Source organism: Myotis myotis, unplaced genomic scaffold (genome assembly GCF_014108235.1).
Source record: "Myotis myotis isolate mMyoMyo1 unplaced genomic scaffold, mMyoMyo1.p scaffold_m19_p_19, whole genome shotgun sequence".
Taxonomy (NCBI): Eukaryota; Metazoa; Chordata; class Mammalia; order Chiroptera; family Vespertilionidae; genus Myotis; species Myotis myotis.
This window is the reverse complement of record NW_023416323.1, coordinates 24777178-25353893: the sequence shown is the minus strand read 5'-3', so window position 1 is coordinate 25353893 and position 576716 is coordinate 24777178. Positions and strand designations below refer to the sequence as shown.

The 576716-nt window shown below is 43.1% G+C and overlaps 13 protein-coding genes, 1 long non-coding RNA gene and 1 other non-coding gene across 35 annotated transcripts; 5 read left to right on the top strand and 10 right to left on the bottom strand.

Moving 5' to 3' along the window:
- Positions 1–21945: 21945 nt before the first annotated feature.
- LOC118674129 (chymotrypsinogen B) lies at positions 21946–27976 on the bottom strand. 2 transcript variants are annotated; one of them, XM_036345463.1, is made up of 7 exons: positions 26945–27976; positions 24902–25005; positions 24743–24822; positions 24590–24668; positions 24231–24411; positions 22529–22662; positions 21946–22166 (listed from the first exon to the last, which is right to left on the bottom strand). In XM_036345463.1, exons 1-7 carry the CDS (start codon positions 26994–26996, stop codon positions 22005–22007), a joined length of 792 nt encoding a protein of 263 aa, XP_036201356.1. In that variant the 5' UTR covers positions 26997–27976; the 3' UTR covers positions 21946–22004. The 2 variants fall into 2 exon arrangements, with proteins under 2 accessions (XP_036201356.1, XP_036201355.1); XM_036345462.1 differs by having other exon boundaries at positions 24902–27976.
- Positions 27977–31806: 3830 nt separating this feature from the next.
- Positions 31807–35792, top strand: LOC118674130 (chymotrypsinogen 2). The gene is made up of 7 exons (XM_036345464.1): positions 31807–32975; positions 33651–33754; positions 33834–33913; positions 34213–34291; positions 34596–34776; positions 34858–34991; positions 35576–35792. Exons 1-7 carry the CDS (start codon positions 32924–32926, stop codon positions 35735–35737), a joined length of 792 nt encoding a protein of 263 aa, XP_036201357.1. The 5' UTR covers positions 31807–32923; the 3' UTR covers positions 35738–35792.
- Positions 35793–36750: 958 nt separating this feature from the next.
- On the bottom strand, positions 36751–71360 carry BCAR1 (BCAR1 scaffold protein, Cas family member). 5 transcript variants are annotated; one of them, XM_036345457.1, is made up of 8 exons: positions 71075–71360; positions 70331–70410; positions 47253–47864; positions 42951–43109; positions 42675–42791; positions 39933–41030; positions 38913–39002; positions 36751–37762 (listed from the first exon to the last, which is right to left on the bottom strand). In XM_036345457.1, the coding sequence occupies exons 1-8, from the start codon at positions 71343–71345 to the stop codon at positions 37250–37252; spliced, it is 2940 nt and encodes a 979-aa protein (XP_036201350.1). In that variant the 5' UTR covers positions 71346–71360; the 3' UTR covers positions 36751–37249. The 5 variants fall into 5 exon arrangements, with proteins under 5 accessions (XP_036201350.1, XP_036201351.1, XP_036201352.1 ...); XM_036345458.1 differs by lacking the exon at positions 38913–39002; XM_036345459.1 differs by lacking the exon at positions 70331–70410 and having other exon boundaries at positions 71075–71228.
- An 11229-nt stretch (positions 71361–82589) lies between these two features.
- On the top strand, positions 82590–82717 carry LOC118674932. The gene has a single exon (XR_004973771.1).
- An 8498-nt stretch (positions 82718–91215) lies between these two features.
- Positions 91216–190087, bottom strand: CFDP1 (craniofacial development protein 1). 2 transcript variants are annotated; one of them, XM_036346408.1, is made up of 7 exons: positions 189879–190087; positions 180290–180407; positions 178677–178896; positions 177908–178035; positions 166271–166390; positions 103025–103183; positions 91216–91538 (listed from the first exon to the last, which is right to left on the bottom strand). In XM_036346408.1, exons 1-7 carry the CDS (start codon positions 190072–190074, stop codon positions 91448–91450), a joined length of 1032 nt encoding a protein of 343 aa, XP_036202301.1. In that variant the 5' UTR covers positions 190075–190087; the 3' UTR covers positions 91216–91447. The 2 variants fall into 2 exon arrangements, with proteins under 2 accessions (XP_036202301.1, XP_036202302.1); XM_036346409.1 differs by lacking the exon at positions 166271–166390.
- A 5602-nt stretch (positions 190088–195689) lies between these two features.
- Positions 195690–215701, bottom strand: TMEM170A (transmembrane protein 170A). Of its 8 annotated transcripts, XR_004973656.1 has the most exons (5): positions 215418–215701; positions 214351–214422; positions 201016–201186; positions 199449–199620; positions 198027–198162 (listed from the first exon to the last, which is right to left on the bottom strand). XR_004973656.1 is itself a non-coding variant. In XM_036346389.1 (4 exons), the coding sequence occupies exons 1-4, from the start codon at positions 215548–215550 to the stop codon at positions 198032–198034; spliced, it is 438 nt and encodes a 145-aa protein (XP_036202282.1). In that variant the 5' UTR covers positions 215551–215701; the 3' UTR covers positions 195690–198031. The 8 variants fall into 8 exon arrangements, 7 of the variants coding, with proteins under 7 accessions (XP_036202282.1, XP_036202280.1, XP_036202285.1 ...); XM_036346389.1 differs by lacking the exon at positions 199449–199620 and having other exon boundaries at positions 195690–198162; positions 201085–201186; XM_036346387.1 differs by lacking the exon at positions 199449–199620 and having other exon boundaries at positions 195691–198162.
- Positions 215702–218807: 3106 nt separating this feature from the next.
- On the bottom strand, positions 218808–230025 carry LOC118674868 (carbohydrate sulfotransferase 6). 2 transcript variants are annotated; one of them, XM_036347001.1, is made up of 3 exons: positions 229911–230025; positions 229560–229769; positions 218808–220365 (listed from the first exon to the last, which is right to left on the bottom strand). In XM_036347001.1, exon 3 carries the CDS (start codon positions 220347–220349, stop codon positions 219162–219164), a length of 1188 nt encoding a protein of 395 aa, XP_036202894.1. In that variant the 5' UTR covers positions 220350–220365; positions 229560–229769; positions 229911–230025; the 3' UTR covers positions 218808–219161. The 2 variants fall into 2 exon arrangements, with proteins under 2 accessions (XP_036202894.1, XP_036202895.1); XM_036347002.1 differs by having other exon boundaries at positions 218808–220350.
- A 1667-nt stretch (positions 230026–231692) lies between these two features.
- Positions 231693–253051, bottom strand: TMEM231 (transmembrane protein 231). The gene is made up of 7 exons (XM_036346697.1): positions 252745–253051; positions 252471–252640; positions 245923–246051; positions 245439–245582; positions 235862–235943; positions 233921–234026; positions 231693–233549 (listed from the first exon to the last, which is right to left on the bottom strand). Exons 1-7 carry the CDS (start codon positions 252881–252883, stop codon positions 233369–233371), a joined length of 951 nt encoding a protein of 316 aa, XP_036202590.1. The 5' UTR covers positions 252884–253051; the 3' UTR covers positions 231693–233368.
- A 4919-nt stretch (positions 253052–257970) lies between these two features.
- GABARAPL2 (GABA type A receptor associated protein like 2) lies at positions 257971–270923 on the top strand. Its single transcript, XM_036345806.1, has 4 exons — positions 257971–258131; positions 258449–258504; positions 259673–259845; positions 270312–270923. Exons 1-4 carry the CDS (start codon positions 258098–258100, stop codon positions 270400–270402), a joined length of 354 nt encoding a protein of 117 aa, XP_036201699.1. The 5' UTR covers positions 257971–258097; the 3' UTR covers positions 270403–270923.
- Positions 270924–277704: 6781 nt separating this feature from the next.
- LOC118674041 lies at positions 277705–286328 on the top strand. Its single transcript, XR_004973569.1, has 3 exons — positions 277705–278420; positions 278527–278842; positions 284645–286328. It is a non-coding gene; the product is annotated as an uncharacterized LOC118674041 (long non-coding RNA).
- Positions 281943–304352, bottom strand: ADAT1 (adenosine deaminase tRNA specific 1). 5 transcript variants are annotated; one of them, XM_036345204.1, is made up of 11 exons: positions 304293–304352; positions 303556–303667; positions 300571–300760; positions 300214–300282; positions 299229–299283; positions 298594–298724; positions 291865–292483; positions 290846–290991; positions 289989–290088; positions 286324–286410; positions 281943–283174 (listed from the first exon to the last, which is right to left on the bottom strand). In XM_036345204.1, the coding sequence occupies exons 3-11, from the start codon at positions 300737–300739 to the stop codon at positions 283042–283044; spliced, it is 1509 nt and encodes a 502-aa protein (XP_036201097.1). In that variant the 5' UTR covers positions 300740–300760; positions 303556–303667; positions 304293–304352; the 3' UTR covers positions 281943–283041. The 5 variants fall into 5 exon arrangements, with proteins under 5 accessions (XP_036201097.1, XP_036201096.1, XP_036201098.1 ...); XM_036345203.1 differs by lacking the exon at positions 303556–303667 and having other exon boundaries at positions 304190–304343; XM_036345205.1 differs by lacking the exon at positions 304293–304352 and having other exon boundaries at positions 303556–303811.
- Positions 304353–308191: 3839 nt separating this feature from the next.
- KARS1 (lysyl-tRNA synthetase 1) lies at positions 308192–322737 on the bottom strand. Of its 3 annotated transcripts, XM_036345200.1 has the most exons (15): positions 322605–322727; positions 319415–319594; positions 317255–317414; positions 315901–316066; positions 314400–314493; positions 313580–313766; positions 313372–313497; positions 312629–312748; positions 311415–311577; positions 311139–311312; positions 310906–310991; positions 310561–310646; positions 309864–309990; positions 309032–309175; positions 308192–308468 (listed from the first exon to the last, which is right to left on the bottom strand). In XM_036345200.1, exons 2-15 carry the CDS (start codon positions 319558–319560, stop codon positions 308373–308375), a joined length of 1875 nt encoding a protein of 624 aa, XP_036201093.1. In that variant the 5' UTR covers positions 319561–319594; positions 322605–322727; the 3' UTR covers positions 308192–308372. The 3 variants fall into 3 exon arrangements, 2 of the variants coding, with proteins under 2 accessions (XP_036201093.1, XP_036201094.1); XM_036345201.1 differs by lacking the exon at positions 319415–319594 and having other exon boundaries at positions 322605–322737; XR_004973568.1 differs by lacking the exons at positions 308192–308468; positions 310561–310646 and having other exon boundaries at positions 309038–309175; positions 322605–322729.
- On the top strand, positions 322705–331103 carry LOC118674039 (TERF2 interacting protein). The gene is made up of 3 exons (XM_036345207.1): positions 322705–323553; positions 327590–327744; positions 329877–331103. Exons 1-3 carry the CDS (start codon positions 322884–322886, stop codon positions 330267–330269), a joined length of 1218 nt encoding a protein of 405 aa, XP_036201100.1. The 5' UTR covers positions 322705–322883; the 3' UTR covers positions 330270–331103.
- A 1368-nt stretch (positions 331104–332471) lies between these two features.
- Positions 332472–333209, bottom strand: DUXB (double homeobox B). Its single transcript, XM_036346944.1, has one exon. The coding sequence runs from the start codon at positions 333149–333151 to the stop codon at positions 332540–332542; it is 612 nt and encodes a 203-aa protein (XP_036202837.1). The 5' UTR covers positions 333152–333209; the 3' UTR covers positions 332472–332539.
- Positions 333210–530400: 197191 nt separating this feature from the next.
- LOC118674758 (DPEP2 neighbor protein-like) lies at positions 530401–532026 on the bottom strand. The gene is made up of 2 exons (XM_036346815.1): positions 531960–532026; positions 530401–530864 (listed from the first exon to the last, which is right to left on the bottom strand). The coding sequence occupies exons 1-2, from the start codon at positions 532024–532026 to the stop codon at positions 530401–530403; spliced, it is 531 nt and encodes a 176-aa protein (XP_036202708.1).
- Positions 532027–576716: the final 44690 nt, after the last annotated feature.

The following is a 576716-nucleotide window of genomic DNA, read 5'->3' as shown; positions in this document are numbered from 1 at the left end:
GCAAACAGAAAACAAATAGTAAATGGTAGACCTAAAATTCAACCACATTCATCAAGGCAGAAATTGTCAAATGGTTATTTTTAAAAGGCAAGACCAAACTATATGCTCTGTAAGAATCTTTTTTTTTAATATTTGTTTACTGATTCCAGAGAGGAAAAGAGATGGAGAGAGAGATAGAAACATAAACGATGACAGAGAATTGTAGATCGGCTGCCTCCTGCACATCCACACTGGGGATCGAGCCTGCAACCTGGGCATGTGCCCTGACTAGGAATCAAACCATGACCTCCCGGTTCATAGGTCGACGCTCAACCACTGAGCCACGCCGGCCGGGCTGTAAGAATCTTTTTTAATATAAAGACACAGATGTGTGGAAACGAAAGTGGAAGGGAAAAGGACTACCTGTGACCAGTAAGCCTAAGGGCTTGGAGAGGCACTGTCGATACCAGATAAAGTAGACCTCAGGACAGTACTCCCTGAGAAAAGGGTGGTCGGGCTGATACAGGGGCCAGTGCAGAAAGGCAAACAGGTATGTGCCGAACAACAGTTTCAAAACAGACAAAGCAAAAATGGGCGGATTTAAAGGAGGGAAAGCCCACAAGCACAGCTGGACATCCCAACACCTTCAGCAACGGACAGAACTAGACAGAAATCCAATACAGACAGAACCTGTGAACACACAGCTGCCACCTTCATCCAACTGATGGCACCGGTGGCCACCAGGACGCATTCCTCCCCGGTGTGCACAGCACATTCACGCAGACGGACACGAGGGCCACACGAGCCTTAAAGGGTGTAAAGGTTTGGAATCATACCGCATGTTCTCTGACCACAACAGGTTTCCATTAGAAACCAGTAACAAGATGGCTGTAGTCCAGGCACCTGAGGGTGGGGTTTTTATTGTAATACACGTGACTGACAACATTTTGAGACATCGACCTCCAATGCTATTTGGAATAAACACATTGCCGGCCACACAACTCAGTAAAGAGCCGGCTCCTGTGCTCCCACCCTCCACAACTTCCCTTGGTTTTCGAGATCTCCGGATGACCATGTGACTGCTTATTTTCCCTTAACATGCTATAATTCCTGCTTTAAAAAAAAAAAGTTTTTATTGCTTTTTAGACAGGAAGGGAGAGGGAGAGAGAAACACCCATCGGCTGCCTCCTCCATGCCCCCTACTGGTGACCAAAGCCTGGGTATGCGCCCTGGGCAGGAATTGAACCGGCCACCTCTTGGTGCATGGGACGATGCCAAACCAACTGAGCCACACCGGCCAGGGCTATTCCTGCTCATTTTAAAATTCACCAATAAAGAGTGAGCCCTCAAAACCCTAGGCCTCCACCCTAACAATAACAGAATCCCAGGGCCACAATCTCTCTCCCCCCACAAACTCGCCTGTGGCCGCAGACCTGCAGTGTACCCGCCAGACCCTCTGATTAATAAACCTTGTGTGTGTGTGTTTTTTCCTTCAAAGTTTCCGGATGTTATTGCTGAGGGCATCTTGCAATTATAATACGAACCACAAGGGCCAGTCCAGCCTCAACGTTGGTTCTGAAATATCGGGCCGCAGCGGGAGGGGGTGGGTGCAGCGGGGAGGGAAGGGGGGTGAGTGCCTCCAAGCATTTCTAGCTAATGGCATCACTCTGGATGGCACAACACAATCGGTGCAGCTGCAACGGGCTTCCTGCCTGGCAGCCCTGTGGGAGCCCCGGGGAGGGAGCACTGCGCGGGTCCTGCCCTGCGGTGGCTGTGCTCCCTCACGCGCCGCCTCTGCCCCGTGCTGCCTGGTGTCTGCCCCCAGACGTCACTGCACCAAGAGCAGCGTGATCGAGGCCATATGGTCTCACACGGTATTAGACCACTGATTGGAAAGGCCTTAATGATAGGTACGTGCGGGTCCTCCGTGATCAAGGCCAGGAGGAAAGGTCCCCACCGGTGAGGAGAATCAGACCTCCACCTGCAACCAGTCAAGGGGGGGAGGGGTTCGTGCCTGGACTACATGCTCCAACCCAGGGAAATAGCCTTGGGACAGGAACCAGTGGCACCAGGAAAGGAAGCGCAGCAGAGGCCTGTGGTCTCTGTGTCGCCGCCCCCTTCGCTGCTGTGGCTCTTCCTTCTCTGACTGATAGGATTATCGTGGGCCCAATCCCTGGTGCGATGTTGCTAAAAATTCATGGACACCTCAGCCGGTGTGGCTCGGTGTTTGGGCATTGACTCATGTCCCGGTTTGATTCCTAGTCAGGGCACATGCCTGGGTTGCAAGCTCGATCCCCAGTAGGGGGTGTGCAGGAGGCAGCCAATCAATGATTCTCCTCAATGATGTTTCTATCTCTCTCTTCCTCTCTGAAATCAATACAATATATTTTAAAACAAAACAAAACCCATCACCTCCTTAAAGATACTTCCAGGCTACTGCCTGTTTCCTCTGAGATTCCACAGCTCTGGGCCTCCTCGGCTGTCCTCTGAATGGCCAGAATCAAGAAACATGCTTCGCCCTAACCAGTTTGGCTCAGTGGATAGAGCGTCGGCCTGCGGGCTGAAGGGTCCCAGGTTCGATTCCGGTCAAGGGCATGTACCTGGGTTGCGGGCACATCCCCAGTGAGGAGTGTGCAGGAGGCAGCTGATCGATGTTTCTCTCTCATTGATGTTTCTGGCTCTCTATCCCTCTCCCTTCCTCTCTGTAAAAAATCAATAAAATATATTTAAAAAAGAAACATGCTTCATGAGGTGTCCCTGCCACAGGCGGTCGTTGAGGCCTCTAGTGACCAGGGAGAGGGAGGATAGCGCTCCGCAGTGGCTGGGTGCGTGTCCATCCTTCCCTCACGGTGATCTCAGCCAAGACTCACAGTGAATGGAAAACACCGACAAGGCCCAGCCGCTGTGCACAATCCGCGAGGTCAACAGTGCGTATTCACCCAGTTCCGCCGCGTATGTGGGGTGGGGGTGCGAGTCCCCACACCAGCAGGCAATTCTGGGACACGGGCTGGGTGTCCAAAAACCACCCAATTCTGACCCTATCTACCTGGAGATACAGCAGGTTTCACAGTTCAAGGATCAGTCCTCCAAGGGCCGTTATAGGCCCAGGTTGCTACCTGTGCTTCTGATTGACTGTAAGTCAGAAGTTCTATGTGCCACAGCAGCTCAGACTCAGGAAACCATTTACTGACTAGACTGCCAGTTTATTATAAAGTGATACTGCCCGGGAAGAGCAGGTGGGAGAGATGCGTAGGGCAGGGTACACAGAAGGGCCTGGGACTTCCATGCCCTCCCCAGGGGCACCCCGGCCTCACCTGAGTCTCCCTGTGCTCACCAACCTGGGAGCTCTGAACCCTGTCCTTTCAGATTTTGTGGAGGTTTTGTGACATGAGCACGATTGATTATTAAATCATCAGCCATTGGGCCAGCCCCCACCCCTCCCTGGAGGAGGTGAGCGATTAGGATTGAAAGTCCCAACTCTAAGGGACCCCATGAGTCTCGCAACCAGGGCAGCCATGGGCAGCAGCAGTTCCTCCCTGACTATCCCCAAGGCCCCCGTTTCTCTGACGTCTTAGCCAAGCAGACCAGCCTTGGCTCCTTTCCCCAGCCCTTGTTTCACTGTCCCAGCTTTAATGAACATCCTCTAAAATTCACATGGACTCATATTGTGGCATCTTTTCCTTCACAAAGTAAAGAACCCACACACTGTTGGCTGGCCCCAGGCAGACCCGTTCAGGGCCAGGCCCCCTTTCCGGTAACATTATATACACAATCACACCACGTCGGCCACCTCCCATTGGGGCAAAGCCCACAGTACACTTTCGAAGTTGCCCCACAGGCCATCTAGCAAGCCTTACCTTGATAACCCCTGGCCTCGCATTCCAAGGTGAGTCCTTGGCCACATCTGACTACATTTTCTGGAGTCTCTGGACCAAACTTGAGTCTACCTGGCTTTCCCTGTGGTTTTGGACTAAGCACCTACCCCTTGAGAACCAGCTCTCAGCATTCTATTGGGCTTGCCAATGCCCCCAAATATCCCAAAATGGCATCCTGCTTACTCTGATTTGAAGTTATTTGAGACTTGAAACAATAAATTACCTAGAAGAAAACATGGGTACTAAACTTAGAGACTTTGGTCTTAGAGAGGATTTTATGAATTTGACTTCAATGGCAAGATAATTAAAAGCAAAAATGAATGAACAAGACTACATCAAACTAAAAAGCTTCTGCAAAGCTAAAGAAACCCTCAACAAAACAAAAAGGTAAACCAACCAAATGGGAGAAGATATTTGCCAACAACAGCTTTGACAAGAGGTTAATATCCAATATATATCAAGAACTCTTGCAATGCAACAAAAACAATTAAAAAATGGACTAGCCAGCATGGCTCAATGGTTGAGCAGGAGGTCACTGTTCAATTCCCGGTCAGCACGCATGCCTCGGATGTGGGCTTGATCCCTAGTAAGGGGCATGCAGGAGGCAGCCAATCAATAATTCTCTCTCATCATTGATGTTTCTATCTCTCTCTTCCTCTCTGAAATCAATAAAAATAAAAAAAATAAAAAATTCTCACTCATTTTTTAAAAAAATGAGCAGAGGACCTGAACAGACACTTCTCTCAAAAAGACATACAGCCCTGGCCAGTGTGGCTCAATGGTTGAGCATTGACTCATGAACCAGGAGGTCATGGTTCAATCGCAGTCAGGGCACAGGCCCAGGTTGTGGGCTCAATCCTCAGTGGGGGGTATGAAGGAGGCAGCCAATCAATGATTCGCTCTCATCATTGATGTGATTATCCCTTCTCCCTCTCCCATCCTCTCTGAAATCAGTTTTTTAAAAAAGACAGATAAATAAAAAGATGCTCACCTTCACTAGGTATTAGGGAAATGCAAATCAAAACTATACGCTTGCCCTGGCCAGTGTGGCTTAGTCGTGCACTGCCAGAGGTTATTTCGGTGACTAACAGGCAGCTGGCAGGAGGAGGCAGGCAAAGGCAGATCTTGGGGTGACTTGAGCCTTTTGCTGACCTGTTCTTGGGTTGGGTGCTGGTGGAAGCCAGCCTCGATGTGCAGCTTGGTCCTTCCCATGCACACCCAGGCTCAGCAGAGGCAGCCACAAACTCTGGGTTGCTTTGTAACTCCAAACAGGTTGCCCAGGGCCAGTCACAGGCAGCATTAACATTGACCTGCACTGGAGTCCCTCCCCAAAGGCCCCAATGGTGGGCTTCAGACAACATCAGAGCAGGACCCAGTTAGCTCCGCAAGCAGCATATCCAAAGGTATATCTCTACAGGCGCCAGACCCTGCTGAGGCAAATTCCGCTTCAAGTGATCAGCACCTGCACAGCAGCTTGTGCTCTGAGGTCAGGGTTGATCCTCATAGTCAGCCAGCCTGAGGATTCACTCCATGCACAGATGAGTCAACAGCAACCAAGACTCAACCACAACAGGAGGGCTCACACAACTCACACAAGAGACATTCCTTAAGCACCTAGCTCAGGTGGTCAGGGTCCCTCAGGACACCTGCTACATAAGTCCACCATAGCAGATCTACCTAATATACAGAAACAAACACAGAGAGGCAGCAAAAATGGGGAGACAAAGAAACATGTCCCAAATGAAAGCACAGGGGAAAAACCTCCAGAAAAAGAACTCCAGAAATGAAGGCAAGCAATCGTCCAGATATAGAGTTCAAAACAATGGTTATAAGGATGCTCAAGGAATTTAGTGAAAACTCCAGCAGCATCAAAAAGGACAAACCAGGGGTACGGGCTGGATGGAGGGGGGCAAAAGGGGAGGGAGTGGGGGACATCTGTAGTACTGTCAAGAATTAAAAAATATTTTTTAAAAGGACACAAATCATAAAAAAGAATCAGTCTGAAATGAAGAATGCACTAGAAGGAATCAACAATGGGTTAGATGAAGCAGAAGACTGAATCAGTGATTTGGAAGACAAAGTAGCAAGAAACACCCAATCAGAGCAGCAAAAAACAAAAAGAATTTTTAAAAAATGAGGATAGTTTAAGGAACTCTTGGGACAACATAAAGTGTAACAACATCTGCCCCATAAAGTTGCCAGAAGGAGAAGAGAGAGAGCAAGGAATTGAGAACCTATTTGAAGAAAAAATGGTTAAAAACTTCCCTAACCTGGTGAAGGAAAAACACACACAAGTCTAGGAAGCACAGAGTCCCAAACAAGAAAACCCAAAAAGGCCCACCCCAAGATACATCATAATTAAAATGGTAAAGGTTTCCCCGGCCAGTTTAGCTCACTGGTTAAAGTGTCAGCCCACAGACCAAAGGGTCTTGGGTCTGATTCCTGGCCAAGAGCAAGTACCTCAATTGCAGGTTCGACCTCAGCCCCTGTTGGGGCATGTGCAGGAGGCAACCAATCAATGTGTCTCTCCCACATTAGTCAATTTCAATCTCTCTCTCTCCCCCTCTCTCTCCCTCCAGTCCGCCCTCCCTCCCTTTCTCTCCCTCCCTTCCCCTCAATGAAAAAATATTGTCAGGTGGGGATTTAAAAAAATGGTAAAGATTAAAGACAAAAGAGAGAATCTTTTTTGTTGTTAATCCTCACCTGGGGATTTTTTCCTCATTGATTTTTAGAGAGAGTAGAGGGGTGGGAGGGAGGGAGGGAGGGAGGGAGGGAGGGAGGGAGGGAGAGAGAGAAACAGTGTGAGAGACACACATCTTTTGGTTGCCTCCTGTATGCATTCCAACTGGACCAGGGATGGAACCCACAACCCAGGTATGTGCCCTTGACTAGCAATTGAACCTGCGACCCTTCAGGGTGTGTACTGATGCTCTATCCACTCTCCTAGACAGAGCTAAAGAGAGAATCTTTAAAACAGCAAGAGAAATACAGTTACCAAAAACGGAGCTCCCATATGACTATCAGATGATTTCTCAACAGAAAGAATTGACATGAAATATTCAAAATGATGAAAAGCAATGAAATACAACCAAAACTACTCTATCCAGCAAGGCTATCACTTAAAATTGAAGGAGAAATAAAGATCTTCCCAGACAAAAAAAACCAAAGGAGTTCATTACTACCAAACCAGTATTACAAGTTGTTAAAGTGACTTCTTTAAAAAGGAACATAGTTATAAAGAATAAAATGGTAATAAATATGTACCTATCAATAATTACTTTAAGAATATTTCTTGATTTTTTTTTCTTTTCTTTTTTTTTTTTTTTTAGAGAGAGAGAGGAAGGAAGAGGCAGAGCAAGAGAGCAACACTGATAAGAGAGAGAAACATTGGCTACTGCCTCCTGCATGCCTCTCACTGGAGATCAAGCCCAAAACCTGGGCATGTGACCTTACTGGGAACCAAACCAGCAACCTCTGGGTACATGGGATGACACTCAACCAATGGAGCAACACCATCCAGGGCCAATAATTACTTTAAATGTAAATGGCTTATATGCTCCACTCAAAAGGCATAGGGTAGCCCTGGTTAGATGGCTCAGTTAGTTGGAACATTGTCCCATACACCTAAAGGTTACGGGTGTGATTCCCGGTCAAGGCACATACCTAGGTTGTGGGTTAGATAACCGGTCGGGGTGAGTGCAGTAGGCAACCGATTGATGTTTCTCTATCACATCAATGTCTTTCTGTGTGTGTGTTTCTCTTTCTCTTTCTCAAATAAAAACAAACATGTCATCGGGTGAGGATTAAAAAGACAGACATAGGATAGCTGAATGAATAAGAAAACAAGACTCACATATATGCTGTCTACAAGAGACCCACCTCAGAACAAAAGATACACAGAGACTGAAAGTAAAGTAATAGAAAAAGATGAAAATGAAAATGGAAAAATAAAAGCTGGGGTAGTAATACTTATATCAGACATAATAGACTTTCAAAGGCTATAAAAGAGACAAAGAAGGATACTAAATAATGATAAAGAGAGCAATCCAACAAGATGGTATTACCCCTTATAAACATTTATGCATCTAACATAGGAATATATATATATATATATAGCAAATCTTGATGGACATAAAGGGAGAGAGTGACAGTAATACAGTCATAATAGGGGATTTTAACATCTCATTGACATCAATGAATAGGTCTTCCAGACAGAAAACCAAATAGTCTTAAATGACACACCAGCAAGATAAATTTAATTGATAATTTCAGAGCATTTCATTCCAAAGCAGCAGAATATACACTATTTTCAAGTGCACATGGAACATTTTCTAAGATAGACCACATGTTAGGACACAAAACAAGTCTTAATAAATTTAAGAAGATTGAAATCATATCAAGCATCTTCTCTGACCACCATGGTATGAAACGAGAAGTCAATTACAAGAAAAACCTGAAAATACGCAAACACATGGAGGCTAAATAACATGGTATTAAACAATGAATGGGTTAGCAATGAGATCAAGGAGGAAACTAGAACATACTTTGAGACAAATGAAAGTGGGAACACAGCAACCCAAAATCTATGGGACATAATGAAAGCAGTCCTAGGAGGGAAATTCATAACATTACAGGCCTAACCCAAGAAACAAGAAAAATATCAAATAAACCATTTAACCTTACACCTACAGGAACTAGAAAAATAACAAGCAAAGCCCAAAGTGAGTAGAAGAAAGGAAATAATAAAGATGAGAGCAGGAATAAACAAAATAGAGTCTAAAAAAAAATACAAAGGTGAAAGCAAAAGCTGGTTGTCTGTAAAGATAAGGCCTAGCGCGGTGGCTCAGTGGTTGAGCATCCGCCTATGAACCAGGAGGCCATGGTCAGATTCCTGGCCTGGGGTTGGGGCCCGGGTTGCAGGCTCAATCCCCAGCAGGAAACAATAGGAGGCAGCCCATCAATGATTCTCTCTCTCACTGATGTTTCTCTCTCTTTCTCCCTCTCCCTTTCTCTCTGAAATCAATAAAAATATATTTTTTTAAAGAAAAGATAAACAAGATGGATAAACCTTCACCCAAACTCACCGAGGGAACAAAAAGAGATGACCCAAATAAGTAAAATCAGAAATGAAAGAAAAGTAAAACTGACACCACAGAAATACAAAGAATTAAGAAAATATTACAAACAACTACCAACAAATTGGACAATCTGGAAGAAATTGATACAGTCCTAAAAACATGCAATCTTCCAAAACTGAATCAAGAAGAAACAGAAATATGAAAAGACCTATTACATATAATGAAATCAAAGCAGTAATAAAAATTTTTTCAACTAATAAAAAGTCCTGGACAAGATGGCTCCACAGGTGAATTTTATCAAACATCTAAAGAACTAACACTTCTCCTTCTCAAACTATTCCACAAATTCAAGAGGAGGGAAAACTCCCAAGTTCATTTTATGAGGCCAGTATTATCCTAATTCCAAAACCAGATAAAGACACTACAAAGAAAGAAAATTATAAGCCAATAGCCCTGATGAACTTCAATGCAAAAATCCTTAACAAAATATTGGCAAACCAAATCCAGCAATACAGTAAAATGATCATACACTATCAAGTGGGATTTATTCCTGGAATGCAAGTTTGGTACAAGATCTGCAAATCAATTAATGTGATACACCACAAACAAAAAAGAAGGATAAAAATTATATGGTCATATCAATAGATGCAGAAAAAGATTTGACACTATCCAGCACCCATATATGATAAAGACTCAGCAAAGTGGGAACTGAGGGGACATATCTCAACATAATCAAGGCCATGTATGACAAACCCACTACTAACACCAGACTCAATGGAGGAAAAGAAAACTAAAAGCATTTCCCTTTAAGTCAGGAACAAGACAGGATAGCCACTTCCACCACTCTTATTCAACATAGTGCTGGAACAAAGACAAGAAGAAATAAAAGGCATCCAAATTGGAAAGGAAGAAATAAATTCTCATTAGTTGCAGATGACATGATACTGTATATGGAAAACCCTAAAGATTCCACCAAAAAAATTACTAGAACTAAATAAATTTCATAAATAGCGGGAAACAAAATAGCTATTCAGAAATCAGTTGCATTTTTTTTAATATTTTATTGATTTTTTACAGAGAGGAGGGGAAAGGGATACAGAGTCAGAAACATCGATGAGAGAGAAACATTGATCAGATGCCTCCTGTATGCCCCCTACTGGGGATGTGCCCACAACCAAGGTACATGCCCTTGACCAGAATCGAACCTGCGACCCTTGAGAACGCAGGCCGACGCTCTATCCGCTGAGCCAAACCGGTTAGGGCTCAGTTGCATTTTTATACACCAACAATGAACTATCAGAAATGGAAACTAAGAAAAAAATCCAATTTATAATTGCATAAAAAAATGCCTAGGAATAAATTTAACCAAGGAGGTGAAAGACCTGTACTCATAAAATTGTAAGACACTGAAGAAAGTGAAGCTACAACTAAATGGAAGCACATAACAGACTCATAGATAACAATAATAATAATAATAACATTGTTAAAACGTCCATACTACTCAATGCAATCTACAGATTTAACATATTTCTTATACAAATACAAATGCTATATTTCACAGAACTAGAAGAAATAAAAAAAATCTCTATGGAACCACAAAATACCCTGACAGCAATCTTGAGAAAGGAGAACGAAGTTGAAGGTATCATACTACCTGATAGCAAACTCTATTTCAAGGCTATAGTAATCAAAACATCATGGTACTAGCATAAAAACAGGCATAGAGCAAAGACACAGAATAGAGAGCCCAGAAATAAACCCATGCCTATATGGTCAATTAATATTTGACAAAGGAAGCAAGAAATACAATGAAGTAAAGACAATCTATTCAATAAATGGTGTTGGAAAAATTGGACAGTTACATGCCAAATAAAATCAAACTAGAGCACCTTCTTATACCATATACAAGAATTAACTCTAAATGGATTAAAGACTTAAATGTAACACTTGAAACCATAAAACTCCAAGAAGAAAACATAGGCAGTAAAATCTGTTATTTTTCTTAGCAATATGTTTTCTGACATATTTCCTTGGGCAAGGGGAACAAAAGAAAAAAATCAACAAATGGGACTCCATTGAACTAAAGTTTTTGCACAGCAAAGGAAACCATCAACAAAACAAAAACACAACCTACTGAATGGGTGAAGATATTTGCTAATGACACATCTGGTAAGGAGTTAATATCCAAAATTTACAAAGGAATCGTTCAGCTCAACACCACAAAACCCAAAACAACCCAATTAAAAAATGGGCAAAGGGCCTGAACAAACACTTCTCCAAAGAGGATACACAGATGGCCAATAGACATAGGAAAGGATGCTCACCACGCTTAATCAGAGAAATGCAAATTAAAGCCCAATGAAACCTCACACCTGTCAGATGGCTATCATCAGTAAATCAACAAACAGCAAGTGCTGGGGTGGAGGTGGAGGTGGAGAAAAGGGAACCCTCATGCACTGCTGGTGGGGATGCAGATCGGTGCAGCCACTGTGGAGAACAGTATGGAGTTACCTCAAAAGGTTAAAGATGGAACTGACTTATGACCCAACGATTCTACTTCTGGATATATACACATGAAGAAACCCAAAACACCAATTCAAAAGAATACAATCACCCCTGTGTGCCGGGAGCCGGTCCATGCTTGCTGTTTCAAGGGACCTGGCATATATGGCATACTGTTCTTAATATGTTTGCTCACCTTCTTGGCACTATGTGTTTTAACCAAGGTCTCTGAGAAAGGTTGTTTCCCCAGGTAGGGATTTTCCCCTGAAGTTAGGGAGGGAATAAAACCTCTTAACTAAGTGCCAGTCGGGTAATTAATCACTTTAACTACGAACAATCATGCTTAAGCTACATAATCTTTACTCCCTGGAATGGAGATAAGAAACGCCCTAACCTTTGTAATAGAGATTGATAGGATTGAATCAACTGGTATAAATACAGTTGTAACAAGACAGCAAGGCACAGAACTTAGAACACAGAACTTAGAACACAGAACTTAGATTGAGAGAACATGGCAAAAGATCCTGGACTGAACCTGACTACAGAAATTGGCAAGAGAACCTGACTAGAACCTGGTGACTGAACCTGGCTGGAGAACCTGGACAGAAACTGGCCTCAGAACCTAGAGACAGAACCTAGCGAGGGAACATGGCTACAGAACCTGGCTGGAGAACCTAGCAAGAGAACATGGACACAGAACCTGGCTGGAGATCCTAAGCAGAACCTCTCTGGAGATCCAGACCAGAACTTGGCTAGAGATCCTGGCTGGAGATCCTGGCTAGGCTGCTGATCAACTGAACGCTGTCCCCACGTCATTCCGTCTTTGCCGACTCCGTCCACACCTTTGGGGACCCCTGGACCTGCTGGGGTTGGACCCCGGCACCTGTGTTCATTGCAGCGTTGTTCATAATAGCGAAGATATGGAAGCAACCCAAGTGCCCATCAATAGATGAGTGGATAAAAAAGTGGCGGGACATTTATACAATGGAATATTACTTGTCCATAAAACAGAATGAAATCTTGCCCTTTGCGACAGCATGGATAGACATAGGGGGTATTATGCTAAGTGAAACAAGTCAATCAGAGAACGACAAATACCATATAATTGCATTTTTTTATATGGAATCTAAAGAACAATATAAAGGAACAAACAAAACAGAAACAGACCCAACTACAGAGAACAGACTGATGGGTTGCCAGAGGGGAGGGGGATTGGGGAACCGGGTAAAAAAGGTGAAGGGATTAAGGAGTACAAACTGGTGCTCGCTTCGGCAGCACATATACTAAGAAGTACAAACTGGTAGTTACAAAATAATTACAGGGAAGTAAAGTACTGCATCGCCGTCCCAGCCACCACTCCCCGCCCAGCCCTGCTGGTGGGACTTCAGCTGCTCACCCAGCCCCTAGGGGCCCCTACACAGGGCCTCCCCTTTGCCACAGGTTCCTGGCTGTTCCTAGCAGCCTCGTGGTTTGGTCTGGCCAGTGGCCAAGGGCGAGCTTCCTCACACAAGGCGAGCCCCTCTGGGTTGGAAGGAATTGGAGGCCCCAGTTCCTGTCCCTGTTTCTCGTGGTGCCACACACACCGACGGCTCTGCACCGGAGCCATTTTCAACAACATCGCTGAGCCCAGAGCAGCCCTTCCTGCCAGCTCCTGAAATGGGCCGATGCCACCTCAGGGATCTCACGCCTCAACAACCGGGGTGCAGCCAAGGTCCTGAGAGACAAGTACATTCTCTGCTCCCAAACCAGGCAATGGTGACTGCAGGCAGCCCAGTCCCTGGGGAGACCAGCCGTACTGCCCGAAGCTGACTTCCGTGGCCCGTGGCCCGTGCCCCTTCTGCTGGAGCTTCCAGCTGCACCGGCTCAATCAGACACCTGCCTGGGCGCCTCGGGGTTATTCCCACCCACATCCTCCTCACAGCACAGTGACCTGCATTGCCTTTGGGTACCAGACATTAGGGACTCTGACTGAGGCACCCACTTACCTCTCAGGAGATTCAATTAGCAGCTCTCTGACACAATGTTCTTTGGAACTTCTATCTAGCCCCCACCCCACCCCCACCCCCCACAACCCAGCAGCTGGCCTCACTGAGCCAGAACCACCTTTTTTCTTTTAGAGAGAGGGGAGGGAAGTGGGGAGAGAGAGATCAGTTGCCTTATGTACGTGCCCTGACTGGAATTGAACCTGCCACCTTCTGGTGCATGGGATGATGCTCCAACCTACAACTGGCCAGGGCAGAGAGCCACATATATATACTAGAGGCCTGGTGCATGAAATTCGTGCACTCTGGGGGGGGGGGGCTCCCTCAGCCTGGCCTATGCCCTCTCGCAGTCCGGGACCCCTTGCGGGAGGTCTGCTTGCCAGCTTAGGCCCGACCCCCCCCCCCCCCCCGGGGGAAGTCAGATATCCCTCGTGCAGTCCAGGGCCCCTCACTCCTTACCGCCTGCCTGCAGCAGAGGCAGGAGAGGTTCCTGCCACCACCACTGTGCTCACCAGCATGAGCCTGGCTTCTGGTTAAGCGATGCTCCCCCTGTGGGAGCACACTGACCACCAGGGGGCAGCTCCTGTGTTGAGCGTCTTCTCCCTGGTGGTCAGTGCAGGTCATAGCGACTAGCTGTTCCATTGTTCTGTCTATTTGCATATTAGGGTTTCACTATATAGGACCTGTGGGTCGCGACCCCTTTAGGGGTCGAACAACCCTTTCACAGGGGTCGCCTAAGACCATCGGAAAACACATATATAATTACATATTGTTTTTGTGATTAATCACTATACTTTAATTATGTTCAATTTGTAACAATGAAAATACATCCTGCATATCAGATATTTACATTACGATTCATAACAGTAGCAAAATTACAGTTATGAAGTAGCAACGAAAATAATTTTATGGTTGGGGGTCACCACAACATGAGGACCTATATTAAAGGGTCGCGGCACTAGGAAGGTTGAGAACCACTGATATAGGACATATATATGTATATATATATTTTTTTTTTTTCAGAGAGGAAGGGAGAGGGAGAGAGAGATGGAAACATCAGTGATGAGAGAGACTCATTGATTGGCTGCCTCCTGCACGCCCCACACTGGGGATCGAGCCCACAACCCTGGTATATGCCCAGGCCTGGAATCAAACCATTACCTCCTTCCTGGTTCATAGGTCAACACTCAACCACGCTGCCAGGGCAATATATATATCTAATCTAATGAAAGAGAAACATGGTAATTGGCGTATGACCGCTACCCTTCCCATTGGCTAATCAGGGCGATATGCAAATTAACTGTCAACCAAGATGGCGGCCGGCAGCCAGGCAGCTTGAAACTAACATGAGGCTTGCTTGCTTCAGTGACGGAGGAAACCAACGTTCCCCGCCTGCCTTGCAGGCCTCTGAGCCTGCAGTTTGAAACATTTTAACAAATATAGAAGCTAAAAAAAAACACCCAGAAACCAGCTTTCAGCCAGCTGGGATCTCAGAGCTGGAGTCAGAGCTGGAGTCAGAGCTACATTGTTTCGAACCGAAACAAACCTACTTTCAGCAGCGGAGGCCTAAGAGCTGGAGCCTCAGAGCTAAAGCTGGCCCAGAATTTAAAAAGAAAAAAAGGAGCGGTTGGGAGTTTCCGTCACCCGCCAGCCTGAAAACAGCCCTCAGCCCCTCACCCAGGCTGGCCAGGCACCCCAGTGGGGACCCCCACCCTGAAGGATGTGTGACCAGCTGCAAACAGCCCTCAGCCCCTCACCCAGGCTGGCCAGGCACCCCAGTGGGGACCCCCACCCTGAAGGGTGTGTGACCAGCTGCAAACAGCCATCATCCCCTCACCCAGGCTGGCCAAGCACCCCAGTGGGGACCCCCACCCTGAATGGTGTGTGACCAGCTGCAAACAGCCATCATCCCCTCACCCAGGCTGGCCAGGCACCCCAGTGGGGACCCCCACACTGATCCAGGACACCCTTCAGGGCAAACCAGCCAGCCCCACCCATGCACCAGGCCTCTACCCTATATAGTAAAAGGGTAATATGCCTCCCAGCACTGGGATCAGCGGAGCCGAGAGGCCTCCCGGCACTGGGATCAGTGTGACAGGGGGCAGCGCCCAAACCCCCTGATCGCCCTGCGGCTCTGTGTGTGACAGGGGGTGGGGCCACAACCTCCCTATCGGCCCTGCTCTGTTTGTGACAGGGGAAGGCATCCCAACCTCCTGATCAGCCCTGCTCTGTGCCTGATACGGGGGAGCTCCCCAACCTCTGATCACCCTGCGGCTCTGTGTGTGACAGGGTGCGGCGCCCCCCCCCCCCCCCCCACGGGCCCTGCTCTGTGTGTGACGGGGTAGAGCCATAACCTCCCCATCGGCCCTGCCCTGAGTGTGAGAGTGGCGGTGCCCCAACCCCCTGATCCACCCTGCTCTGTGTGTGACAGGGGGTGGTGCCCCAACTCCCCTATCGGCCCTACTCTCTGAGTGACAGGGGGGAGCTCCTCAACCCCCTGATGGGCCCTGCTCTGTGCGTGACAGGGGGCGGCACCCCAACTCCCCAATCGGCCCTGCTCTGAGCCCGACCAGGGGCTGCACCTAGGGATTAGGCCTGCCCTCTGCCACCCGGGAGCAGGCCTAATCCAGCAGGTCGTTATCTCCCGAGGGGTCCCAGACTGCGAGAGGGCACAGGCCGGGCTGAGGGACCCCCCCTCCCCCCCGAGTGCACAAATTTTTGTGCACTGGGCCTCTAGTGTGTGTGTGTGTGTATATATATATATATATATATATATATATATATATATGCATATTTTTAATTTCAGAGAGGCAGGAGATGGAGAGACAGAGAGAAACATCGATGGACTGCCGCCTTCTGGTGCTCCGGAGGACACTGAGCCGCACCGCTGGGCGAGAACCACCTTTTTAAAGAAACTCTCCTCAGTCACTTTCAGGTAAGTGGTCCCCTGAACGGATCAAACTCCTCCCAGGCCCTCTTGCTTCACCCTGGGCCCGCACATTGCGCTCCAGTGGTTACACTCGCCCGAACCCCACCCTTGGTCCTCCCTGGCACTCCTCCCGTTTCCACCCCAAGACGCGTCTGTTACTCTGTCCTCTGACTCCACTTCCCCCTTGTGCTGGGATTTTCCCGCCATCTCACCATCTGCTCCTCACTGCGCCCTGATCCAGGGCCGAGAGTCCAAGGTGGCCCCCTCATCTCTGAGCGCCCCCTCCCCCAGCCGCAGCCCCCCACACGCGGAGGACGCTCCAACCCCCTGCTGGCCTCGCTGCCGCTTCCTCGCAGGGGGAGGGGGAGAGAGAGAGAGAGAGAGAGGGAGAGAGGGAGAGAGAGAGAGACCCCTGCATGTGCCACACCCGGGCAGGTGCCCCAACTGGGAACCAAACCAAGACCCCCTGGCTTATAGGCTGATGCCCAACCACTGAGCCACACCGGCCGGCGCTGCTACAATTTTACTTAGATGTGTACTTTCTTGGTTACAACGTGCCTCCCCTGACTTCTCACATATCTGCTGCCCAGGCTGTTAAACAGGGTGGGTTGTTTGTTAGCTGCGGCGGCATCCACTTTGCAGCCGGCTGCCTCCAGCAGACACGGTGCCCCATGGAGAGGGAGAGCCAGGCCGCCCCCCCCCCCCACCTCCCCATGAAGTTCCCCTTGTTTTAGAGATCTCAGGTGGCTCAGACACTAACTGGCCGCTGGTTTTTCCTTCCCGCGCTTTAATCCCCACACTGATGTTTTACATTCACCAATAAAGAGTGAACTGGCAAAACCCTGGCCCCAGTAAAAGCAGAACCCCAGGCCGTGCACTGCTCACAAGTTCCCGGTGCTGCTGCTGGGCTGGGCACCCCACTCTGAGAACCCTGCTCAGAGGGCAGCCCTCCTGCGCCCTAAAGCTCGAAGTCTAGTTGATGGTCAAGGACACAGGTGAGTCCGATGGAGCACAATCAGCGTCAACCGGGGAGCAGCTAACCGGTTGAGGCAAGAAAAACCACACAACCCGATGCCCGTCTGAGCTGCCGCCACGCCAGGGTGCTCCCTGAGGCAGCTCAGCCTGCTGCCAGCCACCCTCCACTCTGCCCCAGGGTCCCCGGCACGTTCCCCACCGGCCGGCTCTGCAGGGCGGGACCCCAGCTGCCACTCATGATGGCAACTGCCGCCACCTGGGTCCTGTTAGCTCAGGTGCCCAGCACACTGCACCTCGGCTCTGTGGTGCCTCCCGCTGACTGCCCTGCCCTGGTGTAGAGGGGGCCCCTCAGCTCCTGGCCACGCTGGGCCCCTCACAGCACAGGGCTCCCTGCCTGGGTGACCGGCGCCTCCACCAGGCCGCTGTGAGTCACGCCCTGGGCCATCTGCCTTCCACAGCTCATCCCCGCTCCCACGCCCACTTCTCTGAGCCTGTCACACAGCCATTCTGCATCTCCACTTTGTCTAAAGTGGCCCAGGGCTGCTTGTGTGACCCTGGCAACAGCTATCCCCTCCCCTGCGGGCCTGGCCAGGGTGTTAAGCCACATCCTGGGTGAGTGCAGCCAGATCAAACTCTCCCGTGTCCACATATCCACGTTAGGGTCTGTCTGCCCCTCCCCGGATGGAACAGCCTCAGGGCACAGCCCCCCCCCCCCCCCCGAGCTCTGCCACCCCGGCCACCAGCTGCTGCCTGGCCCGTGGGCAGCTCCCTGGGCAGCGATTCTCTCTCCCTTCCCCTCAGCCCAGGCCCCGCACATGGTTGTGGCCAGAGCAGAGGGGGGCTGATGCCAGGGTGCCCGTGTCCTGCGGGGCTGTAACCTTGACACAGCAGACCTGCCTGGGTAGAGGTTTAACCTGGGGGACTTGGCTGCTCGGTGATTAGACCCTGGGCCCAGGCCCCAGCTTCCTCCTGGCGGCGGGCAGGAGGGAGAGCCCTGCTGTGCGCCCTGGGAGGCTCCTGGTAGCTTGTAACTGCCTATAAATCACCCTCCGCCTTTTCTTTTCCTGAAGGCCCCGTTGTGCTTAGCAACAGACACAGCATTTCACCGACCGTAGAGTTTCCCCTCCATTTTCCTCCAACTCCTGAGCAGAGCGCCACCCAGGTCCTCAGCGGTCGTGGAACAATTTCACTGTTACCTTGTGCCGGCGGCGAAGGGGTCCTGGTGGCCAGCCGGCAGCCGCTGCTCCAACGCCAGAATCCCATCCTAGCACCCGCCTTGCCTTCTGGGACCCACCCGGTCCCAAGGGCCACAGCTCGAGCGCCCCAGGGAGAAGGTTCTGGATGAAGATTCGGATTCAGAAAGTCTGTCGGAGAGCACTCCCGGAATCAACGCCTTGGAAGGGACGGAAGGAGAGACAGTTTGGGGTAAGAGACTGGGCCTTTAAAAGCCCCATGGACCAATCAGGGACGAGGGCTGTCCAGCAAGGAGGCATGACCCTGGTCAAGATGATTCCCTTCAGCTGAGAATATTTACAGAGAACATGGACAGCTGAGGGCCGGGAGTTATTCCTCGGGGCTCATCACAGCTGGTCCGTGGCTGGTCGGTGGCTGGTCGGTGGCTGGTTGGTGGCTGGTAGGTGACGGGTGACATTCTCCGAATGTGGATTGTGGACGTCTTCCTAATCAGTTCAGGTGTTTCAGTTAATTAGGAAGCAAGTTCGTGGGCAGACAGAGAGGTGGGGCAGCCTGGATCGGGCCTGTGAGTGGGCCCCGCCCTGGGGGATGTTTGTAAACTGACACAGACTCTCGGCCAAACGTGGAACTTTTTGCTAAACTGTGCTTTTCAGAATAAATCCGAATTCAAAAAAGTATATTTGGAACAATTCCAGTATGTTAGACTACTTTTTCAACTATAATTTTTATGAATTTTACATGAAGATCAAGTATTCCTGACAAGAATGTAAAGTTTAATTGAGATGTGTTGTAAGTGCAAATTACACACTGAATTTCAAAGACTTAGTATGAGAAGACGAATGTAAAATGTATCATTAATAATTTTAAAATGTTTGATTCCATGTTGAAATGATAATATGTAGATATAGTGAGTTCAATAAAATATATCAATAAAATTAAATCACCTATTTCTTTTGACTTTTTAAGTAAGGCTACCAGATGATTTAAAATAACTTATTTGGGCCCTAGCTGGTTTGGCTCAGTGGATAAAGCCTCGGCCTGAGGACTGAAGGGTCCTGGGTTCGATTCCAGTCAAGGGCACATGCCCAGGTTGTGGGTTTGGTCCCCGGTAGGGGACGTGCAGAAGGCAGCCAATCAATGTTTCTCTCTCATCATTGATGTTTCTATCTCTCTCCCTCTTCCTTCCTCTCTGAAATCAATACAAATATATTTTAAAAAATAAAAATAAATAAAATAAAATAACTTATTTGGGCCAGGCTGGTGTGGCTCAGTGGCTGAGCGTCGGCCTATGAACTAGGAGGTCGCAGTTCGATTCCTGGTCAGGGCACATGCCCGTGTTGCAAACGATCCCGGTGTGGGGCGTGCAAGGGGCAGCCACTCAATGATTCTCTCTCATCATTGAAGTGTCTATCTCTCTCTCCCTCTCCCTTCCTCTATGAAATCAATAAAATATATTTTTAAAAAATAAAATAACTTATTTGACTCACATTATTTCTTTTGTACAACGCTGGGTTAGAAGAAAGTCAGAGGCCAGACCATGCGATTTTCACATTGGCCACCAGGTGGCAGCCTTCTACCAGGACTGCGGTTTTCAGCAACCTGGAGGCCGCCCCTACAAGATCAAAAATTTTTTTTTCCGAGATCAATCTTCAAGGGACTTTAGAGAGAAACATCAAAATGGGGAGACAACTGGGGGAAAGACCTGGGAGACGAGAGAATGATTTGGACCGGGATTGTGTGGTCATGCCTGTGGGCTCAGCTGCGGGAGGATAAAGTAGGAAACGAGCTGTCAGAATTCTGTCTGCTTCTCCAACTCCAGCGCATTGGGGCGGTGGTGCCTGCCCCAGCCCACCTGGGACAGCTAGTGCCGGTGCCCTCCGAATAAGTGGGAGGTGCAGGTGGTCTGTGCAGTGAGGAGCCAGGAGGACAGGGAGGCCACCCCACAGCGGGGCCGCTGAGCGGGGAACGGAGCCCAGCGCAGTTTCTTGGTGGGACCAGCAGTGAGTAGTTGTTGCTTTCTGGCACCTAGAGCTCGTCCACTGTTGAGCGCAAGGGACTGACACCCGCTGGGCACTTCGGCCTCACTCCATGTTGCAGGCCCTAGTCTGTGGAAATGTGCCCTCACAGGCCAAATACAGAGAATTCTGAGGACCTCAGTTAAACTCAAAAACTGAAGCTTCAATAAAAAAAATTACAATAGCTCAAAACCTTCAAATATGTTTAAATCCGTGAGTACATAATTATCCTAAATAACAAAATTAATGGGGTCACTTTTTGGGGATGATAGAGAACAAATTCATTATCTTAAACATCCATAAAGGGAAAAAATGTAAAAAAAAATCTGTAAAGGAAAAAGAAGTGAGCGTAGGCCCTGCATGAACAGTCCAACTGGATAACTGAGTGAAAGGGGGGAGCCAGCTCTCTGGGGGTCTTCCAGACGGTAAAGGAGAAAACGATGTTAGAGTTAAGCCCCACCACTGCTCAAGCCCCAGAGAACTGACAGACTCAGGCACCGACCTCACAAAAAAGAAACAGCCAGTCCTGGCACTCCCCGATGAAGGAAGCCAGGCCCACCTGATCAAGCCTCTAGATGTAACTGCGGAATCTCATCAAGCAGAGGAACAAAGTGGGAGCAATGGTGCCAACCTCTGTCTGGCGTGGGATTGACATCGCCTGAGCTCCAGAGTCTAGTGCAGTGGTTCTCAACCTGTGGGTCGCGACCCCTTTGGGGGTCGAACGACCCTTTCACAGGGGTCGCCTAAGACCATCGGAAAACACATATATAATTACATATTGTTTTTGTGATTAATCACGATGCTTTAATTATGTTCGATTTGTAACAATGGAAATACATCCTGCATATCAGATATTTACATTACGATTCATAACAGTAGCAAAATTACAGTTATGGAGTAGCAATGAAAATAATTTTATGGTTGGGGGTCACCACAACATGAGGAACTGTATTAAAGGGTCGCAGCATTAGGAAGGTTGAGAACCACTGGCTAGTGTGTGTGCCATGTGGGGGCACCTGGGGTCTGAAGCAGGAAGGGTGAGGACCAGATGCTTGTTCCGGGGCACTGGGTGAGGAGGGGGCTAAAGGCAGAGAAGGGAGCCTGGGGCATGTCATGTGGTGGAGGGAGAGGCCTTCCTGGGTGGGGTATCTTGGTCCCAATGCCCACCCCTCAGGGCTATGGACTGCATAGCCTGCCCCGGACTCCTGCCTTCCGGGAAGCTCCATGGACTCCAGCAAGTAGGACCCAAATTCGCCCCCAGGGAGGATGAGATACAAGGACAGCTTCCTGAGAAGCGGGGCTGGGGTGGGTGGAATACCTGCACCCTGGAACGCGAGTGGTGATGCCGCCCCCTGGTGGGTCACAGGGAAACGGCAGCCCCACACCCCTCAGCCACACAGACACGCGGAGTCAGGGTTCCTGTACAGATGCTTTTATTGGGGACACTCAGGGCTGGGAGGGCAGGGGCCGCGGGTTCAGTTGTTGGCCAGGATCTCCTCAACCCAGGGCATGAGCTCCGTGACGCGGGCGTACACGGCAGGCGTGGAGGTGGAGCAGGTGCCGCTGCCCCAGGACACGATGCCCACCAGGGTCCAGGTGCCGTCCTTCTGGCAGACCAGGGGGCCACCAGAGTCGCCCTGCAGGAGGAGGAGAGGGCTTGGGTCCAAGCCTGAGAGGTTGCGGGGCCCTAGTGCGCCCTGACCTGGCTGAGCCCGGGCGGGGGGCTGCAGAGAAAGGACAGTGTGGGCCTGGCCGGCAGGGGATGCTGAGAGCTGGTCAAACCTGCCACCTACTCCCGGAGGCCACCCTCGGTACCACGGCTGAGGACGTCCAGCTCACGGGGTTGGGGGGGTATCAGATGCCCCTGGGAAGCCCAGAGCGAGCCCTCCCGGGGCACCGGTGAGTGCTGGCCTGGCGTTGGTGGTCACAGGGCAAGGAGGGGGGTTAAGCAGACAGATCCCGGCCTGACCAGGGGGGCCCGAGGCCCAGGCAGCCATACCATGCAGGAGGAGACGCCGCTGGCGCCGGCGCAGACCATCACGTCGGTGATCTTGTTGCCCCAGAACTTCTTGCACTCGGCGTTGGACAGGAGGGGCAGGGCCGCCTGCTGCAGCTTCTCAGGGGTCTTGTTGGCTGGAGGGGGAGGGAGGTCAGCGCTTCTCGCCCCGCAGGTCCTCATCCTTAGCAACACGATGGCCGATGGCCGTGGGCACAGAGCTCCCCTCCCTCAGGCCCCACCAGCGTCTGTGGGGCGCGGCTCCTCTGGTTCCACACAAACCCCCCACGGGGTGAGGGGCGGCGGGGCCTGCAGGGACCCCCCTCCACCCCCTTCCTGCTGCCTCTGTCCTGTCCCAGGACCAGCCGGAGCCGTGGCCCGAGGAAGCGGAGGAGGCTGCAGGGGAATCAGGCAGGGCCAGCAGCCGGGGAGGGGGACCAGGCCCCACTCTCAGAACCGGAACCAGACCTGGACCTCACTCCCAGCCCAGATGGCAGCGAGCGGGCCGCTCCCCGCTCCTGGGTCTGGGGAGAAGCTAGGCAGGCCCTGCCTGCTGGTGCCCAGGTGTTTCTCAGCATCTTACGGTTCACGTTCATTTACTAAGCCACGCCTTTACCATGTGTGGCAGGTGGCTAATTAACAGGGTTAAGAAATGGGAGATTTATGACTAATAACTTATGACTAATGGAATTTAGAACAAAAAAAAACCAAGAGCCCTATGGGTCCCGCCTGGAGACCCCCTCGCAGGCAGCCCGACCCCACGGCGCGGGTGGCCCCGCTCTCACCGTTGTACTTGGTCTTGCCCCGCCCCCCCCTCACCGTTGTACTTGGTCTTGCCCCGCCCCCCTCACCGTTGTACTTGGTCTTGCCCCGCCCCCCTCACCGTTGTACTTGGTCTTGCCCCGCCCCCCTCACCGTTGTACTTGGTCTTGCCCCGCCCCCCCTCACCGTTGTACTTGGTCTTGCCCCACCCCCCTCACCGTTGTACTTGGTCTTGCCCCGCCCCCCTCACCGTTGTACTTGGTCTTGCCCCGCCCCCCTCACCGTTGTACTTGGTCTTGCCCACCCCCCTCACCGTTGTACTTGGTCTTGCCCCGCCCCCCCTCACCGTTGTACTTGGTCTTGCCCCGCCCCCCCACCGTTGTACTTGGTCTTGCCCCGCCCCCTCACCGTTGTACTTGGTCTTGCCCCGCCCCCTCACCGTTGTACTTGGTCTTGCCCACCCCCCCCACCGTTGTACTTGGTCTTGCCCACCCCCCTCACCGTTGTACTTGGTCTTGCCCACCCCCCTCACCGTTGTACTTGGTCTTGCCCACCCCCCTCACCGTTGTACTTGGTCTTGCCCCACCCCCCCCACCGTTGTACTTGGTCTTGCCCCGCCCCCCCTCACCGTTGTACTTGGTCTTGCCCACCCCCCCCACCGTTGTACTTGGTCTTGCCCACCCCCCTCACCGTTGTACTTGGTCTTGCCCACCCCCCTCACCGTTGTACTTGGTCTTGCCCCGCCCCCCCACCGTTGTACTTGGTCTTGCCCCGCCCCCCCTCACCGTTGTACTTGGTCTTGCCCCGCCCCCACACCGTTGTACTTGGTCTTGCCCCCCCCCCTCACCGTTGTACTTGGTCTTGCCCCGCCCCCCTCACCGTTGTACTTGGTCTTGCCCCGCCCCCCCTCACCGTTGTACTTGGTCTTGCCCACCCCCCTCACCGTTGTACTTGGTCTTGCCCCAGCCGGTGGTGGCGCACAGGGTGCCGGCGGGGAAGTCATCGTCGGCGCTGGGCAGGCACACGGCGGACACGGTCTGGGAGAAGCGGGCGGGCGTGGCCAGCTTCAGCAGGGTGATGTCGTTGCGGACGGTGAGCATGTTGAACTTGGGGTTCTTGAAAACCTGTGGGCGGGGCAGGCCGCGAAGGCGAGGCCCTGGGGTAACTCCGCCATCTGCCGCTTTCAAGGAGCCACCTCCTCTCTCCCGCTCCCCCCGACCCCCACCCAGAGCCGGGCGGAGCCGGGACCAGAGCTCCGAGACCCCCCCGGCCTCACAGCCCCCGCCCGTCCGCGGCGGCTACCTTTTCGATCTTCAGGACCTGGATGTTCTCCTCATCCGAGCCCTGGTCAAACTCTCCGGCCACGACCACGTGGGAGGTCCTGGCGGGAGATGGGGGTTAGGGACCAGCACACGCCTGCCCCCGCCCGGCCCCCCGGAGCCGCCCGGGCCTCACCTGACCCCGCAGTGGGCGGCAGTCACCACCCAGTCCTCGCTGATGAGGGAGCCGCCGCAGAAGTGGAAGCCGGTTTTGTCCTGGAGGAGGACGGAGGTCAGCGCCGGCCGGACAGCGGCAGCCCCGCGGGCCCCCCACCCCCGCGTGTCCCTCACTCACCTGCAGGGACACCTGCCAGGGCCAGGAGCCGGGGACGGCGTCCTCCCCATTGACGATCCTGGACAGGCCGCTCAGCACGGGGTGGATGGCGGGGACCCCGCAGCCTGGGTGCGGGGACAGGAGGGGAGTGAGGAAGGGCTGGGCCTGGAGCCCGTCTGCAGAAATCTGGTTCCTTCCGCACCCATCCGGCGGCACAGGCCCCACTGCGCTCCCTCCCATCCCGCAACCTCTGGGCTCAGGACCCCTGCAGCCTGGGACCGGGCACCTTGCAGGATGCGGAGCGGGGAGCAGAGCTGGCGCTGAGGGGGCCGCCGGCCTGGCCCGCCCCGCCCCTCCTTGCTGAGACCTCAGCCGTCAAAGCTCACGGTCCTCAGTAAACCGGGGAGCAAAGCACTAACCTCAGGGGCAAAGCTCACCGATGAGGTGTGTGTGTGGGGGGGGGGATTATAACCCAAGTGCAGGGGGCATGGGGAGCGCTGACCCGCCAGGGAGTGTGAAAAGCTCCGTTTGCCACAGCTGGGCCCACACTCCAGTCTCTATTCCAGAGTTTCAGAAACTACTCATTGTACAGGATTTTTGTTTCTTAGTCCTATATAATAAAAGGGTAATATGCAAATCGACCCAACCGCAGAAGGACCGGTCGCTATGACGTGCACTGACCACTGGGGAGCAGACGCTCAAGGCAGGAGCTGCCCCCTGGTGGTCAGTGCACGCTCACAGGGGGAGCGCCCCTCAGCCATAAGCCGGGCTGACCGCTGGCGAGCGCAGCGGCCCGCCTCCAGGGCAGCACCAAGGATGTCGGACTGCGGCTTAGCCTAAGCTGTCAGCGGACATCCCCAAGGGCTCCCGACTGCGACAGGGTGCAGGCCGGGCTGAGGGACCCTCCCCCCTGAGTGCACCGATGTCTGCACGGGGCCTCTAGGTAATAAAACAGAACTTTGAAAGGACTCATTGAGGAAACAGAAACCCAAGGACTTAAGTGGTCGCAGGAGAATGAGAAGAGACAGGTGCTCAATGTGACCATGGCACACCTGGGGCAGGACCCGCACGTTCTCCCCTGGGTGCCGGTGCCGCAGCCTGTGACCCCTACGGCCCAGCAGGCCACCTGCCCCTCCAGCCCGTGGGACAGGGAGGTGGACCAGCCCCTCACTGAGGGTCGTTACCGCCCAAACATCTCGTCATAATCATCTAGTCCTTGTCACAGCAAACAGGATTAGCAGCACCCGGGGATGTACTTACACAGCTGAGCATTTCACGGGTTAGAATGAGTGAGCCCCACTCCATGGGGACAAATGTACAACATTTCGTGGGTGGGAAAAGGCATGTGGTAAAACTAGCGCAGAGGGTCCTGCCGTTTATGTAAGTTTTCACGAAGGTTACACTTCGTGGATTTATAAATACGTAGTAATTTGTAAAAACCCGCACAGAACGGAGACACAGCAAGTTCAGGTGCGGCTTCACCGGCCAAGGGGAGGCGGGAGGAGGCAGAGGGGCCTCTCGCTGAATCTAGTGGGTGTTTTATAAGAAATACCTCAAATCTGCTAATGGGGTAACTTTTGCTAAACCCTGATGGTGCAGGGTTGTCATAGAATTTTCTGGATTTTTAATGATTTCTTCGTTTGTTAAAATAGAAAATAAAACGTTAGCAAGTGCCTGAACATGAATAAAGAACCCGGGCCTCCGCCTTGGGGGGTGTCTGTGACCACACCTTACTCTGCCCACAGCACCAGCCTGGGCCGCTTCTGGGGCCTCAGCCCTCCGTGCAGTCCCGGCTGGACTTTTCCTCCCGCCGGGTGCAGGGCTTGAGGGTGCAGGGCATGAGGCCGTGAGACTCAAAGCCCCAGAAGCCCTCTGCTCCCTACAGCCTCCGCCTGCCTCTCCCTGTCCAGGCCTGCAGGTGCAGGGAAGGGGACTCACAGCTCCCTGTTGGCCAGGCCCCAGGGTTTGCTCCGGACAGAGACCCTCTGTCCCTGGGGTCACTGGGGACTTAGGGACCTCTCCCCCCCTCCTCCCAGGCCTGGCTGCCCCCATACACACACTCACCGAAGGCGGCTTCCACGAGGGCGAAGCAGGAGAGGAACCAGAGGAAGGCCATGTTGCTCCGTGTGGGAATGTGCAGTGCCTGGGCGAGGGCTCCCTTTTATGTCCCCTGGGGCTCCTCACCCCCCTGGCCCTGCCCAGTCAGAGAAGCCGGAGAGCCACCCGCCCTGTTCTCCGGGGACCTTGGCGATAAGTGGGGGCCAAGCCCCTCTGGCAGCCAGGCTGGCTGTCAGCCTGGGACACACCAGCCCCTGGGAAAGGGGCAGCTGCCCTGCCCAACGTCACCCATTAGACTTGGCAACATCAGGCACCCCCACGGCGCTGCGGGCAAGGCCAGCATCCCACCAGGGATCAAAGAATTCACGCAAAGAGGCCCAGCTGGTCGTCGCCGGGAGGCCTCCAATCCCGTAAACGCAGGCTGAGGGTCCTCAGCAGAGTGCTCAGTGCATCCCTCCTCAGAGATCAAGTCTTAGACAGATATTCTGGGTTACCCAGGGCCCCCCTCGAAACCAGCCCAGTCAAGCAGCTTCAGGGCGGGTGTGAGGGTGTGCAGGGCCTAAGGAGTCACCCCACGGTGGCCGCCAGCAGGTCACAGTTGCTGGCCATCCATGTCTACCCTGGGTTCCACGAATTCTCTTCTGTGATAATTCACGATATAAGGAACTATTCCTCACATAAAGCTTTTGTCTCATAAAATGAGGCTTTGATTCCACACCTTTAAAGGATGTGCTGAGGAAACCGAAGATAAGTGATGTAATCGTCACAGAACGAGAGAAGGACAGGCGTGTGTGCGCATCGGCCGTAAGTGGAGGCGGAATGGCTTCTGTAGGCTCCTCCTCTCCCTGGGCCAGAAACCCACAGGAACAGAGCACGCGCCACCCTTGCCCTCGGGGGTCCCAGGCCCCCGGGAGAGACAGGTACTAAAATAAGAATATAATGCTTTTTGTGGCGTTATTTACAATAGCCAAGACATGAAAGCAACCCAAGTGCCTGTCAACAGATGGTGGATAAAAGCTGTGGTACACATATACAATGGAATATTCCTTGGCCATAAAAAAGAATAAAATCTCACCATTTGTGACAGCATGGATGGACCTCGGGGGAATTACGCTAAGTGAAATAAGTCAGAGAAAGACTGAAACCATATGCTCTCATTTACATGTGGAATCTAAAAACAATACAACCAACCAACATAGAAACAGACTCATAGATACAGAGAACAGACTGATGGTGCCAGACAGGAAGGAGGTTAGGGGACTGGGTGAAAGAGGTGAAGGGATGAAGAAGTACAGATTAGGGGGTGGCTGGGGAGGAGGGGACTGGAAGAGATTAACGATATATATGCATAACCCATGGACACAGACATGAGCATAGGGAAGACCTGGGGCTGGGTGGAGGGGGGCAAAAAGGGAGAAAAGGGGAGACATCTGTAACACTGTTGACAATTTAAAAAGTAGAGATTGGTTGTTACAGAATAGCCACGGGGATGTAAAGTACAGCATAGGAAATACAGTCAATAATATTATAACTATGTATGGTGCCAGGTGAGTACTGGAAATATAGTGGGGAACACCATGTAAAGTAGATGACGGTCTAACCACTAAGCTGTATGTATACCTGAAACCATCCCATATAATAAAAGGCTAATGTGCAAATCAACCAAATGGCAGAACGAGTGGTTGCTATGACACTGACTGACCACCAGGGGGCAGATGCTCAATGCAGGAGCTGGCCCCTGGTGGTCAATGTGCTCCCACAGGGGGAGTGCCACTCAGCCAGAAGCTGGACTCACAGCTGGTGAGTGCAGCGGGGGTGGCGGAGCCTCTCCCACCTCTGCAGCAGCGCTAAGGATGTCCTACTGACAGCTTAGGCCCACGGGGAGTGGGCACAGGCCGGGCTGAGGGCCCCCACCCCGAGTGCACGAATTTTGTGCACCAGGCCTCTAGTGCAAAATAAAATTGAAAGGAAAAGAAATAATGTCCTGATGTCCGGTAACTGGGAAGAGGGACGGGACGCTGCTGCTGGTGACAGTCCTGTGTGGGCCTCGCTGATGAGAAGCTTTGAAAAGACAAACTTGGCGGGTGGACTCTCCCAGCACCTCTGGGGCCTGGGGTCATGGTCCCTGGTCTCCGAGGGAGAAGGCCATCAGGGGAGGAGGAAGTGTCACCAGTCCAAATTTGAACTTGAGTGGCTTTGAAGTTTCGACTTTGATTTGTAAATTTGGGTTTTTTCAGGGTTGTGTGCTCACTGCAGGGGGATATTAAAAATGTTTGTTTAACCACCAGTTGAGCAGATCTCTGACCATGAAAACAGTGGCCACAGCTCAGCTCAGATGGGCTCCTGAGGCCTGAGCCCACTCTGTGCTAGGGGCTGACGCGGCCAAACTTTGGGGACATAGGGAGTGGGGCAGCCGCTGTTGCCTAACGGGCTCTGAAGCTCTTTGGTGTTTTCACTGGCTGTGTGTGGCCACCCAGGGGTGTCCTGGCTGAGTGTTGGCCTGGGGTTGAGCATCAGGAATCCATATTTAAATTCCAGGCCAGGGTAATTTATTGAAATAGTAACATTTGCTGGAGCTTTTCCCCCTTCACTCATTCCAAGCAGGTAGCCAAGCCATTTGTATTTTTCTAGACTCAGGGACTTTTCCAGAGCAGAAAGCAGACGCAGCCTGTCACCAGCTCTCAGGTCTGTTGCCCATAAACCCTCAGCGGAGGAGAATGGGAGGATGTGGCCTCAGAAGGCCCCGCCCGCCCCGCAGAGAGAGGTGTGCGTGTCTGGTGATGTGTTTTTCACTTTGAGCAATTCCTTTGGCCCCCAGACCCTGCCCATTCCAACCAAACCGTGAGGTGAGCACAGCCTGGGAGCAGGGCGGTCATTTTGTTAGAGTGACAGCCATTGTCAGTGCTACAGCCATCCCCTCCTTTCTCTCCACACGAGGGTCCCGTGGAGGGTCACCCCTTCCAGCTCTCAGGGGGTAGAACTCTGATTGCTAGAAGCCAGTGGAAACGGGGGTGGGTGGGTGAGGAGAACCCAGCCCCGGCCCACTTTGGCAGTCTGTGGGGGTGTGGGGCTTGGCACTTCGGCCGCCCTCTTGAGACCCGGAGAAGAAAGACAGAGACCTTGGCCCGGAGCGACCCCACCGCCGGGACCCTGGCCCGGAGCGGCCCCACCGCCGGGACCCTGGCCCGGAGCGGCCCCACCGCCGGGACCCTGGCCCGGAGCGGCCCCACCGCCGGGACCCTGGCCCGGAGCGGCCCCACCGCCGGGACCCTGGCCCGGAGCGGCCCCATCGCCGGGACCCTGGCCCGGAGCGGCCCCATCGCCGGGACCCTGGCCCGGAGCGGCCCCACCGCCGGGACCCTGGCCCGGAGTGAATGGGGACCCTGGCCCGGAGCGACCCCACCGCCGGGACCCTGGCCCGGAGCGAATGGGGACCCTGGCCCGGAGCGGCCCCATCGCCGAGCTGCTGAGTGGAGGCTGGAAATTGCGGCCTCCAGATCTCTGCTTGTGTGCACTCATCTGAGAAAAGCAGGTCCCTCTTATTAGCCACTGTCAGCCATGTATTTGATTGCAAAAAGCAAACTTAATGATGCAAAATAATCATAAGAAAGGTGCTGGATGTCTTTCATTTCCCTTTCTGGTCCGCTCTCCCCCTTCACCTTGCTGGCCTCCAGCAGCCTGACCCTCAGGAGGAGACCGCAGCACGGCTCCCGGCTCCCCCGGCTCTCTGCCTTCCTGCTGGGGTCAGTGGGGGTGGGGTGGGGCGGGGGTCGGGGAGGCCCCAGCAGGGGCAGGGCCCGTGAGGGTAGGAGAGAGAAGTCAGGTCTTATTCTCGGTTCCCAGGCGGCTTCCCTCTATGGGGGCGCAGCTCCTTCAGGCGGCCCTGTCTGCACAGCTGCCCTTTCGGGGTTCCATCACCGCTCGCCCCTTGTCCCTTTAGCTCTAGGTGTGTCCCCATTGTGGTTAGAAGCCTGTGCACTTTACTATCCTTTGTCGGTTCCCCTAAATCCTGCCCACATCTTTGTAAACATTCCCTCTATTGAAACTCCTCGAGGAGCCGTGTGACTGCCGACAGGTTTTAGGCAGGACGGTGTCTGCTGCAGCCATTGTGGCCCCATGGGATTCTGGGATTGGGTTGCTCACCCGGGAGGAGTCAGGAAGGCTGAGACCCTGGTCACGGCAGAGTGGCATCACAAGTTCTCAAAATGACACTGGAGGCGGCAGAGGCTAAAGTACAGGTGGGAACAGGTACTGGAGGCAGAGGCTGTGGCACCAAGTTCCTGCAGCATCAGTGGCGACCATAAATATTGGGGAGTCATACAAACGGCCAATGAGCACAAGGAAAGATGATCAAAGCCACCAGTCATTTTGAAATGCACATCGACACCACAGCAAGGTTTCACACCCATTAGGATGGCGAAGGTAAATGAAAACAAAAAAAAAAAAAAAAAAGAAGAAAAAGAATTGGCAAAGGTGTGGAGAAATCTGAATCCTGTGCACTGTTGGCGGGAATGGAAAATGGTGCAGCCACTGTGGAAGCATATGGAGGGCCCTCAAAATATTAAGCAGATCTATCATAGGATTCTGCAATTCCACTTCTGCATGAAAACCCCCACGAATTAAAAGCAGGGTCTCTAAAAGATTGTACACCTATGTTCCTAGCACTGGGAGGGCCGAGGGCCCCGCCCCCCAGCTGAAGAGGGACACCTGCACCTGAGCTGGCTCCCAGGCCTCCGCACGCGTGCACGAGGGTGCAGGGCCCCGGCCAGCTGTCTGCTCCCAAAGCCACTGCCAGGGCCACAGGTTGCCTCAGGCTACCGAGGCCCCTCCCCCATTTGCCCTGCCCTTCCCCCACTCAGACCCCTGCCATAGGAGTGAGAGGGGGGTGGACACACTTGGATGATCTGGGCCCCTGCTCAGCAGTGCCTCCACCGGGGCTCTCCTAGGTGCACTCCTTGGTCAGCCCAGCCCAGCCTCCTGCCCTGGCTCTTGGTGAGCCTAGGAGCGCTCCCCAGGCTTTGCCCTCGCTGTTCCCTCCGCCGGGTCGCTGCCTGGGCACATACTATAAGCACCCCACCTTGCGTGTATGGAAATAGGGTCAGAGAGGGCCTGGTGCCGATACCTGTATGTGAACACCACGCTACGATCATCAATGCGACAGAAAATGGAACCAGCCATGACGTATTGTTTTCCCTGTGCGTTTTGGGGAGCAGCATCACCCTCAATTTCTCCCCAGTTTGCCAATTGCTAGGAAAGGGCCCCACTCCTACCCTGTTGTCCAAGCCAGAACCAGGCCTCCCTGTTCCCATGATCCCGCCTAGTCCAGCCTGCATCAGCTTTCGGGGGGGCGATAGCAGGGGCCCCAAGGTGGTCCCGGACCCAGGTCTGTGTGACCGGCAGGGGGCGGCTTGCCTTTCCAGGCCACACCTCAAGCAGCCTGAGGGGCCACACAGACGTCGAAGCCTCACTGAGCCTTCTTGGACATCCATCCCTGAAACTCGGGGAGCACTCAGCCCCTGGCCACCTGTGCCCTCACCTCCACCTCCCTACTTAACCACACTGCCCAGGGGTTTTTGAAGAACTTACAGACCAACTAAATTACTTGTCTGAGGCCCTCCAGCCCGTGAGAGACTAGGCTGTGGCTTGCCCAGGTCTGGCTGCTGCCACAGGGCCACTCCCAAGGCAGGGCTTGGGGAGGAAGCCGAGTGCAGGGGAACGAAGAACAACCATGACATCTCATTTCCTCTTGGCTGTGAGTCAAGGTCCACCTAAACCAGTGCCCCTTTGCCTTGACCCTGGCCCCACGCACAGCCGTGGCTGCAGCTGCTGCTGTCCCAGGCGGGCCTGCTCGGACACATCCTGCCCACTTGGCACCTGCCCAGGAAAAAGAGGGTCACCTCAAGGTCCCCAGATAACAGCCCGGTCACAGGGATAAAAGGGGGAGCCTCCCAGGCCCGTGCCCTGCACCTCCCTGACAGTGACACCATGGCCTTCCTCTGGCTCCTCTCTTGCTTCGCCCTCCTGGGCACAGCCTTTGGTGAGCGCTGGGGCCGGCAGCGGCCGGGAAGGCTGTCCCCCAACCCTGGGCCCACTCCCAGTTCAATCACGCAAGGTGGTGTGGCCTGAGCGCGTCTCAGCCCGAGCCTCAGCAGCCCCACCTCTAGAACGGAGACGGTGGGAAGACTGGATCAGACCAGCCAGTGTGAGGCCCTGGGGAGGTGGCTGCTCCTAGGGCTGCCCCGAGGCCTCACACCTGTGCAGGGGAACAGGGAGGACAAATCCAGAGGGACGGAAAGCTCTCTGGAGAGTTGGTGATTCCCAAACCGATTCAGAGAGTGAGCAGGAAGACAGCCCCTACCAGCCCTTTCGGGCCCTTTTAAATTCTTGTCTGCGGAGGGCTTACTATGTTCCCAGAACAACTTCGTGCTTTACCTGTTGACTCATCTCATATCCGTAAACCAGCTCTGCGAGGTTAGCAACGATATGGTCCCATTTTGTTGATGGGAACACAGACTCAGCGGCTAAGCAAGGCAATGATGGGGCTGCCCAGGCATTAGCCCTGCACCACCACACACTCAACCTGCCGGGCTTGTCTGGGCTGAAGCACAGGGCACCCTGAGCTCTCCCTGGGAATTCCTGGGGCAGTGGGACCTGGGTGGGGGGCCCAGAGGTGACCTTGGCCTCTGCCCCTCACCTCATACGCCCACCTCAGGCTGTGGGGTCCCCGCCATCCACCCCGTGCTGAGCGGCCTGTCCAGGATTGTCAATGGGGAGGACGCTGTCCCCGGCTCCTGGCCCTGGCAGGTGTCCCTGCAGGTGAGTGAGGAACACGCTGGGGTGGGGGGCCCGCGGGGCTGCCGCTGTCCGGCCGGCGCTGACCTCCGTCCTCCTCCAGGACAAAACCGGCTTCCACTTCTGCGGCGGCTCCCTCATCAGCGAGGACTGGGTGGTGACTGCCGCCCACTGCGGGGTCAGGTGAGGCCCGGGGTCCCCAGGAAACCCATTGGGTGGGAGGAGGGCCTTCTGAGCTTCATTCCTCAGTTTCCTAATTGGAAATGTGTAGAAAACTCAAGTCTTGCTGGCCTCCCAGGGGTCACTGGGAAGGAAACACTCACAGGCTGTAGCACAGCTGTCCCAGGGCAGCTGTTGGCATTCGGAGCTCCTGTCTCTGATCACCACACACACACACACACACACACACACACACACACACGCACACGCACATGCACTCACACTCACCACCTCATAGCAGGAACCCCCTCCTTTCTCTTCAGAACCTCCCACCTGGTTGTGGCCGGGGAGTTTGACCAGGGCTCAGATGCTGAGGACACCCAGGTGCTGAAGATTGCCAAGGTAAGGTGGCCCAGGCAGGGCAGGCTAACGGGGCTGGGCCAACATCCTGAGAAAGCCCTGGGCTGCGGGGAAGCAAAGGAAGCCAAGTTCCTCCCGGTCACCCAATATTCCATCCAGATGGGCAAAAGCAGAAAGCAGGGGGTGAGGTTCCATGCAGGGGGGTCGGCACCTCCGTCCTGGGCCCATGAAAGCAGCTGCCGAGCTGAAGTGGCCCGTGGTCAGAGGGGACGGAGGTGATGAGGGCGACCCAGCCCTGGGTTGGTTTCTGCTCAGACCCCAACTGTGGCTGTCCGCCCCATCTCAGGTGTTCAAGAACCCCAAGTTCAACATGTTCACCGTCAACAACGACATCACCCTGCTGAAGCTGGCCACGCCCGCCCGCTTCTCCCAGACCGTGTCCGCCGTGTGCCTGCCCGATGAGGCCGACGACTTCCCCGCCGGCACCCTGTGTGCCACCACCGGCTGGGGCAAGACCAAGTACAACAGTGAGTGACCCGGTGGGCGGGCGGCAGGTGGAGGCTGCGGGCAGGGGGGCTGCTGGTGCTGACCACCACCGGCCCTTCCAGATGCCAACACCCCCGACAAGCTGCAGCAGGCGGCCCTGCCCCTCCTGTCCAACGCCAGCTGCAAGAAGTTCTGGGGCAACAAGATCACCGACCTCATGGTCTGCGCCGGCGCCAGCGGCGTCTCCTCCTGCATGGTATGGCTGCCTAGGCTCGCTCTGCACCCCTCCCTCCCCGCCTTGTAGCAGGAACCCCCTCTTTTCTCTTCAGAACCTCCCACCTGGTTGTGGCTGGGGTGGGTTCAGGCAAGAGCCCAGGCCAGGGGCGTGGGCAGAGGGAAGTGGGGAGCAGGCAGGCTCCTTCCTGGGTGCTCCTAGCCGAGGCTGGGAAGGACCTTTTGGCAGGCCACCACAGTGCAAGATCCATGGATGTCGAGTTCTGAGCAAACAGCACCTCCTGGAGCTGTGCAGGGCGCCGCCGGGGCAAGGAACGGGTGCCCAGGGCTCCAGAGGCAGCCCTTGCTCCTCACCGTGGCCCCACAGCCCTTGCTTTCCTCCTATCAAACCAGCGTTGTGAGCCTCCATCACAGAACCTCACCCTGGGGTGGCCCCGACTTCCAGGGCATGAGCTAAAAGAGCTGCTCAGGTTCCCATAATCCTTCCAGGAGACGGGTGCTGGGTCTAGGGCTGCCAGGCCCTGGACTGGGCTCTGGGAACCATCCAGGGGCCTCTGGGCCAGGCGACCCGGGCTGCCAGACCCAAGCCCTCTCCTCCTCCTGCAGGGCGACTCTGGTGGCCCCCTGGTCTGCCAGAAGGATGGAGCCTGGACCTTGGTGGGCATCGTGTCCTGGGGCAGCGGCACCTGCTCCACCTCCAGCCCTGGCGTGTACGCCCGGGTTACAGAACTCATGCCCTGGGTGCGGCAGATCCTGGCCGACAACTGAGGCCCTGGCCCTGCCAACCCTGCTCCCACAAAGCTCAATAAACCCGTAAAAACATGTTGATGGCATCCGTCTCTTGTGTCAGGGCCTGTAAGGCCTCACTCTGCTCCTGAACTTGGGCCTTCACTCCACCTAATGCAGGGGGTCCTGGGAGGGTCCCTCCTTCGTCACCTCCCCAGAGTGGCCAGGCAGATGAATGGGACCTTGGCCCCCAGCTCCCACCTGGGCTGCGGGGTGCTCACCATCCGCCCCCTGCTCAGTTCTTGGCTTGGCCTGGTGCCGGGAAGTGGCATTCAGAGGACGGCCTACTGTTGGTCCCACACCTGTGGCTCCAGGAACCCTCCCGGGAGCTGCCCCCTGGCTGCCTCTCCCAGGCCTACTGGAGCCACTGGTGGGGACCCACCACACCCAGTGGTTGATGAGGGAACTATTGCCCTTTCCCGGCAGCTTCTGTCCTATTAAAGAACCAGTCAGTGCCCAGCCGGTGTGCTCAGTGGTTGAACATTGACCTATGAACCAGGTTGCAGACTCTATCCCCAGTAGGGGGTGTGCAGGAGGCAGCCAATCAATGATTCTCTCTCATCATTGATTTTCTATCTCTCCCTCTCCCTTTCTCTCTGAAATTAATAAAAACATAATTAAATAACAAACAAAAAAACCAGCCAGGAGAGCCGTGGCCTAGGCAGAGCAGGCCTGACTCTCAGAACCTCCAAACCAGACCCGGACATCTGCCTCCCAGGCCAGACTTTGTGGCGGGCTGGACGCACCCCCAGCTCCCAAGGCCTGGCCTCCATTAGCAAACCTGGCCCCGCCTTGCAGGGGACACTGGCCCTGTCTCCGTGGCCCAGCCGTTTCCTGTGACCTTGGCTTCTTCTGCTGGGACCCTCCCCCTCCCCAAAGGACGTCCACAGCCTCACCACAGGTCTCCTCAACCCAGTCCTACCCTGGGCATCACCGTGAGCACACCCCACCTTCCCTCTAAGGGTCCTCCTGCCTCTCACACTTCAGGAGGCTGCTTTTCATTTTTAAAATTTTATTTAAATGTAGACTGTTAGTCAAATGATTGGAAAATCAATAATGAAAAATAGTTTTTTAGGGGTTTCTCTTGGTGCTGAGGAGCACATCTCAGTGGCACTGACCCCTGGGGGTACACAGCACCCTCATGGGGCTGAGGTCAGCCCCCAGGGGTCACCAAGGCCGTGTGGGCCAAGGGGCCTGCACGCTTGTGGCCTGGCTGCCGAGCTGGGACCTCCCCAGGCCTGCAGCGCCCTCAGGGAAGACCCCAGCCTGCTCCCTGGCCCGGGCTCTGGGGGCCTAGCTCTGCTTGGGCCCTGAGCCCACACCCTGCCCTGTCATAAATATGTACAAATCCCTGACAGGCTGGGCACCAGGCCTGGGGAAGCTGAGGATGCCTGTCCCCAGGCCTGCAGCACTGAGACTCTCGGGGAAGTGCTCGGGGCAGCTCGGACCATCACTGCCCTCGTCCCCCACCCTTCATCCCTCAGGTCACTGTCTTCAGGCAGCTGCCAGCTGGCCCAGGACCCGGCGGAACTGCTGAGTGCTATGGCCCAGCTCCTTGACCCTGTCCACCATGTCCTGGGCGGCGGTGGGCGATGGGTACTGCAGGGCGGCAGCCTTGGTGGTGGCCACGATGCCACGCAGGAGGTCGCAGAGCAGGTTGCTGTAGTGAGTCACCTGGCTGCGGACGTCAGCTGCCTTGGCCTGCCGCGACAGCGTGTCCCCGATGAACACCAGCTTATGGGCACTGAGGATGACAAACTTGCTGTGTGCCACAAAGATCTTGGGTGGCTGGTTGGTGGCCACGGCGGTGAAGAAGGCGTCCACCGCGTTGGTGAGCGTGGTCAGGTTCGCCTCGCACTGCTCCAGGTAGAAGAGCAGCAGCTGCCGGTCCGAGGGCCCCAGGCTGCCTGTCCGCCCTGGGGCCAGGGACTGGGCCGACGTCCAGTTGGTCAGGTCGTGGTCGATGGGCCGGGACACCTCTTGCTCCAGCCGCTCAAACTGCTTCAGCTGGGGAGAGGGAAGGCAGAGTGAGACCGCAGCCACAGAGCATGAGGGCTCAAAGGGGCGGCACTCGGAGTCCGCAGCAGCGGGGACAGGCTCCTGTCCTATTGGCAGAGCATGTTCTAGAGCAGTGGTTCTCAACCTTGGCTGCACATTGGATCACCTGGGAATCTTTTTAAAATCCTGATTTCTGGGTCTCATCCTCTGGAAGTTGTTTCTTTGTTACTAATGTTGTGGCCTCACCCCATAACAAAGAAACAGAATTTCCGGAGGATGAGGCCCAGAAATCAGGATTTTAAAAAGATTCCCAGGTGATTCCAATGTGCAGCCAAGGTTGAGAACCACTGTTCTAGAGATTCTCCAAATAACTTTTGTCAAAATCTCCTTTATGATTCCATTTCTATCACATTTTAAAAATGGCACGAGAGACATGGAGAACTGAGTGGCTGTGAGGACGAGGGACATCACTCTTGTCTGGGTGCTGCTCTCTAATCAGTCAGAACATAATCGTGGGGAAACTCTTTGCAACTCCCTGTGAATTTATAAATATTTCAAAATGAAAAGTAAAAAAAAAAGAATCATGTTCTTAACATATACAACATAAAAAGACTTAATTAATGCACCAAGCAGAGAACCTTATGGGTGACATTTCTGCGTTTATTTTGTGCTAGTCTATGTCTTAATTTTTATTATCTTCATAATCAGAATAAAACTCCCTTAGTTTTTGTAAACTGTCTTTTTCAAGTGATCCAAAATATGAAGGAGATTCTATATTTGCAGATAAATGATTTATAAAGAAAACTGGGTACAATTTGAATGTTCGACAATAATGCTATATGACCTTATAAAATAATTTATGAGGAATGTGTAATGCCATGGAAAAACGGGTGAGATAAAGGCAGATGTAACCGCTCACAATGTACCATGTTAAACACTCCTCCGGGTAACCGGCTTCTTTTCCTGCTCTCTTATACTTTTCTCTCTGTGTTCACTAAAAACGTCCACCATGCTTACTCTGCTAGTGTCAGCCCAGCGAACGCATGGGGACAGGAAGCAGGGGAGTGGGGCTGGGAGGGGGGGCCCAGGCTCAGCTCCGCAGGCCGGCTCTGACAGACAAGCAGCTTTTGCTGAAGCAGCGGGCGTCCCGCGTCCTCACCTGCTGCAGCTCCAGCTGGCCCTTCCCCTGCCGCATGATGTTGCCCTTTTCCAGCAGCTCCTTCTGAGTCTTCTCAAACTCTTCCTTCCCCTGGAGGGGAGACACAAGGACTGGGCTGAGCCAGGAGCCCCCAGACCAGGAGGGAGCGCGGTGAGAAGAGTGGCCACCAGGTGGCGCTGCACACTGCACCAGGCTCACCCGGAGACCACGGGGCCCAAGGTGGGTCAGCTTCCAGAGGAAGCAGCCCTCCTGGGCCTCCTCCATCTCTGGCCAGCACAGGGAGGGGTGGGCATACTCCATGTGGCCAAGGCCAGCCTCCCTGCTCTCGTTCTGGGGCCAGAAGTCACATTCATGCCCATCCCCTAGGCCAGTGGTCGGCAAACTGCGGCTCGCGAGCCACATGCGGCTCTTTGGCCCCTTGAGTGTGGCCACGAAGTTTCAATCGCACTGTACATGCGTGCCCGCACATGGTATTTTGTGGAAGAGCCACACTCAAGGGGCCAAAGAGCCGCATGTGGCTCGCGAGCCGCAGTTTGCCGACCACTGCTCTAGGCATACAAAGCCTGCGCCCACCTGCCCCTGACCTGTGCTGACCCCGTGCCAGATCTCAGCCTGGAATGCTGAGACCACCTGGCTGGCACCCCGGTCTCTGCTCAGAGGACCACCTTCCCATCACCTTGCTTGTTCCCCCTTGCCTGGAAGTATCTTTGTCTTTGCTTATATTTCAGGACCCACCTCCCCAAACAGAACAGCCACCTCTGCCCTGGTCACCTGCAGGACCCTGATGACAAGGATGCATTGGCCCAAAGGCCTGAGGTGGGGAGAGGAATGGGCTTCTGGGGTGCCCTCTGGCCTAGAAGCTCAAAGTGAGAGGAGGACAAGGGACCCACCGAGGCCCTCATGGGGCCAAATCCTCCTTTGGCCACAAAAGCCCTCAGTGAGGGTGATAAGGGTCCCACGACAGGGGTGGAAAAATCAGAGCTCAAAGAGGACCGGGAACTGGGCAGGGCGGGCACCCACCTGCAGGTGGACATAGTCGTAATCCTCCATCCAGCCCCCCTCACTGTTCTCATACTGCCCATCCGGTGAGTCCTGGGAGGTGAACTTGGGGGGTGAGGGCAGGGGCCGGGACTGGATGCTGCTGGCCTTGTCGGTGGGGATGGGATGCAGGCAGCCACCCCCCTCGGACCCTGAGACAGGGGCCTTGGTCCGTCTGAAGAGCAGTGAGGCATTGCCATGCAAGAAAGAAGCCAGCTGCTTGGCATCCTCGGGCACAGCCCGTGAGCAGGCCACCAGGCGGTCCAGGTCTTCAGAAGTGGCCCCAGGGCCTCCTCGGCTACTGTCAAAGGTCTGGCCATGGGCCACCAATGTCTGGTACACGTCCTCCATCTTCTGCAGTTGCCGGCTAAGCTTGGCATTCAGTGTACGGTCAGAAGTGTGGGCAGAGTTGCCCACGGCGCTGCGGGCAAACTCCAGCAGCTCATGGACGGCCCCCTGGACAGCAGCCACAGCAGCCCGCAGGTCCTGTGCTGGGGGCTCCTGAGGCTCCGTGGTGCTGCGCCAGCCCCCACACCGGCCAGCACTGCTTGCCACGTCCAAGAGGTGGGTGACGGTGGCGCTCACACCCTGCTGTAGCCGGGTCAGGGCCTCCACAGCCACCTCCAGCTCCAGGGGCTCGCGGCCCGGCACCGGCGCCTCCAGGGAGGAGGCCGACTGGCTGCTGCGAGTGCTGCCTGTGCTGGAGGCAGACAGGCGCTTGGCATCAGCTGGGGCCTCTCGCTCAGCGGAGGGGGGCACCACGTACACACCATCGTCGGCCACGCTGCTGTCAGCCACCTCGGGAGGAAGAACCCGCTCACGGGGCACGTCGTAGAGAGTGCTGGGGCCAGGCCGCCGCAAGCCAGGGGGCACGTCATAGATGTCGGGAGCAGGGGGCGGCACGTCGTACACATCCTCAGCGGGTGATGAGTCTGGGGGGGGTGCAGCGAGGACCAACGGGTGGCGGGTTGGGTCAAAAGGCTTGGCCTTGGCGAAGGCAGGGGGCACGTCATAGGTTTCTTCACGCAGTAGTGGGCCATCAGGGACGTCCTTGCTCACGGACGGAGGAACATCATACACCTGAGGGGCCAAAGGGTGGTCAAGGCTGCCTGCCCATCTGCCCACCTGGACCCAGCTCCAGCCTGGTGCACATTCACCACCATTCTAGCCATAGGTATGGTTAAGAGCCCAACTCTGGGGCCAGGCCTGAGCTCAGCATCCTGGCTCCACTGTGTGACCTAAGGCAGATGACTGCTCACCTCTGAGACGGGAGATCTCCCCACAGGCTTGTTGTGAGGATTATATAGGTTAATTCACTGTGTGACTTCAAATACTCAGGGGGCGATCAGATATCACAACCCTACCACCACCACCATCACCATTCACTACCACCACCACCACTGCCATCACCATCACTGCCACCACTACCACCACCACCACCACCACCACCACCACCACCATCACCACCATTCACTACCACCACCACCATCACCACCACCATTCACTACCACCACCACCACCACCATCACCACCACCACCATTCACTACCACCACCACCACTGCCATCACCATCACCGCCACCACTACCACCACCACCACCATTCACTACCACCACCACCACTGCCATCACCACCACTGCCATCACCATCACTGCCACCACTACCACCACCACCACCACCACCACCACCACCATTCACCACCACCATCACCATTCACTACCACCACCACCACCACCACCACCACCATCACCATCACCACCACCATTCACTACCACCACCACTGCCACCACCCCATCACCATTCACTACTACCACCACCACTGCCATCACCATCACCGCCACCACTACCACCACCACCACCATTCACTACCACCACCACCACTGCCATCACCACCACTGCCATCACCATCACTGCCACCACTACCACCACTACCACCACCACCACCACCATTCACCACCACCACCACCACCACCATCACCACCACCATTCACTACCACCACCACTGCCACCACCCCATCACCATTCACTACTACCACCACCACCACTACCACTACCACCACCACCATCACCACCACCATTCACTACCACCACCACCACCGCCACCGCTATCACCATCACCATTCACTACCACCACCACCGCCATCACCACCACCACCATTCACTACCACCACCACCGCCGCCATCACCATCACCACCACCACCACCATTCACTACCACCACCACTGTCATCACCACCACCACCATTTACTACCACCACCACCACCGTCATCACCATTCACTACCATCACCACCGCCATCACTACCACCACCACCACCACCACCACTGCCGCCGCCTGTGTATTCCCTGCCCTGTGGCAGGTACTTGGCTGAGCTATCTGTGTATTACAGTCAGGGTGACAACACCTTGGCTTGTGCCTGATGCCCCCGCATTATTATTGGACCCCCTTTTGCTCTCGGAAGTGTCAGGTTTGGGTGATAGGCTCTGTAGTCACCTTCTGATACCCCATGTGTTCCTCTCACACACCGTGAAGAAGGCCCTTCACATGGCCCTTTTACAGCCAAAGACGCTGAGGCTCAGGAGCACCCATCGGAGAGTGAGTGAGGGCAAAGCTGGGATCCGGAGTCAGGTCTCCTGATGCCCCCACCCAACGCACACTCACAGTCATACCTAGACCCGAGCTCAGTCAGGACCAGCCAGTGAGGCCCCAGCACCCCGACTGCTCACCGCGTGGTGGCTGGATGGCGGCAGGCTCTTCTCCACACTGGGGGGCACGTCGTACACGTCCAGCGATGGGTCCCAGCCATTGGGACCCTTGACAGCCATGGGAGGTGTGTCATATACCTGGGGCAGAAAAGGTGCAGTGATACAGGTGCCAGGGCCCCCTGAGGGGATGGAAAGAGCAGAAACTCCAGAGCCACCCACCCTGGCCCGGGCGGGGAAAGCCACTCCTCCCTCAGCAGGGCCAGCCAGGTCACCCCACCCAGGCAAGCAGGCACCTACCTCCTGGCCGTACTGGCTGGGAAGCCCTCGAACGGGGGGCACGTCGTAGATGTCCTGGGGCCCCGGGCCCAGCAAGTGGCGCGGGATGTCGTACTCGTCCTGCTCTGGCTGGGAGGCCTCGAACACATAGCCCTGCCCCACGCGGGTGGGCACCACCACCTGGGGGGAGATAGCCGACTGTCACCACCAGCCCTGGAAGGCAGCCTCCAGGGTCCACTCTCGGGTCCTCAGGTAGACTCCACTCCCTGTGAGTTGGCTGAGACACACAAAGGTGAGGGGCAGGGGTCCCCCAAGAGTGGGCTCAGAGGCCACTCAGAGGCAAGGGCATTCTCATCCCCTTGCATTCTCTGCCCTTTCTTCAATGACGTGCTATGCCAGGAAACCAGGAAAAGGAAGTGGCCTCTACACCTAGATGACCAGGTTTCAGAAGAGGGGGCCTATGGGCTGGGGGAGGATGGGCCATCCTTGAGTAGGGTGCCTTTGCCTCAGGACACTTCCCAGCTGCACGCTCCTAGGAAAGTCTACCCACGAGGGGCTGTCCTGACTGCGGGATCCAGTACAAATGGAAGTGTGGTGCCAGGCTGGGCCCAGAGAGGTGACCTGCAAGAGATTCCAATAGTCAAAGCCTGGGGCCTCCTAGGAGGTGGTGGCCCGGCAGAGCAGCAAGCAGCCTCCAGCCCTCTACTCCCCCCACAGCACATCTCGGGGAGAGACTCCTGAGGACAGGCCCAGTAGGGACTCCCAGACCTCAGGGCCAGTTCTCAAGCAGATGGAGTGAGAGTAGCCAAGACTCCCACTCTCCACCCACAAGGCCCCGAGACCACCACTCACCCGAACAGGTAACATCGGCCCAGAGAGGAGGCCAGCCCCTTCCCCTCCCCGCTGCCCGACCCTGGGCCCCGGATCCGGAGCCGCAGACTGCCCACAGCCCTTCATGTCAGCACCCGGCCTGGCAGGCAGTGCTGGGCACACAGCCTTCTTCCCAAAGGCACCCTGGGCCTGTGTCAGCTGTGTGGGAGGGTCAGCCTGAGGGACAGGCTGGCAGGTCTCCTAGGCCAGCTCAGGGCACGCCTCCCCAAGGCTGCAAGCCCTGATCTTCTCCTGACAGAAAGGCCTTTTGTTCCCTAATCAAAGGGGATGTCTGGGATGGGGTGACTCGGGCCCTCCCCACACACATCCCTGGGCAGTAGAGCTGAGGCAGGGCCAGCCCTCAGGCTCACGGCCCCCGGAATCCTGTGTCCACGCTGTGCCCAGCCCCCACACATGGGCAGCCGCCAGTAGAACAGTGTCTCCCCCAGAAGTGCAGGCACCAGCACTCTTCTCATCAGCGCAGGGCCTGGCAGAGCCTCCAGCTCACGCATCCCCTGCCTGCCTCCCTCCTGGACAGGCTCCCGTTAGCTGCTGGGGCGTGCCTCCATGGGGTTTCCCCGCCCACTGCCCCCCACCCCGGCGTGTCTGGAAGTGGAGCTGGTGGCCCTCCCCAGACTCATCTCCCTCCTTGAGCCCCAGACTTGAGTCTCCTCCAGTGCTATTTTTAGACACTGGAACCTGCCAACAGCAGGGCAGGCGGGCGGGAGCTGGCGGGACGTGGCAGGTTGGCGGGGCCTGGAGGCGAAGCCTGAGGTGTCTCGAGGCCCTGCTGGCCTCCAAAAGGCAGGTGGGGACTGGGCCTCATGAAGAGGGGTGTGCACCTCCCCCTTTGCACCCCCACCCAGTCTCCACAGATGACACAGGGCAGGCAGCGCAGGCAGAAGGGCTCTGGGGTCCAGGCCCAGGCGCTGGGCAGCTTGCCACGCCTGCAGCTGAGCTGGTGACAGTAAGCAGCCATATTGGCCAGCTTAAGTTTTTCTGGGAGAAAAAAATAGTAAGGCAGCCGCCAGTGGGGAAAAGCTCATTAGGGAAACCAGCTCTCCAGAGAGCTGCTGAGCCACCTAATCACAGGCCGCCCTGCTCTGCACCTGGGCCCCATTAGCAGGACCTGAGGCCCCCAGGGTGGGGTCACAGCCTGAGTCTGGGAGAAAACACAGACCCCAACCCAAGACCATGTGCTCTCACACACATCTCAACAGTGCAAGACAGACACATGCATACCCACTGCCAGATGCACACCGAAAGACAGACAACTGGGCAGGGCATCTGCAGGGCAGGAGTGAGACATGACACTAACCGGTTCAAAGACCCAGTGAGATGGGCTGGGTCACCTGCCCAGGCAGCTTGGCTGCCAGTCTCTCCCATCTGCAAACGGGTCATTGGCTCACGTGACCCAGGCTGACTGGCCCGGCACACCCCCACTCCACCTGCATCTGGAAGCTCGGTTTCCTCCTCTGAGAAATGGAGCAATACTGGAATGCTGTGGGACGGAGTAGATGCCCACCTAACCTCTCATCGAGAGTGAGGGACAAACCTAGCATGGCACCCCCATGGCCTGGCACCAAGAGCCTGGGGGGATGAAGCTCCCATAAGGAACAGAACTGAGCTCAGCTGTGTCTCCCCAGCGCCTGACCCAGAGCCACAGCTGTTCCCTTAGGCACAGCTGCGGCCCCTGACCCAGAGGCAGTCCCCCACAAAAACACCCCTCCCCCTGGGGGCCCTACCTACTTCTGCCCTCAGCCTCCTAAAGCCACGCCCCTGCCCAAATGGTGCTGACACCCTGGTGTGGCCCTGACCTCTCTCAAGCCACTCAGTCCCCAACCAAAGTCAGCAGGGCTCCTCCAAGGCCCAGCCAACCTCTCCCCTGGGCCAGGAGCCTGTTTCCCAGACTTGTGAGGGGGAGGACGAGACTTATGAAAGCACAACCCTGAAATGTGGACACAAATACGCGCGCACCAAGATGTCCACGCCTGGCTGTGTGTCAGGGACACGTGTCATCATTAACTGCTTAGAGCCCTCCCACGGAGGGGCGACAGAGCAAATCCAGGGCAGTAGTCACAATCATGTTTAGGGACTCAACAAAATGCTACGATATCTATCTGATATTGGATTTACTACCTCAAAATCAAAAGTATGTGTACAAATCTGTGAAAGATGCATAGAGTATGCTAGACAAAACATGTCAAAATCTCCCAGTGATTACCTCGACTGGGCATCGCCTGTCTAGACCTTTTCATACATTACGCATTTTTTATGACAAACAAGCTTCACTTTCATGATCATAAAATAAAACCAGATGTAATCCAGGCTGCCCAGGTCAGGAACAATGAGGTTTCTTGAGGGAGGGCCACTGGGCCTCAGCCAGGTGAGCCCAGAGCAGACTGACAGCAAGTCTCACCAATGGGAGGGAAACGGAGGCAATGACCAACACCTGGTCTCACTGCTGCTGCCTGCTCACAGATGCACCAGGGCAGGCCTGCCTGCAAAGAGGAGGGAAGGGGGAAGGTATGCCTCCCTGGGGTGTGTTCAGAGCATGGAGAAGAGAGAGAGAGAGAGAGAGTGTGTGTGTGTGTGTGTGTGTGTAGGGGGAAGAACTAGGGCCTGTCCCAAGGCTCACCAGCTGGGAACTGCTCTCTGCTACTACTTCCTGCTAAAGTTACCTGGGAGCAGCCTAGTCTAGGTCATCCCAGTCCAGCACCGTCCATCTCTGGCCAGAGAGCTGAAGGACCAGGAAGTGGGAGCCGGTGACCCAGGGTTCCCTGGTAGCCAGTGTCCATGGAGCCCCTTGGGCACCTGCCAGCCAATGACCCCAGGAAGGTCTCCTGGCTGCTGAGCTCCATCCCGTGGGCAGGGGCAGGTCTCCCGCCTCACCCTGGGCTGGCTGAGGACAGGGGCTCAGTGCTGTGGAGTGAGCGTCCACTCGGCTGCTACCTCCCCAAACACAGGAGGCCCTGGGCCCAGGGAAGCTGATCCAAGCAGAGCCTGGTTGCTATGCCCACTGCCCATCCTCTCCCCAGGGCCTCCGAGTCACACCCGCTGTGGTCTCCCTCTGAGGAGGGACAAGCTGAGGAGCTGGAGCTGGACAGACTGTAAGAACTTCCCTGCTGGTGAGGGCTCCACACCAGCTTCTCAGGGTCCTCCTGGGTGAGCTGTAAAGGGTGAACAACCATGGAGGAGACAGGAGAGCAGGGTGTGGCCACTTTGTCCCCCAAGTCCATGGGACTTCCATTTCCAGGCCTCAGGAAACTGCACTACCCAATTCTTGAAGGGATGTGTGCATGAGAAGACACAGACCAAAGGTGAGAAAATGTTGCTCCTGCTTCAGCCCAAAGCAGCCAGTGGGGTGTTTATTTGTGCCCTGCTGTGCCCAGAAACCGGGGTCTGGGCGGAACCCACCCGGAGGTCTGCCCAGCCATGCCAGGATGGCCTTACCTTTGGCGGTGGCTTCGTCCCTTCCCAGTTGCGTGCATCCATGGATGGGGGAACCTGGTAGATGTCAAGCCCCATCCCAGCAGAAGGTGGCACCTGGTAAATGTCCTGGGTGGAGTTGCCAGGCCCTGGAGGCACCTGGTAAAGGTCTGGGGCTGGGCTGGGGAAGGGGTGATGGGGCACCTGCTTCGAGAATGTGGCTGTCTGCTTGGCCGGGGGAGACTGGAACTGTGGACTGGGCCCAGGGGCTTGGTAGAGCCCCTGTTGGGTCTTGCTGGGGGTGGGCACCAGGTAGATACTGTCAGACTGTGGTGGGTAAGCGACAGGCAGCATAGGCGTGTACTGGGCAGCTGGGTTGTGGAGGCCAGGCTGGGGCGGGGTCAAGGGGGCAGGTGGGCCGGGGCCGGGCCCTGCAGGCTTCTTGTCGTGCATGCCCACGAGGATCTTGAGGCGGTTCCCGGGCACGATGCCTTGGCGTCCGTGCAGCGAGCAGAGCCACCAACCGTCCAGGCCCTGTGTGTCCCGCTCCAGCACCGTCATGATATCCCCCTTGCGGAAGGAGAGCTCATCTGGGGACTCGGCCACGTTGTCATAGAGGGCTTTGGCCAGCACATTCTGGGGAGAGAGGACACAGGTGGGCATGAGGATGTACATGGAGGGCTCAGTGGCTTGCCCAGCACCCACATATCTCCAGGTCAAGGGAAGCGTCTGGTTTTGGCACTGGGAAAGGAACGAAGTAAAGTTTGGCACAATCCCGGTGCCTCTGACCCCATGAACCCCAGCAGAAAGGCCCAGCTAATCCTGGCATTTTTTTCCAAATGGGCCTGGATAGCACCTCAAAATCCTCTCAACCGCAGCCACCACCTACACGCCAGGGATGGCACTCAAGATACTATTAAAAACCACTCCCAAAGTCATACTGCAACCTGGACAACACTGGGAGAGCAGCGATAATGACAATAATGGCCACCACGTTCTGGTAAGAAAACAGGATGTACACCCTCCCTGCTCCAACTCAATAGTCCTGCTGCCCCACCAGTGCAATCAGCCAAGAGGAAAAAAACAAACACAGTGGAGAGTGGACACAGGGACAAAACTGTCATCATCTATGTAAAAATCCCCACACACTAGAAGACTGTACCTGATGAGAATGAAAAGTCATAGAACAGATTTCACAGGATTAACAACAAAAGCTACAAGTTATCCAGGAATTGATCAAGCAAAGCCTGCAGGAGACCTAAGAGGCAGAAATGTTTACATTCTGTCAAAGGGCTCAAGAACTAACGTAAGGAGAAACATACACCAAGTTCATGAGGGGATGACTAAGCACTATAAAAAAGCCAAACAGTCCAAGCTTACTAATGAATTATGATTACAATCACAGTGCCAGCAGAAACTTAAAAAAATATATATATTTTTATTGATTTCAGAGAGGAAGGGAGAGGGACAGAGAGATAGAAACATCAATGATGAGAGAGAATCATTGATCGGCTGTCCTCCGCACTCCTCCCCCTCCCCCACTGGGGATCCAGCCAGCAACCCCAGCATGTGCCCTTGACCGGAATCGAACCCAGGACCCTTCAGCCCACAGGCTGATGCTGTATCCACTGGGCCAAACCACCGAGGTCAGCAGAAACTTTATTGTTGAGGCATCTAACCAAAGAAAAAGAATTCTTCTAGAATTAAAAGGAGGAAAAGAGGTCTACAAATAGGCAGATTAATTCTGAAAATAAAACACCAAGGGCACTCGCCTTCCCAGCTGTGAGAGTCTGCCACAGCTCCAAACCAGGGAGTGGCCTGGGGGCCAGAGGGCTGGGACAGGACTCAGGAAAGAGAAGGCTGCTCCGTAAATGATATTAGGAGGAAAACTCCATGTGAACACTTGCCTCATGTTATAAATAAAGGGCAAGCAGAGACCTAAACGTGAAATGTGTAACTCTAGAACTAGTAAAAGAAAAAATTGTGGGAGAATATCTTTGTGATCTTGAGATGGCAAAAAAAAATAAAACAAAACCTCAAAAACAAAGACCCCAAAGGCACAAAATGTAAGGTGACAAAAACCAAAACAGACGGGGTGACAGGTCACCAAATGACAAGAGTGATTAACTGGAGGTGCTCCTACAAATCAGTAAGAAAAAAGATAAGAACACTCACAGAAAACCAACAAAATATGAGGAGTGACTTTTCCAAAGGGGAAAACTGAATGGCCAAGACCCCCCAAAGAACCTTCAGGGTTCCAGCCAGCAAATCGGGACGCATCTGCATCTCTGCTGTGTGTCAGCAGGTGCCCAGGCATCTGGTGAGGCCTGTCGGCCACACCCTCCTGAGGTAAGAGTAGAGTCCTTTATTGTAAATGTTATAAACATCTACAAAACAACCCCATGTATTTTTCACAGATTCTTATCCAGGGAGATTCCAGACACATTACGTTAGCATGGGTGCTTCTGGAAGAGGGACAGGAATGAGACAGACATCAGGAATAAATGAGAAAAATAAAGCAAAACAAGGAACGGCAGCACCCTCCAACCATACTCTTTGCTGCTGTAATTCTCCTGTTAATTTGCACAGCCACCAAACACTGCTTCGGGGTTCCGCTAGTCAGCAAACCTTCCCAGAGCAGGAACATGCACTCCAGGGAGGGGCCCTGGGGGAAGGTTGTAGGGTCAGAGGCAGGCAGACCATAGCACTAGTGATACTGAGTGCAGACCCAGAACCTCACTAGAGGCAGAGAATCTGGGGGTCAGGAGGCCCTAAGTTTTTAGCCCTTGGCCCCTGATGCCGCTGCTCCCTTGCACAGGTGCCAGGCTCAGGCTGGGCCCAGAGATATCACAGAAGGTGATACCCCCACTCCCTGCTGGAGGGCCAAGGTCATTTCCAAGGAGCTAAGGAGGTGCCTGGGGGAGAGAAGGCCAGGGTTGCGTTGGCCTTCCAGGGCAGCAGAGAGCTTGACAGGTGCAGCACAGGCCAGGCCTCACACACAGGGGAAGCCAGGTCTGTGGAAAGGCCAGCATCAGGCCAGCTGGGCTCCAGCTCCACCAGTGAGGCCTCAGCTCTGGTTGCCCTACTCTGAGCCTCCTGGGATCTGAGGACACACAGCCTGGTCTAGACCCCTGACTTGGGAATGAAACCTGGGTGTGGCCACCCATTAGCTGTGTGACCTTCCCCACCTGGGCCCAGTCTCCTCCCCAGGACTCCATCTGCAAGGAGTCAAGCAGGAGCAGAAATTCCAGGCAGAAGGAAGAGCCACACCCCCACAGGCAGGAACAGGAAGTGGGAGCCTGGGCCCTGGAGCAGAGGAGAGTGAGGGTGAGGCCTCAGCCAAGTCCAGGGGGAGCCCCTCTCCTCACTCCATACCAGCATCTGGGGTCAGCAAGGGCCCCTCTGAGCTCCATCTCCACTGCTGCCACACAGGATTAGGGAAGAGGCCTGAACATCATCAAGGTGACCACTGGGAAGGCCTGGGCCCCAGGACTGGATGCTCAGACCCCAGGAGCCCACTCCCTCAGAGCAGCTCATAGGTTCCCACCCCAGAAAGGGCCAGCGGCAGGAAAACTGGGAGCCAAGAGTGGCAAGACCCAGGGGAAAAGCCAGCCAAGGCAGGCAGCTCAGAGCTCAGGGAGGGCAGAGCCAGAGGAGTCAGCCAGCACCAAGATGAGCACCAGGGCAGAGGCCCCTGGAACTGCTGACGGCTGCAAGGTCCACACAGAGATTACAAATGCACGGAAGTGTAAATTATGCCTCAATAAACCATCACTCCAACTTAAATAATAGGGAGAGGGAAGAATAACAATGTTAATATCTGAGATGACTGGGAGATGTTTTCTCTTCCTGATTTTCAGAATTTTTCAATTTGTATTTAATGAGTATTTCTTGGCGCTGGGGTTAAAACAACACATATCCTGAAAAAGAAAACAGTGGACTACCTCCTAGGCTCCAAAGCAGGATAGGACAGAGGAGGCTGAAACAGGTCCAGAGGCCAGAGCCCAGGGAGAAGGAGGCAGGGGCGAGGGCTGCCCTGCAGCCCACTGGGGCTCCAAGGCCCCATCCCCAGGCTGCCTTTAAGAAAAGTAAGTTTCCCAAATATGGTCTGCAGCCTGCTTCAGGGAATCACATCCCTTCAAAGGGCGGGACACACAGTCCCCCTCCCCCAGTGACCCCAGAACACAGAGCCACCCCACTGGGTCCCCCCAGCCCCTGCCCTGGTGACCACAGGAAGTGCCAGCAGAGTGAGTCACAGGAAAATTCCCCTCTGGCCCAGTCAGAGGGGGCGGGGTACAGACAGAGGGGACGGCCCCTAAGAGGCCCCTCACCTCTAAGGAGAAGGGCAGCTCAGGGAAGGCTGGCAGATGGGCCTCCGCCAGGTCCCACAGATAGGGCTGGGCACTCAGGGAGGCTGAAGGGCTCTGCTCAGGGCAAGGTCCAGTGGGGGAGGGAGAAGGGAAAGCAGAGAGTCCATCAGGGCCCAAGAAACTACTGGGGACCTCCTGTGCAAGGGTGGCCAGCCCCCACCCCTCAGAGTGAGGTCCCCAACTGCGGCTGTAAGTGTATGTCCTGGGGCGGCTGGACCCAGGCTGGGAAGCACCTCTTGGGCTGGGCACGTGGCACTGGGCGCCTGGCACCAGGAGCTCCTTGCCTACGTCAGCTGGTGCCTCTGCCCAGAGCCCCAGAGGCAGCCTTCTGTAGCCTGGGCACTGCTGGCGCTGGAGCAATCCAGCTGGCCAACAACTCGCCTCTTTGGGTTTCTAAACCTCCCCAGCAGCTCCTGACACAAGCTCCTCCTTCCTTCTCTCTGTCACTCAGACCAGACCTGGGTGACCTCAGGCAAGTCCCGTAGTCTCTCTGAGCACTCAGATCCCTGTTCGGGGTGACACAGGCCTAGTCCTAGCTTGATCAGGTCTTTATCCACATGGGCTTTACATTCCAGTGGGGCAGACAGACACCAAAAAACTTGCTAAGGCAGGGGGCAAGAGTACGGTGGCCAAAATAATGTAGGACAAGGCTACTGCATCTAGGGTAATCAGAGAGGACCTCCCCAAGGAGGTGACACTTCAGATGACTCATGAAGAATGAAAACTAGGCAACCGTGAAACCAGCTGGGGAAGAGCATACAGGCAGTGGAGGGGCATGAGCCAAGGTACTGGAGCTGGGAGAGGCCAGAGGGGAAAGGGTTGTGGCCCTGGAGTGGCAGGCAGGCCAGGGCCAGTCACACTGTAGGATGAGTTGGATGGTGCATGGAGAGCTTAGTAAATGCTATCCAAATGGTGGCATCCCACCCACGGCAGGACAAGCCTCGCCCGAGCTCTGGACATGTTCCCCAGGACCCAGGGTCTTGCCCAGCTTGTTCTTACAAGGAGCCGGCTCCTGCAGAGCCTAGCTTTCCAGCCTCCCCTGCTTCTGGGACAATCAGGTGCTTCACCCCCAAGCTCACAAGAGGGCACAGCTGTGATCTCTTAGAGGGGCACCCCGCCAGAGCACTATCACAGTCCTGGCAGACACTGCTGGCCATCTGTCTGCCCTGCCCTGCGTCTCTGGCCACCTCGCTCCTGCCTCTAGGAAACCTCTCTCCCTGTGTCCTCCTTTTTCAGGACATGACTAGGGTGTAGTCCCTACAGGAAGGGTCCTGTGCCCCTCATTGGGCACCTGCTCACGGTCGCCCCCACCTGGAAGTGCTAATACATCCTGTTATTGCCCACTTCATGCCCCCTAACCTGGACACCCTCAGCATGGACTCCCCTCCCCTGCAAGAGCACCAGGCCGAGGATGGGTGGGCTCCGGCAGAAATCCTCCTGGCATGGAGTGCCTGGCCCTTCCTGGGAGCAGTGTGGCTTCACCTGAGAAAGCCAGGAAAGCCCTCTGGAGCTCGCTTACCCAAGAGGGAGGAAGCAGAGGAGAACCCCAGCCACGCTGGGTTGGTCCTCTGCTGAGCCTTGGATGCTGGTGGTCAGGCGTCTGCGTGAACTGCAGCTATCTGATGGGTATTCATGTCTCCTCCACGGCTCCACCAGCTGCCTCCGGGACCTTAGATGCGCTCTGGGTAACCCCAAGCCCCAAACCCGGTGCTGGGAGTGGTGGAGAGGCACAATTGATGGGTTCCCAGTGACTACAACAATGATGGCCGGTGCTGATTCTGGCAGAGGCAGGGCTCTTTTGTACACTTCAATCGCCTCTTTTAACCCTATGAGACACTATGATTAATTACCCCCGCCTTACAGACAGGGAAACTGAAGCACAGAACAGTTACTCAACTGGCCAGGCTCAGTCAGGGAGCAACAGAAGCGGATCTGGGCTGTGACAATGTGGCGCTGGTGGCTCCTAGGGTAATGCTCAGGTTCATGGGAGCCAGGAGTGGAAATTTCACAGGCCTTTTGCTCCCTCCTGTTCCCCACCTCCAAAACACACAGACACACACTCTCTCCAGCCCCCAGTGCAGAGCCTCGCACACAGCAGTCACTTGGGAAACACTAGTTCCCTTCATACCCAGAACCATCTCAACGTGAGCCAAGTTTATTTCTGGGATATTCTGTTTGCTTGTCTCAAGGAGTCTCAATGGCCAATGGACACAGGCCCAGTGCGTGTACCGACTGCAATCTGCGCCCACTGGTCAGTGCCTGACCATCCCCTTGTCCTGCCCCTGTAACCCCAGGCTGTAACCGAGCTCTGAGAGCAGTGCCTCTTCCCTTCCCAGACATCCCCATGCTCACATCCTTGGTGGAACTCTGGGACCAGCAGCGTTAGCTTCACTCCCCTAATACTCCCAGGGACAACCGAGTGGCCAGAATCTGGGTTCAAGTCCTCAGTGCTCTGCCAGCAGGGAACAAATGTGGGTGCGCCCCCGTTCCAGAGCCATCCCAAGGGGAGCATGGTTCCTGCCCTGCCTACCTCAGGGGCCTGAGGCTCAGCTCTACGCCTAACACTCAGCAGCCAGAGGACAGGTCTGTAGGATGAAGGATAAAAATCCACTGTTAGCAGCTCCCAGTAACAAGCCACGCCTGGCCTCGGCTGCAGTGGCAATAGCAGATGCCTTTGTGTCTAGGGCCAGCTCTGGCCGGAAGCAGGCCCCTCCCCCGACCCTTGCTAGGGTGTCCCAGGCACTATCTCTAGGAGGCTGGGCAGAGGAGAGGTGAAAAGGGGAGGCCCTCCTTGCTGCAGGGCATGGCCTCTGCAGCCCCCAACATACCATGGATGGTGGGAACAGGCAGGACTGAGGCCAAAGCACCAAGAAGCCTGTGGGGCGGTATAAGGGCACAGCCAGCCTACACCCTCAAGCCCATTCCAACTGCTGGCAGCTTGGGAATGGTCCTCAGCCCCCTAAGAATCAGTGGCTCAGTGGTTGTGCGTTGACCTGTGAACCAGGAGGTCATGGTTCCATTCCTGGTCAGGGCATACGCCCGGGTTTTGGACTTGATCCCTAGTGGGGGGCGAACAGGAGGCAGTCGATCAATGATTCTCTCTCATCATTGTTGTTTCTATTTCTCTCTCCCTCTCCCTTCTTCTCTGAAATCAATAGAAACATATTAAAAAAAAAAAAAAAAAAAAGAATCCTCACCACTGCCACCTCTCCCAGAGACTCAACCCAGGCTGGCAGACCCTAGACCAGCCGTGGGCAAACTACTCCGGCCCCTTTGAAATGAATAAAACTACAAAAAAAAAAAGATCGTGCCGAGACCGGTTTGGCTCAGTGGATAGAGCGTCGGCCTGCGGACTGAAGGGTCCCGGGTTCGATTCCGGTCGGGGGCATATACCTGGGTTGTGGGCATATCCCCAGTGGGGGATGTGCAGGGGGCGGCTGGTCGATGTTTCTCTCTCATCGATGTTTCTAACTATCTCTCTCTCCCTTCCTCTCTGTAAAAAATCAATAAAATATATTTAAAAAAAAAAAAAAAAAAAAAAAAGATCGTACCCTTTTATGTAATGATGTTTACTTTGAATTTATATTAGTTCACACAAACACTCCATCCATGCTTTTGTTCCGGCCCTCCGGTCCAGTTTAAGAACCCATTGTGGCCCTCAAGTCAAAAAGTTTGCCCACCCCTGCCCTAGACCTACACACTTGACACCCTGCTGCTCTTTCCCAGTCACTGGGGCCTGATGGGAGGAATCACAGGTCTCTCAGCAGAGGGCTCAGCATGAGGCTGACCTTTACTCCAAGGGCAGCACCAGAGTAGGGGTAACTACTCCCAACCCCAGATTTGTCATCATGGAAGGCAGAGGCAGAAGGGACAGCACGGATTTCACTCCTTACAAGGCCCTGGATTCTCCACCTTGACATTTAAAACCCTGAGGATCCCTAGACAGTTTGACTCAATGGATAGTGTCAGCCTGCAGACTGAATGGTCTGGTGTTTGATTCCAGTCAAGGACACGCCCAGGTTGAGGCTTGATCCCCAGTAGGGGGCGTGCAGGAGACAGCCAATCAATGATTCCGTCATCAATGATGTTTCTATCTCTCTCTCCCTCTCCATTCCTCTCTGAAATCAGTAAAAATATATTTAAAAAAATATTAAAATAAAAAAAATAAAACCTCAGAGCTCTGCCCACTCCAGTCCTGAAAGAGAACTTTCAGAAGCCCTTCAAGCAGCACCTCTGCCTGAGCTGAAATGGAGGGGGACACGATGGCACCAGAAGTGTGGTATTCTAGCTTAAAAACCACCAAACGCCTGATTTCTAGGCTACACAGTGGAGATGGGAGGGGAGGTGAAGCCCTGCCCCTCCATCCTTTGTGCTCCTTTCACTCCAGGTCAGTACTTCACCCTGCTCCTCACCTAGAAAGGGGAGGGAGTTAGGGCCCAGCCCTACCTCCTTGGAGGGAGAGCACCCTGCAGCCCCTTATTGGGGCCTAGATCCCTATCCTCCACCCCACCCTGCAAGTCTCCTGGGTACACACCTGGCTGGTTCTTGCTGTGGGCTCCTAGGGGGCAGGGATGGAAGTTCTCTAGGTCCAGGAGAAAAGGGTTGTGGGACCTCCTAAAAACACTGGGCCTTGGTCCATGTTGCTCAGTGGTTAGAGCGTTAGCCCACATACTGAAGGGTCACAGGTTTAATTCCAGGTCAAGGGTATATACCTGGGTTACAGGTTCAATTCCCACCTGGTCTTTGGAGTGTTGTCATGCTCTGCTGGGGCCGCCAACTTGGTGGGGTTCCCCTGGCCCAGGGCTGTGCCTTTGTGGCCCCTTCCTGGGACCCAATGTTTTCTTTTTGGTTTATCTTTTTTTTTTTTTTTGTAATCCTCACTCAAGGATATTTTTCCATTGATTTTTATTTTATTTAATTTATATATACTTTTTTTTATTGATTTCAGAGAGGAAAGGAGAGGGAAAGATAGAAACATCAATGATGAGAATCATTGGTCAGCTGCCTCCTGTATGCCTTCCAGTAGGGATCAAGCCCACAACCCCGGCATGTGCCCTGACCAGGAATCCAACAGTGACCTCCTGGTGCATAGCCACCATTGATTTTTAAGAAGAGTGGAAGTGAGGGAGAGAGAGAAAATGATACAGGGAGGGAGAGGGAGAGAGAGAGAGACATCCATGTGTCTCTCTCACATCAACTGGTTGCCTCCCACCTGTGCCCAACCCACTCCTGCTCCTGCAGCACCAAGCACACACCTGCTCTTCTAGGTCTGTCAGCCCTGTCTCCCTGACCCCCAACATCAGTTCTCCACCTGGGAAAGGAAATGGGCACTGAGGGCATGCCCCCCAGTCCTGGCAGATGAGGAACATCTCCCTGCCTGGCTGAAGCATGCATGCAGGGAAGCCCGGAGAGTGCCTTCCAGTGAGACCCTTCCGCATGGTAGGGGTGTGGGAAAGGAAACTCCGTGTTCTCAAGACGGATGAAGCCCTAACATCTCCCCTAGCTCTAATCCACCCACTCTCCCCGCCCATCTCCAGCCCTCAGCAAATCTGTTTCTCGGACTCCCTCAAACTGCAAGGACAGGCTGAAAGCCTGGACTATGGACACTCAAAAAGCAGTCCGCCCCTACCCGGCGTGCCCTCGACCACGGAGGCTGGCACCCCCGGGTGGCAGTGCAGCCCACCGCTAGGATCCAGTTTTTGCAATCAGGTAGGTAAAGGTCAGGAAGCGCCTGTCCCCAGTCCCGGAATCCGGCGCGGGCGGGCGGGCCGGGGTGAATCATTAACCGGCCCCAGCCTGGCGCTCCTGGCGGCACCCGACATCTCCGCAGACACCACACATTTGCTAGCCCAAATCTCAATCCCTAACCTGGGGGAGGGACACTCCAAAACACACAGATGGACTGATGGACAGACGGACCCCCACCACCTCCTGGTCAAGTCTCCTGGAAGATCACGGTCTGAGGGACCTCGGCCCCCTCCTCATAGCCGAGGAAACTGAAGCCATGGTTCCAAGGCCCAAGGTCACCCAGAAGGCGGTGGCCGGCGGGGGGGGGGGGGGGGGGGGGGGCGGGGAGCGGGCCTCCCGCCAGCAACTTTCCCGGATCCAGGAACTTTCCTGCCGGCCAGCAGCCCCTGAGTCCAGGGCAGGGCTCCTTCCAACGCCCCCAGAGCGCGCAGGCAATGGGATCCCCATTCATCGTCTCCAGGCGCTCGGGCCAGGGTGTGAGGTGGGTCCAGGACTTCGGACCCCAGCCTGGTTGCGCCCCCGCGGAAGCTCCAGTGGCCGGCAGTTCCCAGGACCCGCAGGTTCGGCAGGAAATGCCGCTCGCTTAACTCTCCCATCTGGGCCTGCCCCAGACAGGGCAGTCTCCTCTAAGGGGGTACGTGGACTCCAGCCGGACAGGGCGTGAGTACCCCACCCCGGCCGCCACACTCACCAGGTAATTCATTGTGTCCAGCCGGCCTGCCTGGGGCCCCCGCTCCCCGCAGGGACGCACACCGAGCTGCCCGCGCCACACGCCCCGCCCTGAACGTGCCACAGGCGCCCAGGTCCAGGTCCGTGCCACAGGCGCCCAGGTCCAGGTCCGGCTGCCGCTGCCACCACGCCTGCTGCCGCTGCCGCCACCCAGAGCGGGGTCCCCTCTCGCTCCGCCCGCTGCGGGCCAGCCTAGCCCGGCTCCCGGCATTCCCAGCCGTGCACGCCCATTGGCCGCTGTGGCTCCCCATGCAAATGAACTGCCTGCCCACAGAGCGCGGGCACGAGCGAGTCCGCGGGGCACGCGCCGCCCAGTGGACCAACCCCCACCCTCTACCAGCGCCACGCTAAGCTCTAAGTGCTGCCGGCCAAATGCCAGGCTTTATGCCTAGTACACCGGTATTTCCTTTTCTCCATCCAAATGCACGTCCCCAACCTATACCTTTGGAGAGAATGCGTCCCTCCTCAAAGGCCTTAACCTCAAAGGCAACGCCTCCTCTTCTGGGCAGACTAGGATTGCCCTTTTTCTCTTCTTGCTCCTCCTACCCCTCCTTCTCCTTGTACTTCTGCAGCTTTTGAGGCTCCAGCCTCAAGTTGACTTATGCCTTCCCCGCCTACCAACCCGGGGGCATCCCACGGTGTCCTTCATGCCCTCATACTCAGAGGTAATCTGAATCTGGAGGTAAAGGGGAGGGGGTGGCCCCAGCTGGCAGAAACTAATAACCACCATGGCAGGGACTCAGGTCATGCCTACCATGTAAGAGCCCAAGGAAATGAAGACTTAAGATAGGGAGGTTGGTAACCGAGAGGGTGTGGAGCCTGAGCTCATCCTGTTCTACCAGGCTGTTCGAGGCTCCAGTCCATTCATGGACAAGGGACCATCTCTCACCTTCTCCACTTAATTGAATCCAGCCTCCCTGAAGCATGCTCCCCCGCCCCCAAGGTCTCAGGCCTGCCCTAGGAGCTCTGACCTCATCCCAACCCCTTTGTCAGCCCTGTCCAGGCCTAACACACTAGCTCCACAGCTCATCTGTTTCAGCAACATGGTAGGGGGCTGCAGGTAATGAGAAGGAAGAGCCACTACCATCACCAGTGGGAAACTGAGTGGAAAGCGTCTTGGTTCTCCTGAGTCCCTCCTCCCTAGGCTGCAGGTCACTGACTGTCACCTCACATAGCAGATCCAGGGTGTGCCCGTCCCTGAGCTTGGTGCAGGCTTGCACAGTGGCCTACAGGGAGATCTAGGATGGACCCTACTCCAGAACCGGTCAGTTTGGTGTCTTATTCCTGGATCCTCAGACAGTCAACATCCTGGGCCACTTACTAAGTATGCAGACACCATCAGGCAGCTCTCAGTGCCAGGGAAACAGTGGGGCAGACTCGGCTTTGCCTTGCAGAGAACCCTGAGGCATGGCCTATAAAATATATATAAAGCCAATATATATCCACAGCTATCCCTCCACCTGACACACACACCTGACACACAGGCCAGGTGTACCACCATGGGCAGGCCCTTTCCTATATGTAAAATGAAGAGGCTGAACCAAGGCAGCCCAAGTCTGGCTGGTCATGGGTCCCCTGCAGAGCTTGTTAAAAAACATATTCCCAGGTCACCCCTCCAGAAAAAACATGTGGGGGAACCTGAGCATCTGTATTTCCTCAAAGCTTCTTGGGGAACCCCCAGACAGAACTCACAGCATAAGGGGTGGGTAAGGAACAGTGGGATTTGGACACAATGGTACCCAGAGTCCTCGAGGAGCAAAACAAATGGGTACCACCCTATGCCCTCCCCAAGACAGGCCCCCTCGTCACCCTCAAAACAGCCCACCTCCCCACAGAAGAAGAGCCAGCTCTCAGAGAAACACTGCCTAGAGCAGTGGTCGCCAACCAGTGGGTCTGTGAGGTCCAAAAGTTTGGCGACAGCTGGCCTAGGGCATCCTCTCCTGCGTATTCCCAATGACTGTGTCCCAAAGTCAGACAAGAAGCTGTGGCCTCCCCTAAGCCCTGACCCCATTCCCAGGTTCCAAGGGAGCAGATCGAAGCCAACTGGGTCATGTATTAACATTTGTCTGGAGGGAGTCCTTAGGTTTATCCCAGGTCACCAACCCTGTGGGGTGAGAGGTGGGGAGCAGGCCTCACAGCCAGGCCTGTCCTGCAGGCAGGAGGTCTCTGCAGGGATAGGCTGGGACACCAAAGTCCTGGCCCGCAGCTCTGTCCTAGATGGCTTAGGGAGAGAGGAGGTGGCTGGCTGGGAACAAGGGAACAGGAAAAAGAGACCCTCTAGTCTCTGGGGCTGGATTAAAGCAGCTCCGGGGGCGGGGTTGCTGGGGGGGGGGGTAGGTGGGGGAAGGGAACCCAGCTCAGGCTCAGGCATTTCAAAAATTTGCTCCTTTTCCACTTAAACTCCCTCCCCCCAGCCTGTGCCTCCCAGAATGGCATTTCCGCTTTGGAATCAAGGCCCTAGGATCCGTGCCTGACTGTACAAGAAGGAGGGGAAGAGGAATGCCCCTTCCCAGGCCTATGTGGGAGGGACATGGAGGACAGGACCCACTGGGCAGGCTATGTTTGGGGTGTATCGTGTATAGGGGAGCAGACCCTCCTGGGCTGACAGCCCCCGGGACAGCCTTCGTGGGGCCCTGAGCCAAGGTTCTATGATCTCACGCTCATTTCATGCCCACAGCAATTCTGCAAAACAGGCTTCACAACTGGCCCCATTTTCCAGATGAAGAGGTTAAGACCCAGTTTTCAGTCCCTTTGCCCCAGACCCTACCTAAGTGGGAAGAAGAACTTGGGACCCAGCTCCCATTCTCTGGGCTTTCCGGGTCTTATTCTGCAGGTCAGACCCACTGCACTATGAACAATTCTTGCTTTAGGCTCAACAATGTCCGTTGCAGCATTTATAACTGTAAACAAAGGGGTGGGGCATCACCTAAATGACCAACTATAGGGGACAGGTGAGGCAACCACAGCCTCTCAATGGAATATTGTGCAGCTATAGGATGGCCTCTTTCAAAGACCCAAAGCAAACAAGACCATGTTTATGACAATGGGAAGTGAAGAGCACGGACTCAAATGGCTTGCACGGTGATGCAGCAGCCCTTCCCCTCCTAAAGCTTTGGTCTTCCCAGCAGCACCGAAGGGAGGCTGGATGGATCAGCGGATGGCTGACTCTCAGAGCAACAGCAGGAAAGGATTTCCTGAGACCGGAGGTGAGTGCTGCCAGCCCCAGGGACAGGAAGAAATGATATATCTGAAGGGCCACGGGGTATCGAATTCAGCCTTCCCTCTGGGCTGGCCACTCACCTTGGCAAGCTCAAAACCAGCCTTCGAGCTGGAGCCAGCTCTGCCTGGGTGGAGTGTCAAGGGACCCCTGTTGGTGGCCTGGAGAAGAGATGAGCCCAGCTGCATCAAGAACTGCCATCTACCACACAGCCCGGACACGGTCCTCACTGCCACACTGAGGGCCAGGACAGAGCTACCACTACGCTACCCAGAGGTTCAGAGAGGGGTAGGGCCTTGCCCAGGTCCTACTGCCAGGAAGCGGCAAAACTACACCCATAACCTAGCTACCCAGGCGTGTCCCCATGGAAAAACACCCAGGTGACCCCAGATAGAGCAGAGTAGGCACTCTTAGGGCGGGTGTTAGAGCTGTCAGTCATAAGAGCTTTCCTATCCTCCGCTGACCTTTGAGGGTGGAGTAACCAACCAGGCAGTTCATTTGTCATTATAGTGGTGATTCTGACTGTGGGGAGGTGGGCGGGCCCCACAGCCTGGAGCCAAATCTCTCCCCAGTTACCTCCACTGGGGCAGGGAGGCTCTGGTCCTCAGCCTGCCATTCCCTTCTGCATCCCCCAGGCCAGTCCCAGAGATGTGGGTGCAGGGGCAGGGCCAGGACAAAAGGTGTGAGGACGGAATGATCAGGTGCAGGGACAAAGTGAGGGATGGGGAGGGGGCCTCGGTTTGGGCAGAAGACAGACTGGCCTCCCAGATCCAAGCCTGGATTCCAGAAAATCCAGTGCCCTCACCTTCCTGCACTTCCTTCCCTCCACACTCTGGCTGTTTCAAGGAACTGGAAGGAGCAGCATTCTCTCCTAATTCTGTTAACTGCTTTTCTAATTTGAAAATTAAAGCTCAGCAGGGGAACCTATAGGGAGGTGCCTGCTTCAGAAAGGGGCCCAGGGTCTCTCTGCCCAACTCAGGGTGCTGACTCTGGTACCCTCAGTGCCCCTTTCGCCTCTGCAGCCCCCTCTTCCACTCTCTAGGTGGGGGACCTTCCTGGGTGCTGTCAGGCAGGTGGGAGCTCTCCTAATGAGAAGGTTGGGGCCTGGGTGCACTTGCCCTTCTCCTTGGCACTGGGACACACGCCTGGCGTCCTCCCCTCAATACTGCCTGGAGGGTGAATCAGGCTGGCAGAAGAAACAGGGGTGGGAAAGACAGAGGCTGGGTTCTGGATGAAGGAAAGGAGGGTGGGAGCAGGTGGGGCACAGAGATAAGCCCGTCCTCAGGGAGAAAGCTTAGCTGCTGGTGGCCGCTGGGCTTGGGGTGACAGCCTGGGCAGGCAGGGACAGGGTGTGGTCAAGAAGCCGGCCCCAGCCCTCCATCTGCTCTTGCTTCTCCCCATAGCAACCAGCCCAGCACATCAGGGCAGTCAGAGGCGGGTGACTTCACATGCCATCTGCTGTCTCCTCACCCCCGAGCCTGCTTGTGTAGGAGCAGAGGTACCCACACCCACAGAGATCCACAGAGATGTGCAGAGGGTGGAACAGTGCTGCCCAGCCACACAGCTGGGATAGGGGGTCAGGGAGCCAGTATTGTCACAGGAGGGGACTCTGAGGACTCGGGAGCACTGGGGTGAGCATACAGGAAGGAGTGGATACAGAGCTAAGGCTGCCACTGGGAAGGCACTGTTTTGTTCTCCCTTCTCAGGCCACACTGTGGAGCATCCCACCTGAGCCTGCTCCATCTACAGAGAAAGGCTCCGTTTGCCCCAGGAGACATTAAAGATCCCAGACCCTCAGCCCATCAAGCAGCTTTCAGAGCCTCGGTTTGTGAGTTTGTTAAGTGTAACCCAGTGGTTCCCAACGTGAGCCACACGCCCCAAGGGGGGGGGGGCAATTTGATTTTTAAGGGGGGCAATTCGAGAATAAATTATTAACAGTGAATTTTTTGCATTTCTTATGGTTCCAGGGACCTCATATACAGTATATAAATATATATTGTGACATATTATGCATTTCAGTTCTCTATTATGTTTTTTGAAACTTTATTTGCTATTTTTTCATCACTTCATATTATTATTTTTTAACAATTTCTTAATGATTTCTTCCTCAGTACTTCAACTGTCCTTTCATTCTTTTATTTTTCTCTTTCATGGATGCCATGTTCTTTGGAAGCTTGTTTAGATCAAGTTAATGGTCTTTTAGGCTTCCTCCACATGAACAGGAGTTCACTTTTTGAATAACAAGAATTAGTATAGTCACAAGGGGGACATCAGGATTTTAGAGATGCTTAGGTGGAGTGTGGCCACAAAAAGATTGGGAACCACTGGTTAACCATCGCCAGCAGCCCTGCCGATCACCAGGCCACCAGACCGAGGCATGGTGCATAGTGCACAGTGGCACCCTGGTGTCAGCAGCACAGCCCTCCCCTGCCCATCACACACCAGACCCATCCTGCCAGGCACCAGGGGGCAGGGGTGTTCTCCACTCAGCCCTTCTCTCCCAGCCCCTGCTCCGGCACCCTGAGCTTCCCCTAATCCAGCGGTTTTCAGCCTGTGGGTCTCGACCCCTTTGGGGGTCGAACAACCCTTTCACAGGGGTTGCCTAAGACCATCGGAAAAACACATATATAATTACATATTGTTTTTGTGATTAATCACTAGGCTTTAATTATGTTCAATTTGTAACAATGAAAATACATCCTGCATATCAGATATTTACATTATAATTCATAACGGTAGCAAAATTACAGTTATGAAGTAGCAACGAAAATAATTTTATGGTTGGGGGTCACCACAACATGAGGAACTATATTAAAGGGTCGCGGCATTAGGAAGGTTGAGAACCACTGCCCTAGTCCCTGAACTATAAGAACAAAACCGCAAGGGAGGCTCTGAGATAGAATCTTTCTGCTGAGCCCTGTTGCCCCAGATCCACAGCCGATGCAGGGGGTGGTGGGCAGGGTCTCCCGCGGGTGTGTGGGGGTGGGGGTGGCTGGGTGCAGGCTCTGTCACATCATTAGTGTGCGGGTCATTCCTCTCACTAGCATATTGCTGCCTGGACACGCATTCAGGTCTCTGGTTTGGGGGGTGTGGGGAGGGGGAAGGCATAAACAAGGGAGCAGGGGTCTGGAGGAGAAGAGCGGAGAGCAGAGGGATGGCAGTGAGGACTACTTATACAAAGTGCCTGGGGCAGCGGGGAGGGCCTCTCTGAGGAGGTGGCATTTGAGTAGATATGTAAATCTTTTGCTAAGGCTTATTATGCAGAAAAAAAGTAACAGTAAAGATTTGTAAAAATAGCACAGGCATGCCAACTCCCTCAGTGTGAAGAGCAGTCTGAAGTGTTAGGGACACAGGGAATGGCTCCCAAGCAATCCTCCCACCCCCACCTGGGCTTCTTGAGTGGTGGGGTCTCTACTGGGCTGGGCCTCCCAGAGTTGAAGCAGAAGCAGCCAGGAGTATCTACCTGTTGGGGTGTCCTGGCAGGCAGCCAGGGATAAAGAGGAGTAGGGACAGGGTGTGGTCAAGAAGCTGGGGGAGGGATTCAGTCAGCTCCAGGAAGGCCTCCATCCTCTCCTACCTCCTGCTCTCCGAGAAGCCTCTTCCCACCAGGGTCTCTGGAGTGGAAAGGGGCCCAGGAGGAACACAGGTAACTCAAAAACCTAAGGTGCTTCGCCCCACAGGCAATCTGGGAAGAGGGTTTCCAAACTCAGACACCTGAGGAGGGCTGTGAACAGAAAGGTGTTCACACCACTTTCTGAACAAGCACAGAGCAGGGGATCCAGGATTTGGTGGCACAAACTCCCTGGCCATGCCTCAAGGCACACATAAGTGGATATCAGGTTTTGTAAAATACTGACAACACTAGTGTTTCAGGACTTAGAAATACACAGCATACAAAAGTTAGAGGCAGATATTGATCAGCAAGAGAATGGACAAATATATAAATTCATATTCATAAATGGAACACAACTGGGATAGGTGCATCAGGGAGCCAGCAACAAAAAGAGAACTTCTACACAACACGTGGATGAGAATCTCAAAACCACTATGCTGAATGAGAGAAGCCAGACCCCAAAGAGTACATACTATATGCTTCCACTTATATAAAGTTCAAGAACAGGTGAATCTAAGCCAGCCGTGGGCAAACTACAGCCCTCGGGATCCGGCCCGTTTGAAATGAATAAAACTAAAAAAAAAAAAGACAGTACCCTTTTATGTAATGATGTTTACTTTGAATTTATATTAGTTCACACAAACACTCCATCCATGCTTTTGTTCCGGCCCTCCGGTCCAGTTTAAGAACCCATTGTGGCCCTCGAGTCAAAAAGTTTGCCCACCCCTGATCTAAGCCATGATGAGAGAAGTCAGAATATTGGCCACCTTACAGGGGACGGGGGACACTTGACTATAAAGTAATACTTACAGCCCTGGCTGGTGTGGCTCAGTTAGTTGGAGCATCGTTGAATACTCCTAAAGGTTGCGGGTTCAATTCCCAGCCAGGGCACATGCCTAAGTTTCGGATCTGATCCGATGGGATGTGTACGATGTTTCTCTCTCTCCCCCTCCTTCTCTCTAAAACCAGTAAGCATATCCTCAGGGGAGAATTTTAAAAAAGGGATACTTGCAAACTTTCTGAGATGATGGAGACATTACCTTGATTTGATTGATTGTTACATGGGTTCTACATTAGTCAAAACTCATCCAACTGTATAGCTAACATCTGTCCATTTCACTACATGGAAAATCTACCTTGGTAGAAGAGTTTCAACTGGTAAAAATAAAACAAAGCACAGAGGAAAAAATACATAGAATTAAGGATACCAAAAATAGGTAATGCAACCCTGAACCCATCCGACTGCCAGGGAGCTTAAAGTTAAATTTGTATGCCTATCTTCCCCATACACTACATAGCTTCTGGATCTTTTGATGACCCCAGACTATTTGTGTCCTTCACTATAATCTGCTTCAAATCCTTCTTGGAACTTGGTGGGGTTTAAATAATATAAAATGACTAAAAAGCCTTCTCAGCCTCTAATCTCCCTTAGAGAAGGGATTAATCTTAGAGCCAAACCTTGTGACCATCTCTCCTGCCAGAGTGGGCATCCACTGCCACCTCTCCTGAGGTCCCCAACATGTCTCCAGCTCTTTTTCCTTTTCTTGAAGAGAGGAGACACTGGCCCAGCACAGTGACTAAGAGTAAGCTGAAGAAACGATGGGTGTGAGGAGGATGCAGGCAAAGCAAGCAGCTGTAAGGAAGCCAGGTCTAGGCTGGGGAGGACAAGGAGCACAGAGAGGAGAGGGAAAGCGACAGGCGCAGGTGCAGGTGCAGCGGATCTTAGGGAGCACAAACTTATGCCCAGGGTGGGAAGTGGGGGTCAGTAGGTGCCACCATCACAGCCTGGCGGCCCACCTGTCTCACTTGCAGGCATGAGCCCCTCCATTAAGGTACAGGAACCCACTTCACCGGTGCTCTCCTTCCCACCAACGGCCCTCTTACTGCAGGTTGCTGCAGACCACATCTGAGGCCAGGCCTGCACTCAGCCTACTCCTGGAGCACTCAGGGCAGGCCATCCACCTGCAGTTCACTCTGTCAGTGGGGTGAGATCAAGCAAGGCCCACCCATGGCTTATCCAAGGCTCAAAAGGAAGGGGTCCTGCAGGTAGGCGGGGGCAGGGGAGAGGCCAGGGTCATCCCACCAATAAGGCCTTGGTGGGAACCACACCGACCATCAGAAAGGGGCACTGGAGGCAGACTGGGGCAGGCCATGGAGAATTGTGCTGGAGTCAGAAGTGGGTCTTGGTCACTGCACCAGCCAGCAGTGGCAGGATAAAGATGATAACCTCAACAATAGTAGCTGCTATGACTGATTAGTCTTTTAGTAAGTGCTTTCTGCAACCCTTGCCAAGTTCTCACAAAACCACAGGAGCTCAGCGCAGTTCACATCTCCATAATACAGAGGAGACAACAGGCTCAGAAACTCACTCGAGGTATAGATGACGCAGCACCATTTGTTCCAGAGCTCTTGCTCTCAAGCCACCGAATATCCTCCCCAACTAGAGCAACCTCTCTGGGAACCCCACTCAGCCTTCCCAACAAGGCTCCGGGACACCAGCTAAATGCCAGCTCTCTGCACAAGGACACAGCCACCTGTCTGTGGGGACTCCTCAGTGCTCCCAGGGCCACATCCTTGGCAGGCAGTCAGGGCAAGCTGGGGCAGAGGCAGAGAGAGAGGAGCCGAGCAGGCCTGGATCCTACACCAAGGAAGCCTGCAGTCTGGTGAGGGAACCCGACAGCAACCAAACAACCCCAACAATAAAGGCATAATCACAGATGGGTATCCCAGAGGGCTTCCCAGGGCAATGCCCTCAGCCTGAGCACTCAAGAGTGAGCAGGGAGACCTGATGAGCAAGGCTGCGCTGGAGATCACTCCCTGCAGAGGGAGGGCCGCGCAGAGCCAAGGCCAAGTAGGGAGAGGGGATGTGGCAGGAAGGGCATGCCTTGTGCTCTGGAGACTGAATGAGGACTTTGGACCGGGACACTGCCTCTTCCCACCGTCCTCTTCTGAGCCATCCTACCAGGCTCCAGTTGTCCACAGCCTGGCTGCCAGGCCGGTGCCTCCTCACTCCTGGCCAGCTCCCCAGTCACAGCACTGGCTGGCACAGAGCCAGGCATGAGGGGCCCCGGGATCACCGGCGGAGGTTCAGCCAGGTGCCACGCCCGGCCCACTGATCTCCATCAACCACTACTGGGGCTGCACAGGGCTAGACCCACCCTGCTGCACAGCCCTGGGCAAGCTGCCTCGTCTCCCAGGGGTGCCGAAGGGGTTACACGAACTCATGCTTGGAAAGCCACAAGCAGAGGGTCGGTCTCTCAGCAGACTTGGCCTCTGTGGACAGCTCAACAAGCCGCAACCCCCACAATTAGAGAGGCCTTGCAGGATGATGCTCACTTTCTAGCGCTGGATCCTGCCAAACTTTGTTCCCACCCTGGCTCTTTCTCTCAGTGGCCATGCGACCTTGGCAAGACACAGGTCCCGCCTGAGCCTGTGAAGCCCTGAGCCCAGCACCTGGCACACAGGTCACTCTCCACATGTCAGCACCTTCACTCCTTGAAAGAATCCATCCCTCAATAAAGGAACAGAGGAGGGGCTGGAATGGCTGAGCCCATTTCACAGGCAAAAAACAAGAGCCAGGAACAGACAGCAGGGAATTTCTCTACAAGCTGGAAGTTGGCCTCTCGCCAGACAGTGCCAGGGGGCAGTCAACACCTTGTCACTCCTAAACCCTGATCATGCCAGTGCCTGCCAGAGGGTCTGAGGTGGGTGGCACAGTCGTTTTCCTTACAAATGCTTCCTGCCTCCCTAGAGGCAAGAGACCAGCCTGGGGCACCCAGTGGCTATGCTAAAGAGGAAGGCAGATGTCACAGCCCAAGCCTGAAGTGTCTCCAGGTGGAACTCAGTGCCCAGGAAGGAGCACTGCACAGGGAGTCAGAAGGACCCTGTGTGCTTCCCCTCTCTGGGATCCAGACCCTGTGCGGGTCAAATGACAGTGAGACCAGCTGACCCCTGGAGGGTCCTCCTGCTCTAACACTCAGTAAGTCACTCCTGGCTCAACCAGCCCATCCCAGCCTCTTCTCTCCCCCTCATCACCTCCCGTTTCATTCTGAAGCATCTTGTAATTTCCGTGGGCCAAAGTGCCTGCGTCAGCCATCCAGGAAAAGACTGCCCAAATGAACGGGTGTACTTAAAACCCAAATGTGTCCATGAGTACCACATGGGAAGTCACCATTCTGGGTTCCAAGAGCAGGGCTTGAGCAAGCTGCTTGCCTGGAAGCCTTCAAGGGGCCTCACCACTTAACCAGCACATGAAAGCAATTTTCCGAACATTTCATGGCTGCTCCGAAAATGAATTCCTCCTCCCAGACCCACCAGCTTACACATTTCCCAAGGTCCCAGCAGAGAGCCAGGGTGATCTGACAGCCCTGCCACACAGGGGATGGAGGGTGAGACCCCCTGCCAACCCCTGCAGAGTCCCTGGGGGCTGTGGCTGCGGACAGGCGGGTGGGAAGTGACTTGGAGCTGGCAACAGTGTGGACAGGCCAAGCAGACCTTGGCTGCAGGTCTTCACAGCAGTGGCCACAGCAGTGCCGGTCTATCCAAGTCATAGCCAGGCCCTGGCCTTGCTGCCATCCCTCTCTTGTTACAGATGCGTCCGCCGAGGTACCCAGCCCAGGAAGGCTGCCCATACTCCTGTGAGGCAGGGGTCTGGGTGCCATCCTCTGCTGTGACTGGACAACTAAACCAAATCAAGGGCAGACCTCCCACATGGAGGCCCATCCAGGTTCTGAGTGACCCGAGTCCCCTTCCCTAAGACCTAGGCCCTCAAACAGGCTCAGGTGGTCTGCCTAGTCCCTCCGGCCAGCGCCCACAGGGTCAGGGCAGGGCTCCAGAAAAGACCCAGAGCCTTGCAGGAAAGCAGAGCAGGAGGGAAGGGCATGGCAGGCATTTTCCGTCTTTCTTTCTTTTGATGAGGCAATTATGCTCTAACCAGAATAAATAGGGGGTGGGGGTGTTCACATCAGCACTGCCTGGAAGCCCTAATTTCTTCATCTGCAACTCTGCATTACCACGTCTGGAGGCGGGCAGGAGTTGGGATCTTTAATTCCATAATAACAATGCTTTGCACTTACACAGCATCTCTCCTCCAGTAATTTCTATGGTGGTTAATTATGAGGCCACTTGCCCCCCCAGGAAGCCCCAACTGTCTGCTCCACCATAAGGATGGGGTCCCCCAGGTGAGGAGCAGTTCCAGAAACAAGGCCAGGTGAACTGGCATTCCGGCCCATTGCCCCAGCTGTCAGAGGGAAAAGCCCTGACTCAGGGAAACAATGGCTGGAGGCCACAGCTTTCCAGCCTGCAGAGAGCACCCCTTCTGTGGAGGACTCTGGGTGTTGGCCCCACCTCAGCCCGTCCATCTGTAAAGCAGGCTGGGGCCTGCACCTGGGCCGGGTGCCTGGGGGTGGCTAGCATCACTTGCCACCTTCAGAAGGGGGGGTCCAGATGCTTCCAGATGCGCTGGCCTGAGTGTGGAGTTTCGGCCTGGAGGCTGCCCAAGCTCGTCTGCTGGGCCAGGAAGAGAGAGTGTCAGGAGAGAAGAGGAGCCCCAAGGTGGGGAGAAAGGAAGGGAACTGGCCCTGTGCCCTTGGGGGTTCAGCGGCAGAGGAGAACTTCCCAGGAAAGTGAGCGCATCAGGCGATGGGGGAGAAGGGGGGGTGGGGGTGGGGGCTGGCACAGAACCCCACCCAGCCAAGCCGTCCTGGGGGACGGTGTCTCGGGAGAGGTCCAGGCCGGCGCCGGGCCTGGCCATCCCGGGAGGTCCCCGGAGCACAGCAGGGCAGCCATCCCTGGGAGAAACCACAGACCCCCCCTCACCGGCCCCACGGTCCTGGCCTCCTGGTGCGAGTCCTGGAGGGCAGCAAGGGCCCCTCCTGACCCGGCTGTCTCAGGGGTCCCCGGGGGCCAACAAAGACCCTGCTAACCCGGCCGCCTGGGGCTCTCTCGAGGGCACTGCACGTACCCACGGGCCGGCTCTCCAGGAGGAGGATGGAAAGAAAGGCAGGGACAGAGAGGCCGGCTTGGGGAGCCGCCCCCAGGTGCCCCCACACCCCGTCCGAAGAAAGCCCGAGTCGGAGCCGCCCCCACCCGGGAGCCGCCGCGCATTAGGCCCGCCGCGGGCGGCGCGAGGTCGCAGGCCGGTCCGGCCGACGCGGGGTCCGGTACTCACCGGCACGGACATCTTGGCCGCCCTCCCGGGCTGGGGGAGACAGCGGGGCCGGGGGCAGCGGCGCCGGCAGGCTGCGGGTCCGGTCCGCCCGCCGCTCACAGAGCCGGCGCGGGGTCCCGCTCTCTGGGCGCCCGTGGGTCCTGCGCGCTCCCGGCGGCCGGACGGTCCGGCGGCTCCAGCCCACGCAGCGCATGCGCCTCGCGTGCCACACCCCTCCTCCCGGCTCCTCCGCCAGGGCCGTGTTAAAGGCAAGGACCACAGACCCAGGCATTTTTTCTGTCGGCCCAACGAGGCTCAGAGACTCGGTCACCACCCTTTACCCACCTTTCAGTTCGCGAGTCATTTCCAATCGCACCATCTCCTGTTTGCCCACCCGGTTCTGGAGATCAGAACCCTCACCCCCCACGTTGCCCAGCCCAGGGTACTGGGCGCCTGCCTGGTGATCTGGCCGGGCTCCCAGACCTTGTGTATGTCAGCAGAGCAGGGCTCCTAGAAACCCTTCTCACCGCCCAGATGAGAGCCCAGAGACCCAGGTAACCCCCATCGGCCGCCCAGGGCTCTTCCGCTCTGCGCTCCCCGCAGTTCCTCGCCCAGGGACTGTGTGGGGAGGATGAGTGAGCACCAAGGCCAAGGTTCCGGTGGCCAGGGCAGTGTCTGGGAGGGTCAGCACGGCAGCCCACCCAGAGGAGAAAAGACAGAGCTGGTTCTATCAGACAGAGAGCTCCGGCTCCCTAGGAAATCTGTAGAGGCAGGTGCCCAGGGGGACAGGCTCTTTTGTCTGCCGGGAGTGCAGGGCCAGGAAGCCCAAGGGGATTGAACAGAGGGAAGAAGCAACGGCAGGTGGGCTTTTTCTGAGACGCAGATCTGCCCCTCAGCTTCCACACGTCAAAATCCGCCAATGAGTAGGTCATCCAGTGGACTTCAGGAAGCTTTCCAGCCTTCTTCCCCAAGAGGTGGGACTGTCTTCATCGTTCTCCCAAGGGTTCCCTAACAGTGGCCACCAGCAACGAGAGGGGTACAAGATGTGCAAGAAAGGGGGAAACTGAGGCCTGCCACAGGGCCCAGAGCCCAATTTGCAGATCTAGAACCAGGGTCCCTTCCTGCTCCAACTGAGCAGGGTTGCCCCCACTTTACCCCTTGAGTGGAGGTTCCCAAATGTGCACCTCAGTTTCCCTAGCCCAGTGCTTGGCAAGGCGTAGTTGGAGGGGGCAGGCAGGGCCACAGGGAGCAGAGAGGGCTCTGGGCTGACAGCTGCCACCTCTTCAAAGGACGCTCTGTGTGTGTCTGGCAGGCAGCCCTGCCCGTGCCCACCCGCCCGTGTCCAGCTGGCATGGGGGCTCCTGAGCTGGGAACAGCAGCTCAGCCTGGTGCCTGGGCTCCCAGCCACATGCACCCACTGTCTCAGGGGCCTCAGAGGCCACCCCTCCCCCTCCCCCTTACTGAGCCTGCCTCACCTCCTTTCTCTCCTACTTTGCTGGATTCTTTTTTTTTTTTTTTTTAATATATTTTATTAATTTCAGAGAGGAAGGGAGAGGGAGAGAGAGATAGAAACATCAATGATGAGACAGAATCAATGATCAGCTGCCTCCTGCACGTCCCCCACACTAAGGATCAAGCTCGCAATCTGGGCATGTGCCTTGACCAGGAATTGAACCGTGACCTCCTGGTCCATAAATCAATGCTCAACCACTAAGCCATGCCAGCTGGGTTTGACTGGATTCTTACCACTCTATTTCCTCTCCCATCAGCCCCATTTCTAGGTGCCCCGGAAAGGGAAAGACCCCTTTCACACCCCTAGCCACAGGGAAATGGAAACCCAGGGGAGGGCTGAAGCTAGGGCCAGGACCTTGAAACCATTTAATCCTTTTCTCCACCTGAGCCGCAATGACTGCTTACAGCTGCTTATTCGGGGAGAGCATCCCCAACTCCTCCCTTAGCTCAGGAAGAGGGATCCCTGGCCAGGGCAAGGGACCCAGGGCGTTGGGTGTGGGGTTGGGGCCAAGCAGAGGAGCCCCACAGGGCACTGAGTGCCCTCCCCTGACATTACCAGGTGTCTGTGAACACAGGGATGCTCCTTTCTCACCACCCCCTCCCACCCCACCCTGTCCTCAGCAGGCAAATGATCCTGGGTGACTCACTCAGTCCTGGAGACAACAGGCTCTGGGGCCTCATGAATAGCAGATCACACCAGAAGCAACAGCTGGGCTGCCTGAGTAGGCGCCAGCACCCTCAGAGGGTCCTTGAGGGCTTACCAGGGGCCCAGGGAGACAGGGGATACTGTTTTTCCTGGCACTGGGAGGAAGGGAATTTGGACACAGCCACTGAGTAAGTCTGGGCAGAGATAAGCTTCATACCAGCTCTCTGGCTGCTGTCCCCTGGGCCTTGCTGTGTCTAGAGGGGGCTCCTTTTCCTCCTCCCCACCCCAGGGTAACCATGCCCCTTTACGGCAGAGAAGCCCCTGGCCTAGGAGAGTGCAGTGATTCTTCAGAGGCTCCTGTGGGCACTGTCATACTCCTACATTAGCCTGGGGCATCTGTCACCATTGATGAGCCAACGTTGATACATCCTTGTTACCTAATGCCAAGCTCTGTGCAGGTTACCGTAGTTGTTCCTTACTGTCCTTTGTCTGTTCCAAGATCCATCCAGGATCCCACATTACATTTACTCACCATGTCTCCTTAGGCTCCTCTGGGCTGTGACCATTTCTCAGAGTTTCCTTATTTTTAATGACTTTGACAGTCAGGGACGTTTAATTTAGACAGTCCCTATGTTGGGATTTGTCTGATGTTTTTCTTATGGTTAGGTGTGACTTTTTGGAAGGAAGAGCCCAGAGGTAAAATGCCATTCTCATCACATGATGTCAAGGGTACATATCAACAAGATTTATTGCTGCTGCTGTTGACCTTGATCACCTGGCTGATACAGTGTTTGTCAGGCAGGTTTCTCCACTATAAAGTGACTTTTTTTCCTCTACTTGTATTCTTTGGAAGGAGGTGTTATGCTCTGCCTTCCTGAGGACACAGTATCTACATAAATTATTTGGATTTACTCTGTACTGGAAATTTGTCTCTTCTTTATTTATTTATCGAATCATTTATATCAGTGTGAACTCATGGATATTTATTTTACACTTTGGATTAGAAACCCATATTGCTTCATTTTCTTGCTCAAATTGTTCCTGTATTGGCTATTGGGAGTTTTTTCCGTTGGTAAATAAGATTTTTCAAGAGAATCTAGAAATCCACATTGTTTTATAAAATCTCTGGATTTTGAAATGTTGACCAAGTGAGCCAAACGAAATTCTTCGGCAGGACAACAGCAGGCAGCTCTGGGTTCAGGAGTTGTTACCTGCTTGGAATCCTGCTCTGCTGCTTGCAGCTGAATGACCTTATGCAGGAGTTAACTTGCCTGGGGCTCAGTTTCCTCCTCTGTGAAATGGGAGGATAAAACTCTTTGGGTGGTTGAGGGGATTCTGTTGAATGACTCAGGTAAAGTTTGGGGCACTGGACCTGACACAGAATCCTGGCTTATTTTTTTTATTATTTTTTTAAAAATATATTTTATTGATTTTTTACAGAGAGGAAGGGAGAGAGATAGAGAGTTAGAAACATCGATGAAAGAGAAACATCGATCAGCTGCCTCCTGCACATCTCCTACTGGGGATATGCCCGCAACCCCGGTACATGCCCTTGACCGGAATCGAACCTGGGACCTTTCAGTCCGCAGGCCGACGCTCTATCCACTGAGCCAAACCGGTTTCGGCAGAATCCTGGCTTATTAAACATTATTGCCACACACATGAGCCAGGTATGATTAAGCAACTCCCTATGGAGGGCAAGAATTGAGTTTGTTTTGGGGAGGCCTGAGAGGGTTGGGAGTGACTGATGGGGCCCTGTGATCTCTGGAGTAAATGAGAATGGGAACTACGTACTCCAACCCCGGGTTTCAACATGAGATTTGAGCGCTACTACTCTGTAGTAGCACCACATTGACAGGTGGGAGAGAGTGCAGAACCAGATGTCCTGTTTCACTCACTTTAAAAGTGTGAATGGCTACCTCTCCCGGAAAAGCAAGTCAGACTAGCACAGAAAGAGAGGCTTAGTGGAGTGGGTGGGGAACCCAGTGGTCTGCCAGGGTAGACCTTGGGGTTTGGTCATAGCACCACCTCACACTGACCCTTATGACCCCTAAGCAAGTCCCAGTTTCCAACCCTTGAGGGTAATTTCAGAGTCTGGTCAAAGGTGGGCCCTGGGGGCTGGGACAGGGTACCTCTTTGTCTGTCCTCTATGCGCAGAACCTTGGGGGCCTCAGGTTAAGGGAGCGGGTGATGTTCAGGTCATCAGGTTGCTGGGTGCAGAGGGAGACCACTGTCCCTCAGACACTGGGGCTTCGGGACCTGATGGCAGAGGGGAGATGTATTAGCTTCTTATTGCTGCTGCAACAAATTACTGTAAACTTAATGGCTTGGAACAATATGAATTTATTATACTACAATTCTGGAGGCCAGAAGTCCAAAAGGGTTGGCAGGGCTGCATTCCTTCTGGAGGCTCTAGGGAAGAATCCCTTTCCTTGCCTTTTTCAGCTTCCAGAGGCCGCCCACATTCCTTGGCTCCTGCCCGGCATCACTCCCACCTCTGCTCCCGTCATCACATCTCCTCTGACTCTGGCCTTTACGACTCCCTTTTTTTATTGTTAATCCTTACCTGAGAATATTTTTTCCATTACTTTTCTGAGAAAGAGTGGAAGGGAGGAAGTGGGTCGGGGGAGGGAGAGAAGAGAGAGAGAGAGAGAGAGAGAAACATCACTGTGAGAGAGACACATCAATTGGTTGCCTCCTGCACACACCCCAACCAGGGCCGGGGATCAAACCCGCAACCCAGGTAGATGCCTTTGGCCAGGGAATCAAACCCGAGACCCCTCCGTGTGTGGCTGATGCTCTACCCACTGAGAAACACTGGCCAGGGCCTGACTCCCTCTTATAAAAACCTTGTGATGACATTGGGCCCACTCAGATAATCTAGAAAAATCTCCCCATCTCAAGATTCTTAATTTACTCATACCTGCAAAGCACTTTTTGCTTTATAAGCTTTGTAAGGTGACTTATTCATATATTCTAGGGATTCAGATATATAGGGGGGGGGCCTTGGCCCTCCAAACTGCTCCCCTACTCGGCGAGATGGCCTGAACTGCCCCATGGCTGAGTTTGGCCAGCGGGGGATCCTCTCACTCAGTTCAAGCAGCATCTCTCAGTTCACGGGAATAGCTATAAACAACGTGTGGCTCTGGCATGCAGTCTGGCAAGACGAGACAAAAACCCCTAATAGGCCTTGACCCTTTGACCCCCAAATTTCAGGAATTTACCCTAAAACACGCACTCACAAGTATCCAAAGACATATGTGCCAGAATAGAACTTGCAGCTTTCCTGCTGATCAGGAAAACATGCAAACAACTTACATGTTCAATAACGGACGCCAGTTAAAGAAATCCCAGAACATCCACAGAATCCAATCCTAGGGGCACCACAAATGACACAGAATGACATGGAAATACGTTTACAATATCCTATTAAGTGGGGGGAAATAGTCTCCCAAATAATAAGTACAGTTGGACCCTATTGTCACAAAAATTCACATATTTAGCCCTAGCCAGTTTGCTCAGGGGATAGAGCGTTGGCCTGAGGACTGAAGGGTACCAGATTCAATTCCAGTCAAGGGCACATGCCTGGGTTGTGGGCTCAATCCCCAGTGTGGGGGGTGCGGGAGGCAGCCAATCAATGGTTCTTTCTTATCATTGATGTTTCTATTTCTCTCCCTCTCCCTTCCTCCCTGAAGTCAATAAAAATATTTTTAAAAAACATTCACATATTTATGTTTATGTCACATTTTTGCATTGGGAAAAGTATGGAAAGATAGATACCAAAAGATCAGCTGTGGTTTTCTTGGGGTGGGGGTAGGTTTTATTTTAACCATTGTGTAATATTTAGGTCAGGCCTATTGGGTGCTTAGTACTTACTGTGGTAGTTAGGAAGTAAGACTTTTTCTCTCTTCATGGATTAGAATCTCACAGAAAACTAGTTTGTTTGGTGGAGAAGGGGAGGAGGTTTCAGTGTAAATAAAATTATTTTCTCATGTTACTTGAATGAACATTCATTGGTTGTGCAATTTTTTTTTTTTACAGTAAACACTTTTTAAAATTGTGGTAAAACTTAACCTGAAATTTACCATTATACATTGTTTTTAAGTGTATAATTCAGTGGCATAAAGCACATTCACCATGTTGTGCAACCATCACCACTATCCATTTCCAGAACTTTCTCATCATTCCAAACAGAAACTCTGCCCCCGTTAAACAGTAACCTCTTTCTCCCTTCCCCCAGCTCCTGGCAACCACCATTCTACTTTCTGTCTCGATGAATTTGCCTATTCTAGGTACCTCACATATAAGTGTAAGTGTGCAATATCTATCCATTTGTGTATGGCTTATTGCACTTTGTAAAATGTTTTCAAAATGTGATTTTTCTTTTCTTAAAAATATATTTTATTGATTTTTTACAGAGAGAAAGGGAGAGGGATAGAGAGTTAGAAACATCGATGAGAGAGAAACATCAATTAGCTGCCTCCTGCACACCCCCCACTGGGGATGTGCCCGCAACCAAGGTACATGCTCTTGACCGGAATTGAACCTGGGACCCTTCAGTCTGCAAGCCGACGCTCCATCCACCGAGCCAAACCTGTCAGGGCTGATTTTTCTTTTCTTTTCTTTTTTTATATTTTATTGATTTTTTACAGAGAGGAAGGGAGAGGGACAGAGGGTTAGAAACATCGATGAGAGAGAAACATCGATCAGCTGCCTTCTGCACACCCCCTACTGGGGATGTGCCCACAACCAAGGTACATGCCCTTGACCGGAATCGAACCTGGGACCCTTCAGTCCGCAGGCCGACGCTCTGTCCACTGAGCCAAACCGGTCAGGGCTGATTTTTCTTTTTTAAAAAACACTTTGACAAGTTCTAGGAAATGCAAGCCAGGCTGGACAGATTTCCACGGACCCCCTGGGGCCTGGTACAAGGGTCTTTCCAAGGGGCTCACCCAAGTGAGGCTGGGGAGGGGGTACAACTGAACATGAGCAGAGAAAGAACCTGGGTCACACACACCAATTGACAGCACTGTCACCCCTGAGCAGTCAGGGGACAGAGAGGAAGGGACTTGACAGGGGCCCCCAGCACCTGACAGCTGAGCCTGCAAAACAGCAGGCTCCCACCTGGGCTCCCAGGACCGGGGATGTTTGTAAACACCCAGAGACCAGAGTCCCTTCCAGGAACAGGCTTGTGAGCCCGGTGACTGTGACAAGTGGAATTTCACTCTTCACTGGAAACACAATCCCCAAGGCATTGGGTTTCTGAATCCAGAGATGAAACCGCCCAGCTGAATAATATACATTCTCTAAATTACTAAAAAGCCCAAAAGAGGGGCTGCCACACCAGGGTCACCACTGCGAGTCCCCAGAGCAGCAGTTGGAGTTCTCAGCGAGGCAGGACCAACAGGCTCCCACCCTCAACCAGCTGCTCTGCTGCCTGGAGGCTAAGGGTCGGCCTGGGGGCGCTGGGAAAGTCTCCCTGCTCCCAGGGTTGAAACTGACCGAGTGAAAACAGGAAAGTACTCCCTGTAGGGAGTGAGGTCTGCACTTGGGCAGGAGCCAGACTCCCTGTCACCTTTGACCTCCAGCAGCAGGGCAGGCTGGGGTTTGGTCATAAGGCAGGCCTGGGTCTGGTTCTGTCATGTGAACTTTGGCTCAGTGTTTATGCTCTAAGCAGGTTTCCCCCATCTGTCAAACCGGGCTTAATAAAGCACCCAAACACCCACAGCCCCAGGGAACCCATCCCTATCTCATTCCAGATGGGAGCCCGAGACTGTGCAGTGAGTGCCCTGGTTCAACATCCTGGGAGGATGGGGGTACAAGGCACGTAAGGGCTGGTATGGCTCCGACATGGGAAGCATCAGTTAAACGCTGCTGCTGTCAGGATCACTGACTCGGTCTCTCCACCCTCCACCCACCAGCCCACTCTTCCTGGTCCCGAGCTTCCTACTTCCTGTGCTCCCCTGAGGCAGGAGACACCAGCTCTCCTGAAGGCCCCCCTGCGCCCTGCACTTACAGTAATAAAGATGCTGGAGGCTGCACTTACAGTAATAAAGATACTTTCAGGCAAAATCTTTACACAAGGCCCTTGGGCTCAATATTTGACAGAAGGAATGGCTGGAAGAAGGTTCTAGAAAGACAAGGCTGCACATTGCCTGTCCAGATGACCGACCCGTCAAACACCAGGATAAGACCCAGAGACATTGCAACAGACCCAGATGGGGAAGCTGGACTTGGGCTCCGCCCTCCTGGCCGGCTTGGGGTGGCAGAGGCTTCCCGAGGCGGCGGTACTGGAACAGGAGCTCAAAGGATGAGTGAGAGTTCAGGGAGCTGTGTGGGCAGCAAAGCCAATGTGGAGGTTGGTCCCCCCCACAACCCGGTCGCGAAGCCTCAGTCCCATGTGCTCCTGGGAGGAAACACACCAAGGTTCCAGAAAGCAGAGCCCGGTGGGAGGCTTGCCTTCAAACCCTGGCTCTGCCATGCTCTGCCCTGAGCCAGTCACCCCTCCCCCGACCTCAGCATCCTCTCTGTGCAATGGGACAGTTGTGCAGGGTGCTAAGAGAGGGTGCGGGAGAGCTGGAGTCAGCCCTCTTGGGATCCACTTGTTTCCTCAGAACAATGTGTGTGTCTTTCCCCTGATAAACAAATCTCTCAGGGTATTTGAAGGCATCAGGACCAGACTCCTGCTGGGCACCCAGACCTGCGAAGTCCCAGGTGAGCAGAAACCTGTACAAGTTATTGTGTACCTAATACTGGAAGTAGAGCCTAAGGTGGGGAATCTTTGAAAGTACCTCTTTGAGAGAAGGGGAGTGAGGGAGCCGGAGGGGGCAGGCGGAGGTCTGAACTGGGAAGTGGTGCCCTGAGCCGTAATCCAGCTCCAGCCGGGAGCTCTGGCATATGGATTGCAACACAGAACTGATCCCACCTTAGGCAGGGGTTGGGCTGTTAGGCTCCTGACCCACTGCCTAGCCTGGGGCGAGGGGTAACCTCTGGCCAGACAGGTCTCTGCTCAGCCAAAGGCAATTTGCCAGAAACAGGGTGGCTGTAGCAGTTAGCAGTCACGTCTCCCAGCAGCTGGGGGCTGGGCGGGCCTGAGAAAAGGGGTCTGGGCAGCTCTGACTGGTTACCTCCAGCACCCTCCCCGGAGGTGGATGAGTCAACCGGTCTGCAGCTCTACAGGTCCTTTTGCCCTTAAGGAGCCAAAAACCATTGGGCATGTCTGGGGAGTTGCTTGTTGCAGTCCGAAAGTCCCTGCATATAGGTGGGGATGGATTTCCAGATAGCCTTTCCGGCCACTGCCCCTCACCCCACCCCTTAGGATCCCTACAGCATCCCAGAGTTCAGAGGGAGAAAGTCTCAGCCCACACCCTTCCCTGCTCAGGGGGAGCCCCAGGTGAGAAACTGGTTCACCAAGGCACTTGAAGCTGCGGCTGTAAGCAGGAGCAGGGTCTCCCTTTTGGGGGTGAGAGTGGGGAAAGCCCCAGAAGCAGGCTCCCTTCTTACTCTCTGAACACCCAGCCACAGTGAGACCAGGGAACAAGGACACAGCAACCCTGGGCCAGCCTGGAGGGAGACTAACCGCCATGACTGGGCTCAGAGACAGGCCGGGCAGCTGGGGGCTCTGAAGGGCGAGGGCTCTGAACATCGAGGGGTGCTGTTCCTGCTGCCAGTGTCTCAGGCGATGTGACTTTTTGGTTTTAAATGGCTCCTCCCAGATGATCCCTTCACCCATCTACAAGGAAGGAATCTTCACCAGTTCTGAGGTCTGTGAGGGCCTAAGCCCCACTCATCCTAGGAGCATAGACCAGTTCTCCAGATGCAAGCACAGGACCGGGCCAGCTGGCGCCCACACTGCTCATCCTCACTGGCTCCCTCCTTTCAAGGATGCACTGAATGGAGCCGTCGCCACAAGTCCAGTCTGCGCTATTTCATAATTGTCCAGAGGCACCCTCATATTACAGAGAGGAAAAGTGCAGCTGCACAAAGCAGCCAAACTTACAAAAGAAACAGTGGAGCCAGATCTGATGCTTGGGGCCCGATGCTCTGGAATCCTGCATGCAGGTCTGACTGTCCCATGTCAGGACCAGATGGTAGACCTGGAGACACACAAGGGGCAACTGAAATGACAAAGGAGTGGGCAAGTCATCAAAGGAAGAGGCGCCTCAGTTTGGGAGGATAAAAGCAGAGAGGGGATAAGGTTGGAGGATACATGGTTGTGAATAATAGCAAAGGCATACGTGGACCTGCTCACCAAACCTCAGAACCATTTGAGAAGCTTGAGGGAAGTGAAGCCCCACCTCTTATCTGAACAAAACTCACTTACCCTGGAAGGTGACAGGATAAATGGATTCAGAAGTTTAGAGCAATTCAGAAATGAATGGGCCTCAAAACTGGATTTGTGATGAGTCAAGTCATTGGGGCATATTTCAGATGCACTCGTCAGGGGCCTCAGAGAAGCAGAGCCAATGGGATGGATACAGGCAGAAACCCCACGATCTGACCTCTGCACGCTGGAGACCCAGGGGAGCTGATGGTCTAAGTTCCAGTCCAAGAACCAGGAGTGCCCATGGACAGGAGGAAATGGACGTCTGAGGTCAAGGGGAGAGCAGGTTTTCCCTCTGTCCCACCTTTTGGCTCTATTCAGGCCCTCAGCAGATTGGATGATGCCCAGCCACACTGGTGTCAATGATCTTCTTTACTCAGTCTACCCATTCAAATGCTAATCTCTTCCAGAAAAACCCTTACAGACATTATTTTGCCAGCTACCTTGGCATCTCTTAACTCCATCAAGTTGACACATAAAATTAACCATCAGATCTACCCTATCCAAATGCCCCTTCCAGAGATAGAGCCCAGGCTGATACCATAGAAAGTTCTGGTACTTAGGGGTGATCTGGTCCACTCTTCTCCAGGGGTGGCCATTTCCCTCTTAGTTCTGGACATGTCTTGCCCAAAGCACTGGGCTCTGTGCTCACAGACAGGCAGGCAGAGCTTCCTCGCTGAATCTTGTCTTCTCTGAGGGTTTTCATGGGGAGAGGGCATAACTGCCCTGCTGGAGAGAGGGAGACCTTTCTAGGAGGTAACTGGGCACTGTATTTCAAGGCCTTGAAAATATGCACTTTCCCTGACACAACTCCTCTTGTAGAAGTACTCTAGAAATAATCAGGGATGCCTGGCCAGCATGGCTCAGTAGTTGAGCCTCGACCTATGAAGCAGGAGGTCAGGGCTCTATTCCCAGTTAGGGCACATGCCTGGGTTGTAGGCTTGATCCCCAGTGTGGGGAGTGCAGGAGGCAGCCAATTGATGATTCTCTCTCATCGATGTTTCTCTCTCTCTCCTTCTTCCTTCCTTCCTGAAATCTTAAAAATATGTTTTTAGTGGACATTTACTTTATTCAGTTTCTTCTTAAGATGAAGAAAACTCTTTGTAAATGTCCTAGAGAAATATAGTAGCTTTCTGTCACACTTTGCAAGTGAAAAGGGTGGATCGTTCCACTACTGACATATACAATATACATATATTGTATATGAGCAATATATATATATTGTGTATATATATATGTATGTATGTATATATATATATATATATATATATATATATATATAGGAATATATAAAAAGGAATATAAAGGAATATATATAAAGGAATAATCAGGGATACAGATCAAGATCTAAGGACAAGGTAGGTCATCACAGCATTATTTATAATAACCAAAAGTGAGTAATCTTAGTGACCAATGGTAAAAAACTAGTAAAATAAATTATGCTACAAACACATAATGGCATATTATACAATCACTAAAAGTCATATTCTCAAGGAATGTTTGAATAAATGAAGAAATGCTCACAGGGTAGACCACAGGTTCAAAAACCTGGATACACCAGCACAGGCCAATAGGGTTTTGTGATGATGAACATGTTCAGTACCTGCTCTGTCCACCATCGTAGCCCTGGGCCACATATGACTTCTGAGCACCTGAAATCTTTGGTGGGTATGATTAAGGAACATCATTTTGAATTCTATGAATTTAAAAATTAAATGTAAAGAGCCACACATGTAAATATAACTAACTTCTATGTTGAGCTGCAGAGGTGCAGTATAAATTGAACTGGGTTAGTAAAGGTGTGCAGAAATAGGACGGAAAGAGTACTCTGAAATGTATATAGCAGTTTTCTCCGTAAGATTATGGGAGATTTAAATTTTAATTTTCTGCTTCCCCATTTCCCAACAATGAACAGTTTTCTTCTAAAATCTGAAAATCAGACATATTGCAATGGGGAGGAGAGAGGAAAAGCCTGGCACAGGTGGAGTTGGCGCTGGCAGCAAGGCCGGGGTGCTGGCCTGGGAACTGGGGCAATCTGCCCTGAGAGGGGCTTGTTTTGACAGGAGTGTTGTGCCTCGGTGGCTTGGGTCATCTCCAAGCTGTAGCTGACACAGTACCACTCGGTTTAGCTGGTGTGAGCATGTGTGTGTGCACGTAGGTCATGCCATCTGTTGCCAAGCTGGCAGTGAAGTGTTGCCTCTTCAGCTGTGTGTTGAGTCTTGGGGGGGATTTTGTTACTTGAATTTCTCTCTTGCTTCCCAGGCCTGACTTCAGCTGCTTCTCCAAGTTACTCATAACTTTAAGGAGCTTCCAGCCAAGCTCTCCACTGGGCCTCCAAAGACTTAAAAGTAGGAGAAAGTTCCTGGAGGTGGGTCTCAGCTGACGGACGAAACCTGGGCTTACTGATGATATAGCTCACTGGTTCGTCAGGAATTTAAGAGGTTGAGTTATTTGAAGTGGAAAGAATAAAGGAAGATGGAATTTCCCTAAATACATAGCTGGAGGCTTTTACATTTTTTATGAATGGGGAGGCCATAAGCAGTGGTTCTCCAACTTCAGAATGCATAAGAGTGTAAGAGTCACCTGGCTGCTTGTTAGGAATGCAGAGTCCTGATAGAAACCCCCGGATTATATCAAACCTTCCTCATTTTACAGATGTAGAAATGGGGACAGGGAAGGCCAAGGGGGCACAAGCTGGTCAACAGAACTGGGATTAGAATCCGGGTGCCCTGACTGTGCTGCGTGCGTGTCTTTCACTATATCACGCTGCCTCTCAGTCGCCTGTGGCACATGTTTGGCATTAAGGGAAGTGTTAGACAACAGTGGGATCCAACCAATTCTCTAATACCAATTGGAGGCCCAATAATTCAATTCATTTCTGTTACTAATTACCAAGTTAGTGCAGACCCCACAGATTAAGGGCTTAGTCGGCCAAGACTGCCCCCCTTCAGACACAACTGCAAATGGGGTGCTCAAGCTACCCACACTTCTGCCCAGCCCACGACCACCCCCACAGGTCTAATATTTGCTAGAACAACTCACAGGCTCAGAAAGAAAGGGGTTTAATCACTAAGGCTACAAATGAACAGCCAGATGGGGATGGCCAGGGGTTCTGTGCACCGGAGCCTCTGGGCCTGTGGAGTTGGGGGCGCGCCACCCTCCCAGCATGTGATATGTTCATCAACTTGGAAGCTCCCCAAATTTTGTTGCTTAGGGGATTTTATGGAGGCTTCATTTCGTAGGCATGATTGATTAAATCATTGGCCTTGGTGATTGAGCTGCATCTCTGGCCTCCCTCTCCCCAGAGGTTGGGGGTGGGGCTGGAAGTTCTAACCTTCTAGTCACATCCTGAAGCTATCTAGGGCTCCCTCAGGAATCATCTCATTAGAGTACAAAGACAGTAAATTCCAAGGGTTTTAGGGGCTCTGTGCCAGGAACTGCACAAAAACCAAATATTTATTTTTTATTATACCACATGGGGTATTTGCAATCATCTGGAAAATACCACTTGCATTGCAAAGACAAAATAGGCTTCTACAATGATGCTTATTCTCATCATTTCTAGCCCCAGTTGTCAACAACAGTCTCACGGGCACACACAGGTTACGCCAGACGCTGTTGGTGCAGGAGGCTTGTGTGTGTGTGAGAGAGAGAGACAGAGAGAGGTTGAGGGATGGGCAGGTTCCTCTCCCTGTTCTCAGGACCCCCAACCTCAAAGGTCCCATAATGGTGTTCAATGGCAGAGCTGTAACAGAACTGCAAGGTCCAGCTAGAGATGACAAAGATGAGGCAATGTGGGGAGGTGTCAGGGACAGAGAGGGTCCACCTGCTATTTTCTGGCACCCAAAGAGCTTCTAGACTTTAAAAATGTCTTCCATTTGTCAGTAAGGGTGCCTCAAACTTGAGTAGGTTATAATGCAAAGGCATTAAGTGGGAGAAGCAAGACATTATTAACAGAGACTAATGGAGCTAGTCAAAGCAGTTAGCATCCTGCCCTCCCTGCAGAGGAAAGCAGAGCAGCTGGGCCCAGCACCATCCTCCACACACAGGAGAGTTTGGCCACAACTCTCAGGGAGAGGACACCCACAGCAGCCTCGTGTCACAGCTCAGAATGCTGGGCAGAGTTTGAAGATGGACAGCTCCATAATTTCCGCTAGAAAAGCCAGACATTAACTGTAATTCAATTCAGTGTCTTCAAATTTCAAGCTTATTTATCCAGATCAGGAACCATTTATTTGCTATCGAACAAGTCAAGACCTGCTGCAATATCTGTCTCCATATGCCTTGTGCGTGTCCTATCTCTGTGCATCTGTCAAGGCTGTGTGGGTGAGAGGAAGGCTAACTCAGCAGGCCTTGCCCATCGGCTAGGCTGGGAGGCAGCAAATGGTCCCAGCCTGCTTTCAGAGAAAGGGGAATTGGGGGGCCCCTGGTAGTTCACCTATGGGAGTCACTCATCTCCTGGGGAATGTTCCAGGAGTTGCTTAGGGGGAAGGGGGGTCATATTGGAATGCCTGCTAGCCCAGACTGGGACGCAGACCAAGCTCCTTGTCAAACCCAGCAAGCTCATCACCATGGTAACCACTCCATCCCCGAAGTGCCCATCCTTTGGACATCTCACTTATAAGGAAATTGAGAGAGGAGATACAAGTTTAAAATTTTTTCAAGGTGAGATTCACAAACATAAAATTAACTGTTTTAAAACATACAATTCAGTAGCATTTAGTGCATTCACAATGTTGGGCAACCATCACCTCCATGTTCGCGTGTTAACTTGTATAACTGGGATTGTATTTTAGGTCTTGTGCAACTGGCTTTGCATTAATGCTGCTCATGAGGTTCAGCTGTAATGATGCATATAACCCTGGTTCATTCTACCTACCTGTGCATCATATTCTACCAGTGACTAGTTCACAATTGACCCTTTCTCCTGATGGGCATTGCGGGGGGGGGGGGGGTTCCAGATTTACCCGATCACCAACAAACCTGCCTCCCTGTGCACTTGCTGGTGCTCTTTTGGTGCAGGAGAGTGTGAGTGTGTGTGTGTGTGTGTGTGTGTGTGTGTGTGTGAGAGAGAGAGAGAGAGAGAGAGAGATTGATTGATTAGGAGATGGATGGGCAGGTTCCCCTCTCTGGTCTCAGGAACCCCAACCTCAAATTCAAAGATCCCACAATGGCTCTCAATGGCAGAGCTGTAACAGAACTGCAAGGTCTAGCTAGAGACAACAAAGAGGAGGCAATCTGAGAAGGTGTCAGGGACAGAGAGGGTCCACCTCAGGCACCCAGCAGAGTTGCTGTGCAGCTTCAGATTTGTTAGACGTGGCCAGTGTTCTTCAAAGTTGTGCTAGTTTATATTCACATAAGCTTGGCTGTCTTAGGAAGCTGGGAGCCAGGTGCACAACTTAATTATAGTAACTTAACACTTGGATAGTGTATTTCATTTCATAAACTGCTGTGAGATAGGCAGGGCAGGATTATTAACCATTCTCAGCAACCTTTTGAAGACAAGAAATCTGAGACTCAGAGGGTCTCATCCTGGATCCTGGCACTGATTTAAGGGTAGAGGCAGGAGACCAACCCCAGTGTCTGACTCTGGGAGTGTTCTCCTCATGCTGTTTTGCCTCCTTCCCCTCCCCAACACCAACACCTGTACCCTACTTGAGTATAGATCAGGCAGTCTACCCACCAGCTTTCTGGGGTCACTGCAATGAAAGCTCACTAGCAGACCCTGGAGAGAAGGCCCTGAAGGAGGGCCTCTGGTTTGGGCCATTCCAGGCTGCGGAGAACTAGGACAGAATCTTCTGGACTCTCACATCCCATTGTTGTCAACTTGCTTGAGCACAAAGATTGCATTTGATAGTATTTTAAATCTAAGTTGCCCTAGAAGGGTACCAAAACAAAAAGCTGCAGAAAAAAAGAAAAGACTGCAGAAAAGTCCCAAGCAGGAACCATGGGCTCACCTGTAAGCCAGGGAAGCAGCCCTGTCCCCTGACCTTCCTGGTCCCTGCCTGGGTGCAGAGGGAGTGGCATTTAAGACACCTTGACATTTAGGGTATGTTGGCAGTCATCCTCCTCCCCTCACTCCCTGACACCAGGCAGCATCCCAAAGAGGAGAGGGCACCGCTCTCTACACTGCTCAGCACAGAAACCTGGCTCTGGAACGGAGCTTATGCAGGTGTGACACCTTACCAGGAGGCCTGCCTGAACAAGGACTGAGGGGTTTGGGTGAGGCCACACTCTCCTCCCCCTGTAGGGAGAGCCCCTGGGCACAGGCGGGATGGGAAGTGAGGCCTTTGGCGACTTTGGACACAAAGTCTGGCAGCGAGTATGCCAGCCACCATGCAACTGCAAGCTCGCCTCATTGTCGCTTCTGCCCCGTAGCACTCAAGTCCTTTCTTCCCAACATGAACCCTGCATCACAGAGATCCAAGGGCGATGAGTGTTTAATCTCGCCTGTTCCCGTTCCAGTCATGAGATATAGGTGTGACCACTGACTGTTTTGCAGTTTGACTTCAGGCAAGTTTCCTCTTCTCAAAAACGAGGAGGATCTGATAACATGTGAGGAAGCACCTGGCACATGGAACCAGGCCACCATTTGCTGATGAAGCTAAGAGCTTCTGATCCTTCCCCAGGAGGCCACCATCTCATACCACTTCCTATTTGTTCACTTGTTTGGGGATAATGAAAAAAGGTCATGAACTCTTACCCAACATGCCTGAGCAATTTCAGTTCTGAAGCCAAATGCCAGTGTACTCTCGTGAGCCTGCTCTAGGTCCTTCCCACCCCACCCCTCCACCCACCCCATGCCTCCCCAACTACACATTACACACCCATACCACCCCTCCTTTGTTCTGCCAGTGCCACGAGGAACATAGCACCCAGAGAGCCCTATTCCTTGGCTTTCGTGGTCCCTGCCTGGGTAACAGAGGCGCCATTACCCCATCCTCTCTGTCCCTCTGTGGGTCAGCCATCAGCTGGCCTCCTCCACCTAGACAGGTCTCATGAACTCGAGCACTGGGCTGTCTGCCAGGGCTCTTAGTAAAGTTCCTCCTCATCAGCTCGCTCAAGATTTCATTCTTAATGTGGTCCCTTCTCCCCTAGAGACCTCATGCAGAGCTCCTAATTAGAGCACCATGTTCCTCAGGAAATAGGTGAGCAGAACACAAAGCAGCTTGTTTTATTCTTTGACCTTATGCTGTTATAGGGCAGTTTTTTTGGTAATGGGAAGGTACCAGAGGCCCTGGAAATCCTGCACACCCATCTGGGACAAGGAGAAGACAAAATGGATGGCCAGAGCATGGCCAGGAAACCCAACTCTCAGGGATTCTCTGGACTCCGCAGACCAGCCAGGAAGTGACCTTGGGCCGTCCTCCTCCGTCACTCGTGCTGCAGCAAGGGAGGCGCATGATGCCCACCAAAGTGGTGCCAAACTGCCTCTTAGCACTGACTCAGTCTTTCCACTTCCCACTTCCTACAAACGTTTTCCTTGGCAATTCCCGACTCTGGGATAAAGGAACAGTATTTTTGTTGAGAGTGAGGCAGATTAGTTTTCACTAAATGTGGATGTGAAGAGCTAGATAAAATATTACACATTTGTTCTTAAAACTGTGGGTTAGAGAGTGTCTGCTGTGGTTCAAACAAGACTGATGAAAAAGGTGATTCCTGATTGAAGACGAACACACCTCAATCAAACTCACCACCCAGCCTGGCCTCAGTGGGCTCACCAAGTAAGGCCAGGCACTCGCTGAGGCAGCTCTGTCCTCTGTATGAGGTAAGGAGAGGTCTGGACAGGTACAATGCTGGCTGAGAAAGTAGGTTCAGATGGGTTTCAGAGAGGAGCACAGATGACCAAGAGGAAGGCCCAAGGCTGGACTATGCCTGCCTCTAGCCCACCTCACCCTCTCCAGAGTTCACCACTTACTGAGTCATGCAGGCCTGCCTCATAGTGGCTGTGCCATTTCCTTCCTATTCTCTTACACCTTAGTCCACTGCTTGGCAGGCGGCAGACACTCTATTCTAGAGCCATGGCGCTCAACCCACTGGGGATGGTCAGGCAGGGTCAAGAAAACGCATATTGAAAAGGAAAATGGAGCGGGGGGGGGGGGGGGGGCGCTTGCAACCTAGATCAGTATCTGGTTAAAACTGTAGTCTTAAATCCCCACTCTGACTGACTTGGGTGGAGCTGCAGAGCCTAACCCCAGGGCCCCGCCACAGTTAACTTGGGCGGAGCTGCAGAGCATGCCTCCAAGGTTCTGCCAAGACTGACTTGGGTGGAGCTGGGGGGACCCTCAGGGGCCCGCCACAGGAGGAGATATATAGGTCAGGGCCTCCCCACGAGTTCAGTTCAGGCTTTGGTTCCAGAATTCCCCTGGACTAGCAGATGTGCGAAATAAAGGTTAAACTTTCCTTCCTCAGAGTGCTGGCTGATCGTTCTCCTGTGCATTCTGCCACAACATCTCCTGGGGCCTGGTTTACACCTACAAGACACAGCCATTCATTTGGAGAGACCAGCTGTCCACGCCCGAGAACCTGTCTTGCTGGCCAGTTCCTGTCCCTTGGAACTGAGCCACACAGTAAGGAGTGAACGTTAGGGTTAGAAAAGGTGCTTCCACATCTGGGAGATTGATCTTAGGTGGTGGGGCACAATTCTTCCTATACCAGGGTCCCCTCCAATTCATTCCTGGCCACTGCCAGACCTGTGGGGGAGGGGTCTCTCTGGGAGGTCACCCATTCTGTCCTGTACTAGGCAGAGCACTTCAACCTTTCCTTATACACAGCTCAACTCTGCCTCAATTTAAAAAAGGATTATGAACATTGTAAGTCTATATAAAATTTAAGTCTGTATAAAGAGCTTGATGTATAGCTTCAGTAGTTACCAACACACATGGCCTATCTTGTTTCATCTCTAACTCCACTCACTCCTCTGGGACAATTTTAAAGACCAAATGGAGAAAAGCCTGTTTGTTTATTACAAAGAACTGAGTGTACGAGGTACCACTGGTTGGCTGACCTATCACCTAGCCCTAATCTTCTCCACTCAGCCTACTTCCTGTCTCCCAGGTCAGAGGCTTTTCCAGCCTCCGCCACAGCCAGGAGTGGTCTAATGACCCAGCTATGGCCAATGACACATAAATGAAAGCCTGCTCTGAGGCTGCTTTTTCTTTATCCTCTCCTAAGGGTATTTTTTCCATTGATTTTTAGAGAGAATGGAAGGGAGAGAGAGAGAGAGAGAGAGAGAGAGAGAGAGAGAGAGAGAGAGAGAGAGAGAGAGAGAGGTGGGGGGAGAGAGATATGAGAGACACACATTAATTGGTTGCCTCCCGCACCCACCCCTACTGGGGCTGGGAGATTGATCCTGCAACCGAGGTAAGTGCCCTTGACCGGGATCAAACCTGGGATCCTGGGATCCTTCAGTTCTCGGGCCAATGCTCTACCACTTAGCCAAACTGGCTAGGGCTCAGTCTTACTTATTACCAGTAATTGGTATTCCATTCAGGAGAGAAGCACAGATAGAAATGAGAACTAAACTGCCTAGAGACCTGGCATTCACCAAGACTATGGAGCCCCCTGCTATCAGTCTTCAGGGCCAGGCTGACTTCAGAAAGAGCCCCATGGCCCCCAAGTTCACATCCTCACCGTGGCCAGCTGGACAGGCCTGGCATGTAATAAAGAGAAGGCGAGTGGTGTCATCAACTTCACCAGCCTCTTATAGGACCAACTTTTATTTAAGAACAAACTTTTAAAAGTAAAAATGAATGAAACCATGTAAGATGAAGATACAAAGATAGAAATTCAATGTAGAAAAAAAGGTCTTGCTGGGAAACAGTCGAGGAGAAACACTAGAGACATTTCACAGGCCCACAAGAAGCTCACATTGTAAACAGGATTAAGCCGCTACTGATGTCCCCCCACACCATCAGGGTTTCATTTTGCTCAGCCTGAGATCTCGCTCAATTTCAAACTGCCTGTGATCCACTCGGTCTAGAAAAGCTTTCCGTTCAATGTACCTAGAAGAAAATGAAAAAGATGTTTGTGAGAATCCTGTAAGAGAAAGTGTCTCCACTGCACTATTCCATCCCCCCAGGTGTGAACAGATCCACTTGGGCAGCAGGATCACCGGTCACAGCAAAAACAAACAGATGACCACAGTTGGTGCCCAGAATGACCACCCACGACTCTCAGTAACACGACCCTCACATTTGGTCTAAACAAGGATGTTTCTGGTTTAGATGTGAATGAAAAAAGAAAGCAATAACTTATCAAAGGGAAAGGACATGAGAGGCTTTGGTGGCAAGAAAATGTAACAAGGCTTTAAAGAGAGAACAGGGGCGGAGCCAAGCACAGGTTCAGAGTCCAGCTCACTTAGTGGTGTGCTGAGTTGGTGGGGAGAGGAGGCCATGCACCCTGCGTATATACATCAAAATGTCACAAAAGGTCATCTGAAAATGGAAGGAGAAGGGTAGCAAAAACCACCTCACAGGGCTGTAGGGAAGGTGAAGTGAAGAGGTACATAGAGCGCTCACGTTAGAAGGTATTTAACTGCCTCCACCCTTTCCTTCCCCTCACCCTCCCTCCTCCATATATCCTCCACCCAGTTGGGACCAGGTTGCTTCCAGGCTGACAGAAGAGACCTTTCCCTAAGTTATTCTAAGGAAATGAAATCAAGTGCCTCTGCTGCCCATAGTCCACATACTGGGGTACCTTAAAAGGTCAGTGATTAGCTCCCTAAGTCTGAGGCCAGGTTCAGTAGACAAGGCTTCCCTGGGTCCTCCCAGGCAGGATGGGAAGGAAGCACAGGGATGAAGCAGGCAGGTGAGACACAGCTGCATTTCAATACTCCTTCTAGCCATAAAGTGTGCCGAGATTTGCCTGAGGGAGGGGGATCTCTGCTGCTAATTAATCTATTTGAGAGAGCAAAATTGCCATTGACAACGGGACACATAATTGAATCTCTGCACTAATTTTTCTTTGTTGCATCTTGGAAAATGTGCATCTGTCATTACAAGGTCATTATGGTGAGAACCTTACCAGCTTTAGGAACTTATGCTCCTTTGCTGAGTCCTGGACCTTGCTTTCCCTCTCACAGCACCCTGTGAAATGCAGGCTTTCCTTTCTGCTTTCCAGCCAAGCTGCCCTATGCCTTACTACAGGGAGGATAGCTCTAACTGTGAATCCTGACTCTGCCTTTGCTGGCTATTTGACTCTGATTAAGCCACATAACCTTGCCAATTTAGCTAGCACAGAGAAGGTGCTCAACAAAATGGCAGTGAATGCTGTCACCATCACTTTGGGAAACTAGCTTCTGTCAGGGTCCTGAGGATAATTGATCCAAGAGGAACAGTCAACTCTCTAGATGCGTGTTATTAGCAACTAGTAGCCAGCTACCACCTGGTCTGGGATCAGGAACTAAGGGGCTGTGGCAAAACTGCCAACTACAGCCTGGCGTGGTTCAGTGGTTGAGGGTCGATCTATGAACCAGGAGGTCAATGGTTTGATTTCTGGTCAGGGCACATGCCCGGATTGCGAGCTCGAACCCCAGTGTGGGTGGTGCAGGAGTCAGCCAATCGATGATTCTCTCTCATCATTGATGTTTCTATCACTCTCTCCCTCTCCCCTCCTTTCTGAAATCAATAAAAATATATTTTAAAAAACAAACAAAAAAACCCTGCCAACTAGAAGCCAGAATGGCTAGAAACACAAGGGCAAGGTCTGCTCCTAGGTTTGACCTAAGCCCTCAGGGTTAGGTTGTCATATTTCGCAAGTGAAATACAGGATGCCCATTAAATTTGAATTTCAGATTCCCTGGTAGACGGAGAAGCCACAGACACGGGACCCCTTTTTGATACACAGAGAAAATAAGGGAGACTCATGGGGAGGAAGACACATAGCAGAACAAATTCCCCTTCCATCTGTCACCAAAGGACCCAGGATTCTCCAATGGGGACTGTTAATCAAAATCAACTGAAGGGCTCTGTCACACTACAACCATCATGTCTCCCCACCCCAGCCCACCAGCCCTGGGTGAAGATCATAGTGGGGATCAGTGTTTTGACAGCAGTGTGCTTTAAATGCCCCTCGAAGTTCCAGCAGAAAAAAGGGGTGAGCTGGAGCTCAAGAGGAATTTAGGGCAGGTTTCAAGAGAGCCACGATCCAGTGCTACCTGTCTGAGAGCAGGTCAGTGGTAAGGAAAAGGAAGTATGGTATGTGGCTTTGAGAATTTGTGGTCTTTCTTCTTGACTTTCTTTTAAAGAAGAGGAAGTGGCCCAGTCGGTGTGGCTCAGTGATTGAGCACTGACCTATGAACCAGGAGATCACAGTTCAATTCCCGGTCAGGGTACATGCCCGGGTTGCGGGCTCAATCCCCAATAGGGGGTGTGCAGGAGGCAGCCGATCAATAATTCTCATCATTGTTTCTATCTCTCTCTCCTCCTCCTTTCCTCTCTGAAATCAATAAAAATATATTTAAAAAATAAAGAAGAGAGCCCTGACCAGTTTGGCTTAGTGGCTAGAGCGTTGGCCTGTGCACTGAAGAGTCCCAGGTTCGATTCCAGTCAAGGGCATGTACCTTGGTTGCGGGCACATCCCCTGTAGGAGGCAGCTGAATGATGTTTCTCTCTCATGGATGTTTCTAATTCTCTATCCCTTTCCCTTCCTCTCTGTAAAAAATCAATAAAGTATATCTTAAAAAATAAAAATAATAAAGAAGAGGAAACGATATTAAATTAGGATGCATGCTGAGCATGAATAATGGCCTTGAAGGTTCCTGATAGTTGTGCTGGTCCAGCTGACCTTGAGACTATCAACAGTGAAGCCAGACTGGGTGCTAAAGAGGCAGATGCAGGCAGAGTTCAGGTTTAGGGGAGGCCTCAGGCAGCAAAGAGGGGCACATGTGCAGAATGCAACTGAATTCTCAAGGGCATTCCAGACAAAGGCCATCAAGACAGGTCTGCTGACTTCATTCCCCCATTCACAGCCATCTGCTGCTGCTAACGGGATCCTTGTGATGGCTTTGGTTTACTGCCAAGAGCTGACCAGGAACAAAATTTCTATGGGACAGGGACACCCCCACCACTGAGAGAGAGAAAAACTTCCAAGGATGAGGATGGCATTTACTATTTGTGTGATTCTGGGCAAGATACTGTGCCTTATTTTTCTTCTCTGTAAAACAGGAATGAAAATTACTGTGCCACTCTAATGATAAAATGAAACCGTGACAACTGCTTTATAAACAATAAAACCCCAAATAGCTATGAGCACTTCAGGATTCTGGCTTCCCTTTTCTGACTTGACTGCTTACTATAAAGCCTCACAATCTGGGGCAGCTGGAACAGGGACCAAGGGACCAAATGCTCCAGAAAGAGGAAGGCTCATGGGGAAAGCCCCTCCTCCAAGGTAAACTGAGCCTCAGGAAGTTTCCAGGCACTTTAAGCAGGTTACAGTCCCAGAAGAGAACTGCCAGCTGACAAGTGCTTTTCTGACCTGAAATGCTGTACCCTCACTCGGGGGACCAAGGCTGATTTGGCCTGGTCCACTGGGAAGCGGGCCGTAGGGGTGTCATCCTTTCCCTCCACTACTGCGTTATGTGGCCCATTTAAGAGACAGCAGTTCTTCACTTTCATTAATAAAATGTGCTAATAGCATCAGAACCTCAGGGATTTTCTAGCCTTTCCTTTCAGAACCAGGTTAGACACAACAGGCTCTGACATCTTTTTGCTCTTTCAACCCAAATTACTTTTCTGCCACCAATTTTCGTGAGATCCAGGCCCATGAGGAGGGAAGGGAAAATGGAAAAGGACAAGAGAAGAATAAAAAATGCTTCCAGGGAGCATGTCAGCACCTACTTCTGGAAGCCCACATCACAAATGAGAGGGTGACCACCCACCCTCCTGAGACATCAGAGGTCTGTGAGGGTGGGAAGACCCTCACCTCCAAATGGGTGTGCTCACTCCCAAAGCCCCGTCCCATGCTGGTCACCCAGCCACCAGAGGCCTCCTGCCCACTGGCCAGCGAAGGAAAAAGCACAGGGAGGTGCAGGGATAACCGAAGCAGGGACAGAACTTCAGGGCTGCGTTATTAGTTGGCTGCAAGCACAGCCAATATGCATTTGGTGCAGCACAAACACAAGAAGGAAAGGGGGAACTTCAACACCCAACACCAAAGCAACAGGCAGTGGAGGCGCTCCGAGGCTAGAATAAAGCTCTGGGGTGGGTGTAATGAGATGGGCACTTTTTGCCCTGAGAAATGCAACTGAAAGAAGCAATCTGTCCAATAGTGCCCAAGCCTGTGTCTCCCCTTCCACAGAAGAGCTGTAACTGGCAAACATCTTGAGGGCCGAAGTGACAGGGTGTGATTTTAACTTTCTTCTCCACTGCTTTCCTCCCATCTCACCTCCACACTGGGCTGGTTCTGAAAGAGTGACTCTTGGGGGTCATGGAAACAGATTCTTTGGAGAAAGAAAATTATTTTCTCTGTTCTCCCCTCCATGCCTCTCCAAATTACAAGCACACCTGGTTTCCAATCTTCAGCCCAAACCAAACCTGCATCTCTCTCATTTTCTATGCACTAATCCCTTCCCCAAAGCCTGCTAGCCTCTGCTGCTGGGGAACCTGTGGGATCACTTACAAGTGAGAAGGAAGCAATGCCAAATGCCTCAAGTGCAGACTGCTAACACATATCCTGAAATGCTGGACCCAGCCCCGGGAATCTGGGCTCAAAGGAAAAGCATCTTTGGTATAACCAACTTTGCTGACCAAAAATGATGCCTGGGTGGAGACATCATTGGGATGTATTCTACCCTTGTTTTCTAGGTGGTGAATTCTAATCCTACTGGGTTCCAAATCAAAGTTATGGCTGTCAGCTAGCCAGAGGGACATTCACTGAGACAGTACAGTGGCTCAGCACCTACTCTGGGCAGATGCACTTAGAGGTGCTGGCGACAAAGTGGTGAACCAGATCCCATCCATCGGAACTTACTATTTAGGAAACCAAACACAATGACATGCACCAGTTGGTAATAAGTGTAATGGAGAAAATCAAACAGGGTGATGTGATTGAGGGTCCCTGGGGTGGGACTGCTCTAGAGAGTGGCATCTGAGGGGAGTCCATTGTGGAGTAGTGTCTGGAGGAGCACTAGAGACTGGACTGCCATGAGCATGGGAGAAGAGGATGAGAGGTGGGCAGGATATGAGTGGAAAGAGAGGAAACCAAGGATGACTCCTAGGTTTTCCTTTTAACAGTTGGGCGGATGGCGATGGTGCCATTTTTTGAGAAGTGTAAGGGAGTCTGTTTATGGAAAAAAAATAGGCATGTAGTTTGGGATGTTAACTTTAATGTATGCCTTGGACATGGAGCTGTCAACTAAAAAGTGATATGGGAGTCTGGAGATCAATGGAATGGTCACTTTTTTGGGAGTCATCAGAAAAACGTACTTAATCTGTGGAACTAGTGAACTTTGTTAGGAGAGAGAATGTGAGGAGCTCAGCCCTGGGACTTCCCAAGTTTAAAAGCTCAGAGAAGGAAGAAAAGTCTGCCAGGGAGAGTAGGAGGAGATGTCCCCAAGCTGTATTTGCACCCACTGTGGAAAGTATTCCTAAAGGGCTGGCAGGAATACACCAGCAAGGGATTTAAAGGAATAAAGCACCTAGCTTTTCTGTAAAGCCCTAGACTTGGGGTGGTCAATAAAGGCAAATGGGAGAAAGGAGTGGAGGTGGGAGTGGGGTGGGGGTGGGGAGGGAGTCCTATTTACAAACATGCCAGGCATTTCCTCTACTTATTTAATTCCCATAATAAACCTGACAGGTATACTTTATAGAAAAAGAACCTGGGACTCGAGCACTTGGCAGGTTGGTAGTAAAGACAGGATTTGTATTCAGTTTCAATTCAGTTTATGGTAAAACATAACACAAATACACAGAGAGAAAAGTATATAAAATGTGCAAGACAAATGAATTGCTATAAAGCAAACAGGCATGCGGCCATCACCAGCTCAAGAAGTAGAATGCTGCCAGCCTCGAGGAGGCCTCTGCAGCTCACCCAGCACCCAGGTTGGCCAGGTGGGAGCTTGCCCGCCTTTCCTTGCTCTCCTTTCAAGTCTCTGTTCCCTCCACGTTACGGGCTAGTTGTGCTGCATTTTGAACTTGACAAAGACTTACACTATGTGTATTCTTTTGTAACTTGCTTTTGTGACCTAACAAACACACTAGTTTTGCCTGTTTTTGACCTTCATAGAAATGGAATCATACTGCATGAACATCTTTGTGTTATGTTATTAAAATTTATTCACGTTCCTTCCCATTGCTGAAGAGCATCCCCGTGTGTGAACATATCACACGTTGCCTGTCACACTATTTATTGATAGACATCTGAGTTGTTTCTAGTTTGGGCATATTATGAAAAGTACCGTTATTTAAATTTTCACATTTGTCTTTTGGGGAATATATAACTGAATTTCTGTTGGGAATACAGCTAGGAGTGAAATTGCTAAGTCACAGGGAATAACTATACTGAGCTTCAGTAGATAATGCAAAATGGTATATTTGAATTTGCATTATTTTATCTACCAGATAAATTGAACATTTTTATCATGATGAGACTGCGTTCTTTATTTCTGGTAATGTATCTGCCTTAAAGTCTATTTTGTCTAATATACATTAAGTTGTAAAGCTATCATTTTATTTTGTGCTTATTATTTGTCCTGCATGTTTGGTTTCTTTAATTCTCTTTTAGTGTCTTCTTTCACAAATCATTTCATTATTCTCCCTCCATTCCTTTGGACTTTATCCAAATATGCACATTTAATCAACTCCTTTACCCTCCTCCTGGATAATACAAGAGCTTTGAAAAACTAAACTCCACTTACCATCTTCCAACTTCTATATATTAGTTGCCAGGTGTTTTAACACTATCTGGCTTTAAGGAAAAAAACCTGCCCTAGCCAGTTTGGCTCAGTGGATAGAGTGTTGGCCTGCAGACCGAAGGATTCTGGGTTGGATTCCAGTTAAGGGCACATACCTCGGTTGCAGGCTCCTCCCCGGCCCGGGCCCTCGTTGGGGTGTGTGCAGGAGGCAACCAATCAATGTATTTCTCTCACATAGATATTTCTGTCTTTCCCTCTCGTTTCCACTCTCTCTAAAAATAAATGGAAAAATATCCTCGGGTGAGGATTAAAAAAAAAGAAAGAAAAAAAAACCTAACACTATACAAGACATTAACATTATTGTTTTATATAATCAGCACTCATTTAAATTCAATATATGTATATGTATATGTATATATATGTATGTATGTATATATATGTATATATATACACACACACACACACACACACACACACACATATACCTCTTTGTCTGCTAGTCTCTCAGTTTTCATTATTATGAAAATGTCCATATTTTTCCTCATTCTTGAAGGAGACAAACAGACGCACACACACGTAAACAGATGAGATATGAATCTCATATCTTTATCTACACACACGTAATACAGAAGTCTAGGTTGGGGGTTGTTTATTTTTGCACTTGGAGCAGATCATTCCAGTGTCTTTGGCTTGTACTGTTGCAGATGAGAAGCCATGTGTCAGTCTAATGCCCCTCCTTTCACAGAAATGTCTTTTTTCTGTGAAATCTGCTCTTAAGATTTTTCTGTTTGTCTTTGGTTTTCTGCAGTTTTGCTCTTTTATGTCTAATTTGAATTTCTATTTTATTTATCTTGGGATTTTTTTGTGTTTTAAAAAGTCTATAAAGAGGTGTCTTTCATCTTTTCCGACTTTGTCCTCCAAAGTGCTTAACTTCCCTTCCATATTTTTTGTCTTTGTGAACTATATTCTGAATTAATTTCTTCTGTTTTCCAGTTCATGGATTCTCTTTTCAGCTGGTTCATCTATTGTTAAATCTAATCATTTAGTTTTTAATTATGGTCATTATATTTTTCTAGAAATTATTTTTGTCTTTTTCAAATCTGTGAGGGTATTTTTTAAAGTTAAAAATCTGTACCTGTTATTTCCATTGCCTAAAAATTCTTTGCAGATCTGATTCTGTGCCTGCTGTTTCTCAAGGCGCCTTGTTCCCTTATGTGAATATTTTAAGATAGCAAAATCATTATTTAAAAAATTGGAAATAATAACAAATCTAGCTTCAAATTCTATCAAATCTTTACAAGGGCAAAAACATGATAGTACTTACTAAACTGGAATTAACATCAAAAGAAAAAAAGCACAACAACCTTTTAACTCCAATCCAATCTTATTTTAACCAGAACTGCATAACGGGAATAATTTTATCATGGGTCATGACCTGAATTCTTATACATAAGATCAACTTAAATATGGTGCTTGTAAAAGGTCACGATCTCATAATAAATATGGCGGAGGCCAATCATCACTCAAAGGTAGCTTTTTGAGACATTATCATGCGTGCCCTTTTCCCCTTCTTTGTTCAGTAAAGATCACTTTGTTCCAGGGGTACACTTCTGGGGATTCTCCACATCTTCATGCAGAGGATCCTCTTCCTAGATGATGCCTTCGGTTTTGTTGGCATCTGTGTAGGAGAATTTGGGGGCCTGACCTGCCTCTGCTCAAAAAGACCTTACAGGTTTGGTTCTTGTGCTTCCCTCCCTTCAACGCTGTGACACTGGGCACACTTCTCAATAGGAATCTTCTTGCCCTTCTTAATATCATGTTTTGAAGTTGGCTCTCTAGTTACCATGTGCTGGAAAGGCTCACCCAGCAGCTGATTGTCTTGCTCTCATCTCTAGAATTTTTTAAATTTTTATTAAATTTATTGGGGTGACATTAGTTAATTCATCTTTAGAATTCTGATGCTGTGGTCTAAGTGATTCTCAACCCTGGCTGTGCATTGGAAGCTCCTAGCAGGGGTGGGGAATGTGCAGCCCGCAGGCCATATAAGTCCCAGGAAACCATTTGGTCTGGCCCTGCCAAGGCATTAGGGGTGAGTTAATTAAATGTTTGAACAAATATAAGAGGCTAATTTTTAAGTTGATAATTTTGAATGGCCAACAAATGATGTTATAAATATTCAAATGGTCCTTGGCAGAAAAAAGGTGCCCCACCCCTGACTTAAGGGGTGAATTTAAAGAGATAGATAAGTATGACTCTGACTTAGCAGCTCTGTACAAGGGTCTGTTCCCTGAACTTTGGACAAACACCCAGAGGATGGGGTTTGGGTCCTTTGATCTGCCTGCAGGAGCTAGAAAAGCAAGTGAAGGAAGGGTAAAAATAGCCAAAGGCAAAGCACAGAAGTTATCAGATCTGCCTTGAAAAAATTGATCAGACCTGCAGAATCACCTGGCCAGGGGAAAAGTCTTAGAGAAGGAGGGAAAAGCAAAGCACTTATCTACACACACGTAATATAGAGACTTCTGTATGACGTGTGTGTAGATAAAAGATATGAGAGGCTCATATCTCATCTGTTTACATGTGTGTGTGCGTCTGTCTCCTTCAAGAATGAGGAAACACATGGACATTTTCCAAATAATGAGAGCTGAGAGAGTTGCCCACAGCAGACAAGAAGTTATATGTGGTGAATTTAAAGGTGCACACAATCAATTGTTCTCTAACCCAGTTCCTCGATTTTCCATTGCCTGAAAAGTCCTCCTCATGGAGATGACTTTTTCAATCTCGTGTTCTCTTCCAGTTTTAATTTTATTAACTGCCCCTTATCTTTAAAGCATCACTCCTTATTTTTATAAGACCTCTATAAGCTCAAGCAGAATGAACATTGTCCAACCCATATCCTATATAATAAAAGACTAATATGAAAATCAACGAACAGCGGAACAACCAGTAGGAGGGGGGCAGGGCCAGCCAGTGGGCAGTGCCAGGCCAGCCAAGGTGGGTGCCAGCAGGCAGAGGGAGGAGACAGTGATTGGGGGGCATCACTATCCTGACAGTTCCTCCAGTTGCCGCAGAGGAAAGCCACCAGCAGCAGTGGCAGCAGTGGGGCGATGGGGGGGCAGGGCTGGCCACTTGTGGCTGGCTGGCGCTGTCTCCCAACTGGCCCGCCAGTCATCTCCTGTCACCTCCTACAGACAGGGAGCGGGCCTAAGCCGTCAGTCGGGCATTCCCCAAGGGCTCCTGGACTGCGAGAGGGCACAAGCCAGGCTGAGGGACACCCCCACAGTGCACCAATTTTCATGCACCGGGCCTCTAGTAATCAATATTGAGAGAAACACACTGGCAGTTCCTTTGCTGCCTTAGATCACCAGGCAGAAGTGAGTGAGTACAGCTGAGCCAAGGAGTGGGGAAGTTTGGGGCAAATGTCAGAAGCCTTCTCTAGATAACATTGACTCCTGTCTGCTCTTTACCTGTGCCTTCCCGGGTGGCTTTGGCACTTCCGCCTCTGTTCTGTGACATTCCATCTTTGACAGACTAACTTAGAAGTCTGGTAGTTAAACAAGCTCATAAAGTCAGTAAAAAAATGTTTTTCTACTGATACTGATCAGCTTCCAAGTTCACTCAATAATCTTAAAGCCTAATTTAAAATACATAACCCTCCAAATAAATCCCTCATCTGTCTTTATTATAGTTTAGCTTGTAAATAATCTAAGTGCCTACCACTTAATGCATGACTTTATGTGACAGGCATTCTGCAAAGGGCTTTATGTATATTACTTGTATGTATTATACATATATTACATGTAGTATTTCATGAGATCCTCAAAACCACTAGGGGTGGTATCATTATTCCAATTTTATTGGGGAAGAAGCTAAGCCTCAGAGACGTCCAGTGTGCCTCAGAGAGAGCCCTTACTGGTGAGGGGAGGGGTGATGAACATACAGGACTGTCTGATGAGCCACACAGCACTTCCTGTCACTATTAGGGGTGGGGAGTGTTGACCTTGAACCATGGACCCACTTCCGTAGTAGCTTTGTTCCTTAGCCTTCTGTGGTTCCTAAGTACTCACTGAACACTTTCTTTCTTGATATTCTTAAATACATAGTTTATGAACATCTCTTTGTATTGCAAAGTGAAAAGGAAGGGGTTGCAAGTGATGGCCAGGGCTGGCATGTCATACAGGCTGAAGCCAAGGGTGAAGCCCCACCTTGGATCATAATGACATGGATAAAAATAAATCCCACGGTAATGAGACATCTAGGCCTTCTGTTGGCTGCTTTTGAAGCACTGAGTTAGTTTGGCTTCTCAGAAGGCCAAATAACTCAGGTCAGGCCAAGACTGATACAGTGAGCCACATCTGACCATGTGAATCAACGAGGTGACTTAGAGTTCACAGGAGCAGTAATTCAGCTAGTTCAGATCAGCAGAGAAGTGCTGTCCCCGAGAGAAGTGCTGCTCACATGGCCCTCCCTTCCTGTCACCCCCAGTGATATTCTCACTGCCAGGACCTTCCCTACTTAGAACAGAGCTTCACTGACAAACCAAAGTACTCACAGTTTTCATTTAAATCGGGTGGCCTGTCTACAACAAACTATTTCAGAGTTCTTAGGGTTTTTCAGAGGAATAGCAGCTATTCTTCTTACCCTTCTTTTCCTCGATTGTGGATGGCTAGTTCTTCACCAATGCCCTCTTCCTCCTTGAAGCTCTCCCAGTCCAATTTGGACTTCTCTAGGGTGCTCATCTTCTGCTTCTTGGCTCCAATTTTCCCCAAAAGGCTGCTCATTCCACTGGATCTTTTTAATCTAGGGAAAGCGAAAACATGAAACATGTAGCATGTGAAAACTATAATTTCTTGATTAATGGTTTTTCTGATTGGCATGGGGCTCCCTGGATTCAAGTATTTATTTTAATGGGACATGTTTGGATCTAGGGTACTTCCTGTCTAGTACGGAGAACACGTCAAATAGAGCAGAAGTCTAATGCACTTTTCCTCTGACCGCTCAAAGACCTGGGGACAGAAAATCCTGAAGACCTCTGTATGCTCTGACAGGTCTCTGCTTGCAAGGATGGAGAAGCAGAGCATGATTCAGACACGGCTTTAGGATCACATGCCTAGGTTCATATTCCAGCTCTAACCGACTTGAGGCTAGTTATTTAACCACATCTGCCTCGATTTCCTAATCTACAAAGTGAATAGTTACTCATATGCTATAGAGTATCTTACTCGTAAAGTGCTTAAAACAGCACCTGGCACAGAATAAAGGTGCAATACATGTTAGCCATACTGAATCATTGTCATCATTTGTGCACTGAAGCCCCAGGGAATTCTTTTAAGAGAAAGAGAACCAGATCCCAACAGTGATGATCAAGAAGTCACATATCTTATAAGGATTCTGAGATCAGTTTCCTTTCAACTCCTGTGAGTCAGGGTCCTGGTTTTCCCCAGGAGGTGGAGAACATTCCTTACCCTGAAAGCAGGGAATGTACAGCCTGTGTTCTATTTGCTGGTGCTGCTATCATGGACTGTGGGAGAAACCCCATATGCCCAAGTTCAAGTCTTGGCAGGTCAAATGTTTCCAGTCAATGTTATGCGATAAAATAAGAGAAACAGAAAGCAGCTAGTCAGCAAGAGGTGGTATTAAGGGAAGGATACGGCTTTTGGCCTCTTCATGAAACTAAGACCAGTTATATACCAGCATGCAGGAAACTGGAAGTTATTTTCTGCTTCCCTGGAATATGCAAGGGAGTTAAAGCATTTAAACGCCTCTATGAGCTAACAACATCATAAGACCTACTGATAACATCAATAACTTTCACTTGCCCAGAATGCTGATTCTCCAAGTGCCTTCATAAACATTTTCTTATCTTATTCCCCCAATGGCCTGTGAAAGAGGAGCACCGTGTCTCAGAGTTGGAGGAGGAGGCTTCGAGATGACCCTGTGTCACACTAACCATTCTGAAACCCCATCTCCCTGCCACACGGAGCTGGTGAAGGATGGGTCCCTGTCTCTGCCCTGGAGTGAGCTGACAGGCCAGTGTCCACACTGCACACAAGATTCTTGGAGCTGAAAAATTCCCCTCCACACTCTCATTGTATTCATGTTGATTGAGAGGATGTTAGCTTCCCTGTTGTGGTCCTATCTCATTACATGCTGTTAGCTTCAGATCAACTCAGAATAGGCTGGGCAGGCATCCTCATCTCAAGGCTTAATAAGAATAGTTTTCTTGAGCTGAACAAATAAAGTTTGAAGAGTTAAATGATACAACAAAGGTCAAACCAATAGAAAATGCAGACCCAGGACGAAGCAGTGCACTGTGCTATTTCGCCTCTAAGGTGAGAATTTACTTGAAATATTTTGACAGCTATTTTACTTCTCAATTTGCATGAGGATTTTCCAAAGGGCTCTTTATGAGCTTTCAATCATGTTTTCTAAAAATTCTTTCCCTACAACAATCTCTCCATCAACACACACACACACACACACACACACACACACACACACACACACACACACTTTTACCAGGAGCAGAGCATGATTAGAAACTAAATATGTTAAGTCTTTTTACTTCTCACCTGCCTCACCGTCACTAACTTGGTTCACATTGTTATAGCCTTTCACCTGGATAATTCAGCAGCCTCTTCACCCATCTCCCCAACTTGCTCTATCCTGGCATCTATTCTACATGCTGTCATTAGAATGAATTTTCGGAAACACAAAGCTTACCATGTCTTTCTGCTTAAATGTCTCTTTCTGGGCCCATATTGCTCTCATAAGTCTAAACTCCTTAACTTACAAGTTCCTCCTGATTTTCTCTTGCCTCCCCTAACCTTGGAACCTATGCTCCAACCTGTGCTGAACCTCTACCTCACCTCTACCTGCCTCCAATTCATCTGGCCCTGTCTCAGCTTAGAAACCACTCCCTCCAGGAAGCCTTCCAAGACCCTTCCCCTCAATCTCTAGATTAGCTATCTCCTGGTGTTGTTTCTATTGCACCCCAGTCCTTTTCCTATTACAGCATGAATCCTTTCCATAGCAGATGCTCGAGGACTCTAATTTTAGCTGTCCCCCACACTGGTCGATTCTGAGTAAGCTCAGAGTCACTGCTGACAACATTGCACCAAAGCACACACCTAGAGGCTTTCCATTTCTGACTGCGGGGCCTCCTTTGACCCTGCCTACGTGTCACAAGCAATGCCTGGACATGTGGTAGAGTTCATGCCATTGACCACCCTCATGGGGACAAGAGCTGGTGGCCAAATGGCCCAGTCTCCTGTCCTCACACAGGCAATTCTGGGAGATACTCTGAATGCTTCTCAGAAGTTCTGGTGGCATTGAGCCCTCGTGGCCTTGGAAATACACAATTGTATCGGCTTTTCCTGATTCCCTATCTCACTGTCCCACCCCCTACCCCGACTCCTGCTTCCTGGGATGACTTCCCAAATAACCTACCTGCACTTAAAGCCTTACCTAAAATTCTGCTTTGAGAGGAATCTAAAAGGTTTAAGAGAAACAGGATGTTCCTTATGTGGATACTTCAAATCTCTCCAGAGAACATGGATATAGTTCTGCAAATAGCAGGCACTTGATAAACCCAATAATGTCACCTAGATCAAAGAACCAATCAGTGGGAGAGAAGCAGCTCTTTGTAGAATAAAAAGTGTTCAAAACACTTTTAAGTCGGGGGATTCTAAGGGGAGTAATTTCCACTTGTATTCACCCATTAGCTCTCAACAACCAGTTCCCCATTGTATCGGGCAGTACCACAGGCTTTGGACACCATCTGTGCCCCTTAGCCCACAGCTCTGATATTCCCAGATTATACCACCTTTCCCACAAATCACTTTGAGAAGTCTATGAGAGAATGATTTTTTGCTGCATAGCAGTGAAGAGACTTCCAGCAAAGCAAAAACCCATAACCAGCCCCCATCCCCCCTTGGCCTTGTTCACCCTGAACATCAGCACAATGTCACCTGTGCTATTATGCTTTAGGGGAAAGCTTCTAGGTCTGACTTCATTGGATCATTAACATGGTTTGTAATTTCCTAATTTGATAGTCTTGAAAGCAAAATTACCTGTCTTTTATTTGAAGCTAAATCAAAGTGAATGACACATTTATAGTAGCAGCCAGGACACACAGAGGCTCATCGTAACATAGAGACCGGCACTTTCTTCCTGGAACCTGGCATGTGGGGTCCCTGCAGGCCTTCCAGCTCCCACTCACTCTCCCACCTTGACAGGGAGCTTTAGTGGCATAACCTGGCAACATTCCATCACAGGTCTCAAAAAGCAGGTTTACCTTGGCCCTATCTCTGTGTTAAGGTTCACCTATCAGACTTTCAGGAAAGCTGAGGCATGCAAGAAGGAATCAGCTCTGGGTAGGGGTTGCTGGCTCTCTGTGCTGTGAAAGGACACTGCAGAGGGCACCGTGGCAGTACATATCCGTCTCTAAGCACTGTGGTGAGTTGAAAGGCAGTAAGTAAATCAGCACTGGTTTCCCATAGGCATTTGCCAGCTGTGTAGACTGCAAAGCTGTGGAGAGGGAGGTCAGAATTCCCTTGGAGACCTATTTGCTGTCAGCATGAACCGATGCAGTTCCAGCACCACTGATTTTTCTCGGTTCTGAAGCCTAAGCCATAAGGGCAAGGTACTACTGAAAGTTGGTTTTCACAGACCACCTCCAGCCCCAGCCACGGATTTCTTGGTTTTGCTTCTAAAGAGTGGTGAGCTGTGTCACAGAAGACCGTAGTACTTCACTCAAGAGAATCCTCACCCACCTGCTGCAAGTCAAAGTCCAAAGAAAGGCACTGTGCACTAGCTCACTCACAGATGACATCCAGAATGTTATACTCAGACATGTCCAGAGTATTGTTGCCAAGATGTTTTCAATGTAACAATGATACTTCAACCACCTCCTCCTGAATGTCACACTACTCCATTGATCTTACTACCATAGTTTGATGTAAACACTAATTCTGTCTGAGGAGCAGGGCTTTCAAGCTAACCAGCCAGCTTCCCACCATAGAGAGAGCATGGCTTAGTGCAGTAGGCATTCTGGTGAAAGACACTTACCAAGCTTTTTCTTCTTGTGTATTCTGTCCAGTTTTCTATCAATCAGCAATTATATCTTCAATTCCCTTTCCACCTCGCCCAATGAGCTCTCCCAACACCAGATACCAGCCAAGACCTCACAGAAAACAATTCAGAAATTCAGAAAAGGAAAAGGGACAAAAAAGATAGTTGTCTTTTTCTTCTCTGAATTCAAAGTTTACGACGATAATTTGCTAGAATTTACTGTTTCTCTTTAGCTCCAGAAATGTAAGCGTGAGAATATTGATTGCAACTAAATGAACTCCATCTGTCATAAAGATATTATAGTAAGTGTTTGCTTGGCTCCAGGCCATGAGCATGGACTCAGGTTCACCCAAACTGTAGCAAAAGCACTCTTCTATATGGCCACCCTCAGTGAGGCTCTGGATCCTGCTGTTATTTATAAGAGGTACTGGAGCCTGGCTAGTGTGTCTCAGTGGTTGAGCTTCGACTTATGATCCAGGAGCTCACAATTCGATTCCTGGTCAGAGCACATACCTGGGTTGTGGGCTCGATCCCCAGTAGGGAGCGTGCAGGAGGCGGCCAATCAATGATTCTCTCTCATCATAGATGTTTCTATCTCTCTCTCCTTCTCCCTTCCTCTCTGAAATATGGAAAAGTAACTTTTTAAGTGGAACTAGAAAAGATGACAGAACACAACTGGTTGTGAAGGCTAAGTGGGAACATCTTTTCCCTTATCTTTAAAATCAGCTTAAGCACCCAGTCATCCCACATAATAGACTTTTAGGTTTGGGGGTACATTTAGAGTCCTTCATCGTTGTATTAATCCAACAGAGATTACTGAGAAATTACTGTATACCAGACATTATACTTGAAACTGTGGACACAATACAAGGCATAATCTTTGGCTTCAAGGAGAAAATCTAACAGATGTAACCATATACTAGGAGGGCACAAAGAGGGAGCAGCTGAGAGGCTGTTTAATCCAACCTCTTTATTTTAGAGAATCCAAGAAGGATTCCAAGAAGATTAAGAAACCTGCCCAGGTTACAGAGGGAGAGCTGGGACTAGTACCCAGTGCTTTTGACATTCAGCCTGTCTTCTCCATCTTGCTGATGCTGGAGATGGGGATTACTTTTGGGGATGCCTTCCACACTCGTGATTTCTATCATTGCTAATTTTGGGGGGATGTATTCTTATTTCCCCTGTTGCCCTGGATCTCAATGTAGGATACAGGTCCATGTCTTACTCATTTTTGATTCGGTCACAGTGTAGCACAAAGCCTTGCCATGGTACATGATTGCTACATGTTTAATGAACTAAATCCCCAAGACTTGACAATAGACTTACCCAATTTTTTCTCATAGCAAAAAGATTCAATATTATACTTTAACTGACAAGCCAGAAAAGATAGCTCCAAAACTGAACCAGCAAGGATGGGGTCAACACGTGTGCTTGGAAGCACTACTGATCTTTATTTAACTTCAAACATACAGAGCCTGGCTCAAGTCTATGCTTTCCATCTCATAACTTGCATAACCATTGAAATGCAAATTATTTGGAACAAAGATTCTTTGGCAGAGATATGCAGTTTTCTTAGTACTTGTCATCTGTTTACAATGCAGGAGTGGACTTTTTTGTAGCTCATACATGGACTATTTTCCAGAACCATACAAGGATCTGGAAATGGCATGGTACTTTCTGAATAATGGGAAGAAAGTTTATGATGACAATTCTTCAGTGAGAACTGTCTGCTTGGAACCAGTGTTCTCTTTCAGATTTTCTTTGGATTTAGCTGAAGTCCATAAGAATGGAAAGTAAAGTCCCAATCCCTGGGCCAATTTCACTCCACATTTGTGTAAATCTCTAAGTAATCTTCCCAAAGGCCAGACCATTCAATGAACAGACTGGATGCCAGCAGTACTCTAGGGAGAGAGTTTAAATCCCATTCGCCACCCAGCCAGTGTGGCTCAGTGGTTGAGTGTCAATCTATGAACCAAGAGGTCACAGTTCGATTACCAGTCAGGGCACATGCCCAGGTTTTGGGCTTAATCCCCAGTAGGGGGCATGCAGGAGGCAGCCAGTCAATGACTCTCTCTTGATGTTTCTCTCTCCCTCTCGCTTCCTCTCTGAAATCAACAAAAATATTTAAAATAAATCCCATTCACCTCCCAACCTTGTACTGACAGTATTCTATGGGACATCGGGTTCAGGAAACTGGAAAACCAGAAGTAACACAAGAAGTTGCACATGATCTTTAACATTCTGTGGCTTGCAAAATTGTCAGTACTCTTAAATCTATTATTGACATTGATAAGGTGCCAGCAACAACAACAACAAAAAGTGGCATCTATCAGCAAAAGGTAAAAATAAAAGCTGGCAAAAAGCAGCAGTTTCACAGTTTTTCTACAAACAGAAATTTTTTTGCTACAAAGTGTTATTGCTCTTATGCCAATCCAAGAATGAATTGCACTTAAGTTTGTCTGATTTGATTTCAGCTGCTCTACATCTTTATAACATAACTCTGAAAAATACCTACTTTAGTCCATGTTTGAAGTTTCATTAGTCTCTTTTCATCTTTTAATCCAGCATGGTCTCCATCTGTAATTAATGTGTAATATGTAGGACCATACTCTCAAGAGTTCTGAATGCTCATTTCTGGTGCCTCACTCTATAATACCCTGACCATGTCTAAGAATCCTATTTGATGGACAAATATTCAGAAAATCACAAAGGGATGGTAACATTTTGGCTATAAGGAAGTCTCTAAACAGTGAAAGAGTGGTAACTAGAAAAAAGGCCAGGGTTTATAGGTCATTAGCAGAGTCCTAGATTGGACAGGCCAATGGTGAGAACAGAGGTCTCCAGCCAACCCAGAAGCATTTACCTAAATGTCTGAAAAAGGAGCTAGGGGACTGTATGTATCAGGGTTAAGTGACACAGAAGTCAGTGGCAAAGAATAACTCTCTGGCGAGTCCACCAGACCTCTAGAAAATGATGCTTTTGAGTTTTCTTTCTCTTTTGTCCCACTCCCATATGGTTTCATCTCGTTCCCTGGGAAAGAGATAATGCCATATCCCTTCCTGTCTCTGCTCCAGTAATTTCCTTCCTGTGCCATTCCCATGGTGGCGGGTCATGGCAAAGCAGAGTTGTTCCAACTCCATTTTATCGCAGTTGGGGAGTGAAGAAGCCTGGGGGCTCTCCAAGGAGGAAATGTGTAGTTTATTGGGAATGAGGATAATGCCTGGGGAGGGAGGATGCTTTCCCTCTAAGGTGCAAACCGTTGTTGCTGTAATTTGTATGATCAGGCACAGCTGGGGAGAATAATTTATTGACCAACACAAATAGGCCATTGATATTTATGAGACAGAATTTTAAAGGAATTACTAAATACAGCTTCTAACAAAGTGCATAATGACATTTTTCTTTATGCAGAACCCTGGGAGCTCAACTGAGGACAGCATAGCTTATTTTCCAGATACTGGTTCCATATGGGCTCTTAAACAATCACAGCCACAGAGGCAAAGAAAAGATGAGGCTGAATCAGGATCTGGTAGCTAACAAGTCAATGGCTTCTCTAAGGTGAGCTCTGTTGGCTTTCTCCTGTGACAGGGCTAAGCCAGGGCGGGTCTGTGGCCAGCCTACCTGCCAGGGCTAAGAACAGGAGCCATACTCACTCTGATCACTCCCATCAGGAAAGTGCAGTTGGGTAAATAGGACATCTTTCAAACTAGCTAACCTGAGAAGCAAAGCTCGGGGCACGTAAGATAAATGCGCCTCAATTATGGGTTGTTTGGCTAATTGCTGATTAGGGAGTTGGCATGCTTTCTCAAACCTCAGCATTCTGCTTTTTCTTTGACGTTCAGCTTTCTTTTTCTTCCAGGCAGATCTCATCTCCTCATGAAAATATCTGAGGATGGCCCTGACTGGTTTGGCTCAGTGGATAGAGCGTTGGCCTGCGGACTGAAGGGTCCCGGGTTTGATTCCGGTCAAGGGCATGTACCTTGGTTGCGGGCACAACCACAGCAGGGAGTGTGCAGGAGGCAGCTGATTGATGTTTCTCTCTCATCGATGTTTCTAATTCTCTATCCCTCTCCCTTCCTCTCTGTAAAAAAATCAATAAAATATATTTAATAAAAAAAAATATCTGAGGATGTCAACATAAAATACATTTTAAATTCCTGGGTACCACCCAGGTTGACATCAAGGTTAAAGTTTCAGGATGTAGGACTGTTTTCAGGTAGACCAGAACTATTCTTTTAGTCTGACATCACAGAGACTTCACTGAGAACAAGTCATGCCCGTACTCCTTTTTAGAAATGGGTAAGCACATTAACCACTTGGCTTTCTATGAAACTCACAAGTTGGCTAGCATACATTTTGCAAAATTACTCCCCCCCCCCCAAAAAAAACCCCACCAAAAAACCAAAACATCTCACAGCTACTAAATAAGCATGCTAAATTCCAAATGAGAAGGGTAAAGACGTTGGACACAGCTGTGATTCCTGACACCTCAAAGTTCTGTCTGGAGAGGAGTGTGTTTTATGGTCCTTTCACTAACGAGGCTAAAGTGGTAACAGAGGTCCTTTGCAGCACTTGGCACTCCTGCTGGGGCCTGACTCCAAATCTCTCTCATGATGGCATCTGTCACGGTGCTTGCTCACTTAGTTGCCAGGGTATCTTCTTCTGCCTCTTAGAAGCCATAATCCTGCTAACTCAGTGGGCAACTCCAGGCTCAGACCTCAACCTGCTCCCCTCCCCAGGGCAGCTCCCCCTGCTCCTCAAAAAGCTAGGGCACACTATGACCAGCATCAGCAGTTTCCCCGTGACACAGTACCCTTACAATCCAGGACTTGAAGAGCAATTATCTGCACAAGAGTGATCAAAAGAAGAGGGCTTTTTCAGCCTGAGCCCACGATGTCACTTTGCTAAGACAATGAAATTTCAACAAAGAGAAATATCTGTTCCCACAGAGTTTGTTAGAGAAAGCAGGACACTTTCTTTTTACTTCACGCAGGAAATGGTTCTCATAGAGGCTAACCACAGCTGGGCAATCTGTATAACCACAAAATAGTTTCTCTTTAATAGATGGAAGATGCTTACTCATTGCATCACTCATTGCATTGACTACCAAAAAAGAATTCCCATCCTCCCTCTCTAAGGCAAGAGGGAACGGTAAGTAGAGTCTCTTTCCTTAATCTGCCAGCTCAGGTTGCTAAAGCAGCTTTTTCACTCAGACATGTAGATTATTCTTCAAGGTTCCTGTCACCCAATCCCACTGCTGAGTGATGGACAAATCTCGAACGAATCTCGTTTCTTTGCACTCTGGGATCCCCTCAGAGCATTTGCTTTTATCACAATGATCTACAATGTGAATGCATGACTGCACCATGGCCAAAATGTTAGAAAAAGGTGCTTTAGCAATCACTGGCTGGAGATAAGTTCTGCTAAAACGAAGCTGGCCAACCCTGCCATATATAGATGATTTGAGGGAATGAAAACAAAACAAAACTAATGTGATCAACTAAAGATGTGAAGCGTGGACTATTGAATTCTTTGATTCATCCTCACATACTATCAACCATTTGCTTTGGGAAATTAGGCATCACTCTCTCCCTGCTGTGAGAGCAAGGCTCCTAGCCCCGAAGCCAGCATAGCAGCCTATGAGAGTCTATGACCCTCTCCTGGGGGGCCGGGGGCTTCATGATGCCCTTCCCTTCACTGTGAGGCTCAGCTGGTAATTAGCAGACTGTGTGAGCGTGTTCATCACGCTCACTGCCCAGATGAAAGGAGGAGGCTAGGAGCGAGGGGGCATTGATAGTCTCATTTGAGTGACACAACTAAAACTAAAAGGGCACACATATAAAAAAAACCCACACACACACACAAACACCCCCAACTACTTAGCTGTACAGAGGAAGAGTTTTCCTCTAAGAGTGAAGATAATAGAGACAATAACCCAACTACATATAAGCTACTGAATTTATTTGTATTCTGAAAGAATGCTGGAAAATCTGATGACCAACCATTTCTTGTTCCCAGCTAATGCCTTTAAAAGGGCTTTACTGAGATATAATTAACATACTGAAGAATCCACCCATTTAAAGTATGCAAGTCAATGGTTTGTAGTACATTCAGTGTGCAGCCATGACCACAATCTAATATTAGAGCATTTTGTCACACCCCTCAAAAAAAACCCTCACACTGGTTAGCAGTCAATCCGTTACCCAACTCTAGGCAACCACTAATCTACTTTCTGTCTCTATAGATTTGCCTATTCTCTCAGCTAATACTTTTAAGTCATTCAGAAGCAACACATCTCTCAGTTGATGCCTATTACAGCTTCCTACAGGAAACACATTTAAACTTTTAATTTGTCCTTTATGCTGTTGGGTATATTTAATTTCATAGGGGCCAGGAAAATTCAAAATCTAGCTTTCAGACAAGAATACTGGAATATCTGAGCACTGACTGGATAGTCCCCATATCACTGATACTATTTTGGAGCTGTGTTTTTTAAGCAGTGGGGTAGAGTGGCTTCACACCCTGTACAGAAACCTGCCCTTGCCAATTAATCTTTTTTTTAAATCCCTGGACAAGTTAATTTCTCTGAGCTTCAAATAACCAATTAGTAAAATGAGGATAATAACTACCTTGAAGAGTGATGATTACATGAGCTATTAGTCAACTCAGTGCTTACTTACTAAGTGCCTTCAGCGTGCCAGACTCCTCACTGGCCATTGGAGTTAGACACACAGATTTCTTATCCTCATTTAATTCATTTGCGCAAGAGAAAGATATGCAAACAAATAATTACATTACGAGAAAACAGCTGCACAGTAAGCAGCAGTAGGAGCATAAGAGTGTGAGTTGGGGAAGTGCAGAGGAGGAGGGGGAGATATCTGCAATGTAAAAGCTGGGATAGAATTTGCCAAGGAGACAAGCTGGAATAGAGAAATCCAGAAACAATGCCTTCAATGTATGTGAAAACACTTAGCACAACGCCTAGCACATAGATAGTCAATACTTCCTGTCATCCCCACTCTTATCCTCTTTGAAAAGATGCTCTCTGGAATCCAGAAAGAAACAAAAATCTTGCTGCTGCTAAAGAAAAATTAACGGATCTGAAACTTAAGTAGGAGTTGCTTGTTTTTTTTTTTTTTTTCCCCTGTGGCTGATTATTCTTTGGCAGCAAAGTACATTTTAAATTTTGACTTCCTTTTCCCTCACACACTTTTCATTTTGAAAAATTTCAAACCAAGAAAATTGGTCTCCTTTAATCTAGAACAGTCCCCCTGCCAGTACAATGACCCACGATTTGGACTCGTCTGACTGTTAATGTCGGCTTCTTTGAAGGCATCTGGGAATCTTCCAGCATGTAATTCTTGGACTGCTTTTCTCCATCCTCACTCACTTCCTGAGTGACTTCATCCAGTCCCAAGGCTTAAATACCAGTTATATGCCTCTAACCCCCAAAAGTCTTATCCTCAGCCCAGACCTCTCTTCCTAACTCCAGCCTTACACACCAAACTGCCCACTGGACATTTCTACTCGGATGCCCAGTGGACTTTCCCTCAGCAGCTTTCCACATCTTAGTAGAGGGTAGCAATACCTGGCCCAGGACTTAGCTCTCAGACTTCCTCTCCTACAACTAACCCCCATTCATTCCATCTCAGATTTTCTTTTCTCCATAATACTTGACATTTTCTAACATACCATATAATTTATGTTTATTATCTACTCCCTGCTGAAATGGAAACTCCACACAGGCTGGAACCCATGTCAGTTTTGTTCACTGATATAACCCAAGCGCCTGGAACAATGACTGACTGGCACATGGTAAGCATTCAAAAAAATTCGTTTTAAAAAAGTATGAGTATTGGGAAAATATATCAACTTCATACATTGTAAACAGATTCCAATAATGATACCTACTAAAGTAACAATTCTCTATGATGGCTAATCTTGTAGCTGCTGTCCATCCTTAGCTAGGTTTTCTCCAGGAGAACTAACTACTTCAGGGCAGGAACAGGAAAGGCATTTGTTCACTGGAACAGATGACAGACCTCCTGGAATGGCTGTCAGTAGCCTGGAATTTGTCCTAGACCGGCCTTCGCACCACCCCATGAGAGCCTGAAGAGTGCTCGACAACCCTGTCATTAACTGTAATCTGAGGGACAGGGGCTAAGATATCTTAATTGAAACAGAAATGAGGGACAGAATTAAGGGCAATGCCAGACCAACCTTTTCTTTTTGGTCCTTTGCAAAAAAAAAAAAAAAAAAAAGTGGCATTTGGATTCATTTTATGTGAAAATCTACTGAGAGATTTAGTTGTATGTGGCAAATGAGTTTTTCCCTTGCTATTGGCTGCCCCACAGCTTTTTTTTTGTTCGTTTGATTGTTTGTTTTGGGGGGTAGTTTAGAGTCACATACACTAATATGTTATGAGCCAGAAGCAATGCCTGCGACCATCCTTGAAGCTAAAACCAACACTATATGGATGTAATTGGAGCAATTAGCTAACTCAATATTCAGCCAACAGAACAACTTCTTGTCAGAATCTGTCAGAAAGAATTATTCAGGTTTGCTACGGGCAGCACACTGAGCTTGGGCAAAGATGACCACTCCCTCCAGCTATCACAACCACCAAGATAAGAGAATTATGCAGACACTAACTTTCTCTCTTGTTTAGTGGGAATCTGAGCTCTGTACACAATAGAAGGGATAAGATGGTGATAAGCAGCTAGAAAAGGATGCAAAAAGGAACTGGTGGTTCTCACTGCTCATGAGAATCCCAGGGGTAAAAGATCCTAAAAACTTCCAAGAGGGGGCACAAATGAGATCATATACAAAGATTCAAGACTTTCAAATGGCTTCAGACTTATAGACACCTGACTGGGGAACAATGTCCTCACAATTCTGAAGGAAAATAATTTTCCTCTAAAATGTTACAACCCACAAAACCACTAAAAATGTCAAGTTAGAACAAACTTATTTTTAGACAGGCCAACTTTCAAAAATTTATCTCCCATAAACTGTTTCCTCAGGATGTTACTGGAGGATGAGCTATATTAAAACGAGGGAATAAACCCACTTCAAGGATGGGCCTCTTCTTCCATCAGGTACTGCCTTCCTCCATCTATTGTGTGGGGGGTGCCAAACACTGATGGCCACACTTCAAACCTGCCCCCTTCCAATGGTGGCCAAATGCAGTCTGTGGTTTGTCTTTTTAATTATTGTCATGATATATATATATATATATCAGGTATATATTTTGCAAATATTTTTTTCTTGCCTAATCACTTAATAATACCTTTTGATCAAAAGAAGGAAGGGTATCTGTATGGCTATTGGCTCAACATAAAAAGGAAAAAAATGGTAATGTTACAGATTTAAAGAAAAATCCATCAGCATTTCTTCTTTAAACTATGTGCTTTTAGAAGCCAACTGTACATCTTAGTGAATGCAGAACCATCATAGTCATTCCATTGTCTAAGAGCAAGCTAAGTTTTGGAAAGGCAAAGTCTTTGATGCTGCCCCTTTAGATATACACTGTGCTGCAGAGTCAAATCACAAAAATGGCTAAGAGACATGACTCTGTCAAATGAGAATTAGAGAGGGAAGTCCTGAAATGCCACCAAGAATGTCGTCAAGTTTTTGTTTTTGTTTCAAATAGGGGAAGGGAAATTTAAAAAAAAGCAATGAAAGGAAGTCGTTAAAGCCTTCCATACCGCATTCTGGTTATTAATAAAGCCCTTTCCTTCTTAAACTGATTAAAAAATAAGGAAGGAAGTTATGGTGGTTACAGCAAGGCGCTCAGATGATACAACTTCTGGGGTGCACTCCTAATTCATCTGCTGTGTGGGCTGCCCCCACCCTGGATAAATCAGTCCTACACATTTTCTACTTTAGTGACTGAGAGACCAACTTAACTGCAAGAGACTGTGAGCATAATTAATCATTAATGCTCTGCAAGAGCCTCTGTGGAAACAGGACTGCAATATTAGCTACTCATGATCATCTAGAAAGGCCAACAATCACTGCCATCCACCCTTCCTCCCCCATCCACAACTTGCCTCCTTGTAGCACCTGAGCCACAGAAACTGTGGAAGTTTGCTTATTTTTTCTCTTGTAATTAATTAATATAAGCAAAACCTTTTAAAACAACAGAAACAGATGAAAAGGAACAGGAAAGCGGGTAATAAAATAAAGATAAACTGTTGCAGCAATCCCACATGTCCAGTCTGAAATGCTCTGAGAACATCTGCACTTCCCTGGTATGCAAGCCCCAGAAAGAGGCTGCCAGCCAGGCCAACTGACCTAGGCTGTGCTGCAAAGCAAAAGCCATCAGCTGAAGGTGATGCAATGGGGGAAGGAGGTCTGCATCAGAATAAAGGAGGGAGGAGGGAGAAAGGTCATGTAAGCTATAAGAAGAAATCTCTTCTACTATTCATGTTAAACTTGGTCAAAACAAGGCTGAAAAAGAAACAAAAGGTGGAACACTCCCAGCACAACCTAAACCCTACCAAACTGAAAAAAGCTGGAGACAAGAAAAAACATCTACTCAGCACGTCATTGATAAGCTAAGGAAATGTCTATGGATGGTGAGAAAGACTCATGCATCCCTAAAATTAATCCCCCTATCAATACCTCTTTTGCCCCCCCCCCCCTTTTGTTTTTCCTGGACAACATACCCCTGGTAGTTCTATAAAATAGTGGCCACAAATGAGAAACTGAGTTCTTTTGTTAAAAAATTTGAGTTTATTGGGGTGATGTTGGCTAATAAAATTATATAGGTTTCAAGTGTCCACCATCCAAAGTAATCTCTTTCCATCACCATTTATCCCCCTTCTACCCTCTTCTACCTCACCTTTTCCTCTTGTAATCACCATACTATCGTCTCTGCCTATGAGGTTTTTCCCCCTTTTTCCTTAATCCCTTCACCTTTTTCACCCAGACCTCCCAACGCCCCCTCTCCCCTCTGAGAGCTGTCAGTCTGTTTTCTGCATCTACTAGTATGAGTCTGTTTCTAAACTCAGTTCTTGTGTACCTGAAAAACGTCTTCATTTGCCCTTGCCATCTGAGGAATAGATTCCCTGGATATGGACTCTTAGGTTCCACGTCAGAACTATAAATATGGTGCTTTATTGTATTCTTGCATTCGCACTGCCACTGATGGCAACCTAACTCTTGCTTCTTTATAGGCTAGAACAGTGATGGCGAACCTTTTGAGCTCGGCGTGTCACCATCTTGAAAAACCCTAACTTAACTCTGGTGCTGTGTCACATACAGAAATTTTTTGATATTTGCAACCATAGTAAAACAAAGACTTATATTTTTGATATTTATTTCATATATATAAATGCCATTTAACAAAAATCAACCAAAAAAATGAGTTCGCGTGTCACCTCTGACACGTGTGTCATAGATTCGCCATCACTGGGCTAGAATGTTCTCTCGCTCTGTTACCTTTTAGAATTTTTCCTTATCCTTAGTGTTCTGAGACTTCCATAATTTGTGTAAAATGTGAGTCTTCTTAAGTTGATAAATTCACGGTGAGCACTCTGTGGTGGGCCCTTTCTTTTTCTTTTTTTAAATTAAATGTTTATTGTTCAGATTATTACAGTTGTTCCTCTCCCCCCCCCCCCCATAGCTCCCCTCCACCCAGTTCCCCCCCCTCTGCCCTTATCCTCCCCCCACTGTCCTCATCCTTAGGTGTACGATTTTTGTCCAGTCTCTTTCTGCACCCCCACACCCTTTTCCCCCCGAGAATTGTCAGTCCACTCCCTTTCTATGCCCGATTCTATTATATTCACCAGTTTACTCTGTTCATCAGATTATTTTTTCACTTGATTTTTAAATTCACTTGTTGATAGATATGTACTTGTTGTTCATAATTTTTTTTTTTAAATATATTTTATTGATTTTTTTACAGAGAGGAAGGGAGAGAGATAGAGAGTTAGAAACATCGATCAGCTGCCTCCTGCACATCTCCCACTGGGGATATGCCCGCAACCCAGGTACATGCCCTTGACCGGAATCGAACCTGGGACCCTCCAGTCCGCAGGCCGACGCTCTATCCACTGAGCCAAACCGGTTTCAGCTTGTTCATAATTTTTATCCTTACCTTTTTCTTCTTCCTCTTCTTAAAGAATACCTTTCATATAATACTGGTTTGGTGGTGATGAACTGCTTTAGCTTTTTCTTATCTGTGAAGCTCTTTATCTGACCTTCAATTCTGAATGATAGCTTTGCTGGGTAGAGTAATCTTGGTTGTAGGTTCTTGAGATTCATCACTTTGAATATTTCTTGCCACTCTCTTCTGGCATGCATAGTTTCTGTTGAGAAATCAGCTGACAATCGTATGGGTACTCCCTTGTAGGTAACTAACCGTTTTTCTCTTGTTGCTTTTAAGATTCTCTCTAGTCTTTTGCTCTTGGAATTTTAATTATGATGTGTCTTGGTGTGGTCCTCTTTGGATTCCTTTTGTTTGGGGTTCTCTGTGCTTCCTGGACTTGTAAGTCTATTTCTTTGACCAGGTAGGGGAAGTTTTCTGTCATTATTTCTTCAAATAGGTTTTCAATATCTTGCTCTCTCTCTTCTTCTGGCACCCCTATAATTCGGATGTTGGTTTGCTTGAAGTTGTCCCAGAGGCTCCTTACACTATCTTCATATTTTTGGATTCTTTTTTCTTTTTGTTTTTCCGGTTGGGTGTTTTTTACTTCTTCGTATTTCAAGTCTTTGACTTGATTCTTGCGATCCTCTAGTCTGCTGTTGGATCTCTGTATAATATTCTTTATTTCAGTCAGTGTATGCTTAATTTCTAGTTGGTACTTTTTCATATCCTTGAGGGTCTCAGTAGATTTCTTGAGGGTCTCACTAAATTTTATTGGTGGTTTCTAGAAAATTCTTGAAAAACCTTATAACCGTGGTTTCGAACTCTATATCCAGTAGTTTGCTTTCCTCCATTTCTGTCATTTGTGACCTGTTTCTTTGTCTCCACATTTTTTATGCTTCCCTGTATTGATAGAGTGGCTTTCTGTGCTAGGTGTCCTATAGGGCCCAGTAGCTCAGCCTCCCCAATTACCTGAGGTGGACACTCTCAGTGCACCGCTTTGTGGACTGTGTGCACAGTGTTGTTGTAGTTAAGCCTTGATTGTAGTTGGTATCACTGGGAAGAATTGACCTCTAGGCCAACTGGCTGTGAGAATCAGCAGTGTCTATGGTGGGAGAACTTCTGTGCTGGAGACACCCTTATGTGGCAAGACTTGCTTCAGTGGGGCTTTGGTGCTCACTGAGTCTGCCCCCTGAGTGTGTCCCTTATGGATCTGAGGAGTTATAATCTGGATGGTCCCACTCTGACCACTGGGTACACTGGCACTTGGATCTCTAAGGAGGTGCTAATTAGGCTCTGCCTGAGGCTAACCAGCAGGAGCTACAGAGAGATCTGCAGATTCCTCTTCTTTGTTTGAGATTTGGAAGTGCCCAGATGAGGCCCAGCTGTGAAGCAATGCAAGCTGCTGTGGGGCCTTGGGCCTTCTTTTGGATGTGCTGGGTCTCTCTGACCCAGCTGCAGTTTGTTAGGTAATTTTAGATCTTAAAGGGCCAGCCCATTCATATGCAAAAGCCTCTATGCACAGCTTGGGTGGGGCAGGGTCTCAGGGAATCAACAGGGCGGAGCAAACAGCTATGGCTGATCCTCAGTCCTGCCCTAGGAGGCCCTGGGTCTCAGTCTCCCGCAGTAATCGCTGCAAGCACCTCTGAGAGAAAACCGCCCCCGCGTTCCACCCACTGCCAGACAGTCCAGTTTCACCCCGTATGAGTCTGGGTCCCCAGAGACTAGCCCGGAACTGGAGTTCAGAGCAGTAGTGTGTGTCTCCCTCCCGATTGAAAAAGACAACCATGTCCTCAGTTGCCAGCCCTTTCTGCGTGCGCCTCCGTACCTCTGCACTTTACTTCCGCACCTCCTCTGAGTCTCAGTGTGCTTTTCTCTTTCCTTCTAGTTGTAGAATTTCCACTCAGCCAGCCTTCCTGTGGTTCTGGATGATGTCCATTTTGTCTTTTAGTTGTATTTTTGAAGTGGTTGTGCGAGGCAGCAATTTCAGGTGTTTACCTATGTCGCCATCTTGATTTCTCTCTCTGTGGTGGGCCCTTTCATTCTAAGGATTCTTGCTTTTCTTCTGTTTGGGAAATTTTCTTCCCTTATTTATTTTTTTATTTTTTATTGATTTTTTACAGAGAGGAAGGGAGAGAGACAGAGAGTTAGAAACATCGATGAGAGAGAAACATCAATCAGCTGCCTCCTGCACATCTCCTACTGGGGATATGCCCGCAACCCAGGTACATGCCCTTGACCGGAATCGAACCTGGGACCCTTCAGTCCGCAGGCCGACGCTCTATCCACTGAGCCAAACCAGTTTCAGCATCTTCCCTTATTTCTTTGGGTATTTGCCCACCCCCAATTTTCTCCCCCCAAAACTCATACTGGATGACCTCAAGAAGTTCTTAAATAACCCCCTCTTTTTATTATTTTATATTCTAGGAAAAATTTTTGGTCCTTCTCACTAATTCCGTTTAGTTGTATCAATTATGCTGTGCAGCCCTTTTAACAAGTTTCCAGTTAAATAATCAGGTTTCAATTTCCAAGATCTAGGAAATAAAACTCATTTTTTTCCGTAATAGTCTGCTTTTGTTTCGTGAATGTAATATTCTCTTTTTATCCCTTTCAGGGTATAAACACACTTCTCTTAAAGTCTCCTTTTTTGTGTTCTATTTATTTAGCATTTCAATTTCTCAAGCATGGCATTTTCTTTATGACATTGGTTTTCCTCTGATATTTGGCAACTCTTAGTTATTTCCAAATGGCATATGGAAAAGGTGCCTTTGAGATGACAGATCAGTTTTCATTTCTTTGCTCACCAAACAAATAAAGCCTCCTATCACTTTTTATGATTTTCCAGGTACTGCTTTTGGGATGCCTCAATAGGACAGACTCTTCTGGTTAATGAAATAGTAATGACAAGTTAACAAACAAGCATTCTAAACCAAATGTAATACCAGCCTTGTGTGTATGGCTGCCATGAATCAGCTCTTTGGAATCACATGAACTGATAAAATCACATTTCTAGAATTCACAGCTGAGAAATAACCCTGTACAACAACAACCACCTTGGGGCCCCTTCAACTCATGGAACACCACCAACAATCAATCACTAAGAGAAAAAACAGTGTAAGAGAAGAAATCATTTCTGGTTTTCAAAGATAACTTAATATAAAGGAGACTTTAGCTAGTAAGCTAAAAAGAGAATCTGTCCTCTTTAATAAATGCTAGGTTAATAACATTTACGTACAGAAGTAAAAAATTTATTTTATTTTCTCTACAGTTAAGTGTTTTCATAGAACACAAGTACTTATGTTGCTCAATTCAAAGTAGTTTCTGATCAGAGTAATGAGTGGGGAAATCCCTCAATACAATGTCATTTGCCTCGGGTAACATAGTAAGTACAAGACCAGTTTTATTCAGGTTCTGCAATAAAAGGAAAATATTTTGGGGGAAATAAAATTTCTGTCTGCAAATGAAGTTAATGATGTTCAATTTTCTTAAAAAAAGAAGCCCCTTAGTAGACTCTCTACTTCTCTGCCTCACAGGTCCTTTTCTCCCCCGTTTCTCATTTGCTAAGTAAGAAAGAGTTAACTCATAAATTAGAGGAATGTTGTTTCAGCTCCACAGAAAGCTTTTAAGGATAGGGTCAATACAAGGACCAGATTCTTCATTAACTCATTAACAAGACAGGTCACTGTGGCCTCAGAGTTCATTTATCAGCAGGAAAACCTCAGCTGGTAATGGCTGGTTGTTTCCTGCACATCTCAAAACCCAGAATGGAGAAGTAGACTCCATTGTGAGTGTTTCCTGACTTGGAAGGAAAAAAAACATTTTCATGATGACTATTCTTTTCTCAGGCGGGTGTTACATTTGGCCCAAAAGCACAATGGGCAAGCAAGAGGCGCCTACTCCCACAGCACTTTCTAATGCTGGTTTGCTCCGTTAATTATGTTCTAATGATTCTACGTGTAACCTCATTGGGTTTTACTGACATGGCACTAGTTTTTAAATAAATTTATTTTAAATCTTTTTATTTTATTTTATTTTTGTTTGTTTTTTTCATTTTTTCTTAAATTAAATATTGTTCAGATTATTACATTTGTTCCTCTTTATTCCCCCCATAACTCCCCTCCTCCAAGTTCCCACCCCACCCTCCTCCCTCACTCCCCACCCACTGTCCTCATCCATAGGTGCACGATTTTTGTCCAGTCTCTTCCCGCATCCCCCACACCCCTTTCCCCCCCAAGAATAGTCAGTCCATTCCCTTTCTATGTCCCTGATTCTATTATAATCACCAGTTCATTCTGTTCATCAGATTATTTATTCACTTGATTCTTAGATTCACTTGTTGATAGATGCATATTTGTTGTTCATAATTTGTATCTTTACCTTTTTCTTCTTCCTTCTCTTCTTAAAGGATACCTTTCAGCATTTCATATAATACTGTTTTGGTGGTGATGAACTGCTTTAGCTTTTCCTTATCTGTGAAGCTCTTTATCTGACCTTCAATTCTGAATGATAGCTTTGCTGGATAAAGCAATCTTGGTTGTAGGTTCTTGGCATTCATCACTTTGAATATTTCTTGCCACTCCCTTCTGGCCTGCAAAGTTTCTGTTGAGAAATCAGCTGACAGTCGTATGGGTATTCCCTTGTAGGTAACTGAGTTTCTTTCTCTTGCTGCTTTTAAGATTCTCTCTTTGTCTTTTGCTCTTGGCATTTTAATTATGATGTGTCTTGGTGTGGTCCTCTTTGGGTTCCTTTTGTTTGGGGTTCTCTGCGCTTCCTGGACTTGTAAGTCTATTTCTTTCACCAGGTAGGAGAAGTTTTCCGTCATTATTTCTTCAAATAGGTTTTCAATATCTTGCTCTCATCTTCTGGCACCCCTATAATTTGGATGTTGGTACGCTTGAAGCTGTCCCAGAGGCTCCTTACACTATTTTCGTATTCTTTTTTCATTTTGCTTTTCCGGTTGGGTGTTTTTTGCTTCTTCGAATTTCAAATCATTAACTTGATTCTTGCATTCCTCTGGTCTGCTGTTGGGAGTCTGTATAATATTCTTCATTTCAGTCAGTGTATGCTTAATTTCTAGTTGGTCCTTTATCACAACATCGAGGGTCTCATTAGATTTCTTGAGGATCTCACTATATTTATCGGCGGTCTCACCAGTCTTTTCGGGGGCCTTACTAAATTTATCGGCGGCTTCTAGACAGTTCTTGAGAGACCTTAAAAGTGTGGTTTTGAGCTCTATATCCAGCATTTTGCCTTCCTCCATTTCTGTCCTGTTTGTCTCCACATTTTATGCTTTCTTGGTGCACCCCCTAGTGGTCTTTGTGTGCCGTCTTGTTGTAGTTAAGCCTTGATTGTTGTAGGTAACATTGGGGGGAAATTTGACCTCCAGGCCAACTGGCTGTGAGAATCAGCTGTGTCTGCAGTGGGAGAACTTCTGTCCTCTAGGGAAGTGCTAATCTAGCCTTTGCCTGAAGCTAACCAGCAAATGCCTCTGTGCAGTGCTTGGGCAGGGCGGGTCCCAGGGGATCAACAGGGCGGGCCAAAGGAGCAGTTATGGCGGCTCTCAGTCCCGTCTCCAGAGGCTCTGCCTCTCAGTGTCCCAGTGACTGCTGCAAGTACCTCGGAAAGAAAGCTGCCCTTGAGTTCCGACCGATGCCAGACAGTCCCGCTTCTCCTGTTTGAGTATGGGTCCCCAGAGACTTGCCTGGAACTGGAGCCCAGAGCCTGAGACTCCCTTCTGACTGAAAACGACAACCGCGCCCTCAGCCGCCAGCCCGCTCCACACGCACCTCCGCACCTTAGTATTTTACTTCCGTACTCTGAGTCTCGGTATGCTTTTCTCTTTCCTTCTAGTTGTAGAATTTCCCCTCAGCCAGCTTTCCTGTGGTTCTGGGTGATGTCCGTTCCGTCTTTTAGTTGTATTTTTGAAGTGGTTGTGCGAGGCAGCATTCTCCAGTGTTTATCTATGCCGCCATCTTGATTTCTCTCTTAAATAAATTTTTATGTAAGTATTAATAGCTGTAAACTAGGCACATTTCAACACTAATTGCCTGCACATCCACCTGGACCACATACCATCAGCTACAATTCTCCTACACGGCTGCTGTTCTCGACTGTGACCTACAGTTCTTAGTCCAAATGCAATTCAAGGCTATTAATAACCCTATGGAAACCCAACTGGTTTTGCTATAATACTCAGAAAGACATTCTTTTGTACTGCTGAACCTGGCATCTACCTTGAAGACAAAAATCATGAAAGACTGAGCAATCATCGCACTGTCAAAAAAAACACAGGTACTTTCTCTCCAAAGTAAGTGATTGGTTGGATTAGCAGAATGCTTAAAGCAAAATTCCAAAGTAAAACCTCTCAGCTGGGGAATTATAAGCAGAACTCCTGTTATTTGGCATTGCTCTGGCAATGATGCCTTGGGAAGGCTTGTTTTGCAACAAATTGGAGAAGGTTTCAGTAGCGTACAGGGAAAAAAGACATGGTTTCCCAGTCTCCCCTCTCAGCCCTGAACCAGCGATGCTGACACACCTTCCATAACTCCACGAGAAGAAAAGGCAGCCGAGGCACTTCATGAAGGAGGCAAAGCTGTTGAGTTCCCTTTCCATTCCTTGCTTTGCATTTGCCACCATTTCTAAGGCTCCCTTTATGTGTTCAGTTGATTGCTCTTCTCAAGCAGCCAGCTCAGGAGGCAACGTGGTACAAAAGACCTGGCTGGAGGAATCAAAAGGCCTCAGTTTTTTAATTCTGCTCTAGTCCTTAGCCTGTCTCGGCTCCTTTCCCATGGTCTCTTTCACGTCTAAATCTCTAGTGGCATTTTCTTTTTAAAAAGTCCTAATACTTGTATGGCACACACATTCCAAGCTAAATACTTCAAATATGCACTTCAGGTACCTGAGTATCTATCACAGGCCACACCAAGGGTGTTAGCCGTTGCCAGCACCATGTCACAAAATCTAATGCCAGGACCAATCTGTGGCATGGTATGCAAAGGGTTTTATAATCCCCAGTTGACACCAGAGTTTACTTTTTACTATAAGATGTAGGAAATAGTGGTACTTCCTAATGGTTACTGTTGTATAAAAATCTCAGACTTATTGTTTTGAAAAACTGCTACTCGCTATTGTCACAAATCCATGATGGCACTTCCACTTTTTACTGGGATCCTTCCCCACTCTCCAGGAAGAAAAAGTCACAACAGGAACTTATGTGTATAAACTCTGCTATGTCCCTATCCCACAACAGCTTTGGCAAAAGAAGAGTGTTTTCTTTACCAGATGACTCATTAACAGAAAGACCATAAAAGTTTGTTTAATTAGAACAAGAAGCCAGGTAGTAAGAAGCTCACTCACTACTGGCTCATCACTTTCCATCCCCCGCGTGGTTGTCAAAGATAAATCCAGTTACAGTTCTGACCAAATCCGGTAGATCAGCACACCCACTCTCTAATCTGCACACAAAAGTAGAAGAGGCATTCTTTCTCTACTCTTGAGAGAAGAAAAAATATTTTGAGGTTAGGTAGCTGGGTGAAGGGTTAGGAACCCTCATCTTTACTTTGGCGGAAAATGTAGGTCTGTGATTCTCAATCTTAGGTGACTTTGGCACCTTACAGAACATCTGGCAATGTTTGAAGACATTTTTGGTTGTCACAACCTGGGGAGGGGAGAAGAGGTATGACTGGCATCTAGAGGGTAGAGGCCGGGGATGTAGCTACACATCCTGTAACTCAGTTCTCCACAACAAAGGACTATCCAGCCCAAATGTCAGGGGTGCAGAAGTTGAGAAGCCCTGCCCAAGGTGAAGTGTTATTCCCTCTGTCCAATGGGAACAACTCTCTAAATCTGCTGCAATGTGGACAGCAGTCTCCCTGATAATGCAGTCTGAGCTCCTTGAAGAAAACTAGATTTAAAGTTGGGTCCATCAGAGAACATACCCTACAAGTCCCAATTTCTGGTTGTTGTTGGGGGAGATGGAACTGGCTTTGTCCTCGGGAAAATAAAAAAAGTCTAAATTTAGACTCTACTGCATAACACTAAGCATTCCTAAATACCATTCAGCGAAAACCCTTTCACATCTTAGCTGGTTGGAGAACAAAATGCTCACGGCACTAGATAGCCAGTTTCCTCTGCATGTTCTTCTCTCTTGTTCAATGGCAGTTCCTTTGTTGAGGATTCCACCTCTGAGCAGTCCTCAAGTGGCCTGGGAACAGCCTGGCTATGATTCCCTCACACTAATGTGTTGAGTCCATTTTTTTCTCCAGCAAAAAGGTGCTGATCCACATCATGTAGATGAGAAACAAATGCTAATGGAACTGTTCCAAGATGGGAAGGAATTTTAGAGAAAATATATGTATATGACAAAATAGGAGCAATTCCCACAATCTTTAGTGGAGCACAAGGCCCCAGAGCACATAAGGGAAGCCTGGGAGGGAGTTCATGATTTCATCACTAGCTCAATTATTTTAAAAGCTTTCAAACAGAAATTGAGCAATAAGCTTTGCAACTGCCTTAGCTAGTAAACTAAGTAGAACTCTCAAAGGTCGCCTGATGAGCTGAAAATGATCAATATCCTAATAGTGACTAACCCTACCTACTCTCTTTCCTGTCATACTACTGTAAATCAGTTAATCAATGAAAGATTATGCAAAGCAGATTTCGTAAGGAGGCAAAGCAAAGAATAATTTGGTGGATAATTTGTTAAGTAGCCTGGGCAACAAATGAATATGCAGCCATTTGTGGAAAAATTTTAAGGCATTTGTTTAATTATGAGGAGATTTTAAGAATCTCTAGTATGAAACAGTTTTCCCCTTATTTCAAAATTAAAGCAGCATGAACAATTTTAGAGCTACTATTTAGTGCAATTATGGTATGAAAATGAGCTATAATAAACCACAGTTACTTAAAACCCAATGGACCAATTGTCCGGCTGTTGGATGAAACTAACTAATCTCTAGAAATAGTGCCCAAATTCTAAAACTAATGAAAACCTTGCCCTGTTGGCATATATAGGCTTTGGGTGCTATGCATGTTTTTCTTCATTGCTATTCACAAATATAAAAAGAAATCAGGATAATGATTGCACAAAAATGTGAATGTACTAAATACCATTGAATTGTACCCTTTAAAATGGTTAATTTTATGTTAATTTCACCTCAAAAAGAAAACAAAGAATCAAGAGTTAAACCCTTTTAATTGCTTTAAAAAGCAAAATCATGGGAAGTATGCTAATTAGAAAGATACCTATAAAATCCTATCTAATAATAGACAAACAGGGTAATTGACTGTACCTTCGCTACGCCTCCCATTGGCTAATAAGCACGATATGCAAATTAACCACCAACAAAGATGGCGGTTACTTTGCATACCTAGGCTCCAAGGGGCAGAGTAAAGACGGAAGATGGAAGGCAGCTCCGGCCGGGGCCGCAAAGACGGAGGACGGAAGGTGGCTCCGACTGGAGTGAAGGCCTGGGTCCTGGGTGCCGGAGGAAAACCAGTGCCGGCAGCCAGAAGGGAAGGCCTATTGCAGGAAACTCTTTGTGCAACAGGCCTCTAGTAATGGTATAATTGATGACCAACCATATTATAGCTCATGTTTAGATGTTTTATTATAGATGTATATTCTCATGAGGAAAGCAAAAAAGAAGGAAAGCTGAATGAAAAACTACTTAAAATAAATTTTTAGGATGAAAATAATGATCCTTAAGAAGAGCCCAGAAGCAATGTTATTTAGAAAGAACATCCCCCAAAGCTGAGAGTTTGGTAATAGGAGATCATGATCATTTGTTCCTATTGTGATTGGTTTGAGGTAGACCAATGTGGAAGCTCAAGTAAGAAATGTAATCAAGTGAACTTTAAGATCTGAGGAAATGTTGATCCCTTTAAGACACATATTATTTAGTCTTAAGTTGGTGTCCAGCTGCCACAAGACCTGGTAAGTAACCAGTGACTGCACTGAGGCTGCACAAGGGAATAATCAAGGTCTTCTTGAGATGAAATCTGGAGGTTTCCAGGTCTCTACCCAAGAACTCGGAACATCCATTAAGAGAGAATAACAGAATTGGATGACAGTGTGAACAATACTGAGTGATAGCTCAAATGTAAATATTCAGTGTTCACAATACATCCCCCACAAGGACTCACCTTTCATAAATTTCACAGTGTTTACTAGTATCTACCTAGTGTTGATAACAGAAAGGTGGTAAAGTCATGTCCTGGATTCTGACATAAAAGTTCCTGGTGAAATGTAAATTAAGTAGCCCAAGGACCAGGAATGTTAACTTGCCAAAGTTATCTGGGAGTAAATGCTCTACCACACATAGTATCAGATGGATAGATAGGATGAAGGAAGCCAAGAATAAACTATTATGTTTCTAGATATTCTACAAAACTTGCCACTTAATAAAAGTCAACACTCCCTGCGAAAGAGATGGGTATACCATCCAGACTCTACTCCATTCCTTTCCTCTAAGGCAGGACTGTGCTGACTAATAAAGACTTGAAAATCCAGTCAGTAGGACTTCCCCACCTCACCCTTGAAAAGTGATTTAGCTATTTTGGGAAAATGCAGATGGTCTCATCTATGCTTCCTATGTAACAGGAAACAGTTGCTGCCACAATATGTTCTGGGAGCTCAAGTTCAGTAATAAGTGTCAACACTCCTTTATTAGTATCAATAGAACACTAATGCAAAGTGACCTGAAAAACTTGAAAAACAAAGCAATAAAAAAAGATCGATTTAAAGGGGAAAAATACTAACTTTACAGTGGAGAAACCTAGCAATCCACTCTGACCAAATGATAAAAGTTAACATCACCAGTAAAATATTACCATGTGTGTTAAGAAGGGCATGCTATCTCTCTGGCAGTCTTTCTTTCTTTTTTTAAAATATATTTTTATTGATTTTTTACAGAGAAGAAGGGAGAGGGATAAAGAGAGAGAGGGATAGAAACATCGATGAGAGACATTGATAAGCTACCTCCTGCACACCCCCACACTGGGGATGTGCCCGCAACCAAGGTACATGCCCTTGACCGGAATTGAACCTGGGACTCTTCAGTCCGCAGGCCGACGTTCTATCCACTGAACCAAACCAATTAGGGCACTGGCAGTCTTTCCAAACAACCACAATCCCAGTCTCATCATGTGAAAACATGAGGCAAACTCAAATGGAGAAACATTTTACAAAATACTGTACCTGACCAGTATTCTTTAAAAATGTCAAGGTCATGAAAAATAAAGACTTAGAAATTGTCACAGATTAGAGGAGACTATGAAGACATGACAACTAACTGCAAAGTGAAATCCTGGTTTGGATCCTAGAACACAAAAAGTGGGAAAACTGGTGAAATCCCAATAAAGTCTGTTGTATAGTTAAAACTGTGGTATACTGCAAGTTGTTTTTCCCTTCGGGTTTACCTTAAATCAAACTCTATTGAGGTAACAATTTATTGCAAGCTCTTTTTTTTTGATTGAGATATAATTTGGTATCATAAATGTACTCTTTTAAAGTGTTCATTTCAGTGGTTACTAGTATAGTCACCAAGTTGTAACTAGCCATCACTACTAATTCTAGATTTCCACTGGCCCTTCCCCTGCCAAAACAAACAACCCCTGTACCTATTAGCAGTCTCTCCCCATTTCTTATCCTCCCTAGCCTCTGACAACCATTATTCTACTTTCTGTCTCTATAGATTTGCCCTGCAATCAGGCAGGCAGGTGAGCAGTTAGGAGCCAGCAGTCCTGAATTGTGACAAGGATGTCCGAGGGGTGCCGGATTGCAAGAGGGTGCGGGCAGGCTGAGGGGCACCCCCGCCCCCATGCACGAATTTCATGCACCAGGCCTCTAGTTACAAATAATGCTGCTATAAGAGTTACCCATTTGTCCCAGTACCATATGTTGAAAGACTATTCCTTCCCCACTTAATTGTCTTGGCTGCCTATTCAAAAATCAACTTACCATACATGTGAAGGTATATTCTGAACTCTCAATTTGGTAATATTGATCTATATGGCTGTCCTCAATTTGATTACTGTACCTTTGTAGTAAGTTTTGAAATTGGAAAATGTAAATCCTCCAACTTTTCAAAACTGTTTTGGCTATTCTGGGTCCCTTGAGTTTCCAAATGATTTTTAGAATCAGTCTATCAATTTCTACAAAGAAGCCAGCTGAAATTCTGAGAAGAACTAAACTGAATTTGTAGATCAATTTTGGGAGTACTGCCAACTTAACAACATTGTTTTCTAATCAATCAACATAGCTGTCTTTCCATTTATTTAGATCTTTTTATTATTTGGACAGAAGTGGCCCAGGACTTGTGCTTGGCTTCTGAAGTGGGGGCAATCTTGTGGGACTGAGTCCTTAAGCTGTGAGATGTACACAAACTCTAAATAGTGTAAGATTTGAAATAAATCGTTGAACACCCAGTTGGTGTCTGGGGAATCAGACAACTGGTTGTTGGTGTTAGAAAACACCTCAGAATGAATGTACAACATTTTGCTTATCCATTCGTCAGTTGATAAACATTGGGTTGTTTCCACTTTTTGGTTACCATGAATAATGCTGTTATGAGCATTTGTATACAAGATTTTGTGTGGACATATGTTTTCAGTTTTCTTGAGTATATACCTAGGAGTGGAACTGTTGGGTCATATCGTAAATCTATATTTAACTTTTTGAGAAACTGCCAAATTCTTTTCCAAAGCTGCTAGATACAATTCTACATCCCACCAGCAACATAAGGGCTTCTTTCAATTTCTCCACACCTTCACCAACACTTGCTATTTCCATCTTTTTTATTAAAGCCACCTGGTAGGTATAAAGTGTATATCATTGTGGATTGATTTCCATTTCCCTTATAAATAATTACATACAAGCTCTTTTTTAAATTGTGTTATTTTAGAATTACTACAGATATTTAATTGGATACAACTTAAGTAAGGATAGCCTTAAATCACAGAAATCCTTACCAGAAACCACAAAAACACACAAGCATAAAACACATTCATTGCGGGATTGTTTATAATAACAAAAAACTAGAAACAACCCAAATATTTATCAAAGAAAACTAAATGAAAAACTCCGGGACACTCAGACAATGAAATGGCTTCCTTCTAAAAGATAAAAAATTAAAAAGAATGAGGATACTCTCTAAAGTACTACTATCTGCATATAAGCATAACCAATGGACATAAGACACTGGGGGGGAGGGGAGGCTAGGGGATTGTCAAGGGCGGGGGAAAGAAGGAGACATATGTAATACCCTTTGTAATACTTTAAGCAAAAAATAAATAAATAAATAAAGTACTACTATCAATTGACCTCCAAAATATATTATGTGAAAAAAGCAAGGCAGAGAAAACTGTATATACTATAGTACTGTTAATTTAAGGGGAGATAAATGTTATCCTTTTTTTTGTTAACAGAAAGAGAAACCATTAAAAAGAAAAACTCCAAGTGACTTCAGAACACAGTCATTTGGCTATACATTTTTAGTGAAATAAAGACCAAAAACCCAACTTAAACTATTTATAATAATCATTCTTGTTGGCAGACATATCAATATAGTCATTCTGAGACTTTTGTGTGTATACTGTAAAAAAAGTGATATTCTATAATTCCTGTTGTTTATTCTCAGTTTATGAAGATAGAAACTCCACATATAAGATAATGTGAGGGTCCTAAAGCAGAAATTTGATTTAAAAGTAGTAAGTAGTGCCCAGCCAGCTTGGTTCAGTGGTTGAGCATTGACCTATGAATCAGGAGGTCATGATTCAATTCCCAGTCAGCACATACCCAGGTTGCAGATTCAATCCCCAGTGTGGGGCGTGCAAGAGGCAGCCGGTCGATGATTCTCTCTCATCATTGATGCTTCTATCTCTCCCTCTCCCTTCCTCTCTGAAATCAATAAAGATATATTTTAAAAAATAGAAGTAGTAAGTAGTATTACTTTTAGAAAAACAAAACAGCCCTGGCCGGTGTGTCTTAGTTGGTTGTCCCATACACCCAAAGTTTTCAGGTTCAACCACCCCTCTCATCAATAAAACAAAAAAACTGAACTCTTTACTCTGCATACTGAAAAGTCCTTGGGACAATGACCAACTCAGTAGCAACTAACACTCCTTATCCCCAGTGTCCTGAAATAATGTTTCCCATTAAAAAGCACTAGGTTAGATAACTGATAGCAGGTCTGGGGGAGGAAATGTAAAAAACAAGCCTGGAAAATTTTGTCATACCAGAACATGGAAGCTATCAAAGACAATTAGGGTCATTGTCAAAAGGGCTTATGAACTTAAAGTACTTACTGACCAGATGAAACAATTTGATGCAATGCATTGAAATAACATCAAATGTTTTTATTCATGAGTTATAATAAAAAATACCAATTTGTTATTACTAGAGGATGTTAGTAAACCAACTCATTTTGAAAATAGGTAAAAAAAATAAAATCAAGCATTTAGCATTTATCCTATCTTTCCTATAGGAAGCGGAATCAAACAGATGAGGAGAGGTTATTATACAAGTATTACAGCTAATAAATGAGGAAGGAATGATGTCACTGCTATAGAATACTTGTGTCCCCCCATCCCCCAAATTCATGTTGAAACATAGTCTCAATGCGATGGTAATTGGAGGTGGGGCTTTGGGGAGATGATTAGGTCATGAGGTGGAGCCCTCATAAAAGTAATTAGTATGATTTTTTTTTAAAGTATGATTTAAAGCCGAAACCGGTTTGGCTCAGTGGATAGAGCGTCGGCCTGCGGACTGAAGGGTCCCAGGATCGATTCCGGTCAGGGGCATGTACCTGGGTTGCGGGCATATCCCCAGCAGGAGATGTGCAGGAGGCAGCTGATCGATGTTTCTCTCTCATCGATGTTTCTAACACTCTATCTCTCTCCCTTCCTCTCTGTAAAAAATCAATAAAAATATATTAAAAAAAAAAAAAAAAAAGTATGATTTAAAAAGAAGCCCTAGAGCGCTGGCCGGTGTGGCTCAATTGGTTGGTGCGTAGTACCATACACCAAAAGGTGGTGGGTTTGATGCCAGGTTTTGGGTTCGATCGCCGGTCGGGCATGTTTGGGAAGCAACTAATCGATGTTTCTCACATTCATGTTTCTCTCTCTCCCCCTTCTTCTCTCTAAAAACCAATCAATAAAAAGAGACCCCAGAGAACTTGTCCCTTCCACCAAATAAGGACAGTGAGAAGAGAGCCATCCATGAGCCAGGAAGCAGATTCTTACCACACACTGAATCTGCCTGCGCTTTCATATTAGGATAATAAAATGTTAACATTAGGGGAAGCTAAAAAGTATATGGGGACTCTGCATAATTTTAGCAAGTCTTCTGAAATAATCTATTCAGAGTATCCAATATAAAATTACTCCAAAATAAGAATTTTATAAAAACAAAGAAGTGCCCTAGCCGGTTTGGCTCAGTGGATAGAGCATTGGCCTGCGGACCAGAGAGTCCCAGGTTCGATTCTGGTCAAGGGCATGTACTGCGGTTGCAGGCTCCTTCCCGACCTGGGCCCTGGTCAGGGCATGTGTAGGAGGCAACCTATCAATGTGTTTCTCTCACATTGATGATTCTCTCTGTCTTTCCCTCTCTCTTCTACTCTCTCACAAAATCAATAGAAAAATATCATTGGGTGAGGATTAAAAAAAAAAAAAAGAACAAAGAAGTAACAAGTAAAATGAATTTCTATATACCATATTTCCTAGTATAATTGTATTTGTAATTAAATAAATACAACTTTATTAAAATGAGGTTAATTTATTAAATCTTAATTCTTAAAATAGTTACATTTTTTATATTCTATTTTACAATTTAGGAAGTGAACATAAAGCACTTCTGCTGAGAGTGGTGATCTCCAGGACAAGCATTTGTGCAACTGAGTTGCAAGCTAAATAATCTGCTTTATCCAGATAAACTGTGGTTATTCATATTGCATACTTGGCAGACATTTTCTCATTTCTGAAAAGTGAACGAAGTCAGTTTGTCACTTCAAGGAGAACGACTGACAGTATCTGCTGCCAATGATTAGTTTTCAGCTTTAGAATTTTGGAAAAATCGTATCTACCACTGTGAGCTGGACAGCTTCCCAATACTTAAAGCCTTTCTGATAAGACTGGCAGTAATATTAATGTATGTTGCTTATTAACGAAATTAGTCAACACTGGATCTGTATAACTCAGTGAAATAGTATTTTCCAAATGACTAATGCATGGTGTTATATATCATGCATATTGATAAAAAAAAATTTCTTTCAAAGTGCAAGTGAGACCAAAGATATTAATGTAATAGTACAAAAAGTTTATTGATATGGTTTTAGATTCCACATTGCAGCTAAACTTTAAGAAACTGCCACTATTCATATTTTAGTATAGTATCATAGGATGATTTCCAAAATTATTTAAAAAGCTATTAAAATACTTTCTTTTCAAAATACATACCTGTGTGAGGCTGGATTTTCTTCATATAATTCAACCAAAATGACATATCAAAACAGACTGAATGGAGAATCAAATCTGAGAATCCAGCTATCTTCTAATAAGCCAGACATTTAAGAAATAAAAGTATGCCCGGCCAATGTGGCTCAGTGGTTGAGCATTGACCTATGAACCAGGAGGTCATAGTTCAATTCCCAGTCGGGGCACATGTCCCAGTTGTGGGGTTGATCCCCAGTGGGGGGGTTGTGCAGGTCGCAGCTGGTCAATGATTCCCTCTCATCATTGATATTTCTGTCTCTCTCTCTCCCCCTTCATCTCTTTGAAATCAGTAGAATCATACTAAAAAAAAGGTAAAATTATAATACTATTCTTCTCATTAATTTTGGGGGAAATAGTTATTTATTTACATTATATTAACATGTATTGAGTTTGTTAATGTTATTAAAAAAAGAATAAATAATTTAAGTGGTTCTGTTTTAATTTTTATAGTATACCATAAATGAATTATAACCTACTCAATAATTCTGAAGAATGCAAAGAAGTCCTGAGAACAAAAAATTTAAGAACTGCCAATATAGGGTAATGTGCACACAGCTCTTTTTTTCCAATAGGAAATAGAAAAAGTAAAATTCTTATTAACAGGGAATAATTCACACCACTGGTTCCAAAATAGCAAAGCTCTGCAGAGGTTGATAAGCTTTAAACTGGATTAAGTGTTGAATTTTTAGTTAGTCTGTGCAAATTCCACCCCCTCCAAAAAAAACCCACAAACACTTAAAGAGCAAAAAATAAGACAAAACAACAATAAAACTACCAATTCCCATGCTTTGTATGTGCCAAACCATTAAGCCAGTCTTTCCTGAGACTTTGTGCTTGAGCAGCCTGTAAGCAGTTTCCCTGATCATCACCACCTCTACCTAGTGTTAAAACACCTCCTATCAGACTCTCCTATCCTTCCTCCCTAAGCAAAACTGGAAACACATTCAGGACCATTAAACATAACTGGTTTTGAATTCAGAACAATAGGATAACAATCTCTGGCTCAAAAGGGATGTGCTTTGCTGTCTACTTGACCAAAGTCTATTTCTGTGAGTGCCAGTGTTTCATAAGTAGCATCTAAAGTTTTCAATGTTTTGTTTATTGTGCTATCAAACCTCACATTTGCATTGCTAATGGCAAGACTAGTTTTCTATTTGGCTGAATACTGTATACTTTCTATCTTTTCAAATGCTGATCTCCCAGCAGAGCTTGGAATACCTGTTTTGTGACTTACCCACACATACCTCTTACCACATCAGATAAAAGATGGATTCTGGAAAGAGGTCATTTCAGAAAGTAAACACAAGGGTCCTTGTACTACAATACAGTTTAATTTCATAGACTTGGCGACTTTAGGGTGGAAGGCAGGAAAGGGCTAGAGCAGCCGTGGGCAAACTACGGCCCGCGGGGCGGATCCGGCCCGTTTGAAATGAATAAAACTAAAAAAAAAAGACGGTACCCTTTTATGTAATGATGTTTACTTTGAATTTATATTAGTTCACACAAACACTCCATCCATGCTTTTGTTCCGGCCCTCCGGTCCAGTTTAAGAACCCATTGTGGCCCTCGAGTCAAAAAGTTTGCCCACCCCTGGGCTAGAGACATCTCTGAAGAGAATAATGCATCTAATTAGTCTCAACCCCTGATTGAGTGGAGTCAGATGATTGGGTAGTGAATAAAGTTCCTTGAAGCCAAAGTAGTGGGATAAATTTTAAATCCACGCATTAGATAAATAAGAGAAATCCTAGGGGGATCCATGTGAGAGACACATTGATTGGATGCCTCCAGCACTCGCCCCAACCGGTGTAGGGGATGGAACCTGAAACCTTGACTGGGAATAGAACCTGTGACTCTTCAGTGTGTGGCTGATGCTCTAACCATGGGTCCACACTGGTCAGGGCTAAACAATCCTATATAATAAAGAGGGAATATGCGAATTGACCATCACTCTGCCACAAAGATGGTGGCATCCACAGCGAAGGCAGGGTTCCCATAACAAGCCTTAACTAGCAATCAGCAGGGACCTGAGGCTGCGCATCCCGCCCCCCACCCCCGTGGGGCTGGACGGGGGACCTCAGGCCGCACCTCCTGCCCCAGCGCCGGGCTGGGGCCCTGAGGCCGCGCCCCTGCCTGGTGGGGCCGGGGGACCTCAGGCTGCATCCCCCACCCAGCGGGGCTTGACGGGGGACCTCAAAGCGCGCCCTCGCCCCAGCCCAGGCTGGGGGACCTCAGGCCATGCCCCCTACCCCAGCGCAGGGCCAGGGGACCTGAGGCTGCACCCCCCCCGCCCAGCAGGGCTTGACAAGGGTGGGACCGGCAGGGTCTGAATCTAGTGGGGGGGTGGCCCAGCCGGGTCTGGGTCTCGCGCAATTCTGAGGCACACGTGGGTGGGCGGGGACTTGACTCTGGGTCCCGTGGTGTGCCCCAGACTCTGACAGGAGGAAGATTTTCATATACATTTTACTAATTTTCTTTCATCTCTGACACTTCTATTATAGAGAAAGGGCAAGTAGCAATATTAAAATATTTCCTCTAATTAATTCCCTTTTAACATGCACGAATTTCGTGCACCGGGCCACTAGTTTTTCTTATAAGATCAATTTACGCATGTAGAATTATACCCACTTATTAACTGTGTCAATTAACATAAACACATTATGTTGTGTATAAGTGGGGTCCATGTAACTTTTATCAATTACTAAGGTGTCACCAAAGCCTCAAAGCTACTGAATTGTCCTGTCTATTAAGATTTAAATAAGCCCTAACCGGTTTGGCTCAGTGGATAGAGTGTTGGCCTGCAGACTCAAGGGTTCCAGGTTCGATTCCAGTCAAGGGCATGTACCTTGGTTGTGGGCACATCTCCAGTAGGGGGTGTGCAGGAGGCAGCTGATCGATGTTTCTCTTTCATCGATGTTTCTAACTCTCTATCCTCCCTTCCTCTCTGTAAAAAATCAATAAAATATATATATTTTAAAAAGATTTAAATAAAATAGGTTCAATCATCTTATATATAGGAAAACATGCATCTGGCCACTTTCTTCTGGATATTCTTAGGATCTTTTATCAGTTGCTTCCTGCTAGCTTCAATTTTTTTGGTTATGTTGAGTTCATAATCTCTGCTCTGTCTTTCATCTTTAGCACACACTGTTTATACACACAATATTCTATATTGTATATTGGGGCCCCATGATAGACACCAACTCAATTCTGCCACCAATGAAAGGCTGTAGGCCATAACAGACTTTTACAGGTTTCAGGATGGAGGGCAAGCAGGGTATTGGCATCAAGGACAGGAGAAATCCCAACCGAGCACTGTAAATGACTTACAGTGGAATAGAAAATTAGCCATTTTTCTTTTGGGGAGTCCCTGGGAACTTCTTCTCAATTACTTCTTCCTCTGAAGGTCAAGTTCAAAAACAAGTGAAAATAAATATTTAGGGGTACTCATATAAATGGTAAAAACAACTGAAGAAAAGTAAGAGAATGATATAAACAAAAATTAAGGTGGTGGTTCCTTATCTCTTTGGAGTTGAAAGGTGATGCAATACAGATGGATACATAGGGAAGTTCTGAAGTTTAGTAATGTTTTCTTTAAGCTGGGCAATGAGATCTGGGTATTTGTTTTGTTTGTATTTCTTATGTACACATCCCATATACTTTTGTATGCAGGAAATACAATGAATAGGAAAAGAAAGCACTGTCACTAAGATTAGTTTACAGTAACAGCAATAGTTTTGATGGTCACCACCACTCACAAGCTCCCTTGAGTCCAGATTTTTATCTCAAATATTACATTTCACTGGATTCCTTAGATAGGAGATTACTCCATGTCTTAGGGCAAGAAAAAGATAAAGAGTGTTCTGGTAGCCCCCTGGTTGGGTCGCTCAGTTGGTTAAAGCATCGTCCCAATACTCCAAGGTTGTAGGTTTGATCCCCAATCAGGGCACATATAAGAATCAACCAATGACTCGCCGAAACCGGTTTGGCTCAGTGGATAGAGCGTCGGCCTGCGGACTGAGGGGTCCCGGGTTCGATTCCGGTCAGGGGCATGTACCTGGGTTGTGGGCACATCCCCAGTAGATGTGCAGGAGGCAGCTGATCGATGTTTCTCTCTCACTGATGTTTCTAACTCTCTATCCCTCTCCCTTCCTCTCTGTAAAAAATCAGTGAAATATATTAAAAAAAAATAAAGAATCAACCAATGACTACATAAATAAACGAAACACATTGAGATTTTTCTCCCCCTCTCTCTCTTTCAAATAATTTTAAAAATATATGTTTGTTTAAAAAACAAATAAAAAACAGTGTTCTGGTACTTTCTTGTACTGTCAGAAAATAAAAATACTTTTAGGTCTGTCAGAATTATGCTGAAAGGACAAAAAGTTGCTTAAAGACAATCCTGTTAGTCACTGGAACAATTTGAGCATCAAAAGAAAATAACTATGGTTAACTGAAACAAATTAATTTTGTAAAGCTAATTTAGCATTACAAATGGATGTTCAGAGGGTCTAAAATGGGTTTTTGTCTAGAAAGGGATAGTATCCTCTTCCTCCATCTCATAACACCCAATGGGGAGAATAGGTAAAGACAAAAACAGTAGATATGACAACAGCCTCTCTGTAGCTGACCTAAATTGCCCTTCTCTTTTTTCTATTAATTGCAAAAAATCAAGATAACTAGAAATTAGCTTCTAGTTTTACCCCCCAAGCCAAACAGTAATAAATTTCATAATAATTATATTTATAATGCATTTTATCTGTTAAGCTATTTAGTGTCTAATAAACCAAATTAAATTTTAATTGTTTCAAACTTAAACATTATTTTTTCAATAAATTAAATAACTGACTATTAAACAACCCCAAAAAGTTAGATAAAATATTAAAAAGTTGTATATAAGACTTCCTTTTTGAAAGCAATAGTAAGAAATAACAGTTGAGAATCCACATGGTTTCTAATTATATCCAACATCTTGAATATTAAGATGCATTTTTGCCTTTCTTTTCAAACACACCACCTATTCCTCAATTTTCTTCCTATAACCATTGATTAATTAATTAATTATTAAAGTATTTACTGAGTGCTTATTTTTAACATAAACTGTTCTAGATGCTGCGGATATAGAGGTAAGTTAAACAAACCAAACTGGGTTCTCCACTGTCCTGTGGCTTATGACTTCAGTATACACTGATAATTCCAAGCAACTACCCGTAACGAGAACTTTCATAGGTGATATTCTGGGTTTAAGCCACAGATTCAGGTCCCCATAAATGCCTCCCAGTGTTACAGAGTTTGCTGCTTTGGGACAAGAAAAGGTACACTGGAATTATAAATCCCATCTCAAAACAGAATGTGAGGTCAGATATACAAAAACTTAGAAAGGGATAATGATTTGAAAAGCTCAGAGAAGGAAAACACTTCTACAATACACAATAGAATTGCTAAGGCACCTGTCCTCTCCATAAATATACTGCAGAAAATAACTGAACACACACACATGTTCTCTACTTGTAAGGTTTCTTTATGAATTTCTCATGTCTGTTTCCTCTTTGGATCCCCTGGTTTCCTTGTATTTGTTTTCAGAACCTTTGTTATTTCTTTGCTCCCTTCCTTCTCCTATTGCACTGTGTGTAGCTATGGAATGGGCTGGAAGTGAGGCCTAAGGAAAGCAAGCAAAAGAGCCTGTCTTGACCAATAATTCCCATACGTACAGGAAGTTATTTGTATAAGATGAAAAAACTCAGAAAAGCCCAAGTCATTCTTTCCCAGAAGAGGTGCTTTTTGCCATCATCAAACACTTGCAAGTTCCTACAGTGTATGATCTACACAAACTAGGTGGCAACAAATGGAACAGTACTAATCGCTGTCTGCTCCTCTTTCCACTTGTCTGCTCTACAGGCTTCAAGGCAAAAATGTCCTTCATACAAGAAAACAAGTCTCCACAGAGACCAATGGTTTTGCCCATAACCTATCGTATAGCATCTTTGGCTACAGAGGCAGGGCTAGGCTGCAGCTCTAGGAGTGTTTGATACCAACACTGTATTGAAAAGACCAATAAAGTGAAAATTAAAATACAGCATAATGCTCTTTCGAAGAACCAACCTCCTGTCTTTCTTCCAGGGAAGATAACCGAGCCTGTTTTGGATTTTCCTAGACAGTCCCAACTTTTTCATTTTACTCCTTAACGTATAAACTACATTTCACTATAGCTGAAAAAAACATGTGGCACAATAATGAAGCCAATTTCAATCTACAGCTGTGAGCTGAGGTACCTTCCAGAAGAGAACTCTCTGCTCTTCATTCCTACACTTAGGAGCAAACTTAAGCTAAAGTTCTGTTTATAAGAGGGAAAATACTTTACTATAAGATGGTAGTTCACTGTGGGCCCTCCTACTAAGGACTATAAACCTTCTGCTCTAAGGGGTTATTTTATATAAAACAGACCTTAATTCTTTTTAAAAACAATGATATTACATAAAACCAGAGGCAAGGGCAGGTGCCCACTAACTAGATCTCAATGGTCGCAGCAAGAATTCCCACTGAGGTTTTGTTACTATGGCAGTGGCAGATCCTGTGGCAATGAAGGGCCTTGTATCAGAAAACTGCTGGCTCTAAAATCAGCCACTTGCCTCTGATGACCCAGTGATGAAAGAGCTGAGAATACTGAACGAACCATCACAAGAAAACAGATGAAACATTTGGCCAACTTCATCTGGGCACAAAGAAGTGTTTGGTGTAATGCTATTTACTCTGGCACTAGTGTCAGGTTTGGTACAAAGCCAAATGAGGTCTTCTTTAAATGTTTATTTTATTTAGAGAAAAACATAACAAATCAAAGAATGAGACAGAGAAGGAAATCTTTATAGCAAACAATAATAACAAAAAGCAAAATGAGCACAAAAGAATCATTCTGTGACCCCCTCATGACACTTGCCTTCTAAATTGCTCATTAATACTTACCGCTCATCTAGTGCACAATCTATGGGGACTGGAACAAATGCAGGAAACTTTACCCAACTATCCAGAGCTGCTTAGTACTGATAAATGGGAAACTGATGTGAGTTCCCCAAAGATCTTTATTCATACATTTAATAAATATTTACTGACAAACTATTATGAACTAAATACTAGATTGAAAATAGTGAACAGACCAGATTCATGTGTTCAGGGGGCTAACAGTCTATTGGGGGAGAAGAGAGGTGAAAAACATAAAACATACATGAAAATCCATGTAATTACAGATTGAGGTAAGAGCTACGAAAGAAAAGAATAAGAGGCTGTGACAGATAATGATGATGGGAACCAAATTTAGATTGAAGAGGTGCCTCCTGAGGCTCTTCTCCCCTCTAACTATAAGCATATAAATCATTTTTTAAAGTCTAAGCACCTTTTTGCCAGAAGGAAGATAAGGGCTTTATTTAATAACTAGTGGCCCGGTGCACAAAATTTGTGTGTGTGTGTGGGGGGGGGGGGTGCGTGTCCCTCAGCCTGGCCTGCACCCAATCTAATCTGGGACCCCTCAGAGGATGTCCAACTTGCAATCCAGGACTGCTGGCTCCTAACCGCTCATCTGCCTGCCTGCCTGATCACCCCTAACCATTCTGCCTGCCAGCCTGATCGCTCCCAACTCTGCCAGCCTGCTGCCCCCCCACCAGCCTGCTCAACCCCAACAGCCCCCCTCACCAACCTGCTCTCCCCCTGCCGGCCTGCTTGCCCCCAACTGCCCGCTCCCTCCCCCCCCCACTGGCCTCATCACCCCCAACTGCCCTCCCCTCCTGGCCTGATCGCCCCTAACCACCTCTGCCTCAGCACCGCCGCCATGGCTTTGTCTGGAAGGACGTCTGGAAGGTCTCCTGGTCTAATTAGCATATTACCCTTTTATTAATATAGATTAGATAAGGACTTTAATAATTTGCCTTTTAAAAATGATAATTAATGTACAAGAACAAAATTTAAAAGGTATTTGAAAATAATACCAAATTCTCCCTCCCCTAAGACAAATATTGTTATTAATTGCTTAAGTATCTCTCCAGAGATATATTAAACCTGCAGTTTTCAAAGTGTGGTCCAGGAATTCCTCAGATCTCTTCAGGCAGTCAAAAGGTTAAAACTATTTTCATGAAAACACTAAGACATTATTTGCCTTTTCTCTTTCATTCTCTCACAGTGTACAGTGGAGTTTTTCAGTAGCTACATGATAGGTGACAATGTCAATACTCTGATGGCTAATGGAAAGTGTAAAGCAAGTATGAGATTTTGGCTATCTTCTATTAAGACAGATATTGAAAAGATTTGTAAAAATTTAAAACAATGCCACTCTTCTCAGTAAATTCTTGTTGTTGTTGTTGTTTGGAAAATATACTTATTTTTCGTAAACATGCTACTTACACTAACATGTAATGAGTTTACTACTATTTGAAAATGTCTTAAATGTCTTAGTTTTAATTTCTAATATAGTAAATATCAATTGATAACAAAAGCTCTTTGGGGTCCTCAACATTTTTGTGAATGTAAAGAAGTCCTAAGAACTGGTCATCAGTTACATCATTTTGGTGGATGTTTTCAAGTAATGGGAAGGAAACCAAGTTACTTATTTGCAGCTACAATGTATTGTGGGTTATCTGGCCATCAACATAACAACACAAATTTCACCATGGTGACTGGTTAGTTGTTTTTCCATATCATCATAAATATTTGATGCATTAACATATGGATTTACTCTAAGCCTATAAAGAGCTTACTACAAATCATAAAATAATTATAACACATGTGTGATATCTGAAATTGAGTAACAAGGTTAAATACATAAAAAGCTATTTTTAAATGGAATAACATAGTAATGTGGAGTAGCTTTTTTGTACTAACCCTTTCACAGTTAGAAAAATTATAAACTCTGGACAAAATATGAAAAACAAATTTTAAAAGCACAAGACAGCAACCAAAACGAAGCAGAAATTGGAGTGAAATCAACACTAAGGAGACAAATGACTCTGAGGCTGAGTTACAGCGCTCTGCCAGTGGGCACTGCCAGTTTCTATTGCATGAGTGGATAGAACTCAAGCAGAAAACTGCATTTTCATGGCTTGAAGAACAGCTGAAAAATGAGGGGGTAAAATCCCACCTCAATAAGAAGATGCACAATTCATAGCCCTGTTCAAAATAGGCAAAACATTTTAAAAAACATTTAATCAAAGAAAAGATGCAAATGGCAAGTAAATGTATGAAAAGATCCTCCACATCATTAGTCATTAGGGAAATGCAAATTAAGTACAATGAGGGCCAATGCTTTAAACCACAGAGCCAAAATGACCAGGGCTCAATTAACTATTCTTAAAAAAAGAGGGAGGGGGGAGGGAACAACGACGAATTTTTATTGAGCCCTTCTTTGCCAGAAACTTTACTACGACACTTCATCTAATTTCATTCTCAAAACAGCTCTATGAGGTAGGAATTACGGTCCCCATATTACAGCTGAAAGACTCATGAAAAATTAGGGTTTGAAGTAGGCAGGACTGGCCAAATCTAAGGCACATATGTACTTGCAAAGAGGAGTAGGCAGTAATATTCATTCTCTTCCCTCTACTTTAAAATACAAGAAGTTCAAAACAATAGCTACAAGAAGGGTCTCAATCTGAAGAGTTTGACATAAAGCTCAGAATCCCCAAATGAAAAGTGAACACAATCTAGTGGTAACAAAATTCAGATGTATACAGTTTTCATTTCTGTTCACGAATAACCCACTACTGGGCAGCAGGAACACACCCACAATTTCAAGACTCCAGCCAAGAGTACGGACTAGCCTCAATAAAAATGTCAACTTATTGCCACAGGATCCAGATCAGTGACCCTCTACCCTGCCTAAATGCACTGTGTAACTGATTATGAACAAAAGACAGGCATAGTTTGAACTCCAGCAGGAGAAATACACTATATTTAAAGGGCCTGCCCCCTCTAAGACTGTTCTGATTATAGTTATGAAGCCATTTTGTCCTCTCCCCAATTCACCCATTCTAGCTGCAATGACCATTTCTATTTAACAAGAAAACTATAATGAGTTTTATTACCCCAAGGAATCCAGTGCCTCTGTTTTAGCTTAAAAGAGTTTTAATGCCCACTGTGTGAAAATATTTTGAACAACTTTCTTCTTCTTTTCCAAGTGTTTCCCTTTTTTGGGGAAGAAATAACCTTCCTAATATTTATAAAACTTAGTATATAGCCAGTCATTTTACACTTACAGTACAACTCAATTTGGATTAGCCATATTTCAATGCTCAATAGTCATATATGGCTACAGGCTACTGAACAGAGGAGGCCTAGAAAGAGATACATTAAACTATTAACTTTCATTTTGTCTTTCATATCTTTGTGCATTGTTTAAATTTTTAAACAACAGCCAGGTGTTAAAAACACACACAAAAAACAACTAAAAACTAAATGTTTATATATAAAAACTAATTCAAAATAGATTTTAAAAAATCCAAACATGTAAGTCAGAACCATAAAGTTTCAAAAAAAGGAGAAATTTTCTCAACCTTAGAATAGACAGAATTCTTAGGATGCAAACAGCAGTAACAATAAAAGGAAAAAAATTAAACCAATTAAATGTCATCAAAACTTAACATTTTTGCTCATCAAAACATACCATAAAAAAAGAATGGGCAAGACACAGACTGGGAAAAATACTCAGTAACATTTACATCTGACAAAGTACCCATATCCAGGATACAGAAAGTACAAATCACTATTCTTGGGGGAGAAAGGGGTGTGGGAGATTCGGGAAGAGACTGGACAAAAATCGTGCACCTATGGATGAGGACAGTGGGTGGGGAGTGAGGGCGGAGGGTGGGGCGGGAACTGGGAGGAGGGGAGTTATGGGGGGAAAAAAGAGGAACAAATGTAATAATCTGAACAATAGAGATTTAATTAAAAAAAAAATCCCTCCTAAAAAAAAAAAAAAAAAAAAGAAAGAAAGTACAAATCAAAAACAGACTGATGAACAACCCAATAAAAAAATGAGGCTGGAAGAGAGAGTTCACAAAAGAAGATATACAAATGGCCAATAAACACATGAAAAGATGTCATCATTCTTAGTCTTCTGAGCAATGCAAATTAAAACCACAGGAGATACCATTTCTCACTCACTGAAGAAAAAGGACTGACAACAAATGTGGGTAGGACATGGACCAAACTGGTGGCAGGAATGTAAAATATTAGAATCTTTTGGAGAACTCTTTGGTAGTTTGTTGTAACATTAAACATACACCTAGCAATCCTATTCCTAGGTATTTATTTAACCAAGAAAAATAAGAACGTATATCTTCAAAAAGATTTGGAAATAACCTAGATGTCCATCAGCAAGATGAATAAGTTGGTAAAATAATCTCATACAAAGAAATAAAAAGGAATGAACTGTTGACAGACACAGCAACACAGATGAGACTAAAAAACATTATGCTGAGTGAAACAAGCCAGGCACAAAAGAATTACACAGGTATGATTTAATTTACATGAAGTTCTGGACTAGGCAACACTAATCTATCATAATAAAAATTAGTGATTACCTGAGCAAAGGGTGCAAGGGGATGGGAAAGAGAACCAACTAGAAAGAGACATGAAGAAACTTTCTAGGATAATGAACTTATACTACACTTATTTTGGATGGTGGCTACATGGATTTATACAACTAACTGTCAAAACTCACTGAACTAAATGCTGTTCAATACATCTTTGGAATAGATGCAGATTGAGAAAATAACGAAGCGTGGAGTAGAGAAAATTGTCACTAAAATTCTCTCCATCATTCTTCTTGATGTACAAAGACAAGAATCTCTTCAATGTACTTTCCCTCTAGTTTTGTTATTTATTTATTTATTTATAATATATTTTTATTGATTTCAGAGAGGAAGGGAGAGAGAGTGATAGAAACATCAATGATGAGAATCAACTATAGGCTGCCACCTGCACGCCCCCTACTGGGCATGTGCCCTGACCAGGAATTGAACCATGACCTTCTGGTTCATAGGTGGGCACTCAACCACTGAGCCACGCCAGCCAGGCTCTAGTTTTGTTATTTATACATGAAATAAAGGAATACTAATCACAACTAAAATAATATCCTGATTTCTCTGAAATCTTGTTTTATTTATATCTCACCCCTTTCTTGAATATTTTCAATGAATGTCCATAAAACAAAAAAGGTGGCAAAGAAGAGAAGAAACTAAGTATGAGAGAAGATAAATAGAAATAAGACTTCAGCCATAGTTGGTTTGGCTCAGTGGATAGAACTGAAGGGTCCCTTCCCTGCCAACTGAAGGGTCCCAGGTTTGATTCCGGTCAAGGGCACATGCCTGGGTTGTGGGTTCAATCCCCAGTAAGGGGGGGGGGGGTGTTTAGGAGGCAGCCAATCAATGATTCTCTCTCATCACTGATGTTTCCATCTCTCTCTCCCTCTCCTTCCTCTCTTAAGTCAATAAAAAATTTTTTTTTTTTTAAAAAAGACTTCACTCACTCATTTGTGGAATATAATCAAACATAAACTAATGAACAAAAATAAATCCAGAGACACAGAAGCATCAAACAGACCCTCAAACCTCAGAGGGAAGATGGGGGAGGATGAGAGGGGGAAGAGATCAACCAAAGGACTTGTATGCATGCATGTAAGCATAACCAATGGACACAGACAATGGGGTGTGGGGGGAGTCTATGATGGGAGGTGGGAACAGGCTGGGAGAGGTCAATGGGGGAAAAAGGAGACATATGTATACTTTCAACACTAAAGAATTTGAAAAAAGACTTCATATGTTCAAGTGCAATTTAGTGAATTTAGTTTCAAAGAAGCAAAAACATGAAGCCATTAAATATGCTCATGATTGAAAGTCCCAGGCAATTCCTCAAAAACTTTTACCCCCACTGCCCTTCTCCACAGAGTCACTTAGTTCTATATTTTTCTCATAATAAAAGCCATGAGAAAATCCTCCAAGCAACCAAGAGGTAGTCAACCTGAACTGGCTTAGCAATACATAGGATATCATGCCAAGTGGCATAATGTTTAGCTCACAACTCTGTTGTATCTCCTACAACTATTCCATCTACTCTATGTGGCAATTTTGCTAGTGGTCACAAGCTACAGCCTGAACAGTTTATAATGATGTACATCATATATCAAAATCCCTTATGTACATTTTAACTGGCACCTATGTTAAATGGGAGGAATCAACTGAAGAGTTATCCATAAGGAAACTCAAAGTTAAGTGCAAGAAAGGCTGAGGGAATACCATGTGTTTCCTGATTGGGGAACAAGGGTTCCAGGCACATATTAGAGCTTTTGCTCATTCTGACAGTAAGTGCACTATGAAATGTACTGCTGTGAAAACAACTCTTCTACAACAAGGAAATAGAATGAGTTATGAAATAAGTTTTGTGGAATGAGTAAGGAACTTCCCTACATGTCTATGCTTGAACTGTGGCATGATTAAGCTGAAATACATTGTCATTCCAATCATATAAAACATTACAGTCTGTTTCCAGGGTCAGTTACTTCCGGAGCACAAGCTATGTAACCAAAAACATTCTGCTTTAAAAAATTAAGAATATATATAACCAAAAGAATAAGAATGAAATCTCCTTAGTCAAAGTTTACCCAAGACTTTTTAAAAATGGTGATCATTATTAATAAAAGCTATTCATTTATTCATTCATTCAACAAATACCTATAAATTATTTACTATGTACCAGACTGGACATACAAAAGAAAGCCACTGTGTGGCTCAGTGGTTGAGAATTGACCTATGAACCAGGAGATGGATGGTTCAATTCCCAGTCAGGGCACATGCCCGGGTTGCAGGCTCGATCCTCCAGAGTGAACATGCAGGAGGCAGCTGATCAATGATATGCTCTCATCATTGATGTTTCTATCTCTTGCTCCCTCTTCTTTCCTCTCTGAAATCAACAAAAGTGTATTTTTAAAAAAGATTTTTTTTTAAAAGAAAGAGCCCTGGCTGGTTTGGCTCAGTGGATAGAGCGTCGACCTGCAGACTGAAAGGTCCCAGGTTCGATTCCAGTCAAGGGCACATGCCCGGGTTGCAGGCTCGATCCCCAGTGGGGGGCGTGCAGGAGGCAGCTGATCCATGATTCTCTCTCATCATTGATGTTTCTCTCTCTCTCCCTGCCCCGACCCACGGGGCATGCAACGTGGGTACCGTGACGATTCCTGTAAGGGAATGAGAGGATAGGAGACGAGAAGAAATGAAGGCAAGACAGGATTCTGATCAAGCCTCAAATTTTATTCTTCCAGCGGCAGAATATATATTGTTTTAGGGATGGGGGGTGGGTGGAGAAGCCTATTAGCTTATCAGCAGGGTTGTAGCAGGCTCCGGTTGTGGCGGTAGTTGCTTCAGGGTATAAGATAATTATCTTTAGCTGCTGACCAAACCTCAGGACATACGTGGTTTCTGGTAACTAGGAGTTACTACCAGAAACTTATTGTTCTTAAGATGGCTTTGTCTAGGCCAATATCTCTAATGGCTCCCAACATCTCCCTTCCTGTCTGAAATCAATAAAAATATATTTAAAAAGAAAGAAAGAGAGAAAGAGAGAAAGAGAGAAAGAGAGAAAGAGAGAGAGAGAGAGAAAGAGAGAAAGAGAGAAAGAGAGAGAGAGAGAGAGAGAGAGAGAAAGAAAGAAAGAAAGAAAGAAAGAAAGAAAGAAAGAAAGAAAGAAAGAAAGAAAGAAAGAATACTGAAAACCACCATAGTAGAATATGAGTTGATACAGAGTCGGGGTGGGGGTGGGGGGGGTTGTCAGTGGGGTAAGGGAAGAAGTTTCAATAACTTTCGACATGGGTTTTATTATCCACATAATAACAGAACTGATCTTAAGCTTATAAGAAAGTGGAAATCTAGAACTAAAACTCTAAATAAAGTGGAAACTATGCATCCTCAGGGAAAGGACATACTAGAAAACATTCACCTAACAGCACAGGAAACAGACAAGAAAGTGTCTCTCGGCTTGGGCTATAGGGAATGGGGGGGGGTGGGGGGGGGGAGTGGCTCCTGACAACTCATAGCCTGGGCCTGCAATCACATGAATTTGTGGCTCATAATTTTTGCAAATATAATACCTGAATATTCCAAGAACTCCAAAGTAAGAAATCAACATAAAAATAATCCCAAGCCAGGACATCTAAAAAGAAAGAAATTTATCTCCACTTTAGAGAAATACAACTTCACCTCAGGGCACCTGAGATCACCCCACAGATAAAACCTTGCTAACGATAAATACAAAAAATACTAAACAGGAAAGGAAATAATCTACTATGACATCCCACAAGTAAAATAAAAACAGCTTTAGAACCCCAAGAACTTCTGATAAAAAGAAACCCATGAGACAGCAACTATAAAGAAAGTATACTTAAAATTATTACACATATAAAAGAAAATCTCAGATCCTATAGAAAAAGAACAGGTAGATTTGAAAACTAACCAAATAGAATTTTTAAAACTAAAATATTTAGTCACTGAAATTAAACTCAATGGACAAGTTGAAATAGGTTAAACACAGCTGAAAAACAAGAACTGGAACATAGGGAATAGCCAGAAGACAACTCAGAGAAATAATGAAGTGGAAAATACCAGAGAAGTACAGTGATAAGGAGAACAACATGAGATCTGACTACATAACTGAAATTCTAGGAGATAAGAGAATGCAAAGGGGGAACATTCAAAGAGATAACACCTGAGAATCTTCAAGAACTTTCAAAAGTCACAAATGCTTGGTTTAAGGAACAAAATCCACATCATGCACATTACTGAAACTACAGAAATCCAAAGTCGAAGAAAAGATCTTAAGAGTCTTTACTCTTGGTAGGGCATGAATAAGAAAGAATAAAATAACTATACTTCATGGTCAAATATTTATTTATTTATTTTTTAAATATATTTTATTGATTTTCTACAGAGAGGAAGGGAGAGAGACAGAGAGTTAGAAACATCGATGAGAGAGAAACATCAATCAGCTGCCTCCTGCACATCTCCTACTGGGGATATGCCCGCAACCCAGGTACATGCCCTTGACCGGAATCGAACCCGGGACCCCTCAGTCCGCAGGCCGACGCTCTATCCACTGAGCCAAACCGGTTTTGGCCATGGTCAAATATTTAAAGAGCCATTAGGGGAACAGGAGTACGAAGAAAGAGGACATGTATTAGGGAAGGGTTTGGGAGGGCAGAGGTGGGGCTTGAAAAATGGGCAGGATGGAGAGAAATGAGGGCAACGGAGGAGGGGGTCGAACAGTTTGAACAAAGCTGAAAAAGAGTAAGGGTCAAAGGGAAGGACTCCTTTCTGGCTGTCAAATAAAGTAACTCAGAAAAAGGTGTGGTTGGCTGGAGCTCAAGTGTGGTGTTCACTAATATCAGGCTAAAGAATTTGAATTTAATATTAGGAAACAAAGATCAAATTTTTGAGCAAGTGGTATGATCTAAATTAAATCTCTACCAAATTATTCTAGCAGTGGCATGTAGAGTGGATATAGAATACTGTAATTTAGGATATAGAATGGATTTAGGATATAGAGTGGATATAGAATATTGTAAGCCTTTCAAAAGAAATTACATGAAGTCAGATACTTCAGAAAATCCAGAAATAAAGGCAATGGGAATTAAGATGAACTATAGAGGAAAGAGGGGAAGGAGGAAAACAGGAAGAATATAAATGAATATTTATAGACATTTTGAAGGTGAAATTAAAAGAAGGTAATGGATTGGGCAGTTGGGTAGTGGGGGAGGCAAGAAAGAAAAGGGAAGAACTGAAGATGGCACTGAAGTTGGGGCCTGAGTGAATGAGAGAATAGTGGTGGTTCACACTTTGGCGCAGCAGATTAGGAAACTGGATTGGAAAGCAGCCTTACGTTCTAGTCTAGGCTCTCTCTCTCTTGCAAGCTATTTAACTTCATAGACTGTATTTCTTCAGCTTTGTAAAATGGGAGGATTTAGAGATAATGAGTTAAACGTTGGACCAATGTGGTGCTAAGGGAATTCAGAATACATTTCCACAAGCAGGAGCTCAGGAAAAAGGCAGTCCTATAGATGGTTAAAGCTGTTGGAGTAGACGAATGCTATTATTAAATGCATAAGGAGAGGAGGCCTGTGAATCTGGGGAAAACTCTAAACAAATATAGAAAGATGACAGTAGAAAGCTCAAAGGTATACCAGTCTTATCAGAAAGAAGTGTCTTTGACCTTGGATTTCTGAGACAGTATATCAAAATTAGATGACACATCATATTAGGAGCAAGGAGTTGTGTTCCATTTTCCATTGCCAACCAATTACCTCAGTGATTGATACAATGTAAGGAAAAATAAAAGCCTTTATCATAGACTTTCCCTTCCATACCTGGGAAATAATGATCCTTTGCTTTCATTATGGTGTTAAACAAAGTCCTAATATCGAAGAAGTTTTTAAAAAATATAACTCCAATTTCATAAAGACAGATACTTCATAATCTAAACCTTCACAGAGCTGAAATTTTGCCTGGCTCATTCTTGTACAATAATGTAAATCGCACAGCAGACCCAAGTTTAGTCCAACAGGAAAATTGGCTTCACCACATCAAGACTGAGAAAATAAGGTTCAGATTGGTCCAACGCAAGTTAAATCAGAATGACTTTCTGAAATGATATAAAAAACTTGAATTTAGTTAACCCACACACAGTACAACACAGAAACATAGCTGAGAAGCAGACACAACATTTGTGGTTACTATTTTAAAGGAAACTTTCCCTCAAATCTTTTCTTTGAAGCTAGCTATACTAGACAAAAGACCAAGATCAAGAGTGTTTGGTACATTGTATTCCTTGGATCATTCTAATTCTCACTTCTGGTCCAAATAAGTCATGTGACATTCCCTCTGACTATAGAGAAAACTCATTTTTGGTTTCTGACTCCTATAGCTCACCATCTCACAGGCAGCTAGGGCTAAGGGATCCCAGTTTCAAGCAGAAGTCAATACAAAGGACGGTTTTTCCCTGCTCATTCTCAAATTAGCAGCCACTGAATTGTAACACATTTCAAAGGAAAGGAAAGGTTAATAATCAAAAGGCTGTGACTTTTTTATGGATCATATGCATCCAGAATTACTAGACCTAAAGATGAAGACTTGTTCAGCTTTCCATTTTCTCAACGATATGGAAATATTAGCCTAGTTTAAAAGTTTTAAATTATTTCAGCTTAAATTTATCATAGGTTCCCTTGGGTAACATAAGGCTTTGGCAAGAATCCAAGGCTAAGTAACTGAATACAGTAAATGCTAAACATCAGATCAGCCGGCTCTTCAATCCCTGACCAAAATAATTAGAACACAGCTGCTCAGCCTCTCCCATAAGAAAAATTCCCCAATCCAAATTAAAATATTTACCCAATATGAATCTTTGTATATAATCATAACCTTCCATGAAATGGCAGCAAAATACCTGTATCAGAACCTTATATGAGAATATAAGAATCATTGATTGTCATGCTTTGAACAAATTGTTCTTCACTAATGTTGAAACATTTGGAAATATGTAACTTCCAACATTAAGGACCTAAGAGAGAAGTAGCACAACGTTTTAAAGGATCTATAATATACAGTCCCTAAATTGGCTCACAATTTCCCCCAGTATTTATAAAACTCATATTTTTACATGAATTCTTAAGTGACTGAGAATTAACTCTGATGATTTGACACAGTATGATACAGATGACACCCCAAATCTTAATTTATTCTTTTTTTTGTAACACTTGACAAAAGCACAAAAATGTAACATTAATTTACTTCTTGAAAAGAAGTATGTTTTTGGTAGAGGTTTTCAAAGGAGGGGAAATTTTAAGCCACAACTCAAACCAGCAGTTTGTGAAGATCTAGTTAACATAATTGTGGAGAAAACCCTGACGACTACTGGTAATGGTGTACAGAAATGGACCCTTGCGTAACAATGGAGAGATTTCAAATTGGTGTTGCCTAATTGGCAACATTTATTAGGATTTACAGTGCACACACATCTGGTGACCCAGCAATCACACTTCTAAGAATCTATCCTCCAGAAGTAACATATACTGTATGTGCAAGGATTATTACAGAATTACTCATAACTGTAAAATTTGCAAAACTAGTATTCATCAATAATGGAATTGTTACTCAAATTATAGATTATTCACAAAAGAAAGTACCATTCAGGCATTTAAAAAAAAAAAATGGAGGTGTTTATACTGGGCCTGGAAAGATGCCCTAGATTGTTAAAAATTCAAATTGCAGACTAAAATAGAGTGAGTCCATTTTTGTTTTAATGTATATATAACTACAATATATTAGCAAAGCATATGGAAGAATAAGCACAAAACTAATAAACAGTTTACAACAATTAGCCTTTTAGACTGGGAATGAAGAAAAGGTAGGTAGAAGAAACTTTCACTGCCTGCTTTCTGAAAAAATTTAAGTGGTGGGACTATGCGTCATTTTTACTTTCTTATTTGTAATAAAAAACAACAATAAAAGCTTTGCATCTCAAGGAAATAAATGAGAAAAGAAAAATCATCTTCACTTTCTAAACACAATGGTAGAATTTGAAACAAATTCTAATAAAAGAAAAATGTAGAAACTATATAGCACATAGAACTCTAATATCAAGAGACTAACCTAATTAGCCAAAGAAAATGTGACACACTCTTATACCAAACCTTGGGAACGCTTCAAGTTCCTGGGATCTTGCCAAAGACAACTAACTGTCTTTCCAGGGGGGATTCTGCCCTCTAGTGTACAAAGAGAAGTTAAAATACATGAAGCCGTTAATAAATTAGTGAAATTAAGTGATTTCATTAGTGAAATGAAGTATTTCCACTTCATTCCTAGAACATCACAATTTTCTCCTTCAATGGAAGCTCCCATATCCTTGTTTCTAAATCAATTTCCTATAAGCAGGCCTAGTAAACTTTGTGACCGTCATAACTTTGGCTACCGATTCTTCCTATTCTTCTTTACATCTCCAAGATCCTCACTTTACTGACTCATAATTCACACCAAGAGAAATTTGGCACAACTAATGATATAGAAATATAGCAAAATAAAGTTTTTAAAGTTTATAACAGATATAGGCACTTGGCTCTTACTAGTAAACTCACATTTCTGAAACTTGGTGGCACTATAGCTCAAGAATAAAGGTAAAGGAAAAAGGCTGCACTATACAATAAAGTCTTTCTCCTCAGAGGATTTTCTAAGAACACCAGAATTAGTTTACCTCTCAGCAACTTTGAAAACCACTAGGGACACTTCCTAGATTCATAGTATTTGATGCAGGTATTTAATCCAAATTGACAGAAATTACCCGAATCTGGTGACCACAAATGAAAAAAAGGTCTTGCTTTGAAAGCTTTTCATTGTTTGGGATCTCACTGAGATGCTCACATTGGCAGGCTCTTCACTGTTTGATCCAAGTGTCAAATACTGCGGGCCCCCCAACAACAAAAAGGATTATCACTAGTCTCTACATAATTATAATTCTTCCAGTTACCCACTTGGCCTGGAACAATCTCTTCAAATCAAGAATGTGAATGAGAATAAGATCACCTTTAATATATTCAAAACATGCCAACTATTCACAGAGAAATCTTTAAAAAAAATTTAACTTTCAAATTCATTTACTCTATACCTGTAATACCTATAGATGTTTATTTAAAAAGCAAGTTAAGAATAAATGAAACAAACAAAGCAGAGTTTAGCATCCATTGAAGAACAAAAAGGTAAAAATCTGATAAAGGGTTTTCTTGCCCTGACATAAAGCACATCATTCTGGAGCTGATAAGCAGTACCACCAGCGGTACCAGAATCAATCATTTCCATTCGCCACACTAGCTCCGAGAAGCATTCTCTTAAAAGCTGTTTCTAGCTAGTGCTATTCTGAACAAATGGCTGCCAGAAGAAATGCACTTAACACAAGCTGGGCAAGGATATCTCCTATCCAACTCCCCTGGCAACACTCTCATATACACTGCTTACCACGTAGGATTCAGACCTCAGTCGGAGCTTATTACCATTCAGAAACAGAAACAGCCATTATTCCCCAGCTGACTGATCACATCTTGTCCACAGCTTGTTGACTATTAAAAGATTATGTTTGTACATTTACAAACATAACTGAAACTCAATTTTTAAATCATGCTAGTCTCTTCAATTTCATCAGATAGGAATGAGACTGAAATAGAGGAAACCTGGACTAACAATGGTTAATGGGGGGAAAGCTTACAAAGGAAAAGGGAGGAAACAGTCATCTCATTTCCTTCAAAACCAGCAAGGTACAAAAGAGCTTTCAAAAAGTCCTTTATCAGCCCTGGACGGTTTGGCTCAGGGGATAGAGCTTCGGCCTGTGGACTGAAGGGTCCCCGGTTCGATCAGGGGCACGTGCCTGGGTTGTGGGCTCAATCCCCAGTGGAGGGCATGCAGGAGGAGCTGATCAGTGATTCTCTCTCATCATTGATGTTTCTATCTCTCTCTCCCTTTCCCTTCTTCTCTGAAATCAATAAAAATATATTTTTAAAAAGTCCTTCATGAATTATAAAGTTGAAAAGAAATGCTTTTAACGTAAAAAGCCAATTAGGAGGATAAGAGAGAGTGCTATAGGACACAGTAGCTGAGAGCACAGGCTTTGGTCTCAAATAGATCTGGACTGTAATTCTGAAATAAAACACATAGCACTGTGCCTTAAATTTGGTAAGTTGTCAACAGAAGCTATTTAGTCTTTTTAAAACAGGTAAAGAAATGTTTAACTTGAAGTCTGAAAAGATATGTCAGATATTTAATCTAAACAACAAACTGGATCCAAAAGGAAACTGATCTGATCATTAAAGGGAAATCTGTCATCCCAGAGTGTGAGAAACCCCTGCCTACAGGAGCCAAGCAGGTACATAAATGAGTGAAGCAGCTGAGGAGGGACCAGCAAAGGGCAAACCCCGCTTACTCTGCTCCAGTTCACTGTTGCTGTAAGGAAAGAGGGAGCAGTGGCACAACTTCTCATTTCTGACGAAAAGCTAGTAACCCAGACTTTTATGTCAACTCTCCTGGTTTTTAAAAATATATATATTTTATTGATTTTTTACAGAGAGGAAGGGAAAGGGATAGAGAGTTAGAAACATCGATGGGAGAGAAACATCGATCAGCTGCCTCCTGCACACCTCTTATTGGGGATGTGCCTGCAACCAAGGTACATGCCCTTGACCGGAATCAAATCTGGGACCTTCCAGTCCTTAGGCCAATGCTCCATCCACTGAGCCAAACCAGTTAGGGCTCTCCTGATTTTTAAATAATGACCAACTAAGGACAGATTGTCTAAGGACTGCCCATTTGTGTCTGTCCTTGAGTGGAGTCTCCAGACACTGAAGGAAGCTCACTGGTTATATAACTGAGGGGTTCCAGCTCCCTAAAACAATGTGTCTCAAAGGGGACACTGCTGGCATATTGGGAAAGAAAATTTTCTGTACAAACTGTCCTAAGCAATGCAGGATATTTAGTACCACTGGACCCTACCAGTGGTCTCCTCAAGTCATATAACAACCAAAATATCTCACCACACATTTCTGAACACCTCCTATTGGCAGTACCACATCTGCTAAGAATAACAAAGTTAATTTCAAAGTTAGTGGGAAGGGCAAGAACATCTATTTACAAACAGTAATAAAATAAGGACAGGGCCAGCCTGGAGTCAACTAAAACTAAAATCCCAAATTATCATCAAACAGGAAATCTCACTGAATACAAAGCTTACAGCTGGTTGTGGGAACAAATCAAGGCTTAATTCCCTTTCCTTACTTCTAAATTAATTACAACAGAGGAAACTGCCTTATCTTTTCTGTAGCCATTGCTTTTATAGTACTACTAGACATTATAACTTTCCATCACTCTCTTTTGTCCTTCAGCAGGAGCTTACTTATGGAACTGCACATGCTTCAAAGAAATCATGGTGCAAGAAATCTAGGCACCCAAGTCACCCACCCCTGGGTAAATAAAACTCCTAGATATTTCTCTTATGGCTCATTCTCCTTTTCAAGACCATATTCAAATTACCATATGACCCAGCAATTCTACACCCAGGTACATACACGAGTGAAATGAAAATTCATGTCTATTCAAAAACTTATACATTAGTGTTCATAGAAGCATTATTCGTAATAGCCAAAAGTAGAAACAACCCTATGCCCATTAATTAATATACTATAAGTATATAGTATATATTTTATAGTATATTAATTGATGGGCATACTTTATAGTATATACTTATAGTATATATTTTATAGTATATATATATCTTTTTGTTGTTGTTGATGTAAATACATTTGCTTTGAATAACTTAGGGGTCTTTTCTTCCTTGTTTGTAAAAACATGTGAAATATATTTGCTTTGAAATGCTCCTCTCAACATGAAAGCAATTCCTTTAAAACTAAAAGAGTCTAAAGACATAAATTAACATAGGTCAGAGGTCTGATTGATCACATAACAAGAGAGTCTGATCAAATATTAGAAACAGCCCGGCTGGTGTGGCCCAGTGGTTGAGCATCGACCCATAAACCAAGAGGTCACTGGTTAGATTCCCGATCAAGGTACATACTTGAAGTTTCAGACTAGATCCCCAGTAGAGGGTGTGCAGGAAGCAGCCAATCGATAATGTTTCTCTCTCATCAATGTTTCTATCTCTATCCCTCTCCCTTCCTCTCCCTCTAAATATCAATAAAAACATCTTTTTTGAAAAAAAGTAAGAAACATTTGCCCTGGCCAGTATGGCTCAGCGATTAGAGCATTGGCCTGCACACTGAAGGGTCTCGGGTTCGATTCCCAGTCAAGGGCACGTACCTGAGTTGCAGGTTCGATCCCTGGTACCGGTCAGGGCTCATGCAGAAGGCAACTAATTGATATGTCTCTTTCACATTCATGTTTCTCTCTCTCTCTTCCCCTTCCTTACACTCTCTAAAAAGCAATGGAAAAAATATCCTGGGGTAAAGATTAAAAAAAAAAGAAGAAACATTTCTACCTAACACAGTGGCAATATCAGACTTTTGTTACTTTAAATGTCCAATACTCTCTATCAAAAGACTATATATACTGAAAATTTTTAAAATGTTAAAAAGCCAACAAAGTTATATTAACTTACGTTCAGGGAGTTTGGGAGAGAGCTAATTAACTGTTCGTACAGAAATACTCTGTTGCACAAATTAAAGATTCCTGGCAACTGGATTGGTCAACAGCCTGAATACTGACCAACCTCAGAAAGTCAGGCATTTTTCCTGTCTTCCCAAGTTCTGGGTCTTCTATCTTTACTATGACTGTAAAGAATCCTCTCTCTCCTATCTTTGGGGCAAATAATGCTAAACTGACACCACCCATAAGATTGTTTAAGACATCAAGAAAGCCTTTTTTTTTTTTTTTTTTAGGTCATTCCCAATCTACGGGAGTGGGCAAAGGTAGGTTTACAGTTGTGAGAATTCAAAAGTTTACTCTTGCATTATTATTTATATATTATTTTATTATTTGTATTATTTGTCATTGCCTTATTATTTCATGTCCTTACTTATGATTGTTTATTGATTTTTAGAAAGAGAGGAAAGGAGGAGAGAGAGAGAGGGAGAGAGAGGGAGAGAGAGAGAGAAACATCAGTGTGAGAGCTAAACATCGATCAGCTGCCTTTTGCATGCCCCTTACCAGGGATGGAGCCTGTGCCCTGACAGGGAATCTAACCAGCAACATTTTGGTGCACAGGAAGACACCCAACCAGGCTTATGATTTATCTTTTAGGTAATGATGACTGGTAACTCAAACTACTTTTGTCTACCCCTGTATAAGGAGGCAACTAAATAATAAGCCCTTAATTAGACAAGTTAATGCCTACTGTCAGAGTACAAACTTTATAATAGCCCAGTGCTAGAATAAGGTTAAGTAATGAATGTGGGGTTGAAGGCTAACCAGCCAGATATGCACAAATGCTGGGAGAAGCTGGATGTAAGTGGCCAACAGTACTGGTAATGATGATGGGGGTGGGGGTGGGATAGAGGGAGGCGTGCTCACGAGCTTAAAGTAACAAAACTACAGGAATTTAGACACTGAGCATTGTGCTCTCTACTACCAAATGTAGAGAGTGCTTTTTTTTTGTCTCTAATTCCTGCCTCTAATTAAAATTGGGTATTTGGTTTACTCCATTCCCAAAGCATAAACTTCGGCTTTTTATAGCCTAAGCAGTGTGCTATTTTAAACATGTGGAGGAAATGCATTTTCAGTTACAAACATTTGCTGCTGTAAATTTGTCCCTATTTGCTAGCAAAGGATGTGGGACAGGATGTTTTACTCTGCTGCTCTGGTTTTCCTGTATTGCTTAAATCTGTTTAGAGAAAAGAAAAATAAATAAATAAAGTGTTTCTGCTGGACAATTTCTATAAACTGAAGCAACTCCAAAAATTAAAATAAAAAGTCTGTGGAAAAAATATTAGAATAATTTTCTTTTAATACATTAGTTAATTCCTATAGATTTTTCTCCCTAAAAAGATTTTCCACAACATGCATGTGCAGCCTGCAGAAGACACTAATGTTGGCACTAATAAAATGTGCCCACTTAGACACCCCAGGCCAGCTGAATTCTTCCTGACCCTGTCTTTTCCCAAGCACAATTACAACTGTAGAAGCTTTTTGAAATGTAAGAAAAACAATCAGGCCAACCTTGAGGGTCATCTTCTAGATTTATTCAGAAATTCAAAGTATACTGCATCATAATTCAATGAGTCCCCATTTTCATATATTACTCTGAGGGCTTTTTTACTCAGGCAGACATATCCTTGTATCTGTTATGTTTCATTATTATTTTAAAAAAACTGATTTTGATCAAATTTCACTTTACCCCTTTATAAGGGAGTCAGTAAGTAGTTCATTAATCTATTGAAAGATATTTTATCAGTTGATTCCCTCTAAACCAGTGGTTCTCAACCTTCCTAATGCCGTGACCCTTTAACACAGTTCCTCATGTTGTGGTAACCCCCAATTTCATTGTTACAAATTGAACATAAAGCATAGTGATTAATCACAAAAAGAATATGTAATTATATATGTGTTTTCCGATGGTCTTAGGCGACCCCTATTAAAGGGTCGGTCTACCCCCAAAGGAGTCACGACCACAAGTTGAGAACCACTGCCTTAAGCCCTCCTCCATGCTGCTCTCTGCCCCAGATGCTGTCCTGGACGGGCAAAAGACTTTCTTCTGGATCAAAGCTTAGTCAAGCTTCTGTGAGCCCTCTTCTCTACTAGGCTTCAATCTTGGGCCCTGTCCTTGCTGGGCTTGCATAGCCCAGTTTTAGCAAAAATCCTGCAAAGTCAATTTGAAGAGAATCCCCCATTCTTAATATCTGATCACTCTCATTATCTGATCGAATTCCTCATTTCCCATCTTTGATATATATTTCCTAGCCTGCCTTCAGCAAGAATCCTGTTAGGCAGGTTCAGCAAGAATCCCCCCACCCCTGATGTCTCCTCTTAGTCATATTCTACCCACTGATCCCGCCCCCTCTCATTCTGCTCCTTGGCTATGAATCCTCAGCTGTCTTTATTGTTTTTCAAAGTTGAGGCTTCTCTCTCTCCCATATTGTGGTAGTCTTAATATCCACTGCAATAATCCTGAGTAAGTCTTCCTTACCATTTAAAAAAGTGTCAGAATAGCCCTGATCGGTTTGGCTCAGTGGATAGAGCATCGGCCTGGGGACTGAATGGTCCCAGGTTCGATTCTGGTCAAGGGCATGTACCTTGGTTGCAGGCACATCCCCAGTAGGGCGTGTGCAGGATGCAGCTAATCGGTGTTTCTCTCTCCTCGATGTTTCTGACTCTCTGTCCCTCACCCTTCCTCTCTGTAAAAAATCAATAAAATATATTTTAAAAATAAAGAAAGAAATAAATAAAAATAAAAAAGTGTCAGAATAACCTTTTCTTTCACAAGACTCAGTGGTCACTGGAGCATCCTGGCAAGAGATGGAAGAAGGGAGATCTGGGTATTTATTCTCCCAGAACCCCCTAAGAGGGCCCATCACTCAAGTGAAGGCCTCACTTCCTGTCAGGAGGCCCTCTCTGTCTGTCATAACCTGCTCCCCCTCCTATCCCTTCAGGTCTAGGGGTGGTAATGGAGCCTCATTATTACCAGCCCTGCGGACACCGCACTATTCCTATCCCTGTGGTTTTTCAGCACTTTGTGAGTTATTAAACTCTCCTCAAAGTATCCTAATATGAGGATACCATCTGTTTCCTGCTGGGTCTCCCTAATACAGATCTCATCTCTGCATATCCCCCCCACCCCCCACCCACCCCCTACCCCCCCTCCCAGCAGATTTCTTATCCTAGAAAGGATATTATCCCCAGAAAGAAAGGCATGGTTACAGGATGCAGTGATCTTTCCATGTGAGTGACTTAGTGACAAATAAGTTGACCTTGTTAAGCTGCCACTTCTCCCTTCTCTAGTTAGCTTCATAATCATAGCAACAGGGTATTTTCTGAAACATACTGATTCTCTAAGTATCAATAAGAATTATATTAAGAAATGCCCTGCCCTAGCCGGCTTGGCTCAGCGGATAGAGCGTCAGCCTATGGACTGAAGGGTCCCAGGTTCGATTCCGGTCAAGGGCACATGCCCAGGTTTGTGGGCTCAATCCCCAGTATAGGGCATGCAGGAGGCAGCTGATCAATGATTCTCTTTCATCATTGGTGTTTCTCTCTCCCTCTCCCTTTCTCTCTGAAATCGATAAAAATATATTTAAAAAAAGAAAGAAAAAAAAAAGAAATGCCCAAGGAGGGCTCCCCTCCTGGGAGCTCGCCTGTGCCTTTCCCTTCCCCCTCCCCCTCTCTCCCCACCCCTACACCCCAGGCACTTTACCATTAGCTTCCCCACTCCCAAGTTCCAAGGGCCCTTCCTTTACCTCTAGAACTTGTTTGCTAAGCCCATTTCTTCTAGGAATTACTTTTTCTACCTCTATAATTTACCAAATAAATGTTCTCTTTTTTTTTCACCCCCCCTCCCCCAAATAAATGTTCTCTTACAAAAAAAAAAAAAAAAAAATACCCAAGGGGGCTAGAAGTGAAAATTGTGCTAGCTGAAACTATGCTAGAAACCTAAGCTAGAAGAACCTTTGCCTTTATATATATTTGGTACTTAATCCAGAGGTAACATTCATAGTAACACTTTTAATAAATGCAAGAGACATTACTTAATAAATATCAGTAACTCAAGTAGAAGCCTGCAGAGGCTAACTCCATATATAGTCTAAAGCAGGATTTTTTTCAAATTCAGGTTGTAGTAGATTGTAAAATCAATTGAGTTATAACATTTTTAAAAATAACACATTCTTGACATAATAACGTAAGGCAGAAAATCAGAGTTCATCATATATAGTAAAGGGAAATACTATTTCACTTTTTTACATACCTATATTTATGGGTGTACTAGGGCATACTGTAAAATGTATTCCTTACTTTGAGTGGCAGTCAATAAAGTCTGAAAGCTACTGGTCTGAAGAGAATTCCTTTCAAACAATATAATGATTATAAGACTAAAAACATGTTGCTTAGCCTACAACCTAACCTTTTGAAAATCTCAACCCTCACTAAAAATAGTTTATTTTGTGACAAACACATCAATAACTGAAATAAAAATGTTATGAAACAATATTTACTCTTAATATGTGATGTCCTCTAATATTTTTTATTCCATTTTATTTCTTTTAAACGATGATTGCAAACCACAGCTTAAAAAGTTCAGGGCCAGGCCTGGAGAACTCTGTTCACATACCATGGTCCTTCCAGAGCTGCCTTGGTCGGTGTTTGTATCACTCCCACTGTGGTAGCAAGCACTCCCTCCTTTTGCTTCCTAGGTTTCTGTGTAACTACTACATGACCTCTGCAACCCAGTCTGTCCAGCGAGCAAACTGTTCACTTGTAGTCAGAAGCAGATACAGAGCATGGTGCAGATGTGGACAGAGCCCCAGCCACACGTCCTCGCACTTACCACCACGGCATACCGTGAGAGCAGCACTTTACTATAGCCCCTGCAGCCCCCAGCCTGAGGACTGATGGGAGTTGGAGGATAAATATCCCAGCCTTTTCGCCCTGGCCATGTTCTTCACAATCTCCCTGAGTTCCTCAGCAGGACTGAATACCAGCCACCACCAGCAGCAACCTGCTGCGTAATGCACCCTGCGCTGGCTTCCTTCCCACCCCTTCTCACCTCCCTACTGGGGCTTCTTGGAATCACCTCTCACACTAAAGGCTTGCACTCAAACTTCTATGTCAGGGTTTGCTTCTGGGTAAATGTAACCCTAGTGAGCACACCCGTCTAACATAGCGTTGTTTGGAGCCAGGGCTGCAGAGATGAGAAAGGCCTGTCCTAGAAAAGCTCAAAATCTGATAGAAAAACCAATTATTTTTTTAATGTAAAAAAACAACAACTTTGCTATTCATAGCAATGACATAAGTATGTCTGGGGAGGGAAGAAGCGGCAAACTCTGACAGAAGGGTCAGAAAAGCCCCTATTGGTGACTTTTCTACCCCAAACATCTCAAGGACACAGAGTTTCCCCCACAGGAGTCAGCAGGTGGTCAGTGCTACCTATACGGGGTGGTCCATGTTCACTTCTCTATAGGCTAGTGCCCTGGTTTCTCATATTACTGTGAGGCTTTACTTCTTACATCTAGGTTAAGAAGAAAGAGGTTTTTATTTTCTCCAAAGAGAAAGGTTTCTATTCTAGTCTTCAGCTAAAAATAACTCAAATAATATAGATTATATGAAGGAAGAAAATCTATTAAGTTCCTGAAAATGTGTTAATAGAATTATCTGTAAACCAGCTTTCATCTTTTTATGTTCCTTTGAGGTCCTTAGAGGATTGGAGTACACGACCCAAATCTTCATTAGATGTTCTGAAGAACTGCTGATATTTTTATTTGTAAGTTATTTTTTTAATGTAAAGTTTACTACATGTTCAGCCCTGTGATCAACACTGTAAACCAGGACTTTTTTCAGACTGGTATCCAAGAGAGACCTTTGGCTAATTTTCCTTTGCATCTTCCATTTAGCAAATATTTCAGCAAAGGCAGAGCAGCAACATAATTCCTTCCCTTTCAGGAAAGGAGTCTTGACAGCGGGTCCTTATACCGAAAACAGCTTCTCCAATGTACCAGGTACACCTGGGCCTGGGACTAGAATACTCACCCTGACCCGGCAGGGAGTGACGCTAGAGTCGAAGGGATATTAGTCTGTGGTTTCTCTTTCTCATTTTGCTTGAGGAAGGATTTAGCCTCTTTAGATGTAGCATCCACCTCCTTAGTCACCCTGTGCCAAGGAAGGAAACATTAAGTTTACAAAAGAATTAAAAAGACAGAAACAAATCTAAATAAAGGGAATAAATGACAAGGAAAAACATCCACTGGGCTTTCAATAAGTTCTGGCTGCTAAGCTTTATGGTTCAAGTTTACTACAACGGATTTAACATTTAACATTCATTTAACATTTTCCCATGCTAAATGAAACAGCAATGCATATAAACTTGAGCTCTCTAAAATCCCCTCCATTACTCTGTCAGCATGAAACACTCCAGTAGTCACTACTGAATCACAGTCCTTGTGGGTTATTGATGTGAAGGCTGAAAAAGGCTCTCCTACTGCACCTCACTTGTAGATTAGGACCCACATTTAAAGGCCTGTAAAGCCCTAGTAGGTTTGGCTCAGTGGATAGAGGGTTGGCTTGCAGACTGAAGGGTCCCGGATTCGATTCCGGTCAAGGGAACATGCCTGGGTTGCGGGCTTGATCCCCAGTAGGGGGTGTGCGGAAGGCAGCTGATCAATGATTCTCTCTTATCATTGATGTTTCTCTCTCTCTCTCCCTTTCCCTTCTTCTCTTGAAATCAATTAAAAAATATGTATTTTTAAAGGCCTAGTAAAAATTAAAATGGGAAATGAAATATTTGGGAGAAAAATACTGGTTTTATTTCAAAGAGAAAAGCAACAGTATAAAATTTGAAAATACTCTGCAGAAGGTCCTATTCTACACCTAGAACCCAGAGATGAAACAAGATCCCTTAAAGCTGGCTAATTTGGCACTAATTTGGGAATGGAAGAAAATTATAGTTCAGAATCCTACCCAATTTCAAATCTGCAAAAATTGCCCTCAATAAAGCTGATGATCAAATAAGGAGCAAAGAAGGATATTCATGGTGCCTGAAATTTCAGATAAAGAGAAATGCCTAATGCTTGCCTAGGCTTGCCAATTCAAAAACATCTGAGGAATTTTGTTTAAATTCCAATCCATCTGTAGGAGGGTGGAAAATTATAGTCATTGTGTTATGGGTGTTCAACCAGGTCATCCAGAATAAGACTGGCCAAGAATAATGACAGGCGAATCCTATAAATTCCATCTTTGCAGGAATGTAAGTCTCTATCTCTTCTCTCCTTCCTTGTAGGCTACTTAGGAGCAGAACCAAATTTTCTTATCAAGAGCCATCTCACTCCTGCACTCAGTGCTGTGTCACCCACAAAAGTGACACAGAATATATAATTTTGAGAGTTTTATATTAAGAATCTTCACTGGGGGGAAAGAAAAAAGAATCTTCACTGGGAAAGATTGAGGAGTTACTCTTGAAGAGTGACTTAAAAAACAAAACAAAAAACTCAATCCCCTACTCAAGTTCTTGTGATGGCTCAGTATTACTCGAGAATCAAACATAAGCTGCTGAACCTTGCCTTCAAAGTCCTCTAAAATCTGGACCTACTTTCTATGAGGTGTCTTCTCAGCTCTCCCAAACGAACCTCTCAGCAGTAAGAATCGAGAGTCAAAACTAAGAGAGAGAATGTATATGATATACATCATTGAGCAAATATTCACTCCTTCACCCTTAACCTACTTCCCCACCCCACTGATGTTAACCTTGGACACATGACTTGTTTCAGTGATCAGTCAGGTGCTAACTGATTTGACAGCAACAGAAGCTTTAAATGTTTCTGTTGTTTCATGTGCCCCTTGACAATCTCTAGCCATAAAAAGAATATGCCTCAAGCAGCTGCTGGTCTAAGGTGGGTGAAAGACACATGCTGCAGATCTGAGCCAATCAGTAGCTTGGAGCCAAGCCTAGATCACCTGAGCCCCAGTCAGCCAGAAACACACTAGCAACAAATAAATGCTTATTGGTGTATATCACTGAGTCTTGGGGTGGCTTGTTATACAGTAGTTCCACAGCAACAGCTAACACATTTACATTTTATGAGTGAGAAAAATTAAATCTTCAGGGATTCAGTTACTTTTTTCAAGACTAGTCAGAGATTAAGTAGCAATGCTAGAGAGAACCCTGTAGATGTGGAACCTATAAAAAAATGACATGGCCTCTGCCCTTAAGGGGCTCACAGTCTATCAGGGCAGCCAACCATGAAAACAAGTATGACAATAAATGATCTAGAGTTAAGTGCCATTAAAGGGAGCATGGAAAAAGTATAACCGTGAGAGTATCTCTGTTAATTTCTAGTGTCAAAGTCCTATTCATATTGACTAGGAAACAGGTTCTATAAACTGGTGTATTTCTTTCAGGGTCTTTGCTAATTGACATAAAGTAGTATTAGCATAGTGATTCTCAACCTTCTGGCCCTTTAAATACAGTTCCTCATGTTGTGACCCAACCATAAAATTATTTTCGTTGCTACTTCATAACTGTAATGTTGCTACTGTTATGAATCGTAATGTAAATATCTGATATGCAGGATGGTCTTAGGCGACCCCTGTGAAAGGGTCGTTCAACCGCCAAAGGGGTCACGACCCACAGGTTGAGAACCGCTGAATTAGCAGATTACTCTTCATTGACAGTACACCTAAAAGAACTCCTTTTAACAAGCAATAAGAAGAGATCCAGCTATCAAATATCTTCAAGTAGGAGTGGTTTAAATTACAGACCACTTCTAATATATAAGAGGGAATCCTGACAGGAAAATGCCCACTATTAGCAGTAGTTAATTCAAGTATTATCAGCAGAAATTACATTTTAAGTTCTTTTCACTTACTCAGAACTTCCTGAAAAGTATTTATTTAGGCACAAACTTTCCATGACTAGCCTTTTCCAAAAGGTGAATCATTTAGGAAAGTCTGAGCTAACTGGCTCAGATGGTATGTGATAGGAAAGGATAAAAAATACTACTTTTCCTCATTCCCCTGGTTAATAAGCTACCCATTTTTCAAGTGTGTGTGTGTGGGGGGGGGGGGAGGGAGACCCAAAATTTAACTATTAAAGTATAATTAGAAAAAACTAAAAGACTAACTTTGTACTAATGCTACCATATGCTTATACTTACAAATTCTTCCCAGTCATCACTAGTTCTTTCTCACATTTCTTAAAGATGTAGTAATGCTCTTAACTTCATACAAAAAGAAAAAGCAGAATGACATGAAAAGAGTAAAGATATGCTTGAATCTAGACACTATATTTGCATCTGGTTGTCAATTACAATTCAGGCCATAGCAGCACAATTTACAATAGCTAAGATTTGGAATCAGCCTAAGTGTCCATCAGTATATGAGTAGATTAAAAAACTTTGGTAAATCTACACAATGGAATACTGTACTGCTGTATAAAGGAAGAAACTCCTACCATTTGCAACAGCATGGATGGAGCTGGAGAGCATTATGCTAAGTGAAATAAGTCAGTCAGAGAAAGATAAATATCACATGATCTCACTCATTTGTGGATTATAATGAACAACATAAACCAATGAACAAAAACAGATCCAGAGACAGAGAAACATTGATCAGATGCTCAAACCTCAGAGGGAAGGTAGGGGAGGGTGGGGGTGAGGGGGAGAGATCAACCAAGAGACTTGTATGCATGTATATAAGCATAACCAATGGACGCAGACAACAGAGGGTGAGGGCAGGATTCGGGGGGTGGGAGGGCAATGGGGGGAAAACCACACATTTGTAATACCTTAATCAATTTAAAAAAATTCAGGCCTTCCAAGTCACTACATGAGAGTTCCTTATGATAAATTTAAATATAATTTAAGTTAAAAAAAAATCCTGCCGAATTGCTATTTAGTTTTCTTTGAAAGAATTAGAGAACTTTGACTTGTCATATTATATAGCTCTATAATGTATGTTTTAAAAGTAATAAGCATAGCCAAACCGGTTTGGCTCAGTGGCTAGAGTGTCGGCCTGTGGACTCAAGGGTCCCAGGTTTGATTCCGGTCAAGGGCATGTACCTTGGTTGCAGGCACATCCCCAGTAGGGAATGTGCAGGAGGCAGCTGATCAATGTTTCTCTCTCATTGATGTTTCTAACTCTCTATCCCTCTCCCTTCCTCTCTGTAAAAAATCAATAAAATATATTTTTAAAAAATAAGCATATATTACTTTTGAATGTTATATTTATGAAAAAGTGCTTCCCTGCTATTTGTTGACAAATATGGTGCTGCCCTCTTCTGACAAATCATAGAAATAGCAGTCTCCCTGAACATCCATCCAGTATTTAAAATCGCCATTCATTTGCTTTAAAAGTGAAATAGGAAATTTGTGTCAAACAACTTTGTTAATAAATAGTAGTAAGTCCATAAAATTTAATTTGATCAGGAAATTTAATGATTTCTCAAAATAACGGTTACCAGCTTTTCTTACTCTCATGTAGAGCCAGTGGTTGTTATAATAAATCTTTCTTAGAGATGTCCTATATGACACATGGAAAATAAAGCAAATCTTATTTCTAAAGGTATATTAAACACTTTCAGTATTATTTTTGTAGGCCTTCCAAACCATTAAAGGTTAACATCAGTGTTCTGCTACCCTCTATTGGACAACTCCATAGTTTCCAGGGTGATCTCTGGTCAAGAATGGATCTGCAAAATGACTATTTAGCAAGGAAAAGGGTGTTTTTACAATGGAGAATTCTGAAAGATATTGCCTTAAGTGGTCTAACTTATCACCCCCAATACTGGGTGCAGCAAGGAGGAAAAAGCATCACCAATGTAGCATTTTTTTTTAATATATATTTTATTGATTTTTTACAGAGAGGAAAGGAGAGAGATAGAGAGTTAGAAACATCGATCAGCTGCCTCCTGCACACCCCCCACTGGGGATGTGCCCGCAACCAGGGTACACGCCCCTGACCAGAATCGAACCCGGGACCTTTCAGTCCGCAGGCCGACGCTCTATCCACTGAGCCAAACCGGTCCCGGTACCAATGTAGCATTTTTATCTAAAGTTATTCATCTGACTCTACGCATGAGGAAACAATTCAACAATCCAAACTAAGGGACATTCTACAATACAGATGAACTCAAAGAATGTATGTCAAGAAATACAAAAAGGCTTTAGAACAGTTCTAATTTCAAGGAGGCTAAAAAGACTAAATGCAGTATATAATCCTGGGTTGTATGTTGGACTGAACAAGAAATAGTTATAAAGAACATTACTGGCCCTAACTGGTTTGACTCAGTGGATAGAGCGTCGGCCTATGGATTGAAGGGTCCCAGATTCGATTCTGGTCAAGGGCATGTACCATGGTTTCAGGCACATCCCCGATAGGGGGTGTGCAGGAGGCAGCTGATCGATGTTTCTCTCTCATCGATGTTTCTAACTCTCTATCCCTCTCCCTTCATCTCTGTAAAAAATCAATAAAATACTTTTTTGAAAAAAGAACATTACTGGAATAACTAGGGGGAAATCTGAATAGAATTATATAAAGAGCTACTTAAAATGTGGGCTGCAAAACTATCTGTTATTGGCCCAAAACAAGGTAGGTACAGAATAGTATTTAGAAACTTGTTTGCAATTTGACAATGTCGTAATATTCAAGATATGATCAGTGCACTCACTGCATTAAACAGAATATAGATCAATTCAGGTACTGTCAAAATTGCAAGGTGGTCACATGTGATAGTGTATTAGTCATGTGCAGAAAGACCACATTAAAATGTGTTTAGGTGATAAAACCCAAAAATGTGATAAAATGAAAGCACTAATTTTTAAAATTATAATTGTCTTATTTTTTTATTACAGTTGACATAGAATATTATATTAGTTTCAGTTGTACAGCATAGTGGTTAGACATTTAACTTACAAAGTGATCCCCTGATAAGTCTTGTATCCATCTGATACCATACATAAGTATTACAATATTACTGACTATATAATATTCCCTAAACTGTACTTTACACCCCAGTGACTATTTTGTAACTGCCAATTTGTACTCAATTCCTTAACTTTTTTCACCCAGCCCCAACCCCTCTCCCATCTGGCAACCATCAATTTGTTCTCTGTATAAGTCTATTTTTGTTTTGTTCATTTATTTTCTTCATTAGATTTCCACATGTAAATAATATGGTATTTGTCTGTCTGTATGACTTATTAATTTAGCATAATACACTAGGCCCATCCATCTTGTCCCAAATGGTAAGGTTTCATTCTTTTTTATGGCCAAGTAATATTCCATTATATATCTGTACCACTTCATCTTTATCCATATATTGATGGAGATGTAGGCTGCTTAAATGCTACTGTAAGTAATGCTTCAGTGAACTTAGGAATGCATATATCTTTTCCAAATTAGTGTTTTGGATTTCTTTGAATACTCCGAAGTGGAATTATAAGCATTTATTTTTATACATTATACATATTTTTAAATATATTTTTATTGATTTCACAGAGGGAGAGATAGAAATGTCAATAATGAGAGAGAATCATTGATTGGCTGCCTCCTGCACTCCCCCTATGGGGGATCCAGACCACAAACCAGGCATGTGCTCTGACCAGGAATAGAACTGTGACCTCCTGGTTCAAAAGACAATGCTCAACTACTGAGCCACACCGGTCAGGCAGCCTCACTGTTTTTGTGAAGAAAACACATCTATTCTTTTTTCTTTTGTAAATTAAATCTTTATTGTTGAAAGTATTACATGTCTCCCTTTTTCCCCCATTAACACCTTCCAGCCTGCCCCCACCCCCAACCCCAGGCCTTCACCACCCTATTGTCTGTGTCCACAGGTTATGCATATATGCATACAAGTTCTTTGGTTGATCTCTTCCCACCCACCCACCTTTCCCCTCCTTCCCTCTGAGATTCTGCAGTCTGTTCTATGCTGCTATGTCTCTGGATCTATTTTATTCATCAGTTTATTTTGTTCATTAGATTTCACATATGAGTGAGATCATGTGATACTTGTATTTCTCTGACTGACTTATTTCGGTTAGCATAATACTCTCCAGGTCCCTCCATGCTATCTCAAAGGGTAAGAGATCTTTTTTTTTTTTTTTTTTTTTTTTTTTACTGCTGCAGAGTATTCCATGGTGTAAATGTACCACTGCTTTTTTATCCACTCATCTGCTGATGGGCAATGGGGCTGTTTCTCGATCTTAGCTGTTGTAAATTGTGCTGCTATAACATAGAGGTGCATACATTCTTTCTGATTGGTATTTTGAATTTCTTAGGTTATATTCCTAGAAGTGGGATCACTGGGTCAAATGGCAGTTCCATATTTAATTTTTTTAGGAAACTCCATACTGTTTTCCGTAATGGCTGCACCAGTCTGCAATCCCACCAGCAGTGTACTAGGGTTCCCTTTTCTCCACATCCCACATCTTTTCTGAATGCAGCAGTAGTAATAAACCATAAGACGATAATGGAAATAATTCCAAAGAAATGAAGGACAACCAAGTTCACACTGATTTTATTCTATGAGTCCTCTTATTTTTTTAATGTACTTTTATTGATTTCAGAGAGTAGAAAGAGGGAGAGAGATATAGAAACATCAATGATGAGAGAGAATCATTGATCGGCTGTCTCCTGCACACCCCCTACTGGGGATCAAGCCTGCAACCCTGGCATGTGCCGTGACCTGGATCATGGGTTGATGCTCAACCACTGAGTCACATTGATCATGCAGTACTAAAACCAAAGTGAGTTCTTTGCAGTGATGTTTTGGCTAATGCAGCATTTACATACAAAACATAAAGAAATAAGTTCAAATCAAAAGAATTTTTCAAAAGAAAGAGCACTAAACTATAAAGCCAATAAAAACAGATGCAAAATTCCATACATTAACATTAGTGAATTGCGGCTTTCTGAGAAAGGAGCACATTTGGTTGCTAACTAAAAAACATTACCAAGACACTAGTAAAAGACTATATCAAAGATGTTTGCTTGGAAATCTGTGACAAATAAAGTAATTCAGGTACAACTTTCCAATGACACCAAAGCTTGAAGTAGTTCGGGCTCTGGCTTATAGTAGTGAAAACTAAAATAAAGTTAGCAAAGTGATTTTTCAATGCAATTTGAAGAATGCCAAATTACTTCAAACATGAAAATTATCATGGTATGTTTGTGATTTAAACATAAGGGTGATATAAAGGATTCTTTTATCAGTTTCTTGCTGACAAACATACCGGACACTAATCTGTACGATAAAACTAGGGTCATATTGTCAACAAATGTGATTTGAAGTATAAAGTGTTTGGAAGAGTATATTCCAAAGACACAGCTGGCAAGATGGAAAAACAATTTAGATTAAGAAGCTTGTGCTAGAATGTACATTAACACACTGCTTCCTTCACGGATAAAAGTCTTGCTACCAAAAAAATCTTGCTACAGTAGTAAAGATGATGAATTATCTAAGGTTAATGCCTTAAAATTTAAAATGACTCTATATGTGATAAACTGAAAGCAGATCATAAATGTGTATATGCTATACTGCATGCTAAAATACAATGGTTATGGAAGAGAAAAATGCTGCTGAGAATGATGAACTAGGAAATAAACAGTTTTTCCAAAAGGAAAAATAATCAGTTGCTTCCCAATTTTAAAGATCTCAACTAGACAGTAAAACTTGCTTATTTCTGTGATATCTTTCGTATGTTTAGTAATCTTAGTACTCCCATGCAAGGACATGTCAACATGTTTTTCAGTAGCAAATAAATTATAAGGGTAAACAATGAAAATTAAGATGCCTGGAAGAACAGAGTTACTATAGATTAACAATTTTATAGAAGGTTTAGAACTGTATTTTCTATCAAAATAATACCCACACACAAGAGTTCATGCATCCAGAAGTATGACTTAAATCCTAGCTAATAAAGAGGGAATATGTTAATTGACTTCTCTGCCCTCAAAGATGGCGGCACCCACAGCCAATAAGGAGGGAATATGCTAATTGACTGTCCCGCATTCAAAGATGGCGGCATCCACAGCCAATAAGGAGGGAATATGCTAATTGACTGTCCCACCCTCAAAGATGGCGGCACCCACAGCCAATAAGGAGGGAATATGCTAATTGACTGTCCCACCCTCAAAAATGGTGGCACCCACAGCCAATAAGGAGGGAATATGCTAATTGACTGCCACACCCTCAAAGATGGTGGCACCCACAGTCACAAGATGGTGGTGCCCAGTCCCCTCTGCCCCACCAGGGCGGCAGGTGCGCCTGCCTCCAGAGTCCCTCAGTCCCCTCAGCCCCCCGGCCACCCAGGGCTGGCCCGAGGCACAGGCAAGCCTCGGATGGCAGCTGCTCAGCCGCCCAGGGCCGGTCAAGGCTTGCGCTGCTGGCAGTAGTAGCAGCCGAGGTGTGATGGGGCGTCACCTTCCCCTGATCGCTGGGTTGACTCCCGCCCCTGAGGGCTCCTGGGCTGTGAGAGGGGGCAGGCCGGGCTGAGGGTCCGTCCCCCCCTTCCCCCCCGCCCCCGTCCAGTGCATGAATTTTCAGGCACCAGGCCTCTAGTCTATAATAAAAGTGTAATATGCTAATTAGACCAGATGGCCAAACAACCTTCCGGACGTCCTGGACAAAGCTGGGGCTGCGAGGGCCGAGGCAAGCTGCCTGGGCTGCGAGGGCCGAGTCCCTTGCAGGAATTTCGTGCATCAGGCTTCTAGTTTAATTATAATTTGACAGAATAAACTATTGATATGGGCAGGATACTGATAAAGTACTAAAGATGAACTTTGAAAATACAGTATCACTGGCTTCATTTCAAACAAAAGTAAAAATGAAAATCTTGAACTTAGTGAAATGGCTTTAAAACCTAAACTTCTATTCTCATGAGAATATCTGAGATTAATTTCTTTTTTTTAAATATATTTTTATTGATTTCAGAGAGAAAGGGAGAGGGATAGAGAGATAGAAACATCAATGATGAGAGAATATATTGATTGGCTGCTTCCTGAACGCCGCTACTGGGGATCAAGCCTGCGACCAGGGCCTGTGCCTTTGACCAAAATTGAACCTGGGACCCTTCAGTCCACATGCCAACACTCTATCCACTGAGCCAAACCAGCTAGGGCTGAGATTAATTTCTTTATGATGAATATTATCTTTTAAAAAAAAGAAAACAACACAGAAATAATTTACATATACATTATCCTCCAGGTGTAGTATTGTCATCAACCCAACTCAGATTAGATACATTAACATGAAAAAAATAAGCTATTTTATTTCATTAAAAACTTTAAGTGAAATTTTTCAGAAGAAAAAGTTGGGGAGAAAATTTTTTTTAAGTATTAAAAAGTTTTGCTTCGCACTATTTATAAAACTAGTATTACCAAATTCTTTTTTCCAAGATGTATTTTCACTGGATGAAATAATTGCTGGAAACTTAGATATTATTTTTAAGAATATCTATTTTAGCCCTGCCCAGGTGGCTCAGTTACTTGGAGTGTCATCCCATACACCAAAAAGCTGCGGGTTTGATTCCCAGTCAGGGCATATGCCTAGGTTGTGGGTTCCATTTTTGGTTGGGCACGTATGGGAGGCAACCAATTAATGTTTTTCTCTCTCACATCGATGATTTTCTCTCTCTCCCTTCATCTCTCTCTAAAAATCAATAAAAACATGTCCTCAGGTGAGGATTTAAAAAAAAAGAATGTCGATTTTAGGGGAAATTATCTTTTCAAAGAGCATACAGGTCTAATTAATTACTGTCAAAAAATAAATAAATGTGATTACCTAAAAATTATTAATTGGCACTTCATGTATTCTCATTTAGCTCTAAATTACAGATCTGCTGTTTTCACATAATAAAGTTTAAGTAAGTAGGAAAGAGGAAATTCTTGGCATGTGGTTATTACCTGGAATGGCCAGGAGGTTATTAAGTCCCTAACTGTTTTTCTAAACCAGTAACAATAACAAACCTCCTGAATCAATTTAAAAAATAATATTAATGCCCTAGCCAGTTTGGCTCAGTGGATAGAGCGTCGGCCTGTGGACTAAAGGGGCCCCGGTTTGATTCCGGTTAAGGGCACATGCCCAGGTTCTGGGCTCGATCCCCAGTAGGGTACATTCAGGAAGCAGCCAATCAATGAATTTCTTTTATCATTGATGTTTCTATCTCTGCCTCTCCCTTCCTCTCTGAAATCAATAAAAAACAATAATAATAGTAATAGTAATAGTAATAGTAATAGTAATAGTAATAGTAATAGTAAGGTAAGGAAATAATATTGGAAGCAAATTTCTCTCCTGGCACTTTTAATTCTTATCTGATTTCAGAGGCTTCACTGGGGCTCATACTTCATAGTCAGGTAAAGTAATAAATGGAGAAATGACAGCCGAAGTCACAAGACATGTCAATGAGTATGTGGAACCATATACTTTACTCATACGTTTTCCTGTTTCTGTTCAGCCAACCACTTCATAATACTCCAAAACTAGATTTTGATACGTGAAAGGCCCTTTCTCACATTCTCTGATAATTCATGGAACCACTGTTTTCTCTGAGATCAAATATAACTCTCCCAAAATATTATGATGGGGTGGAATGAGGACAGATGACTCATAGCACCATTTAGAAAGATGCTCATTTTTAAAAGAACTAGTTTGGAAGTTTGTGAAGGTCATCTTACCTGACTTCTTCACCAGCAAAATCAAACACCTTGGTGATTTTAACTTTTTCTGTTTCTTTAGGTTTCTCTAGCTCTTCTGCTTTGACCAACAGTTTTTTTGAACTAGTCTCTTCAGTCTCTTCTCTTTTCTATGAAAAGAGAAATGTAATCAGTTTCACATAAGAATTAAATATAAACGAATCACTCAAACATGCTGTTTATGGCTATTCATAAATGTTTCATCTCTAAACAGTTAAAAATCTACTGAAAACTTATTTGATTGGAAAAGCTAATTTTTCCTACCAGAGGGAATGCTTTACTTTTCACTTAATAGAGTTACTATCAAAAGGCATCTATGTAGTCTTTCTTTTTTTATTCTTTTAAATCTATTTTTATTTTTGCAACATAATGTTGCAAACTCAAGAAAACTTTTAAATCTGGGACTACTGATTAAGATGCACACTGGGGGATATAGAGAGGAAGGAAGAGAGAAAGAGATACAGAAACATCAACGATGACAATCACTGATTGGCTGCCTCCTACAGGTCCCCCACTGGAGATCGAACCCACAACCTGGGCATGTGCCCTTGACAGGAATCAAACCCAGGACCCTTCAGTCTGCAGGCCGGCACTCTATCCACTGAGCCAAACCAGTTAGGGCTATGTAGTCTGATTTCTGCTAGAAGATTCAAATCTCAATTTGTAAATGTAATAAAATCTATTTGGACAACTTAGGGTATTTCTGGAGAAAATACTTAGGGTATTTCATCTCATTCACCTAACAACTTACTTTAACTTGTGGACTCGAGGGCACTTTTGATTTTGGTCCCACATCATTGAGGAAGCTGGCCCACAGTTCATCCTCCTTCTTTTTCCTTGCATCCTCGGACTTGGTGCCTTCTTCTTGCTCTGCAGCTGTGTCTTCCTCCTCATTGCTGCTTCCTCCAGATTCCCCACTGACATCCTCCTCTTCCTCTTCTTCTAATGAGAGGCCACCTTGTTTTCTCTTCCTAATCACCAAGATTACAAGGAAAAAGAAAGAGAAGTCATGCAAAATGATTTCAGTTATCCTTTCCTCAATTCCAAACATAATGTTGCAAACTCAAGAAAACTTTTAAATGCGGGACTACTAAGATGCACACTGAGGAAGCATAGAAGAGGTACACTGAGATTTTGTGGAAGAAAAAAAGAATTGAGCTCTTAGCTTCCTCTAAAACACTTGGAATCAAAATACAGTGTTCTACTTCTAAGTCAGGACCAGCTATTTTCATCAAGAAACATCCCAAATCACCTCACAGAATCAATCTGTCTAGCAACAGTGTTCCAAGAATATACATAGCAGATTTTTTTGACTTTTTGAAGTCAACACATTTGGAGAATATGCTTTATTGAGGAGAGCCTCAAATTTATTTGCACTGTTTATTCCTACAATTCCCCAGGGACAGGATCCATATTTCTTCCCATTTTCTGATGATATGAAAGCTGGAATACAGAAAATTTCAAAGACAAAGAAATTGGACCCAAAACTTATGCTAGTAAAGTGATTTTAACTTCAAGTGAACTTAATACCTAAAATTCCTTTTTCCCTTTTCATAAATTACAATTTGCTTTTTGCCAGAGAGACAGAAACACCAATCAAAGAGAGTAAAAGACTTCTATGGAAGATTCTCTTATGTGAGTTAAATAACCCAACAGAATTTTCATAATTTTTGGAGGGAGTGTAATTCAGTACCAGATCTATGGAAGGTAATTTGCTAATATCTATAAATAATTTTTTTATTGCATATAACCTTTGATTAAACAATTCTACTTCTACAGACCTGATTTACAGGTATACGTCTACATTTACATGAAGATATATATAAAAAATATTCACTGCAGTCTTGTTTGTTGTAGGAAAGATGAGGTACAAATTAAATATGTCTCAATAAGAGAATCCTTAAATAAAGTAAGGTCTATTCATACAGTGAAATATGCAGCCACTGAAAAGAATAAAATATAGCTAGATATATTTCCATAGTATCATCTTCAAGATGTAAAATAATGAAAATAAGAAACGATATACAGAGTATGACATTTGCTGGTGTTGTTTTTAAAGAGAGTAGGAAATATATACATACACACTTGCATATGCACAGAATATCTCTGGTAGCAAAGTTCTTCTGAGGCACAGCAACAAGGGCTAGAAATGGGGTACACATTTTGGTAGTAACTAAGTTTTTCACTTTAATTGTGTACATATTACCTATCAAATTTTTTAAATTAGTACTCAAAATAATTTTAATCCTGAAATGTCACCAATGTTTCCCTTCAATGGTAAGAAATCCTAGCAGCAACTCCAATCCCAATCAGGATGGTAGTGACACTAGCCCTGACTTCTAAGGGCCCTGAGGGCAGCGTTACCTGGCAGGAATGCTCTGAGCCTTTCTTTTTTTCCCTTTGGTTTTCTGTGTTTGCTCTTCACCATCCACTTCATCTTCCTTCACTAATTCACTTACATCATCTTCACTATACTCTCCACCTGAAATCACATAATAGAGTGGTCAGACAGGAATAAAGGTTTCCACATCAAGTTGAGACATTTGCATTAAGAAAAAAGTATAGTACTTTTCCTCTATTCTTCACCTAACTACAATATTTTCTTCCTTAGAGAAAGCTTCCCTGTCCCTGGAGACAAGGCTAGGTTCCCGGATTCTACGCTTCCACGGCAGTATATATTTTCCTCCATAACTCATTCCACTTAGATTTAATGTTTGCAATTTCTGCTCTACTCTACACACCATGAGGATATGGATCCTGTTTTGTCTTTATAGATTTTTTTCTGAATAAATGAATGAATAGAAATTCCAATTCTACCTACTGTACTTTTCAAAGAAGAACCCGATGTTCCCACTTTATCTTGGATACATTTCAAAAGTGAGCAAGTAATACCTTGTCTTGTCAATAACGAAGGTTTAGAAAGAGGCCTAAAGACTTCCAGTTAGACATAGCAGAAAGAACAAACATATCTATTCCCCATCCTCAGACACTGACATTCAGGCATCCCCAATGAAAGTGTGTTGCTTCGATGCCCAGACTGACCACACTGTGGGCACCAGTCAATAAATCCTGCTCACATAGATATTCAACTAGCTTTTTTTACTTCATAGAAACTTTTTGTTGTTGTTGTTAATCCTCATCAGAGGACGTTTTTCCACTGATCTTTTTAGAGAGTGGAAGAGAGAGAGAAAGACGGAGAGAAACATCGATGTGAGAGAAACACATCGACTGGTTGCTTCATGCATGCACCCGGACCAGGGCCAGAGCTGGGGGAGGAGCCTGCAACCGAGGTATGTGCCCTTGACAGGAATCAAACCTGGGACCCTTAGGTCTGCAGGCCAATGTTCTATCCAGTGAACCAAACCGGCTAGGGCACTTCATATAAACTTTTATTTGAAGCATAACACATGTATGAAAAAACACACAAATCTAATGTATACTTCAATAAAATTATGTGAAGTGAACACACATAGAACCAGGACCCAATTCAAGAAGCTGAACATGACGATCAGAATTCCATAAGGCCCCTTGGGTCCCCTTCCAGTCACCAGTCACTGGGCCCATCCCAACGGCAACCACTATCCTGACTTCCAATACCTCAGAGTAGTTTGGTATGTTTTTGAGCATTAAAGAAACAGAAGCCTACAGTACGTACTCTTTTGTGTCTGGTTGCTTTCACTCAGCATTCTGTTTGTGACAGGCACCCTTATTATTGCATGTAGACATAGTTTATTCATTCTCACTCCAAAATAGTATTTCATTGTATGACTAGACCACAACATATTTATCCATTCTTCTGTTGACAAACATTTAGGTTGTTTCCAGTTTGAAACCCTTAGAAATAGTTTTGAATATTCCTTACATCTAATCAGCTTTTAAATATCTCACTCACAATGAACCAACCTCTTCAGGGAGGTCTCCAATATTGAAAGGCAATACTGAAAACAAGCAGAAAGAAAATCAAAAGAAACAGAAAAGAAAAACACCCAAAAGTTACAACTTTTTTTTAAAAAAAAGCCTTTATAATTAATATCCTCAAAGAGACATCCATGAAATAAAAATGATTTAAAAATATTTTTTTCAAAAAACTAAAACAAAACTCTTGAAAACTACAACTATGATAGCAGAGATTAGAAAAAGAGAAGTAAGATGCTGAGAAGAAGCCAGCCATGTGATAATCTGGAGAACAATTGAGGCTGAGGAAACAGTAAATATAAGGGTTCTAAAATGGAAACAAGTTTGGTATCTTGACACCAAGTGATAGGTAAAAGTGTTTCATGAAGGAGGAACACTTAACCAGGTTAAGATGGCAGTCTGAACGCACAAATGTAATTTTGATTCCTCCTGACACCCAGTAAAATCACTACAGCAAAGGACTTTTAAAAGACATGAACCTACAATGGTGGGTACTTAATTGCATTGTATTTGTTTATATTTGCAAAAGACAACACTAGAAGGATAAACAAAAAAAACGAATGAAAATAGCCATCTATATGGGTTAGGACAGAACAGGGTGGAGTAGGCAGGGGCAGAAGCTAAAGTTCTCCGTGTTTATCTTTCTACAGAATTTTGAACATTCTCTTAAGAACAACTTAAGTAAATAAATATAACTATATGCCCAAACAATAACATAATACACAAAAAAGGGATTCCAAGAAGTTAGAAACATAGTATTTTGATTGTGCATCCTTAGCAAGATGCAGTGTAAAGATGAAGAGTTCTACTCCTTGTAGTTACATCAATGTTGGTATTGTGAAACTATTTCCTTTATATGTTAGGTGAAAGCAAGTAATGAATTATGTTAATCACGTTAGGAATCTAGAAATCTAGATGCTGAGAATAAGAGAAATGACACAATTATAAAATCCAAGAAATTAAGAGAGAAAACACAAATGTTAAAACAGAATTTAAAGTATCAATATGAACTCTCATTTTAAAATAAATATTTTCTAGTTTGTTCACTCAAATGGCACAGAAAAAATATCATACTAGTAGCAATGATAATCTCTTTAAAGTTCAGATCTCATTCTTTGATATGTTTCATCACCAAAAGTGCTCCCTGAAAAAAAACAACAAAAAAAATGAGCTAATTTCAGGTCTAAGAGAAGGAAAGCACAATGTGAAACTGGGTCGTTTTGCTGTGCCAGAAAGCAAGGAATGGGTCACTTTAAAAGGTTTTAAGACCCAGCTTGAAAGAAGTCCTAGTGGCCAAAAGTGGTAACATGAGCATTAAAAGGAATAACTGTTGGTAGATTAAAACACATGTAATGAGCCTTGTCCAGTTTGGCTCAGTAGCTAGAGCGTTGGCCTGTGGACTGAAGAGTCCCAGGTTCGATTCTGGTCAAGGGCATGTACCTTGGTTGCGGGCACATCCCCAGTAGGGTATGTGCAGGAGGCAGCTGATTGATGTTTCTCTCTCATGGATGTTTCTAACTTTCTATCCCTCTCCCTTCCTCTCTGTAAAAAATCAATAAAATATGTATTTTTTTAAAAACACATGTAATGACAAAAATCTGTGAACCTGCCCAGACTTCGTGGTTCAATAGTTGAGCGTTGACCTATGAACCAGGAGGTCAGTTAGATTCCCAGCGGGGCACATGCCCGGGTTGTGGGCTCAATCCCCAGTAGGGGTTGTGCAGCTGATTGATGATTCTCTCTCATCATTGATGTTTCTATCTCTCTTCCTCTCTGTAATCAATAAAAAAATTTTAAAATCTGTGAGCCCTTTATGATATTCAAAAACACTAAAAATAATTTGTACCATTTTAGGGTACTATTAAAATAACTCCCCATTTTGCCCTGGCAGGGTGGCTCAGTTGGTTGGAGCATCATCCTGCATATCAAAAGGTTGCAGGCTCGATCCCCAGTTGGCAAAATTGGACAGTATTTGTCCATTTTGTGCTTTATTATCTACTAGAGGCCCAGTGCACAAAATTCATGCATGGGTAGGGTCCCTAGGCGTGGCCGACGATCAGGGCAGATCTGTGGGGTGACCAGCAGAGCAATCAGGGCGGGGCCCCCACTGGCATCCACTTTGGCCAGCCTGGCGCCACCCACTCCCCAGCCCTGCCCCCAACCCCCAACCCCTGCTGGTCAACTCCCTCTGTGGGGTAACCAGCAGGGCTGATTGAAGGTCCCTACTGGCACCAGCCTTGGCTGGCCTGGTGTCGCCCGCTCGCCGGCCAGCCCTGCCCCCCACCACCGCCAGTCACCTCCCTCTGTGGGGAGACCGTGGGGCAATCGGGGGGGCCCCCACTCGCACCCGCCTTGGCTGGCCTGGGGCCTGCAGGCTGGGGGGGCAGCTCCTGCATTGAGCGTCTGCCCCCTGGGGGTCAGTGCACGTCACAGCGACCGGTCGTTCCACCAGTCATTCTGATGTTCAGTCGACTTGAATATTAGGCTTTTATTATATAGGATAGGGTTGTTATTCTGCTTCTTATTCCCTTCCCACCCCCAACCCCTGCCCCCATAGTAGCTGCATGGAATTTGAGGCAATTAAGAGAGATCTCTCTCTCTCTCCCCCACTTCCCCTCTTTCTAAAATCAATCAATAAAAATAATAAAGTAACTCCCCATGTTGAAAATTGACAATTAAGGAAAATGAATTAAAAATGTATCCTGTCCCAAGTGATGAGGGAAAGCTATATATACTTTACAGAAGAACATCAATTAGTAAATGTAAAAAAAAAAAAAAACCCCATAGAATTAGAAAAACAGCACTTCTCTAATAATAGTAGTAATTTAGGCAAGGATTATCAAGTGATGTTAAAAAAAAAAACACCCACACACAGTTTAAGTTTTAACCATTAGGTAAACTGCCACAGAGAATACTTTCAGTTCCAAGAAGGTTTACATAAAGAGGGATCAGACTCTCATCATCTTGATTCAGTCGTCACAACTATGGGAATCAACCAGGTATAATGTGTCTTCTGATGTTATGCATTGTGTAACACACAAGTCATCTATAATATATTCTAGCCAAAAATATTTTATTTAAACCAACTGAGCATTTAGATCTAACTTCTAATGTATGGTAAATTCAAGGGGCAAAGGAACAACTTAAAACAATACAATGAGGGAGCAATAAATCCTGAAGGTGAGACATTCTGCAGGACACATGGCCTGATCCTCTTAGGCAAATCAATGTCATTAGACAAAAGCTTCTATTAGATTAAACACATTTCAAGGATGGAACAACTACATGATATGTATAGTCCTGAACTGAACTGTGATTTGGACAGACAAGCTATAGCTATTTTGGGGTCAACTGGGAAAATATGAATATGGTCTGTATATTAAATGAGTTGAAAGTTTACAGAAATGGATAGGGAAAGATTCATTCACTGGAAAGAGGAGGTTACAAAGTAACATGAAAAAGTATAATTTCAGGTTGATGAAAATACAAATATCTATTTGTGGGTGTAGAAAAAGATCTGAGTGAATATTTACTAAGGAATTAAAACTGATAATCTCTGGGTGGTGAGAATGTAATGATTCTATTTTTTTAATGTTTAATTGCCTGCATTTTCTAATTTTCTGCAAAGCCAGTGTACTGCTTTCATAATATAAAGTTACTTTACATCATATAAATGGACAAATGTTGCATTGCAGACGGTTCAGGCAAGAAGATGCACATGGCTCTGGATCTCAAACACGTAAAAAGATGCTCAATCTGACTGATAAGAGATAAACACATTTTAAATTAAACAAAACAAGATCAAATTCCATGCAGCTACTATGGGGATAGGGTTGGAGGGCTGGGGAGGGAATAAGAAACAGAATAACCCTATAAACAATAAAGCACAAAATGGACAAATACTGTATTGTCCAAACACTCAGAGATTATATCACCTTTTTATTCCTCCATGCTTAAATGAGCCAAACAACGAAGAATCACAGAAAATCTGAGAAAGCATCTAACACAGTGATGGCGAACCTATGACACGCGTGTCAGAGGTGACACGCAAACTCAGTTTTTTGGTTGATTTTTCTTTGTTAAATGGCATTTAAATATATAAAATAAATATCAAAAATATAAATCTTTGTTTTACTATGGTTGCAAATATCAAAAAATTTCTATATGTGACACGGCACCAGAGTTAAGTCAGGGTTTTTCAAAATGCTGACACGCCGAGTTCAAAAGGTTCGCCATCACTGGTCTAACATAATAAAGCCCAAAACAAACAGCAATGTATGAAAAGAATATATTATGACCACATAAGTTTATCTCAGTATTAAAAGGCTGTTCAAAATTTAAAAATCATTTAACAAGCAAAACGGAGACAGATTCATAGACAGAGAGCAGGCTGACAAATGGGAGCTGGAGGTAAGTGTGAGGGATTGAGCAAAAAAGAAGGAAAAAAAGAGAAAAAACTCATGGGCACAGACAACAGTGTGGTGAGGAGGGATGGGGGGATAAATGGTGATGCACTGAGACTTGACTTGGGGTAGTGAACACACAATACAGATGATGTGTTGTAAAATTGTGCATCTGAAACCTGTATAATTTTATTAACCAGTGTCACCCCAATAAATTCAATAAAAAGGTAAAAAAAAATTTTTAATCAATCACTAATTCACCACATTAACAGACAGCAGAAGAAAAACACATAATCAATACATAGAGAAAAGGCATTTGACAAAGTTCACCTCTCAGCAAATTAGGAATCGAGGAAACTTTAACCTGATAAAGAGCATCTGTGAGAGGCAGTATATGCAGAATGCCAGCGTTCAAATCCCAGCTTAGCTACTATTTAGCTGGGTCACTTTGGGGGCCTCAGTTCCTTTATCTGTAAAGTGGTATTAAGTGATTTAGTTAGTCAATGTAAAATGCTTAAAACAAACACACACACATAAAAGTCAACTGTGAAAAATCTATAGCTAACATTTCACTCTGATTCTTTCAAGGCAAGGATGATCACTATCATCATTATTATTCAACATCATACTGGAAGTCATATCAAGTACAATAAGGCAAGTAAAAGAAATTAAAGATATATCTAGGGAAAGGAAGAAATAAAACTGTTTCTATCACAGACATGATCCATGCGGGGGGAGAATAAGCCTTGGACTTGTTGATTTTCGTGGTAGTTACACAATTCTAAGCATTTATAGAAACTCATAGAGCAGTACACCAAAAAGAGTGAATGTTACTGTATGTAAGTTACAATTTTTTTAAATGAAGTATTATTGCCCTAGGTCAGTGGCCGGCAAACTGCGGCCACATGTGGCTCTTTGGCCCCTTGAGTGTGGCTCTTCCACAAAATACCGACTTCTGCGCATGGCCACGAAGTTTCAATCGCACTGTACGTGCACACCCCGCACATGTCTATCCCTCTCCCTTCCTCTCTGTAAAAAAACAATAAAATATTTTTTTTAAAAAAAATTCAAACAATTCAATACTAAAACCACAAATAATCCAATTTAAAAAATGGGCAGAGGACCTAAATAAACACGTCTCCAAAGAGGACATAAGATGGCCAACAGACATATGAAAAGATGCTCAACATCATTAATCATCAGAGAAATGCAAATTAAAACCACAATGAGTTATCTCCCAGGTGGCTATCATCAATAAATCAACAAACAATAAGTGTTGGTGAGGAGGTGGAGAAAAGGGACCCCTCCTGCCCTGTTGGTGGGAATGCAGATTGGTGCAGCCGCTATGGAAAACAGTATGGAGGGTCCTTAAAAAATTAAAAATGGAACTGCCTTCCCTGGCCGGTTGGCTCAGTTGGTTGGGCGTTGTCCTGTGCACCAAAAGATTGCTGGATTCAAGTCAGGGCTCTCGTTTGGGGCTTGATCCCTGGTAGGGAGCAGGAGGCAGTCCACTGATGTTTTGCTCTCACAATGATGTTTCTCTCTCTCTCTCTTCCTGCTTCTCTCTCTTTAAAAAATCAATAAAAATAATTAATAAATAAATAAATAAATAAATAAATAAATAAATAGGCTTATTTTTGCCTTAAGCAAAATGCCCCCTTGGAAATAACCCCTTTCAGACCACATAACCTCAATTATCCTGTAATCCAATCCCCAATCTCCCCTTGCCTTCCCCCACTTTCAGTAATCTTCCTTAGGATCCCTCCTTAATCTTTTTAAATATATTTTTATTGATTTCAGAGGGGCAAGGGGAGGGAGAGAGAGAAACATCAGTGATGAATCATTGATCAGCTGCCTCCTGCACACCCCACACTGGAAATCGAGCCCGCAACCCAGGCATATGTCCTTGACTGGAATTGAATGAACAGTGACCTCCTGGTTCATAGGTCGAAGCTCAACCACTGAGCCACCCCTGCTGGGCCCTCCTTAATCTTAAATGCATAAAAGAAACTGCAAACTGCTATTCTCTGGAACATATGAGATTTTGCTACCCAACTGACATACATCATCAATTTGGCTCAAATAAAATCTTTTTTTAAAATATATTTTTATTTATTTCAGAGAGGAAGGGAGAGGGAGAGACAGAAACTTCAATGATGAGAGAGAATCACTGATTGGCTGCCTCCTGCACGCCCCCTGCTGGGGATTGAGCCTGCAACCTGGGCATGTGCCCTTGACCGGAATTGAACCCGGGACCCTTCAGTCCACAGGCCCAGGCTATATCCACTGAGCCAAAGCAGCTAGGGCTCAAATAAACTCTTATAAAAAAATTCTCTACAGGTTTGGGTATTTCTTATATCAACAAACTGAATACTGACCTAACCAAAATTGGACATACGAACAATGGCAAACTGGAGAGTTGCTCAGGACCTGCGGTGGAAGGGTGTCTGCGCTGGGAGTGGGAGGAATGAGACTGGGGATGACTGACAGGGATGATGGGAACTGCTTGGGTTCAAAACAAGCCTTTTTGATTAAAATGAAAACTAGTCTTCCAATGATCACTCTGGCCATTCTGTAAGACCAAAGCTGGTGGACAAGACTGGAATCCGGGAAACCAGTGGGGAAGCTATGACGAGCCCTAACGAAGGATCCCCGCAGTTCAGTAGCAGTGAGACTGGCAAGGGCGTGGTCAGAAATGTGTTCTCCACGTAGACACAACAGAACTTACTGACAGGTTGGACCAAAAGTGAGGAATAAGGATGACTCCACTCCTCGGGGGTTTTGTTTGCTTTCTACCAAAGCGATGGTATGGATACTTCTAATGAGATGGGAAAGTCGGGGAAGGCGCAGGATGGCGGTCGAGGCAAGTTTGTTTGCGTGACGATTTATTTTGGCCCCGCTCACTTTGAGGCCCCTACACAAAACAATACACAAAATGAGTTCTGAGGCACTGGCCGGTGTGCACAGTGGTTAGTGTTGGCCGCACACGGACGCTTCGCGGGTTCCATTCCCGGTCAAGGGCAGGATTCGCTCCCCGCCGCCGCCCCGTCGGGGCTTGGGGAGGCAACCAATCGATATGTGTCTCTTGCTCTCTCTCTCTCTCTCTCTCTCTCTCTCTGAAAAACAATGGAAAAAATATTTTCAGGTGAAAATTAACAAAAAATTCTGAGAAGGGAGCAATGGGCATATAAGTTGCAAACAGGCAAAAAGCGTCATCATGTGAACTTTCCACCAACCAGACCCCTTCTGAGGGCAGAAAGCGGACAGATCTATCTTGGACGCGATGCTAGCTGGCCATAACCTCGGGTCGGAATAAAATAACTTCCAAAGCTCAAACGGTCGGACCATTTCAGCACTGGCGTGACTACGGGACGGCGGACCCCGCCAGCGCTCCCTGAGGCAGAGCCGTGTTCGCGCGACGGTTCCCACACTCCCACAGGGGGCTGCGGCCGCAGTCAGGCCGCCAGCAGCGACGGCGCGAGGTGTGCACACGCACACGCCTCGGGCCACAGGGTCGGAGCGGTCAGGGATGCTCGAGACCCGCGCCACGGGCCACCGGGCCCACGAACGCCGAGCCAAGCGCGCCTCACGTGGGTCGCGGGGCGGGGCAAGCCTCTTCAGGAGGAATCGCTTACCCGAAGGCACGTAGTCCTCGTCCTCCTCTGAGGAGGAGAAGTCTTCCGAGTCGAATTCCTCCATATCGCTGCCACGCAGGGCGGGCCAAGCCACAGGACCACAGCGGCTGACCCCAACGCAAAGCTCTGGGGATAGACCAAAAAGTAGAGTCGGGGGCAGCGGCGGTTGGGGCGAGCCCCCGCTGCGTCTGCACATGCGCAGAGAGTGTACGTGATAGTAACGCGACACTTCCGGGCCAATCCCGTGGCAGTTATCCCAGCACGGGCTCCGTGACGAAGCGATGCGTACTGGGACTTGTAGTCTTTGGTGCTACATAGCCTCGTTAATTTAGTAAAAGTGCTTTACACAAAATTACATATCTATGGGAATACAGTTGACCCTCACTATTCACAGGTTGGTATTTTCGTATTCGTTTACTTGCTAAAATCTATTGTAACCCCAAAATCAAAATTAGCGGTGCTTTCTGGGATTATTTGCAGACATGCACAGAGGGTGACAATTATGAGTTGATGCGTTTTACCAGCTAAGAATGAGCAAGGCAGACGATCAGATTTTTGGTTCAGCTCTCATACTGTGTATAAGTGTACTTTTTGCAGTCTATTTAGTGCCACATGGGTTTTGTTTGTTTGTTTTGCTCCAGCCATCCCTGCTGTGCTGGCCGGCTGTGAGCCCCTTGGGCTCCCCCTGTGGGAGCGCACTGACCACCAGGGGGCAGCTCCTGCCTTGAGCATCTGCCCCCTGGTGGTCAATGCGCGTCATAGCCAAGGGTGGTTCTGGTCGTCTGCTGTAATGATCGCTTAGGCTTTTATTTGATAGATAGGAGTGTTAGATAAGCTTTGTTCAGGCATGAGTTGTAGCGCTGTTGGCTGAGAGTTCAATGTTAATGAATCAACAGTAAGATTCTAGTTAATGTTTTTATAAAACTTTAAATACTTAATCTTTACTGTTTTTCAGGATTTTATTTGCATTACTGTACAGTATACAGTATATGTTCAGAGTACTCTATGTTTACAGTATGTGAATTTTGCATTGTATATTATACTGTGTGTATTATATGTGTACTGTATGTGTGTGTGACTGAGGGAGAGTTAAACTGTATTGTAGTGCCTTACACAAAAATTCTGTAATTGGAATAATTGTTTCATTGTGAAGAAATACAGCAAATAGTCTTAGCAGGCATCGGCCTGTGGACTGAAGAGTCCAGGGGTAGATTCCAGTCAAGGTCACATGCCTGGGTTGCAGGCTGGATCCCCACTGGTGGCGTGCAGGGGGCAGCCAATTAATGATTCTCTCTCATCATTGGTGTTTCTCTCTCTCTCCTTCCTCTCTGAAATTAATAAAAAAATATATTAAAACAAACAAAAAACACTCTCTCAAAAAACAAAGAAATACAGCAAATAATTATTTGTAAGAAGAACATATTAAGGTGTCTTTGAATAGAAACACACATAAAACATTGTGTATTGATCAGTTGACAAAAATGTGATCAAAGACTCACAGGAACCCAACTCCACTCCCCCCCCCCCCAACAGTGGTTCAGTATTCACTAATTGAGTGTGTGATGACTTTATAGACATAACTACCAAGAACAACATTCTACAATTCAGACATCATCCACATGAATCCTTCCTTCAAATTAATCCGTATGGAAGTGCAACTATATATAAGTTTAACATTTAATCTGTTTAAAATTTTTTGTCTGATTATAATCCAATATGCAAATGAGACATAGACAACTAATATCCTGTTTGTTCAGGTTTAGGTTTTGGTTTTTGTTTTTCACCTGAAAATTGCTCCTTTTTGATACTCTGGACTGGACTGGATCTGTTATCCAGCCCTAGAGTTACCTAAATCAAGGCATAGATGAAACACGTCTGTGCTTTATGCCAGCAAATTTTTAGAAAGCCTAATTGAAACATAATTCACACACCATAAAATTTACCCATTTAAAGTGCACGATTCATTAGTTTTGGGAGTCACAGGCTTATGCAATCATCACCACAATCAATTCTGGAACATTTGTATCACCCCAAAAAGGAATCTCTTATCCATTAGTCACTCCTCATTTCTCCCCAATCCTCAGTCTCAGGCTAAACCTTTTTTTCTCTATAGATTTGCCTATTCTGGATATAAATGGAGTTATATATGCGGTCTTTTGTGACTATCTTCTTTCACTTAGCACATTTCAAAGTTCACTTGTCTTACATACATATAGAATTGCTTGATCATACAGTACTTGTGATTTACCTTTTGAGGAACTGCCAAACTGTTTCCCAAAGCAGCTGCACCATTTTATATTCTCACCAGCAGTGTATGAAGGTTCCAATTTCTTCACACCCTTGCCAACACTCGTTTTTATTATAACATCCTAGTGGGTGTGAAAGTGGCATTTTCATTGTAATTTTGACTTCTACTTCCCTGATGACTAATGATGTTAAGCATCTTTTCATGTCTTATTGCCCATGCTATGTTCTTTGAAGAAATGTCTATTCAAATCCTTTGCCTATTTTAAAATTGGGCTATTTTATTGTTGAGTTGTAAGGTTTTTTGTTTTGTTTTTAATATATTTCTTTATTGATTTAAGAGAGGAAAGGAGAAGGAGGAAGAGATAGAAACATCAATGATGAGAGAGAATCATTGATTGGCTGCCTTCTGCACAGCCCCTACTGGGGATCAAGCCTGCAATCTGGGCATGTGCCCTTGGCCGGAATCGAACCCAGTACCTTTCAGTCCACAGGCCGACGCTCTATTCACTGAGCCAAACCGGCTAGGGCGAGTTGTAAGTTTTTATATATTCTAAATATCAGTCTCTTATAAAATATAGGACTTGAAAATATTTCCTCCTATTCTGTAGTGTCTTTTTACTTTCTTGATGGCATAGACGTTTTACATTTTGATGAAGTCCAATTTATCTAGTTTTGGCTTTTGTTCCTTGTGCTTTTGGGAGTGTATCTAAAAAGGCTTTGACTAACCCAAGAGCACAAAATTTACTTCTGTTTTTTTCTAAGAGTTTTATAGTTTTAGTTCTTACATTTAGGTCTATGACCCACTTCAGCAGATCTTTCTTATGGGAGAATAATAGAAAAATAGATATGAAATTAGGATCCAGTATTTGGGAGTTTATCATTCTTACCATACTTTTCCTTGAACAGTTGAAGGGACCCTGCAGTGACAAACTGGGATGTAGTTGTTTGCCCCATCACTGGGCTCTGAGTCTGGGGAAAGGATACATTGGACTTCTCCAGCATCATCCCATTTCTCTCAGTCTCCTCTTTAGCTCATTAGTATTCTATACATTAGTTCAAATTCACAACCAAAGTTTCCAACCACATTAAGGGTGACCAGGGGAGGAACTATTTTTTATTATGTCACATAGTTTAGTAAAGAGGTCAAATATTAGTTAGCAGGCCAAATCCAGCTCAAAGACATGTAATATTTGACCTGAAAAGATTTTACATGAATTTAAATTAAGTTGTCAGCACTTACAAATTGAGAGATTTCAAATAATCTAGATTTCCAACTTCCCTTGAAAAACTGGAGAGCGTGTCAACTCTGGGCTCATAGTCTCACAAAGTAGAAATCGCCTGGAACTGAGCAATGGCTTTAGATGGGGCTCTCCAGTGGCCACAATACAAATCCCAACTCCCTACAAGATTCCTGGTTAATTACTACGTTATCTTGGCAATAATTTACAGGGTCCTCTCTGCCAAACTCAGCACCTTTAGCCCTTCACCCGCCATAGTCTCTTTGCACTATCCAATCTTCAGTTATCACCCTTTTGAAAAATTGAAAGTTTTTCCTCTGTTGGGTCCTGGATACATACAATCTCTTTTTGAAATATATTTTTATTTATTTCAGAGAGGAAGGGAGAGGGAAAAATTGAAACATCAATGATGAGAATCATTGATCGGCTACCTCCTGTACTACCCTTACTCGGGTACAAGACTGTAACCCCGGCATGTGCCCTGATCAGTAATTAAATCGTGACCTCTTGATTCATGGGTTGATGCTCAACCATTGAGCCACTCCGGCTGGGCAGATCTTGAGGGCTTTTGGCTGAATTCTGCATGTATCCTTCTGGGATGCTAAAAAACATTCTGTATCGTGATCTAAACCATAGTCACTTAAATGTATAAATATGTAAAAATTCATCAAGCTAAGCCTTTGTGCACTTTACTGTATATTATACCTCAAAAAAAAAAAATGAGAGAATGGATGGGCATTCTCTTGCCAGACATAGTATGTCTGCGTACAATGCCTGGACTGTAGCAGTCATCTCGTGACCATGGGGTAAGATGCCCAAGGGGGACAACCCAATTTGCTAAACGTGGCAGAGCAAAAAAAGATTTATGATGTCACAGAAAGTACTAAACTAACCTGGGACTCTCTCTTCATGTAGACTTACTAGTGAAATAAAAATTTCCCCACTCCCAGCTTTCTGCCATTTCAGTGTATAATCAGACAAAGGCTTGTTGATGGTAATACATAGCCCGTAAAGTGGAGTTAATGACTCAAGTTCACATGTAAGTACAGTTTAATCACATCTTTGAACAAGAGTTTTACCGTATATTAATAAGAAGTTGAACATAAAGGAAATATAGCTAAACATGTTATGTACTGTTATAAAAACAAACAAGAACTGCCCTAGCTGGTTTGGCTCAGTGGATAGTGTGTCAGCCTGTGGACTGAAGGGTCCCAGGTTCGATTCCGGTCAAAGTTGTGTGCTTGATCCCATTGTGAGGCATGCAGGCGGCAGCTGATCAATAATTCTCTCTCATCAATGATGTTTCTATCTCTCCTTTCCTCTCCCTTCCTCTCTGAAATGAGTAAAAATATATTTGGAAAAACAAGAACTTAAATTAGACAACTTTATTACAAAAGATTAAACTCATTGGCAACTGAAAAAGAAATAACAGTTCCAGTTCACAGAGCTGAAAGTAATTCTTTATTGATAAACATTTATACCAGAATTAGAAATGTCAGTAGAAAAATACAATTTAAATAATTTTTCATCGTACAAAGATTTGATCATTTTGACTGTAGCAGTTAGTGAAATAATCTAATACAAAAAGTTACGCTGATTTTAGTCACAACCAGCCCAACAGAGTGCACAACAAGAAATGCAGGCACATAAGATGTTCCGCATATAGACAGCTAATGGCACCAGGGCTTCACATTCCAGGAAATGGTTTCTTAGGGAAGGTTATATGCATTGCAGTTGTAATAAGAACTTAATTCAAACCAGAGCAGTCAGAAAGGGCATTGGAATCAAAAGCCAACATACAATTTAAAAAAACAACATAAGGAAGGGTTTAAAAGTAATTATTTGCGTGAACTTTTTCTCACTAGTTTGGACATTTCCTAGGAAGTAATGTTTTGCTGCCAAAAAAAGTTAATAGCACAGACATGTTTCTCTTGGAATATTCATTACGCATTTAAATGTGGACTTAAGTTTTCATGAAATGCCTTTACCCCAAACACCCATTTTAAAGAATCCAGAAATCAGTTTTTATGATTGGGTGTGGTCTCCCTCCCCCACAAAAAAAAAAAAAAAGGAAAAGTGGATGCACAGCTGGGGGATGGGATGGTTGTATGTGTCGCTTAAGAAAGCCAGTTTGCCAAAACCGGTTCGGCTCAGTGGATAGAGCGTCGGCCTGCGGACTGAAAGGTCCCAGGTTCGATTCCGGTCAAGGGCATGTACCTGGGTTGCGGGCACATCCCCAGTGGGGGATGTGCAGGAGGCGGCTGATTGATGTTTCTCTCTCATCGATGTTTCTGACTCTCTATCTCTCTCCCTTCCTCTCTGTCAAAAATCAATAAAATATATTTAAAAAAAAAAAAAAAAGAAAAGAAAGCCAGTTGGTAAAAATTCTTAAAAATTTATAGATGATAAAGTAAAATGTTCAATACAAATGCCAATATTTTTTCTTCTGAGCAACTACCCCCAAATAATTGTGTATTTGAGGAGAAAAATTAAAAAAAACACACAAAACAGTTTTGTTCCGAAAACATTTCAAGCTACAAAGTTCAATTTACATAAAGTATATATACATATATTCACAGAAGAATGTTCACATACTGGGATGGAAGAAACATTCAATTTGAAGATACATTTTATATTTGAAGTTTTTAAGAAGAGTGGATAATCAAAATATACAAAAACACGAAAGAGATGGAAACAAAAGACATCTTTCAAAATGCATTAATTTTTGTGTCTTGGCTCTAAAAGAAAAATAACCAAACATTTAAATCATAGATCAAGATGGCCCACCTGTTTAATTTGTGAAATTCTACCCAAAAGAATGTTGTGTGAACACCGCACTTTGATAGAGATGATTAAAATAACTTCTTATAATACAGGCTACAAAATCCCAAATTTCTTAGACTGAATGGCTACTTTTCAAAATCACAGCTCCTTCAACTGAAAAATCGTCTTTAACTAAAGACTATTTTAAGTTTTAAAATTTGCTTGAAAGAAGGATTTGAGCATTGGAGAGTAATCTTATTGGGGTATGTCTAAGGACATTTGCCTGCATTCCAACTCTACCTATAATTTCCCACCTAGTCTGAGTATGTCACCATAATTTTGATAAGTAGTCTAATGGCCTATTAGTTAAAAGAAAATGTCCAGTTAATTTCCGTGACCCCTTTGTAATTTTTATCTTTGACTATCCCTAGTAAATTGGTCCTCCCGGCTATTTTTATTCAAAAGCCAGAATGCATATTTCTTCAAGTAGAACAGACATGGTCGTGTGTACATGACCTCATGGGCTGTCAGCCTTACTCTCACAATGAAAACTTTCCTTTAGAAACGTCAGACTTAATTACCAGAAGCTATTTTGAAAACAGATAACAACATTGATTGTATTCCACACAAAACAGTTTCAATGGTCAGGATCAAGTTAGACACTAATTTCTGCAATCCTTTCTGTTTTAAAGGTCACAGTTTTCAGGCCTTTTAATGAAAAGAAAGCTAGGCAGTAGAAGAAATTTTAAATAGCTAAAATTGGGTTTAAAAAAACTCAATATTTCATTCTCTTTAAGGGCATAAATTCTCTAAAAGGAAAATGTAAAGGGCAAAGTTGAAGACATATCTGAAAATTAAACTTTAGGCACTTTCTGGGAGTGACACACAAATCTGTAAAAATGGGCTGAAGACTCACCACTAAGGAATTAAGAAGACTAAGTAGCTATTAAGAGAAATCAATAACCCTAATGCTAGTTTAAGCTGAACTTCTACAATTTTTCAAGAGCCAGTAATAAACCAGTCAATAAAAACTATAACAGAATGTTCAAAGTATCTTTTCTTTATGTGCCTTAATGTCAAGAGTATCCTAACCCATTTGGCTTAGAATTTTCAACTTGAATTATTTAATGGGTATGTTTCCAATTAAACCAAATAAAAGTAATAGAATAAAAGTGATAGGGAAAGGTGGTACTGGAATTCTGAAAAGTCTCAATTAGCTAGCTTATTTTGATAAGATTCACATCTTTTAAAATATATTAAATAATCAGAGGTCAAGATCGTTATCCATAAACTGTCACATCATTCAGTAGTTATCTCCTTTCTTTTAAAAAAGTGGAATCAAAGTCACTGTTTGTATTCTAGATATTTTTTCCCCTGTTTTATTTAACCAACTTTGCTCACAAAGCTATACTCAACCAAAACTATTTGGCACTTACTATCATGAAGATGTAGCAAAAGAAGAGCCTGCAAATATTAATCATGATTAGATCAAATAAGATCTTTAGTACATTATGCTCTGCTCAGAAATAAACCAATGTTTTCCATAGTTTTTCTGAAAAAATGCAACGCTGCATTTTCTCGCAGAATATTGTACATTTCAGTGTGAAGACTGCTAACCCAGAAGCACCGCTGCCTTGGCTTTGGGTAAAGGTGCACCTGTGAAAGTGCTTAAATATCAAAACAAAATAAAACTTGACTTGTTTTGGTTGAGAACGACAGGAGTCCAAAAGAGCTTCAATTCCTTGGAGCTTCAAATTGAAGAAAAGGCTGAGATGCTGTTCTTCACATACTTTTTCATCCAAGTTGCTTCCATTTAAAGAACTAAGAAAACACTACTTTCCTTATTGTATTCTTTCTGCAGATTCTTTAAAACTTAGGTTCGATGTCATAGTATAAGGGTGTATGCTATAGAGTAGCTAAAACCCGTAAAAAGGAGACCACCACGACACAAAACGTCTGTCCAGTGCCCAAGGTGAGGGCTTCGAATGGTATCATATCTTTTCCTGCTGCTCGGTATACTCCAGCAATTGCTGCACCTGTTCAAAAATTCAAGTGTTAAAGAAAAATCAAGATTAATATAATCATGATATTATATTAATAGCACTTAAAATTCAACTATAAGTAAAATGTTCCAGATTTTTACATTAAAATTTAAATATTATAGAAATGTTTTGTTTTCCCTATTCTTTTTGCTGACTAGCCTACGTTTTAAGTATTCCTTATAAGGTTTGCAATTTAGTGACATGTGCTTTTAAGTGTTGAAAAGTGACTCCTGCCGAAACCGGTTTGGCTCAGTGGATAGAGTGTCGGCCTGCGGACTGAAGGGTCCTAGCTTCGATTCTGGTCAAGGGCATGTACCTGGGTTGCAGGCACATCCCCAGTAGGAGATGTGCAGGAGGCGGCTGATTGATGTTTCTCTCTCATCGATGTTTCTAACTCTCTATCTCTCTCCCTTCCTCTCTGTAAAAAATCAATAAAATATATTTTTAAAAAAAGAAAAAAAGAAAAAAAAGAAAAGTGACTCCTTAAAACCAAGAGTCTCCTGTCCTGGACACAGTGAATAAAACCATCTGGAAGTCATAACCCAAATCACAAAGACTGCAATTTACATATGATCTGATTACAAACTCAAAAACATCTCTTTATTTCCCATGCATTTAACAGCTACCTAATAAATTCTTGGCAATAAATGACAAAGAATTTTCTGTGTGAGACTGAGCAAGAAATATTTCAGGAGAAGCCACAGGGAATCCCCACTCCACTTTCTACTATACTCAGAGTTCCCTTCAGGAAATGGATGGAGCAGGGAAGAGAGGGATACAAAAAGGAAGAGAGGACTCTAAGCCTATAAATTTGCTATTAATTCAAAGGGTGTGAAAGGAGGGATACTCAGGGATTCCTTTCTGTTCCCTATGTCATTAATCGTTTTTATTATGTTATTCACTATAACTCCCTAGAAACTGAGTATCTACTCAGGTGCACATCTGAGTTGCTGAAGATACTCAGCATCTACCAAGAAAGTCAAGATTTCATTAATTTAAAAAGAACAGATCCAAAGTTTTCAGATGACTCCCCCAAATGCTCCAAACAAAATTCTCAGTTTGTTCATTCAAATATTTATGTATTTCTATGTTTTGTAAGGTGTGATACCTATTTTCATAGTACATAGGATCTAGTTGGGGGGACAAGACAGAAGCATAAGCATGAAAGAGATTTTTAATGATTCAAAACAAACAGTGTATCAATCACATGTCCACACAGTTTATAAATGTGATTCGAACGTATATTAACATGTTTTAAGAAGAACAATATTAACTAATACCTGTGTTGCTTTTCTGGAACATTTATGATTTGAAATGCCCACCTCCAGTAGCAATGCATACAATACTGTGCTACTAACATCTGAGAGGCACATGTTTCATTGGGCCCCTTTATAATTTAGCTCCAAAAAAGTTGGTTGGATAGAAAGAAGCCAAAGCAACTTGAACTGGGCCCTAAAGTGGGATTTGGATGATGAAGATGGGAAGAAAGGAAAAAGCTTATATAAGGAGCAACATGAGAAGAAAACAGAGACTCTAGGCATAAAATCTTAAAGACAGAAATAAATATGACATTTACTGCATAATTACTATGTGTTAGTATTATGTTAAATATTTTATAGACACATTATTTCATTTAATCAACACACAGCATATGAGGTGGGCAGTGTTTACCCCTATTTTACTGATGAGAAATCTGAAACAGGTCTTCAAAGCCAGTACTCCAGTCAGGAAACTGGAGCAGAGGGTCTCTGAAGACAACTGATATAGTTAAAAATATTGGGTAAGGCCTGTTACGGAAACTCCTTTCTGCAGACAGGAGAAACTGGCCTCCTTCCTGTGTTATCACAAAGGTTTCACCATTTACAGAACACAGAGAAAAGAGGCCACTTTGTCCCCAAAGCCCTCTCCAGTCAAAGAGACATAGGGAGATTTCTGCTTGAAGCCCAAGGTTTAAATTCACAGGGGAAATAAAGTTACAAATTAGTAGGAATATTATGTTTCTATTTTTTAAGAATATACTTATATTTTACATGTATACCCAGAAAAAAGTCTGCAAGTATATACCCAAATGCAAACTGTGATTATCATTTAGGGATGTGGAAATGGAGGATTTTTATCTTTGCTTTCTTATACTTTTTAACTTATATAAAATATACATGCTATTTCTATTTAATTATGAGCTTTAAAAGATTTAAACTTATTCTCATCCCGGTGACATGAGAAAAGCCAAGAAAAAAAAACAGGTAAAAATAATTTATAATATGAATGTTACTCTATTTCCTATTCAGAAAGTCCTGAGAGGAAAAAAATAACCAGGTCCTTTTTAAAACAAGAATTCTTGTCATTGGAATTATTCTTCCATCCTTAAAGTAACCACCTACCAAATGGAAGTGATCAACCATCCTTCCACGCTATCAGTCAAGTGACAGCTAATGAGGAAGGACCAATAGCTTCCAAAAGGCAAATATCTTTCTTTTGCTGGTGACCTATGTCAGATGTACCTCACAAAGCTGAACAACGGCTTCCCTGAAGCCACCAAGAGAAAACCCGACTGAGGAACTCAAAGATATTAACCAAATATGGGGGCCTGAGGGTGAGGAAAAAAACAATATAGCCCTGCCCACGTGGCTCAGTGGTTGTGTGTTGACCTATGAACCTGGAGGTCAGGGTTGGAGTCTATGGTTCAAAATCAATAAAAATATATTTTAAAAAATACTTAAAAAAAAAAGACCGGTGGTTAAAGACCATTCCTTTTCTTCATCCCACTCAAACATGTTTCTAAAATGGATCCTGAAATTGACTAAATCATATGAAATATTTTGACTGATATTTTAATGTCTAACATACTTGTCAAGATTCCAGCAGTAATTGGTCCCACGATGCCCATCAACAGGATGCCTACAGACATGAACCTACCATATTTGTGATGTCTGAGGGTGAAGAGGGCCAGTAATCCAGCGGGGACATGAAAGAAGAGAGAGGACACCAGTGCCCACAGGAACACACCATACCACATCTCTATAAGGGAAAGCAAAGAAAGGTCACAAATCACTGCCTTTCCCAGTGCAGTCATTACAAAGGGGTGGTCATTATACCCAGTCATTCACTCTCAAAGCCAGTCAGTTGCAATGCAGGTTCATCAGTCAAGTATCCAAATATTGATGGTTTTAGAGGGACCAGCAAACTACAGCCACCACCTATTTTAGTACATGAAGTCTTACTGGAACAGAGCCATGCCCATTCATTTAAGTCTTGTCTATGGCTACTTTTTAGCTACAAAAGCAGAGCTGAAACAGTGACAGGGACCACATGGCCTACAAAGTCCAGAATATTAACTAGCTGGCTCTTCACAGAAAAACTTTACCAATCCCTGATAAACTACCCCCACAGATTTGAAAACTGCCCTAAATAATGTCCCTCCCATAAGAAGTTACAAGCGTAAATTCATTGACAGGTCATTGCAATCAATGCCTGTTGATTTTTCTAGCTTTTTTTACCATCCGGTCTCCTAAACTGGAAAGCTATCCTATCTAATAAAAGAGCAATATGCAAATTGACCATCACTCCAACACACACAACAGCCCCAAGAGGGCTGCCCCCATGTGATCAAAGATGACAGCCACAAGATGGTCAGCAGGGGAGGGCAGTTGGGGAAGATCAGGCCTACAGGGGGAGGGCAGCAAGAGAGGCCCAGGCCAGCAGGGGGAGGGCAGTTGGGGGCAACCAGGCCAGCAGGGGGAGGGCAGTTGGGGGGAACCAGGCCAGCAGGGGAGGGCAGTTGTGGGGACCAGGCCAGCAGGGGAGGGCAGTTGGGGGAGACCAGGCCAGCAGGGGAGGGCAGCAAGAGAGGACTAGGCCAGCAGGGGAAGGCAGTTGGGGTGACCAGGCCAGCAGGGGAGGGCAGTTGGGGGGGATCAGGCCAGCAGGGGAGGGCAGCAAGAGAGGACTAGGCCAGCAGGGGAGGGCAGTTGGGGGCAATCGGGCCAGCAAGGGAGCAGTTAGGTATCGATCAGGCTGGCAGGGGAGTGGTTAGGGGCTGATCAGGCCGGCAGGCAGAAGCGGTTAGGGGCAATCAGGCAGGCAGGCAGGCGAGCGGTTGGGAGCCAGCAGTCCTGAATTGTGCGAGGGATGTCCGACTGTCCATTTAGGCCTGATCCCACACTGGGCAGTTGGACATCCCTAAACGGGCAGTCGAACATCCCTTGAGGGGTCCCAGATTGGAGAGGGTGCAGGCTGGGCTGAGGGACATACCCTCCCCATACCCCTGTGCATGAATTTCGTGCACCAGGCCTCTAGTCTATAATAATAAAAGCATAATATGCAAATCAACCAAACAGCCTAACAGCAGAAGACCATCTGGATGAGCTTCCGGATGAAGCCAGGGCTGCAAGGACCAAGGCAGCCACCGTGGCTGCAAGGACTGAGCCCCTTGCACGAATTTTGTGCATCAGGCCTCTAGTACAATTATATTCATTCAACAATCATTTTCAAGACAGTGCAATAAATATCAAGCCACTGCCTCCTTTTAGGATATCAAAGCTCATTGTTTTTTAAAATCTTCACCCGAAGAATGAGGATATTTTTCCACTTTTTTTTTTAGAGATAGTAGAAGGGAGGGGCAAGGAAGTGGGATGGTAGAGGGGGGAGAAAGAGAGAGAGGAGAGAAACATAGTCATGAGATACATCGACTGGTTGCCTCCCACTCGCATCCCGCTCACACCCTGATGGGGATAGGGGGTGGGGGTGGGGGAGAGAATTGAACCTGCAAGGGAGGTACATGCCCTTGACCTGGAATTGAACCCACAACCCTTCCGTGCATGGGCCAGCACTCTAACCACTGAGCAACAACAGCCAGGGCCAGAATCTATATATATAAAAGGCTAGGTGTTCGTCCATCTGACAGGTACCTATGATGGGTGATGACCACCAGGGGACAGGCGCGACACACAGGAGCTGCCATGAGGCACACTGGCCATTTAAAAATAAACGGCACCATGGACCTGGCAACCACAAAGCAACACTCGTCTTCCCCCAAGTGTGACACAGGCCCTGCCACCACCCCACCAAATCGCAGCCAACTCTGCCAAGACCCCATTGTGTAAAATGTGGCCTACAGCCCAGCCCTGCCCAGCCCAGCCCGGAAACGGTTGCTGTGGGTGCCAGGTAATGACATCGCATAGCAATGCCCGGCTTCCTCTCCCTAGTGACTAGCCCAGCCGTGGGCAAACTACAGCCCACGGCCAGATCCGGCCCATTTGAAATGAATAAAACTAAAAAAAAAAAAAGACCGTACCCTTTTATGTAATGATGTTTACTTTGAATTTATATTAGTTCACACAAACACTCCATCCATGCTTTTGTTCCGGCCCTCCGGTCCAGTTTAAGAACCCATTGTGGCCCTCGAGTCAAAAAGTTTGCCCACCCCTGGACTAGCCTCTTTGGAGTTTCTTCAGCCCAGGAACCCAATTTGCTTTACAGCCAGGTGCAAACATTTCATGTACATTTTACTAATTTTCTTTCATCTCTGACACTTCTATTATAGAGAAAGGGCGAATAGCAATATTAAAATATTTCTTCTAATTATTTTCCTCTCAATGTGCATGAATCCGTGCACTGGGTCACTAGTTGTTTTATAAAACTGTTGAAACTGGTTTACTTGTATTTGAATTGATGGTTTTTTGCAAATTCTGTTAAAAGATGTTAAATCATGCAATATGGAATATAAAGTAATTAAATACTTGTGTCCCAACTTTAAAAATTAAATATATAACATAAAAATAATATATATGTAATATATAAAAAATATATTTACTTATTACTGCCCTTCCCCTACAAAGAAAAAAATCTTTCCAGTCAACAGTGTTGATCAGAAATTGCAGGCAGGATTCCGAGTCCTCTTTGAGTTGTGTCCTCTTCGGAAACAAACCTACACTACTATAGCTTTTCCAGCCTTGGGCTGGGAGCTCTTCTTGCTTCCACTGCCCAGGAGACTGGCCCTCTCTTCCTGGCAGCAGCTCCAGATGTTTCAATGTCTGGTGTCCAGATACTGCTCCTCCCCAATAAAAGTGCACCCACTAGAGCTCTGACACCCACAAATCCCTCCTGCCTGGGCAGCTTCTGCTGCACCCTGGCTCAGTGAGAGCAGTCTGGCCCCCAGCCTAAGGCCCCCTTGTACACCACCACACCACTAGCTTATCCCCAAGATACAGTGCAGTACCATGCGATTCCCTTCCAGAGCAGTTAACCCCACCTTAGATCCCACAGTCCTTACCAGACTCTGACCTCCATACCACCACCCAATATGCCAACTAAGTTATGTGAAGGCACGAGGAATACCACTGTCCCGGGGTGGACAAATGGGATTGCAAATCTGCCTCCAAGATGCAGAGCAGTTGCCATGCTGGCTGCTGGCTGCCGCCACTGACCTAACGCTGCTCTGGGACCTGTTGGAGCTCCCCAAGTTTTACAGATAAGCACTGCTTTCTGCCGCAACTCAAGGCTGCTGGCACCTGGCTTCTTACTGGCTGCCACATAGTGGACTTGGAGGTGAAGCCTAGATTTGCCAGAGACACTCTAAGTTAACGTCCATAAAAGTGAGTCTGGACACTTAGGTGTGCTACCCAACTGCTATGGGCTGAATGTGTTCCATCAAAATTCATACACTGAACCTCTAATTCAATTGTACTGTAGCCTCTCCCCACCCCTCTCTCTCCCTGCCGTGTGAGGACACAGCAAGAAGGTGACCCGAAGGCCCCAACCATAACACAATCATGCTGGCACCCTGTTCTCAGACTTCAGCCTCCAGAGCTGTGAGAAAATAAATGTCTGTTATTTAAGCCACTCAGTCTATGGTATTTTGTAACAGCAGCCTGAGCAGACTCACACAGCAACACTCACCTGGTCTCACTCTGGAGCACAAGACTTGCCCAAGGGGACCTGCTAGACTACCAAACCACACCTCAATTTTCCTAAAAGCTGCAAGGCCTTTTGGCAAAACAAGGTCTGGCATAGCAGGTCAGCACCTCCGAGTTTCTGAGGGGGAAGCACTCCCCTGCAACCCTGAGCTACATCCATTAGCTACCTCAGTGCCTGCATGTTTTACATAGAGCCACTTAAATCACTGCATGCAGAAAAAACAGCTTTATTACATTAGATGAGTAGTAGTGTAGAAAACACTTTTCAGATGCATGGATTATAAGACTAATAGCAAAGGCAAACCCCAATCAATGAAATACTTTAAAAAAAAAAAACACTAAGTGATTTCCCTTTAATCTACTGCACATTAATTTGCTCTCTAATAGCTATTTATTGATTATCATACATTACTTTTTATTTCCCTGGCTCAACACACTCAAAAATCTTTGTCTATATATAGCTCAATATTTCCTGTTCACGGTTTAAATCAAGTGCATTATCATCAGCTTTGTTTATTTTGGCAGCTAAAGTCACATCACTTCCTAATGTTGAAGTATAAATCAAATAGTCTGTAATAAAAGATTATAAGGGGAAATCAGATTAAGCACTGGTGACAAATGGGCCCCAAAGATGTCTACATATTTATCCCCAGAGCTTGTGAGTGTGTGGCAAAAGGGGGTTTGCAAGTATGATTAGATTAAGCATCTTGAGAGATTAGCCTGGATTTTCCAAGTGGGCCTAATGTAATCACAAGGGTCCCCATAAGAGGAAAGCAGGAAAGTCAGAGTCAGAGAGATCCAAAGATGCTTCTGGCTTTAAAGATGGAGGAAGAGGACAAGAGCCAAGGAATGCAGGTGACCTCTAGAAGCTGAAAGCAAGGAAACCAATTCTTCCTAGAGCCTTTAAAGGAACACAGAACTGCTGACCTATTTTGGACTTCTGATCTCCAGAACTATAAAATCATAAGTCTGTGTTGTTTTAAGACAATAAATTTGGAATAAGTTGTTACAGTGGCAACAAACTAAGAGTTCATTCATTCAACAGATACTTATTTAGCCCATTCTATATGCCAGGCACTTCAGTGAAAAGAAAAACAACATAAAAAGACAAAGATTTCTACCTACAGGGAACTTATTATCTATTTTTCTTCTTTTTTTAAGATTTTTTTTTAATTAAATCTTTATTGTTCAGATTATTACATTTGTTCCTCTTTTTTCCCCCCATAACTCCCCTCCTCCCAGTTCCCGCCCCACCCTCCGCCCTTACTCCCCACCCACTGTCCTCATCCATAGGTGCATGATTTTTGTCCAGTCTCTTCCCGCATCCCCCACACCCCTTTCCCCCCCAAGAACAGTCAGTCCATTCCCTTTCTATGTCCCTGATTCTATTATGATCACCAGATTATTTATTCACTTGATTCTTAGATTCACTTGTTGATAGATGCATGTTTGTTGTTCATAATCTGTATCTTTACCTTTTTCTTCCTCTTCCTCTTCTTAAAGGATACCTTTCAGCATTTCATATAATACTGTTTTGGTGGTGATGAACTGCTTTAGCTTTTCCTTATCTGTGAAGCTCTTTATCTGACCTTCAGTTCTGAATGATAGCTTTGCTGGATAAAGTAATCTTGGTTGTAGGTTCTTGGTATTCATCACTTTGAATATTTCTTGCCATTCCCTTCTGGCCTGCAAAGTTTCTGTTGAGAAATCAGCTGACAGTCGTATGGGTATTCCCTTGTAGGTAACTGAGTTTCTTTCTCTTGCTGCTTTTAAGATTCTCTCTTTGTCTTTTGCTCTTGGCATTTTAATTATGATGTGTCTTGGTGTGGTCCTCTTTGGGTTCCTTTTGTTTGGGGTTCTCTGCGCTTCCTGGACCTGTAAGTCTATTTCTTTCACCAGGTGGGGGAAGTTTTCTGTCATTATTTCTTCAAATAGGTTTTCAATATCTTGGTCTCTCTCATCTTCTGGCACCCCTATAATTCTGATGTTGGTACGCTTGAAGCTGTCCCAGAGGCTCCTTACACTATCTTCGTATTTTCGGATTCTTTTTTCATTTTGCTTTTCTGGTTGGGTGTTTTTTGCTTCTTCGCATTTCAAATCTTTGCCTTGATTCTGCGCTCCTCTGGTCTGCTGTTGGGAGTCTGTATAGTATTCATTATTTCAGTCCGTGTATGCTTAATTTCTAGTTGGTTCTTTATCACAACATCGAGGGTCTCATTAGATTTCTTGAGGATCTCACTACATTTATCGACGGCTTCTAGACAGTTCTTAAGAGACCTTAAAAGTGTGGTTCTGAACTCAATATCCTCCATTGACAGTTTTGTCCTGTTTCTTTGTCTCCGCATTTTTTATGCTTTCTTGGTGCACCCCCTAGTGGTCTTTGTGCGCAGTCTTGTTGTAGTTAAGCCTTGATTGTTGTCGGCAATACTGGGGGTGATTTGACCTCCAGGCTAACTGGCTATGAGAGTCCGCTGTGTCTGCAGTGGGAGAGCTTCTGTGCTGGATCTCTAGGGCGGTGCTAATCTAGCGTTTGCCTGAGGCTATCCGGCAAATGGCTCTGCACAGGGCTTGGGCGGGGCGGGTCCCCGGGGATCTACAGGGCGGGCCAGAGTGAGCAGTTATGGCTGCTCTCAGTACCGTCCCTAGGGGCTCTGCCTCACGGAGTCCCAGCAACTGCTGCAAACCTCAGAGAGAAAGCTGCCTTCGAGTTCCAACCGAAGCCAGACAGTCCCGCTTGTCCCGTTTGAGTCTGGGTCCCTAGAGACTCACCCGGATCTGGAGCTCAGAGTCGGAAACTCCCTCCCGATTGAAAACAACAACCGCGCCCTCCACCTCCAGCCCGCTCCACGTGCACTCCGCACCTTAGTATTTCACTTCAGCACTGTGCCTCCTCTGAGTCTGGGTATGATATTCTCTTTCCTCCTAGTTGTAGAATTTCCACTCAGCCAGCCTTCCTGTGATTCTGGATGATGTCCGTTCCATCTTTTAGTTGTTTTTTGAAGTGGTTGTTCGAGGCAGCAATCTCTGGCGTTAACCTATGCCGCCATCTTGGTTTCTCCCCTGGTTCTAGCCTCTTGCACTTGTTAAAATCTTTTTAATATTTTTTAAATTGATTTTTAGAGAGGAGAAACATCAATGTTGATCGGATGCCTCCTGTATTCCCCCTACTGGGGATCGACTGAACCTGCAACCAGGCATGTGCACGGGATGACAACCAACCAATGGAGCCACACAGGCCAGGGCAAACAAAATCTATTTTTTAAACAGACATTTCAGTTAAAGAGAAAAGCCACATAGATTGTAGAATCCTTTAGTTGAGTTCTTTATTAACTAAAGGGGTTTGTAATGGCTGGCTCCCTGGCCCTATAACATCTACAACTGAGTCACCTAAATTCCAAGGAAGGTCTCAAGGCCACCTGGACCCGATGAGCAGAAATGAAAGAAGCCTAAGCCAAGTGGGCAGTGAGGCTCAGCAACTTAGCCATCCTTTCAACTGGCCCCACTCTACCTAATGTTCCAGGTCACACTGTCTGGACACAGCCAGGTCCTCTGAAGCTGAGGTTCTAAGTAGACCACATAAGTCTTCCCAGGAACTGTAGTTCTGCCCTGTCCTACAACTCTGATGCTGGACTGCACTGATGCTAATTGCCCAAAAGCCCGCAACTCTCCACATGCTCACTGTGAGACCCCTCTCTTACTGAATCCCACTGACCTGCCAGGGGACCATCTGTTCCCTAGTGAAATAATACATACATACATACATACATATTGATCTTCGCCCCTGGTTCCTGACACAGCTCCTAAATCTCTTGGAATTTCCAGAATCGTCTTTTGTTCTCCTAAGGTGACTCTTGGTGGGCTACTGGATAGGGGCTGGTGAATAGAAAGCCTCGATTATAAGCTTGGAACATGTAGCTCCACCCCACTCCCATTCTTTGGAGAGGGAAGAGGAGCTGGGAGTGGAGTGAGGGGCTGGAAGTGAAGTTAATAATCGATCGTGCCTATGTGATGGAGCCTCCATAAAAAGCCCAAAGTGCAGAGTTCAGAGAACTTCTGGGTTGGAAAAGACATCTCCATGCTGGGTGGATGGCCCACTCCAAATCCACAGGAACAAAAGCTCCTTCCAGACCTCACCCTGTTTATCTCCTTCATCTGGTGTTCATTTGTACCCTTTAATATCCTTTGTAATAAACTAGTCATCTAGCAGTAAACTGTTTTTCTGAGTTCTGTGAGCTGCTCTAGAAAATTAATCAAACCATGGAAGGGGTGTTAGGAACCTCTGTTTTATAGCTAGTCGGTCAGAAGCACACACGATAACCTGGACTTTTGTTTGGGTCTGAAAGTGGGGGGTGGAGGCAGACTTGTGGAACGAGCCCTTAACCTGTGGGATCGGATGCGAACTCCAGGTAGACAGGGTCAGAACTGAATTGAATTGTAGTGGCACCCAACTGATGTCACAGAATTAGCTGATGTGGAAAACCCACACCTCTGGTGTCAGAGTGTTGTATGGTAGTAGTACAAGAGTAAAGGACAACAGTGCTTTTTTCCTAGATACCCCTCCACTCCTCCCTAACAATGATGACTTGCCCACCAGGACTACCAACTGCAGGCTGCCACCCCTCACCTGACACTACTGACAGACTCTCCCCTCACTCCTGAGTCCTGAGTGTATCTCCCTGGCCTGCCTCACCCCAATGGTCTTGGTTCTAGCAAGGCTAGATCTTGTCTGTCCTGATCTGACCTTCATCTATTCTCCACACGACGACAGAAAGTCAGTGGTAATGGGTACGAGGTTTCTCGTTGAGGTGATACAAATATTCTCTAGTTCCTTGTGGTGATGGCTGCAAACTCTGGAAATATACTAAAAATCACTGAATTGTACACTTAAAAACAACAGCAAGTCAGATCCCTCCTCTGCTCAAAGCCCTCCAATATAGTCCCTGGGATGTGACCTCCCTTCCCCTGCTGCTTTACCCACAGTGTTGGGTTGGTCTCCTTTATGTTTCTTTCATATATATGTGTGTGTGTGTGTGTGTGTGTGTGTGTGTGTGTGTATATATATATATAAATATAATTAATTTTTTTACAGAGAGGAAGGGAGAGGGATAGAAAGTTAGAAACATCGATGAGAGAGAAGCATCCATCAGCTGCCTCCTGCACACCCCCCACTGGGGATGTGCCCGCAACCAAGGTACATGCCCTTGGCCGGAATCGAACCCGGGACTCTTCAGTCCCCAGGCCGACACTCCATCCAGTGAGCCAAACTGGCCAGGGCTCCTTTATGTTTCTTAAGTAAGCTCCTACTCCAGGGTCTCTGAACCTGCTGTGCCCTCACCCAAAATACTCTTCTCGAAACAGCCCTGGGGCTCACTCCTCACTTCCTCAGATTTTGGTTCCATGGCATTATCAGAAGGGCTTCCAACCTTATGTAAAATAAGGTTCCACTTGGGCACACAAGACCCGACACTTACTATCCCCCTACCCTGCCTCATACTCACCACCAGCTGCTCCTTTCCACACTTTTACATTTTGTTTATTTCTTTTCTCTCACCCCCTAGAATAAAAGCTCCTTTGTTTTGTTCACTACCACATCTGTACTTGGTGCCTAAAAAACAATAGGCATGCTATAGGCACCGAGTAAATATTTTTTGAATACATGAATAAATAACTGCTCCAAGTGGGGCCCATTTTTGATCCCAGCACTCCAACAACCCAACATTAGTCAATTTTAGTTTAATTATCACAAGATACACTTTGACATTGATTTTAATGAAATTCATGTGTTCAGAAAGCTAATGTCATTCTTGATATAAAGAAATGGTCTGCCTTTCTTGGCATTCAGACTTTTTTTAAATGGCAACAACAAAAGAAATCTGAACAACTCAGGGTAAGGAAGGGTTAGGCAGAAATCTAAATGGTTAAATTGCAAATGCAGGTTTTAAAAAAATAAATTCAAAACTTCCTGATAAAACCACGGAATATTTCAGAGCAATGATTTTGCCATATTGAGTTAGCATTAAATACAAGTAACCTTTTCAGTGAGGCCAAAATAGGAACTATTTCAGATCCAGGTCAATGAATGAAATTCACTGTCAGCAAGCTCAAACTTCATGCACCTATTGTATCCATCATTCCAACTAAAAATGAGACATAGCAGGGAGGTTAAGTAATTGCTTATCACATTCTGATCAACTTGAGGTACATGAATGTGAACACCCCCAGCCCAGAGCCTGCACTTTGCTAAATGTGTACAGGGATCTCCTGCTTTTTAAAAGTTCACTTTCTGCCCTAGCCAGTTTGGCTCAGTGGATAGAACATCAGCCTGTGGACTGAAGGATCCGGGTTCGATTCTGGTCAAGGGTTGCACGCTCAATTCCTGGCCCTGGTGGGGACATGTGCAGGATGTTTCTCCCTCTGTGTATCTCCCCATCCCTTCCACTCTCTCTAAAAATCAGTGGAAAAATATCCCCAGGTGATAAAAATAAAAAATAAATAAATAAAAATTCTGCTAAAAAACATGCACAAAAGTTCACTTTCTGCCACTTTGCTTTGACGAAAGACCAGTTTTCACTAGCCTAAGAAATTCAAAGAGGATTTTCACTTTTACCAAAAAAAAAAGAAAAAAAAAAGACAAAAAGCAAAAACAGTGTTCGGCGTTTGCTTTGCGGTGAGCCATTATTGCAGGTAGCACACACCAGGAGCAGCAAGTGGCAACACCAAGTTCCTTCCCCAGGAACTACACTCGGCATCAAGTCCTCATAGTTTTGAACTGTCTGTGAGCATCTGTGCTTTATCTTGATGTAATTTGTGCATCCATTAGCAAGGCTTGCTCTAAAGTGATTACTTCTCCACTTCATACCATTTCGGCCTAGGCAAGTTTTCAGAACCCTTTTTGTGTGTTGGTTGGTTTGTTTATCTTCACCTAAGGATATTTTCTCCATTGATTTTTAGAGAGTGAAGATTTTTAGAGGGAGAGACACCAATGTGAGAGAGCCATTGACTGGTTGCCTCCTGCATGCCCCCGACCAGGGCCAGGAACCCACAACCAAGGTACATGCCCTTGAGCGGAATCGAACCCAGGACCATTCAGTCCGCAGACCGACGCTCTATCCCAGCAGTTCTCAACCTGTGGGTTGCGACCCCTTTGGGGGTCGAACGATCCTTTCACAGGGGTTGCCTAAGACCATCCTGCATATCAGATATTTACATTACAATTCATAACAGTAGCAAAATTACAGTTATGAAGTAGCAACAAAAATAATTTTATGGTTGGGGTCACAACATGAGGAACTGTATTTAAAGGGCCAGAAGGTTGAGAACCACTGCTCTATCCACTGAGCCAAATTGGCTAGGGCTTCACAGGAACTCTTTCAGATAGTGAGGAAAACCTGTATTGCTGAATGAATGATCCCTGGTGATTAACACCTCCAATTATATCTCCATAGAAGTACCCATAAGCTCAAGTACATATTGCAGTTGAATATCTTCAGAACAATTTCTGAAAGCAAAACAATTCCGATTGCTACAGATTCTCTAATGTGAGGTAATGTTAAAAGTGTTGTCCCAAATCTAGTCATCTCAATATTTTCTCAAAGAAAGAAAAGGCAACTAAAAGCCAGACAGACTGCACAGCAAATCTGCAATTTCAAAGTATCACCTCACATGATGTATTAATTTTAAAATGGCCCGGCCAGCATGGCTCAGTGGTTGAGCATCAACCTAAACCAGGAGGTCACAGTTCTATTTCATGTTAGGGCACATGCCTAGGTTGCACACTTGATCCCTATTGGGGGGCGTGCAAGAGGCAGCTGATCGATGATACTTTCTCATCATTGATGTTTCAATCATCCTCTCCCTCTCCCTTCCTCTCTGAAATCAATAAAAATATATTTAAAAAATAATTAAAGTTCGCCCGGCAGTGTTTCTCAGTGGTTATAGTGTTGCCCCTCACACCGAAGGGTTGCAGGTTCCATCCCAGATGGGTGTGCAGGAGGCAACCAATCAATGTCTACGTCTCTCCCTCTCCCTCTGTCCCTTCCACTCTCTCTAAAAATTAATGGAAAAATATCCTTGGGTAAGAATTAACAACAAAAAAAGGATCAAGGGATTAAGGCACCCTTACAGTGGAGAGATCTGATAAACACTGTTTCACCAGACGTTAAATGTCTCCTGATATGATGCACTGGAAAGTGGATAACATCATCTGTGAGGTAGTAGGCTGACCAAAAATCTGAATGTAACGATGAAGAAACAATTAGATAAATTTAGACTGTGGGAAAAAGTGAGACACAATTAGCCTGGACTCCTCAAAAACATCCATCTCAAGAAACTGAAACAAAGATGAAGGAACTGTTTGTTCTAGATTCAACCAGACTCAAGAGACATGACAACTAAATGCAATGTATGATCCTTGACTAAATCCTAAATTTTTTTTAAAAAAGGAAAAAAACGCCCTAACTGGTTTGGCTCAGTGGATAGAACGTCGCCCTGTGGACTGAAGGGTCCCAGGTTCGATTCCGGTCAAGGGCATGTATGTTGGTTGTGGGTACATCCCCAGTAGGGAGTGTGCAGGAGGCAGCTGATCGATGTTTCTAACTCTCTATCCCTCGCCCTCTCCCTTCCTCTCTGTAAAAAAATCAACAATGTTTTTTTAAAAAGGAAAACAACTACAAACAATATTCTTCAGACAACTGGGGAAATTTAAATAAGGTCCATACATTAGGTAATATTCTATCAATGTTAAATTTCTTGGGTGTGATATATAATTTTTTTTGGCTATGACATAAAATGTCCTTGTTTTAAAGCTCTATAATCTCTCACATCAGTGTTTCTATCTCTCTCTCCCTTCCTCTAAAAGTCAATAAAAACACATTTTAAAAAATAAGAGATCCATGCTACTGTATTAGGCATCAAGTGCCATCATTTCTGTAACTTCCTTTCAAATGACTCTGCACATATATAGAAAGCAAAAGCATCTAAATATGAATAACAAATCTCAGTCAAGGGCATACGGGTATTTATTATACTATTATTTCAATTTTTCAGTAGGTTTGAAAATTCTCAAAATAAAGAGTTGGGAAAATAAAGGGGAGGAAAAAACACCTAATCTGGTCCTGTAGTGCCTGCCTCCAGACTGCATGGGCCTTTCATTTTGGGGGGCATCGTCTCCAGAATGCCATATTATCACTGTCAGTGTGACCTCGGGCCCTTTGGGGCATGATTTCAAGCTAACATCTGCATCTGTCCCATCACCGGCTATTTCACAAACCTGTCCGCGAAGATACTGGACAGGTAATACACGGCAAGTCCCCGGTGTCCACTGAATGGCGCCTAGCAGTCGCTGCCAGTGGATGAAAAAAAAAAAAAAAATCACAGATGCCTTGTTTATAACTACAGTCAGTAACCCAATCCTCCTTCCTCTGCAGGTCTCCGGCCCCGTTCTCGCTCTCTTTACTAAGTCAAGGTATCAGCTTAGCTGGGGAGCCCAACCTCAGCCTTCCATCGCCAGTGTTCTCCTCAGTCTTCTTGCCCTTAAAGCTCCCACACACCCTCACTGCGCTCTCCCCTGGGAGCCTTTCCCCAGTAACTTCTCCTCTCGGCTCTCGGAGCGCGGATAGCTATCTTGTAGGGATTATAAATATGAAAAGCCCTCCCATCGGGAGAAGGTCCGCGGTGGCGGGGAGGGGGGACTGGGTAATTAAAAAGAAGCTGTGCCAACGGTGTCGAGCACGAGAGCCGGAGACTCAGCAACAAGTCTCGGAAAGTGATTCCTAGAAAGAGAAGCTGGAGGAGTGCGGCGGAGGTGCGAGCGATCAGCAGGGAACCTCCTGGCGACGAGGGAAGAGACCGGACTAGAAACAAAGGAAGTGTGAGCTCCGACTGCCCCTCAGTCTGGCCGGGAGGACTGGGCGTCGAGCTGCGAACGCCGAGCAGCCGGCGCGGACGGAAGCGGCCAGGCGCATCCTGCGCCCTAAACAAGGCGGAGATGACCGCCCCCGGGGCTCTGTCGAGTTCAAGTCTGAACTCGGGCGTCTGGAAACTCCAAAAAGCAATACTAGTTCGGGTGCTGGCCCAGCTCCCTCCATGGACGGGTACACCCGCGGCCGCGACCTCCGACCTCGCCCCCAGCGCGGGACTGGGGGGACCAAGCGGTCTAAGGGGCCGGCAGGAGCCCCCAGCTCTCGGCCGAGGGAGCGGGACCCTCCCCTGGGGAAGGAAAACAGCCCCCAGATCTCGGGGCGGCGGGACCCAGTTTGCATTCGGGATGGGGAAAGGCGCCTGCCCACCGTCGGGCGGCCCCGGCGGGGAGCGCAGCACGCGGGCGCCCGCCGGTACCTGGGAAGGTGCAGAGAGAAGTGGCGTTGGGGCACAGGGTCCCGTTGCCCACTCGCGGAACGAGCTTCAGGCTGAGGATCTGCTGCAGGAGCCCGGCCGACCCCTCGCTGCCGCCGCTCCCCTCGTGCTCCATCCCGCCGCCATTCACCGCAGAGGGACGGGGCAGAGCGTCCGCAGTGTCGCTGTGGCTCGCTCCGACGGTCAGCTCTGCTCTCCGTTCATCCGCCGCCTCAGCGTCACCTTCGGCCAGGGCCCTCTTCCTCCTACTCCAACGGCGCTGTCGAGTGATGGTCCCTTCCTCCAATCAGAGCGCGCCGCAGATGGCGGGGGCGGGGCGAGAGTTGTTCCCGCCCCTCACGTTGCGTAAGGCTCACCAAGATACCGCACCTACGCAATACGCCCCCTAGTGGAAAGTCTCTCCTGCTCCAGCCGGGCGCGCTCCGCTTTGCTCTTGTCTGCAGCGCCACCTATAAGGAAGTAGGGGAATTCTATACGTCCCAGCTGACCAAGATGTAGATTTAAAACGGATCTGGCCATGAGGATAAGATGGTTGAGCAACAGCCCTGGCCGGTTTGTCTCAGTGGATAGAGCGTCGGCTTACGGACTGAGGGGTCCCAGGTTCGATTCCGGTCAAGGGCATGTATCTTGGTTGCGGGTACATCCCCAGTAGGAGGTGTGCAGGAGGCAGCTGATCGATGTTTCTCTCTGTCCCTCTCCCTTCCTCTCTGTAAAAAATCAATAAAATATATTTTAAAAACATCAAAAAAAAAGATGGTTCAGCAACAAAGTGAAGGACGCTAGAAGACAATGCAGCAATAACTTCAATATTTTGAGGGGAAATGATTTTTTTTGAAAACTTAATTTACTTTAAATTTAAAAGCATTGTGTAGAAAATACATAGTATTTTCCTTTTAATTCAAGATTATTAGCAAGATTGTTTATTAGAGTTCCCTCTTGAAAGTATTTGTTTTGGAAACTGTTTTAAAACCATTTCTCCAACACTACAACTGGGATTTGGCCTCAAATCAAGAAATGTTTCTAGCCCTAACTGGTTTGGCTCAGTGGATAGAGCATCTGCCTGTGGACTGAAGGATCCCAGGTTGGATTCCAGTCAAGGGCACATGCTCTGGTTGCCGGCTTGACCCCCAGTAGGGGGCATGCAGGAGGCAGCCAAACAATGATTCTCTCTCATTGATGTTTCTCTCTCCCTTCCTATCTGAAATCAATAAAAATGTATTTTTTAAAAACTTTTCTAAAACAAAAATAGTAAGTATAAAAAAGTCATGAAATATTTAAGAATGCTGTCTTTTGGTACATTTCCCAGACTAGCAGAATGCATAAGTGGAAGAAACCAATTACTTGAAGGTAATATAACAATCAATCATGTATGACATTAGAAAACGTTATCTTTTTTTTTTTTTTTAAATATATTTTATTGATTTTTTTACAGAGAGGAAGGGAGAGAGATAGAGAGTTAGAAACATCGATGAGAGAGAAACATCGATCAGCTGCCTCCTGCACATCTCCTGCTGGGGATATGCCCGCAACCCAGGTACATGCCCTTGACCGGAATCGAACCCGGGACCCCTCAGTCCACAGGCCGACGCTCTATCCACTGAGCCAAACCGGTTTCGGCGAGAAAACGTTATCTTTTTTTAAAATAATATTAAATTGATTTTAGAGAGAGAGAAAGGGGGAAGGGGAGTGAGAGCCAGACATGGATCGGCTGCTGCATGTGCCCTGACTGGGAATCCAATCGGCAACCTTTCCATGCACAGGACGATGCCCAACCAACTAAGCCACACTGTTCAGGGCAGAAATGTTATCTTGAACTTAAAGTTCTATCCCCAAAGTGTGGATTGAGAAGTTTAAAAAAAAAAAAAAAAAAAAAGACATTTAGACTTTCAGGACTCAGAAAATGTATGTTTCATGTGCCCTTTCTAAGGGAGCTGAGTATATACTCCAGTGAAGTTAGAGTGATAACCAAGAAAAAGAAATATGTGCAATACAAGAAATGGTAGATTTAACCAGGAGGGTTAAACTGACTCCAGTGCAGTAGTCCTAGCAGCCACCTAACCAGATTGGAACCTTGGAACCGAAAGAAGAGTGTCCTCAGGAAGAATAATGTAACTGATTTCAAGCTATAGACAAACTAGCTAAGAAGCTCAGACTTAAAAAAAAAAAAAAAAGCGCTCAATTTTTGTTGTTAATCTCACCTAAGGATATTTTTTCTACTGATTTTTAGAGAGAGTGGAAGGAGAGAGGGAGAGGGAGGAAGGGAGGGACAGAGAGAGATGGATCAGTTTGCCTCCTCCACATCCCCTACCAGGGATGGGGCCCACAACCTAGGCATGTACCCTGATCTGGAATCGAACCAGCAACCTTTAGGTGCATGGGATGATACCTAACCAACTGAGCCACACCAGCCAGGTTAATAAATCCGGGTTTTTAAATACCTTCTCCATAATATTGTGAGCAGGGGCAAGTCTGGGTTTTATGGAGCCTGAAGCCCTATAGCTTGATGGAATCCTACAATGAGGAGTCCCGAGGCCTCAGTTTCAAGGACAATATACCACTGCTTCCTGCACGGAAAGAAGCAGAAAATGGCACATCCCCCTTGTCTTGCCTACTTGCAGGATAGATGTGGGTCCACAACTGAGGTCTCACCAATCTAAGACCACACCCCAGCTGAGACTCAGAGGCTAGCAACCTCTAGAACCCCTTCTTGTGCCTGACAGCAACAGTGAGGGTTGCTCCCTCATTTCCAGAGGTAATAGGCATCGTAGTTCTGGTGGCAACCTTCAGTTTCCAGACCAACTCTCTGTTCCAGTGTAATTTGCTGTATTCTATTTGAGTTGTCGCAAATCTGCTGCCTTGACCTTCCTAGAGGGTTTGTGAGCTCCCCCTCTCCCCTTTAGTCATTTTCTGAGCTCAGTTCTAAGCCCTCTACACACCCAGCATCCTTTTCACAAGGCTTTGCTCCAGAGCAAGGTGTTGTGGTTTGCAGTTAGGAATCTTACTCTGCTCTCCTGTAGGGCCCAGCCTGAAAGGACCAAGGGAAGACAAAGCCTTCCCTCCCTACCCCCTATCCCAAGCTCATAGCAAGCCTGATCTAGTTACATTCACCGCACTGATTCTGCTGCCAACCTCTTGTTCCACCACACGCTCTACCTGGCTTGCCTCCCAGATCTTCCCAACCTTCTCTCCCAAGGGAGGAGAGAGATAAGGAAAAAGAAAGACCCTCAGCAGGAGCCAAGTTGTCTGAACTATTCCCAGTGCCCAGAGGAAGTAGGGACACAAGCTTTGTTTTCCTTTTAAAAAATATTTTTATTGTTTATTTTAGAGAGAGAAGGGAGAGGGAGAGATAGAAACATCACCAGCTGCCTCCTGCATGCCTCCCACTGGGGATCGAGTGGGCAACCCGGGCATGTGCCCTGACCAGGAATCCAACTGTGACCTCCTGGTGCATGGGACAACACTCAATCCACTGAGCCACACTGGCTGGGCACAAGCTTTGTTTTCTATGAAGAATGTGCCTGATGGAAACCCAGCAGCAAAAAAGGACTCCAAGGAAAGTCAAGAAGTGGCAATAAACAGGGAGACTGGGGACGCAGTCCTTTCCTAATACAAGGGAGGATCCCCAAACTCCCGTCCCCTCCAGTAGCGGCCTGCGCCCTGTGTACCCCAGCCCTCTCCCCACCAGTTTTCTCCTGGCCCTGGCGACCGCCACAACCGGGCCTTCCACTAAGGCCCAGGGTGCGCATTGGTGGACGATGCCCAGCTGAAGCTGCCCGGGCCGCGCGGCAGCACCAGGTCCAGGGCCAGGTCACGCTGCTCTTCCTCGGAAAACACGGGTCGGTATCCCAGCAGCTGCAGCGCGCCAGCACACAGCTCCTGCACCCGGCGGATCTTGGTGAAGGACAGCGCGTGGCGCCAGGCCTGGGAGACGTTGAGTGCGTCCCTGGACGTGGTCTTGAAGGCTTCGCGGCGCGCGCCAGGCCCGGACCCATGCGTGATGTTGTGGACCCAGGCCTCCAGCTGCGGCGTGAGGCTAAGGCCCGCGAAGGCGTACAGTGCTCGGATCTCGGGCAGCGGTGCTCGCGCCAGGTCCTCGAAGCGCACCAGGCGGTAGCGGCCACGCAAGAAGGGCGGTGGCTTGCGGGTGGCGGCCTCAGCGATGCGCACGTGGCTGCGGCACACCTCCCGCACCACGCGCAGGCCTGGGTCGGCCTCCACCCACGTGCCGTTTGTGCCCAGCACGATGCCATTGTCGCGCGCCAGGGCCTTGGCTGTCTGCTCGCGTGAGCGCAGCACCGCCCGTGGGTCACGCACCAGGTGCACGATGTGCAGGTTGAGAGCTGGGTCGGTGAGCAGCGGGTAGAGCACCTGCAGGTTGAAGAAGCGCACCTCCTTGAGCACCACGTGGCTGTAGGAGCGGCAGGCTTCCTGGGCGAGGCCGAAGGGCCTCCGTGCGCACAGCGGCTTGCACACGGCCTCGCTGCTGATGGCTCCGCGCGGAAAGGCGCTGCAGGCCGGCGGCGAGCACAGTGCGCGGCTCACGGCCCACTGGAAGAGGTCTGAGAGGTTGCGACGCCACGGCAGGTAGGCATCGAACACATCCATGTCACACAAGAAGACGGACCGCACCAGGTCACGCACGGCCATGTGCAGCGCCGGCGCGCTGCCCTGCGACAGGGCGGACCACACGTGCCACGCGGGCTCCATCAGGTAGAAGACATCGGGGTGCTGGCTGAAGAGCTGGCCCACGAAAGATGAGCCGGAGCGCCATGAAGACAGCACCAGCACATGCACCCGTTCCTCGCCATCTGCTGGGGATGTCAGCCTGGGCCGGGAGACCAGGAAGAGCAGGAGGCCGGTCTGCGCCAGCAGGAGCGCGGTCACCGTAGTGCTGGAGATGCGTGGCAGCCACATGCTGCGTGCAAGGGGCCTGCGGGAGGGAAGGTTAGCAGTTAGGGACCCACAGCGCCCTTGTCCACAACCCAACTTCTGCTCAGTGATTACAGGGGGGAGCAGCCCGAGGAAGGTGACATTTCTTTTTTTTTTTTTTTTTTTTAAATATATTTTATTGATTTTTTACAGAGAGGAAGGGAGAGAGATAGAGAGCCAGAAACATCGATGAGAGAGAAACATCGATCAGCTGCCTCCTGCACATCCCACACTGGGGATGTGCCCGCAACCCAGGTACATGCCCTTGACCGGAATCGAACCTGGGACCTTTCAGTCCGCAGGCTGACGCTCTATCCACTGAGCCAAACCGGTTTCGGCCGGAAGGTGACATTTCGACCTAAGCCATGATCTAGTCTATGCAGAGCAAAAGGCCAGTGGCAGAATATTATGGGAAATCCTCTTCTCTTCTCTTCACTTTTATTCTCTTCTCTTCCTCCCTCACTCCCTATCTGGTGAAGGAAATATTTTAATGTATATTTTTATTGATTTCAGAGAGGAAGGGAGGAGAGAGAAATAGAAACACCAACGAGAGAATCATTGATTGGCTGCCTCCTGCACGCCCCCTACTGGGGAATGGAGCCCTAACTGGGAATCTAATTCTGACCTCCTGGTTCATAGGTCAAGCAAGGCTCAACCACGAAGCAACACCGGCAGGGTTGAAGGAAATATTTTTAAAAACAAAAACTCCCGCCTTTTGGTTAAGAATTCCTTTTAGGGAGACGCGTTTCGGTTGTTTAGCTGAACAGCTTGATGGGTGATTTGGCTCCCTCAGGTTGAATCCTGGTTCAGCTACTTCCAAGCCTGTGATCTTGGACCAAACACTTAATCTCTCCATGACTCAGTTTACCCATCTGTAAAAAGGGGACAATACTGATCCTGGAGTATTGGTATGAGCATGGGGGCAGGGGGAATGTACTAAAGCTCCATAATGGATAGCTAGTATTTTCTACACATTGAGCTTCTGCATTGTCTGAAAAATTTTTACATGCAGATACAACTTTTGTTATTAAAAGTAAACAAACAAAGACAAAGAACACCAATTGTTGCCATCACCCACGGGGAGTAAAGTGCTGCAGGATGCTTGACTCCAGAGGGAGGGTGTCCTTCTGGAACCTGTGAGTTTGCAGAAGAAGTTCAGGGAGAGATAGGATGGAGCTGGAGAAGCTGGGAGGTGAGAGTGGAGTCAGGCCCCTTGTGGCTGCTTGCCATTTCCCTGCTGAGGTTACCCACCACGGCTCGGGACTGCGGGGTAACTGCCCACCTCTATCATGGGGGATGCCTGGAGGAGCCTCAGGTCCTGAGGAAGCAGCAGCCCCACTGGGGGAGCTAGCCCTGCCCTGGCTGCAGCGGGGCTCAGACCGGGTGCTGGATACATTTTTCCAAATGAGTGAACTGACTGTGTCTCCTGCTAAGTGCAGGAGAGAGGACTGGCTTGGAGTTCCTCCCCTGCCACTTAGGAGCTATGAGACCTGGGACAAATGACTTGAATTCTCCGAAGCTCAATTTCCTCCTTTGTAAATTGGGGATAACATTTAACCTCTTACAGTTGCTGTAAGGAATGCTGGGACAAACCCATAAGAGGAAAGGGCTTGGTGAGGTGGCATATTTATTCCCCAGATTATTCTTGCTGCGTTGAGCTGGGTCTGGAGAGGAAGAACCATGAGAGATCACCCAGATGAGACACCTGAGGTCACCTCTGCTTGGAATCCCAACACTTCCCAGGCCCACCTCTCACCCCAACCACCCTGAACCCTTTGGTGAATCTTTAAATGTCGTGCTTGTGCTGCAGAAAGGAACACTGAGCCTTCCACACCCCAAGGTTCCCAAGTCTTCTCCTCTGCACCTGTTGCTCCTGCAATGATCAAGGATGAGGTGCTTTGGAAGATAGGGGCCTGGAAGTTTCCCCCTTAGTTTCACAGTATTTGCTCCCTAATAACACCCTCCCTGCCCATGTCCCCACTGAGAGAAGCCAGGGTCTAGACCAGCGGTTCTCAACCTGTGGGTCACGACCCCTTTGGCAGTCGAATGACCTTTCACAGGGGTCGCCTAAGGCCATCCTGCATATCAGATATTTACATTATGATTCATAACAGTAGCAACATTACAGTTATGAAGTAGCAATGAAAATAATTTTATGGTTGGGCCACAACATGAGGAACTGTATTTAAAGGGCCGGAAGGTTGAGAACCACTGATCTAGATCATGAGCAGATCCCATCTCTGTGGCTTCCCCTTATTGGTAGGCTGTAGGAGTGGAAGGAGGATGCTCAATAGCTGCCATCTGCTAACTCCAGAACTGCCTCCTGGATCCCATGCCCACTCCTGGAAAACCTAGAAGACATGGAGAGTAACCACCCATCTGCTCTGCACTTGTTGTCTCCTCTCCTTGAGGGTGTGCTCCCCCTGAGAGCAGGGGGCAGGAGAGGAAGGGAACTCACAACTGGTGTGCTGACAGAAGTCACATCAAGTGTGAGATGCTTTATATCCACTCTATTATTTAACTCAGCAGCCCCTGAGGCGGCCATTATGATCTCAGTTTATTAGGTAAAGGACCCCAAGGCTTAAAGAGACAGCAGGAAACTGGGACTCCAACCCTGGACTTCCATTGCTAAGCTCCTGGCACTTTCTTAAAAAAATAAAAAAATTTATATATATATGTATAATTTCAGAGAAGAAGGGAGAGGGAGAGAGAGATAGAAACATCAATGATGAGAGAGAATCCTTGATCAGCTGCCTGGTCGGGAATCAAACTGTGACCTTCTGGTTCATAGGCTGTCGCTCAACCGCTGAGCCATGCTGGCCAGGCGCTCCTCACACTTTCTGATCCCAGTCGGCTGGCCTGTCCAGTCCCTGCGGAGTGCAGGAGTCTGATGCGTTGGCTCAAGCACAGCTGCCTGGACAGCCCAGCCCCCCCCTGCAGAGAAGGATCTTGACCACAGGCCAAGGTGCTTGTTACCTGCACTCCAGGGAAGCCAGAGGTCTTCTTAAGTGACTCACACAATACAGGAACTGCTATCTGATCCTGCTATTGGAACTCAAGAGCTAGGAAGGGGGGTGGAAACATCCTATGCCACGTAGGCTGTCCAGCGAAGTCCAGGTCCCCATAAAGAGCCTTATGTGCAGCACACCTACCAACTGACCCAGGGTTCGAAGTTAGGAAGAACATGTCAGGCAGGCACGGTGACGTGTACTTTTATCTTCATGATTGAATTTTATCCTCCCCGAGCCCCTAGGAGGTAGAAATTATCCCTGTTTGTTTTAATTGAGGCAGTGGGTTCAGACAATGAGTACTCAGCCAGTAAGGACAGAACAGAGGTTTAAATCCAAGTGCCCGACCCCCCGTGGAGGGCCTGGGGTGGGTCGCTTCCTAAGCCTTTGTGTACTAGTTCCCCATCCTGGAAGTCCCCTGCCCTCCCCTATGAATTCTTTCCTGTTTAAAGTCATTTGGGAGGCACATATTTATAATATGTTCAATTTTTGGAAAAGATATCACACAGAAGTGGCACAAAATAATATTCAGATGAGGGCATCGTGGGCTCATGTTTTATTTGTGAAAAACTAGGAAAGGGGTCCCATCCTCTGGCAGACACAGCCCCACACCCAAGCACAAGAGCCACTCAATCAAAAGGAAGAGACATCCTCTGTCCCCTATGGGCCTCCCCTGCCTTTCAGTTCCACCAAGTCTTTGATGATGTTGATAATGATGATGAAAATAATCATGCATTTCAGTCAAGCACAAGAGGCCATAGAAAGAATAGAAAGTTTCCTCTTCTACTCTGACACCCAGAACCACCTTCCACTTTCTCAAGTTACTGAAACTGTTTCATCAGAAAGTCTTTGAAAAATTATTTTTGTCAAAATAATCCACATAGCTTGCCCTGGCTGGGTGGCGCAGCTGGTTGGAGTGTCGTCCTGTGCACCAAAAGGTAGTGGGTTCGATTCCTGATCAGAACACATACTTAGGTTGCAGGTTCAATTACCAGTTAGGGGGCATATAGGAGGGCAACCAATCGATGTTTCTCTTTCACACTGATGTTTCTCTCTCTCTCCCTAAGAAAATCAATGAAAACATATCCTATGGGTGAGGATTTAAAAATAATAACAATCCGCCCTAACCGGTTTGGCTCAGTGGATAGAGCGTCAGCCTGCAGACTGAAAGGTCCCAGGTTCGATTCCAGTCAAGGGCATGTACCTTGGTTGCGGGCACTACCCAAGTAGGAGGTGTGCAGGAGGCAGCTGATCGATGTTTCTCTCTCATCGATGTTTCTAACTCTCTATCCCTCTTCCTTCCTCTCTGTGAAAAATCAATAAAATATATAAAAAAATAAATAAAAATAAATAAAATAAAAAATAATCCATTTAGCTTAAATAAACATAAGGTATCCCTGGAAGTTTATACAAGAGAGCGAGCATATTAGTTCCCCCTGAAAGAGGAAGGAAAGAGCTGGAGCCCAGGAATCTAGCTGTCTAGGCAGCGCTGACTTGCAGCCCAGCTTTGCCTGCCCTTAACTCAGCAGCACCTCCTGTCACCAGCCTTTCCCAGCCCTGGCACAGAATCTAAGGGAGTGAAATGTAATTGTAGGTACAAATCCCTGACTCAGATTTCTCTCAGTTCAGCATCAGCCGGAGGCCATCCCTGTTCAGGAATCCCAAAGGCCAGAGAAAATGGGTTCTGGATGTGGGATCAGTGGACTCTAGGTATCAAGGGCCACCCCACCGGGGGCAAAACAGCTCTAATGGAGCCTGGCCACTCATTAGGGAGAAAGCTAAAAAGGAGGGAAGGAAAGAAGACAAAAGGAGGGAGAGAGAAGAGAGAAAAATCAAGCAGAGAGGGAGGAAGAGAGAGACAGGAGGGGGAAGGTGAGTGCTCATGGCAGAGTGGGTACAGGACCATCAGTAAATACCGTCCACTGAGGGCTTCTTGTATGCCAAGCCTTTTCTACCATCTTCAGGTTTAATCTTCACAACAACCCTATGAAGTAGACCTGATGCTCATCCTATTTTACAAACGGAGAAACTGAGACTTAGAAAGATTAAGGAACTTGCCTAGAGGACCCACACACACATAGCAGCTGAGTCAGAATTTGAACCCTCTAAGGTCAGAGTTTTTAACTATATAGTATCAAGTGGAAAAACACAAGTAACAAAATACACACAGATACACATACCAAGTGTGTTAATTGTGTATGATACCAATTGTGTTTAAAAAAACACACACACACACACACACACACGAATAGCCAAGGGCACCATCAATAAAATAAAAGGACACCCACAGATGGGAGAAAATGTTTGCAAATCATAAACACAACAAAAGACTTATATTCAAAATACAAGTATATAAAATGCTGTTACAACTCCACATAAAAGACAACCTGATATTTAAATGGGCAAAAGATTTAAGTAGAAATTTCTCCAAAGAAGATGTACAGCTAACCTATAAGCACATGAAAAGATGCTTGACATTTTTAGTCACTAGAGAAATGCAAATCAAAACTACAATGAGAGCCTAGCCAGTGCTCAGTGGTTAGATCATCAGCCTGTGGGCTGAAGGGTCTCGGGTTCGATTCTGGTCAAGGGCACATTGGTTGTAGGCTCAATCCCCCGCTCTGTTTGGGGTGCATGCAGGAGGCAACCAATCGTTGTGGTCTCTCTCTCACATCGATGTGTCTTTCTGTCTCTCCCCCTCCCTTGCACTCTCAAAAAATCATTCAATGGGAAATATATATATTCTCGGGTGAGGATTAATGAAAAAAATATGAGAGCCCACTTTCACCCACTAGGATGGCTATAATGAAAAAGGTAGATAATATCAAGTGTTAGTGAGAATGAGGAGAAATTGGAACCCTCCTACACTGCTGACAGGAATGGGAGATGGTGCAGTTGCTGTGGAAAACAGGCAGTTCCTCTAAAGTTTAAACACTCTTTACCATGTAGCAACCCCACTCCAAAATATATACCCAAGAGAACTGAAACCACGTCCACACAAAAACTTGTTCATGAACTGTCATAGTAGCATTATTCCAATGGCCCAGAATGGAAACATTTCAAATAGTCATCAATTGATGAACGGATAAACAAGATGTGATGTATCCATACAACTGAATATTATTTGCAATAAAAAAGGAATGAGAAAAAAAGGAATGAAGTACCGATACATGCCACAACATGGATGAACCTTGAGGTGATTAACGCACAACACTAAATATACCACAAGCCAGTGAATTGTACACTTTAAAAGGATGAAAGTGTAAACTTTAATGTATGTGTATTATATCTCAATAACGCTGTTCTAATAATTACACAAGTATGTGTATTTATAAGAGGAAATCTGGAAGGATGCGTGCGAAATATTAGTGATTATTTTCTATGGCCAGATTATAAGTATTGATTTTTCTTATTAGTGTTTTGCTGCATTTTCCCAGATAGTCTACAATAAACTTTTATTACTTTGGGAATCATAAAATCAGTTCTTTTTAGTTGGTTAAGGAAGCATGGGTACAGTTTGCCTGCTCCAGCCTCCACTGCAGGGAGAGAGATGCCTGCTTATCTACCTCCCAGCTGATGTGGTATCCAGATGACCAGAAGGCTGGGGAGTGGGATGAATTACCTCCTATGCAGTGATAGTGTGGAGGCTCACATGCCCAGTGAGTTGGGCTGGGCTGTAGCACAACAGGTGGCTGACCCCAAGCCCTAGCACATCTGGCATCTCTCTGCCTGCCCTATGAGCAACTGTGTGGCTCTAGGAGGCTGGAGTCACACAACCCAGATGTTGCTGGAGGAGACAGATTTGCCTGCAAGAATCTAGTGGGAAATGAAATCAAATTAGTCTGGGAAAAGAGCCCCAAGTCCCCTAGCTCAGAGTCACCCTGGGGGAACTTTAGAGCAGATAACCCATAAACCCCTTTCCCTAGCTCTGAGCGTTGGGGATCCTCAAAGTACACTTTGCATAGAACCTGGCAGCTGGAGGGCCCTACAGTCTGGGCCTTCCACCTTCTCATTACCACCTCTTCTCATTAATAACACACGCACGTTATGGAGGTAGAGGGTGTACATTTAACACATTCCCCTGTGTTCCCTCAGGTGTTGACTGAGCCCTTCTATTTTTTTATTTTTATTTTTTAAATATATTTTATTGATTTTTTACAGAGAGGAAGGAAGAGGAATAGAGAGTTAGAATCATCGATGGGAGAGAAACACTGATCAGCTGCCTTCTGCACACCCCCTACTGGGGATGTGCCCGCAACCAAGGTACATGCCCTTGACCGGAATCGAACCTGGACCCTTCAGTCCGCAGGCCGACGCTCTATCCACTGAGCCAAACCGGCTAGGGCAGACTGAGCCCTTTTATTACAGAGATCATCTGTAATGTTCTCCGGTTTATTTTTGTAAGCTTTTATTTTAATGGATTGATTTTTAAAAAGTGAATCATTCTTACAAGTCAATGACATAAAAAGAGACTGTTTTAGAAGAAAACAACTCAAAACACATAACAAGTTGTGAACCTTGTTTGAATTCTGATCCAAACCAAGCAACCGCAAGAAGATATCTTTAAAGCAGAGAAATTTGAATATGAACTGAGTACTGTATTAGGTGATATTGAGAAACCATTGTTAATGCTATTATCACTACCCAGAATTCTCTTGTTTATGCATTGCTATCTCCCCTTACGAGAATAGAAGCAGGATGTGGTCTGTCTCATTAGAGGAAGGAGGCAGTAGCACAGTGGTTAATAGTGTGACTCCACTTGATCATCTACTGTGTGATGTTGGGCAAGTTACTTAATCTCTCTGTGCCTTTTCCCCCCTAATCTATAAAACGGGGGAAATAAAACAGGGCTGGCAAAAGTAGGTTTACATAATACAAATAAATAATAAATAAATAATACAAGAATAAACTGTTTCACATACTCCGAACGGTAAACCTACTTTTGCCCATCCCTGTATAACCCAAAGCATGGGCTTAATTTGACAATTAAATGAGTTAATATTTATAAAGCACTTAGGACAATATCTAGTACCAAGTACACTTATAAGTACCTGTTCAGGATTGTCCCAAACCCTGGGTTACAACTATATTCTATATGAATACAAGGGAAACCTTGGATTTGACAAGGAAAACTCAAGGACGATAGCCTAACCAGGTGCAGGTGACTCTGGCAAGCCAGGCAGGGGCAGGACATGGACATAGAAAACAGAGAACAGTGGGGAAAGGCCAGAAGCCTGGCTTCTGAAGCCAGACTGGGTTCAGATCCTGCCTCTACAACCACTGAGGCCTGTGACTGAGCAAGTCACCCCTAAGCTCCCTGGGCTTCAGGTTATCACAGCAGGTACCACAGAGGAGTGAATGGGACACTCTGATCTTAGCATAGTCAGCCCTCACTGAGCAGCACACTATTCTTACTGTTTTCACTATTCTTACTGTTTTGAGAGAGGGAGAGAGAGAGCGAGAGAGAGAAACATGGATCAGTGGCCTCCCGCACGCACCCCGATCGGGATTGAACCTGCAACCTGGGTATGTGCCCTGACTGGGAATCAACCCAACACTTTTTGATGCACTGGACTACGCTCAACCAACCGAGCCACACCGGCCAGGGGGCAGCACACTATTCTAATTAACTCATGGTTTCAGGGCAGCCAAAGCCTTTGTGTTCTGTAGGCCTCAGTTTTCCCATGCCCACGCCTCTGGTACAAGAAGGAAGGAAAAGGAGGGTTGACATTTGCTGGGCACCTATGCGGAGGCCAAGAGAGGTCTCCTTGCTGCCCAAGCAGGGTCTGCCGGACTCAAACCAGCTGGATCTGGTTCCAAATTCACTCTCCAAGCTGCTGCTCCTCAGGCGCTCCCAGGAAAAAGCCCTTGGAGAGCGATCTAGATGAAAGCCACCCTTTGACACTCAAGTTTCAGGAGACGAGGGATCCCCAGCCGTGATCTCGTGATGCCGCCGAGTGAGGCTGGAGCCCCGGAAGACACTTTAAAACCAGTGCCTGGGGCAGCGATGCCCTTTGCGCGTTCAGATAAACCATCCCCTTCAGCCCCGCCCCGCCCCCCAAGTTGCAAGATTAATGCCCCCCGCCAACTGTGCCACTGGCTCAGCCCCAAGCCCGCCTAAGGTGGGGGCAGCCGCGCGGCGAGGGGACGAACCAACATACCCCCAAGCTGGGGGTCCTTGGCTGACCTGGCGAGGCTTCCGAGGCTCCGAAAAGGCTTCTTGTCTCTTCCAAGTTCCACTCCACAGCCTGCTGTCTCTTCCCTGGGAGTCCGCACGGGCTGATTTGTTCCGTTGAGACCCCAAAGTTACTAAGGGGCACCCGGTGATACCAGGGATGGATGGGGCTTTACGGATACCAAGATATTGGCGGCACCTGGGGACCCACGGCGGAGGAACCTGTAAACAGGGCAGGAGTTCCCGTAAAAAAGAGAGGCGTCATAAGATGTTGGGGTGGCGGCGGTCCTGGCGCTACAAGGACCAGATCCGTCCTGACCCGGGGTCCCCCGCCCGCACCAGCCCCGTGGCCCCCGGCGCTACCTGTGCGGCCGCCGGCGGCCTGCGCGCAGTTCGGCGCTGCCCGCTGCGAGCGGAGCGCACACAATGAGGCGCTTTCAGACGTGGCTGCGGTCCCGAGCCGGCCGGCGGGAGCCAGGGTGGGAGGGAAGAAAGAAGCCGGTTGGCCCCCGGCTCCGACTACCAGCCCCACACGGGCCGGGGGCCACGCCTTGGGGGTGGGACAGCTGGCTAGGGGCGGGCGCCGGAGGGCCCCGGATAAGAGGAGGCACAGGTGGGCTCTGGAGTTGCAGGAGGCGCACTGTTTGGGGGAGGGCTCTAGCAGAGTCACCTCTCATCTCACTAATTGACCAAAACAGCCCCAAAAAGGGAGGTTCCCAGGAGCACAAAAGGCCCTTGTGAAGGAAAAAATTAATCTTAATTTTGCCCCTCCTCGCTCTCGGTGGCATTCTCGCAGCGAAGTGACTTGGAATCCAAACCAGCTTCCCAAGGCCCCAGCCTCAGCCCTAAGTCAAGTACGTACAAGGCACCTTGATGCCAGGTGAACCCACGAAGTAGTGGAGCTGTGAGGGGCTGGGACACCAGGTGGCCCGCAGGAACTAGGCCCGAAGCTGGGTGGCTGCCCCTCTCCTCCCCTCCCTGCTCTAGCCAAGAAGGCAGCGAATCCCCGGATAAATACAGGATATGTTTCAGTAAATAAAGCAGATCGCCCCCGCCCCCGCCGCCCCCCCCCCCCCCCCCCCCGATAAAACAGCAGAGTCCAGGCATCTGAAAATAGTAGACAATTCTGACCTCTGGGAATCTGCGGTGGGTTCTAAAAGAAGTCTGCTGCGAAAGTATAGATTAGTGCATTCTTTCCAGGTTGTGGCTTGGCAGGATGAGTTAAAATCCTTAAGAACAGCCATAAGCTTTCTGAATTAATAATTCCTTTCTAGGATCTATCTTAAGGAAATAAACCAGCAACAAGGATTTGTACACAGGGTTCAAAGAAGTGTATGACAGCAAAATATATAACAAAATATGTGTACCAGAATGCCAACAGTGGTAACTTCTGGGTAGCGAAGTTACTACTTTATTTTCTTTAGGTTTAATTACACATTTCCCCCAATAGACATTTAGAACTGCTCTGATCAGAAAGAAACTTCTTTTTAAAAGCATGAACATGAGAGAAAGGGGAAGATATAGAATTGCTTTGTTTACCTTAATGATGGGACCCAAGTGGGGCCTTAAAGGCCTCACCTGATTCAAACAGAAACTGGATAATCATTTCAAAAAATTAGGGATCGCCCCCTCCAAATATTGAGTGAGGCTGTGTAAAGGCTTCTTGTCGTCTCTTCCAAGTTCCACTCCACAGTGGAGCCACTTGGGGAGTAAGTGAGCTGGAGCCCCGGAAGACACTTTAAAACTAGTTACTCCAAATATTGAGTAACCTGACTTAGCTATTGGTACAACTCAGTGGATAAAATCCTGTATATTTCTCACGTTTTCTCTTGCAACTACACTGTGTGATTCAGGTTCAGAAGCTACGAATATCTGATCTGTAAATATGACATTCATCAGACACAGTTGTAATTTTCCAGCCTGTGGTTTCCACATGCAATGTGGATTCCACCAAACACTCACATTTACTTGGGGCTGGACCAGGGGACTTTTGCCAAAGAGCTAACAAAAGCTCCAAGGTCTTTGAGCAGAACCCTGGCAAAGCAAGGCTGCTGGAGAGTAACTTGGAGAAATGTGTGCTACCTCTGCCCTCCCCACTCTTCCCCTTTCCAAACCCGTCCCCTCTAAAAAGCCACATGCAGCCTCCATTTTGAACATTTTAATTAGAAAGTTATGAAACACATGGTTTGTTATACAAATTTTGTCTTACATTAAAACAATTTAATAAAATGCAAAGCAATGTCTATACATCTTTAGCTGTCTTTCCATGTCTCCTTATCTTTTTGTAATTCAGAAAATTCAGCAACCAATTTTCATTGATTGAAATCTCAAAAAATTTTTAGGCATATAAATAAGCAGTCCTAAAGTTTAAAAGAAAAACCAGAGGGGCCACTGTTAGGATTTTGTGTGCTTGAACACTTCAAAATAGCTTTGTTTCCAAAATACTTATTTTAGTCAGTCTGAAAGAAAAGGTGGTTTGGAAATAAAAACTGAATCTCCAAGGTAAACTGAGGCACACACTGAAGTGTGTGTTTATGACTGGGCCTGAAGCACAGGTCATAGTGGGTGTGTCCTTTCAGTACCAATGACATCTTGGGATCATAAAGCAGATCTATCCATCCTCTGACGAACCCCATGTTTTCTTAGGGCGAAAAGAAATCAGTCTCTGTGTGTAACAAAGACCTGTCCCAGCACTCTTCTCCTGCAGACACTCGCTTAGTCATGAGCGTCATCTGACTGGACTGCCCGCCATTCTGGTCTGGGCCAGGCTGGACTGAGCTGCGTAGGCTAGCATCCTCTTCCTCCCCGCACTGCTCCTTGCGTCCCTCCCAAAGCGGCCGGCTCTGATGGGCACCCTGTTCCTTAGTCAAGGGAAATACAAGGAGCTGGGCTTCCCGCTAGCCCTCCAAATAAACTCTGTGGTTGTTGGGCAGGGAGCCAATACCAACAACAGGTCCTCTGTCACCCATGTCCTTTTCAGGAAGGGGGAGAGGCTGTCGAGAAAGAGGAGTGGCAAGTGTCCAGGCTGTTGGGTGAGGACCAGAGAGAAAAAAAAACGGTTACAATCCTTATTCCCCCCACAGTTGCCCAGAGGATTGTGAATGAAACAGCACTTCTGACTTCAGCCTGCTACTCCAGGGGCATAGACAGAGAGCAAAAGGCAGGGCAAAGAGCCAGCCACATAAGGGCAGGATAAAGGGCTTTTCAGCTGAGCTGATGACAGAAGATGTCTGTTAGACTGAGGGCAGGTGGATGGTCCTAGTGTCCTCAAGTTGCCCACCCTCACGTGGGTGCACACACATGTTCTTGAGCACTCCCTCTCTCTCCAGTTCTCCAGTTAAAGGCCTCTCAGTTCTGGAAATCAAAGTTCTGAATGGGGGAAATGCTAATGATTTGCATATCTGTTCTGAGAGCCCTGAAAAGAGTCAAAAGTGCCTTACAATTGGGGGAAGAAATGCATAGCATGTTTCTCGGTTCATGGAAGCAAAGGTCTGCTTGACTAGAGGTGATACTCTTTCCAACATGTCTCAATTGATTATAGTTTTCTCTTGAAATTCAAGTCTAGGGCAAAAAAAGGGGGGCGGGAGAGCAAATTATAGCCTTTTCAGACCTTCCCACAAACTAGTCTCTGATGATTCTGGTAGGCACTTAGAAGATATGGAATTTGTGTAGAGAAAAATTAGAAAGAACTCTTCTTTGTCGCTGGTAGGAAAAACACACATGCTGTCACGTGTCCATGGGCCCTTTTCAGAAGTGTCCTAAGGTGGCGTTCTCAGAAGACAATATGAGGTAGCCAGGTCCTGCTTAGAGTCATGGTCTTCTTACGATAAGTGCTGCTTATAGAGTTCTCCCTGGAGCATTGCTGTTACAGGGATTGTGGTGACCACTTGATTCTGAAACACAAATCTTTTTATTCTTTCAAACACCCAGAGGAAGATAAGTAGGATACTGACATACTGGATCCAGGCAAACTTTATAATTTCCCAGAATCCTGGTAGATAAGTATACACAGTTAAGGAATCTCAGATGACATTTTCTAAGTAAATGTTACCAGTAAACGGGTAAGTTTAGACAGGATATGGCAAAAATGTTTCAAATACCTTTAAGATAAAAGGGATAACAAAAGATTATTAGGACATAAATATGGATGATTCTGGCCTAGAAAAATTGCTCATAAAGAAATAGGAACAGGAAATGAATTTCCCAGCCCCCACCCCCGTATGAATAGCAGACAGAGTGGTTTGTGTGGGGCTGCAATGCTGTAGCAATTTTAACTTAAGGCTTCCCACATCTGTTTCTTCTTGGGACAAGTGAGGAATCCTTTTTCCTTTTTTGAAACTGAGCTACTGTTGGCTTCTTAGCAGAAAGGATATGATATGACTTCCACAGGGTATCGGATGACAGCATTAATCACAAATGGAGCTTCGGCAGCCCTTCCCACCAGCCAGATGGGGTTGGGGACAGTCAGAATGGTGGTTACTGCAATACAATCAGGAATTAATCCACAAATGCTCTCTTTGGCAATAAAATATCGAGAGCTATGCCCAGGTGGTGTGGCTCAGTGGTTGAGCATCAACCCATGAACCAGGAGGTCAGTCAGGGCACATGCCCAGGTTGCCAGCTCGATCCGCACTAGGGTTGTGCAGGAGGCAGCTGATCGATGATTCTCTCTCATCATCTTTCTATCTCTCCTTTTCCCTTCCTCTCTCTGAAATTAGTAATAGCATATATAAAAATATTTTAATTAAAAAAATACATGTAAACTTTAAAAAAAAATTGAGGGCTATGAAAATACTCTTTTGACCTCTCAGGCAAATTCTGTACTTCAAAACTCATATCTAAGAAATGATTTAAAAGGAAAGAAGTGAAATTGAATATGCAAAGTTGCTTACACTTTGTTAAAATACTTGTCAAAACACTTATGTTAAAAAAATGTGGAAACAGCCTACGTGTTCTTCTGTAGTTGTTGAGTGGCTAAGCAAAGGAATACGATGCTACCACTAAAAATAACACCAATTAAAACTTTGTAGCAACATGGGAAAAATATTTATATTACAAAGTAAATAGAAATAAACTGGCCCTGGTCGGTTTTTCTCAGTGGTCAGAGAGTCAACCACAGACCAAAGGGTCGCAGGTTTGATCCCCAGCCCCAGCTGGAGCATGTATGGGAGCAACCAATCAACGTGTCGCTCTCACAAGGATTTTTTTTTCTCCCTCCCTCCCATTTACTCTCTCTAAAAGCCAATGGAAAAAATATCCTCGGGTGAGGATTAACAACAACAACAAAAAGAAATAAACTGGATCTAAAAGTGTCTCTAAATTATGATAGCAGCTATATAAAAAGATTTGCATATAGCCAGGCAACTTTGGCTCGATGGATAGAACATCAACCTGCGGACTGAAGGGTCCGGGTTTGATTCCGGTCAAGGGCACATACTTGGGTTGTGGGCTGGATCCCCAGTGTGGAGTGTGCAGGAGGAAGCCGATCAATGATTCTCTCTCATCATTAATGTTTCTATCTCTCTCCCTCTCCCTTCCTCTCTGAAATCAACTGAAAAAATAAAAGAGATTTGCATATAGAAAAAAATTTTAAAAACTTGATTTGTAGTGTTTTAGTTTAGTTTCAATGTTTTTTTGTTTTAAAATTTATTTTTAAAATAATGCTGTTCATGTATTACATAAAATCAGAAAGAAATACTGGAATTGCAGTCCCGCCACTTGTTAAGTGTCTGTGCTTAGTATCCATGATGTCTGGTTGCCAAGCAATACTTAACATGTCTTTAGGGAAAACCTCAGACCACCAACCAGCCAAGCAGGCCGAGTCAAGTGCACGGGATGGCCTAAGAGCCTCACCTCAGTAAGGGATGGACACACTCTGCCTTATAGCCAGAACCTTGGGTGCATCGCATCTATTCTCCTAATTCAGTTGCTGGTATGGGGTGAGTCACTCACATTCCCTATTTCCATCTGAAAACTAGAAACAGTAATTTGTCTTTGGCTTCTTTTACAAGTAAATGGAACGCCTCAATTAAGCTTATTTTTAAAAAAGGAAATCCATCAAACCAGTGGTGGAATAGAGATGGCAATTAATTGGCACTAACCTGATGGATCATAGAAGTGGCGGTGGCGTAGACTGTGGGTCTTTAGATCAGGAGAAAAAAGGACAAGCCCTGGGTTGCCTGTTTGTCTCACATCACTGAGCATTCATTGGTTTTGACATTTTCATCATGATAAGGATTCCAATTCTGTTTCTCTCCAAAGACCCCCACTAACCTGGAAAGTCTTTGTGAAGCACCTGAATGAAATTTACTCACTGTTCCTTTCTTGATAGGCAGCAACAATATGCGTGAGGTCATAGTCATGGGCAAAAGGACTGGTTCCGTTGATGACAGACACCTGGGATATAGGAGGAGGCCCTGATGTAAGCACCGGAACAGCTTCTTCTCTGGCCTTTCTACCCTCCTGCCCGCCCAGGACCACCTTCTTGTTCTTGGTGACCTATTCCAGTCTTACAATAATTTATTTGCTCTCAATCTTTCCACTTGTGGGATGGAAACAAGGGGTCAATATCTACTTTTCATAGGTTTTTAAGCTATTTATAAAATACCTCTCTCTATTCCAATGTCAGAAATAAATCCTTTAATTTTTAAAAATAGACCATATTTTCACCTTCTTTGTCTTGTCCTTGCTCTTCTCTAGATGATCTTTCAAATGTAGATTTGGAAAAAGGATAAAGTGCAAATAGTAAGCATATAATCCTCTGAAGAAGGAAATGACTTCCTACCCCCTAGTATCATATTCCCATTGATATGGGAATAAAAAGTGCTATGGGTTTCTAGGTGAAGGCAGATTCAAATGCTAAAGACTTAAGGGAGATATTTGCCAAAACCGGTTTGGCTCAGTGGATAGAGCATTGGCCTGCGGACTGAAGGGTCCCGGGTTCGATTCCGGTCAAGGGCATGTACCTTGGTTGCAGGCATATCCCCGGTGGGGGATGTACAGGAGGCAGCTGATCGATGTTTCTCTCTCATCGATGTTTCTAGCTCTCTATCTCTCTCCCTTCCTCTCTGTAAAAAATCAATAAAATAAAAAAAAAAATAAAAAATAAATAAAAAGACTTAAGGGAGATATTTAAAAATGTAAAATAGCCTGGCTGGTTTTGCTCAGTAAAATAGCCTGGCTGGTTGAGCATCAATCCATGAACCTAGAGATCACAGCTTGATTCCTAGTCAGGGTACATGCCCAGATTTTGAACTTGGTCCCCAGCGGGAGCGTGCAGGAGGCAGCCAATCAATGATTCTCTCTCCTCATTGAGGTTTCTATCTCTTTTTCTCTCTCCCTTCCCTTTGCTGCAATCAATTAAAAACAACAACAAAAAAGTGAAATAAAAAAAAGGGTTCCATTCCAAGATAGCAACAAAGGAACTTCCTGAACTGACCTCCTCCCACTGACAAACTAAATCTACAACTATACATGGAGAAAATCCCTCCGAAAGAAATTCAGAAACTTAGTTGAGTGACTCCTACACATTGGGCAAATGAGAAAATATCCACATCACCCACATTGAAATGATCTTAGCAAACCCTCAACTACTAGGAGCCACAAGAACACTGAAGGCAGCTTGGAAAATGACAAAGGCTTGACAGCAACAAAGAACTCTGGCTGAGCTGATTGGTAAGATTAATTTCCTACATGAGTCCACTCTGTCAAGACTGGGAGGGAGGGATGTTTTATCTAATGCACAGAAACCAACAGAGAGTCAAGGAAAATAAAGAAATAGAGGAATATGTTCCACACAAAAGAATAAGGTAAAACTCCAGAGGCAGACCTTAATAAAATGGAGATAAGTGACTTATTTGAAAAAAGAATTTAAAATATCAGTCACAAAGATGCTCACTGATGTCAGGAGAATAATTCATGAGCAAAGTAAAAAAGGCATTATAAGAAAATCACAGCTAAATATACCTGATGAACAGAAATGCAAAATCCTCAACAAAACATTAGCAAACAAAATTCAACAATACATTAAAAGGATCAGATACCATGATCAAGTGGGATTTATTCCAAGGATGCAAGGATGGCTCAACATCCACAAATTAATAGATGTGATACACCACATTAATAAAATGAAGGATAAAAATCTTGCCTGGCTGGTGTGGCTCAGTGCTTGAGTCTCAACCTATGAAACAGGAGTTCACAGTTTGATTCCTGGTAAGGGCACATGCCCGGTTGCAGTGGTGTGTATGTGTGTGTGTAGGATTCTGTTGCATCATTGATGTTTCTGTCTCTCTCTCCCTCTCCCTTCCTCTCTGAAATCAATAAAAGAATATTTTTTAAAAATCATCTTAATAGACGCATAAAAAGCATTTGACAAAATTCAACATGCATTTATTAAAAAAAACACCTCTCAACAAAGTGGGTACAGAGGAACATACCTTAATATAATAAAGGAGATATATGACAAGCCCACTGCTAATATCATGCTCAATGGTGAAAAGCTGAAAATTTTCCCTCCAAGATCAGGAAGAAGACAAGGATGCCCACTCTCACTTTTATTCAACACAGTATATGAAGTCTCAGCCAGAGCAATTAGGCAAGAAAAAGAAAAAAAGTCATCCCAATTGGAAAGGAAGATGTAAAACTGTCACTATTGGCCTATGACACAATATTATATAATAGAACACCCTAAAGACTCTACCAAAGAAACTGTTAGAACTTATAAATGAATTAGTAAAGTTGCAGGATACATAATCGATACACAAAATCACTAACAATGAAGTATTAGAAAGAGAAATTACAAAAAAAAAAACAACCCATTACATTGCATCAAAAGTAATATAAAATACATAGAAGTAAATTTAACTAAGGAGGTGAAATATCTGTACACTGAAAACTATAGGACATTGATAAAAGAAACTGAAGAAGGCACAAATTAATGGAAAGTTACTCTGTGTTCATATGTTAAAAGAATTAACGCTATTAAAATGTCCATACTACCCAAAGCTACCTACAGAATCAGTGGAATCCCTATCGAAATCCCAGCGTTATTTTTCACAGATGTAGAAAAAAACAATCCTAAAGAATGTATAGAATCACAAAAGACCCCAAATAGCCAAAGCAATCTTGAGAAAGAGAAAGCCGAAGGCATCAAACTTCCTGATTTAAACTGTATTACAGGCTGTTGGGCTTCTCCGCCTGCCGCGGATACAGTGCGTTGGCCACGGGCGCACCCAGAGCAGCCAGACGCCGGCGCCAGCGCGGGCTAGCAGGCGCCAACGCGTCGGGGTCGGGGTCCTTGTGTCGTGAAAATGACGCTAGTAGCTGTCACCGTGACAGCAGGTGCAGCGCTTTAGCCCCCGGTGGGCTCGGCGGCTGCCTGGCCAGTCTCCCTTCGCCCCTTCGCCCCTAGCCCTTTCCTTCCTGGACCCAGCGCCAACCAGCGACCCTTAAGCCCACCATCGCAGCGGGCCATGGCAGTCTCGCAGCGGGCCATGGCATCCTCGCAGCAGGCCATGGCAGTCTCGCAGCGGGCCATGGCATCCTCGCAGCAGGCCATGGCAGTCTCGCAGCGGGCCATGGCATCCTCGCAGCAGGCCCTGGCAGCCTCGGCTTCGCAACAGCCCATTAAGGGAATTCTGAAGAACAAGAGTTCTGTGGCTTGCTCTCTGGTGCCCTCCGCAATACAGCAGCGGAACAAGAGTGTCGACGAACTGAGTAAAAAATCCCAGAAGTGGGATGAAATGAACATCGTGGCGACATATTATATAGAAGACGAAGATTTAATTAAAGTACATGAACCAAGCACTCCAGAAAATAGCATGGAAAGTGATGAAGGTGCTCTGTGTGATTCAGAAACCATTGAAGTCCTGAACCCAGAGATATTAGCTAAGAAATTAGCTGCTGCTAAAGGCTCAAAGCCAAAGTATCTGGTTCGTGAACAAGAAAACAGTGAAGATGAAGACAGCGACTTCTCAACTGAAGGTAAAAAGTCTTTATTGACTACCTGCTGTTTATTCTTTTTCAGGTGCTCTGTAGGAAATGAGCAGGGGGGAGAAAAGACCCAGCTTCACAGAATTTCCAAACGAGTTAGTGAAAAACAGCTAGAGTTTGAAATGAAAAGGAAGCTTCATGATAATGAAGGACTTAATCTTAAATTAGCTAGGCAATTAATTTCAAAAGAACTACTTGAGTTGGAGGAAGATGAAGAAATATCAACAACTGCAGCTGGAAAAAATATGAATATGGAAGAATCAAATCAAGGATCTACTACAGGTGACCAACTGCAAAACAAATCACAGAGTTCATAGAAGAGATTTGTTCAACACTGTGACTGCCTGATACAAACCCTATTACTATATCATACTGCTTCCTGTTCGCTACAATTCATGACTTAAGTACCAAAATGCACGCCAGTTATTATATGGAGCCAATAATTAAATAACTTTAGAGACTAAGTAGACTGAAAATGCCTAATTGATACATATTCTTGTGCCTATTACTCACTACAAATACAGCATAATATCAGTCCAAAACTGTACTACTTTTGTAAGAACACTCGTTAATTTGCATAAGATATTATATAGCTTATGATGCTTTAAAGGTTAAACAATATCTTGGGGAGGGCATCTAATTTATTTTCTTCACTTCTAGATGTAATAGCTCTTATAAAATATCAAAATCCTATTGGATTATATAGGCTGATAAATACTCAGTCTGAAAAGTATTTTAACACATGTCTCAACTTGATTTGTTTATTTGAAAAGGATTATGATAGGAGTTACTGTTGCATTTTCTGGCCTACTACCTTTAAAATTCCTTTTGAGTTGCTTTATGTTTAAAAGGAAAGAATTAAACTGTTTCCCACTGCCCTGGACAGTTTGGCTCAATGGATAGAGCATTGGCCTGCAAACCAAAAGGTCCCAGGTTTGATTCCAGTCAAGGGCACATGCCCAGGTTGTGGACTTAATCCCTAGTGGAGAACTTGCAGGAGGCAGCCAATCCATGATTCTCTCTCATCATAGATCTTTCTATCTCCCTCTTCCTTCCTCTCTGAAATCAATAAAAATATAAAAATATTTTTAAAAAATAAACTGTTTCCCACCAAACTAGTTTTATTGCCCTTGCCGTGTAGCTCAGTTGGTTGGATCATTGTCCCATACACCAAAAAGGTTGCAGGTTCGATTCCCGGTCAGGGTACATATGGGAAGCAGCTGATCAATGTTTCTCTCTCTCCTTTCCCCTCTCTCTAAAATCAATAAACACATCCTCAGATGAGGATTAAAAAAAAAACTAGCTTTATTCACAAATAAATTATCAGGTTAAATTTACACTAACATCTGACTTCAGATCAGTTTTTAAAAATAAATATAATAATATAGTCTCAGCATTCCCTTTATATGCCTGTCTTAACCACATGCCTTTGTTTCTTATTTCTTTCCACATATATACACACAATAATCTTTAACCTTTACATTAGTAAAGGTTCATAAAGATTGTCATGACATTAGGAACTCTTCTTTCTCTCATATATTCTATCATGTACTACAACAATGAAAATTTTATTTTGACTATCAATGCTTATTTTTTTTCTTCTAATACATGGAGAAAACAGATTTAATAGCAGCAATACTACAGGAAATACAATTCAACTGCAGAATTTCTACACTGTTCTGATTTTAGCTTGCTAATTAAATTGCTATTACTAGTTTACTATCTGACTTAAACAGACCTTAGGATACAACTGAGATTTTTTTTGTATGATGGGATAATTGTGTGTAGCCAGTAAAATAATGATAGTTCCTGAATGTACAGACAGAAGTAATCCTGAAAGTATTTTAATTTAAAAACTTTAATCCCTGCTTTAAGGGAATATGATAATGTATACTATGACAAATGTACTTTATTCTCCTAACACTGTAAGATTGAGACCCCCCCCACCTCTGGAATGAAGTGCAATTCCTGTGTATCTTGGTTTAGTGATAATTGCACTTTTAGTCAATTATTTGTATCTTAAAATTTTTTTATTATCCAAAGAATCCATTATATGAACAGACTTTAAAAAAAATTAAATATATTTTTATTTATTTCAGAGAGGTTGGGAGAGAAAGATAGAAATATCAATGATGAGAGAGAATCATTGATTGGCTGCTCCTGTATGCCCCCTATTGGGGATCAAACCCACAACCAGGGTATGTGCTCTGACTGGGAATTGAACTGTGACCTCCTGGTTCATAGGTCGAAGCTCAACCACTGAGCCGCACCAGCCCAGGTTGAACAAACTTTTAAAATAATTTCTGTATATTGTATATATAAAATGGCTTTTATTGTACAGATTATCTTCCACTTACAAGTTTATGGAAATATCAAAATATGTCAAAATAAATAAAAAGTAGGAGAAAAAATAAAACTATATTACAAAACTATAGTAATTGAAACAGTATGATATTGGCATAAAAACAGACACATATCAATGGAACAGAATAGAGAATCTAGGAATAAACCCACCAATATATGGTCAGTTAATTTATGACAAAAGAGCCAAGCATTCAATGGGGAAAGTATAGTCTCTTCAATAAATGGTGTTAGGAACACTGGACAGCCACACGCAAAAGAATGAAATTAGACTCCTATCTTACATCATATATACAAATCAATTTAAAATGGATTAAACTTGCCCTAGCCTGTTTGGCTCAGTGGATAGAGCATCGGCCTGTGGACTGAGAGGTCCCGGGTTCGATTCCGGCCAAGGGCATGTACCTTGGTTGCGGGCACATCCCCAGTGGGAGGTGTGCAGGAGGCAGCTGATCGATGTTTCTCTCTCATCGATGTTTCTAACTTTCTATCCCTCTCCTTCCCTCTCTGTGAAAAATCAATAAAATATATTTAAAAATAATAATAAAAAAAATAAAAATGGATTAAACTTAATTTAAAACCTGACATTGTAAAACTAGAAGAAAACCTAGCGGGTATGCTCCTTGACATCAGTCTTGGCAATGATTTTTTGGATTTGACACCAAAGTACAAGCAACAAAAGCAAAACTAATAAGTGAGATTATGTCAAGTTAAAAGCACAGCAAAGCACAACAAAATAAAAAGGCAACTTACAGAATGGGAGAAAATATTAGCAAATAATATATCTGATAAGGGGTTAATATCCAAAATATATAAAGATATAAACTCACACAACACAATAGCAAAACAATCTGATTTTAAAAATGGGCAGAGAGCCCGGCTTGTGTGATTCAGTGGTTGAGCGTCAACCTATGAACCAGGAGGTCATGGTTCGATTCCCAGTCAAGGCACATGCCTGAGTTGCGGGCTCGATCCCCAGTAGGGGGTGTGCAGGAGGCAGCCAATCAATGATTCTCCTCATTGATGTTTCTATCTTTCCCTCCCTCTCCCTTCCTCTCTGAAATCAATAAAAATATGTATTTTTAAAAACAAGCAGAGGAACCAAATAGGCATTTTTCTAAAGTAGACATATAGCCCTGACTGGTTTGGCTCAGTGGATAGAGCATCGGCCTGTGGACTGAAAGGTCCCAGGTTCGATTCCGGTCAAAGGCATGTACCTTGGTTGCGGGCACATCCCCAGGAGGGGGTGTGCAGGAGGCAGCTGATCGATGTTTCATCAGAATGTTTCATCAGATGTTTTCATCAATGTTTCTATCTCTCTCCCTTCCTCTCTGTAAAAAATCAATAAAATATATATATATATATATATATATATATATATATATATATATATATATATATATATATATATATATATAAAAGAAGACATATAGATGGCCAACAGGCACATGAAAAGGTGCTCAACATCACTAATCATCAAGGACATGCAAATCAAAACCACAATGAGGTATTACTTAAAGCCTGTTACCAAAAATACAAGACAAGTGTCGGCAAGGATATGAGGAAAAGGAAACCCTTGTGCACTGTTGGTAGGACTGTAACTTGGTGCAGCCACTATAGAAAACAGTATGGAGGTACCTCAAAAAATTAAAAATATAACTACCATATGATCCTGAAATTCTACTTCTGGGTATATATCCAAAGGAAAAAAACAGGATATTGAAGAGATGTTCACTGCAGCATCATTTACAATGGTCAAGATATGGAAACAACCGAAGTGTCTGTCTGTCAATGGATGAATGAATAAAGAAGATGTGATAAAGAAGATAATTCAAACATGAAAAAAGAAGGAACTCCTGCCATTTGCAACAACATGGATGGACCTTGAAGGCATTATGCTAAATGAAATAAACCAGACAGAGAAAGATAAATACTGCATGGCATTCACTTATATGTGGAATCTAAATAAGAAATCAAACTCATAGAAACAGAGTAGAAAATTGGTTGGCGGGGGCTGGGAGCCGAGGGCAATAGGGAAAGGGTTAAAGTACAAAGTTTCAGCTATAAGATGAATAGTCTGAGGATCTAATGTATAACAAGATGACTACGATTAGTAATACTGCACTATGTAACTGAAATTCGCTAAGAGAGTAGAACTTAAATGTTCTCAGACATATACAAAAAAGATAAATGTGTGGTGATGGATGTGTTAACCAATTGAAAGGAATCCTTTCACAATGTATTCATCTATCAAATCACCATGATGTATACTTTAAATAGTTTACAAGTTTGTCAATTATACCTCAATAAAGCTGGAAAAAAAAACCCCACAAAAAAAGTAAAAATCTTTTTCAAGTTAAAAAAAAAGTGCCATATTAAGTTTATACTGTATAGTCCTACTTTAAAAAACAAATAAAAAACTGACCTTGATTATAGCTAGGGTGACCATATATCCACGTGTGTCTGGAACAGACCTGAAATAACTGATAAAGTTCCTCTTTCCTTTTCAAAAGTAACCAAGCCCAACTTATATGCCCCCCTCCCTGGGATATAATAAAGGTTAGTAGCAATAAGTGTTGAAATGAATGAGTTCTGGTCTTAGACAATTCATGGCTCTGTTCCTTTCATGCTGTGGGACTTTGGAAAAATTAATTAATCCCTGTAAGTCCTAGTTTCCTCAAGTGTAAAATGAGTTCATTCTTTCAACAAGTCTGTCTGAGTACTTATAGTGTGCCAGCACTGTTTTAGGCACTGGGGTGAAAGTATAGATGTCAGCACTTTTACTATTGAGGGAATTAGCAAATAAACGAATAACATATCTTTAATATTTCAGGTGGAAGTAAAACAGTGAACCTAGGTGAGGAATGATGGAGAGAGAGGGGAATGCTATTTTAGAAAGAAGTGTCAGGGAAGGACTGTGTTCAGAGGTATTTAAAAGAAAGTGAATGGAGTGGGAGCATAAGCTATGTGGATACTTGGCAGAGGGAAAGGCCAGTGCAAAAGCCCTGAGGCAGGAGCCACTTTGTGGATTTGAACAACAGCACAAAGGCCAGTATGGCTAGAATGGAGCAAGGGGGGCCATGATAGGACAAGCAGCTGGCGAGTTGGGAAACGGTTGAGTAGTCATCTCCTGAGGTTGCTGTGATGATTAAACAAGATAATATATTTAAACCTCTTAACTCAGGATTATGTGCTCCAATAATCGGTAGTTAGCATTATTTTTGAAATGTTGTACATAACTTAAAAAAGATCACTTAAAATATGGTGTGTGTGTGTGTGTGTGTGTGCGCATCCAAAAGCATTTAACAATTTGGTTCTTAGATTAAAAACAGAGATTTTTTTCCTTTCTTTCTAGATATAAATACAGGCACATCTGTCTCCATTATTTTGAAAGAATTCATGGCAGGAATTCCTCAGAAATCCTCTTCTGTGCCCCTACAGAGAAATGCTATTTCCAACTTCCATTACTCCCTCTACAAAGAACTGGTAAACACTAACATATACAAATAAAAGGAGATGGACAAGGAGAAGCATCCTTACGTTGTATCGCACGTCTAGGCCATCATAGCTTAGGGGCTGCTTTTGCTGCAGCCTCAGGTCTCCGTTCACATATAACTGGGACCCTGGAATAGCGAAGGAGGATTGAAGAAATGCCATGCTCTGCATCACGAAGGTTGACATCCTCTGAAATCATTAGAGGGAGAGACAAGATCAGTTTCAGTCAGATCTTAAGGGCTCTGGGTTCTAAGCGTCACCTGTCTGTGGTGGAAGCCTAACAGTCCCCCACATACCTGGCTTGGCCATGCAGGCAGAACTCTGCCCAGAACCCTCGGAACTCTTCAGAGATTGTATAAATTAATATGGCCCTAATGAAAAACATTTGACCTGCCCAAGTTAAACCCCAACTGTACCTCAGAAAAGAGCCTTTTTCTACAGTGTGGGTTTTCCTAGAAATCAGAAAGAGGGATCTGTTCTATTAAAAGACAAAAGGGAGAGGACAGGCTTCCCTCAGGAATTGACTCACATGCAATTGGTAGGAGAAAGTCAAGATGAGTTGCACACCAAGAACATGCTCCGTGGACTGCAGGGGAAGCTCCAGTTTAAAATGTAGCATGTCCATTTTCCCGTCCTGGTTTCTGTCTTCTTCTCTAGTCTAAGAAACCCAGCGACCCTTATTAAGTCGGGAAGAATCCATATTACTATTGTACATACACAATGAACCACTGTCCTGCGATACACAGGTATTAGCTCCCTCATCAGAAGAAAAATGCATAGGTATAAGGGATCAATATTGGAGAGAGACACAATGTGCATGGCCCCTGAACTTCATACGTGTGCTTCTCAAATATTCAAGGGCCAAAGTGAACAGGAATTTGAATAGGTAACAACAACAACAAACAACTGATGGTATTTTTCTTTTTCGGTCTCATTTGATATTTTTGTTTGTTTGTTTTGTTGCTGGCATCTTTTCATTTTTACAAACAGGCTGGAGCTGGTATGGAAAGTTTAAGTAGCATATCAGAATTATTTTCTACTTGTCTAGAAAAGAAAACTAATACGAATCATTATGCATTCCCCAGATTCAGCAGAAAAACACCAAGCTCTATTTATACATTACATCCTTTAACCACGAGTGTCTTTGCTGCAAATTCTCAGTATTGGACTGCATCTCATCATTGTCAGGACTTTAAAGCCTAGCGTACTTTTAGTGCCAATCAATAAAGCAAAAAAGGAAGCTCGGGAAAATCAGTAAGCCATTAAAACTACAGATACTTCATAAATTATGTACATGAAAGTAGGGAAAACAGATCTTAGGAGGGAAAAAGACAAATTACAGCTCATAAAAAAAACACTGGTACCCAATCTTGTCATCCATAGTCTTGCCTCTTAGTGATCCTACTACGACTAGCAGGAAAGGATGGCTACAGAAATGTGATCGCTGCTGACACCATTCCTTGGCACGCTCTGGATCTTGTTACTACAACTGATCCTTTCCCAGTGTAGGTTCCCAGAAGGATTTTACTATGGTGTATCAACATTCCCATCTGAATTCTCCATCTACTGATTCATTTTTCTTTCCACCAATACCATTATGCAAGGAAGAGATTCTTTGTTCTTTTTTCAGGCTAATAAGGTCGTTTTAAGATGGAGCTATCTCAGTTTTCAGAAACTTTCAATTGCTTCTTTCCTTCTAGACAATAATGTCCTTATCCTCGGCCTTGTTATAGAGAAACTCGCCCTCTGTCTTCTGTTGGATACTATTTTCACTGTCCTATTCCATCAACTTTGCAGGTGCAGCAGAGGGATATCTGTTACTCAGACTGATGATCAAATTACTGAGGCAATTATGTATTAGCAATTATGGTTAGGATAGAAAAGAGTCTGCCTTGTCTTTCTGTGAATCTTTCTTAGTTGGTATCTGGGAAGACTTGGAAGACAAAGTCGGGTTAACTCTCTGGGGTGGATCTATGCCTTCTGGATCCTTAAGTTAAACAGGAAAACAAAGATCAAATGTCTCAACTTGCAAGGGAGGATAGTGGGTAGGAGGGAATTGCCAGAATACAGACCCCAACACAGCGTGGGAGATAAAAGCAATTCATTTGATCTTTAAAATAAGTCTAAGGTAAGCAGAGCAAGTATTATCCCCATTGTACAGATGAGAAAATCAAGGTTCAGGGAGGTGAAGGGATTTATTGGTACAGCTAGTAATGGGGATAAGAGATGATATAAAAGGTGCATCTCCCTCAACCGAAGGACTTGTATGCATGCATATAAGCATAACCAATGGACATAAGACACTGGGGGGTAGGGGAGGCCAGGGGATTGTCAAGGGCGGGGGAAAAAAAAAGGAGACATATGTAATACTCTATGTAATACTGTAAGCAATAAAAAAAAAAAGGTGCATCTCCCACAATGACCTGTCACCAAGTTAGAATCTCATTCCCCTAAGGATGCCAAGGTGGGCTACATTCTATGCTATCACTTGGACCACTAATGAAATCAATTATTTAATTCCATTTATTCCAAATCAATCTTAACACATGTGCAAAAGCTATAAAGGGAGGCATTCAAAGAACTAATACTTCTTTAACACAAGTTCAAGGTTATTATCTAAAATCAAATTGATGTGTCTGGCCATGATAATTCATAAATCACACCATCATCTTATTTCTATAAGGTATATGTGCAATTTGGAACAATGTTAATATCCACTGGTTGTTTCAACTAGTCCCATTGCATATCCCAGGACATATAAGAATATTAATAATAGTAATAATTAGAGAGGTAGGTACTATCGTGTTCTTTTTTTAAAAAAATATATTTATTGATTTTTTACAGAGAGGAAGGGAGAGAGATAGAGAGCTAGAAACATCGATGAGAGAGAAACATCGATCAGCTGCCTCCTGCACATCCCCCACTGGGGATGCGCCCACAACCCAGGTACATGCCCTTGACCGGAATTGAACCTGGGACCCTTGAGTCCGCAGGCTGACGCTCTATCCACTGAGCCAAGCCGGTTTCGGCACTATCGTGTTCTTTATTTAGTTACATTGAGGCCGAGAGAGGTTATGTAATCCAATGACAGAATTGAGGCTAGGACTTAGGAATAGCCCACAAGAACCCCAATTTCAAAGATTTCTGGTAGTTAAAGAAAGGTAATCTTTTCCAGGTATATATGAAATCAATACCAATATACTAGGTCGGATAAATATAGGCATTGTTGCATTTAGTCAGTGCATATCAGTCAGTCTACCTGTACCAATCAGGAAAACAGAAACTAAACAGTTATTTTAACAGAGGGAATTTAGTATAGGGGATAATTGGTAGCATAAGGGGATGAAAAAGGCAAAAAGGGAATGCTGTGATAACACAGAGAGGGTAACTGCAGGAAGCAGCTCCCGTGCCTGGAGCTGGAGCAGGAAGGGAAGAGGCTGGCATTACCACCAGGAGCTGGGACTCAGGCCTCAGGAAGGAAGCGCTTCCCAGCTGACACTGATACCTCTAGAGCTTTGGAGGAGGAAACCATGAGAGGGAATGGATAAGGCTGGAGGAAAGACTCACTCTTTCCTGTTTGTATCACCCTGGCACTGGTTCTTCAACTGGCAGTAGCAACTGGTTGCAGTTTCTAGTTTTTTCCTACTCCTAGAACAAGGCTCGTCATGCCTCCTACTGGCAGAGCCTAACAGGGAGTCAGTGGGCAGAAGAGAATGTGGTTTTCATCATCTCAGTGTGAGCATCACAAAGCAGAGATAGGAGGGCGGCTTTGGAGCTGACACAAGACTAAAAAAATGCACCATCTGACTGTAAGAGTTGCTATAAATTAAGGAGTGAAATTGTTTCCAAATGCCCTGACTTGCAATATTTTCCCCACCAAGTATCTCATTGTTTGTTTTTACACCATTCATTCTGTTGAGTAATATTCTTTCTTTTTTTTAAATATATTTTATTGATTTTTTTACAGAGAGGACAGGAGAGGGATAGAGAGTCAGAAACATCGATGAGAGAGAAACATCGATCAGCTGCCTCCTGCACACTCCCCACTGGGGATGTGCCCGCAGCCAAGGTACATGCCCTTGACCGGAATTGAACCTAGGACCCTTGAGTCTGCAGGCCGACACCCTATCCACTGAGCCAAACCGGTTAGGGCAATATTCTTTTATTATAAAGGTTAATTTCCTAGTTTATACCAGTGTTCATTTTACCATATATTTGTCATTGAATGTTCTGGTTTTTTCTTTTTTTTAAAAAAAAATATATTTTATTGATTTTTTACAGAGAGGAAGGGAGAGAGAGATAGAGAGTTAGAAACATCGACGGGAGAGAAACATCGATCAGCTGCCTCCTGCACATCTCCTACTGGGGATGTGCCCGCAACCCAGGTACATGCCCCTGACCGGAATCGAACCTGGGACCTTTCAGTCCGCAGGCCGACGCTCTATCCACTGAGCCAAACCGGTTTCGGCCTGGTTTTTTCTTTTTGTGCTGAAAATACTCTTTGGCATTACTCTTTGGGTCTCCTAAAAATAGGGACCACTACTTCAGGACTCCTAGACTCATCAAATCCTTACTACCTGTATTTCAATGAGTCTAAGATGTCATCCTATCTAATAACAGACAAACACGGTAATTGACCGTACCTTCGCTACGCCTCCCATGGGCTAATCAGCGCGGTATGCAAATTAACTGCCAACAAAGATGGCAGCTAATTTGCATACTGCAGGCAGGGCGGGACAGCGCGATCCCGCCTGCCCCGCCACCATCCGGGCCTGCTATTTGCCACCAGGGCAGAGGGCAGGACAGCGCCATCCCGCCTGCCCTGCCACCATCCAGGTCTGCTATCTGCGACCTGTAGTGGCGGGGCGTCCCATGTGTGACCTGATCCGGGCAGCCGGGCGGTTCAGCAGCAATCAGCTGGCCCGCCCAGGCGTCCCGTGTGCGACCTGACCCGGGGAGGCACCCCAACCCCCGGATAGGCCCTGCCCTGTGCGCGACCTGGGGTGGCGGGGCAGGCATCGAGGGATCGGGCCTGCTATCTGCCACCCGGGGAGTGGGCCTAAGCCAGCAGGTGGTTATCTCCCAAGGGGTCCCAGACTGTGAGAGGGCACAAGTGGGGCTGAGGGACACCCCCCTACCCCTGCCAGTGCACAAATTTTTGTGCACCGGACCTCAAATCAATTATAAAATGCACCACCCACCAGCCTCCACCACACACATACCCTTCCCATCCCACCAATAGAGTTAAACTCTCATTTCACTGTAAATCCTATTCACAACTTTAATGACCTTTCTCACTTTTCCCTTATTTTTTATTTCTCTAAAGTTAATAAGTATTTTATTTGCTTGCTTAGTTTTCTATTTACTTATACAATTTCAACTATCAGCTTCTATTGAAATTCCTCACAATTTGATGTTTATTCAAAATCTAAAAAACAAAAAACAAAAAACAAAAAAAAAAAAAAAGAAAAAAAAAAAATCTAGTTCATGCCTGGGCCAGTATTGCTCAATGGTTGAGTGTCAACTCATGAACCAAGAGGTCACCATTTTTTGTTTTTAAGATTTACAAAAAATGTATTTTTATTGATTTCAGAGAGGAAGGGAGAAGGAGAGAGAGATAGAAACATCAATAGTGAGAGAGAATAATTGATTGGTTGCCTCCTGCACAGCCCCCACTGAGGATGGAGCCCACAACCCAGGCATGTGCCCTTGACCAGAATTGAACCCAGGACCCTTCAATCCACAGACCAACGCTCCATCCACTGAGCCAAACCGGGTTGGGCAAGAGGTCACCAATTTGATTCCCGGTCAAGGATTATGTCTGGGAAGGGCTCGATCCCCGGTGGGGGGCATGAAGGAGGCAGCCAATCCATGTTCCTATCTATCCCTCTCCCTTCCTCTCACTCTAAAATCAATAAAAACATTTTTTTTAAAAAAAACAACTTGTTCATGGCAACAAGTGAAAAAGTGAAATCAAATCAAATATCCAATAACAGGGAACTGGTCAAATCCATCACAGTTGTTCCATATCATGAAATACCTTGTAGATCTTAAAAAGAATAAGGTTGATTAACAAGTATTGATACATACCCCAAACTGAGCCTTTAATTTTATGTCATTATATATACCAGTAACTTTAACATTTTACAATAAGCATGCAATTTTATAATCAGAAAAATATAAGAAAATGTAATCAGAAAAAAACTTGAATCGTATTTTGTGTGTCGTTATTCATATAACTAATCAGATTTAATTTTTTTTTCATTTTATTTAGTTGCTGGGGGGGGGGGGGGAAGTCTGAGTTATTTTTTTTTTCCAGCTACACAAGTTTGGCTTGCAGGCCAATAATCTCAGAGATGTCTGCTGAGATTAAACTTTGGAAGAAGGAAACCAGAATTTTCATATTTCTAAAGGGAAATGTTTTCAAAACATGAGTGTTTGTAAAGGAAGCACTCACTTACCTGAACCGAATACTAAATTACAGACAGTAAAATGCTTCCTTTTCCTTCTGGACAGCTACAAGATGGAACAGTGGCATCTAATAAGACCAGCCCGGGAGGCGGGAGGGCATTCCCGGAGGTCGTGTAACCAATCAGGGCCGGGGCTTCCCAGGGTCAAGCATAAAAATGCCTGCTCCTTCCGTTCGAGTGTTTGGATGCACAATTGCAGCAGCACTGAGGGTTGCAACAAGAACACTGCTGGTCCTCCATGACCCATAGCGGAGCTTTCGCGACCACCTTTCTATCAGGCAGCCCACGGAAATGACGGGGGCTGCAAACAAGCGGCCGCAGGCTTCTGGACTCGGTGCCAGGTAGCACGCTGACAGCGGCTGCTAACTTTCTTGGGGTTACGGGCAGCTTGGAGAAATCGAATGAAATAAGAGATTTACTCCCCAGGAGGTTAAGCCTATGTTCAAACCACTGAGCCTGTGTACACCACTTACCGTGGGATCGAGGACCCTGAAGACCTAAGCTGGGGCTCCCACGGGGCCGGGCGCTCGCCCTCTCCTACCCCCGCTCCCGCCCCTACCTCCACCCAGTCCGGGTGGGCAGCTGGGCCCCGGCAGGAACCACGCACCGAAACGAGCGGGACGCGCAGATGATCCCCCTGCAGCCGGTTGAAGGCGGGGAACGTGCTCCAGGCGAGGAACCCGCCGCGCTCGGATCCTAGCAGGGCCAGGAGCAGTACCTGGTGCTGGAAGCGCACAGTCGGCTGCTCCTCGTAGCTGCTCCGCTTCAGCCAAAACCCTGAGGTGAAAAGGGCGGGAAGGCGGTGGGGAGGATGTCAGCAAGGCCGGCGCGGCTGCGGCGGGCCGGGCAGCTGTGGCGCGCGCCCACCGGGGGAGGCTCACCGTGGCTGCGGAAGGCCACCAGCAGCGGCGGGATGTACGTGAGCGCGGTGGCCAGCAGCAGGAACAGCGCGGCCTTGGAGCAGAGCCCCGCGCGGTAGCCGCGCTCGACCGGCTGAGAGAAGAGCTCGTAGAGCGCCATGAGCACAGCGCCGAGAGAGTCCGCCCCGCCTAGAGTCTAGAGACCCCTTGGCGGTAGCGAAGGGATGAGCAAGTTTGGCTTCTCCTGGTTGCCATAGCCTTGGTCTCCACGGCAACGGACGGCGCAGGGAAGGGAACCAATAGCAAGGACGCGGGGCCTCGGTGGGCGGGGAGCTGACGAGGGGCGGTGCCCACTGGGACGGTTGGCCTCGCTTTACACATTACGTGCGTTTTCCCGAAGGCGGAGTGGGAATACGTTTCTGTGCACCAAAATCGTAGCTGTCGTGTTAATGTGTGTGAAATAAGATTTTCATAAAAGTTGACCCGAAGTTAAATATTTGTGCGTCTTTCATTAAATATGAATCAATGGTTCATACTTGAGTTCAACCAGGCCCGAAACACCCTGCATTGAAGGAAAGCACAGAACATCATTGTGTCCGTGATCTCGGACCTGGTCCTGGGCTAAGACCAAGATCAGGCCCCTTTGTCTCCAAATTTCCTGTTGCTTTCACTATACGGCAGCATAGGCTCGGAAACAGGACACAAATCTCCCGGTTCTTCGTGGGATAAAGAATAATTACCACATAGCTCTCTCGGTCATACTTTGTTACCCTGATTGGGCACAAGCTTGTCTCTCGGTTTTAGGGGAAGCTGTGATCCTCCCCAAAGATAACACTGGCTTATCACTGAATTGAGTGCCCCAATCCCCGGCTGTAAGCCAGTATTTCAAACATGGCAGAAATTTTCTCTTTTTAAAAACCATGGTTCACATCCAAGTTCATCAAAAGGCCTTGAAGGGTCACATTACAGTGCCAAGAGAGAGTGTGGAGTCCAGTAGTTGAGGCCCTTATTTTGAAGGCAACCTAGAAGTGGCTTTTTGATTAAGAGAACAGCTGAGATCCTAACAGAAAAACAGAGAGAGGTCAAGACCTGCCCTTCTTTAAAAATGATCCAGGTTCCTCACCACAGTCCAAAATGACAATGTCATCAGCCAAAAGATGCTTTTAACCTCTGGTCCAGCACTACTCATTCTTGCTTTAAAGCTTTTCTGGGATGGCCACAAAACTCTTAAAGATAGTAATTGTATTTCTTAAATCTTGTTATGATTCTGAAATTACAGTATATTGTATCTATGCTTTAAGTAGATGTCTTTCATTCAATTAAATACCCATCAAAATAAGATGGTTCTAGAATAGATGGTTCTAGTCCAGTGATGGCGAACCTTTTGAGCTCGGCGTGTCAGCATTTTGAAAAACCCTAACTTAACCCTGGTGCCGTGTCACATATAGAAATTTTTTGATATTTGCAACCATAGTAAAACAAAGATGTATATTTTTGATATTTATTTTATATATTTAAATGCCATTTAACAAAGAAAAATCAACCAAAAAAATGAGTTCGCGCATCACCTCTGACACGCATGTCATAGGTTCGCCATCACTGTTCTAGTGTCATCTTCTGAGGGTGGCTCTGCTCTGAGGAAGGAGATGTTTGCCTTCAAGGCTCCTTCTTTCAGCAGAAGGAAACACACACATTGTAGCTAGTGTTAGCTTAGTCACTGCTGAAACAGGGAGGTGACTGCCAAGAATTTAGGTGTATGAAGTGTTTCAGCCGCCCCTGAGATGCCATGAGTTTCCAAAACTATCTATATAATAAAAGGCTAATATGGAAATTGTCCCGTTTGACCAGGGGGTGGGGCCATCCGGCCAACTGCCTATGGTCCCTCCCCCAGCCCAATCGGCCTGGACTCCACCTGTGCATGAATTTATGCACTGGGCCTCTAGTCTATAATAATAAAAGCGTAATATGCTAATTAGACCAGACATCCTTCCGGATGAAGCCGGGGCTGCGAGGGAAGCCCTGGTCCCGGGTGCCAGGGAGAAGCCGGTGCTGGCAGCCAGGGGAAGGAAGGCCTACTCTTGCACAAATTTCATGCATTGGGCCTCTAGTCTAACAATAATAGATACTGATATTTACTCTTTGATGCCATGACTTGAAGAAGCTAGTCTTTGTGGTTCTATTTCAATTCTTTTAGAACATTCAATTTTTTTTAATGCTAAAGATCTGCGTATATTGTGTCATTTTTATGCATTCATGACTCAGAACTGACTTTTTGGTTTCCAAGGACAAAAAGAGTCATTCTCTGAAAGCTACATATTTTAATTATGTTCTCTTCTTTTCTAGAAGCTCCTATTCAGGGCCTTTGAGTCATGTTAGAACTCCTGAATATTTGCTTCAAGGTTTTCCAACATTTCTTGGCATTTACCTATATCACTGAACTTTTGGCTTTCCAGTTTCTTATAACTACAGCTTTTGTTTATATGTGTTAAGGAAAGATTATCCTTTGAAAAATGTAACCATCCCAAAACATAAGATTCACATTTTCTCTGAAGTCTTTCTTAATAAACCTCTCTTGGCTTTGTGTCAGCCCCATTGCCCTAAGCCATCCCTCAGTATCCCATATTCACACACCTCTCCAACATTTGAAATTTTTTTATAGGTCTGTTAATGTGTAATTGTATATATTCATTATCCTATTTCTCCTCCTAACTTACCTCTTCAACTAACCACCCCCTCAAGGAAGACATCCAGTGTCCTTAGAACATCCAATAAGCCGAATATAACTACCCAATGGGTAAAGAAGGTGATGTATATTATCAAGGCAGATCAGAGAAATTAATTAGAACTGGAAAGAGACATCATGAAAGCATGTAAAGGTAGAAAACAGAAAGACACTGTACATCATTAAGATCCTCAGGTGTCATGCCTATGGATTGGTGGGTGGTGGATTGTTCCCCAGAGAAGTGTACTAAGCTCTTCCATGTGCAAGGAGGTGTACATGCCTTGGAGTAGGACACATGACCAGCTCTGTAAAGGGAAGCAGGTGTTTCAGTCCAATTTCTAACTTCTCCACTGACTCACTATCAGATGGTGAACAACCATCTTCATTCCTCAATGTTTGTTTCTATTTGCAAATATGGCATTTACATTTTCACTCTCTCGCTAATTTAATAGCTTTAAGTACTTCTCTCCTGAATTTGAGACTCATAGAGCCACTCAATGACTCTACATCTTCATTTGCATGTGTTTCTTGGACATCTTATACTTCATATATACAAAACAAAACACTTAATTCTCACCACCCCAAGCTGAATCCACTCTATTTCAGTAAATGGCAATTCTATCCTTCCAAAAAATCTTGACTTTGACTTATCTGTCACACATCATCTCCACTCTATCAGCAAATTTTGTCAGCTCTATTTTCAGAATATATTTAGAGTACAATTGGTCTAAGCCATCATCTTTCACCTGGATTATCACAATAGCCTCTTAACTCTTCCCCTTGCTTCCCTCCTAAACCCCTTATAGTCTACTGTCTACAGGGAAGCTAGCCTGATCACTTAAAAAGGAGAGTTATATCACATCACACCTCCGCTTAACATGAAATTCAAAAGCTCAACACTTTTGGTTTCAATCTCCTTTATCTCACCTCATAACATACTCTGCCTTGTTTTTTCCGCTCCACCCACAACGGTTTCCTTCCTGCTCCTAGATTTGCCAACCACTTTATCTAATTAGCATTCTATCACTCTCTTGTCACCAACGCTGTTTTATTTTTCTAAACAGCACCCATCATTACCTGACATTTATTTTTTATCTCGTTTCACTAGAATACGAACCCCATGAGAGCAGAGGTGTCCGTTCTGTTCACTGGTTTTTCCCAAATCCCAGAACAGTGTTGCTATACACAACAATAATTTTGGGTATGAAATTCATTAAAATGAATTTTTTTCATTTCATTAAAAACAAGCAAATTGCCTTAACTGGTTTGGCTCAGTGGATAGAGCGTCGGCCTGCGGACTGAAGGGTCCCAGGTTCGATTCCGGTCAAGGGCATGTACCTGGGTTGCGGGCACATCCTCAGTGGGGAGTGTGCGGGAGGCAGCTGAATTGATGTTTCTCTCTCATCAATGTTTCTAACTCTCTATCCCTCTCCCTTTCTCTCTGTAAAATATCAATAAAATATATATATTTTTAAAAAGCAAGTAAATTAAAAACTATTTTGGTTGCTCAGACACACAATTTAAAAATAACAAAAATAATTTTAGAATGAAGTTAGATTCCACAGCATCCATCAGGAATTTCAACTATAGGAAATGATACATGACAATGTTCAAATATACAGGCCTTTCAGATGCATCAGAATCACAGGCATGTGGCAAGGATCATGTGCCCAATTAAGCAAATATTCTTGTTACATATTCACCAGCTCATAAACATATGATGATTGAGAGCCCTGATGACATCACTGGAAATCCTGAAGGCTCAGGCAGATGACACACACACACACAGAGTTTATGCTGTGATTGCTGCATCTCACACTGATGACCAAAGAAGCCCATCTCATGATCAGCTATCAGGGGAATTCTCCGAGTCTGATGGTCACCTCTAACTCCTCTGCTTGTTAAAGTTAAAGGGTCTCTCTGTGATCGGTGTAATGTTACAGTCCTCGAATGCACATTTCTGATAACGCTTCTTAAATATTTATTCAAACACGTATTCATGAATAAAGGAAAGAAACTGGATTTGTTTAAATTGAATTTCTAGGTCCAAGCCAACCTGTTATGGCTCCTCTTAATACTGAACTCTATGGAGCCCCCAACCTGTTACTCCACATAGTACTTCCCAAACCGTCAGTGCCCAACAGAACCCCCCTCCCGCCATCACTAACCACCAGAGACTCCTTTTCTGTCATTCATACCCGTCCCCCCCCCCCAAATGCCCCTCTTGTCACTGAGGCCCCAGTCAGACCTCCCTCTGTAAGAGCCCTATCCGACCAGCCAGACCCTCACCCTCTCCCCCTTAGCAACGTCACCGAGACCCGACTCCTATTACCCATTCCCGAATATCCCCTCCCACGTCGCCAGTGTCCCTCACGGACGCCCCTTTCTTTCACGTCATCAACTCCACTCCCGAGCTGACACCCCGCGGCGCCCTCCCCTGCCCCGCCCCTGGCGTGCGGCCCCACCCCTTGGAGCGGCCACCAGACCAACAGCGCCGGAAGCCCCGCCCCCGGCCGGTTGCTAGGCTCCGGCAGCCGGAAGTCCCGCCTGTCGTGTAGTCACCGCCGCCGCCGTCGCTGTCGTTGTTGTTGTGGTTGGTGCTCTGAGCTCCGCGGCTCCGAGAGCCGGCTGCGTCCCTTCCCCGCCGCCGCCATGAAGTGGATGTTTAAGGAGGACCACTCGCTGGGTAAGAATCCGGACACTGGCCGGGCCGTGGGGGCCGGCGCGGCGGGTGGGCCCCCTCCCCCACTCGGGCCGCCCTGGGCTGGGCTGGGCCGGGCAGGGCGGTTGCAGCTCTTTGGGCTGGCGTCTCCGAGGTCCCGGTTCCCCGATCGGCCCACAGACCCCGTGCCGCCTTCGGGAGGACCTCTCGGTATCAGGAGACCGAGGCCTCGGGCACGCCGGAACCAGGGCCCAGGGCGTGCGTAGGTCGCGGGGGAGGAAGGTTGGGGGCCTGGGGACCGGCAGGCAGGCGCGACAGTCATCCTGGTGTTTCTCCCCCAGAACACAGATGCGTGGAATCCGCGAAGATCCGAGCGAAATATCCCGACCGGGTTCCGGTGAGTGGACTCCCCGCCCCTTCACCTCACTGTCACCTCTGTCTTCTAGGACTCGTGATGGGGCCCGAACCATTTAAGAGTTGACAACTTGAGGTTCCAGCCCCGGTTACAGTAGCCGACTGGACAGACGGGGTTGGGGGTCATCCGGGACTTGAACTTGAGGGGCTGGGGCTGGGGCTGGCGCTGTTTAGGGTGCTTCAGTGCTGAATCTCCCGATCTAGGCCAGTGAGCTGCCTGCAGTCTCTGGGCTCCCTGGCCAATTATATAAGGAACGATATTCTAGGACAGGGCAACAGGTCACTGCCACTTTGGGGAACGGTGGTGGAGGGAGCCTGTCACTTTGGTCTTGGAAGTGGTACTTTAGTTTCAGGACGACAGTCTCATCTTTGACTTTGAGCCCTCATGTTTACCTGATAGCTTCCTTTTCTCACCCCCGCCCTGTCATCCTTTCCTGACCAAAAAAACAAAATTCTGAGAAGCCGCTGAAAACCCCTTCTCCCTTGGTTTTCCCTTCATCTATAATAAATATGATGCTATATTTCTTCCATCGTAGGGGAGATGGTTTCTGCAATCCCTATTGATTTTTAAAGGACAGCAGGCCTGTTATTGTAGCTCATTGCTTGTGATCCCTTCCTTAGGAGATGGGGCAGGAGGGACACATTTGAAACCCAGTTCAGAGAAAAGCAACAGGCCGCATGAAGAGCGTGGTTCCTGGCTGGCTGGGATTGCCAGTCGTTCCCATTAGTCCATCCTTTCTCATTTCTTGTGTTCCTGGGATCTTGATTCCCCTGCAGTGAGAAGGCAGATCCATACTGGGGTGCGGGAATAATAGGCTGTAGGTGAAACTCCCACCAGATATTCTTGGGTCTGCCCAGACAAAACGTTGAAAAGCCTTGTATTAAAAGCTGTACTTCTCTTACGCATGCAGAGATCAGAGATGAGAAATGTAATAATCGACCACAGAAGCACTTACTGTTCCCTTCTAACATATTTATATCGGTTTTTAACCTCCACTATGTGTGGTTTATTAAGCCAGGGGCATATTTCTTTATGTGATGCAGTTCCCCACCCACCTCCTCGCCCACACTATTATTCATGAGCTCGCTGACAATGCAAGGCCAGAGCCTCACATGAGAAATCCAGGCCTGACCTCTCTTTGCTTTCCCAGGTGATCGTGGAAAAAGTCTCAGGCTCTCAGATTGTTGACATTGACAAACGGAAGTATCTGGTTCCATCTGACATCACCGTGGCTCAGTTCATGTGGATCATCAGGAAAAGGATCCAGCTTCCTTCTGAAAAGGCAATCTTCCTGTTTGTGGATAAGACAGTCCCACAGTCCAGGTAAGAGATGTTTACTGGTATGGGCCATCTGCTTGGCTGCTTACAGAACTCAAAAATTTTGGAGGTCTGAAAACTCTTAGATGTCCTAACTAGAAATCTGGATTTTTGTACTTCCTGATATCAGTAGCTCAAGGAAAATATGGGCTGCAATACATGAGTGTACTTTGGGTTAAGAAAATAGAACAAGATCTGGACTTTTTAAAAAAATTATTAATATATTTTAATTGATTTTTTACAGAGAGGAAGGGAGAGGGAAAGAGATTTAGAAACATTGATGAGAGAGAAACATCAATCAGCTGCCTCCTGCACACTCCCCACTGGGGATATGCCTGCAACTAAGGTACATGCCCCTGACCGGAATCGAACCCGGAACCCCTCAGTCCGCAGGCCGACGCTCCATCCATTGAGCCAAACCGGCCAGGGCTGGACTTTTTTTTTAATGAAGAAATTTAGTCTCAACCCCCAAGAATCCTCTAAAACAGCTGAGGACTCTTAGGCTTAAGTCACCAGCAGAACTGAAGCCTGAAATAATTTTCTCTAAATGATTCATGAAATAAGTCCTGTCATTCTCCACCAGAAGCTTGGCCTTGCTGAGGCTCAGCTTTAGTTAATCACCCTGTGCTTGCTCTCCAAGTTCAGTCAACTCTGCAACTGTGAGAGTCTCTCGCTGCACCTGATCTTTAATTCGCTAAAATGGCTGCCGTCCAGCAAAGGGCTCTGAGGTCTCTCTACAGATAAGCCTCCCTTAGTGCCACCTGTTCTCACTGTCAGAGTCTGCCTGTGGATAGGGGAAAATGGACTGGCTCAGTCTAAGTCCCTGGTCAGTCCTTTCTTGTTACTGATTGAATACTTCTAGGCCCTGTGCCAGATGCTGGCCCCTGTCTCCTGAGTGTGAGTTCCTGGCTGCATCTCATCTTTGTGACCCAAACTAAGTTTAATTTGTTGCGCTCCCCCTCTCCCCCTTCTAAAGTAGTACTTGTAGAAGCTAAGGCTTTCAGAAGCCCTGGGAGCTAGCCCAGTGTGGCCAAAAAAATATATTCCTTTTGAAAATCCTTGAAAGCTCTAGAAGAGGCCTAGGCCATATTCTAATCCTCTTCCCACAAAAGGTAAAAAGCTCTGTTTTTTTGTCTTAAAAACCAAAAAGCAGAAATGCTATGTTTTGGTCTAATTTGCTCTTTCCTAATCTCCATCACCTCCCCTCTTCCTGGTGTTATGCAGAGAAGCAGGATAGGGAAGAAATGGAAGGTTCTTCCCTAAGGTTTGTTGACATAAGAAATGCCCAAACATGTAGAGAATTTTTGTAAGTTTATTTGAGCCCAAACAGATGACACAGTTGTTGGGAAACAAGATCACAAATCCTTGGGAGAGTGACAGTTTTTCAGTTTCTTTTATGCATTTGAAATTAAGGAAGTAACATAATGAAGATTACATGCAGGTAGGAGAAAGCAAGGTGCGGATTGGATTACAGGATAGTTAAGATTATGTGCTTTCTTGAGAATGGGGTTACACTTATTTCAAAGGTATATTAACCTAGATGCACAAGAACAATGGGACAGGGTTTGCTTAAGGCAAAGATGAATCTTTAACTAAAAAAGTTATATGCTTGGGGTGTGACTAGCCATCATGACCTGCTCGTTAACAATTTGTGATCAGACATGGCCTGTGTGCCTCAGTTGGTTGAGTGTTGTCTCATGCATCTAGAGGTTTCTGGTTCAATTCCTGGTCAGGGCACATCCCTCGGTTGTGGGTTCAATCCCCAGTAGGGGGCGTGCAGAATACAGTCTATGGATGTTTCTCTCTCATTGATGTTTCTCCCTCTCCCTTCCTCTCTCTCTAAAAGAAATAAAACCACATTTAAAAAAAAAAATGTGTGATCAGCCCTGATCGGTTTGGCTCAGTGGATAGAGCCTCGGGCCGTGGACTGAAGGGTCCTGGGGTTCCATTCCTGGTCAGGGTGCATGCCTGAGTTGCGGACTCGAACCCCAGTAGGGGGCGTGCAGGAGGCAGCTGATCGATGTTTCTCATCAATGTTTCTAACTATCCCTCTCCCTCTCTCTAAAAAATCAATTAAAAAATATATATTTAAAAAAATGTGATCAGATCATCCTGTGAGGTTACTTTCCATAGAATCTCTTTTTCATCCACAGGCCTATGTCCTGCCTTCTGGGTGCTGTTGGTCTGCTATAGCTGTTGCTCAGGGAGCTGTGGTTTTGCCAGGGGTGTCAAGCCAGAGTTGGACTCTTCTAGCCTTCCTACTTAGGCCTCTGGGCAATGTGGAGCTGGGCACACTGTTCACCAGGGGAGGGAGCCCCACCCATGTGTGGTCACTCGGCTTCCCTTAAGGTGGTAGGGAAGGTAAATCTTCATTCGTATTACCTGCAACTTCTGCAAGCCTTTGAGACTCTGTTTCTTCCTTCCTGGAGGTGGCTTAGTGGGAGGAAGTAGGTCACTATTACCTATGGCATTGAGTTTATTTCCTTGAATTCTGATCCTCTGATATTTAAAAGGAAATGAAGCAGGCTTCCGAGGCCATTAAGATTACTCCACGTTAATCTCACAATTAAAATGGCTGCAAATTTTTAGCAATTACTCCCCCTCCCCCCATTGTCCCTGAGATATAAATAGAATTAGAAATGAAAAGTGATTCTTAGGCAAGCAGAGGCTGCTTCAGAGCCATTTTCTCTCCAATTCTCATTTGCCTTTCCAACCTGGTAAGACTCTACCCTGAAGCAGATTTACACTAGTGATCCAAGTCAGGATTTGAGTCACTAATGAGGGCCCCTTTGCCCATGCCCCCAGTGCCTTTGCCCCAGTTAATGACTTCTTGCTCCACACTTAAAGCAGCAGGGATTTGTTTGTTTGGGGTGGTGGTGGGGGGGTGGGGGGGGGGGTGGGGGGGGGGTTATTCTTAAAAACACATTTGTTTACAAACAAGTGACATCATGGGGCTTTATGCAAATGCTAATCACCTAATAGCACAAACAAAATTGCCTCAGGGTTGCCTTCCTAAAGCTGGTGTGTGAGTCAACTTCTCTCTCTCCTTACCCAAGGCAGGTTAGCAACCTTTTTCTCAGCTCTTTTCAGACTCCTTAGGGAAGCCCAGAGCCTCTCTTAACCTGTAGCCAGTGTTTGCTGCTTCATAGATGCTGGGGAAATGAGTCAAGAAAGGATGAATCCAACCCTACAGAGGCCTCCCCCATCCAGCAAGGTCTGCACTAGGATCACTTATGCTGAGGCTGAGCGATAGTGACTTCCATTATACCTGCCTTGGAGCAGGACTTTGGCAGTGTTCTGAACACAGGCGATCACCATATAGAATGTTGTGATTATTGTTTACAGTGGTTAGTATTAAACTAGAGGCCCGCACTGATGGGGTCCCTCGGCCTGGCCAGTGATGGGGCCAATGGTGGGGGGAGGGGGGGGCGGCTGGCCTGGGGGAGTGACAGCAGGAAGTTGGCTGTGGGAGCACACTGAACACCAGGGGGCAACTCCTGCATTGAGCATCTGCCTCCTGGTGGTCAGTGTGTGTCATAGCAACCACTTGACTGGTCATTTGGTTGCTTAGGCTTTTATATATATAGATGTTGATTCTGGAAATAGACACAGGCAAGTCCCTAAGAGTTTTACTTCCTAAATCCTTTCTGAGTTCTGTTTTTTAAAAAGGGGAATCACAACTGCCTTTTCACATTTAATATTGGAAAGTTGTTTAATATTGGAAAGTTGTTTTATTACCCCAGGTCATAAAGCCAGGAGACATTCTTACCACCAAGTTTTGCTGCCTCCAAGTGGATACACAGCTAGATCTAATGCCCCAATGTCAGCATCCCTGTACCTTCTACAGAGATCTTCCTTAATACAGTGCTTCTCACACAAACATGCATACAAAATCACCAGGTCAGGGTGAGGCCTTGTGACTCTGTATTTCTAACAAGTTCCCAGGTAAGGCTACTGGGTTGTTCCAGATAGGACCTGAGAAAGCATGTCAGTGTACAGATTCTCAGTTGTGGCATTGGAGGGGAACCCTGACCTGGCAGTGGTGCCTACCTTTTGACCTTTTGTTTAGAACACAGATAAGAATTTTGTTCATCTATGTTTTAAATAGAAACAGGAGTATATTATTAAATAAAATATCTCTAAGATGTGATCATTTGGAAATGTTACATTGGTAATCCTGTACTATTTAAGATTAATCGTGTTGAGTTGGTTCTAGATCTTAAAACAGGTACTAAGGCCTTAGCTGGTTTGGCTCAGTGGATAGAGTGTCAGTCTGCAGACTGAAGGGTCCCGGGTTTAATTCTGGTCAAGGACACATGCCTGGGTTTCGAGCTCAATCCCCAGTGCGGGGCATGCAGGAGGCAGTTGATCAGTGATTCTCTCTCATTACAGATGTTTCTGTCTCGCTTCCTCTCCCTTCATCTCTAAAATCAAAAAAATATTTTTTTAAAAAAGAGGTACTAAGTAAAAGGAAGTTGTGTTGTTGTATAGTCCATTCAAATTTTATTTAGAAATGTGCTTAAATCAAGCATTTTTGATCATTTCTAGGTAAATAACTCTTCAATAATGGGGTTTATTTCAGCCACTGAACAAGGTTTATTTATATGAGAGAAAAATCTGATAAAAGGAATAAACAGAAATTAATTTTTATGTTTCAGAATTTTTATGTGTGGGGAACTCTCAGAGTCATATTAACTTTCACTTTGAGGTCAATGTCTTTCCAGGATCCACAGCAGTAGCCATTGTCCTCCCACCTCACCCCATCTCTCTATACCCCTGCTGGAAAAGAGATAAATCCAGGTCCAATGGAAGCGTGTGTGCTTCAAAGCGGATGGGTGGCCAGGTGTGCCTATCAGTTAGCTAATTCATGAGTCAGGCTAGATCCCACAGTATACATGACCTTGGTTGGGGGACAAGGGGGGTTCTGCAGGGAAAGGGCATCCACACAATTCTAGGTCAACCTCCTGATTTATAAGCTGTTGAATAGTTTAAAGCTAAACTATTTATATAAATAGTTTATTTAAATAGTTTAAAGCAGCATGGCCATTCCTGGATATGGATCCTTCTAAAAGGCTATTGGTTAGTTTGTTTGGATCTGTGACCCTGAATGGAGCAGTGGGAGACAAGGTTTTAGGGGATAATTTAGGTTCATTCCATTCAATACGTCAGGGTCCCACCACACCTTAGATTGGCTCCATGCCTTGGGTCTGCCAGTTGGTTTTTCCAGTCTTTCCGCATCAGACTCTGAGCTTGGAAGGTGGCAGTACCCCTTGTCCTCAGCAGCATCCTTCTCGGAGGAATGCAGGTAATACTTGATAGACTGTAAGCCACCTTTGGGTGTCTTCTGCAACCAGTAGCTTGGGCAGGAAGCCTTGGCTTTGTAGTGCTGTTTGTGAATTGTCAGGCCATCCAGCAAGCCTGTGCAGTTTAGCCAGACACGCACATCAGAGCTGCCTCTGTGCTTCAGGATCCCCAGGCGCTCCAGCAGTGGGCTGCTCAATGCCGTGTCATGGCCTCTGTGAGTTCTTAGAGGGAAGTTCATCTTGGAGGCTCATGGAACTGGTCTTAACTGACACAGCGGCCTTCTGCAATAGGCTGCCTGCTGACTAGGGTCACGTTTTGCATCTTGCACTTCCATTTGACTATTCTTTTAATGGGACATAAAAACATTTTTTAAGAAACTAGATTTGCGGCCCAGTTCTTTTTGGCTCCAGGCCAAGTTACTCTGACTGTGTGTGGCCTGGTACTACACGTCTGTTTACAAATCATACTGTACAGATATGGCAGTCTTCTTTCATGGTACCCAGAGAAGCCTCGAAATAAGGCATTCCGTCACAGGCTGCTGAATGGAGGGTTTACCTCCTAACATTGAGCATTGTCAGTTTTCAAGTTCCTACCCAGTGGGTACCCTGAGTGTAAGGATACAGTGATACATTGCTACTGCCAACTAAATAAAGTTTTCCACACAAGGCTACGTGACAGAATAGGAGAACAGTGAGAGGGCTCTTAAAGACATTATGCATAGCCATCTCCTTGTCAAATTACAGGATCTGCAGGAGAGACCGCTAAGACCTGGCTACTCAGTGTGTGATGCAGAGGCTGGCCGCAGTAGCCTTACCTGGGAACTTGTTAGAAATACAGAGTCACAAGGCCTCACCCTGACCTGGTGATTTTGTATGCATGTTTGTGTGAGAAGCACTGTATTAAGGAAGATCTCTGTAGAAGGTACAGGGATGCTGACATTGGGGCATTAGATCTAGCTGTGTATCCACTTGGAGGCAGCAAAACTTGGTGGTAAGAATGTCTCCTGGCTTTATGACCTGGGGTAAATTATTTAACCTCTCCGCCTCACTTTTATCTATGAACTATGGATTAGGATAGTACCTGCCTCATAAGGTTGTTGTGAGGATAGAGTTAATGCATGTAACATACTTAGAACAGTGCTTGGCACGGGTTTGCTTTTATAGTTAGGATTTTTATGATTAGCCTCTGTAACTGCTAGGGCACTGCTTAAGCAAATTAAAAAAACACATTTCACTTAAAAGACAATGGAATCTAAAGACAGAAAGCCCCATGATTATCCCCATCTCAGAGTCTCAGAGCCTGCCTTAGACAATAGTGGTTCCAGTATGTCAGACAGCACACAGAGAGTAAGAGCAGAACTTAGTCTGTCAGATGGAAGCAAACAACATAGGCACCAAGGGGTGGCTGCCTTTGAATTCCACACAATGTCTGTTACCTCTGTGTCTAAACACTGTGGTAATAGTAGTGGGGAGATGGTAGGGACAGGTCTCATCAAGGTCACCCTGGACACTTGGACCAAATGAGGGCAAAGGGAATTGTGGCAATAGCTGTAGCTGTTTTCCCCTCAGCCTTATTCCGAGAAATCTCAGAGAAATCTCTTTGAGGGCATTCCCAACCACCAGGGTAAAAGTCTTGAGAGACACAGCTACTTGTTCAACACCTTTGCTAGTTGCTGGCTCCTTGCTTTACTTCCTGCCGTGTCACTTTGCTTCCTGATCACATGGCTCTTCAAGATAAGCATCTCAAAAAGAGAAGAAAAAAAGGACAAACAGCTATCTCCCTTTGGCACAGGGACTGGTTCTCAACCTTGGATGCACATGGAATCATCGTTGGCATTTTAAAACATGCTGATGTACCGATGCCTGGGTCCTACACCTCCAGAGGTTCAGATATAATTGACCTGGGGTGGGGCTTATGTGTGGAGATGTTTTTAAAGCTCCCCATTGTTTCTGATGTGCAGCCAAAGTTGAGACCCACCACTCCAAATGTTCTCGTGAGCAGGGGTTCCTCCCTCTACCCACTGTTCCCCAAGTCCTCACATGTTCCAGGGCAGTATTGTCAATAGGAATGGCATGAGAACTACATTTGTAATTTTCAATTTTCTAATAGTCACATTAAGAAGGAAAAAGAAACATGTGCCGAAACCAGTTTGGCTCAGTGGATAGAGCGTCGGCCTGCGGACTGAAAGGTCCCAGGTTCGATTCCGGTCGGGGGCATGTACCTGGGTTGCGGGCACATCCCCAGTGGGAGATGTGCAGGAGGCGGCTGATCGATGTTTCTCTCCCATCAATGTTTCTAACTCTCTATCTCTCTCTCCCTTCCTCTCTGTAAAAAATCAATAAAATATATTAAAAAAAAAAAGAAACGTGACATTAATTTTAATAATATATTTTATTTTTCCAGTATATACATAATATCATCATTTCAACATGTAACCAAAATTGAGATACTTTACATCCTTTTTTTTTCTTCATACTAAGTCTTTGAAAGCTTGTGTATATTTTATACTTACAGCACATCCCAATTCAAAGGGATCTTTGGATTGATTTTAGAGAGAGGGGCAGGGGCGTGGGAAAGAGAAAGAAAGGCATCAATTTGTTGTTCCATTTATTTATGCATTCATTTGTAGATTCTTGTATGTGCCCTGATTGGGAATTGAACCTGCAATCTTGGCATATTGGGATAGCGCTCTAACCAACTGAGCTACCCGGTCAGGGCAGCATATTCCAATTCAGATGAGCCACATTTCAAATGCTAAATGTAGTTAGTGACTACTGTATTGGACAGTAAAAATATATGACATTTCTGTCATAGCAGAAATTTCTAGCAGACCATGCTGTTCCAGGGAATCCTTATTTTACAAATTCCAGGTTAAGAGATCCTCAAAAGGAGCACTGTTTCATTGCACAAGATGCTGATGACAGACCATTTTGTATTCATACTCATCCACCCCCACTTTGTTACTTAATAGTTCTCATCTACCCACACAGCCAAATGGGCTGAGCTTGAAAACAGGTAGGAAGAATAAAAAAGGAAGAAATCTCCCCTTAATAAATGGAGACCATGTCCCTGTTTACATGGAAGTCCCACACAGCCCACCAGGAGCACAGCAGCGGAGTGGGCAGTCATTGCTTCACCAGCTTGAGGCCCTGGACCTCTCATCATCCACCCCAGTGGACCTTGTTTTACTGAATCCTGCATTTAGCATCTATTGTGACCTGTCCAGGCTGGTGACCTCTGATGTCTCCAGCTGGTTCTGGTTGACCTCACCACTCATGGTTGCACTGATGTTTAGCATATTCCTTTGACTCCTGCTCCTAATAGTACAGTCATGTGGCCAGAGCTCATCCAGGGTTCTGGGTGTTACAAGTCTTACTCTGGAGGTGGTAGTGCAGTCCAATTCATGGCTTAGGGAAGGCCAGCTTTCCCACCCACATATTTAGTTTGAGCAGTATCTATTTCTGGAGGGTCCTTAGGAAGGCCAGGCAGGGCTTCTTTGGATTCCAGATACAATCTGAGAGATGTTTGCATTGCATGTGAGGAAAGTAACTTCTCTTTGATGATGCTGACACAAGTCTGTGGAGCACAGGGTTTTTGGTGGAGGAGCTTCCACAAGAATGAACCCACTTGTAATTACAAATTAGAAATCTTCAATAGCGAGCCTGAAGCAGAAGTAAGCTCCATGTACTCTTCCTTTCCTTGGTCCTCCATCCATACAGGGATGGGCTTCATAGGCTCTTAATTTCGCTTCGTTTTTCCCCCTTGCCCTTGGCATTCAGAAAGCATTCTAAATGTATACGTATTAACCAGTACTAACCAGCCAGCCCCACTTAAGGAGCTAGATAGAGCTGGCCTCTGAAGGATTTACTTTGTGTAAAGGTGAGTGCAAATAGCTTTGCCTTGGAGGAGGAGAATGGAGAATTGATTCTAGTCTTGTGATTCCCAAAGGCCTAATTTACCTTAATCTTTTGTGGCTCCATTTACCTTCTTTACAACAGGAATGTAGCATTAATGAGACCTGAATTTCTTTTTAACCATCTACCACCAAAGTTGTGGGAGAGAGTAGCTAGTTTAAGTATTAAGTTCCTTATCCATAAGTAATCTTTCTCTCCCAACACCTAGACTTAGTAATCAAACCCAATTTTGAATGTTGTTTTTCTTTTTAAAAACTTTATTTCAAGATAACTATGTTTACAGAAATACAGTTATATTGGTTAAGAGAATGAAGATTAGCCCTAGCTGGTTTGGTTCAGTGGATAGAGCATCGATCGGCCTGCGGACTGAAGGGTCCTGGGTTCAATTCCGGCCAAGGGTACATGCGTGAGTTAAGGGCTCGATCCCCAGTAGGGGGCATGCAGGAGGCAACTGATCAATGATTCTCTCTCATCATTGATATTTCTATCTCTCTCTTCCTCTCCCTTCCTCTCTGAAATAAATAAAGAAATATATTAAAGCCCTGGCGGGTTTGGCTCAGTGGATAGAGCGTCGGCCTGTGGACTGAAGGGTCCTGGGTTTGATTCCGGTCAAGGGCACAAAAAAAAAAAAAAAAAGGAATATATTTTAAAAGAGAGAGAGAGAGAATGCAGTTTAACTTATTTTACATGATTTGGACCACAAATTTGGTACATGGTTTAAGCATAAAAAAAAAAAAAAAATGGTTTTAGGCCCTCATTGGTTTGGCTCAGTGGATAGAGCGTTGGCCTGTGGACTGAAGGGTCCCATGTTCGATTCCCGTCAAGGGCACATGCCCAGGTTGTGGGCTCGATCCCCAGTAGGAGGGTGCCGATCAATGATTCTCTGTCATCATTGATGTTTCTCTCTCTCTCCTCTCTCTCTCTCTCCCTTTCCTTTCTGAAATCAATAAAAATATATTTTAAAAAAAGGATTTGCAATCTGGTTTATTTTTCTAATATTACAAATGTATATGAAAGATTCTCCATTAAATACTGCTAAAGCAGGCAGCAAGAACCTTGAGAAATTAACCTTTGGTTTGTTTCTAGAAAATAACATGGATTGTACTGTAAAAGTTTATATAAAGTTGGTGCAGCAAAACTGTGTGTAATGTTTTAATGCCCGTTTACAAAGTTCAGTAATTAATGGATGCTGAAAGGGGCGGGGAGAGCCTATGTATACATTTTCAATGTTGTTTTTTGTTTTTCTCTTTCAAGCCTAACTATGGGACAACTTTACGAGAAGGAAAAAGATGAAGATGGATTCTTGTATGTGGCCTACAGTGGAGAGAACACGTTTGGCTTCTGAGGGCCCGTGCTGGGCGAGGTGCACTGTACCTGCTTGTGTATCTTGTAAATAGCCGGCCATTTTCAGTTACTATACCAGAACCTCTTCACATAGAACTATTAGTGCATTTGTAACTGGATTGATTTCTTAATATATTGGAAGGTTTTTGTTTCCTTAGACTAGTAAGTTATCATACAGAGTTTTATTTTGAGTTTTTCTTTTTGTGCACTGTCCTCATGGCTATACTCTCCAGAGAACTTGTTCCTCTAGGAATCATATTTAATGAAGATATTTCCATATTGAAGTGAGGTAGGTGGGGTATTAAAGTGAAAGGGAGGGAGACAATGCATTTTATTCTGGACTATATTTGAAGTGTTAGATAGCTAAGTATTAAAAGCATTCAAATTAAATCCTTAGCAATCAGAACACTGGCTTTACTAGATTTTGCCAACTGCCAATCATGTTGGACTGAGCTAATCTGTTCCTCTTTCTGAAACTATTAAGGTAAATAATTAACAATAAAACTTCCTGTTATAAAGGCATTGCAGTGTGACCATGTACTTTATTCACCATCTTTTACATGAGTCAGACAAGTAGCTCTTATACCTGCCAGGCCAGGAGGAGGGTTTGTGGGGCCATGGCAGCACAGCTTTGAACAAGAAGCAGTGGCCTGTCATAAGAAGGGACTTTAAAAAAAAAAAAAAAAATATATATATATATATATATATATATATATATATATATATATATTGATTTCAGAGAGGAAGGGAAAGGAGAGAGGGACAGAAATATCAATGATGAAAGAGGTATTGTTGATTGGCTGCCCCCTACTGGGGATCAAGCCCACAACCCGAGCATGTGCCCTTGACCAGAACCCAGGACCTTCCAGTCTGCAGTCCAACGCTCTATCCACTGAGCCAAACCAGCTAGGGCGGGACTTTTTTAAGTGGTTAATGTGTTCTGGTGGTTCAGATATCAAGCCTCTATAAAAGGTATACATTGAGAGTTCCCACCACTGTCTGCTGCCTATGGGAAACTACTTTTACTGGCTTCTTGTTTCTTTTTAGTATTTATTTTTGGAAGTACAATTAAATATGACTATATATCCTTATTCTTTTTCTTATAGAAAACACATTATGTACTTATGTATATTGCTTTTTTCATTTAACAATATATCCTGGTGATCTTTCCATATCAGTCCATAGCCTTTCATTCATTTTTACAGCAAATAATATTGCAATGTGTGGGTATATGATTATTACTTAAGTAGTTCCCTATGAATGGTATTTGGGTTGTTTGCAATCTTTTACTGTTACATACAGTGTTGGAATGATAACTATATTCATATAGCCTTTATATGTACCTGCACTTATTAAGGTGCTGCTCCTTAATCCCTTTTTTCAAAAAAATGAAAATTTAGATTTTTCCTGGTCCATGAGTTTCATGATTTATTAATAGGAAATGCTTGCTTACTTCCTAAATCTTCCCAGACAGATTGTGTTGGAGGCTAGAGCTCTACATAGAACATTCAAGAAAACAGGTATCACCCAGTGATCTAAGAACATGTAGTTAAAAATGGCTATCAGATTTCTACCAGGGAAGAAACAAAGATCTTTAGCTGCTTCTTTACCAGATTATATATATAAGCAACCCATCAAAGCTCTCTACTGATGTCAGCTTCCCACTTGGGATCAGAAGAAACATGTTTATTATTTTTTATTTGTTTTATACTTGATGAAGCTTTATTTTGGTTTAGTAGAAACATTCTTGTCATAAGCATCCTGTTGGTCTTTCCCACACCCGATTCAATAAAATATGTGGGCCTCTTTGCTGGTAGTTTCAAATTAGAAACAGAAACTGACCTCTGAGTGAGCCAGGTGAAGGGGAAGGAACCAATTCTGTGACAAGGAATCTTGTTGGCAGTGGCATAATACCCAACAAACTGGCTTAAGCTCTAAAAAGGCAATTTATCATTTCAATTGTCAAGGACGATTCACTGACTTCAGGCATAGCTTGAACCAGAGATCAGATGATGACGTCAAAACTCCATCCCTTGGTTTTATTTTCCTCTACGTTGACTTCATTCCCAGGCAGATTCCTTCCATGTTACGGCAAAGATGGCCCATAGGCTTGGCCACTCCAGTAGGAGGAAGAGCATTTCTTCTGAGAACAATGTCAACAGTCCCTGGGAGGACTCTCTGGACTTGCTTGAATAACTAAACAGCCCCCTGCTCTGGGGGAGGGACTGGTGGGCAGGGAATGGTGCCCTCTTCTTAAACGTGACCAGAACAGGATTAAACAGACATGGGGGAGGGGATAGCTTTCCGAAGGCCTTTTGATCTGTTTCTGTTTCACAACCACAAACCCACAAATTCAACTGAGAAGAAACAGAGGGAAGAAAACCAAAATGCAAATGTTACTGAAGCTAACTTTTTCTTTCAAAAGTGATTTATAGTTAACATTTATTGAGCAATCAACTCTCTCCCTCTTTCTCTCCCTTCCTTTCTCTCCTCCTTTTCTCTCTAAATGAAAAAACGAACAAACCACCCACTGTAAAAAAACCAACATGTCAGAGGTGGCATAACAAATTAGGGGAATGATAAACCAGCCAATGAATACAAATGGTATTGTTACAGTTGGTTACTTATAAAACTTTAGAGGCATTCCCATTAAAAACAGAAACTAAAGTCTGGCCTGTGTGCTCAGTGGTTGAGCATCAACCCAGGAACCAAAAGGTTACTGGTTCGACTCCTGGTTGGAGCACATGCCTGGGTTTTGGGCTCCATCCCCAGTGAGGGGTGTACAGGATACAGCCAATTGATGTTGCTCTTATTGATGTTTCTAGATCTCTCTCTCACTTCCTCTCTCTCTAAAAATTAATAAAAACATTAAAAAAGTAATAAAGATGTTGAAAAGCAAAGCTAACATTTAAAGAAAAGAAACTAAAGTCTGAAGGATGAAGTTTATGGTATGTGAATTATGTCTCATAAACCTGTTAAAAGTTAATCATTGCTTTTACTGAACACAGTTCTAACATAAAACCAATACAATAAAAGAGGAAAAGTAAGAGAGAAGCATAAAAATCAGAAAGGGAGACTAAATGTGCTTATATGCAGACAGTGATAGTCTACATAGAAAAATCCAAAAGATCCGAAACCGGTTTGGCTCAGTGGACAGAGCGTCGGCCTGCGGACTGAAGGGTCCCAGGTTCGATTCCGGTCAAGGGCATGTACCTTGGTTGCGGGCACATCCCCAGTTGGAGATGTGCAGGAGGCAGCTGATCGATGTTTCTCTCTCATCGATGTTTCTAACTATCTCTCTCCCTTCCTCTCTGTAAAAAATCAATAAAATATATTAAAAAAAGAAAAATCCAAAAGAATCTATAAAAATTAGAACAAAATTCAGCATGGTTGCAGGGTACCAGATCAGTTAAACAAACACTGATGATGTTTCTACATACCAGATGTAACCAATTGGGAAAAATAATAAAGATCTCATTTTTTAAAATATATTTTTATTGATTTCAGAGAGGAAGGAAGAGGGGGAGAGAGAGAGAGAGAGAGAGAGAGAGAGAGAGAGAGAGAGAGAGAGAGAGAAACATCAATGATGAAAGAGAATCATCCATCAGCTGCCTCTTGCACACTCCCCATGGGATCGAGCCCACAACCAGGGCATGTGCCCTTGACTGGAATCGAACCCTTCAGTCCGCAGGCCAATGCTCTATCCACTGAGCCAAACCGGCTAGGGCTCATTTTGTTTTTTTAAAATTGATTTTAGAGACAGAGAAACATCAATTTGTTGTTCCACTTATTTACACATTCATTGGTTAATTCTTGAATGTGCCCTGATGGGATTGAACCTGAGACTTTGGCATATCAGGATGATACTCCAACCAACTGAGCTACCAGTCCAGGGCCATAGGTCTCATTCTTAATAGGAGAAAAATCTATAAGCATGTAGGAATATATTTAATATAAGATATGCAAGACCTTCATGGAGAAAATAAGACATTGTTTAAGGACATAAAAGAAGACCTAAATGAAAGGATATACTAATATACTACGTTCAAGGATGAGAACAACCAATATTGTAAAGAGGCATATTGCCCCCAGATTAATCTGAGTTTAATGCAAGAATCTGACAATTGATGCTAAAATCCATCTAGAAGAGCAAATGGCTAAGAATAACCAAAAAATGTTAAGGCTAGCTAGGGAGACATGTATTTGCAGTAATTAAGACTGTGCCATATGGCATAAGAGAGAAATAAACCAGAGAACAAGACAGAAACAGACACATGTTTAAAATATAATAGTGGTGGCATGAAAATCAAAGGGAAATGAACTAGTTAATCCATGATTTGATTCTACAATCAGTTATATATATGAAAAAATATATATGCCTAAAATAAATTCAAGGTGAATTAAAGATGTAAATGAAGAAAAGCAAAACTTAAAAAAAAAAAATCTAGAAAGGCATGCCCTCCTGGGGCAAGCCTACTCAAATCTCCTTTTTTTTTTTTTTTTAATTGTTTTATTGCTTAAAGTATTACAAAGTCAAATCACCTTTTTGAATGACTTTTCTTTCTCCTAAACTCTAAGGTTCTCATGAGACTTGCAACCAGGGAGCAATGGCAGTGGCAGCTGGACTGAGGCTAACCGCCTGAACCTGTCTGCACGGCTCCCTCTACTCTGCCTCTCTAGTGAACTGACAGAGCCCTGTCTTGGCTCATTTCTTTCCCATAATGTTTCTAGAGAGCCCACCTAGGCTCTCTCCTGTTGCTTCTTCTATCCTAAGCTCTTCCTTGTTTCACTGTCCCCAGCTTTAATAAACAAACTCTCAAAATAAAATTTTAAAAAATTAGACTATCTGTGACCTTGGAGTAGGAGAGATTTCTTAGACAAGATACAAAAATATAGAAGATCAAGGAAAAGATTAAGTACATTAAAAATCTTTAACTTTTGAACATAAAAAAGGTACTATAAACAAAATTAATGGAAACCACAGATTGGGTAAAAATGTAACAGATATTAACCAAAAAAGAATTAATATCCAGAATAAATAAAGAACTCTTCCAATTAATAAGACAACCCAAGAGAACAATGGGCAAAAGATAACACAAAAATCTTCACTCAAGGCCACTGTATGTGCTGTACATTGCACCAACTCTACAGTGTGCCTTTCACAAACACTACAACATGAACTGTGCCCCCTAGAGTTGTGCAGTGCACAAACTCTACACTAAAAGATACAACTTACACTATACAGTTGGTGGCCCTGTGTAAATGCAAAGGAAAATAAACTAGGGGATATCATTTCACACTCATCAAATTGGCCAAATTAAAAGTTTCGACATCTAAAATGTCAGGGAGTATGTGAAGCATCTGGAATTCTCAACTGCTGCTGTGAGGGTAAACCAGTACCATCACACTGGAGAGCAGTTTGTCAATATCCAGGGAAGTTGAGATCCAGAAAACCCATGTCCTAATTACATCCCTACCCATGTATAAGAGTGATCACTGCAGCTTTGTTCGAATGAGCAAAAAATTGGAAACCAACTGTCCATTAATAGGAGAATGTCCATTAACAGGAGAATGGAGACTTAGTATGCAGCATAGTCATACAAAGGAATACGATACAGTAGTTAAGATGAATGTCCTTACGCTACATATGTCAACATAAATGAAAAAAGCAAGATGCAGAAATATATTCGGCATTTCATTTCTATAAAGTTTAACGCCATCCAAAACAATTATATGTATTGCTTACAGATGCAAATTTATGTAATAGAACTATAAACCGTGCAATTCAGGATGAAGGTTACCTAATGGAGGGGAGGGAATAGTAGCATGGAGGGGTAAATGTGGGATTTTAAATACAACTACTCATGTTTTACTTCTTTGGAAAGTAAAAACCTGAAGCAAATATAGCAAAATGTTTACTGTTAATTGCGTGGTGGGTGTTAAGTTTTTCTATTGTGTCTGAAATATTTCATAACTTTTTATTTTTAAGTTACACAGTGAGAACAGAGATTGGTCCTTCTCAAAAGAGCACACAGTACCTCCATTTCTCATTTCCCTTCTACTGCTCAGCCAAGGAGGCTAGCTTCCACTTCTCTGACCCTGCATTTGCTGAGGTTACAAAAAATAACCTTGTCTGCCAATAGGGGAGCAGGGGATGATAAGGTTCTTTGTTCTTACCTTCCTTGATTCTCTTTCTTTTAATATATTCTATACTTTACTCCCTCCTTACAGCTCTAAGATAGCTTTCTCCTGGTTTTCCCTGGGCCTCTGGTCACATGCTTTCCTCTGCTTCTCCACCTGCTCCTGAACTCTGTTCCTTAGGGTTCAATCCAGAGTCCCCATTTCATTCTATACACATTCTCTCTAGATGATTTTACTCAAATCCATGTCCCCAAAGACTTCCTATAAATAGAGACTCCAAAATATCTCCAGCCCATCTCTCTCCTGAGCCCCAAACCGAGTCCCTCCAAATGCCCACTCTAGGTCCTTATCCCATGATATCACAGAAATCCTAAACTTGGAAACAGCTTTGTCCCCTGCCTGCATCTCCTGCCCTGCAAGACCATTTCCTCTTCCTCTGCCCCCTTTTTTGATAGATGGCACCACATTCCATCCTGTCACCCATACAGTAACCTGGGAGCCATCCTCTATGTATACTCCCTCATCCCCTACTGCAATCAGTCATCAGCCTCACCAGCCTCTGTGTGTTTCTCAAGTCAGTCCCCTCCCTATGGCTCCTAAAACCATTATTGTCTGGGTGGGCCTCGTCATTTCTAATTACTATGGTAATCCCCCAACTATGGTCTCCCTGCCATCATCCCCACCTCTGCCAATCCATCCTCTTTGCTACAAAAGAGACCAATCTTTTTTTTCTTTTTAAATATATATTTTATTGATTTCTTACAGAGAGGAAGGGAGAGGGATAGTTAGAAACATCGATGACAGAGAAACATCGATCAGCTGCCTCTTGCACACCCTCTACTGGGGATGTGCCTGCAACCAAGGTACATGCCCTTGACTGGAATCGAACCTGGGACCCTTGAGTCCGCAGGCTGATACTCTATCCACTGAGCCAAACGGGTTAGGGCGAGACCAATCTTTTTATTTTTATTATTTATTTTTTTAAAAATATATTTTATTGATTTTTTTACAGGGAGGAAGGGAGAGAGATAGAGAGTTAGAAACATCTATGAGAGAGAAACATCAGCTGCCTCCTGCACATCTCCTACTGGGGATGTGCCCGCAACCCAGGTACATGCCCTTGACTGGAATCGAACCTGGGACCCTTCAGTCTGCAGGCCGACGCTCTATCCACTGAGCCAAACCGGTTTCGGCAAGAGACCAATCTTTTAAAAATGCAAATTCCATCCCAACACCTTTTCTTAAAAAAAAAAATTAAAATAAATAAATAAATAAATAAAAATTCCTGAAATGCTGAGTCAGGACTAGAACATTCCCTTTCACAGGGTATATAAAGTCCTCCCCAACATGCCCCAAGGATCTCTCCAGCCCCTTCCATACTTGCCAGCCCAGCCATGGTGTGCTTTCAACTCTGACCTTTGCATATGGTGATTCTCTACCTCAGATATCCTCAAAACTGTCTCCATATGTACCACCATTTCCCTTCACTTGCCTAATCCTTCCCCTTCACCTCTTTGCTCAAGTATATCTGGGCTGCTTCCTCTCCCAGGTTGGGCATCGACCTCAGATGACATTGTACTGTCCCACTGCAAAGGCTGTGACCTCTTTCCTATTGGTTAATGAACAACAAGAGAACTATCCCCTATCCTTGTACCTCAGGTGCGTAGTGCCTTGCCTGGCATGTTGATGGCGTTCTGATGACATGACTGGTCCACCTGGAGCTGAGAGCTTACTTAACAAGTGCTAGTGCAATCTTAATTCTGCAAACAGTGGCTGAAACACACAGCGCCACCTGGAGGGCATGAGTCAGGTTTGTGCACCAGGGCACCAATCCCAAAGGTGGTCAGAGGATCTCCTTCAAGGAGAATTTGGAAGAAGGTAATATAGCTATGTTCTTATTCTTAAAAGACTCTTTAATTAGACTGAATGGTAGAACGCTTTAAAAAGCACAACTGGTTCCCCTTTTCATCTTTTATTTCCTTAGGGAGAAAAAAAGATCCTGGTGGTTGACATGTGGGAGGCAGAGCCATGAGTTCCACAGGAGGATCTATATATAGCTCTGTGATCAACAGCTTTGCTCCTTGCCTCCTCAGCAGCTGGAGACAGGCTGTTGCTTCCAGATGTGGGATGGAGAAGGTGCATGCAGGCAAACTTACACATGCCTGGTGTGCAGCAAGAGGCTCCACAAACATTTGCCCAAAATGCTTCTCCTGAAGACAATCTCATGTTTATTAGCATAAGCTCTGGAAATTGGGACTAGCAAATTGAAGAGTCACTTATGTGCTGAGTGACAGACCAAGGTTGGTTTTTCCTATGTGCCAGGCACTGTACACATGGTGGGCAGCCCTTGTGCATGATCTCATCTCATCCCCACAGCCCTATTGCCAGGGGGTAGTGCTGCTCTCATTTCAAAGGTGAGCACACTGACACTCTGATAATATAGTTACCTCCTAGGATCACACAACCAATTTACATCCTAGAGTACAATTCAAACTCAGGGCTACAGCCAAAAGCCCCTGAGGCCTTGTTTCTCTGGCTGCCTGCTGGTTTCTCAGCCCAGCGGGTCCTGCTGTGCTAGGATAGAAGTGCATTCACAATGGCACTGGATAAGTGAGGAACAAAAGTGCAACCTAAAAATATCAGCTGAAAAGGAACTCACGGGAGGTCAGGACAGTTCACAAGTGGCAGCAATAAAAAAGGAAGTTGATGAAATCTTGGAGTGGCTGGTAGAATATACATCAAGAAGAGCTCTTCTTTCTCTTAAAAGAATCTAATTCAGCAAAAATGGGCAAACTAGATTATCTGCATTTATTGTTGGGCAAAGCTTGGGTTGCCCGTAGTATAATTCCTCAGAGATTTCCTGAGATTTTGCACATAAAGGTCCTGTTGTTGAACTGAAGAAAGATGCTGGGAATGGGCTGTTGTCAGGTTGGTTTCACCACCAAGGGGCCCACCGTGCCTCTCCCCGGGGAGACGTTGCGGGTTTCAATGCGCTTTTCTTTCTCTTGGCTGCCTGAGCATACAGCCATCACTGTTTCCATTGTGAGCTCTTCTCCTCTGGAGCCAAGCCCAAATTCAGGGAACATGTGCTCAAGACACATTTGGCAGCCTGGCTCCCCACTTGCAGTGACTTTCTGCCTTTGCCTTTTCCCCATCAAGACACTTTCCTGCATTTGGAGGTTGAAAAGCAATGCTGAACACGTTTAGTTCTAAAAGCTGGTTCTGAATCCTGCTGGCTCACTGGGATGAGACACAAAAAGTCCACACCAAATACAGAACCCAGGTTACTGAACTCAGATGAGAATTATTTCCATCCCTTCCTTGTTACAGACATTACTGAGGCCATATGTTTCTCAAAGCATCAATGGGCTGTTTCCTGAAGAAAATTTCTCTTGTATTATTTACCCCATTAAGAATTTTTATGAGAAATTCCACCTTACCGTTGAACAAAACTGAGCATCCTACTAACTGGGACCTTATTTTGTAGAACAGCTCACAGGTTAGAAATCAGAGATTGAACACTTTCCCTACATCTACACAGGCAGTGGCAAGAGTTGGTATGAGAACATAATTACTTGAATATCCAGTCCTATAAGGACTAGTTTATTTTTAAAATTTTTACATTGAAGTCAAATTACATACAATAAGCACAGATCTTGTTAAGTGTAGAGCTAAATAAAGTTTGAAATTTTTTACACTCATATAGTCAGCACTCTAATCAAAACAAAATGTTTCCATCATCCTAGAAAGTTCCCTTGGGTCTTTTCCCACTCAACCCCAATCTCCCATCTTCCCCCAGCAGGCAACAACCGCTATTCTGATTTCTATGATTAGTTTGAGGCCCCACTTTTAAGAAGTGGAAATTGAATGTATGCAACTTTGCCTGCTTCCCTGAAGTGTCTGCAGAATTTTGCTCTCCCCTTTGGACCACAAGTACTACTTAAGCTTTGTTTTAGATCCATCTGAAAAGCCTTTCAGCAAGTCAGTCTTTGTCCCAGTACAGACACATTTAGATTTAAAGGAATTTACATTTATAGGTTATGAAGGTCAATTATGATTCCTCAACATGCGGTATAAAAAGAACTCGTCTTTCTGGAACATACAGTTGCTTTCTCCCAAAACATCTGCCTTCTTGCCTCTTTCTGTATCCAACCACTCCTCAGGATAGCAGCCTTTGTTTCTGTGGAAAGGATTGCTTGAGCCTTTGAAAGTGAGCACATATGCACCCTATCTTTCTACTTGGAGGCCATTTCCTGGTGCCAGTAACCGTCCTGCTGCAGTGGGACTCTGAACAGGTCATCTGACTTCCCCAGACATCATCCCAGAACAGTGGTAGCTGAAAATGTAATAGCCAGCAAGGGAACTTAGAAACTGGAAACTGGGTTTTAGAAACTGGAAAACTTTGAGTAAGTCTTGCTCAGAACATTGTCTTAAAGCCAAAGAATGTTGCCAAGGTCCAGGTGGAGGCAGCTTTCCGCCAGCCACAGACACGATGAAAGCAGACGGTGCCTGCTTCTCTTCCCCCCTGAGCGCTGGCGGCCAGGCTGGGTCATTTTCTCCACAGCGGATTCATCTCCCCAGACAGTGAGCTCATGCTTGGCACTGGCAAACTCCATGAAAAAAAGGCACTTAACCCCGCGGTTTGAGGCAGAAATGACTTCATGGAATATATACCCAAAATTAAATCAAGCTAAGTTTTTTTTTTTTTTTAATATTCTAAAGAAAAAGAAAATGATGCACACACAGTCATAACATTAGAACCCACTTGTGAACATAGAACACCAAAGTGTAAATTCTCCTGAAATAGTCAAATTCCAGAAGTCATTTTGTTAGGAAAGATATAATTCTGTGGAATTATAAACAGAGCTGCCGAAAGCATGTGGTGAGTCCCTCTTTCCTATACAATATCACTGAATATTTTCTGGTGTTCCTACAGTTTAAATAAAGAAACTTTTTTCCATTTTTTTTTAATTTCTAAAAGTGTATTTTTAAAATAGGTACTATATTAATATGGTTCAATTTTTTTTTTTTTAAATAACAAAATATAAAGGGTCTTCAGTGACAAGTGTCCCTCCCACTCTTGGGCCCCAGCCACTCCCTCTCCTTCCCCATAGCCTGTGTTAGTGGTTTCTTGTGTATCTGTCTATTCAGAGATAGTTTAGCATATACAAACAAAACAGATGTATAACTTCCATCGTTCTTTATAAAAAAATATATTTTTATTGATTTCAGAGAGAAAGGGAGAGGGAGAGATAGAAACATTAATGATGAGAGAGAACCATTGATTGGCTGCCTCCTGCACGTTCCCCACTAGGGATGGAGCCTGCAATCTGGGCATGTGCCCTTGACCGGAACCGAACTTGGGACCCTTCAGTCCACAGGCTGACACCCTATCCACTGAGCCAAATCACCTAGGGCTCATCGTGTTTTTATATATATACACACAAATGATGTTATATTGCTGTCTTGCATTTTGCTTTATTTTTTGCACTCATACTTAGAAACAAAATTTTGAAGACATATTTAAGTAAAGCAAAATTATATGTTCATTTACCCTTTGATTCAGCAAATCCCACTTCTAAATTTATTGGTAAGAATACAAAATATTTTATGTAGCTTATTCCAGATGAGTCTTAGTATCTGTAGGGACAGGCTAGCCCTGGGAGGAGCAGTTTCTCTGGGATCAGCTAGGCCTACTCAAAACAATAGGAATTTATCTCACATAATTGAAGTCCACCGTGGGCACTAGCTTCAGGCATCCAAACAAGGTCACCAGAGCTTTGATTTTCTTGGATGTTTCATTCTTTGCTGCCTTAATTCTCAAGCTGGCTGTCTTTGTGTGAAGAGCAAGTTCCAAGATTCTGTGGCCCTTACAGCTCCTGATACAAAAGGAGAGAGAATCTTTCCTGATAGCTCTGGCAATAGTTCCAGGACTGTTCAGGGCTAGCTCACATTCCTGGAGCCAGGAATAAGGTTTGCTTCAACCAAGTCTCATGGTTGCATAGAGTTTCCCACTGAGCAGGAAAGGGTGGCTCTCCGAAGGAAGAAAGGCTGGGTATACGAAATATACGTCCACTATGCGAGGCAAAGTTCTAGAACTTGCAGAGATTAAAACATCATCTCAGCACAATACATTTGCTGAATTAATGTAGGAATACAAAGCGGAGCATCACTTTTAAAGTATCATAGTATTTCAAATTCTTAGTCCATATTTTAGAGAAGCAATAAAAAACAAGTCAGGACAGATAGATACGAAGGTCATTAGCGAGATTCCATTTTAGCAGACAGTTGCTTCAGTCAAGTATAGATTGTTCCATGTTCTGGAGTTCCATCCCTCTTGCACAGAAGAGATATGTGGCTCTGGTAGAAGGCAGACTTTTGTCCTCATTCAGCCTCAAGAAAAGCTAAGGCTTATCCAGCACAAAGGGAAAAATATGGTCTAGCATGAAGGGCTGGAAAATACCTTGCTACCAGTAAGCTCTTTGCAGACTTTCTCTTCTTATTTAAACTGGTGGTAATCCGGGGGGTTTCTGATCCAGGACCCAAATGCCTGCTTCCGGAGTGCGCTCCAGGCTTCCTGGTAAGCAGATGCAGCCTCCTTGTACTCCTGGTATGTTTCTAGCTTCCGCACCCTAATGCACACATAACCACCAAGCACACAGGTTTTCATTGAACAGCTCACCACTATGGCCAACAGGACACCTGAGTAATCAACTGTTCAGATTTACTACAAGAGACTTAGGAACAGGATAATCTTAGTATGCTTTCCTAGAGAGACTCTGGCTCCTTTGTAAGAAACCCACTACAAAGTAACATGGATTAAAACAGGCAAGAATGAGACCTTGTTCATGTGGCTCAGCTGCTTGGAGCATTGTCCCATACACCAAAAGGTGTTGAGGGCACAAACCCAGGTTGCAAATTCAATCCCTGGACCTTGTCGGGGCATATGCAGGAGGCAACTAATCGGTGTTTCTTTCTTTCTCTCTCTCCCCTTCCTCTCTCCAAAATCAATTTTTTAAACCCCCCCCCCCAAAAAAAACCCCACCCAGCCCAGCTAGTGTGGCTCCGTGGTTGACCACTGACCTTTGAACCAGGAGGTCACAGTTCGATCCCTGGTCAGGCATATACCTAGATTGTGGGCTCATCCCTGGTGTGGGGCGTGCAGGAGGCAATCAATGATTCTCTCTCATCATTGATGTTTCTCTCTCTCTCTCCCTCTTCCTCTTTGAAATCAATAAAAAAAAATTAAAAAACAAAACAAAACAGGCAAGACTAAACAGAATGCTAGCTTTGTCTGGTCCTGGTAAAATCAGATAAAAGAAGAATAACTATTATATTTTTGGTTTAAAGTTTCCTAAGTGTCTGTAATTTCCACCAGAGCATACAGCCATTAGAAACCTCTTGGCTATATTTTCCCTAACAAAGCAAAGCACTTTCCATTCTACCCATACTCTCCTATACCAGCCAACAACATCCCTCCCAATCTCTCAGTTATCTCTGCCTGCTAAAAAATGGCCATGCTGAGTAATATTCGTAATACTTATATCCTGTTAAGAGATTTTCTTGTGACAGACTCTTCTCTCCTTTGACCAAATCTGAGTCAGGCTCCTCTGAGCCCTTTTCTCAGCTTGGACCTTGAGCTCTGTCCTTGCATCTTATAGTTGAAGAAACTGATACTCGTGTCTTATTGATCCAATCTGCCCCGCTTCTAAGTTGTATCTTAGCTCACTTCAGCAGGCAAAGTTTCCAACTGCAGCAAAAATTGATTTCAGTTGTTCGATCAATTTCCTACAGCTTTTTGTTGGTTAAAGGGTGGGATCTACACACATGACAGTTAAACTTCACCCAAGCTCCGAGTTTCTAAAACAGCGATGGTTAAGAAATCTCCCTCCATCCTTCCGTGTCCTGGGAAATGGCTGATCGCAAAGAACTGCCTTTTCCCATGACTTAGCTAAGACTCATGGATGCCCCCCTGGGTTACCTATGACACAGACCCATCAAATTCCCACTCTTTGCCTCATAATGATTAGCTGAAACCACTGACCAATCTTGACAAAATACCTGGTAACTTGACCAAATATTACTTACATTTCTCTCCTTAGCCCAGGCCCCAGAACTTTGATCCAACCTCAACCTGAGCCAGCACCAGAATGTATAACCACTCCTTAACAGCCCCTCCTGGGAACTGACTGACAGCAAGAGAAGACATTTCCTGTTCAACTGTCCCATCACACCACCTGCTCATCCCACTCCCCCATTCCAGGTTCTGTTTAGTCTTGCATACCCCTCCATATAAAAGAAACCCTCTTTCCATCTGCCCTTTGAGAGGCTTACAGAGCTTATGACTGGAGTGTTCTTGCCACTGCATTAGACCTCCTACTGTAACAGACCCCTTCTCTTACACAATAATCCTTCTGAGTAAAGTCTCTCCTTACCTAAGTCCAGATTTGTTTTTAACACAAGAATGTATGGAAACACACCCAGTTCCAGCTTGATTCATTTTTCCAGACAAGAAACAAAAAAACCTGACCACCAAAGACTGAAGGGCATCAATACTGACCACAGTATGGATGATGGTGATAATGGTGGCTAGTCTCTTCATATAGAAGTTTCTGGCTACTCTGCTGCTTCCCTACTGTTATATAATAAAGATTTTGGCTGGTCTTTGTTGCCAGTTCCTAAATGGGAACCTCTAAATCCTTAGAATTTCCCCAGTGATAGGGCTGTTTTTGTTATTCATGGTGAACCCTGAGATCACACCTAAGTTTATGTTTAACAAGGTAACTCATGGTGGGCCCTAGAGTTTCAGAATGGGGCTGGCCATACCAGAAAGACCAACCAGGAGATGAGAGAATTGGAGTACTGAGACACCTGATACCACTATAGCCTCCTAGGGTGGGAGGAGACGAAGACTGAGTTCAATCATATCATGTGAACTATGAGTCAATCAACCATTCTTATTAATAAAAACCCAATAACTCTGGACCCTGAAGCGCAGGTCAGCTTCTTGGTTGGTGCTGAAAGGGTGATGCATCCTTGGGACGTGCAAACATCAAGTTTGGGACTCTCCCAGACCTCGCCCTATGTGTCCCTTCTTTTAGCTGGTTTTAACTCATATCTCCTCCCCCCCAGCCCCCGCAATATATTTTTATTGATTTCAGAGAGGAAGGGAGAGGGAGAGAGAGAGAGAAACATCAATGATGTGAGAGAATCACTGATCAGTTGCCTCCCAACCCAGGCATGTGCCCTGACCAGAATGGAATCTGGGACCCTTCAGGCCGCAGGCAATGCTCTATCCACTGAGCCAAACCAGCTAGGGCCTAACTGGTATTTTTTAAAAGGTAAAAGGTAATTGTAACTACGGTGCTTTCCTATCAGTTGTTCTGGTGAATTATTGAACATGAGTGGCAACCCCCCGGGTTTGTAGTCAGTGGGTCAGAAGTATGAGTGCCTTGGGGCCCCTGAGCTTGTGGCTAGCATCTGAGGTGAGGGCACTTTGTGAGGGCAGTGCCCTTATTCTGTGAAGTTTTGCCTAACTCTAGGTAGTCATTGTCTGATAACTGAAAACGTTTGTACCACAAACCACCCATCCTCCATACCTCAGATCATACACGGATCTACAAGCAGGGCCATGGGGACGGGATGGAAGAGCATGTGGTCAGCAATGAGCACCCACTGGCCTATGGAAACACCACTCCTGCTAAAGCTTCCTGCTACGCATGAGCCAGAGCAAAACCAGAAGTCTTCCTAACTATGAAAAAACATGGGTCAATAGTGTTACCTGAGGGAGTCCGGCCACTTGTCCTCTGAAATACTGCTCAGCAGCTCCTGGAATGATCTAAAGAGTTCCACTTTGCTGATTCGAGATCTGTTTGGAAAAAGACAAAAAGGACTCATTAAGTGTTTGCTACGTATCAGATCCCTATCAAAGATGCGAGGCTTCACATGGTATTTAGGTTTGCATGTGCCAGAGCCCCATTTCACCTGTACTGGCAGGAGAAAATCTAGACCTGAGGCTTTGATTAGGTCGAGGCACAAAAATGAATCTCATCTTTAGAAAAGTCACCATCAGTGAAATCATCAAGGGACAGGTTCAAATGGGGTAAAGGCAGAGGTGAAATTACCAAATTCCCCCCAGAACACACTCCAGGACACATTGGCTACCTCCTTTCAAGAAAGCTGGCCCCTTGGGTAACACTGTTTACAAGAAATTAAAAGCTCTGTTTCAGAACCTTGAGTGCTGCTCCTCGTATGGAGTCCACTTGGATGAGCCATCTGAGGCAGAGTCTCCAGACTCTCCCTTTGGGCACACGAGCCATTGCAGGCCAACCCATTGCTTCTAACATCAAGCTTTAGGGAGGTCATTTGAACAGTGAAGGAAGTGAGTGTGGATTCCTTACCAGCTCACCTGGGGCTTCTTGGTTTGGCTCATTCACGTCGGTGTGTACTAGACTGTATGTACCTCCTTCCTTTCCCTCATAAACACAATTCATGAGCTGATTTAGAAGTTGGGAACTGTTGCGTGTGCCCACAATGTGTGTCTCGTGTCTACACACTGTATCCTCCACTGTTTCCACAAATGGCACCATCAGCTTGGACACAGTGGCCATATTGGAACATATGATATAGGGGATTGTACAATCTGTCAAGAGACTCCCTTACCTGGCTGGGACCTGGCCTACTGAAAAGAATCATGGCTTAAAGCAGAACCTTGAGCCCTCACAGGCTGCTTTCCCTGGGCCTTAATTGTGGTAAGTGGCTATTGGCACTCAGGAATATAAAGCTGCTTTAACATTAAAAAAAAAACCTCCAAAGCCAAAAAAATAAAGGAACTCACCTCATTAACAGATTAGAGGAGAAAAGTAATATAACTATGAGGAAAATGTATGCAGAAAAAGCATTTGTTAGAATTCAACATCCATCAAATGATTTAAAACCTTTTACAAATGAGAACTAAGAAAGGTATTGAAATTCATGGTATCTATAAAAACCTACAGCAATTAATGTCCTTAAAATCAGGAATAAGACAAGAGTACTTGTCATCACTGCTTTTATCTAACATTATACAAAGGTTCTGTACAGTAAGCCAAGAAATAAAAGGAATAAGGATTGAAAAGCAAAAACTAGCTCTAGTTGGTTTGGTTCAGTGGCTAGAGCATCGGCCTGCAGACTGAAGGGTCCCATGTTCGATTCTAGTGAAGGGCACATGCCCAGGTTGCGGGCTCGATCCCCAGTAGAGGGTGTGTAGGAGGCAGCCAATCAATGATTCTCTCCCATCATTGATGTTTCTATCTCTCTCTCCCTCTCCCTTCCTCTCTGAAATAAATAATAATATTAAAAAAGAAAAGCAAAAACCAAAGCTTTTATTTGCAGATGAGTGTGATGTTGTCAGTTCTAGCAAGCACAGTAAGTCAAAAAAATGAAAGAAATGGAGGATTAGAGAGGAAATGCTACTTGCAAAAGATTATCTATATTAAAAAATTCTAGGCCTTGGCCAGGTAGCTCAGTTGGTTAGAACATCGTCCTGATACGCCAAGATTTGGGTTTCAATCTCCAGTTAGGGCACATATAAGAAGCAACCCATAAATTCTTCAATAAGTGGAACAACAAATCAATGTTTCTCTCTCTCCCAAATTCAATAAAAATTTTAAAAATTCCAAAGGAATTCCTAAATAAAATAATAGTATAATAAATGTTAGCACAAGTTGCTGGATACAAACACTGATTGCAGCAGAGAGTAACAAATAGATATAAATTTATTTTGTAATCCCTCAGTCTTTTCTTTTATAATCCAATGAGCTACATAATAATTCTTTGGGATGTTTGTTATCTGGACAGGGAGGGGAAGAGAATTTTCCACTTTAGGGCAAAGGAATTTGCCTGTAAGAAGCAGGATAAAATAAAGCTTCTCAAAAATGAGCATCCTGTTATCTCATTGTTGGTAAAAAAACAAATGAAAACACGAAGATTTAAATAAAATAGTTCCTTTAGTGTTGCACTAGTATATTGTCCCAGTCTGAGTTCCTATTCCCTATAGTTCTAAAGAAGGTGGTCCCTGGATGCCAGCACTCAGGAATGAGCAATGAGAAAACCTGCTTTTTCCCCAGCAGCTGCTGGTCTTTAGAATAAAACTGACTCTTTCACAAATAATATGAAGCTTTATTTGACAAATGAACGGGAAATCCATCTTAACAAGATGTCTACTGCAAGCCCTGCACCATGTTAGAGGCATCCTTTCCTTCAATTTTCACAACATGCCTGTGCAATGCATACTCTTAGTTATCCTTGCTTCACTGCTTGGAAAATGGAAGCTCAGAGGCCAGAGTAATCTTTTCAAGTTCACACAACCAGGAAGAAAGGGAGCCAGGAAGTACAAAGCGCCTGCTTTTCTGACCATATACTTCCTCCCTGTGTGGAGTTTGCCTTCTAAGTGCAGAGAGACAATCAGATCATCTACTCCAATGTCCTCGTTTTACAGATATGAACACACTGAGGCCCAGAGGGCAGGGGGGTTTGTTCAAAGTCACCTGCATAACCAGAGACAGAGCAAGGTGGGAACAGGTGACACTCCCAATCACACAGAAATCAATCACATGTTGGGAGAAGCTGGAGAACACTACTATGGGAATTTAGGGAAAAGATGATCATTTTGAGCCAGAAGGCAGTGGTGGTTGAGCTGAACGTTTAAAGTAAAAGAGGGTGTGCATTCACAGTGAAGAAGAGCATTTTAGACTTAAGCAAAGTAGCAAACCTAAACCACAGTCAGGCGGGTGGGGCATTAAAGAGCTGCTGCTAGGCCCTCACCAAGACTCAGCAGGAAACATGTGGTTCCTGTCCCTCATGACCTGCGTTGTGCCCTTGAGAGGCGCTGACAATGGTGGCCTGAAGCCAGGAAGGCTCTTGGGGGAAAACTCCAAAAATCTCTACCCACAACAGTTTTGTAAACATTACTCAATTCAACATCCTAGGCCACCAGGGAGAGGCCAAGTCTGCTGTCTAGGCCATTTAAAAGCTGGTTAATGGCTGTGAAGAATGAACCTTATTTTAAGTCTAATAAGATGTAACTAGTTATTGTTTGTGTTGAATCAGACAAATAAACATGTCCAAAAAAATCCACCTGTGAAATTCAATTGCACAGCTCAACCCAGATTGTGGTGGAGAGGCCACTCCCCCACAATCCCTCCCACCCTCAGGCTAATGCTAAGTGAATTAAGTTAGACATAAAAGGCCACATGATGTATGATACTATTTATGTGACACATCTAGAATAGATAAATCTGTGGAGACAGAATGGAAATTAGGGATTGCCAGAAGTGGGGATAGGGAAGTGTGGGAGTGACCGTTAATGGTTATGGGGTTTTCTTTTTGGGATGATGAAATGTTCTGGAATTAGTGGTGTGGTATAAGTACACAGCCACCATCTCCTTCTGTCCCAATGTGCTGTACCTGGCCTGAAGGCTTCTGATTCCTTTCTTTGTTGTTCCCTGTGGAAAGCCATTGGCAGTGACATCCAATGGCTGCTCAGGAACTGCACTCCAGCTGATGGCTGTGAAAAGATAAGATTCTAGAGTTAAAACTGTTCAGTTTTCTATAAACCCCAGAAGTGTTTTGATAAAAATATTTCCCTGGCCCTAACTGGTTTGGCTCAGTGGATAGAGCGTCGGCCTGCGGACTCAAGGGTTCCAGGTTCGATTCTGGTCAAGGGCATGTACCTTGGTTGCGGGCATATCCCCAGTGGGGAGTGTGCAGGAGGCAGCTGATCGATGTTTCTAACTCTCTATCCCTCTCCCTTCCTCTCTGTAAAAATTCAATAAAAATATATTAAAAAAATATTTCCCTGCCTCTGCAGACCCATTGAGAGTTAGATATAATGGCAGACATAATGACTGTCACTCTGACCCTTGGCTTCCAGAGTACAAGTGGTTCATAATTCCTCCTCCTCCTCCTCCTCTTCCTCCTCCTCCTCCTCCTCATCATCATCATAACAACTATCACTGAGCATTTATTATATGCTAAACACACAGTAAATGAATGAAACAGAATTTCTCATTTAATCCTAACAACCCCGATAAATAAATTATATTCTTATCTAAAGATGAAGAAATTGAGGCTGAAAGAGGATAAGTAGGTTTCCCAGGGTCACATAGAGCAGGAACCTGACAGTGTGGGTGTCTCCAAAGTCCACACGACTGACCATGTGCATGGTAAACAGCCTCCCAGGCCGAGAGGATGCAGCCCACCCCACGCCACTCCATGGACTGGGGACAAGTTACTCCAGGGCAAGTGGAACCTGGATCCCTTACCTGCTCCAGAAGGAACAAGTCGCCCTGGACAGTCAGCCCTTTTTGCCTGCACCGCACAGCGGCTCTGCTCAAACAGTAAGTCCGACTGCTGTATTTTTACTTCTTGGACTCCAAAGCCTTTGGGTAAAGAGGAGACATTCTGACACCTAAACGTGAGGGAAAATGCACTGTTGAGGCATACTCCTTGAGAAAGAGAGTATCTAGGACTGTGGACCACATCACTACCCCTGTGTCTCGATGGCGGGCAAAGGCCATTTGACACAGGCCTTCCCCTGGCCATGGCTTCATCCTGCCCTCAGTTACTACAGCATTCACTGGCTTTAGCTGCCTTCTTTAGGGAGACCACACTGAGTGGTCATCCTTTGTCATTTACCTTTTTAAAAATTAACACTAATGTTTGAAGGTTTTTAAAAAATTTAACAGCAATATACGTACAGTGTAGAAAAATTAGAAAATACAATAATCACAAAGAAAAAACTACCAATAATACCACATCTCAGTGGTAATAAATATTAATACCTTTGTGTACATCTTCCTACAATCTTTTTCTATAGGCATCTATACTTTAAGACCAAAATGAACTTATTTTATCTTCTGAATTGTTCTTTAAACATTATGTGCATCTTACCATATTAAATTTCCTCAACTGAAGTCTTAACAGAAAACACTTGATCTATTGCTGGCCATTTTAGTGATTTCCTTTTCTTTTTAAAAAATGACAACACTTCCCTAACTGGTTTGGCTCAGTGGATAGAGCTACGGCCTGCGGACTCAAGCACCCCAGGTTCAATTCTGGTCAAGGGCATGTACCTTGGTTGCGGGTACATACCCAGTAGGGAGTGTGCCGGAGGCAGCTAATCGATGTTTCTCGCTCATCAATGTTTCTAACTCTCTATCCCTCTCCCTTCCTCTCTGTAAAAAAATCAATAATATATATATATTTTTAAAAAGGATATTAAAAAAAAAAATGACGACACACAAAGCTAAATGTTTGGAGCCCCCCCTCCCTGCCCTCTCACCTCCTAATTAGTGCTCTCTGCATGGCTTCCTGGCTGTATGGGCACTTCCCGATGACCACAGCTGACAGGTAGACAGGCTCTTCTAGGAAGTGCATCAACAGTGACCCCTGGCATCCGAGGACATTCCACCGTGCCAACTTGTCGCTGCAGGACATGGAGCAAGTCCTGTCTCCCCGGCCTGGCTTCACTCGGAGCAGCCCTACCCGGTGATACGCAACACCAGGCTCCCCCGAGTCTCCAACTTCGCCAGGCACACACTTGGCTCCTGTCCTATAAACATCCACCACTTTGGCACCACTGGGGGCCATCCCAGTGACAGTGGCCAGTTCCTCTGAGGTGACATTAGAGCAGCTGACACTTGGGGGGACTGGGCCACTTCCCTGATTGCCAAAACTCTGATGGTGAGCCACACCGTTGGTGACTTTTCTGTCAGGAGTTCCGGGCTCAAGCCTCATTTTTTTGGTCATGGGACTGTCCGGGTCTTCACATTTCCTTTTATCTTCAGTAGCTTCCAGGTTACCACTGGCTTCCATGGATGGGTTATGGGCCCAATCTCTACTGACAGGATAGCAAGGCTGATCTTCAAACTCGAGCATTGGGATGATAGAGGCATCCCCACCTACAGGAGAAGAAACCCCTTAAACCAGTGGTTCTCAGAGTGCCACTAGCCACAGCAGCATATCTTAGCAACTTGTTAGAAATGCAAATTTTTGGGACTCACAGTAGACCTGCTACATCAGAAACTCTGGAGGTGTATCTAGCAGTCTGTACACTAATGAACTCTCCAGATGATTCGGATGCAAACTCAACTTTGAGACCACTACTTTAAACAAAGCTCAATATTATTCTCCCAGCTGACCTGAGATGAATTAGGAACAGTTGCCCAAATTTGCCTAATACGAATCCTCTTGTTGATGACCCTGAACCTCTCCTAGACTCAGTGAGTTATAATCTCTGGAGGGAAGGGGGTCTGGAAAACTGAATATTTTAACAAAGATCTCAGGGAACTCTTATCACAGGAAGTTTTGGAAACACTAGTTTTAATATATTTCAGAGAGAAAGGGAGAGAGAGAGACAGAAACATCAATAATGAGAGAGAATCATTGATTGGCTGCCTCCTGCACGCCCCCTACTGGGGATTGAGCCCGAAACCCAAGCATGTGCCCTTGACCAGAATCGAACCTGGGACCCTTCAGTCTGCAGGCCGACGCTCTATCCACTGAGCCAAACTGGCTAGGGCAACACTAGTTTTAGACCAGGGTTTCTCAACCTCCACATTACTGACATTTGGGTCAGGTAAGTCTATGCTGTGGGGTCTGTCCTGTACATTGTAGGATGTTTACCAACTTCCCTGGTCTCCACTTATTAGAGTTCCCTAGTCTGACTATCAAAAATGTCTCCAGATGTTGTTAAATGTCTCCTGGGGAACATAATAGTCCTAAGCTGAGAACCATTTGTTTAGAATGAGCAGTTTCCCAAGTGCATTTTGTAAAATGTTATCCCACAAGATGTCTTGGAAAAGAAAAGTGGGTGGCTGCTTTCACGGTTAAATAAGTTTGGCAAACAATGCTTACAGCTTTCCCATCTTGGAGATGTATGTGCATATCCTCAGAGTAAAAACTCTGCAGTACATTACACAGCTGGTGTTTCCCTATACTGGTTTAGGGATTTCTGACCTACTCTGTGCTTACAGGGAATAGAAAAGAAACAAAAACAGGTTAGTAAAGAGCACTCCGAGAGATGCAAATCAAAATGACAATGTGGTACCATCTCACACCTGTCAGAATGGCTAACATCAACAAATGACAAGTGCTGGTGAGGATGCGGAGAAAAAGGAACACTCGTGCACTGCTGGTGGGAATGCAGACTGGTGCAGCCACTGTGGAGTTTTTATGGAGTTTCCTCAAAAAACTAAAAATGGAACTCCCATTTGACCCAGTGATCCCACTTCTAGGAATATACCCCAAGAAACTAGAAACACCAATCAGAAAGGATATGTGCACCCCTATGTTCATTGCATCACAATTTACAATAGCTAAGATTTGGAAACAGCCTAGGTGCCCATTAGCGGATGAGTGGATTAAAAAAATGCGGTACAGCGACACAATGGAATACTACGCTTTGGTAAAAAAGAAGGAATTCTTACCATTTGCAACAGCATGGATGGAACTGGAGAGCATTATGCTAAGCGAAATAAGCCAGTCAGAGAAAGATAAATATCACATGATCTCACTCATTTGTGGAATATAATGAACAACATAAACTGATGAACAAAACCAGATCCAGAGACAGAGAAGCATCGATCAGACCGTCAAACCTCAGAGGGAAGGTAGGGGAGGGTGGGGGTAAGGGAGAGAGATCAAGCAAAGGAATTGTATGCATGCATATAAGCCTAACCAATGGACACAGAAACCAGGGGGGTGAGGGCATGAGCGCGGGGGTGGGGGGCAACGGGGGAATAAATACACATATGTATACCTTAATCAATAAAGGAAAAAAGAAAGAGCATAGCTTTTGAGAAGGGAGCTACTACTTCAAACACTAACTTAATGTGGTGCTTTTCTAAAGCGTGTGAGTAATACATCTGTAGCCTTAAAACCCAAGAGTGGGAAAGGCAAGAGATGCATTAGTGGGCGTGTTGCCAGAGAGGCTGGCTGGCAGATTTCCAGAGACCTCATAAGGTGACAGTGACTTTGGAGAATTCATTAGGGCTCACCTCCCACTCTGAGGCTCAGAGATTTGATCTTGACAGATGCCTGAACTCGAGAGGCTGACTCATGCTAATAAAACTCACAAATAAGAGTCTGAAGTAACTAACCCATGCACCAAATTATCAACTAATAATGAGGAATAAATGCCAAGAGAGCCAAATAGCCACATCTCTAGGTAGTGTTCTTTCTTTCTGCAGACAAACCCTGGGTGGACATTACATTTAAAAACTTTTTTTAGAGCCCTACCTCCAGGGAACACGCAGGCAGCTTCCCCTGCCCCCTTATGTACAGCCCATTAACTCCTGAGCCCATTTCTTCTACTGTTCACTTCTACATCTGTGCCTTACTAAATTTTCTCTTACGTTTTTTGTGTAAAAAATATTTCTAAATGAGCCAGGGAGTTAGATTAGTGGCTCTAGATTTTTATTTCACAGACCAGTAAAATTTCCATAAGATTTTAAGATTAACAGAAGGCGATAAACTTTTTATTTCATCAAGTAAGGTCTTTAAGGATCCTAATTACAGTACTGCTATTTTAAAAAGATTAAAATCTTATAACCTTTAAATGGAAAGAAATTAGCTTTTTAAAAAACTCACTACATAGTTCTGATTTTTCTCATAGATCAGTACACTCACAGAGCAGTACCAACCTGCGGACATTGATTTATGTCATTTGATTAGGTGGTTGGACTAGCTTGATCCCCAGATGCATCTGATTCTCTACTAGAATCAGCCAGACCCTGGCTATTCAAAGTGTGATTCATAGACCAACACCACTGGCATCAACCATGAGTTGATTAGAAATGTAGAACCTCAGGCTCCACCCCAGAATGTAAATCTGCATTTTAGCAAGATTCCTGGGTGATTCATATGCATATTACAGTCTGAGAAGCACTGAGTTAGGAAAGGTCCTTTGGTCCTAGGACCAGAGCACCCTCTGTTAAGAACAGCATGGATGAGCCCCATCATTTTTCTGGCCTTTGACTCTTAATCAACTCTTTTTCAATCAACTCATTCTTTTTTTTCAATATATATTTTATTTGATTTTGTACAGAAAGGGAGAGGGATAGAGAGTTAGAAACATTGATGAGAGAGAAACATCGATCAGCTGCCTCCTGCACACTCCCCACTGGGGATGTGCTCGCAACAAAGGTACATGCCCTTGACTGGAATCGAACCTGGGACCCTTCAGTCCGCAGGCCAATGCTCTATCCACTGAGTCAAACCAGTCATGGCAACTCATTCTTTCTTTTTCTTTTCTTTTTCTTTTTTTTTTTTTTTTTGAGGAACTGTATTTATTTTTTTTATTTATTTATTTTTTTGATTCTTTTTTTTTTTAATTAAATCTTTATTGTTCAGATTATTACATTTGTTCCTCTTTTTTTCTCCCCATAACTCCCCTCCTCCCAGTTCCCGCCCCACCCTCCGCCCTCACTCCCCACCCACTGTCCTCATCCATAGGTGCACGATTTTTGTCCAGTCTCTTCCCGCATCTCCCACACCCCTTCCCCCCCCAGGAATAGTCAGTCCATTCCCTTTCTATGTCCCTGATTCTATTATAATCAACAGTTCATTCTGTTCATCAGATTATTTATTCACTTGATTCTTAGATTCACTTGTTGATAGACGCATATTTGTTGTTCATAATTTGTATCTTTACCTTTTTCTTCCTCTTCCTCTTCTTAAAGGATACCTTTCAGCATTTCATATAATCCTGGTTTGGTGGTGATGAACTCCTTTAGCTTTTCCTTATCTGTGAAGCTCTTTATCTGACCTTCAATTCTGAATGATAGCTTTGCTGGATAAAGTAATCTTGGTTGTAGGTTCTTGGTATTCATCACTTTGAATATTTCTTGCCACTCCCTTCTGGCCTGCAAAGTTTCTGTTGAGAAATCAGCTGACAGTCGTATGGGTATTCCCTTGTAGGTAACTGAGTTTCTTTCTCTTGCTGTTTTTAAGATTCTCTCTTTATCTTTTGCTCTTGGCATTTTAATGATGATGTGTCTTGGTGTGGTCCTCTTTGGATTCCTTTTGTTTGGGGTTCTCCGCGCTTCTTGGACCTGTAAGTCCATTTCTTTCACCAGGTGGGGGAAGTTTTCTGTCATTATTTCTTCAAATAGGTTTTCAATATCTTGGTCTCTCTCATCTTCTGGCACCCCTATAATTCTGATGTTGGTACGCTTGAAGCTGTCCCAGAGGCTCCTTACACTATCCTCGCATTTTTGGATTCTTTTTTCATTTTGCTTTTCCGGTTGGGTGTTTTTTGCTTCCTCGCATTTCAAATCATTGACTTGATTCTTGCGCTCCTCTGGTCTGCTGTCGGGAGTCTGTATAATATTCGTTATTTCAGTCCGTGTATGCTTAATTTCTAGTTGGTTCCCCAATATAAGATCGAGGGTCTCATTAGATTTCTTGAGGATCTCACTACATTTATCGGCGGCTTCTAGACAGTTCTTAAGAGACCTTAAAAGTGTGGTTCTGAACTCTATATCTTCCATTGACAATTTTGTCCTGTTTCTTTGTCTCCGCATTTTGTTATGCTTCCTTGGTGCACCTCCTAGTGGTCTTTGTTTGCAGTCTTATAGTTAAATCTTGATTGTTGTAGCTAATTCCAGGGAGGGTTTGACCTCTAGGCCAAGTGGCTATGAGAATCAGCTGTGTCAGTAGTGAGAGAACTTCTGTCCTCTAGGGAGGTGCTAATCTAGCCTTTGCCTGAGGCTATCCGGCAAATGCCTGTGTGCAGGGCTTGGGCGGGGCGGGTAGAACAGGATCAACAGGGTGGGCCGGAGAGAGCAGTTATGGCGGCTCTCAGTCCTGTCCCCAGGGGCTCTGCCTCTCTGAGTCCCAGCACCCGCTGCAAAGCTCAGAGAGAAAGCTGCACTCGCTCTGACCGAAGCCAGACAGTCCCGCTTCTCCCGTTTGAGTCTGGGTCGCTAAAGATTCGCCCGGATCTGGAGCTCAGAGTCTGCGACTCCCTCCCGATTGAAAACGCCAACCGCGCCCTCCGCCGCCAGCCCGCTCCGCGCACTCCGCACCTCAGAATTTGACTTCAGCACTGCGCCTCCTCTGAGTGTCCGTATGCGTTTCTCTTTCCTCCTAGTTGTAGGACTTCCACTCAGCCAGCGTTCCTGTGGTTCTGGGTGATGTCCCTTCCGTTTTTTGGTTTCACTTTTGAAGTAGTTGTTCAAAGCAGCAAACTCCGGCGTTAACCTATGCCGCCATCTTGGTTCTCTCCTCATTCTTTCTTAAACTCTACTTTTTATTTGAATTATGATCAAGTCTTGAGAGCTATTCTGTCTCTTAGAGTGATTACCCATCTTTGCTCTAATTACATGTGTTACTCTTAAAGTAACACAGAGAGAATAATCTTATATCCTTATTTCAAAGTTTTATGGTGAGGACTGCCATCCCCGAGTTGTTGCCTACAAAGGGCAGAAATTATTCTTAATTTTCAAGACAGAAAACAGAATAGAAATGACTCTCTGTAGGCCAGGTTTGGTCTTCCTGCCTAATGCAACCCCAGCACCTGAACATCCTCCAGTAACTCACCAAGATTTACCTTAACTAACCACGACTGTCAACATTCCCTAAAAGACTATGAGAGTAAGTCAGGGGCTAGTCTTATTCACTGCTATGTACCCAGTGTGTCACACTGCCCCTGACAAACAGAAAATATTTGTTTAATGCATGAATGAATGAATGAGTGAGTGAGTGAATGAAATAAGTTTGTACTTCTAAGCCTTATTGTTGGTTTCAGACCTGGTGGGGTTTCAGCTTTAGGTTCCCCAGTCCTGATTAGAAAATGAGAAGTGAGTACCCCTGCCCCAATACCCCGCCCCCTGCCTTTTCTTGGCAGAGAAATGGTTAGGCACACTGGTCTATTCACAAAAAGGCACTGCTGTTGGTTGTAGCTACACTTCAGCTAGAAGTGCTTTTTTTTGAGAAACATATCTACAGATAAGATGAACAGAAGGAAGTAGACAATGCAACATTAATCCAAAGGCTTGAATATACTTACAGGGTGTATGGCTGGAGAAAAATAAAAACGAAAGGTCCGGTCTGAGTTTCCACAGTCCTCTCTGAGTTCCTGGGATAAAGATGCTATCCTCCTTCAAGGTGGCTGCCAAGTGAAGTTGATGGAGAAGGTACCTAATGGGTGCAGGAGGATATCAGAAAGAATACCAATCTCTGTGGTAACGGGGAAGACTAGCTGGGTAATTACTAAGAAAGAAAGACCTACTAATGACCAATGGAACTGACAGTTATGTGGAATTATGAGAAATCTAGACCAGTGATTCTCAAAGTGTGGCCCTTGAACTGGCTGCATAATCATCATCTGGAATTTGTTAGAAATGCAACGTCAGAAAGAAAAGAAAAGGAAAGGAAAGAAAAGAAGTGCAACTTCTCAGACTCCACTTTTGACCTGCTGATTCAAAATCTCTGGGGGTGGGCCCAGCAATTTGGATTTTAACAAACCCTTTAGGTGATTCTGATTTACACTCAAGCATGAGACCCACTGTATAGACCAGTGTTAGTCAAAGTTTAGTTCACAGGCTAAATAACATAATCAGTTTTGCTGGGAGCTTATTAGAAGTGCAAATTCTGGGGCCCCCAACCCAGGCTAAATCAGACTCTCTGGAGACGTGACTTTACCTTTGGAAACTCCTTCTGGCTATGACCTCAGCATGGCTATCATTGAGGATATCTCCTGTGGCAAAGACAGGACACTAGTGAAGACATAGGAACCTGGAGATGCGCCCTGGTTCCTGGCAGCAGAACATAGCAATTTCCCCCAGCACCCAGGATGGCCACATAGCTCATGGAGGGCTCTGCCAGAAAGCATCACAATCATTAATGGCAATGCATTTACTTCAGGCTTCCTCAACTCAGCACTATTGACAGTTTGGACCAGAAAATTCTTTGTTGTGGGGGTCTGTCCTGTGCATTGTAGGATGTTAAGCAGCATTCCTGGCAGGCCAGCAACACACTCCCCTCTCCCAGGTATGACAACCAAAAATGTCTCCAGACATTGCCAACTGTCCCCTGGGGGCAAAACCTCCCCTAGCTGAGAACTACTGATTTATAGGAAATCTTTATCTGAAGGACAGGGATCCAGATCTTTTGTGCTCTGGTATCATACTTGGGCTCATGCTGATACATTTCCATGGAATTCAATCCACAGTGGTCCTTGAACAACTTCCTCATATACAGGAGGCAAAGCTGGGAGAATGGGCGAAGCAAACTCCAGGAGGACTCTCCTAACTGGAAGCAGAAGATGAAGATGCCAGAACTCCAAGGAATTTCCATATTCTTTTTGGTGCCAAGTGCTTTCTGGGTTTTCAGAGATACTGAAAATTAGCTAAGCCCAGGGAACTTCTGGTTTGAGCATGAAAATACTGGCCAACTTTCAATCCACTAAGAAAGCGTGTTCCTGGCAGCCTTTGCTTCCATTGGTTATTCCCATTCTTTAAATGAGTTCTGTCCTTCCAACTGGAGCCAGTGACAGTCAGTGTGAACTGAAATGTCAGCCATCTCAGTAATATGACCGCTTGGCTCTGAAGAGGAGAGGAAAGTGCAACATGGACAGCATTTCCAAAGCTCCCTAGACAGGCAATGTTTAGACCCAATGTGGGCTTACCGCTCTTCCTCATTTTGGACTGGCCTATGCATTTTGTTCCTGTTCCCATTGAGACAACTTCCTTTGTCACTGAGGGAAGAAAAAAACGAGTTATTAATGAGCTTTTAGAATCGGAATAGTCCCCCGTCCTCAGTCTGCACATTCCTCAGCATTCCCATCGGCTGACCCATCTGAGAGGACTGGGGTTCCGGAAGGGCCATTTCCCACCACTTGAAGTGCTGCGCCACCTGGCGGAGAGCAGGGGAACATGCCCAATATCGCAGTTTATACCCGCGGCGACTGTCCCTGAGTAGAGCCATGTATCATTCTACCATCTCTGACAAAAAGAGGGAGAGTTTCAAGGAGAAAAGGTCTCACCTTGCACCTGTTTGTCAGGGCAGTCACAGGCTTGGCCAGTTATGGGCTGTATTTTCACCACGGCTGCTAGTAACGTCCATTCCCGGTTGGGCTCAGGCTTCCCCTGCTTGGGCAGCCTGCTCCCATAGTGCTCGTAACACAGGCGCGCAATCTCATCCGGGGTCCACATGGTTGAGCTGGTGCTGAGATCCTGGTCAAAAATCACAACCATCATAAGTACAGAAAGGAGGACCAATGCACAATGCTACACCCTCGCACCAGCGTATTTCAACAGGCTTTCAGGTGTAGCTCACCTGTGTTCACACTGAGGCTTCTTTATCTGAAACTCTATGGGTCATTTTCTCCTACTTCCCTGCCCATTTTCATCTTTAAGGAAAGATCAAAGAAATCCCAAATCCTATCAACCCCAGAAGACATTTATTTCTTCAAGCTGTTTTTTTAAAATATATATATTTTGCCGAAACCGGTTTGGCTCAGTGGATAGAGCGTCGGCCTGTGGACTGAAAGGTCCCAGGTTCGATTCCGGTCAAGGGCATGTACCTGGGTTGCAGGCACATCCCCAGTGGGAGATGTGCAGGAGGCAGCTGATCGATGTTTCTCTCTCATCGATGTTTCTAACTCTCTATCCCTCTCCCTTCCTCTCTGTGAAAAATCAATAAAATATATAAAAAAAATAAAAAAATATATATTTTTTTATTGACTTCAGAAAGGAAGGGAGAGGGGGAGAGAGACAGAAACATTGATGAGAATCATTGATTGGCTGCCTCCTGCATGCCCCCCACTGGGGATCAAGCCTGCAACCCAGACGTGTGCCCTTGACCAGAATTGAACCGGGGACCCTTTGGTTTCCAGGCCAATGCTCTATCCACTAAGCCAAACCGGCCAGGGCCAAGCTGTTTTTTATCCTCACTTTCAGGCATTTTCTTTTTCTCTCTCCTCTACCCCCTCCACCCTAAATTGGTTCTCTTTTTGAAAAATATATTTTTATTGACTTGAAAGAGAAAGGGAGAGATAGAAACATCAATGATGAGAGAATCATTGATTGACTGCCTCCTGCATGCCCCTCACTGAGGACTGAGCCCCTGACCAGAATTGAACCTGGGACCCTTTAGCCTGCAGGCTGACATTCTATCCACTAAGCCAAACTGGCTAGGGTGCAAATTGGTTCTGTATTTCCCTCCAGTAAATCTCCACTGATGCCCCTCTCAGGAAAGCAAACCTTTAATTTCTCCTATATCGTTTTATGATGCAGAGTGAAGTGACAGAGCCCAGTAGATTCTCACACATCAAATGTTCTCATAGGAATTGGGAAGAATGTGGGTTCTAGTCACCATTTCTGGGTTCTAATTATGGCTTTGCTTATATTAACTGTGTGCAACTGGGTAGATTGCTTAACCTGTGTCTGTTTCTTCATCTATTAAAATAATAATTACAGTCAAATTTAATCCATTGGGTTATTGTGAGGATTAAGTATCTATAAAAAGTAACTGCTATAATATTGAGCACAATTAGTGTCAACTGTGATTAGTAATACTAAAAAGAACCTCTGATTTGGAGGAAAACCAAATTTGGAGGAACCTTTGGATGTGAAGGAAAAAGGGGCCACATCCTAAACCGGACAAGCTCAGGGAAGGCCTATATGGCAAGCCTTACAAACTCAGAGACCAAAAGTAACTACATAGATGACCTGAATATAAAACTTCCTAACTAAAAGCAAGTTATGGTGGGTAGTCGTGTCCTAGGCCTGTAGATTCCCTTGACAAAGGTCAATCTTTACCTTAAGTGAACCTGTCTATTGTCTTTCTGCATCTAAGAAAACATACTTTTGAAATATCAGAGTATTCTCCTTTTCCAGATCCCTCAGGGCACAACTACCACCAGAGCAAGAGACCATAGAAGCCCTCACTGTCATCTTGTTCTATCTATCTATAATAATAAAAGGGTAGTATGCTAATTAGACTGGATGTCTTCCGGACATCATTCCAGACGTCTTTTCTGATGAGGTCAGGGCTGGAGGGAAGCCAGCCCAGGTCCCAGGTGCCTTTGGGCGGCTGTAAGAGGGAAGCAGCCCGGGGCCCAGGTGCTGGAGGGAAGCTGGTGCCGGCAGCCGGGGGGAGGGGGGAAAGGAATGCCTGCTCTTGCAGGAATTTCATGCATCAGGCCTCTAATGTGCTATAAATGTTGATGACTGACTATCCTGTATCTACCAATGTAAAAGATCTATGTGTTTCTCTCTTTTGCCTTTTTATCCAATCCCAGAGATGTCCCTGCTTTGCTGTCTCCAGCCCCCTTAATCTACATGGATTTCATGTAACCCTCCTACCTCTCCTTTTATTCTAATACATAAAATAAGTTGCAAAACTGCTATTCTCTAAAGCATTTTCTCAATCCATCAAGGTCTGCTTCCTGGGAATTGTCAGTTTGGTTCAAATACACTCATAAAATTGTAGATTTGGACCTTTCTTACCTCCACAAAGCTTACATCAAAAACTGAGGACAACCAATCACAGCCAATTAGGCTTTAAGCTACAGCCAATCAAATAACTTCCTTTCTTGCTTATGCACTTTCTCTGTCTTTCCCCTAGCTCCTGCTTGCAGAGTGCCCCAAACCACTTCGGGTTTGGTGCTGGAGGGTTAGTATTGCTTCTTGCTCAAATAAACGTTTAAAATTCTTTCATATGCCTATCTATTTAGCAGTTCAGATGTGCAGGCCTGTCACTGCAATAACTGGTCATGGAAAATCAGACCAGAGTGATTTAAAACAGGAATCTGGCAAAAACTGACATAACTGTGACTTTAAAGTCAGAAATCCAACATAAGTCTTGCATCTATTGGAGCATAAGAAAAGTATAGGAGACTCTGAAATCCTCCATCTGGATTTCCCTCTCATTTCTAGGGGGAAGGGATGCGGCTATCACAGGGCAATATATTTTATGAAGGCAGATACTCAGAGAAACAACCTGTAATTAAACCAGAGATACACACCGCAAGCTACTAAGAGCAAGGAAGACACAACTTGCGGTAGGAAACGTTGACGCCTACGATGAAGCAGCCCAGAACTGTATATCACCTCATTAACATGTGAGTCTGGAGGAGCCTGCACAATAGATGAAGAAATGTTTTTTATATACTAGGTCCACTAAAATTCAAATCCACTCTCTCCTAGATCTTGAACAACTGCTTCCCATGCAACAATAGCTCCGTTAAACAGGCTTTTTTTGTTTTTGTTTTGTCCCGCAGTTGCAAAGAGCTTATGAACCCACCACCTTTTGAAGTAAAAATTAAGGCAGGTCTGCTGCCAGGGGAGTGAAGGGTTTATCGATGTTGGGAGGACGTAAGCCACTCCCCTGAGGCCCCCTCCTCAATGAACGCGGCAGCGGACCCTCTTCTCCAGAGGCCTGGGCTGGGGCCCATTCGTCCAGTTACAACAGACACCCAAGGTTCCAAGGGCGTCTGCAGACCCGTGAAGCAGGGATAAGGTGCGCGCCTACCTCCGCGGGTTATGCGGGCTGCGGAGGGCACACCCCCCGCGCTCGCCCGCAGCTAGAGCTCGCACACGCGGCGGACAAGGAGCAGCACTTTGCCACGTAGCGCGCATCAGGGGTGGGACGGTCCTCACCTCTTCCCACACAATATGGCCTCGGAAAAGTCAGACCGAGGGCACCTCACCGGGAGTCCCAGGGCCCCAGCTCGCTCGCGTGCCCTTGGCCGAGTAAACCCACCGTGTCACCGACGCTCCCCTCCCACCTTCAAGACGCGCGCCCTCGCGGGAACAAGCGGAACCACGCAGCGTAGGGAACGTAACGTCACAAAGAGACTGTTCTTCCAAGCCCCGCCCCCAGAAGCGCGCAGGGAACGCTGGCTCTTGTAGTCCTGCAGGGGGCGTGGTGCTGGTGCTTCCGGTCGGGCGGCTTGTGGAACTCTAAGTAGGTACAGGTGAAATGGGCTGAAGGAAGCTGACTCTGGGGTAAGATATGGTTCAAATAATAGTTGAATGATATCATGTCTTGGAACACGAGCCTCAATTTCTGTCTAAAACAGCAATGTCCAATAGAAATATAATTTGAGCTAGATATGTAATTTAAAAATTTCTAATAGACATATTTTAAAAAGTCAAACTAAATAGGTGAAACTAATTTTAATCACCTATCTTACTTAACCCAGTATATCCAAAATAGTATTTCAAAGGTAATCAATATCTTAAAAAATTGAGATATTTAAAAAATTTTTTACCTCATAGCCACTTGGCCTGGAGGTCAAACCCTCCCTGGTATTAGCTACAACAGTCAAGGTTTAACTATAAGACTGCGCACAAAGACCACTAGGGGGTGCACCAAGGAAGCATAACAAAATGCGGAGACAAAGAAACAGGACAAATTGTCAATGGAAGATATAGAGTTCAGAACCACACTTTTAAGGTCTCTCAAGAACTGTTTAGAAGCTGCCGATAAACTTAATGAGATCTACAAGAAAACTAATGAGACCCTCGATGTTATATTGGGGAACCAACTAGAAATTAAGCATACACTGACTGAAATAACGAATATTATACAGACTCCCGACAGCAGACCAGAGGAGCGCAAGAATCAAGTCAATGATTTGAAATGCGAGGAAGCAAAAAACACCCAACCGGAAAAGCAAAATGAAAAAAATAAAAATGCGAGGATAGTGTAAGGAGCCTCTGGGACAGCTTCAAGCGTACCAACATCAGAATTATAGGGGTGCCAGAAGATGAGAGAGAGCAAGATATTGAAAACCTATTTGAAGAAATAATGACAGAAAACTTCCCCCACCTGGTGAAAGAAATGGACTTACAGGTCCAAGAAGCGCGGAGAACCCCAAACAAAAGGAATCCAAAGAGGACCACACCAAGACACATCATAATTAAAATGCCAAGAGCAAAAGATAAAGAATCTTAAAAACAGCAAGAGAAAGAAACTCAGTTACCTACAAGGGAATACCCATACGACTGTCAGCTGATTTCTCAACAGAAACTTTGCAGGCCAGAAGGGAGTGGCAAGAAATATTCAAAGTGATGAATACCAAGAACCTACAACCAAGATTACTTTATCCAGCAAAGCTATCATTCAGAATTGAAGGTCAGATAAAGAGCTTCACAGATAAGGAAAAGCTAAAGGAGTTCATCACCACCAAACCAGGATTATATGAAATGCTGAAAGGTATCCTTTAAGAAGAGGAAGAAGAAGAAAAAGGTAAAGATACAGATTATGAACAACAAACATGCATCTATCAACAAGTGAATCTAAGAATCAAGTGAATAAATAATCTGATGAACAGAATGAACTGGTGATTATAATAGAATCAGGGACATAGAAAGGGAATGGACTGACTATTCTTGGGGGGGAAAGGGGTGTGGGAGATGCGGGAAGAGACTGGACAAAAATCGTGCACCTATGGATGAGGACAGTGGGTGGGGAGTGAGGGCGGAGGGTGGGGCGGGAACTGGGAGGAGGGGAGTTATGGGGGGGAAAAAAGAGGAACAAATGTAATAATCTGAACAATAAAGATTTAATTAAAAAAAATTTGTTTATACTAAGTTTAAGAAATCCAGGGTGTATTTTACACTTTGAGCATATCTCAATTTGAACCAGCCACATTTCATATACTCAATAGCCACATGTGGCTAATAATGAGGACTTGATAATCCTTCTATCGTCCTATTTGTCATTTTCCTGTTGACCCCATAAACAAGTTGTCTGCTGCTGCTTCTGTTCTATCTCCAGCCTCGTTGAGGTGAGAGCTGGCTTCTCCCCCCAGCTTACTACTAATAAGCTCTTTAATGGTCACTTGTGACCTCATTAATCCTTCTTTCGTCTTCGAAGGTCCACATTGATGGCACAGTGTTCCTAAAGTCCAGGCCCTTCTCTTGGCTCTATACCCTCTGCCTTGGTGAGATGATTGTTTTCACTTTAACACCACTTGCTGAAGGATGTGCCAAGTGCTCCAGGAGCCTATGTTTAACTAACAGTAAGAGGGATAGGTGCTAACCACTCTCAAGTTATTCCTACTTAGGTAACTCAGCATGCTTAGGTCATTTTATCAGTACACTGGCACGTCTCAAATCAGATGCTTGCCGTTTTGCTGAGGTACCGAAGATAAATCCTGACTCATTGGAAAAAAAGTTCCCCCCAGATGCCTCCCTGTGCCAGGGACTCCATTATAACAGCAGTCCCTCAGCCATACCCTTGTCATTCTTGAGTTGAACTGAAAATAAGAAAAATTCAGACTATTCAACATGCTGCTATCCCCATCCATTTTCTAACAGGCATGTCAAACTTAACCAAATACTCACTCTTCCCTTTCAAACCTGCCCTTCCTGTTTCATCCATCTCAGTAAATATAGGGCAACTCTACTTTTCAGTCGTTTAGACCCCAAACCTTGCAATCATCTTAGGCTCTTTCTCACAATCCTCTTTCGATCAGCACATTTTGCTGACCTCAGGAACACAGGCAGAGAGTCCAATGACTTTTATTACCTTAAACCACCTAGGTCTAAGCCATCATCTCTCTACATCCCACTGCAATAGCATTAAGTGGTCTCCCTACTTTGCACTCTTGTCCTCCACATGCAAACTAGATCTTCTAAAAACAACCACCTGCTCTGCCCAGCCAGAGTGACTTAGTGGTTGAGCATCGACCCATGAACCAGGAGGTCACAGGTTAATTCCTGGTCAGGACACATACCCAGGTTGCAGGCTCAATCTCCAGTTGGAGGTGTGCCGGAGGCAGCCAATTGGTGATTCTCTTGTCATTGATGTTTCTCTCTCCCTCCCTCTCTGAAATCAATTAAAAAACACACCACATATTAATAAAAACATTCCTTTGTTCAAAACTCAGTGGCTTTCCATCTCATTTATAAAACACCCCTTTGCATGGCTTACGGGGGTGGGGGTGGGGGTGGGAAGAGGGGCTGTGAGATCTGGCCCTTCACTGACCTTCATTAGTTCTCCAGTCACACCAGAACCTTTGCTCTCCCTAAAAAAATGTGGTCCTCTAGTCTGGATTACTCTTTTCTCTCAGATCTCCATCTCCAGATCTCTACTTAGTTACCTAGATATTCCCTAATCACATATTCCCTAATCACCTATCTCCTTATTCTGCTTTATTTTTCTTCTTAGTATGTACTTCTACCAGAAATAATATATACTTGTCTCTTAATTGTCTGCTCACCCAACCCCCACCCCTAAGTAAAGAATATAAGTTCTATGAAAGCAGGGACTTGGCTTTTGTTCACTGCTGTGTTCCTAATCCCTTAGACCAGTGGTCGGCAAACTGCGGCTCTTGAGCCACATGCGGCTCTTTGGCCCCTTGAGTGTGGCTCTTCCACAAAATACTGACTTTTGCACATGGGCCACAAAGTTTCAATCGCACTGTACGTGTGCGCCCGCACGTGGTATTTTGTGGAAGAGCCACACTCAAGGGGCCAAAGAGTCGCATGTGGATTGTGAGCAGCGGTTTGCCGACCACCGCCTTAGACCAATGCCTGGCAGACATTAATATAAATTTGTTGAATAAAGCAGTATAATTCTAAACCTTCTGTAGGCCAGCAACCTGAGAAAAATGTTGACATTCCAAAGGTAAAAGAGTGATGAGGCAGGAATAGAGACAAATGGTTTATTTGGTAACAAGAAGTAAAAGAGGAATTCTTAATTCCCTTTCTCTCTGTGGTTACTGAACTGCATAGTCAAGTGGATAGCAACATACAAGAATTCCCTTGCAGTCCTTGATCTTCTGCAATAGTGCAAAGATGCCTGAGTTCTGTGACTTGCAATTACTATTTTCTAGACAGAAGTGCCAACTGCTGTGCCTTCCAATGTATCAACAGTTACATTTTCCTTCTTGTCTTCAGGTTTCATGGCAGGAAACAGAAGTACTTCCTACGGGAGATAAAATGCATTTTGAAGCTAAGAAACACGCTTTTTTTTCACAGCTCTCCACCCATTCCTTTTGCCTCTGGTGATTGTTACAACCAAAACCTAGAGATCTCTATATCCCAGCTGAATAGACAGATGTGTTCTTTAATTCAACTCAGTTCCTTTCAATTATAGAGGAAAGAAAAGAATACAAATATGCACAGCACTGCCCAGGGCACAATGTCAAAAGGGTCAATAAACGTGGGAGTTCTCTGAAAATTTGATTTCCTCATCTATAAAAATGGACTAACAATAGTTTCTACACCTCAAAGGGCTGACTTAAGTTAAATGAGATGATTCATAGCATGTTTCTTGGATCCTCAAGAAATGCAAACAATTAGTATTCCTTCTGCCTCAAATCCTGTAAGGTTACATGCTCTGATCTTCTGCCCATGGCGTTGCACAGAACTCCTTTGTCCGCTCCTCCCTCTAGCCTAAAGCACACACTTATTCTCCAGGCCCACCACGCCCCAGGTCTGACCCAGTGGAGCGCTTCAGGGTGGTGTGCGCATGGAGGGCTACTGTACCTTGATGTTATTGGAGTCTGTGAGAAACATGGTGACTCGGTCAATGCCCATGCCCCAGCCAGCTGTGGGGGGCAGCCCGTATTCCAGGGCAGTGCAGAAGTTTTCATCTATGAACATGGCCTCATCATCGCCAGCGGCCTTGGCCTAGAAGAGAAGAGAACCACACAGGGACACTGTCCTGGGCTGCATCATCTCTCAGTGTCTGAGTCAGCATGTTAAGACCCTCAGAGGATGACCATTCCAGGGATGCTCTGGACACCTAGCACTTACTGGGAATGGGGTTTCCTCGTAACTCTAGGATGGAGCCTGGAGGTCAGGAATGATGAAATCTACCTCAGATCACATGCAAATTTCTCTGAAATAAAAACAGCTCCACTGCCTGGGGCTCTGCAAACCCAGTGAGACTGATTTTCAGAGACTCTGATGATTCCCAAGAGCCCTCCCCTCATTTCCTAAAACCACCTGTCAGTGGCAATGTTTGTGCAGGCAGCCTGTGAGGGCTTTGTCTGCATTAATCTTTAACTGCCTCTCACCCCCAGTCACTTCAATAAATGTACCATCTGAGAAAAATTACATTCTTGTTAGGCAAACGTATTTGTAAGACAAGTGTCACACTCCTTACAGAGATAATCTTGCCTAAAGCTCCTCTCACGTAGAAATTCTAGGGCTCAACTAGTCAAGTTCTCAGTCTTGAAATGTGAGTTCCTCTAGTGAAGCCAGTGGCTTTATCCTTCATTTCTGCCGAAGTCACCAAGAGATGCAAACAATGACACAGACCAGGGTCAAGCTGATTTCCTGATGAAATATATGCCCTGTTCCTCTCCTTCTTTACCTTGGCCTGTTCTTCGAAAAGCTGCCGCTGCTTCATGGGGTCATTCAGCTCGGTGTAGGCATTGCATATTTCCTTCTTCATGACAAAAAGCTCAAAGCGCTCAGTCAGACCCTCTTTAGAGCGGTGCCTGGGGACAAGAGACCAAAGGGGAGGTTCACTAATAATCTACCATCTGGTACGAACGTGAGTTCCTGAATTCCAGCTGACTCAAAAGTTACTGAAGCCTGCACACATTCTCAGCACCAAATCATTTGGTACAATAGTGAGGACAGTTACACAGGGAGACAAGGAAGCTCTATCTTCACAACAAACCTGTGTGGTCGACTGCCATACTGAACCACACTTCCTATAGTCCCTGTCGCATGGACTCTGGGCTGCCCATATGACTTGCTTGGTCAATGGGACAACAGCAGAGGCCTGATATGTGTTTGCACACTGGGAGTGCTTCCTCTTAGAACCCACCTGCCAAATAAGAGTCCAGGCTACACTGTCAGAGAGGTACATGTGGAGAAGCAAGGTGCCCTGGCAGAGTTCCCAGTTGAAAAAAGCCACGTGAGTTACCCTATCCAACACTACGTAGAACAGAGAGATTACCCAATGAACTCATGAAATGTTGAGAATTAATAAGCTATTTTATGCTACTAAGTTCTGGGGATGTTATGAAGCAATAGGTAACTGACACAATGCTGTCTCTTACCATTTTGCCAAAGGGCTCATTATCTGAGGGTGGTCACAGATGAATGTAGGATTGATGCATGTCACTTCCAGGAACTCCCCAACAAGCTTAGTGAGAAAGAAAAGCAAGCTTGAGATCCTTTCTGAATGGCATTTTGATTGCCCCAGGCTAGGTGGAAGAGGATCAGTCTCCACCCACACCAATTCTACAAGGGCTAAGGATTAACTGAGATACCAGCCATAACTATTTTGCAGAATTTAATACAGCAAAACTTGTTAATTCTCTTTTGTCTCGTTCACCTTCATAAGGAACGGGGGTCTGGTGACCACCGGATGAGGGGACGTACTAACGTGCATGGCCTTTCACCTTATCTAGGAGCCTGGCTGTAGTCCGAGGTGGAGGGCATTCAACACCTTTTCTCACACAGATATCATCAAGAATTTTGCGAGTTTCTGTAATATAAATGTATGAGTCAGGACAGAAGACATCATACTTCCCCAGGAAGAAGGTGTAGAAAGTGGGAAATGCTAGCCCCAACAGTATCTAATTCAGAACTAAACAGAAAGGAGGGGCATACAGTGGAGGCTGCATCACTTTACCTTCCGTTTCGAAGAGGTTCGTTTCTGGCAGCTTCACGCCCAGGGCCTTCTCAAGCTCTTCCACCATGCTGATTTTCCGAAATGGTGGGGTGAAGTCAATCTCGTAGGCTTGGCCCTCTGGGCCATCTGGATGGTAGGTGACCTTATAACTGCCTGTGATGTGCTTTACCATCCCTGGGAAAGAAATACCATTTAAATACCATGGGAAGTCCTCCTGAAAGCAGCACACCAGCCCCTCAGACTGATGTGAAAGACAAAGCAAGCGGGAGGGGTCACCTGAAATCATCTTCTCTGTGATTTCCATGAGATCTCGATAGTCTGCGTAGGCCATGTAGAACTCACAGGTGGTGAACTCAGGATTGTGAGTCATGTCAATTCCTTCGTTCCGGAACTGGCGGCCAATTTCATAAACCCGGTCAATGCCACCAACCACCAGCATCTAACAATAAAATATATGATGTCATGGTGGCTAATCTTATCTGAATGACTGGGAAGTTTCAGCCTGTAACAGCTGTACCTTGGTTTCTACAGCTCAAGCATGATCTCAGGTCCCTACCAATGCCAAGCACCCTGCTCTCTAGGTCTTTGTAGTGGACAGTCATCACTAATTATTTTGGCTGCCCAGGACCTCGGAATACTGTTCCCTTGTCTGGATGTCCCCCACATCTTATGAGTGTGAGCCTCCCCAAGAAAGAAGCCTCTCTTGGGGTTAGGATGCAGACACATGACCACAGCTCCCCATCAATCAGACATAACTGTGAGGCTTCAACTAGGAAGCTATTGAGAGAAGATGAGGTATTGCACGGCATTCCTTCTGGCCAACGCGCCAAAGAGATCTAGCTTTTAGAAGTAGTAACTGCAGAGGGTCCTAGGGGCAGTGACCTGTGCCTAGTGCCAGGGTTATGAGCCGTGGTAACTGTGCCTAGTAGAAAAGATACTAGGTTTCCCAGGGAATGACTTCACAACGGATTTAGAAACTTCATCATGTGGTTTCCAAACCTGATTTTTTGATCCTCCTGAAACTGTGAGCACCCTCATATATTTTAATACATTTTTCCTTTGCTTAAACTAGTTGTAAGAGATTTTGTTGTCTGCAACTAAGAATCTTGAATGATAGTTTTCAATATTTATTTTGGTGATTTGAAGGTAGTTATTTCAAACTTCTAGAGAGAGATTAAGTTTAAGTTCTCTTTTTTACAAAACACTAAAATCAGATCTAATTCAAGGAGAACTATAAACTATAATGGAAACCAACGCAGGGTAGGAGGACTTGTACACCTAGGAAAGATCCCTTTGCCCTCTAACCTGTAATGCTCTACTGATCTTGTAGAGAAATTCTGTAAGTTTAACCCTCACAAGCCTGACAAATTAGAATATTCTCCTGGCTATTCTACACTCACTATTCCTCTTATTTCTGACTGCATCTGTCCAGTCAATGGCTCTCCAGCATTCTGCTTCTCTAAGGCCACAGGCATCTTCTTCTTGATTACCTTATGGTAGAGTTCTGGAGCGATTCTCATGTATAAATTCATGTCCAGCTCATTGTGGTAGGTGATAAAAGGCTTTGCCACAGCTCCCCCTGGGATGATGTTCATCATGGGAGTTTCAATCTAAAGAACAGGGAGAAACATTTAGTTCTCAGGGGTGTCAAACCAGAGGCGTTGGGGGAAAGTTCATGTTCTATCCCTAAGTAAAAGTTAAGTTCAATAGTAATGTGCAAGTACTTGACAAAAAAGTAGACGTGGCTTAATTTTCCAAATACCAAGCACCATTAACATAGTACGACAGTTCCTTGGATAACATTTCGTTAATGTTAGTTATAACATTTAAATGCCACAGGAACTTAACTCTTAATATCAATCAGCCTTAATATCAATGGTAAAATTGATTTCATTATGTTATTTTGTTTAAGGTTGCAGAATCAATGATGTTAAGAAATTAAAAACAATTTTTTAACGCTACAGAAAAGCAAAAGGAGTTGATAACACACTGAATGTGGTATCATTACTGTTTGGATGGCATCATACTACACTTTGTCCTTTATCTAGGAAACCAAGTCCTTCCTAATCAAGGTACTAAGAAAACAAAGCAGTACAACGATGCTGGCAAGAAAGGGAACTTTTCATTGAGCATGAAGGATACTGACACAAGACATGCCTTGGCAAAGGGAAGAGAAGGAACAGTAAGAGGCAAGCATGGCAAGGCAGCCTATTTGTTAAGAACTCTCCATTACCTCTAGGAATCCCAACTCATCCAAGAAACTTCTTATGTATGTGATGATCTTAGAACGGATGATAAATTTCTGTCTCACAAAGTCATTCAGGATCAAGTCCAGGTATCTTTGACGATATCGTGTTTCCTAAACCAAAACCAACAGAGATCACTAACACGGCTGATTCAATGGTATGGTAGACCACAGTTGGGAAGTCACAAGAGCTTACCTTGTCTTTGAGGCCAAAGTGAAGATGAGGTAACATATGCAAGCAAGGAGACAGCAGTGTGATCTCATAGGGAATAATGCTCAGTTCACCCTTCTTGGTTTTCCCAGGATTACCCTGAACTCCAATTATGTCTCCCCGACGCAGTTTGTTATTGATACGAACAAATTCTTCTTCTGATTTATAATTCCTGAGTAAAAGGAAAATGTGATTCAGTATACAATATTCCAAAGTAAAACTGACAACAAACAAACAAACAAAAATCCTGACCACTGGCTTACTCTGGAAACCTCACTAAACTGTTAATGCCTAGTTAACAGTTTCCTCTCTAATTTCCTCTCTGAAATCTATAAAAATATGTACTTTAAAGAAAGTATTATCTTTTAACTGCTACACAACCCAAGAGCATTCATTACTCTCCAGGTGACCACATGGCCTTTTTATTCTCTTTTCAGGTTTTTAAAAAATATATATATATTTTATTGATTTTTTTACAGAGAGGAAGGGAGAAGCAAAGGGATAGAGAGTTAGAAACATCGATGAGAGAGAAACATTGATTCAGCTGCTTCCTGCACACTCCCTACTGGGGATGTGCCCGCAACCAAGGTACATGCCCTTGACCGGAATCGAACCTGGGACCCTTCAGTCCGCAGGCCGATGCTCTGTCCACTGAGCCAAACCGGTCAGGGCTTTTCAGCTTTTTTTACCCAACCATATCCTACTTCTTCTAACCAAGGGGAAAAGAAGACCACAAGGGACTTTGTCCCCAACTATGTTGTTCTTGTCCATCCTAGAAATCATGTAATAGGATATTTCTATATACTTAGAATTGGCCATGACTTGCAACTTGACACCCTCTCCTCGAAGGTCATAGAAGATGAGCTTTCCTCCAGACGCTCTTTTGGCATGGATCCTTCCTAGAAAAAGAATAGCAAGAATATTGACTGACAGAACCAGAAGCCATTTCATGATATCAATGCCAAAAAAGCTCCCTCTGCATTTTTGTGTATCTGGGCACAACACAATTCAGAACAATTTGAATTTAGCCATAGGCCTAAACCCTGCCTTTGTCTTCAGGACAATGTTGGATGCCCATTCCAACCAGTTAAAGATGTGCAGGAAGATCTGACTTTAAAGATGTTCACTGAATTCACGAAAGATGGCAATGTTGGTGGCAGCATAGACTTTTTTGGATCATCCTGAATTCTCACAAACAATAAGGCAAATCACCAAGAGTCCCAATGCCTCTACATGGGGAGCAATGGGGTGTCCAATGGGTCTGAAAACTGACAATCTCCCAAATAGTCATAGGTATTCACTGGAAAATGTGGCAGGCTAAATGGAAGATAGCAGCTGAAACTGGAAGGGGGTCTGCCCACTGTGAGTGAGTACAATGGGATGCAATGAAGTCTAGGGCAGTGGTTCCCAACCTTTTGTTGGCCATGCCCCACCTAAGCATCTCTAAAATCCTGATGTCCCCCCGTGACATATAAATTCTCATTATTCAAAAAGTGAATTCCTATTCATGTGGAGGAAGCCTAAAAGGCCATTAACTTGGTGTAAACAAGTTTCCAAAGAACATGGCATCCATGAAAGAAAAAAATAAAAGAATGAAAGGTCAGTTGAAGTACTGAGGAAGAAATCACTAAGAAATTGTTAAAAAAATAATATGAAGTGGTATGAAAAAATAGCAAATAAAGTTTCAAAACATATAATAGAGAACTGAAATGCATATATATGTCACAATATATATTTATACTAGAGGCCTGGTGCACGAAATTCATGGACGTGTAGGGTCCCTAGGCCTAGCCAGTGAGCAGGGCTGATTGGGGCCTTCCTTTGTTTCGCACCACCCCCTGGTGGTTAGCGCACGTCATAGAGAGCGATTCGTCTCCTGGTCGAACGCCCATGGGGACAATTTGCATATTAGGCTTTTATATATGTAGATACTGTATATGAGGCGGCTAGAACCATAAGAAATGTAAAATATATATTGTTAATAACTCACTCTCGAATTGCTCCCTTTAAAAATCAAACTGCCCCCCTGTGGAGCGTGTGCCCCACGTTGGGAAACACTGGTCTAGAAGATGAAGCCCTCTAGTGTAGGCCCCAGGAACTGTCTAAATTTAACAGCCAGAGATCTCTTCTAGGACAAGTCCTTGCAAAATTGAATAAGACCAGGGAAACAGACAAAGGAAAGAGAAGTTACAGCAAAAACGAAGGGGAAAGAGAGCCTGGAAATCTCAGAAAGCAAGCTACTATATTTCTGAACACTTGACTAAAATAACAAAAGAGGGAGCTCAGTGAGGTTGGAGTCTTCTTACCTGCCACCTTTAAGGTAATGTCACTCAGGTGGTCCCCAGGCTGCAGGTGACTGTATTCTTGGATGAAGTGAGTGAGCGAGATGTCTACATGGAACTTGTGTGGGTATGGGTTTTCTCCACTGACCTTTAGTTGGTGGACTGCTTGGCTTCGGATCTTGTAGTATTGCTATTTAAATACAAAAACAAAAATGAAAGTGAAAATTCAAGTGAGAAGTTGAACCTGGTCAGATCAGTGGCCCATCTGACAGAGTACTGTATTCTGCCTTGGAGTGGCCCTAATACACTGAGGTTTCTATAACTGCCTCCAATACACCCCAATACCCTTGAAATCACAGGAGTGGATATAGAGTGAGATTTGCACTTAAAAGCAAGATTCGACAAATAAAAAAATTTGAGTTCTGCCTAAAATAAAAAGCATAATTGGTACAGGTGGCTTTGGTTACTACATTTGTGGACACATAAGCATTAACTTCATTCCCATTTACTCACATTAGACTTTACCCTAAGGCAGGCCCCTGGGGCCAGGAGGATGTTAAAAAAGGAATATTCTAGCCCTAGCCAGTTTGGCTCAGTGGATAGAGTGTCAGCCTGCAAACTGAAAGGTTCCGGGTTTGATTCCGGTCAAGGGCACATGCCCGGGTTGTAGGCTCAATCCCCAATAGGGGGAGTGCAGGAGGCAGCCGATCAATGATTCTCATCATTGATGTTTCTATCTCTCTCTCCCTCTCCCTTCCACTCTATAATAAATTTAATGTATATGTATATGTATATGTATATGTATATGTATATGTATATGTATATGTATATGTATATATATGAATATTCTACAGCAGGGGTTAGTAAACATTTTCTGAAACAACTACTCAACCCTACTGTTGTAGTCTGAAAGCAACCTCAGACATTTGAAAAAAAAAAAGTCATGGCTGTGTTCTAATTTTACTTACAATACCAGGGAGGAGGGAGGAGATGGGGATAAGGGGGAATGGATCTGGCCTGCAGACCACTGTTTACCATCTCTTGTTTAAAGTATACACTTTCCATGGACCTTAGACTGGAGACACTTTCTCTAGAGCTGCATTACTGCCCAGCTAGTTCCGAGGAAGATTAATCAGTCACTTTGAAGTACTAGATGCTCCTAAATGCCTGTTGACAGCTGCTTAGAAAAATGCTCAGGGCCTGTGCTTTTGACCAGATGGAGTGGTAGGCTCTCTCTCATCCTTCTGCCGTGACTTAGGGCCCAGTGGCTGTTCCAGTTCCTATTTTATCTTCTTAGTCATCAGTTCCCAGGGATTTGCCAGAAGCCCCATCAAAAGCTTCCCCATGCCCAGCCAGGGTGGTGGCCCAGAGGACTCACGTTTGGGTCCAGGCTCTCCTCCTCGGGACCCACATCATTGTCAGTGGTGTGGTTGGTGGCAGCAGCATTGGCCTGGCTTAGTTGTTTCTCACTGAGCTCCTTCTGCTTGGCTTCCTTCTCCGCTACTTTCTTCTCAGCTTTCAGGCGTCTCTTTAGTTCACTGTTGGGAAGATGAAAATGTTCAATATGATAGTTGTCTGAAGAGTCCTCTACTATGTTCTGCCCCATAGCCACTTGTCAAAAACATGAACAGCATGGCAGAAATGTCCTTGCTTAGTTCTCCACCCCCAGTTCTAGTCTCTTGGTCACTAAACTCTGTACATAGAGAGACAAAGGGAAAAGTAAATTTAGAATAAAGCTGGGAAAGTTCTTTCTCAGTATATGCTTTCCAGTCTAAGGTCCATGGGAAAGAAAAATCCTATATATTAGTTTATGTTTAAAACAGGAAAAAAGGTTTTCCAGAAAAATCAGCAATATAGTCTTTTCTCAAGCTAATTAGGTCAGGGAGCCTTCTGAAGCCAGGGACTGAATCTTAGTTGTCTGGTATCTATCCTTTGTAGAGTATGAAGTTCCTTGAGTACCAGACGTGATATGAGAAAGCAATATCTCTAGCTCTGCCTGCCACCCTTCCCTACCCCTCCAAGGAGTGGGTTAGTCTGGGGCAGGGAAGGGTGGCTCTCCAGAGTTCAAGGAGACATTCCACAGATAATCACTCCCTTTGCATTAATTAACGCAATGACAAGGGCCTTCAGCATTAGTCTCACTCTGCTCACTGGAGCCTGGCTCAGACAACAAACTGGATAGAACAGTATACAAAGCGGCATAGCATAGGGGGTAACTTATCATCTTTGGAGCCAGACTCCCCGGGACTAAATTCTGACACATCTACCTATCAATTATGTGACCTTGGACAAGTGACTTTACTTCTCTCCATCTTGTGAAATGGATAATAGATACCCTCCTCCCCAAATGTTATTGTGAGGATTGAGATAATGTATGCAACGAGATGACCCTGTCCCTAAAGCATATGGTAAGCATGCAAATGTGAGCTATTACAGGTATCTCTCACTATCTTAACCCTTTATTCACTGCACCCAGGACAGAAACCTTACATGAACCTTTGGTCAACTCCCTTACTTCTCACTCTTGGTACTTGTCATATGAGACTCAAAAAGTAAAGCAATTCACATAACTTGGTATCCCTTATGATCTGAAAACTTGCTATGTGAACCCAGAAACCAAATAGATTTGGATAGAAAGGGATACCCACATTATTTAAATAGAATTGATCATTCTTGCCCTGGCCAGTGTAGCTCAGTTGGTTAGGCGTCATCCTGTGCACCAGGAGATCTCTAGTTTGATTCCTGGTCAGAGCACATGCCCGATTTGGGGGCTGGATCCCCAGTGGGGGTATGCAGGAGGCAGCTGATTGATGCTCTGCTCTCATCTCTCAGCTCTCTCTCTCCCTCTACTGTGCTGTAATTCAGCCAGGGGGAATCTCATCCTATCTAGTTCTTCCTAGCATTAACATAATAAACCCATTCAACAGGGTGTTGCTCTCTCCTTCTTTTGTAAAATATACTTTTATTGATTTCAGATAAGGGAGAGATAGAAAAACATCAATGATGAGAAAAAATCAGTGATCTGCTGCCTCCTGTATGCCCCATACTGGGAATCAAGCCTGCAACCCCAGCATATGCCCTTGATCAGAAAGGAACCCGGGACCCTTCAGTCCGCAGTCTGACACTCTATTCACTGAGCCAAATAGTTAGGGCTAGGTGTTGCTCTTTAAACCAAATCAATCCTAAGGATAATCCAAAAAGGTCATGTGGCTAGAAATTAGACTGGAAACCAAATTAATCTCAAGAGCAAACAAACTCTAGACAGACAGGAAAGGGAAAACAACCTGAACTAGAAATTTTTTATTCATACAAGGTTTCTTTTCAGCAGTTCTAGAATAAAATCCGCAAGTTTTTTCCAGAATTTTAAGGACAGAGCATATGAATTTATTAAAGAGAACATGAGAAAAGTTTTGGTAGCAAGGCTTTTTGTTTCCTTAGCAACAATTCCAAAGACTTAGCCAGAGGCTTAACAGAAAAGGACCCAAGTAAGGGGAGGACTTTTGCTCCCAGAACAATAAAGAAGGTAATGAGCACCAACCTTCTTTTATTAGAAAGTGGCTGGTCCTTGTGAAGCGCTGTGAAAGGAGCAAGTGGACCCAGTCGCGGCTGCCTCTGCCCCCACTGTGCCCAGGAGGTTTGGCGCAGGGACCCCCTAACAAGCCTTATAGCAGCTTGCGTCAACATGGCAGAACACCCTGGAACTAATGATTACCACCACCTAACAGGAAACACAGAGATGTGGTGTCAGATGGGACAGACAGTATACATAAACCCAACCAGCACTCCTACTCTATGGGGTGGGGGAGGATGCAAAACCTTTCAGTGTCCCATTTTACTTAAAACCCTCTTAAGTAAAGCAGCCCCTAACACTCACTCTTCTGCAACTGGAAATGACAATGTTCTCAGTCCAGGCTATGGTAAAACGATGCACATCTGGGGTCAAAAGTCAACAGCAATAACTTACAGGTAGAAATGATGACAATATTCTAGAAAATCAGAGACAGGACCTAAAGCAGTGCTTCTGAAGCTCCTATTTCTTGGCACAGAAAAGCTTAAAAAATGTCACTGTCAACTACAACTCTAGATGAAGGTAAAAGCAAGCCACACAAAAGCACCTGAGTCAAAGATAAGACTTGTTTGGAGCTCGAGGAATAAGGGAGAAAGGAGAATTTCAGGAAGGGTCTTAAAACTATATTAGGTTTATACATCAACCCTGGAAGGCAACAGAAATACAGGGATCATGTTCTTTATTGCATTCAAATAAATTTGGCCTTTCATCTGGAAATAAGTCACCTGGCCAGGCAGGCCATGTGTTTTTTGGGGTTTTTTTGGTGTGGGTTTTTTGTGTTTGTTTTTTTTGCGGGCATCTTGCTTTTATTTCTGAACAATCTCAATGCTTCTCATTACATCTCATAATGTTCGTGGGAAGGGAGAGAACATGGACATCCTGTCTCCCACTGCAGAGCTGATTAGTGGTGAGGATATCCACTGCGAAGGACATGAAGCAGCAAGGCAAGGAGATCCCTTATGCCTGGGATGGGCATGGGCAACAGCCCTCTGGCCTGTGCCTCTCCTCATGGGGAGGTCTCCATGGAATGCCCATGACTCCGGACACAGGCCATCTGTTTTTAAACTTGGAGAAAATAACTGGCATCAAATGGTGCTCACTACCGATTCAGACCAAGGAAATTCCAAGAACAATAGTAGAAAATATTAATAATATTATTTTAGCTCATGGTCACTAGAGGTATGCCATCAACGACAGATTCTTTTAGACAACATGAGGTATGGTGCAGTCACTAAAGAGAGTTTGATTTTAGATGTGTGCTCCAGAGCTTTGGATCAGTGGTAGACCATACTTTAGTTATGCACACTTCAGCAATGTATGTAATCACCCAGAGTCTCAGTCCATTAAAATGAAAAGTGGACACTTGCAAGGTTATTATTGAGATCACATAAAAAGTTTGTACATTCCCAGCACAGTGCCTGACACAGAAAAGCTGCTTTAAAAAGTGGTAGCTATGCTTAATTTAAGAAAATTCAATAGGAAGTGGCCAGTTTCCTATATTTATCTTAAAATTGTACTTTCAACTGGAGACCTTGCTTATCAGTCATCTGTGATTTACACCCTAATATTCAATACTAATGTAACAGATCAAAGTCCAGTCAATCTTCCCAAAGGCGGAAGTCCAAGACCAGGTTCCGAACGTAGAGATCCATCAGACACTCAGAACAAAATATTAGGGTCTATCAAACCATGACTTTCGGTATTTTAATTTTTCAATAATACTTAGAGAATAAACCCAGAGACACAAAGGAAACATTTTTACTAATTGAGAGCAATTCCAGAAGGGCTCAGCAAGAGAATTGAGCCCTAATGTACTAAAAACAGCCATCCTATATAATAAAACCCTAATATGCAAATTAACCGAACGGCAGAACGACCGGTCGCGACACTCGCACTGACCACCAGGGGGGCAGATGCTCAATGCAGGAGCTGCCCCCCTAATGGTCAGTGGGCTCCCATAGGGGGAGCGCCGCTCAGCCAGAAGCCGGGCTCACGGCTGGTGAGTGCAGCAGTGGTGGCGGGAGCCTCTCCTGCCTCCGCTGCAGGTGGGTGGTAAGGAGCAAAGGGTCCTCCTGGACTGTGTGAGTCCCGGCCTGGACTGGGAGAGGGATGTCTGCCTACCGGCTTAGACCCGATCCCTGGTATAGCTCAGTGGTTGTGTTGACCCAGGAACCAAGAGGTTACCAGATAGATTCCTGGTCAGCATTTGATCCCCAGTAGGGGGTGTGCAGGAAGCAGCAGATCGATGATTCTCTCTCATGGGTATTTCTATCCCTCTCTCTTCCTCTCTCAAATCAATAAAAACACTTTTTTAAAAGGCGGGGGGAGGATAGTCTTTACTTATTTATATTTACCTTCACACTTCAAGGAGTGCAATGAACAAAATTATATCCAGCAATGCTAAATGCAGCTTAGTATTCCTGGCTGGCTAAGACAGTTCCTACTACTAGACGTTGGTCATTCCCAGTACTCACAGATTCTTTGAATAATCCATATGGACAGGTGCATGACACATTTTATAACTGGTAACTTTATTTTTTGAAATTTTTATTTATTGATTTGAGAGAGAGGAAGGGGGAGAGGGAGATTTTGTTGTTCCACCCATCCATGTATTCATTCATTGGTTGATTCTTGTATGTGCCCTGACCTGGGATGGAATCAGAAACCCTGGCACAAAGGGAGACACTCTCCCCAACTGAGTACCCTGCCAGGGCCAGAACTGATCGCTTTAATACACAAGGTTCAGAATGGCCTTAGAGAGGCCAAGGAAAATTAAGGTCTTTCTGAACAGCCAGGGTATGTAACATTTCTCCAACCTCCTTATTAGGGCGTGGGTTCAGTATTAAAACAACACATTTCCTCGGGGGGAGGAAATGGGAGGAGTAAGTTTCGCTTGTCAAGTTTCGCTTTTCAATCACCTCCCAGTTCTTGGAATTCTCTTTATTCCAGGATCCGACAGGTGGGGAACCCACCAGGCCTAGACCCCGGGACACCCTGGGCAATGTAGTTTCTGGGCGTAGCGACTCTGTCCCCACGCGTCCTCACCCATGAGAACCAGCAGGAAGGCCCCAGGTTTGGCCCCCTCTGCCGGAGCCTAGAGGAATTTCCTAGCCCGGACTCTCTGGATGCAAAGGCCTTAGTGACCCGCAAAACTACTTACTTCTTGCTCAGTTTTGACTCGCCGCCGTCCACATTCACCCCAGACTCCTGCACCGCAGCCATCTCTCCCGAGGCCCGAAGTGAAAGTAACGAGGCTGTACAGTGAAGTCCCAATCGAGGTCGGAAGCCCCGCCTCTTCCGGAGAGAAGGGGCGGGCACTCCTTGCGCGCTGCCGCCGCGCAGGCGCAGTGAGGGGTTTCGCAGCCGCGGCGTCCGGAGCGGTACCTCAGGTCCGTCCGTGGTGCTCAGTGCCTAGTTCTTCTCGTCCTCTGCGTCAGCTATGGCGGAGGCGATGGATGTGGGCAAAGACAACGGGCCCACTCATTCCTCGACTCTGTTCGTGAGGGAAGATGGCAGCTCCATATCCTTCTACGTGCGTCCCAGCCCGGCGAAACGCCGGCTCTCGACGCTCATCCTGCACGGCGGCGGCACCCTGTGCCGGGTGCAGGAGCCGGGGGCCGTGCTGCTGGCCCAGCCCGGGGAGGCGGCGGCCGAGGCCTCGGGCGACTTCATCTCCACGCAGTACATTCTAGACTGCGTGGAGCGCAACGAGAGGCTCGATTTGGAGGCCTATCGGCTGGGCCTGGCCCCGGCGGCCGACCCGGCAGCGGAGACGAAGAGCGGGGCTCCGGCCGAGCGCGCCGCCGTGGAGCCCGAGGGGCCGCCGCTCACGGGGCGGGTCGCCTTCACCGACGCGGACGACGTGGCCATCCTCACCTACGTGAAGGAACATGCCCGCTCGACCAGCTCCGTCACGGGCAACGCCTTGTGGAAAGCGATGGAGAAAAGCGCGCTCACTCCGCACTCGTGGCAGTCCCTGAAGGACCGTTACTTAAAGCACCTGCGGGGCCAGGAGCACAAGTACCTTTTGGGGGACGCCCCCGTGAGCCCGTCCTCCCAGAAACTCAAGCGGAAAGCGGAGGAAGACCCGGAGGCTGCCGACAGCGGGGGTGAGGCCTGGTGCGGCCGTGCGGGTCCCTCCGCCTGTCCTGGTGCTGGTGGGGGCGGGCCCTCCATCCCCGTCCCGTCTGGCGTCCTTTTTGGCGGCTTTGGTGTCATCGTCCGGCCCCTCCCCCCTTTGACATCCGGGTAAAATTACACCATTTTCTAATCTCTTCGATTTCCTTTTTTCAATAATTAGGATATTGCCACGGTTTAATATTCAAAGGGTGTAAAAAAAACCTATATCTAGAAAATGTTCTCTACTCACCAGTTAAGCTATCCAGTTTTCTTCCCCAGAGTATAAACTTTATCAGAGAGAGTTCAGAGAGTCGTCCTATTTTATTTTAATCATTTAGTTATTGCATTATAGGTGACATACAGTATTATGTTAGCTTCAGGTGTACAGCATGGTGATTAGGTATTTGTGTGCATCATGAAATGATCACCATGAATGTAGTTACCATACAAGGTTGCCGACTCTATTCTCTATGCCAGCGGTCTTCAACTGTGTGCTGCAGGAATTTTCACCAACGTGCAGTACCTGACTAGACAGAGGCACTGACCTCGTTTCCCTTAGATTGTCAAGTAATAAAATGACAGCAGCCAACACAACAGTAGCCCTCCAGTGTGAATGAATCAAAATTGTATCATTCTTTGGTAAGATGGGCAAAAACATATATATTTTGGTGTGCCGCCGAATTTTAGTAATCAGCTTATAGGTGCCATGAGATGGAAAAAGTTGAAAATCCCTGCCCTGTACTGTACATTACATCCTGGGACTTATAACTGGAAATGTGTACCTCTTAGTCCCCCTTACCTACTGTGCCTGCCCCCCACTCCCACCCCATTCCCCTGCCTTCTGGCAACCACCAGTTTGAGGACATATTTCTCCTGTGTTCAGGTAGATTCAGTATAAACCATTTTAAAGGCAAGCCAGATCAGTTTATTTTTCTGTTTTGGCTTAATTGAATGTGTATCCACATAAGAAGGTTCTTGGCTATTGGAAGTCGCTTCCTGGTCTCATGGGTGAAGTGAATTTTTTTAAAAAATATATTTTTATTGATTTCAGAGAGGAAGGAAGAGGAAAAGATAGAAACATCAATGATGCGAGGGACTCACTGATTGGCTGCCTCCTGCATGCTCCCCATTGGGGTCGAGCCCGCAACCCGGCATGTGCCGATGACTGGAATCAAACCTGGGACTCTTTAGTCTGCAGGTCCACGCTCTATCCATTAAGCCAAGAAGTGAGTTTTTAAGGCAGGTGAATTGAATGTTGAGACGCAGTAACCAAAAAAGAAAAACTAGTAGAAAAATGAGCAAAGGAAATGGAACAAAAAGTTTCCAGAAAAGGAAATAAATGCCCATAAACAATGGAGAAATATTGTTATTAAATAAAAATAAACTAGACCCTGAACAGAGGACCAAATAAGCCATGCCTGAACTTTCTGACCCATGGAAACTATGAAATAATAAGTGTGTGTATGTGTGTTTAAAGTAAACTAGAGCAAGGAAATGTCATACTTTATCAAACTGGCAAAATTAACAAAATGAGTAATATCCAAAGTTAGGGAGGTATATGCAAACAAATACACTCCTACACTGTTAATAGAAGAAAATTGATACAATTTCTTTGAAGGGCATTGTGTAAATTGCTTGTTCCCTTAACCTAGGCAATATTGCTTCTAGGAATTTATCCTACAGATATACAGAACACAAAAGGGTCAAATAGTGAAAAGTAAGTCTCCTTGCTATATACCCCTTCCCCTGTTCCTCTCCCAGAGGCAACCATTACTATTGTCCTTGTTATGTGTACTTTTTGCTAATGATAATACTAGTATATCCTAGAAACCAGTTCTGCCGTGTGTGTGTTTTTTTAACTTAATAATGATAGACCTTGAAGTCTTTGTGTCTGTGTTGCTTCAACTCATTATTTGCTTATTGATTACATTGTATTCCATTTTGGGAATGAACTATAATTTGTTCATTTTATTATAGAAAATTTCAAACGTTTATAAAAGTAGAATAGTATAATGGACTATACTGCATGTACCCATTGCCCAACTTCACGTGATTATAGTTCATGGTCAATTTTTTTACATTTATTTCTTTAAATCCAGACTTTTGAGATTATTTATTTATTTATTTATTTATTTATTTATTATGTCCTCACCTGAGGACATGCTTAGAGGAAGGGAGAAAGAGAGAAACATTAACCAGTTGCTGATTGCCTTCTGTACACTCTCTGACTAGGGATCAAACCAGCAACCCAGGTGTGTGCCCTGACTGGGAATAGAACTGGCAACCCTTCAGTGCATGGGACGATGCTCAACCAACTGAGCCACTCCAGCCAGGCAGACTTTTGGTATTATTTTGAAGTAAATGCCAAGCATCATGCATTTTATTTATTTCAGCATTATCTCCAAAAGATAAGGCTTTTTAAAAATTACTATTTAAAAATTTATATAAAAGAAAATTGACTTATTTTTGTATACAGTTTATGCATTTTTTTCAGTTTATGCATTTTTAAAATATATATTTTTTATTAATTTCAGAGAGGAGGGGACAGGAAGAGAGAGATAGAAACATCAATGGTGAGAGAGAACCATTGATTGGCTGCCTCCTGCACGTTCCACACTGGGGATCGAGCCCGCAACCTCGGCATGTGCCCTGACTGGGAATCAAACCATGGCCTCCTGGTTCATGGATTGACACTCAACCACTGAGCCACCCTGTCTGGGCAGTTTATGCATTTTCAAAATATATTTTTTATTGTGGTAAAATGCACATCACATAAAACTTACCATTTAGCTGGTTTTAATTGTTCAGTGGCATTAAGTACATTCATATCAGAACTTTTTGATATTCCAAAACTGAAACTCTGTATCCATTAAATACTCCCTGTTTCTCACTCCCCCAGCCCTGACAAGCACTGTTTTACTTTTTGTCTCTGAATTTAGTCTCTCTAGGTACTTTATATAAGTGGAGTCATACAATATTTGTCCTGGTTATTTCACTTAGAATAATGTATTGTGTCAGAATTTCATTTATTTTTAAGGCTAAATAATATTCCACTGTATATCTACACCACTTTTTGTTTATCCATCAATGGACATTTGGGTTTTTTCTGTCTCTTGGCTATTGTGAATAATGCTGCTATGGATATGGGTATAGTAAAATCTGTTTGAGACCCTGCTTTCATTTTTGGGGAGCAAAAACCCAGAAGTGGAATTGCTCATGCATTTGATAATTTTATGTGTAATAGTTTGAGGAACTGTTGGACCATTTCCCAGTTATGTGTTTTAACATGTATAGATTTGTGTAACCACCACCAAAAATCAGGATATAGAATAGTTCCATCACAAAAATAGTTCCATCTATCCTTTGTGTAGATAGTATGTGGTAGATTGTGGTATAGCCCCCAGATCTGCCTTCAGCAGCTGGGAGAGCTGCCTTGTCTAAAGTCCTATCATCTTAGAGCGGCTGGTATCCAGTGACTGATCTATATACAGTTTTAAAGTCTTGGCTCCCTTGCCCCAACTGGGTCAACTCTGAAGGACCTTCTAGCTTCAAATGAGGCCTTGTTGGCACTCTTTCACAACTCAATTTTTCTCTGTCTGTCCTGCTTTCTCCACTTCAATGGGTGTTTTCCCAGGCATGCTCTCTGATAAACACCTTATATAGTAACCTCCACCTCAGGATATGCTTCCCAGAGAACCCAGTTTATTTCAGTTTTGTTAATTTGAAAAATCCATTAATACAAGACAAAAAAATGCATTAAGCTTGAAGAGTATTTTTATTTTACATATAAGGACCTAGGAAAATTACCACCGTTTGGATAGTACAATTTTTCAGAAGCAAGAGCAGAAATTATTGAATATGCATGTCTTACGTTTTTCTTCTCCTTCTGATAAAAAAACAGATGTCTTCTAATGGAAAAAAAAGTACAGGCTCGCTTTTGGTCCAGAGCTCACAGAGCATGCACTATATTTTTGTTTTCTGTAAAAGAGGCTCATTCTAATCTAGTGCTGTTCTTCTCTGTAATAGAACCACAGAATAAGAGAACTCCCGACTTGCCTGAAGAAGAGGAGGAAGAGGAGGAAGAAGAGGAAGAAGAATTTGTAAAGGAAGAGATCAAGGAGAATGAAGAAGCAGTCAAAAAGATGCTTATAGAAGCCACCCGGGGGTTTGAGGAGGTTGTGGTATGTTAACTAGATTTAACTCATTTTTTTCTGTATCTGCATTCTTCTCCTTTGAAATTGGTCCTCCCATCTACCCTTTTTATATACCCAGTGCCCAGAAAGGTAAAAGAGAAGTTCAAGGTGGAAGAGGGAAATGGAAAGTGCGACTGTTCTAGGTTCTAGGCATGTAGTTTTTGCTTTTTGACAGGAAAGCATAAGGGGGATAAGTAGAAAAGTTGGGGCAAATTCCTTTTAAACAGTATAAAACATCCCATTTTTAGTACTTTGATCTCAGTATAAGTTTTTCAAAGTTAGCATTTTATAAAAAATTTTTTATGCTTCTCAGGAACATAAATATAATTTTAAAAAGAGTTTAATTTCTTAACCAAGCAAGTTGTTTTTTGTGTATTAAGAGCTTTTTAGGAAAATTTTAGTTCTTCCATATTCAGTCTCACTTCTAATACTCTGTTGAAATCCCATATTTAATCATCATTATAGAGTAAGGCAGGAGCCATAAAATAATGAGCAGAAATTGAAAAAACTCCAAATTATATGTGCATATCTTCTCTAAGAAAAAGGATATTTTATTTATTTTTAATACATGTTTTTATTGATTTCAGAAAGGAATGGAGAGGAAGAGAGAGATAGAGACATCACTGATGAGAGAGAGTCACTAATTGGCTGCCTCCACGCCCCACACTGGGGATTGAGCCTGCAATTTGGGCAATGTGCCATGATTGGGAATTGAACCATGACCTGGTTCATAGGTCGAAGCTCAACCATTTAGCCACACCGGCTGGGGGAAAAAGGGTCTTTTAAATGAACTTTTCTTATTAACACACAAAAAAGTGGTTAGGCCTCAGTCTAAATCAGGAAAATAATTTAAAGTTTCTCTAACTGGTGAGTGAAGGAATGCACAAGAATTGGCAGAATTCAGGGATTGTTTGCCTTGTGTAATCTGAGTTTTGTTTTATTATTTGATATTACATAGGCTAATTTTCCATAAACTTCCAAATGCTCTCAACAGCTCCCAAACATGGCCTACATAGGTCTCTTCTCACATGACATATTTTATAATGTGGCTAAATGTAGTATAGTTTAGAGGCCCTAATACAGCAATGTTTTGTGTGTGTGTGTGTGTGTGTGTGTTTTGTTTTTATATTGATTTCAGAGAAGAAGGGAGGGGGAGAGACAGCTAGAAACACGAATGATGAGAGAGAATCAGTTGGCTGCCTCCTGCACCATCCCCACTGGGGGGTTGAGCCCACAACCTGGGTATGTGTCCTTGACCAGAATTGAACCTAGGACCCTTTAGTCTGCAGGCTGACGCTCTATCCACCGAGCCAAACCAGCTGGACCTACAGCAATGTTTTTTTACTACTTATGTGCAGCCATTGATATGTAGTGGGGATGGATTAATGATAAGCAATACAGATACAATTTTTCTCCTTATAGAGCTTATAATTTGGGAATGAAGTCACTTTTAACAAATAATGTAATACTGCCCTATCTGGTTTGGCTCAATGGATAGAACATCGGCCTGCAGACTGAAGGGTCCCAGGTTTGATTCCGGTGAAGGGCACATGCCTGTTTGCGGGCTGGATCCCCAGTGGGGGTGTACAGAAAACAGCTGATCAATGATTCTCTCTCATCATTGATGTTTTTCTCTCTCCCTTCCTCTCTGAAATCAATAAAAAATATATAAAACAAACAAAAAGAACAGTATTCTTAAAAACAAAACAAAAAATACCTCAAGTAATCTACTGCAAAAATATACACATTTGTATGCATATACGTATATTTTTTTCATGTTCAGTGTAGCTTCTAATGTTCTTTTGGGATACCATAGATAATTATACATATACATACATACAGATGCACGTTTGTACACACACACACCCCACCTGCACACACATTTTTCTGAGCCTGCTATCACATATGTACATACATACATACATACATATATATACATACACAGGCACACATTCAAGACAAATAAATGTAAGAAGGAACATGGCATATTAAAGAAACTGGAGGAAGTCCAGTGTGATTAGAGTGAAAAGTGCAAGGAGAAGGTAATTGGGAGAGACCAGATATTGCAAGACTAAGTGTAACTGGGTAATTAGACTCGTTTTATTTATCACTTTCTGTAGGTGGAGGAAAGCCCTGATTTTGAAATACACATAACAATGTGTGATGATGATCCACCCACACCTGAAGAAGACTCAGAAACACAGCCTGATGAGGAAGAAGAAGGAAAAGTTTCTCCACCAGAAGTGGGAGCTGCAATTAAGATCATCCGGCAGTTAATGGAAAAGTTTAACTTGGATCTGTCAACAGTTACACAGGCCTTCCTAAAAAATAGTGGTGAGGTGGAGGCTACCACCTCCTTTTTAGAGTCTGGTCAGAGGGCTGATGGGTATCCCATTTGGTCCCGACAGGATGACTTAGATTTGCAAAAGGGTGATGAGGATGCCCGAGATACATTGGTTAAAAAATTTGGTGCTCAGAATGTAGCTCGGAGAATTGAATTCCGAAAGAAATAATTGACAGGATAACAAGAAAAGAAAAGAGGTGTGGCAGATGAGGTGGTATTTTGTGACCATTGAACTTCAGAGATTTTTATGTTGGAACTGACACATCTTCTGACCAAATGCTGTCATTGCTCTGTGAGTCCAAGATTTTATAGCCACGCAGAGTTGTGTAGGACAAAAATAAAAGATATTGGATATATTTAGAGCTGTCCCTGGCAGTATCAGTGTTTCTTGAAGGAAAATATAAACCAGAGAGAGGTTGGTCTACATAGTAATCTTTTTTTTGGAATGGAACCTGTATCTTATTGTACAGGAGTTAATAACCCAGTCAAAGGAAGAAAATTGGAAGACAGGTCTTTTCAGGCAGTGTGAATAAAGAGCCTCCTGTCCTTTGGCAGAAGCGCCTCTAGATTGTGATAGATTCTAAGTCAAGAATTTAGAAATATGGAAAGATTTCATTACAAGGCCTTGAACATGGATTACCCCAAACCTTTGCATCCCTCAGTGAGCTCTGATTTCTAAGATCATCCGACAGTTAATGGAAAATTTAACTTGGATCTGTCAACTACTTTGAAAACCCCATGTTTCCTTTGCTAACTTAATATTTGGGGACCCTGCTCCTTGGCTGTTCTTTGAGTTCTTGTCAGTCAAGCATCTAACATTCTTTACCTATCACCCAGTTTTGTTTAGAGAGTCTCAAGAATAGTCTTACTTGGTTACTAGTAATAATGTGTTTCTATTTGTTGAGGATAATTTTGTGATAAGCTTGTGTTAGAGTTAAAAATTAGTGAATTAATTCCTCTTCGTTGTGTTGCTTTTGTTATTGAAAATAAATGGAACTTTGTATTTGAGTGTCCAATAGTGTTTGATTGTATTCACAAAAATTTTTAGGTATAAAAACCATAAAGGAACTGACCTTTTTGCTTATTATTTAGATAATAAAGTACTTCCATTTTAGAACTATTAGGTCATGAGCAAAATGGATGGAGCAAAGAGATCTGTGCTAAGACTGTGAAAGATGGCAAAATAGTGTGAACTGCTGAGAGCCAAAGGGGAGAGAAGCCAATCTGAAACAATCAGGAACTATCAGGTGTGTAGCAGGAGGTATGAGTATCTTACCCATATCCCCATGCCCACAACACAGAGTAGAACTTTTATTTGGGTTTCCAGGTGATTTCTCCTGCCCATTCATTAGTCTGGCCCTGAACAGGATGAGTTCATAGTTTATCATCCTTTATTTATTTTATTATTTTAAAAAATATATTTTTATTGATTTCAGAGGAAGGGAGAGGGAGAGAGAGAAATACCATTGATGAGAGAGAATCATTGATTGGCTGCCTCCTGCACGCCCCCTACTAGGGATTGAGCCTACAACCCTGGGCATGTGCCCTTGGCCGGAATCGAGCCCAGGACCCTTTGGTCTGCAGGCTGATGCTCTATCTACTGAGCCAAACCAGCTAGGGCTTGTTTATCGTCCTTTAAATTGCACTGATCCTGCCTCCAAAGAAAGGAGGCCTGGACCAGTTTCCATGAGAATGATGTTGTCTTCCTCCTCCTGAAAGTGAGCTTTACATTACGTGGAAAAGAGCCTGAAATTGTTCACTGAGGCGCAACTGGAATCCTTGAGTGTCCTTTTCATGTGGAAACAGTACTCAGAAAAGTTTGTACCTTTTCCTGAAAATTTGGGGATTGCAGGAGTTGACCTAAACTAGTGATAGCTAACCTTTTGAGCTCCGCGTATCAGCATTTTGAAAAACCCTAACTTAACTCTGGTGCTGTGTCACATATAGAAATTTTTTTATCTTTGCAACCATAGTAAAACAAAGACTTACATTTTTGATATTTATTTTATATATTTACATGCCATTTAACAAAGAAAAATCAACCAAAAAAATGAGTTCGCGTGTCATAGGTTCGCCATCATTGACCTAAAGACTTGAGGTTTTACCCTAGCTTGTTTGACTCAGTAGATAAAATGTCTGCCCTTGGAGTGAAGGGTCCCAGGTTTAATACCGGTCAAGGGCTGGTACTTCATATCTTGGTTGCAGGCTCAATCCCCAGCCCTGGTTGGGGTGTGTATGGGAGGCAACCAATCGATGTGTCTTTCTCTCTCTGTCTCTTCCTCTCCCTTCCACTGTCTCTAAAAATCAATGGAAAAATATCCTTGGGTGAGGAATAACAAAAAAGTAAAGTTAAAAAAAGGCTTGAGGTTTCTAAATATTGTTGGTGCAATTAGCCGAGGGAATAAGATGGGTCTCCAGCTGAGCTATGTGTTGTGTGGCTCAGTGTGTCCCTTCCCGAGGGTCCCATTCTGCAATCAAAGCCTGGCACCACTCATCCCACCATTTCCCAATGTAAGATATGTCCATCTGATCCAGATCCTGTAATTGGTGTTTTTTGTGGTCAGGATGAGGCTGAGAATAGTCCTTCAACTGTAGTGTTCCTGTGGTAGTCTGTTCTTCATGATTCTGGCAATTTTCTTGGTTTTGGAGCCAGAAAGGATTGTGAGCATTGGAGAGGCCCCCTCCTGGAGTCAGCAGTATTGGCAGGTAGTTTATAAGTGTCCACGTAGAGGGAGAGTTCTCTCCTCCCTGCCCAGCCTGCATGGGCTGCACCATCATGACAATTGGTCCTTGGGTCACAGAAGGGACAGAGGACACATGGGATGGGAGTAGAGCAGGTAGAGATGTTTGGTTATTGCTGAAAACATTGGAGGAAGGAAAATGAGACCCGCATGAGAGCATGGGCAGGTTGATTTGGTGCTGCTGAAGTATCAGATCTCGTGTCCCATTTGGGCCCTCTACCAAGGAATTCACAGGCTTACTTCTGCTCTGCCCTGGGTGAGGAGATCTTTGGTTCTGAAACCGCATGTATGGAAGGAGAAGGGGAGACATGGACAAAAGTTAAGCAATTCTGGCATCACTTCTCAAACTGTGTAAAGCAAAGGCAATATTAACATAGGCCCTAATATCAGGATGAATATATATATATACTAGAGGCCCGGTGCACAAAAATTTGCACTTGGGGGTAGGGGGTCCCTCAGCCAGGCCTGTACCCTTTCGCAGTCTGGGACCCCTCGGGGGTGACCACTTGCTGGCTTAGGCCTGCTCCCCAGGGGATTGGGCCTAAGATGGCAATCAGACATCCCTCTGCCAGCCCGGCAGCCCTCGGGGGATGTCCACTTGCCAGTGGGGAGCAGACCTAAGCTGCAGTCAGACATCCTTAGCGCTGCTGAGGAGGCAGGAGAGGCTCCTACCACCACTGCTGTACTGGCAGCCGTCAGCCTGGCTTGTGGCTGAGCAGAGCTCCCCCCTGTGAGAGTGCACTGACCACCAGAGGGCAGCTCCTACATTGAGCATCTGCCCCCTGGTGGTGTGTGTGTGTCATAGTGAACAGACATTCCCAGTCTTTCTGCTGTTAGGGTCAGTTTGCATATTACCCTTTTACTATATAGGATTGAGGACTGGTGCATGGGAGGGGGCCGGCTGGTTTGCCCTGAAGGGTGTCCAGGATCAGGGTGGGGGTCCCACTTGGGTGCCTGGCCAGCCTGGATGACGGGCTGATGGCTGTTTGCAGCTGTTCACACCCCCTTCAGGGTGCGGGTCCCCACTGGGGTGCCTGGCCAGTCTGGGTGAGGGGCTGAGGGCCGTTTTCAGGCTGGCGGGTGACTGAATCCCCTAGCCTCTTTTTTTATTTCTCCTGGGATTTATTTACTTTCTATAGCTGTCACTGGAGCTGAGAGCCGGCTCCAGCTCTGAGGCTGTTGCCGGCTGAAAGCAGGTATCTGGGTTTGTTTAGATTCTATAATTGAAACTCTGTTGCCATCACTGGCGCTCTAAACTCTGAGCCCGCTGCCCACTGAAAGCAGGTATCTGGAGCTTGTTTAGCTTCTACAATTGCAACATTGTTGCATCCGGAGCTCAGAGCTGGGCCGCGCATGTGGGGAACCTTGGCTTCCTCCACCACTGGAGCAAGCAAGCCTCATGTTCACTTCAGCTGCCTGGCTGCTGGCCGCCATCTTGGCTGACAGTTAATTTGCATATCTTGCTGATTAGCCAATGGGAAGGGTAGCGAGTTACGATTAATTACCATGTTTCTCTATTATTAGATAGGATATATCTAATTTCCTATTCACACACACACACACACATACGTGAAATGTGTTCAGTATGTGTGTGTGTATGCATATGCATGTGTATATACACAAACACACATAAATTAAGGTCATAGCATACTCAGCAACAGATGAATTGAAACTGGCTGAAAAGGCATATGCTCTAGAATCTTCCCTTTAATTACAACATTTTCCCACATTTTTGTTGATCTTATTTTTAAAAATTATTTGAAACATATTTTTATTGGTTTCAGACAGGAAGGAAGAGGGAGAGAAACACTAATGATAAGAGAGAATCATTGATCAGCTGCCTCTTGCACTCCCCACACTGGAGATTGAGCCTGCATCCCGGGCATGTGCCCTGACTGGGAATTGAACTGTGACCTTCTGGTTTTTGGTTGATGCTCAACCACTGAGCCACGTCAGCCAGATTGCCGGTGATTTTAAATGGACACACCACCGACAATATGCTGCAAAAATGCTTCCTTTTGTAGGAATCTGACTTACAATGCCAGGTCTTTACCATCCATTATCTTTGTCCCTTGATGACTGATAACTCAAGATAGGGCAACCCTTTTCCAGCAGTCTTTGAGGGGCAATATCATAGGAGGTATTTAGTGCCACAGACATAGAACTTACTTGAATTCTTGATTCCTGAATGCCTGTTTGTTCAGCCAACATTTTCCCGGTTGCAGTATTAGGTAATTGGTTTCTGTCAAAGCCTTGAACTAGGATGTTTGATTGAGAACTTGTGATGGATGTCTGACCTTTTCTGGCAGCTTCTAGGACAGTTTTCACATTTGATCTGGAAACTCAAGTTTGAGAAGACCATGTTGACTATACTTACTCTCTCTGAATTCCCCTGAGGTGACACCAGGCTTAGAGGAGCAGGGCCAAAAGGCCCATAGATTTGCTTGCTGAGAACTTGCCTGTCCCAGCCAACTGCCGGACCATGCTTATATTTCTGACTCTAGGGTTCCTAGAACAAGCTGTAACTAGGTCCTAAGATAAGGACATTTTGTGGAGAATTTGAACACAACATGCGGAATTGTTTTTGCTCTCAATGGGACCCACTGAAGAAATTCCTTTGGATCTCTGGATTCTTACCTTGAGTCCAAGGCTGATGCTGGTGTTGCTCCTGAGTGTGGTCTTTTCCTGAGGACGGTTCAATTCCCAATGTTCTCAGTTTTGCTCTGTGGTTTTTAAACCAAGTCTAAGTAGGAAAAGACATGAAATTCATGTAACCCAATCCATGTCACTGCAAATATCAATGCAGTTAAAATGATTTGATCAACTGCCATTGGGATAATAATCATAAGAAGAAGGTGATGTATTATCCTAGGAATGATGTAACTATTAGCATACAATTCAGGCAGCACACAATCTCAACTCAAATTAACATTTCCTTTATGGTCATCCTCATAGTATCCAAAGTAGATCTCCCTGATTTAAAAGACACTGTTAGTTCTCTCAAAGGAGATCAGTATTTCTCTCCCCCGATCTCTTGCTCTTACAGCAGGTCTTCAATGTTTAAATGTCTTCTTGGCCCCCATCATCTCTTCATAAGAAATACTCAATACATATGGATGTGATCTTAGAAAATAATTTAACTGGGGAATAGAATTAGCTATAGTTAAGAGCTGGACTAACACATGTCCACATTTCCTCTTACTTATTTTATCCCATACTCAGCAATAGGTAAGGAGACTCCTAGAGACTCTGTTCACCTCACTGTGAAACTACTGTCACTAACATAAAAAGTGACCTCTTGCCCAGCTGGTATGGCTCCATGGTTGAGCATCAACCCATGAACCAAGAAGTCGCTCATCAGGCCACATGCCCAGGTTGCAGGCTCAATCCCCAATAGGGGAAGTGCAGGGGACAGATAATGGATCATGTCTCTATCAACCCTTCCCCCTTTTTCTCTTTCTAAAATCAATAAAAACATTCTTTTAAAAAGGTGAACTCTTTGCTCAGTTCTTTTTTTAAAAATAAATCTTTATTGTTCAGATTATTACAATTGTTCCTCTTTTCCCCCCCATAGCTCCCCTCCACCCAGTTCTCACCCCACCCTCTGCCCTTACCCCCCCACTGTCCTCATCCATAGGTGTACGATTTTTGCCCAGTCTCTTCCCACATCCCCCACACGCCTTTCCTGCCGAGAATTGTCAGTCCACTCCCTTTCTATGCACCTGATTCTATTATATTCACCAGTTTACTCTGTTCATCAGATTTTTTATTCACTTGATTTTTAGATTCACTTGTTGATAAATATGTATTTGCTGTTCATAATTTTTATCTTTACCTTTTTCTTCCTCTTCTTAAAGAATATCTTCCAGCATTTCATATAATACTGGTTTGGTGGTGATGAACTCCTTTAGCTTTTTCTTATCAGTGAAGCTCTTTATCTGACCTTCAATTCTGAATGATAGCTTTGCTGGATAAAGCAATCTTGGTTGTAGGTTCCTGCTATTCATCACTTTGAATATTTCTTGCCACTCCTTTCTGGCCTGCATAGTTTCTGTTGAGAAATCAGCTGACAATTGTATGGGAACTCCCTTGTAGGTAACTGACTTTTTTTCTCTTGCTTTTAAGATTTTCTCTTTGTCTTTTGCTCTTGGCATTTTTATTATGATGTGTCTTGGTGTGGTCCTCTTTGGATTCCTTTTGTTTGGGGTTCTCTGCGCTTCCTGGACTTATAAGTCTATTTCTTTCACCAGGTAGGGGAAGTTTTCTGTCTTTATTTCTTTAAATAGGTTTTCAATATCTTGCTCTCTGTCTTTTTCTGGCACCCCTGTAATTCAATATTGGGACACTTGAAGTTGTCCCAGAGGCTCCTTACACTATCTTCATATTTTTGGATTCTTTTTTCTTTTTGCTTTTCCAGTTGGGTGTTTTTTACTTCTTCATATTTCAAATCTTTGACTTGATTCTTGGGATCCTCTTGTCTGCTGTTGAATCTCTGTATATTATTCTTTATTTCAGTCAGTGTATGCTTAATTTCTAGTTGGTCCTTTTTCATATACTTGAGGGTCACACTAAATTTATCGGTGGTTTCTAGAAAATTCTTGAAAAACCTTATAACCGTGGTTATATCCAGTCGTTTGCTTTCCTCCATTTCTGTCATTTGTGATCCGTTTCTTTGTCTCCGCATTTTTTATGCTTCCCTGTGTTGATAGAGTGGCTTTCTGTGCTAGGTGTCCTATAGGGCCCAGTGGCTCAGCCTCCCCAATTACCTGAGGTGGACACTCTTAGTGCACCCCTTTGTGGGCTGTGTGCACAGTCTTGTTGTAGTTAAGCCTTGATTGTTGTAGGTATCACTCACTGGGAGGAATTGACCTCCAGGCCAATTGGCTGTGAGAATCAGCTGTGTCTATAGTGGGAGAACTTCTGTGCTGGAGACACCCTTCTGGGGCAAGACTTGCTTCAGTGGGGCTTTGGTGCTCACTGAGTCTACCCCCTGAGTGTGTCCCTTATGGACCTAGGAGTTGTAATCTGGATGGTCCCAATCTGACCACTGGGTACTCATGCTCTTGGATCTCTAAGGAGGTGCTAATTTAGCCTCTGCCTGAGGCTACCCAGTAGGAGCTACAGAGAGATCTGCAGGTTCCTCTTCCTTGTTTGGGTTTTGGAGGTGCCCAGATGAGGCCCAGCTGTGAAGCAATGCAAGCTGCTGTGGGGCCTTGGGCCTTCTTTTGGATGTTCTGAGTCTTTCTGACCCAGCTGCAGTTTGTTAGGTAATTTTAGATCTCAAAGAGCCAGCCCATTCATATGCAAACGCCTCTGCGCACAGCTTGGGTGGGGCGGGGTCTCAGGGAATCAACAGGGCGGAGCAAACAGCTATGGCTGATCCTCAGTCCTGCCCTAAGAGGTCCCTCATCTCAGTGTCCTGGTAATTGCTGCAAGCATCTCTGAGAGAAAGCCGCCCTCAAGTTCCACCCGCTGCCAGACAGTCTAGTTTCTCCCCATATGAGTCTGGGTCCCCAGAGACTCGCCTGGAACAGTAGTCAGGGCTGTTGGGAGCTTGTGCCTCCCTCCCGATTGCAAAAGACACCGGCGTCCTCCGTTGCCAGCCCCTTTCCACACGTGCTCAAGCCTCCATACATCTGCACTTTACTTCAGCACCTCCTCTGAGCCTCAATGTGCTTTTCTCTTTCCTTCTAGTTGTAGAATTTCCACTCAGCCAGCCTTCCTGTGGTTCTGGATGATGTCAGTTTTGTCTTTTAGTTGTATTTTTGAAGTGGTTGTGCAAGGCAGCAATTTCAGGTGTTTACCTATGCCGCCATCTTGGTTTTCTCCCCTTTACTCATTTCTTCATTACTGGAGTCAGAGTGCTGAATGTTTTACTTTTATAATTAGACTAGAGGCCTGGTGCATGGATTTGTGCACCAGGTTTGGGGGGGGGGGGCGTCCCTCAACCTGGCCTGTGGGAATCAGGCTGAAACTGACATCCTCTAAGAGGTCCTGGATTGCGAGAGGGTGCAGACCAGGCCTAGGGACCCCAGTGGTGCACGATCGATCGGGGCCGGGGAGGGACTGTGCGAGGGCTCAGGGTATGTCTGGCTCATCTCACCCAGTCCCGATTGGCCGCACCCCAGCAGCAAGCTAATCTACCAGTCAGAGGGTCTGCCCCCTGGTGATCAGTGCACATCATAATGACTGGTCGAACAGTTGAATGGTTGGACACTTAGTATATTAGACTTTTATATATATAAATAATTTGTGATAAAAGTTAGACTATTAATGACAACCAATAGCCAAGGAACCACTCTTAAACCCAGGCGTTATGCTAAAAGGTTATATCTGTTCTCTAAATTAATTACTAAAAACATTTTTAAATACGTTTTAAGCACAGGTGGCACCTGGAAACTAATGAATAAATCAGTGAACACTATGGCAGAGCCAACCTCATCCTACCTTGTTTTCTGGACTTGCCATCTTCCACATCAGCTCAAATAGGCCCAATATCTGTCATTCAGCTATGATCACCAGATATTGCCATAGGATGAGATTTGAGTAAACTGTCCCATACCCAGAACAAGTGCATGAAGAGTAAAATTTCTTTTTCCCAGCATCTCATCAGACTGAGAACCTTATAACTAAATCTGAACTCATTATTTTCCTTAGAGGTTGTCAATCTGTAGGTTGTGACCCCTTTGGTGGTCAAATGACCCTTTCACAGGGGTCGCCTAAGACCATCCTGCATATCAGATATTTACATTACGATTCATAACAGTAGCAACATTACAGTTATGAAGTAGCAACGAAAATAATTTTATGGTTGGGTCACAATATGAGGAACTGTATTTAAAGGGCCAGAAGGTTGAGAACCACTGCTCCAAAAGCGTATTTCAATCGTCTTCATTGTTTTAAATACTGTTTCATCTGGCATAATTGTATTATTTATAGCTATCTTCTTGCTGACTGAAGAAATCCAACTTATTTTCAGTTTTACATCAGTAGTTCCATTCAAAATAACACAATATGGGATTTTACTTCATATACTCCTGTTTATGAATCACATTTAAGATACTAATTTAGCCCTAACTGGTTTGGCTCAGTGGATAGAGCGTCAGCCTGCATACTAAAGGGTCCTGGGTTCAATTCCAGTCAAGGGCACATGCCCGGATTGTGGGCTCCACCCCCAATGGGGGGAATGCAGGAGGCAGCCAATCAATGATTCTCATCATTGATGTTTCTCTCTCTCTCCCTCTCACTTCCTCTCTGAAATCAATAACAATATAATTTTAAAAACATAAAAAAATATATTAATTTAAAAAAAGAAAAACCTGGTTTGAAAATTGGGAGTTAAATAAGTTCTTGCCCCAGTTTCCTAATTATGTAATAACTAGTAGCCCAGTGCACAAAATTCATGCACATTAAAAGGGAATTAATTGCCCTAACCGGTTTTGCTCAGTGGATAGAGCATCAGCCTGTGAACTCAAGGGTCCCGGGTTCGATTCTGGTCAAAGGCATGTACCTTGGTTGTGGGCACATCCCCAGTGGGGAGTGTGCAAGAGGCAGCTGATCGATGTTTCCCTCTTATTGATGTTTCTAACTCCATCTCTCTCCCTTCCTCTCTGTAAAAACTCAAATATATTTTTTTAAAAAAGGAAATTAATTAGCAGAGATATTTTAACATTGCTATTTGCCCTTTCTCTATAATAGAAATGTGAGAGATGAAAGGAAATTAGTAAAATGTATTGAAAATAATATATAAATTTATTAATAAGTAAACAGTAACAAAAGGATATAACAACAGAGGCAAAAACATGATATAAAAACAACAGTGATGCAAACAATGACTGATAAAATGATTAAACTTATTCTAATGTCTCCCTGTATACCACATTAAGAGTGAAAACACTGGTTCCTGCCTCAAACTCCACCCTTACAGGAAACAGCTTGGGGGGTGGGTTCAGCTGTTGCCAAGACAACCCCTGTAGGACTGATTTCCTTCCGCTTGGTTGCTGTTCATCTGTATGTGAGGAACACCACCAATGGTTTTTATATAAGTAGATAATAATTATTCTGCAGTATATATTCTAATATTTAATATCATATCGCTATCATAGTGATCTAATTTATTATATTTGCTAAAATTGATTTTAAGCCTCTCCTATGAGAACCTACATTAATATATTCTTCCGTCAATGAATTGTTTCCCCCATTGGTAAAAGATATAAACAGAGTTCTTGTGCCTTTTATTTTGTTTTAAAAGTTATGTAACAGGAAAAACCTTCTGGGAAGCATACCAGACATAAGAGATTTGCCTGACAGTGCTGAGCCCACCTTTTTTCTTCACCTTGACTCTGATAGATAATGAATTAGGAAGCTAGTGCTTACCAGAATCTTTTTTTCCGGAACGCCAATCTCCTTGGCCAACTGTTCCTTAGTAGCTCTATTAAGGTAGGGGTTTTGTTTAAACTGTTTCAGAAGGATATCCTTTTGACTCTGGTTGAAAATAGCATTGCCTTGCCAGGTTCTTTTCTGTAGTTTGCCTGATGAAGAGAAAATGGGGAGAGAAATATGAAGGATGTGCTTATGTATTAAAAACTGTGTGAGCATATGTCTTATGTTTATTTCAGGTTGAAAGCTTGTAGGTCCAATGATTACAGTGGAACCCCTGTTCTGGAACTTACTTCTTTCTGGAAGGCTATTTGAGAAGCAATTTGTTCGAAAACCAAATCATTCTTTCTCATTAGAAATCATGTAAGTTGAATTAATCCATTTTAGATCCCTAAATGATTCCCTATTTAACCTTTCTTATATAAAGTATGTCTAATATCCTGTTTAACCTATAAATCAGGGGTCCTCAAACTACGGCCCACGGGCCACATGCAAATACAAATATTGTATTTGTTCCCATTTTGTTTTTTTACTTCAAAATAAGATATGTGCAGTGTGCACAGGAATTTGTTCATAGTTTTTTTTTTAAACTATAGTCCGGCCCTCCAACGGTCTGAGGGACAGTGAACTGGCCCCCCGTTTAAAAAGTTTGAGGACCCTGCTATAAACAAATACTTCTTTTCTTAAATTTATTAAACCAGCCCTACTAGTCTTAAATCACTTTCAGCACTCGTTCCAGGGGTGCAGCATCTTCCCTTTTTCACATATCATTGCCTCAGAAATGCTGTCAACTGCTTTTTGTTTATCCAAAACAACAGTTTTTCTACTTCCTCAATTGTCTGTCATCTTTGTTTTGTGAGCACTTTCACAACCTTAGTAGCATCAATGGCACTTGATGGCCTCTTCATGTTTTAAAATTGTGCTAAGGATCCATTTCACTAGCAACAATAGCAAAACAAAACAAAAAAACACCCAGGAAGATATACAGCACAATTTCCTGAGATTTAAACAACTGGAGTGTTAGGGGTAAACAGACCTGCATTCTCTCCTTTGTTTGGACCTAGGAGATGCTTTTTGTAATGCTGATATGTCAACAGGAAAGGGTTGTCAGATTCAGAATTGAAGTTTTGTTAGAAAGTGGAGACATTTTTTCGTGAACAACTTCGTAGAGAACTGAATTTTCAATAACTGAATTGTTCGAGATGGGAGACTACTTTCAAGAGCTAAGGTTTGACAGTATTCTCTATTTTTTCTTTAGGAATAGAGTTATAGTCATGCTAAATTGAAGACATATAGTTTGGCTATATATATGTATATATATACAGTAGTAAAAAAAAAAAAGACAGCCTATGGTCTGAGTTACCAAAGGAAGAAGTTACTGAAAATCCACACAATTACATGCAAAGAGAATAGCAAGCAATAGGAGCCAGGAAAACTAATGGAAATAAATAACACAAGTAACACATGAAAAAACTTAATAGAATTAATAAAATACACAAAAACTGTTACTTTGTGATAAAAATAAATTTTAGGGAAATTACATATAAAATATTTAGGGATTCCATATATATTTTTCTTCATTTAAAGTGCCAACTTTACCCTAGCTGTTTGGCTCAGTGGATAGAATGTCGGCCTGTGGCCTGAACGATTCTGGTCAAGGGCCCATGCCTGGGTTGCAGGCTCAATCCCCAGTAGAGGGTGTGCAGGAGGTGCCGATCAATGATTCTTTCTCATTGATGTTTCTATCTCTCCCTCTTCCGTCCTCTCTGAAATCAATAGAAATATATTTAAAATACAAAAATACATAAAGTGCCAACTTTGCCCTTGGCCAGTGTTGCTAACTGGTTAGAGCGTTGGTCCACACACTGAAGGGTCTCAGGCTCAATTCCCGGTCAAGAGTACATATCTGGAGAAACTAAGATGGCGGCATAGATAAACACCGGGAAATTTCTGCTTCCCACAACAATCGATAAATGCATCAGAAACACAAGGTGGACATCATCCAGAGCTACAGGAGGGCTGGCTGAGTGTAAATTCTACAACTAGAAGGAGAGAAAAGCACACTGCGAGCGGGAGGAGCTGCGGAGGTGGCGTGCAGAGGTACGGGGGCTCGCGCGCGCGCGGAAAGGGTCTGGCACCTGAGGACACGGCTGTCTTTTTGAATCCGGAGGGAGACACAAGCTCCCGACGGCTCTGAACTCCGGTTCCGGGAAGTCTCTGGGGACCCAGGGCTCATACGGGGAAATACTGGACTGTCTGGCAGCGGGCGAGCTTGAGAGCGGCTTTCCCTCAGAGGTGCTTGCAGCCGTTGCAGGGACACTGGGACTCGCGACTCCTTAGGGCAGGGCTGAGGCTCCGCCATAGCTGCTTTCTCAGCCCTTTGATTCCTTGAGACCCCGCCCCACCCAGGCTGTGGCAGAGGCTTTTGCATATGAATGCCCCGGCCATTTGCAACCTGTAATTACCTAACAGCAGCCGGGCCAGATAGACTCAGAGCTTCCAAGAGAAGGCCCAGGCCCCACAGCGGCTTGCATTGCTACACAGCTGAGCATCATCAGGGCAGCTGATTCTCGCTGCCAATTGCCCTGGAGGTCAATTCCTCCCAGTGATCCTACAACAACCAAGGCATAGCTACAACAAGACTGTGCACAAAGCCCACGAGGGGGTGCACCAAGAGTGTCCACCTCAGGTAACTGGGGAGGCTGAGCTACTGGGCCATACAGGACACCTAGCACACAAAGCCACTCTATCAACACAGGGAAGCAACCAAAATGCGGAGACAAAGAAACAGGTCACAAATGGCAGAAATGGAGGAAAGCAAACGATTGGATATAGAGTTTAAGGCCACGGTTATAAGGTTTTTCAAGAATTTTATGGAAACCGCCGATAAATTTAATGAATCCCTCAATAAGTATAGGGAGACCATGGAGGACATGAAAAAGGACCAACTAGAAATTAAGCATACACTGACTGAAATAAAGAATAATTTACAGAGATCCAGCAGCAGAAAAGAGGATCCCAAGAATCAAGTCAAAGATTTGAAATACAAAGAAACAAAAAATACCCAACCGAAAAAGAAAAAAGAAAAGAGATTCCAAAAATATGAAGATAGTGTAAGGAACCTCTGGGACAACTTCAAGCGTACCAACATCAGAATTATAGGGGTACCAGAAGGAGAGAGAGGGCAAGATATTGAAAACCTTTTTGAAGAAATAATGACAGAAAACTTCCCCTACCTGGTGAAAGAAATGGACTTACAAGTCCAGGAAGCGCAGAGAACCCCAAACAAAAGGAATCCAAGGAGGACCACACCAAGACACATCATAATTAAAATGCCAAGAGCAAAAGATAAAGAGAGAATCTTAAAAGCAGCAAGAGAAAGACAGTCAGTTACCTACAAGGGAGTACCCATACGACTGTCAGCTGATTTCTCAACAGAAACCATGCAGGCCAGAAGAGAGTGGCAAGAAATATTCAAAGTGATGAATAGCAAGAACCTGCAACCAAGATTACTTTATCCAGCAAAGCTATCATTCAGAATAGAAGGTCAGATAAAGAGCTTCACGGATAAGAAAAAGCTAAAGGAGTTCATCACCACCAAACCAGCATTATATGAAATGCTGAAAGGTATTCTTTAAGAAGAGGAAGAAGAAAAAGGAACTCTTACCATTTGCCACAGCATGGATGGAACTTGAGAGCGGATAAATACCACAGGATCTCACTCATTTGTGGAATATAATGAACAACATAAGCTGATGAACAAGGACTGATCCAGAGACAGAGAGGCATTGATTGGACTGTCGGGACTTGGAGGGAAGGTAGGGGAGGGTGGGGGTAAGGGGGAAAGATCAACCAAAGGACTTATATGCAAGCATATAGGCCTAATCAATGGACATGGACAACGGAGGGGTAAGGGCATGAGCGGGGGTGGGGGGGTGGGGGGTAGAGGGTAACGTGGGGACAAGGACACATATGTAATATCTTAATCAATAAAAATATATTAAAAAAAAAAAAAAAAAAAAAAAAGAGTACATATCTGGGCTGCAGGTTTGATCCCCAGCCTCCATGGGGGCATGTTCGGGAGGCAATCAGTCGATGTGTCTCTCTCACATTGATGTCTCTTTCCCTCCCTCCCTCTCTCCCATACTCTCTGAAGAGCAATGGAAAAAATATCCTCTGGTGAGGATTAACAAAAAATAAAGTGCCAACTTTAAAACTTTTGACAATCCACAGATGGGACTCATGGCTGTCTCTTGCTATGTATGTTGCCCAGAAGGTTTTTCCTGTTGTATAACATCTTAAAGGGACAACAAATGGGCCCAGGTTGCCTGTCACTACTTGAGCCAATTAAGCAGAGACAGGATTGAATCACATATGAGTGCTTATTCCAATAATGCCAGCAGTATGGGAGAGTAGCAGGTCGTTCATGAAAATCTGCTTTACCCGCCTCCCCCCATAAGCTAGCTGCTTATATTGGGTAAAAAGACAAAGATTACATAGGAAAGTAGGCAAAGGGAATAAGAATGGGATGCAAAAGGAATAAAAATGGGTATTCGGGCATGGGGAAGTAGGCAAAAGGAATAAGAATGGGTAAAATGATACAGATTAGAGGCAATTCGGGCGGGGGTGGGGTGTATTGTTTTGGCAACAAGGTTGTTAATCTTTCCATGATGATAGGCATTTCTTGAAAAAGGAGAATGGACAGCATTCCCAGGTCAACTCCCATGTCCCAGGGAGTACAACTCTCAGCCAGGTTAGAATGTGATTTCTCATCCAGCCAGGTCAGAGGTTGAGCATTGACTTATAAACCAGGAGATCATGGTTCGATTCCCTGTCAGGGCACAAGCCTGTGTTTCGGCTCGATCCCCAGCAGAGGCCATGCAAGAAGCAGCCCATCAATGATTCTTTCTCATCATTGAAGTTTCTAGCTCTCTCCCTCTCCGTTCCTTCCTGAAATCTACAAAAAGATGTTAAAAGAAAAATGTGCTTTCTCTAACCAGAACAGAACAATCATGGTTAACAGAGCATGATTCATATTTCTGCCCCTAACATAATGTATCACCATAAAACACCCCAGACTCCAACAATCTATTTCTCTAATTGTGACTGAGTTTAACCTTAATAATCTCTGGGAAGAACACAAAGCATGTGGCATTATCAAAGAAGAGAGCAAAAAGCTGATGGCAACTTACCACTTGCAGTGCTGGTCAAACCCATCTTGGGAAGAAGTACCTGGATTCCACAGAGAGGAGAGGGGAACTGAGCAGCTCTCCAAGATCCAGGGTTTATAAATACCCAGCGTGACCCTCCCTTTTCTTAAATGCCCTCCTACTTAATCCCTTAATTAACTATGTAACACATTTAGAAAGAAATTTGAAGCAATCAGATTAAGAGGCAGTACAGATTCTACCAGGCAATTTTATATCTATCATATTTTCCCAAGATATGATTTAGAATTTTCATGACTTAGGATCTATGCTCTCTAGTTATACATGTATACATATATAAACATTTTTTCTCTATAATGTTTTAGAACTCTTGCTTCTTAATTACCTTTTGCTTGACAATATTATTTATAGTATATAGATATCCTGACTTCTCTTTGTATTTTTTCTGTTTTCTCAGCTCTTACTGACACATTTCTTTCCATCGTTGAGGGTATGGCTTACATGTCTTCTTGGCTCGTCTATACTGCACAGTTATTAAGAAAACTCACTAATCTAGGTGCTGCTGCAAAGGTATTTTGTGGGTTGATTGGATTATAGAAACAGTTGGATTTGATTCTCAATAATCTGGGCGATGCAATCATTGAAAGTCTTAGGAGCAAAGCTTCTTCGTTCCCCAGGGAAAAGAAATCACACCCTTTACAGCAGATTTCTTTCCTGCCAGAGTGTCAGCCTGCCCTTCCACTGGCCCGCCCGAGAAATCTCATTCTCCCCTATCCAGGCCCCACAAGTGTATAAGCCAATTCCTTAAATAAACTAGAAGCATATCATTAGCATATTAAGCTTTGATAGGTTGAACAGCTGACAGGACAACTGGACACTTAGCAGATTAGGCTTTTATTATATAGGATGTCTTGATGTGTGTGTGTGTGCACATATATATGTGTATGTGTGTGTGCATGCATATGTGTGTGTGTATCTATGTGCCCACACACATGTATAATTTCACTATGCAACTTGCATTCAGAACAGTCCTGATTCTGTTTCTGATTGAACATTAAATGATATAGATATTGGTATTGGAGGTAGTTCTATAAGAAGAGAGGGAGCCCTAGCTGGTTTGGCTTGGTGGATAGAGTGTCAGCCTGTGGACTGAAGGGTCCCAATTTCTATTCTGGTCAAGGGCACTTGCCCGGGTTGCAGGCTCGATCCCCAGTGGGGAGCATGCAGGAGGCAGCCAATCAATGATTCTCTCTCATCATTGATGTTTCTATCTCTCTCTCCCTCTTCCTCCTTCTCTGAAATCAATAAAAATATATTTAACATTTCTTTTTTTTAAAATATATTTTATTGATTTTTTTACAGAGAGGAAGGGAGAGAGATAGAGAGTTAGAAACATCGATGAGAGAGAAACATCGATCAGCTGCCTCCTGCACATCTCCCACTGGGGATGTGCCCACAACCCAGGTACATGCCCTTAACCGGAATCGAACCTGGGACCTTTCAGTCCGCAAGCCAACGCTCTATCCACTGAGCCAAACCGGTTTCAGCAAAAATATATTTAAAAAAAAAAAGAAGAGAGAGAATTAAACCTGTGACCTCTTGGTGCATGGTTCGACACCCAACCACTGAACCACACTACTGGGCGCTGCTTCACTTTTGATTCTTAGACTTGATAAAGATCAAGATATCGCTGAATCTTGATATTCTAAAATCTCAGGCCTCTCTCTGTCTGGATGCTTCAGGAAGATATGTAAGTAGATTTTCCAATGAATCATATTTTATTTCTAATATTCAAATTAAGAAGTTCAAAATAAAATGTGAAAGTCTCAAGAATATAAACTTTATGAAATACAATGGAAATGGGTACATATGAAATATAGCTCTTCTCATTTGGTCCTGGGATCCTTTTCAGAACTCTTTCATATGCATATGACCATGACACACCAGCAGCAATTCCCCAGGAATAAGCTGGTTAAGCTACCATGGCTGGACTGCTAAGGATCTGGGAGACAATGGGAGATCCTGGGATAAATGTTACTGAGGCTAAAACCTAGAAGCTTGACATAAGTAGCCAGAACCTTCATAATGTTATTTGGATTTTAAGATATCCTTGACTACCAACTATTTTTTTTTTTTTAAATATATTTTATTGATTTTTTACAGAGAGGAAGAGAGAGAGATAGAGAGTCAGAAACATCGATGAGAGAGAAACATCGACCAGCCGCCTCCTGCACACCCCCCACTGGGGAAGTGCCCACAACCCAGGTACATGCCCTTGACCGGAATCGAACCCGGGACCTTTCAGTCCGCAGGCCGACGCTCTATCCACCAAGCCAAACCGGTTTCGGCGACTACCAACTATTATGTTATATCACATATTCTTACCTCTAACCTTGCATCCAGCATAGCACACACTTCATTGTCCATTGCTGAGAAATAATCTAATGTAGCACATTTTTCATATTCCTTTGACTATAACACACTATACAATGTGTATGAATAAATATATATGCATTTATATTTATTTCTAGAATACTTTGTTAATGTATGAAACATTCAAACCTGTAAAGAATTTTTGTGAGTTTATTTGAGCCAAACTGTCAACAATTGCTGGGAAGCAGAATCTCAAGGTATTGAGGCAGTGCTCCGGAGAATGGCGGTTTTTCACCTTGTTTTATACATTATAATCAAAAGAGGTGACGTAAGTGGGTTACATGAACTCCATTGATTAAGGAGGCAGGAGAAAGCAAAGTGAGGAAACATCTGGGATTGGATTAAAAATAAAATGATAGCTCTAGCTGGTTTGGCTCAGTGGATAGAGTATTGGCTTGTGGATTGAGGGGTCCCAGGTTTGATTCCGGTCAAGGGCACATGCCCAGATTGTGGGCTTAATCCCCAGTAGGGGGCATGCAGGAGGCAGTTGATCAATGATTCTCTTGCATCGTTGATGTTTCTATCTCTCTCTCCTCCCTTCCTCTCTAAAATCAATAAAAATATATATTTTTTAAAAAGTAAAATGATAGACACATGCTTCTTGTACAAAAGTGGGTATAGGAGAGTTAATAGTCAATAATTAATAAGATAACAATAATAGTGAGGGAATTTTTGGTCCCTGCCCTGGCACAGTGGTTGTGCCCTGAGGGGTCTGGAAAAAGGGAAGTTACAAGTTACCCTGACATTCCAAAGATATGTTATCTTAGATGCAAAAAGACAATAGTCTCAGTAAAGATTGGGCCTAAACTGGCAGTCGGACATGCCTCTCAAAATCCGGGACTGCTGGCTCCTAACTGCTTGCCTGCCTGCCTGCCTGATTGCCCCTAACTCCTCTACCTGTCTGCCTGATTACGCCTAACCACCTCTGCCTGCCTGATCACCCCTAACCCCTCTCGCTGCCTGCCTGTTGCCTGCCTGATCGCCCTTAACTGCTCCCCTGCTGGCCTGATCGTCCCTAATTGCCTCTGCCCCGGCTCTCCACCCGGGACTCAGGATTCCCTCCTCTGGCCAGCCGCAGGCACTCTGGACCTGGGCTGGCTTTGCCCAGGCCGGCCACAGCCTCAGGGGACCGTGGGCGGGTGGCTTCGCCTGGGCCACAGCCACAGGTGCCGGGGACCACGGGGAGGGCGGCTTCTCCCAAGCCTGGCTTTGTCAGGAAGGATGTCCGGATGGTCATCCGGAAGACATCCAGTCTAATTAGCGTATTACCCTTTTATTAGTATAGATAACCTGATAATGTTCTTATGTTATTTTGCCTAAGAAAAATTCTATTTGCCTTTCTGAAACCTGAAGTGTCCTAAATATTCTATCAGTTGGAAGGAATATAAAATAAATAATCTATTCAAATTATCAGGCCTCAATTCTAAAAACTCTCCTTTTTTCTAATTTTTTCTTAATTGTTCATGCATCTCCCAGTTCATGAAGGAGATACAAAAGTATTATTAAGGAGACTGTTCCTATCTATTGAATCTCAGATTCCAAATTTTTTTTGAGGTTCAATGCAATTATTTAATTAATAGAAAAAAAGACTTTGTTTCTTAGAACCATGAAATCATGCTGAATAGCTTTCAATTTACTATGGAACTATATATTCATTTGCTACATGCCTTTCCTCCCAAATCCAATTCTAAGACATTTCTAAGTTTGGACTCAACATCATTTTAAAATTCATAAACTCTGAGAATAAAAACTGAAGTTACAAAGAATGACATAATTACAAATAATATAAAAAGAAAGATGGGTGGACACAGTTCCCAGATTATTTGCTGGTAAGTAATTTGCCTGGACCCATATTGGGCTTGTCCTGGATATCAGGTTACTCAGGCACATGTGATATCAAGGGATATGTCGAGTAAATCAATACTCCATGATAGGTCCACGGGTCAGGTCTTATTTTGGGTCCTGTCCTGGGTTCAGAGGGTCCGGTCCAGCTTAGGTGGGCACTCTGTTTAGGAAGCCTCTGGGCAGAGGCAGTTCTAGAGCACTACCTCGGATGAAAACACATCAACTAGCCCTGACTGGTTTGGCTCAGTGGATAGAGCGTCGGCCTGCGGACTGAAGGGTCCCAGGTTCGATTCAGTCAAGGGCACATACCTGTGTTATGGTCTTGATCATCCCCAGTACGAGGTGTGCAGGAGGCAGCCAATCAATAATTCTCTCTCATCATTGATGTTTCTCCCTCTCCCTCTCCCTCTCTGAAATCAATACAAATATATATATTTAAAAAAAAGAGAAAATACATCAACTAATGGAGACCGCTATACTTGGGCTAACTGAGGACATATCTGCCAATCTCCAAAGTGTTTATAAATCAATACGATCAAAGAAAAATTATATTAATATGAGCAGGCAAAGTGTCACAATACAACTAAAACCTTACACTGTTTCTTTGGCTGTGGGAGGAGAGCACTTTCCCTGGCCTACTATTTTCCCCTCAAATAACTGTGTAATTTGTCTTCAGAAACAAATAAACTGGGAAAGGGACACATTGGATTTTGCATGTAGAATCGATAGGTAGTCTCATTCACTCATGGCCAAGGTTAGAGACTTGCTCTACTGCATGCTTTATGCCCATCCCCACAAGACTGGGAGATAGTCTGTATTTCATTAACTTGAGTCAACAGAATACATTTACTCCCAGACTTCACCTCATTCGGATCAGCCGTTCTCAAGGACCTCAGGGTCATTGGAAAGGTGGCCTGCTGTGGCCCAAATGCTGTATGGAACAACATTCCAACCAACTGAGCCACCTGGCCCGGGCATGGCCTGTGATCCTTTTAATGTATTGCTGAATTTGGTTTGCTAATATTTTCTTGAGGATTTTTTCATCTATGTTCATCGGGGATATTGGCCTATAATATTCTTTCTTTGTAATATCTGTATCTGGATTTGGAATTGGGATAGTGCTGGCCTCGTAAAATGAACTTGGGAGTTTTCCCTCCTTTTTGATTTTTTGGAATAGTTTGAGGAAATGTGTTAGTTCTTATTCGAATGTTTGGTAAAATTCACTTCTGAAGCCATCGGTTGAGGACTTTTGTTTAATGGGAGTTTTTTGATTACTGCGTTGATTTCATTAGTTGTAATCAGTCTGTTCAGATTTTCTGTTTCTTCTTGATTCAGTTTTGGAAGATTGTATGTTTCTAGGAATTTTGTCTGGGACAGAACTTGGGTTAAGAAGTGGCTGTGACTGCCCTAGCTGGTTTGGTTCAGTGGATAGAGTGTCGGCTGCGAACTGAAGGATCCCTAGTTCGATTCCAGTCAAGGGCACGTGCCTGAGTTGTGGGCTCAGTCCCCAGTGGGGGTGTGTGCAGGAGGCAGCCGATCAATGATTCTCTCTCATCGTTGATGTTTTTCTTCCTCTCCCTTTCCCTTCCTCTCTGAAATCAATAAATATATATTAAAAAAAAAGAAGTGGCTGTTACCAATTGAGGTTACTGGTTGGGACCTCAGTTCTCGTTGATGCAGAAAAGATTTCAAGGTCAATGAAAATGAAAGTAAAGCAAAGTGGGATTTATTGAAGATACACTCCAAGTGAGGAACGGGACAGTTGAGAGAGACAATGGGTCTGGAACTTTGGGGTTATGTAGTTTAAATGAGGGATTTTCTGGGTTAAGACTTTCATTTGCATTCAGGGATAATTGACAGAAAAGGGTTACATAACTATGTTTCTTCTGGGCATGCTCTTACCCATAATTCATACAGAAAAACCCATGGGTGTGTGTGTGAAAACCGAAATGTAAATTTTATTATAATTGAGGTCATGTCCTTTTCCTCTAAGCTTGCGCCAAGAACCTGAACCTGCTTGCTGGTGGGTTTGCTGGGTGCTGGACCACACCCATAGGAGGCGGTCTAAAGGTAGTGTTGGTCCCGCCCTTGTTCAGGCCCCCAGGGCAGACCCTACCCTCCAGCCACTCACCTCTAACTTCCTACCTAACAGCTGGGTTTGAGCTGTGAATCCTGTTAGTTCCCCAACCCCCACCTGGAACACCTTTCAGAGTCAATGTGTAGGTTGCCTCCCAATCAACTCCTCAAGGAGTTCAGGAGGGTGGGCAGCTGTGGCTTCAGGGTTAAATCTGATTCACATTCAAGGCAGGGACAAAATAATCCACAATTCTAAACATTGTAATCCACTGGCCTCCTTCTGAGATGTTGTGTAATTACTTTATATAATGTCAATAAAATCAATAGAAAAAAATCAAAATTATTTTAAAGGAAAGTCAAAATAAAATATTTGCTGGTTTCCTAGGTTTATTAGAAGACTTGTTAAATGTCCAGTGTGTCTCAGTGGTTAGAGTGTCGGCCTTTGCACTGAGGGGTCTCCAGTTTGATTCCTGGTCAAGGGCGCATACTGGGTTAAGGGTTTGCTTCGGGAGGCAACCAGTCAGTGGTTGCCTCTCACTTGGATGTTTCTCTCTCTCTCTCTCTCTCTCTCTCTCTTCTACTCTCTCTGAAAAGCAATGGGAAAAATATCCTCAGGTGAAGATTAACAACAACAAAAATAACAACAAAACAAAACAAATAAATGAAAACCTGTAATTATGCTGCTTGCAAATAGAATAAAATAGAAGCAATTAATTTGGTGCCACATGGAAATAAACTAGAGGTTTATTATAATTCCTATTTTTGTAGGAAGTATAATCCTATGTGTTTTTCACTTTGAACATTACATAACCACTTACTAGCAATGAAAATAAAATAGAAAAATTATTTGGGTAGAGAGAAGAAGAGTGTCTTGCTGTGTTTCTGACTATAGTTGTAAGACTTACTGGAGTCAATTTAGAGATGACTCACTTCTGTTTTTAGGCTGTGTGGACAACCTTTTTATTTTAGGGGAAAGAGAGGGGAGGGGAGAAAGGTGGAAGAAAGAGGGAGGGAGGAGGGATAAAAGGAGGAAGAGAGGGAGAGGGAGGGAGAAGGTGGAAGGGAGAGAGACAAGAGGAGAAGGAGGGAAAGAGGGAGGGAGCGAGAGAGAAAGAGCTGGACAACCTTTCTTGTAAAGATACTGCTTGTAGTTGATGAAAGATGGGGAGGAAGTTCGGAGCCATGTAAGGCCCACCATGGAGAAAGTTCTGTGGACCAAAAAGGGGTTCTACAGAAAGTAACCTTACGGGGTGATCTGATCATAAATTTCTAACTGGGCAGGTTGTGGTGGGTAGTCATGCCCCAGGCATATAATTTCTTCAGTAAAAGGCTTATCTTTGCCTTAAGCAAGCCCTATCTATTGTTCTTGTGCATCTAGGTTAACACACCTTTCAAATGCCCCCTTTCAGGTCCATCCTTCTAATATCTGACCACACTTTCAGACCCATACTACAGTGTGACTACCCTTAAGAGAGCACATAATCGTGTTAACTATCCCATAAGCCAATCCCCGTCTTGCTTTCTCCCACCTCGTGTGCTCTTCCTTAAATTCTCTCCTTAATTTTAAATGCAGAAAAGAAATTGCAAAACTGTCACTGTCTGGAGCATTTGAGATCTTGCTTCCCAGCAATTGTCATCAGTTTGGCTCAAACAAACTCTTATAAAATTCTCTACAGGTGTTGGATGTTTCTATAGGTGTTGGATGAACATTCTTAGCTAATTTCTTGCTGAATTTCTAGAATGGGGGATGAGATGAGAGTCTTCTCTGGATCTGCCCCTTAAGCCTCTAAAACATCTGACGTTTGATAAGGCAAGCTGGAGGACCAGAGTATGGGTCAGTGGAATTCCGATGCCCTGGTGGTCCTCTCTGGACACTGCCAGAAGTTCTTTTGGCAACACCAGGGACATACAGATATTTTTCAAAACCTTACATTCTTTCTCTTTGGGGTCTCAGGCATGGATTTTCTTTTCTCCTCCACTACCACCTCCTCCTCCTCGTCTTCCCCCTCCTCCTCTTCCTCCTCCTCCTTCTTTTTGTTAATCCTCACTTGAGGATATTTTCCCATTGATTTTTAGGGAGAGTGGAAGAGAGAGGGAAAGACAGAGAGAAACATTGATGTGAGAGAAACGCGTTGATTGGTTGCTTCCTGCATGAGCTCTGACTAGGGCCTGGGCTGGGGAGGAGCCTGCAACCAAGATACGTGCCCTTGACCAGAATCAAACCCCGGACCCATTGGTCCACAGGCCGACGCTGCATCGACTGAGGTAAACCAGCTAGCACTGGATTTTATTTTCTTAAGCTGTGGAGATTTTAAAGAGAGAAGAAGGGAAGCTCTTTCAGCCTAGAGTCTCAGCTCATTACCATGAGCTTTGCTCTAAATATGCTTTGAGACTAGGCTTTCAAATTTTCTGGAAAGAATTTCAGTTTGTATTTTGTAGGTGTCCAACTTTTCATGTTACTGGCTGGTCTTGAAGAATTTCCCCGTGTTTTTCTTTGCAGGGTATATTCTCTCTAAATCAGGTATCTGGTGAAAATTATATTTTTCCTGATACAGTTCAGGGAGGACTTGAAGCTTCCACTGAAGCTGTGTCACCTCCCTTTCTAACTGTGCCCTTATCTGACTGCAGTGAAACTTTCCCAGTTTGGAGATGCTTCATATGGTCTTTATGGGCATCAATTATTTCATGGTCTTCCTTCCAATTAGTATACAATTGTTTATTTATTTATAAGAATTAAGATGTGTCTGGGCATGGGCCTCCTTGAGTTCTTCTTGCTTGGGATTCTCTGCGCCTCCTGTATTTGTGTGGCTTTTTCCTTTACCAAGTAAGGGAAGTTTTCTGCCATTTTTTCAAACACATTCTCTATCCCTTGCTCACTTTCTGTTCCTTCTGGCATACCTACTATGCAAATATTGTTATGTTTCATGTTGCTCCACAGCACCCTTAAGCTGTTCTACTGTTTATTTTTTATTTATTTTATTTTTTTAATATATTTTTTATTGATTAAGATATTACATATGTGTCCTTGTCCCCACGTTACCCTCTACCCCCCACCCCCGCTCATGCCCTCACCCCTCCGTTGTCCATGTCCATTGATTAGGCCTATATGCTTGCATATAAGTCCTTTGGTTGATCTTTCCCCCTTACCCCCACCCTCCCCTACCTTCCCTCCAAGTCCCGACAGTCCAATCAATGCCTCTCCGTCTCTGGATCAGTCCTTGTTCATCAGCTTATGTTGTTCATTATATTCCACAAATGAGTGAGATCATGTGGTATTTATCCGCTCTCCAGTTCCATCCATGCTGTGGCAAATGGTAAGAGTTCCTTTTTCTTCTTCCTCTTCTTAAAGAATACCTTTCAGCATTTCATATAATGCTGGTTTGGTGGTGATGAACTCCTTTAGCTTTTTCTTATCCGTGAAGCTCTTTATCTGACCTTCTATTCTGAATGATAGCTTTGCTGGGTAAAGTAATCTTGGTTGCAGGTTCTTGCTATTCATCACTTTGAATATTTCTTGCCAGTCTCTTCTGGCCTGCATGGTTTCTGTTGAGAAATCAGCTGACAGTCGTATGGGTACTCCCTTGTAGGTAACTGACTGTCTTTCTCTTGCTGCTTTTAAGATTCTCTCTTTATCTTTTGCTCTTGGCATTTTAATTATGATGTGTCTTGGTGTGGTCCTCCTTGGATTCCTTTTGTTTGGGGTTCTCTGCGCTTCCTGGACTTGTAAGTCCATTTCTTTCACCAGGTAGGGGAAGTTTTCTGTCATTATTTCTTCAAAAAGGTTTTCAATATCTTGCCCTCTCTCTCCTTCTGGTACCCCTATAATTCTGATGTTGGTACGCTTGAAGTTGTCCCAGAGGTTCCTTACACTATCTTCATATTTTTGGAATCTCTTTTCTTTTTTCTTTTTCGGTTGGGTATTTTTTGTTTCTTTGTATTTCAAATCTTTGACTTGATTCTTGGGATCCTCTTTTCTGCTGCTGGATCTCTGTAAATTATTCTTTATTTCAGTCAGTGTATGCTTAATTTCTAGTTGGTCCTTTTTCATGTCCTCCATGGTCTCACTATACTTATTGAGGGATTCATTAAATTTATCGGCGGTTTCCATAAAATTCTTGAAAAACCTTATAAACGTGGCCTTGAACTCTATATCCAATCGTTTGCTTTCCTCCATTTCTGCCATTTGTGACCTGTTTCTTTGTCTCCGCATTTTGGCAGCTTCCCTGTGTTGATAGAGTGGCCCTGTGCGCCAGGTGTCCTGTAGGGCCCAGTAGCTCAGCCTCCCCAGTTACCTGGGGTGGACACTCTTGGTGCACTCTTGGTGCCTTGGTTGTTGTAGAATCACTGGGAGGAATTGACCTCCAGGCCAATTGGCTGTGAGAATCAGCTGTGTCTAAAGTGGGAGAACTTCTGTGCTGAAGACACCCTTCTGGGGCAAGACTTGCTTCAGTGGGGCTTTGGTGCTCACTGAGTCTGCTCCCTGAGTGTGTCCCTTATGGATCTGAGGAGTTGCAGTCTGGATGGACCCCCTCTGACCACTGGGTACAGTGGCTCCTGGATCTAAGGAGGTGCTAATTCAGCCTCTGCCTGAGGCCACACAGCAGGAGCCACGAAGAGGCTCAGCTGTGAAGCAATGCAAGCCGCTGCGGGGCCTTGGGCCTTCTCTTGGAAGTTCAGGGTCTGCCTGGTTTGGCTGCAGTTAGGTACATTCACATGCAAAAGCCTCTGCTGCAGCCTGGGTGGGGCGGGGTCTCAGGGAGTCAAAGGGCGGAGAAAGCAGCTATGGCCGATTCTCCGCCCGGAGTCGTGCGTCTCAGTGTCCCGGTAACGGCTGCAAGCACCTCTGAGGGAAAGCCGCCCTCAAGTTCGCTCGCTGCCGGACAGACCAGCCTCTCCCCGTATGAGTCCTGGGTCCCCAGAGACTTTCCGGAACCGGAGTTCAGAGCAGTCAGGAGCTTGTGACTCAAAAAGACAGCCGCGTCCTCAGGTGCTACCCCCTTTCCTCGCGCGCGCGAGCCGCTGTACCTCTGCACTTCACCTCCGCAGCTCCTCTGGCTCTCAGCGTGCTTTTCTTTCCTTCTAGTTGTAGAATTTACACTCAGCCAGCCTTCCTGTTGTTCTGGATGATGTTTGCTCAGTCCTTTGCGGTAATTTTCAATTGTTGTGTGAGGCGACAATTTCCCGGTGTTTACCTATGCCGCCATCTTAGTTGCTCCTTCTACTGTTTATTATTATTATTTTTTTCTGTTTTGGTTCTCAGATTGGGTGATTTTTTTTTACCCTATCTTCAAATTCACTGATCTGATCCTCGGCTTCCCCTAAACTGCTGTGTATTCCTTCACATGTGTTTTTTATTAGTGCTATTTCACTTTTCATAGTTACTATATCTTTTCTCATGCTGTTGAGCATCTTTGCCATCATTATTCTGAACTCTATGTCTGAAAAATTTCTTATCTTCATTTATCTCTTCTGGAGAATTCTCTTTTCTTTCATTTAGGGGTTGTATTTTTGTCTCCCCATTTTGGTTGCCTGTTTGGGTTTGTGACTATGTAGTAGGTAGATCTGCTATATCTCTCAATATCTAGTGCAGGACAGTGTCAAATGCTTTTTCTGACTAATTAGATCAGGGTAAGACTCAAAGCCTTCAGAGATCCACCTTTGCCTGCAGACTGATTGGATTGTCTTGAGTAGCCTCAGGTAATCATCCACAGGTGGGCTGAGAGGTTTTCCCAACAGGGTGGGGCAATTGCTTCTGCCTGGAGGCTGTTATTTTCAGTCTCTCTCTTTTTTTTTTTTTTAATATATTTTATTGATTTTTTACAGAGAGGAAGGGAGAGAGATAGAGAGCCAGAAACATCGACGAGAGAGAAACATCGACCAGCTGCCTCCTGTACACCCCCCACTGGGGATGCGCCCGCAACCAAGGCACATGCCCTTGACTATTTTCAGTCTCTTAATGTCCTCTGCAGCATGAGGAAATGACTCAGCACTGGAAACTAGGGTGTTGGCCTTCTGAGTTCTAATCCCAAAGTCACCAATCCTGGTTTCTGGTCACACAGCTCCAGTCTACTCTACCATCCCTCTGCTGAAGCTCAAGGTGAGTGGCTGCACACAAAATTTTGTGCATTGGCCCTTTAAGAGGGTACTTGCATTTCCAGTGTCTTTCCCTGGCAGACAGTAACCCTGCTGCTTTTCATAGCCAGATGTTATGTGGACACCTTTTTCAGTTCTGGTGCTATCTGCTGGGGGTACCAAGCTTGGGTTTTAGACCCCAGAATTCTCAGTGGCAACCCTCACAGCTGAGATATCCCTCTAGTCTCTGGGAGCCTGGCCAGCCTTATGGTGCCTCCACCCTTCCTACCAGTCTCTATGTGGTCTCCACTTTCCATCCTTGGTTATCAGGATATCCTCCAGCTAGTCTTTAGTTGATTATCCAGGATTTTTTTTTTTTAAATTTTAGGTGTAATTCCAGTTTGGTCCTGGGAGTGTGATGTGTAGTATCCACTTACTCCACCGCCCTTTTTCTCTAGGTATTGCATCTTTTAAAAATTCTTGCAGCACACCGGTGTACTGTGACACAGTGATCAAAAATCTTGGTCTATGATATAACTTGACTTAAATTTTGTATATGTTTTATACTTACATTTATTGTTTCAGTACCATTTGTTGAAAGATTATTCTTTCCCTATCAAACGTTGTTGGTACCTTGTGGAAACCAATTGATATGTATGCGTCTATTTCTGCATTCAATATTCTGTTCTGTTTGGGTTCTTCAGAATACTGAATGGGCCAGCCACAGCGGCTGGGAAAAGTGAATTTCATAACCAGAAGTCAAAGCTGGAGAACAAAGCATGTTAATGCAACCCTGGACCTGATCAAGGGCAGCATGACTATATCACCACATATTCATCTATCTTTATACCAATTGTACTGTTTTGATCACCGTAACTTTATATTGTGTCTTGAAATCAGGTAGGTTAAGTCCTCTAACTTTGTTCTTCCTTTTCAAAATAGGTTGGATATTATTCATCAGCATTTCCCAGCCTTGACTCTGTTGACATTTTCTTTCTTTCTTTTTAATATATGATTATTGATTTCAGAGAGGAACAGAGAAGGAGAGAGAGAGAGATAGAAACATCAATGATGAAAGAGAATCATTGATCGGCTGCCTCCTGCACGCCCCTCCACTGGGGATTGAGCCCGCAATATGGGCATGTGCCCTTGACCGGAATTGAACCTGGGACCCTTCAGTCTGCAGGTTGACACTCTATCCACTGAGCCAAATCCTCTAGGGCTCTGTTGACATTTTGTATAGGCTCATTCTTTGTGGGAGCTGTCCTAGATCATAGCATCCTATTCATTCCCTGTCTACCAGATGCCAGTAGCATCCTTCCCCAACATTACAATAACAAATGTCTCTAGAATGTCAGCATCATAGCTACGTATGATATCCCTTGTTTTTTGTCCCCCAACAATAAAAATGTAGTGTCTATCCATGGGCAAAAGTGCCGTTAGAGGAGCTGTGAGATCCAGCAACATATGCTAAGGGATGCAGAAGTCTCACCCAACTGTGCATTGGGTAATAGGCAGGCTGATGGTGGTCCTGACTGTGGACACTGCGGCGGCCTGTGAAGCAGCCCCAGTCCCTCTTGGCCACAGTCCAGGAGCCTCTGAAAACACTGATGCGAGAGCCTGTATGGAAGTCCATGTTTCCAGAACAGAAGTTCCAGCACACCATTGGAATAAAAGAGAAAAGAATTACAGGTTTGGGTGCATTGGAGTGGATAAGAATAGCCTGACTTTACCTTCATCACTCCTTCTCCAAGGCAACAGTTTAGGGCCAAAAGGGATTTTTTTCAGCCTGTGATTTCTCCCATCTGGAAACAAGTTGAGCCTGTGAGTGAACACCTGCTTCCCCGGCTGTGCGAGCCGCTGCCAAAGAGGCTCATTTCTGTCTTGCCCCATCCAGGGGACTGAATCATAAGCCAAGTGACTGGAGCGTGGGAAGAATCTGGGAGAGAGGCAGATAGGACTCTCAGAGGGCATGAAAGGCACTAGGATCATACTAACCCCATTCTGGACTCCATCTTAAGGCCTGCTGGGTATGCCTCACTTGGAGATCCCCCCAACTAGCCCAGGTGCACCCCCAGTGCTCCTCAGGCCTTGGCCATACACACTATTCAGAGCAGTTTTAGGTTTACAGAAAAATTGAGCATAAAGTATGAAGGGTTTTTATAAACATACAGTTTATAACATATAGTTTCTTCTGTAATTGACATCTTGCATTAGTGTGGGACATTTGTTAAAAATGATGAACAAATATTGATACATGATCAATAATGAGTCCACTAGGCTCCTCTAGGTTCCTCTCTTTGCCCTGTGGCCTGGGATCTCTTTCAAGGCAGCAATCTGGGGACAATTTTAGTGTTGACCTTGTTTGTTTCCTGTTTCAAAGAACCACTGTCCTTTATTGCCTATTGTCCACTGTCTTGCATACCATTGTGGAATTTTTTTTTTTGGAGGAAAAATTGGTTCCCTGTTACTCCATCATGGCCAGAAGCGAAGGTCCTATTACTTATCTTTGAAACAGTGATGACAGGATTATTTTGAGTTGCTGTATTTTGAAGTCTACCACTAGGTGGCAGTGTTACATAGCAAAGATGCTTTTTAGAAAAAGCACAGCACAAAGCATTTCTAGGTTCTTTTAAGAGATACATAAAATTATATATTTGGGAAGATGGCGTCATCCATACTGAATGGGCCAGCCACAGTGGCTGGGAAAAGTAAATTTCGTTACCAGAAGCCAGAGCTGGAGAACAAAGCACGTTAATACAACCCTGGACCTGACTAAAGGCAGTATGACTTTATGTCACCATTAGGGCCAGACCTAATAAAACTATTAGGCTCATTAAAACATTAATGATTACATTTTTCCAACTCTCATTTAATCAATAAGGTTTTAATATTATAAATTGGATGAATATTCTTCATAGAATTTAGAACTATTTTTCAAATCTCTTTTAAGCCACTAAAAGGTCCAATGGCTGAAACTGTGTTTCCCTGAACCATAATGTAAGCTTGTTAAGAGTTCCCAGGGAAACCAAGATGGCGGCATAGGTAAACACCGGAGTTTCCTGCCTCGAACAACCACTTCAAAAATACAACTAAAAGACGGAACGGACATCATCCAGAACCACAGGAAGGCTGGCTGAGTGGAAGTTCTACAACTAGGAGGAAAGAGAAAGCATACTGAGATTCAGAGGAGGCGCAGTGCTGAAGTAAAATACTAAGGTGCAGAGTGCATGCGGAGCGGGCTGGCAGCTGAGGGCGTGGTTGTTGTTTTCAATCGGGAGGGAGTCTCAGGCTCTGAGCTCCAGTTCCAGTCGAGTCTCTAGGGACCCAGACTCATACGGGAGAAGCGGGACTGTCTGGCATCGCTCAAAACCCTAGGGCAGCTTTCTCTCCATGGGGCTTGCAGCGATTACTAGGACACTGAGAAGAGGAGCCTCTGAGGGCAAGACTGAGAGCAGCCATAATTGCTAACCCCGCCCTGTGGATCCCGTGGGACCCACCCCGCCCAAGCCCTGCAGGGAGACTTTTGCTGGATAGCCTCAGGCAAAGGCTAGATTAGCACCTCCTTAGAGATCCAGGAGCCAGGAAGCCCAGAGGTCAGAGTGGGACCATCCAGTTTGCAGCTCCGTGGAACCATAAAAGACACACTCAGGGGGCAGACTAAGTGAGCACCAAAGCCCCATCGAAGCAAGTCTAGCCCCAGAGGGGTGTCTCCAGCACAGAAGTTCTCCCACTGCAGACACAGCTGATTCTCACAGCCAATTGGCCTGGAGGTCAATTCCTCACAGTGATAACTACAACAATCAAGGCTTAATTACAACAAGAATGTGCACAAAGCCCACAAGGGGGTGCACCAAGAGTGTCTACCTCAGGTAATTGGGACACTTAGCACAGAAAGGCACTCTATCGACACAGCGAACCATAAAAAATGCCGAGACAAAGAAACAGGACACAAATGACAGAATTGGAGGAAAGCAAACTGCTGGATATAGAGTTCAAAACCACACTTTTAAGGTCTTTAAAGAACTGTCTAGAAGCCACCGATAAATTTAATAAGGCCCTCGAAAAGACTGGTGAGACTGCCGATAAATGTAGTGAGATCCTCAAGAAATCTAATGAGACCCTCGATGTTGTGATAAAGGACCAACTAAAAATTAAGCATACATTGACTGAAATAAAGAACATTATACAGACTCCCAACAGCAGACCAGAGGATCACAAGAATCAAGTCAAAGATTTGAAATACGAAGAAGCAAAAAGCACCCAACCGGAAAAGCAAAATGAAAAAAGAATCCAAAAATACGAAGATAGTGTAAGGAGCCTCTGGGACAGCTTCAAGCGCACCAACATCCGAATTATAGGGGTGCCAGAAGATGAGAGAGAGCAAGATATTGAAAACCTATTTGAAGAAATAATGACAGAAAACTTCCCCTACCTGGTAAAAGAAATAGACTTACAAGTCCAGGAAGCACAGAGAACCCCAAACAAAAGGAATCCAAAGAGGACCACACCAAGACACATCATAATTAAAATGCCAAGAGCAAAAGACAGAGAGAGATTCCTAAAAGCAGCAAGAGAAAGAAAATCAGTTACCTACAAGGGAGTACCCATATGACTGTCAGCGGATTTCTCAACAGAAACTTTGCAGGCCAGAAGGGAGTGGCAATAAATATTCAAAGTGATGAATACCAAGAACCTACAACCAAGACTACTTTATCCAGCAAAGCTATCATTCAGAAGTGAAGGCCAGATAAAGAGCTTCACAGATAAGAAAAACCTAAAGGAGTTCATCACCACCAAACCAGTATTATATGAAATGCTGAAAGGTATCCTTTAAGAAGAGGAAGAAGAAGAAAAAGGTAAAGATACAAATTATGAACAACAAATACACATCTATCAACAAGTGAATCTAAAAATCAAGGGAATAAATAATCTGATGAACAGTATGAACTGGCGATTGTAATAGAATCAGGGACATAGAAAGGGAATGGACTGACTATTCTTGGGGGGGGGGAAAGGGGTGTGGGGTGAGGGAAGAGACTGGACAAAAATCGTGCACTTATGGATGAGGACAGTGGGTGGGGAGTGAGGGCGGAGGGTGGGGTGGGAACTGGGTGGAGGGGAGTTATGGTGGGAAAAAAGAGTAACTAATGTAATAATCTGAACAATAAAGATTTAATTAAAAAAAAAAGAGTTCCAGTGCCTTCAATGTAGATCCTTTGGGACCAATTAGCTGTTGTCTTTTTACAAATCTTTATTTCTTACTAAAGAACCTATTTTAATATCACCTGCAACATCATCCTGAAGAATTTGTCCTGTTCAAATGAAACACGCCCCTTGTGCACTCTTGGTGGGAATGCAGATTGGTGCAGCCTCTGTGGAAAGCAGATGGAATTTCCTAAAATAATTAAAAATGCAACTGCCTTATGACCCAGTGATTCCACTCCTGGGACTATACCCAAAAAATCCTGAAACACTAATTTGAAAGAACATATGCACCCCTATGTTCATTGCAATGTTATTTACAAGAACCAAGATTTAGAAGCAGCCCAGGTGCCCATCAGTAGATGAGTGGATAGAAAAGCTGTGGTACATTTGCACAATGGAATACTACTTGGCTGTAAAAAAAGGAAATCTTACCCTTTGAGACAGCATGGGTAGACCTGGAGAGTATGATGCTAAGTGCAATAAGTCAGTCAGAGAAAGACAAATACCATATGATTTCACTTATATGTGGAACGTAATGAAATAAACTAACAAACAAAAGAGAAACAGGCTCACAGATGCAGAGAATAGACAGACAGCTGCCAGAGGGGAGAGGGTAAGGGGCTGGGTGAAAAAGGTGAAAGTAGTAAGACAAAAAAACACACAAATCTCATAGACACGGACAAGAGTATGGTGATTACCAGAAGGGAAGGAGGGTGGGGAAGGTAGAAGAGGGTAAAGAGGGAATAAATGGTATGAAAGGAAACTTGTCTTGGGGTGGTGAACATACAATACAATATACAGATGATGTATTGTAGAATTGTACCCTGGAAACCTGTATGATTTTATTAACTACTAGAGGCCCAGTGCACAAAATTTGTGCACTTGGGGGGGGGGGTCCCTCAGCCTGGCCTGTGCCCTCTTGCAGTCCGGAAGTCCTCAGGGGATGTCCGACTGATGGCTTAGGCCCACATGGGGAGTGGGCCTAAGCCAGCTGTGGGCAAACTACGGCCCGCGGGCCAGATCCGGCCTGTTTGAAATGAATAAAACTAAAAAAAAAAAAAGACCGTACCTTTTTATGTAATGATGTTTACTTGAATTTATATTAGTTCACACAAACACTCCATCCATGCTTTTGTTCCGGCCCTCCGGTCCAGTTTAAGAACCCATTGTGGCCCTCGAGTCAGAAAGTTTGCCCACCCCTGGCCTAAGCCATCAGTCAGACATCCTTAGCGCTGCTTCAGAGGCTCCCACCACTGCCGCTGCGCTTGCCAGCTGTGAGCCTGGTTCAGGGCTTCTGGCTGAGCAATGCTCCGCCTGTGGGAGCGCACTGACCACCAGGGGGCAGCTCCTACATTGAGCGTCTGCCCCCTGGTGGTCAGTGTGCGTCATAACGACCAGTCGTTCTGCCATTCGGTTGATTTGCATATTAGCCTTTTATTACATAGGATTGTCACCCCAATAAAATCAATAAAAAAGAAAAACAAAAAGATATATGTATCAAATGATGCCTCACTTCTAATATGCTCTGAGTCTGACAGTCAAAGAAATGTAGTTAATTTCTATATTTTAATAAACTCAAAATAATACATAAAAAAAGAATTGGCTAGGCATGCCCTCCATGCCCCCTTCCTTCCCCCTCCAAAGCCTTACCTTTGTTTTCTCTCCTAAGCTCTAAGGGCCCTCTTTTCCTTCTGTAACTTGTTTCCTGAGCCTACGCAGCCCAGCTGACTCACTTCTACTACCTCTGTAATTTTCTAAATAAACTTTCTCTTATAATTTGAAAAAAAATTGGCTAGTGGTGAATACTTTCTGAAGGCAAGTCAAAAGAAGTGACAGAAAATGGAAGCAATAAAGGCTAAACAAGCAGAAGCTCTCAGTAAGAGAAAAGAGGAAAGAAACAAAGCTTTTATTCCACCTAAAGAAAAACCAGAGGAAGCTTCTACCGAAACTAAAATTGATATGGCTGCCATCAAGAAAAAGATCAAGGAAGCAAAAAATAAGAAACTGGGAGCTCTTATGGCTGGAGAACTTAAGCTTTAAATGGAAGCAGATGAAAAGAAAAAGAAGAAACAAAAGTAACACACACACACACACACACACACACACACACACACACACAACCCAGCAAAACCCTGAGCTAGAACTTCTTATGCTATCTTCTTTTGTAAAGGATTTAGAGATACTAGGGCATTAGTTGCCTTATGTGTTAGGAGTAATACTTTGGTTACTTTTTTCCTGAGTTTGTTTTGTTCTTTATAACAGTGTTTATATATACAGTGGTTCTTTATACATATAAATTGTTATACTCTCCATGAGTTTTTTTGAAAAATTTTGTATTGAAGGGTGGTATATGTGTCTTTCTATACATTGCACCTAATCTGTTCTTGGCAGGCTTCGTCTAGCATGATTTTAGGAGTAATTCTTGAGGTTGTTTATGTAATGATTTTTGAAATGTGGCTATGGTAATTATCCATCAAAAGGAATGTCTGATGGTTAGTCTTTAAATGCAACTATGTCCCAGCATTTAGTTTTGAGGAAAATAAATGCAGATTTTTCAGTGCTTTCTCTGCTGATAACAAACAAACAAACAAAGAAATAATATATTTGGTATTAGTTTAGGCACACAAGTCTGCTTGGTTGAACTCCACTTTATTCCTATGTATATACTATTGTGCAATTTTTACATCAGTGTAAAATTTATAAAGCTATTTTGCCTGAAATACTACATGCCATAGATTGAAGTGATTTATGACATTCTCTTAACTAGGACCCTGTAGTAGAAATAATACAGTTGTTAGAATAATTTTTCCACCTCTAAATAGATTTTAGTATATTTATGGTGGAGGGCACTGATTAACATTCATTCATGTCTGGTATATAAGACCCACACAGAGAAGAATGATAATATGTGCTCTCCTGTCCTTGTGGGAGACACAGATATGGACCCCAATGACAGCACAAGCATGTGCTTTATAACTCTTGGGGGAGTCTGGAGGGAGCTTCATAGAGTAGGTGACCATCCATCAGGGTTTGAAAGATGTGTAGAAATTTTCCACTTGTGAAAGGGGCCAATATCAGTCGATACCCAACAGTGCTAAGATCATATAGGAGATAGATACTCAAAATATTGTAACAAGTTCAGGGAAGACTGGGTGAGTCTTCCCATATGGGTACCAGGAATGAGAACAGTGGCAGGAAACAAGGATAAGAAAGGAGTTGGATCCCAGCCGGTGTGGCTCAGTGGTTGAACATCGACCCTTGCACCAAGAGGTTGCTGGTCAGATTCCTGGTCAGGGCACATGCCTGGGTTTTGGGTACATGCCCATTTTCAGGCTCAATCCCTAGTAGGGGTCATGCAGGAGGCAGCCAATCAATGTCTCATTGATGTCTTTCTCTCTCCAATCAATTAAAAAAATAAAAGTGTTGGGGCCACATTGTGAAGGGGCACATTTGCCACAATAAGAGTTTAGATGATACTTTGTAGCCAGTGGAGATTAAATTATAGTTTTCAATTGATTGATATAATTAAAATGGTGTTTTAGACTAGAGTCTCCAAACTATTTTGATCAAACAGCCTTATAATAAAACTAGAGGCTCAGTGCATGAAATTCTCCTCAGCCCAGCCTGCACCCTCTCCAATCTGGGATGGTCCCCTTGGGGGATGATCCCCTGTGGGGATTGGGCCTAAACCGGCAGTTGGACATCCCTCTCACAATCCGGGACCGCTGGCTCCTAACCGCTCTCCTGCCTGCCTGCCTGATTGCCCCTAACCGCTTCTGTCTGCCAGCCTGATTACCCCCTAACCATTCCCCTGCCGGCCTGATCGCCTCCAACTGCCCTCCCCTGCTGACCTGGTCACTCCCAACTGCCCTCCCCTGCAGGCCTGGTCTCCCCCCAACTTCCCTCCCCTGCAGGCCTGGACCCCCTCAACTGCCCTCCCCTGCTGGCCTGGTCACTCCCAACTGCCCTCCCCTCCTGGCCTGATTGCCCATAACTGCCCTCCCCTGCTGGCCATCTTGTGGTGGCCATCTTGTGCAAGGGCATGATGGTCAATTTGCATATTACCTCTTTATTATATAGGATGCTGTTCTAGTAAGTATACAATATATTTGTCTAGTTATTTATAAATTATACATGAAGCACTATTCAAATATGTTATGTAGATTACAAAATAATACACAAAACAATGAAGCTTGTGATAATAAAGAAATAGCATTGACAAGGTAAAATTTTTTACAGATTATGTCAGGTCTGACTAGAGCACTGCTTTATGTCTTAATGAAACTGATTTAAGTGGAATAGAAGACATTTTAGTCTTGGTGTTCTCTTGTTCATTTCAAGAAATGCGAACATCTCAGTGAACTTCCACTATTTCTTTAAGCCATTAGTCCTTCAAGCAAATACTAGTATGCCTACTTCACTCAATATTCTGAGTTTCCCAAGTGTAGCAAGGAATGTCACACGTTTGGCCTCACTTTGGCAGATACCTTCATTATATGAATTTATAAATTACTATTTATGAATTACATTGTCTAATTGAAAGACAGTATATAAATTCAGAGGTTTGTCTCCTAATATTAATGAAGTATTAAATAGATCTCTTTAAAGTAGCAGTTGTAAATAACTCACATCTAGAGTACCATTTTCAGCTAATTTTCCCTTCCCAAATTACATTTTGACCTTGTTCATTTGTTCATTGGAAAACTGCATCCCTTTTCTTATTTCTAAGGGCGATGGTGACTATCAGCAGTTCAGTGGGATATTTCAGGATGCACAGTTCTTGAATTCTGTCTTTAAGGCAAAGTGGAAAGTGAGCTTTTTTCATTGCGGAATATCAGAACTGTGGCCAGTATGTAGGTGAATACCTTTTGAAAACTGAAATAGGATAGAGCTACCATGTGTGAAAAGGTGCGCTCACTAAACTTAATGGGGTCTTATTAAAGCAGACCCAGTGAGACCTGATGTGAGTTGAATGTTTTCACGGGCACGCTGATTTCTAACCTGGCCTTCACACCTCTGCTCCTGGAATGTTTCATGTTCCCACGGTGTTCTCAGTTTTGGAGCTTGACTGGTCTCTGTACGCGCGGATGGCCTGATGAGCTGGGCCCCTCTGTGCACTGTAGTGAATTGTCCTGCTCCGTCACTTCCTATCTCATTACTCAACTGTATTTTCTCCATAGCACTTACCAGTATTTGAAATGCTCTTATTCTCCTAGGCTATGCTTATTTCCTGCCTGCTCTCACTAAAATGTAAAACTGCATGAGGTCAGAGGCCTTGCTTTCCTTGTTCATCATCCTGTCGCCAATGCCATGACAGGACCTGGCACAAATGGAGTGATCAACACAAAATCATTTCTTATGTGAATCAATGAACATGTGTCCCAGGGCCTGATACCATGTCCATTGTCATCCTCAGGATCGAGAAGCGTTTATTCAACAAGGTGCCTAGAATACATAATACAGTGGTGTTCAGTTTAAAATATGTTAAGAAGGTAGATCTCATATTGTATCTTACCCCAACCATTCCCTCCAAGGAAAGCAAAAACAAAGCCCACAAAAGAAAGTAAGAAAATTTTTACAGGCTCAATACCTTGGTTGTGGTGATGGTATCATGGGTATATGCATATGCCCAAACTCATTAGGATGTATACATTAAATCTGTGTAATTTTTTTTTTTTTTTTTTTTTTTTTTAAGAGAGTGGAAGGTAGGGGGAGAGACACAGAGAGAAACATCAATGTAAGAGAGACGCATCCATTGTTTGTCTCCCACACGCGCCTTAGCCAGGGCTGGGGATCGAGCCTGCAACTAAGATACATGCCCTTGACCAGAATCAAACTTCAGTTGGTGTGTCAACGCTCTATCTGCTGAGCCAAACGGGTTAAGGCTAAATGTGTGCAGTTTAAAAAAAAAAAATATATATACATATATATGTATATATATGTGTATATATGTATATATATATATATATATATATATATTTATAAGTTAATTTCAGAGAGGAAGGCAAGGGAGAGGGAGAGAGAAAGACAGAAACATCAATGATGAGAGAGAATCATCCATCCACTGCCTCCTGCATGCCCCCTATTGGGGATCGAGCCCAAAACCTGGATATGTGCCCTTACAGGAAATCGAACCTTGACCTCCTGGTTCATAGGAAGATGCCCAACCACTGAGCCACTCCGGCCGGGCTGCAGTTTTTAAAATACATCAATTATATCTCAATCAAGTTTTTTAAGTTTTTTTAGAAGGATTTGTTAAGCAGGACCAGTGTTGTACAACCCCAGTGAGCTCTGTGTGTGACAAAAGCCAGGCCCTGCACAAAACAGATGGAAGCCAAGAGGGACTTGATTAAATGTGAACTTGTCATCAGAGTTGCTCCTGAATAACCCATCAGTGGATATCTGTATATTTGGAATCATCTTATAAGGAGGCTCCCTGGAGTAGTTCAGAAAACAACCCCTTGGGGTAAAGATCCCAGGGAGTTCTGAGTACAAACACTGCTTTATAATCTACCGAGTTCCAGGCAAAGAACTCAGTAGCCCTTTCATTCTCTAAGATCCATAATCGCAGCAAGAAACTTGTTTTTTCATAGGAACAAGTATATATACAAAGCCGCCCCCCCCTTTTTTTCATCAAATTCGGATTAAGTGCATTCTAACACTAATTTAGAGAGATAGTTAAATTTAATTGACTGATTTGGGTAGGATAAAATGGTAATAATTGTTGGACATGGTATTTAAATTTCATTACCTGACTTTCTTATTGCTTCTTTCACATGAGAATTACCTTTGCAAATACGACATAATAGAAAGCTTTTCTCTCTGAGGGTCCCGGCGTCCTGTCCTAGGATTGGTGACTTAGAAGGGCATAATGAGAAGATGAATGTGCTTCAACCTTAGAAGTGTCTCCAGCTACTGACGTTTTTTCTTTCCCTCAGGCTGAATGAGGGGAATGTAGAATATCTTGCAGTTGAATAATTTGAATTGCTTTTAGGCAAGAATTTTTGTGATGTTATAAAAATTGAGATCTAAAAGGAAACTTAACCTTTCAGTTCATTCTTTTGATGTATTTTGCCTGAAGCATGGTGCTAGGGCCTGTTATCTCAAATAGGCAATATAAAAATATCTTTCTAATTCACGCCTACAGCTGAAAGATCCTCGTGGACGGAAATTACTGTGATCTATGAGAATTCACTATGTTTTGGAAATAAAATAAAATCACACGTCAGGCAAGGGATGATGACAACAATAGGCCAGCTTCTTATGAAGCTTAAAACAAAAATGATTTATTGGCAACACGTTGGACTTTTGAAACATCAGAGAAGCCACAGTGTTGGTGTTCATTCTCATTGATGGAGCCTGTTTGCCCATCGTCAAGGCCAAGCTTTTGAAATCAGTGGCAATATTTGATTTAAATGCATGTCTTTAGTTGTTGTTGAGGTGTACTTTGCATACCATAAAATTATCATTTTGAAGTGTATATTTCAGTGTTTTTTTTTTTTAAATATATTTTATTGATTTTTCACAGAGCGGAAGGGAGAGGGATAGAGAGTTAGAAACATCAGTGAGAGAGGAACATCGATCAGCTGCCTCCTGCACACCTCCTACTGGGGATGTGCCCGCAACCAAGGTACATGCCCTTGGCTGGCATCGAACCCGGGACCTTTCAGTCCGCAGGCCGACGCTCTACCCACCGAGCCAAACCAGTTAGGGCTCAGTGTTTGTTTTTTAAAAATATATTTTTATTGATTTCAAAGAGGAAGGGAGAAGGAGAGAGAGGGAGAAACATCAATGATGAGAGAGAATCACCGATCGGCTGCCTCCTGCACGCCCCCCCAACTGGGGATTGAGCCCGCAACCTGGGCATGTGCCCTTGATTGGAATCAAACCCGGGACCCTTCAGGCCAAAGGCCGACACTCTATCCACTGAGCCAAACGGCTCGGGCTCAGTGGTTTTGAGTTCATTTATCAATCCAAAAAGATGAAATCACTAATGTACCTTCTGTCTATGTGGATTTGCCTATCTTGGACATTTCCTATAAACTGAGTCCTATAATGTGGGCTCTGTTGTGTCTGGCTACTTTCATTTAGCAAAACTTTTCAAGATTCATCCATGTTACAGCAAGTATCAGTACTGCATTCGCTTCTATGGATGAATTGTATTCCATTGTATAGCTTATACCACATTTCATTTATCCATTTGTAAGTTGATGAGAATGTAAGAAATGGACCTCGGTGATCCATCTCCAGCATGGTCGGTTTCTGATGGAATTTGTTGAATTTCCCCAGGGCAAGCAGAATGTGGGGAGGAGGGAAGAGGATGTAAGGGCAAGGGGCTGTGCACGTGGGCCAATATGGTGGAAACCCTCAGGTATCTGCCTCAGCTAGAGAGGGGAGGTGGAGACAGCTAGAAAAGTCTCAGCACAATATTTAAAACGGCCCAATGGGAAACAGCAAGACCTAAGCAATGTATTAGGAAGCAGGTGACCAAATAGTACTCAGCCAATGAGGAACTGGAGGAGGGACAACATAAATAGGCTATGTTCCCTGCCCCACATGTGTGCCCTACAATGGATGCCCACTCTTGAGAGTGTTATTAAAAGTCTCATTTTCCCTATGTTTCTGTTTCTCAGTCCATCATTTGAAATTCGGACAGGTGAGCCATTTCTCACAGAATGTGTTTTGTTTCCATTTTTTGGCTATTATGAATAATGCTGCTCTGAACGTTTGTGTGCAAGTTTTTGTGTGAACATATGTTTTCATTTCTGAAGTATACCTAGTAGTGAAATTGCTGAGTCACATAGTAACTATGTGGAACTTTTTGAGGAATAGCCAAACTGTTTCCCACAGCAGCTGTGCAATTTTTCATCCTCATCTGCAATGAATGAGGATTCCAATTTCTTCACATCCTTGTCAACACTTGTTACTTTTTATTTTTTAAGATTATAGTCATTTTAGTGGCCATGAAGTGGTATTTCATGTGGTTTTGATTTTCATTTCCCTAATGAATGATGCTGAGCACCTTCTCATGTGCTTAGTTGCCTCTATCTATCAATCTATCAATCTATCTATCTATCTATCTATCTATCTATCTATCTATCTATCTACCTACCTATCTATCTATCTGGACAAATGTCTCTTTGAACCCTTTCCCATTTTAAATTTTGTGTTGTCTTTTTATTATGAAATGTAATAGTTGTTTACATATTCTGGGTACTATATCCTTATTAGATATGTGATTTGCAGATTCTTCTCCCTTTCTCTGTGCTGTATTTCTTTGTTCTTTCAGGAGCCAGGTATGCAGGCTGTTGGTTTCCAAGGCTACTGGTGAGATGGACCATGGAGGATGATGCTAGGGTAAATGGAAACACCACAAAGCCTGCTGCTTTTATGACATTTTAGCCATTATTTTCTTGAATAAATGCTCCTTAGATTACTACATGTCTTTGGTTAATATCTGGAGCTCTGACAAAGGTGACTGCTAATTTTTGCCAGGTTATTTTTTTTCTCTCTTTGCTTTTATGAAGGGATAAAGTTTTGGAGGTTCTTATTCTGACATTTTCACTGATATCACCTCAGTGGCATGTCTTATACTACAGTGAGATGACTGCTTTGCTTTTGTGTTTGTTTTTTAATGCAGCCTTGTCCAGTCATAGAAAGAGTGACTTAGGTTTCCTTTAAGTCGATCATCACAGAGTTTCTCATTGGATATCATCCTCTTTTACTTTTCTAATTTATACATTTTTGGAGCTGTTAACAGCCTTAGAGATTGGCTAATGGATTGATTATTTTGTTTCACACACATGAGAAAACTGGTACCCCTTGTGAAGGGAAATGAATTGCAAGCATGCCAAATGAGGGGCATGTGGCCCACTGGCTGCGAGTTTGACATGCTTGCATGAAGTCTTCTGACTGTAAAAGCTCTAACAGAAATACTCAGTATGAATTCTTGTTGGCAATTTCCCAGAGTTTTATCATCCAGTCTTTGATACATGATTTCCTCTTTTGCCTGGACCATTCTCTGATTGGTGTTTATATTAGTTTGCTAGGGCTGCCATGCAAAATACCACAGACTGGGTGGCTTAAACAACAGAAATTATTTTCCCACAATTCTGGAAGCTAAAAAGCTGAGATCAAGGTGTTGGCAGTGTTGGTTTCTTCCAAGGCTTCTCTCCTTGGCTTGTAAATGGCCACCTGCTCCCTGTGTCTTCACTCTGTCTTCCTCAGTGTCCTAATTCCTCTTCTTATAAGGGCATCAGTCATATTGGATTAGGGTCCACAATAATGACCTCATTTTACCTTAATCACTTCTTTAAAGACCCTGTCTCCAAATAAAGTCACATTCTGAAATACTGGGAGTTAGGACTTCCACGTATGAACTTGAAATCTATGAATCAATCCCCCCCCGCCCCCCCCCCAAATGAATAGAACTGATGAACAAATATAGATCCATTGAAGCATGGAACAGACTGATGAATTTCAGAGGGAAGGCAGGGTTGGGTGGGGAGAGATTAACAAATAATTTATATGCATGTATGCGTAACCCATTGGCACAGACAATAGTGTGGTGAAGGCCTGGGGGTGGGTACAGGGTAGAGGGGGTCAATGGGGAAAAAGAGAGAGGGCATCTGTAATACTTTCAGCAATAAAGATAAATTTTTAAAAATGGGAAGAAAATGAATAGGATACTAGCAAAGCAAACAACATGGTCTCTCCACTCAGACTTGTCACAGGTCCTACTTATCAGTGTTAAATATCCAAGACGTTTGGAAGCCTGTTGTTAAACTGTTGATAGCTTGAAATGGGCCATCATTGGAGTATTTGCACCAGGGAAATCAGAAAAGGCTATATTGCTGATTTGGATTACCCACCCTCCTGCCTAAAGCTGGTTTTCAAGTACACAACTGCTTATATGCCACATCCCTTTTTGAGGAATAGGTCATCTTGAGAAACAAACCCGCCTTTTCTGAAGGAATGAGAGCTAGGATTGCTGTGAGTTGGTAACAAGAATATACCCCTGCAAAAATTAAACATCACTTGTGAAGACTGGTTTCAGATATAAGATGTAAAGAACTAAAAAGTCATCATCCCATCCTCACTACAAGAAGCAAATCAATCAAATGGAAAATCAATGACTCTTCTTAGATCCACCAGAGAATTGAGATCACAGGGCAAACCCCAAACCCCAAAACTGGAGAGACAGGAATACAGACACTCCCAGTCCATATCAGCGTATAGGAAGCAGAAGCTGCTGGAGCCAGTAACGGTAGGAACACTTAAATAGTAGCTGACTAATGGCTTAGAGGCTGGATGTGGAGTAGCCTGAGAGATAAAAACTCCTGGGTGCCCAATCTCAGTGAGTCAGGCACACCTTTGTGGTTTTACCTCAGCCAGGTTCTCACAGTACAGACTGGAGAAAAACTCCCTGGCGCTTCATGAAGGAAGAGAGTGAAAGTAATCATTTTGAAATACACCCAGAGCATTTTTACAAAGGTTCATCCTGAAGCCAAATTTCTTTGTCTGTCTTGGGGGAGGATAGTTAGATAACTCTAGGCTCCTGCAGTCTTCTCATCACACAAACTGAATTTAAAAAAAAAAAAAGGCTAAAAATACTTCTGTCAGTCCCAGCCCAGGAACTCAGGCCCCTAAAAGATTATAAATTTATCATAAGTGTATAAAATTCCCCCCTACCCAGTACCACCACATCAACAGAGCTCCAGTACAACAGTGGATTATAACTGACAGAGCTTTAGGACACACTCCATTTAAGAAGGAGTTTTTAGGACAACCCAACGACAATAGGGAAGGAGAAGGGGAAAACAGAACAAGGAAACTGAAGTCTCTGACACCTACAGCTATAGCAAACGTTAAACGGAGCCCAACTCCTAAGCAGGCAGGTTAACCTAAAATCTCATGCTAAAAGCCTGAATACCTCAGTTCCAATTACCAAATACATCATGTCCTGCTTTCAACAAAAATACAAGACATACCAAAAGGCAAGACAAAAACATATCTTGAATAGAGAGAGCAAGGATCAGAACTAGCCTCATATATGACACAGATTTTGGAATTATCAGATAGGGAATTTAAAATAGCTATAATTATTATGTTAAGGGATCTGATTGAAAAAGTAGACCACATACAACAACAGATGTGAAATGGAATTCCTTTGAGGAGCATATGACTGAGGAAAGAACCAGTGAGCTTGGAGATAAGTAACAGAAACTTCCCAAACTGAAATGCAAAAGGAAAAAAGAAAAAATGGAGCAAGATATCCAAGAACCATGGGACAGTGAGAAAAGGAATAACAGTAAAAAAGTGAGAAAGGAACAGAAGAAATATTTGAAGTTATAATGCTGAAAATTTTCCAAATTAATGACAGGCACCAAATGACAGAACCAAGAACCGTAGATAACAGGCAGGATAAATACCAAAAAATCTACACCTACACATGTCATATTCAAACCACAGAAAATCAAAGACAAAGACAAAGAAGTCAGGGTGGGGGACTTATCTATAGAAGAACTCATAAGAATTATGCTGGACTCTTCAGAAATCATTTAATAAGAAGAGAGTGTAGTGAAATGTTTACTAGTAAAGAAGAAATAACCACCAACCTAGAATTCTGTAGCCAGAGAAACTACCCTTCGAAAGTGAAAGAGAAATAAAGACACTGTTGGACAAAACAAATAAAACAAACAACTGAGGAAAATTGTTGATGGTAGACCTGTCTTACAAGAAATGTTAAAAACAAGTTCTTCAGAGAAGGAAAATGACGTAGGTCAGAAACTCAGATATACATAAAGAAGGGAAGAGTATCAGAGAAGGAATATATGAAGGTGAAATAAGATCTTTTATTTTAAAAACTTTATTGTTGAATGTATTACAGATATCTTCCAATTTTCTTATTCTTAATAGATTTAATAGATAACTATTCAAGTAATAGTAACAATGTATTGGATGATTATAAGTATTGATAAATGAAATGAGCGACAGCAGCATTATAGGGAATGGGGTGAAAAATTTGGGAATATTCTGTTACAAGGTACCTGCACTATTCACGAAGTGGAATAGTGTTATTTGAATTAGTTGTAAATAAATATTGCAAACTACAGCACTAAGGGAAAAACTTTTTTGTGTGTTAATCCTCACCTCACCTGAGGACATTTCCCCATTGATTTTTAGAGAGAGTGGGAGGGATGGGGAGAGAAAGAGAGACACATCATTGTGAGAGAGACATATCGATTGGTTGTCTCCTGAACCTATCCCGACCAGGGCCAGGAATCGAGTCTGCAACGTGAGTGCATGCCCTTGACTGGAATCACACATGTGGCCCTTCAGTCTGGAGGCCAATGCCCTATCCATTGAGCAAAACTGGCCAGGGCAGGGAAAAATTTTAAAAAGTGTAATTGATATATTAAGAAGGCAGAGAAAATGGAATCATAACCTGCTCAATTAAAACCAGAGAGGCAGAAAAAGAAGGGAAGATTAAAACAAAAGAATAAGAAAAAGTTAAACAAATAGTAAATAGTTATACACATGATAGATTTTAATCCAACTGTATGAATAATCACTTAAAATGTGAATGGTCTAAATATACCAATTAAATGACTGTCAGAGTGGATAAAGAGTAAAGCTCAACCACATATTGTCTATAAGTAAGCCACTTTAAATATAAAGACACAGATCTATAAAGAGTAAAGGAATGTAGAAAGTTATACCATGCTCACATCAATCTTTGGTATTTACAAAAATGAGTTAAAAACTTGTGTACACACACACACACACACTCACACACACCTGCACATAAATGTTTATAGCAGTTTTATAATTGCCCAAGCTGGAAAGAGATGTTCATCAACAGGGAATAGCACATCCATACAATGGAGTATTATTCAGTGACAAAAATAAATGATTAAACCACAAAATGATAGGGAGGACTCTGAGATGCATATAAGTGAAGTCATTCTGGAAAACTATAGAGACACAAACAACTATACGGACTGTAAATAAAAGCTCAAGGTTCCAAGGGTTCAGGGGAAAGGAGGAAGGATGAATATATACAGCACAAGGGATTTTTAGGGCATTGACGCTATTCTCTACAACACTATTGCGGTAGATTTATGAATTTGTCATAACCCATTGGTTGTACAGAAATGTATAACCTCATTGTAAACCATGGACGTTAGTTAATAATAATGTAATAATACGGTTTCTTTAACGTTAACAAATGTACCACACTAATGCAAGATGTAAATTATAGCGGAAACAGTTTTGAGGAGGGGAGTATGTGAGAACTTTGTATGATCTGCTCACTTTTTTTCTGTAAAACTAAAACTGCTCTAAAAGTAAATTCTATTAATTATAAAAACAAAAATATAAAAAATAACACGTGTCTAATGTCAGTTTTCCTGTAACTTAGAAATGTTTCATTGACACAAATTTAGGTTTGAAATAATAATATTGTCCAAAAGAGGGTGCCAAAGACTTACAAAGATATCTCTTTTGGTTATCATAAGACAGCTAAATAATAAAATAGAATTAATAGAGTAAAAAAAAAAGAGAGAAGGCTCTAATATAAGTAAACATGCCTGACAGTTAGCTACATCTTGCCTACTACTCCTGTCCTCCTTCCTTAGGGCTCAGATCCATTGCCTTTGCTCTCTGGTGCTGTTCCTTTGTTGTGTTTTTGGGTATAATTCACCCTGATGATGTATCGCAATGATTTGGACTCCAAAGAGACCTGCAGGAAGCTGGGCTGTCACACATACATTTGGGCCTTATTTTAAGACCCTATAGACATAGGCTTGCATAAATTGGATTTAAATGGAAGTTTTGCAAGTTTATAAGTTTTTTTCCAATTTATAATACTTTAAGTGGTACAGTATAAATTTAGAGACACTTTTCTCTTATGACTGTTGGTTATTTTAATAGCAGTAGCCTTTAAGATGTCAATCTTGAATTCCTCTGTTCTTAGGACCCTGTAATCTGTGACTAAATGTACAGACACAATTTATTCCTTAAGATAGCTTTTGCCCTGGCTGGTGTGTCCGGTGGTTAGAGCTTTGGTTCTCGCACAAAGGGTTGCAGGTTTGATTCCCAGCCAAGGTCAGGTGGGAGGCAACCTTTTGATGTGTGTCTCTCACATCAATCTTTCCCTCCCTCCCTCCTCCCTTCCTCCCTCCCTCCCTCCCTATTTCCCTTTTACTCACTCTGAAAAGCAATAGAAAAATATCCTCAGGTGAGGATTAACAACAGCAAAAAGATATCTTTTGGTGAATAATTTTGTCAAGGAGAGAATCTTCTTGTTAGGGCAATAATATAAGTAAACTAAGTTTCTTTTTGTTATATTGCTTTCTTATATTTTCAAAGCATCTTTACTTTTTGTTGGTTGAAAAAGTGTAAAAAAAAAAGTGGTGTAAAAATACACTTATAAAATAATCAATTCACAAAGTCCAAAGTGACTTTGTTATTTAATCTCTCTTGTAGAGATAAAACTATTAACAATTTGTTATTCAGCTTTCTAAACATTTCCGTATGTTTAGAATGCAAATGGCTTACATTAACCACATTCTCTAGTGATGTACTTTCTATGCTTAACAATGAATGCCTGTCCCATATAACATCACTTCTTCTTCACAATGAATTTCTATCATTCCACTTTATGGTTATATTATGCTTTATATATTTAGTCAATACTCTATGTGTGCAATTTAGTTTCTTTCCTTTTGTTTTGTGCTATTAAGAGTATTGATTTAATAAAAAACTTTATAAATACATGTTTATGTATTTGTGTTATTATCTCTATTCAATTAATTCTCAGAATTGAAATTCCAAGTTATAACATAAACCAATTTTCATTTTGATAAGTATTACCATTCATTGCCTCATAAATTTTACAAATAGAAAAACCCACACACTTGGGTCTTCCTTTAGGGCTTCTTTTTCTCTTCCTTCCTCTCTTTCTTTCTTTCTCTCTCTCTTTCTCTCTTCTTTCTTTTCCTTCCTTCCTTCCTTCCTTCATTCCTTCCTTCCTTCCTTCCTTCCTTCCTTCCTTCCTTCCTTCCCTCCCTCCCCCCTCTCTCTTTTCTTCTTTCTTTCTCTCTTCCTTTCTAAAGCAGAAATAGCTGCATGTAAGAATGAATCCTTTTAGTTCAGTGCTGTCCAGGATGGACATGTCCCAGGGCCAGGCAGCATCTAGAATAGCATTTATCTCTTTTGGTAAATGCTTCAAAATAATTCCTCCACACTCACTGATAATTTTCCTCTTAGGTATTTCTATTTTAATGAATATGCCCTTTGACTGACAGCTGGAAATGCTTCCTGAAGATCTCAGAGCCAGACACATGTTGTGGTTCAGCTCCACTCTGGTGACCAGTTTTTCACTGATGCTCTTGCAGTAGTGGCATATCATGCGTCATGTATTATCTGCATTGGTGTTTTACGTCAATTTATCAAGATACTAATAAGATTAACATAATGTGATTGGTCAAGACCATTATAGTTGAGAAAAGAGCATGAACAAAACTACAATGTGGCAAAGACAAGAAATCCTGCTTGGATAGAGTTGGTTGTGCAGGTAGGAGCATGGGGGATGTTAGGGCTAAGAAAGTGTGATGGGCGCCGCTGGTGTGGCTCAGTGGTTGAGGGTCAACCTATGAACCAGGAGGTTATGGTTTGATTCCTGATACCGGGTCAGGGCGCCTGCCCAGGTTGTGGGCTCAATCCCCATTAAGGGGTGTGTAGGAGGCAGTTGATCAATGATTCTCTCTCATCATTGAAGTTTCTCTCTCTCTCTCCCTTCCACTCTCTGAAAAAAAAAAGTTATTAAAAAAAAGTGTGGTGGTACCAGGTTGGGAGGTGGGAAGAAGTGCCAAATGTTGCCAAGTAGCTGAGCATAGAGTTGCATATTTAAATTAAGGAACCAAAGAACTAATGGGTCCCACAGAATATAATGGGCGGGAGATAATATGATATGTTAGCATTAGAATTAGACAAATCTAGATTTGAATTCTAGCTTTGCCACTCTCTGGACAAGCAATAGCTTAACTTTATGAAAGTGATGGCAAACCGCATAAAAACATCTGACTAAACCAAAGGTAAATGTGTCCCCAACTACCACAACCTTACATCCTTTTACCTGGATTTCAAAAGTGCCCACTACCACTTTAACAAAGGGAAGTAAAAGGAGGGAAAATCAGAGTGGAAAGAGACAGAAGTCACTTATTATGAATGAAACTAGAGGCCCGGTGCATGAAAGTCATGAACAGGTAGGGTCCCTAGGCCTGGTCGCCAATCAGGGTCGATCTGTGGGGCAACCAGCAGGGTGATTGGGGGCACTGTTCCCAACAGTGGGGGGCGCTGGCACCTGCCTTGGCTGGCCTGGTGCTGCCCACTCGCCAGCCCTATCCCCCGCCGCCACCTGTTCACCAGCTGGCCCCGCTCCCTGCACTGCCCACTCACTGGCCAGCCCTGCTCCCCTGCCACCACCGCTGGTCACTTCCCTCTGCAGGGCTACTGGCGGGATGATGCGGGGGGGGGGGGGGGGGCGGGGGGGGGCGGGGGGCGGGGAGGGGGGACTGCTGTCACCTGTATTGGCTGGCCTGGGGTCTGCAGGCTAGGGGCAACTCCTGCAATGAGCGTCTGCCCCCTGGTGGTCAGTGCATGTCATAATGACTGGTGTTCCACCAGTTGTTCCACTGGTTGTTCTGCTGTTCAGTGATTTGCATATTAGGCTTTTATTATATAGGATATTTTACATTTGCAAATTGTACAGCATTGGACCATGTGGACAAATTGCTGGAGTTCTCTCAAATAGGGGGCCCTGAAAGTTAAATCTTATTAGTTTCATGGTAAATCAATTTGAGTATGAGGAAAGTGGAACAACATGGATTTCCACCTTAAGTCAGTTTTTGTAAGTGAGGGCAGACATCCTGGAGCATTGAAGACTATTTTTGAAAATAGAGACTGTTCCTTCCTGGAGGAGCAAGAATGGTTCTATACTGTTTCCTGGCCTTCTGTTGCTTTTCAATATCACAAAAACAGGGAAAAACATATCCCATAAATTTTCTTAGCCCTAAATCTGTAAAGAGAAAATCTTAGTGAACATCGTTCTGTACACAGATGCATACAGAGAAGGTTCACATTAGACCTGATCTTGATAGAATTGCCATAGGGGGTGACATATTTCCTCTTAACTCTTTTTTTTTTTTTTTTTTAATATATTTTATTGATTTTTTACAGAGAGGAAGGGAGAGAGATAGAGAGTTAGAAACATCGATGGGAGAGAAACATCGATCAGCCGCCTCCTGCACATCTCCCACTGGGGATGTGCCCGCAGCCCAGGTACATGCCCTTGACCGGAATCGAACCTGGGACCCCTCAGTCCGCAGGCCGACGCTCTATCCACTGAGCCAAACCGGTTTCGGCTTAACTCTTTAATTAGTGACTGAGCCAAGACGCTCATCTTCGTGCTCAGTGCTTTGGGGTTCACAGACAAGATGATCAAAGAGATAATGAGAATTTTAGAGCAAGAAGAAACCAAGACAAATCCCTCATATCACAGATGAGGATACTGAGACCTCCAAGAAATTTACAATCTTATTTGAGAGGATTAAAAATAAAACGTGAAAGAATTAAATAGTAATATACAAGAGTGTAGGAGTAAGTACTCTATTGTATATGGGTTGTATATACTATAGTAACCCAAGGAGCGGAGAGATCCATTGCAGTAGAAGTGGAGAGAGATAAGAGCCTTGGCATGTGCTGGGTGTATAAAGTGTGCAAGGGGCTTTAGTCATGTGACCTTGGGTCTGATATTTGCCCAGGAGATTAAAGAGTAGGAGGAAAGTGGTTCATAAAACTGGGAGATCCAAAAAATGCTCAAAGGTAGAAATTATAACTTGTCTGGAAGATGGTGGCAAGAGCATTGGAAAACCCATTTGGATAGAAAAGAAACAAAACAGTGAGAATGAGAATGTCATGAGTATGGACCTTGATATTCAACAACAGTTAGCAATCACTGGATTGACAGGTTCAATTTGTATTTCAGAAAGAATAGCTCAGTGATCATAAGTTATACTGCAGCCACTGATAGCACCCTTGTAAAGCTTCAGATTTTGCAATACAACAGTTAGTTATTGATTCTCTTTTTTACCATGCTTGAATATTGGAGGAATCTTTAAAAGATTTCTATGCTTTAATATCTGTGAAATTACCTGCCATTGTGGCAGAGTAACTAAAATGTATTTTAATTAACAACCAGAATGTATAGATTCACCCTCAAAAATAAGAGTTGTAGCCTAACATGTATTGAGCGCCTTCTGTGTGTGAGGCACTGTGCTAAGTGTTGTACTTCTGTTATTGCATGAAGCTTAGAGAGGGTATGTAGCCCATTTGAAGTCACTTAGCTAGTAAGTGCTATGGCCTGGACCTGAATTAATATCTTCCTAATCTCAAAGCCTAATGCTGCTAAATCTATGTAATAGTTCTCCAAATCTCATTTTTACAAGTGATTGGGGAAAGTCATGGTTATAAGTCTTCAGATATTTTGAGAGAATCATATTACTTAATTTGCTTAATTTCTAATTAGTACACTTTACAATTTTTCTGATATTCTTCTGAGAAAGTTGGTCAGCAGTATATTACTATTTTATAGATTATCCATATTTCTTTAAAAATAATTATTAGCCCATTTCACATGTATTGGAAATTCACATTACTATGTAGTGTGGTATTTGTGCCAGGAATGCGTGATTTCCATATTTAATGGGTTAGAATATAATGCTGCTGCCACTTGTTCATCCACCTGTCCATCCATCCGTCCGTCCATCTATCTACATTTGCTGAATGCCTTATGTGAGCTAAGTACTGACTGGTACATGTGTTGTCACTTTTTTTTGGTCAGTATTGCTTCCACTACCTAATGAAACATAAATCCCCAAATGTCAGTAATTCCCCACTTACACCCTATATTTACGTGACTCTCCTGTAAGCTGTGACTTTCCATCCCTGAAGACGACCTTAGTGTCTTCCATTGTATCTTTTGTCCATTGGCCATGTAGTGAAGGGTGAGAGGGTAGAGGATTGAACACCCAGTACTTAACAAACATGTGAGCCCAGAAGTGGCACACATCCAGCTCACACTCCGGCTAGCTGGGCACCTTTTTCCACCAACAACTTTGGACTGTGAAAGAGAAGCATAGATTTCTGTTGGTCAGCTGATTATCTTAGTCTAGTCGCTGTCAGTGCTAAAGAATGTATATAGATGTGTTTGGTAAGCTATGAAGTGCTTTTCACTTTTTTGGTATTGCTATTTCACAAATATGAATAAATCACAGTGGAAAATAAATCTATCGGGACTGATTTGACACATGGTAAATGAATTTTTTTTTGTACCTATAATACATCATCTAATCTTTCTTGAAGCTTGTTAGATTATTAGGATTATCTGGGCTCTATGTCCATGATCAAGTTCCACTGAAGGCCACTATTGCAGTCGTGAGGGGGAAGTGTGACCCCTGTCTAATTCCTCTTATCTACTCTATTTTGAAAGGAGTCAAAGGTTGTGAGGACAGGGGCTGTGGTATATAATTAAAATGTCCACATTTTAGACTTGCAATGCAACACAGTGTTTCAATGCAAATGCCAGTGAGTTTCGTATGAGTCCCTCATTTATTTTGTGAACTCGGATCAGTTTTGTTTCTTTGGGACTCAGGGTTCTTATAGTTTCACCGTCATTTTTCAGAGTTAAAAACAATGGTTCTTCTTAGCTTGAACATTCTCAAATTATATTAAATTTAGGGTGTCCCTCAAAAATGTATATACATACTTTGAATAATTATAGAGACAGTGTTTATTAAAATACGTTTCATTTTCAAAATTGAGCTATCAGCTGTTAAAATGGATATGTTTATTACACAGGTCTTTTTTGCCTTAAGTAAATGGTCAATTGGGAATATAGATTTTATGGTTGCTTAAGAAGCATTCTGGTGCTGTACCTTCTTCTGGATCAACTTCATACCCTAACCTGGAGTTTCAGTGGAAGTTGATCGGAGAAAATTTTATCTTTTCTTATCTCTTCAGATTAGTGGCGTGTTCATTTCAGCTGCCATTTCAATGAATTGGTCTAATCATGTACTGGACACTGAGATGCCTGGACCTGTGGGCCCGGAAGTGGTGAGGTGAGATGATGCATTGATGGAATAGCTAATGAGATTGAAAATTGAAAATAAATAACTGGATGAAGTTGACTACATGGCCTTGGAGATAATAATTCATTTATCCCTATTATCAAAACCCTAATGTTGATAATATTAACATTATCAAAGTACCATAAACAAAACCACTTAACAGATCTTGGTCTTGTCCCCAGAGAGCTTACATTTCAGAGAGCAAAAAAACAGAATAATTTAACTATTAAGAGATGTTAAAATAATGTGCTGCCCTGGCCAGTTAGCTCAGTTGGTTAGAGTGTCATCCATATGCCAAGGCACATACAAGAGTCAACCATGAATACATAGATAAGTGGAACAACAAATCAATGTTTCTCTCCTGCTGAAATCAATAAAAAATAAATTTAAATGGTTATGCTATAATTAATGAGCAGGAATGTTCAGCTATTGATACTCTAATTTAAATCTCAATATGAAAATTTTTGTTCTGATATTTCCAAAAGGTAACCAGAGCTTGTAATTATTATGTGCATTAATATATTTATGCAATTTTAAGAACAGTTCAGAAATATTGTATGCTTTTAGAATTATTAGTGATCCTTTTAGATTGTTAGTGCCTGGTAACAGATACTAGCATGTTAATTGTTTATGCTACTTGTCTCTCAGATACTAAAAAAAACACACGACTACACAGCAGTTTCAACTGTATATAGTGATCTGTTGTAGCACACTGGTAATATATGTTTTCCTCAAGTTCTAAGGACCATCTTATACTCCCAGCTATGGGAGCTAGCCCATATTTTTCCTTATTTTGTGAGTCCATGAGTGATGCAATGCTCTTGGCTGATGAGTGCCCTCCTCCACTATACAGATGATATTATTACGAGATATTTACTACACAGTGATCTTTCCGAAATTTATTGTGTGCCCTAGTGAACATTTTTAACCCCCAAAGGCTGGCAAAATTGTGCAAATGATAGAAGTAAACTTGCCCCAAAGGAACAAAGGATGTTATACCCATTCAGTAGAGTATAATGACCAACAGACCTTAGGGACTAATGAAAATCACCATGGAGGTCATAATAAGCATCACTGCCACCTAGAGGTATTAGGGCACAAGTTGGACAGGCACCTGGAGGAATCTATGACAAGAGGCGTGGTATAATTCCAGGTAACTTGAGTGGGTTTTTGCTAATGGTCCACCTCATGAGTGCAGTTCCATGGGAAGTAAGTACCATGGTGGGGGTAGGACTGGAGCTGGGACTGAATTTGAAAGAAGCACTGAGCCTATGGAAGAGAGCTTGGCACAGTCCAGTGCTCATTCAAGCCTCTCGCATTCCATCTTTTTGAAGAAGGAACATGTCCCTCCAGGAGTCCTGTAATGAGTGTGTTTACAACTAAAATTGAGTGGCAATAGTCCCTCTCCCCCAGACCCCCTCCCCTCCCCACACACACACACCAATAAGAGGAGCTGAGAGAGATGATTTTACAGTATTTCCTCTCATCAAAGCAACACAGGCTTGTCTCTCGCTTCCTGACATAGAAAATTGCATTTTGTCACCCATTTGTCAGTTCTTAGAGATTTTAAGATAATTAAAGAACATTATAGCAGGTGACAGCTGTTGCCGAATGCTGTGTTGCTAGTTCTGCTTGTTGGATGCCCATGAATCTCAGATGATGATAGCTTGGTGCTCCAGGTTTAATTAGCTGGTTGTTTTGAATCTGTCTGAGCTTTCAGGTGTGGGGTTAGCAGGCTTGCAGCTTGTTGATCTGAGCTGTGCTCATCACTGACTGGAGGACCTGGGTCTGGCTGACTCATAGAAGGTGCCCTGACCCTTGTCAGACATGAGCGCCAAAGGGATAAGGATGCAGTTTTCTAGTTGAGGCTAGTAAGAGGAGCAAATGTTGATTAATTTCTTCTTTAAAAAATTAATTTTTAGAGCGAGAGAGAGGAAGGGAGAAGGAGAGAGAAACATCGATGTGATCACTGCCTGCTGCCCACTGGGAGTTGAGCCTGCAACCCAAATATGTGCCACAACTAGGAATCAAACCAGCCAACATTTCAGTGCACGGGATGATGCCCAAAATGGGTCAGGGTGGTTTCCTGATGTTCTTGCACTAAGGCATGCTTTTGACTTTGACATTTATTTCCTGATTAAATTTCCTTCAAGGTCATCTCTTCTATGATACAGCATGGCAATCATAATCCATTTGGATTTATTTCTCAGTTAGTTTACTAAAAATTCCCTGACCTGCAGAAGAGAGATCTGAATGGTCTGGGCTCTGGCTTTCAATAGGACTATTTCTTTCCTTTTCATGGAGGATTTGAATGCCATTACACTACTTCAGAGAAACTATAAACCCCGCTGGAAGCTCCCTGCTCCCTTTCTCTTTTATTCTCCCTAGGTGGGAGTGAGTTGCTATGTATTTTCACAATTTGTTCCATATATTTGTGCCATATATATATATATATATATCCCACATGATTTTAAATTTATCTCCCCAAATCATACATTTGTTTTAAATGAATCTTAAAATAAAAAAGTGGTTTCAGGAATAATTTTAAGAGTCATCCTTAACTTATACAAAAAATTTATACTCAACAATATACCCTGAATCATAAACACTAATAAGTAAAAGTGCATCCATTTCTACTTTAGAATCATAGTGAAAGCCTTCTGCTTATGGAAACTACTCGGAGTCCCTCAGCCCAGACACATTCTTTCACACCTTTTGTTACACATTACGTCCTTTTCTTGAATCCTTTCTCTTTTTCTGTACACAGGATAAACTCCTACTCATTTTTCAAGTTTGACACAGAGAGCACATTCTATTTGAAAGCTTCTCTGAATCCACTTAGCAGATCTTGGCCCCTCTTCCTTCCGTTCTGCTTCCTCTGCTCTTTGCATGCAGCTTACCATCTACATTAACATGATTTTATTATTCCATTGTCTTCAACATGACTCTAGTATTTCATGAGACTCCTTCCCAGGAAAATACAAGTTGTATATAACTTACCTTTTCATTCTAAGGACTTCTAGAGAGTCCCATCAACTCATTTGTAGAAAGCATCAGTAGATAGTTTATGCCAGACTCTTTGAACCCCTTGCCTCAAAATTCTTACCTTGCTGGGTCCACTAATCCTAAACTTTTATGTCATGATCCCTATGCAATAGTGATCAAGCCTTTATATTGAAAGATCTGCCTTAATCCAGTCTTCGAATTCTGAATAAACATCCCAACTTTGTCCTTCCTCCTCTAGGACATAACTAAGACTCTGTTGGCCTAGTGTTCTCCCTTACTCTGGTAAGCAATTATCTGAGCTTTGTTTTATCAACAGATGCCTTGGTGATAGTTTGGGGAACCAGTATTTGACAACATTACAGCCCAAACTCCTTTATCTTGTATTTGATAAGTACAAGAGTTCAGTTTACCATGATCTCTTGTGGATAACGATTATTTCTTTAACCGCCCCCCCCCCCCCAGCCCTGCCCATTCTGGGGTCTTAAATCTAATACAGCAGGAGAAAAAAAGATGCATCTTTTGGAAAAATAGACTTAGTGAATGGAGGGGAAGTTAGTGTCTTGGCACACAAAAAACATCTTGTTTGACCAGACTTAAGCTTTCCTGGTGCTTTTCCAAGTCCCCCTCAGCTTGTTTTAATGATCTCCATGTTCTGGCCCCAGTCCATCCATCTAACTGTATTTCCCGCACATTCTCCACTCCAATAGAGCTGTTCTCCTCACTGGTCCATGCTCTTATGCACCTGTAGGTATTCACGTATTCTGTTCCCTGTGCCAGGAATACTTTCTCCTTGCCTGATGCTAAACCTTGGCTAAAATTTAAGGCTGATTTAGTTCTAAATTCTCCATGTAGTCTTTCCCCAACTTTTCCACTACATTCTATTCTCTCTTTTAACTTTTATAGTCCTTGTACAGTCAGCACTCACTATTTTTTGCATGACTCCTCCATAACTGATTTTTATTCTATTATTTTTGATACTTTGAAATCAGGCAAAGATTCTATATTCATCCATCCACTTCTTTATTCAATTAATGTTTATAAAAACCCACTATGGCAATGTAGTGTGATAGATACTGGGGATGTTGGCATATTAAGACAGAGTAACCTTATGCCTTTTTTGGACTCCCAAGTATTTTTAACACAAGGCCAAATAGGAGATCAATGTGTGGCTAATTCTTTTAGTTCCTAGGTGTCCCTCCAGGGCTTCTTTACATTCGCCAAGTATTCATAGACCCACAGAGAAGCTGGCTCAATATTTTGTACCAGTTTTATTGCATAGTCTATCAATCTTTTTTTTATTTTATTTGTTTCTGGCGCCCATGACCGGAATCAAACCTGGGACCCTTGGGTCCACAGGCCAACGCTCTATCCACTGAGCCAAACCAGTCAGGGCTAGTCTATTAATCTTGTTTTAAAAGAAACTTACTGTAGAGAAACCTGACGTCAGTTCTCAGCTATTACTATAATTGCTAACAAATTTTGATTACCTGGAGTAAGAAACAATGACAAAAAAGAAGAAATTAAATCAACCTAAATATATATAAACTATTATAGAACTTTGAATGTTGGTTGGTGGGGATGCTGAGAGAACAAGGAAAGGGATGGGCCTGGTTGGTGGACAAACTGGAGACTGAGGTACCTTCAAATTAGTAGCCAAGTCTCCAAAACATTGTCCATGAGGGAAAGGAAGAAGAAAGCAGAGTTTGAGCCAGCTATGGAGTTCCATGTGGCTGTTTTGTTCGGATCGCTAGGTGGTGGAAATAAGATTTCCCAAGGTATGTCTTCTCTGAAACAGTGCCTGATGTTACAGGAGTAGTTTCTGGTCCCCTAGAGAAGGGAGCAGGCAAGGGTGGGAGAAGGAGCTGGCTGGGTGCATTGTTGGCAGTCCATCCACATGAGAGCAAGAGTGAGGAGGACTCTTGACCCTCCAGGGAGACAGAATATCAATAAGAAAAAGAAAATAGAGCTGTGTTCTTTAGAAGAACTTGATGTGGAAGGATTGGAGGGAATGCTCAGTAAGCATGCTATAGCCAAGGCTTTCTTGTATTGGGAAAGCAAGACTATGGTGCTGGTGCATGTTTATTTCCACATAGACAGCCAGGGCCGGCAGAATTGGCTCTCTCTCTGAGTGGGGCAGAAATAGAGTGGCGTGTCAAGGGCTTTTCATACCAGGGGCAGTGCTGAAGGAAATAAGTGGAACTGGGGTCAGCTGGCACTGACATTCGGGGCAACAGTTTAGTCCAGTGGTCGGCAAACTCATTAGTCAACAGAGCCAAATATCAACAGTACAACGATTGAAATTTCTTTTGAGAGCCAAATTTTTTAAACTTAAACTGTATAGGTAGGTACATTGTTATTAACTTAATTAGGATACTCCTAAGGCTTAGGAAGAGCCACACTCAAGGGGCCAAAGAGCCGCATGTGGCTCGCGAGCCTCAGTTTGCCGACCACGGGTTTAGTCCCTTTCTTTTTTCCCCCTCTGTGGACACTACAAGAATAGCTTACATTACTATGTCTTTCTTCTTTGCACTTGGAAGGTAGAGAAATTAATTAGCTGTGAAATGTCTCAAGGCAGAAACAAAGATCAAAAATGAAGGAAAAGCAAGGCGAATAAATACATATGGATAGCCAATTCCTGAGTGTTCAAAGCAAAAAAAAAAAAAAAAAAAAAAAGTCATAGGAATTATTTAAAAAATGAAATGGCATTTAATAAAAGATCAGGTGGTTTCACCAGAATTGGGGTTGGTCTTTATGTGTTTTCATCTCCACTTACAAATAGAGTATTTAATTTAAGAAAAAATAATACATAGTGAGGATCAATATACAGTCATTGAAGCAGACATTATTGGAGGAATAGAGTGCAAATTGGAATATTCAGAAGAAAATCAGTATAACAATTCACCTACCACTGTATATGAACCTATTAAAACTCAATTTGCAATTTTCATCTACTAGAATATTGTTCCCTCTTACAAACAGGTATTGGCATCAATTCAGACACATTAACGATGTTTCAAGTAGTGTTAATTTATTTTTCTCATATCCCCAATTACCACATTATATTCATTTTGATTTTAAAACCCAGAGCACAGCTTAATTTTAACAAATAATTTAATTTAAAAGAACTATTTATTGAATTTTACTAAATTGTGTTTTTTTCTCTTAGAGTACTGCCATATACAGTTGAATTGTCAAACCTTGCTTCCTATTATTTTTTTTTAGCCTTTTCCCTCTAGGACTTTCTCACTCTTTGATCTGAAGAAAGCAATCTCTCCTCAATTTTCTTGTTACATTTATTTTACCAAAAACTGATTAAAACAGCCATCCTAGCAGCAAATTTATTTAGAGGACAAATACAGTTACTGAGAAACTAAACTGATGAGTCAGTTCCTAATCCTGATAAATTCTTTGTTTTAACATGGGTTGGCCATGTCTGTAAATTCTTGAGTTCATTTATATTGCCCATGTCTGCATGATCTTTTTTCCTTTAGTGGAGACAGACTCTGATCAGGTGAAATAGAAGGCATCCCTAGAGAGACTATGTTCTAGGACAGTGATGGCGAACCTTTTGAGCTTGGCATGTCAGCATTTTGAAAAACCCTAACTTAACTCTGGTGCTGTGTCACATATAGAAATTTTTTGATATTTGCAACCATAATAAAACAAAGATTTATATTTTTGATATTTATTTTATATATTTAAATGCCATTTAACAAAGAAAAACCAACCAAAAAAATGAGTTCGCGTGTCACCTCTGACACGCGTGTCATAGGTTCGCCATCACTGTTCTAGGTACAAACCAGAACACTGGCCATTGAAAGCCCTTCCTTCTATTTTTGGCAGATGGCTATGACATCTCAAGAATAGTAAGAGCTATTGTGACTTGATTTCATCTTCTTTTCTTTTAAAAAAAATATTTTTATTGATTTCAGAGGAAGGGAGAGGGAGAGAGATAGAAACATCAATGATGAGAATCATTGATCGGCTGCCTCCTGCACGCCGGGATCTTTCCACAACCCGGGCATATGCCCTTGACTGGAATTGAACCTGGGACCCTTCAGTCTGCAGGCTGATGCTCTCTCCACTGAGCAAAACCAGCTAGGGCTTCAAAATGTCTCGTTTTCAGTGGTTCTTAGCCAAAGAGATTTTGCCCACAGGCAATGTTGGAAACATTTGGAGCTGTCATGAAGGGGGAAAGTGCTAATGGCATCTAGTGGTTAGGATGTTAAATGTCCTATGATGCACAGAACAGCCCTCCCACAGCAAAGAATTATTCAGCTCAAAGTTTCAATAGTGCTAGGATTGAGAAACCCTACCTGTAAGGTTTCTGAGGAAGAAAGACTTCTTGCCTAACGTGCTGGACCTAGATGCTTGTCTCTGGACTCCTTTACCTTTGCTTTTTGTTCACATCACTCCCAACCCTTCAAGAACCCCCCATTCACTCACTTCTTACGTTTTACCTCACAGGCTTAACAGAGTAAGCAGATTAAAACAATCACATTTGCTTTCCCCTTAGATCTTGCAAATTACCATGCACTTACTACCTCTTTTTTTAATTAGCAAACTCTCTAATTGAATGATCCATGTTGGTTACTCATTTCCTTTATACCTTTAGTCGTCTGGTGCCTCTTAGCAAAATTTTTCTCTTTTAACTTAGTAATGAGCTTATTCTGGCCGAATAAGTAGATGTTTTAAAAGCAAACTTAATGGACTTTCCAGTCAATTTTATTTCATTTCCTATATATACTGTCTTCAAATTCTCTCTCTTCTCTCTGACTGAAATCATCATGTCTAACTTCTTTTCCCAATATTGTAACCAAACTTCTCTAGCCAACATCCCCAAGAATTTCCAGGTTGCCATTATCGCATGGACAATTCTGTCCTCTTCCTCATCTTCTCAGCAGTGTCTGACACTTCTGATCACCCTTCCATGGAAACACTTCCTTCACTTGGGTTAGCAGAACTCCACACTCTCCTGGTTTTTCTCCAACTACACTCCTTCTCAGCCTCCTCTGTGGGTCCCTCCTCTTCTCCTATACTTTTAATTTTGGAGGCTCCCATGACTCAGTTTTTGAACTTTTTATTTTGTATCTGCAGTCCCTTCCTGATGACTATCTTTCAGTCTTCAGTGCTTCAGACAGTATCTCTATTTGATGACCCTAAATTTATAGCGGTAGACTGGACCTAGATGCTTGTCTCTGGACTCCTATATTCAACTAGAGGTCCTATGCACAACATTTGTGCACTGGGGAGGGGGGAATCCCCTCAGCCCGGCCTGCGCCCTCTCACAGGCAGTTGGATATACCCTGAGGGATCCTTAGCGCTGCTGCGGAGGTGGGAGAGGCTCCCGTCACTGTTGCTGCGCTCAGCAGCCATGAGCCTGGCTTCTGGCTGAGGGGCGCTCCCCCTATGGGAGCGCACTGACCACAAGGGGGCAGCTCCTGCATTGAGCATCTGTTCCCTGGTGGTCACTGCGCATCATAGCAACCAGTTGTTCTGCTGTTTGGTCGATTTGCATATTAGGGTTTGATTATATAGGATTACTTTTCAAAAATCTCCACTTGCTCTTTTAAATGGAAATATCAATCTATTCCATTAAAAATTAGCTCCTGGAATTTTCTTGTAAACTTACCTCAGGAAATGTCAACTGCATCCTTCCAGTTATCCACACCCAATGCTTTGGAATAATCCTCAACAATTCTCTCACACAGAGAATATATAATCATTCAGAAAATATCATCAGTTCTGTCTTCCATTATATCCAGAATCCAACCACTTTTCATCACCTATAGAGCTGGACCACCACATATACTTCCCAACCAATGCCTCATTATTTCTCACCTAGCTTGCTCCAGTCCCCCAACGGTGTTCCCCTTGGCTCATGCTTAATCTCTTCAGCACTGACAAAAGGTTCTTCAGCTATACCTTTGACCTTCTATCCGAGAAGGAGAGCACGCTTTCATAATGTAAGGGCAGCTTAACCCAACCCCAGCAGTAACAGGATGTTTGCTTATCTATAATCAGTTTAGCCCCCGCTTGCTGTATCTTGCAGACCCACATCCTGGAGTAGTAAGTTGCAGAGGCTTTGAACTGAAACTAAGTCCCTAGGTGTTAGCAGCTGGTGTCAGCCAGGGGTCTGTTATCACCTACTTTTCAGCAAAATAGCTTTTAGAAAAACCCACACACAGACCTGGAAGCAAGAAACAGAATGTGGGGCTATATAAGATTGGGTTCAGCCCTGACCGGTTTGGCTCAGTGGATAGAGCGTCGGCCTGAGGACTGAAGGGTCCCAGGTTCGATTCCGGTCAAGGGCATGTACGTTGGTTGTGGGCACATCCTCAGTAGGGGGTGTGCAGGAGGCAGCTGATTGATGTTTCTCTCTCATCGATGTTTCTAACTCTCTATCCCTCTCCCTTCCTCTATAAAAAATCAATAAAATATATATATAAAAGTTTGGGTTCAGCAGGATAGAGGCACTCAGCTTTTGGGAACTGGCGCTGCTTTTGGAATAAAGGTGAATTTCTACATCTTCCGAGTGCTTGGTGGTCTGTCTTCCCATTTCTTGGTTACTTTGCTGTAATGATAACAGCGAATTTCCTAATTTTACCATCTTTTGTAACCTGGACCATTTGGGAGCTTCCTAAATCAAGTTCTGGTTCCTTTTTGCTTAAGAATTATTTCCTCAAGTTGTCTTTTTCCTCTGGCATTTTAGTGTAAGTGGCAAGAAGAAACCAGGCTGTGTCTTCAGTGCTTCAGCTGGAAATCTTCTCAGATAAATATCCAAATTCATCGCTACAGGCTCTGTCTCTCACACAGTGCTTGGTCACAATTCAGTGACGCTCTCTGCCACTATGTAACAAGGATTGCTTTTTTTCTATTTTACAATAGTATGTTTCTCATTTCCTTCTGAGCCCCCGAGTAGCAGCTTTAATATTCATATTTCTGCCAATACTCTGTTTATGACAATACACGTATTCTCTAAGATGATATAGGCTTCCTCTACTGTACTTCTCACTTCTTTCTGAACTCTTACCAGCATTATTTTCAATGTTCATATTTCTGCCAATAGTCTATTAAAGCAATCTAGGCTTTATCTATGATGTGCCTCAAAATTCTTTCAGCCTCTGTCCATTACCAATTCCCAAGCCACTTCCACATTTTTAGTTATTTGTTACAGCAGCCTCCCACTTCTTGATATCAAAATCTGTATTCGTTTCCTGTGGCTGCTATAACAAATTACCACAAACTTGGTGGCTTTAAACAACAGAAATGTATTCTCTTGTAGTTCTGGAGGCCAGAAAACAGTATTACTGGGTCAAAATCAGGCTGTCGGCAGAGCTGTGCTCACTTTGGAGTCTCTAGGGGAGAATACTTTTCATGACTCCTCCAGCTTATAGTGGATACCAGCATTCCTTGGCTAGCAGCTGCATCATTACATTCTTTAAGGCAAGGACCTTCAAATCTCTCTCTGCTTTATCTTTACATTGCTTTCTCCTCTCTGAATGTAAAATCTCCCTCGGCCTCCCTTTTCTTTTGGGTACGGCCAATTAGGAAACAGAGATGATCTATAATATCCCCCATCCCAGCTTTGTTGTTGTTAATTCTCATGGGAAGATATTTTTTAATTGATTTTTAGAGAAAGTGGAAGTGAATGGGAGACAGAGAGAGAGAAACATCGATGTAAGAGAGACACATTGAGTGGTTGCCTCCCACACACAACCCACCCAAGACCAGGGATTAAGCCTGCAACTGAGGTACATGCCCTTGACTAGAATCAAACCCAGGACCCTTCAGTCCACAGGCTGATGCTCTACCTACTGAGCCAAATCGGCTAGGGCCCATCTCAGCTTTTAAAAACTCTGCTGCCCATTGTTTCAGTGGAGTTGATTTCAGATTGGTCTTTCTTCCCTATTGCAATGGCCTTGAATAAAATCTTCCTTATCTGTTCAACTTCGGTGCAATTTTTGCTTTGATAATGGTTTCATATACTAACTATTACCCTTTAATCATTTCCATCAAGACTCTCCAACATGAATGTAACTGTTACTCCTTTTAGAGAAAATTATTACATAACCATTCATTTTCATCCCCCCTCGATTGCAGTTTGTTTATGCTTAGAAAAACATGAGAGAATATAACTTTTGAGAAGAATATAACATCTTGCAGGATGTGCCCTCTTTCATCACCTCATTTTTATAAATTCCCTGATCAATACCCAAGTTATGCTTCTTTTTCCTCATTTGAAGCTGTTAAATGTTCATTAAAAAAAAAGATAAAAAAATTTTTTGAAGTCATGAGTTAATGAGGGAATTAAGCAGAGGTAGATGTTAAACAGGTTCAAAAGAAAATCCTGGCTTCTCCACAGTGGGGCAAGGAGGTCAAGTGACTTTTTGGACAGGGAAGATTTGTGTTTCTATAGGTAAGAATTACTTTTCATTGCTATCAGTTATCTACAATTTACAGAGATGTAGCATAGCTGCCAGAGACTCATAAACAGATAACATGGAGGCATGTGTTAGACAATGCAGTTTCCTTTTGAAACTTACACTTTTCCCCAAAGAACCTTGGTTCAGTTTTTACTATTGACACAGTTGCAGGATGAAAGTGTTAGAGACCATAAAAATTTCTCAGGGTCTGGATGGCTGTTTTATTCATAATAACAAAGGAATATAAGGTTAGAGAATTTTCAATAGAAGCAATCAATGAGCCTGGGAAAGGAGGTCGTGAAAGGACTGTTACATTAAAGCATAAAGTTCAGAATCTCAAGGTGGAAGGAGCATCAGCTTTGGAGCCACTGATAGTAAAGGATGAAGAAAATGTCAGTTTGACCAGAGTGCACAGATTTTTTATATTTGAAATAGAAACGGCCTGATAGATAACTCATGAGCCCTTTGAACCTGTGAAGTGTGATTCTGCGAAGGACAAAGATAACTGAGCCAGACATCCCTGGATGAATCTGTAAGAGCTTGGGCAGGAGGCGTGCTCAAAAGGGAAATTCAGTGGGCATGACATGAAAAGGTGTTAAACTGTCTGGTGGGTTCATCATGATGCCAAAAGTCCTCAATGCCAAGTTTCATCAGCCCTGAGTGATCTTTGCTCTCAGTGTGCTGAGCGGTGTCCTGTGGCATAAAGCATTGTTAAATGTCCTCACATTTTAGGGACAATAGGAACAATATGCAAATTAACCATGGGTAATGTTCCTGGCAATCTACAATTATGGGCCTTTAAAATTTTTAGATGCAAATTAAACCCAAAGTTCCTTGTAAATAGTGCCAATTTGCCTCCAAATAACATGTTGCAGAGATAGAATAATTTACCATAAACGCCTGCACCAGCAACAGTAGCTGGCACATGTCTAGATGCTATTCAATAAGTGTGTGTGGTATTGACTGACTGGAAAAGCATCCAAGAAGAGTTTCCATGTTTTCTACGTTAAAACCCCCACATTTGGTTATTGAAAAAGGAGTGGCTGACTTCAAGCAGAGTGATGGTGTGGCATTGTGCTACTAATATGTTTATTAACTATACTTTCATTTTCCTTTAGTTTTCCTATGTGTGAATGATATTGACACCCTCTCCTTATCACTGGGGCACCAAAACATAGAATCCAGGAACATATTGGCAGTGTAAGTGTAAATAAACACACACATTTCATGAGAGAGAAAAAAATCCAGCCTTGAGCAGTCTCTTTACACATTGGAGGTGGAGGGTTACCTAGCATCTCATAGTCTCCAGATGTGTTTGTAGTTATATGTGTAATGTGTCTTGTTCCTCAATAATAGGCTTATTGAGTTGGACAACATGGAAATAAAATATACTGAACTCCTTGATTACAGAAACTCTTTATTAACTATTTCCCTTATAAACTATGAGGTTTCAAAGTTGGTACTCTGCAGCACTTTTTGCTCCTCCCTCTCCTCTGCTTTCTTTTGCATGTCAGTAGTTTGTAGAAAATTGAAAGGAGACAACACAATACATAATACTAAAAAAACCCCAAAGACAAACAAACAAACAAACAAACAAACAAACAAAAACCTAACACATGTGAAATATTGAAAAATAATATTTTAAACATGCAAAAGATTTTTTATCTAAAATTGAACCAAAGCGAATAAACAAATTCTTCAGAAAATAGGAATACATTAAGGTACATTTTGAACCCAAGATTGGGAAATTATATACCAAATTATGCTCATGGACTTCTTTGGGTGATAACTTTTGCTTTCTTTTAAATACTTTAATTTACTTTAAAAAATTACTTAAAAAAACCTTTTATCTTTGTTAAAATGGGCATTTATGATTTCCATAATGAGGAACAAAAGTTGCAAAAAGCCTTTGAAATCTGTGCTGGTGTCATTTCCAATCTTGTTTTTATGATACATTTACATATTATAAATATTTCATATGTGATATATATGTGAATTTTAATGCATTTTTTAAATTTATTGAATGATATACTAGTTATTTTCATTTAGTATATTTATATTTTGCAGTATCATGAAAAAAGTCTTCTGCCCTAGATGGTTTGGCTTGGTGGATAGAGCGTCGGCCTGCGGATGGAAGGGTCCCAGGTTCCATTCTGGTCAAGGGCACATGCCTGGGTTGTGGGCTCAAACCCCAGTGGGAGGCGTGCAGGAGGTAGCCAATCAATGATTCTCTCTCATCATTGATGTTTCTAGCTCTCCCTCTTCCTTCCTTTCTGAAATCAATAAAAATATATTTAAAAAGAGAAAAAAATCTTCCAATGTAGTGTTTTAGAATTATGGTTTACTTCTAAATAAATTATACATACATAAATGGAATATATATATATATATATATAGAATATTTTTATGATTGAAATATACATTCATACACACAATCACATATGTGTATATATAATCACTACATCTGTTAATAGGCATTTAGTTTGATTTAAGTACATATATTTTTCAATCCTCACCCAAGGATATTTTTCCATTGATTTTTAGAGAGAGTGGAAGAGAGAAGGAAAGACAGAGAGAAACATCGATGTGAGAGAAACACATCCATTGGTTGCCTCCTGCATGTGGCCCTGACCAGGGCCTTGGCCAGGGTGGAGCCTGCAACTGAGGTACATGCCCTTGACCGGGATCTAACCCCGGGATCCTTCAGTCTGCAGGCTGACGCTCTCTCCACTGAGCCAAACTGGCTAGGGCTGATTTAAATATATTTTATTAAGAATAAATATTACATAGAATGAAGAGACATTATGTTATTATTATTCAATGTACAGTTTTCACTTATTCAAATATATAATACTTTTCAGATAATCATCTTAATTTCTATTTTCATAAAGCATGCATTCATTCTTAATTTATTCTTTTTTTTTTTTCTGCAAAAAGCTGTATTGTTTCCATTTGGTCCAATGCATGGGAGAGGGTTTCAGGGGTGGTGAAAAGAATGGCTAGTGGTTTCAGTGAGAGGCCCAGGCAAAAGTCAGACACCAGGGGAATGCAGAGGGGCCCCTCAAAGGCCTCAGGGTTCCAAAGGCTCCTAGTTGTGCTTGAGGTCAGCCTTTCGAAGAGATAATTGCCCAGCCCCGCCTGGGGGCTGACAGCCTGAGGAGGTGAGTCAGGTGTTGCCTGTTTCAACTATTCACCCAGGAAGTGGTTCTCCCGGAAGTCACAGAGATGAGGGTCTGCAGGGGTAGAACCAGGGCCTGCAGCTCCAAAAGGGCCTGGTCCAGGTTTCTCTCCAAGGCTGTGTTGGCTTCCAGGGCGTCCTGAGTTTTGCCCCATTGATCTTGGGAAGGCTTCAGCATGTCCTGGAGGAGAATGCAGCCACTGCGCTGGTTTTGCATCTTTGAGAGATGCTGGGCACTTTCACACTTCTCCTTCTCTGTCAGCTCGAGGAAGTGGCCCTCATGCTCCAGAGCCACATCCTCTCGGTTGAAATAGAAGCCCAGAGAGAGGTAGGTGTGGGCGGCCCACAGATGCAGGTTGGCCAGGCGGTTGACAGCAACCTCCACTTTGGTGGAATAATTCTGCCGAATTTGGGAGCTCCGAGTTCAGTGGTTCTCAACCTTCTGGCCCTTTAAATACAGTTCCTCATGTTGTGACCCAACCATAAAATTATTTTTGTTGCTACTTCATAACTGTAATGTTGCTACTGTTATGAATCGTAATGTAAATATCAGATATGCAGGATGGTCTTAGGCGACCTCTGTGAAAGGGTCGTTTGACCGCCAAAGGGGTCGCGACCCACAGGTTGAGAACCACTGCCCTAGTTGCTGGGCAACGAGAAGTTAAGGTAAAGAAAACAAAACGATGTTGGCTGGTCTCGGAGGCTGAGGGTGCTGAGATGGTGACTGGATAATGCTGGAGGGTGGTCAGAGGCTAGGGTCGTCCCTGGGTCTGTTCTGTCCAAACACTGTTGAAGCAAGAGACAGATCCGGGACTGCCAAGGGCACTGTTTTAATTTGTTCTTAAGCGACCAAAAATCCTGGAACATTTCTTGACCTGTTGTCATCTCAAAAGGAATCGGTAATGCTTCTCCCACATACTCTATTATTTTCATTTTTAAAAAATTTTGTTTGTTAGTTTACTTTGCTCATTAGATTCCACATACGCGTGAAATCATATGGTATTTGTCTTTCTCTTACTGGCTTATTTCAGTTAGCAATATCCTCAAAGTGTAGATATGGTATCAGACTTACCCTTATCCATGCTGTTGCAAAGGGTAAGATTTCCTTCTATTTTATGACTAAGTAGATTTCCATGGTATAAATGTATCATAGCTATTTTAACCACTCATCTACTGATAGACCCTTGGGCTGCTTCCAAATCTTGGCTATTATAAATAATGCTGCAGTGAACAAAGGAGTGCATATATTCTTTCAAGTTAGTGTTTCATGTTTTGTTGGATATATTCCCAGAAGTGGAATCGCTGGATAATAAGGGAGCTCTATTTTCTTTTCTTTTTTTTTTTTTTTTTTTTTAATTTAAATTTTTTTTTTTTTTTTTTTTTTTTTTTTTTTTTTTTTATTGCTTAAAGTATTACAAAGGGTATTACATATGTGTCCATTTTACCCCCCCGCCCTAGACAGTCCCCTAGCCTCCCCTATCCCCCAGTGTCTTATGTCCATTGGTTATGCTTATATGCATGCATACAAGTCCTTTAGTTGATCTCTTACCCCCCTACATCCTGCCCCCCAACCCTCCCCGGCCTTCCCGCTGCAGTTTGGCAATCTGTTTGAGGCAGCTCTGCCTCTGTATCTATTATTGTTCAAAAGTTTATAATGGTCTCTATTATCCATGAATGAGTGAGATCATGTGGTATTTTTCCTTCATTGACTGGCTTATTTCACTTAGCATAATGGGGAGCTCTATTTTCTATGTTTGTTAGCCATATCCTTATCTAGACCATTTGGAACTTATCATTTAACTGTTATTTTAAAATTAAATTCATCGCATTATTTTTCTCAATTTTTATAAGGTTGATACATATCTCAGATATGTGCCTCTTTAGTTTCTGCTTGAAAGTAGAAGAGGATGATGGCAAGGACAGTTGGTTTGTTTATTACAGGACCTTTAGGAGAGCATAGCATGGAAGGTAGAAAACACAGCAATCTGAACTCTGGTTTCTAAGCCAAACTCCATTCTGTCAGACAGAAAGCTCCTGTACACAGCAAGAAATATATCTGATGAATCATCGGTAGAGCTGAAATGTGACTTATATAGATCAACTACTTGAGGCAGTTCTTAATTAGCCTTTCTGTTAAGCAGTGGTAATGTGGGACATCTAGCTGTTGAGAAGTCTCTAGACCACTTTAGTGTCTTCATTCCCATATTCAATGACTCATCCTAAATACAGGCTTGCCTTCCATAGAGTTGAGATAAGAAAGAACAGATTCTTACAGCTGAGAAGTCTATCCTAGTGGGAAGTCTCCAGTTTCCTGAAAATTTGTAAGGAATAATATTTAGATTCACAGAACATCGAATTTAATGAGCCATTAGTGTTGTTTTGGAAGTAAAGGAATATCCCCCTCCCAAGGCATCTGCAGAGGCTGCTTTCCTATATTTCCACATCTTCTGAAAATCCAGACTTGAGATTCAGATAGGAGTGTTCCCTGATGATGGGAGTTTCATGGCCTTTTATGACTCTGGAAGCTGTCTGCTTCCTTCCTGAAGGCAGCACTCATGTTGGCTGTTGACAGATACCATTAAAGACTTACTTGACATATTTGACAGGAAAATCATATCAACCCTTTGGTAGACAGAGGGAGAAAGCCATTCTAGCAGGGAAACGACAGTTATTTTGATCAGGGGCTTGGTGTTTGATCTCCGCATGTATCTGTTTGGATCTCAAGAGGAGAAAGTGTCTGATGAGAATGATGGAAAAATCAAAGATCCCAGGACTATAGATACTATTCTTCAATTATTAGTAAACTAATTTTTGCTGACAATTAAAATGATGTAAGCATAAAGAGGTAAATCAACAGATAAGACACATTTCTCTTCATAGACCACCTTTGCGTCCAGTTGAGCCACAGTTAACTCTATGGTGTTCAAGATTGAGGAATGAAGTTCTTTTCCTCTTAGAATTAGTAATATTGATACTGTATTTAAAATTGTAATGCAATTGTGGGTTACAGGATTTAAGAAGCACAGATATTCTTCCATATGAGAGAGAGAGAATTTTCCAATATCCCCAAAGTATAGATTATAGTATCAAACTTAATTGAGGAATTTGGAAAATAGAAAAGAATATCTATGTAAACCTGAGGTCTAACATAGAAGAACTGCCTTTGTCTACCAAAGAAATTAGGTGAGGTCATCTTAAATTCTTAACAAAAGGATATCTTGTGGGTGAAGCCAGAGAGAAAGCCTATTCACAGAAAGAACAAGGCCACACAATACTATTTAACTTCCTTTGTTTAGTGGAATATTTGAATTATCCTGTGGAATTTTCTCATATCCAATATGAGGAATTATAATAAAATATCCAAGTAGGAAAATTGAGTCCAATTATCATTAGGTTTAATTTTCTTTTGCCCAATAACAAGTAAATTATCATCATTCTTGATGCTATGTCAGTTTGAGTTTTAAAAGGAAACCTGAAAGTTTCTTTAATTGATGAAGTATATGCAAACACACTTCTTTCAATCTCTCTCACTGTGAAAAACAAAATCTAGAAGCATATTGTACAAAATCCAGAATTTCCAAATTTTTCATTAACAAGTAGTTGGCAATCATCCAAGAAGAAAATGATATATTTTCAGTGTACCCTTCATGAAGAAAATAAGTAGTTGATTGAATTTTATTGTGTTCAATTTTAAATTTTAAATGGTATTTCAAATTTAATATTAAAAAATTAAACTGTAGCCCTAGCCGGTTTGGTTCAGTGAATAGAGCGTCGGCTTGCGGACTGAAGGGTCCCAGGTTCGATTCTGGTCAGGGGCATGTATCTTGGTTGTGGGCACATCCCCAGTAGGGGGTGTGCAGGAGGCAGCTGATTGATGTTTCTCTCTCATTGATGTTTCTAAGTCTCTAGCCCTCCTTCCTTTCTCTCTGTAAAAAATCAATAAAATATATTAAAAAAAATTAAACTATTACTTTAAGCCTGGCTGGTTTGTTCAGTGGTTAGAGTGTCAGCCCACGGCCTGAAGGGTCGAGAGTTCAATTCCTTGTCAAGGGCACATACCTCGGTTGCATGCTTGATCTCCAGTTGGGGCGCATGTAGAAGACAACCAATTGATGTGTGTTTCTCACATCAGTGTTTCCCCCATCTCCCCTATACTCTCTAAAAAAAAAAAATCAATGGAAAAAATATCCTCAGGTGAAGATTAAATAAAAAAAAAAAAGTAGTGTTACTTTGATTATGGTGTCCTCACATGGTGGTGCTATATGGTAGAGAATAGACTTAGTATAAGGGACATGTTTAGTAATAAGTTACTATTTTGGTAATTATAAAATGATTAATATTGAGTTTATCCACTGGAGTCCAAAAAGTTACTTATCAATAAAACGAAATAATGAAATGCTATGGAAACATGCTTGGAAAACATAATATAACTTGAGTTGGAAGATTACTTCCTCATTTTAGACATTAATAAACCAGTTCTGTCCAATAGAACTTTCTATGATGATGGAAATATTCTATAATACAGTGGCTATTGAGAACTTGGAATGAGAATAGAAGGACCGAGGAAGTGAATTTAAGTTTTTACTTTTAACTAATATAAATTTAAACTTAAATAGCTGCCATATTAGAGAACACAGCTGTAGATTGTGAGGATTAATGCTGGGGTCCAGCCCCAGCAGGTCCAGGGGTCCCCAAAGGTGTGGACGGAGTCGGCGAAGAAGGAACGACACAGAGGCAGCGTTCAGTTGATCAGCATGGTTGGGTTCTCTTGCCTGGTTCTATTGCCAGGTTCTGTCTCTAGGTTCTTCAGCCAGGTTCTCTCGCTAGGTTCTGTCTCTAGGTTCTGTCCAGGATCTTTTGCCATGTTCTCTCGCTAGGTTCTGTCTCTAGGTTCTGTGGCCAGTTTCTGTCCAGGATCTTTTGCCATGTTCTCTCCAGCGAAGTTCTTCTGTCTCTAGGTTCTGTGTAGGTTCTGTGTCTAGGTTCTGTGTGTCTAGGTTCTGTGTCCTGTTGTCTTGCTACATCTGTATTTATACCAGTTGATTCCAATCCTATCAACCTCTATTCCAAAAGTTAGGGCGTTTCTTATCTCCATTCCAGGGAGTAAAGATTATGTAGCTTAAGCATGATTGTTCGTAGTTAAAGTGATTAATTACCCGCCTGGCACTTAGTTAAGGGGTTTTATTCCCTCCCTAACTTCAGGGGAAAATCCCTACCTGAGGAAACAACCTTTCTCAGAGAGGTGACCTTGGTTAAAACACATAGTGCCAAGAAGGTGAGCAAACATATTAAGAACAGTATGCCATATATGCCAGGTCCCTTGAAACAGCAAGGATGGACCGGCTCCCGGCAGATTAAGACTCTAAAAGAAGGGTGTTATCATGAGATGCTTAGAGGAGTATTTACAAATTTTCATTATAAATGCAAGTGAATTAATGAGAGCACAAGTAAGGCTGACAAATGACATTCTTCATTTTTGAAAACATCTTCTTAGCACAGAATCTGTATAGTGTTTCATAATTATCAAATCTCAGACTATCACCCAAAAAATATATACTATGCAAACATTTTAAGCCATAGAAATGGTATTAATGTCTCTCTCAATGTCCCTTGACCAATTCTGGTTTATTGTGTTTGGGCCATGTTAATGTCAAAATCCTTTTTTTTGTACTTTGAAACCTCTCTGTCTGACAGAGAGTTTCTCACATGGTGATGTAATTAAATGTATACTGAATAGTTTGAAGTATGTTACTTGTGTGCAGATTGCCTAGTCTATGGTTCTTGAAAGCAAACAACTCAGTATGTCTCCAGCATCCTGAACAGCGAATGGTACAAAGCGGGCAGCAGTAAATGCTTGTGAACTGACTGCTAGACTTTGCATCTGTTTATTGCTCTAATTCTTATGAAGACAAGCTAAATGGGAACTATATGTAGAATATAATTGTGTGAGCCAGAAAAATTCCGTGTGAATCTCTCCCCTCTGTTGACTTCCTATCTTAGACTTCTGCATGTTAAATGCTAAATTTATTGCTAAGAACTTTGGGTCTTATACACTTGGAAGAGAAATGAATTTTGTGGAATGAATACATAAAAAGTCTAAGGAAATGCATGTCTTTTAAAATGTTATGTGACTTGCAAGTTGTCTTCACTTAGAAGCCAAGGCCCCCTTGCCCTTTAAATGGACCACATCTGCAGCAACAGAGAAGCCAGAATCTGCTTGATCATCTTTTTCTTAGTACGTGGCATACCCCTCATTAGAAAGGGCTTTCTTTCCTTATATTTTTGAGGTGGCGGCTTGGGCTGGCAGAACTCTCAGAAAGAGGCTGCTGGCTCAGCCTTGTGGGAAAGAGCAGCAGGGACAGCCAAGTACATTGAGATGTGCAAAGGGAGTGTTGGTATCAGGGCTCTAGTTATTTGGGGGCACTGACGTGTGCCAAGCAAAACCCTCTTAGGCCCTCTTGAGAGTCTTGGGGAAGATCATTAACTAGAATCTCTGAAATAATGTGACAACTTTCTTATGAAAAAGAGGACAGTATGTCGAGATGATGATCAGATTTCTGGGGGTTGCACTTATTTTTACCAAACTGAATGTTGGTTAGTTTTTTTCATAATAAATCATTGAAGAATTTGTTGGATATAGTTCTTCTGTGAGCTGAGAATGCAATCCAGTGTGGTTTGTACTAAAAAGAATATCAATAATTCGTCATTTATGTGTTTCCTTGTGTTTTATGTCTGTTGGTGTGTAGGGAGTGGCTCTTGGGTCAAGCCTCAGGTTGACCTGTGGCAGGGCCACAAACAAGTCCCAGCCTGCAGGGCAGAGCTCTCCTAGCATAATTAAGTCTGACCTTGTAGCCCTCCCTAATTCCTTCCTAAGTAGCTAATGGGCTGTGGGAGGTACAGCAAGTGTTGCCAAAACAAAAACATTTGTATACATGTTAATCTACCCTTATTTTAATCAGACTATAAAATAAAGCATTGGCTTGCAGGCTGGGTCTTTTGTGTCTTCATCCAGGCATGGGAGATCTACCGAGCCCCAGCTGTATTCTCTTGTCTGTCTTTTTTTCAATCCTTTACCGGTCCTCCTCAGGTTCACTCTTAGCCGTGCTAGCGCAGCACATTGGTGGTCACAGAAAGCATAGGTAGCTTTTGGATCACTTGCTCCTGGAGAAGCCAGCTGTTGTGCCATGAAAGCACTCAAGCAGTCTGATAGAAACATCCATCTGATAGGTGAGGAACTATGACTTCCTTGAACAACCAGTATCAACTTGCCATCCACATTGGTGAGTTACTTTGGAATAGATTCTCCAGCCCCATAAGCCTTCATATTATTATAGTCCTGGCCAACATGTCAACTGCAACCTCATGAGAGATCATGAGTTAGAAGTACCCATTCAAGTTGTCCTGATTTTCTTACCCACTGAAACTGTAGATTTCCCACTTCTTGTTATGTTGAAGTAACTGGTATTAGATTTGTCCTCTTGCTGTAAATTTTTGAAAAATTGGGGAAAAAATGAAGCATCTGTTTTCTGAAATTGGCAATAGACAGTGAAGGATGGTGATCCAGGGAAAAGGATAATAAATGATGTGAGCCCTACAACTGCTCTGGTTACAATCACTGGAGATCCTTTGTGGACCATGGCATAGAAAAGGACAACCCAGGCAGGGTACAACATTCTCATTGAGTTGAGAAGACAGAGATTAGAGTTGGGGGAGGATGAAGTAGGTGAAATTTTCAGAGCAGAGTACTAGAAAAGAGGAAGTTATGCAAAAAGTGGCTCCAGAAATCAGAATAGGAGTCCTTTTGAACTTGTTGGTGAATAGTAAAATTCCCATATGTAGGATGAAACTCCATGAGGCAACACAGAGAACAACTGGTAATGGAGTGTAATTGATTCGATTGCTGCATGGTAAGTAAGGAAATATATAAAAAATTTTATGAAACAAATCCCATGTGGACCTGCGCAGTTCAAACCTATGTTTTTCAAGGGCCAATTGTCTTTCTCCATCTGACTGATCTCAATTGGCATCAGGCCCTGAAGATCTATTCATGTTGTCACAAATGGTTGGAAACCTTGCTTGTATGAACAGCATCCACTGAGCTCTTTGGTGTGATTGGTCTTCATACTGTGTTCTCCTGCTTGCTGTTTGTGAGTATTTCCCCTGCCTGGTTTGGATAGTATATGTCCATTTTGTCCAAGTGCCCTTCAGAATTATTTAGTTAATAAGATTAAAAAAATCTTTTCAGAGTTGCTTAGCAACATGGAGCTCACTCAGCTCTCCACTGAGCTAGGGAAGGGAGGTGACAAGTAGGAATAAACTAGCCCATATCAAAGGTCCTTTCCCACTTGATCAGCACAACTTCTTAAGGGCCACTAATTTTTGAGGAAAGATGAATATGAATTAGAAATCCTGGCTTAAGCATCTCTCCAGGAAGAGAAAATCCATTTTGATAAGAAGCATGTACTTGTCACTACTAAATTGAAATATTTGGTGAGAGTTCTATATGTGATATTTCCTTGGTGATTTCTAAAACCACAACAGGTATTTAATGTGTTTCAATCATTCCGGCCACTTTCCCACACGTGATGTGGAGAATATGAATCAGGCAAGTCTGCTGGGCACAGCTCTTGTTCTGGGACTGAGCTTCAGAATGAGATTGTTATTGGAAACAGAGAGGAAGAAGCGGAAAAGAGGTGCAAATGGAAATGATAGTTTCTTGAATAGGCTAATCCAAGGTGTGTATATTGCACATATGCAGTCAAGTGTTAAATTATTAGATTTCCCTAGACTATGTAAACATGAGGGAAAATCTCTTTATGTGGTAGCCATGATGTTGCAATGTCTCATTTTGTGCGATAATAGGCCCATTGGTCTGAATCTCTCATGGTTTCAAGCACTTCTCCATTTGCAGGAACCTCTTCTGTTGATCAGAGACTGGCAGCCTCAGGCCTCTGGGTGGTAGCTCCTTGTCCAGCCACTGAGTGGGGATATCAAAAACCCACCTTGTTACCTCCTCTTCCCTCCTCCCCTCCCTCCCCTCCCATCTCCCTCAGCAGCTCCTGCTTCCAGGCGTGGGAAGTCACAGAGATGTTCTTTCATCACCCCATCCCCTGCCTTTTGTTTTCCAATGTGTCTTATCTAAGGAACCTTTCCCATTCCTACTCCCATTACCCTAGGGCAGTGGTCGGCAAACTCATTAGTCAACAGAGCCAAATATCAACAGTACAAGGATTGAAATTTCTTTTGAGAGCCAAATTTTTTAAACTTAAACTATATTGGTAGGTACATTGTTATTAACTTAATTAGGGTACTCCTAAGCTGGCCTTTGCTAAAAACGTCCTCAATCTGAGGGGTCTACCTCAGCAACCGTACCCCACTTCTTCTAATGACACTTCTTCAAAATAGACTCGCCCTGGCCAATCAGCAGGGCCCACAGTCCTTTCTCCTCCCCTTACCCCAAACCCCTATAAAACCTCTCTCCACACAGAGTTCTCTCTCTCTCGGCCACTGGAGCTTACCGTTGCATCGGTGAGTGTGGCAGGGGAGCCAAACCTAGGTTTGAAATGAATGACTTTTTGCTTTTGCATCGGACTCGCTGGCTCCCTGTGGGTTCTTGGGAATCATGAAATCTGGGCACAACAAAACTACTATGGAAATATGAAGACCTGTTCAAAACAACTCAGAATATTTAAGAAGAAAAACCCAAATAACAGAGATAATCACTGTTAATACAGATTGTAGGAAAGGTGCTCTTTGCCTAGTTTGGTCCACCCTGGATACCCATATCTCACTTCATAATAGATAATATATATTTAAAAAATATGTATGAAGGTTTTAACCCAATATTTTATGCGGATGTTACAATAATTTTTTAGCGTTTCTGAACCTTCTTACTATAATAATCAGTAATAATTATTGCTTGTAGAGAATTTACTTGAATCTATGTATACTCAAAGTTAACTTGAATATTTACAAAAAATAAATTCGCTTGCTCTAAAGTCTTTACTCATCTATAATTTGCTTCACTTGTTAGCTCAGGGAACTTTTCAGTTTGCTTGACCCTGCTGTTGTCTTTCCTTCTAAATAATCTTGACTCACTGTGCCTACATTAAGAGGCAGTGAGCACCCTGGCCAGTGTTGCTAGCTGGTTAGAGCATGACCCTCAAGCACAGAAGGTCCTAGGTTTGATTCCTAGTAAGGGCATGTACCTTGGTTACAGGATTGATCCCCAGCCCTCGTAGGTGGCATGCAGGAGGCAGCCAATCAATGTGTCTTCTCACCTCTCTCTCTCCCTCCCTCCTTTCCACTCTCTAAAAAAAAAAAATCAATGGAAAAAGTATCCTCTGGTGAGGATTAACCAGAAATGAGGCAGAGAGCATGGCTCAGGCGGAGAATATATCCCACATTATGCAGCTCTACCACTCTCCCTACAACTGCACCAGCTGAAGGATGTTGCTTTTGTATCACTCTGTAGTCACAACTATGTAGAATGAATTTGGTGGAGAAATTTTACTTAACTTAAATGGAGAGTTATTTTAAGCAATCACAGCCTTGGATTAGTTGAATCACTGGGATTCGGTGAATCACTGTGATGCTGTTCACAGTTTTTTATTTTTATTTTTTATAATATCCATCAATGATGTGGTTTGGCTTTGAGAGATGTGTTTGGAGTTCGAAGTTCTTGCCTGAGACATAGGGTTAGAGGGTCAAGATTTACAGGACACAGAATCTCTGCTTTTTATTCTTTACTTTTAGGAAAGATTTGCATACCTCTGCCTCTAAATCTTCCCCAGGTAAAGGTTTTCCCTGACACCATCTCTGCTCATCCCTTTTTCTCTAAAGAGCAAGGTGGAGAGTCACTTAGTCTCAGTTCCTTAAAGTCAGGAAAAACATAAAACACAGGTGTTAACCAAAAGTTAAAAAAAAAATCCTGAAATGTCCGGCAACAAGTGCTTATTTGGGATTAAAGAACCACATTTGGGAACATAGATTCAGGCAGAATGCAAAAAGCGTCCTGATTACAGGGTGAAAGCAAGGAGTTTTATGAGAAAAAGGAAAGGAATAGTTACCTAAAAAGAAGAAAAACATTTCTATTGGTCTTGACAAACTGAGCTGCTCTTGGCTATGTGTGGTTGGTGACTGATTTTTCTAGTCCATAGGTGGTTGACAATCATCAGTCCTTGTGATGGGACATTCGAGTTCTTGCCGATTTAACAAACCATTGTTTGTAAAACAATCCTGGGTTAGCCGGGTTCTAAGGTTTGGCCTCATACAGTTTCAAGGAATAATACAATTCCTCTGGATTGGCTGCTATGGTTCTATTGAAAAAAATGGCTGCACTTAGGCCATTTTTTTTACGCAGGAAGGAAAATATTTCCTCAGAGGTAGAGAGAATATCCTTGAAGAGTGAGGGGGTGCTGCTCTGGCTCAATGTAGTATACTGGGAGACATTTTCTTCTAGCAACTTCCCCCAAATCCTCCTTATTACTTAACTGCTAACCATGCATCCATTGATGGTGGGATTGTAACTCCAGGTCTATTTTATACTCCTGCAACCTGTGCCAAGCATTGCAGAACTAGAGGTGGTTACGAATACCATTACCATATTTTAATGCTTAAACTTTAGTCAATAGGTTTCCCTTAAGGCTTATTCAAATCCTTCCTGCTAAAGTATTAAACAGTTGTTACAGGTCATAGATGAGAGATGTGCCAACCAGCATACATATCTGTGACTGTATATCTAATTAATGCATTTTTAGGCTTAAAAATCCCCCTTTTTTGGCCCTCCATTGCCATGTTCAGAAACTCCTGTTAATCTGTCTTATAAATAACATATTACGCTCAACACCATGTCTTTCTTCAAGTTATCCACATAACACCCCAGTGGTCGGGCTGTGAATCAGAAGAGAGTCTGAGCCATGAACTCATTCTTAGCTTGAGCTCTCCAAGCTCCCCCGGCTTTCCCATTATATGTGTCTGAAGCCATTTCTCCCCCTCCTATGTTATATTTGTCCTGCTTTTTTCTTCTTAAAAGGATTACATCCACATCTGTTTCTATTAAACAGCACTCTGCTTATCTTTCCTTTCCCCCCCCAAATTGTCAAGGGTGCTTCTTTCTTCTTAATTCTGTGTCCTCGTTGGCATCTCCATGGAGATTTATCTAAGACCTGCACTGAGGAAATGTCTTATTAAAATGTAAATAGGGTCTCAACATTTTAAACACATTCAAATCATCCAGATTTAGCTATTTATGTGTTGGGTTCATGTTTCTATTTCTTAAAGAAGTATTTTAAAAAATCAAAGATAGCAACTTTAATTAAGTGGGGTTATTGCATGGTGGAGGGGGACATGACATTTGGATGATTATGTATAATTGTTCTTATGGGACAGTTATCTATGCAGTAAAATGAACACTTTATATTATTTTTCTTAAATTTTAAGGAAAAAACCCTTTTATATTTGTTTGAGAATAAAAATGTTTTTACGTTTTCCTACCTGATTGACAGGGCTCTTTGTCCTTTCTTATTGCATTAAAGGACTCTGAATCCCGTTTTGACACATACAGGATGGAAGTGTATCTCCTTTCCCAAGTCTACTCTTCTGACACATTGATAGGGGTACAATTCTAGAAGTGGGAAATTGAGGCGTGGCTCAGATAACTTCAGAAATATACTAGTAGCCCAGTCAGTGTAGCTCAGTGGTTGAGTGTCGACCTAGGAACCCGGAGGCCACGGTTTGATTCCCTGTCAGGGCACATGCCCAGGTTGTGGGCTTGATCCCCAGTAGGGAGTGTGCAGGAGGCAGCTGATCAATGATTCTCTCTCATCGATGTTTCTCTCTCTCTCTCCCTCGCCCTTCCTCTGTGAAATCAATACAAAACATATTTTTTTAAAAAGAAATATGGCTAGTAAAACTCCTCATTTGGTTTAGTTGACTATTTCCAAGATAGTTGGCACAAACTAAATCAAGTGATATGGCTCAAAATATTATGAGCTTTAATCAATTGATAGCTGCGAAACATAATTTGGGGGCAAGAAGGCTATACAATGGCAAAGTATTAGTATAGTGAAGACTGCATCTAATAAAAGTTTTATAGGAACCATTTTTATATCTTCTTTCCCTCTCTCCAATGCTCTCATTCCCATTACCTATTGAGCTCATTTCATACTTCACTTGAATCTCCAGGATGCGGCTCCCTCTGCTTTTGGAACCTGGGAAGAAGCTGGGTAGAGATTCTAGAAGGGGCTGGCTGTAACCAGAGATGAGGAGGCTGGCAGCCTGCCACCCAAGGTAAGATGCAGGGAGTACTGCAGATTAGAGCCAGGCTATAGTCAGAGTTACAGGTAGAATGTGAAATAATTTATGTATATGGGTGTGTGCTCACATTCACACACAGACACAGACACATGCATACACAACCAGTGAGTAAAGCAGAGTGTTCCCTGAGAGAAACTAGGAAAAAAACATCCCAGAAGTCAACATGGATTCACTCATTTACTCACTCATCCCTCTATTCTTTCAATATTTATGTAAACTCCTACTCAAGTTCTGCACTAAAGAAGACATAATAGGAATAACATGACCAAATATCTTTAAGAAAATAGAACGAATTTGGGGCAATATTTCCATGTGTATAAGATTAAATCATAATGAAAAAGCCAAAGGTATAATGTCTTCAGGATGCTGTAGGGGACTACTGGGTCCATGGAAAAAGCCCACTCTTTGGAGGTTAGCTTGCCTATAAAACAAAAAAGGCAAACAGGTGGAGAAAGGTTGTGGGCGATGGTTCCTCTCAGAACCACATATAGTAAAATTCCCAGAATTGATTCTTTTAGGATCAGTTCTTAGAGATATAGGGGAGGGCAGTGAAATAATGGAGTAACTGGTATGTTTACTTCCTTCTGGCTGCCAGAGAAATGCAGCAAACTAGTGTGTGTTTGACATGTAAAGGCAATGCTTAAGAACAGTAAAAGGGAAGTCAAACATTAAATGGATTTCACTAGCTCACAGGAAATGAACTTCTCAATTCCTGTTTACCAGCTTCATCAGTTTGTTTCTCCAACTTGCTGCAGCCCTATATAGATTGTTTACCGGTTAGCTGAGATGACCCTGATATGACAAAGGGATACACAAAGATGCGGATGTCAGCAGTGCATGAGTGCACATAACAGGAAAATGTTTGAGCTTTAAAGGTGGAAACACCAAACAGTGTATTAGAGTAAAATGTTTCCACTAGTTCAACTGAGAGAGAGTTTGATGGGTTGTTTGCCCAGACTAATGAAAGGCAGGATGTGTTCTTTATGTGTTTGGAGTGGTTATAAAATGAATGTAATGTTCCCCAAAGGAGCATCGTTGTGAGCATTATGTATTCCGTTCACACCAGGGACACTGATTTATAATTACTCGAACAGCGTCCAGAATCGGGACAAACGGATATCCACCTCCCATTTTCTTCTTAGGCCCTGAGCGTATTGGGCACACACCACCACGTCAACTACAGGGTGCAAGAGAGTTTTGTTTATTTCAGCTCGCTTGCAATGGCTGTGCATTTCTAGGTCACTGATTCCAACACAGCAGTGTTCATGGCCAGCAGTGTATGAAGGGGATTTATGTGCAGGACGGCGGTATCACTGGATGGACTCTGGCTCGGTCTGCTCGGGTGGCTAACTCTAAATGAAACCTGGGCGTCTACAGGAAGCGTCCTAGTTAATGAAAAATGCACTGAGTTTGGACTCACTGATACCCAAGTACGTTAAACTAACACATACTGAATGGGCAGCATGAAAACCCCCCGCAAACTATTATGAACAGCAAGAGAAGTGACTAAAATGTCTCCTTTAAGCTCCGAATTATGGTTCTCATTTTATTGTGAAGGAGTCTAATAGCAAAAATGATAAGATTTCAGGTCCAGATCTTCCAACTAATGTTAAGTACCTGTCTATCAGAGCATATCATCTGTGAGATGCTGTTAGCTGGTAGACTAAGTTCTACTTATCTTTCTAAGTTGGCTACATTAAGCCATGATGATATTTGCATGATTTGTAAAAGGATTTAGTTTTCCTTAAACTGCAATATGAATTCTGAAATGGAAATCTAATCTTAAGACTAGTGCAGGGCAATTTACAAAATGATCTTAAAACAGGAGTGTGGGGAATCTTGAAATATTGGGAAGAATAATTTTCCTGGTGTCAGGAGAAAACACTGTAGAAAGAGCAGGGCTGATTTGCTGAGCCAAATGCAGGCCTTGTGACATGTTTAAGGTGATCCAAAGAGTAATATTTGCTTAAGGGTGCAAATGTCCATCTTAGTATTGAACTCTGAAGCGTGTGCTGGAATATAAAATAGCTACCTTATTTTTAGTCCTGGAAGGAAAAGTAGGTCTTTTTAGGGATTATTGATTCTAGCCTCTATGTTGATTTTGTAGAGCCGTGGTTGGCAAACAGCAGCTTGCGAGCCACATGCGGCTCTTTGGCCCCTTGAGTGTGGCTCTTCCTAAGCCTTAGGAGTACCCTAATTAAGTTAATAACAATGTATCTACTTATATAGTTTAAGTTTAAAAAATTTGGCTCTCAAAAGAAATTTCAATCGTTGTACTGTTGATATTTGGCTCTGTTGACTAATGAGTTTGCCAACCACTGTTATAGAGAAATCAAGGACCTGAGGAGTTGCTGCCTGTTGTTAAAAGGTCACTCAGAGCAAGTTTGTTCTTAAGATGTTTAGAAACTACTTATGTACACACACATGCACACACACAGACATAAGTGTGTACATATGCATGCATTTATAAATATATACAGGAGTGGGTAAAAGTAGGTTTACAGTTGTGAGTACCTGAAACACAGAGTTTATTCTTTTGTTTGGTTTGTTAATCCTCACGCAAGGATATTTTTCCATTGGCTTTTTAGAGAGAGTGGAAGGAGAGGGAGAGACAGAGAGAAACATCGACGTGAGAGAGACACATCAATTGGTTGCCTCCTGCACGCACCCCGGTGAGGGTTGGGGAACCTGCAACCAAGGTATCTGCCCTTGATCAGAATTGAGCCCTGGACCCTTCAGTCCATGGGCCGATGCTCTATCCACTGAGCCAAACCGGCTAGGGCCAGAGTTTATTCTTTCTTCTTCTTCTTCTTCTTCTTCTTCTTCTTCTTCTTCTTCTTCTTCTTCTTCTTCTTCTTCTTCTTCTTCTTCTAATATTATTATTATTTATTGTATTATTTGTTTGTATTATAATTATTAATGTACTTTTGCTCACCCCCGTATGTATGTTCATATGTATATGCGTTCTGTGTGTAGTGTTTTGAATGGATTCCAGTGTAGTCTCTCTGCTTTAGCCCACAGACACTGTGCTGCCTTGGACAAGCTGTCTTACTCTGAGATATCATCCAGTCATAAGGAGCCTGCATTCAGTCTGATATCTTGTAGGCTAACATCTTCTCAATCTATGAGAAAGAGGGTTGATGTTAAGTATGTTTTCTCTGGGTGTGTAGACTTTCAAACATTTAATGGAAGTCTGCTATGCTCTAGACCAGTGATGGTGAACCTATGATGAGCGTGTCAGAGGCGACACATGAACTCATTTTTTGGGTTGATTTTTCTTTGTTAAATGGCATTTAAATATATAAAATAAATATCAAAAATATAAGTCTTTGTTTTACTATGGTTGCAAATATAAAAAAATTTCTATATGTGACACGGCACATATAGAAATTAGGGTTTAGTTAAGTTAGGGTTTTTCAAAATGCTGACATGCTGAGCTCAAAAGGTTCGCCATCACTGCTCTAGACATTCTCCTGGGTGTGGAGACACCATAGTGAAGAAAATAGATGGAGAAGGTGACATTTGAGCAGCAATTTGAAGAAAGCAAGGGAAAGAGGAAAGACTATTCCAGAGAAAGAGAAGGGAAGGGTTGAGAATAAATGATGAAGTCAAAATCGTGTAGGTCATTGAGAGGGCATGGCCTGTTCTCTAAGTCATCTGGGAATCACTTTTAGGGCCTGGGAAAGTGACATGGCCTGACCTGTTTTAAAAACCCCCGGCTTATCTGCTATGTTGGGCATAGATTCTAGGTGGCTGGTAAGGGGGTTGGTGGAGGGGAAGTAGGTAGAAAAGTTAAGAGGTGCTGACAGTAATTCTGGAAAGAGATGATGGCGTTAACACTAAGTATTAATGGAAGAGGTAGTGAGAAGGGGTCAGATTCTCTGTATTTTGAAAAATACAGCTAATTGGGTTGCTAATGGATTGCATGTGACTGTGACAGGAGAGGAGATGAGCAGTTCACCAAGATTTATAGCATTGAAACCAGGAGGGAATGAAGCCTGTTGGAAGACTAGGTTTTGAAAGATTAGGTATTTGTTTGTTTAGGGGGCATGCATTCAATTTTGGACACAGAAAGCTTGATATGTTCATTCACAACCCAAGTAGATATGTCAAGTAGACAGCTGGAATTTTGGGGCAGAAGTTGGAAATTGTCAGTGTACCTGTGACATTGGAAAGCAATGAGATTGCCCAGGAGTAAGTGTACATATAGATATAGAAGATGTCCTTGGACGAAGTTTGGGGATCGGGGAGATTGGGAAGAACCATAAAGGAAACTGAAATGAGTGATCAGTGAGAAAGGAGGAACAACAGGAAGGCGGAGTGACCTGAAAGCGAAGTGAAGAAAGTGTTTTGAAGGAATGACCCACTGTGTCAAATATTGCTAAGTCAATGTGGGAGAAACCAAATTAAGATAGGAATGAGGGGGAAAAGCCTTATATTTTAATCCTTCACCAGCTGGGATGAGGTGCTGTTGCCTCTTCTGACTTTGCAAATCCTAGAATGTTTAGACCCTTTTATTCCTTCTTACAAATGGAAATTCTTTTCTCTCTTGAATTACTTTGTCAAATGCATCCAATAATAAGAAACTCATGCTGATACCACTGTAATTAACCTAGTTATTAATAGCAGGGAAGGAGCAAAGGGAAGGCCAAGTATTACAGGCATGTCCTTTGGCAGCTTCACCAGGAAGCTAAAGCCTTGTGTTCCCCAGGGAGCCACCGGTCTGTTCCCTGCAAATTGCTGTGGGAAGGGACGGAACAGGGAGGAAAATAGACGCATGCCCAGTGAAGGTGGGGTGCTGTAGGGAAGGCACTTGTTGTCAGTCACACCTGTGAACAGGTTATTGGCCAGAATGGGGGTGGCCCCTGCAAGTGTGGGAAGATTTGTGATATTTATTCCCCTGAACAAAGAACCTTGTCACTCTGTGCTCTCTTGGTTCCTCTTATGCTCTTGGGATTCTTATTGCTCAGGGCATGCTCTCTTGTATTCACCCACATGACCCACGGCCATGTGGACCCCACACACCATGGACTAACGGACTGTAACTAGCCTGGTGCTGAACTGGACCTGGTTGCAACATGGAACGGAAACTCTGGACTTTGGCTTTGCTTCTAGCTCTACTGAAGCCTCAGCTACACTTCTATGACTGGGATGGGACTTTACAAACAGAGAGATGTAATTCCCCGCCAATGAAAATCACTCACCCTCTGGTGCGAATCTCAGAAAATTCTTTTTCTCCAGCTATTGTAAGGATCCCACCTCCAGCACCCAGTAGGGAGGAGGCCACCCCAATTTCTCTAAGGACAAGGCTATTAATGTTATGTTTTCCAATTACTTTCCCTAGACCTACAATGTGACTAGGAACATGAATTGTCTTAGAAGTTATCACATGTTAATTGCTACTTCGCTACTTCATAATATGGCTTGCCATCTTTCCAGCCTGTAATGTAATTTTTCTGACTGCTTATGCTGTAAGCCAGTGCTACACTGAGATTTATATTTCAAGGTTTTTAGTGGTGATCTTAGAACCAATCAAATGCTAGGCAATCCCCAAATTCTAATGGCCTAAAAGAGCAGGCATTTATTTATTCACTTATTTATTTATTTAATTAAAAAATACTTAAAATTGATTTTTAGAGAAAGAGGATGGGAGACGGAAAGAGAGAGGAATATTGATGTGAGAGTGAAACATTGATCAGCTGCCTCCTGCACACCCCCTACTGGGGGTTGAACCCACAACCCAGGGATGTTTCCTTATTGGGAATTGAACTGACAACTTTATGGTGCATGGGATGATGCTCAACCACCTGAGTCACATTGGCTAGGGCTATCTATTTTATTTATATATATATATATTTTATTGATATCAGAGAGGAAGAGATAGAAATATCAATGATGAGAGAATCATTGATTGGCTGCCTCCTGCATGGCCCCACCAGGGACCAAGCCCACAACCTGGGCATGTGATGTGCCCTTGACTAGAATCAAACTCTGGACCCCCCAGTCCGCAGGCCGATGCTCTATCCACTGAGAAACACAGGCCAGGGCTATCTATTTATTTTAAACATTTATTTTTTCACTCACTCAAAATCCACTGCAAGTTTGGGAGGCTCCAGGGTGACTACCTTCCATGTCATGGCTCAGCCAGGCTCCTTCACAAACCTGAGGGCAGAGCCAGCTGTGTTAGAAAGATTAGCACCAACAATTAAATTCTTCCACTAGGAATTTACAAACAACACTTCCAAAGCAAAAACACATGGCTGATTCCAAGTTCTAAGATTTGGAGAAGAAGGAGGTATCAGAGAATAGCAGTAAAGCCTGCCTCAAAGCAAACTCTTTTTCTGTGATTTTTATAATCACAAACCAGTGTGAAGCCATTGAATTTACTTTTTATTTTCTTGCATACTATTAACATGATTTTCTTTAAAAATATTTTTAGCTGAAACCGGTTTGGCTCAGTGGATAGAGTGTTGGCCTGCGGACTGAAAGGTCCCAGGTTGGATTCCGGTCAAGGGCATGTACCTGGGTTGCGGGCACACCCCCAGTAGGAGATGTGCAGGAGGCAGCTGATAGATGTTTCTCTCTCATCGATGTTTCTAACTCTCTATCTCTCTCCCTTCCTCTCTGTAAAAAATCAATAAAATATATTTTAAAAAAATATTTTTATTGATTTCAGAGAGGAAGGGAGAAGGAGAGAGGGATAGAGACATCAATGATGAGAGAAATTCATTGATTGGCTGCCTCCTGCACACCCCCTACTGGGGATCTAGGCCGCAACCTGGGCATGTGCCCTGACCGGGAATCAAAGCATGACCTCGGTTCATATAGGTCAATGCTTAACCACTGAGCCACACCAGCCAGGCAACATGATTTTCTTAAAAAATTGTTTTGCCTCACTTCTGGTTCTATCTGAGATTCTAAAGACTGAATAGCTAGCATGCTATGAACAGTAAAGTTTTCAGTAAAACTCCAATCATCCTCCTAGAGGTGAAAATGTACTAGATTCTTATGGTTTGAACTCTGCCCTGAAGTGATTCATGCCGGTTGTTAGCAGAACCTAGAAGTAAAACTCACTCAAACCTCTTGTTTGTTACTGCTGCAGTGTCCTTCCGCGGCCTCACCTTTGTTAGTCTACCTTATTTTTCACAAACTTGCATTGCAGCAGCACCTATTTTTAGCTGCCAAAACGACCTCACCTCTCTTATCTTCTCAATATTCTGTTGTCCTTTCCGTTATTCCAACAAAGACTAACTTGTGGTGTCTGTAAGTAATTTAGTTACAAATTTGGACACCATAAAGCAGCCATATCACTCTCAATGTATGTATTTATACTCTAGTATTCCCTAAAAACGAGTTATTTTGTTGTTAGCAAAATGTTTAAATCCAGGTGTTGGTCAAGGGAACTCTTTCTTTGTCAGAAAAGAGGAATAGGCAGGGGTAATCAACCCCATGAAAAATCTTTGTATCTTATTTGATTTTATTCCTACTTGTATGTTTGTAGTTCAGACAAGGAAAAACCAACAGAGATAAAAGTGGCTTTGTTTTGGACAGGTCTATAATTCTAGGAAAACAACACATTTCTTATATATTAACATGTTATTTATGTTATGGAATGATATGTGGTTCAGAAATTCTTTCAGATTTGGCCTCATTTTCATCTCACACAGTAAATAGGGAATATGTACATTATTCCTACTTTACAAACAAATACATAGAGACTAAAAAAAATAAAAAATCGAGACTTGCTCACATTCACACACTTAGCTATCGACAAAGCTGGAATTAAAACCTGTGTTATCTGGTTTTCTTTTGTGCTATTCCCACAAGCAATTTCCTAGATAATACAAAGTGAAGAGTATTATTTTGTTATCTGACCTGAAATTTACTTTATTTCATTAAATGAATAGTTGTACTGAGCACAGCACTGGAGGCTGTTCAAGTGGTGCCTCTGGTTACCTGTGTGCCTTAGCCTTTAAGGTTCCTTTTGTGTGCCTGCCCCCGGGCAGTGATTCATTTGCCGATTCTTCAAATACACTCCCAACATTAAAGAGGGTGATTCTTTTTATAAGTAACTCTTTATGAGTTGGCAATTTTTTTTTTGTCATTTGGTCTATTTGAAGTTTGACATAAAAATCAAGTTCTTTTACAAGCATATATCACTTCTCATTTTTCTACTGAGATGTTAAATCTCCCTTCATTTTATTTTTATCTGCCTAGCATATAGAGGTGCTCAGTAAATATTTCTTAAATGATTGAATGAGCAAGATAGCTTTTCTTATAGCGAAGTCAAATTTTTAATTGTTCCCAATCGGTGGGAAATGCGTTAGCAATTTGAATAGTGTTCTTGTTTCAGGATTTTACTCATCTGACTTTTTACATAATTCAAGCATGCCCTTTTATCTTATCTCTTCCTTTTACTGGTCATACTTGGAATTTTGGAATGAACAATTTGGTGAGATTGGACCAAAACACATTACTTATCTACACTAGAAAGATTGAATTATTACTTTTTTGTGGGGTGGTGGGGGAGAGAAGATGGCATTTATTGTACAGGTAGGAGCCATCTGCTAAGAAGAACAATCCTTGAAATCTGGGTCAATTTATTTATTTTTATTTTTCCACTAGATATTCTGTCCTCTTGGGCAATTTACTTCTCTGTATTTATATTTCTTTACTAGAGGCCCAATGCACGAAATTTGTGCAAGAGTAGGCCTTCCTTCCCCTGGCTGCCAGCATCAGCTTCCCCCTGGCACCAGGGCCCAGGCTTTCCTCCGGCCCCCGGCAGGCACCGGAGACCCCAGTTTCCCTCACAGCCCTGGCTTCGTCTGGAAGGATGTTCGGTCTAATTAGCATATTACGCTTTTATTATTATAGATTAGATGCATGGAGGGAATTACCACACAATATTTAATAATACATAAGCAATGTGTATAATTTTATTTCCTTTTTTTGGAAAAATGTCATATGTAGGCACACCTCATTTTATTGTGCTTCACTATATTGCACTTTGCAAATACTGTGCTTTTTATAAATTGAAGGTTTGTGGGACCCCTACATGGAGCAAGTCTATCAGCATTGTTTTTACTGGGGAAGGGAGAAACATTTCTTGATTCTGGGTGGTCTCTATTAAATTAGTCTCACTATGCATGTGTCATTAAATATTTTTAAAAAATTATTGGGTAGAATTATCTTATAATGCAGTTCTATTTTCAATTTTTTGAGGAAACTCCATACTGTTTTCCATAGTGGCTGCACCAATCTGCATTCCCAGTAATAGTGTATGAGGGTTCCCTTTTCTCCACATCCTCATCAACACTTGTCATTTGTGGATTTATTGATGATAGCCATTCTGACAGGTGTGAGGTGGTATCTCATTGTGGTTTTAATTTGTATTTCTTGATGATTAGTGACGTTGAGCATCTTTTAATGGCTATTGGCCATCTGTATGTCCTCTTCAGAGAAATGTTTATTCAGGGCCTTTGCCCATTTTTAAAATTGGGTGGTTTGTTTTTTTGCTGTTGAGTTATATAAGTTTTTATTAATTTTGATATTAATCCCTTATCAGATGTATCATTTTGAATGTGTTCTCCTATTCAGTGGGTTATCTTTCAACGGGAATGCCATATGGTCCAGTGATGCCACATCTGGGAATACCATACCCACAGAAACCTGAAACACTGATTCGAAAGAATATATGCACTTCTCTGTTCATTGCAGTGTTATTTACAAGAGCCAAGATTTGGAAGCAGCCAAGTGCCCCCTTTGTGTTTCAAAGAACTCTAGAATGAACTGAGAAAGCACTGTAAATGAAGAACAGTGTGCTCACACTCAGGATGCCCCTAAACCCGCCCATGCTCACATTACCTGGCAGATCAGACCAAATTCAGAATTCCTGTGTTGTACATTGTTCAAGCTAATTTGAACAGTAATTGCATAAACACAGCAATATAGTCAAAGAAGTGTGGTTTTTACAGACAAAGTATAATCATTTTCTAATTAGCAATTAAAAACTCTCCATGGTTTATTAGAAAGTAAAAGCTAAGAATGTTTGGTGAATTACAGTATGTGAATTAGCCCAATTGTCCCCTGGAAGTCATCAGGTGACAGAGATATAAATAATTCACTGTGAAACCCTGCCTCTAATTAGTATCCTGAAGCCAAAATTCATGCCCCCATGCTTTATACCTGCTCATCTTCTCTACCAGTTTATTTAAGCCAAGTTCCAGGGGAGAATGATATTGATTCCAGTGACTCTGAGCAATTGGTTTGTTGTAACTGCCAGTGAAAGACAGACTTTTGTAAACACCAGTTATTAAAAAATGGTCCATTTGCTAACAGTTCCCAAGTAGCAAGTTAAAATAGTTGCCTATATAGATTGTCTGCAACTTAGGATGGTTCAACTCACAATTTTTTAGCTTTACGTAGTGAGAAAACAATACGCATTCAATAGAAACCACACCTGAACTTTTGACCCCAGCGAGGCATGTGATCATAAGATTAAGTAACCGATACTCTCCAGTGTACTGTGTTGCCAGTTTTTCGGATATTGTGTTCTAAACATGTTTAAGACAAGCTAGGCTAAGCTATGGTATTTTGTAGTACATTTCAAATTACAATATTTTCAACTTATGATGATTTTAATTGATGTAACCCCATCAGTGGTAAGCCAAGGCACATCTGTATTTATATAATACATAGGCACTGGGTGAGCAGCCAGAACACCTGTGTTCTAGCCTGGCTCTCCTTCCTATCACTGTGGAGGAGTGTGTGTGTGTGTTGGGGTAGGGGGGAGTAGAAGGAGGTACTATCAAAGACTGTTTGTCCAGCCTACTCAACTCTATTCCAGCCTCAGTCTTTGACTAAGGTTTAAAACTGGTGTAAATATCCGAAACTGGTGTTTGAATTTGTTTATTTTTAGGATTGTATGGGTCTTTCACGAAGATGCTTTTAGTCTTTAGAAGGACCAAATTATCTTTATCTGGACCAAACATGTACTGATTCATTCAAAGCTGCACTGTTCACCATGATAGCCACATGCGGCTACTTAAATTTAAATTAGTTACAATTAAATATAACTAAAAGTTCAGTTCCTCAGGCACACTGGTCACATTTCAAGTGCCCAGAAGCTGAATGTGGTTAATGGATACCCATAATGAACAGCATGATTGTAGACAGTGATAGCGAACCTTTTGAGCTCGGCGTGTCAGCATTTTGAAAAACCCTAACTTAACTCTGGTGCTGTGTCACATATAGAAATTTTTTGATATTTGCAACCATAGTAAAACAAAGACTTATATTTTTGGTATTTATTTTATATATTTAAATGCCATTTAACAAAGAAAAATCAACCAAGAAAATGAGTTCGCGTGTCACCCCTGACACACGTGTCATAGGTTTGCCATCACTGATGTAGAACATTTCCATCATCTTAATAATTTCTGAAGGATAATACTGATTTAAACAAATCACACACCTGTAAGTGCATAGAGTAATTTCCTTTCCCCTTTAATATCAGAATATTTAGACCATCACACATTCTGCCATAAATTTGTGAAATGCTTTCATTCAGTCCCTTGTTCATTTAGCGACGTATGTATTAAGTATCTGATATGTGCCAGGCACAGGAATGAATAAGATAAAGGACATACATGCTATTCTTATTTGAGTCAAATAATTTAAGAAATGTAGATATTGAAAATGTCTTCCTTTTATATGATTGAGCATTCTAACTAGGAAGTAAATTGATTTATGTTGAGCCTCCTAAGGTGGGAAATTGGGAAGTAACAAACACAGTGTACTAGTAAAATATGGGTGGGAAAAGTAAAGTTTGAGGGTATACTGATCGGTGATCTCAGAGCATGCCTATAATTGCTCATTACAGATTTTCTTTCATCTTCTGAAAAACTATAATTTTAGTAACATCACAACTCAAGGAGATGATTAAGGTTATAAGGAAATGTACCTGAGAGTAACTTTCAAAGGAGGTAAATAGACAGATCCAGAAAATTTACAAGAAGAGTATTTGAGCAACACAGTAATTAACAGATTATGAGCAATACAAGATGACATTTGCAAAGGCAGCAAATTATGGTTATGTGGGCTTTTGAAATTAGTGATAAAGGAATATAATTACATGCAATTACCCTTTTCAGACTCTTATTTCAACCTTTATATTCAATGTATTAAAAATGCAAAACAAAACTTGACTGTATTTGGATAGTTGGTTTGATCCTGCAGTGAGAAGAGATTATGGTCCTAAAATAGCCTGTGGTATGGAGGATTTACCTGGGATTTAAGGGCCTTAGTTTGCAAAGCTAGGGTTAAGCAGTAGAATTGTTACTTAGAGAAGGTTAACCTACTTCCTGTTTCTCAAGGGCATTTTGTCTAGAAGAAGAGTGGAATTGGACTGAGAGTTGTTTGTAAGACGGCATAAGAAAGGAACAGAGTTGGATATGCCAGCCTCTTTCCCCCAACCTCCATGTGAGAACAATATACCTTTGATTTAAACACCATTGCCATCTCTCCTCAAAGCCATCGTGTCCACATTATTGATTTTCCATGTATTCTCTGGCTGGTTTCCTGAGACCCTGTCTTCTGTGAGTGGCCTTAATGTTTCTCCCTGAGGTTAGCAGGGACTTCCAAGTCATTAAATGCAATGAGCCCTCTGTAGTCTACACCCTCCTCTATCATCAGGGAACATCTGGCTCAACCTCTTTATCCTTAAGGCAATCTCTCCTGCTGGTATCCATGGCACCATGCCAGTTTTGTTCCACAACTATCATTCTGACTGGAGTCACCGACAACTTGGGGTCATTGCCTCCTCTCTGCTTCCCCCTTTATCATTCTTGTTATAAATTATGAATTTACAATATAAATTGACCATATCATTCCCCACTAAAATCTTCGATGACTTGCCATTGCATTTAGAAGGAGATCTAAATCCCATAACCTGACCTATGAGCCCTGGATCATCTGGCCTCTCTCTAACTCTCCAGCCTCTGCCCATGAGTTGTCATTCATTCAGTTTTTCTTTTACTTATTAATTCTTCTTCTTCTTTTTTTTTAATTAAATCTTTATTGTTCAGATTATTACATTTGTTCCTCTTTTTTCCCCCCCATAACTCCCCTCCTCCCAGTTCCCACCCCACCCTCCACCCTCACTCTCTACCCACTGTCCTCATCCATAGGTGCAAGATTTTTTGTCCAGTCTCTTCCCACATCTCCTACACCCCTTTCCCCCCCAAGAATAGTCAGTCCATTCCCTTTCTATGTCCCTGATTCTATTATGATCACCAGATTATTTATTCACTTGATTCTTAGATTCACTTGTTGATAGATGCATGTTTGTTGTTCATAATTTGTATCTTTATCTTTTTCTTCTTCTTCCTCTTCTTTTTTTTTTTATTATTAGTTAAGGTATTACAAATGTGTCCTCATCCCCCCCATTAACCCCCAACCTCCCCCCCACACACACTCATGCTACCATCCCCTTGTTGTCCATGTCCATTGGTATGGCTTATATACATGTATACAAGTCCTTCGGTTGATCTCTTCCCCTTACCCCCGCCCTCCCCTACTTTCCTTCTGGGGATTGATAGCCTGATTGCTGTTTCTCAGTCTTTGAGTCTGTCCCTTTTCATCAGTCTATGTTGTTCTCTATAATCCACAAATGAGTGAGATCATGTGGTATTTATCTTTCTCTGACTGGCTTATTTCACTTAGCATAATGCTCTCCAGTTCCATCCATGCTGTTGCAAAAGGCAAGAGTTCCTTTTTTTTTTACCGCAGCATAGTATTCCATTGTGTATATGTACCACAGTTTTCTAATCCACTCATCTGCTGATGGGCACTTAGGCTGTTTCCAAATCTTAGCTATGGTGAATTGTGCTGCTATGAACATAGGGGTGCATATATCCTTTCTGATTGGCGTTTTTGGTTTCTTGGGATATATTCCTAGTAGTGGGATCACTGGGTCAAATGGGAGTTCCATTTTTAGTCTTCTGAGGTAGCTCCATACTGTTCTCCACAGTGGCTGCACCAGTCTGCATTCCCACCAGCAGTGCAGAAGGGTTCCTTTTTCTCCACATCCTCTCCAACACTTGTTGTTTGTTGATTTGTTGATGATAGCCATTCTGACAGGTGTGAGATGATAACGCATTGTTGTTTTGATTTGCATCTCTCATATAATTAGTGACTTTGAGCAGGTTTTCATATGTCTTTCGGCCTTCTGTATGTCCTCTTTCGAAAAGTGTCTATCTAGGTCCGTTGCCCATTTTTTTATTGGATTGTTTATCTTCCTTTTGTTAAGTTTCATGAGATCCCTGTAAATGTTGGAAATTAAACCCTTATCGGTGGTATCATTGGCAAATATGTTCTCCCATGTAGTGGGTCTTCTTGTTGTTTTGTTGATGGTTTCCTTTGCTGTGCAAAAGCTTTTTATTTTGATGTAGTCCCATTTGTTTATTTTCTCTTTAGTTTCCATTGCCCTAGGAGCATTATCAGAGAAGAAATTTCTTCGGCATATGTTTGCGATTTCGCTGCCTGTGGATTCCTCTAGTATTTTTATGGTTTCCCGTCTTACGTTTAAGTCTTTTATCCATTTTGAGTTTATTTTTGTGTATGGTGTGCGTTGGTGATCTAGTTTCATCCTTTTGCATGTATCTGTCCAATTTTCCCAACACCATTTATTGAAAAGACTGTCTTGACTCCATTGTATGCTCTTGCCTCCTTTGACGAATATTAATTGGGCATAGTGGTTTGGGTTGATTTCTGGGGTCTCTATTCTATTCCATTGATCTATATGTCTGTTCTTGTGCCAGTACCAAGCTGTTTTAATAACAGTGGCTTTGTAATACAGTTTGATATCTGGTATTGAGATCCCACCTACTTTGTTCTTTCTCAGGATTGCTGCAGCTATTCGGGGTCTTTTTTTATTCCAGATGAATTTTTGGAACGTTCGTTCTAGATCTGTGAAATATGCTGTTGGTAATTTAATGGGGATTGCATTGAATCTATAAATTGCTTTGGGTAGTATGGACATTTTGATGATGTTGATTCTACCAATCCATGAACACGGTATATTCTTCCATCTGTTTATGTCTTCCTCTATCTCTTTTTTCAGTGTCCTGTAGTTTTCAGCATATAAGTCTTTTACCTCCTTAGTTAAGTTTATTCCTAGGTATTTTAATTTTTTTGGTGCAATGGTAAATGGGATTGCTTCTGTAGTTTCACTTTCTGTAAGTTCACTATTGGTGTAAAGAAATGCCATGGATTTCTTAGCATTAATTTTGTATCCTGCTACATTGCCGAATTCATTTATTAAGTCTAATAATTTTTTGATGGAGTCTTTAGGGTTCTGTATGTACAGTATCATGTCATCTGCAAATAAGGACAGTTTTACTTCTTCTTTTCCAATCTGGATGCCTTTTATTTCTTCTTCGTGTCTGATCGCAATGGCTAGTACTTCCAGTACTATGTTGAACAGGAGTGGTGAGAGGGGGCATCCCTGTCTTGTTCCTGTTTTTAGGGGGAATGGTTTTAGTTTTTGCCCATTGATTATGATGTTGGCTGTGGGTTTGTCATATATGGCTTTTATTATGTTGAGGTATGATCCCTCAATTCCTATCTTGCTGAGAGTTTTTATCAAGAAAGGGTGTTGGATTTTGTCAAATGCTTTTTCCGCATCAATTGATATGACTATGTGGTTTTTCTCTCTCAATTTGTTTATGTGATGTATCACATTTATTGATTTGCGGATATTGTACCATCCTTGCATCCCTGGGATAAATCCTACTTGGTCATGGTGTATGATCTTTTTGATGTACTGCTGGATCCGATTTGCTAGGATTTTGTTGAGGATTTTGGCATCTATGTTCATGAGGGATATTGGCCTGTAATTCTCTTTCATTGTATTGTCTTTATCTGGTTTTGGGATTAGGGTGATGTTGGCTTCATAGAATGAGCTGGGAAGTGCTCCTTCCTCTTGGATCTTTTGACATAGTCTGAGGAGGATAGGTTTTAGGTCTTCCTTGAATGTTTGGTAAAACTCCCCTGTGAAGCCATCTGGCCCCGGGCTTTTGTTTGCTGGAAGCTTTTTGATTACTGCTTCGATTTCCTCCATAGTTATTGGCCTATTGAGATTTTTAGATTCTTCCTGGTTAAGTTTTGGAAGGTTGTATTTATCTAGGAATATGTCCATTTCCTCCAGGTTGTCTAGTGTGTTGGAGTAGAGTTGTTCATAGTATTTTCTAACAATCCTTTGTATTTCTATGGGGTCTGTTGTTATTTCTCCTCTTTCATTTCTGATTTTGTTTATTTGGGTCCTCTCTCTTTGTTTCTTGGTGAGCCTGGCTAGAGGTGTATCAATCTTGTTTATCCTTTCAAAGAACCAGCTCTTGGTTTTGTTGATCGTTTGTATTGTTTTTTTGGTCTCTATGTTGTTTATCTCCGCTCTGATCTTTGTTATTTCCTTCCTTCTGCTTACCATGGGCTTTTTTTGTTGCTCTCTTTCTAACTCTTCGAGTTGTAGAGTTAGGTCATTTATTCTCATTGTTTCTTGTTTCTTGCAGTAGGCTTGTAGAGCTATGAACTTCCCTCTCAAGACTGCTTTTGCTGTGTCCCATAGGTTTTGGATTGTTGTGTTTTCATTGTCATTTGTTGCCATGATGTTTTTTATTTCTTCTTTGATCTCACTGGTGAACCAGTCGTTGTTTAATAGCATGCTATTTAGTCTCCATGTGTTTGATTTTTTTGGATTGTTTTTGTTGTAGTTGATTTCCAGTTTTATGCCTTTGTGGTCTGAGAAGATACTTGATATGATTTCAATTTTCTTGAATTTGAAGAGACTTTGTCTGTGACCCAATATATGGTCTATCTTTGAAGATGACAAATGTGCACCCGAGGAGAATGTATATTCTGTGACTTTGGGGTGAAATGTTCTGAAGATGTCAATTAATTCCATCTGATCTAGTGAGTCATTTAGGATTGATGTTTCTTTGCTGAGTTTCTGTTTAGAGGATTTGTCCAGTGGAGATAATGGGGTGTTAAGATCCCCTACTATGATTGTATTGCTGTCAATCTCTCCCTTGATCTTCTCCAGAAGATTTCTTACGTATTTGGGTGCTCCTATATTGGGTGCATATATATTTACCAGAGTTATTTCTTCTTGTTGGACTGCTCCCTTTAGTATTATGAAGTGGCCTTCTTGATCTCTTTTTATGTCCTTCACTTTGAGATCTAATTTGTCAGATATAAGTATTGCTACCCCAGCTTTTTTTTCACTTCCATTGGCCTGAAAAACCTTTTTCCATCCCTTCACCATCAGTCTGTGTGCGTCTTTTTTTGTGAGGTGGGTTTCCTGTAGACAGCAGATATATGGGTCATGTTTTCTTATCCACTCATTTACCCTATGCCTTTTGACTGGGGTATTTAATCCATTTACATTTAAAGTTATTATTGATAGAAACTTGTTAGTCGCCATTTTTGTTCTTTACCGCTGCATTCCTTCTTTGTTTCCTGTTTTTTCTATTTACAGCAGACCCTGTAGCATTTCTTGCATTGCTGGTTTGGTTGTAATAAACTCCCGTAGACCGTTTTTGTCTGTGAAGCTCCTGATTTGACCCTCAATTTTGATTGATAGCCTCGCTGGGTATAGTATTCTTGGATTCAGACCCTTCCTTTGCATGACTTTGTATATTTCATTCCATTCCCTTCTTGCCTGATGTGTTTCTGTTGAGAAATCGGTCGCTAGTCTGATGGGGGATCCTTTGTAGGTAACTTTCTGTCTCTCTCTGGCTGCTTTTAAGATTCTTGCTTTGTCGTTGGTGTTTGCCAATTTAATTATTATGTGCCTTGGTGTCGGTCTTTTCGGGTTCATTTTGTTTGGGACTCTGTGAGCTTCTTGGATTTGTGTGAGTTTTTTCCTCCCTATATCCGGGAAATTTTCTGTTACTATTTTTTCAAACAGGTTTTCTATTCCTTGCTCAGTTTCCTCTCCTTCTGGCACCCCTATTATTCGGATGTTGTTTCGTTTAGCATTGTCCCAGAGTTCTCTTAGGCTCTCCTCCTGCTTTTTAATTTTTTTTTCTAGAAGCTGTTCTGTTTGGGTATTTTTTTCTACCTTGTCTTCTAGCTCGCTGATGCGGTCCTCTGCTTCTTCTAGTCTACTGTTGATGCTTTCTATTGAGTTCTTTATGGCAGTGATGTCGTTTTTCATTTCTTCTTGGTTTCTCTTCATTTCCTCTTGGTTCTTCTTCATTTCCTCTTGGTTCCTACACATATTGTTGAATTGGTCTTCCATTTTTTTCATCCACCTTATGGCCATTACTCTGAATTCTTTCTCTGACAGGTTGCTTGCCTCCATTGCCTCCATTTCGTTTACTTCCTTTTCTGATGATGCCTGTTTTTCTTTCATATTTGGGTTGGTTCTTTGTTTCACCATGATTTCTCTTCTCAAGGTGTTTGGTTATGTAGTTCTCTCTCTGCTGCGCTGATTCAAAGGCACAAAATACAACACAACAAGGCACAACGTACAAGGCAACAAACTAAATGCATTCACGATATTAATAACCCCAAATAAAGGTGACCCCCCCGAGCGAAGAGAATTAGGGGATATAGAAGAAAAAAGAGAACAAGATTAAAGAGAAAAATAAAAAACAAAAAGGAGTGCCAAAATGAGATTGGGAAAAGGGAGAGAAGAAAAAAAACAAAAATACAAAAAAAAAAAAAAAAGTAAGAGAATGAAATAGAGGTGGGGAAGAGGCTATTTGTATGGGGAGAGCGAGGGATTGGAAATTAGATATATAAGTAGGGTGAAATTTAGACAGTGGTTAGAAAGAAGGAATAGGTAAAATCCAAAGCAGGAATAGGGTAAGAGAAACAGGACAACAAAAGGGGAAAAGTGAGGAAGAGAGTTTTGGCTTAAGGGTAAATGTGAGCTAGAGAGAAATGATGCTAAAGGAACGATGAAAATAGTGTGTATAACACTAATCCCAAAATAAAATAAACAAAAATTAAAAAAATAATAAAAAATAAAATGACACTTGAAAAAATGGTAAAAGGATAGCAATAATACTGGTTAAAAAAATGTAGTAATTAAAAAGGTAAAATCAAGTGATGAAAAAAATAAAATAAAATAAAATAAAATAGGTTCTTAATGAAATGGTGAAAAAAGAATTTAAAAAAAAAATATATATATATAAAAATATTTGGAAGTGAAGGTGCTTCAGATCTTCCACTCTTCTTTTTGGCACGCCTCAGTCCTGCCAGGCATTCAGGGGAGTGTTGAACTTCCCTGCGATACACTGTCCCTCCGTGCAGTAAACCACAGACCTGATTTTAAGGCAGCTTGTATTTGTTTACCAGACTGCCTTTATTTGTGATCGCAGAAGAGACAGTTCGTGGCTCTGCCTCTGGGTGGCAGTGTGTCTGGATTGACCTCCGAGGCTATAAGTTCTCTCTATCAGTAGGGTTTTGTTTTTTTTTTTTTTCCTCTATGGTATTGGGAACTGATTCAGGAAAGACCACTGCCCAGAGCTGGTTCCTTGCCACTGCCCGCTGTTTCCCAGGCTCCCCAAAAAGAACTTTCCCCTACAGGCTCTGTGAATGACCCCAACTGGGGAATCCCATGCACTGGGTTTAATAATCAAATGCACGGATCTAAGGGGAACTGTAACAAGAGCCTGATAGTTGTGCGAATTCGCAAGCCTCCACCTTCCAGGTCTGTGCACAGTCTCCGCGCGCAGTCTCTGCGCGCCCACTCGCCCCTGGCACCAAGCAGCCAGCCGATTGGCAAAGTCCAAGGCTGCTCCTTTACATCCAGTCCAGCTATGGGCTCATTTTTCGCGTTCCCTTCTGCCAGCAGCCCTGTGGGGCCCCTTCCCCACTCGCGGGTCACGCTGGTCCCAACGGCTGCAGACTCTGTGGGGCGCAGATTCCGCCCCGCGCGCGCGCGAGCTCGGTCCTCCCTCCAACCCGAACTTCAAACCGCACCTTTAGGGGATGTCCAACCTTTCCGTGAGAAGAAGCAGTGCTCGTCTGAGTTCAGGCAGTGACGCTGCTTGAGATCCCTTGTTTCCAGGTTAGTAGCTGGTCTCTGGATGCCGGCAACAACCACCCAAGATGGCGCAGTCTCCGCTGCTTAGCTGGCGCACCACGAGAGGCTTCAGCCGCAGTCTCCAACTGTCCTTTTTTTCCTGGGGGTTCTCGGTCTTTCCTAGCTGCAGACAGTCTCTCAGCTGAAAATCCTCTGCCTATTCGGGCTGCATGTTACCCGTTTCAGCTGCTCACCCTTATCTGCTCCAGGACAAGGCACAGGACACGTCTGTTTATACCGCCGCCATTTTTCCTCCCCTCTTCTTCCTCTTCTTAAAGGATACCTTTCAGCATTTCATATAATACTGGTTTGGTGGTGATGAACTCCTTTAGCTTTTCCTTATCTGTGAAGCTCTTTATCTGACCTTCAGTTCTGAATGGTAGCTTTGCTGGATAAAGTAATCTTGGTTGTAGGTTCTTGGTATTCATCACTTTGAATATTTCTTGCCATTTCCTTCTGGCCTGCAAAGTTTCTGTTGAGAAATCAGCTGACAGTCGTATGGGTATTCCCTTGTAGGTAACTGACTGTCTTTCTCTTGGTGCTTTTAAGATTCTCTCTTTGTCTTTTGCTCTTGGCATTTTAATTTTGATGTGTCTTGGTGTGGTCCTCTTTGGATTCCTTTTGTTTGGGGTTCTCTGTGCTTCCTGGACCTGTAAGTCTATTTCTTTTACCAGGTAGGGGAAGTTTTCTGTCATTATTTCTTCAAATAGGTTTTCAATATCTTGCTCTCTCTCATCTTCTGGCACCCCTATAATTCGGATGTTGGTGCGCTTGAAGCTGTCCCAGAGGCTCCTTACACTATCTTCATATTTTCGGATTCTTTTTTCATTTTGCTTTTCCAGTTGGGTGTTTTTTGCTTCTTTGCATTTCGAATCTTTGACTTGATTCTTGTGCTCCTCTGGCCTGCTGTTGGGTGTCTGTATAATATTCTTTATTTCAGTCAGTGTATGCTTAATTTCTAGTTGGTTCTTTATCACAACATCGAGGGTCTCATTAGATTTCTTGAGGATCTCACTACATTTATCGGCGGTCTCACCAGTCTTTTCGAGGGCCTTACTAAGTTTATCGGCAGCTTCTAGACAGTTCTTGAGAGACCTTAAAAGTGTGGTTTTGAGCTCTATATCTTCCATTTCTGACATTTGCGTCCTGTTTCTTTGTCTCCGCATTTTTGTATCTTTTCTTGGTGCACCCCTAGTGGTCTTTGTGCTCAGTCTTGTTGTAGTTAAGCCTTGATTGTTGTCGGCAATACCGGGGGTGATTTGACCTCCAGGCTAACTGGCTATGAGAGTCAGCTGTGTCTGCAGTGGGAGAGCTTCTGTGCTGGATCTCTAGGGCGGTGCTAATCTAGCATTTGCCTGAGGCTATCTGGCAAATGGCTCTGTGCAGGGCTTGGGCGGGGCAGGTCCCCGGGGATCTATAGGGCGGGCCAGAGCGAGCAGTTATGGCTGCTCTTAGTTCCGTCCCTAGGGGCTCTGCCTCACAGAGTCCCAGCAACCGCTGCAAACCTCGGAGAGAAAGCTGCCTTTGAGTTCCGACCAAAGCCAGACAGTCCCGCTTCTCCCGTTTGAGTCTGGGTCCCTAGAGACTTGCCCGGATCTGGAGTTCAGAGTCTGAAACTCCCTCCCGATTGAAAATAACAACCGCGCCCTTCGCCGCCAGCCCGCTCCGCACCTTAGTATTTCACTTCAGCACTGCGCCTCCTCTGAGTCTGGGTATGATATTCTCTTTCTTCCTAGTTGTAGAATTTCCACTCAGCCAGCCTTCCTGTGGTTCTGGATGATGTCCGTTCCGTCTTTTAGTTGTATTTTTGATTGGTTGTTCGAGGCAGCAATCTCCGGCATTAACCTATGCCGCCATCTTGGTTTCTCCCTACTTATTAATTCTTTCATTCATTTAGCAATTATGTGTTGAGCACTGTTCTGGGGTCTGAGTGAACAACACAGGCTAAAGGTGTTGCCTTCTTGCAGCTTATATTCTATCAGTACCCAAGAGTGATAGGAAGATTATAATTCATTCAATGATGATAAGGGCGAAGGATAAAAATAAGGCCAGGAAGGGTGTGTGCATGGAGAGTTGAAAATACACAGAGGGCAGGGAAGGAAGGTTTCACTGATTTGACAGAAGAGAGGAGGAAAACTATACAGGTATCCGGGTAGAGAATTCCAGGTACTAAAAGAGAGAGCAAATGCTACGTCTTAAGTGCACCTGGAATATTCTAGAAACAGCAAGGAGGTCAGTATGAGTACCTCAGATTGCATAAATGAGGTAGTCATGGTGAGAAATGAGATCGAGGGAGGGGCAAGATCATGTAGAACCTTGTAAGCCCTTGTAAGGACTTTGATTTTATTTGCAATGAGATGAAAAGCCACATGAAAATAATTTATGACATTGACTTCTTAATGTAAATTAAAGACTTTTGAAATTTAAGCACTCTTTGATTTCCGGTGAGAGAATACATATTCTTTTATCCTTGTGATAATTGTTCACATTGCCAACATCCTATGGAAGGAAAAATTATGTAAATGGGAGCCCATCTAATAAATGACATTTGATTGGTCCAAGTGATTATGCAATAAAAATGTGACTTATCACAGGTTATGAATCATGCTAACTTATTGATGTTACAAGCCCCTGTTATTGTTAAAGGTATTGAAGGAGAGGAGAAAATGGAGATTGAAAATGGCCTCTGTGGTATCTTCATATTTGGGTACCTCAGAAACTTGTGGTTTTTATTTATTTTATTTTTAAAAATATATTTTAATTGATTTCTGAGAGGAAGGGAGAGGGAAAGAGAGAGAAAGAAACAGCAACAATAAGACCCATGGATCAGCTGCCTCCTGCATTCCCCACACTGGGGACAGAACCCAAAACCTGGGCATGTGCCATGACTGGGAATCGAACCACAGCGTTCAACCCCTGAACCACGTTGCCAAGCAGACACTTGGGGTTTTTAAAACATCTTTTGCCAGTTCATTTCGCTACTATTTTCCTGCCCATTGTTTGAAATGCATGACATATTTGCTCTCTCTTTTTATATATTTTTAAGAAAATCTTGTCTAACAAGGGACTCTAATGTAAAAACTGGAAAAAGTTAAATTTTACCTCATTAGAGAGGATCCAGTTTAGGATCAGATATTGCATTTAGTTGTCATGTCTCTTCAATGTTCTTGAATCAAGAAGAATACCTCAGCCTTCCTTGGTCTTTCATGAAAAAATACAGGCCAGGTAGTTTGTACAATGTTCCTCAATTTGGGTTTCTTTGATGTTTCCTCATGAATGACTTGATGTTATGTATTTTGGGTCTGAATACTACACAAGTGATGTTTTTGGTGAATAATTTTGATTACAATAAGTTGTTATCTATTTTCTTCACTATAACTTTATTTTATAATTAGCTAAAAAGGTATGGGAAGATACTTGAAGGCTATATAAATATCCTCCTTTTTTTTCAAACTTTCCCCCAATTTTAATTAGTGTCCAGTCATGATTCTTGCCTGTTAATGACAATGCTCCAGGCTCATCTGCTGGCTATCCCATCCTTTTTCTTTCTTTTTTTTTAAAAAAATATATTTTTATTGATTTCAGAGAGGAAGGGAGAAGGAGAGAGAGAGATAGAAACATTGATGATGAGAGAGAATCATTGATCAGATGCCTCCTGCATGCCCCCCCACACTGGGGATTGATCCTGCAACCTGAGCATGTGCCCTTGACTGGAATTGAACCTGGGACCCTTCAGTCCACAGGCTGACGCTCTATCCACTGAGCCAAACCAGTTAGGGCTACCCCATACTTTTTCCAAGGAGCAACTGAAATCTGGCTGAATGGAAGTCCTACAAGTAGAGAACTAAAGAAGAAAGCACATAGAAGGGGCCCAACATTCTCCACCCCTGTTTTAGAGAGAGGTAGGGAGTGGGAGAGAGGGAGAAACATCGATATGAGAGAGAAACATCAATCGATTGCCTCTGGTATGTGCCCTAACAGGGGGTGGAACCCATAACCTGGCTATGTGTCCTGACTGGGAATTGAACCCTTTTGGTGTTCAATGCTCCAACCGACTGAGCCACACTGGCCAGGGCACCTCTCCCTCATTTTTTAACCCCATCTTCAGCTCTTGTTATTTTTCACAAAAGGCCGATAGATCAAGAATTTTTTTGGCTTATGTGTTGCAAGTATTCATTAGAGAGTTTTAGACTACTATCTGTGCTCACCTTCTCATGGTTGAATGGTTTAGGAATGAAGAAGAACACTTACTGAGACAAATGCTTCTGTCAACTTGACAATGCTCTTTTCAAACGAGGTGCCTCTCAAAGCAAGTTCTGCACGGTTCATTACCCATTTGCTGCCCTTTCCTCATCTTCTAAGATTTGCTTTAGATGATGCTAGTATGCAGGGGTTTCTGTTTTCTGGTACATACAAGCTTTAGGAGTTTTAGGTGTTAATATACATGTTCTTTTTGGCTTCACTGATAAATAATGCTTATTTTAATTTTGATAGAATCTCTTATAAACATACCCTGGAAGGATTTCTTTGGTCAAAATCCAAGTGGCTGTTAAATCAGGCAGCAAGTCACACACACGCGCGCGCGCGCGCGCACACACACACACACACACACATACACACATTCTAAAAAGTAAAATCAAATTTTAAAAATTAAAAAAACACTTTTTCCAATTAAAGTTTACATTCAATATTATTTTCTATTAGTTTGTACAGCATTGTGTTTAGACAACATACTTTACAAAGTGTTTCCCACATACATATATTTTTAATAGATATTTTTAATTGATTTCAGAGAGGAAGGGAGAAGGAGAGAGGGATAGAGACATCAATGATGAGAGAAATTCATTGATTGGCTGCCTCCTGCTCACCCCCTACAGGGGATTGAGCCTGCAACCTGGCCATGTGTCCTGACTGGGAATTGAACCATGACCTCCTGGTTCATAGGTCGATGCTCAACCACTGAGCCATGCCAGCCAACTGGCCCCCCCCCCCCCCCCAGTATTTTTAGTACCCTCCTGACACCATGCATCGCTATTATAATATTATTGACTTTAAATATAAATGGCCTAAATGAAGAGGTTACAGGTTCCATTCCTGGTCAGGACACATACCTAAGTTGTGGGTTTGATCCCTGGTCAGGAAGTGTATGGGAGGCAACCAATAGATGGTTCTCTCTCACATAGATGTTTCTCTCTTTCTCTCTCCCCCTGGCAATCACCACACTGTTGTCCATGCCCATGAGTTTTTCTCTCTTTTGCTCAATCCCTCCACCCCCCTCCACACTCTCCCCACCACCAGGGCTCTCTATCTATGGATCTGTATCTATTTTGTTAGTCCAATTTGTTAATTAAATTCCACATATGAGTGAAATCATATAGTACTTGTCTTTCTCTGACTGGCTTATTTCACTTAGAATAATGCTCTCCAGGTCCAGCCATGCTGTCTCAAGGGGTAATACTTCCTTCTCTTTATGGCTGAGTAGTATTCCATTGTGTAAATGTACCAGAGCTTTTTTTAAAAATATATTTTATTGATTTTTTACGGAGAGGAAGGGAGAGGAATAGAGAGTCGGAAACATCGATGAGAGAGAAACATCGATCAGCTGCCTCCTACACATCTCCCACTGGGGATGTGCCCACAATCAAGGTACATGCCCTTGACCGGAATCGAACCTGGGACCCTTCAGTCCGCAGGCCGATGCTTCATCCACTGAGCCAAACCGGTCAGGGCTGTACCATAGCTTTTTTACCCACTCATCTACTGATGGACACTTGGGCTGCTTCCAAATCTTACTGTAAATAGCACTGCAATGAATAGAGGAATGCATATATTCTCTCAAATTAGTGTTTTGGGGTTTTTTTTGTTGAAGCAAGAGTTTCTTTGTGCTCTTTCATATTGAAAATATGTTGCATATTAACTATTGTTAATAGAAGTAACAATTAGAAAGAATTTATATACTAACAATATGTTTTCATATTGGGATGAATTTGTCCAGTAAACATACAATTAAGGTTTAAGGATACAGAATGTGAGATGGAGATGAGGCCTATAGTGAACTGAAATCTCAGTCTCTGAAGAAATGGGTGTGATGTCATGCTTGCCTTCACTTCCGGTGCATCAAGCTTCCTTGGGTCAGGGTGGTGGCTTCACCACAGGTGTGAGCCCTTTCACTAGAGCTCTTGTCTGGACCTCTTGTTTTCCTTGTAAATTGGCTGAGTTTTTAAGCAAAACCTTCTATTTTAGGTTCTGATATCTACGCAGTTTCCACAATAATGCACTTTCTGTGATATGAAGGCCTTTTAAATTTTGGATACTTAATACAATTGGTAAATGTTTATTAAATTTACTCTTCAGTTCCATATCTTTTCTCCCCTCTGTGTGTCTCATCTTTTTTTTTTAAAAAACATTTATATTTTTACTAGAGGCCTGGTGCACGACATTCATGCACGGGGGGATGGGGGGGGTTCCTCAGCCCGGCCTGTGCCCTCTTGCAGTCCGGGACCCCCGAGGGGTCCTTAGTGCTGCCACGGAGGCAGGAGGGGCTCCTGCCACCACCACTGCACTCACCAGCCTTGAGCCCGGCTTCTGACTGAGAAGCACTTCCCCTGTAGGATTGCACTGACCACCAGGGGGCAGTTCCTGCATTGAGCGTCTGCTCACTGGTGGTCAGTGTGCATCATAGTGACCAGTCATTCCTCTGTTTGGTCGATTTGCATATTAGCCTTTTATTATAGAGGATTGGTTTCAGAGAGGGAGGTAGAGGGAGAGAGAGATAGAAACACCAATGATGAGAGAGAATCATTTATCCGCTGCCTCCTGCATGCCCCCTACTGGGGATCGAGCCCACAACCCAGGCATGTGCCCTGACCAGGAAGCAAACTGTGACCTCCTGGTTCATAGGTTGATGCTCAACCACTGAGCCACACCAGCTGGGTTGTGTGTCTCATCTTGACCAGATAGGTGAGAAGCAAGTGTTATACAGTTTATTGCACACCAACCTTCCCTTAATGTCTTCCAGCTGGACACCCCTTACATTATTTCTCTGGGTCATGACACTATTTTAGTTTTCTTTCCCTGATTTTAGCCAGAGGTGCCAATGTAAAAATGAGGTGGGGATTGGCCTCGTTCATTCATTCATACAGCAATGTTACTGAATGCTAAGATGCACCAGGCTCAGATTTCAGTGGTGATATCACAGTATGAAGTAGACATATATTAAATAGTTTTAATTAAACACAAAGAAACTCACCCATAAATGGGTTATGCCTGGAGTAGTTCCTTAACTTTTTGTTTGCTATGACATAGATACTAACTTACACTTTAAATATAGGTTTACATTTGATAGTTTTCATCGAGGCTTAAGTTGGGAATGTAGGAAATGTAATATAATCCACAAAATTATTCCTTAGCCTTTCATCTCTAGTACTTATTATTTATTTCATTATTAAAAACTTTTATTGTTGCCGAAACCGGTTTAGCTCAGTGGATAGAGCGTCAGCCTGTGGACTGGAAGGTCCCGGGTTCGATTCCGGTCAAGGGCATGTACCTGGGTTGCGGGCACATTCCCAGTGGGAGATGTGCAGGAGGCAGCTGATCGATGTTTCTCTCTCATCGATGTTTCTAACTCTCTATCTCTCTCCCTTCCTCTCTGTAAAAAATCAATAAAATATATAAAAAAAACCAAAAAAACCCAAAAAACTTTTATTGTTGACATAATTGAAGGTGTCCCCCTTCCCCTGCCCAGTACTTGAGTTTAAATCTTAGACTTGAGCTTCAGTTATTGAATGATGAGCACCCTTTTCCTTACTCTTAACTTTTACTTTCTAATAACTTTTTCATCTGTTAATTACCTTAAGGTCTTTACATTAAGTGTGAGTATCCTTCATAGGTGAAATAGCCAGATTTAGAAACTAGAAATGCAGTGTAAGCATATTTTATGCAATATTTAAGAGCTACTTATATTAAAAATCTGTTCATTATTTATCTAAGATTCAAATTTAGCATGGGCACCCTGTATTATACTTGGATATCCTTCCTATTCTTAGGCGAAGGAAAACAAAGTTGAAATTGCTCTTTTTATAAGTAGTTAGAACCAGGGAGATAGATATTCTGGCTGAGAATGTTGTGTTTTCTAATGGTTTTCTTTGTCTATGTTCTTCGTTAGACTTCTGTGAACATCTGCCTATGAAAACATTTTAGATTCAGATTTCCTGAATGGATATCTGCACTGGCCCTCTGTCCAAGTCCAGAGAGCAGTGTTCATTAGGAAGAAGTTCAATGGCATCGAGAAAAGGACTGTCATGATCGTGCCACTGCCCTTGGGAAAATGGCATCAATATTGTGCTTCTTTCTTAATCTGTAAAATGAGGCAATCAGACTACAATCAGTTTTTCAAGCTGTATTCTATTTTTTTTTTATTTTCCACTACAGTTTATATTCAACTAGAGGCCTGGTACACGAAATTTATGCACGGCCTACGCCCTGTCGCAATTCGGGACCACTCGGGGGATGTCTGACTAGGATAGGGCCTAAACCGGCAGTTGGACATCCATCTCGCAATCCGGAACCCCTGGCTCCTAATCGCTCACCTGCCTGCCTGCTTGATTGCCCTAACCACTCTGCTTGCCTGCCTGATCGCCCCTAACTGCTTGCCTGCCTCCCTGATCGCCCCTAACCACTCTGCCTGCCTGCCTGATTGCCCCTAACTGCTCGCCTGCTTACCTGATCACCCTTAACTGCCTCTGCCCTGGCCCCCGCCACTGCGGCTTTGTCCAGAAGGTCATTCGGCTATCTGGTCTAATTAGCATATTACGCTTTTATTATTATATATACCATTCTGCGCCAGTTTCAGATGTGCAGCAAGGTGGCTGGAAAACCATGTGTACCCTACAGAGTCCTGGTTCCCCCTCCCACCCCAAGCACCCACCTGGTCCCATTCCCAGTTATCTCAACATTTTTTCACCATATACCCCATGCTGCAATCCGCATCTCTGTGGCTATTTTGCAACTGCAAGGTGTGTTCTAAAAACCGTCCTTGTAACAGTGCTTCTGAGGTTAAGAAAGTTATAAAAAGCTGCCAGGTACCTTGGTGTGTTTAAACTGTAACTATGTTTTAGTAACCATGGGGCTCTGAGAAGTCTGCTGGGGCAAAACAACAATAACAATAATAACAACAACAGACAACGCAGTTTGCATTCCCCAAGCTATTGGACTACAAACCCTGTTCTGGTAAATCTATTGACATTGCGTGGACCACCTGAAGGGTACTGGATTTGGTGAGTGTAAGGTCTTCTCCAGCTCTAGCGTGCTATGGATACCTCTAGAAAGACCTGGATTTACTGAAATGCAACAATGGCTCCTATTTCAGGAGGTTGAGCTCCTTTGGCTCAAACCGTGCAAACAATGAGGAACTCTGGAATGTTCAGAGTGCGCAGTGGACATCGGGAGGCTAATGTGCCTCCTCTTGTTCTGTTTATATACCCCATCAACAGTATCTTCTTTGAATATTGGGAAGGCTGCATTGATTGATGTTTCATCTGCCCTTTCCAGTTTTATTGTGATTCCTTGATTTGATGGAGGGGCTGTCAGGGAAGTTTGTGATGTATCGTATTGCCGCTCTGGTTTAAGTTTTCTTAAGGTGCAGCGGCTTCCTTTGTCATTTCTCAGCTGTGTGCTCCTTTGAGGTCTCTCTAAATGCCTAGCTGGGGCCTCGGAAATTAAAATGTCACTTTTATTCCTATTATTCTGATTCTAGTTTGGGGTATTTTCTCAATTCACATTTATGTCACACAAGAGTTGAAAAAAAAATTGAGACCCTAATTTATTTTGTAGTTGAAATTCTTTCCTAAATCTGCTCAAATGGCTTTTGGTAGTACATCATCAGCTTTTTAAAAAAAATAGTTTTTTAAAACATGTTTTTATTCATTTTTAGAAAGAGAGGGTAGAGAGATAGAAACATTAATGCGAGAGATCATGGAGCGGCTGCCTCCTGCACACATACCCCCTCCCCCCACCCCCCTTTCCTGGGGAATCTAGCCCACAACACGGTATGTGCCACGACTGGGAATCAAACTGGTGACCTCTTGGTTTATGGGCCGATGACCAACTGCTGAGCCACACTGGCCTACCAGCACAGAGCTATGAGCTGAATTATGTTCCATCAAATTCATATGTTGAAGTCCTAATTCCTGGTACCTCAGAATGTATTTGGCCATATGGCCTTAGAAGAGGAAATTAAGTCAAAGTGAGGTCACTAGGGTGGGTCCTAATGCAGTATAACTGTTGTCCTTATAAGAAGAGGAACTTAGGAAACAGGCACGCACAGGGCGGGGACCATATGAAGAAACAGAACGGAAGCCGAGGAGAGAGGCCTCAGCAGAAACCAATCTGCCAATACCTGGATCCTGGACTTCCGGTCTCCAGAACTGAGAGAAAATAAACTTCTGTTGTTTAAACACCCCCTGTGGTAAATTTTTATGGCAACCCAAGAACACGAAATACACAAGTATCCCTAGAAGCAGAGTCCCGCCACCGTCCCACGCACAGGTGAGGCATTCATTGCCTTATCATTGTGATCCTTTTGGTCAGAGAAACATTTAACTGGCTTCTCAACCATTATGTTGTTATGATGTTGGCAGTATCTTGGGCATGATTTCAAAAGTATGATAAGTGAGTATCTCTATAAATAAATAGCATCTAATAAACTGTTTTTTATTTTCACAGAAGCCATCCATCGCCCATGGGAACAGTTCTCATCACTTTTCTGACAAAGGAATATTATAGAAACAACATTGAAAAAATACTTCACTGTGTGAAGTTGCTTTGGTTCAGTGCAGAGCTAAACTCTCACCTCAGTACTAAATTGAAGTTGACTGTGAATGCTTACAAATGAGAATCTGTCATTACTGCAACAAAAGACAGGAACCTGAAACCTCCATAATTTTATTAACCAATGTTACCCCAATAAATTCAACAAAATTACAAAAAAGAATAAATCAGAAAGCATAAGACTTAAAATGTAAAATAAATAGATAGATAGATAAAAAAATAAAACAGGTATTTCTTAGTATTATCGTGTTCTAACAAGTGGTTTACATGTTCAGGCTCTTGAATGCTTTCCTGTGCCTTGTTAAATTACTTTAAAAAGATAAACTTTGGCCCTAGCTGCTTTGACTCAGTGGATAGAGCATCTGCCCGCTGACTGGAAGGGTCCCAGGTTCGATTCCCATCAAGGGCACGTGCTCGGGTTGCGGGCTTGCTCCCCAGTAGGGGGCGTGCAGGAGGCAGCCAATCGATTCTCTCTCATCATTGTTTCTATTTCTCTCTCCCTCTCTGAAATAAATAAATAAATAAAAAAAAACAACAAAACTCTGGGCCACGCAATGACAAACTCCTGCATATACTTTTGCCTTCTCTTCTAAACCCATTGAGTTTGCTCAGCAGATTAAAAAAAAAAATTACCATTCTTTTTCCTTTTGACTAAGCATATTTAGATTTTTAATTAAGGTAACTTCATTCACATCTTTGTTTCAAGATTTAATTTGAACTCATCTCAAACCTTTAATCAAATACAGAAGTCATTCGTTTCCCTTGATTTAATTACAAAGTATTTGTCTTCACACACAGGAATTGCGAACATAATTGTAGTTTTATATAGAGCTTAGTCATTGGCTCCATCCTTATTTTCATTCCTGTATCTATTCATCCAGTAACAAAGAAAATGAAAAATATAATGTGATATCAGAACTACAAAGGGAAACGAGATGCATATTTACAAGTGAAAGTATCTTACAGAACTGCTAGAGGTAGGTAAAAATTCTGTCCCTGAACCTCCTAGCAAGCTCAGTAAGAAAGAAAACACAGCCGGCCGGTGTGGGTCTGTGGTTGAGCATCGACCTATGAACCAGGAGGTTTGATTCCTGGGCAGGGAACATGCCTGGGTTGTGGGCTCGATCCCCAGCGTAGGATGTGCAGGAGGCAGCTGATGAATGATTCTTCTCTTCATTGATTTTTTAAAATGTTATTATTTTTATTGATTTCAGAGAGGAAGGGAGAGGGAGAGAGAGAGATAGAAACATCAACGATGAGAGAGAATCATTGATTGGCTGCCCCCTGCACATACCTTACTGGGGATCGAGCCTGCAACCCAGGTATGTGCCCTTGACCAGAATCGAACCTAGGACCCTTCAGTCCGTAGGCTGACGCTCTATCCACAGAGCCAAGTCAACTAGGGCAGTGGTCAGCAAACTGTGGCTCGGCAAACTGCGGCTCGTGAGCCACATGTGGCTCTTTGGCCCCTTGAGTGTGGCTCTTCCACAAAATACCCACTCTTCCACAAAATACCAACTTCTGCGCATGGGCCATGAAGTTTCAATTGCACTGTGTGTGCGTGCCTGCACGTGGTATTTTGTGGAAGAGCCACACTCAAGGGGCCAAAGAGCCACATGTGGCTTGCGAGCCACGGTTTGCCGACCACGGATAGGGCTTCATTGATGTTTTTATTTCTCCCTCTCCCTTCCTCTCTGACATCAATAAAAACATTAAAAATAAAAAAGAGAAGACTTTTTTTGCCAAGAGAATGTTGTAAGTAAAAAAGAAAGAAAGAAAGAAAGAAAGAAAGAAAGAAAGAAAGAAAGAAAGAAAGAAAGAAAGAAAATAAGAAACTTATTAACTGTATAACCTTGGGCGAATTTAGTAATTACTCTGTGCTTCAGTATCCTGATAAGTTGATTGGGAATGATAGAGGTAACTTCTTTATATAGGTATGTTAAGAGGATTAAGTCAAATGTGCCAGTATTAGTAAAGCAGATGGAACAGTGGCTGGCACGAATGTAGCACTATTTAATTGTTTTTAAAATAAAAAATAAAGTAAATGCTAAGGAAATATCTCAAGGAATGTAGTTTCACCCAGTACCTAATTTTAAAGGATAATTCTCATTGGGGGCGTCACTTTATCAATAGGACGGTAAGAGGCCAGGTAAAAATGTTCGCTTATGACTTTGCGATTGCAAACACATTAATGGGATTCAGGAAATGTTTTCTTGACTCATCCCTCAATAAGCACTGAGGACAGAACAGTGAACTCAGGGAAAGCAATTTTGCAGCTGGCCAAGATAATATGTTCCGAACATGGAGTGTTCTGATGATCAGGCTTTAGTTCTAGATTATAACGAAATGGATGGGCTCATTTCCTTCAAATAACCCTCCACAAATATCACTTCTCTTATCTGGGCATTTTATAAGTTGTGCAGTGGGAGCATGGAGTTATGGTCTCTGCTAGCTTCACATGAAAATACTGCATTCCTGTGGATAAAGCCAGGGATTCAGTGTAGCATTTTCTTGTCAATAGCAGTCACACCTGCTTTCATATTACCGGCCATGCCACTGGCTGGCTGTGACCTTGGGAAAGTTACGTCATGTCTTTGCCTTCCTGGTTTCACCTTCTGAGCCTCTGCAATTTCAAAATAGTGCTTTGAGAATGAAGGTGTTATAAGTGCGGCAATAGCACTGTGAGTGATTCCATAGTCAGGAGTGAGGGCAAGTGGGGACTCTGACTTCTGCTAGTATGACTGTTGAACCTCAGGCTCCTCACCTGCAATGGGCATAGTGGTAGCATCTTTCTTAGAAGGTTTTGCAAGAATTAAATACAAGGATTAAATACATGTTAAGTGTTTAATAAAGCTTACCTATTGTTATGCTTTATTCAATTTTCTATTAAATATTGCAATAGTACATTTTAATTCAATGAACACTTGGTAAAAATGGCATATTTGGGGGACAGATGTTTATTTATTTATTTTTAATATGCTTTGATTGATTTTTTTAGAGAGAGAGGAAGAGAGAGGGGGAGAGAGAGAAACATTGATCAGCCACTTCCTACTGGGGATCAAGCCCGCAACCTGGGCATGTGCCCTGACCAGGAATTGAACTTGCAGTCTTTTGGTGCATGGGACAACACCCAACCAACTGAGCCACACTGGCCAACGCCATATTTATTATTATAGAAACAGTACTTGTACATTGTACAATATTAGAAAATGCCATACAAGCAAAAACACAAAATAAAACCATACATTTCCTATTGGGGGAACACTTTGTAAAGTATGTCTAACTATATGCTGTACACTTGAAATTAATACAAAATAATATTGACTGTAAATGTAATTGAAATAAAAACAACAACAAAAAATCCATACATTCCCCTGGTACAGGAATTACCACAGTAACACCTTAGAGGGTATCCACCTACAGGTTTTCCATGAATATACCTGAGCAATAATATATATTGGTAGCAGTTTTGGGTTCACAGAAAACTTGAGAGGAAGATACAGAGATTTCCCATATACCTTCTCTCCCAACACATGCAGAGCCTCCCCCACTATCCACATCCCCACGCACTAGAGTGTGAACATTTGTTACAATTGACGAACCTACACTGAAACATCATTATCATTCAAAATCTATAATTTACATTACAGTTCATTCTTGGTGTTGGTCACTGAAAATACTCTGTATGAGGCTATCATGGTGGATGCATGGGTTTGGACAAATGCAAAATGCCATGCATCCACCATGATAGTATCATACAGAGTATTTTCACTGCCCTAAAAATCCTCTGTGATATATTTTTAACAATGCAAGGTCATACTGTACACATTGTTTTGTCACTGCTTTTTCTGGTAGAATATTTTAGTCTTTACAGGCCAATAAATTTTATATCACTTAATGCTTGAAACACAAAACATTATTTCCAAGTGTCCCAGTTATATTTTTTTGTAACTGGTTTGTCCAAATCAGTAGTTAATCCAAAACCACATAGGTGCTTGTGTTTCAGTAATGTTTTTTATTGGTGTTTTGATCAATTCTATTTTGTTCTCATTTACTAGTATATGCAGTAAAATGCAAAGACCTTAAGTGTATAGTTCTGTTGGTTTTCAACACACGTATAAAGAAGATATAGACCAGGGGTCCTCAAACTTTTTAAACAGGGGGCCAGTTCACTGTCCCTCAGACCGTTGGAGGGCCGGACTATAGTTTTTTAAAAAAACTATGAACAAATTCCTATGCACACTGCACATATCTTATTTTGAAGTAAAAAAACAAAACGGGAACAAATACAATATTTGTATTTGCATGTGGCCCGCGGGCCGTAGTTTGAGGACCCCTGATATAGACTATGTCATCTCCTCCAAAGTGTCTGTGTGCCCCACCCATTTCAGCCCATTGCTCCCTTCCCCCTATGCCCCCCCTCCCACTCCAAGGCAGCCACTCTTCTGATTCTTACCATTATAAATTGGTTTTGACTGTTCTTGAACTTTATATAAATGGAGTGAGTCAGTATTTACTCCTAGGAGTCCGGCTTCTCGGACTAAACCTACTATTTTTGAAATATACCCATGTTGTGCATATTATTAGTCCACCCTTTTTATTGCTAAGTAAATATACATGTGTCAATATGCCATGCTTATTTAGCCACTCTCTTCTTCTGGTGAGTTTAATAATGGTCCCCAAATCCTGTGATATTCCTCCCACTGAGAAAAGAGGTCTATGTCTCCACTCTTGCATCTGAGTTCTGTGGATGCTTTGACAATAGAAACTGGCAGCTTCTACTTCTGTCTCTTGGGAAACATACTCTTGGAGCACAGCCACCATACTGTGAGGAAGCCCAAGCACACTTTGGAGAGGCCCCTGGGAAGAGGCCCAGACAGGGAAGGACTGCAGACACCCGCAGTATTCAATTATTTAAAACATTTTCCCCTTAAAGTTTAATAAGTTGAATTCTATTTATTTTTAAGTTTACAGAATCCCCATAAAAACCCCCACCATCTCTTCACCCATTCAATTTATCATTTTTCAATTACTTAATGCATTTAGAACAATTGTTTTAAAGTGTTTGTCTGCAGCTTTCAATATTAAAGACGTTAGTATGTCTGCCTTTATTGAAATTTTCTGTTGATTATGGGTCAATTTACCTGCTTCTTTACATATATTATAAATTTTTATTATATACCAGGCATTCAAGAATGGCGGAAAGTGAAATATGACGCTTTTTATGTCTTTTCTTTTTTTCCCCCCAGAGGTACAAGAACTTTCTTCCACTAGGCAGCCAATGCAGGGTCTGTTCTTTTAGATTCCACTTAACTTCGATTTGGGTCAGGGCTGGATGGTAGCTCAGTTACTTAGGTTTATGTCTGATTTCAGATATGATGTAGGAGATCTCACTTTGTCAGCTAAACTCCTACTTTCTTTACTATCATTGCTACAGCTGAGGGACAAATAAATCCCTTTGATTTCAACTTGAGAGAGTTAATTTTCAGCTTAGTCAGTTATGATTCACTTATGGATGCAAATTTTGCAGGGTGCTGGGATCTGAGCACCACAAAATGGTTCAAATTTCTTCTTTTAGCTTCTGTCCTCATAACTCTTTCTTCTGCTTTCTCAGGAAAATTCCTAGAGGGTGGAGGGATGGAGGTATATTGGTCTGAACAATTGATTTTTGCCTTTTCTAAAAAAATTGTTTATTTTTAAAAATATTTTTTTATTGATTTCAGAGAGGAAGAGAGAGATAGAAACATCAGTGATGAAGGATAATCATCGATTGGCTGCCTCCTGCACAGACCCCACTGGGGATCAAGCCCATAACCCAGGCATTTGCCCTGACCAGGAATAGAACTGTGACCTCCTGGTTCATAAGTCAATGCTCAACTGCCAGCCAGGCTGAACAATTGTTTTTTTGTATTTGACCTATTACAGATTCTTTCTTTGCTGGCCCTTGCTGTTAAAATCCAGCTGATCTCTCCTCATCCCTCCCTCTTTCATCCATGGCAAGTTTGCTCTCCCACACATCCACCGTCAGACTGGACTTTGCTGCTAACTATGGAGACATCTGCAGCTCTTGGCTTGTCTCTCTCTGGATTACAGCTCATTAAGGCTTCTTTGCAGCCTCTGCTCTTTGATAGCTATATAGAAGGGTGTTTTTTTTCCTTGTTGTTACCATGGGAATGATGGTCATTTGCACCATTCTACATCCTAATCAGAAACAGAACTCCTCCTACAACTTTAAAGCACTCATTCTTTAAAATGTTTTATTTATTGATTGATCTGAGTGAAAAAGACAGACAGATAGATAGATAGATAGATAGAGATAGATAGAGAGAGAGATCAATTTGTTGTTCCACTTATTTATGCATTTATTGGTTGATTCTTATATGTGCCCTGGCTGGAGATGGGACCGGCATTCTTGGCATATCAGGATGATGCTCTGACCAACTGGGCTACCCGACCAGTACTATACTAAAGCATTTATTCTTTTCTGATCATAAACTTTGGGATCAATTCTGTGATTTCTAAGGTTTGTATTATAGTATTCATTTCAGGGATGGGGAACCTTTTTTCTGCCAAGGGCCATTTGGATATTTACAACATCATTTGCAGGCCATACAGAATTATCAGCTTGAAGATTAGCCTGCTATATTTGGTCAGACATTTAATTAACTCACCCCTAATGCCTTGGCAGGGCCAGACCAAATGATATCGAGAGCCTTTTGCGGCCTGCGGGCCGGATGTTCCTTACCCCTGCGGAATAGTAAGCAGGCATCTTTGGATATGCAATTGGAATTTCTGAAGCACCAAATCTACCACTTATTAGTTTTGTGATTCTCTGCATGTTTTTCACAAGGGAGAAAGTGATTGACAGTGAGATATCAACAGTCACAGGCAAAGGACACAAATCCCTTTAATGTAAGCAAAGGATAAAGGATTTAACTGCATGCTGATGGCTATGCCAAGCTGGAGACTCAGCAGCATTCTTCCTTTTGGAGGAGCAATTGCCATGACCTTAAAGTACCTGGAAAAGTGCTTATCAGCCAGTGACACAGGCTGTATGCGGAGAAGCACTCCGTAGGCAGGCGTTTCAGGAAGCTCACTCTGAGTCCAAGAAGAAGGCCATTCTGCCCCTGAGACCTTTATGTTCCTGAGACTACAGAGAGACACCTGTCATTCTAAATCTGTGTTATGTGCCTAAGTGGTTTGGCTTAGTGGATAAAGCATCGGCCTGTGGACCTAAGGGTCCCGGGTTCAATTCCGGTTGGAGGCACATGCCCGGGTTGTGGGCTTGATCCCCAGTGGGGGGTGTGCAGGAAGCAGCCAATCAATGATTCTCTCTCATCATTGATGTTTCTATCTCTCTCTCTCCCTCTCCCTTCCTCTCTGAATCAATAAAAATATATTAAAAAAAATAAATCTGTGTTATGTACTTACCTGTTGCTCTGGGAAATCCAGGCAAAAAAAATTTAGCCATGTAGTTGTCCTGGGGATAAGTCCAACTTTTATCATTTTGGGTGCACTTTAGTCCTAGCACTCTTCTGGGAACATACAATGGGTTGTTGGGAATCACAGATTGTTTCTATCACCTGGCTGGTGTGGCTCAATGGTTGAGCACTGACCTATGAACCAGGAGGTCAGAGCACATGCCCGGGTGCAGTCTCGACTCCTAATAGGGGGCGTGCAGGAAATAGCCGATCAATGATTCTCTCTCATCATTGATGTTTCTATTTCTCTCTCCCCTCCCTTCCTCTCTGAAATTAATAAAAATATATTTTAAAAGAAGATTGTTTCTAAAACTCTTGGGATATGATGATCCACATAGAAATGGGCTTAAGGCCTTTCTTAAGTCCTATCTTGATAGACAAGACATTTATCCTCAGCATCTAATTGCATATATTAAATATGTATAGTTTTGAGTATTATCTCATAAAGCTGTAAAACTATCAACATAAAGTTTTTACAAATAAAGTGGACTTAATAATAATATTTAACTCACTGCTTTTCTCATTTGTCATACTTCTGCCTCATCTATTCTTTCTGCATCTTCTAGCAAAAACATTTTAGAGTTAAATTAACTATGTCCAAATTATATTTAGTATTGACAAATGTTTGATATTGCTATTTCTTGATATTTGTACAGTTAGCTATCTCTAGGACATCTATAGAAGTCATCATTTGTGAAGTTGCATTGAAATGCATTCATTTTGAAAGATATGCAAATGGCCAACAGGTCTATGAAAAGGGCTCAACATCACTAATCAAAATCACAATGAGATAGCACCTCACCCCTGTCAGGAAGGCTATTATAAAAAAACACACACAACCAAAAACAGAAGATAAGAGTTGAGAGCATGTGGAAGAAAGGGGACCTTTGTGCACGGCTGGTGGGGATGTAATTTGTTACAGCCACTATGCAGAACCATGTGCAGTTCCTCAAAAAATTAGAAAAGAACTACCATATGGTCCACATTGGGTATATAGCCAAAGGAAATTAAATCATTGTCTTGAATAGATAGCTACACCCCTATGTTTATTGCAGCATGATTCACAGTAGCCACAACATGAAAGCAACCTAAATGTCCATCAACAGATGCCTGAAGAAAATGTGGTGTATATATGTATGATTCATCCTTTAAAAAGGAGATCCTGTTATTTGTGACAATATGGGTGAACCTGGAGGACGTTATGCTAAGTGAAATAAGCCAGGCACAGAAGGATAAATACTACATGATACCACTTACATAAGGAATATAAATCATAGAGGCAGTGAGTAGAATGGTGGCTGCCAGGGACTGGGGGGAAACAAGGAGATATTAGTCAAAGAGAACAGTTTCGATTATACAAGATGAGGAAGTCCTAGTGATCTATTGTATAGTGTAGTGCCTGCAGTTAACAATTCTGTTAACTATAAAATTCTTAAGATTTTACTAAGAGGGTACATCTTAAATGTGTGTGTGTGTGTTTGTTTTTTATCACAAACACAAAAAATAACAAATAAGGATGGTGCAAGAAAACTTTTGGAAGTGATGTGTATGTTTATGGCATAGATTGTGGTGATGATTTTATGGCTGTATACGTATCTCCAAACTCATCAAATTGGGTGCATTAAATATGTATAGCTTTTGGTATGTCGATCAGATCTCAATAAAGTGGTTAAAAATGCATTTACTTTGCAATCTGCTTTGCAGCATTACTATAACAACCACCTGTGGAAGCATTTCAGGTGCCCCAGCTTCTAGTAAATTAAACCCTGATGTGTATACTGAGATAATTCGGGCATAGAAAACGGTACTATCTGCACGTTGCTTCACATATATGAATACAGGCTTATAGAGAGTGGCCACTGTTAGGTGTGGTCAGGTTTTAGATGAGTCCCTCTCTTCCAGAGGTTACAATCTACCAGACTCATGTGAGACATAACCAGGGTGAGTCACAAATGGAGCTGTTACTGGACAGAGGACCTGGCTCTGAGTAGGTTTGCCCAGGGCCGGCCGGCAGTGTGTGGATTCTTGACTTCGTGCAGGAAAGATTTCACAACTTGAGTCCACGTTGATGCTGTTGTCATAATCTGGTTGTTATTAACAGGAAAGGAGTAAAGGGAAGGCTAAATACTATAGGCATGCCTTATACAGCTTTGCCAAAAGCTATATTAACACTGTCTGTTCCCCACTGATCCCTGGGGGAAGGGACTGGACAAAGGCAGTTTGGATGATGCCCAGGAAGGTCTGAGTGATGTGGAAAGTCTCTCTCTCTCTCTCTCTCTCTCTCTCTCTCTCTCAAACACACACACACACACACACACACACACACACACACACACACCACACCTGTTGCAGTGGATGTGCTCTCTGGCCACACATGGCTCATGGCCATGTGGGACTCCACCAATGGAGTAATGGACTTTTTAAAAAATATATATATATATTTCTTGATTTCAGAGAGGAAGAGAGACAGAGAGAGATAGAAATATTAATGATGAGAGAGAATCATTAATCGGCTGCCTCCTGCATGCCCCACACTGGGGATTTAGCCTGCAACCTGGGCATGTGCCCTGACCAGGAATGGAACCGTGACCTTCTGGTTCATAGGTCGACACTCAAACCATTGAGCAACCCTGGCCAGGCTGGAGTAATGGGCTTTAATTAGCTTGGATGCTGAACGACACCTGGCTGCAACATGGCATAGAAGCTCTGGACACTGGCCTTGCTTTTGGCTTTACTGGAACCCCAGCTGTACCCTTTTCACGACTGGCTTAAGGGACAGGGGACTTTACGAACCTAGAAATGTTACTCCATGCAAATAAAGCCTTTACCACATGTCATTCTTCCTTGGGGGCTTCTGAAAATGCTTATTTCAGTGGTACCCCAAGAATCTTGCTCTCATGAGTGACAGAGGAGTTTGATTCTCCAGTAACAAGTGACTATGAGGGTACGTTTATTAAAGCTGGGGACAGTGAAACAAGGAAGGGCTTAACATAGAAGAAGCTACAGAGAGTCCAGGCTGGGCTGCTTTAGCTCACTGGGAAGTCAGAGAAAAGGGGGCCTTGGAGACAGGTTCAGAGAGTTAGCCCGGGACAAGCTGCCACTGCCCATTGCTCCCCCGGTTGCAAGTCTCATGGGGTCCCTTAGAGTTTAGGACAGCGGTCGGCAAACCGTGGCTCGAGAGCCACATGCTGCTCTTTGGCCCCTTCAGTGTGGCTCTTCCAGAAGACTTCCGCGCATGGGCCATGAAGTTTCAATCGCACTGTACGTGCGTGCCCGCACGTGGTATTTTGTGGAAGAGTCACACTCAAGGGGCCAAAGAGCCGCATGTGGCTCACGAGCCGGTTTGCCGACCACAGGTTTAGTGGATGCTGCCTATGGGGAAAGGAGGTGGGGAGGAGAAAGGTAGGGAGTGCACCCCAGAGGGAGAGCTCAAGCTGGCTTCTTGTGTTCAGGGTTTTTTGTTTTTTTTCTTTCTTACAGACCAGAATCTTAGGGGAGATCTCAGGGCAGGGTTTTAGCAGAATATTCATCAGTTTTCTCAATGTGCTCTTTTAGGGTCATGGTCTCCACTGATTGGTCAGTGTCAGGGCAGGGCGGGGCTTAGTCATTACAGCTGGTCCTGGAGTCTCCCACCTGGTTTTCTGGGCCTAGAACTGAAATACAACGGAAGCCTAGATGCTATCTTTAGGAAAGTGACCTGTATCTGGCTGTAAATTGCTTGGCCAGTTGGTTCAGCTATCTGCCTCAGTTTCCCTGTTCCACTTGTCCTGGCTTTACTGGCCTGTCTCAGAACCAGGGTCTGTTAAATTTTACTGTAATCAGATCCCAGGATAGCTTCATTCTTTTGCAAATATGTTTCAAAGCGAAAATTGGAGAGGGCAAAGTTGAAAGTCCAAGGAAGGCTTTACTCAAAGTTGGTGCAACAGGGCAGAGAGGTCAGAACTGAAGTCTGAACTTAACTCTGCAGAAACAACGTGTGGGAGAGTTTTTAATAGCAAGGGTATGGAGGGGTCACAGGCCATCTGTCTGCTAATTGGCCTTACCGAAAGGAAAAGTAAATTTTCTCTTAGCTCCATGACAGAGTCGTGTTACAACTTAGAGCCAACTGCCCAAGGAAGTTAGCTTTCCACCTTCCTAGAAACACAGGGAGATTGGGGTGCTCTCTCCCTTGATGTTAACATTTCAAAGAGAAGGCTCCCAGCTTCTTGATATAGACCTTCCTGGATTATAACACAACAAGAAGCCTTCACCAGGATTTACATATCAAAGGGGCAGAGAAAGAATTTATAAGTTTTCTAAAGAGAATCCTCTTTGGAGGGGAGGTCAGGGCATAGAGTCAGGAAGAAACCTGACTAACGTTTAATCAAGTTGAGGTGAAGGAACCTTAGGCCTTGGTCATCTGCATGCTGGAAAGATTTTATTTTTTTAAATTTTAGAGGTCATTTATTAAAGCTGAGGACAGTGACGCAAAGAAGGGTCTAGGACAGCGGTTCTCAACCTGTGGGTTGAGACCCCTTTGGGGGTCAAACGACCCTTTCACAGGGGTCACCTAAGACCATCGGAAAACACATTTATATAATTACGTATTGTTTTTGTGATTAATCACTATGCTTTAATTATGTTCAATTTGTAACAATGAAAATACATCCGGCATATCAGATATTTACATTACGATTCATAACAGTAGCAAAATTACAGTTATGAAGTAGCAACGAAAATAATTTTATGGTTGGGGGTCACCACAACATGAGGAACTGTATTAAAGGGTCGTGGCATCAGGAAGGTTGAGAACCACTGGTCTAGGATAACAGGAGGACTAGGTGGGGAAATGAGCCTAGGCTGGGCTGCTTTGGCTCACTAAGAAGTCAGAGGACAAAAGAAGTCAGAGAAAAGAGGGCCTTGGGACAGATTCAGGGGTTTAGGTCAGGATTCATGCTGGAAAGTTTTATGTAAACCATACTGTGGTCACATTTCATGTTAATTCAAAAATAAGATGAGCCTGGCTGGCATGGCTCAGTGGTTGAGCTTCAACCTATGAACCAGGAGGTCATGGTTCAATTCCCAGTCAGGGCACATGACCGCGTGCAGGCTCAATCACCAGTGAGGGGCATGCAGAAGACAGCCGCTCAATGAGTCTCTCTCATCATTGATGTTTCTAGCTCTCTTTCCCTCTCCCTTCCTCTCTGAAATCAATAATAACAACAAAAAAAGATGATAATAAAATGGTACTTGGTAGAACTTTACAGTTTGCAAAGCATTTTCCTATATGTCATTTTTTTTTTCCACAGTTGCCCTATGGATAGTATATAATTGTTATACCCAATCTATATATAATAATTTGATTCTTAGAAATGTTGAGTGAATTACCAGAATCATATAGCTGGCGATTGGTAGGGGAGGGAATTCAAGGCATCTTGTGCCCTTTCCAACCTATACTTTTAAAAAATGTATATATTTTTATTGATTTCAGAAAGGAAGGGAAAGGGAGAGAGAGATAGAAACATCAATGATAAGAGAGAATCATTGATCAGCTGCCTCCTGCACTCCCCACACTGCAGATCAAGTTCGTAATCTGGGCATGTGCCCTGACTGGGAATCAAGCCATGACCTCCCGGTTCATAGATTAATACTCAACCACTGAGCCACATAGTCCAGGAAGCCTATACTTATTTAAGGGAAAGCTGTGATAAATTCTTTAGAAAAACAAAGAAAAACAATTGCTCTAACATATTTTTTATTAAAGATTTAAAAAAATTATTAACATAGTAGATAAATAAAACATAACTTTGGAAGGGGGAGGTCATGTGAATTCCCCATTAAAAATGATTTTAATGAATCTATAAAGCATTATGTAGAAAAGATCTCATGAAATCCAATTTTTATTTGCTATAAATTTCCAAGAGCTCAATTATTTCTTCGAATGCTCATTAAACATATTTCCTGGGGTTTTTAAAGTTTCTTGCTCAAAATCTCCTATGGAATATGCCCTGAAGTCTTAGCACAAATGAAAGAAGACAGTGACTTTGAGTTCAGGTGTGTTTTAATTTCATGAGCTATTTAACAGCTTCCAAATGAAATACTTCTGTAGCCAGACTGAAATACAACAGTAGGTTTTTCTTTGCCATGGTTTCAACTTAATTTGAAAATGATTCGGATGACAAAGGGAAGGGCTGTCTAGATCAGTTATGGCGAATCTATGACACGTGTGTCAGAGGTGACATGCGAACTCATTTTTTTGGTTGATTTTTCTTTGTTAAATGGCATGTGAATATATAAAATAAATATCAAAAATATAAATATTTGTTTTACTATGGTTACAAATATCAAAAAATTTCTATATGTGACACGGCACCAGAGTTAAGTTAGGGTTTTTCAAAATGCTGACACGCCGAGCTCAAAAGGTTCGCCATCACTGATCTAGATCCTCTGGACATATCGTCACCAGTTTTCTGAGGGTCTCCCTGTTCACTGCAGAGTCAGGTCACTCCCTATGCAGCACTGTGATGGTCTGCACAGCACTCCTCCCTTTTATGTGTTGAGTATGTTCTCACTTGAGATTTTCTAGCAATCATTTATGTGTTCTCCTCCTCATTCTCCTCTTTTGAAATCTATTGCAGCTTTGATTTCCTGCCATGGTAATGGGCTATCTTTTATGACTGCAGATGAGTGCTTTTATTTGGAGAAATGACAGTATTCCTGTCTGTCTCTGGATAATAGCGCAGAAGCTGTATTCATTGAGTTTCTTAACTATGTCAATAGTTCAGGACACGGTGTCATCTATTTTGCAGGGTCCGACAGTGTTTTCAATTCCTACAATATAGGTTGGAATATTATTGAGGCAAACAGCTCAGCAAGTTTTATAGTTTTAAGATGGCACCTATAATCACAAAGGTTGGATGAAAGGAAGGATAGGGCAGGTGCAGGCTATACAGTGTTATAGTCTGATATTATGAAGATAAAAATTTGGAGCTGAAAGTTATCATCTAGTGACTCTATTGCAGTGGTTCTCAACTGGGGTGATTTCTCTCTCTCCCCGCAGGACATGTGACAATGTCTTGAGACATTTTGGTTGTCACACTGGAGGGGGCATTCTGGCATCTAGTGGGTAGAGGCCATGGATGCTGAAAAAACATACCCTCCATGCACAGGAAAGTCCTCCCTCCCAGTCCTCCGCCCCCCCCCCCCCCCCCCAGCAGAGAATTATCCAGTCCAAAATGTCAGGTGCCAAGTTTGGGAAACCTTGAATATCAGCTCTGTTTTAATAGTACTATTTTATTACACTACTAGAGGCCCAGTGCACAAAAATTCATGCACTCAAAGCGGGGGTGGGGGTGGGGGAAGTCCCTTAGCCTGGCCTACACCTTTTCGCAGTCCAGGAGCCCTCAGAGGATGTCTGAGTGACAGCTTAGGCCCGCTTCCCATGGGGAGCCGGCCTAAGCTGCAGTCTGGCCACCCTCTGTGGGAGGTGACTGGTGGTCACCGCCGCCCCCAATCGCCATCCCCTCCCTCTGCCCACTGGCACCCACCTTGGCTGGCCTGGCGCTGCCCACCCACCGGTTGTTCTGCCCTTTGGTAGATTTGCATATTAGGCTTTTATTATATAGGATTATGAGTAGTACTCTTCATTGTCCTTTTCAGTATCTGGTATTTTTCTTGTTTATTTCTTTTTCCTTGTGTTTTTCTCCACCTTGCTTGTGTTAGTCACTTCCATTTCTTCATTACACTGATGAATGCTCAATAAGATTTCCTTTATCAGTTATATTACTTATCTTTGTTTCATTAAGTTGTTTTTTTCCCCCTGAGGTTTTACCTTATCGTTTTGTTTGAAACACATTCCTTTGTTTCTTCATTTTGCTTTACTCTGTGTTGGTTTCTATGCATTCGATAAAACAGCCACCTCCCTCAGTCTTGAAAGAGTGGCCTCCTGCAGGAGATGAACTTCACTGTGTAACCATGCCTTCGCTCTTGGTTGTCTCTCAACCTCTGTGATTGTCCAAGAGGCCTATTTTATTTTCCAGTGGCTCCTGTAGTTGAGGATGTGCCCAGACCTGTCAGTACCCAACAGAAGGTGGTGGTGGTGGTGAATCTCAGTCAACACCCAGACTTAGGCTGATTGGAAGTGAGCGCCTCAGGTAGCAGGTTTTTGTGTGATTTTCTTTTTGTTGTTTTAATTTTTATTTATTGATTTGAGAGAAAGAGGGGGAGAGAGAGAGAGAGAGAGAGAGAGAGAGAGAGAGAGAGAGAGAGATGCTTCTGCACCCATTCACTGGTTGATTCTTATATGTGTCCTGACTAGGGATTGGACCTTCCTGGGGGAGGATGCTCTAACCAACTGGTCTCCCTAGCCAGGGCCTCAGGTGGCAGTTTTTAAAGGGTACAAGTATGCACAGTCCTATAGAACTGCAAATGTAAGCCCCGCTGGCCATCAGAGCCAGGGATATTGAGATGGTCCCCGGCACCAGATATAAATTCATGGCCCTAGACGTATTCCAGATACCAGACGTAAAACTGGAGCCCTGGACGTAAAACCAGGCACCAGACGTAAAAAACCGGGGCCCTGGACGTAAAACCAGGCACCAGACGTAAAACTGGGGCCCTGGACGTAAAACCAGGCACCAGACGTAAAACTGGAGCCCTGGACGTAAAACCAGGCACCAGACGTAAAACCGGGGCCCTGGACGTAAAACCAGGCACCAGACGTAAAACTGGGGCCCTGGACGTAAAACCAGGCACCAGACGTAAAACCGGGGCCCTGGACGTAAAACTGAGGCCCTAGACGTAAAACCAGGCACCAGACGTAAAACGGGCCCTGGACGTAAAACCAGGCACCAGACGTAAAACGGGCCCTGGACGTAAAACCAGGCACCAGACGTAAAACGGGCCCTGGACGTAAAACCAGGCACCAGACGTAAAACGGGCCCTGGACGTAAAACCAGGCACCAGACGTAAAACCGGGGCCCTGGACGTAAAACTGAGGCCCTAGACGTAAAACGGGCCCTGGACGTAAAACCAGGCACCAGACGTAAAACCGGCCCTGGAAGTAAAACCAGGCACCAGACGTAAAACTGGGGCCCTGGACGTAAAACCAGGCACCAGACGTAAAACGGGCCCTGGACGTAAAACTGAGGCCCTAGACGTAAAACGGGCCCTGGACGTAAAACTGAGGCCCTAGACGTAAAACGGGCCCTGGAAGTAAAACCAGGCACCAGCCGTGAACGCTGGCACAGCCCGTGTAAAACTCCCCTCCCGAGGACCTGCCCGCTGATGAGCGAGCGTGAAGAAGCTCCCGCTGGTTTCCGTCCTGAGGAGAACCCGGCAGCTCCCAAAAGTGAGCCAGACAGATGCCGCCTCAGACCCACGCCCCCAGGCCCCGGAAGGAGCCTCCGCGCACGGAGTCCAGCGTCCCTGGACGGCGCCCCGCGCTGGGTGGTGAGTCGGAGCGCGAGGCCTGTGAGCCATTGCTCATCTTGTGGGGCTCAGAGAAGGGAGCCTCTTTGGGTTCACAACCTACACGTGACGAGGACCGCCTCTCGGGTGCGGGTGTTAAAGTGCGGCGGTGCCCCACGGGGGTTCAAAGCCTTCACTCCTCGGGGAGAAGCTCGGGGTTCGGTTCGGAGTTTCCCACAGACTGTGGGTCGCGCCTCGCCTCGCCGGGTGGGGGTGCTGGGGAGATGGTGTCCCAGCCTCCGGGGCCTGCTGCCGTGTGGGCCTTCTCTGCGTCACCTGGGGCCGCGGGACCTCAGCCAGTTTTTAGGTTTTTTGTTTTTTTCTCAAAGAAAGTTGTTCCTCACGTAGCTGGAGATCCGGTGTGTTCATGGGAGGAGGTGGTTCCCACGGTCTGGAGCGGGAACCTCCTCAGTAAGATTTCCTTGAACGTGACATATTCCACTGCGGTTGTATCTTTTTTTTTTTTTTAAATTTTGTTTTATTGCTTAAAATATTACAAAGAGTAGTCTCTCTCTCTCTCTCTGTCTCTCTCTCTGTCTCTCTCTCTCTCTCTCTCTCTCTCTCTCTCTGTCTCTCTCTCTCTTTTTGGTTGTATCTTTTAACAGGAGAGGAAACTGAGGCCACAATTGGGCCAAAAAATTATATACAACTTGGTGGCAGTTAGTATCAAGATATTGGTGCCTTGGCTTACAAGGTAGTGCCCCATTCTGGAAACTTCCTCCACGCGTTTGTTTTGAAACATAGCAGTCAAGAGAAATAGGCACCTTCTCTTCTGTATTCTTAATGTTCAAGAGGTGCTCATATTTCTTAAAACTTTTTATTAAAGTTTAGGTGACGTACATTATATTAGTTTCAGACATAGTGATTCACCATTTATATATCTTAGGATGTGAGTCCCACCGTAAGTCTAGTAACCATCTGTCATGAACAAAGTCATTACGATATTATTGACTGTATTCCCCGTGTTGTACATTATATCCCCATGGCTTATTTATTTTATAGCTGGAAATTTATACCTTTTAATCCCTTTCATCTTTTCCACCCACCCCTCTATTTCCTCTGCTCTCTCTCTCTCTCTCTTTTTTTTTTTTTAAGTGAAATCATATGGTATTTGTCCTCTTTTTGTCCGACTCATTTCATTTAGCATAATACCTTCTAGGTCAAGAGGCCCTCATTTTTTATTTTTAGCAATATTTCCCTTACAGCATTAAATTAGGTGCCTGGTACAAAAGAACTGTACCTACTTCTCCAGTTCATTTCTGTGGATCATGCCATATCCTTTTAGTGATAGAAAAAAATAACTTCAGAAAAATTGAGACTTCATAACAACCATAGACCATGTAAATATTTATTCTCATAAACTGTAGATAAATTTCTCTAAGAAATTTATAAAAATTTTTATAGACCTTTTTGTGTATCTGGTTTATATATCTTAGAATTCCTTTTGTCATTTTTCACTTTAATTAGGCATTTTCTGTGCTGATAAATCACAGCTCTTGACTTTAACTTTTGGTGACTGTACTTGATGGTGAATTCTTGGAATCTTACTAAAGTCTACCTTGATTACAACTCCTGGAAAATACGTTCTTTCTTTTCTCTTCCAATGTGATGTATGCAATCAGTGTGGTTAGCAGTCAGTCAGAAATGGGCTACTCTTTCGGAATTAGCCAGTGAGGTACAGTTTAGCATCACTGTGGAATCAGCCAGTAAGATACAATTTAGCAATTCCTAAAAACAGCAGAAATACCATGGGATCTGCCTACCATTTTGGATAAAACTTTTCTGTTTTAATTTACACATATATTTTATATTACTTTTGTTTAGTGTATTGTGAGATATAGAGCATTTTCATTCTTAATCTTTTTTAAAAAAAATATTTTTATTGATTTCAGAGAAGAAGGGAGAAGGAGAGAGAGAGAGAGAGAGAGAGAGAGAGAGAGAGAGCGAGCGCAATGATGAAAGAGAATCCTTGATTGGATGTCTCCTGCATGCCCCCTACTGGGGATCGAACCCACAACCTGGGCATGTGCCCTGACGGGAATTGAACCTGGGACCCTTCAGTCCACAGGCTCTGTCCACTGAGCCAAACCGGCTAGGGCCATTCTTAATCTTTATAGACCCTTTTTAGGTATGCAAGGAAATACATTGCTAATCCAGTATGCTTTCTTCTACATTATATTAATTTATCTCTAAATAGCCCCAACTAGACTGTAAACTTTTTGTTTGACAGAAGCATGTTTTATACCTTTTGCATCACATCAGTGCCCTTAATAGGAAAAAGTAAATGTGTTTTTGTTGATTTATCCATTGTAAAAATTTAATAAGGGGAACCTAAAATACCTAAACAACATGCCAGATTTGGCAAACTCTTTTAGGATTAACAAGTTCTAAATTTTAAGGACTCAGTTAATTAATTCCCAGTGTGTGTTTAAAGATGTGAAACCCAGAGAGTTGTTGTGATTTTTAAGCAGTCTATGTCTGCTTAAAATTTAGCTTTGTTTCACTGCCTGAAACCTGGTCTGTTGCTCATAATATTAAAGGTAAACTACAGAGAAATCACCATGTTATTTACAATGTAAAGAAATGCAAGAATTGGCTGCCATGTAGACTTTCCAGGAATTGCTTTATTATTATTATTTAAATTTTATAAGAACATATAAATGTATGAAGAGACAGTATATCTGGACATACTGAGCAAAAGACCAGTGCTGTCATTTTTATTATCATATAGCATTGAATAGGTAACATTTTTAGCCACTTAAAATATTTCACTGCATCTGAGAATTGGCACAGTGTTGAAGGCCATGGGAATAAGATGACAGGGATCTGAGTCTTAATTGTGATATTAAACATTTGTCTCAGTCTCTGCAACTTATGCTAATTACATGTTTCACATAATATTTAGAAAAACAAATGAGATTTTGTGATTACACTTTGTCAATTGAAAGGCATTACAAAATCTTAACTTATTATTTGTTGGAAGTTTGGGGAATGGTCAACAATGTTTTGCATAACAAAATACTCCAAACATAATAGTGTGAAAAACCCATCATTTCCTTGGTCATACTTTCATGGCTGTGGAATTTGGAGGTGGCTTGACTAGGTAGCTCTTGTTTGGAGTCTATTGTGCAATTGTGATACGATGTTGGCTGTGGCCGTAGTCATTTAAAAGCTTGCTGCCTGGATGTCCAAGATGGCTCACTCCCATGACTGGGAGTTGAAGCTGGTGGTAAGCTAGGACCACAGTTGGGATTGTGGGTAAGAGTTTCTTTATTCACCTTTGCTAGCATGGTGATCTCAGAGTAGTCATCTATAAATAAAGACTGAGTTCCCCTACAGTGAGTGTTCCATGAGAACCAGATGGGAGCTTCATCGTCTTTCCTTGCCTAGCTTAGGAAGTCATGCAGCATCCCATTGGTTACAAGCAAGTCACTCATATGTAAGGAGGGGGATAGACTCCCATCTCTCTATGGGAGGAGCATCAATGATGTCACAGAAATGTTTTAAAAACCACCCTCACTATTATAAAATTCAGGGTAGAGACAGAAAGTAAAGGAGAATGTTTTGAAAAATGAGTTACAGCATATATTTACAAATCCTTTTAAGAATATTTTCCTGTTCCTAATTATGTTCTGTACCAACATCATTGTTTCATTGTTTTGGCCGTGGTTTGGTGATAGTGCGGGTGGGTTCCAATTCTTACAGAGATCCATCTGGCTCTCTATAAAGATTCTCTATGTCCTGTATAGAATGTGACCTGTCCCTGAATATCTTCTTTATCAATTAACAGGATGCACAGTTTCTTTCTGTAGAATTTCATTTGATTCATTTATTTGAACTTCTGTGGCGTTGCCATCTTCAGGAATTCTTTAATAAATAGGCAAAGAGTCCTAACCTTTAGGCAGTTTAAAAACATTATGGCTTGATGCTATTATTAGCATGTATCCCTTTCAGAGGCCATTTACCCCAGCAGATGATTAGGTTTTATTCAGGCATCCTATGTGGACATTTCTCCCTGCTGCTTGTGGCAATCCCCCAGGTACTCACTCACATCTTCTCTGCCAGGTGCCGCTTACTTTTCCAGAGAAGGATTAGTTTATTTGTATCTATATGCTCTTTGTCATGTAGAAGGATTGGCAGGGAAAATTGCTGGTGGTACAATTTCCTGCCCCCAGGTGAAGCCAAACCTCTCCAGTCCAGTGGGCATATTTTGAATAGGTTGCCTGCCAAAGGGAGAGCTCTGCTGTTGCATGGTTCCCAGCAAAAAGCAAATCTTTTCTGAAAGAGCCTCAGTATTTCCAGAATTGGGTTAAGGAAGTTGAAGAAAGTGATGGTTCTTGGGAGAAATTTATCAAAGTGTGCATTTCATAGAATACGGCAAGCATGTCTTCCAGTGACATGACATCTGAGGAAGTATGTTTTTGTGATTGTTGTTTTTATTATTGTTGTATTAAATCAGTTTCCTGTAGTCAGCTCCTTTGTTAGAGCTTTTCTGAGTCTTGGGAGCCACTTTCACTGGGACCCATGTGGTAATAGGTTCTCATGACATCTTGGAAACCACACATCTACTACATGAACTGGCTGGGAAAATTTCTATAATATCAGAAGGGAGAGATTTCAGAATGTAGATGCTATCACAAAACAATGCATACTGTTGTTATCTTACATTGATTACCCAAAATGTTCATAATGCCCACTCTCCAACATTACTACCTAACTATGGCAAAAAGTCAGTTACTGTGGCAGAAAAGATTCAGACATAAGACAATATCTGGTTTGATTTCAAATTCTTCTAATTCCTGGATGTGGGATATAGGACAAATCATGAAACCCTTGGTGTCCTTAACTACAAATTGGAAATAATATATTAATGATTTACAGGGTCATTGTCAACATTCAATGATGTACATTGCTTATTGGTCAAATGGATGTTACTGAAATAACCAACCATATGATCACATGATCCCAGATTATGTCAGAGGATGGGGTGTGGTTGGAAATTATAATTATTATCTGACTCAGTGGAAATGTTAATTTTAAATTAAATTCTGGTTGTTTGGACTAAATAAAATGAACAGTTTCACTTTTAAAAAATTACTTTTTAAACATCAGAGTAACCAGTCTGAGAGTAATTTGTATTCCTTATGGGATTAGTCAGGAGTTGGTCAGGAATAAGAAATTACTCTGGAAGGAATTTAATACAGGGGATTAGAGGCTTTCAAGATAAATGGATGGTCTGGAGGAGAAAATGTCTTTAGTAAGTTCAAAAACTTCAAGATCCCTCTCCCAAAGAATCCATTTGCCTATATCCCTGAAGTGAGTGACATGCAGAAGGATATTCTGAAAGGCTTGGCGAATTGTAACATCTGCTATTGCCTGAAACCCTCACTTTGCCCACCATTGCTTCATGAGAATCATTGGCTATTTCTTTTTCACCTTCCAAATCTCTGAATGACCCTAACTTTGGTTCAAAGGACAAAGCAGTGGACATTCTTTGGAAAATTTGTTTTTGTAGATTAGTATCTGCTTGAAAAAGAACTGTAAACTTGATTATGCTATATTGTAGATGTTTTTCTAAAAAAAAAAAAAAAGCCTTTGCACCATGAGGAAAAGCTTTTAGAAGAATTCAGCAGGGAAATAGTAAACTGATTAAAAAATATATAGGTGGATATAAATTCAATTTTGACTCCCCAAATGACTACTTTTAGTTGATACTGAGCTGCTATCCAGAACTTTGCTCCCCCTGAGGTTACTATGGAAGCACAATGTGCTCACAGTGCCAGGCTGCTGGTCTCTTCTGAAGGGTGGATTCTTTGGATCTATAGCTGCTGGGCTCTGCTTTGACAGAAAAACTGTTAGGTAATCAGCTTTGAGCTAATAACTCAAAGCCAGCAGACAGGTGAACTGCTTCTCAATACTTGTTGATAGTTTGTTTGAGTGAGAACAATTCATTAAAAAAAAATTCTACCACTTTAGATCATTTTTCCCACTTAGGAAGCATTCTCTGTATATGGGGAACCAGGTAGGCAAGGCATGGAATGAATAGATATTCTCTTTTTAACTTTGATGAAAAAGATTTTTCTTATGTAACTTGTGCTAAGCTTTGGGGATTAGAAAGATGAATGCTTTAAGGATAGGAGCCCTTTGTGGAAAATTCTGTACTCATGTTTAGACAAAGTGCCCTCCTTCTTAAGCAACCCAAAGTGTTTATTAAGAGTACATTCCAGCCCTCGCCAGTTTTTTAAAAAAATGTATTTTTATTGATTTCAGAGAGGAAGGGTGAGGAAGAGAGAGAGAGAGAGAAACATCATTGATGACAGAGAATCATTGATCAGCTGCCTCCTACACGCCCCCCACTGGGGATCAGCCTTCAACCCGGTCATATGCCCTTGACCAGAATCGAACTGGGACCCTTCAGTCCACAGGCCAACGCTCTATCCACTGAGCCAAACCAGGCAAGGCCAACCCTAGCCAGTTTTGTTCAGTGGATAGAGCGTCGGCCTGCGGACCAAAGGGTCCCAGGTTTGATTCTGGTCAAGGGCACATACCTTGGTTGCAGGCTCCACCCTGGCCTGGGCCCCTGGTTGGGGCTCCTGCAGAAGGCAATCAGTCGATGTGTTTCCCTCACATTGATTTTTCTCTTTGTCTTTCTGTCTCTCTTCAACTCTCCTTAAAAATCAGTGGAAAAATATCCTCGGGTGAGTATTAACAAAAAATAAAAAATAAAATAAAGAGTACATTCCAGCTGTGCTCTTCCTTGTATCTGCTCCCTTAAATATAATAATCAGATAGAGACTCTATTGTGTTCTACCTGATCCTCTGAGGACACTGTCCCTGTTTCCATTTCCTGATCTCCTTTCTGTTACTTCATATCTATAATGTATTGACTATACATTATAGTCAATTAATGGATTGCCCTTGAAGTGCCCCCAAACTAAAGGAAACAGGCTTTTGTCATTGGGAAATTGTAGTCCCATATAATTTGGTTAGAAGTAGATGTTATAAATGAAAGATGTGGAGCCCTTTTGGGTATTTGTCTTGTTTTAAGACATCTGAACCTGTCTTTAAAGCTCTATTAATCAGCACTTCTTCCCATCCCAGCCCTGACTGTTGACCCTGAGCTGGCAGTAGAAGTTCATTCCTTCTGTGAAAGTGATTTAGTGTTACTTCTGCATGGATAAAGACCCAGAATTATGGATAAAGACAAAGAAATGGAAATGTGATGGTTCTCACAAAGCAGAAGTTAAAATTAGTAAAAGTTTTAGTGGTAGATAATGTTTTATGTGTATTTATTTCTAGTCCTATATGGAATAAAGGCAGCTAGAATTCTAGAAAGGTAGATGGTTTTTTCTTCATACACACACACACACACACACACACACACACACATATACTAGAGGCGTGGTGCACAAACTTGTGCACAGGTGGGGTCCCTTGGCCTGACCGTCTCACCCAGTCCCAATTAGGGCTGCTGGCGGGCTTGGGGGGAGGGACCATGGGAGATTGGCAGGCAGCTCCTGCATTGAGCGTCTGCCCCCTAGTGGTCAGTGCGCATCATAGCTACCAGCCAGTTGTTCGGTCATAAAGGTCGCTTAGGATTTTATATATATATATATATAGATGTGTGTGTGTGTGTGTACACACACACACACATATCTACACACACACACACACATAGCTTTATAGATATTCTTCAAAGACTTTCACATTATTTTTTTTTTTTTTTTTTTTTTTTTTGTAGGAATGTGCTTTATTCTAAGTCTAGGACCCAAATACCCCCAAACATTTTATTTATTTTTTTTTTTTATTTTTTTTTTTAATTATTTTTTTTTTTTTTTTTTTTTTTTTTTTATTGCTTAAAGTATTACAAAGGGTATTACATATGTGTCCATTTTATCCCCCCGCCCTAGACAGTCCCCTAGCCTCCCCTATCCCCCAATGTCTTATGTCCACTGGTTATGCTTCTATGCATGCATACAAGTCCTTTAGTTGATCTCTTACCCCCCTACCTCCTGCCCCGCAACCTTCCCCGGCCTTCCTGCTGCAGTTTGACAATCTGTTTGAGGCAGCTCTGCCTCTGTATCTATTATTGTTCAAAAGTTTATAATGGTCTCTATTATCCATGAATGAAAGACTTTCACATTATTAAAGAAAATAAGTTTGAAACCATACTATAGCTCTTATATATTTTGTTTTCCTTTGAAGGTTTATTGGGCAGTTACTGTATTTTTTTATGTAATCTATATTTTTAATATGACAGATTCAGGTTTGGGGGTCATATCCTTTCTATATAATAAAAGGGTAATATACAAGTTGAACCTAACAGGGGAACGACCGGTTGCTATGATGTGTACTGACCATCAGGGGGCAGACGTTCTACGCAGGAGCTGCCCCCTGAAGGTCAGTGCACTCCCACAGGGGGAGCTCCGCTGAGCCACAAGCTGGGCTGATGACTGCAAATGCAGCGCCGGTGGCAGGGAGCCTCTCCTGCCTCCTTGGCAGCACTAAGGCTATCTGGAGTGGGCCTAAGCTGTCAGTCAGACATCTCCTGAGGGCTCCCGGGCTGCCAGAGGGATGTCTGACTGCCAGCTTAGGCCCTATCCCCTGGGGAGTGGGCCTAAGCTGGCAGGTGGACATCCCCTGAGGGGTACTGGACTACAAGAGGGTGCAGGCTGGGCTGAGGGACCCCTCCGCCCTGAGTGCATGAATTTTCTTGCACCGGGCCTCTAGTGAACTTCATAATATCACATTTAGCAAAGTGTTCATTGAAGAAATAAACCAAAACATCAACTATTAGGGTGGTTGTGATACACATAAGTATTTGAGTGCTTGCTAGTAAGAGTGATATTGAGGAAGAAACAGGAAAAGGAACAGTCTTTACTCTCCCCCTATTCTTGCTTGCAAAGCATTATATTTTCTCCTTTATTCAACTTCCCTGCACTTGTGTACATGTTTGTTTTTACTACTAGGTTATATTGTAATGGAAGACTTAATTCATCTATTCCCCTCACCGCTCCCCCCAAGCACCTAGCAAGTGTTCATTGAACACATTTCAATAATTCAGGAGAAGGAGGTGACTTAATGATTTGCCATACTTAAACTAAGTGATGAGTATGCGTTGTAAACCACCAATGTTAATGAAAAAAATTCAGGTAATCAGGTTATCTCAATGTGTTGAATGGTGACTTGAAAAAAGATAGTCTGTGTTCTAATTCCCAGGAACTGTGAATGTGATCTTATTTGGAAAAAGAGTCTTTACAGATGAAATTAAGGATTATGGGATAAAGAGACCATACTAGATGATCCATGTATGGCTGCTGCACTGTCCAGAAAACAGCTGAGCCTGGGAGTTGAGGGTCAATGAGGGGAGGTGCTGCTTTTACAACCTCCTGATTTTTGCATAATCTGCTAAAACCCTATATTCATTGTCTTTTGGAATTTAATCCCTGTAGGGAAACAAGGTAACTTAGACAATATCTTAGACAACAGAGGCTGTTTCAAGATAACATTTGAACATATTTATGATAATGCAATAGAGAAGGAAATCAGTAGGAAAGGAAGTATTTGCATATAGACATGTTTCTTAGAGGAGGTAAGTCTTGAGCTATACTGTGGGGAAAAAATAGAGGATTTCAACAACTGACAAAAGGAAAAGAATATATTTTAGGTGGCAGCACGAAAGAGATGAAACCTAGTGTTGCTTGAAGAAAAGATCAAGAGAACTATGTTGAATGCTTACTGTGGTGTTCCGTTGCCACCAAAGGAATTTGTGTTTATTAATCTAGGCATCCACTGTGGTTTGGTGAGCAAGGTAGTGAGGCCACAAGGCTTTAAGGAGTTATCACTGGTGGAGGTAGATAATGTTGTGGGTCTCCTACCACATTCAAGTCTCTTCCTTCAGTAAATCTAAGTTCCTTATCCTTGCATTTGATGCATAATTCAGTCCCTGCTGTGGACTATCCCTCTATGTAGTTTGGATTCCTCCTAACTCCAAAAGGCCCTCAAGGGAAATATATTACAAGCACCTACCATTAGGTCTGGCTTCCTGTAGGTACACCAGTACTTCTCTCAAACTAAACTGAGTTTCAGAAGTGACTCCTGTGGAAGATGAAAGACCCACACACCAGCCCTAACAGCTGTTTTTTTCATGACTGAGAACTGACCAGAAGGGTTTTTCAATGATTTTGCTTGGGGTAAACCATGACCATGGTGCCTAACTCAGGAAAACACTCACATTTTCATTTTCTGTACATGGTTCTGCTAAGTGGAAAGCATGAGGATGTCTTCATTGAGTCAATTGAAGGTTCAGAGGAAACATGTGAATAAAGGACAAGGAACTGCCAGTGCTTGTTGAGGACCTGATCTGTGCACTATATTTGAGACCATATGCTAGAGAAGTGTTTTCCTGACTTGGTTATTGCTGAGCCTGTATTCTGTTTACTTTCTTCTAGGTGTGTAATAGGCCAGGGTGAAGGAAGGAAGGAACGTTGGACCAAAGATTTACAGGAGTTGGTGGGAAACATGCCAGTTGCAGAGCTCTCTGGGAGAGGTGAATGGGGGAGGCCATGTTAGAGCAGGGTTGGAAGGAGAGGGAGCATAATGTAGCAGTGAGCTTGTGTGCTGTGTTTGCTTTGCAAGCTACTGAATGTAGTTTACTGTAAAAGGCATTTGTTATGGTGGATGAGTAAAACAGCTCCTGCCTTTAAGGTTGTGGACGAGAGACAGGAAATGCATTTAATATTTAATATCTGTGCTCTAAGTTGTATTTCTTGTTGTTTTTTAAAATGTATCTTAGCAATTTGCAAGTACCATCTCCACAGCCAATAGTGCTAGCTTTATATTTTCCCTTCTTATCGTGGCTACCTCTTCATACTTATTACTAATTCAGACACATTGCCTAACAACAGGTTCCCAAATATCTGGACGTATTTAATCCTTTAGAAAAAAATGAAGAATTGAAAACTGATTAAATTTGATGCCAGCAATTCCATATTTCACCTGTCACTGTCCATGCTGGGTATTGATTGATATCTGAGCCTCTTTGCCTTCCTAGTTGGAAACTTTAGGGCATATAAATATTGATTTTAGATCTGGGTTTAACCTATCTGTGTACTGAGTGACTTGAAGAGCAACCTGTCTGAACATATGAAAATTTGTGTCTTATTCTGAAAAATTCTGTCTTCATCATAGCCCTCTATCTTTTTGTCATCGGAGGCAATCCAGGCTTGATTCTCAGTGCGATAAAATGACTACACACTTTTCTACCCATCCCCTTTGTCATATCCTAAAACTGGACTTAGAAGATATTTAGTTTAGAGTATTTATTTACCTTTCAAAGGATAAGCAGATTTTACTTACATACCTCAGTGAATTACACATGTAATATGGTTCAACAAAATAAAATATTTACACTCTATAGTTAGGAAGGAGTATTTTGAATCTCATAAAATGCTTTCTTAATTCAATGGTAAAGCAATTTTAAATATGTATATATACATAGGAATCCAGGAAGTGATGGTATAATAGGATGTTACATTTGTTAAATTATCCTGGATTATAATCATGAATACTTCAACATTTACACCTCTGTTTGCTACTTGAATAGTTAGCATGGTGGTGCATGCAGTCAGGCTAAATAGCCAACTCAGATGGTGGATAAAGAAAAATTGAATTTATTTAAGGAATGGGATATCCAAAGGGAAGGGCTGCACAGCATTGAGCCAAGGGGACATTGGGTCGATGATGGCAGTACCCAGGAGCTGGAGTTTCATCCTTATATGCAGTCACTGGCGGGAAGCTTTTGCCTAATATTCACTTGTGAAAATTCATCAACCAAATACACCTTTTATTTTGTTTTTTTTATTTTTTTTTGTTTTAAATATTTTTGTCAGTCTACCAGTACACTTTTTATTTTTTGACAGTTGTGTGTGTGTGTGTGCACACTTTACTTAATATGAACCTAATGCTATGCCTATGCTGATGTTACTGATCTCAAAATAGTTGGATAAATAGTTTACATTTACTTATATTAAGTTACTTTTAGTATTGAATGAGAAAGATTTGAAATAAATCAGAAGGCAAGAACCAATTTAATTTGATTCAATTAGCTTTTAATCAAATAATTGATTAAGAATATTTCCAGATCACCCTAGCTGGTTTGCTCAGTGGATAGAGCCTTGGCCTGCAGAGTGAAGAGTTTCAGGTTTGATTCTGATCAAGGGCACATACCTGGGTTGCAGGCTTAGTTGGTCCCCGGTGGGGGACGTGCAGGAGGCAGCCAATCAGTGATTCTCTCTCATCATTGATGTTTCTATCTCCCTCTCCCTCTCCTTTCCTCTCTGAAATCAGTAAAAATATATTTTAAGAAAAGAATATTCCCAGATCAGGAGATCTTTTCATGCAAGGATTCATTAACTACAAATAAAAAAGAATTCCCAAAGTGATTAAGAATAAGTTAAAACAACATTGTTTGACAAGTTTTAGAGAAAGGAAAAACACTTTCACAGAAGAGAAAAACAATTCAGAGTAATCTTGTTGAGACAGTAGACATACATTCCTAGTTTTTAATTGCAATTTGATTTATATTGTGTATAGAACTTATCAATGGAATAAATATTTGCTATGCAAAATGAAGCAGATCACATTGAAATGAATGAGTTATCAACTTTGTTTTAAATTAATCCTAAGAAATTTGATGGAAAAATAATTAGCAGTTAGACTTGAAGATATGGGAGCAATATGACAAAGCCAGAGTAACTAAGTAATAAAATAAACAGCTGTAGAACATTTACTAAAATAATTACCTGCATATAATGCTTTTTGGAGAGATAAAGCAAAGAAAACAAAACATCAAACACCTTCATTTAATATATGTTCAAGTCTTAAAACCTTAAAATCTGGATGAAAGGTGATAAACACTTATAAACTATGCCTTAAGAAGTGTTATTAAAAAGCAAGCCACTTCTGAAAGAATTATATGGAAATTAAAATAAAAACTCCTTGAAAAGTCCCTTTAGATCTCTCAGAAATGCACATATACAAGTGAAGTGTGTCTGAAATAATAGAGAAAATACTTAAAGGGCCATACTATTTGTTAGAATAGATACAGTATATTTCAAATTTTCTGTGTGTAGGACTACCTAACACTGCAAGATCCCCTTTGTCTGCTTGTGTGCGATAAGGTTCACATGAAAACAATCAAGACCTTTGTTTAGTAGCTCTACAAAATAAAATGACCAGGTTTTTCTTGGGTCTTTTACACAAAGCATGTCAAATTCACTGCCCGCGGGCCGCATGCGGCCCACAATGAATATTTTTGCGGCCCAGCCAGTATAAGGGTATGTAAGAAACGTTTTAATAAGAATTTCGTAACGCCCTAACTGGTTTGGCTCAGTGGATAGAGCATTGGCCTGCGGACTGGAAGGTCCCAGGTTTGATTCCGGTCAAGGGCATGTACCTTGGTTGCCGTCACATCCTCAGTAGGGGTTGTGCAGGAGGCAGCTGATCGATTTTCTCTCTCATCGATGTTTCTAACTCTCTATTCCTCTCCCTTCCTCTCTTTAAAAAATCAATAAAAAAAAATTGTAACTTAGTTTTTACAATATCCTGTTATACATAACCTATCTATAATAATAAAAGCATAATATGCTAATTAGACCAGACGTCCTTCCGGATGACCTTCTGGATGAAGCCGGGGCTGCGAGGGAAGCCTGGGTCCCGGGTGCCAGAGGGAAACCAGAGCCAGCAGCCAGGGGAAGGAAGGCCTACTCTACACGAATTTCGTTCATCGGGCCTCTAGTTATTAATAACGAGCTACAATGTTCGCTAATGACTGATTACTATAATCATGTTGCATTCATTTCCCTTACACACCTTACGTGTAGCCTCACCATTTCTCTCCACTAATATTAGCAGTGAATAGTTTAGCAACCAGTTGCCACATCATTAGTCTCGTACTGACTTGTTTGATGTGTGCAACAGGAAATATTTCGCTTTCAGAGAACAAGAAAAATAGGTTTATTTGCGTTATGCTTTTTAATTTGTGCAGTTATTCAGTATCTGGTAAGTTAATATTCAAGAAAAATTAATTTTTATTAAAATGTTCTATTTCATATTAACGATTACTCATTTATTTCATCCCTTTGTATTCAGAATGCCTCTATCAAAATAAATCTATGTTTCTATGAAAATTGAAGCTTTTGGTTTTTTTTTGTGGCCCACATAAACTTAAACCTTGTTTATTTGGCCCATGTTAGCCTTTGAGTTCGACATGCTTGTTTTACACATTTAATCGGAATGCTCCTAGTAACTGGATAGTTAAGAACAAATGTTAAAATGTAGAGGTGCAGGACCGTCCTGGCCACCATATTCTGAATCTTCACATATAAGATATTTTAGAAGAATACAATAGAAATATTTTATTTCTGTTATTTAATTATTTATTTGAAGAAGGGAGAGGAAGTGGGAGAGAAGCAGGAAGAGGTGCTGGAAGAGAAGGAAAGAAAAGGAAGAGGGAAGAGAAGGAGAAGGAGAGGACAGGAAGGAAGGAGAAGAAGAAGGGAAATGAGAGAAAGCAAGAGAACAAATGAGGTTTTAGTTTCCAAATCTGGCTGAACATACAGATTCCTGCTCTCCACGTCCAGCCTGTTGCATTAAAGAAAAAATCTCTGATGGTTTTAATTATCATTAGAGTTGGGATAACTGGGTTAGTGAGTACTGAGAATGTCCATGGGTTGACTCTCATGCATCCTACTCTGTAAGGGTTAATGAGATTGCATACTGGTGATCTTATGATTGTTTTCAATGCCTCACTCCGAAATAATGAGAAACGTGGGACTCTCAGACCCCATGGTCAGGCCATTTGGAGGAATATTTTGGTCCTTCCTGGGCTCCTAGAAATATAACAACCTCATTGAGGACAAGAAATATATCTTTTTCAACTCTACCTGTGGTGCTCACCAGGGTGCCTAGTGTGGAATACAAGATAGTAAATATACTGAATTTGATGCATTATGCAGGCTTTATGGGTGCTACCCAATGCTAAATTCCAGCAGAGACCTTGATTTGTTAGAGGTTATCATTGCTGATAAGGTGCCCATGATGTAGGAATTAGATTTAAAAGAAAACCATCTATGCTGTAAGAGCATGGGTTGAATTTGAACCCAGAGATGACTATTTCTAGTATGTCCTCACTGGAACATACAAACTTGGCCCCATTTTGTGTGGGGTAATGGTTTCACAGGGGAAGAGAGAAGTAGAAATGTCAGATATAGGAAAACAGGAAAATACAATGACTTACTCAGCTTTCCTAATATATTGATCCTGGGTGGGTAGCAAGCAATGGCTAATATCCCCAATCCAGGAGAAGTTCACACATATCTTTAAGTAGAATCAAATAGGGGATTTCTATTTGTTGGTTTAAAACAAAGACCTTTCTATTTAACTTTTATTAAAGGAAAACAAATTCATCTGAGAGAGGACTATCACAGAAATAATCACAAAGTAAATTTCACAAGGAAAGGTGTTAATCTTGAAATGTCTTTTATTTGTTCAAAAAGAATTACATTTTATAGCTCAGCTCCATGAGGAATTCCACTATGACTTGTTTTAATATGCTTAAATTAAAGAATTGTTAATGCTGTGAATAGTTTTTAATTGGGACCTTATTAAATAGTCTATAAACAGAACACTTTCAGTTGAAGAGTGTTTGAAAACACTGTTATATAAAGATGTAGTAAAAAGATGCATATAAATTTTTGTTCTTCACCAAAGTAATTTTGGGACTCTAGACCTTTGTGCACACAAACGATAGGTTCTAGTCTTATAGTGGTCCATGCTCTTTGCACCTTGCAGCATATGGCAAGACATCTGATTTAGAGATGAAGAGCATTATGTTTTAGATAGGTAGTCCACTATATAAACACATTGTTTCGGTAAATTTCATACTGCCTTGTTATTCTGGCACCTGCTGTTCAGAGAAAGAGGAAGCCTGAAGGAAATAAAACTCAGCACAAAATAGAGCAGCACTTTTGAAGTTGTAATTGCTGGGATGTACAAAGAGAAGAAACAAAATGAAAAGACAAGGAGTATTAAAGGTGGCGGAAGAGCTTATTTTTAATAGAATATTATTATATGTAACTGAGAAAAATGAATAAGGTGAAGTGTAATTTGAGAGGAAAAACTTGCAGGTTTTAATTGATTTTAGCTCTCAGACCCTTACAGCCAGAATGGATTTTGTAGAATCCCAGTCTTGTCATTTTATAACTAAAGAAAGTAAAGCTCAAGAGGTTGGCACATGAAATTCACATGAGTCACATGATTGCTCATAGGATTCTCTCTAGAACTGTCATTTCTTTTATAAATTAAACTAGAGGTCTGGTGCACAAAATTCATGCATGGGTGGGGTCCCTAGGCCTGGCCAGTGATCAGGGCTGATCAGGGCCTTCTGGCTGCTGGCTGGGGCCTTCCTTTCTGCCAGCTGCTGGCTGCCGGCTGGGGTCTGCCAGACAGGGGGAGGAACCTGGGAGGTTGGCTGGCCATGGGAGGTTGGCTGTGGGAGCGCACTGACCACCAGGGGGAAGCTCCTGTGTTGAGAATCTGCCCCCTGGTGGTCAGTGCATGTCACAGCAACTGGTCATTTCCTGTCATTCCAGTGTTCCAGTTGCATGTATGTATGTATGTGTGTGTATATATATATATACTAGAGGCCCGGTGCACAAAAATTTGTGCACTCGGGGGGGAGGGGGGGTCCCTCAGCCCGGCCTGTGCCCTCTCGCAGTCTGGGACCCCTCAGGAGATAACAACCTGTTGGCTTAGGCCTGCTCCCGGGTGGCAGAGGGCAGGCCCAATCCCTAGGTGCAGCCCCTGGTCGGGCTCAGAGCAGGGCCAATAGGGGAGTTGGGGCGCCGCCCCCTGTCATGCACAGAGCAGGGAGATTGGGAGGTTGTGATGCCACGCTCAGGGTAGGGCCGATTGGGGGGTTGGGGCACCGCTCCCTGTCACACTCAAGGCAGGGTCAATGGGGAGGTTGCGGCGCCACCCCCTTTCACGCACAGAGCAGGGCCAATCAGGGGGTTGGGGCGCTGCCCCCTGTCACGCACAGAGCAGGGCCCATCAGGGGGTTGGGGAGCTTCCCCCCGTCACGCACAGAGCAGGGCCAATCAGGGGGTTGGGGCGCTGCCCCCGTCACACACAGAACAGGGCCCATCAGAGGGTGGGGCACCGCCCTCTATCACCCACAGAGCAGGGCCGATCAGGGGGTTGGGGCTCCGCCACTCTCACACTCAGGGCAGGGACGATGGGGAGGTTATGGCTCTACCCTGTCACACACAGAGCAGGGCCCGTGGGGTGAGGGGGGGGGGTTGGGGAGCTCCCCCCTATCAGGCACAGAGCAGGGCTGATCAGGGGGTTGGGGCGCCTTGCCCTGTCACACACAGAGCCACAGGGCGATCAGGGGGTTTGGGTGCTGCCCCCTGTCATGCTGATCCCGGTGCCGGGAGGCCTCATGGCTCCGCTGATCCCGGTGCCGGGAGGCATATTACCCTTTTACTATATAGAATAGAGGCCTGGTGCATGGGTGGGGCCGGCTGGTTTGCCCTGAAGGGTGTCCTGGTTCAGGGTGGGGGTCCCCACTGGGGTGCCTGGCCAGCCTAGGTGAGGGGATGATGGCTGTTTGCAGCTGGTCACACATCCTTCAGGTTGGGGGTCCCCACTGGGGTGCCTGGCCAGCCTGGGTGAGGGGAAGATGGCTGTTTGCAGCTGGTCACACACCCTTCAGGGTCGGGGTCCCCACTGGGGTGCCTGACCAGTCTGGGTAAGGGGTTGAGGGCTGTTTTCAGGCTGGGGGTGACTGAACTCCCAAACGCTCCTTTTTTTCTTTTCTTTTTTTTTTAATTCTGGGCCAGCTTTAGCTTTGAGGCTTGGCTCCAGCTCTTAGGCCCCGGCTGAAAGTAGGTTTCTGGCCTTTGCTTACAATGTTGCGAATCTGCTGGCTGAAGTCGGCGGTATTTGTTACAATGTTTCTTAAACTGCCGGCTCAGAGACCTGCAGCCGCAGGCGGGGAATGTTGGTTTCCTCCGTCACTGAGGCAACCAAGCCTCATGTTAGTTTCAAGCTGCCTGGCTGCTGGCCGACATCTTGGCTGACAGTTAATTTGCATATCGCCCTGATTAGCCAATGAAAAGGGTAGCGGTCGTACGCCAATTACCATGTTTCTCTTTTATTAGTGTAGATATATATATATACACACATACATACACATTTCATAAATAAAATGCCCACTTTATTTATTTATTTATTTATTTATTTATTTATTTTTTCATGGAGGATAAATGAAAGAATAGTATTCATAAAATGTTTGCATGATTTTGGAAGAGTCACATGTTGGAGGTCAGAACTCTCTCATGAGCAACTAGAGGGCTCTGTATGCTGAGACGTTTAGCTGCTGGAAAGAGAGTCCTCTGTCCTGTGGCCACAGTCCTGGTAGCAGAGGACAAGAGGAACTGCTGGTCTACCCAGAGACTTCACTATTTCATTCCTCAGTCAACTTTCAGACAGAATCTAAGGTCTTTACTGGGCTGCTGGAGATTCTTGCTGTATAGACTGGTAGTGGAAAGACTTCTGAAAACATTCTTGAGAGTTAGAGGTTGCAGTTTCTAAGTCCAGCATCCATCTATGGAACTCATATTGAGTTCCTGGAGTCTTGGGGTTCTGCCTCCAGGTAGCCAGGTCACTGAGAAGAACAAAGGTTGAGTCAGAGCATCCTGGGTTTGGATTTTGACTCTGCAAAGGGACCATCCTTGTGACCACAAACAGTCACTGAACCCTCTGGATCTCTGTTTATTATGAGGAAAAAAGGACATATGGCATATAAAATGCCCAGTAATGGCCTTCTCTGCCAAACACAGAGGAGTCAAACAGGAGATTTGCTTTAATTTCCCTCCTACTTCCTAAGGTGTCTCTATAACCATTGCAGAATCTGGTAGCATTAATTTTTCTTTGGTTACTTAATTTGCAAACTTGAAAGCAGGAGTACCCCAAATCCTCTTGAATCGCTTATATGATGAGATGATGAGCAATATCTTTAAAAATCAAAAACGTTACTATTAGTCACTGTATAAATACATTTTTTATATTGGTTCTATTCCTGGCTTGATGCTGTTTTTAAGATATGTAATGGGCTACAACAAGTCAAGAATGGGTGATATATAGGCAGAGCTGCAGTATAGTCAACATGAAGGTCAAAGCTCTGGGGAGGAGTGGACTTTACTGATTTTTTTCCAACTTTATTGATATGTACTTAATATAAAAAAGTTGCATGTATTTAAAGTGTACATTTTGATGAGCTTGCACATATGCATCACCACAAACAAGGTAATAAACATATCATCTCCAAAGGCATTCTTGTGTTTCCTCACTTGATTATTATATTATTTGTGATAAGAACACTTAGCATGAGATCTAGCCCATTATCAAGTTGTTAAGTGCACAACACTGTATTTACTGTTACCTATAGGCTTTAAAGTTATAATTATGCAAGACAAATAAGTGCTAGAGATCTGCTGTACAACATAGAGTTGCATGATTTTTTGAAGGGTGGTTATTAAAGTGCAGTGTGCTTTGATTAGGTGGGTTGTTCCAAGTGTAATGTTCTGGGAGGAAAAAAATAGATTCATGGCCTCAAATTTTAAAAAAAAAGTCACAAACAAAAGATTGGCAAATACCTTAGATGAAAACAAAAATCAATTACAACAGAAGACTATTGCGTGGAATACAAGTTATAGCAAAAGTAATATTTATAGTTTCATTTACATCATAAATATGTGAAATATTTCTTAAAATTTTTACAATTCCTTTCTATCAAAGGATTAAAAAATGCACTTTCACAGCCTCATTAATTGAGCACCTACAATATGGCAGGAACTATGTGAATATACAGTGAATAGAATTAGGGCTTTAAGTAAAACATTCTGGTGGGTAGGGGGAAACAGTAAACAAGCACATAATATGTTTTTTAGTACTGATAAGTTTTATGCAGGCAGATAGAGAGAGGGATTAGAGAGCAGTATAGGGGTCCTGGTCTGTTTGAGATAAGTTAATTAGGAAGGTCTCCCTAAGGACATTGGAGCAGAGACCTAAATTAAGTGAAGGAGGGAGCCACATGGTGTTCTGAGGGAAGAGCATTCAGGTACAAGAAACAGGAAAAGAAGGCATGGTTTTTTTGCAGATAGGAAAGATGATGTCATGTTCCCAGAACAGAAGGCCCAGTGGTCCAGAGAATGGAGGAGGTGAGAAGAAAAAAACCTATAGGCCATGAGTTTTGTTCTGAATGTAATGGGAATGGGAAGCTCTGATGGTTAATTTTATGAGTCAACTTCTTAGTCCCAATTGTTTGGTCAAACACCAGTCTAGACGTTGCTGTGAAAGTATTTTTTAGATGTTATTAACATTTAAATCAGTAGACTGATTAAAGCAGATTGCCCTCCATACTGTGGGTGGCCTCATCTAATCAGTTGAAAGCCACTAGAAAAAAGATTGAGGTCCCTGTGGAGGAAGGAATTCTTCCTCCAGCCTGGAACATAGAAATTCTGCCTGAGCTTCCAGCCTTTGGACTCAGGACTCTTTCGGGAGTTTCTAGCCTGCCAGCCTACCCTGCATATTTTGGATTTGCCAGCTTCCACCCCCACCCCCACCTCCACCCCCACCCCCACCCCCATCTCCCAATTGCATCAGCCAATTCCTTAAAATGAATATCTATCTATCTATCTATCTATCTATCTATCTATCTATCTATCTATCTATCATCATCATCATCTATCTATCTCCTATTGATTCTGTTTCTCTGGGGAACCCTGATTAATATAGAAGCCTTCAGGCTCATTTGAGCAAGGGCATGATATGATCTGATTTTTATTTCAGAAGATCACTCCTATCTCTAGGAGAGAAAAGTGACTTTTGACAGCAAGAGGGAAGCGGAGAAACTAGCTAGAAGGCTGTTCTAGTCCTGTAGGTGGACCTGACAGCAGCCTGGAAGTGTTCAGAGGTCACTGGATTTGAGAAATATTTCTCAGGATTTTCAGACCGATCAAATAAAGAGCGAGAGAGAAACAGATAAATCAAGGCTTAAATTTGGACCTGAGCAGCTGTGTGAAGGGTGTGCTATTTATAAAGACAGTTCTGGAAGCCTGGGTGAGGAGCAGGTGTGCAGAGATGGAAAAAGAGGGAGGAAAGATGTATTAAGGATCCAAAGTTTATTTTGAGCACATTAATTTCATGTTGCCCATTTGCTGTCCAATTGGAGATGTCAGGTAGACTATTAGAATCAGGCACATGTTATTGTACAGTGGTAGTTAAGGGCACAGTCTCTGGGCCAGAACATCTGGATTCAAATGACAAATCCAGTCTTCAGAGTGAACCTCACTGTCTTGGTCTTTTCATATGAAAAATGGGATGATAATACATACGCCTTGTGGAAGTGACACAAGGATTAAGTTAGTCAGCATACTGAAGCTCTTAGAATGTGGATGATCATAGAAAATGTAATATAAATGTTAGATCTTATTATAGCCAAAGTTTTATCTTTCTGATCCATCAAGTACATTGCTAGAATGAGACGGGGGCCTGGGGAATGTTTCTTAAGCATGCCTGCCTTGAATAGTTTTTAATTGCTAGCTCTAAGAGGTCAAACTACATACCGGAGCACTTTTGGAGTGTTTGAATAAAGTATACTTTCATAGCAGCTTGACTGATACAGCCCCACTCCCTCAAATTATCTCCTTGCCTTTTCTGCTTTGTTTTCCTCCATTGTGCTTATCACCTTCTCATAACTATGTATGAAATGCTTATTTATTTATTTATTTATTTATTTATTTATTTTCTGTTTCCTCTTAGTAGAATGTAAGCTCTAGGAGGGCAGAGATTTTTTGACAGTCTGTTAGCACGACTGACTTAGTCAATATTGGAGAAATAAATGCTGTTGCCTAGTGCTTATTGTTCCCATTCTGTTTTTTAAAAATTCTATTTCTTCAAATATTTTTCCATTTGAAAACCATATCCAAAAGAAGGTTAGACATTAATATGATTCTCTGGGACTTTCTGACTTGTGCAGAATGTCAATTTTCATTGAGTCAAATCTCATCTGTGAAGTGGAATTTCAGAGGAAGCTTCTCATGGCAGTTTCAATTTTGACTTTGGAAATAAATTCTGGAATTGACATATGGTCTCCTGAAAGTGATGGTACTTTTTTTGCTGGTGGCTGTCCACTCCATTTCCCTGCCAGTCTATATGTGGGCAGTATTCCACTCCAAGTGCAGTCTTATCACAGATTTTTGCTCAGCAGTACTTGTCCATGAGACGCACTGAGGACTGTGCAGGTTGGAGGTTGATACATGGCCCAGTCAATCTATGACTTATGAGATCTATTGCAAATCCAAGGCACTGTATTGATTCTGCGGAATGGACTGGAAACTGACCTTCATCTCACAGAACCCTCTAACTTGCTCCTTGTTTGTTTATTCCCAACAGAGCACTTGCATCATGCAGTTTTGTTACAAAATCATTAACTTTTATTTCCCTTTACATTCCATCATGATTTTTACCCTACATATGTAGAGTGGACAAATTATTGTCATTATTTAGCACAAAGCATAGGTCCTGTTTCAATGTGAGCTTTTAGAGCAATGGTTCTCAACCTTCTGGCCCTTTAAATACAGTTCTTCATGTTGTGAGCCAACCATAAAATTATTTTCGTTGTTACTTCATAACTGTAATGTTGCTACTGTTATGAATCGTAATATAAATATCTGATATGCAGGATGGTCTTAGGCGACCCCTGTGAAAGGGTCGTTCGACTGCCAAAGGGGTCGCGACCCATATGTTGAGAACCGCTGTTTTAGAGGCAGTTAATTTTATCTTCTCTCAGTGCATGGTTTTAGTACATAGCTATTAGTTCCTTGGACGTGCAGACATTGTGTCAAAATGAATTAGATTTGATCCTTGCACTACTTGTGCTAGCACTTACTGTCACACTTAGCATATTGTATTGCAAGTAGTACTTAAAAATGTTTCAGTCATCTTGATCAGATTAATCTTACTATTAGAGATGTTGTCTGATTTCTCGTTGTGATTTTTACCAACCAGCACATTATGGCATATAGTTGGAATTCAACAAATGATGCTTGAAGTGAGTTAACTATTCATTTCTGAGGCTATATGAGAAGAGGATTGACAGTCTGCTGCTCTCAGGTCTTCCTTTTATCTATAGAATGAATGATAGGCTGAAATAGGAATTCCCTCATCAGCCATTCTCTTTGTTCTTAAAGTAGGTGTATAATGGACTTCAGGATACCACCTGGAAAAAATAACCTGTTTCTGGATTATGTTATGATCCTTTGTGCCTTTGAATTCCAAGCATGTTTTATGTAATTGGAGGATGGTCATTTCATTCTAGTAACTAAAATAGGACAGAGTAGCTGAGAGGAAGCTTTAATTCTTCTACTAGAGAATGTTCTTTGTACAGGTAAGTAGTGGGATTGAGAATTTAGGGACTTACTGCAGGCCACAGAGCCGTCAGTTCATGTGGGAAGGGAATTCATGGTTCCTAAGCTCCACTGGAGCTTGTTTTGGGGAAAGTGACTTGATTTCCTGGGCAAGGCAGAACATTCTAAACAACTTGCATTCTCTCTCTTTCATATCTTTGAGAGAGAGAGAGAGAGAGAGAGAGAGAGATCGGTTACCTCCTGCAACCTGGGTATGTGCCCTGAGAGAGAGAGAGAGAGAGAGAGAGAGAGAGAGAGAGAGAGAAAGAGAGAGAGAGAGAGATCGGTTACCTCCTGCAACCTGGGTATGTGCCCTGATCAGGAATGGAACCCGCCACCTTTTGGCATAGGGGACGACGTGCCGACCTACTGAGCCACACCTGCAAGAGCACTTGCATTCTTTTTCAGAGATGACTTGATACTCACAATGAAGCCAGCGAGGCAGGGATATTAGTCTATGAGTTTGATGTCTGTAAAACTCATGCTGAGTCACTTTCTTGTGGCTATGGATACCCAGAATTGTCCTGTGATCACCGAGGACTTTGCTGTTGCTGTGTTCAATTCACCTGAGGTAAAGAAAATTGAACTGAGCAACAGAAGATATGTGGACAATAAAAAAAATCAAATGAACATTTTACCCCCTGAGGTGAAAAGGAAAGAGAAGGATTCAAATAAAACTTTAAAGAATAATGATTCATTCACAATAAATGTCATATTCCTTGCCTTGGCTCTGTGATGTCATTACTATTATTTATGTAATATTCCATCCTGTGCAACTCACACTATTGATGCTGCATCAAAGGGCAGGGAGCCTCATAACCATTGTTACACATCGATATAGCCATTTTCTCTGCACAAATAAGTGAGCTTATTATATACTATTTGAAATGGTAAGTGCTAGGGGGAAAAATAAAGAAGGGAAGGAGGAGAAGTAATCTTGGTGACAGCTGGACCTTAGACAGTCATAAGACCATCTTATTAAATGTGCTCTCCAGGTTTGCAAGTTATATCCTAAATTACACCATATGGAACAGATGTGGGCACTAAGAAAATAGGATCACAGTCATGGAGATGAGGCATTTGCCCCTTTTACATGCACTTACTCTTATGCAGATTGCTCAAAAGTAAAAGCATTAAGTTCATACTGGAATTTTCTTTAACTGAATTGTAACATATTTTTACTTGTATCAAGAAAGCATTCAGATATAGGAAAAAATATCTATTAGCTTTATTTTCAACATAAAAGCCAAATCTTTGCATATATTTTTTTAAAATATATTTTATTGATGTTCTACAGAGAGGAAGGGAGAGAGATAGAGAGTTAGAAACATCGATGAGAGAAACACCGATCAGCTGCCTCCTGCACACTCCCCACTGGGGATGTGCCTGAAACCAAGGTACATGCCCTTGACCGGAATCGAACCTGGGACTCTTGAGTCCGCAGGCCAAAGCTCTATCCATTGATCCAAACCGGTTAGGGCCATATGTTTTTTTAAAAACATGTTTTTATTTATTTCAGAGAACAAGGGAGAGGGAAAGAGAGATAGAAACATGAATGATGAGAATCATTGATTGGCTGACTCCTATACGCCCCTACCAGGAATCAAGCCTGCAACCCAGGCATGTGCCCTGACTAGGAATCAAACCGTGACCTCCTGGTTGATAGGTCGATGCTCAATCACTGAGCAACACCAGCTGGGCTGCATATGATTTTAATAACAATTTAAGTGGTAGATCAATTAACAAATTGTTTAATTAAAATCTATTTAAAGAAGAATCTTTCCTCCCCCTTGTTTATATTTTTAAATATTGATTCAGTCACTAAAATTTTTTTGTCTTAATTGAAGTAATTTTTGAAGCAACTATACTGGAAGTAATCAACACCAAGAGTTATTGCTATGTTCTCTCACCTTTTTCATTTTATGATAAAATTAATGGTTTACCAAAGGGCTGTGTTCTGCACATATTGAGTATGAATATTGGAAAATAGAAATATATTATTGGACCCTTTGTAGAGAATCTGCAGCTGGTGACAAAGGCTGGGTCTTTATGGAGGAATAGTCTAAGTCCCACCATTCAGGTTTCCAATAAAACAGAGGCTAGTGCAAGTGAGAATAATAGCCCCTGTGCATTTGACATTGACTTTCTCTGTATGATATTGGGCAAGGAGAGGAGAAAGCCTGAAAATGCTGCAGAGGTGAGATGCCCAATGTGTGGAAGCCAAGACCTTCTTGCAGTGGTGTGGTAGGCAAAATAAAGGCCCTCCCAAAGATGTACCCTTCCAATGCCTTTACTGCAGCCTGATGAGACCCGCATCAGACGTCTGACCTACAAAACTGTAAGCCACTATGTCTGTGGTAATTTGTTAGAGCAGCGATAGGAAATGAATACAAATGTTATGGACTGGATGGAAAAGATCAAGAGAGGAGCCTCATTTGGATAGGTCAGTTTTAGCACTTGGAACCAGCCTGCTGTGTGGAATAAGGCAAAGCTGTATTTGCTTTTACATTTTGAAAACACCATTACTGACAACTTAGGCAGACATCCAGGTCAGTTAAAATAATGAATGAAGGGCACATCTATGCAAGAGTCAGCTGTGTATATTATTATAAATATAGCTTTTCATTTTCAGGCAGGCCTAGGAGATAGGAAGCGTAGCCTTTTTGTTGAGGTACTAAAAAAATAATTTCTGAATTCTTTTTATAAACTATTTCTCTTGTTTCTGGGTAAATGTCATATGTAAATATATCACTTATAATCATTCAAACTTCTTATAACAATCAATCATTTGTCATGGAAAAATGATGTGTCCAGCAATTAGGTCAAGTTTTGTATCAACTTCATTGCTTTTTCCTCTGCAGTTAATTGACTCTTCTACAAAATCAGTGCTTGAATGTAATCTTTTTAGCTCACTTACTGTTAGTTCAGTATTTCCTGGCCTTCTTCTTAGGGGCTCTTGAGTGCCACCTAGTTGTTCATTAGGACCCTGTATTGGGGATCCTCCTGAGCATACACAACTCTATCCAAGTGTACTCAGGACTCGCACAGAGATACAACGTGGAGGCACAGAGACATTTGACTGGCTGTTCCTGGATCATTGTTAAATTTTATATGTGCCCTCACCAGGGATTGAATCCAGAACCTTGGCATGTCAGGACAATGCTCTACCCAAGCATGTCAAACTCAAAGGCTAACACGGGCCAAATAAACTAGGCTTAAGTTTATGTGGGCTGCAAAAAAACAAAAGCTTCAATTTTCATAGAAACGTAGGTTTATTTCGATAGAGACATGCTAAATACAAAGGGCTGAAATAAATGAGTAATCGTTAACATAAAAGAATAGGACTCAAGGAAAAAGAAAAAAAAAGAATAGAACATTTTAATAAAAATTAAGATTTTTTCTTGAACGTTAACTTACTAGACACTGAATAACTGCACAAATTAATAAGCGTAATGCAAATAAACCTATTTTTCTTGTTCTCCAAAAGCAAAATATTTCCTGTTGTGCACACCAAACAAGTCAGTACAAGACTAATGGCGCATGGCAATTGGCTGCTAAAATATTTGCTGCTTGTATTAGTGGAGAGAAATGGTGCGCCTGTGAGTAAGGTGCGTAAGGGAAATGAATGCAACACGATTATAGTAATCAGTCATTAGTGAACATTGAAGTTTGTTATTAATAATTATTTATAACAGGATATTGTAAAAATTAAGTTAGGAAATTTTTATTAAAATGTTTCTTACATACTATTATATTGGCTGGGCCGCAAAAATCGTGTGGACTACATGCGGCCTATGGGCCGAGAGTTTGACATGCTTGCTCTAGCCAACTGAGCTACCAGCGCTGGGTTAGATTTAAATTGTAATTTCATTTGTTCAAAAAATAGCTTCTTGCCTGGACTTAGTGGCTCAATTGGTTAAGTGTCGTCCTGCCTACCGAAAGGTTGCTGTTTGATTCCCAGTCAGGGCATGTACCTGGGTTGTGGGTTTGATCCCTGGTCAGGGCATGTATGGAGGGCAACCAATCAATGTATTTCTCTCACAGTGATCTCTCCCTCTCTCTCTCTCTCCCCCTCTCTTCCTCCCTCCCTCCCTCCCTCCCTCCCTCCCTCCCTCCCTCCCTCCCTCCCTCCCTCCCTCTCCTGCACCCACCTAAATATGTGTCTATCATTTTACTTTTTATCCAATCCCAGAGGTTTCCCCACTTTGCTTTCTTCTGGATTTCTCATCTATCACCAATGGATTTCATGTAATCCACCTATGTCCCCTTCTTTGATTGCAATGTGTAAAAATAGATGAAGAAACCACCATTCTCTGGAGCGTTATCTCAATCCATTGAGGTTCTACTTCCCGGCAGTTGTCAACAGTTTGACTCAAATAAACTCACAAAAATTCTTTACAGGTTTAAAAGTTTTTACGTTAACATAGGCATGGTCTAAAAGTCCATAAAATTTATACACACATACACAAACATGCCTTGTGAGGTCCTTCAAGCATTGATACAGACTTTTTAATAGGTACAACCTGTTGTGTTTGTGTCTGTGTGTTGTGTTGGGTTGTGCATAAGTCAGCCAGATCTTTAATTCCTTTAAGCCCAGGCAGAGCTATTCAGAACTGTCATGAATTGAATTGTGTGTCTCCCCTCCCCCCCCCCCCCACCAAATTTACATGTTGAAGCCCTAACTCTCAATATGACTGTATTTGGAGATAGAGCCTGTATGGAGGTATAGAAGGTTAAGTGAATCATAAGAGTGGGGTCCTTTATGATAGAATTAGTGTCCTCATAAAAGAGTGAAGAAGAGACATCAGAGACCTCTGTTCCTCTCTGAGGAAAGACCATCTGAGGACATAGCAAGAAGGAGGCTGCCTATTCTATATAATAAAGAGCTAATATGCTAATTAGACCAAATAGCACAAAGACTGTCCAGACATCCTTCCAAATGACCTTCCAGACAAAGCCGAGGCTGCGAGGGGCTGTGAGGGCTGGCCAAGGCTGCGAGAGCTGGCCGAGGCTGCGAGGGCCTGCGAGGGCCTGTTGGGGCAGCTGGGGCTGCGAGGGCTGAGCCCCTTGCATGAATTTCATGCATCGGGCCTCTAGTAAGTTAGAAAGAGAGACCTTACCAGAAACTGAATTTACCAGCACCTTGATCATGGATTTCTAGTCTCTAGAATTGTGAGATTTAAAAATTCTCACTTTTCTTTTGTTTGTTTTGTTTAAGCAACTCATTCTGTGATATTTTGTTACAGAAGCCCTAGCAAGTTAACACATGAGCACTTCCAGGAGTCTGTATCTTATCCTAAAAAGTCCTTGAAGCAAATTAAGCTTGGGAAATGTGGCTTTGCCCCTTTTACATTTGAAAGCAAGTATCTCTGGCTGTTGTGTAAAAAGTGACATAAAAAGGAGGGCAAGCCCTGGCCAATATGGCTCAATGTGAGAGTGATGGCCCGTAGGCCAAAGGGTTGTAGGTTCTATACCTCAGGCAGGTTTGGGCAACCAGTCGATGTGTCTCTCTCACATCAGCCTTTCTCTCTTTCCCTCTTCTTCCCTCCCCTCCACACTCTCTAAAAATCAATGGGAAAAAAATATTCTCCAGTGAGGTTTAACAACAACTGATTGAATCAATCCTGCAATGGGACCTTTTAATTGACCTATAAATACAAATTGTAGAATCTTTTAGAAGCAATTACCACAAACTGATATACTGATTAATCTTTGAAGTGTGGCCCCCTTTTTTTAATGGATTGCTTTGCCTGAGAGAACAGCCTGAGAGTGAGGCCCTGGTCAAGAGATGTCAGTATGTCAGTGTGGATGTTATATTTAAACCAGCCTTGGTTTCTTGCCCAATAAAATGTATTGCTTGGAGCCTCATCAGAGCTATTGCTGCCATCCATGTGCTATGGCAGACAAGAGACTCGTCAGTTTCTGTCATTGATTTCAGATTTTTCAACCCTTCTTTTTTTTCCCTCCCAAGAATATTACATTAAATACCCGATACATGCTATGCCCTCCTATTTGAGGCCTTGGGGATGACCAGACCAATAACATGCAGTCCTTGCCCTTGAGGTATCAGGTAGTGATGTTTGTTTTCCTGCATTCTTTCAAATCTGTTGGTTATCTCTTTGTGTTCTCCTTGGAGAAGATAGGTGAGGGTCCTATATTCTCCGATTTGGCCCAGATGCCATTGTAGCAGCCTGTTGTGATTAAAAAAATAAAGGGATTTTGAATCAGGAAACCAGGCCTCTGATTAGCTTCTGTCACTCAGGCTAAGTCCTTTGGACTGATGACTTCACATTGGCAATGTGGGAAGAGCACAGTATTGGAAATGTGGATTCTATTATATTATTGATTGGTTGGTTCTTTGCCTCTGCTTCTAACCAGGATGAGGAACGGTCCAGCATGTTGTAATCTCAAGGAAAAGCTATGTTTCCAGTGCCCAGTTCAGCCATATTTCTAACTGTTAATACCAAAATCCTGGAATTTCTAGGAGAAATCAGGTCTGGAATCACAATTGGGTTGGGCTGTGTGCTTTATGACATTCTAGCTGTGGGATCTCAGTCCTGTGATTTAGGGAAAAAACCCCAAAACATGGTCTAAATAAATTAAAATTTATTCCTCCTTCATGTAATTGTTGATACCCAGGACAAGTATAGTAGCTCCATCCTCATCAGTGACACTTGATTCTGTCTATCTTGCTGCCCTTCTATCTTTATCATGTGACTTTCATCTCACTATTCAAATTGTTTGCTTTTGCTCCAGCCATCAAAACTAATATCCCAATCAATACGAAGGAGAAAAACTTGTTTCCCTTAATTTAAGAACATTTTCCAGAAATTGAACACACCAAGTCTGTTTTATATTACAGTATAGGCCAGCCGTGGGCAAACTACGGCCCGCGGGCCGGATCCGGCCCGTTTGAAATGAATAAAACAAACAAACAAAAAGACCGTACCCTTTTATGTAATGATGTTTACTTTGAATTTATATTAGTTCACACAAACACTCCATCCATGCTTTTGTTCCGGCCCTTCGGTCCAGTTTAAGAACCCATTGTGGCCCTCGAGTCAAAAAGTTTGCCCACCCCTGGTATAGGCCCAGTGCATGAATTCGTGCACCAGTGGGGTCCCTTGGCCTGGCCGGTGGGGTGGGACCGAAATTGGCTCTCTGACATACCCTGAGGGGTCCTGGATTGCGAGAGGGCACAGGCCAGGCCAAGGGACCCCACCGGTGCACGATTGGGGCTGGGGAGGGATGCAGGAGGTTGGCCAGCTGGGAAGGGACCGCGGGTGGGCTCCAGGGTGTGTCTGGCTCATCTCGCTCAGCCGGGCCCCAGCAGCAAGCTAACCTACTGGTTGGAGCATCTGCCCTCTGGTGGTCAGTGCACATCATAGTGAGCGGTTGAGCAACCTTAGCATATCATTAGCATATTAAGCTTTAATTGGTTGAACTGCTGACCGGACCACTGGACACTTAGCCTATTAGGCTTTTGATTATATAGGATTGGCATACACACCTACAAGGGAAGCTGGGAAATGTAGTCTTTATTCTGGGCTAGCACTGAAGAGCCTAGAGATGGGATTATTCAGGAAGGAGTGTGGAGGACCCTCTAATCTAATAGCATGAAATGTTCCCTGTGATGGGCAAAACTTTTGAACAGTTGAAGTTATTGTGAACTTGTGAAAAAATGTTCTTTAAAAGCGTTTCCTACTTTTCATACATTTCCTTCCATTAGCTGCCCCTTCCTGACTTCCCTCCTTATTATTCCAGGTAGGACTCTGTACACCAGCCTAGGCAAGCTTAGACAGCCTTGCATAAAAACTTTTGATAGAAAGGAATTGTACATCGTGATTTTCCCAGGGTGCCATAGCTTTAGAGACATCAAATAAGTCTCATAGTAACTAGTTTTAGTATTGAGCTGCTGTGCAGTGTTAGGCAAGTTACTAAAATTCTCAACTTCAGTTTCCTTATCTGAAAAATATAATTACTAATCATTGCCTCATAGGGTTATTGTGAGGTTAAAGATTTGGATGTTGTCAAACATCTTGTAAGGGCTCAATAAATGATGGTATTATTATTTTATGATGATGCTAATGCTGACATTAAACTTAGTGGAATTATGACCTCCTTCCTTCATAAATATAGGCCAGAACATCAGTCCACACTTATACACGACTAGATGAGTTCTTCTTCTCCTTACTTTCTGGATAATGGGGCTTATCAATTCTTCATAAAGTACTTTGGATTCTGGAGCTAAAACTCTAAAGAAGTCTAATGACTAAATAAAATTTAAATGCCATTAGCACTTCACATAATCATCACAAAATGCCAGTGGGATATTTGGAAAATAAATAAATTGAGTCAGCTATTTAGTTCTCTTTAAGATTTCTACCAAGATGTTGACAGACGGAAAATCAGTAAAAATACTGTAGGCAGTGTATTTTCGTTTTAATTTTTTAAAATCCCACATTGCTTAGCTCAAGAGGATGTGAATATAAGAGAGTTTCAGAGTAGTTTGTTAGCTTTTAGAATAAGTGTCAGCTTTGTGAATTACCTAATTACCTCAACCTTCTATTGACACACTGTGCAATCACTGTAGAATAGTTCACGTGTGGCCTGCATACACTATAATTTAATCTGACATAGTAATTCTTTCTTAATGTCTGGGAAATTTAGGGACCATTGTAAAAATAAATGATATAAAAACTCAAAGTTTTTTTTCACTCTTAAATAACAGTATTGTGCTTATGCAGTGTATATTGGGAAGGAGCTGGGAAGAGAGTACAGGGGACTACTGTCACATAATAAAATTATTAATATTTATTGTTATTAACTCTTCATTATTATTAGTGAAAGAGAAGGTGGAATGACAAGGAGAAAATAGTATAAAATGTTTAGATTTCTTTGAAAGAACCAGGAATTTGATTCAAGTTAAACAAGGGTTGCAGTCTATTATTATTTAGTCTGTGCAAGAAACTAAGCATTTTGCATACATTATCTGACTTAATTTTTCAGTCCCCTGTGAGGGAGGCGCTCAATGAAAAATGCCATAATTTTTTATCAATAAATATTTATCAACCATTTATTATGTGCCAGGACATTGGAAATTCAACAGTGACTAAGGCATGTTTTCTGCTTTCTGCAGTCTTACAGAGAGTGGGAGTCACCAACACATAAATGGAAAAAATATAGTTTGTAATAAAGAGGGAGAGTAAGAATAAAGAAGTGTTGGTATTGATTTCTAAGCATAATTGATTTGTAGATAGGCATTCTTAAAACAGTTTCTATATCACTTTAGAGTTGGAAGATTTCCCAGGATTCAAGGATTGTGTAAGGCAGGGATGACTCAAACTACATTTACTTTCCAAAGATTTAGTGAATGTGTACTACTCACATCTGGGCAGGGCAATGTACCTGCATGTGAGTGCTCAGCCATGCCCAACGAGAGGGATCTGAAAGGTGATGTCCTGGGTGCATGTATCTGACTCCCTTTTCTTCACATTTTCCACTCAGAATCCACCCCATGTGCACAGACAGAACCTGGAGAGTGTGTTTCTGGTCGTGAGATTTCCTGAGATGTCTGAAAGAGCACAGGTGCAGGGGAACTAAATTATCCGGAGTGCTGTCTCAGGCCCCTTCTCTGCCAGCAGATGGGGGCAGATCTCAGAAAAGAGAAGTCTCCTGTTGTAGCCTCTCATCCTTGGGATGAGCTTCCTCATTGTTTAAATCTGCAGAGCTAGAGAACAACTGGCTTGAGGAGCTGAATGACATTTCCCCTTGTTTGGGTGGTAGTGGGTATCTATGTCCTAAAGCCCCAGAGAGTCTTGCTTTCATCCAGCAGAGGGCAGCAGCTTGCTGCTCCGACTCTATGGGAAGAGCTGTTGCCTGCAGGGGTCACTGTCATTCTTGTACAAGAGTGAATCTTACTCTTTGGATGCACATTTGAACTTCTAAAAATACCTATGCATGGAAGCTATTCAGACCATAAAATCAGAATAGCTGGGTCTGTAGTCAGGTATTGGAATATCTTAAAATTTTCTCATGTATTTCTAATGTATGTCCAGGGTTGCAAATGACTTCTTTAATATGACTCAGGATGGCCATACTCAATAATTAAGAGAGGTGACTAATTCTGAGGGAAAGCCATTGGAGAAATAACATGGAGCATCAACAAAGAAAAAAAGAATTAAACTTTCAAGTAGATAAAATGGAACAATAACAACAAAACACTAGTTTCTGAAAGAATTTTCTTGATTTAATAATTCAGTAAAAGAATAAAAAAATAGATTATTGGGGAGAAGCCAATTATTATCTTGGAAAACTAAATGGAATAAGACACTTACAAGACAGATAAAAAGAAGTGGAAATCAGAAGTGAAGGATAATTAACTGATGACTAAGAAGGAAGAATAAATAGGGGATAGGTAATAATGAAAGAATAGAACCCTTTTCTGAGTGGAAGAATGACTTACATCTAAAAATTTAAAAGGTTCCATGGCTTTAAGATAGCATTGGAATGAAAGGTTCTAAATATCAAGTGGGAGATATAAGAACAACATATAATTGGTTATTTAGTTTAAGGTCAAATCTGTAAGGATCTTATATACAGTCTTGGAGAATACAGGATTCAATTGGCCTGATACCCATCTATCCCATATAAGAAATCCTATCTAATAAAGAGGGAATATGCTAATTGACCCTCACACTGTCACGAAGATGGAGGCACCCACAGTCAATAAGGAGAGAATATGCTAATCGACCGTCCTGCCCTCAAGATGGAAGCACCCACAGCCAATAAGGAGGGAATATGCTAATTGACTGCCACGCCCTCAAAATGGCAGTGCCCACAGCCAATAAGGAGGGAATATGCTAATTGACTGCCCCACCCTCAAAGATGGCGGTGTCCACCCACAGCCACAAGATGTCGGTGCCCAGTCCCCTCAGGCCCACTGGGGCGGCAGGTACGTGGCTAGGCCTGGCCTTGCCGTGCTTCTACCTCCGGAGTCCCCAAATCCCCTCAGCCCCCCAGCCACCCAGGGCCAGCCCGAGGTGTAGGCAACCCTTGGATGGCGGCTTCCCAGCCACCCAGGGCTGCCTGAGGCTCTGGTAACTAGGGCCGGCTGAGGCTTGCACTGCCGGCAGTGGCAGCAGCGGAGGTGTGATGGGGGTGTCGCCTTCCCCTGATCACTGGGTCGCCTCCTGCCCCTGAGGGTTCCCAGACTGTGAGAGGAGGCAGGCTGGGTTGAGGGATGCATCCCTCCAGTGCATGAATTTTCATGCACGAGGCCTCTAGTTATATATATAAAAGTCTAATATGCAAATTGTCCTCACGGGAGTTTGACCAGGAGACTGATTGCTTGCTATGACATGTGCTGACCACCAGAGGGTGGCATGGAACGAAGGAAGGCCCTGGCCAGCAGCCGACAGCCTGGGAAGGGAGGCCCCAATCGGCCCTGATCACTGGCCAGGCCTAGGGACTCTACCTGTGCATGAATTTCGTGCACTGGGCCTCTAGTTCAAGTATAATAGAAAAGGATTGAATCACCTAAAAGGGTGAGGACAGTAGGAATATATGATGTGGGTGGTTGGCCAAGTGGAGACAGACTGGAAGTAAAAACATTCTAGTGTTTTTATTTGATACCTGGGAAATAAACAGTCTTGGCTGGCAGCACAATTACTTAAGCTAGATTCATCAGTAGAGAATTGTAGGTTTCATCCTATAAGGAATGGATGTAGAACCAGTAATAATACCGAGAAGTATGATTATTTTTCCAAAATAACCAGACATATGGTGATGGGGAATAATGTGGAAAAAAAAAAAAACCTACCCAGAAAGAGTAAAAATGAGAACAAACACAACAATTATAAATTGATAAAATGAAATTGAAGTAAATAATAAAACCAAGTATATAAATTATCACAGTATATAAAGACTATTGACTGAATCTTCATAACACAAGACAGAGACTCTCATAGGAGATCAAAATGCAAAAAGAAGATAGAATAATTATTGTTATGATCAAGATATTACTTAAATGCACCAAACATATGACAAAGCTCTAAAAAATAAGAATGACCTGGACTAAGTAAAATTTTACTAGGTTTTAATATAACTTGTTAGGAAAATATTAATGATCAAGCCAGTAAAAAGCCAACCTACCTTGCATTTTACTTTTGTAATTAAAAGTTCAAAGCAACATGTACTAAAGAAACCTTTTAGCTTATGTACAAAGAGTAGGCATTATTTTTTGGTTCACATGTACAATGATCAAAAAGTGGCCCTAGCTGGTTTGGCTCAGTGGATAGAGCGTCAGCCTGCAGACTGAAGGGTCCCAGGTTCGATTCCAGTCCAGGGCACATGCCTGGGTTGCAGGCTTGATCCCCAGTCGGGGGCATGCAGGAGGCAGCCAATCAACGATTCTCTCTCATCATTGATGTTTCTATCTCTCTCTCTCCCTCTCTCTTCTTCTCTGAAATCAATAAAAATATTAAAAGTGAATAAGACCATAACATATTAAATGTAGAGATGTTACATTTCTAATTATGGCCAATAAGACTAGAAACCAACAGTACAATTACTTATAAAATCTAAACTACAGCACTTATAATTACAAACACAAATTCTCAATTAAAGAAGAAATTTAAAATACCATAAATTATCTTGATAAGCTTACATTATAACTTGTGGGCAGCTATTGTTTTATTCAGAGAAAATTATTGTTATTATTAAAAGAAAGCCTCATCCTATATAATAAAAGGCTAATATGCAAATTTTCCCCACAGGCAGGAGTTTGACCAACTAGGAGTTAGACGTGTGCTGACCACCAGGGGGCAGCACGGGACATGGCGGGTGTCGTTGACGCGGTGCTGGCAGGGGGCAGCAGCGGAGGCGCTGCTGGCCCTGATGGGCCCCATCGAGAGTGGGACCATGGTGGGATGGTGGAGCAGGTCAGCGGGTGGCGCCAGGCCAAGGCGGGTGCAAGCAGGAGTCCCGATGTCCCTGCTGGTAGCCCTAAAGATGTCAGCCAGTGGTGGCAGTGGGGAGTGGGGCTGGTGAGCGGGCAGCACCAGGCCAAGGCCGGTGCAAGTGGGGGCCATGATCGCCCCGCCCGTCACCCCACAGATCAGCCCTGGATCCTACCCATGCTCGAATTTCATGCACCGGGCCTTTAGTAATAAATATAATGATTAGCTTAAGTTAGAAAAAATAAGATAAAACCTACTGAAAGATTAAAGGTTGTAATAATTAGTGAGGTAAAAGATAAAATTAAAGAAATAGAAAATGTATATTCTCAAAAGAATAAATATACCCCCAAATATGAGCCTTTAGAAAAAGCAAAATATCTGGCATGTTTGCTTATGGAAAATATGAAAGATAAATATATACAATAATTAGAAAAGCTTAGTTGAAAATACCAGACTAAAAAAAAACTATTTGCAAGGGAATATTACTTGCATTTTTTTCTGAGGATCTTATTTTATTGATAACAGGTGTTTTTTTTTTTCTTATTTCAATATTCTGAGTATATTTATTTAACCAACAATCTTTCCCATTTTGCAAGCACTTAATCCCCAACACTGGCGGTTCTTCGTTTAGGTCTGACAACTTTCTTCATAGTACTAAGATACTCACAATTGTATTCATACCTCCTCCATCTTTTAAACAGTACTGCCTTTTAGCAATAGAAGAGGGTTATCTATCCTGAACTACAGTCAGTGTCTTAGCTTGACGTATCAAGGAGGAATTCACCTTTGGAGGCAATCTACTTGTTTGTTTATTTTCCTGAACTGACATTGCATGCACCAAGAGACTCCCCTGTGACTTCTGTTGTACCAGCTAGACACAAGAAGGTCACTCTCTTCTTTAATGATAACTTTATTCCGAATATTCAGCATTGTGGGGCAGTTCAGTGCCAGTTTTCAGACCATTGCCACCATTAATCTGGTTTTGCAGAGCTGGTTGAAATATATTCTATTATAATAGGAATAAGTTTCTTTACGCTATTGATTAGCCATGAAAATGCATTAAAAAATCTTTACTTTAGCCATTGAAACTTTAGCAATAACTGCATTGAAATGTACTACTTCTTGGGTATAAAACCATTGTCTCAAATCAGAGGCTTCTGGGAATTATTGGAAATGGTGATGGTAACTCCTGGTGGGGCATGACTTTAAAATTGACATAGAGAATCTTTAGAGTCAGTACACAGAGCCTTTGATTAAACTGAGTTAAACATTTGCTGATAAAAATGTCCAACATTGGTTAATTATCATTTAAAAGTTGCTATTTTGTTATATTGGAACATATTTCTCCCCCTCCCCCCATTTTTTTCCTATATTTCCCAGTTCCTAAAAGGACCTAGGCCTCCAACCCTGGAACCACGCCTTTTGGTATAAATGGGTACAAACCTCCTTTCCATTGGCTTTACCACTTGAACTTTACATGAACACCAACACAAGCTTTAATAAGTGCTTTGGCTTGTGCTGATAAACGGAAAGAAAATGTCTGGTAGCATCAACACTTTCTAACTAAAGTGCGATCTACTTCTATTCTCTACAGTTTGACTAACAGATATTATAATATCTTAGTATTCTATTAAGATTATAATATTGAATTTGTTTAAAAGAGTATTATAACTCAGACTATATCTGCTTCTCAAGCAAAAACCCAGATTTTCTTTAAAACAGAGAAATAACTTTTATGATCATGAATTTTATTATTTTTATTCTGCAAGACATATATCCATTGGATCTTACTTTGTGTTTTTCTGTTCCTCCAAAGCAAGAAATTAAAGCAGCTTAAGTAAAATGAGTAAACAATAGGGTATATGATTTTAGTTTATCTGTTGTATTCTATGTTAAATTATGTGTTTGAATATTTTTTGTTGTCATCTGTGTATTCTTACATAGATACAGAGAGAAGCTTTGTGGAAAGCTTGTATTTGTAACTTAAACCTTGAATTATGACAGATGAAATTATCTGAATTACTATAACACACTTATCACAAAGCTCCATTTCCCTGTGCAGCAGGATGGAGATGATACAGAATGATATTTATTATTTAAGAGATGATGTATCAAGCAAGAAAAGTATATAAACCAATACACATATTTTCAGGTGCTTAAATAAAAAATAAATACTAAGCTGAAATGTCTGAATGTCTGAGAAGCAATTTATAATGGGTATATGATAATGTAGAATTTACTCCTACTTTACATCACTAAAGCCCATTTAGCTTGATCTTAAATTCTATGAAAAGGTTTGTAATTCTTTAAGCTGTTCTTGTCTCATATTGATTCTTCCCTAGGAAAAGGAATTAGGTTGTTTAGTATCTTTGTAAAATTGTCATTCATTTCTTTATTTTTCCTTCAAAGCAATAGCAGTGATAGTTTATAGAATGCGCTTATGTACACATTATCCTGAGGATTATTGTTCTGATTTAATGACTTGATAAGAACATGCATCTGTCCAATAACAGAATTGGAAACTGAAGAACTGCTTTGGGATTTAGGATACAAAGTGTGTATAATTTCATATTTTCATGGATAAAATAGATAAGCTGTCACAGGAGTGATTATGCACATATGGGAATATTTTTTATTTTATTAGGTCCCTATTGCTTCACTTCTTTTCATACCTGGCTCCAACTGTTCTTCAGTTTAACTTCAGTTCTAGAAATGTTGTTCATTTTTTAATTCGGGTGTCCTTTATTTGTGTTTGCTTGGCAAAATCCTAACCACACTTCAATCTAATTGTCCATCTTATTTAAGCCTACACCTAAGTTGCCTAGAGAAATATTCTAAAGTGCCAGATGTTACATTACTTGAGTATGTTTTTATAAAATGGAAATTCATTAATTGCCATCAGATGGAAATTAGAGAGAAAACCAACTATTTAAAACCATCTAAAAAAATAAAATAAAATCATCTTATCAATTTATTTTATCTCATATTTTCAGCATATGCGTATTCACTAATTTAAATAAAATACATATGTATGATTTTGCTAAACTCATACAATACATTCTACTAAAAGTTATTGTAATATTTTTATAAATGTTTTCAATTTTCTTGAAAAAGTCTCCATAAGTGTACATCCTGTGTGTTGTAAAGGTAATATAATTATTTATTAAAAAATGAGGAGAATATTCATCTGAATTTCTTTAAAAAACAATGTAAATATCTTTTTCTCAACTGTGATGTGTCAAATGTTAGGTGACTGAAACTCTTGTGTAGTTTCAAAGCATCACCTTTACTTCTGCTCTTTATTTTTTCATATGTATTTGAGTTACCGTCTAGTGTCCTTTCATTTCAGTCTGAAGAACTCCATTTAATATTTCCTGTAGGACAGATCTGCTAGCAATGAACTCTTTTCATTCTATTTATAAGGGAATGTAATAATGCATACCTTCAACAGCTAGCAGGCATTTTATAATAATGTCTAGCCTTCACTGCTTGCTTGTATAGAGCTTTCTGGTGAGCCAGAAGTGAGAACATAGGGCAGTGGTTCTCAACCTTCCTAATGCCGCGACCCTTTAATACAGTTCCTCATGTTGTGGTGACTCCCAACCATAAAATTACTTTCCTTGCTACTTCATAACTGTAATTTTGCTACTGTTATGAATCGTCATGTAAATATCTGATATGCAGGATGTATTTTCATGGTTACAAATTGAACATAATTAAAGCATAGTGATTAATCACAAAAACAATATGTAATTATATATGTGTTTTCTGATGGTCTTAGGCGACCCCTGTGAAAGGGTCTTTTGACCCCCAAAGGGGTTGCAACGCACAGGTTGAGAACTGCTGACATAGGGTATTCTCAAGTCTTTCCTGAGCATGTGCAGAGCCCTATGAATGTGAATGACCTTCTAGATTTCCAGGCATATGCTGGAGCTTTCTAATCCTTTCTGTGTATATCATTCTCCAGTTTTTCCTTTTAAACTTAATGATTAGCCCATTGTTGTCTGAACTGTTATCCTTAGGCATCCATAATGTTAAACAATTGCTTCTAACTCAAGAGCAATGAAAAGAAAAAGTAATTTTAAAAAATGAGAAAGCTACAAGGAATCTATGGGACAACATCAAGCATAACAATACCTGCATAATAGAGGTACCAGGGGAAGAGAGTGAGCAAGGGATAGAGAAACTGTTTAAAGAAATAATGGCTGAAAACTTCCCGAACTTGATGAAGGAAAAAGACACACAAGTACAGGAAGCCCAGAGAGTCCCAAACAAGAGGAATCCAAAGAGGTCCACACCAAAATACATCATAATTAAAATGGCAAAGGTTAAAGATAAAGAGAGACTCTTAAGAGCAGCAAGAGATAGTTATTTACAAGGGAGCTCCCAAAAGACTGTCAGCTGATTGCTCAACAGAAACTCTTCAGGGCAAAAGGATTGGTATGAAATATTCAAAGTGATGAAAAGCAAGGACCTGTAACCAAGACTATTCTTTTTAAAAAATATATTTTATTGATTTTTTTACAGAGAGGAGGGGAGAGGGAGTTAGAAACATCGATGAGAGAGAAACATTGATCAGCTGCCTCCTGCACACTCCCTACTGGGGATGTGCCTGCAACCAAGGTACATGCTGTTGACTGGAATTGAACCTGGGACCCTTCAGTCTGCAGGCCAACACTCTATCCACTGAGCCAAACCGATTAGAGCTAACCAAGACTATTCTATCCAGCAAGGCTGTCATTTAAAGTTGAAGGTGAAATAAAGAGCTTCCTGAACAAGAAAGCTAAAGGATTTCATAACCACCAGATCAGTATTGCAAGAAATGTTAAAGGGCCTTCTTAAGAAGAAGAAAGAAAAAAAAAAGAAATATCTATAGAGAGGAACATAGGTATCCTATATAATAAAACCCTAATATGCAAATCGAACAGTGGAAGTACCGGTCGCCATGATGTGCATTGACCACCAGGGGCCAGACACTCAATGCAGGAGCTGCTCCCTGGTGGTCAGTGTGCTCCCACAGAGGGAGTGCTGCTCAGCCAGAAACGGCTCACGGCTGGCGAGCACAGCAGCGGTGGTGGGGGCTTCTCCTGCCTCTGCTGCAGATGGGTGGTGAGGAGCGAGAGGTTCTGGACTGCGAGAGCCCCGGACTGCAAGAGGGATGTCTGACTGCCCAGGGGGATCAGCAGGCGGACATCCCCTGAGGGGTCCCGGACTGTGAGAAGGGTGTAGGCCAGGCTGAGGGACCCCGCCCCCCAACCCAGTGCACAATTTTAATGCACCAGGCTTCTAGTAAAGAATAAAATGGCAATAAATAAGTTCCTATTAATAATAACCTTAAATGTAAATGGATTAAATGCTCCAATAGAAAATGTAGGGTAGTTGAATGGATAGAAAATAGACCTATCCTATATAATAAAGAGCTAATATGCAAATGGTCATCACACCATCATGCCGTAACTGCTCAGACACTCAATACTGGGGAGAGAGGAATGGGGACCAGCCAGGCACAAATGAGCTTGCAAGAGTGGAATGGGAACCAGCCAGGCTGCGGCCCGGGAGAGGGATAAGCCGCCTGCTCCGTGGTCCCGGGCATCAGCGGCTGCACCTGTGCCTGTGGCCTGGGAGAGGGACAGGCCGCCCACCTCACGGTCCTGGGAGCCAGTGCCTGTGTCTGTGGCCCGGGAGAGGGACAAGCTGCCTGCCCCACAGTCCTGGGCACCTGTGGCTGTGGCCCAGATGAAGCCGCCTGCCCACGGTCCCCTGCGGCTACAGTCAGCCCTGGCGAAGCTGGCCCTGGTCCTGGGTGCCTGAGGCTGGTCAGAGGTAGGAAAGTCTGGGTCCTGGGTGCCTGCAACCGGCCAATGGAGGGAATACTGGGTCCCGGGTGTGGGGCGAGGCAAAGGCGGTTAGGGGCGATCAGGCCAGCAGGGGAACAGTTAGGGGCAATCAGGCAGGCAGGTAGAGGTGGTTAGGGGCGATTAGGCAGGTAGGCAGAGGGGTTAGGGGCAATCAGGCAGGCAGGCAAGCAAGCGTTGAGGAGTCAGCGGTCCGGGATTGCAAGAGGCTGTTGGACATCGCCCGAGGGGTCTCGGATTGGAGAGGGTGCAGCCCGAGCTGAGGGACCCCTGCCCCCATGCATGAATTTCACGCACCGGGCCTTTAATGTAATATATGTATATATATGTATATGTGTGTGTGTGTGTGTGTGTGTATAGTCTACAAGAGACCCCACCTCAAAACAAAAGATACACACAGACTGAAAGTGAAGAGATGGAAAAAGATAGTTTATGCAAATGGAAATGAAAAATAGCTGGGATAGCAAAACTTACATCAGACAAAAAGGCTTCAAAATAAAGACCGTAGCAAGAGATGAAAGGGTTAACCAGCTAGTTTAAGACAGGAAGGGAGTGGGTACAGAGAGGATGGATGCATATTGGACTGAGCAATTAAAACAGTAGTAAACCAAGGACAGAGATATCTCTGGCCTGAGCAGCTGTGGTAATAAATCTCTGGACTAGAGAAAGAAAGAAAGAAAAAAAAGAGGCCGCTTTACTCTTTTGAGCAGAGAAGTCAGTGGTTTTAGTCTGAAGGCCTGGTAGGATAAGATTGCTAGGGACCATAACTTACACTAAAAGTAGCCCTGACCTGAGCAGCTGGGAGAGCTATAAGATAAAACATTTCTGGCCAGCATAACTGGGAGAAAGCCATAAGATAGATAAAAAGTAACTCCAATTTAAATAAATAAAATGAATATGTGAAGGACAAGGAAAAGACAAAAATAAGGGAAACAAAGGAGGGAGAAACCATGTGGGCTTTGGCCTTAGCAGAATGACCAATGAGGAAAGCATGGGAGTCCTAAGTTAGGAAAAAGTCCAATTAGAAAGGGTCATTTGCAGACAAAGAACTACAGCCTATTTAATGCCTCAAGACAAAGAAAACAGTGGTACCCTTCTTAGGTTGCAATAAAGTTTCTGTACTTCTCAACTACCACCTTTTGTCTGTGGCTGCCTTCTTCGAATCCATCTAAACAAGAACCCGGGATAGAAATCACCCTTGCATCCTGCTCAGTACGAAACCCTGAGTCAGCGACAAAGAAAGCCCTTACATAATACTAAAGAGATGGATTCAACAAGAGGATATAACTCTTGTAAACATATATACACCTAACATAGGAGCACCTAAGAATATAAGGAAAACGTTGTTGGACATAAAGGGAGAGATGGGTAGTAATACAGTCATAGTAGGGAATTTAACACCCCATTGACATCAATGGGTAGATCTTCTAGATAAAAAATAAACAAGGCAACCTCGACCTTAAATGATACACTGGACCAGATGGATTTAATTGATATTTATAGAATATTTCATCCCAAAACAACAGAATAGATATTCTTTTCAAGTGCACATGGACAATTCTCTAGGATAGACTACATGTTAGGGACACAAAACAAATCTTAATAAATTCAGTAAGATCGAAATCATATCAAGCATATTCTCTAATCACCATGGTATGAAACTGGAAATCAATTACAATAAAAAAACTGAGAAACACTTAGACACATTTTACTAACGAGTAGGTTAACAATGAGATTAAGGAAGAAATCAAAAGTTATCTTGATCTTAGCTGTTGTAAATAGGACTGCTGATCTCTTACTCTTTGAGACAGTGTGGAGAGACCTGGAGAATATTATGCTAAGTGAAGTAAGCCAGAGAAAGACAAGTATCACATGATCTCACTCATATGTGGAATCTAATGAGCAAAATAAACTAATGAACAAAATAGATCCAGAGATATAGAAGTATGGAACAGACTAACGAATCTCAAGAGAGAAGGCTGGGGTGAGGGTGGGGGTGGGGGTTGGGAACAGATTAATCAAAGGATTTATATGCATATATGCATAACCCATGGACACAGACAATAGTGTGGTGAAGGCCTGGGAGTGGTAAGGGTGAGGTGGAGGGGAAAAATAGGGGATGTCTGTAATACTTAACTTTTTACAAAATTTATCTTTATTATTTTATCTTGAGACAAATGAAAATTTGACCACACAACAACCCAAAATCTATGGGACACAGTGAAAGCAGTCCTAAAAGGGAAATTTATAGCATTACAGGCCTATCTCAAGAAGCAAGAAAAATCTCAAATAAACAATTTAACTTTATAACAAATAAAATAGAAACTAAAAAACAACAACACCACAAAAGATTACTGAAACCAAGAGCTGTTTATCTTTGAAAAAATAAACAAGATTGGCAAACCTTTAACCAGATTCATCAAGAAACAAAAGAGAGAGGATCCAAATAAACAAAATCAGAAATGAAAGAGAAGAAGTAACAAAGGACACAACAGAAATACAGAGAATTACAAACAACTATATGCCAGCAAATTGGACAATCTGGATGAAATGGATACATTCCTAGAAACCTACAGTCTTCCAAACCTGAATTAAGAAGAATAAGAAAATCTGAATAGACCAGTTACAACTAATGAAATTGAAGCAGCAATCAAAATATTCCCACTACACAAAAGTCCTGGACCAGATGGCTTCACAGGTGAATTTTACCAAACATTCAAAGCAGAATTATCCTCAAACTATTCCAAAAAAAATTCAAGAAGAGGAAAGACTCCCAAGCTCATTTTACAAGGCCAGCATATCTAATTCCCAAACCAGGTAAAGACACTACAAAGAAAGAAAACTATCGGCTAATATCCCTGATGAACATAATTGCAAAAATCCTCAACAAAATAATAGCAAACCAGATCCAGCAATACACCAGCCCTAGCTCGTTTGGCTCAGTGGATAGAGCATCAGTCTGCAGACTGAAGGGTTCCAGGTCCGATTCTGGTCAGGCACATGCCAGGATTGCGGGCTTGATCCCCAGTAGGGGGCATGCAGGAGGCAGCCTATCAGTGATTCTCTGTCATCATTGATGTTTCTATCTCTCTCTCCCTTTCCCTTCTCTGAAAAATCAATAAAAATGAAAAGATCATACACTGCCCTAGCCAGTTTGGCTCGGTGGATAGAGCGTCAGCCTGCGGACTGAAGGGTTCCATGTTCGATTCCAGTCAAGGGCATGTACCTTGGTTGTGGGCACATCCCCAGTAGGGGGTGTGCAGGAGGCAGCTGATTGATGTTTCTCTCTCATCGATGTTTCTAACTATCTCTCTCCCTTCCTCTCTGTAAAAAAAATCAATGAAATATTAAAAAGATCATACACCATGATCAAGTGGGGTGAGGTAGAAGAGGCAAAGGAACAATAAATGATGGCAGAAGGAGACTTGACTTTGTGTGGTGAGGGCACGATGTACTGTGCAGATGATGTGTTGCAGAGGCCCCAATTGGGGCAAATCGGGGCGGACCTGTCGGGAGGAGGAGACAGCGGGAAGTTGGCCAGCTGGCCAACCCTGATCAGGGCCCAATCAGGGCCAGGCTGGCTAGAGGGAGGGGTGAAGGCAATTGGCTCGCAGACCTCACCCCTGATTGGAGTGGGGGGGCTGATTGGGGGCAGGGACAGCCTGGGGAGGGGCTGTGGGTGGTGGGCCAGCTGGCCCCACCCTTGATTGGTGTGTTGGGGGCCAATCGGGGGCAGAGCTGGCTGAGGGGAAGGGCTGCAACACGATTGAAGTTGTGGGGGCTGATTGAGGGTAGGGCCAGCCGTGGAGAGGGGCTGTGGGTGGTGGGTTGGCCAGCCCCACCCCTGAATGGGGTGGAGGGGGGCTGATCGGGGCCAGCGGCCTGGGGGAGGGGCAATGGTTATTTGGCTGGGTGGCCTTGTCCCTGATCAGTGAGGGGGCTGATTGGGGCCACAGCTGGCTGGGAGGAGGGGCCATGGGCCATTTGGGTGGTGGGAGCCCATCAGAGGCGGGGCTGGCCAGGGGTAGGGGCCGCAGGTGGCTGGCTGGCCGGCCCTGCTCCCTATTGGGGTAGGGGGGCGATTAGGGGTGGGGTCAGCTGGGGTGAGGGGCTGCAGGTCTATCAGGGTGGTGGAGGCCCACCGGGGGTGGGGCTGGCTGGCCAACCTCCTGTAGCCCTTCCCCCCAACCAGCCCCGCCCCAAATAACTCCCCACCCCAATAGGGGGCAGGGCTAGCTGGGGAGAAGGGCTGCAGGGGGGTTGGCCAGCTTCCCTGCCCTCAAGCGGGGTGGAAGAGGCTGATCAGTGGTGGGGCCGGCTTGGGGGAGGTCTGCAGGAGGTTGGCTGGCTGGCCCCACTCCCCTGATTGGGTTGGTTCACTGGCTGCAGTGGGCATCATGGTTCACTGGCTGCAGTGGGTGTCATAGCTATCAGTCGTTCTGGTCGTTAAGGCATTCCGGTCGCTGGCTTTTTATATATATAGATGCCACCCCAATAAATTCAATTAAAAAATAACAATAGCCTCTAATTGTTTTAGACAAATCTCCCCCCCCTCCCAATCTCCCATCCCAAAGAGTTTATTTGCACTGAGTGAGCTCAGACTCAGTGCTATTGACAGACTAGATGTCTGTGTCCTTCCTAAATTCATTTGTTGAAACTAATCCTCAATATGATGCTATTTGGAGGTGGGGCCTTTGAGAAGTGATCATGTCAGAAGGGCATAGCCCTCATAAATGGGATTACTGCCCCTATAAAAGAGACTCTAAAGAGCTCCCTAATTCCTTCCACTATTAAGATAGCAAAAAGACCATGGTCTGTGAATACAGGAGGTGGGCTCTTATCAAACACCTCTCAGCTTTTTTCTTTGTCTTGGACTTTCCAGCTTCCAGACCCTTGAGAAATAAATGTTTTTGTTGTTTAAGTGACCCAGTCTATGGTGTTTTTGTTATAGAGCCTGAATGGGCTAAGATACTCAGTTGAGATAGAAACAGCTTTGCAAGTGGAATCTTCCAGGGAATTATAAGCCTGGTTAAATAATGAAAGTTGTCTTGATTGGGCTTTGAAGGACCTCCAAGCCTGTTCTTTCTCCATTGGCTGCCAAGCTGTTGATTTTCACGTGATTGTGAAGCTGTTTTCAAGGCTATCATTAAGCTGGCATGGATAGAATGAGAATAGAGCAAGTTAAAAATACCACAAAACTCTGTTCTTCCTGAGATTTAGCAATTTCTTTAAAAAATAAATAATCTGCAGATTGCTGCAAGCCATTGGTTAATTCCAGAGTTCTAAAATGTTCACTCTGACCACCCCCCCCCTTTTTTTGGAAAACAACAACAACAACACAAAAACAAAAATCAAAAAACAAAAACCCAACAAACTTTTTTTTTTATCATGTCTTTTATGGAAGATAGAAATTTTAGAGATTTTTACTCTGTCACTTTTACTGATAGCACCTATTCAGTCTCTCTTTGATTCTTATTTTGTTCAAAGTAAGATGGCTTTATTAACAGTATTAAGAATGTATGGCTATATTAACAATATTAAAACCAGTTAGAGGCTGATAAAAGGGATATTTCCATCTTTTGCTTCCTAATATGTACACAAGTCCACACAACTTCTACACTAAGGACATACCCATAATAGCTTTGTACCATACCATATTAATGGTGATTGTTGCTATTAAAAACAAATAAGCAAAGCCCTATAACCTCACCCCAAATAAATATGCTGTAAACAACAATAACAATCACCAAAAACAGGGGAAGGTTACAATCGAGTGTAGCTAGTCTGTTGACTTTTTAAGGGATTACATGCCAAACTGGTGTTGCTCAGTGGTTGGCGTTGACTTATGAACCAGGAGGTGTAGGTTTGATTCCAGGTCAGGGCACATGCCTGGGTTGCTGGCTTGATCCCCAGTAGCGGGTGTGCAGGAGGCAGCTGATCAATGATTCTCTTTCATCATTGATGTTTCTATGTCTCCCTCTCCCTTATTCTTTGAAATCAATAAAAATATATTTTAAAAAAATAAAATGGGATTACATCATTGGTGCCATGGTTAATAAAGCACTGGTATCAATATCAGATTTCCCTGAGTGGGAATCCCAGGTGTGCAGATGCTTCATTTGCCTGATTATGTGATTTCCAACCCGTAAAATGATGCCGCAGACCTCTCAGGATTGCTCTGAGTATTAGCTACAGCATAAATCTGTGTGTCACATGACAGAAATTCAGTCCAAAGCGCCTATCAATAGAAAGGATATTGATCCTTTATAATAAAAGGCCAATATGCAAATAAAACAAACGGTGGAACAACCGGTCGCTATGATATGCGCTGACCACCAGAGGGTGCACGTGGAACATGGCGGGTGTCAGCCACGGTGGGATGGTGGAGCAGGTGAGTGGGGGGCGCCAGACCAAGGCAGGGTGCCGGTCGCTGTCATTGGGGCAAGCCTCTGGTGGTTACTGAAAATTCTTTGCTACCGTGTGCTGCAGTCCTGCCCAGTGCTCGCACCTGCTGCTGGTGTTGGCCCCACTTGCACCCACTGCTGGCGCCTGGGGCCACCCCCAATTGCTTGGTGCTGTCAGTGGGTGCGAGCGGCAGCTGCCAGCCCTGATCGCACCTCAGAGCTTCTCCACCTCCCCCTGCTCCTGAGGGGCGATTGGGGCAGCAGCTGCCTCTCATACCTGCTGATGGTGCTGGCCCCACTTGCACCTGCTGCTGGCACTGGCCTCAAATGCTCCATGCTGTTAGCGGATGAGAGTGGGGCCAGCGCTGTCAGCACATGGGAGCGGTGGTGGCAGGAGCAGGGCTGCCAGCAGACAGGGGACCAGGGGCCGTGGTGGGAGGGGCCAAGCAGGGGCATGGAGGATGGGCCAAGACCACCCCTGTGCCCACCGCAGCCTTGCGGCGGCCCACAGTTCCTTTCAAGGTGCACAAATTCGTGCACTGGGCACCTAGTTAATAATAATTATTGTTCTTATGTCATTGACATGCCATGCCTCATGGGAACATACCAAGCATACTTTCTCAGACTAAGCTGAAAAACTCAGAGATGCTTGCTTATATGTTTTGCCCTTCAACATGTGTGTAGAATGTATAGATTTCTGGGAGTTCATGTTGTGGGGAGGTCATCAAATGGAAAACAAGTATTTTAAGATTATACTATTTTTAATTTAAACATATGAGTGAGGTGGTTAAGGAGGGAGGGTGTGACTTGTGAGTGATATTGTAATAAGCCTATATATCCCATCATACAGGGGGTGAATGGTGTGGAGCCAAGGGTTAAATTGGGTAAGCTGAGCCAAAAAGAGGAAAAGGCAGATATGAGATAGGTGAATTGAGGATAAGAAAGAGAGAACAATAAGAGTGAGAGAATAGAGCTGATCATGTGTTGGAGGACAGAGGGAAAAGTGGATAAACTATAAAAGTAAAAAAGAATTTGATGGCTCATTAAGAAAGTGAGAAGTAAGGAGAGTTCAAGATTCCTAGTGGAAGGGAAAAGGTAGATTTGCTAGTATCTCTGGCTTCATTGTTGAATGTACTCTTATTACTTCTCCCAATTTAAACTGAACTTTTCCTGTCCCTTTAGAGATGGCAGAGTAACCATAGCAAAATGATTGTAAACATATGGTGCGTGTTAATGTGATCGTTCACTTACTCATTATGGATTTAGTATGAACATTTAACATCTAACTGCCTAATTTCCCAATAACCATTGAAAAATTAGAGCTGCATCATTGCCACCCTACTACTCACCATAATAATTTTGTCATTTCTAAAAGCATTTAATCTTTGCAAAATTATGCAAATCACTTGCCTTTGTATTATTTTGACTTTTGGCCTATATTGATTTGACTTATTTGTGAATTATATACCTGTATAAAATAAAAATCAAACAGTTAATATTTTACATAAAAATAAATTAGTTATATTATTTATCTTTTTTCTTTATGAGTTCAATATTTATTTGTTCTTTGTATATCTAGGTCCATATGAAAATTGTTAAAAATTATCATCTACATATATAGTAAATTACCCAAATTTTTTCATGTTTTGTTTAAATTGCTTCCATAAATCACTAAGAATAAATTCTTACTGTATACACAGGCATAAATCATTATTCAGTGGGAAAAAATTTCTATGAAGCTGAAGACTTATGTGTGTTTCTGGTTGTAGAAGTATATGTGATATTTGAGTGTTTTGCACATTGTATAAAAACACATAGGAAGTGCACATATGCACATACATTCACATATCTACATGCAGAATCAATATTCATTCTCTTACACACAAAATCATCAGCTCTACAAACTCACACACTCACCTGCACACATCACTACACAATTTTCACATACTTTCATATGCTTGTGCAGATATAGTTATTTAAAATGCACTGTGAAATTTTCCTATTTGATTTGGAACATGGAGAACTCTTTTTTTTACACAGTTTTATTTTTGCTAATAATGAGGGATAAACCTGCTGAGATTTAGCTGCCTTTTGACTTGCATGTGAATAAACAGAATTACTTATGAATTTATTTTTGAAGTATAATAAATGCTTCTCCTAGATACCAACCCTTAATTTTCTCTTTAGGTGTTTGATTAATAATAAAAGCATTTGGGGCAGAAATGCACATATAAAGTTATAACTTTAATCTTTCCCTTAGAAACATGGTCATTCATAAATTTCCAAAAAAGAGAGTAGTTAAATATAGCTCCTATTAGGATTATAGCTAAATGTACAATGATTCTACTTGACCATTCTTTTTAAAATTAAAAAGATTTTTTTGTTAATGCTCACCTGAGGATATTTTTTCATTGATTTTTTTCAGAGAGAGTGGAAAAGAGAGGGAGAGACAGAGAGAGAGAAACGTTGAAGTGAGAGAGACACATTAATTGGTTGCCTCCTGCATGCGCCCAACCGTGGCCTGGGATTGAACCTGAAACTGAGGTACATGCCCTTGACTGGAATCGAACTCACGAACCTTTAATCCTCAGGCTGTTTTACCTACTGAGCCAAACCAGCCAGAGCTCTTTTTAAAAATCATTTAAAAATATATTTTTATTGATTTCAGAGAGAAAGGGAGAGGGAGAGAGAGAGACATCAATGATGAGAGAGAATCATTGATCGGCTGCATCTTTTATGCCCCACACTGGGGATTGAGCCCACAATATGGGCATGTGCCCTGACTGGAAATCAAACCATGACTGCCTGGTTCATAGGTCAGTACTCAACCACTGAGCCATGCTGGCCAGGCTTAAAATCATTTTTTTATTTTTCAATTATAATTGACATACAATATTATATTAGTTTCAGGTATACAACCCAGTAATTATATATTGTATAACTTACTTATTCTGAGAAATCTCATACTCGTCTGACAACGTATATAGCTATTAGAATATTATTGACTATATTCTCTATGTTGTACTTTACATCCCCATGACTATTCTGTAATCCCTTCACTTTTTCACCCATCCCCAAGCTCCCATCTCATATAATGTTCTCTGTATCTCAGAATCTGTTCTGTTCTGCTTATTCATTTTTAGATTCAATTATTGATAGATATGTACTTATTGCCATTTTTGTTGTTCATATTTTTGATTTTTTTTTTCTTCTTCTTAAAGAAGACCCATTAATATTTCATGTAATATTGGCTTGGTGGTGATGAATTTCTTTAGTTTTTCTTGTATGGGAAGCTCTTTATATGTTCTTTGATTCTAAATCAGCCGTGGGCAAACTACGGCCCGCGGACCGGATCCGGCCGTTTGAAATGAATAAAACTAAAAAAAAAAAAGACCGTACCCTTTTATGTAATGATGTTTACTTTGAATTTATATTAGTTCACACAAACACTCCATCCATGCTTTTGTTCCGGCCCTCCGGTCCAGTTTAAGAACCCATTGTGGCCCTCAAGTCAGAAAGTTTGCCCACCCCTGTTCTAAATGATAGCTCTGTTGGGTAGAGTAATCTTGGTTGTAGGTCCTCGCTTTTCATCACTTTGAATATTTCTTGCCAATCTCGCCAGCAAAGTTTCTGTTGAGAAATCAGCTAACAGTCTTATGGGAGCTCCATTGTATGTAACTAACTTTTTCTTGCTGCTTTTAAGATTCTCTCTGTCTTTAATCATTGGCATTTTAATTATGATGTATATTGGTGTATATTTGGGTTCATCTTGATTGGGACTTTCTGTGCTTCCTGGACTTGTCTATTTCCTTCACCAAGTTAGGGAATCTTTCTGTGATGATTCTTCCAATAGGTTTTCAATCTCTTGCTGTGTTTCTTCTCCTTCCAGCACTCCCATGATGTTAATGTTGGTAGACTTGAAGTTATCCCAGAGGCTTTTTATACTATCCTCATTTTTTTGGATTTTTTCTTTTTTCCTTTCTGATCGTTCATTCGTTCGTTCCTTCCTTCCTCCCTTTCTTCCTTCCTTCCCTCCTCCTCTTCTCCTCCTCCTCCTCTCCTTTCTCTCCTCCCGCTCCATATTCCAAATTGCTGATTTGATTCTCAGCTTCATCTACTCTACTATTAATTCCATGTAAGTTATTCTTCATTTCAGTTAGTGTATCCTTCATTTCTGACAGGTTCTTTTTTTTATGGTTTCCATGTCCTTTTTATGCTATTGAAGTTCTCACTGAGTTCATATACTCTTCTCTTAAGTTCGTTGAGTATCCATATAACCAGTGTTTTGAATTCTGCATTTAATAGATTGCTTATTTTCATTTTGTTTAGTTCTTTTTCTGGAGTTGTTTTTTTCTGTTCCTTCATTTGGAACATGTTTCTTTGTCTCCTCATTTTGGCAGTATCCCTGTGTTTGCTTCTATGTATTAAGTAGAGCCACTACATCTCCTTGGCTTGGTAGAGTGGCTGAATGTAGTAAGTGTCTTGTTGGGTCCAGTGGCACAGGCTCCCTGTTCACCTGAGTTGGGCACTCCATTTTTGCACCCGCTTGTGGTGTTACTTGTGGAAGTAGTTGGCTGGTACTTTGATGTGGTGTGAAGCTGTCTACCAGGTGTGTTGGCTTTGGGCCCTCCCGGGAGGTGCAGCCAAGGCCAGTGCTACCTATGTTTTGCCCAGAGCATGAGTTACAAAGAGATCTGCAGATGTCTGCTACTTGTGCTGGGCTTGAAGGTGCCCAGGTGAGGCCAAGTTTGAAACACGGCCAGCTGCTATTAATGCTGGGTCTGGGGCCGCTTAGCAATAGATATGGGGCATGCTGAGGCAAGATATTACTTGTTTGAGAAATTTTAGGAACATCTGGAGCATGATCTAAGACAGGCATTTGTATGGAAAGCCACTGAAAACAACAGCTTGGATAGGTCTTAAATTTGGATGGGGTGTGATCTTAGGGAATCACTAGGATGGGGCAAACATTAATAGACAGGTTGGTGGAGACTCAGATGTTGTACCCACCTGCCACTCTGTGTGTTGCCAGGAGCGGGGAGTGGGATGGGAGGGAGCTTGGGAAAGGAACAGATGGCCTCTGCCAGCGCTTCTCTCTGGGGGAAAAGATGCCCCTCCAGTTCTTGCCCTGATGCCAGACAATTAAGTTTTGTCCTGGTGCGTTTCAAGCTGCTGCCTCAGTGCTTGAGGTCTGAGGGAGCAAGTCCAGGCACAGCGGTCCCTTTAAGAGAAACTGTCTAGGACTCCAGGAGCCCTCCATCTTCCTCAGTCTCAATTCCCACTGTTTTTTTTACAGTCAGAAGTTATGGGGACTTCTATTCCTGGCACTGGAACCCTGGACTGGGGGTTCTGATGTGGGGCTGGGTCCCTCGCTCCTCAGGGGGCTCTTTAAAGCTGGGATATCCTTCCCAATTTTCATCTGCAACATGTGGGTGTGGATCTCCTACTCTGCATCGCCGCCTCTCCTATTAGTCTCAGTGTGGCATCTTTTTTATGTCCTTATTTGTAGGACTTCTGTTCAGTTATATTTCAGGCAGTTCTGAATGATGGTTGTTCTGTAGTTTAGTTGTAATTTTGATGTGGTTGTGGGAGGATGTGAGTACAGCATTTATCTATGTTGCCATCTTGACCAGAACTCTACCTGATGCCTTTTTTTTCTTCTGTTTTTTCTTATGTATTAGGTTTTAATTTCTATAAGCATTCACCCCACATTCAATCTAGATAAGTCCTGTGCATGTTCTAATCATATCCAGTCCAGGACAACTGAGCATGTCGTATGGATTATCGACTGGACAACTGTATGCGACAATTATCCCCATATAACCTTATATACTCCCTCCATCTTCATTTTGAATAAACCAGTCCACAAATGTGAAGGAATGTGTAAAAATAACATCACCCCCACCTTGATCTCTTTGTTACAAAGGAGTGGTCTGACTAGGGTCAGCAAACTGTAATGAGGAGTAGTGCTGTGATGTTCCTCCACATTTTGCACTCAGGCCTCTGAAACTTTGACTGAAAGGAAGAACTCATGAAAACAACTTATTTTGCATATCTGTCATTTGGGAATTTTAGAACTTGAACCGCAAGAAACTCTAAATCTAATCAATCAGTTTTCCGTTCCTCAAATGTCGTTTTAAGATGAGAAAATAGAAGCCCAAAGTGGAGAAACAACCTGCCTATGATCACCAAAAATAGTTTGTGTCAAAGCCAAGACTATAATAATAACCTTTTAGTTCCTAATCCAGAGTGTCTTCCATTACCCCTTAAGGATTATTGATCACCCATTACTTGGGTGATTCACTTCTTATTGCTTCTTTTCCACTATCTAAATTATGAGTGCCTGAATAGGGCGAATTCCATAATGCTCATTTTGTAGAACCTGCAATTTCCTTTTCTCCAAACTCTTGTCTTATGGTTATTAGCTTGTGCTTGAATGTGATTGATTTGTCAATACCGAGGCCTGAAGGACCATGTATCAGATTCCTATTATTTTTAATTACTAGTGATATACCTTCATTAGAAGTAGTCTTTAAAATTGTTTCCAGAAGCTTCTCTGTTACTCTATTTTAAATTGTGAAAAGTGGACATCATGAAAAGGGCTCTTCCAGTTTCAGAAGTATAATATTGACCTCAAATAAATGTGAGTTAAGAACCTGGTTCACAGAGTATATTTAATTGATTTTAAAATTTTTACAAGGGACTATATGCTCAATATTTTTATTAGTGGTATGGGATTTATAAATTTATTGTTTTATATAGGTTCGGGACTTTTAAGCAAAAGGTTTTAGCCTGTGGTAACCTCCACAGGTAGGATGTTGTCAACCTGTAGCTGAAGTTCAACTACTTTAGTGGTGCAGCAGTTAAGGAGTCTTGATTTCATCTGTTCTAGTTGTAGACTCTTTCTAGGTATAGAGCATATCTGCTGGTTTAGAAGATTTTTATAAAGATATGTATAATATGAAGCAGACAAATTAAGACTTATTATTCATAGTAGGTATTTGATTTTAATTTAATTGTACAGGTAGCTGTTTTATGTCTGTTTGATTTTTCCTTCTATTTTTGCCTGGTAGGTTGTAGGATGCCAGAGGGAGCTAGAAAAATTCCTGAGATCAAACACAATTTCAAGGTAGTTGCTTCCTTTCCTGTGAATTTACTGTTAATCCTTTTAGCCAATAATCTCTTCAGTTGAATATACAGCACAATTCTTCTAGTTGAGAATGCCAAATATCATTTCAAAGTGATTGAAAACCTGGTCATAAAAAATTTCCAATAATGTTCTCACTTTATGATTATTTCCTTGGATGATTTCTTAAAGATGAAGAAGCAATAATAATGTGTAGACATTTAATATTAAGTATTTAGAGACTTTAATAACTTGAGATTAATATTTATAAACTTTTATGGGTAACATAGCTAACATTTAATGAAAATATCTCATTACATTAGTATTATTAGATTGACTGATATAATAGTAAAAATAAATTATGCATTTTCTCATTGATCCTTGACAAGTTTTTATATGGAAACATGACTGATGAGATGAATACTTGTAGAATTTGGAATTGTTCTAATATGAGTTTTAATAGAGGCTTTGGTACTTAATGGCATTGAGAGGTCCAGGAAGCTAATTGTACTCTGAAACTCTCTCCTTACCTAGTAAATGGCAGTGATAATTCCTGCCGTGCCTTATTTTTTTTAAAGCATTAATTATATATTGTATAATAGTTTGAGTGTAGTGATGATAATAGTGAATAATAGTAAGAAGATAATCACTATAAGGAATAATCTAAATACCATATGAAACAACTAATATTGACCTTATAAAAACATGTATTCTGTTTCCAAAATATCCAAGTGTTTTATTTGCCATCTCTCCATGAAAACCAAAGTGTTCAAGTGAGAGTTTCTTTCTTTTTTAAAAAAAATATATTTTATTGATTTTTTACAGAGAGGAAGGGAGAGGGACAGAGAGTTAGAAACATCGATGAGAGAGAGACATCAATCAGCTGCCTCCTGCACACTCCCCACTGGGGATGTGCCCGCAACCAAGGTACATGCCCTTGACCGGAATCGAACCTGGGACCCTTGAGTCCGCAGGCTGACGCTCTATCCACTGAGCCAAACCGGCTAGGGCGAGAGTTTCTTTTTATTCTAGGAAATAAGATGAGGCAGGAGATGAAATTCAGTTCAAACAAAAGGCCTAATGAGAGTTTCTGGAAACCTTTATAAAAATTGCACAGTTAATAAGGTGGCTTAATTTCATTGCTAGAGGCACTGATGCATATTTCATTCATCTTAAGCCTTTCCTTTTTCAGAGCCAGAATGAAAATATAATAATTGCATAGTCCATGATTAGCCAGCTGCTTAACAGTTCTTTGTCTTATAGAATATTTTCTGCTATATCTTTTTGCCAGCAATGGATAGCAAGTAGTCAATATTAGTTGCAGATGGACAATATATTTTTCTTTTGACATAATTGCTGCCCCGTTAATGGAGTATTAGGGCTACTGGCAGTGTTCCCTACCTGTGTACTTACAAAGATGGGTGACTGAAATGTTGCATCTACAATACAGAGTTAACCCTTTTTATGAAGATACAGCTGGTATCACTAAATTGATTTTGTAACTGTTTCTTTCTTGCTTTAAGCCTGAAAACTTTGTTGAAGTAGAACCAATGGAGGTTCATCAGAAATCTGCATTTCTGTGCCCAGTTCCTCATCCTCAGAGCAAATGCCTGTAAATAGAGTGTCAGTCATAGGGCCTCACACCCACCTTTTCCCACTCCACCCCCAACAGAGCAATAGCAATGATCAGACAGAGGAATATTCCAGAAAGAGATTAAGTCTGTATTTAACAGTATAGCTCAGGGTTGGTAGTCATCACAGATTCCCTTAGAGCAGCAGTTCTCAACCTGTGGGCCAAGACCCCTTTGGGGGTCGAACGACCCTTTCACAGGGGTCGCCTAAGACCATCGGAAAACACATATATAATTATATAATGTTTTTGTGATTAATCACTATGCTTTAATGTTCAATTTGTAACAATGAAAATACATTCTGCATATCAGATATTTACATTATGATTCATAACAGTAGCAAAATTACAGTTATGAAGTAGCAACAAAAATAATTTTATGGTTGGGGGGTCACCATAACATGAGGAACTGTATTAAAGGGTCGCGGCATTAGGAAGGTTGAGAACCACTGCCTTAGAGGAACATCTCAGGCATCCAGGGTACACAGTTGCTCATGACCACCTGCCTAGAACACTGCTCTAAACATCATGCCTGTCACTGAGAGCAAGGGAAACTTTTAAACTAGATGACGGGGGGGGGGGGGGGGGGGGGGGAAGAAGGATTGTATTAATTTGGTTTCCTACTTTTCCATTCTTGACAGATTAGTCTTTCCTGAATATTGAGAGTTTACTTAGCTAAACTATATAATATCGCTGCCTTGGCATATGTTTTGTGTGGCCAAGCAACCTGTAAGGAGTCTTGAGCTTACACTAATTCCCCCTCACCCACAACACATGCCCTAGATAACAGCCCACAGAGTCACATGCAAATGTAAGCTCCGATATGACTCCCCCTTGAGATAAGCATTTTCCCCTGCCTTGCAGGGCTTCCCCTTTGTGCTCCCCTTAGATAAGACACCCCCACTCATCCCCTGACAAGCTTACCAAACCAGTGCTTTTTTGTTTGAATTGACCAATGTGGCCTTAGCCTGGGAACTCCAAAGCATTCCACTAAGTGGACGCGAAGCGGGCATTGCCTCAGGTCTTATGTGCTCTTTGCCTACATCCTACCTTGACCTCTCCTTGTGGGCCCTGAAGACCTGCCTTATACTTCCAGGACCTGTGAGGAATAAACTCCTCTATTTTAATTCCCTGTGGTGGTTTGCTGAACCATCTGGCTCACCATCTGATATCCCAAGGCTCTACTTAACAAATGTTAATTTAATAGTCACAACACTGATGAACCCTGAACGTCTGCGATAATTATCTAGTGAACCCCCTCACCCCCCAAAAGCAGTGAGAGCCCAGCCAAAGAAGTGTTTATGATTCCTTTCTTGCATCAGGAAACCATATAGCCCAGATTGCCATCGCTGGGAGCAGAGCCCTTAATGTTAAATGCTATATCATCTGGCAGCAGTTTCTAGTATTCAAGTCTCCCTACTATCCCCACTTTCATTGCTGTTTCTCTTAGGTGCATATGTCTGTGCCACACCCACTTTCTCCCTACCTCCCTCCCTACACACACAAGAGGCATTTGTCTGCAAAGTAACCAAATAACCACCTCTGCCTCCTAGGTTCTTTTCTGCCTCCTGAGTCTTTAGTCATCTCTCTGGTCCATGGGTTGATGTTTGCATTTCTCAAGATTCCTCCCTACATCACCCCTCTGGCTAGGGATTAAGCGTGCTTTTGATGCCTGCAACACCTTTGCTCCATTCTCTTAAAATATGTTGTAACAATTAATTAGGTAAGCTTTCATCTGGCTCACTTCGATCAAACCATCTTCAGTGTTTATGTTTCTAGATTGGATTTAAGTTTTGTTGCAAACCCCAGATTTAGTGGGATCATTAAAAATATTTCTTGTTTTTCCCCTGTGAGTGTTTTTCCCTTCCATATTTATAAAGTGGAGTTACGTCCTACACAGAGGAAGCTTCTAAAGGTTTTTTTATAAGGTGGAACTTGAGTAAGGTAAAACATTCCTCTTGAAAATTCCCACAGAACACTCAAAATGTACAATATACAGATGTGGATAACCTCAAAAAGGCCAACAAAGTTAGACAGCTTTTTCTGCAGCATTGATCCAATCATTATTTCTTCAGTGAAATATCAGATGAAGTTTTGGCTTGTGTCTTGGCACCTTGCAGTGGGAAAAATATGTATGTTTAAGAATCATGCTGCTGAGATACTCACAATATTGGCAGCAGATGGGTTGACTGAAGAAACAGCAGGTCCTGTTGCTGGGGCCCCACTCTCACTGTTGCATATGTTCATGGAGAGGAATAGAGAGTGGATTGCCGGTAGTTGCTCTTGGTTTTCTTCTTTTCCTCAAGCAACTACAATTGAGTTTGCATTAAGTCAAATGTGCAAATGACAACACTCCACTGTTCTTTTGCACACCTCAGGCCTTCCCCTCAGCATTTTCCATGACTGTCCATAGCATTAGGAGCCAATGGTGATAGTAATGAGCACCATTTATTGTTTACTAAGTGTGCAAGGAACAAGGCTAAGTGTCTTACGTTGTAATCCCATTTGATCTGCACAACTCTGTAAGTTATGTATCATTAGTCCCATTTTCCCAGATATATATGTGTAGATGGATTTTTAAAAAATCTTTCAATCTTTGAAAGAAAACACACAAAAAAACCAAGTGAGCAACAGACCTTACTCACTACTTCCACCCTGCTGTGTGTGTGTGTGTTTTATGCCAACTGGCTTAGAAAGTGTAACATTTTAAAGAGATGCAGGTTGATAAGGTAATAAAAATGGTTTGTATTTTATTTACAGTGAAATGAGTAAAGATTGGAAAGTTAAATCTTTCCAAGTCATATAATTAGTTCAATTTAGTATTTGAACCACGTTGCTTCTTACTCTTTGTACAAAGAGTATTCTTTGTTTCTAACTTGTTTCTATAATCTATTTTCTAGTTTTCCAGCTTTCTCAAGAGCTAGGACTTTAGTAATGTTGCACACCACAAGATATTGTTATACTACATTTTTTTTCTGCATGTGGCAGCTTGTTTTTCTGGGCTGTTTTTAAAAACTAGGTGGTCTGTACTGCAGCCTTGGGACCTTTACATAGAGAATGTCTTGAAAGTTTACCCATTTTCTAATATAATTTTTCTTTGCAAATAGGGTTTATTGTTCTGTTGGGGGCTAATCTGAGTTGTTCTTGATACAACTTTAAGGCGTTTCTGTTAAAAATGATGTCAGTATTAAGCTGCCTGGGTGGGCAAAGTAACTTTTTGTATCATCTATTTCTCAGCCAGAGGTTTAATAGGGAATTTATCTTATTTCCATTTACTGTGAAATAACACTTATTTTGCTCTTAAATTTTATAAAATCTGTAATTTTTGTTTCTATATTTCCTTTGTTTGACATATTGTGCTATATAGTTTATGTTTTATTCATTCATTTATAACACTTTTTTAGATTTAGGGAATATATTTTTAATTATTTTAGTGTTGTTAACTGTTGTAATGTTAAATTATGATCACACACTTATATACCTATCTCTATATTTTTGCTAATTAATATTTTTTAAACTTTAAATGAAAAGAATTAAATGGCAGAAATTACATGGTGGCCTCCAGTTTATCAGTTTTATAGGTAGGTATATACTCCAGGCAAAATGAAGACCAACAGCCTACTTCCTACTGGAATAACCTGCACCAACAGAGTTAATTTTCAGAATGACCTCTTAAAACACACTTTTCAAATTTTCCTGAGTATTATGATTTCTATTAGGCTCAGGTTTAAAAGTAGACAGCTTTGCATTGAGTTGATTTCCAAATAATAGATGCTTTTCTAAATATGGTTAAGAAACAACCTCTAAGCTAACAGCAGAATTTTATAATAAAACATTGACTCTAAAACATTTCTCATCTTTAGCAATTAATTTGCATTCTCATTCCTTAAGTACTTAAAATTGCATATTCACCTTTAAAAAATAATCATCAGGGGGCCATTCAGCACATTCCAACATTAATGTATTAAATATAAATGAGAATATGCCAAGAAGACATAGTAAAATAGTATCACAGTCAACTTTGCAGACATGAGATGTGTATTATTACAGTGAACTTCATGAAAGTTAGCAATTTAATGCAGGAAATTGAAAGTGTGTGTGTGTGTGTGTGTGTGTGTGTGTCTGCGCGCGTGCACATGCTACTCTTTATGAGCCCTGGTTCTTCATGTCAGGCAGTGGTGGAAAACTGACATTTTGAATCAGAGGACACTTGCACTTTCTCCAATATTTTTCCATTATTCTATAGTTCTGCTTTGATCTTTTCCCTCAGCAGCAAGATGGTCTGCCCTCTGAACCTAGCATCTACTCTGCAAAAGACAAATGCTCCTTTTTTCTGTGGACAAAAGTTCAGCTTTCAAGGAACTCATAGTAAAGGTAAAAAAAACCAAAAACGCACCACAAAATATTTGTCATGCTAAGTTAAATGCAGTAAGCGCAACATTATCCAGGAAACTAAACTAAAAAAATTTAAAAATATACCGAGGCAGTAAAATAAATCTTCATGGGGTATTTTTTATTAATCTTAAATACTGGGTAAGATTTCATCTAAAGTGATGCATAATAGACATACAAGGAAGTGGGAATGTTAAGTGAAGATAAATGCCTGATGGTTACTGCTTGGAGTCCAATTTGAATAACACCAAGGGAATGTGAAGAGGAGTTGTAGGAGAATAGGCCAGAAAATTAAGGCAGGTCCATATTGTTTTTCTGGAATTAGTCTTTCTCATCTAGGGTTCCACAAGAGAATTAAGCTTTACATAAAATAAATTGAGTAATTACTTTCTCAACCCTCCCAAAATTACTACATAGTTATTACCTATCTAGATGCACAGAAAAAAAATTAATTCATTACATACAATGGCTGCTCAGGGCATTTGGGTTTAATGCTCTCTGGGAACCCTGATTGAGAAAGGCTGGTCTCGACTCTGGATAATGAAGAACCATGGAAACTGTGTGAGTTGAATTGTGACCGATACAGCTGTGTTTTGGGAAAACTTAATTGACAATAGTGTTCAGAACAGTTTGAGAAATGTGCAACTAAAGATTATTGAGCTTTTTAAAAAATTATTTTTAATATATATTTTATCGATTTTAGAGAGGAAGGGAAGAGGGTGAGAGAGAAACATCAATGATAAGAGAGAATCATTGATCAGCTGCTTCCTGCACACCCCCCACTGGGATAGAGCTGGCAACCCCAGCATATACCCTGACTGGGAATTGAACCCTAACTTCCTGGCTCATAGGGCAGCGGTTCTCAACCTGTGGGTCGCGACCCCTTTAGGGGTTGAACGACCCTTTCACAGGGGTTGCCTAAGACCATTGGAAAACACATATATAATTACATATTGTTTTTGTGATTAATCACTATGCTTTAATTATGTTCAATTTGTAACAATGAAAATACATTCTGCATATCAGATATTTACATTAAGATTCATAACAGTAGCAAAATTACAGTTATGAAGTAGCAACGAAAATAATTTTATGGTTGGGGGTCACCACAACATGAGGAACTCTATTAAAGGGTCTCAGCATTAGGAAGGTTGAGAACCACTGTCATTGGGCAATGCTTAACCGCTGAGTCACACTGGCCAGGCTGATTATTGAGCTTTTATAACATGAAAAATAATACAGAAAATCAAAAGATGGATGCACAAGATTTATTAATTCATTCATTTAAAACAATTTATATTAGTTATCTATTGGATACTAGGTAGTGCGGCTACTAAGATGAGTAAAAATAGACCTAGCCATTACCACCTAATGGGAGTCAGACATTAAGCAAATAAACACAAAACCATATAATTTCTTAACAGGGATCAATGTGATCTCAGTGTATGTAATAGTGATATAAAGTCTACTGTAGCAAGGTTTATGTACTTGGAAGTATGATAGAATGAGGCTTTTTTTGGGGGGTATATACTGAATTTGGAATTTATTTTATCATTAATGAAAGGCTAGTAGATATTTTAAATGGGGAACTAAAATTATCATAGTAGTCTCCCATCTCCTCTTTCTTATCATGGGGGTCTTTATTTTATTGATGGTTGGGTTACATTACATTCACTATAAGTTATAATCTCATTGCCTATGCCATTAAAAGCCGCTGCTTTATTCTTTAATTCCTATTCCTACTAAAAAATTCTTTTGTGAAAATTGTAATGATTCTGGCATAAGGGTAAGCACAAATGCAAACAGGATTTTCCCTCTTTGTAGGTAGCCTACATAATCAATGCATTTTATCTAGTCTGTATGCATTCTATTGTTCACTGTGAAACAGGCTCTCCTTAGGAATGCCTGAGTGAGTTTTCTGAAATTGACAAAGCAAGACTACTGCTAGAACTAAAATAAAAATAAGTGAATAGATGCAAAAGTGAAACAAACATAATTTTAAAAAGTTTAAATGGTTATTATGAATCTGTTATTGAAGATATTGTCAGGCATGTTCCTCCTTTTCTAATATATTTAGGTCCTATGTGAGCATTTCCATTAAAATTTAGTACCAGGATAAATGTCTCATTAAGGAGTTTTTGTAGATTCTCAGTTTTAAAATTGAGACTTCCATTCTGACTTCAGAGAAGTTAAGGAACAATTTTTATGATAAAACATAATTAGTTATACTTGCTTCCTTGAATTAGAGGTCCTAATTTTTCCTTCCAATTTATTGATTATATTGTATTCATGTCCCATTCAGTTGGCTACTTCAAGTAGAGAACTTTTAAGTTAACAACTTATTATAATTAGCCAGAGATTTACCGTTTCTTAGTAGCTAGTTACTTGAGCCTCTATATGATGCTCTGATCTGGCACTGTGTAGGGTTAGGCAAAGATGATAGCCTTGCTTTGTCTTTACTTAGCAGACCAGAGCATGAATAAGCTTTATGGGAATGAAATTCATTATGAAGAACAATGAGCATTCCAATCTCATTCGTGCAGTTTATATTTTCTATTAAAACACAAGTGTCTTCTGGGAAGAATCAGCAAAGCGGACTTGAGTTCTTAAAAATGTGAGAGTCAAGCTAAAAATGTGCAGGTAAATCTGTATCTCAAGACAGGAAATAAACCATAATTTTGCTTTTATGGTGGTAAGTGTTGTGAAATAAGTGTTCATAATGTCTAGACTAACATGAAGGGATTTAAAAAACCAAATGGTTGAGCTCCTTTTCGTAAATCCCATTTAAAGGGATAAAACTGCTGAAGGAAGTGTAAACAAAAATCTGTAAAAGATTAGGATTTATATGGGACAGTGGGATTTAATTTGATCCAAACACATGAAAGCTGTGTTATCCAGTATGGTAGCTAATAGCCAACTATATTTAATTGCTGTTCAGATTTTCTCTGAGACTATAATCTTTTGATTTAGAAGCATTGTCTTATATCTCTCTTGCCCATACACTACACTCTCTGCCTCCACCGTCTCCCTGACGAGCTGCCAGCGAAGTGTAAAGCATAGAATCAGAATCTCAGGAAGGGAAATACCCTAAGGTTTACATTATCTGGTCCCATACCATCTATTAAAAACTCTCGAGTTCTGGAATCACTTACTTCACCCTTAGGCAAATGTGAACTTTTCTTTTTGCGAAATTAAAATCAGCTTGGTGGTGTGTCAACAGTGTTCCTCATTTTACCCTCCAGAGCCATCATGTGACATGTCTAATCATTTTTTTGTCCAATATTTCTTTAAATAGTTAATAAAAATGTCATAAAACCGGGAAAAATATCATTAATTTTTAGTCCTAGATGGGGAGACATTCTCAGACACTGCCCTTGTACATTACCAGTTATCACCTTAAAAGTAGTAATAGTAACTACCATGTATTAAACCAACCAACAGTCACAAGATGGTAGACTGGGAGTTTTAATTAATTATTTCTAATGCATATATGTAACCAATAAGATTAGTGCATATGTGCAGCCAGCAAGGTAGTTACTATTATTTTTGGAGTTTGGTAGTTGACAAGGGAGCTGTGATCTTTGTTAAATGGCCCAACTTGATACGGATTCAGATCTGACTATAAATCCTGTGTTCTTTTACTGTTTGACACTCCATTATATAAATTACAAGCACATGCCTTATTATCAACTGTATTATTTTTCAAACTCTATGTCCTTTTAAAACATTTATCTTTGGATTGTGGAAATAGCCAATATGATCCTCACTTGGAGAGTGTAATTTTGAGGAAAAGTTTATTTTTACATTACTATTATTTTAAATTTATTCTTCAATTACAGTTGACATACCATATTATACTAGTTTCAGGTGTACAACATAGTGATTAGATATTTATATACCTTATGAAGTGATCATCCCGATAAGTCTAATACCATCTGACAACATACATAGTTATTATACTAATATTGACTATATTCCCTAAGCTATACTGTACATCCCTATGACTATTTTTATAACTGGCAGTTTGTACTTCTTAATCCCTTTCACTTTTTAACCCACCTTCTCAACCCCCCTCCCACCTGGAAATCTATTAGTTCTTTGTATCTATGAGTTTATTTCTGTTTTGTTTGTTCATTTATTTTGTGTTTTAGATTCCACATATAAATGAATTATATGGTACTTGGCTTTCTCTGACTTATGTCACTTAGCATAATACCTACCCTTTGGGCCAGTGATGGCGAACCTATGACACGCGTGTCAGAGGTGACACACGAACTCATTTTTTTGGTTGATTTTTCTTTGTTAAATGGCATTTAAAAATATAAAATAAATATCAAAAATATAAGTCTTTGTTTTACTATGGTTGCAAATATTAAAAAATTTCTATATGTGACACAGCACCAGAGTTAAGTTAGGGTTTTTCAAAATGCTGACACGCCGAGCTCTAAAGGTTCGCCATCACTGCTCTAGGTCTAGCCAACCATGTTGTCGCAAATGGCAAGATTTCATTTCTTTTTATGGCTGAGTAATATTCCATTGTATACATGTACCATCTCTTCTTTATTCGTTTGTGTATTGATAGAAATTAGTCTTTTGATTGGAGCATTTAAACCTTTTATATTTAAAGGAATTATTGATAGGCATGCAAGCTGGGTTGTGGGTAGCATCAACAACAATGGCTTCAGCCCACACTTCTGTCTGGGAGAAAGCTGCTCCTCTAGCCCTTGCTCTGAAACCAGACAATGCAGTTCTTCCCTGTTTTTCAAGCTCTTGCCCCAATGCTGGAGCTCAGAGCAAGTGAGTTTGTCAGTGAGTAAATTCATGCACTGGCCCATTGAGGGGAACCTGAGACTTTCACTCAGTCACAATCCCTGCCAGTTTTCACAGCCAGAAGTTATGGGGATTTCTCTTCCACGTACAGGGACCCTAGGCTAAGGAGCTTTGAGTGGGGCTGGGACCCCTCACTGCTGGAGAGGGGACCTCTATAGCCCAGATATCCCCTCACCCCACTTCTTAACTGCCACATGTGAGTATGGGGCCTGCTCCCTCCGTATCTCCAACCTTCCTACCAGTATCAATGTGACTGCTCCTGAATATCCTTAATTATATAGGACTTCTGTTCAGCTAGTCTTCAGGCTGTTCTCAAGGCGGGGAGGGGTTTGTTCTGTAGTTTAGTGGTAGTACTGGGAGGAAGTGAGCACAGCATTTACCTACTCTGCCATCTTGATGAAAAGTTCTTCCTGCAACTTATTTGTGAAAATAAAAAATCACATCCTTTGTCCTTTAGTTTTTTTTTTTTTTTTTTTTTTTTTTGTATTTGCTGATTGCGTCCCATGGTGTCCTTTCACTTGTTTCTCTGTCCCTATAAACTGGTTTGTATTTCCTATAAACTGGTAGCTTTTAAAAGTGCACATGTCCAGACCCCACCCTAAAAATGTATTCAGTAGGACTGGTGTGGGTGCTTGGAATCTCTCAATTTTCCCAAGGTCCCTAGATGCATCTGAATCTGTTTGCCTCATTTTTGGGAATGGCCAACCCATCTCACTTTGCCAGTGGCTATGAGTCACCCTCGGTCACAGCAAGTTTCAGAGACAGACACTAAGGGTCTAATCCCCAGTGCTGGGCAGTGGGGGTGGTCACTGCAGGAAGAGGTATTAGCGGTCTTTTGTGGGTTAACTGAGGCACCCAGTGGGAACTTTTTGGGAGCCCCAGTGCATGTGCCTCCTTCCTCTCACGCAGGTTAGGGAAATTTCTTAAATGATCAGGACCTGCCCTGGCCTTGAAGGTATGAGTTGGGGGAAGAGCAGTAACAGTCTTGATACTGTGTCTCCTGAGGACAAGTGTGTTGTCTTTCCACATGGTGGTGATTTCAGCCCTGCTGGAGGGCCAAGCAGCTGACAGTGCCCCTTTTGCTCTGAGCTGCTGAGGCAGGTGGGCCTGGGACACCTCTCCAAAGCCTTTGCTCTTTCTTGTCTGCTGATACCCCTTTCCCCCATTCCCCAGGACCAACTGTCCCCTTAACTGATGAGATACCCACAGCAGTAAGAGTGATCTTTCCATCACCATCACATCAATTTACTACCCTGTTTTAAGCCTACCCATGACTCCCATCACACTTAAGATCCACACTCCTCACCATGATTGACAAGGCTCACTGTATAGTCTGGCCCATACCCACTTCTCCCATCACATCTTCATTCTTTTCCCTTTCCTACTGGCCACACTGGCCGCTCTGCTGGTCCTAGAACAGGTGGCTATTTCTACCTCAGGGTCTACATTTGCCATATCGTCCTCCAGGAATACTCTTCCTCCAGCTCCTCATGGGACCCGTCACATTTCCACTGAAAATTCACCTCCTCCAAGAAGCCTCCATTGACCACCTTGTGTTATTTAGCACCCCCTTATCACTCTAGCCTCTTATTCTATTTTACTTTTCTTTATATCAGTTATCATTACTTGAAATTATATTACTGATTTGTTTGTCTCTTCCTTTTGTGGATGCTTTCAGGGGAGGGACTTGAGTCATCTCCGTCACCAAAATATCCCAAGCGACGAGCACAGGTGCTTAATAAATATTTTTTGAGTAAGTTGATGGATAAAAACAGCATTTTCTCAGTCCTGCCTTCTCTCCTCTCTCTCTCTCTCTCTCTCTCTCTCTCTCTCTCTCTCTCTCTCTCTCTCTCTCTCTCTCTCTCTCAGAAATACTCATAGTTTCAGCCTGAGACTTGCCCCAATTTGCACAGGTGTTATTGCAGGAGCCCGTAGAAGCTGCACCTAAGGGTCCTTTTTGGAGGCAGTAGGTCTTACAGGATCAGGTATCCCACATGGGAATGTATTTCAAGCGAACAGGGAGGTTTGGGGCCTCACATTGGACAACTGGATTTCAAGTCAAACCATGGCTTTTACAGAAACTTATTTTATTGATCAGTAAGGGACCCCACTGAGGACAGATAAGCTGGGAATAAAAAAGCAGGTGAGCCCTGGGGGATAAGGGTTGCTGCTAGACACTTTCCAGGGAGCAGGACTTCCTGAGTCTCCCTATTCGGCTCCTGAGACCCCAGTCCAAGGGCTCCCTCTGGTACCGCAGACTGCTTCGTTCAGTTTCAAGAAGCCTCTGTTGTGTTGATGGCCGCTGGCAATGACTTGGGGCAGAAGCCCATCTGGTAGACAGGGTGGGGCCTTGCTAAGGCTACTCTGCATCCTCTCTGCTCCTGGATCCTACTGGGCTCACAGAGTGCAGACTTTTCTTCTGCCCAAGAAGGGACTCTAGGGGGCTGAGCAGAGGACCATCAGGTTTTCTGCCAGGCCAGCTTTAGCCCTGGGATGCTCAAAGCAGACTCCCATTTGAAACTTCATTTCTAAGGTTCCTTGTCCTTGTCTGTTTAGAAGGAGGCTCCTGGCTGAAGAAGGCACAGACAGAATGGCTCAGGTTGTAATCACCAGTGGGGGTCACTGAAGGAAGAGGCATTAGCTGCCTTAGGCCATTAAATGCTTGTCCTCTCTGCAGAGTGCCTCAGCCAGCAAACTTCTGTGGGGTCAGCCTCCAGCCACCATGCTCCAGTCGTTGAATTTTGGGGCTGGAGCAACCAAGGTCTTCATCCAACACTTCCACAGGGTGACGTCGCTTGAGTGCTTGTCTGGGGACTGGCTTCTCTGCCTCCACCTTTGTTGGGGTCAGCTTCTGTGGAGTCACCCTCCTGCCATCATCCTCCAGTCTTGGAATTTTGGGGCTGGAGCAACCGAGGTCTTTGCTTGACCATTTCACAGGATAATGTCTCTTATGTGCTCCTCTGGGGACTGACTTCTCTGCCTTCACCTTTGCTGGGGTGGCCAAAGGAGCATCCCCATAGGACCGGTAGCCAGCGACCAAGCAGTATGTCTCCCCATGCCAGCCCACTCGGGTTTCTCCCTGCCTTCGGTAGGGGACACGGTAGTGACCAGGTGTAGGAGTCACTGTTGCTAGAAAGAAAATTAGAACTGATCAGTCACTTGTGCTATACTCTGTCCTACCAGGACATCCCCTCTCTCAAGTCTCTCCCAGGTTCTTGCTGAAGCCTTCTAATTTGCTTGGCATCCCAAACACAGCCTTAACCCATCACTACTGTGAGACCCATAGAGAAGGGGTGCTGCTGCAAAAGCAATTCTCTGGGGTCTAGGAAAGCAGCAGGAGACCAGAAAATCTTCCCCATTCCCAGAGAAAACAGAATCCAAAAATAATTGCATTCAGGATCTCCATCTTTCCCACAACATATAAAAGATTTCTTACAGACCATCACTCTGAGGCTTTAAGGAAATGCCTTCCAAGTGTGGGAAAAAATAATTTAATATAAACTGGTTTTAGAACCCCCTCCCACCTTGGCAACTCCTCTCAGGCTCGATTCATACTGATTTTTCAACCACACTGAATTCCAGTCCTCTGGTACTTTTATCTAGATCAGAAAAAGGCCAGATACTGAGGCAGAGTGACCAGGAGGTTGAAAGCCAGATTCTGGGTACCAAGTCTAGGCTCATATCAACCCAACCTTCTGGTTTACCATTTCCTCGAGCCCTCCTTTCTTCATCACTCCCCTTAGCTCTTTTGTTCTTCCCATGGTTGGGCCCACCCTTTCTCTTAGTACTCAGCAGCTCAGCTTGGGATGTGTCTGAGGGACCCATGTGGATGTCTGCATGACAGTACAGTGAAGGTGACTGAGTTTGAAAGAGAGGTTCATGAGCACAGCTCAACAGTTTTTTCTCAAATTCTCCACTGATCACTTGCACACAAAAATGCACCCGACTTTTGCTAAGAAGCCAACCAGTAAAGGGGCTGAATGGAAGTATCCTGTAGCCCAAAGGGGATGGTTACAACAAGAAAGATGAGAATCTTTCTGAACATTTGCCCAGGAATGACATTGCACTTGTCCTCAGCAGTGAGCGGGAACTCTGTGGGTCTCTGATGGGGGACCCAGGCTACTGGTATTACATATAGCTAGGGCAGTTCTTAGATGTGATAGACAAGCCCCAAAGGATCATGTGACTACCAGGTGAGGTTGCATGTACACCAAACGTCCTAGATGCCCAGCCTAGGCCTACCTGCTGTGCTGCACTCCAAGGGGACAGAGGACAAGTCACACTGCATGTACAAGATCCGGTCAATCATCTCTTTGTCAGGCAACTAAACAGATTGGTATCTGGTAGAGAACTGGTAGGGAAGGTTCTCCTGGAACACCACATTTCTGCAGTTACTCTGCCATGGAAACCGTGATGTCATCACTACTCGTGAGGTCACATACGGAATCTGTGGCTTAGGCTCTCGAGGTTTTGAGGAGAGTGGGCTGTGCCCTACCTGTGCCCTCGCACCTGGCCCTCCCCTCTCATGCCTTAATCAAGTAGCCACTCCCTGGGGAGCATACTTGTGGACTGGCACAGCCCCGGACCTTAGGAAGGCAAGAGAAACCCCATTCTGAGATTAGCATGAAAAGCAAGATTAACCTAAGCCAGCCAGGTTTTTGGCACTGACCCTAAGTATCCAACAGTTGGAGAGGCAGAGATTTGTGTGGATGGGGGAATCAAGGAAGGCTCCCTGGTGGTGGGCCTGAAGGACAAATGAGATGTGGACCCGGGGAGGGAGAGGGGAGACATTTCAGTTGGGAAGAGTAAAAACAAATGTCAATTCATAGAATCCTCATGTTTTTATAACTGAGGACTCAAAAGCCAAGAGGTTAAGGGACCTACCCACGGTTTCACAGGTGGTGCAGAGGTGTTCTGTTCAACGGTAGGGCTTCATGGTGGGGATGTAGATTTATGGCTTATAGGAGTGTAAGGACAAGCTCATCAACATTTCAGAGTGACACTGGGAGAGATGTTCAAAGTACTCCAAGGCAAAGTGAGGGCCCTGAATGACTTCAGAGTGGGAATAATGGGCCCATTTTAATACAAAATTAAAAACAAATTCAAGACAAAATAACATAATATGAAATGACAACCCAATGAACACACTTCTCTCCCTCCACCAAAAGGAAAATAATGGCAGTGCCACCACCATGGAAAGGACAAGATTTGGGCGCAGAAGCAGCCCAGGTGAAAACCATGGTCAACACTATGAAGAGGTGTTATTGAAAGCCAATTTTTTTGCTACTCAGAGGAGGAAATAGATAATTCTGTCCTTAGCATGGTCAGGCCCATAGAAAGAAATTATACAGGGGCTGGAGGAGGTTAATGGGAGATAAAAGGGGACCTATGTAATACTTTCAACAATAAAGAGAAAAAGAAAGAAATCATATTTGGGGCATCCTTTGGTAGTGTGGCCAAGAACTTCCTAGCAATGTAAGATAACCTTCCTTGGGAGAGGGATCCCTGTTGCTGACCTTTAGTAAGCAAAGATGGGACATTTGTTTGCTTGGGCTGTTGCAGAGGGATGTATCCATGAGATAAACTGTGTAGGTTACCATTTTATATAATTTTTAAAATATAGTGTTTTATTATTATTATTATTTTATATATTTTATTGATTTTTTACAGAGAGGAAGGGAGACAGAGAGTTAGAAACATCAATGAGAGAGAAACATCGATCAGCTGCCTCCTGCACATCTCCCACTGGGGAAGTGCCCGCAGCCCAGGTATATGCCCTTGACTGGAATCAAACCCGGGATCCTTCGGTCCGCAGGCTGACGCTCCATCCACTGAGCCAAACCGGTTTCGGCTATTTTTATTTTTTATTTTCAGGGAGAGGAAGGGAAAGGGAGAAAGAAAAATAGAAACATTGATGAGAGAGAAACAACAATTAGCTGCTTCCCGCCCACCCCCTACTGGGGATTGAGCCTGCAACCCAGACATGTGCCCTGATCGGGAATTGAACCGTTACCTGGTTTATAAGTCGGTGCTCAACCACTGAGCCATGCTGGCTGGGCTTTATAAACTATGTATCTTCAATTTCTCTCCTTTTTAAAAGTCATGTGCGAAAAAGATTATGTATGCATTTCCTAAACCTAGTAGTCATAGTTGTATATCTTTTTAATTGTATACCTTGACATACCATATTTTCTTCTTCTGTGGCAAATTAGCTGGTGATGTAAGGCATGGTAGTTCATGTGTGGCCTCAGAGTGAATGACCTGGGTAGACTCTAACCCTTCTTCTATGGTTTGGGGAGGATGCCTTTCTGCTCTGTTTTTCCAAGGGTTTGGCTGCCATGTCCCAGATGCAGGCCGCAGCCATAAGTGCTACTTCCTTCCACCAGGGACCATTAGTGATTGAGTAGCTGCTCTAACCATCACAAAAATAGATAAACATGTGTTTCCTACCTTCCAGAGATCTCAAGGCTTCAGCCACTTGGAACCACATATAAACAGCATTCCAAGATTGAGGAGAAACAAACTTTATCTTTACTCTAGGGCTAGGTCCCTTGGAGAAGAAAGCCATGCCTTGATTTCCTTCCTTGGAAATCCCAGCAGGACTTGTATTTTCTGACGCATTCTCCATGGCCCTCCAGCAGCATGCTTGCCTGGGTCTTTCACCTTCCCTGGAGAGGGTGTTGGAGATGGGAGTAGGGCAGTGATATGTGATCAGCATGCCATTATCCCAGAATCCCACAGAAATAACTTCAATATTTAGGCACATTTTTGTAAGATAAATCTTTTGTAGTGATCTTTTTTTCTTTATCTCTCTTTAATACACTTTGGAATGAAATGCATCCAAATTTTAAATATTTGCCTCTTGCAGTGTGGTATAATATGAACAGAAAAAAAGTGAACATTTCTTCTGCAAGGAATTTTAGAATTTCAGGTTGAATTTCAATTTTTAAAATAAGCTAAATTATGTTTCGCTCTCCTGCTACGTGTCTAACAATAATCATATGGGTATTTTTCTGCTCTTCTGGGTGCAGATTGCCCTGTACGTCACATCTCTCCATCTGAGGCTCCCCATGTGTTCTATCACTCTCTTGCAGAAATGCTTCTCCTTTTCCCTAAGTTTTGTTGCTATAGTCTCGACTGTCATTTCCTCAGCACCATCTGTAGACTGATATTTTGTGGAAATTTGTATAGGTTCCAAGTAAGAATTCTGCTCAACAGGCCAGCATATTTAGTTTTTAGGAGAAAAGAAAGTAATTGATTAATTCCTATTCTAGTCCATTCTCTTTTTCCCTCCACTTCATCCCATTCTACCCTCACATGAAGATATTCTTATAGCTTTGAAATGGAATCAAATTTCCAGGCTGTATAATTAAATTTCAGTAAAAAATTCCACTTACCAGAATGCTCACAATACTAATATTGTTGTTATAAATAAGACACTTGATTAAAAGGGGGCACACTTGTCTATATCCTTAATGTGCATTTCTAATGAGTCTTAGCAGGAGGCTGATTCACATGAAAATGCACAATTAGCTCATCCAACTTTAATATACCATTATCTGCACCCAGGCCCTCTCTTCATTACCATTTGAATGCACTGTTTTCTTTGGAGTTTTGTGCAGGAAACAAATCCCTGTATATGGCACACAGCCTTAGACTCTGATTTGTCTGCCTTTGCCCTTTAGACAAAAGGCCAAAACAACATGCACCCATGGTGCATTAATTTTCAATCTCTGACTATTTTTGAAATTGTAATGCAGCACATTTCTTTTCTAAGGGACTTAGTAGACAATGTAGAAGTGGATATAGCCAAGGGATTTGTTATTTTGAATGGTGGCACACCATCTTTCCTACATGGACTGTCCAGATTAAAGGGTTTGCTTTAAAGTGCTAATGAAACGCAATTAAATGAAATATTACTTGAAAACTGATTTCACTATTATATTTAATTTACTTTACCATCAGTGTCTGGAGTCAGACAATTGGTTGCCTAAAATAAAAATAGAGAAGCCCTAGCTGGTTTGGCTCAGTACATAGAGCATCAGCCTGTGGACCAAAGGGTCCTGGGTTTGATTTAGGTCAAGGGCACATACCACAGTTGCAGGCTCCTCTCCTTGGCCCAGGCCCTGGTCAGGGTGTGTGCAGGAGGCAGCCAATCCATATGTTTTAATTCCTATCAACGTTATCATTTGGCTTTTCATAAATTTTCAGTGTTTCTGGCATGCCTTGCTCCCACACTTGTCCAAGTTTCCCTGATATTTAGAATTCTATCTAATCTTAAACAAATAAAATCAATAACGAATTAAAAGGTCAGTGGGAAAGTAATAATCTTTTTATAAATGGTGCTGGGATAATTGATACCCATATACATAAGAATGAATTTGGATCCCTACTTCACATCATGCACAAAATAACTCAGAATGGGTCATAGATCTTCTGTAGAATAAACTTAACCAAAGAGGTAAAGTAATTATACACTGAAAAGTATAAAACACTGATGAACAAAATTAAAGTGGATATAAATAAACACGTGAAACACATTTCATCTTCATAAATCAGAAGATTAGTATTGTTAAAAATATCCACACTCCTTTATGGTCTACAGATTCAATGCAGTTCCTATCAAAGTCCCAATGGCATTTTTACAGAAATAGAAAACCCATTCCTAAAATTCATATGTATCCACAAAGGATCCAGAATAGCCTAAACAATCTTGAAAGAGAAGGGCAAAGCTGAAGGCATCATACATACTTCCTTATTGCAAAGCTACAGTAATTAATATAGTGCGATACTGGTACATAAAAAAAAAAAAAGACATTCAGAACAATGGAACAGAATAGAGAGTCCCAAAATAAACCCACACATATACGGCCACCTGATCTTCCACAGTGGTGCCAAGAATACACAGTGGGGAAAGGATAGTTTCTTCAATAAATGGTTTTGGGAAAATTGGATACAAATTTAGAATGAAATTGGACCTTTATCTTATGCCATACACAACAATTAACTGAAAATGTATTAAATATTTAAACATAAGATGTGAAACTCTGAAAGTCCTAGAAGAAAACATAGGGAAAACATCCATGACATTGGTCTTGGCAATTGTTTCTTGGGTATGACATCAAAAGTACAAGCAAAAAACAAAACAAAACAAAAATACCACAAGAACAGCCAAATGGGACTAAATCAAATGAAGAAGCTTCTGCACAGAAAGGAAACAATCAAAATAGAGAAAAGGCAACCTACAGAATGATAGAAATTATTTGTGAACCATTTATTTGATAAGTGGTTAATCTCTAAAATGTATAAGGAACATCTAGAACTTAATAGTAAAAAATAAACACATAACACATTTAAAAAATGGACTAAGGACTTGAATGAACATTCCTCCAAAGAAGACATACAAATGGCCAACAGGTATATGAAAATATACTCAACATTTCTAATTATCAGGGAAATGCAAATCAAAACCTTAATAAGCTATCATCACAACCTGTTACTTAGGATGACATTTAAAAAAACCGTCAAGCCCTGGCCGGTTTGGCTCAGTGGATAGAGCATCGGCCTGCAGACTGAAGGGTCCCGAGTTCGATTCTGGTCAAGGGCATGTACCTTGGTTGCAGGTGCATCCCCAGTGGCGGGTGTGCAGGAGGCAGCTGATCGATGTTTCTCTCTCATCGATGTTTCTAACTCTATCTCCCTTCCTCTCTGTAAAAATCAATAAAATATATTAAAAAAAGAAATAAAAAACCGTCAAAAACACAAAACAAAATAAAAGAACAAATATTGGTAAAAATTTGGATAAATTGGAACTCTGTACACTGTTGGTAGGAATGTAAAATTGTGCCTCCACTATGAAAAACAATATGGAGGTTTCTAAAAAAATTAAAAATAGAACTGCTGTTGATTCAGCATTTCTACTTCTAGGTATATATCCAAAATGTTTGAAATCAGAATCTCAATGAGATATACGAACTGCCATGATCATTGCAGCATTACTCACAATAGCCAATGGAAGCTCCTGAGTATCTATCTGTCTTGTGGTGAATCCTGGCACCCCATTCTTCCATCATAACCAGACAAAGGCCAATAACAAAACATTTTTATGGCAGATGTTTTTGTGTTCATAGCTATGATCTTTTCCACTAGTATACACATTGGAGAAATTATTAGTAAAAAATATGGAACGTTTATGATTCCTAAACACAAATTAGATTCATTTGAATATAAATTGTATTTGAAATGTTAAAATTATGGTAATAAAATAAAAGCACATCAAGTACCAGAATAAACCTAGTAAGACATACATATAACATCTAAGAGAAAATTGTAAAACATTTATGAGAGTAATTACAGAAAGCTGAAATATAGCATGGCAAGGGATTGGACAATTTAATATTATAAAATTATATTCACCCACAAATATTTATTGATTTAATTAGCCTACCCTCGAAATTATTGCCAGAATTTCACAAGTAGATTTTAAAATATAGCCAGATCAAAGAACCATGAGTAGCCAAGAGATTCTTGAAGATGAAAAAGATGGAAGGATTATTCTATCAAATGTTGATAGTCATGATAAAACTACTCTGCATCATACGGTGTGGTATTGGTGGTAGTATAGACAATTGGATCATTAGGATAAAATAGAATCCAAAAATGAACTCACACTGTATGGGCTGTAGATGAAGTTTACTCTTGGCAGTAAGAAGGAAATTCTTTTCAAAAGATGGTACTGGATCAATTGGATATCCAAATGGAAAAGAAATAGACTCCTATGTTACATAATAATCCAAAAGCAATTTCAGATAGATCATGTATCTTAAAATGATAGTGAACGCAATAATGTCTCTGGAATAGATTATATGAAAATATCTTTGTGAACTTGGATAGAAAAAGCCTTATTTATAAAGATACAAAAGCACTAATCTAAAAGGAAATGAGTGATACATTAAAAGAAAAAATACCACTTTTGTTTAACCAATGATATTATTAAAAATAGTGAAAGTCAAGTCACAGAGTTATTTATAATATACTATGCTGGGGTCCAACCCCAGCAGGTCCAGGGGTCCCCAAAGGTGTGGACGGAGTCGGCGAAGAAGGAATGACATGGAGACAGCGTTCACTTGATCAGCATCCTAGCCAGGATCTCTAGCCAGGATCTCCAGCCAAGTTCTGGTCTGGATCTCTAGCCAAGTTCTGTTCAGGATCTCCAGCGAAGTTCTGGTTAGGATCTCCAGTGAAGTTCTGTTTAGGATCTCCAGCCAGGTTCTGTGTCCATGTTCTCTTGCTAGGTTCTCCAGCCAGGTTCTGTAGCCATGTTCCCTCGCTAGGTTCTCCAGCCAGGTTCTGTCCAGGTTCTAATCAGGTTCTCTTGCCATGTTCTATCCAGGTTCTTCAGCCAGGTTCTCTCGCTAGGTTCTGTCTCTAGGTTCTGTGGCCAGTTTATGTCCAGGATCTTTTGCCATGTTCTCTCCAGTGAAGTTCTTCTGTCTCTAGGTTCTGTGTAGGTTCTGTGTCTAAGTTCTGTGTCTAGATTCTGTCTTCTAAGTTCTTTTTTTTATTATTTTATTTATTTAATTTTTTATTTTTAATTTTTTTTAATTTATTGCTTAAAGTATTACAAAGGGTATTACATATGTGTCCATTTTATCCCCTAGATTCTGTCTTCTAAGTTCTGTCTCCTGTTGTCTTGTAACATCTGTATTTATACCAGTTGATTCCAATCCTATCAATCTCTATTACAAAGGTTAGGGCGTTTCTTATCTCCATTCCAGGGAGTAAAGATTATGTAGCTTAAGCATGATTGTTCGTAGTTAAAGTGATTAATTACCCGCCTGGCACTTAGTTAAGAGGTTTTATTCCCTCCCTAACTTCAGGGGAAAATCCCTACCTGGGGAAACAACCTTTCTCAGAGACCTTGGTTAAAACACGTAGTGCCAAGAAGGTGAGCAAACATATTAAGAACAGTATGCCATATATGCCAGGTCCCTTGAAACAGCAAGCATGGACCGGCTCCCGGCAATACTAGTAGCCCGGTGCACGAAATTTGTGCACATTAAAAGAGAATTAATTGCCCTAACCGGTTTGGCTCAGTGGATAGAGCCAAAGACTCAAGGGTCCCAGGTTCGATTCTGGTCAAGGGCATGTACCTTGGTTGCGGGCACATCTCCAGTGGGGAGTGTGCAGGAGGCAGCTGATCGATGTTTCTCTCTCAATGATGTTTCTAACTCTCTGTCTCCCTTCCTCTCTGTAAAAAATCAATAATATATATATTTTTTTAAAAAAGGGAATTAATTAGCGGAGATATTTTAATATTGCTATTTGCCCTTTCTCTATAATAGAAGTGTGAGAGATGAAAGGAAATTAGTAAAATGTATATGAAAATAATATATAAATTTATTAATAATTAAACAGTAACAAAAGGATATAACAACAACAGAGGCATAATATAAAAATGACAAAAACATGATATGAAAACAACAAAAACATGATATAAACACAGCAGTGATGCAAACAATGACTGATAAAGTGATTAAACTTATTCTAATATCTCTTTGTACACCACATTAAGAGTGAAAACACTTTTAGAGTGCTTGACTAATTTCCCTTGTGGTGAAGTATTTAGAACTTTAACTGTAATGTCATATGCTCTTCAAACTCGAGAGAAAGCAACATATAACTGACCATGTGCGAAAACGGGTTCAGGTAGGAATATGCCTACTTTGTCTAGAGTTTGTCCTTTGTGATTTATTAATAGTCATCACAAATTCTGGCATCACGGGAAACCGACGTCGAATCCATTTAAATGGGAGGCCAGTTTCAGATGGGTATAAATCAATTCTTGGAATCAGAACAACCTCTCCCTCTGCAGATCCTGTTAATACTTCAGCTTTGATAATGTTAGGTCATAATCTTTTGATAATAAATCTGATACCATTACAAAGACCCCAATTACTATTGAGATTTCTCAATAGCATGAAGATTGCACCCATTTTCAATTTTAATTTATGATACGGCATTCCCGAAGGAGTAATACTACTCAGAAATTTGATGGGGAAATTTTCCTTTTCAGCATCATCTGTGGAATCAATGGAATCATCACTCAAATATGTGTGGAAATCTCCATCGAGTATATCCAAATTTTCTTCATTTAAATTTTGAACATGCTCATTTTTGGGACAAAGAATTGCACGTTTAGATATATTTTTAATATTATCTATAGCAGTGGTTCTCAACCTTGGCTGCACATTAAAATCACCTGGGAATCTTTTTAAAGTCCTGATTCCTGGGCCTCATCCTCCGGAAATTGTTTCTTTGTTATGGAATGGAGCCACAACATTAGTAACAAAGAAACAGAATTTCCAGAGGATGAGGGAGGCACAGAAATCAGGATTTTAAAAAGATTCCCAGGTGATTCTAATGTGCAGCCAAGGTTGAGAACCACTGATCTATAGCTACAGTATTTCCAAAGGTAGCTTCAATAATAGATCCATTACAAATCATTTCACTTCCACACTCTGCTCCGAGGGCGGGTTCCTGCCTGAAACCTCACCGGCACACCCTGAGGAGGGCACAGCCGTTTCCAAGACGACCCCTGCAGGACTGACTTCCTTCTGGTTGGTCACGCTTCTGGCTGTGATGTTACACCCAGGGTTTTTATATAAGTAAGATAATTTAAAAATTTGCATATCCAGAATATGTAAATAACTTATACAAATCAATAAAAAGGCAGGTAATACAATAAGAAAAAATGGTAAAGAGAATTGAATAACCGCTTTCAATGGAAAGATATCTCAGTGGCCATTAATATAAGGAAAAGTTCTCAACTTAATTAGTCATCAGGGAAATGCAAATTTAAACCACAAAGCCATACTATTGCATATTTACCCCAATGGCTAAAATAAAAAACATATATAATACTAAATGCTTAAGAGTATGAGAATTACTTTAAGTTCTACTTCTGATGGGGATATAAATGGACACAAGCACTTTGAAAAAGCACTTATTCCACTAAATTTGAGCATAAACATACCCAAGTATCTAAAATTTTCACTAGTACTTAGACATTGAACCAAAATGCTTATGTATGTAAGACACACACACACAAATGTTAAGAGCACAGTATCTTAATAGTCCAAACTAGATAACCCGAATGTACATCAATTTATATCAACTGTAAAATCAACTGTAAAATGAACAGAAAACACACTTGGCATCTTCACACTTTTTAATACTCTATATCAATGGAAAGGACAAGAAGATATATACATCTCATAAACAAAATGCTGAATAATTTTACCTTATTTTAATGTTGTTATTAATTTGCCTCGCTCCTTCCTTCTTCCTCCTGGCATGTGATTTAGAAAGTCTTTGTTCCAAATGCCATGAGCACTACTTGCCCAAGAGGGACTATGTTCTCTGCCTTGTAATCACCATGTAATCTGGAGGAATTTATATTTTGCTTTGGAAATTTATTTGCTAGTTGCTAACTTGAAGAGCATTATTTCTGTATTTTTGTATTTTATTGTGCAAATAATTCAAGAAATGACATCAAAATACATTTGTAGGGGAGGTATTACTTCTTTTTAGGCAAATATTTATATTTTATAACCCAATATTTGTATATTTTTTATCTAAAAAATAAAAGATGAGGAGATGTCCCAAGATTCAGGAAATAGTTATCTTCAAAATTATGTTTCATTGTGGTTTTACAAGTGTATTCTTATGTTCAACTTCTTGTATGTCAGTTATACTTCAAATAAAGTGGTTTAAAAATTATGTCCCATGGAATGAGTAAAGATTTTTTTAGCTTATCAGATCATATTTGGTAACTGATCCATGATAACTTGCTGAAGGAATAGGTTATAAGTAGGTTTTGAGAGAGACTATGTAAAAACCCTGTATTAGTTATATATATTTATTATGCTTTCCTTAGCATTAACATCATCTGGTGGTAATCTCTTAAATTTATTTTGAAAGTTGATCTCTTCAATTTATTTAATTCCCACAGGAATACTTTCCTATAAGGTCCTGACCTGTGTTTGTTCAATAAACTTTGAACAAAAATCGCAAAGCTTTTAAAATAAGTGCCAAGGGGACCTAAAACTATTTTCTCTGTTCCCGTGGTAAATAAAACTATTTTTGTCTATTAGAAAAATAACAGGTAGCTTAAGAGATGTTGCTTTTATGCTCTAAAAATATTATTTATGGTGTTGCTTGGCTAAAAGGACACACAAAATGTGTTCTCACTTTCCTGCATCTGTCACCAATGCATAAGGCAGACTCCACCTTGGGTCATAATCTTACAACATACCACAAAACTGTGTAGAATTTTACAGTTGAATAAAATAAAAAAATTTAATCAGTTGTGGGTACTAACAACCAGAGAGTCTAGTATTCTTACCTGATATATATTCATATAGTCCAGTGGTTCTCAACATTCCTAATGCCGCGACCCTTTAATACAGTTCCTCATGTTATGGTGACCCCCAACCATAAAATTATTTTCGTTGCTACTTCATAACTATAATTTTGCTACTGTTATGAATCATAATGTAAATATCTGATATTCAGGATGTATTTTCATTGTTATAAATTGAACTTAATTAAAGCAAAGTGATTAATCACAAAAACAATATGTAATTATATATGTGTTTTCCGATAGTCTTAGGCAACCCTTGTGAAAGGGTCGTTTGACCCCCAAAGGGGTCGCGACCCACAGATTGAGAACCGCTGATATAGTCAATGGTTAATAAAAGCATTGTAAATGAATGGAGGTTAAATCTCTTTCCTAAGTGAAAACTACTAGTTAGTATCTAAACCAGAAATAGATGCCACATCTAGTTTTCTATTACATTATATTATATTATATTGTTACGAGAGGCCCTGGGCGTGACCTATGCCCTCTCGTAATCTGGGACCCCTTGGGGGATGTCGAGAGCCGGTTTCGGCCCTATCCCAACAGGCCAGGCTGAGGAACAACATTGGTGCACGATTGGGACCGGGGAGGGACTGTGGGAGGGCTCCAGGGCGTGTCTGCCCAACTGGCCCAGTCCCAATCGGCCGGACCCCAGCTGCAAGCTGACCTACTGGTTGGAGCGTCTGCCCATTGGTGGTGAGTGTGCGTCATAGTGACTGGTCAAATGGTCCAGTGGTCAAACACTTAGCATATTAGGCTTTTATTATATAGGATGTATAAGCTGTTTGACTTTAGAACTAAGGTAAATATTTAAGGACAAAGAAATTATTTCCCTGATAGATTTGTTTTTTGATAAAATTATTAAAAAGTGGTAATTGAAAAAAAAAAAAAAGTGGTCATTGGATCCTTAGTGTTTTTATGACAGTTTGTAGATCAGATGAAAGACTATATGCCCTGGTTATAGCCCTCTAACAGCACAGAGAATTGTCAAATGTAGCACTAGGCTAGAAGTCAGTTTGGGGGCTAGATGCAGTTATGAGATTTCTTAGCACTATTTTCTAACTAGAAAAGAGTCTAGGGTCTCTAGGTGGGCAGAGTAGCTGATGGAGAATATGATATTGTGCTTCCTACTCTGAAAATAAGGAAGACCCCGGGAAAGTGCCCATGTGTTTACTTATTAGCTGTTGCAAAGACTCTACTACATACACAGAGATAGCTTTCCTGAGGAAGAAGAAGCATGAATTCTGTCTAGAAGAGAAATCTTGACAACCATGGTCCCACATTTAAATAAGTCTTTCTATTCATCTGTGTTTAATTTTGGGGGTGTTACACAATATAGTTTAACCAAATCAGATGCAATGGTAAATATAATTACTTTTGATTTTCTGCTGCTACTCCATACCGATTTAGGGAGAGATTATTCCGCCTGTGTTAATCTTGTTTGAAGGGTGAATAGGTGCTCTGTATTAAAGACTGCAAAAACCATCAGCAACTATCTGTATAAAGTTGCCCTTTATCTATATACTCCTTCTTTCCTAAAATTTTTGTTTTGTTTTGTTTTGTGGATTGTTTTTTTTTTTGCCATAGGAATATAGTGAATAGAGCTGATTATTCTATAGGAAGCACATAAAAGAATAGAGAGTTAATGGGACAAGGAAGGCAGACACATGTTATTGGGAAATTGAATAATAAAAATAGACATTTGGATAATTGCAACAGATGGGCTTGACACAAAATAGAACAGTGCCAATGTAGAAAATGCTGCATTTTTGCAAACAGAAGATAGAACTGTATTTATCCAAAAATACCTAATTTTTATGTAGATAGACACAAGTGCACCAAATTTTATTATTTCAGTACTGTACTACAATGGCCTAATTTGTATTTGAAAATAAACAGTGCTTAAAATAGAATTGTATGGTTAGAAATATATATGGTAAGAAATTATTGCAAGATAGTTGATAAAATTATAAAAGATTATAACCCTTCTAAAATGTATCCTATACAAGGAGGGACAAAAATAGGTTTACAGTTGTGAGTATGCAAAACACAGAGTTTATTCTTGTATTATTTCTATTATTGTATTATTTTCCATATGAACACCTGTAAATCTACTTTTTTCCTACCCTGTATATATTCATATAACTTTTTAAAAAATATATTTTTATTTCTTTCAGAGAGGAAGGGAGAGGGAGAGAGAGATAGAAACATCAGTGATGAGAGAGAATCATTGATTAGCTACCTCCTGCACACCCCCCACTGGGGATCGAGCCCGCAACTCCGGGCATGTGCCTTTGACCAGAATCCAACCCAGGACCTTCTGGCCTGCAGGCCGACACTCTATCCACTGAGCCAAACCAGCTAGGGCTATTCATATAACTTCAATTGACTTCTCTGTTCACATCTGAGATGCCCGTGGACTTTGGAGAACCAGTCAGTGGATTTAGTCTTTTTATCATTGCTAATCCTGCTTGTCTTTGGGACATCTATGTTTATGTCTTCCTGATTATGTTCCAGGCTTTGCTTGGGGTCTTGTTTTTACCGTCATTTATCCTCTGAACTACTTGTCTGGCTCTGTCTTATTTCTGTTGCAGAGTAACTTCTGTTCTGAACCATTGTTCAGTCCTTCTTTGGAGGTTCACTATGAATGGTTAACTGGGCAACTAAGGCATCAGAAGGTTTCCACTAACAATTGTTGCTTCTCAGGCTGAAGCTGGAGTTTGGCTTCCTTGGGACACTTACCTTTGGCTCATCTCAATCCTCCCTGGCTGATTTACGTGTGACCACATAAATTTATGCATACCACCTGCAGGGAGACATGAGCAGCATGGATCAAGCCCCTCCTTCACACACCATATGGTAGCCTTCACACTTAAAAATATTTTTATTGAATTTATTGGGGTGACATTGGTTAATACAATTATAAAGGTTTCAAGCGTACAATTCTATAATGTATCATTTGTTCACGTTTAAAAAAAATTGAGTCATTGGTAAGAAACGGGAGTAAGCCCTAGCTGGTTTGGCTTAGTGGATAGAGCGTCAGCCTGTGGACTGAAGGGTCCTGGGTTCGATTCCGGTCAAGGGCACATGCCCGGGTTGCAGGCTTGATCCCTGGTGGGGAACGTGCAGGAGGCAGCTGATCAGTGATTCTCTCTCATCATTGATGTTTCTCTCTCTCTCTCTCTCCCCCCTTCCTCTCTGAAGTCAATAGAAATACATTTTTTTTTAAAAATAGAAAAGGGAGTCAGCAACCATGAAAATACCACCACTATACCTGTTATATTTCTAATGTGCTTTGATTTCACATGGGGATTACAGATGAGTACAGAAGACTACACTGATAAGTTCTTGTTTGCTATGCTTCAGGGATATAATAGTAGACTTACTGCTTCCTAACTTTACTGATCTCCCCATATCAGATTCTCAGCTCCAGGACTAAGGTCCAGCTTCAGTAAGGGAGGAGTTTTTTTTTTAAAATATATTTTATTGATTTTTTACAGAGAGGAAGGGAGAGAGATAGAGAGTGAGAAACATCGATGAGAGAGAAACATCGATCAGGTGCCTCATGCACATCTCCCACTGGGGATGTGCCTGCAACCCAGGTACATGCCCTTGACCGGAATCGAACCTGGGACCTTTCAGTCCGCAGGCCGACGCTCTATCCACTGAGCCAAACTGGTTTCGGCAGGGAGGAGTTTTTTGATTAATGTGTCCCTCTCATATCATCCCAGTTTGTTGGACTGGGAATATGCTTACAAATATTCCATATCTTTTAATCATTAATCCATGCAATAAAATTATTTGAGCATTATATGGCATGTACCATGCTATTCTCACTTTCATAGAGCTTATATTCTAGGTGACAAATAAATGAAGTAATTGTGATAGCTGCTAAGTGCTATAAAGGAAGCAAATGGCTGAAATAGAGAACAGATTTGCAAAATAAGCACAAATTAGATGAGATAAGCTGGAAAAACTTTATGTAGGCTATATTTGAGATAAAAGATAAAGAATGAAAAGGATGAAATCTGTCTGCTAGTCAATGGAAGGAGTTTTCAGATAGAGAAAAATAACATATACCAAGGGCCTGCTATAAACATTGAAGGGCATTCAAGATATTTAAGATGAGCAGGGTGTTACATCATGTACTGTAGTGAGGATGAGTAATACCAGGGGATGTTAGAGGACAATAAGGGACTAGATCATACAGATCCTGTTGTCTATAGTAAGGAGTCTATATCTTTTTTAAAAAAATATATTTTATTGGTTATTTACAGAGAGGAAGGGAGAGGGATAGAGAGTTAGAAACATCGATGAGAGAGAAACATCAATCAGCTGCCTCCTGCACACCCCCTACTGGGGATTGAGCCCGCAACCAAGGTACATGCCCCTGACCAGAATCGAACCTGGGACCCTTCAGTCTGCAGGCTGATGCTCTATCCACTGAGCCAAACTGGTTAGGGCAGGAGTTTATATCTTTGCACAACAGGAAGCAATTAGATTGTCTTAAGGAGGGAAGTGCAATTTTTAAGAATATTTTTGTTAAGGTATAGAAAATAGATAGTAGAAGCAGTAATACCTAATACCTTTCATGACTTAATACCTTTTAATTTAGTTGTATTATGGAAACTTAAGTGAGCTTGTTTGCTGAAATAAGAAAATCAAATTTAAAGAGAGGTAGAGAGGGAATAACCACATAACAGATGGATTTGGAATGGGCCTAGGAGGTGGAGTCTAAGGTATTAGGTATTAGGTCATAAAGGTATTAGGTATTCTATGAATATATGGGGCACATACTGCCTTGTGACAGGAAGGAAGAGAGAAATGGATTTAAGGATAGGTAGGCATGTAGATTTGTTGGTGGAAAATTGAGTGTATTCATGCATGTTCGCTTTCATTTTCTCCATGAAATAGGAGGCAAGAAAAATCAGTTGTGAGGAGTATAAGTGAAACTGTTTTGATGGATAAGAAAATGTATGAATTAGAATTAGGGAAAGGGAAGGGCATTACATTCTCCCTCAACAATGCTTGTCCACCAAGTTGTAGACACAATACCATGCCATTTAATTAGGTGCTTGGCAAGCAAAGGACAGTGCTATTTTCTAAGCTGTGCTCTAGCTCCTTTATAGAAAGTTGAGTCATAAATGTGTATTATTAATAACTCTTTTAGAGAACAAACTTCCCTGTGCTCCTGCAACAGGAACTCAGAACACCTGCCATCCCACACTGAGATAAAAAAAACTATGTTCCCTAAGAGATCTTAAATATTCCTCACACACAACTTTCCTCAACCTTGCCCATTGCCTCACTTTCCCCAATTGGAAAGGGATTCAATTCTGAAGTACTTTTTAGCCACTTGTAACATAAACGCATCAGAAAATAATACAAAGGGCAGAGTAACTAAAGATCGTTTATATCACTATGCTTGCCATAAGAAGTGCATCTAAAAATCGTAATAACTTTTTTTTTAATCTATTTTTTTTAATTGATTTCAGAGAGGAAGGGAAAGGGAGAGAGAGATAGAAACATCAGTGATGAGAGAGAATCATGGGTTGGCTGCCTCCTGCACGCCCCACACTGGGGATCGGCCTGCAACCTGGGCACGTGCCCTTCACCCGTAATAACTTTATATCAGTTGTTCTCAGTCTTCCTAATGCCGCGACCCTTTAATACAGTTCCTCATGTTGTGGTGATCCCGATTTCATTGTTATAAATTGAACATAATTAAAGCATAGTGATTAATCACAAAAACAATATGTAATTATATATGTTTTCTGATGGTCTTAGGCAACCCCTGTGAAAGGGTCTTTTGACCCCCAAAGGGGTCATGACCCACAGGTTGAGAACCACTGCTTTATATGGTGACAGATGCTTACTAGACATATACTGGTGGTCACATCATAAGGTATATAAATGTAGAATTATTATGTTGTGTACCTGCAACTAATACAATATTGTATGTCAACTATTTTTTGCTACACTTTATCTTAGCCAAAAGGCCAAAAAGAGATTCAACTACCTTTTAATAGTACTGGGTGGTTAGATCAACACTAATGTTTGAATCAGCACTTTGGAAATTACCCGGATGTATCATTAGCAAATATGTTTTCCCATTTAGTGGGTTCCTTTTTCATTTCATTGATAGTTTCTTTTGCTGTGCAAAAGCTTTTTAGTTTGAGGAAGTCCCATTTGTTTCTGTTGTTTCCTTTGCCCAAGGAATATATCAGCAAAAATATTGCTTCGAAAAATGATTGAAATTTTACTATGTTTTCTTCTAGAATTTTTATGCTCTCACGACTTACATTTAAGTCTTTAATCCAGTTTGAGTTTATTCTTTTGTATGGTGTATGTTGGTGATCTACTGTCATTATTTTGCATCTATATGTTCATTTTTCCCAGAACCATTTATTGAAGAGACTGTCTTTACTCCATTGTTTATTCTTGTCTCCTTTGTCAAATATTAATTGACCAGAAAGGCATGGGTTTATTTCTGAGCTCTGTGTTCTATTCCATTGATCTATATGCCTGTTCTTGGGCCAATGCCATGCTGTTTTGATTCCTATGGCCTTGTAGTATAGTTTGATATCAGGTAGTGTGATACCTACAACTTTACTTTTCTTTTTCAAGATGGCTGAGGCTATTCGAGGTCTTTTTTGGTTCCATATAAGTTTTTGGAATATTCTAAATCTGTGAGATATGCCATTGGTGTTGTAATGGGAATTGTGTTGAATCTGTAGATTGTTTTGGGTAGTCTGGACATTTTAATGATGTTAATTTTTCCTATCCATGAACACAGTATATGTTTATATGTATTGTATTTTCCTTAATTTCTTTCCTCACAATCAACACTTTGTAATGACATTTCTTTTGTGAAGCTAAACAACAGAATTTTTAAAATGAACAAAGTTACCAAGGCTCCTTTTGACCTTTTAAAAGTTATATATATATATATATATACATATATATATATATATATATATTCATTTATTTTATTTTTATTTTTTAAAAATTTTTTGCATTTTCTTTAGTCAGTAGCTATAGTCACATATCACCCATTTATACTATCTATCTTATTATTGAGATAGGCATTGTAAATTAAAGCCAGAATTAAATATATTGATTATAAAATAATGTTTGCACTTTTTTCATATATTTCTAAAGTGATCTCTGGGAGAAAGTTAGTACTAAATACTATATCAAGCAAGGAAAATTACTAGATTTGTGTGTAAAATGGGAGAGAGGCTGATATCTTTATATTGGATAAAACTCATTTACTCCATTAGAAAATGGTTACTTTCCCAGTAGATTTAAAGAAAAAAGGGCACATTTGCTTATGATTAGTGGACAGGCATTTGGTAAAGCTGCAAAAGATTGAATCTGTTTTCACCAGTCTTCTTCCCTCATGCCACAAATAAAACGTTACATGAAAGATAAAAAAGAAATCCATTGAAAAAGTGGTTTTCGATTTACTTATAGTCACAATGCAAAAATTAGTCACAGTATGAGAATTAGCGAGTCAGAATTTGTCTAAAGATTTGTCTAAAGTTTATGCTTATTTTTCGTGCCACAACTAAATGTCTTGTAGATCATATAATTTACAGTTCCGGATCTTGACATTCTAAACTCTGCTTAAAAAGTTCTTCCTTCTGTTTGATGAACCACTGTTTTTATGCCTCTTGGTTCCAAGCATGTCTTGAGGGTAACTGCTTCCATAGGAGCGTCCTTTCTCTTCCTTCTGATCTCAGCAGTCATATGCTGCCATTAACATGTGGGTTTTCCTTAACATGTAAGCCAACTGTTAAATGAGGCTCCAAGAACACACACACACACACACACACACACACACACATTTTGTAGTAAGATACAAATTATAAAAAAATAAAAAACTCAGTACTTGATATAGGAATAATCATTATTAAAAATAGAAGAACCTACATAAGGCTTGATAGGCAATAATGTTTTTTTATTATACTATAGGTAAAGCCATAATACAATGAATACTTTGATTCTATTGATAGTGGAAGTTCAAGAAGGTTTTTTATTTTTTATTTTTATTTTTTATTTTTTTTTTTTAGGGAAGGGGTGAAAATATTTCAGAGAAATCACTACAATTTCACATCTCCAATACACAGATAAAAAAGGATAAGCATACTTGGAATCAAAATTTCACACTAGTGAGGAACACAAAACGGGATCTTTAGGATTTCATAAATGAAATAATTTTACAAGTTCCTGCTTCTAGCTTGAATCCTAGGTGTAGCTGAGATTTGTGAATTTCCTCTATATAATACTTCACAAATAACTGCTTCAGAGTATTTACTTTGGTTCTCTTTCTTACTGTGGTTATTTTTCAGATGAAACAACAAACTTAATCATTCTGTGATGGAAAGAGTCTGACCCATTCCTCCACACACAAAGGGCACACACTCTATAGAATCACAAATCATTGCCAGTCATGGTCCTGTGGCTCACCCATATGTAATGGTTATTATGAATATTAAAGTTGTAATTTTCAAGGTACTACTGTTTGCTTTTTACCTAACTCTTAAGTGGGTGAACAGAGCACATTTTTGTAACTATATAGCCAATGAGTCCAGGAAAAGCTCTTGGAAACTGATATATTTCTTTTGAGATAGAATTGAGAGGTGAGCTTTTATATATAGTGTGTGTTCCACTGCAAAGTTGAACTGGAGCTTTTTAATGATGATGAGAATTTATAGTTGCGACACCATCCTATTGTGATGGAGACTGGGAGTTAATGCTACTGTAAATGTGAGGAGGAAGAGGAGTTTATTGTTGCCTAAAGCTTCGGAAATAAATTTAGAGTAACCTCAAAGGAAGACCCTTCCATGAATGACCTGCTCTCTTTTGTACTCTTGTCTGTTGCCGTTTCAAGATTTTGTTTTGTTACTGCTAAGAGCCAGTCCAAATTTGATCAACAGAGGTTTCTCAAGAGAATGTGATTATGCGCTTTATCTTTGGAGCTGTTCAGTTTATCTTTAACTTTAAACTATTTCAAAGTAATTAGCTTAATTTGATGCTGTAACAGAAAGTAATCCTCAAAACTCTTAACAGAGTAACACTGATAAAAGAAAAAAAAAGATAATGAAAAATTGCTCTTAATTTTCTCATGTTTAAAGAATACAAAATGATAAATTTTACTTATAAAATTGTTATCTGAATATAGAATACATAGAGGAATATGGAAATAGACAAAAAGATAAAGACCCCAATAATAATAATGCTCTAGTATAGCATGGCTTTATATGCTCTGAAAAATCTAAAAATTTTAAAAGCAGATTTCTTTGTGCTTATGAAACTGGAGAATGAATGGGTCTGGGCTGCCTGTCACTACTTGAGCCAATTAAGCTGAGAGGGTTGAATTGTATATGAGTGTTTTATTTTCCAATATTGCCTGCAACTTGGAGGAGCAAAAGCTCATCCACAAAAATCTGCTCTGCCCCCTTCCCCCAATAAGCCAGCTGCTTATATTGGGTAGAAGGACACAGATTACGTGGGGAAGTAGGCAAAAGGAATAAGAATGGGTATAATGGTTATAGATTACAGTTAATGCAGGCTGGGGGTTGCAAAGGGTGTGCCTCCAGGATTTCATTGTTTGGGCAATATAATGGGTTGTTAATTTTTTCATTAAATGGACCACATTTCACATTTTGAGGTTAATGCCCAGGCCCTGGGGCGTATAACTCTCAGCCAGGTCAGAATGTCCCTCTCTAATCAGAACAAAACAATCACGGTTAACAGAGCATGATTAATATTTCTTATAACTATAGCTAGACCCCACTATTCTATTTCTCCCTCCTACCCCTAACATTTATTCTTACAACATCAACAATTGTATAAACCACCCCTTGGATATATATCTAATAAGAGGTAGAGATGTTAATTTATGAATTACTATAATGAAGTGAACGTTTTTTTATATTAATAGAATTTTTTGATATATGGAACAAAATTTCTTTTTGTTGCTCTTTTAAAGAAGTTATTATTCAGATAAATGTGGTTTTGGAGAAGTCAATATCTTATGGGAAAAGATATTGCAACTCTGAGGGTTGCCAACCTCCTCTGTGGGGCATTGACCAATCTGTAAAGATGGAAACCACCTTATTCAGTGTTTTTTCTAATACTCTTGGAATTCTAGGTGATGTGTGGTTCTGTAAAGTCACTCTCGTGAGCTCAGGGTAGAGGGAAATAATTAGACTTTCCTTATACCCCATCAACCACAATTTAAGTGTTTTATTTGCTTATAGTCTGGATCAGGTATTATTTAAAGAAAGTTTACACAGGACAATAGAGTTCAATTTATACATGCTCAAAGTAGGACACGAGGAGATATATCTCCTCAGTTACAAGCCAGTATGGCAGAATCAGGGAGATTATATATATATATATATATATATATATATATATATATATTTCTCTACTTGTTATCCATCTTCACCCCTCTTTCTTCTACTCATCCCTGCTTTTTTCTTCTCTCCCTCCGTCCATCCCTCCCTCCCTTAACTTCATTCACCAAATTTTGGATACACACATCATATTTGACAGGTATATTACTTGCCACAGTGGACACTGAAAGTAGTTTTTTAAAAACACAATAAATAAATAAGTCACAAAATAATATGGTGAATGCTACAACAAAATTATGAAAGAGACCTTGAGCACACAGTTGACTACATTATTGTAAGATAGGCAGTTACCTTTCCTTAGTTATGCTACACTAGTGAAGCATTCGAACTCTGCAGTAAGATGTACCTTCAACCCTTTTCTCAGCCATTGATTAGTTGTGTGACCTTTGGTAAGTTCCTTACTGTGAATTGCTTCATAATCTCTATATATAAAAGCCTAATATGCTAATTGTCCCTCTGACCATTAAACTGTTTGACCAGTTGCTATGATGCACACTGACCACCAGGGGGCAGATGCTCTGACCAGTAGGTTAGCTTGCTGCTGAGGTCTGGCCATTTGGGACTGGGCGAGAGGGATGGGACACACCCTGGAGCCCTCCCCTGGTCCCTCCTTGGCCCCAATAGTTCTTAAATAAGGGAGATACAGTCAGATAACCACCAACTCTTTTTTTTCTACTTATAAATCCTTGGAAATGTATGTCTACCTAAAGGGAAAAACATTTTCCTACACTCATAACATTCTGACACCAAATGTGTGTGGAGTTTCCCCCAACTAACCAATTCTCCAACTCTCTGGATATCCCACAATTCAATTATGACACTAACCAGTGTCATAATTAGTGCACAAACTTCAGTTTAAGGAAAGGGCTCAGTTCCACAAGATCACCCCTACTTTAGATGCCAGTCCCAGGTACCAAGTTGTCACTTGTGCTTCTGACTAACTGGCTATAAATTGGTAGTTCCCACAATCCCCTCCTCAGGGTCCATAATCCACTATAATGGCTCACAGAACTCAGGGAAACACTTATTTACACTTACTGTTTCATTATAAAGGATATAAAAAATGATACAGATAAGCAGCAAGATGAAGAGGTTCATAAGGCAAGGTCTGGGTCGTAGAAGATTTTAAAATAAAGCTAATTTGTTTACAAAACCATTACATACCTCTTTATATTTTTGTGAAATTTGATTACTCTCCCCCCCCTTCATCTACTGTTATTTGTACCTCATGATAAGTTTGTGCAGAATTATTTAGCATGAAATATCAGCTTATGATTAGCTAGGTGCAGTTCTTCCTCAGGCCAGACGTTTTCCATAAGTAATATCTCCTGAGGAGGCCTTAAAAAATTTTTTTTTATTAATTTCAGAGGGGAAGGGAAAGGGAGAGATAGAAACATCAATGATGAGAAAGAATCATTGATTGGCTGCCTATTGCACGCCCCCATGGTGATCAAGCCCGAAACCTGGGCATGTGCCCTGACTGGGAATCGAACTGTGAACTCCTGGTTCATAGTTTGATGCTCAACCGCTGAGCCATGCAGGCCAGGCACCTCCTGAGGAGGCTTTAATTAATTCTGCCAATAAATTTAATAATAAATGTCACTATTATTAGACATGAAAGTCATGAGGTAGTTGAGTATTAACCATAATACCAGTATTATACCATATCACAGTTTGATCATAGCACCATTCATTTTTTTTATAGAACAAATTAGTAAGAATTACAGAGGTATTTACTTCGTCTTCCCAACAGAATCCACTGTTGCCCATATACAAGGTACTGTCAAGGACAGGCATCAGTACAGTTGGCCATTGAAGGATGAACATGGTGGTAGGCTAAAATGTCATCTCAGATAGTGATTAAAGAAAATTGAATTTATTTAAGGAAAGGTGATGGGGAATTGTGAAAACCCACATCCTGAGTGGTTCAGGGTTTGGGCTCTGGAAGAGGGGCTGCCCGCAAATGACAGAGATGAGACAAATAATAACTTGGAAATAGGGGGGCCAGGCAGGAACCCAACACAAGAGGAAGGACTCCGCTTGTGCTCAGGCCTTGCCATTCTTTTATTCAGTTTGGAATACACCTATAGCCCTTAGGCAGGCAATTTTCAGTAACACAGATTATTTTATCAATAAGGATTTATATGACTATTTGATCGGGAAGTTGCTTCAGCTACCATTGTCTCAACTAAACAGTCAGTGCATAGCTCGGCTCCTTGTTCACACCTCTCTGCTAGTGAAGACAATAGGCGGCTTCGTGATGGGATACCCAAAGGGAAGGGCTGCACAGTACTGAGCCAAGGGGATATTGGGTCGATGATGGCAGCACCCAGAAGCTGGAATTTCATCCTTATATGTAGCCACTGGCAGGAAGCTTTTGTGGTCAGTGGGCCTGGGGCTGAAGTGGTGGGCTTGGAATGCCGATGGACTGCAGGTGTGTCATCAGGTGTCTTTAAGACAGTTTCAGTTCCTTACATGGCCCAACTCCTGGTGTCCAGCAATTTTTTCCTGGTCTTTTGTTCTACCGTGTCAGGAAGCTTACAAATGGCTGTTAAGGATTGTATTGCCTTATAGTCTTAACAGCCATGACCTGTTTATTTCTGGGTTCCAAATTAATTGGGGCAGAGCCACTCACCATGTCTCATCTCACAGATTTGTCCTGAGACTGGTTTCCATTGTGTGTTGTTACATAGCAGGGCCCACCTCCTTCTGGTGGACAGGAGATGAATGGTATTTAGAATAGTTCCTGTCCCTACTAATTGCATCACAGGATGTTTTATTTTGACCTATTCTGGTAGTGAGAGCAATCATAGTACGTCAATGTGAATTACAAGTGCCCGCAGAGAACTTCCATATGTTTGGAGGGCCATAAGATTTCCATAAGTGCACCCTTGGGACTCAGCAGCGGGGATTGAGAGTCATAGCTCTGTGGCCACTTCAGCCTCCATTTGTGTCAGAGGCCTTGTTGGGTCAGAGCATAAGACCTTTTCCAGTGCTGGGTTTTAGCATTATACAGCATTATTTATTGAGTGATAGCATCTATTTCAATATCCCTTAAATCCACATCTCTCTTCAGCTACTGCCTATTTCTTTGTACTTCCTCACAGCAATATTCCTAAACATATTGCTTAAAATATATGTTATAATCTTCATTTCCTCATCTCATGTTTTTTCTTAACTCTTAGTATAGCAGGAAAAAGAGTTGTCACCATTTATCACTGGGATCTAATAGAGATAGATTATTATCTATTTAAAATATTTTCTAGTTATTTTTACAAATAATTTAAAGAAAGAATAAAGGAATAGCGAAGAGTAATTATTTAAAATTGTAATATGCATTAAACATAGAAATCTTTCCATATAAAATAATTTTTGGCACATGCACCTCATTAAAGATAAAAAATGTCATATATTCTTGAAGCAAAAAGGGATAGGTCCATGTTTTTTGTCACAAAAAATTGTGTGATATCCTTCCTATTAAATGACTAATGAGAATACTTTATTTCCTTTTTGTTCTTAGGAGAACATTGTTCACACATTGTTTCTTGAGTTTGAGAAGATTACCTAAGAGATATCACCTGAAGGCTCATATTCTGATATTTCACTTATATGATCACTTTCATCATCATCATTACATCCAGAGTGCTGCTGTCTCTGTGTATTCATCTTCTCATTTTTCTAAAAATTGTGAAATGTCTAGTATATTTTTTTTGCCATTATGGGCAGAAAAAAAATCTGAATTCTCAGCTGTGTTCAATGAAAAGTAAAAATGGGCTATAAAGATAGTTTTTCCAGTCTTTTTAAAATAACTTTTTGAATGATGAAGTTATTCAAAAAATAACTTTTTGAATGAATACTTTGGGTAACAATTAGAAAACTGAAAAATGATGATTTACTCCTCTATTGCATTATCCTTTTAAGTGAGTTTAATATTCTTCCATTTTTTTATATTAAAATATAAAAAGTCTTTTAAATAGTATATTTGGAAATAATTGATGAATAGTGATGAATTAAATTCTAGGTTTATGAAATAGTGAAATGTTTTAAGAGATAAGAAACATAAGATCATTAAGATCCTATCATATACCTTAGATATATAAAACGGTCTAATAGATTCATATTTTAATTCAAATAGGATGGGTTTTATTCTTTTAAAAGTAGTGAACTTTTTTGTTTTATATTTGGAAGCTCTCTGAAAAAATACTAAAATATGAAATATGAATTCTTATAAATACAACTGTTTAAAGAAGAAACTCAGAAGTGAAATTTGGATCCAGTGGACTGATTGCATATTTATTTGCCCACTTTTATCAAACTTTCTGCCCTCCACAAATATAAAATCATCTGTAAAGGTTACTGGTAACTCAAGTCTTGGCAAAATACGTAGTCAATATTGAGTTCTCATTGTAATGAATCTGTTCAAGGTCCTACATAGCTGACTTCACCTTCACTCTTAAACCCTATTCTGAATGACCTCTGTAACATTACACTAAACTAGTAGTAATTTTCTTTCTATCTCATCTGCTGCTCCTTCCTAATTTCCTACTCTTACTCAGTCTGAAATTGGAGGAGTTATCATCTCTCTTCAGTGTTCCTTTCTATCTACTGTCTTATAGATTATCTCATTCAATCCCATCTGTAGGTCACTGAGTCTTTATTTAGGTATGCTATACTTCATATGGCTCACAGTGAACTACTGCATATGCCCCTCCAAATTGACATTCTCAATCCTCATGCTATCTCAGCAAATAGCACCACCATTCACCTATTACTTTTTCAAACACTTAAGAATCATCTTTCATATTCAAGAGTAAGCTTAGATATCCCAACCTTCAAAGTATATTTGAGATATAATAGCCTTTTATTATCTTCTGTATAATAACTACTCTAAGCCACCATCAGTCACCTGGACCACTATGCCAATCTTCTAAATACACCTTCCAACCTTGCTCTCCTGCAACATAGTTTCCAACCAGCAGAGAGTTTTCCAAAGACATTCTTACCTTACATGAGTCTCCTGCTTAAAACCATTTGAGAGCTTCCCATTGCAGCCAGAATAAAATCTAACTTTAGAGTAGCAGTTCTCAACCTGTGGGTCGAGACCCCTTTGGGGGTCAAACGACCCTTTCACAGGGGTTGCCTAAGACCATTGGAAAACACATATATAATTACATATTGTTTTTGTGATTAATCACTATGCTTTAATTATGTTCAATTTGTAACAATGAAAATACATCCTGCATATCAGATATTTACATTATGATTCATAACAGTAGCAAAATTACAGTTATGAAGTAGCAACGAAAATAATTTTATGGTTGGGGGTCACCACAACATGAGGAACTGTATTAAAGGGTCGCAGCATCAGGAAGGTTGAGAACCACTGCTTTAGAGGATCTAGTTCTTATCTATACCTTTTCTTTTCACTCTTTCCATTATTCTATTCTCTAGATACATTGGTTGGCCTTCTTTCTGTTCCTCAAACACACAAGAGAAAAATTTAATTGTCTTCTTCGCAACTGAAGGAAAAATACCACAAAAGGCCACCTCTGTTTGGACGCTAAATTGTGATCTCTCATTTTTCCAGAATAGTGAAAGCTCCATATTGTAGGATTGTAGTAAAAATATCCTTGAACCTGACCAATCTATAGCACTACTGTTCCTCCTTTGGGGGAAGTGGAGTTTGGGAGGGGTGTGACCAGTTGGGTTATGTGCTAATTGTCTATGTTGTAAATTAAAACATATATTATGATGCACATAGAGTCAGAGCTCAATTGAGGGCAGATATTATTCATTGTTGGTTATAGAAACCAGAGGTCTGCTACTTCAAGAAGTCTTACCAGTAGGGAAAATTAAAACTTACTATATATACGTTGGTATTTAAATTTTTATTTTATGATATATAGCAAGACCTCTATTTTACTTTATAGCCTCAATCATACATACATATAAAAATATATAGGCCTGTTAAATTTTCAAAATTTCAAAATTTCACACTACTATACTTACTTTGACACATATGTGATATTCTCTGACATTTCCTACACTATTCTGTTTTATTTCATTAAAATGGACTTCTAGTTATAATACAAAAAATTGATTTTATAATCCACTAATTAGTCCCAATTCTTAGTTTGGAAAGTGCCAACACCATTGCATCCAGAAGATACCACGAGAGCAATAAAGAAAAACACCTAAATCAGGCTGAGGGTTCTAAAAGGATTTCTCAGAGAACTTCCTGTCCCCTGGGAAACAGGATATTCACAAAGGGGAAAACAGAGTTTGGTGTACTTTCTGTGGTAGACTGAAAAACAGGTTCCCAAAAGGACTTGTAATGAGACAGCATGTGAGTGAGTGATTGAATGAATAAAAGAATAGGAGAGTTCAGAAATAGCTATAAAGCACACAACATGCTTAATTCCTATTAATTAAAAATTAAATCACAATCTGAGCAAGTCAAATGTCCATTTTCTGTTCACAGAAGGCATATCAAGTCTGTAAACACTTACCAAACTAGAGGCCCGATGCACGAAATTTGTGCCTGGTGGGGGGGGGGGTTCCCTCAGCCCAACCTGTACCTCAGCCCGACCTTTGCCCTCTCCAATGCGGGAGCCCTCGGGGATCGGGCTTAAACTGGCAATTGGACATCCCTCTTGCAAACTGGGACCTCTGGCTCCTAACCGCTCACCTGCCTGCCTGTCCTAACTACTCTGCTGCCAGCCTGATCTCCCTAACTGCCCTCCCCTGCTGGCCTGGTCACCCTTATTAACTTTTAAAAAAAATCTTATCCCCTGCACACACAATTGTATTTGACTTCCTTTTGGCTTCTCCCTCTCACACAATTTTTCTCTCTCCTTTATGTAACACTTTTTCCTACTGACTTATCATTTATAAACTTTTCTTTCCTCATTTCCTACTTCTGTTCCATCATCCTTCTTTCCATCCATCTCCTACCCTCCCTCCCCACATTCCTTCTTTCTTCTATCTTTACCCCTGTCCTCCCTCCCCTTTTCCTTCCTTCCCACCTTAATTTTTTTCTTCACTTCCTCCCTCAGACCTGATTTGCTTCCTGCCTCATTTCTTCCTTCTTCCCATTCTCCTTTTAAGCTCTACCGGCTCCCCTTTAAAACTTTTCTTCCCTCCCTTTTTCTCTCTCATCCTACCTTTCCCATACACTCTTCTCTATTTACTTCTACTGTTTTAATATCTATCTATCTAGCTGCCTAACTATTCACTATCATTTATCCTTTTTCTTTTCTGACTCCTACTTTTAAAATCTGTCCCCAGTATACAACTATACTTGATTTTCATTATAGCTCCTACAGTTCACTCATACATCCTCTTTTCTTCTTTAACTCTGTTCTCTACTGACTCATAAAGTTCTTCCCTCCCCCTTCCCTATTTCCCCCCCACTCCTCCTTCACTCTTTTACTCTTTTTATAGGCTAATTAAAAATTCTATGCTTTTCGGCCTTAGTACTGACGGCTTTCCTTTCTGGGACCTGTAGCCGCCTCTGTTTGGGCACTGGGGCCCCTCTTGCACCGGTTTTGAGGGGCTGAGCGATGATGCAGCTGTGTCTTGCCTACTGTGGCCCGCACCTCCCCCCTCCAAGTTGGGGGAGGGTCCAGCCGGTCCCGGCCGGTGTCCATCGTGGAGATTGCTGTGTTATGTGCACGTGCGTGTGTGCATTCATGCGCATCAGGCTTTTCTCCCATTGACTGCTGGGGGCCGGGGGGGGGGGGGCACGCAGAGGCCTTTCCTGTCCCCTGGCATGCCCACTCCCATGCCTCGAGCGGCTCTCCGTCTGCTCCCCTCTGGAATTCGCAGGTCATGGGCGTGCTTGAGCAGGCACAGTTGGGCCCAGTTTGTCCTCAGGGGGCGCGTTCTGCCCAGGATGCAAGCCCCCATCTGGGTTGGACCAGGCAGATGAATGAATGGACAGCTGGAGAAAACCGCTGAAGCTTCCCTGTGGTGTGAGGGTCGCCTGTGCACTCTCTGTTGTCGTGCCCAGGCCCTTACTTCGTGCTGTTGGGTCCACACCCTCTTGATTTGCATGCACAACCCCTCCCGGGGGTCACCACCAGTGCGCACACCCCCACTTGGCATCTGCCGACCGTGTCCCGAGAACTGGCCTACTGCTGTGTGGGTGTGCCCTTCGGTGGGGGGGTTGGTGGTGTCCCCAGGCAGAGTGGTCTCCGACGGGGTGCGGTGTCGTGGGGGTGTTTGTTGGGAGAATAAGAGGACTTTGGAGCCTGACGCAAGTCCCCCTGCTGTGCGGGCACCTGCTGGTCTGTCAATATGCAAATTGGTTGTTACTGGGACACTGTAACGGACAATTAACATATTACCTCTTTATATGTATAGATGTTTATGGAGTGCCCCTATAGTTTCCAGAACTATATTACTTTTCACCTGTAGGATGATTATAATACTTAGGTGTTATTTGTCTGTAACCTTGGTGTCAATCACTGCTATGGTATTATATTTGGAATATGAAAGCTAAGAACAGTAAGAGTGATGCTAATAATGATTACAGTAATAGCTAATAGTTATTGAGTGCCTTCTACTCTTAACATCCATTTTGGAATTATCTCTAGTGAGCTGAGTTATTACTGAGCTGTGGACTATAACTTGCATGTGTTTAGTTGTTTCACTCAAACATTGGATTGTCCTGCATTTAATACATTTCCTAGAAATGACGCTTGAAGTAATCTAGTGGAAAAAAGCTGACATACTGACTGAAATACTTTAACAGCAAAGCTTATTCTAGGTGAAATAAGGAACCAATTTTAATAGCCCTTTTGAGGCAGGTTTAGCTTTTCTGTCTCACATGGGGTTTTGGGGAAGTTTGTTTTATTTTTATGCCTTTATTATGGTCTAGAAGAATAGATTGGTTTTCAATAATTGCTATAACCTTCTTTCTTCACATTCAAGGTTTTTTTTTTTCCCCTTCTCTGTTTTTTTAAGGTCACAATTTTTCTTGTGAAATTACTCTTTGGGGAGTATAGAATGAAAGCAAATTTAAGGAGACAGTTTTATTTCCTTGGCAGCTAGAGAAGGAGAGTTTCTGGTAGGAGAGCTGTTTCTATGTTCAAAGTGGCTTCAGCAAGGAACCTTGAGGCAGAAGCTGAGCTTCCAGGGCTGAGCACCCTACCCAGGTCTCACAGGTGGAGGATAGCCATTTTGCATGAATGATGGTAAAGAAATACGGTTTCAGAGAGGAAAGGCTATAGGGAGCCAGGTGGAGCTGTTGAAACAAGGCTTAGATGGGAGAAAGGCGAGAGGAAGGCTTGTGGATGCTTGGTCAAGAAGGGGATTTGTAGAATTAACTAAGGGGATTTCAGTTATTTCAGTGAACATTCTCATTCACTTCCATGTCTAGGTGTATAATAAGGGCCACGTTGCCCAGTGGTGTTTTTGTGTGAGTCTGAGTTTCAGGGAACCTGTAGGTGGAAGGAGGGCATAGTCAACACCTGATTTCCATGAGCAGCGCTAGTCATCTACACTCAAACAGGAAGTAAAATCACTGCCGTCTCTTTCTCTTGACCTGCACCCCAACTTTTAAATCTCAGGTCTGCCCTTAACAAACCAGGGCATCTTAGGCCAAATCTCTAAACTTAACTTTCTCAATCTGTAATAATTTGAGTGCAGGGGTTAATAATAACAATATCCAAATAAAGTTAAAAAATGTTAAAAATACTCAGCTACGTAGGAGATGCTTAATAAAGCATTCCTTGACTCTCCACTGAAAAGACTGCCAGACTCAGGCTCAGCTGGAGTTACGTAGTAGCTTTCCCTCTGCTCTTCCTGTTCTGAAAGGGCCTGTTGGTGCCATAGTGCATATTTGTTGCTTGTTTATACAACCGTCTCTCCTTTCTAATAGCCAGACTTTCTCTCTAGGGGTCTATGCTGGCCCCTAGTTTATCTGTTTCTTGTAAGGACACCTAACAAAATTTTAAGTGCACAATATGGTATTGTTAAGTATAGGCACAATGTTGTACAGTAGCAGGTCTCCAGAACTCATGTTATATGACTGAAACTTTATACCTGCTGAACATCAACCTCCGTTTCTTCTTCTCCACAATCCCTGACAACCACGATTATACTCTGTTTCTATGAGTATGGCTTTGTATTTTATTTTATTATTTTATTTTTATTTTTGTTAATTTTTAGAGAGAGTGGAAGGGAGGGGGAGAGACAGAGAAACATCCATGTGAGAGAGACACATCGATTGGTTGCCTCCCACATGGCTCAACCAGGGCCAGGGGTCGAGCCTACAACCAAAGTACATGCCCTTAACTGGAATTGAACCCGGGACCCTTCTGTGGTCTGATGCTCTATCCCAGTGATGGCGAACATATGACACGTGTGTCAGAGGTGACATGCGAACTCATTTTTTTGGTTGATTTTTCTTTGTTAAATGGCATTTAAAAATATAAAATAAATATCAAAAATATAAGTCTTTGTTTTACTATGGTTGCAAATATTAAAAAATTTCTATATGTGACACAGCACCAGAGTTAAGTTAGGGTTTTTCAAAATGCTGACACGCCTAGCTCAAAAGGCTCACCATCACTGCTCTATCCACTGAGCCAAATCAGCTAGGGCATGGTTTTGTATTTTAGATATCTCATATAAGTGGGATCATGTAGTATTTGTCCTTCTGTGAGAGGCTTATCTCACTTAACATAATGTCCTCCAGGTACATCTATGTCCTCACATATGGCAGGATTTTATTCTTCTTTGTTTGAAGCTGAATTTATTATTGTTTTTGATGTGATTCATAAAGAAAATAAGATACCTTGAATTCTATAGAGTGTTGTGTACCTAGAAAGTGATACTAAATACCTTTTCTACTTTTCCTTTACTTTTATTTTTTAATTCACAACCATCTTCAATTTTATGCAAAAACACATTTTACTCTACACCTTCCAATTGTGTTTTGATGATTTGGTTGTTTACATGCTATTCCAAAACAGAAATATACCAGAATATTTTAGTTTTGGATATAGTTCCCTACCATCATACAATCTGATATTTTTAAGGGTAATTATAATTTACATGTCCACTTCAATGCTATATATATATATATTATATAAATTATAATATATAATATATATATATAAATTATAATTTACATGTCCACTTCAATGCTATATATATATATATATATTAGTCTGAGACAGTTGCTTTTATTTTTTGATATTTCTCTTGTTTAAAAATGCACAAACTAAAGGGAAAAATCTATATTTATAAAATAGAGTGAGAAGGGTTTTATAAGTGTTTTTATCATTTTGAATTTATAAAAACTGTATTAGTCTCATGTAGTGAGAAGAAGATTCTCATTACTGCTTCATTTATGAAATAATTTTTAATATAAGCATCTTTCCATACATTTGCCATGTCACAATACACTATAACATCTTTCAAATGGTAAGAACCAGAAAGTAAAGTTTCCCTTTAGCTGTTTTTTTTTTTTTTAGATTTTATGAATGATTAGAGAAGAATCTACCTATAGGTCATTTTCTGGCAAAATGACCAGCCTGTTTCTCTGTGTTCAGGTAATGTCTATTTTTACTAGAAATGAGAATCATTGTTTGTTGAAGAAAAAAATGTAACAATTCTGCATTTAGCTCTCTCTCTCTCTCTCTCTCTCTATATATATATATATATAAACATGTATATATATATATATAAACATGTATATATATATATGTATGTTTTTTTTGTATTGTAGAAAGTCACATAAACATTGTTGTGATTTTCAAAAATTGCTAAATGGCATATAAACATGCCAAATAATGTAAGGACATGCCAATTTGCTTGGAAGACTCAATATTTTAAAAATATATTATGCCTCTACAAATTAATGTGTACTTTTAATGTGGTTCCAATAAAATATCTAATAGATGTTTAAATATAATTTGACAGGCTGCTTCTTTATGAGAGAAGCCAATGGAAACTTCATTCTATTAAATTATTCTATTTGATAAACAATATATGAATAAACAATCCAACAGAGTTAAATATAAGTGATAACAGGGAAAATATTTTTACTATGTTGACAGATAAAAGAGTGTAAAAAGAAACATTTCAAATATTTAAGAATTTCAATAACCCAGTAAAAATGGACCAAAGATAGGAAAAGACAATTCATAAAAAATGATATGCTAAGTTCCACAAAGAGATGCATAGATTTCAGTCATATATTTTATCATAAAAATTAAATCCCCACTAAATAGAACAACAATTTAAAAATATTGCTCACTTTACATATGGGTAAAAATTATTGCTCATATTAAGTATGTATCAAAATATGTTGAGTCCTAGTAGGGTTATTAATTGGTATAGCCCCTATTGAGGGACATTTGGTAGCATTCATTAAATTTTAAACATGCATGCTTTATGACATTGCCACTCATTTTTATGATATTGACCTATATATGTCCAGCAGTAAGGAATGAGAAATTAACTAAGGAACAATCGTATTGTTATGACAAGGAAGAGTTACTAGATATGACATTCTGTCACAGACTGATGTGCAATATGAAAAAAGCAAGCTGAAAATATATACAAAGTATTGCATTAAAATACAGAGTACATTCCTAATGCTACAGAATGTCTTATAGGACATGTATCACAGGGATAAAAATGGTTACTGAGGCGGGGGAAACTGAGGGTGTGGGTTGGTGGAAAATAATTAATTTGGTTTACTTTTCTTAATTTAAATATTGTCACGGAAACTTATTAAGCTATTAGCTGTGTAATTAAGCATCTATTATTAAAGGAATTTCTACTAAGGTTTCTAGTCCAGAATAAGAAAGATATAGTCTTGAATAAGGCTTATAAACTAGGGTATATCTTTTTAGATAAGTATAAAAACATTCTTTTGCTCCAGTGAAGCAGTTTGCTGAAGTAGAATGCCATTTGAAATTTAGAAGAATCAATTGAAGATTTCTAAAGATACAATTTCTAATTACAGACTTGACATACCTTGGGATAATTCTTGGCTCTCCATCAAATCAGTAAGGAAACACCCCTCTTTTGTGCTGTTAGTATTAAGGATTGATTTGCACAACCTCTTTCACACCCTTATCTAGTCCCCATTACAAGGAACATGAATAAGAAAAAGCTGCTCTTATGGGATAGACTGTACAAAATGTCATACGTGGGTTGAAGTGTATATGTAAGTGTACCTGTCACATGCTCACATAAAGGGTTGTTTCCCTTAACAAAGTTTAAGATTTTCCTGCTTCTCAAGGAAGAAGAGGAAGATGAAATATAAGGAAGAGGGAAGGGGAAAGTGAGAGGGTATTTGCACCTTTATTTTGTTGAAAAGGAGAATATGTGGTCATTGGTTTTTATGGATGAGCCTGACTACTTATTAGAACATTAGAACATACAATTTAAAAAATAGTCTTGTAAATTTCTGTACTGGGGGAAAGAATAAGACACACCTTTTACAAGTTTCCCTGGAATCATTCATTCTTTAGCTATATTTTGGCTGCCTACAAGTGCTGTCCTAGGTCGAATTGAAATGATTGGGAACATGGCAGAGCTCCTGTCCTGTGCAAATTAGTTTTTGGGTCAAAGGCAGACATAAAAGCAACTATAAAGTAATTGTGAGATTTAAAAGCTATGAATAAATGAATTAAGGGTTCAGACAGAGAATTCAGGTAGAGAAAAATGCCTATGTCAGTGAGCAGTGGGGAGGGGAAGCACTCCAGGCAAAGGGAACAACAGCAGGTACCATTGGCCAGCAGTGAGAGAAGAGCTTGATGCCTGCAGGGAGCTAAAATGAGGAGAATGGTGAAAGTACTGTGAGCCAGGGGAAGGGAATGGATGGCCTAGTGTCCAGCAGAGAAACCTGGAGAAGTAAGCTGACCTCACATAATGCAGAAAGTATAGATCATGGTAGAAATTTGAATTTTGTTCTAAGTGCAATCGAAACCATTGAAGAATTTGTAAGAATGCTGCAGTTTAGATTATAAGAATATCACATTTGCTGATTATTGACAGTAAAACACATTTTTAAAAGAGCTATCTTGATTATACAAATTGCTCCAAAAAATGTCTTATTCTATGCACCACAGTGTGATGAATACATTCTTTCACTGAACTAAGACTGTTCTTTTTTTTTTTTTTTTAAATATTTTTATTGAATTTAGAGAGGGAGGGAGAGGGAGAGACAGAAACATCAGTGATGAGAGAGAATCACTAATTGGCTACCTCCTGCACACCCCACACTGAGGATGGAGCCTGCAACCTGGGCATGTGTCCTGACCGGGAATCAAATTGTGACCTTCTGGTTCATAGATCTACGTTCAACCACTGAGCCATACCAGCCCGGCAAGACTGTTCTTATTCATATATAAAATTAGCATTTTTAGAAACTTTTTAAAAAATTAAAATATTTTAATGTTGATAAGAACACAACATGAATCTATCCTCTTAGCAAAAATTTAAATGTATAGTACAGTGTTACTCATTATAGACACAATGTTGTACAACAGATCTATAGAATTTTTTCATCTTATGTAATAACTGAAAATTTATACCCATTGAACTGTAACTCCTCTTTCCTTCCATCTCACCCCCCCCATCTCCTGCCCCCCAGCCTCTGGCAACCACCATTCAACTCTTCATGAGTTTGACTATTTTAAATACCTCATATAAGTGAAATCATGCAGTATTTATCCTTTTGTGACTGGCTTATTTCATGTATCATGAACTTCCAGGTTCATGTAGATTGTCACCTCTGGCAGAATTTCCTTCTTTTTTAAGTCTGTATAATATTATATGTATTTATGACATTTTCTTTATCCATTTATTTACTGATGGATATTTAGGTTGTTTTTAAATCTTGTGAACATTGCTGCCATGAACATAGGAGTGAAGACATTTCTTCAAGATTGCTGACTTCAGTTCTTTCAGAATATTACCAGGTTGTATGGTAGTTCTACTTTTAAATTTTTTGAGTACTCTCCATACTGGTTTCCATAGTGGCTGCACAATTTTCCATTCCTACAGTGTACAAGGGTTCCAGTTTCTCCACATCCTTGCCAACAATTATCCTTTTGTTAACATAAAAACATTCACACCTGTAAAGAATTTTTGTGAGTTTATTTGAGCCAAACTGTTCACAACTTCCGGGAAGCAAAATCTCAATGGATTGGGATAGTGCTCTGGAGAATGGCAGTTTTTCACCTATTTTTATACATTGCAATCAAAGGAGGAGACATAAAGTGGGTTACATGAAATCCATTGGTGATAGATTAGGGAGGCGGGAGAAAGCAAAGCATTGGTGTGTGTGTGGGGGGGAACCTCTGGGCTTGGATAAACAGTAAAATTATAGACACATACTTCTTTTACGTAAGTGGGTACAGGATAGTTAACAGTCAACAATTAACTTGATAATGATAACAATGAAGGAGTTTATAGTCTCTGTCCTGGTGCCCATGCGCATTTGGTTGTGCCCTGAGAGGTCCAGAAAAAAGGGAAGTTACAAGTTACCGTGACATTTCAATGATATGTTACAGTAGATACTAAAAGACTATAAGCTCAGTTAAGGTAAAGACTGACCTTGTCAGGGAAGATACTGGCCTAGGAGGTGACTACCCACTGTAACTGCTTTTAGTTACAGTTTAATTTCAGACCATCCTTTGTGGTTACTTTAGGTCTTTGAGTTTGCAAGACTGCCATGCAGGCCTTCCCTGAGCTTGTCAGGTTAGCATGTGGCCCCTTTCGTCCACACTTTAAAAAAAGATAATAGCTATCTTAACAGGTCTGAGGTGATATCTTTTTGTTGTTTTGATTTGCATTTCCGTGATGATGAAAAAAGATATGTTATCTTTTTTCATAAAACTGTGGTCATTTGTATGTCTTTTTTTGGAAAACTGTTTGTTCAAGCCCTTTGCCTATTTAAAACATTTGGCTATTATTATTCTTTAAAATGTTTTTTCTGTTTTGTTGTAGGAATTTCTTATGTATTTTGGAAATTAATTCCTTATCACATATACAGTTTGCAAACATATTTTTCCATTCCATAGTTTGCCTTTTCAGCCTGTTGATGATTTCCTTTGTTGTGCGGAAGCTTTTTAGTTTGATATAGTCCCATGTGTCTACTTTTGCCCTTAGAATGCTAGTTATTTATGTGAATAAGGACTGTGTTAGTTCAGTGAAAGAATGTGTTTACCACATGGTGGTGCATGGAATAAAGGATATAATGACATATGTATAAAAGATGTTTCTAAGAATCTAATTGTATATGCGAATCAAGACAGTGTTAAAAACCAAAAATAACTCCCCCCACAAAATAACTCAAAAAAGTTTTTTTTTTTTCTTGTAAGCACTATTGGGAATTAAGAGTTTTTGTATGTTTTATTGTTTAGCCCAAGAGAATAATTATTAAGTAAAATAGAAGTAAACATATTTTAATAATTTTATGCATTTTGGGGTAGCTAAACCTTTAGGGTAGAGATTAAAATCTCAGACTGGAACATGTATCCTTAACTAGATTATCAAATGACAAATGAATTTCCCTTCAGTATTAATTTCCACAGTGGTGATTTCAATATTCAGTGAATGCATAACAAGACAGGATGCTCCATTAGAGAAAACAATTCTATTCTGTACTGATGGATAAATAGTTTAACTTGAGATCGTTTGATAGTTTCTGCCTTAAACTATTTGGTGTCCCAAGGCAGAGGTATTTTTTAGAGCCAGCCCTTGCACAGTGTCATTGTAATGACACCATAAAACAGTTCTTTTTATACTTTCCAATAAAACAGTGTGACATCTTAAATTTGAGTTGCTTTACTTTTTAAAGGGTGAAGAATGCACAGATTCCTTTCCATCTGCCTCCCTCCAGCAAGGCAATCATCAGGTACAAAGAAGGAAGCTCAGGGGAAACACCTTGTCACTCCATAAATACGGTCAAGATAACCACATAGATGGAGGGGGAATTGCTTACAGTCAGTGAAGATAAGAAGACAAGGTGACAATAACCTAGAATTATTCAAAAATAGAAGTTTAGGTTTTTCAATGGATAAAGGAACACAATGGAGTTCACTCCCACACAGACACACACTCTGCAGTCTGAAGAGGTTGTCATAATCATCGCAGAAATGGAAAGTTGGGGATTAGCCATTGCTTTATGAGACTGTGTTTTGAAAGTTAGGCCCACTCCTGTTCCATGGATCAGGTTGGATGGTGAGAGGGAGAGAGAGGACTGTCCAGAGAAATATGGTTTCAAGAAGTTGTCAGTGTTCAACTGGAAAAGATCTCTAGAATAAGTTACTCATTTGTCTTTAAAAGTTCAATTTCAATAACAAATGCAGAGAAACAAAAAGTTTTTCTATTTCCAGTTAACTCTCCACTTCCTAAAAAGAAAGCACAACCAAATAAACACAAACAAAACAACTCACATTCAGAAGGGAGTCTGCATGTAAGATTGGTAATAATTGTCATTTTAATTAACGTTATTGTGTTGTGCAGTGTCAACTCCAGTTTGTTTTAACTCAGAATAACCAAATAATTGTCATTTTAATTAACATTATTGTGTTGTGCAGTGTAAACTTCATTTTTTCCTGGACTCAAAATAACCAAAATCTAACCCATTAAAAGGATATAAGCCAATAGAAGTATTTCAATGTATTAGTTTATCAGAAAAAATTTATTGTTCCCAGTATAAGGTCATAACTTCTTTAAAAAAAGTTTTTTTTTTATTGATTTCAGAGAGGAAGAGAGAAACATCAGTGATGAGAGAGAATCATCAGTTGACTGCTCCCTCATGCCCCACACAATCATTGATCGCTGCCTCCTGCACGCCCCCTGCTGGGGGCCAAACCGCCATGCTGCCTGGGCAGGATTTCAATATATGAATTTTGCAGGACACAGACAACCAGACGATAGCAGTGGCCGTATCCTGATGCCATAGCTAGCTTTCCCCCTTTGTCTTGCTGAAGCTCATAATAACCAGATTTTTGATGTTTGCAAATAATCTATTGGCACATGTCTTAATAGTTGAGCTGAAATTCCCAGGATTTTCTACTAACAGTGACATTTTGCAAATATTGGTTTAATATCTTGATTTTCCTCTCTTCAGAGTCCTATATACCTCTGTAAAACCTGCTCTCACTCCATTTGACATGTGTTTGCATAATGTAAACTGAAGATGGGTAGCCTAATTACATGCTAAAAGGAAACAGTTTGGCTTTGTAATTCCTGGTATATAAAACTGACATTGCATGAGGACAAACCCTGTCTGCCTGGGTGTCCCTTTGAAATTCCTAGTCACTGAGTTATGAAACATTTTCTTTCTCAATGGAAATTTTGACACATTGGTAGTTGTTTAATAATAAATATATTTCATTGCTATTTAGATTTTGCAAATTATTTTTATTTGCATCGTACAACACAACTCTTAAAAAGCTTTATGCAACCCTAGAAAAGTCTCCCTTAAATAGAAGGACCAAAGTGATAATGGAGAAAATAAAATGGTTAATGCAGGAGAACTGTGGTTTTGGATTCTTCATTAAAAAAGAGTGATAGCCCTGCTGGTGTGACTTCGTGGTTGCACATTGACATATGAACCAGGAAGTCACGGTTCGATTTTCCATCAGGGCACATATCTGGGTTGTGGGCTTGATCCCCAATGCGGGGGCGTGCAGGAGGCAGCTGGTCAGTGATTCTCTCATTGATGTTTCTATTGCTCTCTCTCCCTTCCTCTCTGAAATCAATCTATAATAATAAAAGTGTAATATGCTAATTAGACCAGATGTTCTTCTGGACTACCTTCCAGATGAAGCTGGGGCTGCAAGGGCAGCCTGGGTCCTGAGTGCCAGAGGGAAGCCGGTGCCGGCAGCCAGGGGAAGGAAGCCTACTCTTGCATGAATTTTGTCCATTGGGCCTCTAGTAATACATATATATTTTTTTAAAAAGAGTGTGATAGAGTTATACATTTTACTCCCACATGATCAAACAAATGAAATCCTAGAAGAATATGGAAACAATCAACTAGCAGATTGATGATTAAATAGGTACAATATACCCCCTCCTTCCATTTATCTCATCGCCAAGGAGTATCATTTGCTTTTGCTTAGGATCAGAAAGACAGCAGAAAACCATTATATTTTTACTTTAGAATGAACACAACATCCTATGGAACCTCTTAGGTGTATTTTCTCCTGAGAATATATCTCAAGACTATTGTGAGGTGAGAAAAGTAAGCACTAGACTATCCTGGATGGGAGAGAAAATTTTAGAGTCCAGTTGCTTTGAGGTGCCATATCTGGAACCTCTGTACAACTTCACAGGCGTCTGCAGAGCCAATGGTTTCTGTTCCTCTGATACTCTGCAGGCCCAGAGACTACAACTTTCCCATTCTGCTTAGTCACCCTTCCTCCTTGCCTTTTGATGGGGAAAAAATATCATTCATTCCTTAAAGCAATTCCTTTTGTTTCTCTGACTCTCCTGTTTTGCTCTGATTCTGTTTTTCTATTGCACCTGCTCATGTTCTTTTTCTCTGACTTTTTCTGTTTCTCCCCTCTCACTGTTTCTCTTTTTAAGCACCTTAATTATTCTTTTGAGGAGCCTGATTAATGAATAAAAAGAAGAAAAAATAATTGCATTTGAGGTGGTATGATGTTAAAAATACTGTGAATTTATAAAGAGGATATTTTTTTAGACAAGGAAGGTGTATATAGACCTTCATTGAAAAGAAATATCATTAACCCACCAGAGGTATAGCTTTGTGGGAGCTAAAGGTATAGTCTGTTAAACTGAATGTATTTTACTTACTCTCGTGCCTTCATATCTCTGTTGTTGTTGTTTAGAAGTGTTCATTTCTTACCCTAGCTGGTTTGGCTCAGTGTATAGAGCGTGGGCCTGTGGATGGAAGGGTCCCAGGTTTGATTCCCGGTCAAGGGCACATGCCTGGGTTGTGGGCTCGATCCCTAGTAGGGGGCATGCAGGAGGCAGCCAGTCAATGATTCCCTCTCATCATTCAAGTTTCTATCTCTCTCTCCCTCTCTTTTCTTTCCTGAAATCAATAAAAATATATTAAAAAAATAAAAGTGTTCTTTTATCTGAAAGCCAGCTTTTTTGAAAGCAGTTATTTTACTGAAATACACACTATCTTTCTCCATTCTTCCAAGTTTAATGACATGCATTTTTCAAAACAGTCATCAGAGTCAAGTTGCAGAATTTCCAGAGTTGTTTCCTACATTCCTCATAATTTCAACTAGCCCATTCATTGGGAACAAGCCTGGGCCTCGCAAGCATTGTGCTTCATCAGGCTGCAAAAAATGGCTACAGTTTTAAAAAGAGTGCAGCTCGCCTAGTAAGAGTGCTTCAGTCAAATTTTATGGTGCTTTAAATAAATGGGGTTTATGATTATTCTTGCAAAACTTATGCTTTCTGATTTAACTTGCAACAAAAAGTGATGCTTTCTCTCTTTTGTCACCCCAAGTTCTCTTAGCACACAAACTACTCCCTGGGGATAAGCAACTCAGATGGAAACATACGATAACTGTAACTTAATGGGACCCCAATGGCCTTTAAAAGTTAATGCTCCTAGAGCAATTAATGAAGCTTCTAAAGAAAGGGATGTAAGCCTGAGGATAATTTATGCTTTGGATGATCTGGCTCATTATTGACATTATTTAACATTCATTCCCCAGGCACTCAAGTAGATCATGGATACAAATCCAAAAATAGGACAAGAAAATATTTCTGACTCCTGTAAACAGGAAAATATTCTTCAAATTAGAATAATAAAAATAATCTTAAAATAGAACATCATAACTCGTTGGGGGAAGGAAAGTTTTTCTTTGTAAGAATTCTGCTAATAAGTACATGCATGAAAGACAATTAGAATTCTAAAGTCACATTTTGCAACTCTGGATGAAATAGTAGATCTAGGCTACAATCACAATGAATCTTAAAATTGTTAAGGGAAAGCATGATTGGTAATTTTATAATGAGGATCAGGTTAACATCTGAATCCCCTGATAAATCTTAATATCATTAAATATGGGACAACCCAATATCATGGGGTCTCGATGTGTAGTACAAAACACCACAAGTGAAGTATATTTGTAAAAAATAATTGAGCTTGATTATCTTAAGTCCTCCAAGATCTACCTGTCAGTTTATAGTAAACACAGGAGAGAGAGGAAAGTTAACATAGTAAGTTAACCATGAGGAAGTAATCAGTCAAATGCAGAAAGTGAAACATTTGATAGTACATGCCAATGGAATAAATAACATGAGAGCAATGTTATAAAATAGATGAAATTTAAAAGACATACAACTTAATGCAATATGTAGACATCAAGGAATCTTTATTCAAATAAATCAAGGAAACAGATTTTCATGATATTAAGAAATTGATTTTTAAAGTATGGTGATTACTTTAAAATAATTGTGTTGGTTAGAGAAGCATATTTAAGTACTTACGTTGAAATGTTGAACAGCAGATCTTTAAAACATATTTAATCCATCCTGGTCAGTACTGTGATACTTATTTTCCCCTAGTGATCTGGGAGACTTGCTGATTGTTCTCTCTGACCTGTTCTCCTGCACACTTTGTTTGTATAGCACATGTCCTACCAGACACATCTCTAGAGGGACTCATCTCTTTCTGTTCTGCTGCGCTGAATGCCATCCTAACTCAAGATACTGTGTCTTAATGTCCCACTTGGTTTTCTTTACAACTTATTGTTGCTCTTAGTAAGATTTTTGTTTACATCGATTCCCTGTTGTAAGTTAGACACACTACACATCAGATAAAAAAGCAGAATACAAGTATTAGTGACTCATGGATACTCTTGGTTTCTTTGGGTAGTTACAGTTGTAGTGTTTTTTTGCTTTAATGGGACTCAGTGCTCATGGGAATAAGGAGTTACATAAAATGCAGTGATGTGAACAGATTTGAAAGAGCAAACACCACAATAAAGTTCACCTTCTGGGACCTCTAGAACTTTGAAGGAGGATTGTGGAGCACCATTGTATTTAAACACCGCAGGTCCCTGAGCAGGCATGATTTTGAGACGCATGGAGGGTCTCTGGGAACTGGATCAGTCCCAAATATCATTTTATGGAAAATATCCAATTAAGTGTTTGTTAACTTTTCATGTGGAAGAAATCTCATTCACGTTAAACTAACTCATTGTGTTAGAGTAGGAAAAAACAAAGAATTACTCAGATACTGGAGATTAGATAATTCCTAGGAGGGTCCATTCATTTGTGTAAAGTGGTGGCTCTTTCAAAGTTTGGTCCTGGGACCAGCATCATCATCATTTCTTGGAAATTCGTGAGAAATGCAAATTATTATGCCTGACTTCAGACTTGCTGATTCAAAAACTCCTTGGAGGGACCCAGAAATCTGTTTTCACAAGCCTACCCGGGGATTCTGGAGAGCATGCAATTAAGAACTACTGGTTTAATGTATAGTTTTCAAAAGAAAGATTTTGACATTTTTTAATCTTTAAAATTTTTTTAGTTAATATTGTAAAATCCTTTGAAATAATCCTTCAGGTCAGATAAGTAGTTCTCTTTTTTCCTTTCAAGATTATTAATGAAGGCAATGAGATTTCCTACTATCTTTTTTAAAAAATTAATTTATTTTAAAATATATATTTTTATTGATGTCAGAGAGGAAGGGGGAGGGAGAGTTGGAAACATCAATGATGAGAGAGAACCGTTGATTCGCTGCCTCCTGCAGGCCCCCCACTGGGGATTGAGCTCACAAGCCAGGCATATGTCCTGATTGGGAATTGAACCATGACCTCCTAGTTCATAGGTTGATGCTCAACCACTGAACCATATTGGCCGGGCGATTTCCTAGTATCTTGATAATTCTGCTTATTGATAACTCAGAAAAATATTTATGTTTATCATTATTACTAGAACCATCACATTTTATTTTTTGCTGACATTTCATTGCTATAAATGGCCTAACGCATAGCTATAACACCTGCACATTTCTAAGGAAAATAAGAAAGGAATGCCTGTTGTAGCACCGTTAGAATCATAGATTAATAACGAAGCAACAATTAGTCAGGAATAGAGTGTGAAGCTCAACTCAGTTTCACTCTCCAGGTCTGAACAGCAGAATTTCCCTCAGTATATGAGATGATACATGGAACA

Excerpts from the sequence above, each read along its gene's own strand:
- LOC118674129 (XM_036345462.1), bottom strand. The coding sequence starts at position 25,120 with ATGGGAGGGAGCGCAGTGGGGCCTGTGCCGCCGGATGGGTGCGGAAGG. Across the intron at positions 24,669-24,742 it reads GCCGCCCACTGCGGGGTCAG|GACCTCCCACGTGGTCGTGG; the intron begins GTGAGGCCCGGG and ends ATCTCCCGCCAG. Across the intron at positions 22,167-22,528 it reads GCGGCGTCTCCTCCTGCATG|GGCGACTCTGGTGGCCCCCT; the intron begins GTATGGCTGCCT and ends CTCCTCCTGCAG.
- LOC118674130 (XM_036345464.1), top strand. The coding sequence starts at position 32,924 with ATGGCCTTCCTCTGGCTCCTCTCTTGCTTCGCCCTCCTGGGCACAGCC. Across the intron at positions 33,755-33,833 it reads CCTGGCAGGTGTCCCTGCAG|GACAAAACCGGCTTCCACTT; the intron begins GTGAGTGAGGAA and ends GTCCTCCTCCAG. Across the intron at positions 34,292-34,595 it reads AGGTGCTGAAGATTGCCAAG|GTGTTCAAGAACCCCAAGTT; the intron begins GTAAGGTGGCCC and ends GCCCCATCTCAG.
- BCAR1 (XM_036345457.1), bottom strand. The coding sequence starts at position 71,345 with ATGCCTGGGTCTGTGGTCCTTGCCTTTAACACGGCCCTGGCGGAGGAG. Across the intron at positions 47,865-70,330 it reads CTGGACCCCCCCTTCTGAAG|AATGTGCTGGCCAAAGCCCT; the intron begins GTGGCAAGTGAT and ends CTCTCTCCCCAG. Across the intron at positions 43,110-47,252 it reads GGACGAAGCCACCGCCAAAG|GTGGTGGTGCCCACCCGCGT; the intron begins GTAAGGCCATCC and ends ATCTCCCCCCAG.
- CFDP1 (XM_036346408.1), bottom strand. The coding sequence starts at position 190,074 with ATGTGCAGACGCAGCGGGGGCTCGCCCCAACCGCCGCTGCCCCCGACT. Across the intron at positions 178,897-180,289 it reads GCTCAGAGCATTCCTGCCAG|GAAGAGAAAACAAGGTGGCC; the intron begins GTAACGCTGCCC and ends CTTGGTGATTAG. Across the intron at positions 178,036-178,676 it reads CCTCGAGTCCACAAGTTAAA|AAAAGAGAAGAGACTGAAGA; the intron begins GTAAGTTGTTAG and ends CTCTTTTCATAG.
- TMEM170A (XM_036346387.1), bottom strand. The coding sequence starts at position 215,550 with ATGGAGCACGAGGGGAGCGGCGGCAGCGAGGGGTCGGCCGGGCTCCTG. Across the intron at positions 214,423-215,417 it reads TTCTCTCTGCACCTTCCCAG|CGACTGCTAGGCGCCATTCA; the intron begins GTACCGGCGGGC and ends ATCCACTGGCAG. Across the intron at positions 198,163-201,015 it reads TACTGCTGGAATCTTGACAA|GTGCAGCAATTGCTGGAGTA; the intron begins GTATGTTAGACA and ends ATTTTTGAACAG.
- LOC118674868 (XM_036347001.1), bottom strand. The coding sequence starts at position 220,349 with ATGTGGCTGCCACGCATCTCCAGCACTACGGTGACCGCGCTCCTGCTG.
- TMEM231 (XM_036346697.1), bottom strand. The coding sequence starts at position 252,883 with ATGGCGCTCTACGAGCTCTTCTCTCAGCCGGTCGAGCGCGGCTACCGC. Across the intron at positions 234,027-235,861 it reads TGCCTATCAAGAAAGGAACA|TAACCACCATTCTGACTGTC; the intron begins GTGAGTAAATTT and ends ATTGTATTGCAG. Across the intron at positions 233,550-233,920 it reads TACCCTGTGGAAGTCATATC|TTATCTACCAGGATTCTGGG; the intron begins ATATCCTTTCTG and ends AACTGTGTATAC.
- GABARAPL2 (XM_036345806.1), top strand. The coding sequence starts at position 258,098 with ATGAAGTGGATGTTTAAGGAGGACCACTCGCTGG. Across the intron at positions 258,132-258,448 it reads TAAGGAGGACCACTCGCTGG|AACACAGATGCGTGGAATCC; the intron begins GTAAGAATCCGG and ends TTTCTCCCCCAG. Across the intron at positions 258,505-259,672 it reads AATATCCCGACCGGGTTCCG|GTGATCGTGGAAAAAGTCTC; the intron begins GTGAGTGGACTC and ends TTGCTTTCCCAG.
- ADAT1 (XM_036345202.1), bottom strand. The coding sequence starts at position 300,784 with ATGATGGTTGTGATTTTTGACCAGGATCTCAGCACCAGCTCAACCATG. Across the intron at positions 292,484-298,593 it reads TTTCTCCAGCCATACACCCT|GTGGGGATGCCTCTATCATC; the intron begins GTAAGTATATTC and ends CTTCTCCTGTAG. Across the intron at positions 290,992-291,864 it reads CAGAGAGCACTAATTAGGAG|GTGTCAGAATGTCTCCTCTT; the intron begins GTGAGAGGGCAG and ends CCTCACGTTTAG.
- KARS1 (XM_036345200.1), bottom strand. The coding sequence starts at position 319,560 with ATGTTGACGCAAGCTGCTATAAGGCTTGTTAGGGGGTCCCTGCGCCAA. Across the intron at positions 316,067-317,254 it reads AGGAGAGCCTGGACCCAAAC|CAATACTACAAGATCCGAAG; the intron begins GTGAGTCCTCTG and ends GTATTTAAATAG. Across the intron at positions 311,578-312,628 it reads CTCCAGAACTCTACCATAAG|ATGCTGGTGGTTGGTGGCAT; the intron begins GTAATCAAGAAG and ends TTTTATTGTTAG.
- LOC118674039 (XM_036345207.1), top strand. The coding sequence starts at position 322,884 with ATGGCGGAGGCGATGGATGTGGGCAAAGACAACGGGCCCACTCATTCC. Across the intron at positions 323,554-327,589 it reads GGAGGCTGCCGACAGCGGGG|AACCACAGAATAAGAGAACT; the intron begins GTGAGGCCTGGT and ends TCTCTGTAATAG. Across the intron at positions 327,745-329,876 it reads GGGGGTTTGAGGAGGTTGTG|GTGGAGGAAAGCCCTGATTT; the intron begins GTATGTTAACTA and ends CACTTTCTGTAG.
- DUXB (XM_036346944.1), bottom strand. The coding sequence starts at position 333,151 with ATGTCTCCCCTTCTCCTTCCATACATGCGGTTTCAGAACCAAAGATCT.
- LOC118674758 (XM_036346815.1), bottom strand. The coding sequence starts at position 532,026 with ATGATTGACCGGATCTTGTACATGCAGTGTGACTTGTCCTCTGTCCCC. Across the intron at positions 530,865-531,959 it reads CTTGGAGTGCAGCACAGCAG|TTCTAATTTTCTTTCTAGCA; the intron begins GTAGGCCTAGGC and ends GTGACTGATCAG.